Source organism: Lonchura striata, chromosome 5, assembly GCF_050655825.1.
Source record: "Lonchura striata isolate lonStrDom1 chromosome 5, ASM5065582v1, whole genome shotgun sequence".
NCBI lineage: Eukaryota > Metazoa > Chordata > Aves > Passeriformes > Estrildidae > Lonchura > Lonchura striata.
Genome location: NC_140707.1, coordinates 51,792,295 through 52,352,353, shown reverse-complemented (window position 1 = coordinate 52,352,353; position 560,059 = coordinate 51,792,295). Strand labels below are relative to the sequence as shown.

Below are 560,059 nucleotides of genomic sequence, written 5' to 3'. Positions count from 1 at the left end.
CAGAGAATAAGGCAGGCAAAATATGTAGAGTGCTGAAACATGCAGAAAAGTGAGCTGTGTTTGAAGCAGAAAACAGAGAGAGATGCTTCAAACCTAGAGAAGAAATACCATTCACTGCAGAATGATCCATGCCTTTAGTTATCACAGACTATTCAATGGATATTGATGGATATTCTCAGCACTTCAAAGTGCTGTACTCATATGAGACTTAGAGGTGAGAAAGATTGGCTAAGGTGATAGTTTTTCCATTCCACTCACACTCAGAACAAGATTATTCCCCAAGATCTATTTGTTGGTGACATTGTCACCTCCCTTAAACTCTCCTATGCCATACAGCACTCACGACCTCCCCCTTTTGATGCCCTTTGAGAGACTCATAAATTTCACCATTGACATAAACTGAGGGTCATTACATCCATATATTTCTTGCTCAAAGTAAATTCTTGTTCTTCTGTTATGGTTTAATAGCCCAACTTTATGCTTCCTTTTCCTGATGTAGGTTTTTCACTCTTCCTTTCCTTGCAGTCATTGTAAGGCTCCTATCAAAACTAGCTGTGACTACTGACTAGATGTCCCAGTGGATTCATTCCTTCATTCTAGCAACCAAACTAGACCCAAACTTGTAGTGGTAAGTATAAATGGATCTAGAATAGACACAATCCATGACCTCCAGAAGAAGTGACCTGCTTCTGGAAGTACTCCTAGATCCTTTTGAAGTTTCCAATACATGACCCAATATAAAAGCATTGAAAGGCAGCACAACATTATCTTCCTACTAAGGGGGAAAAAAAACCACATGGGGAGGGGCAGATGGCATTTCACAAGAGAAAAAAAAATACATTTTTTGCTATATTACACCCCCAAAGTAACAGATTCATGATTAATCTGCATGATGGTATTTTGCACTTTAAGGAAAAAGTGACAATCATCTCTGTGGGCACACCCCACGGAACAGAGGCTCTGACCCTTGGGAATCAAGTGCATGCAAAGGCCTTTATTTATAATTTAGCAGTGTTTAAGACCTCATAGATGATCTGTCTTTGGCATAACACCCAGATAGGCACATTGTAATGAATGACACAGGTAGTTGAAAAAAAAAAAGAAAATAAAAGAAACCAAAAAAGAGAGTCATGCATCTCTGTATATGGGCTAGAAGTGAATGTGAGGGAAAGCACTAATAAGAGAACAGATGCCCTCATGATTCTGGCATCTACATTGCTTTCTACTTCTGGAATGAAAAAATAAATTTGTCATAAAAATAAATGAACTGACATCAAATATTCAAATTTTAGGGGGAAAAAAGCTGAAGGCAATATGTAAATACACAGTAAACAAGCAAAAGCTCCTGTTAGCAGGTTTGTCTTTCCTTCCCAGGTTGACAGGCACTGCACCAATGCAATTGAGAGAGAATGCGATCTGCTGCATGCAAACAATTTCTAACAGAGCTAAAACTCTGCACTGAACATGGATAAGGAAAGGTTGGGCAGCTGCCTTTAGACAAGGCTGCCATGTCACTGCCCGTTCAAAGGGCAGTAGTGGATTTGAATTATATTATTTCACAGCAAGGTGCCATCCATTCCTCCTTGCACTGCAATTTTATATCCCAAAAATAGAGTGGCCTTCACAGCCCTCCCACAGTGTACCTCTCACACCACCACAAATACAGCTCGATAACAGCCGATTGTCATCCATATTCTCCTGACTGAAGATGACTTAATAAAACATTCTTAGAAGCCAGTGAGCAACTTGCAATTAAAAGGGAGTCATTGTTAAGCTCCAGTGAATTATCATTTCACTCAGTTCTCCATACTTCTGCTAAACCAAACTACACTACATCCCAGGATAGACCTATGCTATGTCTAGCTCTGAATGGAGAACTCTGTAGACTTCTAAAGGGACAGGACTTCTTCAATGATCTTAAAACACAACTTCAAAGACCTACAAATATCCTAGATTTAGAGCATATGTAGAAGCCAACAAAGATCCATATGCTGATGTGTCAATGCCTTCATAGAACTGATTCACATCACATAGAAAGATACATGAATCCTTATGCAGGCTTCCTATGAAATGACCATTACATTTCTCTAACGAGCAGATTACTGCTGGGCAAAATGTTATTTGGATGCCTGTACTCAGAGCTGGAGGCACTGAAGCTTTCTTTAGGATCAGTTTAGGATCAGGATTTGAACTGCAATAAAATAATTGGTATACCTGGTTAAATGATGAGGCAGTGCCTCTCAGCATTGGCCTTGAGTATACAGAAGACAGAATCCTCCTGTAGGAACTAATCCTTCAGCTGAAGGAAGAAATAGTCAGAAGACCCACTGGGTCTGCAGTTGCTATATTTCATATTACTATCCTAATAAACAAGGTTTCCAATAGGCTCTAATTAACAAAGTTTTGCTTAGCCCAATGCTGTCTCAGCAAGAGCTTCCAGGGGTTAAGTCAATGGGACTGTCATAACCCAGACACAGGCAAGTGTCAGTCAAAGATGAACTGCAGTGTCTGGAAAACACTGTGCCCCACTAGATGCAAGGAGTCACAGTGATGATATGCAGCATGTTTATGATCACCCTATGCACAGGCAAATTCATAACAGAAGACTCCGTCCTACCCCATGCAGATACAAACCACAGCTGACTGTTGAGATACTGGCCTGCAGACAGAAGACATTGATTATCTTGTCCCTTTTTGCCAGGCACAATCTGAGAACTATAGTTCAACCTGCTTGTGGTATTGCTGATCATCACTGCAGAAAGGGTCATGTAATCTCTGATTTCATCACCATATCTGCAAGAATCATACAAAAAGTTCTGCTGCATCAGAAGTAAATTACTCTATGTTTTGTGCAAGATAGAGTTTTACTGGGCATATAAGTGTAACTTCAGAAATCTTTTAAGCAAGGAAGTGTTACAATCCCCTGTGTAAATGCTTGCTAGAGACTAGGAGGTGCCTTTTCTTGTTTTCCTTGGTTTAAGCTCCCTCCAAAGTGATGCAACCTGACTTGTGAAAAGTTATCTTATAAAGAAACAATGAATTTATACCAGCACATCAATTTAAGTTCACACTTACACGTACCATTATCACTTCTCCAGGCAGAAAACATATTAGATAAAGGACTCTCATAGCATTATCAACAGCAAAAAGGAAAGAAGTTGCATCAGATACCAGCACTGACAGAGAATTGAGGTCCTCTCCAGGGTCTTGTCTCCTACCTATGGAAGAATCCATGGTTTGGTGTCAAGCTGAAATAACTGAGAGATGGAACTTGACAGTTCAGACACCTGCAGCCATGTCTATAAGCCAGTCTCCTTCTGCATACCTCTTATCCAATTTTAACATGAAAAGCCCCTCTCCAACCACCTCCCATATATTTTACAAAGATTAACTATTTAACACTAAAAATATACCTACTATAAACAAAAATAATGGAAGGCTGTACATGAAAAATCTTGAGGAGATAGATGAGTTACTGCCCCGGCAGCATTTTTTTTAGATTTGGGGTTTTTTTTCAAAATTTTGAAGACAGAAATCTGGCTAAATCCCATCTTTAAAGACCTTCCATATTAACAAAAGTTTCCCTACTGTAAAACATTCAGAATTACTCTTTCCCGCTCCCTCTGTGTCAGGAAAAAAAAAAAAAAAAAAAAAAAAAGCCTCTTGCAAGGGGGTTATGATGCATCTTTAATGACAGAGCTGAGAGAAGTGCCTGCCATACAAAGAAGCTAATCAGTCAATCAAGAGCCAGCTCACCAGACAGAAGCCGTCAGTGCCTAACTGCTCTGTCTCCACCTGTCCAGGGAGACAACAAAACACCATGGTACATGCCTGACAATTGAGTGAAAATAGCACACATATTTATCTATTTCTAAGCATCAAAGGGGCAAGTTTTTGCTTCAAAATAACATTTTCAGGAATAGCAAACCCAGCACCACACATGTACTGGTGGGCATTTGAAATAAGGCTAGTGACTCTTTCTTCTTGAAAACAGCAGCAATCCTTAAGAAACAGAAGGGCAGTATGCAAGAATTGCTATAATTAGGCTAGCTGGAAAATCATCTGTCATGAGCTTTGCAATCTAGATCAGTTACGTGAAGAATTTTAGTTTTAAAAAGGTAATACATTCTCTTAAAACCAAAATGGAAGGTCTATAGAAGCTGTATGGTTTTGTACCAGTGGGAGCATAAAGGTCTGAATTTTTATTTCCTGGGTTCAATATTGGCTGAGACAAACCATATTATCCTTGCCTGCCTCAGTTTCCCCATCTAGACAAGGATAATGAAGCCTACCTGCATTATAAAGGAATGATTGATTTTGCAGCTGACTTCATTAATATTCACAAAGTGCGTGGAAACCCTTGCACGAAAAGTGCTGCCCAAGTACTGACTGCTAAAGCTGCCGTTTTGCTGAGTGCTCTTGTGAAAAAAACTTCGATTTTCTTTTTTTTTTTTTTTACAATTCTCTTCAGACGAGCAAGTGTTTGGCATACAAAGACCATAAACGCAGCAAGCGGCTCGCATTAAGCCGCTGGTTCCCCGCGCGGCGCTGCCGCTGTCCGCGGTGCTGAAAGCCGCGGCCGCTCCGCCGGCCGGGCTCCCCTCGCCGAGAGAGGCGGGCTGGGCTGCTCGGCTGCAATGCCAAGCACTGCAGCGTCTCCTCGGACTATTTCAACACACAACCCTGAGCTTCGAGTCTAGATCCTGTTGCCCTTGCTTACTGGCCTGATGGCTTCCCGATGAGAGGTGGCTCAGGGCAAAAATGACCGGTGATCTCACAGTATGAGCATCTTTCCTTATGTTTTAGTCACAGAGGTCTGTGCATGAAATGGGTCTAAAGCTTTCTGTGTACAGAAGTCTTCCGTGGAGCACTGTGAACTCAGATTTCTGCACCCTGAAGCATGACCTGACTTAAAGCAGTCTGCCGTTCATCTATTCCTATGACAGGGAAAGGCAAGAGGAATATCTACAGGATATGGATTACAAAATAAATAAGTTAAATATTACTCAGAGGGTTACCTGTCTGCAGCTTACCTGCCTTTATCATTTTATTCTGGGTCACCACCTATCTAGTTTTTATGCTGACAGAGGCCTTGGCCAGCAGCAAGCCCCAGAGCACTTGCAGCTGTTCTGCAGGAAATATTCTAAAAAACTGGGGGGAAACACATCTGTCATGGTTTAACCCCAGCCAGCAACCAGGCACCACACAGCCACTTGCTTTGGTCCCCCACCAGCAGGATTGGGCAGAGAACCAGAATGGTAAAAGCTGGAAAACCCATGTGCTGAGATAAAGACAGTTTAAGTGGGTAAAACAAAGGCCACACATTGCCAAAGCAAGGAATAGATTCACTGCTTCCCATGGTAGGCAGGTGTTCAGCCATCTCCAGGAGAGCAGGGCCCATCACATGTAACAATGACTGACTTGGGAAGACAAACATCATCAGTCCAAACCTCCCTCCTCTCCTCCTGCTTCTCCCCACTTTCTATACTGAGCACGATGTCACACAGTCTGGAATATCCCTTTGGTCAGTTTGGATCACCTGTCCTGAGTCTCCTCCCAATATCCCCTGCATCCCCAACTTCCTCAGCAGCTGAGCAGTACAGAAAGCAGAAAAGCCCTTGGCTCTGTGTAAACTCTGCTCAGCAATAACAAAAACATTTCTCTATTATCAAAAACATTCCTCTATTTTCAACCCTGTGTTCAGCACAAATCCAAAACACAGCCCCATACCATCCACTGTGAAGATCATTTACTCCAGCCCAAACCAGCACATCTCATCTCTTTCATCAAAAGCAACACTTTAATGAAGGGAAGCACAGGTTTTCCATGTGCACTCCACTGGTAGGGCTCACATAACAGGAAACCTTACCTGATCAGGGAATCCTACTGTCAGCCAGAAGGAAGAGGGGACAGGCCAGCTGCTTAACGTACAATATGCAGGAACAAACTTGATATTTTGTTCATGAAATATACAGCGATTGGCCCCTCATTCTGCACTCATCACGAGTAAAGACAGCAGTGAGGGGAAATGCCCTGTTTTCCACTAGGTCTTTTGAGGTTCATTAAATTACCAGTTGTTTTCTAACCTGGATATTTATGCCCTTCCCTTGTGAAAAAGAACAGCAACTAAAACTGTAATCCCCAATGCAAGAAACAAACCAAACTGCCCCAATCTTATACTTCCCACGGAGTCCACTTCTAGGTATAGAAAAGGCAGCTGGGAAAATATTTCTCAGAGTCACAGATATATATTAGACTAAATTAATTCATGTTTTTAAGGCTCAGATATTACAAGAATGAAAGTCATAGAAAAAGCTTATCAAAAAAACTAAATAAAGGGTCCTAAGTGCCTACCTCTAATCTTCAGAACTCTCAGGATGGGGAAGAGAGATAAATAAACCCATACTTCCTCTGAGGGTTAACTCACTGTCATGGCTAAAATCCAAATTGAGTAATTGCATTCAGTCTCCTGAGTGTGCCCTTGAAGTTTCTGCTAAGCATGTGACTTCCCTTCACTTCCTGTTGCCAAGTTTTGTTACGTGTGCCTAAGTATCATCTGTACCCACCCATATGACCTGACACGCTGCAGGAAGAAGAAGGTTTTGTTCATTCCCCACTCTGCAATTTTTTTATGAAAAGTCTTGTTGCATTATCATACCTCATGTGAGTTCCAAAGGCATTTTGCTGGGGCTGCTTCACTATTAGCAGCAATACCATATTTGCTCCATAGCACATTTTATAAATACCTTTTCCCAGTGACAGCTATACTAGGAGTGTGCCAAGCCTCTAATATCCACAGCACAGCTCTTTATACTGCCTTATTTAACAGATGCTGAAAAGGCTGAGAACATGCTGGCTGTTTGTTTTCAGCATGGGGTTTAAAGTTTGGCATTAGAGTCATTCCCTGTACTACAGCAAGGGCCTTTAAAAACCCCCACAAAAATCTCCTTGTGATACTAACAAAGCCATGAATTGTCTCTTGAAGACACTTTTATACATCCCTTTATTGTATATTTACTTAGGCTTCCTTCTTTATGGCACATTTTTTCCTAACAGGAAACATGTTTTATTCCCCTACAACATTACTCCAGAGAAGCCAGGATGAAGCCAGAAGCAGCAAAGGCAGAATCTACTTCTCACAGTCTGCTTGATTTTCCTGGAACTCTTCCTAACATTAGAAATGCTGGGAAGGAAATTTTTAAAATTCCATTGGGACAGAAAGGAAACAAAAACACACATAAACAAAAAAAACCCAAACAAACAAACAAACAAAACCACTCAAATGAACTTGCTTCCCCAGCTAGATCCTAAAGATATGGAAGCACCTTATTCAAACTGAAAGAGATTACCATTAGCCACTTGCATATTCAAAAATCTGGTCCCCCAGGTCCCTATTCTCTTTTTTACTTGGCATCTTGGACCTTGCTAGCCAAGATACAGTATCATCTTATAAAACTGAGAGATTCACAGGCAGAAGGCTTCCAAAAGATTCCAAAATGCACACATCCAGACTACCTGTACTTCCTGGAAGCTGCAAAACATGAGATCTTCCTTCTGAAATTAAATCAATTACCAAGGTTTGGTTTTTTTTGTTTTTTAAATCTAATATCAAACAGAAAGTGGGAAAGGTAGATTTTCAGTACCTAAAAAAAAAATAATAAAAATAATGAAGTCTACTTCTTATAAATATTTTCTATCTACACAGTACGTAACCTCCATTAACAGAGAAGACATCTGTCTTGTAACATGACATTCCAAAGTGCTAAAAACATGAAGCACCATTTAGCTTTAATAAAAGCTGTGGAGAATAAACCAAAAATCAGACCAGAGCTGTCTGATAGTATTTAGCTATACTGGGGGCAAGGAATTGCCTTCATCTATACCTGGAAAGAAGCCAACTGCCATGTAACTTGGCATCCCAAATGACTTCAAGGTTGAGCTCATGCTTGAGCTACATAGAAGGATGCTCAGTGCTCACCTGCTCTTGAAGGAGCAAGAGAAGATGAGAAAGGCACTTGAAATCCAGCCTTCTGAACATTGGCACAGCAAAAGCTGCAAAATACCAGTCAAAAAGTTGGAATTAGTTGCAGGAACAGCTACAAAGGAAGGGGCAGTTAGTCCTCTGCTTGGAAGTCTTGGAAGTTTCCAGCTGAAACCAGACAAGGGAGGCACTGTCTGCACTGTTAAGTGTCTATGGTTTACACTTAGTGACTAACCACAGTCAAGAGACACGTAGGCAGCTGACTCCAACACCCCAACAGCAATTCTACTCCTCTGAATTGCACCTTTTTTTTAATAACTTCACTCCAAGGTCAAGATATATGTTTATATGACCCAGACCCATAACTGTCACCTGTAAAAATTAAAGCCATCTCCTTAGAGAATGCTGGAAATGTCCCATGCAGTTGAAGTCCTTTGGCAGTGAGAATAGAAATGTTCAACTGTCAAAGAACAATAAATGACAATGACAACACAGATTGACATGGAACATTTTCTCTCCAAGAGAGCATTTTTATGCTTTGCACCTTTTCCTCCTATTTGTGATACAACCCACATTCTGTAATCTCAGTAAATGACCATTTTCCATGCTTGACTCAGGCTAGCTACAGAAATGAGAAGGCAGGAGCATCACAAAAAAGTGACATAAGTGAATGAGCCATCTGATGACTACTTCCTAAAGAGACCTAGGGACCTCATGTTTCCCCCCACCTCCAGTTTGTCACTGTAATAAAGGCTAGGATACTGAGGTCATAGCACTGCACACTCAGAGGATTGATGTAAATCCCTGCAAGACATCATACACTCTCTTCATACAGGACAGCTCTCTAGCTAGTTAAAATGGGCTTCATCCTTGCTTTGGTTCCCTGTGCTGTCTCATCTCCTCATTGGACTTTGCTTTGCCTCAGTGAACTCCCATTGTTCACAGCAGAACATGAAGGTTGATGAATTTATCCTCACATTACTCTCTGGAAGGCAGAGAAGTGTCAACTTCTCATCTGCAAAAGGGTGATAATTAAATGCTGAGAGAATAAATGACTTGCACAAGGTCACTTGGGAAGTATGTGGCAGAACTGAAAATTAAATGCAGATCTCCAGAGCTGCAGGTCAAGGCCCAGAACACAAAATCTCTCTGCCCTAGTGGCACAGTGAAGATCAGGTACCCAGCATACCATAAGACCCTCTGTAAGAATGTGTGACCCATCTTATATGTTGTTTATCTATAGGAAGGGTTTGATACATTTCAAGTAATCGGGTAAGTATCAAAGATTAGGCAAAGAGGAAAGCAACACTACTTGAAAAGTTATGAAAGGCCTTTTCAACATCTTGTATAAGGCAAATGTGCCCCTATAACTTCCTCTTGGACTTACTACTAGTCCAGAGCAAAAGCTGACATCAACACCATATTTAATGTGTAGAAATCATAAAATGCAACCATGGATTTATCTTTGTAATTTAACATAAGACTTGTTAACAGATTAAAGATTTTGGTAGTGCTACAGGTAGTGTTAATAGTTTAATAACTATTTATCTGCACCTTCACATCTTACTTGCTATGCAAACTTCTGCTAAACACACTTTTTCACTCTGTATTCTTTCATTTGCAGATGCTTCCAGCAGATATATATGACCAGATTTCCTCCAATATGTGTAACAGGTTTCCTTTATATCTCTCCCTAAAAAGCTTTTAACTCTCAGGCTTTCAAAAGGAAATGAGGCAGTGGAACAGGTTGCCCAGAGAAGTTGTGCATGCTCCATGTCTGGAAGTGTTCAAGGCCAGGCTGGATAGGACTTTGAGCTACCTGATTTATTGGAAGGCACCTCTGCCCATGGCAGGGGATTGGAATGAGATGATCTTTGAGGTCCCTTCTGATCCAAATCATTCTGTGATGTTAACTAGTATGTGGGTCCTCCATCTGCTGCATTTTGAGGCTGGAAGTGACACGACATTGTCTCTGCAGGGGAAACGTAGGGGTCCTGTAAGCCATAAAGCCTCCTTAAGAAACCAGCAAGGTATGAGGAAGGTGCCTGGGAAGCAGCACAGAGCTGAGCTGCTATGGAAGCGATACTGAGTGTCAGGGCAGGGAGGTACTTCTGAAGGTACTGAGAGAGGAGCACATAAAAAAAAGTGGAGAGCTGAGAGAGGAAGAAACTGGAGACCTGAACCAGCTGGATACCAACCCCATCTTTGATTTCATAACAACCAGGCAAACCATAACAGTATTATGTAATTCTTCAACTCTTGGTACTTCTTTTTAAGAGGTATCAGCAGCACATTGGATTCTAGTGACTCTGTTCATCGCTAATCCCAGGTGTTTGCCTCAGCTCTGTGATGAGTCCTCCTCATGTCTGATGCATGTTGCTACACTGCTTTGGTGCTGTCTGAACTCTGAGAAGTCCCAGAGTGGCCTTTGTTCTTAATGTGTGCACAGAAGAAAGCAGATGGGTAAAGCTTAACTCTGACAATAATAATAATAATAGGGGTAATAATAACAAATCAGATGCATTCATTACAGTTTTGAAAAGTTGCTACTGATTTAGCAAAATTTGTGCTTGTATTCAAAAAACTCAATTACAAATTTGTGACATTAATTCCCTGTTTCACTTGGACAGCTTAGCTTTTCATATCGCAGTCTAGTTTCCACATAATTTCATGGTGTTTCATCAAACAAAATATTTGGAAATAGTCTAATTATAATATTTTCTTTCAAGGCACAGTTCACCATCAAAATAAGTTCATATTTGCATTTTTTTAGTAAAGTACTGAGGAAAAATTTCACCATGAAAAAAAATTCTGAAATTATCGGGAGAAAAAAACAACAAAACATGTTTTTATGTTTCTCAACTTTTTTTTTAAGTTTCTGCTTAAGCAAAAGCATTACTCTTAAACTGGTCACTATAGCATGTCATCAAATTACACCTTTGGAATTACAACAAGTTAGGATTATCCAAAGGCTTGTTTCAACCTAAAGAACATCCCTAGATGAGACATCCAACTGTTCTGTATCAGAAGCCAAATTTACCCTCTACTCTTATGGCAATATTGCAGAGTATCCATAGACAAATCTTCTCTACTGCCAGTGAAGAGAAAGTGCTGCTGCCTTGTCTTTGACTTGCATTCACATAGGAATTTAGGTTTTAAAAACAACCCAAAAAATCAACAAAAAAAAAGTCAACATCCTAAAGCCTTTCTTGTCCTATTCTTGGTGGATGTGTATGCTGGTACATAAGAATAATCTTGACATTTTTTATTAGTATCTCAGTAATACAACACTGTATCCCTATCAGGTCTATCTAACCACTGCCCACTGATTCTGATTACATCAGTTTACAGTGCCTATGCAGAGATAACTTTATAGAGCTAATACTCCAGAACTGCCAATGGCCCAAAGCTGAGCAGCAGATTTGGCTGCTAGAACCAAAGCTGCACACTCCCTTCATAGCCAATATCTCTGCTAATGAAAAAGGGAAAGCTCACCAGGCTGGTATCACTAGGAGACTCATTCCCTCCTTAACAAATATTTATGTCCTTCTTTCTCTTCCAAATCCCCTGTTCTTAGCCCTAAGAGGCAAATTTCAGTAGGGCACCATGTAATAGCTACCCAAAACAAATAGAAAAAGCTAAACCCCATCAAATTTGAGCAGCGGCTAGGTCGGGACTACTAACTTCCATTGAAGAAGAAAACTAAAATGACTTTCAATATTAACTATGGGACTATTGACAGGGGCTCAGGTACAGCAGATCTCTGTACACAAGCCTCAGATGAAAGCTCTGGTTGCCCCACTGCCAGTACTACCCCAGTGGATCTTACAGCCAGGGATGACAATAAAACAAGACAACTCTCCCTCCAAGCTGCCACTCTGTCCTCAGCATCACTACACACACCATAATGGGGCATAACCATTATCAGGAGAGGAGCTGCAGGGCAGGGCTGAATGCAGATAAAAGCTGCCCAAGAGCCCTGAAGGTACTGTGCAATACAGTGTCCTGCTCAGCTCAGAAAGGAGCATTCCCAAGCATGTGAAGCAGACCCAGAATGCCCTCCCACAGCAGTCTGCATTAAGGCACATATTTTGCATCCATGAATATACTTCAAATGTGATAAAAGAAGAAGGGAGATGCTGCAGGAGGGGAAATGAAGTCACATTTTCATGGAACAATAGTTTGAGGGGTCCCGCAGGGTCACAAGCATCATTTTCAACCTGGCAACCCCAAACATGCAAGGCATTGGGTGACTAAGACACAAAATTAGATACATAAAAATTATTAACTTTCAAACCCTGGGGGTTTCTCCCTTTGATGGAAACATCTCTTCCCATTGCTGTAACTTCATTATCTTTGCTTTTGAGGGAAGCAAATTTTGATGACTCCAGAGGAAGAACACCGAACCTTGGATAGGAGTCAGAGCTTTGACATCAAAGTCAGCAATGCCCCTGCAAAATTAGGTGCAACTGAGAAGCACAAGCACAGTCACAGGCCTCTTCTCTTCTGTAATTTTGCCTTCAGCATGCTTAGCCTTCCCAGAGAGAAGGAAATGGGCAAAATGACAGCTTCACCACACCTTTGCTGGGATTGGCAGAGTCACACTACATGAATTCCACATTCTTCTCTCTCTGATCTCTCATTTTCCACTCTCTAGTTAAAAACATCATCCCTGCTGTGCCCTTCACACTCTCCCTCTCAGATACACTTGACCTTTAAGCCTGTTCTCCATGATTTGCCACCTTCTGTCCTCCATGGAACCTCATTCCCAGTTCTTCTAATCTGCTCCCACCAACACATCTCTTGATATTTCCTTCCTCAGCCCCAGCCCCTCTCTAACCCTTTCACCCTTTCTCTGCTCTCCTCACATCTACAGCTGCAATCCCATCCTCTTCCCTACTCCTCCCATCAGCCTGTACTCCATTCCCAAACCTTCTTGCTCCCTCAGACCCTGTTCCCTGTCCCACACCTCACTGTCCTTTCTCAGTTTCCACACAGGTATTTCTCAACTCTCACCACTTTCCTGGAGGATCATCCCTCCCACTAGGCCCAGCTTTCTACCTTTTGTTTATACACAGTCAGGTCTTCCCTCTCCAGCTTTGCTTCTAGATCTGCCACATTTAGAGAGTCACCCTGACCTACTTAGGTTCCCTGACCTAGTTATAGCAGAAATACCAATTCTAAACACTTGAGAAAAAAGGGCAGTAGGAGGAGAGAAATAATATGATTATGTTTTGAAATAAAAACAAATCCACCAGCCCAGGGCTGCTGAGTTATTTCAGCTCTGACCATTTCCCCAGGGAAGAAAGAGCAGCAGAATACTTTATATTTCAATGCCAGTGGGGCCACAGACAATTCCAACCAAGACATCACCTGGAAAGATGGTCTGTAGTCTCTTGCTATCATCCCATTTTCCTTTTTTGATTCCAGCCTTCTTCTGTCCAGCCTTACTCACCCACAGCTTGTCTTGACCTCCACACAGGTATTTCACAGAAAATCTGGTTTTGCCCACTGTTGTCACCACCCCTCCTTGACTGTGGATCCAGGCTACAGCAGCAACCTATTGGTTCAAGAACAGCATTTTGACAGCTGGGATTCATTTGGAAATCAAGCAAAGCTTTGCATCTGTTTGTATCACTACCTCAGCCCTTTTATTTTACTTCAGCTACTGTCACAGCTGTCTTCTCCCTTCTCCTCCAAACTGCGTTATTCACTCACCTTGCTTCTCCACCTGGCTTAGTGTTGCAGTGCTGTCACACCTTTTCTTTACCAGCTTTGGAAAGAAATGGTGTCAGCAGTGCCAGTACTGACACATAAACCTGACTAGAAATAGCAGATATGCTTCAGAACTAGACAGGAATCTCAGGGTTAGCAATGCCCATTCTCTTGTGTTCTGTGTACTGTGCATATGACTTAGCAGCCAGGAACCACTGCTCTGTGACAGCTGGGTCTGTGATTCACTTCCAGCTAGGCTTTTATTTTAGTCACAGTTAATAGATTTCCCTGTAGTGTTTGTATTTTAGGAATCATATTAGCCCTTTAGTTGCTTGGATGAGTTCATTAAATCAAATCATGTCTCTTTACAGCTGACACTTGTGGTCCTGACCCACCCTGTATAGGGCCAGTGGCCTGATTGACACTAAAAGCAGCCTGCTCTGCACCCTGAGCTCACAAGGTACTCCCACCACCATTGCTTCAAATCCTGCCAAATGTTCCAGCAGAGGCTCTCCCTCCATTGCCAAAGTCCCATCAAAAAAAATGTAGCTGAGTGCACTGTACCCACCCATAATTCCACCAGATATGTTTGTTCAGACATGACAGTGTAGTCATTCTGCATTTATTTACTGTGATTTTGTACCTATTTGCCAGCTTCAACATAAACCACGGATTTTGGCTATTGATTTCCTGGGTTATGCACTAATCTGCTGAGCAAATGGCTTTGGAAATTTACTGTGGAGCCCCCAAATCCCTATGTTGTCATCAGCCACTGCCTGCTAAATGTGCACTTGTAGATACATTAAACTGCAGTTTCAGCTCCTGCATTTCCTTTCCACCTGATTTCTCCAATCTGTCCCTCTACCTGTTGGTTTTATACTCCTCATTGTACTGTATCTACATCTAAGTCTGGTCCTACAAAGGCAGTGCACACTCACAGTCAATTCAACCACCCTCAGTTTTGACTAAAGGCATCACTTGCTGTTAAGACCCAATTTTTGAAATTATTACAGAGATGTCTCTGCCCAAATTAAAGACCAAACAAGACCACATGCAAAGTTAATAGTAAGGATTTTATTTAACAGTAAATGTGAGGTAGACAGATACAAATAGAAAAGGGGGAGAATGGGAGAAAGAGAGAGAGGCAGATTAAGAAGATATCACAACTCTGTGGGCCCAGTGGCATCCCATTGGTCCTCTTGCTCAGTCTTCTCAGTGGTGAGGGTCCCACAAAACACAGAGTTCTGTGGATTAATATAGTCCAGGTATATGTGGGAACACCCCAGCATTTACCCTGAAGGGGGGAATTTTACACTATCTCTTGCAACCAACTCTGGATCTGTTGCAACACTTTGGATAATGTACAGTCCTCTGGTGGAATGTCTCAGAAATTAGTCTGGGGGCACTTTGAGGGTCTTTGATGGTTTATGGCACCTTTTAAATCACAACATCTGCCTCTCATGAGTGTCTCATGTGAATGTGACCTTTCCAGGGACAGGACAGGGAGTTTTTCAAGTGCACCTTGCACCCATTCGTGCAAGGGAGGATTCTCCAAAAGGTCTCTTTCTTATCTGGCTTGTAGCCTCTGGTGGTGGGTGTTCAGCCCCTCTGTCTTCTCCTGATCAGAGGTTACACCACCACACACCCAAAAACTCTTCTCCCTCAGCTGAGGGAGAGTATGCAAACCCAGCCTCAGCAAATACATAGCCTCCCCTGCCAAATCTAGCCAGATCTGATTGTCAGTACAGCTGCTGAGTTTGGCTTTCCTTGTGGATATATTCTCTTCCCTCAGCCTTGTTTACTTGTCCCATCAGGTGGCTTAACTCATGGTCCAAATTCCCATTAGAAGGCATATATTTGTGGGTGGGCTTCAGTGGTCACAGATCAGCTGTTGCTTCTTTGCAGTTTGGTAAAATGGGCAAAGTTCCTCTGTGATTTAAAAAAATGTTTGAAATTACCCATTTCAGTATCTCACTTGGGCCTCTCTGCTCTTTCCCCCACACAACTTTGCTCTCCCAGCCTATATCAGCATCAGCAAGCCCAGGCACAGGCCTCCACACCATTCTGATAATGCCTCTGTCCTCTGACCTGCATGTTTAGCCAGAACAAAATTGAATTCTTCCAGCATGCAGAATTGACAAGTAGAGTCTGCAATTTAAACAAGTCTTGAATCCTGAATACACTGAGAAAGCGCCTTATGCCACAGGCAGGAACATCCTGTGTTAGCATCACCCCATTACCTCCATTTATAGACTGCCAAAAAGGGGTAAAAGGACTGGAAAAGGACAAAGCTGTGCCTGCAAAAAGTGTGTGCAGAGGATCCTTGCAAGCTTCTCAAGACAATATAAACCCAAGGAATTAAGACAATTCCAGACATGCTAATTACATTTGCCTTTGCAGTTTCTGATGCGATTTTCAGATGTCTCTAAGCATTCTCCACCTGGCGTGTGTCAGCCACACTTCACTGCTGCTTTTATGTTATTAATATTGACAGCCACTCAGTTTAAACGCAGGTTAGATTTGAAATCCTGTCTGTTTGCTTATCTCTGCCTTTTGATCTTGTTTGTTTCCATTCATTATAGAGAAATCCTTCTCTCCATAAAGCCCCTTTGAATGCCTCAGCAAACATGCAAACACAGGGCTAAATGGATTAACTGGGAGGTACTGGGGTCTGCAGCTTGCCCAAATAGATGCTCCTGGATCAATCAGCTCTGCAAACTAACTAATGGTCTAGGTTCCCCTAATGGTGTGAGATCTTTATTTTGTGGAGTTCAGAACAGGTCTAGTTGCATGCTGGATATAACTCCATGTGATTGGAAACAAGCCATACACAATTCAGTGTGTTTAATGAGGTTCTGGTAATGAGCACTGACTGCCTAGGAGCATGGGAACAGAATAACTAAACTGAAGCTTTTGAATCTTTGTAGAAAAGACCTCTTAAAGCTGTCACAAGAAGAGGAGCTCCTCTAACAGAAAATATGGGTGTGAGCAGAGGAAAACACAGGTGATTTTCTGTGAGCTCTAGGAGGAGCTGCAAAACATGGGAGACCCAGCCATGATTATTTATAAGATCCTAGCATTTCCTAGCTTTGACATAAGGTAAGGTTGCAGAGGAAGGATAGGAAGAAAGCAGCTACTTGTACTTTGCACAAGAAGTAGTTGATGTGTGTGGTCAGAACAGACAATGTGACCTTGCATTTCAAAGGCAACCAGGACAACATAAACCACCTTGGACTGCACCTCCAACCTTGATAAGCCATTTTGATAATTCTTGAAGTTCTCCTTCTCCTGCATATCAATGTCTTGATGAAAAGTGACAAGCTGCCTGATGAACAAAAGCAGATGAGCGGATCCCAGGAGAGCAGAAGGAAGATGGCTGTTAACTTCCATGTTGAATTTGGGGGTAAAATCTCATCTTAAAAAAAAAAAAAAAAAAAGTTTATTTCTGTCAACTCATAGAGGTATTTTGATGTCATGGGCAAAATCAGATTACTGATTTGGGGGGGTTTCAACCAATTTAATTTACTGTCACCGAACAAAGTTCTAACTATTGATTCTGGTACTGAGACAAATAAACAGGCACACAGGGAAAGCAGTCCTTGCCTGTGCCAAGACTCTCTTCCCTACTTTCTTCTCCCCGATCCCCTCCGCGCACATATACGCCGCTCCCCTGACTGCCCGAGCGCAAGAGCAGTGCAGGAAAACGGGGTCAGTGCCTGCGCCTCCTCCGACGGCAGCTGCGCCCCAGCCCGGCCCGGCCCGGCCCCGCTCTGCTCCAGCGCGGCCTCGGACTCTTCCTTGGTCTCTGCTGCTCCGGCCTGCTTGGTCCCTGAGCGCGGCACTTGCCGGCCTTTCCAAAAAAAGCTGTGCCGGAGGTGCCACAGGCTGCCCAGCAGGCTCGGGGGCAGCCTGGTCCGGCGCGGGGCCCGGCCGTGCCCTGAGCCCGAAGCGCCGGGACACAACGGGACACGCCGGGACACGCCGGGACACAACGGGACCCGCCGGGACACAACGGGACACGACGGGACACGACGGGACACGCCGGGACACGACGGGACACGACGGGACACAACGGGACACAACGGGACCCGCCGGGACACAACGGGACACGACGGGACACGACGGGACACGACGGGACCCGCTGGGACACGCCGGGACCCGCCGGGACCCGCCGGGACACTCCGAGACACGCCGGGACACGACGGGACACAACGGGACCCGCCGGGACCCGCCGGGACACGCCGGGACACGACGGGACACGACGGGACACGACGGGACACGACGGGACACAACGGGACCCGCCGGGACACAACGGGACACGACGGGACACGACGGGACACGCCGGGACACGCCGGGACACGACGGGACACGCTGGAACACACCGGGACACGCCGGGACACGCCGGGACACGCCGGGACACGCCGGGACACGCCGGGACCCGCTGGAACACGCCGGGACACGCCGGGACACGCTGCCCGTCCCGTCCCGCCGCTCCGGGAAGGGAAAGCTGCCAGCTTCCCAGGGGATGCTGCTGTCCCCCACAGAGCCGCTCCCCTCCGAGACCTGCAGAAGCCCCGGCCCCGCCGCGGGTGGCAGTGCCAGCGATGTCAGGAGCGGCCATCGGCCACTCCTGCTTTGACTGATACACACGTTTCCTACCTATTATACATATGTATTGGTTTTCAGGGAGAAAAGCATTTTTTTTGCTTTTAGCACACTTAGAAGTTTAAATAAAAACAAATATATCTATATTGACTGTAGTTATTATGCTTGGTTTCATATAGAGTAAGTGGTTGAAACAAAAATAGATTGGTTAGAGTGAATGTGCATCAGTTCCAATAATAACACAGACAGCTTCAAGAAGCGTATAAGTTTCATTTAATGTGCACTGGGCTTTCAAAGAAGAGGCAAGAAACATTGGGTTAGAACAGCTTTTAGTGTACATTTTCTGTCTAAAGGCTTCTGCATTTACGAAATTTCTGAAATAGAATGGAAGTCCATAAACAAGTGGAGAGAGGCATTTGTTAGGAGGCCAGAGTGCTGTTACGGAGGGAGGAAGTGATACACAACAAAACACGATCCTGAGGTAGAATTTCCCAACCACAGTATCTCTTTACAGTTATCCCCCTATGTGTGGGATTATCTCCGCACAGAATGACTGGCCTTCAAACTGGAGAAAAAAAAAAAAACAAAGGGTTGCAGGTTTTGAGAAAACTGCACTGGCTGAGGGACAGTTTTCAAAGATAAAATTAAGAACAAATATGAACTGGGAGCTTAACCATTTTTTTGGGTCTAGGCCATAAGAAATCAAGAAATCCCTCAAGAAATGCTACAGACAACTAGGAGAGGGGTGCCTTGGGCAGGATGCAGGCAGGCCTTCTGCCCCTGGTGTTATGCATCCAGCAGCTACTACAGTCATAGTAGCTCCACGTTACATAAAAACAAAAGGAAAAGACATCTCTTTAAGATATCAGATTTCTTTTGAAAACATCGGGGAAACAATCTAAGAGGCAGTGATTCATTTCCAGGAATGGACGTTGATGGTGAAGGGATCAGTTAAATCCAACACCTCTGCTTCCCAAGATTATAAGATAGAGCAAAGCTGGGACTGTAATTCAAGAGTGAATATTGAAAAGTGACTTGTTCAGATCCATGTTAACTCACAAGAGACCTAAAGCAATGGATTTATGCCCCAGACTCCAGTCATGATGGACGTGTGTGATGATCTTACCCTAGGTAGTGCAAGACATTTATCTGTGGGCCAGGAGCTACTTGGGAGACACCAAAAAATAAGGCCATTGCTTCATAGTCTTTGCATCTATACGTTTTACCTATTTCCCTCTTCACTCTTCAGATTTTTTCTATGTCCTTTGGAAAGCTGGACACTGCCTGGTCATTGGGACCCCCTGCTTCAAGTACCCACTCACACCTGATGGTAATGAAAGATTTCTCATGGGATGAGAAACATGCTAGAGGAGAATGCTCTCAATGTGCCTTTAGGATGGGCCTTGAGATAAAGGATGGGATCCCATCTCCCACAAAAGCTCCTGGAAGTTCCCAGCTCTGAGGCCATCTGTTTCCTATGGGACCATCTGTTCCCAGTGAGCAACACCCCAGGAGAGTGTGTTTATCAAGACTAGCAGGTTGAGCTTTGGCAGGATCTGCAAGTAAGCAATAGGAGGCCTTTAAGTGCAGACTTTCTATTTGCAGTATGTGAAGCCTGCATGTGTACGTTTCCTCCAACACCCATATACCACAGGAGAAAGCATTCAAAAACAGGGTCCAAAAATAGAAGAAATTGTGTGACTCACAGCACTGCCACTGGGAGTTGTATGCTCAGCACAAATCCCAGGCAAAGCAGCTGTAGGTACCAGGCACCCTCTGCACTCAGAGCTGCAGGTGGCCCCGAAGAAAAACCAGCACTGTACACATATAACAATACATGGTGTGCTAAAGACACCTCACTCAACAGTGCTCTTCCCTCTAGATGGGCGTTGTTCCAAAACCACACTCAGAGGGTTTGGCTCTGCTGGCTCTGTGAGTCTTTGGTGACAAACAGCTGAGAGGACCAGCTTCCTCTGGTGTGCAAAGCACAGGCCTGGCTGCCTACACAGACCACAGCATGACACATAAACAAAGAAGTATTAACACCACTGTCATTGTCCAGGTTTCTATTTCCCTAGGATTTTCAGCTAAGAAAGATATACTTTACTTCTGCTCTTGAATGCATTGTGTTCAATATCATCATGGTCCTTCCACAAGATGTGCATATTTCAGAGGTCACTGAATTGGGTTTTGTCTATAGAGAAAAAAAGGTACATGAGAGTTACCAAAATTTTCTGGGTAATATCCAGTTTCTTGTCAAATAAACAGCAAACAGCTGAACATCTTTTTGAAAAAAATGTATTTCTAGAAAAAGTTTTTTTGGCAAGTTTCTTTATTTTTTTATTTTAAGACTGTTCAATATTTCAATATATTCTGGCCTCTTTTGTAAGAACTACAAAATATTAAAATGGGTTGTTTTAAATGAAGACCAAAATAAAAAAAAAACAAAAACAACAACAAAAAAACATAAACAAAAAAAAAAAAAACCAGGATTTTCTTTGCCAAACTCCATCTTGAAGACAAGTGTCAGTAAGAAAAGATAAGTAAAAATTTCAGCAAGGCAAAAAAGCTCATTTCATGATCAGCTCCAGTCATTCCTTTTTGGACCATGTTGGCCAGGTGAACTGTGTGATACACATAGCAAACAGGTTTTCTGTGTGTACTCATGTCTCTCTCTAGTGGAAAGCCCTCATCACTACACAAATACAGATAAGAGGCATGGACTCGTCAGTTCAACAAGGGGAGACCTGCACCCCACAGTATCCCTGCATCTTAGGGGCTGATGCTGCCCCATCGTTGGGGCAGAGCTTTCCTGCCTTGCACTGGAATCCATTCCTTTTGCCCTTTGCCCTCAGCAGGATTATGCCATGGCTTAACTTAACCACAGTATTTTGGAGAGGGGGAGACATTACTGTCATACTCAGAGATAAATCAGTACCAAAAAATGTTGGCATTTAAGGATTTGAGTCAGATCTATTTGCACTGCAACAGACAAAAATAAATGTCTCATTAAATGTATTTCCAGGTAGAAAACACCACAGAAAGAGGGAGGCATCATCCAAATTCTCATATCAAACCCTTGGAAATTCATCCAAAAACCTATCAGGTACCAGCCCACACTTCCCAGCTCCTCCTAAGCCCTAGAGACAGGCAGGTGGTCTGCCCTGGCAGAGCCCACTGGCCTCAGCTTGCCAGTCCCTGCTCACATCCCTACACAGCCACTAAATCTTCACTTTAGGCTCTGATGCAGCAGTTCTGAGCCTGCTGGCGGGAGGCACACACACCCTGACCCTTCTTGCACTGCAGCCAGCGCCGCTGCAAAGCCCCCAGGGAGAGTGGTGGGGGGTCCAGCAAACAGTGCTGAGCCTCATGCTGGCAAGTGCCAAGCAGCAGCAGCATCCCCCACCGAGCAGATGTTGTGCTTGCACATGGCTGGGTTTTCCTTTCTGTGGTGACAAATAAGCACCATTCATCTGGCAGAGATGGGAGCTGTACAGCACAGAGAGGGTGGGTCATGCCTTGCCCTTTGCATGGCTGGGGGAAGGCAGATGCTTTCTGCTTGCCAGGGAATTGCTCCTTACTTTGCCAGGCCTGGCTCAAACATTGCTGCCCCTATTTATTCACAAAGGGCCCTGTATTGCATTTGCACAGGATCACTGTGGAGCACAATCTGGAAGCTGCAGAGTCAGCACAAGTCATCCAGGGGCCCTGGGAGCAGCCTGCATTTAGACTGGCCACAGCCTGCTTTTCAACACACAGGGACCTTATCAGTGGCAGCACTGGGGTCCATCTCTGTAGTGTGCTGTGCCTGAGAGCACTGCCCCAGAGAAACCATGGGATGGCTGGAGGCTGCAGGAAACCCCAAGGGCTTAGCTGGGGCGAGCAGCCTGTGACGGCACTTTGGCACTTAAGACACAGGTTTTCTTAGGAATGCCAAGTTATCCAAAGTTTACCTTCTGCCATGTGGGTTTCCAACTAAGCTGATTATCTCCTGCAGCATTGCCTCCATATCACAAAGGTGGAAACTGAGAGATGCTAAAAGCAGAAAGCCTCTGTTACAACAGCAAAATGCCTAAATGCTGGCTGACTTGATGAACAGATGTACAGAGGCATGCTAGGTCCTGCTGATGGAGGGGCATCTGCAGGTGCTCCACCCTTGGGTTAGCACTAATGAAGCACTCCAAATAACTGGGCACTTCTGAAAAATCTGGGCTAAATGATGCATCTGGAGTGGCAAAGTGTGTGAGGCGTAACTGGGAGCAGCAGCAGTCTTCAGGTAGTCTCCCAGGTCTAAACACTAAGCTTTCTTTTCCTATGAACCCACATTTGACTGAATTTGTTATCACTGGCTTCCATGCCTACACTAACCTCTGTTCTAACAGAGTTTTAAGCCCTTGGGGTTTCCTGCAGCCTCCAGCCATCCCATGGTTTCTCTGGGGCAGTGCTCTCAGGCACAGCACACTACAGAGATGGACCCCAGTGCTGCCACTGATAAGGTCCCTGTGTGTTGAAAAGCAGGCTGTGGCCAGTCTAAATGCAGGCTGCTCCCAGGGCCCCTGGATGACTTGTGCTGACTCTGCAGCTTCCAGATTAATAGTGCTCCACAGTGATCCTGTGCAAATGTAACACAGATTCCATGACAGAAATCAGTACTGTTTTTCTAAGTAATTGTATGTATTTCTAAGTATTTGATCTACATTGAGAGCAGTGCATGCAAATGGGTACTATGGTCCCCAAGGCCCTTGAGCTAAACAGCACCCACAGTGTCCTCTGCTTATGCCCAGCAAAGCTGACGACTGTAATATACTTCACTCAGGAGAGATGACTACCATGTGTCAGGCATGAGCTTTGAACCAGGGAGTAACAGGCATAAAGCTCTTTATTCATTTCATTTGAGATACAAAATCAAAGGACTGAAAACAAAACAGAAATATTTCAGAGAAGTCTTGAAATTCCCCTTACATTGCCTGTTAAAAATTGGCTGAAAGTGATACCTTGGATTGCCTAATTTGTAATATGCCTCTAAGATGGTATGACAGCAGTGACTGTCAAGGCATTAAATTCCTTTTTTTTGCCAGCAATATTTGTCTTTTACCAATGAGCTAATTGATTGAGCTTGGCTGTTGGAAGCCATGAGTTTTATCCACAGTGAACCCTGTATGTGTTCAATACCTATCAGCTAGAGGTCAAAATGAAAGGTATTTAATCTCCTCTTCTCAGTCCTAGCAAGAACGATTTTGAAGTGATAGGTTTAAGGGCCCACATCAATTTTGTCTCCTAAACAATCATTTTGCCACATTCTTTCAGTTACACTTTATCTCCAACAGGATCTAAGCAGCAGGAATTGAGCCTGACTTTAAATCTCGTCAAGCCCTAGCTTTCCCTGTGGCAATACAGAGGAAAGTATTTAGTGCCAGCCACTCTGCCACTTCACCTCCTGACACAATATTATTTCATCATAACCTGTCCAGTGAGCAAATTGCCTCTTTGGCCCCCTTGCTGTCTCTGCACAAGAGCTGGGCTATTGATTGTGACAGTGTGCCAGTGTGCACAGGGTGATTCCTGAAGAGGAGGGATCGATGGGAGCATAATTGCTACCTTGTCGGCAGCAGCTGGGGAAGAGGGGCTGGAACAAACAACTCAGTGGCAGAAAAAAGCTGACACTGCTTCTGGAGTATCTTCTTCTGGCTGTAGCGTGCCCCACCATGGGGCAGGGGATACAGCTAAACTGATGCTAGGGGAAAAGGCATCAGTTATTCCCATGGAAGTGAATTTGCACTTATGGAGTCACTTATGGAGGATTAGGGAGCTGCAGACCAGGGTGCAGAATGGGTGAAGGATTTGTATCTAGAAAGGAGCCATCAAATGAAGAGTTAGTGGGAAAAGTGCTGTGGCACTGCAGGTTAGTTTTTCCTCCAAGGTTCATGTGCATTGCAATCACAGAAAATAGGTCTGGAAGGGAGACTTCAAGGGTTATATAATCCATTCCCCTGCCCCAAGGCATGACCAGCTATACTTAACCACTGCAAGGCTGCAGCCCTGGCTTGGGGCAGCACACAGTGGTATAAAATGGATCATAAACCAGCACTGTCACTTTTAACACAAGACCAAAAGCTTCTATACTGTAGACTGTGCAGAGACTGTAGCATATAGAGTGACTAAAATCATGCCAACACATTATGTGTTGGAGCAACCCACTTTGTAAGCAGCACCTCTGTATTAAAGTGCCTCAGTGGAATATTTTCCAAACTTTGACTCAGAGAAAGGCATAAGCTTAAGGTAGTTTCCATTGGAAGCAGGTCCTTGCAGGAACTGAAGCCTGCCTTCAAAAGTTGGGCATACTATACTAGGTTCCACTGCTTTCTTCTCTGTTTTAATTTCATTGCAATGTCACAGACTCATTTCTGCCACACCGATGATGCAAAGTCATGGCATTAGCAGCTCTCAAATCTGCATGGAAAAACATGTCTTTAAAATTCAGCAATGATCTCATGCCAGCAAGCAGACACTCAGCTGGCCAGGGCCTGAGGTGACAGTCCTTTTTGCTTTCAACACACATTGCTGTTTCTCTCACAAGTACCATCCCAACTTATCACAGCTTCGTGTACTGCAAAAGATAACGTTTGTTCTAAGTGCTGCTTTTGTCTCCCTGGCAGGGACTGGCTGGGAAAGAGCCAACACATTGCTGGTTATCTCCATATCCACCTGGAAGTGGCAGCACCAGAAGTTGTGCCATAGAGCATCAGGCTTGGCAGAGGGCAGGACAGCAGCAGTGTGCTCCAACTACCCATGGTGAGACACACAAAAGAAGCTAGGCAAGGAAGGCCAGGATTGAAACAGCAGCAGTGAGGTGAGGGAAAGCACCAAAACTCAAGTCTCAGCAGCTTAGCTTTTTTCCAACTTAATGTTCAACAAGCACAGAAGGAAACAGAACCCAGACAAACCTGAGCTCTAACATTCCCCTGCTGGAGAGCCTGTCTGCAGTACAGCTCACTCCACAAAGACAGAAATTGCACATGGTCTTTTGCATGAGGTTCATATATCTTTTGTCTCCTCACTTGTCATGTTACATCATCCTAGGGACTTGCACAATATATCCCCATGTGTGGAGATTGTGTAGAGATGCAGTCACTTACTAAAAAAGATTTGTTAACTCCCCAACTTCCTCGAGCTTTATCCAAGTCAGGAACAGACAGCAGCAGGGAGAGGAAGGAGGCAGGCATGTCACTTCATGTTTTGATCAAAGATTCAAGTTTGTTATTGATTCATCCAAGCCCATTTACCTACTTCCCACCCCTGAATTTTTCCTAGCATCACTGATTCTGTCTCTGGTATTTACACAACCAAGCCAAAGAATTTTCTCCTCAAAACTACTATGAGAAGTAGTAAAGGCAATGTACAGTTCTGCGAAACCCCATCTTTTCCATCACACACTGACCTCCCACCTTCAGGCTCAGCTTGCAGCAGAGAACAACTTTGTCATCACTTGTAAACAAAGTGCTTTAATGCAGCTATCACCCAGTGAGAATAAACACAAACTGCAGTGCTGTTTCACAGAGTTACTTCTCTGATGTTCCCAACAGTGTGTAAAGCTTACCTGGTGCTTTGTCTCCTAAGATCTCAAAGCAGCAGACTTGCTGTCAGCTTGTTGGGAAAAGGGTTTCTCCCCACACCTCAATCCTAGAATGAGATTAACAGCTTAGAACACTAAAAAAGTTAAAAAGAGCTTGAAATAGCTGTAAAGCCGTGTTGGGTGTTTCTATGTTTATGATAGCAATTAACAATATTACCATTAAGTAACTGCTCTACTCTGAGCTGATGTGGCCTCACCTCGAGTGTTGTGTGCAGTTTTGGGCACCAAATATAAGAAGGACATAAAGCTATTAGAGAGTATCCAAAGGAGGGCTAAGAAGATGGTGAAGGGTCTGGAGGGGAAGCCTTTTGAAGAGTGATTGAGGTCACTTGGTCTGCTTAGCCTGGGGAAGAGGAGACCAAGGGGAGACTTCATTGCAGGTACAGCTTCCTCACGAAGGAAAGCAGAGATGCAGGTACTGATCTCCTCTCTGGTGACCAGTGACAGGACCCAAGGGATTGACATGAAGAGGTGACAGCACCAAGGCTGCCAGAGTGCAAGGAGTGTTTGGACAACCTTCTTGGTACATGCATTTCTCTTGGGCTGTCCTGTACAGCACCAGAAGTTGGACTTTGATGATCCCTGTGGGCTTCTTCCAACTCAGTATATTCTATGATTCTATTATTACATATAATAATCATATAATAGAATAAAAAAGCAATCATCTCCAAATATTGTCATTCTCTCAGAAGAAGAGGTAATGTGTTATAGGAGAGTAAATCTACTAGAAGGAACAAAAAGAAGGTAATAAAGGAAACCCAGCATGAATGTTAGCATAAATTTATTGGAAATTCATCTAGTACAGGACTCAGAACTGGAGTGGTAATAGCAAATAGAATAAAAACTTTGAGATTAAATACAGAGGAAGAGGCCCCAGGCTGGAGAGGACTGTGTGCTTCACCCATTAATAGGGTAGCCAATCTGCATCACTCTTCTAGCCAAACCAAGCATAATTTCTCATGGAGATTTGGCAATGATCTCATACTCACTGTCACACCATGTTTAGAGAAAAAATCCAAATCGATTGCTATTCATACATCAGATGGGCAAACAGATACCAGCTGCAGAGTAACCCACTTACTCTGAATTAGCAACGACTGTATTGCATTTCAGGCTTTGAGCTTTTCTAAAATATAAGCAGGGAGAGACCATCATAATGTCTATGATAATGACTGTGTGTATGGATCATGGAGCTGAAAATTATTTCCCCTGAACTTCTTTCTTAGAAGAGGACATGTGATCAGATTTGGCTGGTCAGCCTGAAACTGTGCCTGTGTTCATTCATCTCTGGTCCATATCCAGTTTGGTCCATATCCATATCTATATCTATATCTGGGGCATATCACCATACTGATTTCAGTTCAACAATATAATTTGAAAGAGATAAAAAGCACAACCTTAAACTAACCTTCCACTGGTACGGTATTTAATAATTTAATAACACTTATAATTTTGGAATTGCAATTATACCATGTAGAAGCCTGGATAAGAATGCCAATTTGGTTAGACACTGAAAATATCTCCTCTTTTCAGGAGCACAAGCAAGTTTCTATTATAGCTTAACATTATAGGCCAGATCTTCACCTAGCATAAACTGGCAACACCACTGTGCTGTACCAATTTATACCTACAGCAAGTGTATCCCATTAACTTCAAAATAATCAGATCAGCAGCCCCATCCACGGCACTAAGCGGAACCATACACAGGGATATATTACATATGCCCACTCACTGTGGGTTATGTATTTATAGAGCAAGCTAAACTGAAAGGAGTTAAAACTGTGCACTGTGATGCATTCAGTCCTTTGATGTGAGCAACAGGGGTGATGGCAGTGTTGTATTGGAATTGGATATGAAGGCATGAACGTGCAGACATGGCTAAGTGTGACAGCTGTATTAATATTCGGAGACTCACGTAGTACAGAATGTACAGAATTTGTGATTTTCTTCCACTGAGACAAGACTTCCATCAACCTCAGCTAAAGGTTATTGGTCTCTGAGGGCAAGGGGGGACATATGCATCCTTTCTTGCAAACTGCACCTTGGTGTAGTAGGAAAAAAGTTGGTATGTCCCCATAATTTTATGGGCTGGAGGAACAGTTTTACTGGATGCCAAATCAGATAAATCCTGGCCTTCCATATACAGGACTAGGTCAGTGTCCTCCTAGTCTCAGAGGAAAGCTATAGACAGAGAAGGATGTAGCCTTTCCCATATGCTGCTAGACAAGATGAGCAAGTGAAGTCCAAGTTTGCATCAGCAGAGCACACCTTGGCTCCAGCTCTTAGTCAGCCTCCCACTGTCTTTTCATCCCACACAAGCAGCGTAGCACCTACAAATACCTGCATAGGGAAAAACCACAGCTTGCAGTATTTGTGCAGGCTGCCCAACCTGGCTCCTCCAAGAGCATGAGCAGGTACAATCAGAAGTGCTGAGCACTGAGAGTATATCTTTGCCTTTGAATCTAATTAGCAATGCAAAGTTGCACTCACAGCAGAGCCTGCCTAATGTACAAAATAAAACTGGCCTATTTCTTAATGCTCTTATTAGCACTAAATACCTTCCCTCTCTACCCAGACACATGGCAGAGAGAGCAAGAGATGAGGGCTTTAGCTTTTGTGCATAATCAGGTGGGGTGAGCTATCTGACCCACACTTGCCTCCGCCTCCCCCCTTCCAGTTAGTGCTTTCATCATGCTGAGCTCCTGTGCTGTGGTTTCCAGGCGAATTTCCACTCAGTGCTCAGAGAGCTGAAACCTTTAGATTAATCCCAGATCTGTCAGCCTCCATCATTTTCAAGCAGGGCTGTGAGCTGCAGGGCACTCTGCTACTTTCTCTAGCACTGAGGAGCCTTAAGCCACTTGCTCTCACTCTCCTGTAGAATGGGCAGCTCCATTCTTCTCCCTCCCCAACCTGAGATGACCTAAGTCTGTGGCCAGTGTGGTTGCAGGAGGATTCTCTGTGAATCAGGTGATTAAATTGTTTCCTTTCCCTCAATGAATTTTGACGGCAAAGTTCCAAGTCAAGTAGGAGGCAAATGCTGCCAGCAATCCCCTTACACATGGTTGCCCCAGCCCCTAAGCTGCAGCCACTATGGCTCACACCATAATCCTGCTTGTTTGCTGCAATTGTGGAAATGAGTCTAAATACCCCATACAGAAACTCTTAAGCCATTTCACTAATAGTTTAGCACTCTTCTTAAGCTAAACTTGAGATTTTGCTCAAATTTGTTTTGGTTAGACTGAACTTCTGGTTCATCTTTTGGTGATCAACTCCCAGGGGAAATCTTTCCCTTGCTCCAGCAGACCATCATTGCCAGTTACCTAGCCCTCATCTCCAAAACAACACCTAGCAGTCACTCATGACTTTTCATCCTTTCCTCTTGCTTACTTCTGTCTTGTTCTTTTTGCCCTGCTACAGGCAGTAGCAATGGCTGCTGAGCAGAGGCTGAAGGACCTAGAACTAGTGCTTAAGACAGCATGGTTCAGCGTGGTTCAATGTGGTTCCCAAGATCTTTGTGCTAACAAATCATGCATGAATCAAGAGTACTATGGAGAACTATGGAGAGCTTGCCTCCACCAAGCTATTAACCTGCTGGAGATGCTGCATGGCTTATCCAGCACCAGCAGAACCCTTGTAAGACCAAGCAGAAAGAACAGAGGATTTGTAAAAGTACTCACTGAAGAATCAGTTCTGGGCTCAGTTCTGCACAAAGCACAGGCAAATAACTGGTTTCTACTGCAATGACTTATAATCCACCACAACACTTCTTTCCAGCCTCTCCCCATCTCTAGAAGTGAGTTGTGCTTAATCTGCAACTGGGTCTGCTGGATTTCCTCCCATGCTCTCTAGTATGGCATAGGGATAGAAGTCTGCAAGAGGCTGAGTGCTGCAGAAGTCACCACTGGTAGAGTACAGTCCTGATCCTGACTGGTGGGCATTAATGTCATGTTCTGGAAGCTGGAAAGCTGGTATGAGGAGCTGGCCTGAATCAAAGTACATGTTCCCCTGTATGAGCCTGAAATTTTCAGAATACCAAGGACCAAGGTTTTACATGTCTGTGACAGCCCTGTGCTTTAACCCCACTGATGCCAGGGAAGTGATGGACAAAGAGAAAAGCACAATGCTGAAGCCCATTGAGGGGGCATGAATTGAAGTAGAAATAGAACAGTGAGGATTTGAAAGGTCTGTCCCTAAAAAAACATTGCATACATTAGGAAAGCCAGAAAGAGCAGAGTGGTGCTGGTAGTCACTGCCCAGGATGCCAGGAGTTTTTCTGGGGTCCTTCCCATCACACAGGTGCTGAGATGGGCTAAAGAAACCTGGGAGGGACTCCATGTGCTGGACACCAGTCCATGCCCCTGATACCAATCACCTCTAGGAAGAAGAGCAATCCTTGCCAAGGATTTCATCAGGGGCTATTTGAAACTTCAGACACAGCCCAGGAAGCAAAACCTGACACACACACACTATCTGGGATGATGAGTAAACTGTGGTTTGCTCTGACCCCAGAGGAGCAGATGACTACCTAACACTGCAAGGAGGTCTCCCAGCCTGTAGGCCCTACAAGCCAGCCATGGACAATTGTGATCCTGCCTCTGAAGCCCTGCCAAGCAGGGCAGAAGAGCTGCTCAAGGTTCCAGGCTCACTTCTTCAGCAATTATCTTTTCTGTGCATACCTCCTCCTCATGTGGGTACCTCCTCCTCATGTGTGGAAAGGAGAGATACTCTGGAGCTGGGTGTTGTGGGAAGAGTTTAACCCTTCAGCTCATAAGAAATAAATCCCATTGTTCCAGCACCCTGGCTAGCACTCCCTCCAGTCTGTACCTCCTGAATCCCTTTTGAGAGCAGCTGAATCAATGTTTGACTATTACAAACAGCTGCCTGACTGCAATTTGGAAGGGATTCAGATGGGGATTACAGCAAGGCAGTGGATAAAAATCTATTACATGGCAGTATTTATTTTAGATCCCCGTGGCACTCAGTGTGAACTCTGGCAGCATCTCCTGTTCCTTATTCAGTGGCACAAGTGCAAGGGATTGAGAAGAATCACTTTCAGGAGTGTGTACTGCAGAGCAGAGGAGATGACCAAGATCTAAACTGAGTACACATTTCCAAGCCAGACTTACTTGGCTCCAGAGTGGATCCTCCTAGGGGATGGGAACACGTTTCATTTTCAGCAGGATTTGATATTGGTAAAACTGCATCGCTTTGATAGCCCTAAGGGCCTGTTCTGGTTTACCAGACCAATGTTTCTGGTTTCGTGCAGCTGCATCCAAGATCTAAACCTAATCCTGTCTTCTTTCTTTGGGCACAGAAATGATCCAAGCCCCAAGTCAGCAGTAGGATCCGCCTGGGAGGAGGAGGCTCTTGTGTCTTGGAGCAACATTGCAGCAAGCCCCACTTTGTTGCTTGCTGCTAATAGCTTAGCAATGAAGGGAATAGGTCAGGCAAGAGGGCACATTCCTGTAGGTGGCAATCTCTGAGATGAAGTGTCCCAGGAACAGGACTGCAGACTAACCCACTCAATGCCCACAGGGGTCACCACCAAACTACCACTGCTGGCACAGTCTTGCCAAGCTAGTCAGGAGTCCTCTTCCAGCATAGGCACACACAGGCTGCTGGCAGGAGGGAGCACCAGGGTAGTGCTGAGCGATGCCACTGATCTAACAGGCTGTGACAGGGCTGTCCAGCAGCAGAGAGGCAGAGAAACCACCACTCTTGAAAAAGAAATACAGATAGGGGAGAGGTATAAAAGAATTGCCCATCCTCAGCTTTGCCTTTTCTTGTGTTGAAAGTACCAAATTTTCATCTGCTGGAGGTACACCACGTGTCGAGAGAGACAGACCTCTCTACACCAGTGCTGCAATATTTTCTCCACAGGGTGATAGTGCTAAGAGCAAAATGAGCACTAGCCAAGGCTGCCACCAACAAGGCAGCACATGTAGGCGCCCAATCCCTGGCAGCAGCATTTATTTCTGGACTGAGTGATGCAGAGATGACAGGAAGAAATGGACTGGAGAAAGGCTGGAGGAGCCAGAGCTCGTTTGGGCGGCCCTAGTGATGAGGGACCTGCCCTGAGCACAGCCACAGACTTCAAAGCCCAGAGTGGCTGTGTCCTAAGCACTTAACAACTCCCTCTGGGGACTGCTCACATGGCTGCATCTGTGCTGCAGTCAGCTCCATGCAGTGAATGAAGCTCTCCCAAGAGGTGCCAGCAAAAACACAAGGTAGCAGAACCTCCTCTTCCTCAGCTCTTCCCTGGGCTCTGCACAAGTCACTGCCCCTCCTGTGCAGCTGTATGGGTGACTGTGTTGATGGACAGGCTTCAAATTAACCAGCATTGCTGGGGCCTGGGATGCTGGGTCATTTTCTCAGCTTAGCATTTTGAACTTTTAGTTTAAATTTTTCTATCTGTAGTCCAGAGATAAGCCTGCCCTACAAAGATGCTGGGAAACTAAATGAATGGAAAGCTTGCAATGTGCTTTAAGATCACAAGGGAGAAGATACAAGAGACAGGAAAAATATTGCAATACATGTAACATTTTATCAGGTTATAACAAATTTTAAAGTACTTCATGTATCAATCTTTATATATAAAGATGTGCTCTATCATAGGTAATTTCTTACAGGACCCACACTGCATTGAAAAGAACTAATGTTCTGGAGGGCTGGGAAGAGGTCATAATTCAGATTTCTATCGCCTGGACTCATCCCCTCCATATGGTCTTTTTTTCCCCTCACGTCTTCTTTCACTACAATCCACATTTCTGTTATCCTCCATTTCACCCTGTCTTCCTCTAGCTGCTGTTGTGAAGTTATTGCTCACTGGGTTTTGTTTTCACACAGAAGCTAGAAAGTGTAAGAAATAACATGGGGCCCCAGAGGCAACCACACCGGGACGGCAGCATTCAAATCTTTTCCTCTGGATGCTCTGACTGCCTTTAGGAGTTGCAACAGGAAAAGGAATCTGTGACTCTCCCAGCTTTGTATGTCATTTCTGTGACCACACAGGCTTTACTGCCAGACCAAGCTGAACTCCCCAAGAAGGAGAGCTTCACTTCTGTGTCGTGGAAGAGCTTTCATCTTTGTGCATGTAATTTAGTCCATCCTAGTCCCCAGAGATCCTGGCTTACCTGAGCAAGTCCAGCTTTTCCACCCAAAGCAAGACACTTGGGCATTATGCTATATTACTGCTAATGAAGTTGCTTTGTTTGTTCTATTGCTTGGGGAATAAGTTAATGTCTCAGAATGTCCTTTAACAGTATTTGTCTTTGTTTATTAAATATTTATTTTGCAAGATAAATGTGGATAAGAGACTCTTACCAGGATTCATTCTGGAAGGAGAGAGTACTAAGAGTTAGAGAGGATAAAATGGGTACAGAGATACAGGTTGAGCTCTCATCCAGAACAGGATACATCACCCATCCCTTTTAACGTGTAAAAGATAAATAGTTCAACTTCCTAATTCTGAGAGTTTATTCCCCAGCAACCAAAAGAAAGTGGATATGAAATGCTTAGGGATCTTTTGCTCATTTTTGTCTGTGGCCTAACACTCCTTCCCTCCTTTTGATGTAAAAAGACTGTGCTTCCCAACACAGTGAAAGGGAATCCTACAGACAGATTGCTGGATTTTGCAGGGCAGGAGGAAAAAGCAGGATGGCACTGGTATAGGAAGCCTTCAACAGCAGTATGATGGGGAGGAATGAGGGGAAAATCACATGGATGTATCACAGCCAGAATTAGTGGCCCTGCAGACTCTGTACACACCTGCTTAGCCTTTCTTTGAGTAAGCAAATTGCAGAGGAGAAATACATATAAACCAAAGAATGTTAAGGGGATGAAATGGACCTTAATGATCATCTAATCCCAACATCCCCCTGCCATGGTCAGGGACGCCTCCCTTTAGACCAGGTTGCTCAAGGCCTTATCCAACCTGGCTTAATGCAAGAGGGTGAGCAGTTGGGATCAAAAGTGAGCACTGTGGACTATCCTGGAGCTTTGCAGGAAAGTTGAAACAGCCTCCCAACTCCTCCCCAGTAATGATAGCAGTTTGGTGGGTCCCTGCAGCCAGTCTGTGACTCACAGGATCAGAGTTTTTAGACAGAGGAGCAGAGGTTTTAGAAGGGACGTGCCTGATGCATCCCAACTCTCTGACCCTGATGCCCTGAGGAGAACTGGAAGGCTGGGAAATGGTGCTGCTCTCTTGCACTGCCACATTGCATGACTGGAGTGAAGATGCCATCTCCTCTCTGCCCATGCACATGCCTGGCATTTCAATCCAGCCTTTCTGGTCAGAGCCCACTGTGGCTCCTTGCAGAAAGAGATTCACGCCTATGACTTCCTTCTGCGGGGAGGGTGACTCCCCTGGCCTCTCTTCCCTGGAAGCAGCTGTAAGGGAGGAATAGCCATCTCTTCCTGATGTGCATGGGAATTGAGCTGAGGGGGAGTGGCGTGGATTCAGCCTCCAGCCACCTGCTGTACAGAACGAATGGGCAGCTCATTACCCAGAGAGCTCTGTAATTTTGCTTTGCAAATGCTTGCCCACTGGCACAGAGCCCGAGGAGGGGAATAGGGAGAGGGTGGTTGCTCACAGCTCTGCATGCCAAAAAGGCACTTTACCATGCATGAGGCCACCAAAGCTTCTCCAGCCATGAAACCTTGCAGGTTTAACTCTCTCTGCTGCTCCCCCCGAGGCAGCTTTTTGTAGGAGGGGTGGAAGAGTGGCAAGAGAGGGCAGAGAGGGAAAGAAGAACAAGGATTTTTTGAAAAGAGAGATGAATACAATGCAGGGAAGGGTAGAGGACTCTGGCTAGGGAAAGGGGTATGTGGATGTTGTGGAAGTATGTCAAGACAGGAGTTTCTGCAAGAGTTGCATGAAAGGAAGAAGATTCCATCCCCAAGGCTTTCCAAGCAGGCAAGCTGTAAGAACCCTCTGGGTATTAACAGCAAGAGTGAGAAAGAGCCTGCTTGGGACTTGCTGCTAAGTGCTTGTAGGGAGGCTGGCTCACACATACATATTGTGTGCACCTGCAGCAGCATGCCATTCCTCCTCACCAGAGCTTTTCAATTTGTGGACAAATTTCTGCTAAATCTATGACACAGGTATATCTCTATCTGAGAAGATTCATGGAAACTGGCAAACCAACAACAGAAGAGAACCAAATTCCTATTAAGAGATGTGAAATGTGAATTCAACACCAGCAGAGAACTCATATAGAAAAGTGCTTCACTGAATGTATCATGAAGTTCAAACACTAACTCTCTGAAAAATACCTTTTCAGCCAGCAATTGTGCAAAAACACAATATTTTGAGTAAGCTGTATCCCCATGCTCTGCTCTAGGCTGCTACCCGCTCACCTTCTAATTTTGAGCTCATGCCCTAGAGATGTCCCCTTCTGAGGTGTACATCAGAGATGGCAGTGAGCTGAACCTGCTAAGAACAAGTGTAAACCCAAGTGCTCAGCAATCATCTTTAAAGAAACTCTCCCTGCCCTGCAAGTCTGAGCCCAGCCACACACTGCCAGAGGATGGCTACATCCTATGGAGGATCCATACAGATAGCTGTGTAGATCTTCCCAGGCAGCAGGGCCTTTCTGCACTGATTGCATCAAGAAACTGTGGCAGAAGTATGGCCCAAGAGGCTGTGTGGCCAGGATGCTACACACCAGAGAAGGAAGAGAGGGCTCTACAACTTTTCACTTTTCCCTGTGCAATTTCATGATTTCTGCTGCTAGGCCTATCCCCATCTAGGGAAGAGGTTTTCAGGACAACAGGGAAACAAGGCTCAATCCAACTCCCACTTCTCTAGCAAGCTGGGAAAGCATGTTCTGTTTAAGCACCTCAACACATTCCTTTTCTACAAGCAGGTAGCTCCAAAAAGAGCAACCTTTATGCTTTTCAAATACCATTCTCCAGCCTTGCCTTAAGGGCTCTAGCTAAATTAAGCAACATGTCAACATCAGGAACATCTGATAAAAAAAGTGGAAGTCATGTGGAAGTGGGTCTTTGGTATCCAGAGCCAGATGCTCTCCCTTTTATAGCAGAACACCCATTTTCTACTTCACTCTCAATTTCTAATAGCATAAGCCACAAGAAAATTAGATCCACTCTGGTCACCTGGCCTATTGTACTAGCAAACATGCATCCCAATTCTGCTGACACTCTTACATGTTCTAGTAACATCTACAGCTTACAGTAGATTTACTGGGCTTAAAGTCACTTTAGGAAGGAATTTTTAATGTAATTTGATGACATTTTGATGAGCCACACCATTTTATTATAAATTTGGATCAGCCCTTATTTTTAAAATTATTTCTAAAAGTGTAATATTACTTTTTCAAGCAGATAATTAGGGTTAATGTCCTGAAAAGCTCCACTCTGTGCCCCTTGATCCTTCACATATACATATAGACTTGATTTCAGCATCAGGGTGTTAGATATGAATATGGACAAGGAATAGGCAGAAAGGGGGCAAACACCAGAATGACTAAGAGAGCATTCAGCATGTTGGTTGCTGTGTTTTTTACTGGTTTTCTTCCCTTTCTCCCATTTTTCATCCAGATCTCACCCATTCACAGCATGGTGCAGTGGCAGGTGAGTCTTTCCTTGGCAGAGCTAAGAAAATAAAAACCTTAATTTCAGAACTTTAGAAAAAGTCCCTTCAGTAATGCTAACACCACTCAGTGTGATGTCGGAATACAGCTGGGAATTAATGGGTCAGAACAAGAAAATTTCCCCACTCTGGGAAAAAAATTATATTGCTGTTGATTGCTTCATTTCTTTCCAAAGTACATGAGAGAGATTTCTTGTCAATAAGATTTCAAGAAAAGACAAAAAAAAAAAAAAAAAAAAAAAAAAGGAAAAAAATTGCAGAGACTTTCTATATTTAATAGTTTCTAAATTTTGGCACATTTGCTTTCTAAAAATACCTAGATAGTATTACCTATTGCTGTGGTGGGGGAATCAGTATTCTGCTTTTTACCATCCAATTAGCCAAGCAACAAGAGAGGCAGACAATTGCAACTTGATATTCCCTGACAGTTCTCTGCTGAACATAGAGCATTTAAATGCCCGTTTGCAGAACATGTTGAGGAACAGAGTCCAGTTAGTGTGTGATTTTTGGCAGTGCACCTAGCTGTGTCAAGGCTCAGCCCAGAGAGACAGCAAGCAGGATACCAGTGCCACTCCTCACCTGAGGCTGGGAAATAGTGCCCTCATTCCCCTTGGGCAAGGCACAGTGAGTGGGACCACAAGCCACCAAAGACAGCAGCAGGATGTGCACAAGGAAAAAGGGACATGCCTGGAGCAAGGTTCCTGCCCAAGCTCTCATCCCAGGACACCTCTGAGCAACTGAAGACTCAAGCTGGGAGCATCCACAGCCTGGCAGGGCTTGGTTGTCATAGCCAGCCGTGCTTGGTGCCTGCATCTCTGAGGAAAGCTACTAATGCTGCTGCAGAAATGTGCTGCCCATTGTAACCTGGCTTACTTGAGTTACACTTTTGGACCAGGATCTAGGAGCAAGTTTCCTTGGATCATTTCTTAGTTTCAACCTTCTTTATGTGACCAATCATCAGTTTCCTGGGACTCAGCCTTCCCTTCAGTATAAATACCACTAGTAGTAAGTAACTACCTCCAAGTATGAAGTGGATTTTATGAGTACACATGAAGCTGTGAGAGCCATTAGTTTAAAGTGCTGACTGTATCCTTTAAACAGGAGTGCCTTGAACCTAAAGTAGAAATGATTCCTAAAGAGCAGCATAATAAACAATAAGGATTTACAAGAGCATCTCTAGTCACAGAGATCTAGTGTCTCTTTCCAACAGAGTAACAGGGCTTGGGAGGCAGCAAGTGCAATGTCTAGACACTGACATGTGACTCAAGATATTCAGGAGAAGATTGTCTAGGAGAATGTACCATGGGATAATAACATTTAGTTAGAAAAGCATTTCTTTACAATAGTTATCATTATTACATTGCCAAATGAAAGGTGTATTGAGTGGACCTTACAGGTATTCATTGGAGAGTCCAGCACTAGTCAGTGTTTCCATTAATGACTTGGATAATGGAAAAAAGAGTCCACTTATTAAATCTGCAGATGACATCAGGCTGAGGGGGGGACAGAATACACCAGAGGACAGAAATAGAATACCATACAATCACATCAAATTGGACAAATGATCTGAGAACACAAGATAAAATTCAACCAGGACATAGTCATGTAATTAGACTTAAGCAGGGACAATCAACTTCATTAATAGAGAAAAAGGAACAGCTGTCTAGGTGGCAATTCTACAAAAAGGGGTCTGGAAGTTACTGCACACAACAGTCTGAAAAGCAGTAAAAAGCATGCCTCACCACCACAGGACAAACAAGTATCATAGTAGGACTCTAAGGTCAGTCTGACATTAGAGTGTGATGTAGATTTTTCCCTGAAGGATTATGTCCAGTGTCAGGTGTCTCACTCTGAGACAGAGGTCAATTGGAGAGCCCAGGAGAGAAGGGGAATGGTCAAACGTTTAGGATCCATGGCCAACAAGAGTAGACAGAACAGACAGAGGATGTCCAGATAAAGAAATGATGACTGGGGAAGCACATCATAACAGTTTTCAAATATCTGAACAGCTGCTACAAGGAAAAAGGTAATCAGTTTTCCATGCCCATGGTGAATAAGAGGCAATAAATTCAACTTCAGCATGGAAGATTTGGGTTAATCTGTTAAGAATAAGGAAAGAACTGGAATAAATTGCCCAGAGCTCAGTTAAAATATTGACAGAGGCAAAGGAGGTGCAGCTGGATATGCCGTGGGCAAGGAGACAGACTATATGATCTCTCAAAGCCCCTTCCAATCCTATTTCCTATAGCTTTTCTGATCAGTAGTAGCAAGTTTAAACTGAACCTGTTCATAGAACTCTGCATTCCCCAACTCTCACATCAGATATTTTCCACAATGAAAAGGGGGAGTTTTGAAGTTTTTACTATACAGCAAAACACACACACCATTCCCTACCCAGCTTCAGCAAATCGCTTTTGTAAATATGCCAGACACATATTTATGTGCTCTCACCACTATGTGGAGCAGAGCCTGGAACATTAATCTTTTAGCAACAAAACTATAGTCCTCTTCTAACAAGCCTGTGTAACTGTTCCTAGGGGTGATTATAGAGCCTCAGACCTCTGTGGTTGCCTGCTCATGCCTCTCTCACTCCATAGCCCAGCTAGGAAAACTGTTTACATCCCAGGCTCGCTGGTCTGTGCATATTCCAAAAATACAGAGTTTTTCAGGGTTGTTTTGTTTATGTCTTCCTTGTGAACTTCTCACACCCTAAATCTAATGCACCCACCCAACACATTACAGTCACATCTATAATAAGATTATAAGACCCTAAAGCCACTGTCAGTCTCAGACTCCAAGAATAGAACCAATGGCAACTAATGTTTGTAACACCTGTATTTGAAGTCAGCCCCCCATCTCTTTACAAAAAAAGAAGTCCTTCTGCCAAGAGCTAGAGCTATTGCAGGATCTATGGTGCAGGCAGACATGTCACAATGTTCTGCTGAAGGGCAGAGTGTACTCATGGAAACGGGCAGGAGCATGTGCTGGGAGCATCATGGCCTGCAGTGCTCCTGAAGGAACATGACACAGGTTATTGAAGTGTTTAGTACCAAGCGGAGAGAAGTGACCACAGGACTTTAACTAGTGGAAACAGGGCAGACAAAGACATACTGCTTCCTTCTTTAGTGATCATAAAACTTTCCTGGTGTTATGATCAGGAGTGCATGACACACTGTCTGCCATGCCATACATATGTCTCCATATGGTCCCATGGTGATTCCCTCCAAATTGAGAAGATCATGCTTCCTATTCAGTCTGCCAGCAATGAAAATCATTAAGGCCATTTCTTAGATCAACCATAAAGTCACAGACCAGCACCTAGCAAAGTCAATGAGTAATATATTTTCATGCTGAAGAGTTTCTGAGTTTCTGAGTTTCTGAGCTGGCCCCAGTGTCCCAGCTCCTCCTGCAAGGGCTCAGCTCAAACTGAGGGGTTTTGCTTCCCTGCTGCTCTGGCTGGGGTCTATTGCTGTTGCACATGGGCGTTCCCCCCTCCTGGGGACTTACAGGAAACGAGGACATCCCCTTAAGTGGCTGCCCAAGTAGGACATTGAGTAATTTTGGTAGAAGACATAAGGAGCTCGTGTGTGCCTCATCTGGGGAGATGTGGGTCCCTACAGTTAAGTGGACGCACCACAGGGACAAGGCACAACTACACTTTTCTTACCAATGCACTCAAGGGGGGAACAGGGACCCCTGGGGCAGACTATCTCTGCAGCTGCCCATTCTTCCTCTCCCATCTCACGCCCACGGCAACTCCCATCGATGCTCCCAATACTGGCTGTGCCCCTGCTGCTTGAGTTAATTACAGTAATTATACCTGTGCTCCTCAGCTCCAGCTCACTTTTGTTGTCACTTCCCTGCCCGTTCATTTGCAAATCTAATCACTCCATGGATTTTTTCAAAAGAAAAAGCGGTAGAGAGAGCAAGGATACAACTGAAAAAAGAAAATATGATTCCTACAACAACAATACAACAGAAATTGAGGCGCCATTGAGCAGGACATGGGGTTTTATTTAGCGACTCTGTGAGGGCTGTATGCTGCTCCCAGTTCTGATAGATAGGCCTTTGCTGGGTTACAGCACTAGAACAGAGTGGGGAATGAAGAAAGAATTGCATCAGCCTCCCCCAGTGCCTGACAAATTTCCTCAAGATACTGCCTGGTGCTTGAGAGCTCACTTGCAAAAAGGCAGGAGAGCTTCCTGGGCATCCAGTGCTCCCAGAACAGCAGGATGCCCACATGGGCACAATGAACCCCCAGCAACCATTCTGCTTGGTGTGCGTCCTACCCATTTCTTGGGCAGGTTTTATGTGTGCAAGGGGTGCTGCAGGATCTGCAGCTGTGGAAACAGAAATCTCTTTTCATGCCTGGGAGGCTTTCCAGCAGTGACCCTGGAAGAGCTGTGGCTAGAAGCATGCACTTCAGGTCACCTGTCTGATAAGGATAGATTTGAGGTCAATCCTTTGAACACAGAGGGGGGAAAGTGTAACCAGAAAAAAAAATGGGCAGAAATGGTTTCCTAATTGTTTGCAGGTGCTCTGAAAAAGAACAGAAAGCAAGAAAACTAAGCTATGATGTGCCCTGCCAGCTGACACTGGGACCAGTGTTACATTGCTGCCAGCAGCAAAGGAGAGCAGATGGGTTTTGTCACCCAGTACTGTGTATATGGTTTTGAGGAGAAAAATACAAAACTGTTATTTTTGCCTTTTAATGCCAATACAGTGAGAATGAGAGGCAAAGTACAGCCTGGTTCCTTTGCACTAAGTGCAGCAATTTAATTACACTGCACTGAAGCACCTTCACACCAGCCATTACACCAACTGTTCTGTGTAGCCACACACTTCTGAGTTTGTTCACCGTATCATCCCAGATGCCAGAATTTCCCACTGTGTGATGACACTTCAGTACCAGGGCTTCTTTCTCTCATTGACCATGCTGGGAAAACAGCCCAGGGGCTGCAAAGTCCAGGAGGTTGAGAAGGTTAGGATAAATCTTGATAAAGTACTATAAGTATTTAAGAAGACTGCAAATAGTTGATGTTTCTCATTACCAGAGTAAATGTTTCTTATCACTGTATGCTTTATACACAAAACATTTCTTGTCTTGCATATCTGCATAGGTAAGAGAGCACTTCTCTGGACAGAAGCAGGAGGTAAAAAGGCCTTCTGAACATCATGGGCAGGCAGACAGGTAGTCAGGGAAACATGCTGGAACTGTAAGGCATTTCTATTTGCAGTTAATATCCAACTGGAAGATTTTTGGTGAAGTGAAAGCAACAAATTCATTTTAATGTAACAGACGGGAAAATGCAAACCCCCCAAAGTAATGCCTTATTTCCAGACAAGAAATATGAAATGAATACTGCACTGCAAAACACATAACTGCAGCATGGCAAACTAAAGGGTCTCCAAGTCCTTTAGGTGATGTGCTCAAAAGGGTTTTTATCTCCCAGGTGGCTGATTGCTGGGGGAGGAGAGAGAGGACCTACAATTAGGTTGATTAAAATAGTGGTCCCAGCATGGTCTGTTCTTCACTGTTGCCAGGAGACTAGAAGGCTAGGATGAACAGTTCAAACTTTTTGTAACAAAAATAGGTGTTTACTTCCACACCTCTCTAAGGCTTAGCATTCTCCATTAGTTCACAAGAAAAAAATCCCAAACTTCACTTTCTCAGACTTGTGTTGAAATAGATTTACCATGTTCAGAACTGTACCAGTTCTTCCCTTCCTCCATCATCCCAGCCCAGTGCCAAGCTCCAGGCTCTATGCTAACTGTTCAGTGGCTGTTCTTTCACTTTTTGTGATATTAATCAGGTCTTTCTTTCCAGATCTGGGCTCTGGAACCCAGTAAGCATGTCAGTTCTAGCTTACTTGTCCCCTCCACAGAATCTACATCTGAAGCAAAGGCTGGGTAGGTGGCTCAACTGATGGGTGAAGACACTGAGATGGGCAGCCATTCACAGTTATTTGGTGGACATACACTACCCTCAGTCAGTGACTTATGCTGGAAGAGGTGACTGTAATACATGAGGAAACAGAAGTTCTTAATGGAGAAACCAAGCCAGATTATTTTACCAACTTGCTCCATTTCCCCCCACTTTTCCCATGTGATACAGAAGTAAAAGAAACACTTAAGTATATTGGTAGGAGAAGGTTACAATCCAAAGTGAAGCCCTACCTTTTTGCTCAAGTCCCTTTTGGTTAGCATCCTAAAGCATACAGAAAAAAAGCACCAAAAGACAAAAAAATAACAAACTAAAAAAATTCTGCAGTAGTAGCTGTTCCAAATTTCTGAGCCTGCAGATCTTTATGCATTTGAAGCATTTGATTTAGACCCTTTCCTTCAAGGTAGGTCTTGTTTTTCCTAAAGCCAAGTACATTAATAAAACTTAGCCAATATGCCTTTTCTAAGGCTTTTGCTTGTTATACCTGTTACTACAAAAACTGTACATGCTAAGCAATGTCCTTTTTAACACCCCAATGGATGTTAAAATCCTGAAGTAGGTGGCAAGGGGCTGTGATGGATGGAAAGCAGGCATGACAGAGTTTTAGAAAAGGACAGATATGACAGTGAAGGTAGAAGATTGCAAAAGTAGCAGCAAAATTAGCTGAAAGCTGCAATCCCTGCTACAAATACACAGAACATGCAGGGTTTGAATGCCAAAAGAGAGAGGATCCTTGCTCCTGTTAAAACAGCAGCAATCAGGCAATAGCTGGAAAGAGGTATTTAAACTGCCCTGTGTAGCTGTGTTGCAACACAGTACATAATTACTCATCATGCTCCTTTCCACAGCCTGCACAGGCTGCCTGCTGGAATTCATAGAATTCATAGAATCGTGGGTTTGGGCTGGAAAGAACCTTAAAGATCACCTAGTTCCAACTCTCCTGCCATGGACAGGGGCCCCTTCAATAGACGGGGTTGCTCTGATCCAACGTGGCCTTGAACACTTCCATGGATGGGACATCCACTACTTCTCTTGGCAACCTATTCCAGTGTCTCACTGCAACAACCACCCTCACAGTAATGCATTTTTCCTAATATCTAAACCTACTCTCAGTTTGAAGCCATTCCCCTCTTGTCCTATCACTACATGATTTTGTCAAAAGTCCCTCCCCGTCTATCTTGTAGGCTCACTTTAGGTACTGGAAGGCTGCAATTAGGTCACCCTGATGCCTTTTCTACTCCAGGCTGAACAAATTAAGTTCTCTTAGCCTTTCCTCATAGGGAAATCATCCCAATAAGGAATTTGGACCTTCACTGGATGTACTCCAACAGGTCCATGTTAGAACTTCTGTGCTGGGGACCCCAGAGCTGTACACAGCACTGCAGGTGGGCTTTCACCAGAGCAGAGGGACAGAATCCCCTTCCTCACCCTGCTGGCCATGCTGCTTCGGATGCAGCCCAGGATACAAACTGTCTTTCTGGGCTCCAAGCCCTGGGTCATGTCCAGCCTCCCATCCACCAGCACCCCCAAGTCCTTCCCAACAGAGCTGTTCCCATTCTGTTCATCCCCAGCCTGTGTTGATAGCAGAGGTTGCCCCAACCCAGGTACAGCACCTTGTACTTGACCCTGTTAAATCTCATGAGGTTCCCATGGCCCTACTTGTTGAGCTTTTCCAGATCCCTCTGGATGGCAACCCATCCTTCAGGTGTGTCAACCACACCACTCAGCTTGCTGTCACCTGCAGATTTGCTGAGGGTGCACTTGATTCCTTCATCTATGTAATTAATAAAGATATTAAATAACACAGGTCCCAGTACAGACTCTCAAGGGACACCACTTGCCAGTTGCTGTACTCTGTAGCCACTTCAGCATGGTTTGGCTGTGACACTCCTTGGATACCATCTGGATCAGGCAGAGAGGAATTCACACAAGAACCTAAAAGTCTCCTGACTAAATGCAATCATGTGCATGAGGCCTTCATAGTTACCACACCAAGCCTGCTGCTTCCTTGTACTCTTGTGGAGATATGGCACCATTCCCAGGGATTTCTAGCCAGAGAAAGAGGGCAAGCAGCAGCAGTGCTACCACAAAGTCTGGTTTGGTCCTTAGTCTTCAGGTACTTCACCGCATTCAGACTGGACAGCAGCTCTGTTACTGGCCCTTCCTTGTATTTGCTCCAACATATACACCCAGTACTAGGAACAAGGATCTCTGGCAGACACATCCAGGAATCCTTGGAGGGGCTTAAACGAGAGCATGAGAGCACAGACACATTAGAGGATACAAACCCACTACTAATTGCACTAGAAAAAGAGCCTCAGATTTCTCAATAGCATTTTAATACGACTGTTTCTGCTTCAAAACCACCTTGACTGGATGTCAAGTACACATTATAAAGGCAGGTCAATCCAGGTATGAAGCAATGTAGCATAGAGATAGCAGCTGAGAGTGCCAGAAGCAAAAAAGCTAAAAACACACCCCAGAACCTTAAACCCAGCAAGCTCACAGTGGAATTACTAAATGAATTGCTTCCTGCAACCTCAGATACTAATTATTTGTGTGTTTTAATTTTTGTACTTAACATTCTTCTGTCCAAATTAAAGTAAATCTAATTTAATGCCCCCACACAGACTCTAAGCATTTTTTCCTTGAGAGCTTTTGCTTCAAACCAGCACCTAGATACCACAGGAGAAATAGTGTCATTTTAACTCCTATTGTGGCTTTTGTCTTCATGTTGTGAAGACATTAAATTGTGTAACAGTGAAAGAATGGGCCTTCAGTCATGTCTGTCAACTAGATATAGCTATCCACCCTTCAACAAAAGCTATTGGGAGGATAACAGTGCCCAAAGAGGTGCATTTCAACATGTTAACAGAATCCAACAGATGCTTCTCAGGTTCATTTCCTTACTCTGCAAGAAGGGAGAGACAGCCATAGAGCTCAAGGGTACATTTCTAGCTTACCCTCATAAATTCCTATCTATTTAAAAACTCTTCTTGGATAGCAGCCTCAGAGTCTTGCTTATATTCCTTCCATCTTGGCTATTGATCCTCTGATATTGTTCATTCCTCAAGTTTCCAGAAAGTCCTTGTGGCTAAGACGAAAAGATTTACAAGTCAAGATTGCTTTGTAGGGTCTGCAAAACCAAAAGTTGTTTTTTAGCATCTTGACATCAAAGTAGGTGGTGAATTTACAGAACTATATATCCAACACCTATTTTGCCACAGATTCATATCACTTCACAGAAGCTCTTTGCTTCCACCTTGATGACCTTTGCCACTGATGGTAGGAGGATATTTGTCTCAGCAGATAAATGGCTTCACAGATGCACAGCAATCTGTGAGGTAATGTTATTGAGCAGCTGACACAAGAGGGATTAACAAGAATATGGGTTATCTTCATAACAAATACAGCCTGCCACAGACCTTAATATTTAAGAGCAGCATCTCAGGGTAGGCTTGGTAGCTTTGGTCAGTCAATAAGACCTAGTACTAGTCTCAGCAAAAGTCTCAGAACTTAATAAAACATGGTTTATGTTTTGAGTCTCCCAGAGATGTTTCTACTGCAAGCTTCTCCTCACATGGCCAAATTCTGTAGAAGACCAGGGAGGAAAACAGAGGTACTGGTGAGCCAACAGGCAACAATGTTTTTTGTCTTTGTAAATAATGCATTGATGCCCTCAATCAAAATTCTCCTCAGTGACATGGGGTGAGGAGGAATACAGTCTGGGAGAGGAATACAGGCTGGAACAGCTCCATCCAAAAGTCCCTGCACTTCTTTGCTTTTCTCATGCATTTGTCCTCAGCTGTGATCACACATCATCCCATGCCCACAACCAACATACAAGACAGGATGAAGGTCCCCTCATGTACTCATTGTCAAGCTCACAAACAAATTCAAGAAGAATTCAAAGAAATTCAGTACTATCATATTCAAAAGACACCATCATCTTCAGAAGCAGCACTTGCACTAGCCACCCTTGCCTTGTTGTTTTCCCAGAAAAAGAAGCAAGCAAATACTTGCCTTTTTCCAGGTATTGTACAAAACAACCCTGCTCCTTGGGACCCTCCCTGCTCTGGGCTCTTCCCCCTGTCCCTTCTTCCCTTCCTTCTTCACACTGCCCACATGTCACACCAAATGAGTTACCAAAGCCTTCAGCAGATGCACTCGTTAACTTCAGCAAGAGAAGATGCAACCAAAATTCAGAGCTGCAACCTCATTATAATTTGTAATGAGTTGATGGAAAAATATTTCTGCCTGATTAGAATCTTTAGTGCTCTCTTGATTATTTTGAGTGGAATATAGCTGGCCTCCTCTTTGCCCCAGACATAATTGCAGGACAGCTTCTAGTACACTGCATGTATCTCTTACACTCAGCCCAACAGGAAGAGGTACACTCACTCTTCCCCTTCTGTGCCACACCCTGACAACAGCAAAAGAAAAATACTGATGGTATTAATATATCAGCCCTTGTTATAAATCAGGGTTAAGCTTTTTGCTGCTTGGGAAAAACCTTTAGTCATCAGTGATGTCACCAAAGGCATCAGCCAAAGACACTGAGTCATGTTGCACCAGAGAATGTGCTGTGGTTGGGGGTTTTAAGACCCTTTAACAAGTGCTTGGAACTAAGATGCTCTTTTTCCCTTGTACCTATTAAAAATTGTTTGGCTGAAGCAATGGTGAGTAATTCCACTTGCAGAAAAAAACTGCAAAATAGGTATTTACAAAAAGCATGCACTCAATACTGCATGGTAACCACAGAGCTGGGGATTCACAAAACGCAGCTCAGGATCTATCACACTTTCCCCAGATATCCTCCTTGCTGGCAGATTCAGGAGGAGCCAGAGAGGCCATGACAGCAAATGTTTTATCATCCCAAGGGGGATCCCTGCAGGGTGGGCTGTGGTGCATCTGCAAGGCTGTTCCCTGAATCACATCAAGAGTTTTCTTGTCTTCTTTCAGCTTGGAACTACACATGTCCCCACAAGACCCTCTCCCTGCACAGCCTCCACATTTCCCCAGCATTACAGGCCCACCTGAGGACCAATACAGGCCAGCCCCTCTCCACCCCATAAAGTCTGGGACTTTTTATATGAAGAGTCCTCTACCTTCATCTCCTGTCTGTTGCCTCCAGTTCAAGACCCTCAACTCCTCCTCCTTCAAATGCTTCAGACAAACCCCTTGCAGCCTGCGCTCTTGGCTTTCTCTCCAAAAGCCATGACAGCAGTTCTCATCAAGTGATTCCTTTTTCCATAGGGACCAGCAGCATCTTTTCTCTGGCTCCCCAACACCAGGCCAATGAGTGGGAGGGGACAGGAGAGGTTCTCCAAGCGCAAATTACTTTCTAACAAAACTGATGCATTTGGCATGGAAATCAGTTTAGGTTAGCCACTTATAAATACATAGAGGTAGATTTTCAAAAAGAGGTGGAGCAAAGGAGGAGGAGGTCTGGAATTTACATGCAATTGAGTGGAGCAACTGAACTATCTTGGGAACTGAGATGCCTCATTTGGTCTTGGTGATTCAACTCCAGCCCACACAACTTAAGTTCCTAAGATGATCTGGTGATGGAGCAAAGTGATTCATATGACTAGGAAGGCTTGGATAGACCACCTTGGTGACCACTGTGACTCAGTCTTTGCCACTGTTGTATCACAAGGAATGGCTGGGCCCAGAAAGACACAGTCAGTTGGTTTGTAACTGTGACCTCCATTGGTTATAACAGTTTCAAGGTACTCAGGCACAGCTGCAATATATGTAAATACCTACATATATATTCATAAATGTTAAGAGATACAAACTTTCTTGTTATAAGTTTAGCCCTGTTATAAACAGAAGTATAAAGTAGGAAGAAACTGCTCTACTTGGCATGTTTTAAGTGTTGTCCATTTGTGTGGCTTTTCCACCGCCCTCTGCACCAGCCAGAAAAAACTACTTTCAGAGGCTGCAAGCTGGACTAAATGGAGCATTGGTCTAATCTGGCCATTAAGATTCTTATGGTCTTATGTTACAAATTGTGGTTTTTAATTGTAACTAGTGCTAATATTTTTAATTACTTTTTTCCATCCATTGTCCTTTAGTCTGTGTAATGCCAGATGTTTAGAGCATGTGGTTTGTCCTTCCAGCAAAAGAGAACTAGATTTGAGCCTGGGAATAGTGTACATATTTGCTCTATACAAGCAGCACTGAAACAGAGGTGGTGAACAGCCTGCAAGTGCTCTCAGGGACCTCAGTCCAGGACTGGTGTAGATATCCCTTTGAACTGACGTAGATGAAAACCCACAATAAAACACTAGTGCTTACAAAGCTCTCACTTTAGGTCTCTTGACTCTGCCCCAAATCTTGCAAAATCTCTGTGCCATATCACATCCTTCTGTGGCCAAACAAAAGAAAAACAAATTGAAAGACTGTGTGTAGTGGGATCATCCATTGGCACATGCCATGACAATATAAACATATCCCGTCTCTTGACACTGGTTATTCAATTTTTAACTCAGGCATTAATACTCAGGACTTGCAATGCTTTCAACCCCTATATATATCAAAGCTCTTCTGTGAAATGAGAGATGCTGTGTAGGCTGCTAAAAGCCTAGAGATAACCTGTTAAGATTTGGAAATAGTAGCTAATATACTCACTGACTCAGCTGCAGATTAGGAAAGTGAAAAACCCTCTGCCCAACTGGTTTGGTGTGAGGCCCAGAATGACTTCCCTGGTGAAATGTAGTGTGGAGTTCAAAAACATCTTTATGTGAATGTTGTAGTAACATAGAGCTGCCTTTGTAATCTAAATTCCCTACTTCTTAATATAGTCTCAAGCAGAATCTGTTGTTTGAATCCATATGGCATAATATACCAGTCTGAGCACTTCTCATTGCCATCGCAATGCAGGCAATGAGGTCAGAGATTAAACAGCGCTCTGCTCCCCAACCTCTCCCATTTGTAACCATGCAGTATGTATTTATGGGCAGAGGCTGCAGTGTCCCACTGTGGAGAGACAGTGGGCAGCTGTATTCCATTGAACATGTGAGAAACCAATGACAAAATGAGGGTGCTGGTGGAGGCTGAGTCCTACCCTGCTGTAATAAACCCAGTCATCTTGTCTCTCCTGACCAAGCAAGAGCCCTTGACTTTTTGCTGTACGCTTTTAATTTCCCTTTTGCTTCCTCTTCCCCTCCAAACCACACAGTTTTCTCTTAGAATTGCTCACTCCCTCCTTCTCCAACTGTTGTCCATGCTCAAAGTGATTAACTCTGCCCCTTCTCTGTGTCTGCTCCTCTGAAGATTACTGTCTCATGCTTGGAATGGATAATCCATCAACCAAATGGCCTGCTGCCACCCAGGAGTCTGTCGCAGTCCTTTGGCACTGGTGCTAAAAGGTCTCTGACTACACAACCGGCGGAGCATGGAGAAGGCAGCACACCAGGAGCAAGAGCAGCACAGGCCAGAGTTCAGTGTTCCAGCCAGCATGTGCACACATAATAATCAGCACAAATATGCACACTCGCACTAGCAGCTCAACAGCCTCCAACCCCAGAAGATGGCTGGAAGAGAAGCACAAGAATGAATTAGCTGTCGGGAAACAACTTGCCTGCTCTCCCACTGCAGTGACCTCCGTTACAAATTCTCCTTGCTAAGAGTCAGGTAGAGTTTTCAGATGACTTATGGAACATGAATAGTGTTATTCTAAAGCAAATATGGAAGTGAGCTGGAGCTGAACATCATGCCCATGCTGAGCCAATATCCTGTGATCACACAGGGCTCCCTGAGCCTTGTTCTTACAACACTCTAGGACTTCCCAGCCAAGCTGTGCTCCTACAGAATGGCTGACAAACTCCTGGCCTGGTGATGCCATTGCAGACTTGGCTCTCCTAATAGCCTTGCCAACATGCCTCCAGCCTGACTGCTGTGCCTGTCCCAACTGCCCAGGCTGAGCACAGGTCTGAGTTACACCACTATTAAAACTATTGGTCTTTGAAGTGATTTTAAGCACACTCAACATCTCTCCACGAGGACAATTGATAAGCAACATCAGCATCTTTACAATATATCCCAATCCACAGCCAAGTCTCCTTCAGCCTGGGGAGGCAAACCAAGCATGAGAGAAACATCACTGCAGAGTGGACTAAGAAGGAAGGGTGAAGTAAGTAAAGTAACAGGGAAATTACTCAGCACATGGGTCTACCATACAGACTGCTTTGGGCAGGTGGGCACAGCCCTACCAACTTCATGCAGCCAAGATAGGGCAACATCTGCCTTGTGGCTAAAACAGGGACCCAAGGGAAGTGCCCCATGCTGTCAGTCCCTCCTTGTGCTTGTTTTCTATGCCCACAGCACCAGCCAGCAATGCCTTGAAGTGACAGCACATAGGCTTCCAGTGTAGCAGAAACTGGGGAGAAACAGGGCTCAGAAAACCAGTTGCAAGTGGAACAAATCTGCAAAAAGAGAGGCACAGTGCAAGACACAAAGTTCTTGATGGGAGTAGGGCTAAGCTATCCAGGCAGCTGGCAGAGTGAATGGACATCTGGCTGATATAACAAGCCATTTAAGAAATCAATTTTCCTCTACTTTTCACCATTTTTCTTTCTCTTTTTTCCTTTGTGTTTCCCTTATTAGTATTTTTTTAAGGGCAGACAGCTTATCCCATCAAGCTGCCCTGAGAGGAGGAACTGGGCTGCCTGAACCTCTACAAGTTTCCTACTGACAAGCATCTATTGAAATCCTTCTCCAGTTTCAACCAAGAGAGGCATATAGATCCCAGAGATAATTAAAATCTTTTAAATGTAATGAAAATAGGTAGGTGGAGAGGGGAGAGAGGACTCTGTGAGCACCCCCACTGAGAGAGACTGCAGTGCAAGCTAAAATACCAAGCACCAGCAAACCTTCATTGAAGAAATCCCATAACTACCACAGGCCATAGGAAACACATTTAATTTGCTTCTGCACTCAGAAGAGCACTTGCAGGTGGACATGGAGCAGGGAGTCAGCAGGTGATGGAGGGATGCAGGCACAGCCCATAATGGTTGGATCAGCAGCAGGTTTCTGTGGCCTCTCTGCAGACAGCAGGCACACCATCTGGGAGCAGATGCATCCCTTGCACCCAGTCTATCATATGGGTCCCTTCCTGGCATCATTGGCCAGCCCTTAACTGTGCATTCATGTCTGGGACTGCCAAAAATGTTTAAAAGGCCTCTCCATCTCTCACAAAGGAAAGAGCGTTCTTGTACCTCTTTACATCTGTCCCAAGGAGACTTTATCCTCTATGCTAACGATGCTGGGCCAGTTTCCCAATGAAACCACGCTGTGCCGCTAATGCTCCCACATCCTCTAGGCAGAACGAGGCCCGTGAGTCTGCTCACTGTGCAAGTCTTCCCACACCTTCTCAGCAAATAAGCTCATGGCATGTCACAGCCTGACTCCACCACTGACTTTGCTGGCACATGAGTGCCCGACAGTACCTTCAGAAGTTGCTGAACAATACGAATGTTAATGATGGATGTGACTCTTGCATGCTCCCTGTGGATTTTCTGTACTCTGGTTGGGAGATCCCATTTCCCCTCTGACAGAAGTAGGCAGCAAGTGGAAGGGCATTATTCCTCCTATTTGCACCAAAACTTTGGCAGAGCCAGCACATAAAAAATGGAAGGAGCCATATACCTTCCTCTTTCAAAACCAGAAGGGCTAGGATGCTTTCCAAGCCCAAAGACAAACTTCAGGCCAAGGCTGACATTTCAGGGATCATTGCCAGTTAATGAATAAAATTATTTTCTTCAGCCATGCTCTGTGTATGCTAGAGAGGAGCTAGATTGTCTTCCTGAACCAGTTCGGGAAAATAATTTTTGCTGCATTCACTCAGAGACATCTGTCTGTTTTCATGCCTGCAATGTAAGCTGGTGTTGAAGTTACATCTGCTCTCAGCTCCCTATCCTGGGGGCTACTTCAGGGCAAAAGTATCCATTAACTGCTTACTCTGAAGTACACATAAGTACACATTCAACAAAAGCACGAGCAAAAAACATAAGGCTCAAGCTCCGTATATAAGGTGTTGGCTGTGGCCATGCCAGGAAAGATGGCGAGGGAGTGGTCAGGAGCAGGGTGGTGAGGATGCACAGGCTCCCCAGCACCATGCCTGTGCCATGGCTTTGGCAGTAGGACTTGCTCCTGGGCATCCCAATGCAACCAAAACTTCCCGCATGCACAGTGGCCCCAGACAGTCACCGATCCCAAGGGCAGCTGGACTCTCATGGCAGCTCTGCCCACCTGCTTGCTGACCCCAGGGGGACACTGCTTCAAACCCTTGCAGTCCTTCAGACGTGAATCCACATAACATCCACCCTCCTCTCACTGCTTCTGAGGCCCGAGTAGTGCTCCCCCACTTCACAAAGGGATGTTTCACCAACCACAACTTAAAGATGCTGAATAAAATAGCAGTGAGTTCCAAAACCTACAGCGAAAGAGAAGGTTGGGTGTGGTCTGTTTTAGGGGGAATGAATGACTGGAAACAAACCCCAGATCCCTGAAAGCTCAGAGAAAACAGGAACAAATAGTGGAAGAAAACCACATAAGCGGGGGGAGGCGGTGAGGAGAAGAGCTCTTGGTATTGATGTTTGAAACGGTCTCTTTAAAATGGAAGATAATGACACTGAAAATTATTCTGAGCTTTTCAAAGGCATAAATGACCAAACTGCCTCCTGACTCCTGAATTACATTATCCAGAAAGAACTTAATAGCATGTTATTATCGCTTCTCCTCACTGACAGGATTTCGGCACTGAAAAGACAAACAAGAAGTGCATTCATAATCACAACCGCATTCACCTCTGCGACGCACTGGCCACAGCTAATTTCAGGTAAGTGTCTCAGCAGCCAGCCGGGGAGCTCAGCAGTGAGGTAATTGCCTTTGTCACTAGCTGAGAGGGAGCAGCTGGGTGTCCCCAGTGGCAGCTAGCACCAAAACCCTGCTTTATGGGGAAGAGTGGCATGCCCTGGACTGGCTGATGGCAGCTGATGGGGACCTTTCTCCAGGCTGGCTCCAGTGGGTCATGGTGTGTCCCATTCTGGCAGGTACCTGTGAGGGGCCAAGGTTGTGTGGATGGGAATGAGGTCCCTATGCCTGCTGCTGCTGTCACTCCACTGGCCTGATGACAGCTTGTAAGAAAAGGAGCAAGACAATAAAGGGGGATATAGGAATATGTGAGGGGTGGGGAGTGTTAGTAAAGAGCATGGCCTGAGCTGTCCAGAGATAGCCCCAACACTTGGCATTTGTCATATTGCTAGTTTTCATGACCAGCAGCCCTGAAGGAGACAAAAGTGTTGCTGATTTCCAGAGCTGACCAGTTTGGCCAGCCTCTCTCCCTATTCCTCTACCTTTGCCACCCCACCTCCATGCCTCAGTTGAGAGGTCGGAAGGCAACTTGGCCATATTGTGCTCCCTGCCAACACTCGTGCCCTGGCAATGTCCTGGAGGGGCCTGGTAATCATCCTGGTGTAAGCTGGGGATGACCCTGGTGCCACATAACACCACTGTGCCACTGTCTGACAGCAGTTTGCTTTGGGCTATCCCCAAGGCTTTTGTTTACATCTTCCTTGTGCTCTACCAAGGTGTGCCACTGCAGTACAAAGCACCTCTCTCCCAGGGGGTGCTCCATCTTCTCCCACAATGGCCAGAGATTGGGCTGGCTGCAGCTAAGGCAAGGCAGCATGGGAGCTCAGCCCATAGGGAAAGCAATAAGGAAGGGAAAGAGGCAGAGAGCTGGCTCTGCTAAGCTGCCACTGCCATAGGATGCATTTTCATGGACACAGATCATGACCAAGCCTGGCAGGATCTCTGTGCAGACAACCATCCCTGCTATGGTACTGTGCAACAAGGCCAAGCTTAACGCCAGGGGCAGCCTTCAAGCAGCACTGTGTCCTGACCATTATTTATGTCCCAGGTTTAAGAGCATTTCCTTTCAGCAGCCATGCTCTGACATATGCAGGCAGTGAAGAAGGTAACTGCCAATAGTAACAGGCAGCTCTGTGCTCCGCTGCCTGCTCGCTACACACGTAGTTGTGATTTCCACCCCCCCCCCCCCATAGCACAGTGTGGCAAATAATCCTTCCCCATTCCCAGCAGAAGACAGGCTGTGGAGAGAGCTTATGCAGTGCACCCAGAGCTGTCCACGTCATCAGGGTAGGACTCCCCAGCTCACACTTTGCAGAAGGCTCCAGGGTAGGGGCAATAAGAACATCTGTTCCCATAATAAAATTTGGGTGCTGCCAAGGACAATGTACATATCACAGGAGCACCCAAGCAGCTTTGCAACCCCATACCCTCCCATGGAGACCCCCACAGGATCCATTTCTTGTGCAACCACTGCTTGGCAGAGACAGCAAATGCAGCAACCAAAGGAAACCACGGGAAGAAGATCTTGGACACGGCTCCCTTGAGTAAAACCATGGAGCAAACAGCCCTCTGCCAAGCAAGGGCTGTGAGGGCAATCTGACACAGCCAGCACAGCTCTGCATCACATTCACTGGTTTCAGGAACTCTCATTCACTGGGAACACAACTGAACAGCCAAGTATGTTTTCTCCAGGGTAAGACTCTTCTCCCAATTGACTCTTCAGCCTGTTGTGCAAAGTTACCAGTGGTACCACACTTAGCTGACTCCTGCACCACATCTGTCTGCTTTCCTCCCTTTATCTTCCTCTGCTGTCTCTCCACTTCACACCAATGTGTTTTGTGCCCGTTGATACCCCAGAGTAAATCCTCAGTCTGTATCATCTCATTGCTTAGGTCTCCAAACCAGCTGTTGCAGAACACTATTTGCCTACTGACCTTTTGCTCACAGATACTACAGTTACAGGTTTGCCCTGCTCCAGTTTCTCTGATGACGCAGAGACGCTACTGCAGTCCCAGCCCATACTGGGTTCAGGGCAGGCAGCCCTGGGACTCACTGCCCTGTGATGTATGCATCTTATATTGCCAAGTTTTCCTTTCAGCCTTATCAGCATGATGGATAGTTTAGCCTTGGTGAAGCACAAGACAGCAATAACAATGCCCATTTTTTTTTTTTTTCACATTTTCATTAAGAACAATATGGCATTACCAGGCTTCATGCATGTCACTTTGCTTATTAGCTACCATTCAGTAACCTCTTCCATCTTTGCTTTATTAAAGCTAGATGTATTGCTAGGCTGAGGGTTGAAAGGAGAGCAAGGGCTCATGGAACAGCCACCCTGGGGAGATGCTTGCTTGTGTACATCAATGCTGAGCCTGAAGCTGCAAGCCTGCAAACCACCACCAGCATATGCATTTTACATGCAGACTCATCCTGCTAGGTCAGGCCCAAGTCCTGTAACCTTCTTAGCACAGCTTCAGTTACAGGAAGAGGCTTTATGAGTGTTTTTTATGCTCGTATGTATCAGAGTATGGAAAAGTAGCCTCAGCAAATAAGACTCTGAATCAAATGGAAATAAAAATAAAGTAAAACAAAATAAAATAATAGTAAAATACCATGGCTCCTCCCTACTCCACTGTTCATGCAGTCTAGGTGAACAGTCTTTACCAGACCACCAGAAGTCACGAGTACCTGGTTAGAGCAAGCAGCTCAAAGGTGAAGCTGTGCACAGAGCATCCTGAGTTCTGACATCCTGGCAGATCTGGAGTGACACAGAGGATGGCACAGAATTATGCTCTCTGGGTCATACAAGTTAACCCAAAAAGGTTGTTAGCATTTGACAAGGTCACCATGAGCTGCACAGGGTCAGCAGAAGGTGTGAGGGTAAGAGTACAGTCAACGTCCTGCCCAGGGCTCCCTTGGGCACTGCTGTGGATGGATATACAGCCATTCTCCCCACAGGGGACAGAGGCACTGATCACTACCCCAACAGGTGTAGCTCCAAATATCCTGTCAGGGAAACTTCAAACCGTATTGATGGGACCTGATTATGATCACAAAGAGATCACTGAGCATCCTTCCAGCCCACTCAAGAAGCCTTCAGCTGGATGTGCATATAATTTAGTTCCTTCCAGTTTAAAACCTATTTAAAACCTGTGTTAGCCACAACAGGGTCCTGGAAAGGCACCCACTGCCAGAAGACACTGGACATGCAGGTTTTGCCCGAGAAAAAAGGACACAAGAGGCAGCTGGCTGATAAAAACTGCAAGGCAAGGTATGCAGGCTGGCAGCACAGGTGGGCTCACACCCAGCTCCACAACTGAACCAAACAAAAACAGTTGGTAAGCCCCTGGCCTGGACTTCAAAGCAAAGACAAGACCTGATCAGGGATGTTATCTCATGTCTGAGCACAGATAGTAACATAGAAGGAGAGCTGAAACGCACATCTAACCTCATCCCACAGCACTGACTCAATGGCCATGTGAGCCAGCTCCCTGCCTGCTCCATGCCATGGCTGTATGGCTTTACCAACAGGCTCTCTGGGAGGGCCCACTGGGCATCTGACTCCTCTCCTGCTCTGAGGGAGACTAGCCAGCACACCAGCTGAGCCACTTGGCTGGCCAGCCAGGATAGAGACCCTTTCTGGGTGACATGTCCTGGCTTTGCACCACCCTCCCAGTGAAGTTCATTCCTAACTTTGCAAACTCTGACTTGTGGCCATCAGCCCTTGTTTACTCATCTGATACTGCCAGGAGGAGATTGGCTCTAATCCCCTTCCAGAGCCTCCAGCCATTATCAGCTCATCCTTTTACTTCTTCCTTCCAGGACTAAAGTCCATCTCCCTTACAGGCTACAAGAATAGGTCCTGTGCTCTCCACCAGACCAAATAAAGTTTTCCAACATCTGTCTTCAACCAAGAGAACTGAAAGAGGACATAGTTTCAGGTGAGGACTCAGTAGCACCAAGCAGAAGAGAAAAAGTAGTCCTGGACATGCTTTCCACTGTAAGTTCGTGTTTATGTGGGGTTCCCTGTAACCCCTTCCTGCAGGGCTGCTAGTCCACTAGTAGGTTTTCCTAGTTCTAGTGATACCTCATAGAGTAACATGTAAGGTGATGTCACCATCACCTGTATGATTCTTGGAAAGGGTAATTTTTCTCAGGCAGATAATTAATTAATTAAACGTCAGTCTCTTACTATCCAGGTCTTTTACAGTCCTGGCCAACATCTGAGCAGATGGTGAAGGAAGGAGGATGACCCACATCCTGCAGGCACCTCAGCAGGGCTGATTGAAGGCCAGCCCTTCCCTTCGCCTTCCCTCTCCTCTCCTTTTTTCCATCCTTCTGCTCCTATCTGAATGCTGGACATCTTGGCACAGCCCACTGTGTGTGACAGTTTCTTATATGCTCCAAGACCCAGCAGGCTGCCAATACCCCTCTGGACACAGGGTACAGAGGTAGATGGAATAGTAGAGGGGGATGCAGGGATGCACAGTGGAGGTGGGGAAAGAGCCCTGCCAAGTGATGCACTGGAAGGGGGAGTCATTGTGAAAGGGAATGACTTCGACACTGGCCAAGCTGCACTCAAGTCACAGTTCATAAGACATATGCTGTGGGAAGCAGCATGTGATTCATTCTGAAGCTTCTCTACTGCAACTGCATGAGGTTTATACACCCCTGCAAGATGGCAGACAGCACCATGCAGCCTTGATCTGCAAATCTAAATGCCACCCACCTGTCATCATTAGTGTTCACTAGATGGGTTAGGCAAAAGCTATGCTGTCCAGTCTGGACTAATGTTCTCTCTGGCTTTTCTTCAGCTGGATGTGTAAAAGCATGTTCACTTCATACCCAAGACTCTTGGAAGTTTTGCACAGCAACTTCTTTTTCCTTGACTGCCCCATTTTCCACCTCCAGCAGATGTAATGATGGCACATATAAATGATAGATTAAATGTTCACTGGTTCCCCAATACATCTGAGAGCACTAGGATTGGTGATGCCATAAAGCTACAACAAAGTACTTCCTATTACAGGAGCTGAAAGATGTCCATCAGTTTTCCACCTCTGGTTACATGTTGGTGTGACTCTAACCCCCATGTTAGTCCTGAGAAAGAATTGGTGAGCTGCAAGGCCAACATTTAGTGTCTGCACCAAACTTCAGTTCACTCACAGTTGAAGCTGGGCAGACACCAGCCCATGTGCTGCCTATAAGCAAAGCAGCATAAGCTGTGTTTGCTGGTGGTGAAAACAACATTAAATGCAGGTTGTAAGGAGAGGCCACGTACACAGACCTGGTCCAGGTTACCCATGTTTGACAACTGCAAATTGGAATGAGAACGTGTCTTTTCAAAATCCTGTTAAAACATTCACCTTTGAGAGCTTTCAGCAAAAAGACAAGACAGGAATGTTACAGGGTCAAATGCCATGTGTTTGCTCGTTCTTTCTTAAGACAAACCTTCATTGATTGACTGTGGAAAGGGTAAGAGCTGAGCACACCTGATGCAGGAGTCCCTCTGCTACCGTTGTAACACAAAGCTTCTCAGCAGAGACTAATTACAACAGACAAAGCTCTGCCAAATATTCTCTGTTCTCTGCCTGCTGCACACCGCCAGAAACCAGTCTGAGGAGGTGCTGGTTCCTTACCACTTTTAGAGTCAGGACCCTCCTCAGGTAGCAGAACTAGCAGTCATGCGGTGGGATTTTGAAGGAGTGAAAAACACGCATAGCTGAGAGCACACTGTGAGCTTGACAGCCAATGTAAATGACAGCTACAGGGAGCCTCTCCACAACATGGGATCCTCTAGAAATGGGGGCCTAAATGTGGGATAAGCTTTCATTCACAGATGAGAAACCCAAACAGGGCTCTGGTCAGTATATCCAGCTGTGTACAGGCAGAGGCAGCTACAAGGTAAGGATGTGCAGTTGGTGACCATTACTAGAGGGTCTCTGGAACTTCAACAAGGCACACCATGCCAGCTTTCTGAGGAGCTCTACTTGTGATGAGAACAAGTCAGGTCCACCCATGCTGGCCAGCCTACCAGCTGTAAGTGCCTGAGCAAGGCACTGATTCAGCCAGACTGCTCACATGAGCAAAGATTAGTCATGTACAGGCTGCAGCACCAGTATTCCAGGGCCCCAGTGACTCTTTGTCAACTCAGGAGTCCCATCCTGCAATTAACACCACTCCATCCCCTGATGCCATCATATGACCCAGAAGTCAAGGGAATCTCTGACCTGTCATTGCAGGGGTTGGAGACAAGCTTTGCAAGGACATTCAGTCTTACCAAGGTTTCTTTTTTGCTCTTAGCAAAGATCAGAGAGCACATCACTCCTGCTGCTGCCCCCAAAATAGGAAGAGCTCAGAGAGCTAATGCCAGGTTTAGGTGATTGACTACACAAAGAGACCTAAAACCCACATTCAGTAATATCGTGTCCAGAACCCTGCCAATCACACACCACTTCTTGGCAATCCTGAGCCAGCCAGTTCTGCCTACATGCTTGTGCATGTACACAGTCACAGTCTGCACATCTGCAGTCCCTAGCCCATTATGCCCAAGCTCACCAGCAGCAAGGTATCTTTTCTGGATTATATTCCTTCCATTTCCTGCACAGCCAGCAAGATGATTGATTCACAAGGAACTCATACACACTTACCTGCACTTTGTCCCCTGCTTCCCTTCCAAAGCAAATGAACTCACTTCAAGGTGGAGTCTCACATCTGTGCAAGTTGGAAAATTGTATGGAAACAGGGAGAATGAATGGCTTTCTTGTGGCTTGCTCTCAGGCACAGTTTGGTGCCTGAGTAACCCTCGGCTTAGCAGGCCTCCTGACAGTAGATGGCAATTCTCATCCTGTCCTTCACATCTCCTTTCACCAAGATAGTTATGAGAAAAGCTGAGATGATGTAAGCAGTCACCTCCATCCACCCTTCCTGGCTAAAGGAATTCTTACAAGCAGAAGAGCTGTATCCCAGTATCTCAAATATATCTCACATAAAGCAGACCTCTAGGTGAGACTTTCTGGTAGCTGTCCCACAACTGCAGAGTCAAAGCCATCCAACCTGTCACTTGCACGACCGAGCAAATGGCAGGTTTTTGTCTGAGACCAGAGAGTAAAATATCACAGTGACAAGGTGAAGTGCTCACTGTGGCATGGGGATGGTGACATCTCACAGATGTGCTGCAGTGCACTCCCACAGGCAGGGAGGAGGCAGGCTCAGCATGGATCCGGGCAGAAGGGTGTGAGGTGTCCTCCCAGCAGAAAGATGCCTGCTCTTCCATTCCATCCCAACACACATCTGATGCAGTATGAGAGGACTCAAATGTGGTACAATCTCTTGGATAGAGAAAAGACCAAGTGGACATTTTGCTTACAAGGAATTGCCGGCTCTGCCTGGCATCACTCCCTTGGGGAGAAATGGAAACAGGACTTAGGTTACAGGCCCAAACGTTAAGTCTAGTGCACAAGCAAGCATCCCTCCCCCAAAGGTCTTCAATACAACACATTTATTTTGTTGTGTGGAAGAATTGTACAGTACACATACATTACCAGCAGTTTCAGAGCCCTGAGTTGTCATTCCTACTACCTTCCCTGAATTTCAGAAGAGAGGCAAGATCACTGTCCCCTTCCCCCATTTTACCTGCAAAAACAGGTAAGAAGTCCAAAAACAGAAGCACTTGCTGACAGGACTGGAGATGAACCTTAGGAACTCCCAGTCCACCACTCTCACCATTTGAGCCCTCTTTCCCTGGTGCTGGAAGAGAAAACCCTAGTGACACCTTTCCACAAAGTCTCACTCCTCTAAGAAACCTTCTGCACAGCTAAACAGAAATCAGACTAAGGAGATTGCACAAACTAATATAAACCCCATTGCATTTTAAAGGGACTTATCACCTCTGAGAGTCTGAGAAATTTTGAGGCATTCTAGGTAGGGTTTGGATTCTCTTAAATTCTTTAATATTGTTCAAGAAAGAATTGAAGAGGCATTTGCTTCCAGCACAATCCCACTAGAATCTGAGTGGAATTTAACCTGCACAAATGAGGAAAGAAGGTATCCTTTCCTGTCTTTCCTGGCACAAGGTATCATGCACCCACTTTTCCTAAACCAGAAAACAATAGGGCTCTGGTACCAACTCAACCTCTCTGTGCCACAGAGGAAGCTAATGCTGTAGAAGAAAAGGACACTGCAGTGTGTAATGTGGAGTAAGACCCAAAAATAGACAGAAATAGTCAGAAAGGCAAATGTGCCATGGAAAGCAGAAGGGAGAAGGGAGGGAGGGAGCACCTGGGCTTCTCCCACCAGTTCATGTCAGTACGTCAAATGGTGCATCCGTCTCAGGAGAGCAATGACCCAGTTCCCCAGCTGGGACCCCTTCAGCCACAGAAAGAGTTCATATAAGTTGATCTGCCACAGGCTTAGGGTTTCTGTGAGTGAGATCTGGGCCCTCCTGTAAAGCGAGTGACTCTTGCTCCTCTGGTACCTAAAATGAGAGAAACAGCTGCATTAGATCCAGCAGGAAACAGCCCAGGAGGAAGGAGGCCTGTCCTGCATCTTCTGCAGAACTGACCCTCCCCAGATGTGGGCAATATCCCCCATCTGGAGAATGCGCAGAAAGCAGGGATTTCCTCCAGGAAGCAAGGATTTAAGCTGTGCTTCTGAGGAGCTGGGGACCACCTTTCTTAGAATGAATCTGGCAGAAGAGACAGACTGCTCTCTTGAGAACTCAGCTATCTTCCCATTGTGTGTAGTGATCCTGAGTTATAGCATTCCTCTGCTTCTATGCCCAGCTTCACCTCAGCTCACAGAGACAGGTGCATACTCCTATTGCTTTTCCTGGTAGCACACTTTTAAGAGTCTAGGAATCCTGACACACAGATTCCAGGAAAAGTATTTTTCCACCTTTTTTAGCAGGGGCTAATTGGGATTCATAGGTCCCTCATCAGCCCAAGAAATAACTGTTATTTCATCTACAAAGAGGAACAATCTGAGACAGAAGTGCATTGATTCATAAGATTCACAGAAGGAAATTACTTGCACAACTCCTGTTTCTGGCTTTTAAACATCAGTCTGATCTTCAGTCAGCCCAATCCTCTCAATCAGGCTGCAGTGAATTTTCAGATCTATGCTACTCACAAATACTGGCCAGTGGTAATGCCTGTAATGGGCAAGAAGCCCCTTCCCCTCCTCTGGGGGGTAAGATCCTAAACCCTTAACCTAAGGCTTCCAACTCTATCCCTGTGTCCAGCCCCAGGGTGACATGTTTGTCCTCTGGAGAGGCTGATGTATGTAAGAACAGCACAGACAGAGGCTGAGACATGTAACTGAGCAGGGGTAGGACCACAGTGAGGGGAAGAGATTCAGAGCTAACAGTAATAGGTCAAGAGTTTAAGTCAGAGCCTTGTCAGGCTCCCTGAGTGGGGCCCTAACAAGCCTTAATGGCCCTGACTAGCCTGGAATAACCCCCAACCCTCTGCTCATAGGCCCAGGAACTTCAGTTAATCTCAGACCTGCACCTTCAGTTCCTACCTGAGCTACACTGGAAGAATAATGGCCCTCAGCTTATGCCCTGCTGTGAAGGCCCATGGCCTGGACCTCAACTCATATGTTGACCTCTTTGCTTGACCTCAGCCCTGTCTTGTCACCATGGACTTGCTTGACAACCACTAGATCCATCAATCTATGGATTGACTTTCTGATTTGTTCTTAGACCTGCCCCATCATCAGGATTCTGCCTTATCATGTGGACTTTTGATTGGATCTGACCACCATCTCAGGGTCTGTCCTGCAGCTCCTGCTGCTCCCTGTCTGGCCTCTGATGCCTGGGTAAGAGACTCACGTGGAAACAGCTCTGATGCAGCAGCGAGACATGTTGAGAAAGGAGCTGGCACTGGCCCGTGTGTGCAGGGCTGACTCAATCCCCCTTAACAAGTCGTTGGTCTTCAGCAGAAGCAGCATCTGGCGGGGAACATTGTTGAGGAGCTGGGTGATCTGGGGCAAGTAAGCAGCAGCGTTGGACCGGATCTCCATGTCCTGTGGCCAGCCAGGTCATGTGAGGGAGAAAGGAGAGAGAAGGTGAGAGTACATGGGAAATCCAGGTTCAGATGCAGCTGAGATTTGCCAGGAAGAGACAGTGCTTTAACAGACCATGACAGTATGCCAGAAGCTACAGAGCTCTGTCCTGCTTTCCTGCAGACACTGGGCACAGCACCCATAGCACAGATCACTCTTGCCATATCCCATCTACCCCTCGGTGAGATAAGGACCCATCCCCTCACTGGCAGGATTAACAGCCTCTCAGGAGAATAGCCACTCACTGCTGTCTTGGTTCTCAGTCCTAGGTAGCCTGCAGCAACATCTCAATACTGCCCTTGGAGACTTGTCACCTCATCAGCCCCAAAACTGACTGAGTTGCAGGTAGCAGAATTGTTCAGGAAGGTAGAGGCATGCTGCAAAGACAACCAAGCTGCTTGCTCTTCACTGCTCCATGCAACTCATGGCTCTATGCTATATTGATGAAGCCATTTCCAAGGCCTAATTTAGTCCTCTGTCCTCAACACAATTCAGCAGAGGTAAGAAAAACATTATGCAGTTAAGCATCATGTTAATGCAACAGATCAAAAATCATCAAATTGTCATCTGTCTGATCTAGATCTATATCCTGTATGACAGCAGCCAGTAGCAGATAATTAAGGAAAGAGTGTAAGTTCAAGGCAATCCTTCATTTTCTCTGGTTCTCCAGATTCCAACACGTTGCCTACTGAAAGAATCCAGTGATAACTTAGGGACTACAGCCTGAGCCATTTAAGATGAGCTCCTCTCCAAATACAAGCCACCAGAGCATGCAAAACAATCAGCAGTGCCTCTTCATGTTTTTAGATCTGAGAGTTCCCTCACCATCCCAATAAACGTGGCACAGTGTAGCTGGGAGCTGATCCTATAGGCACACCATGTCCCTACCTCTTCCTACAGAGGCCATGACATGAATCCCAAAGATAAGTCCCTGGAACATCTGAAATCTCCAAAATCCAGGAGGACACATATAGGGTGGCAGTAAATAACTTCATAAAAGAAGAAGGCTCCTTTGTGGGAAATGACGGCTCTAAAGCCTTCTCTCTACTGGAATGAGGGATGGCCTATATTGCATGATGTGGGACCTCACACTCTTTATGAACTTCAAACTTATTCTAAAGGAACAGACCTACACAAACTGAGTGTGCAGGTCATAATGGTCAGAGATGTACACAGCTCACACCACCATGGTTGCTGCTGACAAACAAATCTTTGTGTCCTCCTGCCTCCATCACTGACCAGATACATAAGGCTTCAGCAAGAAGATGCTTAGCCCTCCTAAATGTTGTTTTGTTCCATTGTTTGTTGGCAGAAAATTCCTCCCTGATTATCTCTTATCCCTTTCCTCAGCCAGCATCATTGCAGAGCTTACATTATTTTCCAGACATAGGCTTTCTTTTCTATTTCTTTTGCTTTTATTTTTAGCTCCAGCTGCTTGTCCACATCACAAAACAACCACATGATCAGTCATCAGAACTGTCACTTTCTGTCAAGGGCAAAGCCTGTGTGCAGAGGAAGAAATAAGCTAAGCCTCAGGACCTGAGAAAAGCCCCTTGGCTGCAGTTGCTGAGACTGCTGCAGGATGCAGCAAAAGACATCATTAAATCAGATGAGATGAGGCTAGCAGCCACACTGAGCAATCAGCTGCCTGGTACTGGCTTAAGGCAGGAGCAACTATACCTATGGCAACCCACTTACATTTGCCCAGCCTGCACCTAAAACTCTCCAGTAACATGAATCAAAACCTCCCCAGACCATCTGCACTGGCATTTCACTGCTTTGCCACTAGATCTGGCTTTTTTCATGTTTAGGTGAATTTAAACCCATGACTGCTTGTCCTGTTTTCAGCACTCTTTAAGAAACTAGAAGATCAGTTCTACAACTCTTCCTGACCTGCCTTTTCCAGATTTTTTTCTAACCTACAGACTTACCCCTTGGGTTGCATCTGCTTGGCCACTAGTCCTTGTAGATTCCTACTGGACTTGCTCCAGTTTCATCAAACCTTTCTCAAGACGCATCGTCCCAGACTGAGTACAGCACTACAGATAAGATTCTGCTTCATTGTCATGTTGATGCATCCTCAAGCACACTCTCTGGAGCTCTGCACTGATGGTACCTGCCTACACAGCGCTCAGCTCTTGCTGCTGATAAAATCTTTCAAATTCACCTCTAAAGTAAGGGCAAGCAGCAGCTCATTTCCTAATGCCACAGCAAATCTGCTCAGCTCCCCATTATCTGCTGCAGGATTATCTAGTTTCAGCATTAATCGTGTCCTGTAGACAAAGACAACAGAGCTGGTTCCTTACATGCAATTCAACTCAATGACAAAGTTCATTAGCACACACAGGGTACCACGTAGCTGCAGCTACACATCTGGCATAACCTTCACAAGCAAGTTGGGAATAAACATTGCTCACTAACTCAGATTCAACATTGGCCTTGTAGTATTGGAGTCAGTGCTGTGCCAATTTGCTTTGGCATCGCTGAATTTTTTTCTGCAGCTACCAGCTCCAGAACTCACCAGATCAAGAACAGATCTATTAGACAGACATATTATTTCTGATGTGCAGAAAATTAACTCAGATACCCAAGGTATCTGACCTACTCATTGCTACGGAAAATGGCAAGCCAGTACAGCAAATTCTGCCACGTCCATCAAAATGAGGAAACTTTTAGAAGAGAATTTCATAGGACAATATTATAACACTACTCAAATGAATTTCATCTGCTCTACTACAGATGTGTGCAGATAAAAGCAAACTATAGGATACAACACACTTCTACTTACAGACACTCGTCCATTGCCTGAATCTCACCACTTTATGTTCTTCTCTAGAAACAGCACAACTGGAAGGGCTGCTACAATTCTTAAGGTGGGGTATTGTGTGTATCAGGTGTGCAAGGAGGTGTGAGAAGGATCCCAGCACATGTGGATATGAAAGGGTGAAAAATGTAAGTGGCAATTTCCCAGATTTGTAGTGATTGAGCTGACAGTATCTGCAGTTAAGCAACCTTGACTCCAAGTTAATAGGGTTTTTGATTGGGAGGTAATTTCCAGGTTTTTTTAGGAGTTTATATCAGTGCTGATAGTCATTTACATGAATAGTGATAATGCACTATCCTTCTCATGTCTTCCCATTAAACCTTTATACTTTCTGTACCTTATCCCAACCTCCTTGACGGTTTTCTATACAGCTGCATTCAACAGTTTTTTAAGAAAAGGACAACACACTAATGTTTCCCCAGCCTTAAACAGTGAATATTTAGGTATTAAAATATTATACAAAATTTAAGCAGCCCATGACACGTGAATCTGGGAAATTAAATTTAGCCACTATAAAACATATTGCAGAAGGAATCCTGGCTTTTTCTAGATCAGCTATCAATGCAGAAATTCCTACAGAGCTGCCAGGGGTTGCCCAGCACTGCTGTACTATCAATGGTGCAAGTGATTTCAACATAGAAAGGTACTGAGGGGAAGCAAGGGTACACACTGGGGAAGGACACACAGGACCTACCTCGCTGGCAGAGATTGGTGACTGGTCAATTCCCCTGTTGACAGACTCCCAAGATCTGGCAGTCAGCATGCAGGCAAAGAGAGGATACAAATCCCCTGCCCCAAGCTGCCGGCTGTACTTCTGCACGCTCCTCATATCGGCCTTGATGAGGGCCTGCCAAAGGCGGCAGTAGTCCATGCGGAATGACTCGCTCAGCACCTGGGAAGGGAGACATGGTTCCCAGAAGCCCACAGAGGACAGGAAATAGGAGGAAAAGTCTTCTATCCCTTACCTTTGCCCTATTCTCCATTTCAGAATCAAAAAATATCATTAGAGGATTATGGAAGTATTAGGAAAAACTTATTCATATGTGCTTAGAGGGGCAAAGCTGCAGCTGATGCCCAAAGGCAGCCTCACAAGGCCCCAGAAGCCCCTCAAACCTATGTACCTGGTAGAGCCCATGATCCAGGAGGATAATGTGAGCCTTGCCAGAGGCTGGGCACTTCTTCACTAGCACATTGCCTGGGTGTGGGTCACAGTGCACAAAACCATTCACAAAGATCATTTCGCTGTAGAGCTTCCCCAGGTTGCGAGAGATCTGTGAAGAGACAAGAGGTGGTCACGCACTGCCACCCACAGTAGGGTGCCTGCCAGGGAGGGGAGGCAGCCTCTGTGTGACAACCCAGGAAGCAAGGATCTGTATATGCTCATATCCCCATGCAGAGCTCCTGCAGTTCCTCACACTGATGGAGGCACATGGTGGCTGCTGGCATCTGCAGGTAGCAGGGTGGTCCAGGGCATTCAGGGAACATCAGGAAGGTGTTTGTGGGATCACAGGTTATTTAAAGACACTTATCTAGCATACTTGTGGATAGGAATGGGGATTCTGGTAATGAGGAGGAAAGTGGGACAGCAGATAGTGGCAGACAGGCATTCACAGGGAAGGCAGGGAAATTGCTGCTGAGGTGGGTGAGACTGCTTAGAAGAAGACTCAGGTGTTTCCATCCATGAATGGCAGCAGGACACAATGGAGAAGGGGTGAGGGGAGAATCAGCCAGTCAGTCTGCCCACCAACATGAATACGGGTTCCGTCTCCCCTCCCTCCATCACACTGTCCCCCACTTTCCTTCTTCCTTTCTTCAGACCCATGCTAATCTGATTTGCAATGTCTGTGGAGATGAAGAAGCACAGAAAAGCTGTTTAAAAGATCCTGTCACTGCTGTGTCCCTCCATACTACTGTTCTTTATCACCAAGAGATGTTATTAAAGTTACAAACCTCCTGGGAGAAAGCAAACATCCCCAGGGCATGAGATCAATCCCCTGTCATGCACTAACACAGCAGCCTTGCCCTGCCATCTCACCACCAGCCCTCCCTGCCATCCCAAGAGGTGCAGTGCTCCCAGCAGAGTGCTGAACAAGCAATTAAAAGACAGTTGTTATAAATTATTCCAAGCATATCTCCAGACACACTCTGTAAGCAGCAAACTGGCAGCTGTCCCCATAAGCAGAGGTGGTAGAAGAGGTAACAGGGATAGTAATGACAGCTCATCCTGCAGAAAACCAGACAGATAACAAAGGGCTTGCTTTACCCACCTCTGAAATGTGGCCACTTGAGAAAAGCATTCACTATGATTAGTGACCAAGTAACTACAAATGAGGAAAAAGAACAAGAACCCTTCCTGCAGCATACCAACAGGGACAGTGGTAGGATCAGGTGAAACCATCCTCTGTCCCTCAGGTGGGACCTGGAACCACTACTGAATCATATGAATGCTGGCCCACCCCATGGTGAATCACCCACACAGACAGAACAGCACAGTCCTGTGATCTCCTGTAGTGCAGCTTCCCCAACACCATGCAGGTGTTATTTTAAGTACTGACTAAGAGGAGTGATGCTTCCCTTCTGAATCACCAGCAGAGATCACCAGAGCCATGAAGTGACTGTTACAAGTCTCTTTGATTGGCAAGCTCTAAAATTAGACAGGACCAAAGTACCAGGTGCTGTGATCTCATATGAGTTGAGTAGCCCTTGCTGACAGTCCAAGGACATGCCAAATAGTCTGTTTTAAACCCACCATGTAACTCATTCACAAAGCCTCCTAGGGACCCATATACCAGAAGGAATGGACTCAGACATTATGACTGATCACAGCATCAACCCTGACACTGGTGCACACACTGGGCTAACCACATTCGGCCCTCACTGTCTCAGCTGCTTGTCCTCCAAGAGCATGGAAAAACACAGAATTTTAGAAGATGAGGACTTGGGGACAATCTAGGGCCCAACGCGATGCCTCATACCCATTGAACACAAGTCCAGACAAGGGCTGGCAGTTCTGCAAACCTATTGATTGGTCATGGCTGAAGGGGTATGCAATCTCCATCCTTAGAGGTTTTAACGACCTGACTGGCTAACAGTTATGACGTGAGACCTCATAACTGACCCTGCCTTAGAAGGAGATTTGATAGAAACCTACCCGAGGTTCCCTTCCAAACCCAAATATCCTAGGATCCTACAAAAACACCTCTCACCAGGTTATCCATGCCACCCTCATTAACAGTATCTTCTGATATGGCAGAGCAAGTTCCAGATGCAGAGATGGTCCCCCCTCCTGAGTCACCATCAACAGAAAAGCAACTAAATAGATCTATGGTCATAGCCTCTTGCAGCCCATAATGCAACACAAAAGCAGCTTGAGCTCCATCTTCCCATCCTCCCATGAAAATAGAGGTGTCATAGTTCTGCTCAGACTCACAGGCTGGGTCATGGGTAGAAGACAATGTTCACCGCAAGATCCTCATCCTCTCGCTCTACCCTGCTGTTCTTATATTTACCTATTCTTCAACATATAACCTTGAGTATCTCCAGTATCTTCAACTAAGCTTTATGACTTCTTTAAGACATATGAATGTATTCTGTACTATTTCATTAGCATATAGAAGATATATTACAGGGATTTATGATGCAAGCATATATACAGTCTTCACTTTCAGAAAAAATTTACCATGGAGCTGTGGTGCATAATAATGTATTTTCACATAATTTTGTCTGTTGTCATACCTCTAAAATAGGATACAAAATAAATTAAGATAGAAAGCAACAATACTATCAAATTCTAAACAAAATAGGAAGCTTTACAGTCTAGGTCTTAAAGTGTAGTATGTGAATAGTGACCTATCATCATAATTCAGACAAAGGAAGTCAACATTTCTTCAGAAAAAGTTTAGGAAAAAAACACAAAACCTTTATATACATTAATTCTTCAGTAGTGTGCCTTGTCACTTCAGGCCCTTATTCCACCCTTATTGAGAAGGCCACTGGATAAATAATAACTACAGAACTCACTTTGGAAGAACACAGCTAGGTAAAATGAGAAAACAGACTTATGAAAACCTCTGCTCAGGAGAAGGGAGGAATTCAACATGCATTTAGGCTATGTAAGACCTCAGGGTGAAGGTGCATCACAAATTAGAAAAAAGGTTGCAATGATTTACAGAAGCAAAGACCATAGTTAACACACAGGCTTTTTGTTATGACACAGAGAGGTCATCAGTCCTTTCCCTGTTTATTCATCCAACAAAACAAGGTCTTTATCATTACCAGTGTTCCCCAGCATAGTTCTGCTGCACACTGTAAAAAAATAATAATCAGTCTTGGAATTCTGCATTCACTTCCAGATACCTCATTAACTCAAGAGATGCAGACTACACAGAGGGAGTTCAGAGAAAGCAAATAAATGAGTAGGATGCAGGAGGCATTTACTTGGGATAAAGATTAAAAAAGCTGAAGATTCCGAAGTTAGCTAAGGAATGACAGAGGAAGAACAGTCTACCAGTTAGGAGGTTTGAATAGCAAGGAAGCATAAGTACCTCTTGTTCTGTATATGCTACAAGATATACAACCAGGAAAAAGCAGGTGTAATCATGAATGGCATAATTTAGGTGTAAACATAAGAACAAAAACTACATTGATCTGCAAGCAGAGTTTAGCTTGATATATCAGGATGACATCAGGCTCTGGGTCTGGCCAGAGGCATGTCCCTGCCTATTGCTGCCAGGTGTGTTATTGCCTAAAAGAAGTTAAATTTGCCTGTCTGTGGTGCAGCAGAACATGATGACTACAGTCACCAAATGAGCCTGTGGTCTTACCAGTCAATGCAAATACCAGCCTGCCATTGCCAAATTATGTGACACCATGTCAGGCAAATCATGCATTTTCAGCCCAATGTTTTCATTTTGAAAAAAACGGACCTGAGGAATAAACAGATGGCTGACAACAATCAAGCAATGGAGTGACAGATACATGTATAACAGCCGAACTTCAGAGCAACATAAGCACATGAAGTGCTTTTTACCTACTCAATCTGACTTTTCACTTGACATTGCTCCTTTTTATTCCTTTTTACCACTTCAGTCCTCAAGGCCAACAAGTGCTATTGTTACTCTGGTCCTCTTCTGTGGTAAGCACATTTCTCTCTCTCTCAGGATTTTTCATAGAAGTACACAGAGAGAAAGAAAGAGAAAACAATTTCTATTTCTGCTCCTCGTTTTTCCTATGTGGAATGTGTTTGGAGAATTGTTTACCTGGGGTGATTGCTTGATTGGATTCTGGTGAGAATTGTTTGAGCCTGATGGCCAATCAGATCCACCTGTGTCTGGACTCTCGCGAACAGGGTCATGAGTTGTAGTTAGATATGGTAGTTAGAGAAAGTAGACATGTAGTTTTAGTATCTCCTTTAAATAGTATATTAATGTATTATAGCATAGTTATAATAAAGAAATCATTCAGCCTTCTGAACTGGAGTCAGCCATCATCATTTCTTCCCACTGAGTTCACCTGCATTTACAATACTCCTCTACAATGGCAGATATCCCAGCTTGGTGTCATCAACAATCTCCTTGATACAGTTCTGTTTGTGTTGAGGTCATCACCAACCTGTTTAATGAGATCTGTTTGAAGAGCAAATCGCATTGCTTCTGTGAGTTTCTTACCTACTTTTCAATTTCCCTACTAATCCATTAATTCTCATTAATGGAGTCATATCCACTGTACCAAGTATTTTAGCAAGTACACCTACTGCATTTCTGTCAACTAACTCAGAGGATCCCAAGCTGTAGAGCAGGTACCAGCAGTGATATATGTATACAGCCACAATATGTTGCTGCTATCAGTTTTGAAAGCCTAGACAACCTGTCACTCTTGACCCTCTATGCAACTCTCCCCCTCAACCAATCGGCACACCCGCTGACAGAGCAATGTGACAGTAACAAAACTCTAGAAGGTTCATTACAAGTGAGTATCTTTAAAAACACCAACACACAAGAGTTAGCAGGAAACCTCTCAGAAAAGAAAGAATGAATGCAAATTTGAGTTTGAGTATTCCTACAGTGAAAAGCACATACATCATGCTCATGGATAGCATGACATAATGCAACATAACAAACCAGCCTGGGTTATCTAGGGAAAGTCACTGATACTCTCCTGGGCTTGTGAGCAATCTGGAGTGGTTCTGGTTCTATGACTCTAGCTGACATGAGGAAAAAGAAAAAGAAAAAGAAAAAGAAAAAGAAAAAGAAAAAGAAAAAGAAAAAGAAGAAAACTGTGTCATGGTCCTGTAGAGATGATCTCATTGCCTGCCCCTGATAAGTCCTAGATGAAACTGCCTGATAGGGCATCATCCCTTCCCATCCCACTTCCATCTGTGACTGTCTCTTTAGATCAGGAGCAGATACTAGTCTCTGGCCTTAATTTGGCTGTAATATTTGCCAATTATTTTAAGAGATGGCGACACTAACTTCTATTGATCTCATTAAAAGTAAAGGTCGTTGTGCAGCTCATTTCTCAGGGCTCAATATTACCTCCTCCGGCCAAAATAATAGCATTGATTTTGGAACCTTAATCGAAGGTTAATTGGATTGAAGACTGTATTGGGTTTTTGCTTGCTTTCATTGTTATTACAGCCATTGTCTAAGGTTTTGCTTAATCCTGCTAGGGCAATTCTGGCCAATTAAACTGGTGTCAAATTTAAAAAGGGTGTAGACGGAGAATAGCCACAATTTGAAGCTTTCTCTGCCTCTGCTTTGAAATGGCTCTGATCCATAGTAGATCAGATTAGGGTGGTCACACAAGAGATCTGATTTCACACTCTGTGATCCACTTGTGAGGATCAAAAGTGCTCTGTTAGGCAATACTTTACTATGCAGCATCTATTACTATCTAGCATCACAGCAAGATGATGTCTGAAGACACTTGATATTCTGAAGATACAGGAATACTTGTTAGGACTCCTGGAGTGCACTCCCAGCATGCCCTGTATTCTCTGCTGGGGACTCAGGAAATTATTTTCATGCTCAATGCTCCATCTTCCACGGCATGTAAGTGGGGAGAAATACTCTGATTCACCCACCCAGGGAACTGCGGGACTCATCAAGTTTACACAGATTCTCAAAAGGGTACAGCTAGAGAAGCTAGTCATTGGCTTTTTATTGTTTCTTGCATCACTGTCAGACCCAAAATGACCATGGGGATAATTTCCCTTGGTTTTAAATGCAGTTGTATTTTGTTGGATTTAATGTAAAGCATCTTGTTGAGTCTTAAGCAATTGATTGACATCAATGCTCAATACCAACTTTCAGTAAGAAACAGGTCTGTGTATAATTTAACTCTTTTATCTGGTGTCTGTGCACAGTTCAAAAGCTGAAAATACCAGAGGTCACTACTCCTGCTTATCAGTGCCTTGTGAATTTCACTAAGCTTCAGACAAGATGAAATGTAAGAGAATCTGCAAAGAAACCTCTCCCCAGACTAAGTAAGTGCAAAGAGCAAGAATAGCCATTTTCTCTAGAAACAGTGTTCTTCTCTATGCTCTGCTTAATCTAACACTTGAGTGTTATAAGCACAAATACTTGAGACATGAGAGGTTTCCACTGCTGACAAAAGGATCCCACCCTGGGAAATCCCACTTAAATTTTAGCAGCTACAGAGCTACAGCTTCTGACTCTTGGCAGAAGGGTAAATCCCACGCTGAAAGCGTATTTCAAGTTGCAAAGCCATCAGCTAGAGGAAGGTACTGGGCTCTTTATCGAGCTATGAGATACTGTTTCAATGAAGAATCCACTTAGTAACAGAAAGAAGAAAAACAACACAGTAGGATGGAGTAACAGATGGCAATAATTGCACACATTAGCTCATCTTAAGTACCTTAGCTGTTTGCTTTCAATTCTCAGCTGGACAAAACACTTTTCTGACTTCTGAATCAACCATGGCTTGTGACCAGGCTCTTAGCAAGCTGAAGTACATGGCATCTTTTCCATTCCCTAACTCAAAAGCAAATCAGACTGATCACAGGGACTCTTCACTTGGCTACCTGAGCTGGCTGGTTAGTTTGAGGCTATACAGCATATACCATGAGCACATCTGAAAGCTCCACAGGTCCTAGAGCCAGCTGACACAGCAGCCTCTGCAGAGTCAGGCAGAGAGCTCACGAAGAGGACACAGAGAGCCCATGTGGCAGACCAAAGATATTGTTAAGATTTGTATACAAATACAAAATAATCACGTATAATCAGAATGGATACAAAAGGAATGTTTGTGTCATTTGGAATCTTTAAAAATCCATGCTCTAAGTAGCCTTGCTGCCCTTCTTTTCCTCCTGTATACAGTATGCTACAAACCCCTTGAGAGCCCCTCAGTCTAATTTTTCTCTCTTCCATGCTCTACCCACTTCTTTCAAATATACCTTCCTAACCAAGACTGCAAACGTTATTGTGTTTTAAAGCAGAAAGAGCCCTGTTTCCAGATGCCCCCTTCTTAGCCCTGCCATGTTCTAATCTTCCCTTAAAATTCTTGCCAGCTCATTCTTGGTAACTCCTCTATTCAGATTTCCCTGTCACTGTCAATATCCCAGTTGCATGTTCCTCCTCAGCTACACTACAGTGTACAAGTACACTTGAACATGAATAAGTAACTGTTCCACAGACAGATATTTCAATGTTTGCACTTGTCTTTAGAAATCAAAGCCTTCTCTGATTAAATGCCATTACAATCCAGCACTTGGACGGATCCAGAGAGATTAATGTGCTTTTGGGCAGCTTTAATGATAATCCTGCTACAGACGGTATTAAGTAAATGTCAGTAACCTGGTTTGAAGGGAGCTTTCACCTCAGGGATCCTTTCCATTTAGAGAAGAGAGGCTCAGCTTGCTTTTCAAGGCTGCATTGTCACAAAAAAGAAATCCTGCTTAGTGAAGACTCCTCTTCCTCCACACCGTAAAACAAAATGGAGTAAAATGACAGAGGGATTGTTAAAATAAATATATTCAGGTGATTTATAGGGAGCTAATGCATCTCTTGAAAGCCAAGATTGCTGTCATATTATAAGCCAGATAACAGTTTTGAAACCTGGGTTGCCACCCCCTCCTCATGCTCCTTTCAGGGTCTGCTACCTTTTGCTCATCTCCCAACTATGTCATGCAGTCCTTTACCCAGGGGAACAGCAGCAAGCAATTATTAACCTAAGCAATATTTTTTCCCATCTGCTGCACCTTGCCACAGGAGAAGTCTGGGGTGTGCACTGCCCCTACCTCATCTTACTATGGCCATAATAACTGATCTCTTTTCCCATCATATGATTCTGACTGGCTCGGTATTCCCTCCTTTCTACCTTGCTTTGTTAGCAATCAATAAAAGTTAATCATTAATTTCAGGTGGTGGGGAGAGGAAAGGAAGAAAGAAAATTCAGTCCTACCACTGAGCTGAGTAACATCCTCTAACTGATGGATGGCTGAAACTCTCTGAGGCTTATACTTGGCAGTAGAAGTCTGTTGACAACTTTTTAAAAATTACTGCTTAGCTATTATTTAGAGACTAGCTCAGATTCAGAAAAATACGTTATTTCACTGCTGCATGGATGTATTGAGCCAAGTCATCACAAAAAAATCTTCCCAAAGGCATGGATAAAAAAAAAAATTAGCAGAAATTTTCACTCTACATTGCTCCTATCACAAGCAAAAGCCTCTGCAAGTTAGAAAAAATTAAATTAGCTGTTTCTCTATAACTGTGCTATCTCCAGCAGTCTGATAAAATTCAACAAAAATCCCAGGGAGCTACACTAGGCTAACTACCTCGATCTCAAAATGGATCTGCTGTCTGAGATGAGGAAGCCCACCTCAAAATCTTAATACATATTACTCAAGAGCCCTTCCATAAATGCATCAAAACAAGCCCTTCTGACTCCAAAGACTTGAGGAATATTGATTATTCTATATGAGCACGTGGGCTAGATTTCACCTCTGCCTATATCAGAAGTATAGGATAAACTCTCAAAGAAACAACTCTCTCACTTGTCCAAATGAATGGAGCTGACCACATTTTGCTACAGACAAAACTTTCCAAATCTCTCTTAATAAAGAGAGATTAATATAATAAGTCCATGAGACAAAAATAATCAAAAACTGAATTTGTTCCTTTAGGGTAACAGGAACTTCCATCTTGGAACAAACCATGAGTGTCTTTAATGCAAGAGCATGGTCATCTTTCCCTATGTCTCCTTGAAGATCTTCCTAGCTCTGCAGCCTACAGAGAAGTAGTCCTCAAAAGGGATTATGTACTTTTCCAAAGAACTGAGATCTCTCAGATTGACTGTTCTGTTCACATCTGTGTGTACTTATTCTTCTGTGCCACCCCATCCTGTCCTTTGAGCCACCATTGTGCATCAAGGTCAAAATCAGTTTTGCATTGCCCATTTCAAAGATGGCTGAGAAACTACCTCATTGACGTTGATGCCATTCCTCTCCATATAGGCCCTGTCATTCACTTGTCCCCCTTCCATAAACTCCATGAGAAGGACACGCCTTGTGGAGAGATCCCAGTAGATCCTGGGGACCTGAAACAGAAACAGATGGGTTAGGTCAGGCAATAGCTTGGGAAAGGATGGAGAATATATTACACAAGTTCCAGAAAAGGAGTAAAAATGGAAGCAGCTGAAGCGAGGACTTGGCCTTTTTGATGAGCACAAGGGAGGTAAATCCACCTATCAGCCTCTTCCACAGGACAGCAGCAATGTATAGAAGGATAATACACTAATTCAACTACAGTAGGATCTGATCTCATGTAACATTTCTGACCATGCTCTACAGGATTCTGACCACCTCCCTTCCCAGTGATGTCTGAGATACCTTTCTTACCTGCTCTAGCTGGTAAGCTCCTCTAGCTGGGATGTTTAACTAGTACCTATTGCAAGTTTCTGAATCACCCACTCAGCTCCTTTAGACAGGAGCTCCATCTTGTTTGCTATGCACAGGGTCCACTTACGCAGCTTTAAAAATTATAAGCCATCGTCATAAATTGTATCTTCACAGTGCCCCTTGGAACATGAATGCCTTTGAGCTGACAAACCCTGCATACTTAGGCCATCTGCAATTGAACTGGGAGAAAAATCGAGTGTCACAAATAAGGGACTTGTCACAGAAACCCTGTGAGACCCTTAATTATCTTATTGCCAACAACACAGTAATGAGTGTAAAATGCCAAAGCAGTTTTCATTCAAGCTGTGGTAGATCAAGCTGAGTGAGGTACAAGAGAAGAGATCAGGTGTCATCCAGGGAGGCAGTGACAAAAGTGTTGCTCAGGCTGGCTCCCCATTTTCCAGCCTTCCTCTCCAGACACATTTCTCCCATGCTGAAGTCCCTATTGTCATGAGCTATTTTGCTGAATTCCCTTTCAAAATTCCTCATGTTACTGTGCTGACCAACCCTCAATCTACCCAAATCTGCTTTTGCACATAGGTGAAGCCACACATGTACATTTTAGCAAAGACATAAGGGAGCTCTGCTCTCATTACTGTGCTCCCCATTACTGTAACAGACATAATAATTTTGGATCATGCAAATAGTAAGTCAGCTGTACAATTCCCTCTCCTCACCCCACCCTCTCCTCACCCTCCTGACTCAGCCATGGACTCAGGACTAGCACCTTAGGGCAGGACAGGAAGAGGTAAGAGGTGTTGTCCATCAACTGACCAAAACCAGGGGATGACCAGGCAGGCCACTGTAGCTCATTATAGCTCCTGAACAAGAAGCATTTGCTGCTTTTAACTATTGACAATATCCCAATCCCTTACAAATTATCTGCTTTCCTCCTGCTCCTGTCCTAGAGAGACCACTTCTACTTTACCATGTGTGTGCCACTTTAGATCAAAGGATCCTTTGCTGAGTAATTTCAATGTCCCTCAGTCCCATCATTCAACACCCCGGTATACTTTGCGTGTGAACCTTGCTTAGACTTTGATGCCATAGATCCACTAGGAGCAAGGGAGATTCAGACACTCACAGCCTTCTTAGCTTCTCTGTATGCCCATTCTTTGCAGTTAGATGAGAAAGCCTGCTAACTCTGAAACTAACAGTTCCCCATCCCATCTAGCTCGCTGATCCCTTAGATCACTTCTGATGACACTCAGTCTTGTCTCAGGATTTACACAGGCAAGTCAGTGGGCTTGTAAAGTGCTATTCATGCTGTCAGAGATGCCTCTCTCAATCATAGCCAAATTGTTCAGTGATTTTTTTAATTACTCACAGATGTTTGGCTCTAATGCTTGTGTGTGGAAATAATTTATCTCTGGCTTTAAAAGCTCAAACAGGTTCACAGCACAAAATCTACTTCTCAGCTTTCTAGCATGTTTAGGAAAATTTATGATACAGAAGCCCAATTCTTCTGTTGCTTTTAGGTGATGAACATGTCTCTGAATTGGCAGGTCAGACAGGAGGATCCATTATTTAGCCATCTCAAGTCATTTGTTATTGTTACACATATTGATATCATGATAGCTCCTTACCCCAGCAAGGAGGTGATTGGCCATCTCCATTGGGATTTACTTCACAGTATGCTACTTACAGCTGTAACAGACACACTCTCTAAGGTGCATCACTTCTGATGACCGCCCACTCAGCAGAACCATTGGCCTCTGGCCTTCCCTGTGGTGGCTTTTAGCTGCCTGTGTCTATGGGAAGGCCACTGCTGCTACTGGGCTCCAAAAGGACTGCTCCAAAGCTGGCATTAGGCAACAGGGAATTACATCCCTTACCAAGGAAAAATGGATATATCAGCCTGTAAAGCCTAACAAAAACTCACCTTATTTCAGACCTCTGTCACTGCTATCTTGGGATGTCTGCATAAACAGGAGTGGGAACAAGCTAATTTAGAAGTGTGTATCCAGGAAGGTCCACAGGATGAGTTTTTTGCTGCCTTTTTGTATGTGCCATGGGCAGAGTCACATCAGTGACTGCAAACATGGCACTATGTGTGTTTCCAGAAAGCACACACTGGAGGTTTGTGTCTCTTGTATGTCAGTAAAAGATTTCTGAATGTGTGACTTTGAAGATGTGGCCTTATGTCTTTCCAAGAATGAGATGTGTACATGTCTGGTTGTACTTGAGACATTTATCAGTGACCTAAGTATGTGGCAGGGGAGGTGGGCTAAAAGCATCAGTGGGGAAGACCACACATGAGTGCAATTTGGTTTCTGTATGAAGTAACATGAATGCATTAGCCATAGATGTGTAAAAAGGATAAATGTCCCATTCTAGGGTGAGAATGTGTTTTTTTGCAGTAGGAAGGACTCATGTGAATATGCTTCTTCATGAGATACAAAATGTCCTTAATATTACTTGACATCATCAGTTTCAGTCTAGCTTTTCTGTTGTATGTCCATTTCTTGCCCTTAGTTGAGATAGAGCCCAAGGAAAGGTACCACCAGATGGCTCAGCAAAGAATGACAAATTCACAGTCTCTGAACAAGTTCAGAAAGAAAAAGGAAATTAAATTCAGAAGGAAAACTTGGGAAAATGAGCAGCAGGCTCCAGTGACTGCTGGTCCCAAGCCACCACTCCTGACCCAACAAAGTGCATTCAGCAGGAAACAAACAAGAAGAAAGCATGTCTCAGGGCATTTTCTGGTCTGTATTAGCAAAGCAGTCTAGGACGAACAACACAGAGGGGCTGAACTCCATTTTCCCTTCTGATGGTTCCTCCACTTGGTGAATGAAGGGCAAAAGACACAGAGACTATTAATGCACATACATGGAGAGAAATATGTTTCCTCACCTTCAGGAAGTCAAAGTTTTTGAGCATATGAGCAACCTTCTCAGCATTTCTGCCTTCATTGAGAAAATCCAGCTCCAAAGGCAGATTCTTCTTAGCTTCTTCCACCAGCCACATGAACTCAAAATCTGGAAAAATCTGCTTCACAACCAAGAGGAGAACCTGAGAACAAGGAAACAGAAAATCAGTTGCATGCTGGCTTCAAAGCCACACAGCTACACACACATCCTGTCTTGACAGGATCATTCCATATAACTTACAGATAAGAAAAACACGTGCTTTCAGGATTCCTGCAGTATCACAACACAGTGTCATGCCTTGGTCATGTAACAAAAATTCTGGCCTACATTTCCACAGAGAAAGGTACATCTAGGAATTAAATGATGGTGTACACATCAAAGGGAGGCCAGCTGGCTGCTGCCTAGAAGTAAGAGAACAAAGCTCTGGAGAAGACCACATGGCCAGATCTCACCAAGGGTGTTGCCCTGGAGCAATTATCTTCTGAGTCCTATAATTCTACAAGTAATTCTTTGGCTTCATTTGAACAGCTCTCAGATAATGCAGACGAGGAAGATCTAAAGTAAGATTTGTCACCTCGATGTTACTTCTTCCACTGCTGAGAACAGAAAATCCTCTGGGCAGTTCAAAGAAGACAGTGGAGTTTGGATACAGTAAGTAGGTTACAGATCTTTAAATAACACTTCTGGTGGAGTGCAGAGGGCAAGTTGCTCTTCAGCATCAGGCAAAGCCATTCTCACAAGGCTGAGGAGGTATTTCCCAAGTATCATATATTCACCACAAGGAATGCTCTTCTTCTTAAAGAGATTAGATATTCAGGGACACAGCACCTTGAAAAATCCCAGCCAAAAGTTCCTTGAAACATTTGACTGAAGGAACATTTAAGGAGTGAGTGAATCAACAATTGGATGGCATAATCAAAGCTGCACAGCAGCAAAGTATGCTTTCTGTTCATACAAAGGGATAGCTTCTCTACCAGAGCTGCAAATTTATACAAGCTGACAATTTGGACCACACCTTAAGGAAAATATTTTTTGACTGTTTTTAACTAACTGAGTAATAAAATAAGTAAAAAAAAAAAATTAAAATAGAATGCACTCTACTGTCCTTATTTCACCTGTTCTGTACATTCATCTGGAAACAGAAAGGCTTTTAAGTATGTGTTATTACACAGCTTCCCCTTCTCAATCTCCACCACTGGGGTGGGAACTCCTGCACTGCAGAAGGAATATTTAAAGTACACACAGGAAGCTGCTATCATTGAAATGTATGACAAAAATAAATTTATGAACCATCACTGCTCCTGTTCAGTTGTGTGACAACATTTGTTCTCTACCCCGTCTCAACTTCTCTTATCTAAATGTCAGTTGCAAACTCAATGTTCCTTTAAAAATGTAATCACCAGGTTCCAGACACTATTGAATTGTATTTTTTACTGTTATATCTAGAGGCATAAATCCTTTCAAATTTATGTCACCCAAATTAAATGTAACCAGCGATCTTCATGAACATGAACATAAACTTCATGGAGTCTCCAAGATTATTTCATTGGTGCCTGACGTGAGAAAATTCATGCATTTTTTTCACTTTCTTCAAATGCTCTTTTCAATCAATTTGCCAACCTGACCATCAGCAGGGACATCCTAACAAGTATTTTGCCTGTCCCTTTTCTGACACTTGTCTAACATATTGTCTTGAAATAATTATTGATATATAGAGAGCAGAGGTATCTCTCTCTGGGTTTATCAGATGCTGTACTGGTTTTTAAAGTCAGCATTGATGCTATGAAACCTCAAGTGAATTTAGGAATTTTCCAGCTACCTTTTCTTGTTTAGATTCTTTCCCATCAGTGTCTAGATAAGACCATCTCCGTCAATATTTAAATTAACCTCTTTACCTAGCTGCAGCGTCTGTCTGATTCTTAAAGGACCAGAACATTAACACATGTGATCTGGCTTTCTATGCAGTCTACACAAAGACAGTCCCACACAAGGATACAATGATGCATGAAAGCCAAGACTCCACAAAAAAGACCTTTTAAAAACAAAACTGCATGTGTCACATTCTGAGCTACTTTCCTGTACCTGTGTATATACAATATGTGAATGGTAAACCAGACTGCCTGTACAAGAAGGACAGTACTAAACTACCAAAAGAAAAAACATTGGTTTATTTTAAAGTTTCCCAGAATGAATAGTTTAAACCCAGAAAAGACAGGAATAATTCTAAAATAATCTATTTAAATGTCTGTTACCAGTATAATCAGCAATCACAGCAACATGGTGTGAGGAGGTATATTCCTGTAATATTCACTATTAGAAGGGCAAATGTCCCGAGGTAAACACAGGTTTTGGGTCATTCACACAGAATCCTCTTATTGCCCTGATCCCATACTCTTTCATTACCTGCTCATCCTTAATCCTTGACTGCTCTTTTTCTGCCACCTTGTTTTGGGAGGGAGAGAAGGATGTCATAAGCCTCCTGAGAAGTGCTGTGCACATGATGACTCACAGAAGCAAATTCATTGGGCAGACCACTGCAGTGAGTCCTGGAGAAGATCTGAATCAAATTCAAATCTACAGCTGGACCCAAAGCCAGTTCAAAGAGTTCTGTGTTCTCAAACCATCACTGAAACAGATAGATCCTATTCTTATTGGGAGATCTCTATGGAACACGAAAGTTTCTTACACTATGAGTTCAAATTAAATACTCAGATGCAAACTTATGTGTCCCAGCTGGAACCAACTGTGCTTCTATGCAGACTAGCCAGGATTGCTCAAAGCAAGGTATTTTAACTGCCTAAAGAAGCTTTAGTTACATGGTACTTTGAGAGGTTGCTGGCAGAATCTTTGATTTCTGATCTTCTGTGATGGAGAACTGTGTTACTGCATCAGCAATAACCTCCAAACATTCATCAGAACTCCTCAGCTTAAGCTTCCCCTCTTTAGTACCATGGACTTACCTGTCTGCCAATTAATGTGCACTTACTGTATATACAGACATATACATATATATGCTTTATTAGGAGAGCAAAAAACTTTAGTGTTACCACTTACAGACCTAATCCTTCCCATCTCCTCCATCACAGCCCTGCCCATTTCATGTTCTATACTATATTGCTGGTATCTTTGTCTGTTGCAATGCAGTACAGTGTTGCAGTTTATTTCCATTTCCTCCTTTCCATGGCTAGACTTAGAAGCTTGGGAAAAGCTACAGCACTGCACTGGGAAATAAGAATGGTAACATTCAGGAGAGGAACAGGAGCTAGGCATTGAAACCTTTTTCCTAGCTGAATCTCTCATTTGTGTATTTGCCCCTGTTAGGTGACCCTCTCTGTATTTTAGTGGTTCTGTTTCTACCATTAATCAGTTCAGCATTAAGGAGCTGATCAAGAAACAAAACTGAATCATAGCAACCTCATCCACCATTGAATCCACACTAGAACTTAATTGAAAAACATGCTGATCATAAACAATTATTTTCCTTGACCACACAGGCCTGACTATAAGACATCAGTAAATGGTCCCTGAGACCAGTTAATGGGCACACAGGCTGAAAAGAGACTTCAGGACTCACTCTCTATTTCTTAAGTCTTATATGGACTTACTATAATGTCATTCATCTTTACCTGTCTTCTCCTTCTGCCCTCCTTCCCTCTTACCCTGTTGTTCAGTCTCTCCGTCCATACAATCACCAACACTGCAATCCTCACCAATTTTCTGTATTATTCCTGAAAGACAGCATTGATCTCTGTGGAGGTTTCAAAGGCACAGGTTGGTGTTTTTATACCTGCTTACACCATGATTAACGCGGTCCCCATAGACTTCAATGGCAATTATTCTGTAAGTTTGAAGTCTACATGTAATTTTACCTCCATGACCAAAATATCCTTGGAGCTCTGAGCTTGGACCTTGGGGTGCTGGATTTTCACTGCCACCGTTCTTCCATCCTGCAGCACTGCTTTGTGTACCTGGGCTAGTGATGCTGCTCCCAAGGGAGTGTCCTCAAAACTCACAAAGAGCTCTTTTATCTGCCAAGAGAAGAGAAAGGCATCAGCTTGGGGTAACAGAGGCCATTCTCAGGAAAGCCCTGCCCATAAGCCAGAGAGTTGATGTGCCAAAGCTGGGCAGACTCGGCCCTTTCATCCTTCTTCTGTCCTCTCTTTTAGCCTTGTCATTGTTTGGCCTCTGAGTGAGGTCTGCCATACACACAAGTGCCCTGGAGATACTCCACTTATGGAAACTTGTGACAAAGTCCCAGCAGCACATATCATCTTGGACTTGTAGTGGCCAGGCAGTGTGTGAGAGACTTCTTCAGGCTGTCCTGAAAATGGCTTGAAGTGATTATGGCCAGCATCCTGGGTGCAGAACTCAACAGCTGTTCCTTTGCATGTATTTCTTTTGCAGATATTTAATACCACCCCCCATCCCCCCTGAAACTTGACAGCATGTATTCCTGTGCATTAGAACAGCAGCAAGCTTACTTGGTGAAAGCCAGCACATGACTGGAAGCAGTGGTTAAGGGCTGCATTCAGGGCAGGGGGACAAAAATTGCTGTTTCAACCTTGACAACTTGGCCTGAAAACATGTTTAATGAGATGGGACTTTGTCACACCTTCCATAAAAGTAACCAGTGCTCTCAGCTCAGAAAAAGCACCAGTTAGGGATAGCAAAGCACTTGGCAAGCAGGAGAGGAAATTATTAGAAGCTCGGGCTGAGAAATTCAGGACTGAACTACAAGGAAAGTTGCAGATGAAGTAGATTTACCAGGAGCAGGTCCAGGAAGCAAAATCCAAGGTAGACATGGGTGAGACAAAGGGAGAGGGCAAAGGCCCACCTCCCCTGCATAGCAAAGCACCCTGCTGGAGACCCTCTTGGCAGCACCAGGCAGCACAGGCTCTGCAACACTACAGCCATGGTAGTGCAATTTCAGCCTAGCTGATGAGACAGGCCCCTCCACACAGTCACAGCTCACAAGAAGGGCCAACACAGATATGTGGCTTCAAGCATAGCGCATGTAATGTCAGTTGAGGATTTTTGTCCTGCTCTGTAGTGCAAGGTGAATATAAGCTCTGAGGTTTCCAGAAGTCAGCAAAGGGAACCTGTCCTACCCTTCTTGCAGGCTCAACTGATTTCAAGTGAGCAGTTGAGAAGCCTATAATTTATGCAGTAACAAAAAAGAAAGAATGTCAGTGCATTTTCATAACCTGCTTTTTAAAAGGTAATTAAAGATGGGAGCTGCAGCAACCTAGCAATTAAATATGAATAAAGACCTTCTAAGCAAAGTCTTCATGTAAAGCCTTAAACGAATACTCTTTCTGCTGAAAAGGAAGAAAAATACTACAAGGAGCAGCCTGTTCCCTCCTGCAGCTGCCAAGGAATGAGCCCCCTCCCACACCACCCCACCCCCTTCTCTCCTAGCCCCTTCCACAGAAAACTATTGCTAGTAACAAACTGGAGCATTTGCAGTAATTAGACACCAACACAGACTCAGCTGCCTCCAGTAATTCACTAGGAAGGTGCATTTTATTTATTTAATTAACTGTCTTTGGTCCTGGCGGCAAAATCAATTAAGTAAAACAACTGCATTTAAAAACAACTAGTTATGTGGTTTTTAATTACAGCAGGTCCATAATTCAAACTTATTGACACTTGTGTCTCAAGAGAAAATGTGTTCAAAGACACAAGGACTTTTACCTTTATGTGAAGTTTATGTATTGCCTGGAGAAAGGATCTGTTAAGGGTAAAGATTTAAGGTGGCCAAGAGCCTGCTGGGCTGGAAGATCCCATAAGGAAGAAAAAATGCAGAGAACCTGCCACATGAGGTCAAACTGGGATTTTCTTCATCTCTCACTACCCTACATCCTTGTATCACAGGGATGTATCCTTTACAAAGTGGTTACTAATCGAACTGTCAAAAGGCTGGGTAACATCCCCCAAGGTTAAAAGAATTGGGAGTTCAGTGGCTTGAATCCAGTAAGGTACATTTATGTTAAGATCATATATAAATTGGATAAAATTCCATCTGCTCTGGATTTGAAAAATTCTTAATTGCCTACACTGTCAATCCTGCCATTTTTACAAGAACTGAATGCATACAGGTGAAAGAAAAAGCTGCACATGTTCCCTCTGGCAGTAATAATATATACCTTATTATCTTCATATACCTTATGACTAGGTTTTTTAAAGAAACATAGATGAAGAATGCTGTGTCTAGGAGTTATTTTGGATAGAAGAGTTTAATCTAAAAACTTGCTACTTAGGACATGGAAGTCAGGTTAGAAGTCATGTCCCACAGAGCCAACTCATTGGCCCTCCCACAATTTCAGGGCAAATTTGTGTACATTCACAAGCTGCAGACAAGGACAGCAAGGCAAGAGACTGTAATAGGGCCAGAGAATTGATGGATACCCCAGAAGCAGAAGGGCAGAGTATGCACAGGAGGAGGGAACAGATCACAGCCAAGCCATTACATGAGCAGGTGTGAGGCTGAGATAAAACAGAAGCACAATTATGGCTGGGCTCCAGGACCCCCCACTTAGCAAATGACCCTGTTCATTATGGAATTGTCTTTTCTCAGCTTGATGGAGGCAGCTAATGCCTCTGCTGCGGGCTGTGTTTCCCAGACATGCAAAAACAAGCAAGAGGGGATATGGCGTGGAAGCAGAGAAGAGGTGAGCCTGGTTCCCATGCTGCCTGCGGGGGAATGGGGTCTTTCCAAGGGAAGGTGGCTGCATCCATTTCGTGCAAGCAGGGAGTTCTTGGAACAGGCTGCAGGCTGTTGCTGCTCACAAGCACCCTTAACAAAAACTGTCATCTCCAGGATGGATGATTAACAAGTAAAGGTCTAGGACAATCTTGGAGCCCACCTGGCTTCAGGAACTCTCAATTTTTTTTCAGGCTACAGCTGGTCTCAAATGGCCTCATCAAACTCGTTGTTACCATCTGTAATCCTGGCAGCAGATGAAACAAGAGTAGTTTCCCAACAGGTTTAATAAAGGTTTAAAAGGAACTTTAGGGCTGCTCTTTCAAAGGAACAGGACAGCCAGCTGCAGATTTACAGCCATACAGGTGAGAGGCATCCCTGCAGACAGTGGTTTCCCTCGCTCCTTCTGCAAGTCAGGTCCCCATCAGGCACATGCTCCACCAGCAAATGAATGTGTGCTTTACTTCACTTGCTAGAAACAAAGCCTTGACTGTTTAATTCTGAAGAATGAAGCTCATTTAATTTTAAATATGCAAAATATGCATGATTGCTAGTATTAGTATCCACACCTCAAGGAACTGATATAAAAGTTCTAACAGGATCTATCTACTTTGACACTTACTATTATGTATTTGTGCTGAGCTTGCACCTAGAAACCACATTAAGCCCAGAGCACCATGGTATGAGATGCACAGCCACCATGGGCCCTGAACACACTTATGCTTTCCAGGAATTCCCAGATGTCAGCTAAAGGCTTCCTCACATGCTGAAGTGCTTTCCCAAAGCACAGCTGCTCTTCCCAAGGTCTGCAGCACATACTACCTGATGCCACAATATTGGGCACTAGGATGCCTCAGTATTTTTTGCCAATCTTGTCCTTAAACACTTAGGAAGATACTGGAAATCAATTGGATTTAAGCTCCCAAATCCTGAGTCCTTTCTAAAAGTATTACCTTATGTGACCTGCCTAGCATGTTCTGAGAATAGAGCTGGGTTTTAACCCAAGTTCCAGCTTGATATCTTAATCTCTAAACCATAAAAGTTAAATGTGCATGTCTTGCTAGCTAATTTCCTTTGAAATATATTGCCTCTTAATCCCAACATTTTTATATCCATGTTTTGCAGCAAATGATGGAGTATTACTGCCTGGTTTCAACTTGCTCACTTCACAGAGAGGCATGTTCTATTCCCTCTCCAGAAAGGCTGCTAGCACGGTACTCTGGAGCAGGAGCCTAAGTCATGGAGCCCTTCCCCAGCCCAACATTATGTAACAGCATTCTACATGAAATGTGGTGGCTCTGCTCTGTCACTGTGATGAATGTTGGCCATGTGTCAGCAGTTTGTTCAAGACAAATTCAGGAAGCAGTGAGATGCAGGATTGTTAATAGCAGAAGGCATCAGGACTTTTGGAATTCACTTTATGAACGCTAGCACACTATTGCCCTCAAATTGAATGCCCTTCCTGATTCAGGAACATGAACCTCATCCTAGGCTGGTCATCTTTTCAACAAGATACACATAATGGCTCATGTTGCCAGGGGCTCATTGATCCCTGCAAGTCTGCAAAACCAAAGCTCTAAGTGTGAGAAAAATGTTACTTTGTTGTAGAGCAATATACTTCCCAGACAGCAAGTGAGGGTTTTTTTCCATTGTTCCAGCCTTTCTAGCCCCTCTATGGAAACAAAATGTCACAGTGTTGCTCTGAGAATTATTAAGACAGCAAAAACTGAAAGATTAGATTTATTACAGTAGACAGTGGATTATGAAGAATAATTCATCAAACATCAGAACAAAAAGCCCACAATTTATAGGCAGCTTTGTTGAGTCAGTGCAATCTGATTGGACTTCTCCCCACTTAATGAATGCCAAGCTTAATTGATGGTTCCTAAATTCATCTGTCAAGAACATGTATTTATTAATACATTATTTTTAATAATATTGTAGATATATACAGAGCAGTGGTTTTGGTTTCAATGAATTGACTGGTGTTCATATTACATTTACACATATGTGTGCCTATATAGAGAGGTATATGCTGCATCCAAATGAATGTAGGTAAAGGTATGTGTGTGCTCTCATGCACTAATACAGTTACCTATGGCTTACTACAAAAAATCCCTGCATCTTTCAGTGCACAGGATGGAGAAATAAGGCGGTTCTTTTCAGGGGAAGACATGCAATAAGGTGCCTGCCTAGAATTTGGAAGAGCTGAGGTCTAACATTGTTTTTCCTTGATATCCCATGTGATGCTGAGCCACACCATGTAACAGTGCTCATGCTTCAGTGAGCAGAATTAGGGATGTCAACACAGCTAGAAATCTGCCCTTGTCGAGTTTATAAGGGCCAAATTTTTAGTTTTGCTTTTAAAAACCTATCTGTAAAATACATATAGACAGTCACAAACATGTCACTTCACATGCCAATGGTACATATTTGCTCCTGGCATGCTAATCACTGCTAACTTTGTTAATCACTACCAATATTTCACAAAGTCAGGACTGTCCATCAGCATTTCTTGCAGAAAAAGGGCTGTGACTCAGGTGGGACGTGAAGTTCACTTTTTCCTGTTATTTCTACCTTGTAACACTTTGGACCCATCAGCCCACTACCTGCTAAAACCCTGAGAATCTTCTCTAGGATCCTACTGGCAGCATTTCTCAGTTACAAAGGCGTTAGTGTTACAGAAAATGTGCTCTGCTAAAGGAAGAGTCCTTGGTCCCCCTCAGCCAGAGACTAACATTTGCTCACTCATTCATTGTCTGATACCTACAATCCTACTTCCTTATCTGCTCACCTATGATCCTTTTTCTCTAGTCTCTTTTGGCTAGACAAGCAGTGGAAAAGCCTACACGAAGCCACTCTTGTACTCATTATATCCATCCATTGAGCTGTGCAGCAATAGTATCAGTCTACTTGACTTGCTATAGTACCTTTAATTATTACAGAACTATACCTTAAGGAAAAGCACCTTTTACTCCATCTCTGATGGCTCCTGCATAATAGTCTGTGCTCAGACACATTCATTTATTTTCCTGAGTAAGTCAGACCCTTAAGACAAGGCAGAACTGTCTGAGACTATCACTCATCTCAGATCGAAACCTAGATCTCAGTGGTGACAGCTACAACAGGCAGTAAGAGCAATGAGCAGACAGAGCAGATGAATGTCTCCTGGGACCCTGTGTGTGAGGTAGACCTCATCTCCCATCTCTCTAAAAGGTGTGCCACTTATCCATGGCTCCCACAAATAAACAACATTCAGCCTAACAAAAGCAAGGATTGTGATAGCAATACTGGAATACAACTGGCTCAGGAACATCTTCCTGACTGGTACAAGGAGATAAATGCTTTTCACCAGTTAAGCTACTGAATGTCTTACTACCTTCCAGAAACACAGGTTGCTAAAATTAACAGATTAGCACAGCACCCAGAAGTGCTTTCAACAGTTGGGAGTTCTACAGGTTTTCCAATAGCATTTCACCACAGCCTCTTCCGTGTTTAGTTTCGTTCGGCTGTTCTTCGTCCAGGTGCTGGTTTCACAAAGCACTCTGAAAGCAGAGAAACTGCACAATATACTTTTGATGTATGGCAGATATCAAGCTAAACTGTAAGAAAGCAGTGTCCAGACATCATCTGCAGAGCTAGCACAACATCTTTGCTAGCACAAGCATAACAGATGAAACCAGAGAAAGGAAACAGCAAAGCTGGGATGTCTCCAAATAAGTTTATAATCCATCCACCTGTGTGCGTGAACCTTATTCCTGGTCAAAGTACTACATACAGGTAGCTTTCCCTCATGTTTATAACCTTATACACAGAATTACATTCCAAGAAATTCTATTTCTTAAAAATGCCCATTACACCAAGGGAAAGGTTTTGCTGTTGGAAGCTACATCATCATTTTAAGCTGCAAATCCAGTTCACTTCCCTGTGGAGAAGATGGAACGTGGAAGAACCTTGCATTGCTGAATCAACTATTTCCTCAGAATCCCCAAGTGATAACAAAAGGATTAACAGTCCTTCTGACACTGACATGGACATTGAGAAAATGCTTTTTTTCTGTCTCCAGATCCAGTTAATTAGCACAATGACCTGTGACCTGTTCAGCATCCAACTTCTTTCCATCTCAGAATATAAAATAACATCTTCCTGAATACCCTAAACCATTTCTGCAGCCCAGCCTGTCTGTGACTGACCTCCAACAGCAGCTAGTGCTTCCTTATCCTAATGGTCAAGCAAGAGTCCACCAACAACTATGCTTGTGTGGAAAGTGAAGATGTAAAACCGCAGTCTCTCTATGTGCACAGTAAACACTGTCACTGTGCACTCTATTTTGCATGACATAACTATCTTATAGCCTATGCAAAATGCACAGACTAAAGCCAAGGTGTGTATACACATATATAATCCTGTTTGCTTTCCATTCCATCATGCTGAAAAAGAAAATAGTGACTTGTGAGCTACTTATTCACTCCAACAGTGCAGGCTATGGGGCAGATGCTTCCCTGTTCTTCCTTTGCACATACAAATGTGCTGTTTAATTTGCTATTTTATGTTTCTCCCAGTTGAGCAATGCTCATTAAATCCACTCTCTTCTCTCTTTTTGGGGAAATACTACTTCCTCTGCATCTCCCCTGTCTGTGAGGATGGAGCCACACTGGTCAGTTGTTCAGACAGACTGGAATCACAGTCCTTCAAGAGCACACAATGATGCCACTCCCAGCCATCTTTTGTATTTTAATTGAAAGCATTCTTCCTCTTTCCTCTCCTTGCTAACAAAGGAGTGTCTCATTTGTTACACCAGTGCACAGTGGAAGCATAGCAGAAGACAACTCCACTGCATCCCATCTGCCCAAAGAGATTCTTATTCCATGGCTGATGTAGAGCAGTAGTGGCTCCTTTCTATTAAGATTTTCAAGGCTTTCTGTATTCTTTGCAGCTCTTCAGCTCCCAGGCAATAGAGCTGAAAGTGCTAACTTAGCAGGAATATCCCAGTAGCTCCTAAGGAAGGGAAGAGTCTCTTCAGCCTTCTGCTCTTTTAATTGCTCTCTTAGTATATCTGAGCAGCTGGCTTATCCGTTTCCTAGCTTTCTGGAGATGCTACACAAAGCTCTGTACACAACCTCTACCCCCACTACTGCATCTGGATAATAGCTCACATAAAATTCCCACTTCCTTTCTGCTGACTTGTAGTTCTGGCTCTGTACTCTACATCAGCCTGCTTCTAGCCAAACTACAATTTCAGCCTGTTTTCTGTGTCATCTTCTTTCAGTCACATTCCTGTTCACATTCAACGAAGCTAAAGCACAGTTCCTAATCTTCTCAGTCAAGCCATCCCTTCTATCTCCTTTCTCATCACAACAGAGAATGTCACTAACTTCCTGTCAAGCATGCCTGAAGCCTTGACCTTATAATCAACATTGACCTTATTTTGTGGTCTGAATCTATGAATCAAGTGCAAATGCTCACAAATTACAGGTGAAAACAAGCCAATTGACCCACATCCCCTCAAAGCTCCCATTTCTCTTGAGCCACATATGTAATAAGATATGTGGAGGTTCCCAACACACAGAACCCCTTGACTGAACTCCTGAAGACATATTCCCAAATGACATATCACCCCTACAGCTGCCAGCAGCCTGGTGCAAAGACAGAACATTTGTAAAGAATCATCAACTCACAGAACAGCTCTGGTTGGAAGGGACCTCAAAAGATGGCCTGGTTTAACTTTTCAAGGGAAAGGAAGCCTTGAAAATCTCAGTGATGAGGTCTCTACCACATCCCTGGGGAAGTTGTTGCCATGACTGGTAGTTCTCAATGTAAAAAATTTCTTACCTGTACCAAGATGAAGCCTCACTTGAAATGCCACAGAGATGGGGCCAGTTGCCACATAAGCAAGAAGGTTAGATTTAAGAAAACACCCGGGAACAAATGAACTTCCAAGACCATTTTGACTCCAGATAGAAACACATTCCTGCCATGCACTGGCTGAAACCTGTGTAGGAAAGGGTCAAGGAGCCACAACAATAAGCTCCATGTTAGTCACAGCCAGGCAAGGGAAGGACTGCAGAGATGCCCCAAGGGCCCAGCCAGCAGTAAGCTTGCACAACAGCAGCACTCCTGTGAGAAATAACCAGCTGCCAGAGCCTGAGGATATATGGGACACATATCACCTATGCCACCTTGAGAAACACACATCACCTGTGCCTCATTTTAAATGCCTCTGATTCAGCCTTGAGAGCCCGGGGGGCTTCAAGAAGTATATAAGACAAAGCAGGGGGGTTGAGGGGGGGAATGTGTATAGGCAGTTTTATGTGACTATACAGAGTGTGAAGAGGTTGGGTACAAGGATTTGGTCAGGAAGTGTAGCTGTGCCAGGCCTTCAGCACAGAGTTAAAAAGGAAGCATGGAGCAGGGCATTTATGTACACAGCTTGTATGAGAAATGGTAGGCAAGATCCATCCACAGAAAGGCAAATGAAGAATAGGATCAGGACAGTGTTCGTGTGTGTGCAGAGGCAGGCTATGCACAGGGTTCCTGAGTGTGTGTTTGCGCAGGACAGTACTGCATTTTGTTTCATAGTACCATAGTTTGGGTTGGAACAGACCTTAAACATCATTTAGTTCCAACCTTCCTGCCATGGGCAGGGGCACCTTCCACTAAATCAGGTTGCTCAAAGCCCCATCCAGCCTGGCTTTAAACACTTCTAGGAATGAAGCAGACATGATTTCTCTGTTCCAGTACCTCACCACTACCACAGAAAATAATTTCTTTCCTAGTATCTAAACTAAACCTATTGTCTTTCAGTTGGAAGGCATTCTCCCTTGTCCTATCACTACCACGCCCTTGTAGAAGTCCCTCTTCAGCTCTCTTGTAGGCCCCCTTTAGGTGCTGGAAGATGCTATGATGTCTCCCCCAGTCCTCCTCCAGGCTGAACAACCTCAACTCTCTCATCCTGTGTTCACAGGAGAGGTGTTCCAGCCCTCTGATGATCTTCACCACCTGGGACAAAGAGCAGGAATGACAGATGCAGCATAGGACAATCCAGCAGCCTGTCACCAGGGTGGACAGAGGCACAGTACAATGATGGCATGCAGAGGGCAAAGCCCAGTCCCAAACAGAATCTGCCCAGTATCCATATCCTTCCTCTGGCTTTGGTTATAATTACATAGATACAAGGAAGCCTGAAGTCTTATTGAAGCACACCACTGCCCCAGATTAATAGAACAGGGAAGCAGGAGTAGGGATTTGAGGTGGACCTGGAAGCACATGCAGTCTGGCAGATGCAGGAAGCCATGCCTGAACTGAACTGGTATCAAGAAAGGAATATAATAAGATCACTGTTTTAGAAAAATTATACTTAAAAGGTAGTAAAGATCTGCCAAAGATGTAAAGCTCATAAGCCAGTTACTGGTGTTGACTGTCCCTTGATGGAATATTGAAACACCAGCACACATGGCAGACAAGTCAATATAGAAGACACAGCTATTCAGCCATCCACACCAGAGACCAAGGTGCAGGGACTACAAGAAGCTGAGGTAGAATAACTTACAGAGAGGTCTGGATGAGGCCCTGGAGTTTGTATCCTTTGCAGCCCACTCTCAGGAAATAAATGGAGATCAATAGAAGTCCCTCAAGAGAGACAACTGCACAACAAATTAAATCTACAACTGACTTTACCAACAGTGTCACTGGCACCATGCATTAGGTCAGATAGAAAGTGCAATGGGGAATGGTCTGGTAGATGTGGGCAGCCATGCCTGGCAGCTATCCCTAATGACTGGTCGTACAAACCATGGAGCCATGAGCTCTCTGCATTGATGCAAAGAGAAAAGTCCTATGCTAAACCAGCCACATCCTGCCCTGCTTCTTTCTTTTCAATCTCTCCTCTGAATATCAACTTTTCCTTTCTTCTCCTAGCCATATTTCCCCTACTTTTCACATGTCTGCTCTGATCTGTCTGCCTCTTCTACAGTACACTTATTATCTTTCTCCTCTTCCTGCCGTGTTTTTTCTCCTTGTCCCCAGATCTTAGTGCAGGGCTGCCAAATCCCTGCTTCAAGGGTGTAACCCAGCTGATTTACTTTCCTTAAAGCAGTGTCTGCTCTCATGTAAATTACCCTCCAAACCTAGCCTGTGAAACAGGCTTGTTCACTAAACTCTATGAATAGGAAAGTAGGCACAGCTGGCCTATTCATAATCAACATAAAAAATAGATTAGCACTTTACAGATTAAACATTATTGTTTCAACAGTTAACATAAATCAACTACACTTACATGCCTAGCATGCACCACTGCCACTGCAGGGTGACAAGTGCTGCAAAAGGGAAGGGCTGACAGTCCATGGTGTAGTAGAAAACAGCCTGAATGTAAGCTCTCCTCTGCCATCCCCAGTATGTACTGCTAGAGGTTGCTGCCAGGACAAAAGTGGGCTACGGAAACAAAGCTAGGGGGGTAATTTTGATTAATTCACACACATTTCCAAACAATCTAGCAACCCACTATTCTAAAGCCAGAATCCAACTGCCTTTCTTCCTTCCCTCAGGCTGATGCATCTCAAAAATGGAGCAAAAAAGTCAGCCTCTGGAATAGGAGCAGGACAGGAAGCCTCTAAATACCAACTGATATGTAGCTCTGTTTCCTATAGTTCAAAATGTTTGGGCTTCTGTGGATGAAGATAAGAAGCTTGGTGGATTCCATCTATTGCAACCATCTCAAAAAGTACCTCATTACAACCCAGGATTCACCTCACCAAAGAGGGGCCAAGTGCTGAGATCCACTTTAGACATGTCCTGTGGTGAGCAAAGCCAGGAGAAAGTATCCCAAAGTGGTCAGGCTGCATTTTCTCCCTCATCAGGTACAAGATACTAAGTCACTGGAGACACTCAGTCCACACATTGTGATCAGTGTTAGGTAAGGCCCACAGAACCAGTCTGCTCCAATACCTTTCCATTCTTTCCTGTTCACTGACTGAGCACCACCCACTGTCTCAAGTGTTTATCTTGGAGCAGCCAATCTGTAATTCCTGAGCTGGTTTTAATGACTGCAAGGGACTGGAAAAGGCCTTGGCCAGGATATCCCACTAAGAACCAGCCTCACACCTCTTTCAAACAAAAAGGAAACAAAAAATAGAAGAGGAAGAGATTAGGTTATGATCCAAAGGACAAAAGATGGACCAGGAGAAGGGCAATGGCTTATAGGTTTTCTTGGCAGCCAGTGCAAAGACATCAAAAGTTTACAAAGGGCAAGGTGGGAAAAGTTACATGGAGAGACTTCTTTACTATAACCCCTCTTAACAAGCCCTGGTAATTTTAATCATTCTAGCCTCCTTCTAGCCTTTCTTGATAAATGGGAATATCAGTTAATAGACCTGAACCAACCAGCTACATCCAATAGTTTTGTTCTCCATGCACAACTGATATCACTTCATTTTCATTCATTATCCAAAATGAGCTAACTAATGTAAATCTTCTACTAATAATTTGGAATTTCGAAGGACTGGTGCTGAAGAGCCTTTTCCAAGAACTTGCCAATTTGAGATGCAGTGGTTATGTGAGCTTTATAAGGGAGAAACTTGTAGTTTTGCTTCAGCTGAGCTGTCCTGGCACAAGCAATCGGTCACGTGAGTTTACTTCTTCAGTTGTCACAGACAGCTTCAGAGGTTTGGCTCCGAACCACACATCCTGTAAAACTGAATACTGCAAAGCTTACAGAAAATAAGTGCAAAATGTGCCTAATGTTCACATACATAACATAACAAAACATCCTCAGGCTGGTCTGCCTATAAGGAATAAAGACACTTTGCTGACTAATGGTGTAAAGAATGTTGAGACAACTTAGATCTGAATTTTTGCCTCAATTCTCAAAACATAACAGCATGTTGAGTGTGTGGCTTCTCATAAGGAGAATTTCCAATGCTCCTAGCAGTTTTTTTCACAGGGAAGAAAACTTGCAAGCAGAGTTGAAGTGTTTTTTATGGCTCAGCATCCTTCCATAGAATCAGGAGCTGCCTGTCAAACAGATCCCAGAAGTGCCGTAAACCAAAACTTATTAGATCACTGTACATCTTATAAATTCATAAAAATACTATGCGACTACTCTGTGTGTTAGAAAAATACAGATATGTCAAGGTCAGGCCTGTAACTTCTTATTTAATCTTATGTCATTTGTTTCATCTACAAATAACCTATTGCCAAAAGTTGCCTGACTCACTGCATCATGTTTTCATGTTTCTGATGGGTCAAGAGCCAAGTAACTGTGCAAATGTAAAATTCTGAAAGAAATTAAGAGATAATAACTAGGCAGCATCAAGTAGGATAGTAAAAGATCAGTGGGCAGGCAGATGATGGGATTCTTCACTCCTTCAGAGTAAACCCAGCCTGTGCTAAGATGAGAGCATCAAGAATATTTCAGAGGGTATCAGCAGTGGGCTTTGAAACAGAAGCCAGTCCCTCAACATTGAGCACCTCAATGTTTCTGCCCCTACATAGATCCTGCTGTGTCAGAAATGCCTGAAAATTGCTGAGCAAAGGAAATATACATTTGAAAAAATAAAGTCTCCATATGAAATAATAAGAACTATCAATCCCAGTTATAGATTGCAATTTCCAGCAATTGTTTGAAATTTGAAGGGTTACCCACATGCTGAAAAGTGTTTTCTGCCAATGGCTTGAGCATTGCTGTGCAACAGATACACCACCTCTGCAGGATGTGGACACTGAATACAGCCTGACACAGCTGCCATGTGTACTATCAGCCAAGATGTAATTTGCTTCAGAGCAACACTTCTGGTATAATCAAAACTCTGAGAAAACTGTACTCAACACAGCTTACCATCTGCAGACACTGAGCCAACAAATTCCATGCAGGTATGTCATACACTAACCCCCAGGCATCTGAAGAATTTGTAAACTGAAAGCAAAAAATGTCACTGAGCATCCAGTTCAGAACTATTTTTACCAGACCATTCCCCATTGCACTTTCTATCTGAAGTTTTCTCTTCCTTACAGAAGGCCCTCCAAACAATCCTTCAGAAAATCTACTGTCCAACTTCCTGTATTGTAAATCTTACTAATTTAAAAGAAGTCAAAAGATGTTATCCCCTAATCTATACTCAAAACCTTTCCTCTCTTAGACTAAAGGGCCTAGAGTACCCAGGAAGAGGCTGCCATAAGCAGGATCCAGCCAAATTTTCCCAGGAGCTCTGACTGGAAAGAAAACTCATGGAAAGAGGCAGTACCCTCTTCAAAAGCTCCCCTGGCAGTAAGGACAGCAGGCTGTCCTTGGCATGACAGTAAGGGTCAATAACACTGGAGCTTGCATACAGAGTGAGCAGGAACACAAGAAACAAAGCAAGGTTCAGTGCCTGAGCCACATAAAACTCTGTTTGCTTTCCCCATCTGCCCTTAGAGCAGCAGTTCTGGACAGCTGCTGCCCACACAAGGGCTCGGTGTAGAGGCAGCCACACTGGGATTTGCCAGTGACTGGAGCCTCTTACCAGAGACAAGGCAGGGCAAGCACAGCAGAGGCTGCAGCAGCAGCGGGATCTGCACAGACAGCCACTTGTGCCTTTCAGTTGAGTAATGCAGGACCATTTGTTCTGGGTGACATTAATGCTATTCACCATCCATCTCAGACTCTTTAAATTACCTTTTTATGGCCAAAATCCTTTTCATAATAGATAAAAATCTGGGTTTTATTTCCCAAGTTATTGAAAGAAATGTGAAGGTTTTTTATTTGTCATTACAGTTTTAATAAAAATGTGGTTTTTATTGACATCTGCTTGGAAGCCCTGCTGGGTGTACTGCAAGAGACTCAGAGTGGTGGGAGAAGGGCCATATCTTCCCATCCCACTTTCCAGCCCCTAACACTGTCAGAGTAACTGCCACCACAGCTCAGTTTCCACACTGGTGGGTAATGGAGGGTAATGCAGAGTGAGGAGATTCCCCTGTGACTGACAACACCCATAGCAAGCAAAGAGGCTCTTGCCGACCTAGATCTGGTTGCCCAGAGTCTGTTAGTAATGTAAGGCACAGTGATGGACTTCACAGACCATCACTGCAGACCGTTCAGGGCACAGCATTACTGGAGATGGTGTTTTAGGACAGAATCAGGTTCACAAGCTACATGAGACCTGGGTGTTCAGCATTCTGCATCAATGCACAGCCCCAAGCAACCACAGGAGGAACTGTGCACTGTGCCATACATCAGTGCTTGTGGGCAGAGCACTCAACCACAAGGCTGTGCAACACTGGAGGAAGCAGACACATGTCCTGGCATCCTGGATGGCTTAGACAACACTGCCCACCTGTGAAAAGGCTTTCTGGAGCCATAACAAAACCTGCAGCAACCTTCATTCATGATGATATGAAGACCTTATGATCTAGCACAGTAAATTAAACTTCTCTACAGCATATAGATCCAGCTACATAAAATGGCTCATTTTACTTTGGGAATAAGTAGGATGCAGTAGGACATGCAGGGTAATACCCAACAGCCTACTGAAGGCCTAGCTCCTTTCCCACAGGGCTGAGCATTACTTGAATCATTCTGCAAATCAGAAATAAGCATATGTCTTGCCAGAGCTTAAAATGCTCTTTGACAATTCCAGAAGAATCAGGGAATCAAGTCCATCTTTCTCCCTGTCACTAGTACAGCAAAGGCTGCCATACAGAAATGAAAGTATTTTTTTCTAGTCCTGCTATTTCTCATACTCTCATAGCAGTATGAGGACAGGGAAATCTCTTGCACTGGGGATTAGCACCTTGCTGTGGTCTCATTCTCTGTCTTTTCCATGGCAGTACAGATGGCCATACAATTTCTGTCCCTCCCTGTCAAACGCCCATGCGGCATCACTGCAGATCTCTGTAGTGACCATATTCTCAGGTGTATATGGGTGCATTTCAACAACAGATGAATACTATTTCATGTACCCAACCCAAAAAACACTTTGGGAACTTTGGGAGCACCCTAATTCCAATCAGGACCAGGTTAATTTTTTGCAGTAGCAGGGAGGGGTGTTGCAAGGACCCTAAAGTTGACACCACCTCATGCCAGTGGTAAGAGAAAGGGACTCTCTTCCAAGGAGAAGGGGTTCCTTCCAATTGAGTTAAAGTGGTGGACAGAACAGTCAGGTATTGTTTATTGACAGGGGCTTTTCACATAAATTGCTTCTTTGCCTTATACCTTCCGATATTAATATTGTTGCTGTTATTGTTTGTTTTCTTATCTCATTGCTGTTTCCAGTAAATTGTTCTTATCTTAACCTGTGATCTTTAGATAACATCTGAGACTACTCAGCTTCAACCATTTCTACTCCTCTGCAACAGTTTCAGCAACTGTTAGATGTGAAGGTAAATCAAGAAACAAGGAGGAACACTCATTCCCATGGTTAGTCACATGCCTTACACCAGCCCATCAACCCCCCCCCCCCCCCCCCAGCAATGACAGCCTGGATACAGCACATGGGCAGCTGCACTGCACAAGCACCCCATCAACATGGGAAAGACCCTGTTTGGGACCACACCACCCTCAGTTAGGGGAGTGCAAACTTTATCCTTGCCCTAATCCCCAACCAAACAACCTCACACCAGAGACAGGAACAACGACTGGAGAATCTGCCAGAAAGGAGCAGGAATTGGGATATTTCTAAAAGGAAAGAGTGACAGATGGGGATGAAGAGAGTGTCTCCCACCAAGGAAAATTACCTCCAACATGAGTTAAGGCTTGGGTAGAGTATGGAGTACACAAACATATCAAGAGGGAGAATAAGAAGCCTTCGGAAAAAGGTCAATAAGTTTATTTTAAAATGCCAGTGTGTAAGGATAGGTTGGAAGCTGGTGAGCAATAGGCTGTGAAAAGCGACATCTTGTTGTACACAGGAGAAGAAATATAGTGGTGCTGAGTGAGTAGACCTAGGCTGTGGCCCACTGACATGTGTGATACAAGGAGGTATTCTGGGACTAGAAAAAGGTAAAAGTGTGCATTGGCATAGAGAAGAATATAGAGTGAAGCAAGGAGATGTCCCAGTATCTCAGCTGTAACAGCATTATACAGCAGAGAAGTGAGACCTATATTAGGGAATGCACTGGCCAGCAGTGGAGGCAGGCAACAAAGGCCCAAAGGATATTTGGAAGACCAGGCTTGTAAAAGCTCACAAGTCCTTCTGCAACCACTCCATCCTATGACAAGGGATGCTGTGAAATGCCCTTAATCAGAACAGAGTGGCATCATCTCCCCAATATCCCTGTATCCCACAGCCACATGACAGATGTTTCCAACAAACCTACCAAAGGGAGGAAATCTCCCTAATCCCAGTGCTGTCAAAATTTCTTCCACCTTTTTTAGTTTCTAAGCACAAAGATTTTGTGCTTTTAAGGTGCACCCACTCTGAAAGTTTTCTTTTCCAGAGCTCCTCATCAGTCTTTCTCCCTAAATGTGTGGTGTCCACATCTCACCAGAAGCTTGCCTGGCTCTGCTCTGCATGCACTTCATTGAGTTAGAGCACTTAGCTGAACCAGCTGTCTCTCCCTCTGTCATTAATAGTTCTGCAGAGAAAGAACATATTCAGCTTGCTTTCATTTTCCACGCTTGACACCTTTTCACTTTCAGAATCTTGTTCAAGCAAGGAAGATAAAAATAGAGGTAGGAGAGACTCTTTCATTCATATCTTAACAGCCATTCTTATCAACACAGCTTTTCCCAAATGCTCCAAGGAATACACCCAGAACAAGCCCAACCTGCACTATCTCCACTGTCTCCCCAAAAAATTCTTGCTCTGTGATCTCACTGGTGATTGTTTCCAAGAGTTATTGTAAAGATTTCTTTGCCCAGCCTCTCCCACTGCTACTACTTGTGTTACCCTGTGAATCTCACCCTACCCACCTCAACTTCTTGCATGTAACACTCCAGAGAATTATCACCTCCCACCATCCTTCATCCAAACCACAGTGGCTGGCTGAGATTAAAAAGCCAGCGTTTGCTCACAACTGATTATTTTTATCCCAATGATCCCAATGTGATAGGTATACAAACTGGCCCTGGACTTAAAACAGGGTTGGACAGGACAACCCACTAGTCAGCATATATGACGCTTCTGCTTCTGTGCCAAATCAACACATGCCAGTTGCCTTTACATCAGAGCTACATGTTGCAGCTCCCAGTCCCCAGCCATGATGCTGGCCTAAAATGGGAGACCCCCCCATCAGCAGGGTATCAAGTAGGTTTGTGTGGGGACAACAGTCATGGTGAACACCATAAATCTACCTCACAAATGCTCTGTCTTTGCTCAAACATCTGTCCCATTGGTATGGTCTCCATTTAAGCCAGTTTTCCCACAAAACATTTGTCAAACGTACAAGCCCATGATAAGATTCATAGGAGTAGGTCGCATCAGAAAGCAGACTATTTCTAATTGATTGAAAATATAATGCTTCTGTACATGAAATTGTCTTTTTTTGATCTTCCTGCCCTTTTGCAAGTCTTGCCTAATTTGCTAGCTTGTCACATCCCTCCCTAGGTATGTCTGTATTTCCAGTTGCTCTTTGTCCCATTTGTTCTGCAGTGATCCAAGCTGTATGTAATTACTTCTTGCCTACACTTAAGATTCATTTGAAGAGCCCAGCTCTTGGGCCTGACTGGAGAACTGGAAGTCTTACCACAGAATTCGACAGCAGCAGGACTAGGCCCAGGCACTCTGAGAAGGTTCCCTCATTGCCATTTTTTCTTCTATTTGAATTCATCTGCAAGTTCTCAGGTGTAATGCTGGCCCCAGGAGGGAAAATTTCAGGATCCCTCTCTGCACTCTTCTCTGCCCTGATACTCCATTTTGCTGCTCTGCCACCTCTATTTCAGATAAGTATATCATATTTAAAATATACTGAGGATCTAGCTATACTGGCATTAAATTTGTTACTGAAGTAACCCTATTAAACCCTCTAGGCTCCAGCAATGACAGCTTTGGTGCACTGGATTCTCAAATCATTTCTGGTTTTAAATATCTTGATTTGGTACCTTGTAATTATTAATATGGGCATTTACATCAGCTTTTAATACTGCCCAATTTTACATGGTCCTTTATTTTTATACATGTTATTTTCTTCATTTATCTCTTTTATCATTGCTCTCTTGTTACCATTTCCTCTCCATTACTTTCTTAAAATGTCTACCTTTTTTACCCTCCCTCCCCTGTAGCTTTAAAATTAAATATTGCCCAGCACTGCCCATATGAAAGAAGTGAATGCTATGAGGTAAGGTTGCTGCAGAGACTGTATTTGAGCTGCTTCATTGGGAATCAATGAGGCACGGAGCATTCCTCTAGCTCCCAAGAGCACAAAGAGACCAGGGATTATCAGTGGCAGCTGAATACACACTTGAGTGAAAATGTCCCACCTGCAAGCACCACCTTCAGCCTTTAAGAGACACCACACAAACTGTGCCAGAGGTGCCTATTGTGGTAATTTGATTTTGGGGTGGCTTTCCACAGCTCCTGTGGAAGGGAGATTGCCACATGGAAGCCCATGGAGGCAGAGGCCTGCAGGGAGCAGCCAGCCTGCTCTGCTCCATCTATCCACTGAGCTATGTAACACAGCTGGTACCAGCCTTGATACAAGCATGGAATGCTGATAGCAGCAGCATGTTGCAGACTGGGGGCTGACATTAACCCTGCCATTGAACTGTAGAGAAATATTAATGGTCATTCCTGGCTAAACAATATGTAGACCCTTAAACTACACAGACTCGCCCCATTCAAATCTGCCCATAATATACCTTCTAGGTGCAAATACTTCACTTACCTCACATTTTCCCCACACCTCCTCACCATACAGTCAGACAGGCCAGAACAACCAAAACAGTCCCAAAAACATCTATATATGAGAAACAATAGATGTACATACTGCTTCCCTTCTTCAACCTTCTGCCTTCCTCCCCCTCACACACACTTTCCCTAGCATCACCTTTGTGCACTGTTTCCTCCTGCCTCCATCCTTACCATGTCAGTTGTGAACCTTGAAATGCCTCTCCTCCGCCTGGGCGACAGTGTGAGGGGACATCTTGTAAAGAGCAAGATGCAAAATAGCAGAATACCTTGTGTAATTTACTGTGGTTACTTCCCTTATATCTAATAACACAGCCACTTACCTACTGATCTAGGAACTGTGGGCTGCTGAGGGTTAATGATGGCACTGACTCTTGAGCTACTGTGTTACCTGACTGCAGCACCAAAAGTGATTTATGCCATTATTTGCTTTGGGGGTTAATTAGGGGCTCGAGAAAGTAAAGGGCTGTCAGTGCTAGCTGGAATTGGTCTAGTGCAGCCAGGGGAGAGCAGTCATCCCTCACAGAGCTCTGCCAATACATCTTTGTCCTGAACATCAATACCTCCAGCTCCCACTCCTCAGTGTGGCAGACAGCCCTCCATCCTGACCTCCAGCAACCCTGTTCATCTTGGCATACAGAGCATACTGCTCTGCTGAGTCCTGCCATTTCCATCTGGTACCTTTCACAACCTTACTCCTCTGTTATTTTCTCCTCACCAAAGCCTGCCAATAATGCCCATTGATAGACGGGGAAAACTTGCATGGCCTTCACCCAGAAGCAAGGAAGAGGTACCTCCCCTCAGTATCTCTTATAGCTGAGAAACAGCAGTTTTCTTTCCTCTAGCTGTCCAGGGCTTGTTGAGGCCTGAGAAGCCAACACAGGCTATGGCTGCTCCTACCTCTTTGCCCAGATCCTCACGGATAACTTGCTCAATCTCCTGCCTGGTGCTCTGCGGGGCCTGGCTATGCAGCACCTTGAGGGTGCGGGTGTACTCCTCAGGCAGGAGGTAGTCCAGCGCTCCCAGGTGCTGTCCCACCTTGATGTAGGTGCCTCGGTTGGAGCAGCACAACTCCCGGAGGCGCTCAGCAGAGCGCAGGTGCACCTGCGAAGAGACCAGAACACCAATCAAGCCCTTTTGCTGTCTGTTACATGCATATGTGCACATACACATCTTTTTTGTCCAGAATTTAAGCGGAACCAAAGATTTCCTTTCTTGATTCTGGGCATCATCATCTAACATGTCAGTTCATTATTAGGAGTCTGGCTGGATTTAAAGGGTCTGAACCAGACCAGGACAAGATGCTCCTACACTTGTTTGTATAGGCACCACAATCAGTAACACCACATTAGTTTTTGGCCCATCCTTGCACAGAATAAAATGTCTGGACATAGGGCAGCATTGGTTTGTCACTGTGATTCTGCACTATGGATGCACAGTTTGGAAACTCCTTGTCAAAAGACAAAAATCATGACCACAAACATTATGTTAGACTTTTAGTATGAGTGCAGTGAATTAAAATTAGAAGAAAATCACAGATACCATCCCAGAGACTTCAGAAGAAGAGTCTGTTAAAATCAAAATTAAAGATCTCTCCTTGGCAGGGAGGAGGACAGTATATGGGCAGTCTTTCATCTTCCTCACCTCGCTTTTAGACACATATCCCTCCAGTCCAGTCAGGTCTTAGGTCTTACTGCTTGCATTGCCAACAAAGTCTGCAATAACAGTCATTTGAGCAACTAAGTGTTAGAAGACTTGCCAGCTGTGCTCACACTGGTCAAAATGCAGTACCAAATGACAAAACCCATTTCCAACCACTTGCCTGGTCTCTATTTCAGCTCTTTCAGTTCATTTTGCTCCTCAAGAATATACCAGCCACCACATCCCTCAGTGACAATGATTTATTCTTCCTTTATTAATGTCACTAGAAAAGCCTCCTGTCAAGGACATAGCTATATTGAATAATATTTAATGAACTTCATATAAGTTTACCCTGATACATTAATAAAACCTATGCAGATCAATAACAAAAAATAACTGTGCACCCATCTCCCGTTAACGCCTGACACCAATCTGCATGAAGTCTCCTCATTCCTCTGGCTTCTGTGTCAGACATTACTGAAGGTCAAATCCTGTGTCTATAGCCCTCATCTGCACAGGATCCTGTGGTAATGGATTCCAGCAAATGCCTTGAAATACATGACAAAAAGGAACAATTCCACAAACATTAATGAACACTACATACACCCACACCATTCAGTAGTTATCTTTCTCTCTGTGCAAAGCAGAGCCATGTCACATCATGGGACAGGCTGAGTGTCTCACATTTGGAAATGTGTCAGGGACAGACTGAGTGCTGAGCTGCAAGTGCATGAAACACAGGCCCAGGGGAGTGTGAGGAGAAAGGCTAATATGAAAGTCTTGCCCTCAGTGTGAGACTTGACAGTATGATGCACACGTGCTCACATACACGTACACACGTATTTTCCTAAGTGGGCACATATGGGCAAGTGCAACTTATGCTAGGTGGGTGAGCTTCCCCAGCATACTGCCAGCTCAAAACCACTCACACATGTATAGGCTGCAAATAACACCTATGAGTATGCCTCAAGTCTCCCAAATCATCCTCCTGCATTTTACACAACAGCTTTGAAACTCATGCTGTAAAAAGCCTCTGCTCTGGCTCTTTCCCTGTTCCCCTTCCCTGTGTGCATCAAGGACAAAAGCAGGCCAAAAGGGAACAAGGAAAGGAAGCTGTAACAGCAGATGAGAGAGCAAGAAAACCAGGGTGGGAATAATGGGATAAAAGAGAAAGGGAGAGAGGGAGCCAGTGCATCTGGGTTGTTTGTCACAGCACTGAGAGTACAGCCCACCACAGAGAAACAGCTTTTTTGCAGCTCCAATAGTCACCCTCTACCCACTGCCTCCAGCTGTGGAGGAGAACCCCTGCCAGCAGTGAAGGAGAGTGATGGCCAGCCACACACTTCAAGATGTTGGGCAGCCATAGCCAAAGGCACTGGCAGAAAACAGAGGCAAGGCTCTTTACAAATATGTTCCAAGAAACCCAGCACTGAGCTCAGGCCAGCACAGGGTCCTGCGATCTCCCACACACAACAGGAGCCCATCAAATGACTCCAGGCTGCAGCATGATTCAGGGCAGAGCAGCAGCAACCTGGGGCTGTAGTGCAGTGCTGGGTGTCAGGACAAGCAGCCCACTTCAGGGTAGGTGAGGTGCTGGCTCCAGTGCATTACCCACACCACATGGATTTCCAAGGGAGTTGGAAAAAACAGGTTGGAAAACTCACATAGCTAAAAATGCAACTGCTTGTAGACATGCTTGTATACAGGGTGTATCTTCACATCCGCGTCACTGCTGGGAAGGAGGTGGTAATAGCCCCTCTTTAGCACAAGGTGAGAGGAAATGCTTGTCCTCATAAATTTATCCACACTGTTGAGAAGCTGGTTGGCCTCATGAATGCAGTAGTCCTGGACAAGACGATCCTTACAGAGGGCTCCAGGAACAAAACAGAACAAAATACCCTGCAAAGCATCTTCCACAATGCTCTCACAACTGGCTTGGCTTAAACTCCTAAGACATAGATGCCCTGGCTGGCTGGACCAGGGAATTCCAGCTACTGCACTTCTAGAGAGAAAAGGTGACCAAGCAGCTTGTCTCAGAAGACGTAAATCTGTATCTCTACATCTTACAAAACTCCAGTCTGCATTAGAGGCAGAAGTACTCTGAGTATGAAGAAGGACTGTGAATGCAACTTCCAAGGACTCTATTCTTATCAACTATTTCTTTTAGCAGAAAACTTTCTTAATTATTATCTATCATTTTCTTGGATCTTCCCAAGATAGGTCACAGTCCAGATGCAGCACTTGTTCCTCTGACAGACTGCATTCCCCTAATCATAGACAAAGTTAGACTCTCACATCCCTACTACAGTGTCCAGTTGTAGTGGTCCACGTATCTGTTCCACCTTGAAGAAAATGCAAGGTAAATGGAAATCCCCAGAATGGCTCAGAACCTTTCTTCAAGATACTGCTCTTTGTTGCCCAAGAAATACTTTGAAGACTGTTTTTATCAGAGGAAAGACCTGGAAACAACACCTAGTCTTACACAGATATACTTGTATGCATTGCCCCTAGGAGCACACTACAAAGAAAGGAAGCATTTCACGATTTCACATAGCAAGGAATAGCAAGAACAAGCTTCCGTCAGAAAGCCCTTCAGATCACAAATGATGTCTGTGTACACGGTTCTTTCCTCAGTCCAAATGAGCATCTCTTTCTGTCTTAAATCCCATCTCCAAATTTCAGCAGAATAAATTCTACATTGGCCCACATGGCTATCAGACTCCTCTGCTTTACTTAAACCCCAGTTAGACTAGGATTAACCCTGATTATTAAAACTGTGAAAATAACAACTCTTAGGTGTGGAGAAAAGGCATCTCTGGGATGAAGTACACGCTCAGCAAGCAGAGCTGCAGAGGAATATATTTTAATCTATGCTTGTTGTACAAGCAGACCTGGCTTTTAAAGTAATGTGGTTGCTTTTGAAGAAGCCTTTACTCACACAGATTACTAGCAACGAACTGCTCATCAGAATACCAGATGTGCAGATATCATGAACTGGCAGGTGCTAATCTGATCTTAAAAATAAAGGAATTAATTTAGAAGAAAATAAATACTCAGACTAAAATCTACCAGTGAGAACTTCACACCTGGTGGTGAAAGTGCTCAGAAAGGCCACTGAAGACAGTAAAGTAAGTGGTGGAAGCAACTCCTCATATGAAATCCCCAGAAAAGACATCCCAACTGTGCAGGGCATACTCTTAGCTGGCAAAATGTGAAATGAGGATTAGGAATGCAGAGAGAATAGCCTGCCCATCACTGTTTACAATGGAGATACACTCTCCACAACAGTATTTCAAGAAAGGTGTCCCTAGAAAACCATTGAAAACTTCAATCACATAAAAATTAAAGATTAATTTAAAAAGTAGCTGAGATGCTAATAGCTAGAATAAAAGGAAATCTCAGATTAAAACTGTTAACTTGCAGAAGACTAAAAGGGAATAAGTGTTGCCCTGTTTTTAAGAAAAATCCAGACTAATCTGAGAAACTATAGTCCTGCAAGCTTTAATTCTGTATCAACTAAATTACTTGAGACAATAATTACAGATAGTATTAAAAGTCATTTAACTAAATGTGATATGACTGATAAAAAGCCAACAGGGATTCTGAGGGGGAAAAAATAATTCTTCACCAGTCCACCAAAATACTGTGAGCTTGTTCATACAATAGCCAATAGAAAATAAGTATTAGAAAAGAGGTATTTACTGGGAGTTTCATTAAATATCCTCACAAAGAATGAAAGGCAAACTCAGTAATTACTGGAGATACAAGAACATCACTTGCTCATTTTATCCCACTTCCAACTCAGAAACCCATCACTACAGACAGCAACAATGGAAGACACTCCAATTAGGACAAGACTGCAACATTTAGTGCTGTTTTCGCCACAGCTTCATTTCAACCTGCTCTGAGCATTTTTAAACCAGATGATCCTGCAGAAGCCTCGTCTATCTTAGGAGCTGCATTCATTACTTCATGGGAGGATGAACTAGCACTGGAAACAGAGAAACACGATGAAACAGGGAAGAGGTCCAGGTAGTGCAAAGAAGGCAGAAGGAGCTCCCTACAGTAAAAGGATTGGCCTGCATTACTGTCAAAAACAAACAGCAAAGTGTCCCACTATTCCTGTTCTTACACCAAAGCTTAATTTTGCTGCCAGTGATGTGGCAAAGAGAGCATAATGCATTGACAAAAATTTCATGAGATATAAGATATATTATTTACCAGTGTGGAAAAATTAGCCCTGCCAAGTCCCTACCAAAGACAGGTGAAAAATCAATACACCAAGAGATCTCACCCTCAACAAGGATGGCTGCAAGGTTACATATATTGGGAGGTGCAGTCTGTCCTCCCCACACACGCTGCTGAACTTTCAATTAACTGCAACCATCCAGCACTTGGATCACATTCTTGTGGATGGCTCAGCCTGTTCAATGCATAGTGAGTCAGGAAAATAAAAAAAAATTAAAAAAAAAAAACAAACTGTTTGACTGTGATAGAAAATATTAAAATGTCAAAAATATCAAAACACTAATGCATAAATTGAATGCACAACCCCACCCTGGATTCTAAAAATCCTACCACAAAAAAGAGGTAGATAAATAAAAAAGGACAGAGAAAGACAAGGGAAATATGACCATGTCATATAAAAGAGTCTATTAAAAAAAGAGATCTGAAATGTTAGAAGACTGTTTAGATTACAGAGAGTTGGTGCATAAGAGTGAAAAGTTGTATGCAATAATGAAAAAAACCCTCCCATTCCTGATTCTCTCATTAACACACAAAGAGGGCATTCCACGAAACAACAACCATTTTTGGGTTTTTTTTACATCCCATTTTGCACAATACAGCGTTAACCAGTGGCACTCACTGCCAGAGGAGAGAGAAACCAAGACCTTAATGGAATTCAGAAAGGCTTTAGATATTTATGATAAAACAACCATACCTGATTTTATATGGAGCTTTTCATCTCTAAAAGTGCTTTTACAAAGCTCTTTACAAAACTCAGGACCACTATTCTCCATTTTACATGCTCATAGAACATTACAGCTAATCAAATGTCTAAAGGGTTTTAAACACTATTGCTCAAGGCATCAAGAGAAAAATTACCCTACTGTCTGGCCACAATGACAGAATGCAAACAGGGTGCATTATTAAAACCTTTAGAGAACCTATTTGGTGTATCCAGTTCCCAAATTCTGGTTAAATCTTCTGCTGAGGTCAACCTGTTTCCAAGGGTCTTCCATATTCACTAAATTACCTGCCATTCAAAGGACTTGTGACATTAGTGATGAACTCTTGCTTTCCTTCCACAGAACAACAGAAGTGCTGCTTATGGTCTTTCATATTAAGCCTTTGGGATGCTAGGAACAAATTTGTGGCACACAGTGGGTGGAAGCATCCCAAGCATATATGCTATCAGTCATCCTGGACAAGAACACTCTTCCAGAAATGCCATAGGAGACTGGACTGGAAGAGCCAGGCTGTCCTTTGGACTCCCTACAGAGGGAAAAGAGGATATCATCACCTCCGTGATGGGTATCTCCAAAACACAGTTGGGTAGGGGAAAAAAGACATGTCAGAGAATATAGGAAAGAAATCTGGTCATAGTCTTTTTCTCTTTCACCCCCGATAATGACAGGGCCATATGCAAAGGACTAGTAAAACTGCAGAAACAGCTATAGATGACTCAGGACAGCACAAACCAGAGAAAAATGAAAAATGTCCACCTCAATTTAACTCAGTGAGAAACTTAAATCAGTGGCCACACCAAAAGATCTGTAAAAATGCTTAGGGAGGATATAGCTACTGGTGATGTGAATAGGGTACTTGGGTGCTTTAAAAACAGCAATACAAAACACAGAACCCATTTCAGTGACAGTGTAGTTCTGTCTAAGGGGCTATTATCTCCTCTTTCACCAAATCTGAATAAGCATATAGTAAATATAAACTACTACAGCCCTCACTGACACTAGCAGCCTGGTAATCAAACTGACTGGCAGCAAGGATGCTACAGGAAGACACACAATTCTAAACAGAATTGTTATTGCCTGCTTTTTGTATTATCTTTCCTACTTACCTTTTACGAAAGCTCATTCCTAGGCACATTGGATATTTGCCATTCAAATGCTTCCTTATACCAACACTGATCATACTGCCGATGATGGATAGATCCACGCCTTTGGAATTGCAATAAATTCTGGTGCAATGTACCTCACTACATAATCATTTGTTATTTGTGTGAGTTGTATGCATGTCTAACTTAGTAAGATCCTTCAGAAATTCTGGAACAACCATGGGTTGCCAGTGGGACAGAAAGGAAGTAAGAAAGAGAGCTTTATAGTTTGGGAAGGATGAAGATGATCTCCCTGACTAAAGTGACAACTTCTTTGCTTCTCAGTCTCATAAACACAGAAACAAGGAGTCACACAACTAGCAGGATGGCCAGTAAACTCAGTATTAATGGACTATAGACAGTAGGTCTACAGACAGCTGAAATCTGGTGTTGGTGCTGTGGCCTTGTATCAGTAGTGCTACAGGCAGTTGAAATTAAAGCAAACACATCTCATAATTCATGCAAAACTTTCCTGGAGATCACAATGGACTCTTCCAAACCAAGGCCAACGTATTTTATGCTGAACAGATATGCAAGCTCACACCCTCTGAGCCTTCAGGAATTTCCACATACAAGTGCACACAAGTGCTGACATCCCATCTGTACCACACATACTCCCAAGCCTTCCTGATAAAGCCCCTATTCACAACTTGCTTCACATAGGTGACTGAAGGCTGACCTAGCAACAAACATCTACTGTGAGATGCCACTTGGTTCAGAAAACATTTTTACACAAGACTGAGGTCCACCTCTGGCCAGTCACTCCCCAAGCTGCTCTGGAGAGTGGGAAGCAGTGTTTCTCAACGGCAGGGCAGAGCACCAGTAGTCACCTTGCTGAACCCTGCTCTTGCTGGCTGGTGCATGCACAACCAGCACCGATCGCCTGCTTGTATTCCATCTTCATTTTACTCCAAGCTCGGTCATTTGTGCTCTGATTATCTCTCATTACTGACGACCTTGCTGTAATGAGTTTTAATCTGCCTCGTATTAATTAGAAACATTTTCATTAGCCAGCTCAATTTTAGGTAAATAGCTAATAGAAGCAACTGAGCTGCAATTAGTTATCTGTGGGGCAGTTCAGGATAAAAATCTGAAGAGACCAGCTGTTTCCCCTCTAGACACCCCTGTGATATAATGCACTGTTCTGTGTAAGTCTCCTGAGCCAGGAAAACAAGGAGCACAGGGAAGGGCTGGTCAGAGACAAAGGGAAAATAACATGCTAAAATAGCATGCTAAAATAATGTGCTGTAGAACTTCTGTGCCTGCAGGAGGAATCTGAGAGTCAAGTTCCCTACACCCACCCCTGCACTTTACCTCAGTGAACAAGGTTCTGCTCTTGAGGCTGTTTTACCCTGTGACTATTCAAGAGCTGCTTGACACAGGCTCTCTTGTGGGGCACGTATATTATGGTTACTTACACATGAGGATAAGATCAGACCAGATGTGCCCAAGACAGAAAGATAGACCCATGTATACACAAACATATAGTACTTGCAAAGACAGCAGGTTCATAGAAGTGCATTCAATGCCTTATTGTTCTGATAGCTGATATACGAATAGATCTGTCCTGTGCTTCATCGCAGAGGACCCAAGGAGAACAGAAAGTAATTCAACAGCATGTCTGCAGAAGACACAGAGAGATTCTCAGAAGCCAGAATGAAATGAGGCACATGTCTTCATCCATTGATCACAGAGCCTGCAGCTCCATAGAGGCAGGTGAAATGATAATAAATTTGACACAGCACCTGTCAAAATCTGGCTAACAAAATTAATTAACTTCAGCTTGGATCAAACCACGTGGGATGCCAATGAAAACTGCAAAGACACCATGTTATTTAGCACTGTGTTTAGCTGTGGGGGGGCTCTCACACCTTCCCATCAGCCTAAGGAAGCCGCGTTTCATTTGATGTTTTCAGTTGCTGTAAGCAACAGTATCAGCTGTGTATTACATTCCGAAGTGTTCCCTAAACAGGAGCTGCTGACACACCCTGCAGAAAGCACATACTACTGACAGAATAGCAATGGATGACGTTGTGCAGAAAAAATGACCTGAAGTGAGAACACTCCCCACACAGCTATTTCCATGTAAGAAAACTGTGTAAAGGCAGCAGCATAAGAAGTGAGGGTTGGCCTTGGACCACGGGTGGGGGGAAGAGCTCTAACAAGGCCACAGGAGCAATTAGCTGTCACTCAAGCTCATATAGATTTGGCTACACTTTCAAAGCTAAGTGAACAATCCTAGCAGCAGGAGCGAAGATGGAGATCTGACAGCCTCTTCCCCGAGTTCCCACACTCCATCCTGCAATAATATAGAGCTGGAAAAGGCTGAACTCCACAGGAAGCTGTAACATGCAGAAGACAGACTGAAAGGTAAGTCTTATGATTGATGGCCCAAGTACCATTGAGAAAACTCAGCTAAGTCTCATGTAGTTCAGCTGAGAGTCCAGACAGAGTAGCTTCAGAGTCTGCTCTCCTGCTGTGGGTGTGCAGAAAAGTAGGAAGCACAGAGGCAGCTGCTGCAGCTGGAGGGGAGAAATCATCACATCCACTTTGTCAACGCTGAAGAATCTGGGCTGGCATTTTTCTCTTCCCAGCAGTCGAATCCCACCCTACCAGCTGCACGTCACAGCTGACCTCCAGTCAGGACCTATCTGAGTCAACATCAGGCAATTAAATTGTGCAACAGCAGCTTCTCCCCCTTGTACATATGTAACTTCTCTCCTGGCAGGTCATTCCAACAGCCAGGGGAGCAGAGCAAGCCTGCTCCCTCTCTTACAGCAATGCAGATACACACCATCATTCACCTTGACCACAGACCCCAGAAAGAAGGGGTTTTACTGCAGTGGCTCTAAAGAGAATACAGCCCCTTACCAAAATGACAGAGGCAGATTCCTTCCCCCTACTTTAATCTGAGAAGCTCTGACCTTTAAAGCACAGACCTCTTCCCACAGGAACAGGATGCCTGAAGAGGAAAGAGACAGTAACACATGAAATACCTACAAGTGATTAAATTGGATTGACGAGGAAGTCAGTAAAGATAACAACCATGGGATTACGCTGTCAATTCCAAAAAGCTGCAGTGACTGTCATAGCACCACATCCAACAGAGAAAGTGGCTGCAGTGCTAGTAAGTCATCACTATTGGCAAAGTTTGGTTCTATGTCCAAAAAGTGCCTATGTTAAAAGAGAAAAAAACCACAAGGAATGCCCCTTTGTTACTCGGCAGGTCTGTTCCTTTCTGAGTATCCGTCATTTGCTGACTTCAGTGAAAAAAAATATATATAAATAATCCAGCTTTTTATCTAGCTGACACCACACAGCTCCACACCAAGAAAGGCAGCTGGTGTCTATTAGCATCTCATCAATGTCACCAGTATGGGAGACTGAGCTGGTGTCTCTTCTGATTCATTCGCAATAGACTTGTTAAACTGCTATTAGAAGGTCCAATCCTTTCTTGCAGCCAGTCTTGTGCTTTGTAACTGAAAATAACAGATTTCTGCAGGTGTCAATGGAAGCAGAATTTGGATAAAACTGGCTTAGGTGAGTGCTAGTGAAGGTAGCATTTGGTCTACTGAATCCTTTTGGCTGCTAGGAACACAAGGAAGAGAGAACACCTATATTGACTATGAGAGTGCCACTTTAATATAGCATGAGATAGCAATTTAATGAAGTAAAACACGAATACCTGTCATGGCACCAAATTGAGGTGAACAAAAGGAGAGCCCAGGTGAGGCCACGTTACCCAGAGTAGATTACTTTTGCTCCCACAAAAAGGAGAAAGAATTACCTCCAGCAGTACCAGAGGCAATTGCCTTTACTACAGCTGGAATCATAATGAACAATATTGTCCATGCCTCCCCTGCACTTGGCTGTGGCTCACCAAGGTTATGAAGGGAATAAAACTGAGATCATCTTTATATAAAACTACATATACAACATTTCTTCATCAACAGGCTAGTCAAAAGATAGCCCACATCTAACCTTGACTAGAAGGCAAATAGTAAACTCAAGACAAAAGATTAGTGCAAACAAAACCTGACAGAATGAATACTGACAAATATCCTCCAAAGAATAAGATCTTGCTGGCCAAGTACAATCTCTGTGTATGTTCCCAAAGACATGGCATGGCAAAAAAAAGGACTTAAAGAATTCACACAACACAAGATTGACATGAAGCAAAGAAATTAAAGCACTTGCTAATAATCCAAAACTAATACTATCTATGACTTCTAGCCTCAAATACTTAATATTAAAGCATTTACATACGCTACACAGAGATCTCATGAAGAATGAAGTTACAGTGAAACTGGAAGTTGATGTCAGCAGGCAGGAGAAGATAGAAAATGACATAAAAATGGTCTTGATTCAGTCTCTGGAAAAGAATGGAGCTTCGCTGTTCTCTCATTAAGGAGATCATGGCATGAATGGGAGCTGCGCATTGATCACCTCTGAAGATTCACTCTTTTTGTAGACAAAGTGCTGCAGGGACAAACACTTGGCTGGAGATGGTAAGAGGGGACTCAGTTACAACTACAGAGATCCTTTGATCTGTAGCTACATGACAACTTGAGGGAGACATCAAGGCAAAGCTGAGAACATGAACAGACCTCATCCAGGAGCTTCTTTAAATCTACGTGATTTCTATTTAGAAGTCTATAATTGGCTCCCTCTTAATGGTTTGCTCATCAGCACCTGGCATCCACTAGCACCCCAGAGTAGCCACTCAGCCATGAGACAGCCTGCCTCTTTGAAAGCACAATTATCAAGTCTGTATATGGATTGCTAACTATTAGCAAATTAGAATAGTCCAAACTATTCATACACTGAGCTTTTAAACACAGCAGTGAGAAATACAGGTATTTCAAAGTCCTCCTCCTCTGAGCATTGACAGAATGGTTTAGTCATAGGGAGGCAAGGTGCCACAGTCCCCTCTATTACAGGAAAGCAGACATGTTTGGGCCACATCACAACAGCTCACAGAGAACCTACCATAAGAATAATTTGGAGCAGGTAGTCTGGAACTTCCAGAAGGACACAAGCATACTGGCCACTTGGAACTCAACCAGCACATCAGTTTGGCCTCCCTTACACAGAAAACCCTTCCTGGCAATAAAGCAGTCCAGATAATGACTCTGTGTCTTGTTCTAAAATCCATAAAATTCACAAGTCCAGCATTCTTCACTTCAAGCCTTCATGATGCTACTCAACCATGACCCAGACTGAAGATGTTGGTCCAATATCAACCATGAAGACCTCTCCTCCATATGGCAATGCCCCCCACCCTAGATCATTTTGGCACATAATGTTGGGAAACCGAAAGCTCAATAAAAGCAAGCTTGGAAACCCATTCTATACTCTAGTCCTAGCATTTCAAATCTCCCACCTGTAAGAAAAAAATCTGTTGGCCTATAGGAAAGCATGTGTTTCTAGCAGTTATATGGGAGATGTTAGATTTTACTACTCAGTTGCCTGCCTGAAAGAAAAAAAAAGAAATCCCCTCTGTTGGCCTATTAATCTGTCATAACAAGATTCTTCATAATTAGTTTGTCCCTAACAGTTGCTTTGTAATGGTTGCAAGAGAATATTTCAGGAATGGCAATTACCTCTGATGTCAAAATGATGAGGAAAATAAATGTTCAACCATCAACAAAATGCAGTGCCTTTTCCACTCCCACCTAATGGTGGGTGACAGCACTGCACATCAGAATTACAGTGAGGGTAATTACTAGGCATGTTGCTATTGAGAATTCATTTCCCCTCTTGAGAAGAAATTTGTTAAGCAATGCAGGTGGAAGGAGAGGAATCTGTCACTGAGATGGGATCCTGTGGGTAAATGGTCTTACCAATACATTGCTTCTTTAATTTACTACACGTATGTCCAACAATCATAAGCAGTGAACACTATTTAAAGGAACTTATTAGTAACTATTAGTTACACATATATCCCACCATTTCTAAGATTTTGCAAAAGGACAGAGCTTGACCTCTTTATTTTTACTTTATTTAAATTTAGTATCCTTCAAATAAAATTCACATGTCTGCATTAGTCACTTCACTCCATCCATACTAATAGGAAAACAGTAGAGTTTTAGGCTATTTGTAAATTGAAGAGTTCATTGGGCAGTGAGCTCATTGGATTTCAGCATATTGTGAAACCTGACATCCTACTGTCTCTGGAGTGAGATTTACAAGAATGAAACTAAAGGCACACACACTGTGGAGCTCATCTTCTCAGATGAGGACCAAGTTGTGCCAAAGCTGGGAATCCTACTCCAGAGAGGGACTGGGAAGGGGAAACCTGCTGGTCTGGCTGCTATTGACATAAGTGTGTAAAGCCACAGACTGGGAGAGCTGTCTTCCTGGCTTCAGAAATGTATCCTCCCAGCACTTGGGTCTCAGTTCTCAGAAAATTAGATTGTGGCAAATCTTTCCCACGTGATTTACCAAGGAATGCAAGACCAGGTGGGGTAAACCTATATCCAATCTGCCACCAGGGCAGAGGCCAGGGAGGTGGCAGTCAGGGCTGAGGCATCACTGGGCAAAGGTAAGGGCAGAGCATGAATCAAGAAGCTGATTCAGGCCTGGTACAGGATGACAGTACAAGTGAACACACAGCTTAGCTGTGTAGGAAGCTGCATGCATTCAGATGGAGATACAACAGGAGAGATACATGCATGAAGCTGCTTCTGTGTGCATTTTGCTCAGTACTTAATCACATTACCAAACACTTGTTACCCTAAAATCAAAACACAGGTTCAAAAGAATTGAACATCACCTGCAGTTCTGGTACAGATTTAGTTTACTTTGGGAAGATTGGAAGTTAAGGAAGTTGCAGAGGATACAACCCTGCCAGTCAGGGCAGCAGGAGCTGGTGTTGCTCTTGGGAGTCCATCACCTGCATCAGATAACAATCACCTCTTGTCTTCAAGCACACAGTCCTGAACTAGTACCAGCTCAGAGTGAAGAAAGTGCAGTTCCAGCTAACAGCCTTGCTGTTTTCTCAATCCCCATCACTCAGGATTTCAATTTAACATTCCCCAGGCAAGGATCACCATTCTGTATATTGGCACGGAATAACTCCCAATTCAGACTGACACAGCAAAATCTCAGCTTACTACAAGAAAAAGAAGCAGGGATGTCATCCTGGAGAGGAAGAAGAGAGACAGAACAGGTGATACCAGGGCATTGCAGAGATGAAAAAGCTCCTGCTGAGCTCTGGAAATGCCTGGCTGTACTGCCTGACTGTGAATCCAAAGGAAAGGGCCCGAGGGAGAAAAGCTTATCTTCCCTACTTCTCTTCACACAACAGTCCTATGATAAACAAAGCCTGCTGCCCTTCAGCAGTTCTGTAAAAAACAAGTTGTGCTCAGAAAAGCCCTACAATAACAAACAGGCTGCACAGTTACAGAGTTCACAGGCAACTCAAAATGAGTACATTTTCAAACAAAGACTGCACAGGCAGTAAAGACATTTTAAGAGATTTTTTTTTTTTTTGAAAAGTAATTCTGCTAGTGACCTTTTCAGTGAATTTACCTCTAAATTCAGCAAAACTAGCAACATAGTCAATGGATTCAGGCTTGGCAGAAGGCATTTATTTCATAAAATGCTGGGCATTTTCATATATGTGCAAGCTCACGTGCAAATTCTTTGTTAAAGTAAAGCTCAGAACAGAGTAGAGGCTTTATAAAGACAACCCTTGTTTATCTGCTGGCTGTGGCCCTCTTCCATGTCACATCAGCTCAGTACACTGACAAAAACAAGTTGTTACTGGTGTCAGACCTGCCAAAATGATGCCACTGCAGAGGAAGGAGCAGCAAGCTGCTCTGAATGGTGCACCATCAGCAGAACTTGCAGCCACTGAGACAGAACTCTCAGCCAAAAAGACACAAGTAAACAAAAATCCCAACAAAAATAAAGACACCCCAAGCCAGTTCTACAGGACCAAAAGTAGGCTTAACTATTGTAGCAGTGAATATGATTACCATCTTGGATTAACTCTTCCAAAGCCATCTTTGAACCTTTAACTCTGTTCAAAAAATGGCTACTTTACTGTAAGGACTCCCACCTGAACAAACTGGCACATGTCTACAGGCAAGCAGATGAGCCTGTCCAAATGTACAAAAATGCACATTTCTAGGCAGGACACCTTAACACTAGTAAATAAAGGGGTAGCTTTAAAGGGGTTGCTTTAAAACCTGACATTGAACAATACTTTTTGGTTTATTCCTAGAACTGAATCATCAACTATTCTACTTCAAGAGAAACATAGCTCCCTTTTTTCCTAGTCCACGGGCCTTCCTCAGGCCCAACAGAGTCCTGCCTGGCCCTGGGACACCAGATGGGAGAATACAGCAGCTCCTTTCAGAGACACCTTTCCCTCAATATGCAAGCAGTGCAGCCCCCACGCATGTTAAAAGGATTTGCCTGGAACCTATTAAGATGCCTCCCACATTACAAACAAGTCCAGAGGAGTGTTTGCAAGACACCACCCACCACAGCAATTCCCTCACCACTGACTTAACTAGCTTAATGAAGACACTTGCTTGACAGGTAAGGTAATTGGGAGCTGCCCTCTGGCACATTCTTTTATCAGATCCACTTTGGGGAGAAAGTGATAAGGTCACTGCTTTAGCAGAGCAAATCTACAATATTTAGTCCTGCTCTGAAATTCCAACCTGGACTGATACATAAAATATCCTCTGCATGCCACCTATTCTCTTCACCCCTGATTTTACATCTAATTTTTCCTCCTAATTTGGTGTCTTTCAAGATAGTGTTTCACTGCAAGCTAAGTATAACTACCTCAGAAAAGGGAAGAGAATCCACAATATGTGTCTTGCTAAGGACAAAGGGCAAACAAAACAACAACACTTCAGAAGTCCACTCTGACATTGTAAGTACATGTCTCTATCCCCAATGAAACTTTTAGGTATCTATTTTCCTAGCCTCAAATAAGATTATTTTTACTCTCAAGCCAGCTGTCTTCCTGTTCTTAGAATAGATTAAGTACTGGCTACCTGTCAGCTCTACTGATTTTACAGGCGTCCTTCAACAACAATATGGGCCATTCCCTTTAAAGTTGAACTCAATGATCCTTGTGGGTCCCTTCCAACTCAGAATATTCTGTTTCTGTGACCTGTGAACCATATAAACTGGTCAGTAGTTCAAGGCCACACAATCCTTCATTAAGAAAACATCCCTAATCAGGGCCTGATCCAATGTCAATGGGATCAGTGTTAAGTAACTTACAGTGGAGCCCTAAGTAATTTCTGCTTTTCGTCTCCTTCCCTCTTTACACAGACCTTCCACCTCTGAGAAATCCCATGTTTGAATGTATTTCACCACTCACATCTAGGGTGAAAATCTAGGCAAATCAGTCATGACCATGAGCTCTTTCAAGGCAATACTATCTCTTGCCATACCTCTTGACTTTGCACTGCTGAGTGTTCATTTCACACTGGGACCAAAGGCATAGTCAAACACTAAATAAAACCTGATTATTTCTTCACTTGTCATTTTTTCCTTTTATAATGTTTCTTATGATGCAAGCTCCTTGCAGCCTGCATCCTCCCAGGGCTGCCTAATGGTTTCCCCAGTGTACCAGATAAGATGTTCTTCAGATACTACTCTGGCTACTATTTACCTCTCCAGCAGCTCTAAAGAAGCAATGTGAGGAAGCCCTCAGGGATTCAACTGAAAAGGGATAGCCCCACCTGGAGGAGAGAGAGCTAAATGCTCCCCAGGCATATTGTGTCACTCCTGGGAAGCTGAGAGAAGATGGCTCAGGCAAGGCGAGCACATGACAATTCACACTTAAGCTCCTGGAACAAAGCACTTCAGGACCCGTGTGAACACCCAGGAAAAAAACATGAAATACATGAGGCACTGCCTCCTTACCCTCACTTCTCTCCTTCTTCCTCCTTCAAAAATGTCACAGTAGATGGGCCATTTCTCTGAATAAATCACTGCAGATGACTGAAGAACATCTACTTTCACAGGTACAGATCCCACAAAAATGGACCTTTTTAATGCTACAAAATTAAAACCTAAAGATACTATGGCCAGAGCATTCAACTGACACCACTCCAGAAAGCACAAGGAGGAAAAGGAAGTGTGTTATCATTATAAGATTTATTTTACAGCTTGTTATGTTTTCAGTGCAAAGTTTTCATGCTTCATGTGTTGGCAGGAAGTTTGCTAGACAGCAGTGCTCAAATGTAGAGTCATCAAGCCACCAGCTGGGCCAGATAGTAGCTTTTTTAGACTGCATTAGTGTTGACCATGCCTTTTAGATGAAGAGATATCCTTGGGAGCACATAATAGGGCAACCAAACATGATCAACTCAGGGATTGTGGATGGGCTCTGAAGCTCTTCACCTCTCTATTACTGGTTCCCATTTCGTTTGGTGACAGAAAGTCACTGAGACCTAATGGCTATTTTGTGTCCCATAAGAAAGTTCATTTGTTTCTCACCTCAGTTCACCAGAGACTGAAGCACAAGTAGATGCACCACTGCACACACTGGCTGTGGTGAAGAACAGCTCATAGTCCCCATTCACAGTTGCTTTTTTGAAGGAATGCCATGGAGAGTTCCCGAGGACTTCTCTCTGCAGCCCACTTCCACCAGAAAGAAACTATTTTAGGACATCACTTAATATTTAAGGCACATAGTGTTACTGAATCACAACAGAAGTCCAAAGACACAGGCTATTTCATTGGTCTGAACTACCCAGAAACTGTAGATTATTTTTGAAAACACACACACATATACATTCATTCCTCTTCTTCTCAAGATCCTTCCACTGTGCAACTTCACAGTGAGACAAAACTTTGAAAATACCCACTCCACTGTGAGAAGTAAACATAGCAAAGCCAGGAAGAGCCTCCAAGGTGCAAGAAATCATATTCTGTATAATGATAGCACAAGGTTATGCTTTCCAAATATTTGCCCAGGTACTGACAGCCCAATCACCATAAGTTTGAATGACAAGAACATCCTCATTCTGCTCTCAAAAGGAGGACATTTAATTAACCTCCCCAAAAGACTTGTCTGTGATAAAGCAATTTTTTAGCCAACAAAGTTAATTCAAGAATGGATTCCCATTCTGAGATACCTTGACCAACGATCCTTTTTTCTCCTTGCTGTCTTCTCTTCATTACAAAAAAAAAAAAAAAAAAAAAAAAAAATCTCACAGCAACAACCTTTTGTCCTACAGAGGAGAACAACAAAAAGATGTCCTGCTCAAGATTTTCAACTGTGGCCACTTGTGCCAAAATCTGGAAAACAACTGACCCATTGCAACCCTCTTACTACACTGACAACTCAGAATTCCTTTGATACTAGCCCTTGAACAAACTGCATATTGTGACACACCTCCTGACTGACAGCAAGATCAACAGAAATTGATGCCAGCAATGAAGAAGTGTCAGCCAAGACATCCAGATGCTATACTGAGAGCAACTGGAAATGTCACATGGTAGGCTGACTTGGTACTGAGGAGACAAACACTGTGAAGGGCCAACATTCATTGAAGCAGAAGAATGTCAGAGAAATGTAGCCTTCTATAAAATAAAATGTTTTGTTAAGAAAACAATAGGTAAGGGAATAGCACTGAGCAGGCTGCCCTCCTTCTTCCTCTGGCCCACTGCAAACAGGAGTAGAAATGAAAAGAAATGCCCAAGCTTACATACATATGCAAAGATGCCCAGAATCATTTAATGAAATAGAATGAAATTAAATGAAGAGAGGTCATACCTCCCCTAATACTCCTGACACTAGACCTATAGACAGACAATGTCTTGGAGCCAACCACTGACAACTGCCCTTGACATCAGTACACTGCCAGTACCATCATATGCAGGAAAAGGGCCCACACACCAGGAAAGGACCCCAGACTTAGAAGAAAGATTGAATTTCCCATGTGGTTGAGCCATCAGTGGTGAAATGAAGCAACCATTGGGAAGGACATAAAGCCCAAGCACATAAGGATGTTCATCTCTGCCTCAGGCAGGGGCAGAAATCAGAAATGGCTGTTGCTGAGGGACAGCAATGTGTGACATCTGGCAAGTGGGTTCTCATATCTCCTAGTTGATAGAAGATCCAGGGAGAGGCAAACTAACCTCAGGACACACAGTGATTTCCCATCTACTGCTTGCCACCCCATGGAAAGTAGTAAAACTTGGGCCATAGTATGGCCCATCTGCTAGCCATAAAAAAATGCAGGGAACTGAGAGGCTTAGAGTATTAGCATTAAAACTGGTCCACAAGGGACTGAAATATATAGCAAAAGTGAAGATAATTCCTTGGAGCTAAGCAAGAACCTAGCTAAAAGTCCCTGGGGAACTCATTTCCTCCTCAATCTGCTTTGCATTTAATTGTTTCCTAATGACTATGTTTGGCCCCAGTAGGCTCAGGCACTGGTGCTGCCACTAAACCTTCCCATCTCTCATGCAAGGCCATGGGTAATTTAGAGACCCCAGTTAAATGTCTCACTGCGAATCCATGGAGAACAAGTTAAGCATTCTTTGCACTGGAGTAGCATCACCAGTATGCTGAGTACCAAGAGGAGATCCACAGAAAAAAGTGGTTTTCCACTCCTAGCTGCAAGCACATGACAGACATATATGCACTTGCACCCCAGCACTGGAGACAGAGGCACAAAAGCCAGATTCAGACTTTTTGGCACTACCAGCAGTACCACAGTCATGAAATCTCTCACACACACACACACAGAGATACACCCTGCCTTACAGAGTCTCTCTCCTAGGCACAGCACCAAAAGTGCATCTGGAAATTAGCAGCTAATTCATACATATACTGACAAGAAAATTACAAACTCTCAGTATGTGAAAAGCAGGTTAAGCTGGCCTCACTAGAAGGACAGAAACAAAGAGAGCACCATGAAGGGCTGAGAGTATTAGAGATCTATCCAGGACAGAAGCTAGCAGGAGCAACATCTTGATAAGTATTATTAAAACAAAACACTTATTTAGGCAGGGCATTCACATCCTCTAGGCCCTATCCAGTGACTAATCTTAAGTACCTACTCCAATGCAGTAACTTCTTACAAGTCATTCTGAGCTAGTACAAGACCAACAAAATCAGCGGCCACAAAGAGTTAAAAGAGCTGCAAGGTGGTAAAGACTTGGTTGCCATCCACTTAAAACTGCACCGAGATAAATTATGGTGTGCAATTGCCCAGGTACAAAGTATCTCCCATACCAAATTAGCACAAGCCCTACAGGGATGCTGCTAAAGAATCCACAAGTGCTGCTCCTGCCAGGCTCAGTGGTGGTACTCCATAACACCTCTCAACAGCAGGACTGGACTCCACTGGTCAACGAGTTTCACCAACTCATGCTATGCCTGTGCTATCTTCCTCCTATCTCCCAGCTCATGCCCTTTTATGCAGCTGAAGGCTAGTGCTGGCCATGTTGGCATGCTGTACTTGCCACTGGCTCTTCCACATGCAGGGGCTGACTAGTCCTGGCATCTAGTCCTGGCTGCCAAGCTAACTCTGTGCAGTGTTATCAAACAGGAACCTTTCTGGCTGCTTGGGGCATGGATTGACAAATCATCAAAACCCACATAATGAAAAGTTAATGGAAAGGTTCAGAGGTTAATGAAACCATGGAGACGCATGGCAAAAGGTGAGGAATTTGCAACAGCTGCTGTAAATTGATAAGCTGTCCACAGTACTGATAACTCCACAGCTTGGGTGTCACTCGAGGACGCTACATGCAGCCCTTCTGCAAACCAGGTTTCAAAGGTTCAGGGCAGACATGGGCAGATGGACAGTGAAGCTCCAGATTCCAACACACCCATCTCCATTTTATGCCAGGGCATCAGTGCCACTCACTTGGGATGGGGAGCAAGATTAGAACAGCTTTGCATCTTTAGACAGCAGAGGATGAGAACAAGCCCAAGGAAGCCATTCTGCAAACCATTCCAGATATACTAAGACCATATTGATGATGTGGATTTTCTGCTAGAGGAATACTAAAGCATGCTGGAGTCCAATGTCACTGATTTCTACCTTAGTCAAGGCTGTTTCCAGTTTTATAGTCCCTCCAGTCTGAGAATCCCTGGAGAACACCACTCCATGCATTATAACCAACCACATCAGTGGCCTAAATCCTACATGCACCAAGAAGAAAAATGAGGCTAAAGACCTTTCTTCAAACACACTATGCAGACTGGCCTAATTTGGCACAAGCTCTACTTCCCACTCCAAAGAGGCCTTGAACTCAAATAGCAGAAAAACCCTGTCTAACATATATCACAAGCACTCAACTACAACTGAGTGTCATTCACAGCTCAATGAACTATAGGGCTAATGGCTGGAATGAAAGGTGCAGCATAAGATTTGAGAGGAGCAGTGGTGGGACTTATCATCCTTCTCACTAGAAATGCTTTCAATATTATTGTTAATTACTGATATCAAAACACAACAGTGTGTTTTACAATGAGATGTACACTACTTTGCACAATTTTCATTTCCTCAGAGATCTGCAATTTTATTTATCCTTATTATTTCCTTTTCAAGACACTCCTTTAATTAAATCAGTCAGCTGTCATGTTATGGCCATTACCAAACAACATGTAGAATAAGAAAGCACTGCCAGGCCACTCTCAGCAGCTGACCACCACACAACCAGTCTGGGCAGCAGAGATCTGGCAGCAGAGCCCAAGGACTTGAGCCTCTACTGGACTTAAGTGAGCACTGAATGCATATGGCTACCTTTGACAAAGGACCTTCTCCATTGCACAATGCAAGTCCTAATATGGAGTTGTTATCTAATATTGCTGTTAACAATCTGGAAGAAAGCATATTGAATTATTAAGATTGACAGCATGACAGCAACACATCCAAACCTTGCAGTTTCCAAGGAATGTAGTTTAGTGCTATTGCCTACCTGTGATTTGAGGAATTCATACTCCTCTGATCCGTACGGGACACTCCGAAGAGAGGTGAGGTAGTCATAGCTGATAACTGCTGTCTGCAAATGAAACCAGAAATGCTGAGCAAGCTCTACAGTTACCAAAACAATAAGACTTCTGTTAAAGAGAATGCATGTACCTTAGGCTCCACAGTGAAGCCTATGGCAGCAGACTCACTAATAAATTAAATGAAAATAATTGCACTTCAATGAACACTTATAAAAAGAAGTGCAGGGGCATCATTGATATGTAGCTATGTGTAAGCAACACTTGACACTCCTATATTATCTTGTATTTGAGATGCTCAAAGCATTTTCCTAATCTCTGTACAGCACCTTGCACAGCACACTCCCATCTCCAGTCAGCCATGTGGGGCTTCCACAGTAAGGTCTCCTGCTAGTAACAGAGGTCATCCAGACTCTGTGCCCCATCAGTTATCCCACACTTCATAGCTCCAAACTGCCTAACCAGCTTGCTCTGGGTAGAGGTTCAGCAGGGAACAGAGTGACTGAAGACAAATTCAGATTAGCACAAGCAGCAGTACTTTTGGGGATATTCAACTGCACAAAGGACTGTGGGGCCAAAGGGTTGAATACCCAATTATGAAACCAGGATCCAGCTCAATGGGATCCGCCTCAAACCTGTTAGTTAGACATTGCCACAGACAATGGAATTATATTCTTAAGTGACTTAGTGATTTCTGAAAATAGATCTAGGGTATTTCACAATTCCTGTCACTAAAGTCCCTCTCTTTCCACAGTCAGAACATCAGTGAATGGGAGAGAAACATACAAGTCATGTTTGGAGGGAGATAAGGGAGCATACACCTAGAGGAGCCTGTCCACTAATGTGCCATTTGAACCTCAAGATCCTTGCCATGAAAAACCATTTGTCTAACTCCCATTGAAAGGCACTTTTCCTCAAATCTCCCTACAGAAGGGGTAACATTCCTCTGGCACAGGATACTAGCCCCACCTTTTACCATAAACATGTCCAGGAAGGGCACAAAGTACAGTCAATGTATAATGAAATCAGGGAGGCTAGGGAAGCAAACCTGTCTTGAGACAAAGCCAGTGGAACTGACAATAGGGAAAAAAGTCAAAAGCTCAGAAATGCATCCAAGAATGGATCAAGCCAGGAATCAGTAACAAATAGACACACTCCCTCCTTGTAGAGGTTAGGTTTCTCGTGTTTCCTGATTTCCAAATTGTAAACTGAACACAGCAAATTTTTTTTTCTTGCTTTTCAGGCTCTCTTGCCCCTGGTAAAGTGAGGAGCTGCACAGCTACAGAGACCATACAGAAGAAAAATTTTTCAAAGCATCTTCACAGCCTCAAAGAACAACTTTGAAGTGGAGGGAGGTTCGAATCAGTCTTGCATCAAGGCTTGAGTTGGTTCTTATTTTATCTCTGGTCCACAAGGGTAATTATCACCTCCAACTCAAAAAGAAGCAGCTAACAGATTGGCCTGTATTACAGAGGGAGATGGAATTAATTAAGCGGTTGCTAATTACACTGTAATCTTAAACACTAAATTAATATTATGATGATCCTGATAGGCAACTCTGACATTGCCAAATCCCTCCCAGTGTCTAGCTACTGCACAGAATGTTCCTTCCACATAACCAAAACAACTGGTATACTCTCAAAAGAATACAGCAAATGCACAACAGCTCTGCCAGCTTCTAATTTTACCAGAATACAGAAACGCTCTGCAACGTGATGATGCCCACGCCACTGACTTCATTCTCATCCAAGACTAGTGCTGTCATTCATGTTACAGCGTGAGACTGAAGCTCAGAGTTATAAAAAGATATACATAATCAACCAATCACTCCCTTTACAAATGCCAAATTACTTTCACTGAGCTTGCATCTGGCCCAGTGTTAAATGTCCCATTTGGTATCAATGAATTCTCAACACTGTACTCTTCCACTGCTCCTAAACCTATCCTCAGATCTTACCAAGTCATAGCACAATGCTGCCCCTGAACAGCTGTCTACCCATATATAAGAGCCAGTTCACTAAACAGAGGCTTAAAAAGAAATTTTCCACTAGTGAGCTTCATCAAGTTTCTTATGGAGTCTGCAAAGAACCACTGAACCAACGTGTTTAAAATACAACCAGACTCAAATCTCTCTAAACAAACTCATATGAAATCTGTCCAGAGTCTCATAGTTGTATATCAGGCTCCTTGATCCTCATGTGCTTTTCTTTTGTTTTGTTTGCCCCACTGTAACTTGTCTTAAAGTTTTGTGTCTGCTGCTGCTGAACTTACTAGCTCTTAAGAATTGCAGTCTCTTCATTACAGTCTGCTTTTGCCTGGCTATGGTTCAATGATGAAATCAAGCATCCAGGTAAGAAGCCAGGGCAGGGCTAGATTGAAGGACAGATACTTTAGGTCTGTGTAGATGTCACTAATATCCGAAATAATTTGTTTGCTACAGAGATTTATCTTTCATTTGCAAAAAGAATAATCCCAAAGCTGACATTCTTAGAATTAAACATGACTGCTCTATTGGCTTCACCTGGTCCATGGCTAAGGAATGACAGCAGTTCAAGCTGCCTGTGCTCAGATGAGTGTCCAAAAATGACCAGGGAAGGCAGAGGTCACTGGTGCAGCAAGACTAAAGAATCTCTCAAAAGCAACTCAAACACATGCAGTCATACATACCAGAGGAAATTGGTAATTCAGAAAGGGACAAAACATTCTTTTTTAAAAGTATACACACAGATTTAAACACATGCTGCCCTCACCAAGTTACCAGTGCTCAGTCTGTGCTGCCTGTAGAGACTGAGCACTGGTAACTTGGTTTTGGGGTCACTGCTTGCAGCTATGGGTGCAGAACCCTGTAAAGCATTTAAGAGCAGGACCAGTGAAGCACTTTATAGCCAATGATTTGTGACCTCCCTGAAGGCAGAGAACATGAAAGTCGGGTATGCCTGTGATTTGCCACCATCTAAAGCAAAGAATATTACCATTCCCCTACTTCCTATTCTTCAGTAACGTAATCCCTTACCATCACTCAAAACACAGACCAACTGCACAGCCTCATCACTGGAACTTCTCACTTATTTTTTGTCTTAAACAGTAGATTACCACAAAAGCAGTGGCTTAGGAAAGACTGAGAAACACTAGTCAAGCAGGCAGAACTCAAGGACACATTGGAGAACCCAAACACCCTAAATAACAGATTCTCCTCCAGCAACAAGAAACTGTATTCCCTCTCCATTACTCAATTTGCTGTGCTTTAAAAGGGAAAGAGCTGCTCCCTGCCACCAGACAGCACTACCTTATGGTTAGGGACAGAGCATGAAGCTTAGCACTTGTTAAGTAAGAAGGAAAGATTACAGTCTGTACGTCTGCCTTCACCTTTTCATAATAAATATTCATTTTTCACAATAGTTTATGATGCTGCACGCACATGGCACCTGAGCCAACCCACAGAGCTTGTTTCTTATTGCATCTGCCCTCAGGAGTTGACTCCTTGTAAAACTCATTAGCAAAGTCCTTAAAAGTCACAGAAAATGCAGACAGACAGCTGCTTACCACTGGGGGTCTGTAAATGATGGAGATTGTGGCCTGAAGTGACAGATATATAATGCAAGTGAGGTGCAGGGAGACTGATACCCCTCCAGAGTCTCTGCTCTCCATGTTCCTGGGTGCTCATGGATTCATCAGTGAACACTGTCAAGGAGAAGGCAGCAGTCTCCATTCCCAGTTTTATGAGAAATATCAGTGATGCTAGACAGACATAGCATTCATTTTACACTTCTGGAAACCACTCTAATCTCAGAAGTACATCATCAACCATCCTCACTTTATTCTTGCTTTGAGAATGATCCTCAAAACACCAGTCCTTCTCTCCCCAAATCTCATACCAAGGGTCATAGTGTAATGGTTACCCTAGTTTATCAACACAACCAAGATACTTATAACAAAATGTAAAAATGGCATATGCAGAGAAGAGGGTTTGATCTAAGTCACTCTTACAAGACAGCACACCACACCTGGACAGGCAACTGCCCTTGAAGGGTGGCTGATGAAAATGTGGGCCCAATGTGAGCCCTTCCTCTGAAGATCCCACCCTATCCAGGGAAGCAGACACAGCTCTCGGTATCTACATTTTCCTCTTTCCAAAATGTGCTAACAACAGCTGTATTCCTTATGTGCTTCCACCTCCTTTCTCCCCCACAGTGTCTAAACTTGAAAAGCTCCCAACAGACATTCTGATTTCCTAAGCCAGCTAAAAATGCAGACAGGGAATGCAGAAAATCACAAGTTCTTATGAACTTCAATTCCCTTACCCATCTAGGAATCTTCCTGCACATTGTTATGGTAGAACTTACAGTGGCAATGGCTCGGCCCACACGAACAACTCCAAAATCATTAGGATCCAGGAACTTGTTTCCATACAGATAGATGCCAGAAGCAGCTGCTGTCAATGAGGCAAATTTCAAGGCCCTTAGTGCCATGACTGGAGAACTCTGCCAAGATACAAAACAGCAACTGTAACATCTGATAAGGACATAGTGATCTGATGTCCACAGCCCCAGAGGACCTGACAATCCAAGTTTTAATTGCTCCTTTCCTAATGACACATTGCTAGCAATGGCCCCAGCCAAGAGCTCAAACAATCGCCCAGCAACTGAGGGTAAGTTGCTCATTGCAATTCTTAACAGTGTCTACAGGCCACAAATCCAGAAGTAACTCACTGCTAGACCTTGCATAAATGCAACAAAACATTTGTTCAGGATCCCAAAGGCTTTTCAAGGAGACACAACAGGTGGACAGACAGAAACACAAGATCACCAAAAGTCAATTCTGATCCTATCAACAGGCAGTTCTTCAACACAAATTTTTGACACTATCACAGCATAGGCAGATTTTAAGGGGACAACAGATGATATAAAAAACTCAGGTTTAAAAAGAGTTCTTGCAACATCAAGAACACCCAAAGCTTGTAAGAAACTCTGCCAGGCTAGTTCTAAAAGTTCCACACTGATGAGTGGTCTAGGAAGAGGCAATGCATCCCAGGAGGTTGTATGCCACTCCAGCAGTCGGTGCCAGACAACCACAGAGAATGCAGATGGGAGACCTGATCAGTGACCAAGTGAGGTTTGTTTTCTCATTATCACCATCCCATTCAAGTGCCAGGCAGGGAGTACTGGCACAACAGTCATCTGCAGGAATCTACAGCCTATTCCTAGCTCTATCACAGGCTCAATACAGGCCTGGGGTGAGACACTTGTCAACCACTTTTTTTCTGTGGGACAAGGGTGGGGAATGAACACATTTCCCACACTAAGCACTTTGGATCACTACATTGATTGTTTGCAGTATATAAAGTAGCATAAACATGTAACTCATTACATGTTAAATATATTTTTTTCCATTTCTTTATGTCACCGTAGAGGACTCAGAGATAAAAAAAAACGTAGCAGCGAATTTGGTACATTTTTCTTTCCCTATGGCTGGTACTGTGCAGAAAGTATGACTGACATTCCTTCTGCTTCTACCACAAATCAAAAGGTATTGTCACTTTTCTGCAAGCTCTCAAGAGCACCCTTGACACAGTCCAGGCTCTTACCCCATCAAGATGGAGTCTACTAATCCTCCCACTCCTAGGCTTGACTGAGAAACTTGCCTACTTCTCATTGTGAAGCTTTAGCAGGGTCAGTCTGGCTTGTGCCTTTTCTCTCAGAGCCTTGTAACCAAAAAACACATGCAGTGACACAGGTCAAGTCTTTCAAAAACAGTTCACAAGAACACAATCAGCAAAATAAGCTAATATAACACAAGAGACCTTTGTACATGAACCTTAGCTAAACTTTATTATTTCCTTACAAACCCTGGGTAACTGAGGCAGAAAAGCTGAGACATATTCTGTCAGTGCCTGTCACAGCTGCCTGTAGCAACCCAGCTCTTTCTTATGTCAGAATGGGTAGCTGGCTGACCAGGACTCCTTTGAGTCTATGATCAAAATCAACAGAAAATAAACCTGGGCTCCTGACTGCAGCCAAATGTACACGCACTTTTCCAATAAAAAGTTGCCCTCCCTCCCCTGCCTCATTGTAATTCTAGAAATTTTTGGGGTTTCTTCCAGCAGGACCAATCCTTTTTTTTGTACAGAGATCTCTTGTATTCTTTGTCACCTTCAAAAGTAATTTCTGTGCTCCTTGTATATTTCTGCAAAATTTAATTTATTGAAAAGTGAAAGGTGCAGCAACATTTTCTTAACAGAAAATATGCTTCTCTTTTCATTATTTTTCCTTTACTTTCTCAATTACTAAAATAACATTTTATTGAAAGCAGGATGCAGGTCCATCTGTTCTTGTATCTTATTCCTACCTGAAGGTATAATCTGCAGTTTGTTACATCACATCTATTGCCATACCCGCCAGCTGTACGTCACAAACAGAAGATGAGAACTTTAGGTAGCAAATAAACAGGCAGCAAAGCTGAATTTTTCAGCAAGAAAGTTCCTGTTTTCATGCTTAGCATGTTGTAGCAATAAAAAGGGAATAACTAAAACCCCTCCAATAAGAGGTACAGAAATAGAATTCTCTAAAGTAAATTGTATTTCAAAGTTTTGCATAAGGTATAGAGGAGCCTTTTCCATGTAAATGAGCCATTATGACACCCCTAGGGATATCTTAAGGGCCCTGTCAGCTGTGAAACAAGCCTTGGGATGTCACTGCCTCTCGTTATTAAGCCCTGCCTTGATGGATCACCTCCAGCTCTTTTTTCACCAAAGTGAGGTGACTTCTTTGACTTTCACCCAACTTGGCGCATCCGAGTTCCCTCACGCTCGAGCTACGCTCTCGTGTTCCCAGCCGGGCCGGTGCCGCTGCCGGCGGAGCCCCGAAGGTGACCCCACGGCCACCTGCCGAGGCCCGGGGAGCGGCGGCGCCGCTGGCCGCCCCGAGGGCAGCGGCACCGACCCAGCGCCGCTGCGAGCCCCGGCCGGGCCCCTCCGGCCCCAGCCCCGCGCCCGAGCTCTGCCCGTGAAGGACACGAGGGGCCGGCGCCGCCTGCTCTCGGTTCTCCTTCGGGCCGGGCCGGGCCGGGCCTCCTGGAGCGGCGTTCGCGCCCCGCGCCGCTCCTGCCTCCACGAACAGCCCCGGCCTCGCCGAGCCCCGCGACTACCGAGTCCCCGCCGCCGGGGCCGCAGCTGCGGCCGGCATTCGCGGCCGGCATTCGCGGCCGGCCCGGAGTCCCGGCACGGGCCGAGGCGGCCGCGGGGGCTGCGAGGGCTCGGGCGCTCCGCCGGCGCTCAGAGCGGCACTTACCGACCGCCGCGCCGGCACTTCAACCCGCGCGCGCCCCACGCCGCCCCCCCTCCGCCTCGCACACGGTACGGCCCTGGCCCGCGCGGCACGCCGGGAAACGTAGTCTCCCTTCGCGGCAGCTCGGAGGCGCGGGGCCGCGGTGGGACTGCAAGGGGCGGTCCTTGGGCGAACCCACGGGGGACCGGCGGGGGGAGCGCTGCGCCGCGCCGCGCTGACGCCTTCGCCCTTGCTGCGGGGAAGTGCGCGGCTCGCCCCGTGGATTGCAGGATTGCAGCCAGGTAACTCCCGTTCAGTAACTGCAAGGTAACGCAACCTCACTTTGTCAGTGAGGCCTCCCAGAAAACCCATTTTATGTGCTCTAAAACAAATTTTACAGTTAAATTAAATTTCACACTTAAATCAAATTTCACATTCTATTTCACAGAATCAACTAGGTTGGAAAGGACCTTTAAGATCATTGAGTCCAATCTATGACCTAACTGACTTTGTCAATTAGGCCATGGCACTAAGTACCACATACAGTCTTTTAACACCTCCAGGGGTAGTGACTCCACCACCTCCCCGGGCAGCCCATTCCAATATTTAATCACCCTTTCAGTGAAGAATTTCTTCCTAATGTCCAGCTTAAACCTCCCCTTCCACATCTTGTGTCTTCTTGTGCTATTGCTGGTTGCCCGGGAGAAGGTGCTAACCCTCACCTGGCTACAGCCTCCTTTCTGGTAGTTGTAGAGTGATAAGGTCTACCCTGAGCCTCCTCCTTCCAGGCTAAACACCCCAGCTCCCTCAGCCACTCCTCATGGGACTTGTGCTCCAGAGCCTACCAGGCAGATAACATCCACAGCCTCCCACTCATGTACCAGGCAGGTGCTAAAAGGAAATAAGGTTGGTCCGGCAAGGCCTGCCCCTTCAAAATCCATGCTGGCTGGGTCTGATTGCTTGGGTGTCCTGTAGGTGAAGTGTGATTTTACTCAAGATTATCTGTTCCATAAACTTGCCAGGCACTGAGGTCAGCCTGTAGTTTCCCAGAGCCTCCTTTTGGCCTTTCTTTTGGATGGGTTAACATTGGGTAACCTTGAGTCATCTGGGACCTCCCCATGAAGCCAGGACTGATGGTAAATGATGGAGAGCAGCTTTGCAAGCTCATCTGCCAGCTCCCTCATCACCCTAGGATGGATCTCATCTGGTCCCATGGACTTGTGAGCATCTAAATGGCTCAGCAAATCACTAACTGCTTCCTCCTGGATTACAGGAGGGCTATTCTGCTCCCTGTCTCCTTTACTAGCTCAGGAGACCATGACATTGCACTCCAGAAAACATCCTGATCCCAAGTCTCTCTTCCTGGATGTATAGGTTTTTCACCCCTGTTAAAAAGTGCTGTAAAGGTGATTTAACTACCTTCTCCCTGGCTGTGGGACAGTGGTTAAATATTTTCCTAAAAGATCAACATAATATAGGGAACATTTATTGGATTTGTGTGGCAAGGTTTTTTTGTGGGGGTGGAGGATGCTACAGGGTGGCTTTTGTGAAAAGCTGATAGAAACATCCCCCATGTGTGACAGGGCCAGCACCAGGGCTCCAAGACTGGCCTGCTGCTGGCCCAGGCTGAGACTGTCAGTGACAGGGGTAGCACCTCTGCAATAGCATAGTTAAGAAGAGAAAAAAGTTATTGTGCAGAATTAATTGCAGTCAGAGAAGAAAGGAATGGAAATATGTGAGAGGAACAGCTCTTGCAGACACCAAGGACAGTGGAGAAGGAGAGGCAGGAGGTGGCTATTTTCAGATCACAGAATAACCTAAGGCACCCAGAAAGAACATCAACTCTTTAGTGAATGGCCCACGTTGGGATCAATCCCACAACCTCTGTGTTATTAGCACTATTCTCGGACCAGCTGAGCTAATTTCAGGGTACTCCAGGTACCAGAGCTGAGATTCCCCTGCAGCCTGTGGTGAGGATCATGATGAGGCAGCTGTGCCCCTGCAGCCCATGGAGGGCCATGGTGTATCAGATGTCCACCTGCAGTGTGTGGAGGACCCCACACTGCAGCAAGTGGATGCCCAAAGGGGGCTGTGACCTGGTGACCCCTTAAAGAAGGACCTGACAGGACCTGTGGACCTATGAAAAAAGGAGCCTACACTGGAGTAGATTTGCTAGCAGGGCTTGTGACCCTTTGGAGAGGCTATGCTGGAGAAGTTCATGAGGAACTGGAGGTTATGGGGATAACTCACATTGGAGAATTTTGTGGAGAATTCTCCAGAGGAGAGACCACACAACAGAGCAGGGGAAGAGTGTGAGGTGTTCCACCCCATGATAGAAGAAGCAGCATTATACATTTGTGTGAGATGAACTGACTACAACCCCCATTCCCTGTCACCCTGCTCTTCTGATGGAGGGGAAATAAAGAAAATTGGGAGTGAAGTTTAGTTCAAGAAGAAGGGAGTTTTTAAAAAAAAAAAATAATGTGGTTTTTTTTTTTTTTTAATTTGGGGTTATTTCTCACTATCCTACTCTGATCTGTTAGTAATAAATTAAAAATAAATTCATTTAATTTTCCCCAGTTCCCATGTTTTGCCTCTGACAGTAATTAGTGAGTGATCTCCTCCTGTCTTTAGTTCAACCCGTGAGGCTTTTGTTGTTGTCTCTCCCTGTCCAGCTGAGGGGAGTGACAGAAGAGCATTGGTTGGCACATGCCATCCAGATAGAGTCAAGCTGCCACAGTACCCCTTTTGTTTCCATCCAGCTTCACTTCATTTTTGTTTTCCTCACTTGTACTCTGCTGCAGACCTTAATGTGTATGCCTGCACAGTGAGGGCTTGCTGCTAAATATCATCTCTAAGAAACAAAGCAGCTACAAATTATGAAGGGCAGAGATAAGGGTGATTACCCTGCTAGCACACTGAGGATACAGGGCCCACGTGGCCAGTTGCTGCATCAGCCATATGATGGCTAAACTGGCTGCAATCCCATAAGTTTCTCTCCCTTCTAGGACAGATGGGAGCTTTTGAACTGATGGGGAGCAGTGAAGCATCGCAGCTTAGTCTTGGACGATTACAAATTATGTAGGAAAGACTATTTTTTGGAAGGAAGCTTCACGGATTGGAGGAGAAAGAGGAAGAAAATAAAAAGTCAGGGAGATGTGCACCTGATATATTGCTGAGGAAATGAGAGAAATAAATACAGATTGAACGTGAAGTAACAACTCTGAATCACATAATTTAAAAAGCCTAAAAATACAGGGAAAAGGTCTACTGTTCTTGTGTCTGCTAAAGCATATGTAAGTTTTGCAATAGATTATTGTGTTTGCAAATTCACAACGTCCATGGCTCTGGCTGATAGTGGGCATAATAGAGGGCTGTCCATTTAAAGCTACTGTGCTATTGCATATAAAAATCAAAAATAGCAACTCTAACATCAGCACAACCACTGATTCCTGACCACAGCCCACTGCTTCTACCCGGGATGCTTAAAAGACTGCTGGCCGGGCTATCAATCCTCTGTGTTAATGGCCAGATCCCACACGCTGGCAATGCTCCCAGCACAGGGAGCAGGTCAGCATCTGCTTTTTGCTGGCCTCTCCTGGGAAAGCTATGGGAGGTTTCTTCAGAGTTATTTTGCTCCTTGCAGCTTTCTGTTAAACAGGCTGACACTGGGTCTGCTGCAGAGAGGGGAACAAAAAAGAGGCTTTTGTAGCATAACAATGCCGTGTGCTGCTGTGCAGTGGGCAATTATGTAACCAACGCTAAATCTTTCTATAATTAGAACAAGCACCTAGTTAGAGTGATCAGAGCTCTTTTGTGTGCGCCTGCACGGGGCTATGCAAGAAAAACCTTGGCTTGAAAGAAAGATGCTGGCTTGATTTCCCTTCCCTTTTCAACTGGTGAATAAATTAAATCTCAGATTACCCCAAATTGCTGTGAAAGACAAACTGTGAAAAGCGTTTCCTTTTCATTCCTGTTGAAGACATTTGCATCCCAGGTGTGAATCTCATGAAATGCAGATCCAAACCCAAAGGCTCAGCCTCTCTGTCCCAAGCACTGGAGCAGCAAGAGCAGCCAGACTGCCTGAAGAGAGGACAGAAGGTCAGCATCAGCCCTCCCTGTTGAGAATCGATGTCTTTTTCAGATTCACTTTGATGAAGAACATGACAAGATATCTGCAAAGGCTCACTTAAAATAGATATTCCTCATGTATGAAGAGGAGACTTAGGAAAAGAGAACAAAACAGTCCCAGAAAGCAGATCATCCTATGGCTTTTTGTTTGTTTGGTTTGGTTTTGGGGTTTTTTTTAATTTTTGGTCCAACTTAAATGGATATTGGCAGGTTTCGCCTTTATATTAGCAATAGAAAGTTCAGAGCTGATTCTGGAAGCCATAAAATTTTAAAATAGCCTCTTCTTACCAATCGTACTGTTCAGAGCCATTATTTAATAAAACATGTCTTGACAAAAGCATGCCCATAGCCCAAGGTCCTTCAGCCCCTGTGACTCAGTAGTCACCAAAGTCTGAATGTGACAATGGAAACTGATGTGCTCCTTGGAGAGCAGGGCTTTACACAAGCAGCAAAATCCACTTCTACCAGTATTTTGTTCCTTCAAGGCCTCTGCTCAACCTTGTTGTGTGGAATCAGTTTAGACAATTGCATGCCACCTCCATACTTCTCTCTCATAATTTCTGTTGGCAAAGGAATTTCCCCTTACTTTATTTGCTAAAGCTGTTGGTGCCTAAAGGACACTCCACTTCTTGCAGGTTGTTGGGAAGTGTCAGTGACCAACATGTCCTGTGTGAAATGCTCCAAGACCTTTGCAAAACACCCCCAGAGTCTGTGGTTTTTACAGAGGTACATGAGAACATTTTTGCCTGAGAAAGTATACTTTTCTACAATATGCAACAAATAACAGAAATTAAACCAGCCTTCATTTCAGTCGCTCCAGAGGACATAGACATGGCTTGAAGAATGTAAAGATTTTTTTACAAAGCCACTAATAAACCTTCTGATCTTCTTTTCCCAGGTATAATTATTCCTTCTGAATGCTGCCTGTAATGCCTAAGGGAATGTGAAGTACAGGGGTTGCTGATGTGGTTGAACCTTTCCATCAAATTAAGTCTCTTCTATTTCACTGTTTAGCATCTTACCTGTCCAGAATTTACCTCTTGAGTTAAGAAGTGTTGTTTATTTTGATCATTTTTATCCGAGTATGTGCAGCAACTGGTAGGCATACAGATATCTGATATTAACAATAGCTTATTCCATTACTTTGTATCATCATCTTCATTTGTTACAAGATATTTCATGAACTATTTAATTCTGGATTTGCAAATGTGAAAAGTGCTGAATTAGATAAAAAAGGTGCAGAGGATTTAATAGCCTAAACCTACCCCAAAAGATTTCTCAGAATGCATCAGAAATATGTTCTTAAAACCAGCTGTGATATTCTCATCAAACTAAAAATGTCTCTGCTCCCAACCATGCCAAGACCTCTACAGAGCCTGAACTCCTTATTCATTCTACCGAGGATCATTTTGGCATGATCATTTTGTGAATAGAGATGCATATGGAAACTTGATATCACTATTGTGCAGAAAGATATTGTCCAAAATATCCTGATGAAAACAGAAAGGAATTAATCCTTTTTGTCTTAGAGAGAGATTTATATCTGGGGAAGATACATTTCAGATTCTTAGAAACATTCCTTGCCTAATGTTTCTTTCGTGAGGAGCACAGAATAAGTTAAGTTGGTAGGGACACACAAGAATCATTGAGTCAAACACCTGGCCCTACACAGGACACCCCAAGAATCACACCACGTGCCTGAGAGCATTGTCCTGATGCTTCTTGAACTCAGGTTTGGTGCTGTGACCACTTCTGACTGTTCCTGTATGGGCCCTGGCTGCTCAGGCTTGCCCAAAGCAGGTCTGGTAATAATGAAACTATCTCTTCCCAGAAGATTTCAGCTTTGATTACAAGAGGATAAGGGATAGAAAAGTGAGCACCTCCCACAGTTTTTCAAAGGTTAAACACTCTCATTGTTAAATATTTCAACTTAATTTCTCATTTGAATTTCCCTAATTTCCACTTCCACTACTTGTAATAGCATTGCTTTCCTCTATGAGATTAAGGAGTGGCTTAATATCTTCCATTTCTAATTTGTACAAATCGCCTCTCAATTTCTTCTAATGAACAAAATATACTAAATGTCGAAGAGCAGATAAATGGAGTTAACCTCATTCTAATCTGGCAATAGTAACATTTACCTCTTAAACTTCACCACAAAACAAATCAACTTATTGTATTTCCCCTACACTTCCAACTAATGATAGCCTTATCTTACCTTTGTAGTCTTTTAACCCTCTTCTACCTTCCAGAATTGTTTTAAACTTGAAGACCAGGACAAGAGTCCCTCTAGAGTTCACCATATCCCTTCTTCCACATCCATGGCCTGCATGAGACTTTTTGTTACTTCATAGCACAATAAATTTGTCCTAAGCTCCTTGTCTCTCATAACCCTCATGGGTCCTTTTCAGGGCCACTGGTTCCCAGCACAGCCTGTATTTAACCCCACATTTTTTGCTTACAGATATATGAGTTTGCACAATGGGATGTTGGAACACAGCTCATTTAAATGAGCTGTACTTACCAAGTCATCTAGCTCACATTGTATTACTCTCCTCCCAGTATCCCTGAATATTTTGCCACTCATTTTGAAACATACACTTTATGAATAGCAATTTCATATTGACAGCAAGCTGATGAAAATGGTGACTAGCATAAATCATAGTGTGTGCCTTCCTCTGGAACTTCCTCAGAAATACCTTATGCAACATTGATTCCTGTTGATTCCTTTTTACTTTGAAATGCCAGCCACTTCCCAACCCCAGTGGTACACCTCTTCAAGTGTTGCACAGTGCTAATTCTTTAATCAAAGCATCATCATAAGCAGAAGATAGCAGTCATAGTGTGGTGATACATTCCCCCCATACCGCATTAAATAATACTCCACAGCAAAGAAAGAAGGAGAAATGTCAAAATAGGAGGGATAAAACATCATTTTTTCACTCAGACTAGTATAACAGCTGAGCACAGAGGGTTTGACAGCTTCTAAGAGCCCCCTTTTCTATGGGGGAAAGCAGCCTCCTGAATCAGGTGGCAATATTGCCAGATATGACAACAGCAATACTGTTATTAAATGAGTGACAGAATTGGGTAGAAGGGATGACAGATGAGTTTTGCTCAGGAAAATAATTGATAAATGTTGGGTGACAAAGTCTTGTATCTTTACCTTTGTATGAATTGCTCATAAGACACCAGCAATCTCAGAGAGAAGGGCAAGTATCTGTCACTCATAGAGGTGCTGACAGAGCTGCTGTTACCACAGTGTTAAGCCAAAAGCTGATTCCCACTGGAGCTGATGAGTTCAGGCATAGAGAGACTGCACAGGATTGCCCTTACCTTCCTCCAAATCTTCCCAGTCCTAAAAGTTGCAGCAGATTAATTTATCCTGAAGGAGTAGTTCACCCTTCAGATTAGGAGATGATAGGGCAGACAAAATGACTAGAGGACTGCAAGACAGTTACTCTGTCTTATTGTATTCCTGCCTCCTATGGTGTGATTTTTAAAATCTCTGATAGACCATGTTTGTTTCTTTAGTCATTCTACCCTTTTCTTCCCTGTCTGGCTTCCATTTCTCTTCTAGATGAACCAACGCCTGGCTCAGTGGGACTCTTCTGCCTTTGATTCACTAGAGGTGATATAACAATAGCAACTTAATTAGTAACTGTCTTCAATTATATATAGTGCTATATATTGCCACTTTAACTCAAATAGTTTATAGCTTTACATAGGAAAACAGATTTTCCTATGTAAAGCTCCACTTAGTTCCCATGTATTACAACTCCCTGAGAAATATTGTTCCATATTCCAAATTTTAATTGTACTCTAAAGAGTGCATCTCTTGATTTGATTTAAAGAACTCCTATGTTATGTATGCTCATTTAACAAGACAGCACAACTCCTTTTTAATGCAGAAATTCTTCTCTTTTCAATCAATATTTTTACACCACTTTCAGTCTCTTTTCTTTCCTTCACTCCCATGTCCCAGTTCAACGATTTCTAAGCAGCAGGTATATCAGAATAAATTTTATCCTGATCCACTTGCTCTATATTTTCTGCTTTTTACTTGGACATATTCAGCTGGATGAACTGTGAAGTTACTGAACTTGGAGACTGTGTGAATAGTGCGGGGGAGCGGAATAGGACGGCTGAAGAAATAAACTGGGATACCGCAAAACTACACCTCCCAGGACGCCTTGCGGCCTACCGCATGCGCCACCGCGCCGCGAGTGGCCTCACGAAGACTACAACTCCCAGGGCACGCTGCGGGCACTGCGCATGTGCAGGTGTCGCTGTCTCCCCGCTCCTCGGCTGCCGGGCGGACGGCCTGCGCGGTCAAGATGGCGCTCACCAGGTGGGTCGGGCGGGCCCGCCCGGGCCGTGAGGGCGCTGCGGCTCCCCCGGCCGGGCCGGGGATTCGCCGCCGCGCTGCGGGGCTCCGCCGACGGGAGCGGCCGCGGCTGGGAGTGCGCGGGGGGGCCGCAGCCTCTCCTGGGCAGGGGGCCCGCCGGCCGGGCCGCGGCCGCAGAGAGTGCGGCGAGGGCCGGTCGGGCCGGGGGAGCCCTGGGGGTTTGGCCGTGGTCAGGGCGCTGCTTCTTTCGCCTGTTCACTGCGGGTAGAAGGAGCTCCTCCGCTTCGGTTGGGTCCGTGGGGTTTTGTCGAGGTTTCTTCACCGTCGGAGAGGGCGAGCGGTCTTTGTTACGATCTGTAGTGTCTCGCAGGGCATGGGAGTGCAGTTCCGGTGGCTGCACCGGAATCCCAAGTTTCTTTGGATACTTTCTTAGTAAATGCACAAAAGGGCTGTGTAGACAAGAAGAGATAAAAAAGGGGAAGTGAAGAAATTGGGGTTCGACTTGCCCTTGGCAGGGAGGTGTCAGGGGTAGAGGAGAGAGGTCTTTGTCAGATCTCTGTGGATGTTTGCCTTGAGAGAAAGGAAGAACGAATCACTGGGACTAGAGACACAGGAACATAATATTTCTTTCTTATTCCTAGTAGTGTAAAGAATACCGGTGATATGTGGGATTCCTGTTGGAAAATGGGCATTGCCACTCTTCTATTCAAGAAAGATGTGAATGCGTGTGAATTTAGCATTTGTTTTTGTAGGAATCTTTCAGAATGCTGAGAAAGCACACATTGCAACTGTAATCTCCGAAGTTACTGAATCTTAGAAGTTGCCCTCACATTTATGAGTGCAATGCTCAAGTTTCATAAATTGTTTCTTAATCTATAGAGTGCTTGTCGAGAAAGTATTAACTTAGCAAGAAGTTCAGTCAAGCATAGTTGAGTGCCTGTGAGTGAAGTTACCAGAATTAACTTTCTATGTAATTCTCTTTTGGTTGCTGTCCATGGGTGTCCAGTTTTTTGCCAGCTCCAACCCAGCTGTCCCAAGATCAGCTAGAACTAGAAGAAAGAGCAAGAGCTCAGAGATCCAGGCAGGCTGCTCTGGTCTCCTCGAGAAGGGAACCTCCCCCATATGGTTACCGGAAAGGATGGATACCTCGTGCACTAGAGGTAAATATTTAAATTGATACAGTAGTAATGTGTCTGCTAAAAGGGAGAAAAAAATTCTGGAGTAGAAATAAGCTCTGAGCACCTTGAATGTTGCTGAGAATTGTGCAAAGCCTTACAATGTGCATTATCCATACTGCTTGATAAACCTTTGTGTTGGGAGAGGTTCTAATCTACTGGATTCCTTAAAGCATTTGATGGTAAACAGGATGGTCTATGTCTACTTCTGTTCAGAGATTGTTGTGTTGGAATGTAGAAATACATCTGTAGCCCTTTGGATTTACAGTCTGTGAACACAAGGTTTCCCTGAGAAAAACATCCATATTGTTTCTCTGTTAGTGTTAAATACACATTCTGGATTATAGCTGAAATAAGTGAATGTGTGTGTATCAGAGACAAGATGTTCTGTGTGTGTGTTCTGTTCAAAAAGATACCTGCTATTGGGGGACAAAATTATTACAGTTGGAAGGAAAATAAAAAAATAACCAAATATTTGTTGTTTAAGTATGTTATTGGCTAAAAGATTTTGGACAATGTTGTGTGTTAGTAGTTGTAACCCTTGCCAGTTTAATGTAATCTAAACTGGAACTGCTAAAGGTAGAATGAAAATACAGATGTAATCTGATTATAAAACAGTTTTAGTACAGTCTCTCACTGTGAGCCAGAAAAACCTTGCAGTTTGAAGTGATCCATGACAATAACTTCTGAGACCTGTTCTGATGAGTCACAAGCCAATGCTCTTGGAACAAGCAAGCTGTTGAAGTTTTATTACAGTAGTTTATGTATGATCCTATGTTGTTTCCAAATACCATAATTTCATCAACTTGTAATAATGTTGCTCTCATTTATGTTTGAGTGCCATTTTTATAAATCCAACACTGTTCTGTGGTGGTCCATGTACTTCAAACAGTAGTTCCAGTGGTTCACGGAAAGAAAACGTTCTTCTGCAAGTTCAGCATTTCATCATATGCTGCATATGTATGATGTCAAAAATTATACTTCCATTATACCCAGTGAAGGTTTCCCTTCCTACACTGTTGAGTACTAAAGCTAGTATTTTAGTGCTTATTCTTTCTTAATGTTAATAAAGAAATATTTTAAGAAGCCAGATGCTGAAGGTTTGCAAAGACTTTCCAACACCACTTGGCCACAAATTAATGCACATCCCAAAAAGCCTGTTAAGGGCTCCTTTCCGCTTCATAAACAGGTGCAAATTGCAGTTAATGCTTTCAAAGCATAACCTTTGTCCAGTGCTCCTGGACTGCCATTGCTGTTCTTTTTACGTTAAGAGTTGCACAAAGAAAAATTTAAAAAATTGAAGAATGACTGAATTTAGTTCTGGCTAATACTTTAACAACTAATTGTTGAATGTGGGACATCCAGTGGAAAACTTCCGATAGCGGAAACTGTTTAAAGGAGCATTTGCAGATGGGATAAGCACACTGTCCGTGTTTGGAAGTGTTCTGCTTGGTCATTTCCAGTCTCAGCCCACTCCGTCCTAGTGGTGGTAACTACTTGGTCACATGGTGAGCATGGAGGAAGATTGATGTACTCAAGGCACCCATTTTTATTTTTTAATATGTTTTGTTGTTAGCCATGCCATTGCAACAGAGAAAGGATAGATGTTCATGCTGCTTTAAGCAAATACTTCCTCCAAAGTGTTCCATTTGAAACTGCAGCCTGAAGTTGTTTTATGAATGGTACACTGCATCCTCTGTGGTACTGAGACAGGGTGATCTGGTTTAAGAAGTCTTTTAGTTATCTGTTTATTAAATGCTTTTACACCAACACATTGTAGGAAAGAGGAATAAACTGTAAGAATATTGGAATGTTGGGTGCTGGCCCAATTTTCAGTGTATTTACACATCAAAGTAAGGGAATGTTTGACACATGTAACATCATAAAGCTATGAGCTACAGGCTTTGAAAAGAATGGAATGGTTTTTTTTGTCTTCATTGTGGTGTGAAAAGCAACAAATAACCAGTAGAAGTCATTGTAAAAATGCTGCTCTTGTAATTTTAGTATCCACAGTTGCTTTATTTCAGAAGGTCAATTTTTGAAGTTCTAATTAATAACTGATATGAGAATTAAATACTTAATTTTGTATTATCTGTAGCATAGTATTGCCTGCACATTCTAGTCAGTAATATCTATTCCTACTTTATGCAGGGAATAATTCCTGCAAGATATCTCTCCGTTTCAGTGTCTTTTAATAATTGTAAGTTCTCTCATTAAAATACTCTCTTACCAGTGAAATAAAGTTACTGGAACATTCTTACCAAATTAATTTTTGTTGAAATCAATCTGCTGTTCATTCCATTTAGCAATTTTTGTCTTTTGGACATTCACTACTTTTTGTTTTCTGTAGGATTTTGGAGATGGGGGTGCTTTCCCAGAAATTCATGTGGCCCAATACCCATTGGATATGGGCCGGAAGAAGAAAATGTCCAATGCTTTGGCTGTTCAGGTGGATGCAGAAGGAAAAATAAAATACGATGCAATTGCTCGACAAGGGCAGTCAAAGGACAAGGTAATGTTTCTCCCAATAAGTCAGCTGGCATGTATACTTGGAAAAGTTGTATATACACATTGCATATACTTGAACTCATTGGTCTGTCATTGGCCACATTGATTGTGTCCTCTTTTCTTATTTAAGAATTAAAATAATGTCAGACAGAAACTGTGATCTTCTCTGTTATGTAATTAAAAGATAAGGCAAAAATGGGGAAAATCTCTACACATAACTTACCTGATGGCTTAGCAGTTTTCATTTTCCAATGAAGGTAAGAAACTGAAAACAGTTCTGTGACCTCGTTTTAGTGTGTAGAGAGAGGGAACAAAAAAACTGGACAGAAAACACAGGTCAGCCTTCAGGATACTGCACCTTGTGTCTTACTGATCCAATATTTGACACCGCTGGTTGTTTTCAGTGGTTTTGGTGCTCTGTTTTTGCTATTGTTTTTTAATTGCAGCAGCAAATATTGCCAGTGGTTATACTGCAAAAGTTTTGTGCTGCGTTCAGAGAGAGCAAGATTCTCATGGAGTTTTTTAGGGGGAACTTCAACTCCCTGTATCCAGTAACCTTTCTTAAACCAAGAGATGACACTTGAGGTCCTAAATAGTTTTGAGGAGATCAGGTACTTGGGTCTTCTAAGTCTACTTTAAGGAGTATTTGCACCTGCCTTTTCAAGTATAACCAGATTGTGTAGACTTTAATTCTCTAAAGCAGGTGTTGGGGGTTGGAAAACTTCTGAGGCCTGACAAAGTGTGTGACCAGCTGCTTCTTCCAGCAAGCATCTTCTGTAAAGAAAGTCTAAAAAGTGTTAACTACAAATAGTGTTTTAGCTAATAGATATGAATAGTTGTAGTCAAAATAATTTGATTTCTTGGGCTTTAAATTAGGGTGCCTTGAATGCTTATGATTATGTAATATGCCCCATGTCTCGCTACATTTGAGGAAGGGAGGAAACCAAAATACAAACTTTACCTGTCAATCAAAAAAATAGGGTGGACATTCTAAGAACATCAGGGAAAATACTTTTAACAGATAAATTTGTTGTTTTAAATAGATTCTACAGCCAGTAGGATTTTATATTTAATTAATACTTTGAGTGTCAAAGCATCACATCTTGTGTATCCTCATCCTATGCCTCATATGTTACTGCAGTACCGTTGAAAAAGATGGACTGCATACTGTTATGTGGAAGAAAGTAATTAGATTTCACAAGCAGTGGCAATATTTTTATTGAGGGGACTTTTCTTGAAGTTCCATCAGGCTTTATCTAATGCCTGGAATTATTTTTCAAGAGGAAGATGTTAAAATATTAATTCTGTTCAAATAATTTTTTTACTAAATATTTGATACTTCATGCTAAATAGAAGTGTTACTTTGTTGAAAGCATACAAAATAATTTCAAGCTGATAATTAGACAAGAAGTAATCATACCAATTTTAGGTCTTATTATTTAAAGTTAGGAAAATGCTTCTTAACAAGTAGAGTGAAATTTAAGCTTTAACATTTGTCATATTTGATTAATGAAGATCTGTACTTTCATTAACTTTCCATATGGTGTCTATAATGAAGGCAGTAATATTCTTTCACCAAGATGGAAGAGATATGGGACTTTTCTAAAACTAGGCTCTGTAGAACTGTAGAGTTAGGGTTTCCTAAATCCTGAGCTCTGCCTTCTGTGTCAGGTTGATCTTGATTGCATCCAGCTGGATGTAAAAGCTGAGAGTAAAGATGAAGTATTCTGATTCAAAGGGGAGTAAAACTGAGGGAAGATTAGATCACAGATTCATAGAATGGTTTGGGTTGGCACACCCTCTTCCAGACCAGTTTGGTCAGAGCCTCATTTATTCTGGCCTTGAACACTTCCACGAATGGGCTTCTCTGGGCAGCCTCTTCCAGTACTTCACCACCCTCATAGTAAAGAATTTCTTCCTAATCCTGACCTAAACCTGCCTTCCTCCAGCTTAAAGCTGTTCCCCCTTGTCATGGCCTTGTAAGAAGTCCTTCTCCAGCTTGTAGGTTCCTTTAGGTACTGGAAGGCTGCTGTAAGGTCTCTCTGGAACATTCTCTTCTCCAGGCTGAAACACTACAAACTCTTTCAGCCCATCTTCATAGAAGAGGTGCTACAACCCTGTGGTCAACTTAGTGGCCTCTTCTGGACTCATTCCAACAGGTCAAGGTTGTTTTTGTGTTTGGGGCCTCAGAGCTGGATGCAGTACACCAGCTCAGGTCTCACCAGAGCAAAGCAGAGGGGCAGAATCACCTCCCTCAATCTGTTGGCCACACGGCTTTTGATGTAGCTCAGGATAAAATTGACTTTCTGTGCTGCAACAGCTATTTTAAACAATTTCACTAGAAACAGCAGAACTACTATTGCTTGGTTTGATTTGCTTTGCAGGAGGAAGTATTGGCAGAGATGTCATAGGAAATAGTTCTTCAGTGGTCTGTGTTGAGTTGAATATTTTCTCTTAAGAGCTTCTGATAGTACAGTGTCAGTAGGATTAGATACAGAAGTTTCATTTTCCAGAGAGCTGCAGCTATAATTCAATTCATTAAGTTTCTTCAATCTAAATACTTAGAGCTAAAAGAAACAGATACTTCGCAGCCTGCCAGAAATGAGATGGAGTTTATGAACCTATTGTAGGAGCTACTTGTTTGGTCTGAGTTAGGAAGCAAATTCTGTTCTTGCTACAGCTTACGGATTTTTTTGAATCTGAATTTAGTATTCTGCCTTCTTGTAGAAGCAGCAGTTCCATCACCCAGCCCCTATCTCTAGATGACTTGTCAGCAGTTTCTGCTATTGTAGTGGTTCATCTCCCATGCATCTGTTCTCTTATGTATTTAAAACATAGTGGCTTCAGAGAATTTTCCTTGAAAAATACTGACATCAATGTGATAGTCTGACAAGCCTCCTGTTAGGGTTTGGCAGAAAGTCTGCTAGACGTGAAATGCTGGATAAGGTTGACAGGCCTGGCTGCATGACCTCATGGATCTGTAGATGGAGTTCCATCTGGCTGTCGAGATGAAGGATTTCTAGCCCAGCTGTGTGGTTAGTTCTTGTACCACTGTAATACTTTCTCTACTTACATTACTAAAAGCCAGCCTAAAATAATGCATCAGTAATTATGTGTTTTGATGAGACTGGTGCTGTCTCTTTATTAGGAAAATAAGAACATGTAATTACATCTTGTATTTTAATGAAGACAGAAGAAAGAGTGAAATCAAGGAATGGAACTGTTAGGTCTTTTACTTTTTTCCAGCAAGAATAACTTTATATGCTGGCATTAGATTTCTTCATGGCCCAAGGCTGTGGCTTATTTGTTAAAGGAGAAAAAAACAATAATGAAGCTTATTTACAGGTTTTGTTCTCAAGATTGTCTATTCAATCAAAGCATTTACAAGAGATTAGTTGCATTGTTGAAGGAAGTCCTGTCACAGGTATGGGACAGGTCAAGAGAACATGAATCTAACTCAAACAATCAAAAGTGTTACTCACAACTTATTTGCCTTTGTGGCAGAATTTGGTTTGAGAGTTTGTTACCAGCTTGTTTTCTGGGATGTGTACCAGGCTTACAACCAGGTCATCTTAACGACTTCTTAAATTTTATATGCTTCATATGGAGAAACCATTCTTTGACAAGGAAGGCATTCATGCTGCATTGCTTGATAGTAAATTCTTGATTTACTTATAGGATTGATGAGGAGTGTACAGGGCTGGCTGAAATATACAGAGCAAAAGATGTTGAGAATTTCTGTGTAGCAAATGAAATTTCTATTAAGACACTTGCTTCTGTTAAGTACCTTATGAGACTCTGAATGTGGTTGATGTCTAAATCCTGCCATGCGGTACAGTATCATAACCAGTTAGGTAATATTCTCTTTCTGATTGTAGTGGCATGCAGATTTCTAATTGCTGCCTGTTAAGGCTGCCCCAGACAGGGAATCGTGCAATTATAGCAAAACTTGAGGTTTTTCTTTCTGCCTAGAAGAAGATTCTGCTCTTCAGTAGCAATCAGAGTGATTGCTCAGGCTTATGCTTCCTTTTAAATTTTGTAGATTGAAAAATGGTAGCGGATGGGCACAGTACAATATCAAACAATCCCAGTCTCTTCTTTAGCTTAGATGAATGTAATATCTCAACATTACTCATAAAACAAGAGAAATGTCTAGAAAAACAACAAAAAGAAATGTAAATTCTTTATCTGCCTCTTGTTATCACTTCAGAGAAGGGCTACAATTAAAATATGCAACTGTATCAAGTTTTTGATGGCAACAGAAATATTTGTATTTTCAGAATAGTTTATATTACATATTTCTTCCATAATAAAGCAGCTTGCCATTTCCATGCAGCACTTCAGAGTTTAAATAGTTCATATAGATAATTTGTATGTTAATGTAAAGTAGTTTTTATATCGCTCTTGGACCACCACAAAGAGTAGCTTTTTTAATTTTCTTTTTTTTTTGTCTTTTGGGATGCTCTAAAGCTCCTTCAGCATACTTTGTTTTTCACATTCTTCTTCAGCAAGACACTTGGACCTGTGAATTAATTACATTAGAGGTTCATTTCTCTTCAGATGTCCTTCATTCAAGATCTGAGAAGCTAGAATATTACTGATACTAATTCAAATGATTAAAATTTTAGGTGTGAAGGCTGAGAAGCAGAAAATGGCTCACATGTGGTTAATTAATGGTGAGACTAAAGGTTAATTTTGTAGTTGGACATGTACTGTATAATGAAATAATAGTTCTTGACTTCTAACTCTTTGAACTTAAACTTCCTATTTTATTGGATACATGTGAAGCATTAATGTAATACATTTTTCTGTAAAGCCATCTAATAGTGTTCTTTCCCTGTATTTAAAATTGGGACTTAGAGCTGCCAGGAGCTAGCTGCATGTTGTGTGAAAACTCAAGTACCTATATAAGGGAAAGTGTCCAGACCAAGTTTCTTGGTGGTGGGTTTTTTTTGTTTTTTGGTTTTTTTTTTTTTTTTTTTTTTTGTTTTGTTTTTTTTTGTTTTGTTTTTTTTCCCAAGGAAACAGTAAACATAATGAAATGAAAAAATACAGATTGTGGAAAATACTTGTATCAAATTCTTGAGTAATCCTTGAAAATAGAAGTAAAAATGTGCGGGGTTTTATCAGTTTGGGGTCCCTAAAAAATGAAAATACTAGGAATGGGAAGCAGAAAACTGCTGTCTAATGCCAGCTCTGAAAGCAACATACACAATTCTATTTAAGCAGATTGCTTTGTTTCTTCGATTACTCCATCTGTAAAATGGGTTCCAGAGTATATATGTAAACAGGTCTTCTAATTGAACAATATGTAATTGAAATGCATTTATAGTTGTATATTAATTTTAATTAGTACCCAAAGTATAGTCTAAGCCTGAAACATTTCTTTTGATATATGTACATTTATTCCTGTTCACCAGCACTAGTAGAATCTAATGTCTTCCAGGTTATTTACAGCAAGTACACAGATCTTGTGCCAAAAGAGGTCATGAATGTGGATGATCCCGAACTGCAAAGACCAGATGAGGAGGCAATTAGAGAGGTATTGTATGCACTGATGCGCCTATTTAGCAGTGGTATGCTTTATGCCTTGCAATGGGGTGAGATGTACACTGTGGTTTTATTCTTCAGATAACAGAGAAGACAAGAGCAGCCTTGGAGAAATCAGTCTCCCAAAAAGTTGCAGCAGCCATGCCAGTTCGAGCTGCTGACAAACTAGCTCCTGCACAGTACATTCGGTATGTAGTGCTGGTGTTTGTGTAAAATGGTGTGATCAATGAAATGGATTAAAATTGGTCTATTTGTTGAATTTCTGAGAACAGAAATTCCTCTTGATTTTTATTCTTCTGTAAGGAATATGAAACTTGCTTCTACATTTTGAATTAACCCACTAATGATCACCTAGTTCGAAGTGTGTAGAAATATGTCTTTAACATGTCATGAGTTATGGAACTTTGGAGGGGTTATTATTTTAGCAAAATCCACAGATTTGCTAGGGGTCACTATTAATGATGCTGCCTTGAAATCAAAGTATTTACTGCAAGTTTAAAGCCACAACAAGACATGCACTAAAGTTTTTCCTTCACAGAAAATGAGTAGTTGGAAACAATTGGAATTATGAGGAGGCTGATATTTATTTATGATGATTTTCAGTTTCAAACATGGAAAAATTTCATGGCAGGGTTAGACTTTGCTTGAAGTCAATTTTGAAAAAAGGTATGTGAAGAGGTTCTTAATGAAGAGTAAGAAGATGCCAGGGCTTCACAGATGTAGGCTGGGAGTATTGTAACAAGCTATGTGTACTGTACTTGTTTTTCTTGTATTTCAGAATCTAGATTGAAACAGGAGAATATAGCCCTGAAGAGAAGTTAACATTCTTTCTGGTGTAACCGAGTCTGCACTCAGTGCAGTTACCTGCTGCTGACGTTCACAGTGGCGTAGTCTTAAACTGTTGTGGATAAAACAAAACTACAGCTAGAGCAGTGAACTGAGTGAAAATGGAGGTGGGAAAGGACTATTTATCTATGTGCAGAGAGCTGAGCACTCTGTTTTGTTCAGGTACACACCATCTCAGCAAGGAGTTGCATTCAACTCTGGAGCAAAACAGAGAGTTATTCGGATGGTGGAAATGCAGAAGGACCCTATGGAGCCTCCGAGATTCAAGTAAGTATTCACAGCTTGTTCATGGCAGATAGAAGATTCTGAAGTGTATTTCCATGCAACATGCTGATTGTAATTGTAATTGTTTTCTTAATTGCTTAGAATTAACAAGAAAATTCCACGAGGACCACCATCTCCTCCAGCACCTGTAATGCACTCTCCAAGTAGAAAGGTATGAAATGCCATAGCTGTTCTCAGTTTTGAATGCTTAGGTGGGTCCACAAATTCTTTTTCGATCTAGTTAATTTCTCTGTACCTTCTCATTACTGATCTTTTCATGTGAAGGGATAAACTTGGTGCCCAGTGCAGTCTTTTTTGTTTGTTTATTTCTTTTTTTCATTTGGACAGTTCTGAAAGTAGCTGACTTTTCATTTATCTTGTCAAAGGTTGAGTAGATGTCTCATATATTTTCTTCAGGGATGCATTGCTGAATGTGTTCATGGCATGAATGAGTTGACAAAGGCTTTAGCCTGGGTAATCTTATGTTGCTTTTAGACAAGACTGTTAAGCTAATCCTTAATAACACTGACTTGTGTTATTAAGGATTAGCTCCTTCTGAGAGACGAGTGTAGTGGTGGTTCATCAGTTTGGTACAACTGGAATAGCTGCTAAATGTGTGGATGTTAACAAGCTGGCTGTGAGTTAAGGCCTGTGTGATGAAAGCTTAAGAGGATGCTGAAGAGCTGTCAGGACTTTATTCAGTGTTGGCAAAGATACAGTGCAAAAATAATTCTCATGGCAGAGGGTTTGGAACTAGCTGATCTCTAAGGTCCATTCCAATCAAACCATTTCTTGATTCTGTAATCTTACTGCTGCTAAGAAGAGCTGGGGTTCTGTTATTGTTTCTGTTCTACTCTTATTTCAATAGTTTCATAGCTGCCTTTGAGAAAGAAAACAGTATTTCCTTTGACTATAAATCTGAAGATGACTTTGCTTATTCTCTTAAATCAGATGACTGTGAAAGAGCAGCAAGAGTGGAAAATTCCTCCATGCATTTCAAACTGGAAAAATGCAAAGGTAATTAAGTTGTCATAAATTTATTTTTCTCATGTTGCACCCTGATGGGAAACTTAAGTAACTGATTTAAGCTTGAATAATACTGATGTTAAACATTTAGGGTTAGGTAAACTGGCTGCTTCCTGCATGGAAAATACATAATGATACAGTTAATTTTTCTTCAGTTTGGTATATAAAGGTTGTCCAATTGACAAGTATAGAACTGAGGGCGAATATGTTACTTCATGACTGAGATTATAAAATTTGAGAGGAAAAATTTATGCTAGTTAAAATCCCCATAATGGTGCAGTCCAGAGACAAAATCGTTTAAGGTCGCCAAGTAAAGCCATCTAAACTGAAAAAGAGGAGACTCAGAGACCCAAGCATGTTTCTTTTTAATACTGCAGTCCATATTTCTGGAAAGTTTCCCTTGTTGCATTCTTTCATTAATTAATTTTTGTCACTGGTTAGCTAGCTATTTTTGTTCCTTGTTTGAGTAGGTATGTCCTGTCCCTTTGATTTTTATCAGTTATTAAGATTATATTCCTAAAGAGGGGAGAATTTATTTGCTGCAGTAACTGGTCTGATTATTCTGAAATGTTGAAACTTGTCCTGAGACAGCCTCTTCAAATGGAGGAAGGAAAAGCTGTATGTTTAGATGTCACTTTTTTTCCCTACCCCAGCACAGCTGTCTAACTGGGGCTGACTGATTAGGAGATGAAATTTTAGGTTACAGATGCTAAAACCAAAGCAAAAATTTTGTAGAGCTCACTAAAAAAATCTTCAAATGTAATCTATAAATAATTTTGAGTTTCAGCTTTGGAAAACAAAATTGGCATTTAGTGTCTTACTTTTGCTGGCTGCCTTGTCCCTTACTTTCTCATTTTGAATCAGCTAATCTCTTAGCAGGTATGGAAACAGTTTAGGTAAAACAGCTTAGAGACTGGAGAAGTTTTTATCTGTAGTTATTAAAACAAAGCAAAAAGTGGACCTTATAATTTGAAAACTGTCTTTTGTCCTGAGATGAACCTTGAAGGAAAGCTGTGATTTGGATTTGGTGGGCAGGTGGAATTGGAGTGATGTTTTGTATTACCTGGCAAGAATTTGAAGTACATTTAAAAAGGAGATCCATTGAGGCATAATAATGATGGGCTGTGAATTTTTTATGTGTTTTGGTTTTTTTGCACAACAAATACAATAATGCTTGTTAGAACAAATACTGTTTTTGTGATTAACTGCCTGTCTGTTTCCACTGTAGGGTTACACCATTCCATTAGATAAACGTCTGGCTGCAGATGGCAGAGGATTGCAGACTGTCCATATTAATGAAAACTTTGCCAAACTTGCTGAGGCGCTCTATATTGCTGACAGAAAGGTCAGGTAGTTCTTAACACTGTTTTGTTCCATATAGTTTTGCCATCTTTCTATGTTAATTTCCTTCAGAAAATCAGCTGTGAATAGGCTATAGCTTTTTGATTTGTCCTGCTTCTTTGCTAACGTAAGACTTAAGGCCTTATCATACCCAATCTCTCTGAATCATGGGCTCACCATGGGTTAAGTTAATGGAAGTTACGGGTCTTATCTCTCAGCTCTAACTGCTGTGGCTGATGGGCTTTAAGCTTCCTAGTTTTGACTTCTTTCTGTCCTGTTTACTGGCTAACTCCATGACAGATCTGTGTGTATCCCAGGTGCTACGTTTTCTGTAGTTTTAACCGTGTCTTTTTTGTGCAGGCTCGTGAGGCAGTAGAGATGCGTGCCCAGGTGGAGAGGAAGATGGCTCAGAAAGAAAAAGAGAAACACGAGGAAAAGCTCCGAGAAATGGCTCAGAAAGCCAGGGAGAGAAGAGCAGGGATCAAAACCCATGTTGAAAAAGGTACATTTCTTAGATGCTATGGTTTTTTTTTAATACTCTGAAGTGTGGGTTTGGAGCAATAATCTAAGAACTTAAAATATCTAAATACCAGCTGAAATTTTTAAGTATGACATCAGTTTGTGTCCTTATTGATTAATTCACTGGCTGGTTTGATGGGATGTAGGTTTGAACCTCACATTTGTAAGTTGGTGTATACAGGCTTAAGACACTGAGAATTTTGAAGTTAATAATGCATCTGTGCAAGTGATGGCTTTCATGGACAGTTCTAAACTAATTTTTTAAGCATATTGCAGATGAAGGGCAGATTTGTCTAGAAGAACTAAACCATCTCCAAGTTATCAAAGGTGATAAATGCAATATTCTGGCTCTTGCACTCTTGTAACTGATTTTGCAGAACTGCAATTTTGTTGGTCAGCAGGCCCCAAAAAATCCTGCTGCCAACCTAATTAAATTGTCTCCATTGTGATAAGACTTCTGTTCTGATTGAAATTACACTTCAAAGATCAAGATGATTGTCAAACCATGACAATCTTAGAGAACTTAAGAGAGCAGTTACGATCTCTTCAGAAGATGGAGGGATATGGTCATATAGTGCCAAATGTGGCAGCTGGGATGTACTAACCTCTTACCAACAGGCTGGGGGCTGTCCAGCTGGAGAGCCACTCTGTTGGAAAGGACCCAGGAGTTGTAGTAGACAATATGCTGAATATAAGCCAGCACTGTGCCCTGGCAATAGTAATGCTAAGGACATACAAAGCTGCATCTGCAGAAATGTAACCAGTAAGTCAAGGGAAGTAATAATTTCCTTTTATTGGTGACCTGTTAGACTTCATCTGGAGTACTTTGTGCGGTTATGGGCCTCCAGGTACAAGGAAGACATTGATGAATGGGAGTCAGTTCAGTGAAAGGGCATTGGAATGATCACAGGGGTTGAGTAACTGCCTGTTCAGGAGATGCTGAGAGAATAAGGCTTGTTCTGCTAGGAGGTGATGTGCCATTGGGGCCAGATAATGGCAAGGTTACCCAGAAGATCATATCACAGTGATCCCTAAATGATTATCAGAGCGCTTCACCAAGTTGCACGGTGGTCGAATGAGACAGTGGTCAAGAGTTGAAGCAGGAGGTTTCAACTATGTGTCAGGAGAAAAATTTACACCATGAGGACAAACAGCAGTGGAACAGGTTGCCTAAGAAATCTGTCAGTCTCTATCCTTGCAGGTTTTCCTCACCTGAGTGGGAAAAAGCCTTGACCAACTTGGTTTGAATTCAGCATTCATAGCAGATTTTGAATTAGACTCCCTTCCTGAGTGGTTTTCTGATACTGCATCACATAATGTTCTTCAAAACACTTAAATCCCTCCATGTTTCAATGATACTTCTATGCTTAGAATTATGATATGATCTGTAAATGTTTTAGGATATTAATTCTTAGACAGACAATTATTCTAATCTCTTGAAATATGGAAGAATGTAGTGGTTAGGATGTTTGCTTTGACTTACCAAGAACAGTCACTTTTTGGGGCATAAGAAAGCTGTGGTGTTCATGTATTCAGTTTATTTAAAGTGTAACATTTTAAATAGTGCTAAGGGTCACTACTCTTCTGTAGAATAATACTGAATTGAATTACTATGCCAATGTCTATGGCATAATTAATTCAAACTTCAATTATTTGTCTATAATGAGCAATCTTTACTTATTCAGAGGATGGAGAAGCTAGAGAAAGAGATGAAATCAGACATGACAGGCGCAAAGAGAGACAGCATGACAGAAACCTTTCCCGGGCAGCTCCAGATAAAAGGTGAGTCACAAAAAAAAGCTGGTTTATTCCTCTACTGGCACTGGCTTCCCCACTAGGGAGCCTACTACTGGGCTTTCCTTTTTTGATATGAGTCCCTGATTTATATTTTGTGGAGATAGTCACTGGTATGAAGCACAGTTTGTTCATTGCATGAAAAGGCATTATTGTGTTAAAGAACTGTACTACTTTCTTCAAAATGTAGAATTTTCCACATGAATGGGAAAGAGGAGTGTGCTGTGTTGGTTTTGGGTGGGTTTTTCTTCAGTGGGACTTCAGGTTTAATGTTTTATGTTCAGGTTTAACTAACATGTTGACAGCAAAGATTGAAACCTGAATCTTCTAATTTTGGTGAGACCAGAATTACCAATAGTGGCTTTGTTTCTTGAAGCTATTCATTTTAAGTAAGCTTAGATTTATGAAGGTAGCCTGAAGTATCTTATTAGCTGAAGCCAGAGATTTCTGAGTGCAAATGGTTTCTGGATGCTTAAAATCTCTAGTTGTTGAAATTGGATTGCTCGGCCTTTCCAGAATATAACTACACTCATTCTTGCAAAAAAATAAATATGACATTTTAAACCAAGTCAGCTTGATGTGAATTGCAGATAGTAGAAAGCAAATTTAAATGTCATGCCCAGCTGAACATAACTTTTCCAAATGTTTCCTTTGCCAGGAGACAAATTTTAAATGTTACCTAGTAAGGAAGAACAACAGTCAAAATCTGGCTCCTGAGGCAAATCGTTAGCAAGGAATACAGGATTGGGTTGCAATTGAGCATGTCAACAAGTATGGTTTACTGACCTCATAAAACTTTCAAATTTTTAATTCAGGTCAAAGCTGCAAAGAAATGAGAACAGAGATATTAGTGAAGTTATTGCCCTGGGGGTACCAAACCCCAGGCCATCCAATGAAATCCAGTATGACCAGAGGCTGTTCAACCAGAGCAAGGTAAAATACCTTTTCACAGCTGTGCATCTTTCTGTGAGAACATGCTCATCCTTCCTTTGTGGGTACAGAGAGAATACTAAAGAGAGGCTGTGTTGGTTGGAACAACCAGAAAATTCAGAAAACAAATCATTCAGAAACATTAAAAAAAAAAAATCTTTACATAAGTTTTGGGAAACTATTGATTTCTTTTATCCAGAGCCTATGCAAAAAAAAAAAAAAATTGAAGTGTGTAGCTGGATTAAAGTGATTTTTCTCACTGGGGAGTGGGGAGAAAAACTATTTTGCCTTCAAGCTGCAGTGACCTCATTTTCTTCTCTTGAACAAATGTACTGTCTAAATAGGAAATCTGCTTTTAGAGAGAAGCAAGTAAATACTTTCTATTCCCATTACTGCTTGTGCTAATACTTCTGAAGATACAAAAAGTTAACAGCAACATTTATTTTCCCTGAATTTGATACTATTCAGAGATGACAAAATAGTATTGGCTTCAGCAAATCCCTCAATAGACCTGCAGTTTGTCAATCACTCTTCTTCATGTCTCCAATGAAAGACTTAGAGGCAAGGAGGGAAAGCTGATGAACCAAAAATGAACAAGCAGATACTTATACTTTCAGAGTTTATATAAGCCTCTGTGTGATTTGGATCAGTCAGCTTAAATCATGTTTTCCAGAAATTCTGAATAACACACATTTCTGTATGGTTGTATGTAGCTATTACAGACAGCTGTACTTGCAGGGCAGACTGAAATGATCTGTTATTCTGAAATGTGGATGGCCTGTAATCCTTCCTGTTGCTATCTGGAAAAGTAGGACTGAGGCTTGTAATTTGATATTCTCTGGACTTAATCCCATACCCACTCACATCCTCATTAAGTGCTTGGACTCATTTGAAATCAATCATAAATCATACCATGTCATCTTTGTGTAACTGTGTAACATCATCAGTCTATTTTGTTGATAAAATGTTAGCTGACGTTTTGTCGATTAACTTATGGTGTCCTGCTGTTCTTGCAGGGTATGGACAGTGGCTTTGCTGGAGGAGAGGATGAAATTTATAATGTTTATGACCAGCCTTGGAGAAGTGGCAAGGATATGGCCCAAAACATCTACAGGCCAAGTAAAAATCTAGATAAGGACATGTATGGTGATGATCTAGAGGCTCGAATCAAGACCAACAGGTAAGGACATAAATTTAAGAAATATTCTTAATTAATACTTTGAAGATAGTCAACTGAGTATCATCTTCTCCTGCAGGTTTGTTCCTGACAAAGAGTTTTCTAACTCAGATCGTAACACCAGAGGCAGGGGCAGAGATGGACCAGTTCAGTTTGAGGAGGATCCATTTGGTTTGGACAAGTTTCTGGAAGAAGCTAAGCAACATGGTGGTTCTAAACGGCCATCAGACAGTAGCCGCCCTAAGGAACATGAGCATGAGAGCAAGAAGAGGAGGAAGGACTGAATGCCTCTGCTCCTTGAGAGGTAGGGAAATGGACTGCAAGCTTGGACTTCATGCAAAAGGATTTTTAATATTAGGTGTACAGGAGGATGGCGTTGTATCACAGCAGTTCACAACTCTGGCCGTGTGGATATATGTACACGCACTAACTTTTCTATATAGGACAGCTACCCAAGGAGAGAGAAGACATGGAGACCACTTTGAAACATTTCATAAGGGAATGAATTATTCTTTAGCAATTCTCTGACTTTGCTGATTCTCCATTGCCCAGCATCTCAGGGTCAGAATGTAGCCCCCTTCCTACAGCTTTAGTTTTTTTGTAGGTAGCTGAAGCTTTGACTTGATCTGTTAGGAGCTTTCCTGCTGTATATAATGATCGTCTTATGCTTTAACAGATGCTGGGGTGTTAATAAGTCAGTGTTTTAGTGTGGCTATACAGTTTATTTGAACAAGGAGGGGAAACAGCTGGATTCTGTTTTAAAACAAGTACTCAGTCATAGTTTCTCAGTAATCTTTATTTTAGTTTCTTTACATTTAGTGAAATAAAGCCTCCTTCCACCACTCATTCACTTTGAGTCTTTCTTTGACTGCGTCTTCTACGGATCTGCTGTTTGAGAGCGAGCTGAAAACAATGGAAATTATTGAAATTAGCTAGGCAATAAAGTTTCTTATTTTTCATTTCTGATTACTGAGAACATTAATACATAAAGCAGAAGATGCATTTATAACTGATTCAGTTTAATAAGCCCCAAACCAGAGCTTTCCTGGCAGGAAAGTTGAATATATATCCACAGCATTTGATAGTAGGTTGTACCAGCAAAATGCATCTTAAAAGCTTGTGCTTTCAACTGGGAATAATAAAAAGTAACTGTCTAAACCTAACCTAGAAAAAAGTGGGGAAAAGTGCTCATGTATTCTAGAGAAGCCTGCATTTTTTAAGAAATTAAAGTAACTACTGCTTGCCTTCTGCTTTTTATTTCACTATAAAGAAGCCTCTTAGCTTGCACCTTTTGTGAGGGTATAGTCTTTGAAGCCTAGGTAGTTAAATGCGTGTGGCTATCCTTACATCTTCAAGAACAAAAAGCAGCAAAAATTTCCAGGAAATTGACACTAAATACTATGCTATTTCTAGTACCTAATTTGATAATTGCTTACAGGTAACATCCTAGTTGAGAACAATTTATGAAGGAGCAGCCTACTGCCACTCTAATCACAGTTTAAGAAGTCTTAATTTCTGCTCCCATTTTTGTACCACAGTTGGAATTTGCAGGTTGGTTCTTCTTGGGAATAGGTACTGAAGTAGCCCCAACCAATGATGACTTAGGCAATAATATGAACCAAACCATGGCAAGGAAAATACCACAATCAAAATACTGCATTGCTGAAGTCTCTCATTAATTCCTTTTACTATCTCCTAGCATTTAAAGTCTCAAAATAAGAAATTAGTTATTGAAAGGATATTGAAGAATTCTAATAAATTAATCAAAGGCTTGAACTGATTGAGCAACAGGCAGGCTGGTGTATCAGACACAGGGTTTCACTCTCTACTACGCCATTTAAGTAATTTTATCAGCTGAAGAACATGTAAATCTGTAAGAAAATCCCCTATTTAGGGAACATACCAGATGCATGTTTCCAATTATTTTGATATGACAGCTGTTAATAAAATGGCTTTTGGCAGCCATTGACTCACTGTTCTTTATTCCTTATCTATCAACACCAGTGTACACTACATGTTGGGAAAGCAGTGAGATGGCTTTGCTGTGTTTCTGTGCTGAGGTGAAGCTGGAGGATACAGTTGTCTGGGTATAGCTAACCAGTCAAGGACAGACACTTCTGTATGTGTACTAGACCATTACACTGCCAAAGTGTTGTATTTTTTCCTTTGCTAACATTTAAAATGTTAAAGATGGAGAGAACAAGACCCTACTCCACAGTGATTTTAGAGTTGTCTTGAACACATGAAAGGAAGCAGCTGATTTCTCCTGTATGAAATGACAGCTGGAGAAAATAGAAATTTCACTGAAGTTCGAAGCTTAGCATCATTTTCTTTATCATGTTCCCCCTGCTACTCAACATCCAAAGCAGATGTTGGAACCCACCTGCAGAAACCTGCATTACAAACTGCAAACGAGTTGCACAGCAAATCCCAACCAGTTTTACTGCATTCACATTATTTCAGCATAGCAGGAGTTTTTGGTCTCTTGAGTGTGATCTTTCTTGTATCTCTATGATCTTGACCCCTAACAACTCAGGTTGAGAGGAGGAAATAAACAGAAGTGGTAATGATTTAAAAAACATTAAAAGCACACTAAGTGACAAAATTCTTAACCACCCTTTGAAAGAATATAGTAATAAAGGAACTGGCACATTACCTTGGAACCTTCAAGAATGTGGGACTCCTTCTGTAACACATTCTGAACTTCTTCTGGAGTTGAGAATTTAATCCAGCAATAACGTCTGTGAAAGCCTGTATTTCTGTCCTAATTACCAGTTAAAAAAATAAAATGCAATTACTATAGGAAATATTCACATAGGCTGTTAAAAACTTTCTACAGATACTGAATTTAAAGATTCAGAAACTATCAGAGGAATTGGCACACTTGCTGTTTCAGAAGCCTTTTTCATGCTAAGACATTTGCTGTTGGTGACAGCGTGGGGGGTCTAGCAAAGACTGTTCTACATCCCTTTCAATTTGAATCTAGCAAAAATAACAAAAAATCACAATCTTAAGATATAGCTGAAGCCTGGAATACTGTGTAGACAGTAGTTTCAAACTGCAGTCAATCTACAAATATTCCAGTCACAACAGAACTGACATTTTAGTGGCCACAGTACTTGAACAACATTCAGCAAGATAAAGCAGCTGCTTAAGAGACATTTTATTATTATTAGAAATAAAACATTATTTTTAGACATAATTTGCCAGTCAGAAAAGACAGTTCTCAATAAACAGGTGATAATGAGGAAAAGCCACGTATATCCAAGTGCCTTCTGTCCCTACTCTGATCCCACTCAGAGTTCACAACAGCTAAGCCACTCTCACCATCAGGCATTACTGGCAACACTTCCAAACCACTACAAGGTACTGCCTGGTTTCAGTATCACAGTGATGTCTAAATTAGGCTGTCCTACACTGGTGATTTTTGTACCTCTGGGTTTTAAGCATTAATGAAACTCCTCAAGTAATCACTGAATCTAAACGTACACATGTGCATCACTTAAATCAGTAATGGAGGTGGGTTTGTGGTAAGCTACCAGACTTTGCAACCGAACAAGGTAGTCTGACCTGAGCTTGAGGAAAAACATGACAGGCAGGGCACCTAAGCTTCAAGTGTTCAAAACAACCAGCCTGTTTCAAACTTTCTCCATTGCCAAACTAATCCTCAACAGAGAGTAAACCCATCAGCTCACTAACTGAAGTTCACTACACATTGAGCTTAATTTAACAGTGTTACTTCAAGTGGAGAAACAAGCAGACAAAACCTTTACACTTAGAGCAATGGCCTACAAAGGAACATTTTTTCTGTTTATCTCTAAAAAAGTGCACTAGATACTACAATCCCCAATCTAGACACTCAGAAGATAAACAGCCTAAACGGCAGACACTGGCAGCACCCTGCAGAGGTTATGGGTTTTGTGTTAGTCCTGCACTCTGGATGGGGTCTGAATCCACAGCAGAAAAAGATGGTAGGTTCATATCCACATCTTTAGTTTTTGGCTAGTGAAACCAGGCACACAAAAATGTTATTCTCTACTAGAAGAACAGCATCACGATGATAGAGAAGCTCAAAGCACTTAGATTAATTATTCAGAATGACAGCATCAACAGGACGTGAAGGATGTACTTTGTAAAGCTCTCTGAAAGCCAATGGAAACCACTAAGCTTCAGTAAGGCCAAACGCTGGCAGACAAGTGGTGGCGTTCCTGGAAGAAGGAGCTAAGTGTAGAAGGTGCTGAAAACCTCACTAGAGTTCAAGATGAGCTCCAAGGAAGCGGAGAACCTGCTTGGGGGCAAAGCCTCAGCCGCAGGAGCAGCCAGCGGCTCTTCCCCGCTTCGCCGAGAAGAACACGAAGTGCGGCCCGGAGGACGCGCGGGTACTCACGAAAGGCAGCTGGCACCTCTGCACCAACCCGAACTGGGAGAAGTACTCCTTCAGCTCCTCTGTGGGAAAATGCAGCAGGTTACCCGGGCCCGGCACCGCCCTGGCCCGACCCCGGCCTGTGCCGGCACACGCGGCGGGGCCGCTCAACACCGCCAGCCCCAGCAGCGGCGAGGGATGGGAGGGGGGACGCAGACTCACTGCTCGACACCGTCCAGGGAACCTCAGCCACGAAGATGTCGAAGAGCCGCCGGGAGCGGCGCCCCGCCGCCCGCACCGCACTGGCGGCCGCCATGTCGGACCTGCGCTGAGGGGGAGGGACGGGGGGAGGGCGGGCCGGCCCCGCCCCGGCCACCCGAAATGGCGGCGGCGGCCCTGACCCGTGAGGGTGGGGAGGATGCTTTCCGACGCCTCTTTCGCTTCTATCGGCAGCGCGACGCGTCCGATCTGCGGGGCGTGGTGGACTTCTCTGCGCCGGGGGGCCAGGTAAAGCTGGGCTGCTTCTGCCCGTGCCCCGCGGCGAGCGGCTCGGAGCGCGTTCCGCCCTCGGCGCGGTGTCTCTGCGCGGGGCTGTGGCGGTGCCGCCGCAGTCTGGTCTCTCCACCTGCTGTTTCCTTTCGTGCCCGACGCCGAATCCCTGGCGCCGCTTCGTCTCTGTCTAGAGGACGCCGCACTCGAACTCTGAGCCTCTTATGGGTCCCTGTGCTGGTTTAACAGTGAGAGCGTGACCCGAGCGGGGCAGCTGGGAAGGGCCCGGGCCCCTCTGCCCGCGGGCCCCAGAGCCGTGGGGAAATGCCCGAGGGCACAGGGTGCCTGCAGCCGCCCCTGGCCAGCGCCATGCCTAGTCACAGATTTGCTACTTTTGCTTATATTTACTTTCATAATACTTAATTAGCTCCCTACACTGCAGTGTAGGGGATCTTCAAAGCCTCTGCAGAGCCACGTGATACCTAAGCAGCAGAACGTATGGACACACAAAACGCCGCGTTTCCCTCTCGGGACGGACACTGTTTCCTGGGCCTGCTAGCCCCTGTTTTAGCCCTGAAATACCTAGCTGAGCTGGAATCAGCTTCCCCTTCCTGCGCTGCCTTCCCCCCAGTCAAATTTCTTCTCCTTTCTCACGCCTGTATAATAAATGCTTGGCTTAGTCATCAGGATGAGTTCAGCTGTTACAGTGGGCTGGGGAATACAGGGTTATTTCAGCACAGCTGAAAGTAGTAGCCATCATAGTAGTTTACCATGTCTTCAGTGATGAAGAAATGATCCTTAAAACTTGTCTTCTGTTATGTCACCTCACGAAAGAATGACACAAATCTGCTGAAGTGTTGTTATCCAGGGATTTTCTACTTATGAGCTTATGTCAAAAAAAGGAGTGAGTAATATAGTTAAAATGAAACTTTGCCTAATTTTTAATGTTTCAATGCTTAGTTTTTTTCTTTTTAGTGTTCTATTAAGCTGTTTGTTTTTCTGTCTTTTTGGTCTATAATTTTGCTGTTGCTAATGAAACATAAAACCTGGCCCATATGAAATTGTAAGAGGCCTTAGAATTAACCAAGGAAGTTGTTAACATCTCAGCCTTTCTTGAGCTTGCGGGAGTCCTGTATATGGTAAAGGATTACAGCATTAGGGCTCTTCTGGGAAATTCAAAGTATTTAAAAACATCACAAGGATCTCTCTTCTCTTAATATGACTCTTTTTTGTGCCTGTTACCTTCTAAGATCAGGTGATAACTTACTAGTGAAAACATCTTTTATTCCTCTTTCCACCAGGTTAAAAACATCTGGCATTTCTCTTTCAAGACCTACAGGCCAGGCAGATTGGCCTAGATACTATTGCTTCTTTTTTCTCAGAAAACTGCTTCATGCAGTTGAGCTTTTCAGTGAAGTGTGGCATACCCCATCTCTCATGTTACCAGGCTTATTTAACTGATTCAGTATGTGTAATTCTTCAGCTCAGAAACACCTCCTGTTCTCCAGAATCCCAGGCAATAGCTGGTGTGGAAGCACGTTGAGCAGGCAGTGAGGTGGCAAAGTTTTGGTGAGAGGATAAGACTTCCTGGGGACACTCTGTGGACAGGACTGTGAAGTAAGCTCAAAGGCTGGCACTCACAAAGCTGCTTGAAAAATTGGTAAAACTGACTATATTGCCAAAAGATGCTGTCCAGCAATACCTCAGAGTTTCTTAGAAATTCTATGTATGTAATTTAGTCCTGTTGCTCAGAAAATGTTAACCATAGCTCTCAACTGCAAATAGATTGATTTACACATGTTCCTCTACAGAGGCTGTGTGCAAAGGCCGTATTTTGATATACATTTTAAGACTCTTGCAGTCTCTGCCTGTTTATTCCTACTGTGCCTGGCCATCTCTTTCCTTATATGAGCCTGTACTTTTCCACTGCTGCATGGAGGGCTGGACTGCGGAACTAAGCAGAACAAAACCAACTTGATTCTGTCTTGCCCTCCTCAAGACACTTCCCTGTCCTAAGGGAAGAAGGGAGTTGGATCACAGTAGAATGAGTTTGCTGCATTTTTTCCAGCAAATGTTAGCTTAAATACATGTGTTATTGTTACTTAAGGGAGTATGTCAAGGAAATACATCTTGCCAAGCCTTGAGCTGTTGATCCTGCTGTTTGGAACAGAATTGGCAGGATGGCATTCAGAATTGACAGAGTTTCTGTAGTCCTTCATATCCAACATCTTTGGTTGCTTCATTGCTATACTGCTTATCCTGCTGTAAATTAGAGATGAGAATAGTCATCTACCCTATGGGATCATGGGCAACCTGTATTTGGAATGTTGTTTGAAAATACAAAGTGTTATAAGTATATTGCTCTTTAATGGAGGTTGATAATTACCAGAATGTTTTATAATGATGAGGCTGTACTGTGGAAATGGACAAATAATAATGAGTTTTTTTTTCATTGGTATATATTGTTTGGGGTTTTTTATGAGTGGGGGACATCTCATCCCTAGATAAAACCTGTAAGTACCTTTTGAGTCTTATGTTCTATGTGTTCTGGCTCTGTTCAGCCTGTCCTGGTCACAGCTGTTTAGACAGTAGTTTTGTGGTACATTTGGCATTTTCACAAGAGTTACCTTCAAGCATTGCAGCACTCTTCCTTTTAGATGCTCTTTTTGGATGAGTTTTGTGTTTCTTACTCTTTTTTTAACCAGATCTATTTTATTTTTCCAGGTGTTCAGATCACAGCTCAGTATTTCTTCAGTCAGTGATCAAGATGCCTACAGAGCAGGATTACAGCCAGTTAGCCAGTGGAAAGCCTATGGCCTCAGTGGGTATCCAGGTAGGTAGCTCTGATTTCAAGAAAAGTTAAACACAACCTCATTACTTTGAATTCATGTAGTTTCAGTCTTTTTTTTTTTCTTGTCCTGCCTGAAAAAGCTATTCTGTTTTGCCTAAGTGTAATTTAATGTTGTTGTAAGTGCAGGAGGACGAACAAATCAGCTAAAGGGTGGGTGGGATACAGCAATATTTATGAAGGTGAGAAGAGCCAGTTGTTTCACAGTGAGATCAGCCAGACCGTAGCTCATGAGTGGACTCCTGTTGCCTTTGGCAGAGACTTTATTTCTGTAGAATCTGTTTTTCCTCAATATACATCATGCTCATTGGGTACATGGCTGAAATTCAGTAGTTTCACAGTTGAAGTGTGGCATCTACTTGCCAATGTAGGACATGGACTACAGTAAGTGAATAAGAACCTTTTGGCCTACTCAATATGCAGAGTAATTTCATTAGGCAGGTTATTTCAGAAGTGGAAATGTGTTTTAGGTTTGCAGTTTACCTGGTATAGTCACAGAGAGGTTGGAAGGCACCTCCAGAGGTCTAGGCCAACACCCTGCTTAAAGCAAGATGAAATTGGAAGTTAGATCAGGATGCTGAGAGCTATGTATGGATAAATTCTGGAAATCTCCAAGGAGAGAGATTGCACACTCTCTCTGGGCACCTGTACCAATGTTTGGCCATGTTTTTTTCCTAAATCTCATATCTAATAAAAATTTGTCTTGCTGTTACTTGTGACTGTTGTCTCTCAATCTTGCTGTGCACATCTAAGAAGAATTGGGCTCCCCTCCTCTCTCATGCTGGTGGGTGGTGCTCACCAATACCAGGATGTGTCACTAGTCCTCACTGCTGCTCACAATTTGTCCTCAAGGCAGCCTGGCCTTGGTTTGGAGCTGCTCTTGACCCTTGGGTCATACTGTGGCATGGTGTTATTCTGCCCCAGATGCAGAATTACATCTGTTGAACTTCTGAGGGTCTCTTTAGCCCATTCTTCATTTGTCAAAGTCCTTTTCAAGGGCAGCACTAGCCTCCAGTAGATACACTGCTGCCCCAATTTAGTGTAAACTGTAAGTGAAATGAGGATGAACATCCCATCATCCACGTTGTTGATGTAGATGTAGTTATCTTTGCCCCAGGATCAAAGAATGTAGCTCATAACAGCTGCTGGTTAGACTTTGAATCATCAAATCACTATTCTTTAAACCTGGTGATCCATCCAACTTTTGCTTACCCTTTCAATTTGCCCAAAAAATGTATGGCTCCCAGTTTGGCTCCAATGGTGCTGTAAAAGGCCAAATGGAAAACTTTTCTTAAGCCAAGGTAAGCATAATTTCCTGTTTTCCCCTTGTCTGAACATCTCACTCTAGCAGGCAGTAAGGTTGGTTAGACAAAATTTGCCTACCATGCTCTCTGTTTCCAACCACCATGTTTCTAGAAGTTGCTGCCATGAAAGTTTGCTTTGTAATTTTATCAGGGGTTTTGATAAGGCAGATGAGTTTGTAGTTCCCCAGATCCTCCTTTTTTCAAGAATTTTTGTTTGATTAATTATGTTGTTTCTCATGTTTCTTTTCATTCATTGGGACCTCAGTTTCTCTGTGGGTTGCTTTGAAGCCAGCATACCACTTCTGAAACTGAAGCAGCCATGCTACCCATCTGACATGTTTAATACACAGGGAATTGAATAACTTCAGGAGAAAGGCTTCTGTCTCTTCTTGCCTCTATAAATGTTTTGTTCCACTTATCTGTCATATTATAGCTGCCCTTGCTTGGTCTACTTGTCATTTACTGTCTGTCTAAATGTCTTTCTTAGTAATTACATAGGGGGTGTGGGGAATCACAGGTGTTCCACTTAACTGCATTTCTCTTCTGCTTTGGCAAGGGAAACCTTTTCCTAAAATTAAATACAAATACATTGATAAATTAGCTGTCCTGTTTAGAATCAACTCATGTGTGGACTTGTGGAGAATAGTGTTCTATCATTTTTCAGCTACCTTTATCTGGACATCTTAAAACAGTAGGAGATGTGTAACCAGCTGTCCCAATAGCCTTCTAAGTGAAGTAAGAATTTTTTTAGTTTTCCTATGAGCGAATGGAAAGGAAATAATTTAGTTTTGTCCCCACAGTAAGAAATGAAATAGAAGATGAAGGAGTCTGGGTGAATTTCTATTGTGGTATCCTAAGTTCTGTGTGCAGCATGTGTTGCTGTCTTTGGGTCTTTGTAACTGACACTTCTTTTTTATGAGCAGTTTTTCTTGTTATTAGACATCTGCATGTCTTATCCTTCCTTTGACTGAGGTTGGAGACCACTTTTGTTAGGTGCAAATTAATTTGTAGTACATACCAAGATAGTGCTACAGTAAGAGAATTGCACCTGCCTCCTCAGGGCAATTTCTTTTAGTATACAGATTCACAGAGAATAATTCCTTTACCCTTTCCCCCCACCATCTTTCAAGGGCAAGAGGTTCAATTATGTTGTCTTCAAAGTTTGTCTGTGGTGTTCATCAGTCAGTTCAGAAAGATTGCTACAGAAATACTTCTTACTCTTCTCCCTCCTATGTGTGCAAGTCACTGATTTCTAGCATTATTAGTCTTTGTTCTGTGTTTGCACAATATTTTTTATAATAAAACTTTGTAACTGTTAGAAATTCAGTTTCTGCTTTTCTTGACACAATAAACATAGTAGTAACCCACCTTTTAGTTGTTACTGCTTTTGTAAATCTAGACCAATCTAGTTTCTTAAGAGAAACCTAGGTCAAGGAAGGGTTTGGAGAGACATGAGCATGTTCTAAATTTGTGAGATAAAAGCCATAAAATATGGATTCTTGTTCTCATCTCTGCTTGGAACTTAACTCTCCAGGCTTCAATGCCTTCATTAATACCCAGGGATAACATAGTAGAGTGTAATTTCATGAATGTGTAGTAGAATGCTTCAAGAACTGCACATCAAAAGCTGTAGACAGGAAGGGCAGTATTATTATTCTGTTCTATGCAGATGCCAACAGAAAGTAAATATAATGCTTCTTGCAAAGCAACGTCTTGTAGCCAAGCCTATCAGAAGGCTGCCATAGTCTGAAAGTGCAGGGAACAGAGTGGATGACCATACATTATTAATATACTGAAGGCATTTTTTCTAACCAGTTACTTTAATCTTGAGTCTGTGAGGTATGCTGGCAAGTAGGTCTTTTTGTGTTTTTATTGCCACTTTCATAAGGCCACAAGGCAGGTTTGTATCCTACTGAGAATCCTAGCTTTGCTGCTTCTTTTTTCACCTATTTTTGTCTCTTGTTAACTTGATAGGACTGAGAAGTTCAAAAAGACACAGTAGGCCAAAACCTTAAAACCTCCTTTTCCTTTGTTCCTCTTATACCCTTATCTCTCTTTACATGTGGATTTTGTGTTGGTGAGTCTTATTGAATTGACAGTCTTTGAGAGAATGCCTTGATTCTCAGAGTAGGTACAGTGCAGATTAATAGCATCTCTCATATGGGCTGCTGCTTGAACCCTGCCTGAGGTGCCTGGCTAAATGAATGTGCCGAATAGCTGCATGTTTATTTTGTTTTGTTAATTAACAATGCCTGCAAAGTATTCACAGTCAATAACAAGTGGTTCAGGATATCATTTGACTTTCATGCCCATTTCTGAGTGTAACCATATAAAATGCAAATATGGATACAACCAGACTTACCTGGAAATAAGCATGATGAAAAGGGGAGGACACTTTACATTAGTAGACACTTGTTCAGCCCAGGGACTTCTTTCTGAAGTAGCAGTAGGAAGACAGTATGAGTTCAGAGACAGGAATAAAGTTAGTTTAAAGCATAGAAAAACTAGGCCAGAATTGCTTTAACTTTGCTAGGTTTAAGAGAAAAGTCATGCTGAATAATTAAAAAAATAAAATTTACTCCAAAACAATTAGATTTCCATGGTTTTACTCCTTTATCTCCTGTAATCAATATGCCTTACACAGCTATGTCCTTTATTGTAATTTTTGTTTGGACTAGTGTTGACTGCCCTCTCTGCCTCCTACCTTGTGCCACCATTTGTTTTTTCTGAAAAAAGCCAATAAGTTTCAACTTAACTATAATAGACTTCATCAGCTGATATGCACAGTTAATGGTTGTATGTCTAAGGGTTTTTTTCACTACCTCTGACTCCTATCCTTTGCTCTAAATTCAGAAAAAAACCCTAGGGAAACGTCTAATCCTACTTTGTCTCCATCCTCTCCTTTTTTCTTTGTGGTCAGGTTTTATTTTCATACCAAACCCTTTCCTTCCTGGCTGCCAGCGTCACTGGGTGAAGCAGTGTCTCAAGCTATACCCTGAGAAACCCAATGTCTGCAACCTGGACCTGCACATGGCTCCTGAGAAGACCACTGACCTGTGGGGACAGAGCAAGGAGCAGCTGAGGTAAGGCCACTATCACCTTTCATGGTCAAAACTGATGGAGCCAGATCTCACCTTTGAGAAAGTCCAAGAAAATTGAGCAAGGAAGGAAGCTGAAGAATATTGTGTATTTGCTGGCAGAATACAGATGATGTCAGACATGCCAAGTTAAAGGTGGCTGTTTCATGGCTTCATGTGCATCCTTGCTAATTCTCTGCTTTCATTCTCAATGGGATTCTCGAGTGGCATATTGTTCTAAAGGCATTGGTGAAATGCTTCGTAGTAACCCTGACTGATGTGATGCTTGAAGCTTGCTAAGCTCAGCTATGAGAGGAACCATGAAGGTTTTCTCTAGGCCTCAGTTTTCCTGAGATCCTTTCCAAAACTCCCCACTAATGGTGGCACTTCTTCCCAGTCTGCTCTTAGATCCAGTACGCCGTAATTGAAATGCTGTTAGCTGTACTTTCTTGAATTTCTCAAATCTAACAGTTTCTGTGTTCTTATTTTTTAAAGTGTTTATTTTGGTTTGGTTTTGTTTCTGGTTCTTCTTAATTCAGCATGACATTGAATTAATGGTATTAAATGTACCATTCTAATGGCAATCCTGTTTAATTGGAAAGATTCCATCAGGTTCAGAATTCTGTGGGTGATGTAGCTGCCTTTCCTCTACCTGATCTGGAATTTAATGGAGAATTTGTCCCAGTTTTGAAGTCAAGTAGAAAGTTTAAAAAAAGGAAAAGTCTTTTAAAGCTTGAACTTTAATACATATAAAACAGACTTTACAGTACACAATCTTTTAGCTATTTGGATATTTATTGTTACTTTATTGATTTCACTGCTCATTTTTCATAATGATTGTTTTGTGTGATGGTGCAACTGGAGTTCTCTACAATGCCTATCTTCCACCTCAGTTTCTTAATGAGGTTGACCTGCAGAGATTTTTCTTCAAAAAACCTCTTGACATCTACAAGATATAGAATAGCAAAAGCAAGATTGGGACATCTAATTGTTTGCACCTAGGAGAGAAGTTACACTCTCACCTGTATTTTCCAGGCTCAGTCAGAATTGGTTACAGAAATGTAGACACCATTTTTGTGTTCCATCAAGATTAAAAAATTGTTCTGTGAAAGGATTGTGCATTGTGCCCAATGGCTGAAAAAAGTGGGGTACTGTTCCAGTTTGCCAGGCCTCTCCCAGCAGGACCTCCTGTGTGCAGAGAATGATCAGAGCAGAGGTTAATTTACAGCTGCATCCAGTTCATTTGAAAACAGTATTTAGGAAAGTGATGGCTGGCAGAAACCCTGGCAATTTTCTGAAGTACTTAACCTGAGTCTTCAAGTGACCCAGCTGCTTAGACCTAGAGGCAGTAGATGGAACTAGCCAGCCTCTCTAGTATCAGGAGTGAAAGCATTTTGGAGAGGCAAGAAACATGCTTATCTAAAAAGAGGTCTACTTCCAAGATGGGTTACAACTTCAATGCTGTTTAAAGCCATCAGGATAATGCATGCATGTGCTTGGGTCATGGCTTATCTGCTCTTTTCAGGATGCAGGAATCACAAGGTAGGGTGAATTTATACAATTCTGTGACATATGTGCTATGCTTTCCTCACAAAGTGGAGCCTGCGTATTTTCTTCAGTGCTGGGGACAAAATCATAAAAGGTAATAGAACATTCCCACAAGGGAGATAGAGATATACAGATATATAGGTATGTCCATCCTTGTGTATAAGGAAAATGATGGAGGGGTTTTGCAGATAAATCATTACCAGCAAATAAAGAAACAAGGGATCTTCAGACCAAAGCTCCCATGCTGTTCAGTCTTTTTCTAACATAGTTATACCAGACCTTTTCTGTGCCTCATTGTTTCCAGATATACATACTTTTCCCTTCTCAGCAATCACATATGAAATCACATGCAAAATACCAAGTTCTGGGAAGAAGGACTTCGCACACACATTTGGGTTCTTGCTGTTGCACAAACTCTCTAGCACTGTAGCAAAAAAAGGGCCATTTCGAAAGGCACATGCTAAAATTTTTTCATTATGAGCGTTGTTTGTCAGGTGAAAGATGTACAAGAACAAACTGTGTGCTCTCCCCTTTCTAAATGCTGTGTTGCCTGCTTGTGGGCTACACAAATTGTTCCAAGCAGCATGTATTTGACAGTTACTGTGTTGATGTTTATGGTAATTGCAGTGCTGTTAGCCTATGACAGATGGAAAATGGAAAGACTATTTTCAGTAATCAGTGAGCTAAGAAAAATTACTAAAGGTAAAGAAACTTGCCTTTTACTCCTGTTCCTGGTTTATCTTATGAGCTATCAGGATGGCATAGTTGAAGGGCAGGAACAAGCTGTGTATCCAGGTAGAAATGCACATTAAATGCAGATGTTTGGCTGTGACTTGACCATGGCAGTGCAAATATCAGTCTTTTTATGTAAAAGAGAGCATGTCATGCTGAACTAATGAGGCTGTAAATGAGAGCGAGCCGTCTGGTACTACCGTTTCTCTTCTGAATATATTTCCCTTTTCTATATTTTTCTTTTTTTACCACAACATGTGACTTGGCTTGAGAAAAGTATGCTGAAATTGCTGTTATGAGTAGACATAGATGTGTACCTTCATTTTTCTATTTGTCACTAACATATTTCTATCTGATTTAGTTACTTATACCCTGTAACTTTTCAAAGGCTTTTCCGTAGTCTGTCCTAGAAGCTTCTCCTTGAAGCCTCTTCTTGCTTTCATCATCTACAAGTAAGAATGGTAAATTGGTGTGTGGGTTTAGACCACTCAGCCCCTTTAATTCAGGGTTGTCACATGAGAAGAACAGTTCTTTGTCCTGCATGGCAGTCTGGATAAGGGGACACCTGCAATCTAGACTTCTTGACACTGTGGTCACAGCTGGAGAAGTCTTGCTTCTTACTGTGAGTCAGCCCATCCTAAGGAAGTTTTATCAAAGTACCAAGTAGTAGAACCAACCATCCTTTGCAATATTAGGCAGCATGCTATGTTTCACTGTTAGGCAACTCATTTTCCTTTCTTGTAATTTTCCATTAAATGCCTAGAATATTTTTTCCTTGAATTTGAAGCTTTCAGGTCTTCAGATTCTGGTCTTTAACTTTTTGGTGCTCAAATACAACTTGTTTAATTCTGATTTCTTAATCTGTGCTATTCATTGTGTTTCCATTTGATAATCTCTTAGATACCATTTGAAAATACAAGCTTTCATACTGAGCACACTTGGCAGTAGGCCCCACAGCTTCCACACGTTCCATGAACTAAATTTTCAAGGTCTTTGGAGGAAGAAAGTATTGGCACTGAAAAAAAATAGTTGAGCATTGGTCAGTTTTAATAGCATTGGCTGGTTTTAGTAAGCTGTGAAATGGATGAGTGAATCTCATTACTGTATGCTGCACTGCCAGAAGACCCCTCAGAAATTAACACATACCCTATTTATTTCTGTTTTGTCTCTGTAGAAGGAAAGGTTCCAGTAAATGGGAGCCCAGGAGCCTATTGGAGAAGCTGCGCTGGGTGACCCTTGGTTACCATTATAACTGGGATACTAAGGTATTGAGATTAAATTCTTCTCCATTTTTCTTAGCCATAAGAACTCAGAATGGCAAACAGAGAAGGACATAATGGAATAAAGACAGTCTTGAGGACAGGCACTAACAAACTGTGCTTTTAAGAACATTTCAATCTGTATTGCTTGATTGTGAAGGGTTTAACAGCAGAAGTCCGTTGCTGCATTCTTTCCTTTGAAAGTTAACATGAGAGCATACACTCAGCTCTAAACCTACAACTATTCCAGGGTAAATGGCATTTTTACCTACCAAAAGGGATGGTTACAAAAGCATTGCTAACTATTAAGCTGAGTGTGACTTCAGGGAAACTACCCTTTGGTGGGGTGAGCAGGAACAAGAAGAAACTGCTGCTCATGTGATTTGGAATTTTAATGAGCCTGAACCACTATAGTGCATTCTTACCAACTAACAGCTGTTGTGAGAATCCTGATCAAAATAAACTTTTTTTCATGAGACTGAGATAGATGTAGGCCAATAAGCACTGGCAGAGTGAATATGCATTTTATCTGTATATAGCAGATAACCAAATCTGCTTGCAGCCTTTTATTTACCAGATCAACCTGTTATTGGATGGCCTTAATAAAAGTTTGGTTATTATCTTCCAGTCCTCTCAGAATGCCTTATGGGAGAGAGAAAAAGTAGGTTTGCAATTGATTTCTGCTTGTTATTAATGAAGGAATAAAGATGCTAGTTTTGGAGCTCTGTTGATGAGCTACAGAACTGTCTTTCCATTGGCAGCTTCAGGTTGTGACTGAGAAGATCCTCAGGATGTTGGTAATAATCTTACTGATTTCAGGTTTTTCATCTACATATAATGATTAACTCCACAATTAATTGTATCTCTGGCAGTCTCAGCCTAGGCCACAAATTTAATGGTAGGTGGTAAATTTGCTGTGATTCTGCCTGTGTTGTAGTCGTTTTCTAGGTAAATGTGATGTCCTTCAACACAACTATCAGCCAGGGTTTTGAGTTCTTTTTCAATATTTATTTCTAAGTGTATTTGCTGCTCTGATGTGTTGGGTGTGGCTTTCTTTTTTTTTCTCCCCCACCCCCACTCTCCTTCTTCCAGAAGTACTCAGCAAATCACCACACTCCTTTCCCCTCAGACCTTGCATTCCTATCAGAACAAGTGGCTGCAGCCTGTGGGTTTCGGGGTTTCCAAGCCCAAGCAGGGATCTTGAACTACTATCATTTTGACTCTTCGCTGGGAATTCATGTGGATGAGTCTGAACTAGACCATTCTCGGCCCCTGTTATCATTCAGGTGAGTCAAGGAAAGCGCACTTGAGTATTATGGAAAAATCAGTGGCTTTTTTCCTAGGGTTGCTTATGGTTATAGGAAGGCAGTATGATGTAGTTTGCTAATTGGGTATATAATCTTCACTCTCAGAAGATTTGAATAGCAGAAGACTGTAGGTCAGGGATATAGGTTTTTCCTTAAGGACTGCTTAAATAGCCTGGATATAGTGCCTGGACTGAAGAGTTCTTTTGCAGACAGCACATTTCTGTTCTAAAGCAGCAGAGTGCCAGTTGGGTACTGAAGAAGTATCTCAGCAAAGCTTCAAACCTGGCAGGGCAATTGCTCACACTGTGCCTATCCTGAACCAGGTCACTTAGTCTGTTTGCCATGTTTTCACCTAAAAGTTGTTCTTAAGAGTCCCTCTGGTTTTTGTGATTGCTTGGAGTGTTCTTGATGAAGGAATTTAACTACTGATATTTTTTTACTGTACAGAAAATTGTTCTCTACCTGAATTTGTTTTCTCTCTCCATCTTTATACCATTTCTAGTTTTGGGCAATCCTCAATATTTTTGCTTGGAGGCCTGAAGCGGGAGGAGGCCCCAACAGCAATGTTCATGCACAGCGGAGATATCATGGTGATGTCTGGCTTCAGCCGCCTGCTGTACCATGCTGTCCCCAGGGTCCTCCCCAACCCTGAGGGGACAGCTCTGCCTTCGTGCCTCAACCAAGCTCTTTCTTCAGACCTTCCTGTTGGCTCAGTCATTGAGCACAGCTCTGATGAGGACTGGCAGGTGTGTGCCAAGTACCTGCAGTCCTCCCGCATCAACATGACTATTCGACAGGTGTTGGCTGAGGGTCAGAAATTTCCAGAAGAATCTGGGACAAACGGAAAGATCCAAGCGCCCTCTGAAGACAGTTATCATGAGAACAGCAAAGCCAAAAGACATAAACCAAACAGAGTCAGCTGAAACCAGGAGATGATACTGACATGGACCAGACAGGCAATCTCCATATGGAATTAGGAACTGGTGTAATACTGGAAGTCACTTGTCTGTATTGCAGTTAATAAACTTGTGCAGAATAAATGTAGTCCTTCTTGCTATAATAAATAGGTAGGAGGAGAAAAAGAATTTAAAAGGAAAAGAAGGACTGGGACTCAGGAGATTAACTCTATTGGCATTTTGTTGTAAATGTTTACTGCACTCTATTTCGTTTAAAATACCTGTATGTCAGAGAACTTTAAGCTTGGTTGAGCTTAAATGGTTTAAGCCTTTGGTGAAGCTTGGTTTAAGCTTTAGGAATGATGCTTATAAAGTATTTTGAAATTATTGGGAAGAGAGTGTTAGCGGAAGATACATAATTGTTATGTGATAGAGAATCCTGTTGGCTTGTAAAGCTCAGTTGAAGCTGAGTAACAAGTATGAGTATGAATGAGAATAGGGTGCTATGGGTGTAAGACCTACCTGCAGCATTTTCAAGATAATTACTTCTGCAGCAAAAATGGGTTCAGTGGTCAGAAACTGGCAACTCCCTCAAGCAGCACCTTGCTGTAAGCTTTATATAGTCCTGTGCTCTCCTTTGGCCTGTTTGCATCCCCTCAGCTGCAGCAGAATCTGCTTTTATGAATGGTACTGAACATCTTATCTCATATTTTAGAGAGAAACAGTTGGGAGTGATAGCTACTTAGAATATCTAGGACCTCCCAACTGGGTCTCCTCCCAGTAGTATGTGACTGAGCCCAACATGGCCATTCTTTCAAAACTGCCCTCTCCTAAGTGCCTGTGTGTTACAGTTCTCCAGTCCCAAGCTAGCACCTGTAAGGAACAGGATAACTTGCAAATAATAGTAACGAAGCTGTAAATTAAGTACCTAAAAAATGAATCAGTGACTATCTCTGTCACACAGAGATAAATATATTGAAACAAAGAAAAGCACTAGTTTTTGTGCTAGATCTTTTTAAGATTCAGACCTTCCTATCTACTTTTTAATGCAGTTTTAATTGTTTGAGTGGAATGCACTATCCCTGGGGTATTTTGTTGCATTTTCCCAATGAATAGACTTACTTGGTTTTAAATTAAAGATCTCTATCAGTTTTGGGCTGGCTATTTTCTTCTTTTCTTTTTCTCCCTGTTAGTTGTTCCATGTATTGTTAATGCTGCTGTATCTCTTGTGCAGTACCCTCTAGGCTTCTTTTGGATCTACTCCCTCTGCAATCTGCTAGTTCCTGTGGAGGAGCTCTGTGTATGTCTGCAGGGCTGCTTTGCTTATGGCAGTTCAGGGTTTGTTGGGCAGTTGCAGAGGGGCGTTGCCTGCAGTATCTAAGTCCAGTTTAATACATACGTGACAGCTTTTCCTCATGGGTAAAGTGTCTGGTCTGCTTATCTCATAGGAAGTGAATGTGTGTTTGCATGCAATTAATTCCTTATGCAATACTGCAAGGAGTTCCAGTAACTGAAGGTCTAAAATAATCAGATATGAGTTTTAATGTTTTATTCTGTGCTAGATGTGTGTCCTTTCTGTAGCCTGGCTCTGGTATATTTACAGCTGAGCCCTAAGAGAGTGAATATATTATGCAGAGAGGTTACAACATGACCAGAAAGGAAAGTTGACCGAGTCAAGCTCAGAAAACAGCAAAGCTCCCTTAGTGGCACCTGAAGATGGAGAAGGATGGAGAGGAATATCCCTTTTCCTAACTGAGAAGGAAGCAAAGATTGTCCAACTCTCTCATCTCTGATGAGACAAGAAGGTGGTGAACAGGAACTGGTTTCTTCATCTCACAGGCTAAATTGTAAGTCTATGGTTTTCACGTCTTTTGTTCCCTATAAATGTATAATATATGACAAGTAGTCATTTATTCCAGGATTCATTTGTTCCTGTGATATAAGGACAAAAAAAGCATACTGTTTACCCTCTGCAGTTAAAAATTGTAGTAAATGCTGTGAACTACTGATTGTAATTGGTCATGAGAAGTATCCAGTCCATTGAAGCCGTATGTTTAGATGTGACTGAGTTGAGAATTTGCTTAGTTAGTTGCAGTCAAGCTTTTTATCTAATGCCATTGTAAGACAGCCCTGGTCTAATTCTGTATCAGACACTCAGAAAATGAAAAGTCTATGACCCAGAAATGGACATATGAGAAATGATCCAGAAAAAAAAAGTATTGGTGTACCATAAGAAACAACAATAAAAACAGAGAATTTTCTGAACTGCCAGCCTAGCAGGATTATTGGTTCTTTGAGCAGAGCAGAAGGGAGTACAAGTGAGCAAACCAAAGGACTTCTGCAGACTCTGCAAACTGTGCTTCCAGAATATAATTTCAAAGAGGCAGTAAGTTGTGGGAAGTAGGCAGGGAGTAGGGTTTCATCCAGTCATGTACTCAGGACCCATTGACCTATTCCACACAGCTCTCAGAGTCTGACATTTGCACCACATTTGCTTGGGATTGTGATGACGCAAAAGAATTTTTCCATAGCACTGATGAAATATTTGTATCTATAGGTACCACAAATAATTGCTTGTGTTCATATAGGTGTGTGCTGAGATAATCTCTGTAGTTTGTAATTCCTCTGAGGGAGAGGAGGGAAAGAACAGGACATCAGGACCAATTCTGCAAGAAAATTTATGTAATGAGTTGATTACAGGAAGGTAAGTATGTGTTTCTTTCAAAGCCACCTGGAAATGAAGCACATTGTTTACCACATATACACTGTTCATTATGTGATCTGTAGATAAAGCTAGCTGTCCAACAATTGCTGCTTTTTTTAAAATCAAGAATAAAGGGAAAATAAATCTCCAGTTAAATGAGAAAGTTCAGTGGGATGAATACTGGAAGCAGAAGAGGAAGCTGCCTGTACAAATGAAAAATTTTCAGTCCTCTTGAGAGAACTGTGCTAGAATAGTTCAGTGTTACAACTGGACTGCTGGCTGGTGCCCATGACAAATTTACTGCATGCTCCATGCTACCAGACAGTAACTTATGGGCAAGGTCTTCCCTAAAGCTGTGCCTGCTGCTTGAATGATTCTGATCTTAGGTATTTTTCCTTTCTTTGAGAGTTTATTGACATTTTTTCCTCACTGTTTCACAGCAGATATTTCTACAGATGGCAGTAAGGTGCAGCTAAGCTCCTCTATTTCGTTGTGTGCTCTGGTGAGCTAGTAGGTAGAGAGAAGCAAGTGGCTAGGGAAGGAAGCTGGGTAGGGACTGCCAAGACAGCAGCAACATCACACTGCCATGGCTGGGGTGAAGCTGGCCAGAATCTCATGTAGTGCAGACAGCAGCTCAGATCTGTCTTGTTCTATTCATACTAGTTATTCTCTGCATCGTACCTAAAACAGGATAGATTTAACACAGAAAAGAGACTTGCTAGGGATAAGATTGTCTTCCACTTAATTAGGATGCAAAATTAATTGAGCAATAATTCAGTGTGCTCTAAGCATACTTTAGTTCTGATGAAATTGTAAAACTTGCCTGAGTCTGAACATGTTACCTCAAAAAATTAACAGAAGGACATAGCCTGCAGACATTAATAATACAGAAAAATATGTTGATAGAGGCCTCAAAAGACCAATATATAAAAGGCCTTTTTTTAGTTAATAATCTTTAGGGAAGAAGAGACTTACAGAAAACCAGTGACAGTGACAGTCATCCACGGTCTGCTGATGCCGCCATAAATCCTAATAACCAAAGCTGGTTGAAAACGGTCTATAGCATAAGGTTATAGATATGGTACAAGGGGGCACAAGATGTATCTGACACAAGTTTAGCGCAGTACAAAGTAAGTTTAATTATTTATAGTCAGCAAATAATAATCACAAATACCTTAATAAAACCATTTTTCTATGGTTTTGAACAATGAATTGAACAATGACTATGTTCACATGTCCTCTGGTGAAGTTGAGGTGAGATAAAAGTTGCCACTCTAAGTAATAGCTTTGCTCATACAAGCTGTTTTCTTGCATCTTCATCTGGACAGAAGGTGAAGGACCATAGATAGAAATGGTGGTTGAAGGGGTCTCTGGAGGTGTTTAGTCCAACCTCCCACTAGGAATTAGTGCTGTTGTTTACATGACACTTAGAAACCTTCTGTGATGGAGACCCTTTCTTTCAGTAACTTATGCCCAGTGCTGTCATACTCGCCTTATGAAAAATTTTCACCTGAGCTTCCAAGGATACAACCTCTATCCATTCTCTCTGCCTTTTTCTGCCCATCTATTACTACCAGGAGTTTCCTTCCACTTTCTTTGTGACTTTCCTACAAATAATTGAAGTCTACAGTTAGACCATCTCCCCTTGGTCTACTCTGAGCTGCATGGAAGGACTCCAGGAACCACAGCATTTCCCTATAGGTATGTGCCCTGGACCCCCACCTTCCTTCACTTTAGCCCTGTTAAGAACCTTGTCTGATTTCAGGTGCTGCACCACTCTCTCTGCTAAGTCTGGTTTTTGTTACAATTAGGAAGCCAACAGCAAATTGCCCTTAAATCCTAGTTCCTAAATCTGGTACATGCATTAGATCCACTTTTTTTACAGTGTTTCCTAAATTAAGTATTTTTTCCTCCCATCTACATCATAATAAAATAAAAGTAGTAGTTTCATGAGGTGCAGAATAAATGAACCATAGTCCCCTATGGATTTTTATTCCTGAAAATTTGAGTTGTCACTGAAGCTTTTCATGCAGATGAGTACTTATATGTGATATTTTCCTATGTGATGTCCCCAGAGTTTAATACATGCACAGTGCACCATTTTCCTGACTCAGGATTTTTATAGGGTCCCTCTCCTCTAACTGGCTACCTACTACCTGCATGAACTTTGTTTGCTGTGAAATGTATCTAATTTAATTAAAATAGATGAACAGGTTTCAAAGTTACTGGAAAGGAATGGAGGACACACTGAGTTTAACACATCCACAAGCCATAAAAACATGCTTTCTTCCTTTAGGAAACCAGTCTCAAGGATACTTTCATGCTCTTAATGCAAGCTGATCTGGACTTCTGGAGCAGGTCCTTCTCTGAAGGATTCTGCTCTTGACATCCCAGAGAGAAGAGAAACAATCTGGAATAACAGAGTCATTTTAGTCCAGTAGGCACAATCCCCATCTGGTTCCTGCAATTATATCACCCTCCCCCCTTAGAAGAAGCTGACTGTGCACAGAGACTGAAGTTAATCAGCTAAATGCTTATCTCTCCAAGATGGTAAATAAATCTCTGGAGTACAGCAGGGAGTCAGACCTGATTTTTATTTGAAGCTATGGCTTGTATTCAGATAGGCATAATGGAAAGTACCACTTCCACTGGATCAGGGGTGAAGGAGAGAGGGGATAAAGTCTTGAAAAGACTGTAGTAGCTTTTCCTCTTTTCAGAATAGAGGTGTTTATTCTTCTGGATGAGGAAGCAAAAGCTTTAACCTTGTAGAGACACTTCCCATCTTGATTTTTACTCAGTAGAGATTATTCTGTCTCTGACCTTTTCCTGTGGGGCTGTTGAATGTCTTCTTCCACAATGTCCCCATGTGTAGTGGACTCTCCCCTGAGCTTCTCTGTGTAGCCTGACCCTTTCTGTCCATGTAATCATGCATCTCAGCACTGGGGTTGTGCTCTCTTTCACCATCACTCAATGCTTATTCCTTAATTCAAGAGCTCAGTGCTGCTGCCACCTGCCCACACTACAGCTTTTCTAATCTGCTTTGTGATGTCAAAGTTCTTCCAAAGTATAGGTCCAGGACCATTAGACCCTGGAAGTTTAGAAGCAAGGCCAGTTTATAACAAAATGTTGGGAAACTGAAATAGAGGCAATGTGAGGTGGTATTCATACTTATGTGTGGAAACGGTGCTTTGGGACATGGTTTAGTGGTGGACTTGGCTGTCCACTACAGCCAAGGTTAAGGTTTAGGTGTTAGGTTTATGCTTGGACTTGATGATCTTAGGGGTATTTTCCAACTTAAATGATGTTATAAGTCTCTGAGGTACAGTGAAACACTCTCCAAATACTCTTGTTGAACTACGTATAAAGAGTGAGTCAGCCTAGAAGACATAAGAGTCTCTTTCTCCTCTGATGTTAAGAAGTCAGTATTATACATTAACTTTCAGCTTCCTTGTAGGTGAATTTAAAAAACTCACTCTGTATTTACTGAGGAAGGCCAGAAGAATCAATAAAGGCCTTGGCTTTCTAGAGGTGATCATCTCACCAATCATTCCTTCTCTGTTCTGTGCTAAGGGCTTAGATAAGAAGATTTTGTTTTTGTTTTCTTTCTCCTTAATGGATAGGTTTCTTAATTAGGGTGGGGGAAAAATGACTGCAATTTTGTTGTGGCAAATTAAAACCAAAATGAAGTGGCAAAGAGCAGGATCTAAAGGGAAGGGGGGGGCAATCAGAGACAGCTATTGATTTGGAAATGATTGAGTAGCCAAAAAAGAGCACAGAGCCTGAAAAGGAGACTCATCTTTCAAAGCACTGTTCTTGTTGAAAACAATCAGTCCAGGCAGAGGTGTTGGTTGATGCTAAGGCTTTGGAGTTAGATTTGTTTCCAGACAGAATTTAAATTTTGGAAAGACTCACTGGTTCATAAGGGGATAATTCTTAGACAAATTCTGAGATTATGAGAACTAGGAATCACGAAATAGAGCTGAAAAAAAGTAAAACTGAGTGGAGCATCAAGACATTTTCAGCAGTAACAAAAAAAAGTTTGGAAATAGTTTCTTCCAAGGACAAAGTGTCACTGCTCACCACAGCCTCGGCAGGCAGAGAAATGGAAAAAAACCAGACACTGAATATGAGACAAGGACTAAAATCTAACACACCCTCACTACCAGGTATTGAGTAGCATGTACCATCTTTTCTAAAACAGAGAGAATTTATTTGGCATCATCTTATCTGGTCCCAGTGGCTGAGATACAACTTTCAGCCACTCCAGTCAGTACCTTTTCATTTTCACTGGCCTTTTCCCCCTTTTCAGACAACATTCCTCTAAGATTAGAGTCAGATGTTAGCTGGACCTTTTGTCATATATAACCAGCACCTGGAAAGGCTGTTGGAGAACTGCACCAATCTTGTGATGACTGGTTTGAGTTTGTCAGCTTGTTCTCATTGCTGTGATGAAACCTGACTTGGGAGAATTGTTGATTGTCAAATGTCTATGACAGGTCAGGAAGATTTTAGCAACACTACTGCAAATAATCTGCAGCCATTCTAAACCCTGCTGAATGCTGCACACAAGTAAGCCTCTTTTCAGTCCACATAGCTGAAAACACACCTCAGGCCTTTTTAAAGTAAGGCTTTTGTTCCACCTTGTAGGAGAACTTCTGTTCTTTGCAATGACATTGTTCCATCCAATCTTCATCACAAGGCAGATGACAAATTGGCATCCCTTTTGCTTTCGGCTTAGCACGTACCTTAGCATGTCTTCTAGGAGGATCTGCTCCATGATCTTCCCAGGCATAAAGGTGAGGCTCACCAGTTCTCTACTCCCTAGACTTGACCTGTCAAATATGAGTATAGGTATACGATTGCTTCCAAGCCTTTTCTGGCCCAACAGTATAATTATGCTCCAGGAGAAATCTGTGTTTGGTATGCTGTTTTGATGGTTCAGCATTTACTTGAGCTGAAAGTGAAACAAGTCTGCAGGTAGGTCCTGGCTTGCTTAGGAGTCTTAAGCACCCAAGCAAGTCTTGCATAGCCTTATTACTACCACTGTAAAATTCACTAGCACTTATTCCCTTGTCCTAGATCAAAATGATAATGAAGAAATTAAAGGAAAGAAATATGCCAGGTGAGCAAGCATAAAGAAGTGAAGATATGGTATGCTATTTCTGTCCCTGTGGCCTACTCAACCCCACCTGCAGCTGCAAGTATCAATGCACATGATTCTGGAAAAGCAGAGGGGCTAATTGCTGAAGGCTGCAATCTTTGGTTGGACATATGTTTAATACTTCCTTTCCCTGAATTTCACACTAGAAATGCTTTTTTTTTCACGTGCATGAAACCTACTGATAAACCATGGGTCCTATCTGGAGAGAGACTGTGCAAGTATTGTGTGTTTTGATTCCATGAAGATTATTTTCTGCAACAGAAAAGTGGAAGAGAAAGAAGCATTAGTCACAAACATGCTTAATTGAGATCTAATAGCCAAGGTCAATGTTCAGCCCAGAATAGATAGCAGAAGCCTCCTGTGATATATTTTTGTGATGAGAAGTTCATAACACACAGACTGATCTATTATTGGGTTTCACTATGAAAAATTTAGCTATCTCCTGGAATATGCTCAAATCTATTTTGCATCATTTCCTTGCTTTTTCATTTAAAAATATCTTTCCAATGAGACCTCATGACCATGCAAATTAGCAAGTCTGTGCTGTGTGGAAAGATTGCTGAACCTCCACTGAAGTGCAGCTATTTGTTCTCTTGCCAGCCCTCTGCAAGATGACAATACCCGTTTGTCATTGTCTAGAATGCTTTTCCGTGATTTAAACAAAAACCCTTACAGGGAAAAGATAAGTACTCAAGGGAAGATGCTGCAATGGGCACATTAGTGAGGAGAAGCTCTGGACCTTTGCCTTGAGCTGTGTTTTGCATCTCTGCAAAATACCAGTGCAGCAGAAGTGGCACAACTTACTTCCTGGTCTACAGCACCTCCCTGGTTTCTTGTGGTACTTCAGCCTACAGGACCAGCATAACCATCTCCTTGGTTTCTTCTTTCCAGCTTTTTCACATGGGGCTGTGCAAGATGCATCAGTGTTGCTTCCTAAACCAAGCATCTCCAAACATTTTTAGTCCACAAAACCTTTTCTCCTTCAAGTTTTCCTCACAGATCACAAAGTAACTATCTCCCCAAGCCTCTGAGAACACAGGAGAAATATGCTTTATAATGGCCTCACAGATCACTTAGAACTAGAGAACTGATGAAAGAAATGTCTTCTGAAGATGAAAGGAGTAAGGTCTCTGAAGATGAAATACTGGAGTCTTTGAGGAACACACCTTAGTAACTGTGGTACCTGAAAGATGCAGCTGTACTTTCCTTGCCAGGAAGACAGCATAGCACATTATTTGATCCAACTAAGTAAGAGCAGAGAACATGTTCCATGTGGGCACTAAAAGCAAGTGTGAATACACTAGGTGCTAAAAGGCCTTATGTTCTGGTGCACATTTGTCTTTTGTCTGTCCTTGGAGTGAAACATGGATGAAAAATCAAAACTCTACAATTCTAATAAAGATTTGTAGGGACGGTATGTTTTTATTACAGCACTGGACGCATGTGGGGACTCATTGCCCTTCAATGGACATGTGTACCCTTTAGAACTCCTGATCTTTTTTATTACCCTTAACTAATTTCTGTATGTATTGAATTTCACAATAGGTTCATGTATATTCATTCTGCTGATCTTGTGTTACACTTACAGCTAGTTACACTCATTCTCAGTTTTTGTCAGAAAATACAGAAAGAACACCTGGGTCACTCTGCAATGTCTGTTTCAAGGATCGAGGAGTCTTTCTTATCTCTTTAGTGTGGAAATGTGCATTCTTTCTCCCTAGCTGGGGCAAATTTGCTAGTGCTGCAGTTACCAGACTAAACAGCATATTTCACTTCTGTTAGCAATCTCAAAGTGGCACATTTCACCTAAATCTAAATGGATTTCTACCCTGTTAAATTTTTACTCTGTCTCAGGAGTCTTGCAGTACCTGTTGCTGGTGCGCTCCAAGCTCCTGGTGGCAGCAGGATTGGAGTTGTTCACTATGATGCTCCCTGGAGCACCTCTTGCAGCACAGGTGTGATGTCCTCCAACACACAGCTCTCTCTTCACATGCCTAAGGGCTGGCAGCTGGCTCAGACCTCACTGCTCCTGGGGACACTGAGTAGACACAGTGCAAGAACCACACTGTATCACAGTAATTCGAATCACAGCCCTTCTGCCTATTACTGCAGTAGGCACCAGTGTAGGAGGTGCCCAGACAGTGGCCCCTTCTACTCAAAGAAGGCGTGTGCAGAAACCACTCCATATCCTGATGTTTACCATTCTCCCAGTCTGGAGATGGGGCAGTATGGTCCTCACCCTTTCTGAAAAGAGGGAGAGAGTTTGGGGGTGTTAGAGCAATGCACAAATATTATTGCTGGGAAGCCTGGCATCTGTCTGGGAGAGGAAAGCAGTCACCATCGTAATTCTTCACCTCATTTAACTGCCAAGTGACCTCGTGTGGGTACTTGTAGCCATTCCCAGCACAGCAACCCCCTGCCCACAGCTACACAACACATCCCTGCTGAGCAACACCACTGTCCATAGATCATATACAACATATATGTGCTCAGCAATTCACACTCCTTCAGCTCTCTCCCCCTCATATCACCTATGCCTCTGGATAACTACACTGTACCTGCTCCTACAACTATAGGTTGTTGTATGTCTCTACTGCACAGACATAAGATGTGCAGGGGCTCTCTGGGAGCACAAGATCAGCACATGCTTAGCCAGGCACTAAAAGATGCACCCACCCTGTCTCCCCTAGCCTTGCCACCACACAGCTCTTGTGCAGTTAATTCTTAGATGCATTTTGTTTTCATGCTGTGGCATGAACAAAGAATAAATTCAGCTCTGTCCCATTCATTTTCCTCTGCTTCTGGCTCAGGGGAAAAATAAATCCCAGAGAAGCAGATCTGTAAGGAGAAGCCTGAATGCCTCTCTGCAGAACCAGCTTATGGGAAGCTGGTGCTCCTGAGTGCACCTTGCTGCTCACATTTCTTGGCCAGTAACTACAGGAAATCAATCATAGTAGTTTCTCCCAAAGCACCATGTGGATCCCTGCAGGATCTCCAGCAGCTCCAGCTGGCAGGGTCCATGGGAGTCAGCAGGCACAGACTTGGTGAAGCCTCAAGTTCCCATATTACATGGCGTTAAGTGTAATTTTCTGTCTTGTGCAGTGGTGAGTTTTAACAAGTATGTATCAAAGGCATGCAGTCAGGAATGGCCCATGACTGAGGGTAGCAGTCACCTGAGTCTGACAGGGCTGCTAACAACCAAGACCCATTTGTTACTGCTACACAGCTTGTGTGCTCTATTCACGTTGCCAACAAAATGCTATTAGAAGTGCTTCAGGCAAAATGTCTCCCTTGGAGAGCTAGCAGGGTTGCCTGCCCATATCCTTTTGGACCTTTATTCTTCTTTGTAAATCTTTCAAGCTTGATGACTTCAGCTTTCTTTCTCCTGAGGTCCCCTACGCTTCCTAAAAGCACCTCAGTGTCACCAACCTCAAGCCTGAATGCCCTAATCTGAGTATGATCCAGCTAATACAACCAGACATCTGTGTATGTGTGAGGAGAAAACTGAAATGAGATTTCACCACCTGACTGCCCATCATTTCTGGACAAGATATCTCCAGTTCTCTCAGGACTGCTCACAGTTGCACATCTCATCCTCCCCTATCTCCAGGAAGTGACAATTCACTTTCCACCTTGCTCCCCTCCCATCCCATCCCCATCATCACTACCTGCACACTTGGCTGTGGCTGATCTCACACACTTCCAAAGGCACTGGCCCTGCTCTTAGCCCTGCAAAGGAGGTATGACCCAGGCAGAGCCATGGTGCTTGCAGAGCCCACAGCCAACACAGCTGGGGCTGCTCCAACCCAGAGAAAGCACCTAATGCCTGAGCACACGCTTCCCTCTTATGGCCATGCCTGATACAGCAACCACGCAGGCCAACATTTTCACTGGAGATGTGATTTGCCTATGAATATTTATGAATTTCCTATGAATTTATACCTATGAAACATTTCTCGTGGTTTCCTCTCACACTTGTTGGACACAGACATGTCTCCCCTGCAGTCGAGGCTCAAGCACAGAGCAAGCTTTGTAGCCCTGTCTGGCTGCTGCTGAGCAACACACACTGTGAGCAGTGTGAGTGGGGAAGACATGAGTGCTCAGTCCTGCCTGCAGCATCACACTGTCTCTCTGATCAAAGGCCAAGTATCAATCCCTGGTCCTGGTAGGTTTTCCCTCTTGGGAGTGTACAGCCTCAAACATTTTTCATTTCCTCAAGTTAAGTATGTCTTTTACTTCCTTTGACTTTGAAGGGCAAGTTTTTAACTACCTAGCTATGGGTAGTTAAGGGCACTGTTAAATTTCTCCTTTGCCCCATTTCACTGTATGGCAAAGTCTCTCTCTTATCTATAATAATATGCTTGCCAAAAGGAGAGACAGCAGCCTTCTGTTTTCCTGTATTGACCTTTTTCTCTGAACTGAACTCCAGATCCTTTCTGTGCTCCCATCACCCCTGATATTAGATTTTGTAATTGAAAAGCAGTTTGCTGCACAAATGGGGTAGTTTCCCCTTATATCTAATCTATGGCTACCTTCCTCCAGCAACCAGTTCAGTTCAAAAGCTGAAAGAAAATTTTCCATGGGATAATTTTCTATTGGATGACTTGAATTGACTCTCTCTGCAAGTAGAAAGTTTGAGCACTAAAAAAAAAAGCTCCTTTAGCCATGTCTTTTGCCAACTTGTCCATCTTCTTTCTTCACTAATTTTTTTCTAAAGAGAGGCAAGAAATAAGAACCTGCAAAACTGCACTTGGTACTGGAAAGGTGGCAAATTGCTCCTTCCTTGCTCTCCAAGCTAAGGTTTGATCACACTAAGGCTCAGGTAGTAGAGCCTTGTCCTCAGTGTCTTTCTTCTCTGCAGTATGCTGTCTTCTCATGTGCCACCTTTGTAATAGCATCAGTATGGATGCTATTGAAATGAACAAAAGGATGAAATGAAAACTATTAGAACGTCATTTTCCAGGGAACACCACTTTTAGTTCTGTTGTTCTCCCAGGAAAAGGTGAATAAGGAAGAACCTGTCCAGTCTCCTGCAGTACTAACAGCACAGTCAGAAGCAGCAGCAGTTATGTTGCCCTTGAAGTCAGCCATAGCAGTTTGATCATGCTCTGCTGGGCTCTGGGCTCTTTACCAGAGTTTCACAGAGCACTCTGCAGCCACTGAAAAAGTGAAACCACATCTGCTCTGAACCTGTTTGTCAGGGTTGGAAAGAGGGTAACTTCCATAGTCTCAATAAATAGGTCCAGATCCTCAAAAATATTTAAGCACCTAGAAAGTAGTTAGAAATTAAAATACTATGGGCCCTGAGGTCCTAACGAGGATGTAGTTATATTGGTATTCAGTGTTTTTGCTGATATAGCTGATGGGGCTCAGTAAAGTTCTGCTCAAAAAGACCTTCATTCTGCTGACATAAGCTGCCTGCACACAAGGAGGGCTTCACTGCTACAACTCTGCTGCTACAGCGATATCACATGCATTTACATGCAAATTAGGGCTTTGTTGATAATGCACAGATGCAGCCTTTCATTTCATCCTGGATGGGGAGGGGAGGTGGGGACAGTCATGGTCTCGCTACTGTCATTTTATGGACTAAGAAAGCAAGGCACAAACCAAATGAACTCACGAGTTCAATATCACCCAACATGGGTGTCAAACAAGGCAGAGATCCTGGTCATAGTTTACAACCATGGGACTGTTTTACTGCAGAGAGGGGAAGAGAAGTGAGTCGTCACTTGGCTCATAGAAGCCTCACCATTTTGTGAGGTCCAATTCCCAATGTGTTTGTGTTTGAGTTTGAGATGGAGGCATTAGGAATGAATGCACCAGGGAGCCCTGAACATAGGGCATGGATGCTTGTGTAGATGCACCATCAGAAACTAACCTAAAGACCTAAAGCTTCTAGTATGCTGCTCCTCCACTCACCAACCTGAGTGGAACCAGGCATGAGTAACAAAGAATGTCCACAGAGGATGGGCATGAAAGCTGAAGCAGCATGGGTGATTTACTACACACCACAGGAACCAAATATGAGATCAGAAGCTACAGAGGTTACTTTGCTTCCAACTGGTGCCCCAAGTAAATACAGACTGACTGCACCTCCATTCTACTAGTAGTCCTGTATCTTGACATCAGACCCTGTCAGGCCATATTTCCATTTACAAGAGGCAACATAAACCAAGAATGATGAAATAACTGATCACATTTCAGCCAGTCATTCCCAAACATGTCTCTCCAGTCCCAAACACTGCTGTACTAAACTATGTATCTGACATCGATACAAAGTGAATTGCATGGTAGGACCAATTTTTTTTTTTCCTGTCAAGGTTAATTTGTATCAGCTTCTCTCTGTGGCAAGTACAAGGTTCCTGGATATACAGCCTTTGTCAGCCCAATAATGCCAGTAAGCAACATAAAAAGACACAAAACCACAGAGTTCTGGGGTGATGGCATAAACAAATATCAAAAATTCAGGCTCCAGAAAAAGCAGGTGGTGTCATGAGATTGTGTCACATGAAAAGGGGAGATTTCCTCAACCCTTAGTGTTTGTTTGTCTGTCAACACCCCAGGGAAGCCAAGATCTTTGCACCTGACCAGTCTGTCAGAGCCCTGTTATGGGGACCCTTCACTGAACAGTCCTGCTGGATTGTAGGGTGGTTCCACTGACTTAGCCAGGGACACACACACCAACAGCATAAGACCACCCAGTGGGTCTTTCTCTTTGAGTAAATACCCACTGCTGGTGACTTCCAGTGCCTGCAAAGGACTCACGCAGTTTATGGAATAACACCTTATTAATATAAAACTGTGACAGGCTAAAGTTTGATGAGTGCTGGTGATAGTATCTGACTACAAAAACATATTCAAAGCCATGCACAGACAAGCTCTAATCCCCAATAAAATATTCAGCATGCACAGAATTTGATTCTTACCCAATAAATGTCTCTACAGGGGAGAAGACAGGTTCAGCCTATCAACTGATAGTTATGATGGAGTCTTCCCTAACTTTTCCCTCATTCTCCACTTACTTTTATACTACTTCTCTACATTTAGGTGGAGCTTTGGTGACTGCAGTCATACAACACCTTTGTTACCGATTGGTGTAAAATTCTCTCACTTTATTTTTAAACATACAGTCAAAAATACAGAGCACATGCCCAATGAGAGGTGGTTGTACCTTGGGGGCAGGTAACTTTGGGGTGGAGGTCTGTGTTAATGTTACTATTAGGCTATAATGAACCAAATTCATCCAAAGAGAATGATTTCACCACAGCTGTTGGCTCAGCAGCAGGACATCTTCTGCCTACCTCAGCTGACAGGTTTTATGCAGTTTCTCAGCTGCAAACTGCTGTCAAGCTCCCCTCCCTGCAAGGATTTCAACAGAGCCCAAATGAGGTGTCTCCACTCCACCCTCTGCTCCATCCCCCTTAGCCGGTGCAACAACTGTGTTTTACTCATAATTTCTGTACTGCTATAACCTCTATTAGGCTGTGAATATAACCTTTCAGTTTCCTCTGATATTACCCCCAGTCATTTTTCCACAGCTTGGTGAAATGCAGTGAAAGTGGTGGATGTTACTGCTGGTCTTAAGTTGGCTATAAGATAGAGTCTAGTCCATTGCAGAGAAACAGCCATCTCCATTCCACAATATTGCACAAGTCACTGCCCAAAGGAGGGCCAAATATCCAGAAAATTGAACTGACGAGGGTGGCATGGGAACAGCTATGACAGCTTCTAAGTACTGTTTTGTACAGAAGTCTTGGGGACAGGGAACATAAGTAAAAGCAGGTAAAGCACAGGAGGATCCAAATAAAGCTAGGACAACCTTGGTAGTCAGCTCTGACTAAAGCCTAGAGAAAAATGGCTCTTTGGAATGGTCTGAAAAAAGGTCTGGTGGTGTGTGCTCCCTTCCTCTCCACCTCTGGATGCACTGCAATGTAAGAAATGCTTGTCAGGCCTCAGTCTTGATGGACAGCACCTGGGCTCAGCTCTTCTTGAGCTTATCAGAAACACTGTCTGCTCCCAGACATTCATGCAGTCTAATCAGCTCCTGTGTTTAAACAAGCAGCCTTGGAAACTTAATTCTCTTGCCTGAATAACAACCCAAGTGTATCTTTTCTTTGCAAGCTTGATAGCAAAAACAACTGGAATTGCAGGCAGGATTGAAAATTACTGTGGTTAAAGCCAGCTCTCCTGTGACCCTACAAAGGGGAGTCCTAAGTGAGACCCTTAGAGCTCTCCAGGACTGCAGTAGGCTGTGACCAGTAATCTTGCTCTGAGTGGGATCTCTCTCAGAGCTCACAAACTTTCAAGTCTGCTGCCCAAGTTCCTTCCGGAACTTGCCCTTCTTCCATCTTCAAAGTTCACAACTCACTTCTCTGATCCATGTCCTACGTTCAGGGCTCCCTGGTGCATTCATTCCTAATGCCTCCATCTCAAACTCAAACATGAACACATCAGGAATTTGACCTCAAATAACGATGAGGCTTCTATGAGGCAAGTAATGACTCATTTGTCCCCCCTCTCTACAGCAAAAACAGCCCCATGGTTGTAAACTATGATCAGGATCTCTGCCTTGTTTGACACCCATGCTGGGTGATATTGTTCAGTTGGCAGAGTAAGGCAGTTTGCTCTGCCAGTTCACTGGAGTGCCAGTTCACTGGAGTAGTATCCTTGAGACTTAAAATGTAATTGAAAACTGGAATTTGCTCTTTAGATTTCTTTTGGTTTCCCTATTTTGCAACTGCCTAGTCCAGAGGCACAAGCTGCAGCCACCTGTGTACACCGGTGCCTTGTGCACTGCACAAAGCCATATCAGAGTTGCCTGCAGGTGTGATTGCAGCAGCTCTGTGGGATTTGTTTGATGCTGCCTATGGCAGTAGCTGTGCCCTGGGATGGCATCCTTATGCTGTGACTTGTTTCCATGGATATCCTGGGCTCTTCTGTCACTGAAGCCCCAGTGTGAGCATGGCCTCCCATGTCCCCTGCACTGTGCTGGAAGGGACCAGATGCCCCTAAAACACCAGGTGATGCTGGCCCCATGCTCAGGGCAGGGTGAGGTCCCTCTGTGCAGGGGAGCACTGCAGCTGCTGTATAAGATTGTACAGTCCTGCATGAGCTAACCATTAGGTCCTTTAATGCTATTTACATTTCCTAAACCGAAACTGAAAAAATCACATTGTAAGGGTTCATGTTAGTTGGGTTCAAGGACAGATGAAGTGACCAGTCTCTAGGTACCTACACGTGAAAAGGGTTTGTGCTTTAATAGAGAACACAGCAGTGAGATTCTGTGCCTGGCAGGTGAAGCAGCTTATCCTCTCCAGAAGTAAAGCATTAGCAGGTGAAACTCATTCCTCTGCAGGTGGGCAGGCAGGAAGTGGAGGGTGCTGCCCTACACATGCCTTGTCAGTGTAGACTGATGGACAATCTGCACCCCATGGCAAAAACTAGTCAGTGTAATTCAATCTGTTCTGTTCAAAGGGAGAGGAGGCAGGAGGAAAATGCTTATAGTTAACTATGGCAACAGGGGAAAAATACTTCAGGAAGTCTACAGTATGTGATCCCCTAATACATTTTTCTTTCTTGTTCATTTTTTTCACTATATTTATTAGCTCCCTCATAGATTACTTCAACTCTGCAAAAGCCCTACCCTGCTCATCCAGAAAGAAATCACATGTGCCTCTTTCCCACCAGTGCTCCTCACTGCACCTACAGCAAAGCAAGTCCACTTGCACAAGTTCTCAAGTGCTAAGCAGGGGTGTTTGCTGCTTTGATCCCAAGGTCCTTCCTAATAACACCAGTCTTCTCCATGGTCCCAGCCTGCAAGACAGGAGATGGGACATGGCCCAGCCCATCTTAGCTGGTGGCTCTCTCTCGCTGCACATCAAAACCAGGTGAAGAAAGCTTACTGCTGAGGCAAATGTATACCTGCTTCAGCGGTAGTCCACATATGGGAGTGGCCACAGACAGCAAGAAAAGGAACAAGGTCAAAAGCCACCCTGCACTTGTTACTGCTGAGGCTGTGTTTGTACCCTCACCCTCTTTGTCCTCCAAAGGGGACATGGAGACATGAAGCAGACTGGACATGCACTGCTGCCTACAAATAGGCTGAAATAAAGCTGTGAAGCTTTCCTGTCTTCCTGAGGGAAGAAAAATGACTGTCTTTCACAGAAGCTAATTCACTTGCTAGGCACTGCATGTTCATACCAAATTTGCAATACGATCCATGACAAAGGCTCCAAGATGTGACTATAATACATAAAAGTAACTATCAACAGTAGCAAATCACAGAGAAAAGGATGAGACCATTCTCTTGAGTTTGTATGCTTGAATCTGATAACTCTTCATTTTGGTTTTTCCCTTGTTGCTAAGTGCAAAGAGAAACCACAGCCCTTCCCTGTAAATGACACTGGAGAAATCAAAGGTCACACTCGTCCATCTTTTCAGTGTGATTAAATGTGTCAGGCTGTTTACTTTCTGCCAATTAACACTCCTGCAGTTCGGGAATCGCTCCCTACTCCCTCACCAGGATGCATACAGGTGTTTAATAGTGCACAAATGCAGACACTTTGTGGCTTCCTTCTGCCCGTGTCTGCCTGACGCTTGGTCACTCAAACTGCATTGAGGCTGGTAACTCCCACTCCCGAACTAAATATACTTATTTAGTTTAGCATTTAGTTTACCTGGTCTTTGAACGAAGCACATATCTTCAAATCCTGTCAGAAAACACGTTTGAACACATACCTAGTACGGTTTTTAAGCAGAGCCGTGGGCAGAGCGAACAGCCGGGCAGCTCCAGCTGCCGGGCGCGATACAGCTCAGCAGGGCGGCCAGGCTCACGCCAGGCTTCAGCCCTGTAAGTGTAAATCCTACCGGAATTGAGCTCTGCCCGAGGCTGGCCTGCAGGCTGCCCTGCAAGGGCCTTCGGTGTCCTGGTGGACTCCAGCCAGGATACATCTCTCCCGAGCCGTGGCGAAGGCAGTACAGTAACTACGCCTGATCCCCTAGACGCTTTCCGGAGCTCTCACCCGGATGATTTCATTAGGGCACAGCCCAAGGCGTCCTGGGACAGCCCTCCAGGTCTCGGAGGACCGCTTCATTCATCAGCTCCCTCAACAGGAACCAGCGAGGGGCTGCCCGCTGCCTTACCCACCCCGGCCCGCTCCCCGCTCCAACCACCAGCGTGCCGCAGGGCTGCCGGTTTCCCGGCGGGGGTGGTGACGGCGGCGGCGGCGGCAGCAGCAGCAGCAGCAGCAACCTGCGCCGCGCTGGCTCCGGCCTCCTCCCCACCACGGGCAGGAACGCGCTGATGGGCGCTCCGGTCCCCCCGGAGCGGAACGAGGAGGCCGGGGCAGCGCCCCGCAGCCCACTGACCTCGCCCGCCCCAGCAGCCCCGCGCCCCTTCCCTTCCCTGCCCGCACCCGCGCCCGCCCATTGGCTGCCGCCTCAGCCGCGCCCCACTCCTCCCTCCGCCATTGGACGGACGCTGCCTCTCGCTCGCGCCCCTCCCTCAGCCTCGCTCTGTGATTGGCTAGCTATTCCCGTCCCCTTCGCGCCCCGTCCCGTCCCTGCCAAGTGATTGGGCAATGCTCACCCTCTGTCTCCGCCTCTCCACGGGCGTTTCCCTTCGCCATTGGGGGAGCCCCTCCCTTGCCCTTGCTCCCCTCCCACCCGGGCGCGGCGCGGGCTCCCATTGGGCGCCGGCCGCCCGCCTCGCACGCGCGCCGGCGCGCCCAGGCGGGGCCCGTCCCCTCGCGTGACGCCCGCGCCGGCGATTGGGGGAGCGCGCGGCGCGCTTCCGGTGCGGAGCGGCCCGGCCGGGCGGGGGCGGCGGAGCGGGCGCGGCGGGGCCGGCGCGATGGAGCGGCCCGAGCGGCCCCGCGCCAACGGCTGCGGCGGCGCCCACGGCGCGCTCCGCAACGGCTTCGTGCGCGGCCCGCCCGGCACACAGGTGTGCGCGGGCGACGGGGGCGCGGCGGCGGGCGGCGGGGCCCCGGGAGGCACCGAGGCGGGGCCGTGAGGGGTGTCGGCAGAACCCGATGGTTTGTGTCGTCGGCTCTCGCCCGGGGCGGGCGGGCAGCGCCCGGGGCGGTGCTCGCTCACCGCACTGGTGGCGGCGTGGGCAATGACTGTCCCTCGAGTCACGGCTGTAACTTTACTGCGAGGCTTTTGAACTTAAACGTCGCTGTAGCTCAGTGGGTCTGGGCTTTAGCAGAAAAGGTTCAGCAGTTCTTCGCCACCGTTTCGCTGTTCCAGGCGGACGCGCGGGGCTGTGGGTACGAGGAGCCCTGAGCACGGACTTCCTCTAGAGCAGAGTTGGAGCTTGGTGCAGCGCTTCCCATCTGCCTGTATTAACGCTGGGATGCAAGTGGGTATTTGTGCTTGCAGACTCCAGCTGTTTCTATGCAAAACACTCAAGGTTTGTGTTATAGTGTAAAGAACTTAAAGGTTGTTATGAAGTCAGCCTCAGCAGAAGGCAATAGGTTGTGTTTCCTTGAACACTTCAAGCTGCTTGATAAAAGCCTTCCTCTGTTCTCATCTCTCCTGCTGCTTCTGTTTTTCAGTCCTCTGCTCTCCCTTCTATTTTTTCAGCGTAGGTTGTGCACTCACTGTGTGGACTAGATTGAGAACTGATGCAGGGTAAAACGAAACTTTTTTTCCCCCTGGGTTATCTTTAACTGAGGATACTTATTCTATTTCTTTGACTGGATAGATGCTCGTAGTCTTTCCCTGGCCCTTGGGAGATACAGCACAATATTGGAAGTGAACAAATGGAGGGAGGTACAGTACATTCATTTGGCAGCAGGGTCAGTTTGTACTTGTTTGGGGAGCTGTGGCTTTGGTAGTCTTGCCTTGCAAACACCAAGCACTGCTAGCTATAAAACTTTACATGTAAATCTTGGTAATAAGATAAAGTATGGTGCTGGAGAGTGTTCTTCTGTGAGATTTTTTTCCCACCCTATGCTTTCTAAAGAAAAATGTCTGAATACAGTTATATTCTTCCACTTCAGAGGAACAGAAGGTGGGGTCAGGAAGCATTTCCTCAAGGGCTTTGTTTACCTGTGTAGCTGGAGAACATGGGTGATGTAGTGTGTGAATGAGAAAAACCATGCATATCAAACTGAGGAAACTTTAAAAACCTTGCTGATTTATGCGATGTTCTATTCACTTAGTAGCTTGCATATGATACTATGCTCAGATATGTTTTGGGGACCTGAGGCATTTGAGATAACTATTTCTGAAGTGGGTCAGGGTTCACTGGAGAAATGGTCATGAGAAGTCTTACCAAAAATCCAAAGTATAGCAGCAGTGTGAGATTTAAGAGTGTAGGAAAGTTTGGTATCTTTCTGGCAGCTGCTTGATTTATAATTAGGAGTATTAAATTTTTTCAATTTTATGTGGGCTAACTTTATGTTAACTTTCAAAGTAAGGGTCTGAATGTTAGAACTGGACTGGAAGAAGCAATTATTTAGGAGAACTAATTATGTCCAGCTTTCTCAGATAGCATCCGTGGTGGTAAGCTGCCAAAAGATGTGTTTGCTGATATATCACAGATTTGGTTAATTGATTGGTATTTTGCCTTTTCAGTTTTGTTTTTTGAACCTTTCTATAGAAGAAAGGAAACATGTGAATGCTCACATTCTGTTGTATATATTTGCTGTGTATGTATATGCTATGTACTTACCACATACAGCACTTGAGAATCTGCAACTGTAAGCAAGTACCAAAAAGGAGGCAACTTGCACAAAAGAATGTGATTGTTACTTAGTAGGAAAAAAACAAACAGAAAAGTGAGGATGCGGAAAAGAACGTTTTCAACAAGGCCTTTCACAGGTTTTGTGTGAGAAATAAGAGGTAAAATGAGATCATGAGATCTAGCTGAAATGATGGGAAGTGAAGGGGAAAGGAAAACCATCAGTTTAAATAAATGTTGCAGTCATTGACAATTTACCTGGAAAAGCATGGAGCTTCTGAGGGGAGAGCTTAGAGACAGGGTAGTGCATTATCATGTCCCCCAGTAGTGCTTGATAGTGCAGAAAAGCTTTACCCACTTTTAACTATGTGAAAAAAAAGGAGTCCTCTTCTACCTAGGACATTTCTGCTCAGATTATCTATGTAAGTTTGGGGGTTTTTTAATTCTTGATTTGTTAGTTTATGTGGTTTTGTAGGGTTTTATCCTAAAAAAATAAAGCTTAAATTCAAATGTTTCCTTATGGTACTCCCTCCACTGAGGGTGGTATTTGACATATAGAGTGGGTTCTTTACTGTTGCTCCAGGATGCACAGAAGAGGGTGAAATTGTTTACTTAATTTTTTAAGAGGTTGTATTTGTCTCCTTCTGAACTGCTAAACCTCTTTGGTAAGAGGAGAGGGGAAACTTGCTGCCTACTAAAACTGTGCAGTAACAGACCCTTGACTACCTTGGAGATTAATAAAATATTATCAGTGATTGGGAAAGTGGCCATTTGAAGCTAGGGATCGAGCATAGCAAAAACATTCTGCTGAAATACTGAGATAAATACAGCTCTTGGCTTTCCTGAGGTATCTTGTGTTCAAATTACTTGGCTCCTGCTTGAAGTTAATCTGTTTAGAGATTGTTACATTCACTGAATTTCAGTCTCATTATGAACACCTTTATTAAAAGAGGCTGAAGTACCAATGGAATGTTGGAGAAAAGTGACTTTTTTTCTGACTGTATACAGTTAAGGGAGTTAATGGTTAGAAAGAATAGTAATTTATGGAAGGGCTTAAAATTTATCTAGAATTCTGGTGTAATACTGCAGTATGTAAGATAAAAGCCTGACATGTCAAAGGGTATTGTCATGACATGAGAAGTTGAACATAGATAGGAGAAAGAGAGAAAATCTTAGAAACAGAGCTGTGAAGTTACCTCTTCAAGTTGTGCATGATTCTGCTTTTTATGCCCTTCTGCTGTTTTGGGGAGAGTGTTGAGTTCAATATAAAAATGGTGTTTAGGAGCTATCAAGACACTTGTGGGAATAATAAATGGGGGGAAATTGCTTTTCCTTTCTGCAATGCAATTTTAAACTGGAATGTATTTCTCCATTGGAATGTTTTGCAAATGACTAATGGTTTTCCAATGCTGCATCTGAAAAGATTTTTCTTGCTTAGAATAGGGATATTGGTACATCTTTAATGGGAGAAGATACCCTTATTTTCCAGGATAATATATTTGAATCCACCTATTATTGCGAACAAATTCTTAGTAATGTGATTTTTTTTTTTTTTTTTGCTCCTTAATTGAGCTTCTTGCATTCTAATAGTTCTGTTGTGCTAGAAGCTAAAGAAGAAGTTGTCTCAACCTAAAAAAAATAAAATTGGGATACAGATTTTAGATATCAAATTCTTAATTTCTGTTTTGTGCAGTATCTCCAAGTCAGTTAGATAGGAACTGGAATTATATAAACAAATGTTAATTTCCCTGGTGTTTCAAGAAGGTTTTCAAACCCCATCCTATAGCAACTTCCAGATGACATACATGCCTTTGTAAACAACGTCTTGTACTGCTTCCTCAGGAAGACAAGGAATAGTTTGGTTGACAAAAGTGGGAGGACTGTGGGATTTGCATTCCTTTAAGACTGTTAGAAGTCCTGAATTCTAACAGCTTTTAAAATGGCCAGCATAGATATTTCTTTCCTAGAAGTTTTGGTGTGGATATACAGAAAACAATTTGTGTAGTCTTGGATTTGTGCTTGCTCTTCTTAAACAACGTAAACTGCTTATATAAGTTCATCTTGTGGGATTGCTTCAGGATGCAGGGGAACAATGACTTCATCCTGATTTCTAAGATACTTTTGCTGGAATTCAGGTTAGTGTAGTTTCTTTCAGAGAGCACACTTAAGATTACTTGCAGCAGATACTGCAAGTTCTTTTTGCCACAAGTGATTTAGTGGTAGCAGTGACGTGAATCGTGTTTCAGATGAAAGTTAGGATAAGATAAATGTAATAAATACCCTATCCACTGGTGTAAAAAGGAATTGGAGTACAGAATTGTGAAGTTTTTTCACATCTGTGTGCAAATTTAAAATTCAGGTATTTCTGAAAGGGAAAAAAAAAGATCCTGAGAATCTTAATCTCATTAACTGCTTGAAGAAGTGGTTGTTCCCCTTACTGAGTTTGGGAGACTGCATTTTGCAAATGGTGTCCAGGTTTGAGCTTCTCAGAAAGATGGTGACATAACCACATGAATCTCTGAATCCAGTGGAGGGTCCCCAAGAAATGAAGAGGCTGTGAGAGCTGGCTGTGCTCAACCTTAGGAAGAGAGAAGGCTTAAGTAGCTGGCTGCAGGATATAGAGAAAATGGGGCCAGACTCTTGGAAGCGTGTGACAATAGTAGGAGAGGCAACACTTGTAATTGGGAGGAATAGGAAGTTTTGATTGCACATAAGGAAAATAACTTTTCCCGGAAGGGTGGTAAAATACTGGAAGAAGTTTCCCAAAGAGGTTGTGGGATCTGCATCCATGAAAAAGCTCAGGATGGTTGGACATGCTCTTGACAACCTGTTGTAATTAGCCCTGCTTTGAGTTGGGGCTCAGAGACAATGGAGGTGCCTTCCAACCTTAGTTATTCCATGGTTATGGAGATGAACTCATGGACTGCAGGAGAGTCTGTCCAGGTGTAGACATTAGCATTTAATCCCCGAACCCCTGTAAAGATGTGTGCCTTAGGGCTTATAGCAGGTACTCTGAGGCTTACATCAGACCTGAGGAAAGGAATTGCTACTGACTCTTGCTTGGTTTTCTGATTGACTGTATTTATTGTGTCAGTAATGTAAAACTGAAGTGAGACGAAAGTTATGTGATCTAGAAAAGACTGCAGCCTTGTTCAGATACTTTAATTGACAAAACTCTATCTTTAAAAAAGTGTACTTGTGCACAATGATCTTTTGCTAGTAGCAAATTCAGTTACAGAAGACTGTAAGCCTTTTTGTAAGCAACAGCTACTCTGCATTCTCCCTGGCTAAGTTAATAGTTGAGATCATATTAAATTAGTAGGTGTAGTGCCAATGTTGTGCTTGTTGAGAATTTGTGTGTCTGAGCTGGTATGAAAACAAATGCCCATGATAGCTATTGATACTATGGGCTTCTCTGAGATTTGAATATGTTGCTACTGAGAAATTAGTTTGGGTGAAGTGTTAAAATCTCTGGATTGTATTTGGACTACCATTTCAAATTTAGCTGGTGATAAGCCCTAAATGCTCTTAAGAAATTGTATACAAGTTATTTTATTTTTACAGTATTTACTTGAGTGATATGTTGTATTTTTTCTGTCTTAATTGTACAACAAAAACAATGTTCTTCTCTGAATTTCATGTGTTCAATTTGTTGGAGAGACAAAAGCCTTATCTAAGTTATCTATTGACTTTAATTTTGCTAGGCAGAACATAAAGCATTGGCCCATCTTCAGTGAGGTTTCCAGTGTTTTGTTTTGCCATCATTAAGAAATAAATCCTAGAAAAAGAACTGGTTTTAATTCAAAAGTATAGTTTTGAAGAGCACTTATAGTTGAGAAAGGGTTGGAAAGTTTAGGAAGTAATGGGGTTTAATGTCTATAAAAATGAGAGCAGATTATAAAATATGTCAGGAATGCTTTCAGAAGTATATGAGAGCCTGGAGATTGACTTGTTGCGGAAGCAGTGCAGACCTGTTCTGTCTTTGAAAATCTTTATTGTAAATCATATTTGGTATTCTGTGTGCCCGAAATCTACTGAACATAATAGATAAAGTTACATGTAAGATTTAAGGTAATTTAGGGTAAAGAATTTAAAAAATATTTTAAATTAAAATTTTAAAAATTTAAATATTTTCTTAAATTAAAAAATTTAAGAAAAATAGTATTTTATCAGTAGTATTCAAATTGTCACCTGTATGTAGTAAGAAAAAAAACCAAACAAGTTTAATTGCATCCTTTACTTGCTAATGGGGGGCAGGGGAGAACCCAAACAACTTTTAAATGTTACAAAGATTCACACTGTTTTCGTAGATGTGGTAAGTGCATCTTAAACAAACACTGTCAAATTTGTTGTGACTAACTAATTGTAAATAAAAATATTTTATAGTACCTGTCAAGAAGAACAAATCTTTAATTAGAAATGTACTCTAAAGTCTGTTTTATAAAACAAGTTTATCTCCTGTGGGGTTGTTTTAAAGCTTGAAATGTGATTCAAAACAGTTAATTCTAAATTTGGCAGTAAACACTTTGTCTTTTTACCAATGCAACAGTCTGAGATTTGAAGTCTAAGCAAAGCAGTGCAAGGGAAAGGGCTAGAGGTGACAGTAAAATTTCCACAGGGTATCTTACATTTTAGAGCAGCTGCATTCATGGAATTCTCACTGCTGTGATTTCTGTAGTGCTGATTTCCTCAATCCTTTGTGATGAATGTGCCTACTTTTGCATACAGAGGCACACTCGGGGATGTGGTCTTTCAGTGTGTTTCTAAAAATAGAAGCAGCAAGCCTGTTACTAAAATTTCTGCAGCATGTGCTGTATGTGGCAATGGGAAGCTACTAAATTTTAAGAATTTAGCAAAGTTGTGTTCCAGCATAAATAATCTTTTTAATGTGTTTACATAAATTCTGCCAGGTTCATCTCTATTTGTTCTTCCTGTCAGCATGAAATAAAATGGCCTTTTTAATACAGACTGCTGGATCTTTCCTGGGGGTAACAGCAGTGAGCAGTTACTGTGTATGGCTCTTGAACTTGTGCAGCATGAATTGCACTTGTAGCATCACATCTCCCTAAAGTTCATGCCTGATGTGCAAGGTGTGTACCCAGACTCCTGTGGTAAATCCTGTGTGTTTTCTGCAGTAGCATCTGCAAATTTTCCTGCGTTTGCACATGGCTTTTGTCTTCTCACTCACAAAGGACATAGAGAGCATCCAAAGGAGGGGTACAGAGATGGTGAAAGCATTATGAAGAGTCACTGAAGTCACTTGGAGAAGAGGAGGCTGAGGGCACACCTCACTGCAGTTACAGCATCCTCACCAAGGGAAGAGGAGGGGCAGGCACTGATCTCTTCATTCTACTGACCAGTGTCAGGACCCCAGGGAAGGACATGAAGCTGTTCTGTGGCAGGTTTAGGTGGGATATTAGGAAAATGTTCTTCACCTACTGGGGGGTCAGGCACTGGAGCAGTGACCCTGGGAAGTGACCACAGCACCAAGCCTGACAGAGTTCAAGAAGCTCTTGGACAGCTCCCTCAAATAGGTAGTGTGACTCTTGGAGTCATGCTGTTCAGGGCCAGGAGTTGGACTCGATGGTTCCCTGTAGGTCCAAACTCAGTACATTCTGTGATTATCAACAGACTCTCATGTGTCCTGCTTAGACCAGTGTAGTCCTTTCTAGCAGTAGCTGTGTGATGTTGCTACTGCTCAATCACTGCTACAGTACTGTTTTATGTGGTTTGTTTCGCCAAGAGTTTGGCCCAACACAGGCATTTACAGGCATTACCTGTGGCTGGTTCTTTGCTGCCTTTTGTAAGTGGCTGAGTTGTGCTCTGATTCTCCTGCAGCTGAGTTTTTTAATGTGATGGTGCTCTTCTGCATGCATGTACTCTGCACAGTACAGGAAAGAGAATTGTAGGTGAGCATACACGTACTTTTTTTGATCCCTGTGTTTAAGTGAACTCTGACTGTTCTTCATACTTGGATATGCCATATATTCTACTTCAAAGGTCATGGCTCACTTTAAGCTATTTGAAATCATAAAAGTCTTAATCTTCCACGCCTATTTTCTCCTCCTGATAAAAGGAAATTATGCACTGAACTCTAGCCACCTTCTTTCTTGGTCTCTGGAATTGAAATTGCTGTTCTTTTGCAGCAGCTTTGGAGCTTGCAGCATGTATGCCTTCATTTGAAGGCTTATGTGTGGATTTATAAGGCATTCTTAGAAAAACAAATAGACTTGTATTTAATGTCTACAAATGTTTCTTTTGTAGTCAACTTCTAGAGTTTTTTTACAGTCATATGCTTCATGAAGAGTTTGTAGAATTGCATTCAGTCTGTAATTTTTTTGATTCAGTTAGGATAGCACAAGCTTCTTAGCTGATGTCACAGCTGACGCGCAAATTTAAGGATGTGTTAGCACACTGGTGGAAGAAAACTGAGAGGTGAAATTGATTGGAGTATTGGTTGAATCAATACAGGTATTCCTAAAAAGCCTTTTTTAGTGAAATATTGGGATTGACCATAATGAGTAGTTTTTTTAGTTTTAGCATTTGTTACAAGCACAGTCACCTTCAAAGACCTGGAAAAAATTGGTATGTTTTTATTGTGATTAAGTTTGCATATAGATTTGGTTGTCTAAGTTGTTTTTTTGTTGTTGTTGTTTGTTTGTTTGGGTTTTTTTTCAGTAACTTTTTGGTACCCGGTAACCTTAGATCCATTATCTTAACATGTAGCCTTTCATCTCTTCCAGATGAACTTTCAGTTACCTGGGAAAGACATTAGAAGCTTTGATATGATCTCTAGCTATTCAATACTAGGTAATTTGTGAAATAGCCACTACCAGTTTTCTGTCTGCTTATCCAGAAATCAGCTGCTGGTACCGCAGGCAGGCACAGGTGGCAGGTATGTAGTGTGCCTGCTCCTGAACAGCTGCTCTTCACAGCCTGATCTGACAATGTGAGGATGCAAACTTCAACTTGTAATTCCCCAAGCTGTGAAACTGTGGTGGTTGGAGCTTTGGTGCATGATCTCTCTTGCATCTGGATGCAACAAAATTCTATAGTTTTGTGCACAGGAGCCATAATGATACAGTTAAGCAATTCTGAGAGTAATAGAGAAGAGGTAGGTGGCTTTCATGGTTTTTCCTTTGCAGTGTTGGCTCACTGTGATTGTAATGGTGCTGCTGCCCCTCCTCTCTCTCCAAAAGCTGCTGGCTCTTGTTTGCTGAGCTCTATTGAATGACTGTGGAGCAGTGCTGTAAGGACTGTTAAGGTCTAATGAATAACGTTCTGCAAACGATTGTATTTCCAACACGGATGGGTTCAGTGTTGAAGGGATGCAATGCTGATAATCGGATGTAGTTGCTTTAGTTGTACTAGCTGGAGGCTGGTGCAGATGGCTCATAATGGGAGTGAGTGGGGCAGGGGCAGCCCCTTTGACTGGGTTGTTCATTAAGAGAACGGTATGTGAACGTTTGGTCTGCATTAACGCCTTAAATTGCCAGCACTTAAGCTGCAATGTGGTAAGCAAGTGTTCCTATGCTTGTGCCAAGTGGTAATTTTCTACCTTAAGCCACCGCTGTATGTGGTGTGTTTTTACAATAATACTTCGGTATTAAACCTGGCCTCAAAGCACTGCAAGCTAGTTACCTGCATCTGTCTTTAACTGCTGCTTCTAAAAGAGAAGTTCCTACTCTGTCTTTGCTATTTTGTTTCCATATATAGACCTATTCTTAAATCCCCACAACTATTGTGACCAAATGAAGGATTTGCTTTGCTTAAAGCTGTGTCAGAGGAAGGGAAGAGGTAGAAATGGCTATCAGGAGGGAAGGTACTATTGTGGTTTATACTTGGTGACTGCATAGCTATAGCATAATTGTATTGCTAAGAACAGCCCCTTGGCATCTGAAAAATTGTTTCATTATATTAATGACAGACTCGAAATATAGACTTGCTCTGGCAGGTATCACTTTCCAAATAATTCAGTGTCTGCTGATGCCAGCAAGTATGTGTGCCTTATTGATTCAACTGTTGGTTGTAGTGCTTAGTGCGATTCTACATTACTTTCCCATATGATAATATGAATGACATATGTGAATAACTGGTTTTATTCTGTCTGCTGGCCCACACCCCTCAGGAATTATTTGCCATTGTCTTTTTTTGATTAATTGAGGTTCAATCTCTTTCCTAGGTGTTGAGGTTTCTTTGATTAGTACCTTTTAAGAAATACATTTCTTATTTTTATATATATTTGATGCTACACAAGGGGATTTATGTCTTATAGAGTATATATATGTGTGTGTATATATATATATATATACACATATACTATATATGTATATGTAGCTGTTCTATTATTGTGCAGCCATTCTATAACTTAGCTATGCAGATATCCATTTGCCTCTAATGGCTAGATTTCTGTATTTTCATTCATTAACTTACGAGATCTGATCTTTAACTTAACCATTTTAAAAAGTAGTCGAGTTAAAACTAAAATTATCTTTTCCCCCATTTGCCTTGTAACTGTGAAGTTTTTCTGTAATAGTTGCAAATATTGCATATTCTAGTACTTGAGATAGACCTGCTGTATGCAGTAGGCAGCTAGTAAATCTCCTACCTTCAGATGACATGTAAGTAGCAAGATGACTTTTACCATGGATTTTATGCAGAAAGCCATGCTTTGTTCTGTATGCTGACCTGCTGCGTTGAGACTCTATATACAATGACTTTTTTGTCTGTGGTGTCATGTCCGCCTCATGGATGAGTACAGTGTTTATGTTAGCATCTTTAGGCTAACAGCTACAGAGACACGTGGATTGTGATTGTTTTGTTACACTAATATAGGCTTCCAAGACTGAGACGATATTGTTTAGATCAGTAAAACTATTAATTTATATTTTGTTTTTCTCTGTAGCAATCCTGGGACACGTTGCTGTTCTGTTACTTGTACCCTCTTGGTGAAGGCACTTTTTTTATTCTGGTTTGCCTAGACGTAAGCAATGCTCTATATGTAGCTTTGCAAACTAAATAGTTTTAATTGGATGTTGGATTAAACTGCCCTAGATTGGTGACTTTGACTTGTGTTATATCAGCAGTTTGGCAACTTCATATATGGAGACTGGCAGTGTTTATCAGTAATGGCTGAACTTAGCTGGCAGCAGTTTTTGCTGAATGGTGGGGGATGCAGAGCTTGCAGCTGACCACAGGGCTGGGAACTCCTTTGAAATGTCTATCTGCCTTTTTTTCAATTAATAACTCAACTGCCTCTCTTTAAATTTTTACTATAGATAAATCATATTGTGCACAATGGAGGATTATACAAAAGGCCTTTCAATGAAGCTTTTGAAGAAACACCAATGCTGGTTGCTGTGCTGACCTATGTAGGCTATGGTGTTCTCACTCTCTTTGGATATCTGCGAGATTTCATGCGGCAGTGGAAGATTGAGAAGTGTCAAAATGCAACAGAAAGAGAAGAACAGAAGGTAACCACTGGGAAATAATATTCTGTGGGAAATGATGTGGCTGAGGCTTGAGTGTTTCTTTGGGAAGAAGTGGTGTTCCATTTTCTGCCATCCTCTGGATGCCCCAATTACTATACAAGTAATGCTGTATCATGAAAAAATAATCTTTCTTTTGAGTTATTTTTCCTTGGAGTAGTTTCCTCATCTGTCTCAGTGCAAAGCTGCATCCACAGTTACATCAATGTACTGAAAGATCCCCCCCAGCTGCAGAAACAAGAGTTTGGGGAAGAGAGACTGCATATTCCAGCATCAGTACTTAAAGAAAGGCTTCTGGTTTTAGTTTCACACCAATGGGAGGCTTTCTGATGCTGATCTGGTGGCTGAGTTTTGATTTAGAAATGTTATTAATTCTCTTTATCGGAAGCAGTTGCAAAGAGAAGCTTGTGAGTCAGATCCAGAGCACAAGCTATATAAATTTAAATTCTTTTGGAATCCAGAACACAAGCAGGTTAGCTGGTGAGTAATTTGAGGTGCTGACTCGTGGCTCACTGATAGTGATTAGAAAGAATTAATTCATGTTACAACCCATTCACAAAAGCTTCTGTACCAGGTGAAAGGTCTTGCCTGCTTCAGCAGATAGACTAGAATGGATAATTCTGATTTTCAGTACTTATAAATTATTTTTAGTGATCTTTATTCCCCACAGGAGTTAATTGTTTTTAGGAAGCTGCTGTTGAAACATGAAATTCACAAGCTATTTTCTTGCTAACACTTTAGAAGATTGTGACTACCAGTGAGCTGTCTCCAAAGGTCTCTTGCTGATTTGGGTTCTCTCAAACTGTTTTTCCCAACTGCTTTGGAGAGCCAATGTGACTTATAAAATGTTCAGGGAGTTCCTTTTCCAGTTGCTGGTTTCTGGTTCTCTGTGCAGCCACACAAGCAGTTGGCTAGCAGAAAATAGCAGGGGGCAGAAAGGACATCTCAGTAAGGCAAAGAAATAATCAAGGGTATCAGGGAGGAACTAAAAAAGAGAAGGTTCTGTTGGAGCCTTTTTTTGGAGACAGCACTGGAGTAAAGTGCAGTCTTTTTACAGCTGATTAGCTAAGGACCAGTGCCTAAAATTACCTCACAGTAGCTTCTTTCTGTGAACATTGTGAGGTAGAATTAAGCAGATTCCTAGTAGGGCGCTAAATTCAAAAACGGAAGCATTCTTACAGGAGTTGAATGAGTAAAAGGCATTTCATATTGGTTAAAACTACAGGAGTTTAAATTTACACTACTGCCAAAACTGACTTCTGGAATATGAAAGTAAAAATCTTGGATCCCTTTTAACAGTTAAAATATCTGATTAAAAAATGCTGGTTAGGTTTCAACTTAAAACTTGATGTGTTCGTTAATGCCTTTTGAGCTACTTTGTTTTATGACATTTGAGAACATGACACCCTTATATTTTTCTGTACGTAAAGCAGAAGTTGATACAGCAGAGAACAGTCAAAACAGTTGCAGAAAACTACCAAGACATTATAATAAAAGTGTAAATATTGGTATGGATTCATGATGTTGAGGATTATAAAGGAGTAACTGAAGTGTTGGTGCAGTTACTCTATACTGTAATTGTTACATTTCTGTTGCATGTTTGCTGTGAAAGGCTTGTCCTGTCAGTGTGTAACAACTACTTACAGCAGCCCTTTTCTGTGGGAGCAGTCCTTGCTCTTACATGAGTGAGTGAAAAAAGGGGGCAGTAGGTCTAATTCAGTAACACATTATTGATATTAGGCTCTCCATAAAGATTACCACAGAAGACCTTGAAAAACAGAGGTTGTTAGCAACTGGTTATCCTAGTCCTAAAAGAAATGTAGCCTTGAATTTTTTTGTAAAGTAACTCAGCATTGCATCTTACCCCAAAAGACATTTGCTTAACAAGTATGCCTTCTGGACAGCTGCACTGAAACTCTTTCAGTTTCTGTGTTGGCTTCCATGAGGAGATGCACGTATTCTGGTTTTGTTTTGTACATAGGATGTGTGTGGATGGAGCTAATAAGAAGTGCCAGTGAATATTGCATAAGAATGAAAAGTAGGAAATCCTGTTTAAAGTTTTGGTGTTGGAGAAATCTCAGCCTCGTGTACTTCCCCAAATCATGTCTCCAGCACTTAGAATGTAATAGATGCTTCTGATATCAGACAAATAGAAAAGTGATCACGTGAGATCTAGTATATACAGTACTTATTCTCACCCTTTGCTGCTTTAAGCTTTGTTTGCTTGCAAATGAATTGATGAGAGCACGTTGCAGCATGTCTAATGTGGAAGCCAGGAAGTTATTTTGGTGCAGGAGGTGGAGGGGGAAGTGTGTGCTCAATTACTTGTTTTGAAATTATTTTCACCAATATTTCAGTCTCTCTGCTGCATGACAGCCCAGTTACCTTTTGGTAAGGGAATGCAGGTACTAGTGTGTAGAAAAGGCTCAAAATTCACCTTTTTATTGTTATTAATATGTGCAAATCAGAGAACCCCTGTGGTTACACTGGGGTACTTTCTGGCAGATTTGTGCGAATCTTTTCTCTGTGAAGAAAGTAACATTTTTTATTATTGAAATGCTCAGGAGCCAACTGGGTTATTATGATTTTCTTAAGTATCAAGCAAAACGATTAACTTTACCTTTTTGAAATAATTCATAATTGCATAGGTGCAAAATTATGTAGTGTGACGAAGTATTTTGTAAAGGGCTGAATGAGCCTGTTCTGAAAATCATGGAATTGAAGTGTGTGGATTTTCTGTGGTGTGTTTCTGAAGATGTTTACATTTGAATGCATAACATAAACTTAGGTCCAACATAGTATTAAAAACAAACACAAGGAAAAGATTCAGTTTTTCTATGTTATGGATGGCAGTTTATTTCAGTAGAGCAAGTTCTTCATTAAATTGTCACTTAATAGTATAATCTTATTCCGCATCATAACTAGAAAACTGCAAGTGACAAAACAAATTTAAAGAGCAGAGCAGAATTTTGAAAAGGTTTGAATTTCAGCTCTCTCTGATGGCAGGTAAATTCCTTGGAATTTATTAGAGCTATGCATTGATATGAATGATTCCAGGAAAACCTAATGTTCACTCACTGTTGAAACACAGAAGGGTGAAAAGGGGCAGACTTTGCTAGTACTGATTTCCAGGAAATAGTTTCATGGGTTTTGTCTTTGTTTAAAATATATCCACCTCAGCTTTTCCTGGAAACCACTGTTGTGTAGCACATCCTCTCTGAAACATTACTGGTCTGTTTTAGGCATTGGTAAATAGCAAGATTAACAATTTTCAATTACCCTGGAATCAATTTGTGAATACCCAATTTAATGCGTTGTCTGGTCATAAAATATGGTTGATTCTGCAAAATGCTTCCAGGATTTTACAGGCAGGATGAAAATAACTTTTACCTTTCTTCCAGTCTGATTTGCCTTTTGATTACCTTACATGTTTTATGTTTGGGAGTGACTCTAAATGGGGGTGGTAACTCTCTAATATACTGCTTCATGCTCTGTTGCTTGCCCAGCTAGAATGTGTTTCCAGCATGTGAGGTTTTCAAACACATATTCACAAGAGTTCAGCTGTAGGAATATAGAGGCAATAAACTGGAGTTGTTTTAGCATCTGTGTAACTCATCAGGGGCCTCCTGATGATACAAAGGCTACCCACAGTTATTGCTCCACTTTCTTGACTCGCGTAACAGTGAGATTAAACTAGTCTTTCTGCTTCCTTTTTAGAAGCCTAGAATTTGTTGAAATTGTCTGCTGGCTTTCTGTTCAGAGTCAGTTACGTGTTATTAGAGAGCACATTATGTGAATTGAAGATAAGCCCTGCTGGTGCTCATGGCACCATTTGTTAGCATAGGTGCAATACTGTGAAAACTTGGCTCTAAAGAAGTAGCATAATCACTGCATTTGCATGTCCCTGTGCCCTGAGCTAAAGACTACAGAGCTCTCATTATGACCTTCCCTTGTTGCAATATTAATTTAGAGTATGATGAAATAATGGATTCCCAAATCACCTATGCCAAGGTGTTGCACCCCAAGGGAGAATTTTATTCTTCCCTTGACTAGCAGTGCTTTTCATTGAAATTGCTGTGCTTTTCAGGCTTCTAGGAGACCCCTAGTACTTCAGTTTCTTCATCAGGCGTCCCCTCAATATGGGATGTTATAGGCTGAAATTGACAGGAATAGAGCTGTTTAGGATTTTTTAGCTCCATAAATGCAAAAAACTTGCTGCTTTTGCTCCCTCTTTTGGGTACGGTGTTGCAGTTGTTTGTCTGTTTGCTCAGAAGATTGCTCAAAGGAGCATTTCCTAGAATATTTTTCCTCTGAATGAAATTGTTTAATCTCAGACTGATATTTTAGGGACCCTTACAGCTAGGAAGAGTGCTGGATCTGAAATAAGATGAGAACTTGATAGAAAAATAACAAGATCTGAAGGCAGTTTAAAGGTGATAGTGGTTGCTTCCAGCTCTAGGACACTGTTGCAGCAGAGCACTGTGGCTGCATGTGTCAAAAATTTGAAATAACAGAATGTGCTAAGTTAGAAGGCACTCGCAGGGATGTTGAAGTCCAGCTCTTAGACTTGCATAGGACATCCAAAGAGTCACACCATGTGCCTAAGAGGGTTCCAGACTTCTCAGTCTCTATCTGGCTTGGTGCTGTCTGTGACCACTTCCCCTTGGGAGCCTCTTCCAGTGCCCTATGGGTGAACACTCTCTAGGTGAAAGGTATGGATTGATAGAGTTCATCCCTCCCTTCCTCCCCAAGTATTTATTTTTTATGGTTCAAAGATTGAAAACACTAAATTAGCATGATAATTCAAGTGGTCTTTTTGTTGTACTATCTGTTCTTCATCTGGAATGCCACACTGTAGAAGGATGGAGGAGGTAAACAAACAAACAAACCAGCAGACCATCTGCTCCTGTATGCCAGCTCCAAATGAGGGCTCTGAAACTCCAAAAGACAGTACCAGTTTATAAAGGCACAATATCCTTACCCTTTATTTTTTACATTCTCAGATGTGTGGGTTGTGAGAACCCCTCAGTGGGGTAAGGATCACTGAGGAAAGAGACAATTTGTTTTTGCATTATGCCAAAATAACACTTCCTGCTTGCCCTATGCCAAGGAACTTTCTCATGAGACCTATCTGAGGGTGGTTTGTTGGCAGGAGCAGTACATGTATAGATAACAAAGGAATTGATAGTGTGCTGATACCTACACTTAAAGCCCTTTACTACAATCCTACGACTTGATACTCCAAAAAGCTAAAGCTCGTGTCCCATATTAAACCTTAATTCCCTTACCCATAATTTGTTCCTTGAATTCTTGTTGACTTTTAAAACATATTTTTTCTTTGTCATAATCCAGTAGATTCAGAGAACTTCTCTACCTCACAGTAACTTCAAACTTAGTTCTAATGCTGGCTTTTAAGATCATGCTTGTGTTACATATACTGGTGGTGCTAGCCTGTTGCGGATGATTGTCCTTATGTCACCAGTTGAGCTTGTTACTGTTCTGGCTTTGTCAGCTTGGGTTTCAAAAGAAAACTCATCTGATGAGTAATCTGAAGTGGGATTGGGCTGTATCAACCCAGGCATACCTGCTTGACTTGGTATAATGACTCATTTCCAGCCTCCCCATACTAGCCAAGAACCTTGGCTAAAATACCAGTTGTTTCTTGGCTAACATAGGTGGTGTGCTTGGCTAACTGTTGCAAAATTGAACTCTTGTGTGTAGATGGTTAAGAGGAGTTGAAAATACTTAGCAGCATCACAGTAGATTATAATTAGACTAACAAATCTCTCAGTTTAATGTGCCAGGGTTTCTTTTTGGTCTCACTTCCCCTACCCCCTCTACAAGTAACATAGCAGAGGGTTTGAAACAATTGTAGGTAATTATTTTGATTTTGTGTCATGAATTGGGACAGGAACATGGAAGAAACAATTGCCCTTCTGTGCATCTTAGGACTTAGAAATTTTATTCCCACTGTCTGTCTTTGAGAAAGGACATACTTGTGATTCTCTGAAAGAGTGATTGCTAGCTAAATTTGAGTTGTTTTTCCATAGCTGAAATTATGGAAATTAATATCTTTGTGCCTTTTCGACACGGGCAGATCAGAAGTGGGTTTAGGTGCAGCTGTATCTGCTTAGAAGTTGTCACGTTTGGGCTTGGTCTTTTCTGTGCAGCTGCTGTTAGGAGGATGCAAAGGTGTGGTCCTAAATGTTCCTTTACTGCAAACTGCAAGGACAATGTTGTTAAATCATTAAAATAGGAAGGTAATGAAAAAAGTACTCCTCCTGCAGGAAAGCATTGTAAGTAAGAACTTCTAAGTGCCTGTTTGTGTTTTTATTAAAAATCTGTCATGAATGCTCCCAGTTTTGTTTCAGTGGTACAAATGTCTGACATGATAGTATTTGGTGAGATACTCTGCCTTTCTTATATTGTCACCAAAAATAAAATTCCCATCACAATGTTTGCATTTTTCTTGTGAAAAACAGGAAGAAATGCTTGGCTGGTTCATACCTTTGTAATAAATTCTGCTTTTTCCTTCTGTAGATGATTAAAAAGGTGGTGATTTTTTTTTCCCCAACAGAAGCAAATGAATTATGCATTCTTATCTCTACTAAATGTCAAACTTTCTTTAATTAAATAGTAAAAAGGAAATCTTGTGACTTTGGGGCAAGAAAAAAATGTAGAGTGCTCAGATGTCCTTGCTGCTACTGTTAGTTTGACATTCTTGTGTTATCCATTCAAGGCAGTCACTTACCTTTCCTGGAAAACATTGGAAGGGAAGCTAAAATTCAGGAAAGGCTCATTCATAAAAATCATGTGGGACTTCAGTGTTGATAAGCTGTGCACAGAGAGGTACCATAATGCAGTTTATTAGTTTCTATTGAAAACAAAAAATTGTGGAAGGTTCTAATTGTAATGTGTAAAATAATGCTAGTGGTGCTATATTAAATGCATTCATTATGCACAGAATAAAATATGATAGAGCATCTTAGTTTTCAAAGTCTTTGTGTATTCAGTACAGCAATGCTTAGTGCGAAAAAGCCATTTCATGACCCCATGCTCTGCTTAACTCAAAGGCTGACTATACTTCTCTTGCAAAGATTATATACCCACAATTTAATGAAGGGGGTTATTTTATGTTTGGTGGTTTTTTGAGTTTTTTCATTACACCAGAATTACAGAAAATAATTATTCCTGCTACTCTTATTTTACTGTCACATATACATTCCTTTTACTTAAGAGTGCTTTTGATGTGTTTCAGGACTTTGTCCCATTGTACCAGGACTTTGAAAATTTCTACAACAGAAACCTCTACATGCGCATTCGGGACAGCTGGAACCGTCCAATCTGCAGTGTGCCAGGGGCCAAAGTGGACATGATGGAGAGAGTTTCCCATGACTATAACTGGACATTCACGTGAGTCAAAATTGAAGAAAACACTTGCAAGACCTGTTTTGAAATATAGGGTCTCTAAGAGCAAGTTACAGGCTGTGAGGTTAAAGGAGCAGTGAATTATGAGCTTTATTATGAAAGTTTTTGCTTTCTAGCAGCTTGAATCAATGAATTTTGCTCTTCTGAACTGCATTTAGCCACCAAAGTGATGATTTGTATATAATCTTTTGGCTGCTTTACTGTATTAATATTTCCTGGGCATACACCTTTAATAAAATTAATACCTTTGTGCATGATGACAAGTGCCTGGTGTGGATACATTGGATTGCACTGCTGCTTGTGACTTGGTCTTGATTTAGAAGAAGTTCTGCCACTTGAAGTGAATGCTGCTGTCTGAACTGAATTTAACATAATTGTTTTGAGTCAGAACTGAAGTAGCCTGTAGAAACAAAATGAGAAATACAATAAAGCATTTTTACAAATTGGAAATGACATATCACAGGTTTGATGTGAAGAGGTTTGCAGCACAGTACTTGGTGAAACTAGTTATGTCTCTTCTTGGGTTTCAAGGGCAAAAGAATTAAAATGGATTCTTTTCTGCTAAACTGCTTCCCTATTCTCCTTGTCACGTATTGTTAGCACAGAAGTGCCAAATGTGTTTCCTTTCTGAGGTTAGAGGATATCCTGCTTGAGGCACTGCCAAGTTAATTGATCTAGAGATGTCATTTTGTAATTGAAAGAAAAATTGTATGTTTCTGGGATGGAGGGAGAAACATGTCAGAGCAACAGATGGTTTGAGAAGCCTCAAGCAGTTTCAAGTGTGATAGCAAATTCACCTGTAAATGGAAATTCTTCTGGGAATTAATTTGAGATTGTAAGATTGAGAGAGAATCTTTTTAACTGATTGTTGTAGTTTGATGATGAGAGGCAGTACTGAAATAATTTAATGGTTGGCTCTATTGAGTTTTAATATTTCAGTGTATAGTCTAGGAAAGTGAAATAAAAATCTTCTGGCATATATGATGTTTAAAATTTTGGGTGCCCTAACTTGTGCTGTTTTTAAAACACAGATACACAGGGAGAGTGATAAAAGACATCATAAATATGGGTTCCTACAACTACCTTGGGTTTGCACAGAAGACTGGGGCTTGCCAAGAAGCAGCTGCTGAAGTTCTGTCCCAGTATGGAGCTGGGGTGTGCAGCACTAGGCAGGAAATGGGTAAGTTGAGGATGATAATATGTTCCCTGAATGTTTATTTCAAAGTCTGTATCTTATTACAGGTCTTTAAAATATTAGTTGTTTCAGCATTGAACTTTAGTCTAACTGATAAAGCTTTTACTTCAGTGAAGACAAATTTACTTCCTGGATTTAGTTTATGTTGCAAAGCAGTTGTCTTACTTATGTGTTCATGTATGGGGTTTTTTTCAGTGCTCCCCTATGGTCCTTTAAATAAAGCACAGCTTAGTTGGTGGAAATTCTCTTTGTAGAATTTAGCAATAGTGAAAGCTTTTCCTTACTCTTGAGTTTCCCATTTGTTTTATGTGCAGGAAACTTGGACAAGCATGAGGAGCTGGAAAAGCTAGTTGCCCGGTTTCTAGGTGTGGAATCTGCAATGGCATATGGAATGGGATTTGCAACCAACTCTATGAACATTCCTGCTTTAGTTGGCAAGGTATGGCTTAAGTCATGGACAAAAGCTCACCTAACAAAGATTCTAGTGGTTCATTTTTCGAAAAGCTACTTGTTTGCATTTGTTTGTTCTCAGTGGCAGCCCCTGCAGATATTCTCTGTGTTGAAACTGTAGGTCACAGTTTGTAGTATGCACCTCTTACCATTGCAAAAGTCTCTTGGGGAAGCAGCATCCATGAGACCAGTAGCAGCCCAGAGCTTTCTCTTGAAAGAAAGCCTGGCATGTTAAGGCTTGCTTCCTCAGGCTACTCCTTGGTGTGTGAAATGGTGGCTGATTAACAGACTGATTGGCTGAAGGTATTTTGGTGCTTTTGAAACGCTAAGAACCAACTGTGTCAGCTACACAGATAAGCTGAATTGCATGTTGCTACATAGAGAATTTATTATCTTTGAGTGACAGCTAAAAATCTTTCCTTTGAAGAAGTAGAAAGGTTGTTTGAGGGAAATAAAGTTAACTGTAAACCATGATGTTCACTGTATGCATAAAAACAGTAGACAATTAGTCTGAGTGTCCAGTATCTCCAACAGTGCTATCTTAGTTATTAGAAAATTAAATAAAAGTGAAATTTTTCTTTGCCTCTTCTGATGCAAAATACACATTCTCTTAGCTCCTCCTTAGAGTAAGATAGTGCAAGTACTGGAGCAGGTCTTTTTTTTTTGGCACATGATTCACTGTCAGCCTAATACTGCTAGTCTATTGGAATTCTTTGCCCCTGTGTAGTGAATTGTTTTCCTTTAATTTATTTATTTTTTCACTTCCTGAGATTACTTCCTTAATCTTACATATGTGATATCTACAGATGATAAATTTGCTGCTTTGTTCTTCCTGGCAATTTTTCTTCCTGGTGATTGATTCTCTTTTTCCTGCACGTTTGTTTTTGTTTGTTTTTTTTTAAGGAAGTAGCACGGTCTACATAATATGCCTTTTCTTTTGGTCTGTTAAGTTTGAAATATCAAATGCTTTGCATATTAAAAAAAAACGTTTGGGTCTGATGCTAGAGAGAAATTCAGTGCTCCAAATCTAATCTTTCTTGAGTCAAATACTTCTGCAGTGCTATGAATCTGAGCAACATATGTTATTTCTGAAATATCTTTTACCTGCATTTTTTGCTCTTTGTTTTTCCATATCTCTCCTGTTTTATGTTCAGCGGAAAAATGTTTCATGATTTCTGCGAGACCTTTCAGATTCAGTACACGCTGTCAGGTACATTTAAGCAGATTGCTCATTGTCACTACAAATTACTCATTCCTACAAATTTACTCAATCTTTTTTTTTTGTGTGAAGCCCACTGTATATCTTCAATACCTTATGAGAATACCCTTGAGATACTTTACTCAGATCCTGAGTTTTCACCTTTGAACTTCAACAGCTTTTACAACCATTGAGAGAGTCTGAACAGTAAATTTCAAGGCGTGTAACATACCTTTTTTATGCTGTTCACGTTAGTAAGCCAACTCTTGTCATAAATGGGTACAGCAATCCCTACTGGGTTAGTCATGAAGATACGTAGTTTCTTGTGCACTTGAAATAAAGTACTAAGAATCTTTTGCCTCATAACAATACAAGTGCCCTTATACTCAAGTGAATACTCCAAACAGAAATTGTGCTCTGGTAAAGAAGAGCGTGCTTGTCAAATGAACCATTTTGCAGTTCAGAATGTTCACTAAATTTTTTTTTTTTTTTTGCTGTCTGCAGTTGCTTATCACTGCGTTTGATTTCTTCATTGTCTGCAAATAAAGACACATAAATCCTGAATTTTGGCACCACCCAGTACACAATTAATTGCATGTGCACTACCTGTTTGGTAGTGCTTTGATAGTCCTCAGTAAAGGAAAGGGCTTTTTTTTTTTTAATGACTGTCTCTTTTTGTGTGTCTTACTTATATTTTCAACTGTAAATCTGCTTGGAACACAAGATATCTTCCAAGTTAATAGTATCTGGGCTCCTGGATTGCTACTTAATTAGCTAAAAACAAGCTACTGAGTATAGTTGCTCACATATACTGGACCACCTGTTCTTTTTCAGCTCTGTGGAATCCTGAAGCACATAGTTTATGTTCCTACTGATTTGTCTTTCAATAACAACATACACAGTCTGACTAGATCCATGTCTATGCCATAATTTGATCAGTATTAGTCAGCAAAAGGAATTCAAAAGCTTCATCATTATTTAGTTTATCTTTATTCACTATGCCTTGTTAACAGCAGCCTCTACTAAGCAGGTGCTGAAAATAAGTATAGTTGATGTAAACTGAAAGTTGTACTTCAGCAGTTAAAGTTAAAAGACGCAATTAAAGCATCACTAAAATCACGTCTTTCTGCACCTGGTGGTTTTCAGCAGCAGAGACCCTCTGTTTGCAGCCAAGCTGTCATGTGCCTGATATAGTCACTGCCAAGTATGTTGAGTCTAGACCACAGATAATGTGATTTTGAGGGTTACATAGTCAGAAGTTGCTAGACCATTTGAGGCTAAGCTAGACTCTCAAACTTGCCTGCTTTGGATTAACTATCATTACTATAGTCAGTATAACTAGGTAATAACACCATTCTGTACTGCCTTTAGCACAAAGCTTTTCATCATAGCTCTGGATGGAGAGAGACTAGACAACTGAGTTAGAACAATGATGCTTGAAGGATATTTTTTTGTTATAAGAAAGCACATTAATTTCCACATAAAGGTGAATTGTAAAATTAAGTGCTTAGGACTGAATTACACAATTCATGTACGTAGCACTCCAGTAAAATGTGTCATTCACTTCAATTGGTCTTGCAGGATGTGGTGGTAAGCCTGAACTTCCCTGACATATTTTTCTAGAGCCCAAGTAATGTTATCTCCAGTTCCTTGTCCTGGATGCTTTCTCAAATGTAAATTTGCTGATAAATGCAAATGAAATCTTATAACTGTAGTAGTATAGTATCACCCAGTTTTACCTAGAATCATCAGTGATTGCTGTACTGTGCCAGTGCTTCTTTCTAGTGGCAATCAGTACTAGACTAGTTAGTACTTCAGTTTCAAATTAATTTATTTCTAATTGAATGTCCTGTTAGCAGAGGGTGAAAAGAGGCTGCTGCTGCTCATTAGTTTGTTAAATCTACTTTCTCCACCAAAAGCTCATCCTTGTTTATAAGGAAAATATTTGCCTTTTTCTAGGCAATTAATACTTCTTTTTTTTTTTTTTAATCTATCACTTTTTGTGCTTTCTACTATTCAAGAAGGAAACTAGTACTGGATTATTATTTTTTGATACAGTACTGTTTAACAGCAATGTCCTCTGATGTATACATACTCTGTCTGATATCGTGGTTCCAAACAGCAAACACTAGTTGGAAATTTCCAGCTAGTAGGAAGTTTCTAGTAGGAAATTTAATATGCCAAAGTCTATGAAACATGTAGTGTGAATGTTTGTAGCAGCAGTATTAACACATGGCATTTGTTGCAGTTTCTGGGAAAAACCAGTCTCTAGCTTTCTCAGAATCTAGAATGTTTCTACATGCATTGCAGTTCTAGTGTAGACTCTCATTTGTTGTGGAGAAACTACTCCTGTTGTCTGTGACACTCCTTGTATAACTACAGTCAATGCTTTTCACAGTCCTTTCTAGTAATTGCCGTTGCAGAGAAGAAATCCTTTGATTCCTCCCTCCATCAGCTGTTATTAGAGAAGCATGGAATGAGCATGTTTCAGTTTTAGATCTTCAGCATCTTGACACACTTTCTAGATTTTTAACTGAGCAAAGTCACTTCTAAAGTTGCAGCACGTTTGCATAGTAACTGTAGTGGGCCAAGGTTATTTAGAGATATTGTCGCTTCCTTATATATTAATCCCCCAATATACATACATTCCTGTAGTCCACAGTGATAATGCTGTGACTGAATGTTTAGCATATCAGTTATTGATCTGCAATCATCACTGCTCTCAAAACATACTTATCCTGTTTTAATGTTTGTCCAAGGATTTATCTTCTGGGGTTTTTTTTGCAAAAGCATATTAATTCAGTATCATGTTTAATGACTTCAGAAAACTTAGCCAGTTCACCATGCAATTCTGGTTTTCCACTTTCTCTCTCTTGTATATTACCTCCATCTGCACATGGGTTTAGTCAGTGGTTACCTCCTTATGAAAACAATAGTGCAGCATTGATAAGGCCTTTAACCTAGGTCTTCAGTGTCCTGTTTCTTAGCAGCACTGTCAGCTTGCTGACTGAACTGTGGAAGCTGCTCTGCTACCTGTTTTACCTGATCGCATAGGAGGATGAGTACTCATCAACAGCATGAGTTATTCAGGCAGATTCAGCTGTAGGACTCCTAGGAAAAATGAAACTTGAGTGTTTGTTTCAGTTAAGAGCAGTTCTGTATTTTTATTTGACATCCTAAGGCTGCAAATTGGATTTTAGCAAGTCGTGCCTGGACTAGCTGGAATTTGCAAGTAGTTGGAGTTGCCTGCATTTATGTTGGATTTTTTTTTCTTAAATGATCTTGAAGCACTTCAGAGCTGAAAGGTGTTGTTACATGCTTGGTTGTGAAGCATAACCTTTCCAATATATTCCTCTTTCTCCTTCTAATTCAGGGGTGTCTGATTCTGAGTGATGAGCTGAATCATGCATCACTAGTGCTTGGAGCAAGACTGTCAGGAGCAACTATTCGAATCTTTAAGCACAACAGTAAGTATCAGGTGGTGGACTCTGCTTTTCTGCAGATGCTATAGATCAGATGCAATATTTTCTATCTTCTAATAGCTGAAAATCCAATTTCATGCAAGGAAATAAATTGCTACTTATGTAAAAGGTCAGAAGACTGCTGCTACTGGAAGTTGAATCATCCTGAATCAGATTTTTTTAATGTGTTTAGTCCCAAATAATAACACATTTATCCTGAAGCTGTTCTGGCCTACATCTTCTGCATGTGGAGGAGAACATGCTACCCTTTGGCAAGTCTAGGGACACTGGTGTTTTAACATGGTTTCTTATTCTACTATCCTTGGGTAGCTCAGCATGATTAGACTAGTCCAACAGTATGTAACATAATGATGCATTCTTATAGGGGTCTAAGTTACAATTTGGGGGATAAGGAAGTTTAATTTTAGAACTAGATGCTAACATGCTTGTACAGTAACAAAAGCTTATGATTGCAGATGTCCTAGCTAAACTTGACAGTCATAAATTTGCACAATGTAGTACTAAAAGAATTTTTGGGACACGAAGCATAGGTTAAGGTCAATGAATTACTTGATTTAAGTATTTGTTTCCAAAATACACAGATTTTTTAATTTCCTAGTTTCATCTTCTTCCAAAGGAGGTATTTTTAATAACTTTCAGGTTAAAACTACCTAGGATTTCCTTCTCTTACTCTTGATGAAAGAAGCATGTGGTTGTTCTTGATTAGTAAGAACTACCTTAATTCTTCAGGTACTCCTAATACTCTTTATAGTGTTAGTTTCTGAGATCACGATGACTCTTGATTTATTTGAAGTGTATAGTGATAACAGCAAAACTTGGACGACTGTAATTATTTTTCTTTCTTTGTCCTACTTGATAGTGTGGATTCTCTCTTCTCTGCTTACTGTTTCTTTTGTGTTCACTCTTTCTTGTTTTCTGTCATTTGAATAATTTGTTTTACAAAACAGTAGAGCATTTGATAACGTTCATTTTTTCTTTTTAATTATTTTAAATTTTGGTTGCTGGGTAAGATCACAAAAGCTTCAACTTCTTGCATTTGTATGGACATACTTCTGAACATTGCATCAGTTGCAGAATTTCAGAGAACATTGGCAACAAACATAGTTCTGGCTATGAGGAGAAGGACTAAGAAGCTGCTGTGATGAAAAATAGATGATTTGTTGGAATGGCTACAATAGATGATTTATAGGAATGTGCTTTCCCCTGGATATTCTAGAAACATTTTAGATAGTGGGTTTTTGTGGAAGAGAATGTAGTGGCAAATTAGAATCAAGGCAAAATGTAAATAATGGTCTTGGCCTGTCAAGATGATGTTCAGTTAATATATCTGTACGTGTTCTCAGTCCTACTCTTGTTATACTCTATGCTGCCTTTTTAATGTGATTTTCTTGAGATGTTAATGGCTTCATTCACAGTCAGATTTTTAGAAATTTGGGGGGCAGGGAATGAAAGCTTCCCCTGAAATCCTTGTTCAATGTTTTTATTTATATCCTGCCTTAATTTGTAGTTTGTCCTTTTTATTAAGCTCAGACTCAAGTTCCCCTCCTTAAAAAATTAGAGTAGAAGTTTATTTTCCATATTTTCCTTTGACTGCACTAACTTTGTCTTTCCTTCATTGAGAGACCTGTTAGAGACAGGGACTACACTGCAGATTTCTTTATCATTGACTTTCTCAATGTAGGCAGTCTTTTAACAGTACATTAACTGACCTACTTTGCTGTTTAGGTTTTAGTCTAGATCTAATTCACAAGCTCCTCTTGCTGCTACAACTGCACTAGTCTACCAGTTCTCTTTCCATGATTAATTTGTTTTCTTTTTCATGCCCTAATGTTTATATCTATCTCTTGCTCAGCACTTGGCTTTTATGCTTTGATTAATCCCATCTTCACTCCTTTCCTTGGAGGTTTTTTTTTTTTCAGGCTTGATTCCACGTGTATGTATTTGTTCACATTAAGTAGATCTCTAAGGATCACATTAAGTGTTTAAAACCAAAGCTTGTAAGATTTCAGAATAAGTTTCTACTAACAGTTTCATCTGTCTGGTTTCTGATATGCTGAACATTGTCCTTTTTCCTGCACTGGTGATTCTCTTTTTTTCCTTTTCTCCTTTGGTTTAGAAGCTTCCTGTTCCCACTTCCAATCCCTTCAATTTTAAACAAAGAAGTAAAAAAGTACACTTGCCCTGCTTATTTTCCTGCACTTTGGTCTATCTTCTACTTATCTTTAATTGATTATCCTTGAACTTATTTTATTCTGAATTATTTCTATCTGCAAGGACATTTTTACTACTAAATTCCCTTCTCTTTTCATCAGAATGAGATACCTTACTTTTTTAATTCCCCCCTCCCCCCACCCCCACTTTCTTTCTATGTGCCTAATGCTTTAACTTGTGTTTTTAGTTTAGAATGATGAAATTCTTCCTTGGAGTTCATACAGTCACCTATTCCCTTCAGTCTCATCCATGGGCCTGTAGGTAGATGAAGCCTGTGCTTACTGAGTTGTATATGGTCTGTCCTCCATGCTGGAGCAATTTGTGCCTGTTGCTGTCTTTAGTCATGTCAAAGTTCAAGCTAGTAGCTGTTTTTAACAGTAATTTCTGGTGCAGATATGCAAAGCCTGGAGAAGCTGCTCAAAGATGCTATTGTGCATGGGCAACCTCGTACACGGAGGCCCTGGAAAAAAATTCTTATCTTGGTGGAAGGAATATACAGGTACAAACTATTCTTTATATTCCTAAGACCCTCCACGTGAGATCTAAATGCTTAGTGCTTGGATATCTTTGCCAAATCAAATTACGAGTATTGTCACTTCATAGTTATTTCATTAGTCTCATCTGTTGATTACATTACACCGTGTATGTCTCACATCCTGGGCTCTCTGTTGCTAGAACTGTAGCTGCACCAGGTGTTATCACAATGTTTTCCACATCCTGATTATATTGTAGAGATTAATTAATCAAAACTGATTACTTATATCAGAGCTGAGGTCTTAAGTTGCTTGTCCATTCCATTCAATTCCATTCCATTCTTTCTGTGCTTACTGGATTATGCTAGTGCGATTGGAATTGCACAAATTTAATATTTTTGCTAACAGTGAGTAGAAGCAGTAGGCATAGCTGTGTTAGGCATTCAAATCCTAGTGACTTTCAGTACAAAATGTAGTGTTTTGGAGTGTTACTAAAGAAAGCCTAGTCAGTTCTTAGAAACATCAGGTAAGTAGTTGTTAAATCAGAATACTGACATTAGGGTGGAATTAAAACTGAGATAATTTTATAAATGAATTATCACTGAACACATTCCTGTGCCCTAGCTTCCTGTTGCTGCTACTGTTAGTCTGTGTGTCAGCATCCCATGGATGCTGAGCAGGTATAAAGGAGAGATCTGGGCCCCAGGTGCAAGGAGGAGATGTGCATCTCTGCAGACTGTGATGGGTCTAGCAAATTTTAAGTGTTTGTAATTACTGAAAGAGTGAAGAAATGAAAGGTTAGTGATTTTAGTCTCTATTAGGTGGTCCCAACAATTAAATCAACTTATACTGAATTTTTGTTTCTCAACAGTATGGAGGGATCCATAGTCCGTTTGCCTGAAGTCATTGCCCTTAAGAAGAAGTACAAATCCTATCTGTACCTTGATGAAGCTCATAGTATAGGTGCCCTGGGTCCCAGTGGCCGGGGTGTAGTGGATTATTTTGGACTCGATCCTGAAGATGTGGATGTTATGATGGGAACATTCACAAAAAGCTTTGGAGCTGCAGGAGGATACATTGGGGGCAAGAAGGTAAAAAGCTGAGAATGTCATGGCTGTTGGTAAAGTCCATTTCAGGCAGGTGGTGGAATTCTTCATTAATCATTTCAAATTTAATCTACTCCTGAAGTACCCTATTGTCCATTTGTTTCATAATTTTACATGTTAATACTGTGAAAGTCTACAGTGAAGAGCCTAGTCTAGTAAAATATCTCATAATTATGTAGCTCTCACATGATTGGTGATGATCTGAGATTGCACAATGTACAGTAGTGATGTAATATCTTTATAGAAAGGGATAGGAGTCAGGAAGCCGGGATTTCTTGATGTTACTTTTAATGAGACTTGAAGGAAAAATGCAAAAAGTTTAAGTTTTTTACCTAAGAGGAAAATCCTCTTAGGTTCATCTGGTAGAATTGATTTCCCCCAGGTGCAAGCAGTTTGTTTTCTGAAAAGACACTTCTTCCCTTTTTCTTTTTTGGCTGGTTGATTGCTTTGGTTTTTGTTTGGCATTTTATTTGTTTGAGGTTTTGGGGTTTTTGGGGGTATTTTTTTGGTTACTGTCTCTTTCTATTGGAAAGTACAGCTAGAAAGTGTTGCACTTGCCAAACATCTAATTCTCAGAAGGATGGTGTAGACAAGGCTCTGTGTCACCTTTCTCATATCATAAAATATCTGATCTCACAAATCAGGCTTCTTCAGCTTTACTGGAGGGTTATATAAGCTTTATTGTACCATTTTCTTACCAGGATAATAATTTTTATGTATTAATTGTGATAATTACTTCCACCCATAAATGGAGGTGGAACTTGGAGATATTCCTTGTAGGGTGTTTATTACAGTGAGATTAAAATTACTTCAACAACTTCCCCAGAAAAAAAAAAATTATATAAGTCTTTTTCCAAAGGCAGTGAGCTAGTGGTATTGACTCCATGGCATAAGGTAAAGCAGCTAAGAGGCCTTTGCACCTGTTTTAGCTACTGATTGAGGGATTGCTTCATGGATAAGAGGCCCTAAATCTTCTTACCTAGTTTATTTCAAAGTCCCTTTGCAACTTCCTTTCCTTCAACTCTGACCCTAGGCAGACAGTACAGAACACTTCCAGAGGTTTTTATAATACATTTGCAGCTTCTGATAGCTACAGAGCTGCCATTATTCATTTTATAGTAGCAAAGGACAGAATCTCTCCTGGCATTCGGACTGATGTTTCTAATATTTTAGCATGGTTTTGTTACAGTTAACAAACAGCCTAGATGTGAGCTGTGTTGGTCCTTTGTTCCTATATGAGCTGCTTTTGCCCTCTAAGAGATGTGTTTAAGTGGGAAATGCAGAAGGATTATTCATTCTCAAATGACACCTACTGCTTTATTTATATTGTGCTGATGAACGAGAGAGATTTTGTAACCTGTTCCTTTGTTTAGTGGTTTTGGTGGGGGAAAAAGTATATTGATCATGATCTATAAACACCTATAAATCCTGCTCCCCACTATTTCATTTTCTTTATAGTTGTACTGTTGTAATAAACACTTTTGAAACTCACCCTGGGCACAGGTCAAGTATTGCTAACATAATGCAAACCCTTGTTGCAATGCACTGTTGATGGTATTAGCTAAACAAGTCTGTCATAGACATTTGTCTCTGACCAACACGTTCTTGTACTGTGACATTATTATGAGTTGTCATGTCCCTGCTGTTTCTTGTACTGTAAAATTAATTAATGAGATACTTGTTCTCTTATGGGGCATTCTGAAAGAAGTTTTTTCATGGTGCCCCGTTTTATTGTGATTGAAGATATGACAGCAGCATTTCTCTGAGTGTTGGGAAGGCTATGTTTGATACCTCTTGTTGTGTGTTTTTCTAGGAATTGATTGATTACCTCAGGACATACTCTCACAGTGCTGCATATGCAACATCAATGTCACCTCCTGTTGTGGAGCAAATCATCACCTCCGTGAAGTGCATTATGGGTGAAGATGGTACAACTATTGGTGAGTCTTTCTAGCAGTAAACATGTAGAAAGGGGAAGCAAGAAACAGCCTCTATCACTTTGACAGATAACACATTCAGTGGACACTTTCATAATTATCTGTTAGTAATTCTGCAGTTGGAATTTCTGGGTCAGTAAACCAGTTTACAATTCTGCTTGGCAGATCAGCCTAATAACAGCATAAAGACTTTTCAGCTAGAGGTAAGTCATCTTAGTCTTGTCTAAGACACACTGTTTTCTTGTACTGATTTTTGTTTTCTGTCAAGCTATTCTATCTACCTTCTTTTTCTTTCCATTGTTTGTCCTTTGTCATTTGCCCCACTTTAAAAATTGTTTCAGAGTGCTTTGCTGTTGTGTCTTTTACAGTTGTGTGCTGGTTTATTGCAGAGACAGTACTTTCAATTTTCATCTCAATTAAAGTGAATGTGTAAATGTTTCTGAGATCCCTTTTTACTTGGGGAGCTGGAGGCATTTTTCAAAATCAGTGAACTTAATGGAGTAGAAGAAATTTAGCATATTTGTCTTTATTGTCTTAGTTTTCCTGTTTCATTATAGATGTAAAAAAGGTAAAAATTTTACTACTCTCTGGGCATTCAAAGTCATAATGACAGATTCTTGTGTCCTATTTGCCTATGAGTAGCAGCCTCCTTCAGTTACAGCATGAATTAAGTAGCCCTTTAAGCTGCCTTGAAGCTGAAATGGTACAGTTTGCATGTAGGTTACTTTTCCCTCTTCACAGGTTGTGAGCAGCTCACACAGGATGCTGATGTAGTTTGTTGAGGATCATTAAATGCTAACAGATTTAGTTTGGAGGCTCTTAGAATTCTAACTGCAGATGGATATTGAATTCTTGGAGCTTGAGGCATCTGGCCACGAGGTGGTGGTGGTGTATGCTGAAGAAATGAACTGGCTTTTGAACATGCATCATCGGACCAACCAACCTGTTTGATAACTTAGAGTGAAAAAACTCACTGGAGATATGACTTGAGAATTTTCCTGTTATAACAGTTTTCATTTAGTTTGCTTATATTATCTGAGAACAGACTTAAGTGCCAGCAGTTGGTATTGGTGGTTACTCAGTAGAGACATCATCAGTGAGGCAAGTACAGCTGGGCAGCAGCCTGTGTCTGTGCTAGCTTTGAGTGCTACCAAGTGGTCCATGTGAGAGACCTGTACCAAGATATAGGAGGTGACTCCCTGCTCTCAAGTACAGGTATTAAGCAAGCTTCACACTGCACAAAAAGTGTTGATTTGCTGTAGTCTTAAAAGTAATTGTTTGAGGTTTTTATAGCTAGTGAATTACCAACAATCTGTAGTCTGCTTAGGCATTGCTTGTTTTGGGTTTCTTCCGCTATCTATTCTGCTTAATGAAGCGGGAAGCAAGGAATGTGTAACTGATTTCTGTTTACAGTATTTAAACTCAGGCATTTTTACCTCTTTCTGAAGCTACTGTGTGGAATTTGTTCAAGCCAGGAGAATAGAAGTAACTTCCACACTGTTCTCCTGTCGTGCCAGCAAGATCTATTCAAGTTGAAAGGCAAACCAGATTAGGAACCAATATGGCTAAAAAATAAACTCATGTTGCTTAAAATGCATGTTGAGCTACATCCTGCTAATTTGGTGCCAAGAAGTACCGGAATTCCTAGGCATTTTAACAAGAAAACGAGTGGTTTTGGTGTTTGATAGGTGTCTTGTTTCCAAGAAGTCTCTGTATGTCCACTTTCTGGATAAGCTGCATAAGTGATGGTTGTAACAGCTGGACAGTCACAACCCTGTCAAATCTCAAAGGATTTCTCTGCTGCAGGTCTTGTGAAAGTGTTACTGGCTTTTTAAGCATCTAGGTAAACTTTGAGTTAAGACAAGCACCTCATAGGATGATTTCTGCATAAAAGTGCTTTTCTATTTATTTTTTGCAGTGTGTTGTTTCCCAGTCATGCATTTTTAAAATTGCCTTCAGGCTTTAGAGATAATATTTTTCTTTGTTTAAGGGCTTTGACTGAAAAACTTCTGATTGGAGTCTGTGGAATTACAAGTGGGGCTCTGGAGGACCACTGCCTGCAGTGCCTGGTTTGACCACTGCCTGGTTTGACTATGAATAAATAAGGAGTAGATGAGTGCTGGTAATAGTTAACTGTGAAAGACAAGTGGAGAAATAGTGTTAAATGGGGTCACTGGCAAGCACCTCTGAATTGACTGTGTACTATAAAAATTTCGTTGCTTTTAAGTTAGTCAAGCTGAATGAATTGGTAAAGGAAACTGAGATAGGGCAATGGTTTTACAACAGCACAGGATTTGGAGCTGGAATATGAACAGTAGATGGCTAGCTCCCAACCTTATGTTTTGGACCACAGCTAAATAATTTAATAGCTTCAAGAGTGCTTTCTTGAAAAGAGCCTTTGTGGCTTCTTTGTCTGCCTGCTTCTGTTTACCACATGCTATTTGTAAAACCTTCTGTCCTCCATGTCTTCAAATCTTTGTGGAAATTGTCATGTCAGATTGAGATAGTCTGTAGCTGAGGAATAAGTAATAGGAACCAAGTAGTTTTTGAAGATGAAAGGGTTTTTGTAAATAATTTTGCAAGAATATGTTAATGGTCTAGGTTATTTCTAAATCTAAAGAAGCATCTGAAGACTCTAAACTCACAATATAAGGTGTTGTAATTACTAAAACTTTACATAACTAAAAAAGCGAATGTCTCAGATTTTTTCAGCAAGTTGCCAGTGACTAAATAGGATATTGGTAGGAGGCAGCACAGACAAAATTCAGATGTTATAAAAAAACTTTTCTTTGAGAATGTTAGATGTGCTTATGTGTAAATATGCTGCCTTAGTTGGCACAGTAATTTTCTTGTGTCTTGATTTCTATTCAAATTAATCTGTTAATTCTTTGTAAGGTGAATGCATGTAAGTGACTAGCAGACTTCAGTCACCCTGAAGACAGTTACAGCAGTATAATTATATACAAATATATTGCTTGTTCCTTCATCAAGATTGTAAAAACTATGCTAACAGCTAAAGCAATGGCAGAGCCACCTTACAGGTTCTTAGTAGTGGCACTTCCAGTACTGCAGCTCCTCTACATTACCAGAGCAATGTCTTATTTTACTTTGCATTACTTGTCTTATACTGTAATTGGCTAGAAGACCATCACGGGTTCTTAAACAAAACACACTTGATCTGTGATCCCTTTGAGAATTTCTTCAAAGGAGCAGTCAACCTCAAGAGTGACTATTACATATAGACATATAGGACTCTCTTCAGAGAACTCAGGTGATAATGTATATGAATATCTTGTATGCCATCACATTTGGCTTTAATATATATATAATAGGGCAAGGTGAGCAAGATAGAGAAGTCTTCTTTCTACAAAAACGAACTTTTGGAACTGTTTTCCAATTCAAAGTCTCAATGGTTTAATGAGAAAGTGTTGCAGATACTTGTCAGCAGTTTAGTGAATGTTGCTCTTGCTATGTTCAGCCACAAAATGAATGAATGTCAAATAGTTTTGTAGATAAAGGAGCTTTTTAAACAATTATAATAAAAAGACACAATAATCAGACTTTTCAAGGTCATAGTATACATACATAAAGATGACAAATTGATTCTTGGAATGGCGTTCTGGAAAGCTGTAGCATAGAGCCACTTGATTCTTGCTGTTATTTAAATGGACTGTAGGGAAAATGAGACAGCTTGGTTCTTGTCATGGTAAATGAGACATTGTTATGATTTATGATGTTAAGTACTTGACCTCTCTTGGTGAATTTTTCAGCATCAATGATTTGGTTTGAGTTAAAAGCTAGATTTTTTGCTGCTACAGTTTCACTAGGACTAGGAATCCAGCTGACTCCTTTATGTTATTTACATAAGAGCCAGTGATGCATCCTGTATAGCTGGAGTTCTCTTAGCCTTGTAGCTGTTCAGGACCCACCCTATTTGTTGCCCCGATAACATTGCTGGGGGCAAGTGGAAGAAAATCGTAAATAACCCAGGAGAGATACAGGCAAATCAAAACATGCAAGTGAAACCAGTCTAGGGACTGGTTAACCACCTTCAGAGGTGAAACTTAGTTTGCTCTCCTATTGAAAACTGAAGATGAGCCTTAAATCCAGGTGTGTTTTAAGTTTCAGCTAAAGTTGGCAATACTAATGGCTTGTAAAAGAGATGAACTATTTCTTTCCACAGACCTTAACTCAGTAGTAGTAATTATAACTCTTGACATTTGTAACAAGTTTGACTGACTTCCATGGGAGTTTTGAGAGGCAAATATCCCACACCTAATAACACAGCAATACATAGCATGTTCAGAATAAGTAGTGGATAGATCTTGCCCTAGATGGCTCTTAAATTTGACTGAATGTTGTCTTGAGCACTGTATAGAAATGAAGGATTATTATCTAGCATGGTTCAATTGAGATAGCAGTTGCATTGGCCATCCCAGCTGCTAAACTATTGGAAACAAATAACTGCTCTTTGAAGTCTGGTCAGTCAGTTAGCAGCACAGAGTCACATATTGGTGTTTGTCTCAGCACCTCAGTTGTAAAGAGTCAGTAATTAATTCCATCTCATCAGTGAAAATAGTTTTTTAATTTTTTTTTTAAATTTCTACTCTTGCCATTGCTATGTGCAACAATATTGAGTGAGTTAAATCGGAGAAGGCAGTTAAATCAATTATAACCAGAAGTAATAAGACTGTACATCTGTCTTGGCAGAGAATTGAATATAACTGAGCTGTTCAGAATTCAGGACCATTGTTACACTCTTAATATGCCCAGGGAGAAGCATGCTGGGAAAAACAACAAAAAAAACAAACCAAACTAAGCTTAGATGGTCTGCTTAAATTCTGGAGGAAGAATACTGCAATTAGTATTTTAACTTCCATGAGGTTAATCAGGCCCTCAGGTGAAGATAGGATCTCAGCAATTCAATCATCTGCCTAATCAGAGGTTTCTTGAAGTTGGACATTTTGTAACATTAACTTTTTCTTTCCAAAGATAAACCAGAATTATATGCAACTGCAAACATAAGCAGCAGTGAAGGAATAGCCCATGTTTCAGCACCTGGAACTGAATTTTAAGTAACTTATGGTATATTTATAAATAAAGTTAACACTTTGCCATTCACTGCCAGCAGTCAATCCACAAATGGAAGCAGTGACTGCTCTTGTACTCCAAGGGGGAAATACTCCTTCTGCAGGCTGAGGCTGAAAACCTTCAATTATCATTAAAACCTGTTCATTTGAATTTCCTCCAATAATGCACTTGTTAATGAGGTGTTAAATTATCACCTTGGGAACCTGGGGACGAGTCAAAACTAATTTGAGCAAAGTGAATTTTTTTGTTGTTGCTGCCCTTGAGAATATAAAGCTGAGCTGGGAAACTGTTAGAAAAACAAATACTCTGGGGGTCATAAAGAGAGTTTCCTGCTTCTCTCCAGGGGTCTAACAGTTTTAAACATCATTCTCTGTATTTGTACTTCCAGCTGAGGATCTTTTAAATGCAGCTTGTTGCTGCATCCCTATCTCCCTCCCACAGAGCAAGGCAAGCTTCCAGAAAAACTGCTTTAACCTGGACTGAGCAGGAGAAATCTTTCAGCCTCTGATGCTTTGAAGAGTGTTTACATACATTAACAGAGTTGTACCCTTTGTGTTGTACATTGAAACATGAGAATTCTTCAATGCCTCTTCTTTCGGCCTTTATTCAACATCATAGTGTTTGTATAGAGCTTATAAATCTTTATAAGTGTACACCTGCTTTGTACTTACAACATTCTGGTTCTTTCTGTTTCTGTTATGGTAGGAGCTATCATCCTATGTCTTTAAAGACTAAACACTGATTTGTCATAGCAGAAATACAACTAGAAATGTTGTTTTGTTGGAGTAATTTAATTTTTCTTAATTTCTTGTACTATATTTGATTTAAAATGCATGTCTCACTTTTTACTCTCAATAGCATGAGATGCCAGGTTTCTACAGAATGCTGGAGTGCTGCTCATACAGGAAAAGGAGAAAATACTGGTAGCAGGTTACTAGTATATATAGTATATATTGTTAGCAACAGCACAACTAAATGTTTCTAAATAAGTAACATTAAATTTAAGCATTTCAACAGCAGTAGTCACACATGAGGTGATGTGCAGTCTTTCTCTGGATTAGTGTGTAATAGCGTTCATGATTCCTGATGGTGGTACACAATTTACTAGAGCAGAGTTTTTAGAAAATACCTGAATGACCCACACAAGCACTACCTCCTATCATGAGTCCTGGTGGCTGCACCAATCTTCTACGTAGAAAAAATAATACTAGTATTGCAATAGTGTCTGCAGTACAGAGACTTCGATGAAGACTATGTAGTATTTGTTTCTATCTTCTTTGGAAACAGGCAGTAGTCAGTAATGAAGCCTTTCTGTGGGCTGTGTTAGAGGCTATGTGGGACTTGCAGGCCAGCTGATCTACTGTCCATGCTTACTTTAGTGAGTTCTGATTGAAAATATGTTTGGCACAAGATCAACTCATGCTATTTCACATCAATGCAGTTGACCTACCACAAATTTCCAAACACAGACAATCCTAACAATCTACAGTGTGTACTTTTGTCCTGCTAGAGTGCAGATGTTTGTTAATGTTTCAGAATTAATAAACTTTCTTAGATAGTACAGATTTAAGTTTTAAAGGAAGAAGATGTCTGAAAAACCTGCATGCCAGTTAATGTGTTTTAAGAGCATATGGCCAGAGGAGAGATTTGAAATTACTTTAAATAAGATTGAATGGATTCTTGATTTCAGTATTGGGGTTTAGTTCAAGACAAATTGACTTGTCAAGGACAGGATAAACCAACCTGTAGGGCTTCTTTCTGCCACAAGAAGCTAAGCTTCTGTTAATGCTCAGGTTATTGCCTAATTGTTGCATAGTGGAAAAGTTGTGGTTACAATACTGCCTACATGGGGGAAAATGTGTTACAGAGTATGCATGCTTCTCAAATTTATGTTGGCTAGCAGCTCTTAAGATTTCTTAACTGTTTGTCCATGGACACTGGGATTGCAAAAAATAAAGAAGAAAAAAGGCGCCAGTACAATACTTCTGAAGATTTTTAAGGCTTTCAAGCATGCCTTCCAGCTGGTCAGCTTAATGTTGTATCATATAAGTGTGTTGGCAAACTCAGGCTCTAAATGGGTGGTGGAGAACTCATTTGTCCTGCAACTAGCATCTCTAAAACTAAGTACTCTGTACAAACAGATGTGTCACTCTTATAGAATAAATATACCAGGAGCTGGAAGCAAAATGTTCAGTACCTCCAATCTGAAATATAGCTTGTCTTTTCCAGGATTACAGCTATATTCCTGACAAGTATATTTTTATTCAGGACATGGCAGCATAGAGGCAATTGTGGGTTTAATATGCACAGCTTTGATCTTTCCAGGATCCTTGGAAAACAGAGTTGTTCAGGAAAAACAAGTCTGTAAATGTCAAAGGAGAGACAAGGTCCCCAGGGTTTGGACCTTTTCAGGCACAAAGCCTGCTCTTCCACCTCACTGCAGTTCCAGGTGGCAGGATACCAGAAGCTTCTTGCCAAATACAACTTACTGACATGGGAAAACTCCATACCATTGCTGTTGAAATTATTGCAAAGTTTTAGGGTAAATCTGAGAGCACACTGTAGGACAAATATGGCTATTATAACAGATATACAGACGGATGTGGGCAACTCTGACTTAGTGGGAAATTTGCAGGCTATAGTTATTATCATAAGCTGAACTTAGCTAGAAGCATCTTTGATGTCAAAGGAGAAACTTTGATGTCAAAGGAGAAACTTGCAGTGTTGTAAAGGACCTCTTACTGAATGGATCAGAGTCCTCACAGAAAGATGTATGAAGATGTGTTTTGTGAAAGTTTCAGAGGAGATGCATTCTCAATTATTTCATACAAAAGCTTCCTATTGCAAAAAATCCAAATAACCAAACCAACTCATTTGGTGAAAGACCTTAATTTTACGACACATTGGTAAAGAGCACATGCACACTTGCAGTATCCTGTCTCTCCCATTGTGCCTTGTGTTAGGTGAAATCTGTAGCAATATTATATTGGGAGGTTCTGTTGTTTCATTCCAGAAGACCCCATTTAGTACTACTGATGAAAGTAGGTATTGAGGACTATTCTGTTTACTTTCTTTAGCCTTTAAAGGATTCTTCTACGAAAAGACACAATAGAAGGAGGTCTGTCTGCCAGGCAGGTTTTCTGGATTTTTAGACTAACACGGAAATAAATACTTCTCATAGTACCTTACAGTATCAGTTTCTGGTCAAAGCATACTTCTGTGTAGGATCTCATTATTATCTCAAGCTCATGGAGCCTGTTTCATAGCACTCTTGGCATCATTTCTTTATAGAGCTGGCTTGTGTTCAGTGTGGCCAGAAGATGGTACTTCGGTGTTTATGGCTGCCACCTCCCAAAGGGGTTGCCAAAGAGTACAGTAGTCAAACACATCCCATCCCTCAGGTGGTACCCCCTCAGGGATACTTCACTATCCAAGTGAGAGAATGGATGCCCTAGCTCTATATCTTGCTTTCTAGATGAAGCTGATTATTTCTAAGCAAAACTGGCTATTTCCAACCAAAGGTGGACACTTTATAGGTGGCTGGTGTGTCTTTTCCAGTGGATGACAAGCCTTGCTGTGCTAGAACTTGCTAGTCCAGCCACTTTTGCAGCAATGCTGTTAGAAGCTTTTAAGGTGTTGACATGGATTGTGACCAATCAGCCAACTTTTGCTGAATGCTGTTTCTTGCACTTAGAGCGTTCCTATGTGATGTTAAATTTAAGAGCAGCACTTCAGTGGCTAATGTGGCTAATGCAGCTGAGGGAATGAGGGAGAAGACTGTTGCTAGTCATCTGCAGTTAATTTGCACTCTTTCTTAGTCTACCTTATTGCCTGTGATTTATGTAACATACAAATCCCTCTATTTTGCTCAACTGGCTTAGAATTTTAGAAGAAGATTAAAACCTATGGATGTTATAAAACCTTGTGCTTTTATACTGATTTAATGTAAAATTCAAAAAAATAATGTAGAAAAAAAAATCTAATTTTTATGACCAGCTAGCAAGAGTTCCATAGGGAAGATACTGTATTAAAACTCAGTCAGAAGAGCTACTGAATTTCTACTCTAAAGCTGAGTACTTGGTTATCTTGTCCAGTCTATGGATTCTATTGTGAATTTAAGAGATGTGCCTAATGGCAGGACAAATATACTGACTAAATGTTAGTACTATTAATAAATAATAACTTTACCATAAAACTGCACAGACTACACTATGTTTCACTTTGCTACATTCTCAAATACACTATTCTAGTATTTGAGAATTTTAGGGGAAAATTGTTTTGCTTTTTTTTCTGAACACAACAGAGGTAATTATTTTTTTTCAGGTTTGGTTTTGGGAGGTGTTTCCTGTAAACACAGGTCATTCGGTGACATTGGATATAGTTGTCAGACTCTTAATCTTTTCCAACCCTATAGCTTTGGCTATAAACTGTGTTTTATGCAGTCATTTTTATAGGATTTTAATACTTTTCATTTTTATAGTACTTCATGCTTGTACCTTCTTTCTTCATTATATTTTGAGAGAAGTGAGAACAGTTTGGGATAGAAGAAGGCTGCATAGCCACTTTGGGGTTTTTGGTTGGTGTCTCTTTTTTTGTGGATTTTTTTTGTTGCTTTTTGGGGTTTTTTTGTTTGGGTTCTTTTTGTTTGTTTTGGTTTTGTGGTTTTTGTGGGGTTTTTGTTTGGTTTTTTGGATTTTTTTTGTTTTGTTTTTTCTTTGGTTTTGAGGTGCATTTTTTTTGTCTTGGTGTTTTGGGGGGTTTTTTTTGGTGGTTTTTTTTTTGGTTGGTTGGGTTTTTTTGGGTTAGTTTTGTTTGATTGTTTTTGGGTTTTTTTTGGTGGGATTTTCTCCATTAGGAAGAAGGTGTTGGTAGCTTGTAGACTGTTGATTATGGATATAATGTCCTAATGTCCTGATTGAGTCCATAGGTTTTGGTACTTAATTAACTCGGAAATTTTAGTACCAAGGTAAACCTTTGGAAAGTGTTATGTAGATAAAAAAATCCACAAGTGTTTGTCTTGTGTAGGGATTCGTTCTTTTGACAATTCATCATGAAGTGAAGGATTTGCATAATGGTGTCTTCATGCAAACTCTGTAGATACCTGGTAACCATGGGGAATTACACTGGGTTCCTGGAGTAGATGTGTAGGGTGTTTTGATAGTTCTGTTGTAATGGCATTTATTGGAGTGGTAGGAGACACTGCTGCTGCTCAGGCATGGTCTTGGATCCATGTGGTGGTCTTCATAAAATACCTTAAGTTTTTGGATTTGATATGTTCAGTGGGATTGAAGGCTCATGTGGGGGACTTCAGGAATATTTTTCACAGCAGGATTTTTTCTAACACAGGGTATAAATGTTCAATGACTTCCCTGTAGATTTGAGAGTAGTCTAACATGTGGCCACAAGGGCTGTATATTCCATACACATTTGGTTTTCTAACATAATAGTAGTAATGTACTGTGGAGTGTTTCAAGTGCCTTTTCTTTTAAAGTGTTGTCTGTACAGATCACATCTATTACACTTAAGCATTGTGCTTTTTCTTGGAAAAGCTGGTGTGCACTGTGGTTTTTTGTGTTCTGGGAAAAGAAAAACAGTTTTCTACAATATTTCCTGTGGTCTGTGCATGGAGAGAACAGCTATGCCATATAACATAGGGTGAACTCCAGCCTAACAGTGGCAGAATGGCAGAACTCAGACTAATAATATATGAGTACAATAGATGCTTTTTGTTATTTATCTGTTTTAATATGGGTAGATTCAGAAGAAATTTTATGCTATCACTGTAAATGAACTTTGGAGATGGAAGGAGTACTTCCAATACTGGTGGTTTTGTTTTCCTCTAGAAGAAGTACTTACAGAGTTGTCCTTTTTGTTCTCCTCATGCTTGACCTAAAGCTGAGGTCATGTTTTGTACTGACTGTGTCTTTCCACTTTTGATTATAGCTCTCTTAAAATGTGGAAAGGGGCTCCTTTGCTGTTCTTATTGCACATGTTCAACTGAAGGTGATGATCTGTCCAGTTCTGTAAAGTTTTTTAATATCTGTATGATAATTTACAATTAATAAACAGTAATATTAGCTGAAACTAGGTGATTACTACATGATGTGTAACACCTCCTGCTTGAAACAAGATATCTTCATGACATATTTTTATATATATTTAATAGCCATTCATGTCCTCCATCTTCTTTAGTACTGTGTAGGAAAAGATTTCTTTATCCCTTTGTGTTGCTGTTTAAAATCCCAAGGAACAATTAGCTTTGATACTGACTTCCATTGTCAAAAAAGTCTGCACAAAACAGATGGAAAATATAGTTCACGCTCTTTGTTGCTATGTTGTAAAGCTACTGAACTGTCTCCATGGAAGTAAAGTATAAACATCCTTAATATAATATGCTTTGTCAAAGCTTGCACATTCCTTAGTTTCTAAAGAAGTGTGGTGTTTGTATGTGTTCCTGATGTTTTTGCTCTCTGTGGCTTCAATCTGTCATAAAGGCATGCCAACCTATTTGTACTATACAAAGGTTAAAGTCTTTTTTTTGTTGCCTCTTCTTCACTAATGCTTTCTCTTGAGATTTTTAAGAGCAAAGATGTGATTTTTAAATTTCAGTGCCCATAGTATCATAATGAAAAGAAAACAGTAGTTTTAAATGCTTGCTTTTTTCATCAGTTCAGTTAAGTTGGCAAGGTAAGTTTGATTGAAACTACATAATTTTTTTCATGGTTGTCACTTCATAGTGAAGGTGCTATAACTAGTTTGGAAGAGCTGCCTGACGAGCACACATTTCTTTTCTTTCTTCTCAGCAAGACACAAGAATAGCTGTCAAATAGGATATGTACAGCTGTCTTTTTAATGATTATGAATGCTGTTATGATATTACAAAATCTGTATGAGCTAATGTGTAAGTAGTGTTAATGAAATCCCACAAATCCTCCCAGTGATTAATATGTACAGTTAGATAATACATTTACCCAGGCAACACAAACTTAAATTCTTTGTTCTGGAGGGATAGCCCTCATCACATTCCTTAAAATTACCTGTTGATCTGAAACAATGCTTTATAAGTTCAGTGACTGTAAATCATAATTGTTAGGCTGCAGGGCATTTTAGTCATGTGACAACAGTACAACCAGATACAGTGAATAAGGTATAAACAAACAGGAACAGCTATTTTGAGTTACATTTCATAAATTGCTTTCTGGATTCACTAGGAAGGCCAGGGTGGGGAATTCTTGCAGGCAGTACTGCTATTCTTCAACACATCCTTCAGCTAGCGTCAGAGTGAAGTTGGCTGGTAATTGGTGCTTTTGTTCTCACTTTGTCTCAAGTAGATTTTGTTTGTATGGCTAACCTGTTCAGCTGTGATAACTCTAGAGAGAACTTAAACTGCTTTCAGTAGAAATTCAGCATCTAGAAAAGTTCTATATCAAAAAATACAGTGGTGCATGTAAGGTTGGAGGTAGGGAACCCTTCTGGGTCTCATGAGCCTAGGCTCTCAGTGCAACAGGGCTTCAAGCATATCAGAGGAGATGAGTGCAATGTGACCCTGAAACGTAATTCTTCTTCCTGTGCAATTCTTTGAATATAAAATAATTTTGTGTTTGACCAGTCTTAATTTTTAGATACACAGGCACATGCTATTGCCTTCTTGTTCTTTTTTTTTAAATGGTAGAATAGAGTTCATGGATAATTTTATCAACTTGGTCAACTAGGCATTATCTTGAATTCTTCTTTAAGTGGAAAGGGCTTGTGTGTTTCTGATAGCCTTCTGACAAGAGACAGTGTTTTGGTTTGGTTTTGTTTGTTGTTGCATTGGACAAGATCCACTCTTCATCAAACACATCAAATCCTGCCTCTGTCTAGGTGAATTTCCTATGAAAAGTCTCACTAAACACAAAACCAGAGCATGGGATCTTTCGTTCTGTGTGGTGTGAACTTTAAAGTAGAAAGTTCACACTTCAAAGTTGCTGTTTCTGCAGTGTCTGGTATACCTTTGGATTAGTACCAAGGGAAAAAATTTAAAAGCAAATTACCACATACACGTGATTCTAGTAGTCATGAAGGAATCCAATGGTACCAGTAACCAACTTTTAGACTTTCCTAAGTGTTTAAAAAAGCAGGCCTCTGTAACTGAAAGGGTATTTTAACTGAAGAGAAGAGGCAAGAGATGGTATTATGACTACCCATCTTTTGAAACTGAGTTATTACGATTAAATTGCAAGTTGACATTACGTTTGAGGATGTGGTTGTCTCTTACATGGAAAACTCCAATAGATAAATTGTACCATGTGGATCTACTATTTTATCATTTCTGTATCTTTTAAATCAAGAGACTGCTGAAGCTAAACAATGAGAGCAATTTCATTTTACTTTGCATGCTGTCTAGCATATGATAAAAGCCTGCAAATAGATGTAAATTGGAATTGTGGTTGCATTTAGGGCCTGTTTATGGAGGGGATTGGATTTTTTTTTGGTTGATCTTTTTTTTTTCCCAATGCTAAAACTTCTTAGTAATTCAGACCTAAAGAAATCAATGCTTGCTGCATGACAGTTTTTGCATGTTCGGCTTACATAAAACACTGATACACAATGTCTGTTTCATAGCAATCTTTAAACATGCTTTATAACCACAAGTTTTCTGGCAGCCCACATTTTTTTTTTAGGTTTAGAAAGAACCACTAGTCCAGCAGAGCTTTTGGAGAGGCAGGCCTACAGGGATGCATGTCCTACTAAATAGTCCTTCCCTCTTCTTTAGGTAATGTTTGTGCAGACTTCAAAGACTGCTTGAGGTCAGCAGATCATTTCCTCTGATTATCACACAGGGATTCTGAGATGGTAATGACTCCATATCCCTGTTGTGTGTCATTTTCTTATCTATACAAAGGGAAAGGGCAGTTTTTAAAATTAGGGTAAAAAGCACTGCAGCTCAAGTGTTAAACCTTGTGAAGGTTGCTGCTACAATCTCAGTGGTTCTTAAGATCTCTTTTAAAAGTTGACAAATGTAAAGAAATGCATTTTGTTGAATTACAGCCAGATGAGGCTGTTGGGATCCCTTTTGCTGTGAATTCCTGAGGGCTGGATGTGTCTTACAGAACAAATAAATAGTCAGATGAAAAACTCCAGTTTCAGAGAGCTGATCTCTTCAGCAACCTGAATGTGTGGGAGGAGGTTCTGTTATGGCCAAGGAATCAACTGATGAACCTCACATAACAGCACAAAACTTCACACACTTCAGTGACAAATATGTAGCATGTCTCAAATGCCAGACTTGCATAGGAATTATGCTGGTATTAAGACAACTGAAATGTTTCCATATTAAATTACAAATAATCCTGTCTTTTGGATGTACCAAAGAGTTGTGTGTTGTCCCTGTTGTGGAGCAATATTTTAAACAGAGGGATTTGAAAGTTCATCTGTTGAAATAGTGGTGTATTCTATTGGCTATATTTTTATCAGAATGCTAAAAATATCTGGTATTTAAAAGAATGCTAGTCAATATGGAAGCCGTGATGTTGCATACCAGTGGAGCCTTTAAAAATCTGTATTCCCCAGAACTGTACTGAAATTCACTTCATTACAGATCACACAAAGTTCAGCAAAATTGATCATTGGTGCCTTGTGTATTTTATTAGTTGTGGGCTTTTCTAGGGTGTTTTATTTAATTACTTCTCAGTGTAGATACCAGTTCATCAGTTCGTTATGGGTGTCAGGAGGGACTAAGGTGTTTCACTTAATAAAAGAGGCTAATTCAATTGCTGGCTCTAGAAAATCTGGATTAATTAGGTAATCTAAATTGCAGACTAGAAGGAAGAGTCTTAATAAAACCTACATGAAAACTGTTCAGACATGTTTATCCTCAGAGCTGTATTACGTGATTTTAATATGCTATTAATTAGAAGGTGATATCACATCTTCAGTCACTTACTGGAGCAGGAGAGTGATAAAGATGAAGATTCTGAACATGCCTCAGTCTGGTTCTGCCTTGGTGTAAGTGCTGACATAATTAGCAGTTGATTATCTGTCTTGTGGTGTAGCCTATGTTCTTTGGCTTTATTTTTCCAAATACTGTGTATCAGTTGATACTGATGATTCTGAATGTATTTTCTTCATGTAAAGACAAATGCCTTCAGTTGCCTTTAGCTTGGTTGGGGATTGACTGGTTTCTGTTTGCTCTACTTTTCTACTAACTTTGCTTTAATAGTAGTGTCAACATTAATGCTTTATAGCTGTCGGGGAACCACAAAAAAGATGATTTTGTGGTATACTCTGTGTAATATGGCAGAGTTGGAGATAACAGTATTATACAAAAAAACAGTAAAAATGTTTTGTTATCTAGGTGAGACTAATTGTCATGTGTTGGAAAGCAAGCAAAAGCCTCCAACTTGGGAAGAGCATTGAGCTTTTTCTTTTGTGCATCTTTGCACACTGAGTATGAGTTGCTGCACACGTGTGTCTGGACTTTGGAAAAGCCTGCAAAATCTCCTTTAAGGCTACTGCATAGGTGTAAGAAATGCTTAATAAAAATAGATCTGTATCTGCGTGTCTGTGGAATTTTATTGGTTGCTGTCTCCACTGTGTTATGCCCCCACTGCATGTGCTTATTTAGAGTGAATAACAAAGAGATTTTGCAGTGATACTTTTAAGTTCTGGTGGGACTGGGCCTGGTATCCTAAGGTAAGAACTACCCTTGCTCATTCAAACAACTTATTCTTTCTCTGTGAAGCTTTTTGTTAATGCATAAAACTTTATGCATTATCATCTTTATCTTATACCCTTTTTAAAATGAGTTGTGGTCTTCTGGATGGTAAGTCATCAGCTACTTACTGCAGCTTCTGGAGGTGATGAGCAGAAATTTCTCAGCTGAAATTTTTGTAAAGTTTTAGATCCTGTTTAGTTGTTGTGGTTTGGGGTTTGTTTTTTTGTTTTTGTTTTTTTGTTTTGTTTCCAATCATGTTTTGCTTCAATATATTTTGCTTCTAGGGCTGTAAATCACATATAAGATATAAGAGTATCTATAGTAGCATCCTTTAGGCAACTGCTACATGAAGAGATGAATATACTGATTTGATCTTAGCTAGAGAGAAGGTCATTTGAAAGTAAACTGAGCTAAGACATCTTTTAATACATTTGTTACCACTGTGGAACTGAAAGTGCAGGAATATTTCTATTCTGTTAGATGTAATTCTTGGAAATGGTCACACTTGAACTTCCAGCTCATGTTTAATTTCCCAAGCTATACAGTTATTCTACTTCTTCGAGGTGAACAAAATGTTCTGGTGTTATGAAAAAAGGATGTGTTTCTTAACCACTTCATTAAATATGTACTGTTGAAAGAAGGACAAGTTCAGAGTCAGTTTTTGGCATGGAAGTAGGCTCAGAAAATGCTTTGAGTGTTCAAATAATTACTGCTTTTTATTTGGTGAGGACTGAAACTCAAGGGGAGAGTTAGTATACAGTGAAATTCATCCAGTTTTTGGCATTGCTCAAAGTGAAGGTACCGTTTGGTTGCATTGTAACTTGTTTAATTACCCTGCAAGGTCCAGTCCTCTGAATTACTCTGATTGCCATGTGTTTCCAGATGTCAGAGGAGTGTCAACCTAGTAGTGTTTTGGTGTGTGACACAGCTGTCTTTAGCATTTCTTGCTAGTAAATTTTGATTCTCTGTGCTTTACAACCTTTCCTCCCAGAATAAATGTCACTACTCCAACTTTTGAGATACAAACATGCAAAGCAGAAGAGGTGCATAGTAGAGCAATGAATATTTTCTATAGTTTACCTAAAAGGCCTGCGGCAGAGGTGGCATTTTAATGAAATACAGCTACTTTTGCTGTAAAAATTTTGATGAAAAGAGTCTATGCAAAAAGTTTTAAAGATGATTCAAAATATCTTTACTGTTTGGGGGATTTTTTAACTGTGTGTTATCAATGTCCTCTGAGACACTTCTGCTATGTTTTTAACAAATGGTCTCCTTCACTTCTGTGAGTCTAATGAATCCTGGAGCTGCACAGTGGGAGTCTTAACAGACTGGAAGTTGCATTAAACAGCTTTGGGTTTTTATTGAAAACATTGTCCTTGGTTCAAAGGAAAGGTAATTATTCTGCCCTGGAATGATAGCAGCCCCTCCTTTATTGACAGCACACCATCTGGTTGTGATAAATTACATGGCTCTGGCAAGGCTGCAGCTTTTTGGTACCTATGGGTGACGTAAAAGCTTTATGTCCAGATGGTAGAAAATAAGAAATAAAGATTGTATAAATGACACACTTCCCTGTGTTTGGTGTCATGGTTTAACCTTCAATGAGTCACTAAGTTTTTGGGGTTTTTGAATGTCTTTTAGATACATCTTTAAAGGAAGATTTCAGAAAGCAAGGTGGTATATAGGATTTTTTAGGAACTAATTCTTGCTACAAGGTAAATTCCACTAATCTCTTGAGGGTGAACTTGAAAAAATGATGATGGAAATCTTGAGTATTTGGCACCATTTATTTTACTTTACCACCCAAGGACTGTTAATGTAGTTCTCACCTAGCAGTAAGAACAGTGAAGATTATTAAAGGGTTTTTCTCAAGAACTGGTTGTACTTAAACTTGTTTGTTGCTGTAGCTTCAGGGTGGTAGGTTCTTTTTCTGAAAGCTTGCCAAGTAGTCAGTTCACATCTATAAGTAAAAGTTCAGAGTGCTGTTAGGTAGTTGCTAGCAAATTTGTTCTCCTGGCAGCTACTTCTTTTTCTTGCTGTTCTAGCCAAAGTATTATTTCTTCTTCTAACTTGTTTAATTTTATAATGCCATTTAAAGATATGATACATTCAGGCTCAGTTCTTGTGCCCTGTCAAAAATAAACATCTGAGCCAATGGTTATTATTAAACAGAAATGTCTGCAAGAATCTTAGAGGATAGAAGGAGTTTTCATTCTCATAATGCTTGAATTAGAACTATAAGACAGGTTTAAATGTTTATGAGTAAAACATACTGCATGTGACTTCCTATAGTGTCTGATTTGTTGAGAATGTTGTCTGATACCTCCTTCCAGACTTTATTTCAGAATGCAATTTTAAATTCTCCTGATACATATTACTGTTTAGGGTTTAGAAATGTCTTCCATTTCTTGTTTTCATTTGTTTTAAAAACATAATCACAGCACACTATGATGAAGCTTATTCTTGACTGTTCTTTGGATATCTTTTGTGAGGCTAATTACTGCAGAGGAAAGTGTCATCAACTAACTCTGCAAAGCATTTCAGTCTCTTTTATCTGGGCTAAGGTAGCGATAATACCACTCATTGCAAGTTCTTCCTACTACTGCTGGTTTTGGAGTTGGATCCTTGCAGTTACATTTGCACAATGTGGCATGAATAACATTTATCTTAGATTTAGACATAAAGAGGAAACACTTTGAACTTGACATTGCTATGCTTGTTATTTCTGTGGCTAGGCAGTTTGGATGTGCATGTGGGGATTGGCTACAGGTTAAAATAACTCTAAAGCCACACTGAGTTGTTACTAATATTCAGTCAAGAATTCTATGTATAATGAGCAAAGTGCCCTGGCAAGTTTGACGCACTGTTTAGCTGCCAGGGTACATAAGAAGCGGATGTGTATTATCCTGGGGTTTGGCAGCTTAGACCTTCACCTTTTGTGGGCAAAATGCCTCAGCAGCTTCAAGCTATTTAGGTTAATGCCTATATGCACAGTTCATGGATGAACAAAAGTTATAAAATGCTCATTATTATTAGTCTCTCAACCAATAGACTTGAAATTTTATCCTCTATTGTGGAACACAGCTTAAAGTACAAGGTAGAACTAAATGTATGTAATTGTAGTTTGTATTAATTAATGTGTGTAATGAATTGTGAGTCTTTGATAATTTTAGGATTTACCAAAAAGGGAAGGACTTCCTGAAAATGCAAACTATGAGGGTGCTCAAGCATTGGAACACGCTGCTCATGGAGGTTGTAGAGTCTACATCTGTGTAGAGTCTACATCAGCTTGACACAGTTCTGGGCAACCTACTCTCTCAACCTACCTCCTACAACCTGTACACCTACATCCTACTCTAGGTGATTGTTCTTGAGCAGGCAGATTAGATTGACTGATTTCAAGACATTCCAACCTAAAGAATTTGTGAAAAGTGAGAGTGGTACCTTCCATGTCAGTAACAGCTCTTTTCACCACTTGGGACATTTTATATTTTTACACAGAGAATAATAAATCTGCAGAGCTTCTAAAGCCTTTTTCATGGCCACAGGAAAGGTGCAGAGCAGATGTTTCCAGAGTCATTGTCTGTGCAAGATACATCCTAAAATGACCTCATTGTATTGACATTTGTAATTATACCGATTCCTGGTGCTTCCTAAGTAATTTATATTTGTTTGCTTATGGGCAGTTCCAGCCTATGGTCAGAGAAGCTGACTTGTCCTCTGATGAGATTCCTTCTGATGGTCTTTGACACACCAATATAACATGTCAGTTAGCCCATCCTACTAGACTTGGCCAGGTGAAGATAATTCTAGCATCTCATTTCTTGGACAGACCCTAGATATATTACATACTCTCAGATCTGATTGAGCAGATTCACATCAGGACATCATTGGAACCTCTGTCTGGAGTTGAATGATGCCCATGTGTAGAACACTGTCACACTTAAAAAGGATGTGCTAATTGGTAAGTAGGCAAGACCCAAGGGGACATTTTTACCATGCCAAGTAGGCTGTTTTGTGCCGTATACAAGCTGTTACGTGTCCCTTGCTCAGCAGTTCTGGAGTAGCTATTTGATTTCTGTCTTTCAAATTTGCCCATTGTTTAGATGGGTTTCGTGCATTTGCCTTATCCACTTATGCCTTTGGGATGCCATTTTCTCTATTTAGTCACCCTGTAGTCCTGAAGTACCAAAGCACTATAAAGGTGTTACCTTCAGTAAAAAAATTTATCTAAGACATAACTCATGAGGGTCACAGTCAGTTTCTCTTCCTTCCCTGAGGATTACTATTTTGGTGATCTTGCTGAAAAGGAATGACTGACAGCTTCTAGGTTTTTTTTTGGGGGGTTTTTTTTTTTTTAGTTTTTCTTTCTAATAATTGACTTTCATCCAAATCTTCTTGCATTTGCAGTTTATTTAAGCTTTGTACTTCAGGACTGAAACTTCCAATTATAGAGAGCAATCAAGTCTTGTTAAAGGCTTCAGTTTATCAGTGGCTGCAGTCACTCCACAAACTGTTAGGATTGGTTACAGAAGTCTTCTCTAGTAGTGGAAGCATGCTCTGCTAAAATATTGTAACATAGCCCAAAATAACTTAAAATGCCTTTCAGACACCTGCAGGTTCATCAGTCTTACATTTCAGTTGTGGCTTTGTCAGAATCCCTGCCACTGGTACAGCAGATGATAGTGATGCTGCATTTGATAAAGTAGTCCTCTATTCATATATGTTTTAAAGACTTGGACCCATTGTTGGCTATTTGTAATGATAGGGACTGACTGGAGTCTTCTATCCTGATTTTTAGATTTACCTTTCTTAACACTTGGTATGTTATTTTCATGTAGAAAACCTTCCTCTGAGTTCTAGTAGGTTCCTGAATTCTGTAGTTGAGAGTCTGTGGAGGACACATGTAAGGCTGAATATTAGCCTTGTCTCAGTCATATGGGGGAAGATGCAGGTTGCTATACAATTGTGCCAACTACAAATGCAAAAAGTATAGAGGTCGATTACTAATGATGTATGTGCACCTGGAAGATTAAACCTACATGCATACAAGATAATTAAAGAATCGGGTTTTCAAGAAGTAATTTTCTTTCCACTTTAATGACTATGAATTAATAATTTCCAAGTTTCAGTTGTCTATATTTCCAATGGAATTTATTCATTTTATGTATTTGCAACTCTTACTAATTGTTTGATATGTGCTTGTTTTAGGAACCAAGGTTGCCTAGATTTGAGGCAGGATGAACTGTTTACCCGTTTTTTTTTTTTTTTTTTTTTTCTTTCTGTAGGATCAATAGAATTCTACTGTTTTAATTTCTTTCAAGCTTGAATTTTCAGGATCTTATAAAAAGTATTTTTGTTGTAGAAAAACTGACTCCTGTAGTTCGATAAACATTGTCTCAGTTTACATCAATTGGTTTTAATACTGCCTTTACTAACTCCTTAATGTTTATTCATGCTTGTCTCTTTAGCACATGTATCTTATTTCAAAGTCTTTCTGCTCACTTGATGAAGCCTGCTATTTGAGACAGATTATGACTAATCAAATAATACTGTCGTGGTTGTGCACAGAGGATCGGCCATTTTAGCTGATTTTATTACAGCGTCATTTTGTAACATCTTTGTGTCCCCATACTGCAGAAACCTTTTGACATGAGCTAAGACTGTTGTGCTCACTGCTGTACACATATTGTCACTGTTCTAGAGAAGTTGAAATGATACAGAGCAGGACAGTATGAAGAAACCAGGCTTGCAGATACTGCTTCATTGGCTACAGCAAGGTTGGGCAATGCTACTACTGTGATATTTGAAGTGCATATGCAGCCAGATCCTTCAAGTTCTTTCATTGTCACCAACACAGATATTCTATTAATAGAATAATAAACTGTGAAATGTGCTATTTTGAACAATTAGTAGGATCCTCTGGCAAAGTGCCTCTGTTGTGGTCTTTCCGTAGGTAAAGGGAGCTTTTGTGAAAGATGAGGACAAACATTTTGGTAGGACCTGTTGCAGTAGGCCAACAGGAGGCTATTTTTTAACTAAAAGAAGGTAAATTCAGACTAGATAAAAGAAGGAATTTTTGGTTTTTTTGCAAGAGAGGTGGAACACAGGTCTCAGGTTCCCCAGAGAAGTGGTGGATGTCCCATCCCCGGAATCATTCCAGGCCAGGCTGGATGGGACTCTGAGCAATCGGGTCTAGTGTTAGGTGCCCCTGCTTATGGCAGTGGTGCTGGAACTAGATGATCTTTAAGATCCCTTCCAACCCAAACTGTTCTGGGAGTCTAACAGATTGCATCTTTCCAGTCACATCAAGCAATATGATCTCCTCTTGGTGAGAGCTGCATCTTTTTATGAAGTTCATGGGGAGAGCAGGCTGCCTTGGAGTTCTCTAAATGCAGCTGGTAGTTGAAAACAAAATCAGAAAGTGCAAATATAAAAATACTCCTCTGGGCTCTAGAATATGCCAAAGGCTTCAATCTCACCAGTATATATAAACTCAGTGAATACACAGTACATGCACCCAGCTGTTTTTTGGCATGCCTTTAGACTCCACTGGAACTATTTAGTTTGATAGCAAATGCAATGACGGATACTTTATATTAGCATAAATTTTGTTTCTCTGAGACATTTTAATGCCAAAAATATCAGCCATAATTTTTCTTTCCTCCTTCTTCCGTTTCTGATTCTTTTTGGTTTTACCATTGCCAATTTTTAAAATCAGATTTAGCTGTTTTCCTCCCTCCTTTAAAACACTGAGATTTTTACCATCACCTCTACAGTGTCTCCATACTGAGTACCCACATAATCCAGACAAATCCCCTGCACACAGTGTTGTTAAAAGCCACAGTTATGGGGTTAATTCAGAATGGTCACGAGCCTAGCCATCCTGCTTCTCCTAAAATAAATTGTTACTTATGCTGCTGCCATATGGCCAATGAACACGAGCTTGTAGCAGTCTCTTGATTTCCTCATCCGCGCTTTCAAGCGTGCTGACTCTTAAACCAAGTCTTCTCCCCCCGTGTTATTTGTAGCTTCTCTCCTAAGGGAAGAACTCGGGAAGCATGCAAGTATGTCAGAAGAATAAATGACTTGACTCGGCTGTCCCGTTAGCATCTCCTGGGTGAATTAAGCAGGGCCTTCCCGTGCTTCAGTGCATCCCTTCAGCCGGGGACTCCTGGCGTGCAGCGCTGGCCTCTAGTGGAAGGTGTCTGCTCCTTCTGGGGACCTCGGCTTGAGACATACAGCCCAAAGACTCTTCCCGTTCCCTAAGTTGCTTTAAACCTGGACTCCTCATCAGCCCTGTGAAAAAACCCAGTGACTTGATTCTGTCTTCAGACTGGTTTGCTGAATGCTACAGTTTGGGCTATTAAACAGTAATATAAAGGCACTGAATTAAGGAATTACTCTATTTACTTTCTTTTTGCTTCCCATTGTGCTTGGAGGTTCTCTTGGAATTTGCTGTGAGCACGTTCTTTCTAATATAAAACTGGGGCAATACAGTATTCTGGTCCATACATCTTAATATCTCTCTCTGCAATCTCAGGTTACATTGTTTAATTGTATATAATACTTTTCTGAAGCTCTGTAATGAAAATTTGCAGACAGCATGTGAAGGGCAGGATGTAAAATTCTTACTGCAAATATTGGCAGCGATGCAGTGTTCACATAACCAAACTTGGAAGAAGCAGACTAAAACATGGAGTTACCTTGTCACTGGAACTTAAATAGGGAAGAGAAAAATAAGATAAGAAATCTATAGGTAATGTACAATAAAATTTTATTTATTGTCTTTTTTAGAGGGATCTCTCAGAAGAAACCAGCAAAACTTTGCTTTACATCTCGATTTTGTTTATGAGCTGTTGTAAATTAATTTTTTCAGCTTAGCAGAATAGGCTGCTGTAGGAGGTCAGCTCTCCCTTACTGTGTGGGTGAGTGATGCTTTTGGGTGGATTGTGCAGGGGAATCACTGTTGATCCCTCTTTCTGCCTTGGGGTGTGAATTCATGTCATGAGTTTGCCTTCTGACAGGTGATGTTACAAGTGTCTTAAAATCAGCTAGAAATCAGTACCTGCTTGGTCCTTAAACATCCATTACAGCATTTTTAGCAACAAACACTTTCCCTGTCTCTTAGTTCAACTTTTCCTTAAAAGGTAAAAGTTCTGGCATTTAATCACTGTTGAAGTGGAATTTTGTTTAGTGTTCTTTCATGGTTAAAATCTCACTCTAATTTCTCTGGTTTTAAGTTACTCACTGTAGTCCCTAATAGGTACTACTTGGTTTCTAATCTGACCCTTGCTTACAGTTAGAAATTCATAAGCTGCACTTGTCCTTTCTGCTAGTTGGCAAATCCAAAAATATTTTGCTATTTTTTTTCATCATGCATGTATTATTGGAAGTCATGCTTGACTTGTGCTTTTCAGGAGAAGCCTTCAAGAGGAGAGTTTTCTATATCTTCTATGAAAAACATGTTCATGGCAGTGAAAGGGTAGTAGTGCTTTTATGTCTTCTCAAAAAAAAAAAAGACATTGGCTGTTGTGTTGGTTTTTTTTTAATGTTGAGGTATTTACAAGTATAATGTCCAGAAAACAGCTTGTCTTATTATGTTAACATTGCAAAAGATCTTCATAAGCCCTTGGGAGGCAACTTAGCTTCTGAAAGCTTAGTGGAGAATCTGTTAAATCAGCAGAAGAATATTGAATTCCTGGTTGAGATTTGAAAAATGCTTGTTTCCAAAACAGAATATGCTGAATTATGTCTTTCACTGAAACAGCCAGCCAAAAGATGGAAATGTAGGAATAATAAACAGAATGAAAGTATAAGCCTTTGCAAAAACAAGGGGGTTTTAATGTGGAAAAATTTACAAGCCTGATTGTATAATAGCATTGCTCTGACTTGAAGAAATAAACTTTTAGAGAATGATATATGTAACTGAGTTTTCGTAGCCAGTTTACTTTGATTTAAGCACTTCACAATGTCTGAAAATACAGACTTTTTGAAGAAGAAATTTTATCTTACTTTCTTTTTTTTGGCCCTTTGATATCAAGGTATATGGAGAAAAAGCACTATCCATGTTAATGAAATTGTGCTTTATCTTCTCTGTGATTGATGCTGGTGCTCTCAGAAAAGCAACCACAGGGTATTGCAGCCTGGTCCATATTCTTACTGTGTAGGTTGTATGTTGCCATTGTCTTTTTGGGGAAACAGGACACAATGGCATCACATTGTTCTCTGTGCCATTGAAGTGGATTGTGATTTCCTTCTCTTTCTTTTATTTGTTTGTTTTCTGTGATGGAGGACTTTTAATTGTATACATGTCTGCCAAAAATTTGTAGTAAGATTACATGGTCCAGAATTTCTGTAAAATTGGGTTATAGATTGGTAATTTAATTTGGGAACAGTGGTGGATGCTACAGAACTTACCCTTTACACAAGCTCTTTTTATTCCACACAACAGTCAGTAAACATTAATGCTTAGGTTATAAAATCCCTTTCAGCATTATTTCCTGAAAAAGTAGGTTGAGATCTGCTGCTTTGATCTCCTTTCACACCATATGCATTCTGCTTTCCATCAGGGCTGACCTACTGGGCAGTAGCTCAGTGGAGAAGGACCTGGGGGTCCTGGTGGACAACAAGTTGTCCATGAGCCAGCAGTGTGCCCTTCCTTGTGGCCAGGAAAGCCAATGGTGTCCTGGGTGCATCAGGAGGAGCACTGCCACTGGTGAGGCCACAGCTGGAGTGCTGTGTCCAGTCCTGGGCTCCTCAGTCCAAGAGAGACTGGGAGCTCCTGACACAGGTCCAGTGGAGAGCAACAAAGATGATTAAAGGACTGGAGCATCTCTCTCACAAGGAAAGGTTCAAGGAGCTGGGCCTGCTCAGCTTTGAGAAGAGACAATTGAGAGGGGAATTTGCCAATGTGCACAAGTACCTGAAGGGAGAGTGCCAAGAGGAAGAATCCAGGCTTTTCTTGGTGGTGCTAAGGAACAAGGAAAGGGATAATGGGCAGAAACTGATGCACAGGAAATTCCAGCTGAATATGAGGAAGTAATTCTTTATTGTGCAGATGACTGAGCATTGTAACAGATTTCCCAGAGAGGTTGTGGTCTCTCTCACCAGTATCACAGAATGATCTAGGTTGGAAAAGATCTTTGAGATCATCAAATCTAACCTATTGCATAATCTAACACCTCCCCATCAACTAAACCATGGCACCGAGTACCATGTCCAGTCTTTTTTTAAACACGTTCAGGGATGGTGACTCGACCACCTTACTGGGCAGATGATTCCAGTGTCCAATCACTCTTCCAGTGAAGTTTTTTTTCTGATGCCTAAACTAAATATCCCCTGGTGCAGCTTAAGACTGCCTAGGATAAGAAACCAACCCCCATCTGCCTACAGACATCCTTCAAGTAGTTGTAGAGAATGACAAAGTGTCCCCTGAGCCTCTTTTTTTCAAGGCCAAACATCCCCAGCTTCCTCAGCTGCTATTCACAGGGTTTATGTTCCAGACCCTTCACCAGCCTTGTTGCCCTCCTCTGGATGCATTCAAGCAACTCAATGTCCTTCCTAAACTGTGGGGCCCAGATATTAAAGAAATGTCTGGATACAATCCTGTGCAAAATGTTCAATGGCAACCCTGCTTGAGCAGGATGGTTGGACTGAATGACCCATGGTGAATCCCCCCAACCTAACCCAGTGTGAGATTCTGTTAGTACATAAGAGATATTTAAACACATTTCTTCTTGAAGTAGGAATTAACAGTCCAGATACTTAAGGATTCTCATACAACTGATATTTATAAAATTATGTTTATTAATAAATAAACAACAATTGCTCAGCAATTAAAAATTTTTGCAAAGCCAGGATGAACTTAGCCTTTAGAAAAAAAAAAAAAAAGACCGTTCTTAGAGCTAATGTCCATGTAACTCCTCAATTCCATGTTAAAAAAAATAATCTCTACAAAGAACCAAAGAATTTGTAGAAGTTACTCTCTTACAAAAATCTAGTATTTATAACATTTCTGTCATCTATTAAGGTTGATAAATAAGCTATCATAGATGGTACTGGACACAAAAGAAAATTCAGTTCAACCAGGATGTACTTGTTTCCCTCCCCCTGGTTTGATCTCTATGCAGTAGTTGGAGAACAATCACAAATATGTTCTAAACAGTGCAACACTTCATCAGCACGGCTTCTTGAGAAATAAAAAGCATGTTGTATTATACACAAACAGACTGCCCTCTGACACTGAACTCAAAGGGGCAAACCAACTTCAGATAGACAAAACCACACACAGACAGGATTTTATCTGCTTGTCACACTAGGGATCACTGCCTCCTGGATCTAAAACAAAGATACTTACTGCAATATAAAGACATCAAATGCAAAATAGGACACAACTCAAAAAATTACCCCTCATCAGTGAAACTGTAAGTTGTATGCAGAAGCTCTTGGTCAACAAATACCAGTTCACATTAGGCAGCTATGATGAAGTCACTCTATATTCTTTCATTAACCAATCTTGTAGATGCTCAACACTAATACTAGAGTTTTATTATTGCAGCCTTAATTTAACCTATTTACTTCACTGTCAACATGGAAGGTGAGGCTAAACTAAGGAACTTCATGCCTTTGCCTTACGTACTGATTGAAAACTAACATATTTGTTTTTAATGATAAAATGAAAAAGGTAGAATAGAAAAAAACCCTCTTGATATAAGAAGATTGGAATTCAGTACATGCAGAATCATTCCACTTGTGATACATATTTACTGGCCCAATTACTCAGTCCTTCAATAACAGCTCATGCTGTAACGCAATCAGACACCTTCAAGTTCAGTTTTCATCATGTGATCAAGGGAATAAAAACATTTATTTGTAGAGATTTGGAAGAATTTTGTAAGAACTTGGGAAGATGTAGTCTGGCAGTAGCACACAGCTTCTGGCAAGACTCAGTATGTGTCTAAAAAGGAATAGATTTTGTTAACAAGATTGTTGGAAGCATATTAAAGATGTTTTATATCACTCTAAGAAAATTACAGCAAGCTAATATCAGATCCATAAGGCACCTTTAAGATGAAAATAATATATTGATTCTTTGTGGAAAAGTTGCTTTTGGCCTCTATTGTAGTTCACTTCACTCTGTTTTTCAAGCTGGTCCCATCTTATGAATTCCTGCCAGGTGTTGGAGGTGAGAAGCTTTATATTAACTACTGATAGATGTGCCATCCTTAATTTGTGGCAGAATCATTTACCTTAGTAGAGCTTATTTAAGTCAAGGAAGGGATGTATCCGGCAATCAGTTTACCTTGCCAAATACCACAACTTTACTGATGTTAGCATGACCTCTGCAGATACACTTTGCTACGATGGCTATGTATTTTTTAGGACTGCTTACCTTGGCAGGTTTCTTGTCTTCTCTCCTGATAGCCACAATCCAGGGAACACAATAAAACTTTTCCCTTCTTTGTACAAAAGCTTTCCCAGAACTAAACAAGTTTTGGCCTTTCTTAGAACTAAAAATAAAAATCAAGCTAACTAAAAGAAGGTACTTGGTCAACTAAATGCTTATGGGGACTATAGCAGCTCTGAGTGCATGTATGCACAAAATGGGTAAGGAAGCAACCAAGATGGGTCATTCCATTAAACCTCCCTGCTCAGACAGGGTCAGTCTAAAGCACTTTGAACAGGACTGTATTCAGACATTTCTGTAGTATCTCCAGTGAGGGAGACACCACAACCTCTCTGGGAAATCTGTTACAATGCTCAGTCATCTGCACAATAAAGAATTACTTCCTCATATTCAGCTGGAATTTCCTGTGCATCAGTTTCTGCCCATTATCCCTTTCCTTGTTCCTTAGCACCACCAAGAAAAGCCTGGATTCTTCCTCTTGGCACTCTCCCTTCAGGTACTTGTGTACATTGGCAAATTCCCCTCTCAATTGTCTCTTCTCAAAGCTGAGCAGGCCCAGCTCCTTGAACCTTTCCTTGTGAGAGAGATGCTCCAGTCTTTTAATCATCTTTGTTGCTCTCCACTGGACCTGTGTCAGGAGCTCCCAGTCTCTCTTGGACTGAGGAGCCCAAGACTGGACACAGCACTCCAGCTGTGGCCTCACCAGGGCTGAGCAGAGGGGCAGGATCACCTCCCCTGACCTGCTGGCAGTGCTCCTCCTGATGCACCCAGGACACCATTGGCTTTCCTGGCCACAAGGAAGGGCACACTGCTGGCTCATGGACAACTTGTTGTCCACCAGGACCCCCAGGTCCTTCTCCACTGAGCTGCTGCCCATCACAATGGCCCTTAGTCTGTACGAGTACATGGGGTTATTCTTCCTCACGTGCAGGACCCTGCATTTGCCTTTGTTCAATTTCAGATGGTTCTTCTCTGCCCATCTCTCCAACATGTTGAGGTCCTTCTGAAGGGCTCCACAGCCCTCTGTGATGTTGGCCACTCTTTCATGTAATCAGTGAACTTGCTGAGGTGGTATCTTAATGTCTTCCATCCAAGTCATTGATGAACAAGTTAAGCAATACTGTGCCCAGTATTGGACCCTGGGGGACACCACTAGTGACAGGTTTCCAACTTCTGCCACTGATTACAACCGTCTGGGGTTTGCCATTCAGCCAGTTCTCAATCTATCTCACTGTCCACGCATCCATCCACACTTCCTGAATTTGCCTGTGAGGATATTGTGAGAGATGGTGTCAAAAGTCTTGCTGAAGTCTAGATAGACAATATCCATTCTCTCCCTGCATCCATCCAGGTATTTGATTCATCACAGAAGTCTATCAGGTTCATCAAATGTGATTTACCTTTAGTGAATCCATGCTGACTATTCCTGATCACCTTCTTGTCATCCATGTGGAAGATGGTCTCCAAAATGAGGTGCTCCATCACCTCTCCTGGGATTGAGGTGAGGCTGACTAGCTGGCAATTTCCTGGGCTCGCTTTCTTGCCCTTTTGAAGTTCAGGGTGACATTTGCTTTCTTCCAGTCTTCAGGCACCTCTCCTGATCAACAGGACCTTTCAAAGATGATCACGAGCTGCCTTGCTGTGGTGTCCACCAGCTCTCTCAACAGTTGTGAATGCATCCTCTCAGGGCCCATGGACTTGTGGATGACAAGTCTGCTTAGGTTTTTTCTAACCCAGTCCTCCTTTACTAGGGGAGAGTCATCTTTACAATAATCATTTACCCTTCCTGGTCTTCAGACCTGGGTCAGAGTTCCTGAGGAACAGTCTTGTCAGTGAAGACCAATGTGAAGAAGGCATTCAGTAACTCTGCCTTCTCTGCTTTGGGTTTCATTATAACTTCTGCCTTTCTGAGCATTATGACTTCTAAAGCAGAAACCTTCACAAGTGATGAAGAATTATTCACAGAACTACTGTATATCCTGAGTTGGGAGGGACCCACAAGGATTGTGAAGTCCAGCTCTTACATGAATGGCCCATACAGATATTGGACCCACAACCATTGCATTATTGGTACCATACTCTAATCATCTGAACTAATCTCAGGGTCATTGTTTCAGCCCGTGGGAACCTGTTCTGGCAAAGACACTAATTTACTTCCAGTGGTTGCAAGGAATATGCATCTCATGTGCTTTCAGATTCATAATGGAGTACTTTCTCTAGGGTGTTGGATTTTTTTTTAAGGATATGCTAGCTACATTTTAAAAATAATATTTCTTACATTGTTTATTTGTGACAGAAGAGTTTCTCCCCTTTAGATGGCATGTGACCTTTACTTCTGATACAATGGCAGCATGTTCTTTAGGAGATATATGCGCACTTGAGACTAAATGACGCCTAGGCTACTACAAGCAAGAAATTATTTTACTAAACCATAAGAGCAATCTTGATATGACTGTAGTAAATTTGCAAAAGGGTATAGAAGTACAGGAAAAGTGATTAGTTATCCTCTAATTTCAATGTTGTTCTGTCAGAAGCTGGTTTAAGCCGTTTACAGGACCCATGAGGGACTTAAGATGAGTTGATCTGATAAACAGTTCCAGTTTTTTTAATCTTTTGAAGAACTCAGTTCCAGTAATCATCCCTTTTTTTCCCCCCTTTCCTTCCTTTGCTGAAGGTCATTACATTCCAGTTTCCTAGATGAAAGGACATTACCAGAATCATTGCACAATTTCTATGCAAGAAGAATTGGCAGGGTGGTGTCTGATCTGGCCCTTTTTGCATGGTTTTAAAAATGTAGCTGCATACTGCCAAAAAATCCAGTTACTGGAGAATTTATGCAGTCCTGACAGTTTTTCTAGGCCTACAGTTGAGCAGATGTGGACAAAGCTCTAACCTTCAGGAGCTGCTTGGGCTTGGAAGGAATTTAGAAGTCCTGTTTTCAGTGCACTGCTTGGGTTGTGAGTGGGATTAGCAATGATACCTACTGACTGCTATTTCCAGCACTGCTTGGTTTGTCTTTGGGGTCCTAGAAAACATGGTAGAACTGTACTAGCAATTAACAGCCTGCTACACCAGTGGGTACCAATGTGGTTGAACCAGAAAATGTTGGTAGAGCCAAACACTGGATATATGCTTGTTGCATAATATTGCCAACCCTATTCAGTTAGCATGTAGAATCACTCTTCCAAGTGTAAGATTTTATAGTGGAGTAGGAGACTAAACATGTTGAAGTACAGAGAAGAGTACTTGCACCGAATGCAGGGAGAAAGGCAAGCAGAGGACAAGGAACCTGTGCTCAATTTTTGTTCAATTCCTGGTGCTTTGCTTCACCACAACTACAGTTCTCTTCAGATGGTAATGACATGTGATGGGTAGTGAGCCATTGGGTAGAGATGCCACTGAAGATATTTTCAAGTTCTTGGTAATATTATTGTAAGTTTTTAAATAAGTAGTAATTTCATTAAATTACTTGCTAGCTCTAGAGTGAAGTAAAAGCTGATAGACTTTTGAGACCTGCAAACCTAAAGAAGGCAACATCTTCCAAATCTGTCAGTTGCTTTTAATAGGTGATTACATCTCTGTAGAGAACTGGAAGACTCGTTCTTGAGACTTGTTTACATCGCAAAGCATTCTTCAATCTATAAGGACAAATCTAGAATCATAACCTGTTTTTATTGGTAGGAGTTTAGGGAAGGCTGTGAAGCAGTTGCCAACTACAAATTAAGATGGCTCTTTAATCTTTAGTCTGGAAGGCTCCCAAGAACATGGAAAAGGGTGTGAATGCATAGAGGGGAAAACCATACAGGTGATGAAATTCCTTCTGCTTCAACACTGTAAACTCCGTGCTTCATGGGAGCACAGAGAAGATGTATATATGGCAAAAGCTGCATTCCTTGTCCTGCGAGAGGGGCCAATCATAGCAGTTGTGTATGTTACCTTACTACTTGTGATAACTGATTTGTATTTTGTACAATTGTACATCACTGACCTGACATATCAGAAATTGTTGCATTTCTGTGTAGGAGATGTGCAGATGGAGCTTTCTCAGAAGATACCAAAATAGCTTTTTTCCTGCATGTAGTTTGCTGTGGACACTTGTGTATTTATTGATTGGCTCAATATTAGAAATGCAAGTAGTGGCCTTTGGCCCACTATTTTTAGTATCTTGCAGTAAGTTTGGTTCTTTTAGTTTTATTGAGTTTGTTTCTTCTTCTCAATTTAATTTTGCAGTCTGGGTTATTTAAAATTACCGAATAATTGGTCTGAAAACATAAGAGAAAGCTGGGTCTACAGCAGAGGATCTGATCTGATGTGAATAAATTAAAAATGTAGTTTCATAAGTTCAAGAAGCCTTTGTGTTCTACTGAAATCTTACTGCTTTTTGGGGAAGAGGAATTAAGCTTATGGAGAAATTCTAGGGGAGAAAATATTAAGAAATAATACTGTTAATTAAGAAGAGATGTCTTAAGTGGCAGTCAGTGCTATTAAAAATACCAGCTTCTACCTACTAATGATAGGCCAAGTTTTACAAACTTAACAGGTTTCACTTTTTTTTCTTATGCTATGCCTTTGATAAGGTTTTTCTTTTGATTGCCTGTTTGTGGGTGGAATGTCTGATACTCTTGGCACCAAATATTACATAGGTTCTTAAAATTACATTTGTTCTGGCCTGGAGCAGAGCTGTGTGGGTGTTGGATGTTTCTTTGAGACCTGGCTTTCCTGTTAGTTAATCACCTTACGTTATCTACAACTTTAAAGGAAGACGATGAATGTCTGGCAGCCAGCTTCACTATGTGGCACAGATATGCATGCTGTACATTTAATGGTTCTGTTTATGAATCACCTGCCTGGGCAAGGTAGTGTTTGGGTAATCAGTTATCCAGAAATATACACTGTGGACAAGAGACAAGTAAGTTAAGTGTTACTTATAATAGTCTCATCAAAGGCATAGTGCTTAATCTCGTAAGCACATTAGAGTATTAGCTGATAAGAAATGTATTATGATCTGCTTAAGTGAGATGATGTGAACCTTTTTCTGGGAAATCCAGGAATATAGTGCAGTGTGCTAGACTAGAATTTAATTAACTGATAAATAGGTTGTTCTGTACATGTATCTGAACATTTGAAATATTTAAATTGTACTAGCTGTCTAATGTCCTGTGTACTAATTTTGACAAATATCAAAGAATCCCTACAGAAATGGCTGAATACATGAAACATTGGCTGCTGCCACTTAACTGAAGCGAGCTGGATTATCAGAAGTAATCAGTTTAATTTAAATCCAGCTCATTTTAACTGAAAAAGGTTAGGGAGCAGCCACGTGATAGTTCAGCAAAGAGATCTAAAGAGGAAAGTAGTAATTTACAATAATGCAGACAAGCAGGATAAAACATGGTGAACAACACCAGCTAATTCAATAGGTTTTCCATTAATTATTCAAAGTGTAAACAAACTCTTCTTCAATATGCAGTTACAAGTGAATTCTGAGAAAACTTTGAATCTCGTTTAAAAGCAGGTAACTGCCTTTTTTTTTTTTGCCAGGTACCTCTTGATTGAAAGAAAACCTGATATGGAAAAACTAGACAGTGCTTGGACTTGATAGTTACGCCATTTAATGGTCCATTCAGACTTGTCAGAAAATGCTTGATTATCCTTGGTTACATGAAGGAGAAGAAAATACAAATCCCAATTTGCATTTATTTTTAACACTTCCATAAGTACAAGCAGGACATTAATGTCTTGTAGTTTAATTTGAGGGTTTGTATTGCAGTTATGAATGTGACTTATGATAACTGAGTTCAGTCTCACCGTCAATTCTTTCCTAGGGAGAGCACGTGTGCAGCAGCTAGCAGAGAACACAAGATATTTCAGGAGACGACTGAAAGAGATGGGCTTTATCATCTATGGAAATGAAGATTCCCCTGTTGTGCCTCTGATGCTGTACATGCCAGCAAAAATTGGGTATGAGAGCATAACTTCTTACATGTTCTTTAAAGCTAGATTGGTGTAAGAATATGAAGAGTTTTCTAAATATAAGAAAATATTTGATTTTGGCTTTTGTGATCATTACTGAGTCCTATAAAATACGGAAACTTCTATAAGTGATCTTGAGAAGATCAAGGCTTGTAGCTTGGGGCATCAAGAAAGCACTTTGCGGAAGCAATTTTGCCTCTCTGTGTCATGTTTTAAAGGTTGGGTTGTGTGTTTCCATTTAATATATATGTAAAGTGTATAAATGTGCTAAAGAGGAGCTGAAATTGAATGGAAATTAATATTAAAAGTCACTGGAGGAAGTCTTACAACTAGCTCCTGGATCAGAAGGAGCCAACATTTTTATTGGTGAACTCTGGAAATTTGAAAAGGAAAAACAGCGGGGATGGGACATGGTGGGACACAACAACATGTATTTAATGAATCCAGAGTTTTTAAGAGGTCTAGATATAATCACTCAGGTATTGGTATAGTAAATACTAAAACAACTGTAGCACATAGGTTTATAAATTCTTGCCAGTTTATGGAGTGCTGTGTGGATAATTAAGGCTAAAATTCTACAAAGAAGATACATAAAGTATATACTAAAATTTTTTTCAACATAAACAAAAACCTTTGATTGCCAAAGCCATCCTTTTCAGGGTCTGCATAATACAGTGCTCAATCAACACTTTCAAATTTGTAAAACATAATTTCATTTTACACTGTACTGAACATCTCTATTGCTTGACTAGCTCAGGCGTCAGTCTGGCACTTTTTTGAAGCTAGATACCCTTGTTCTTCACCCTTCTCAGTGTAACAGAGTTTTAAAAGGCCTGTTACCTTTATGGGTGCAGCAGACTACAGGTCCAGCACACAAAGGCAGCTGCTTCCACTGCCCAGCTTCTCTACCAGTAAATACAATCTTTTCCTTGGAAATGTTCATGGAAATATTTATTAGCTGAGCAGTTGGGCCAGTATCTTACTTAAAATGAGCAAGGAACAGAGAGCTGTGATGAGAGCTGGCCCTCAGGATCTGCATTGCATTGACTTGATCTTTTCTTTGTCTCTTGTAGCCTGTTTTTAAAATAGTTTGAGAGTAATAAAATGGATACAAAATAAAGTGTATCAGGATGCACCTATTTATAAGGAAAACATTGGTGGCAGAAAATATAAAGACCTAGTAAAATAATGTTATTTTTATATGTCCTTATAAACCTCTTCAGTTCATTGCTACTTCTCACAACAAGGTCTGGTCAAAAGGGATTAACCATTTCCTGTGGCCTGTAGAAACACCCCCAACTGCACTTCCATTACAGATCTGATCAAGATCTTTGTGTCTCTCATTGTCTAAGTCACAGCCACTACTTTCTTTAATCTCCTTAAGAATTTGTTTTGTTGAAGATCGTGTGTGACAGTTGCATGATATTTTTACACTTTCCTTAAGCATATTAGGTATCATATTATTATATATTATCTCAATTTACTGTGTCAATTCAGCACTTCCCGTGATACTTATAAAGTGGTGCATTCTGTGATACAATAATGTACTTTAATAATAAATTCATGAAAACAAAACATCTTGAAATTACAGAAACATCTGCTTTTGGGGTATTGCAGCATGAGGGGTTCCTTGTATAGTCAAACTTCTGAGCCAAAATCACTCTTTCCTTTTGGAAAGATTTCCAAGCTTAGGTTACAAATCCATTTAGAAACAGCCTGCTAAAAGACCAGTCTCTGCCACATATAATCTTTCATCTTTGTTAGAACTTAATACACTGAAACCTTTTGAGAAGGACCACCTTGGGATTGAATTTAAAAAAGGCTTTTGTGAGCAGGCTTTTCTGCCTCTAAAAAGAAAGCACTGGAAGCTCCAAACTGTGATGTGACAGCCTTGCTGCAACAAGGCCTGTGTGGGTTACCATACTGAGTTCTTCATGCTCCTGCTTTACCACCACTGGAATAACTTGACGTGATGATCTTGTTCCCTCTGCAGCGCATTCGGCCGTGAGATGCTGAAGCGGAACATCGGTGTTGTGGTTGTGGGCTTCCCTGCCACCCCCATCATCGAGTCCAGAGCCAGATTCTGTTTGTCTGCAGCTCATACCAAAGAGATGCTTGATACAGTAAGTGTCTCATCTTGTTTTCCTTCTGCTCGTGCCTGCTAATAAACAGATACAACAATTGTCTGGTTTTGTACACTGGGTCAATGTTTGGTACATTACATAGTTTAACCTAATCTTCAAAGCCCTTTGCAATAGAGCTGGCAGTGACTCCATCTCTTTCCTTGCTTTAACAGTGTAAAATGGCTGTTTAGAGTAAATCTCAGGACTTTTCTTGTTCTGTTCTAAAAGGATACAGTCTCATTCCTGTGAGACAATGCTTTTTACTCTCTTCAAAGGCCATACCTTGCATTGAACTGGTTAGAAGGAAGCATTTTGCATCTTCTGACCCTAGATGCTAATGGCCTGAGAACCTCCAAAACATTTATATTCCTCTCAAAAGGGAGCACATGATTGCTAGTGAGAATTTTTATTCCAGAGATTACTATTACTGTTCTTGTTTAAAGCTTCAGAGCACTGTATCTTAAATGACCCTGTCCTAGTGAGTCTGTATAGATGCAATGCCTTACTTACTCCTGCCAGCACTTGCAGAGGGAGTGGAGGTCTCTTTGAAGGAGGCCGGCATCAGTTAGGAGATGCTGCCTTCAGAAAGTAAGGATGGTGGTTACTCTCTGACTAACAGAGTTCAAAGAGGATGTAAACTAGGTTGAGTAATGAATTCGGACTTTGTGAGAGTAGACTGTCCTAGTCAGAGACCTACATGAAAGTATCCCATAGGATGCAGTCTCAAAGAGCAGAGGTGGCCAGGACAGCTGACTGATTTTCCCTCCCCACTTCTTCCCTGAAGAATGATCTATCCTGACTTAAAGGAGAGGAAATGTGGTGGGAAGCCTGCATGAATGAACAAACCAACAAAACTTTATCATGAAAGTGTATAAGAGGTGCAGGCACAGACAGGTGACCAAGGAAGAGTAAAGAGACAGTCCAGAGCATGCAGAGATGGGGTCAGGAAAAAAAAGCCCATCTGAACCTCAGTCTGTCAAAGGACATCAAATGTAGCAGGCAGAGCTTTTATGGGGCATTAGTAGCAAGAGAAAGAGTAGAGAAAATGTGGAGGACTGCTGCTGAATGGCACAGGGAATCAGGTGAGAAATTTGTGCAAGAGGTAAGGGTACTCAGTGTCTTTGTTGTCTCAGTCTACTGGTGAGACTTAGGAATCCTGAGAGCATGAGATTAGTGGAAAAGTATGGAGCAGTAAAGACAACTTTGGTGCGAAGGAGGCTCCAATAAGGGAACATTTAAACAAAATCAACAAGAACAAGTCCATGGGACCTGATGAGCTGGATCCACAAGCGTTGAGGGAGTTGACTGTCGCTCCAAGGCCACTCTTGATTATCATCTTTGGAGGAAGAGTTCATGGTGGCTGGGAGAGGCTCCTGAAGACTGGAAGAAAGCCAATGTCACCTTCTCCTTGAAGAAGGGCAAAAAAGTGTAAGGAGCTGGAGGTTGAAAAGCCTTGCCTTTATCTTGAGAAGATTATGGAGAAAAAAAATCTTGAAACTATTTTTGAACATTTTGTGGACAAGGTGATTGGGAGTAGTCACTGGGTTAGAAAGGGAAAATCATGCCTCATGTCCAAATATGATCAGGTGGTAACACTTCAATATGTGAATAGCAAATAGGACACATAACAGATATTTACTAATGTCTTATAAAAAAAATAGATTCAACCTTTTCACACTTGACTGCTACAGAACTCACATAAAAATCAACAACTTAAAATTGCAAGCTTTTTATATTTAATTTCTGTTTAAAAAATAGTAAGGTAGTGTGTGATGTAAGCAGTTTTGTAATGTATGTGTAGTGTCATTGAGTAGTATCACCCTGCTGTGTATCTGTGATGCTGTACATGCTGCTCCTGAGTTATTTCTGCCTGTGAGAGATTCCCTAACACTCCAGCAACAGACTGCTTAAGGAATCCCTTCCCAAGTACTTGACCCGCTACTCTTCCCTTAACTATCTCAATTTAGTTGTTTCTGTTTCAAATAAAGGTTTGGAACCAGTACATTCAGAGAAGACCTTCTCCTTTGCTTCTCTTTGCCCTGTGTACAATAAATAGTACCAGACTTGGCTCAGTGTGGTAATAGACCTTAGTTCATTGTCACAAATGAGGGAGCAGTAACTGCTGGGACAGGTGGACATGGAGTAGGGATGAATAAGTAAGAGATGGGAGGAAGGAAAATAAAGAAAACTGAAGTCTCTGAAATAATACTGCTGCAAATTGAGCTAAAACTGAAACTGTACAAACTTGATGTGCAGGCACTACCTGAGCAATTGTGCAATTTTACAGTTGGTTAGGTTCTTGGTCTTCTCTTTTAGTGACTAGCTGGGGCCTTTGCCATAATAAGCTGCTTTAGTAGGGTCTGTATAAATACCACATTTGCGCTCTTCCAAAATCTATCTGTAGCTTTTATTACTCTGGTTTAAAAACCTCTTTTCCTGTCAATTCTTTCTGCATTTTCCAAAAAACATTTCAAATTTTGTGCACTTAACATAAGACTCATTGCTAGACTACCTCTATAAGTGTTAAATGTACTAAATTAGGAAATGCTTGTTCAATATATTAGAGCTTGTCTGCTAAGAAAATTAATCCAGAGCAAAATGAGGTGTGAGTTTTGAAGTGAATGAAGAAATCCTGATTTAGCTCAGTATGTGGAGGCTTTTTTCCAAGTCAGTGTAACCCCCTTTATGGTTCAAAATAGCTGCATGCTCAGAACCCAGAATATTGGCAAGAGGAGTTAATAAGGAGCAAGTTTTCGTGTCAGTGACTTTGTGCAGTGTTTCCTTGTGATGCAGTGAAAAGGGATTGATTTCAGGCAGCTAATCATTAAGGCAGACCTCAGGTCTAATCCCTTTTGCTAACTGTGGCAACAATATCCAGCAGGAGGAAGAACTAAAATGAATGGACTTGGGGAGAGCTGGCAGACATCTTCTTTAAGTCACTGAAAGAGGAGACAACTTGGTATCCCATCTGTGTATTCATGGATGCTAACTAGGGCTCTTGTGGTATTTTTTTAAACAAAACTTATTCATGTTTGAAGCATAAGGAAGAGAAGCTTGTCTTGCAAATAGTGATATTTGTAATGCTTCCTTGTTCTTATTAAATACACCCACATGGTGAAGAACAGTTCTTAGTTAAAATTTTAACTGTTTTATGTAAATAAAACTTCCTTGCCTAAAAATATTTGGCTTAGGATCAGAGTGAAGTCCCTCATAACCTGCATCGCTGTGGGCTGTGCTTTCTTTTCAGTGATGAAAAATATATTACACTCTCCTAAAGTCAGAGTACACCATTGCCATTTCCTTTGTAGTCTTTGCTGGTCACATGGTCCTTTTTGTTTTAAATTAATAAAATCCTAAATCTGCATTCAAGAATAACAGTTAACATACTCTTTCAACAGAAATTCAGCTTTAAATTGTTTCCATATGGGATCTTTACTTAAGGCTCTGGCAGACTGTGCCCACACTTTTGTTTTGTTTTGTTTTTACTGAGGTCCAACTTCTGGGTTTGTCGTTTCCCCAGATTTTAGAGTGCAGAGGTTTTTGCTGCCAGATACAACAAGCATGAAGGGCCATTGTTTAAAGAAACAAAAACTTGAACTATCCATCTAGGAAGAGAAAACATGTAGAGCTATTAACCCCATCTTCCAGCTGTCCTCAAGAGACAAGCATTTGACGCAGATTGGAGCATCAGTGTTGAATTGGTGACATTCTGAAGCAATGCTGAATGTACCTATCTCAATACATTTACAATTCAGGGCAGTGAAGAATGCCAACCTTTGAATTAAAAAAAATCATATTGGACTTGGAAGTGATCTTCTGAATTAATTTTTCTCTTCTGCCTATAAAAAATAACTAGCATCACGTGCTATCATAGATTTGTCTGCAACAACTGATTTATTTTGTACTTTGCTTCTAGGAGTGTTCTGTAGAGAAATGAAGCTTAGGATTTGACTTTTAATAAGACCATATTGTGTGTGGACCAATGTCTTATCAGAGATTGCAATATAATGGAAGTATGATTAACTGCACTGGGACTTCCCTCATTTCTTACGCAAGCAGATGTTTGATCTCTGGTAAACTTCATAATATTTGAGTTCAGGTCAAAATGGTGAAAGGCTGTGCTAATTCAGTAGAATGTTCTGGGTCATCAGTTGCTTGAGTGCAGCCTTTGTGGCAACCTCAGTGGGACTTGCTTTCCAAGGAGAAAATGCTTAGGGCCCTGCCCAGAATAACTTTTTATTTCCTTGAATTGCCTGGCAAAAATCTCCTGTGCCATGTTGTTTATGACACAGCTTTAATCTGTAGTTGTATATGGATAATGCAAATTAATCAAATGTAAATATAACAAAGGCATCTATAGAACTTGTTAGCTCACTGTTGTAGTTTGTCTTTGCTATTTTGCAGTTTAAAAAATACAATAGATCAGGTTTGGTAACACAGGTTGTTTTCAAACTGAATGATGCATAAGGAGGAGTCAAACCTCAAACAAAATGTACATTTTTTTTCTATTTCAGCTTTATTACCTCCAGGACGGGAAAAGCATTATTCTGTTTTTATGTCTATGAATAGTCATGGGGTTTGCTGGATATTATAATCCTAATCTGGAACTGGAATAGTCAGGTGGATGCATAGGCACTCTCAGTTAAGTGACCAGTGCTGTTTATGTGGTCTCAAAATTTCTGAACACTAAAAAAAAAAAATCCTGTGCACTTCTGAAGGTACTGGCTTCTAGCACAGTAAAATCTCAGGTAAAATGGCTGTCAGAGTAGTGTGCAGGCATGCATAAAGGAAGATGTGTGGATAACTTGCATCTGTCTCCTCTGCTGATCTACTGTGGTCTCTTTGTCAGGCTTTAAAAGAAATCAATGAAGTTGGGGACCTTTTGCAACTGAAATATTCCCGTCGCCGTTTGGTACCTCTCTTGGACCGGCCGTTTGACGAGACAACATATGAAGAAACAGAAGACTGAACGACTGAACTCCCTCCATGTGCCTCAGTGGGAGGACACAGCCCATGGGACACTCCATGGCACACAGGCCACAGCATCCGTGAACAACACACTTATGACTGTTTAGTATAAGAGACATTTCCTCACAATACTGAAGTGGCCACATCGGCTCTAAATGGCATTTTGTAAATAGGGAGAGGAGAAAAAAATTCTTTGATTTCTCTGTCTTCAGGGTCTGGCCCTAGAGGTGCTTGGCTTTATTTTTTTCTTCTTGCTTTTTTTTTATTTATTTGTCTCAGTGAGTTCACAGCAACCTAAGTTGGCTGTGGCTGATTAGTTCAGACTTTGTATGCACCATTGCCCTCCCAAATGCTGGCTGAGATGTTGTGAGCATGTGTGACGCTGGCATGGCAGCATTATCAGTGTCACTGCTAGGTGTCTGATCTTCCCAATAAGGAATGAGCTGACTTGTATGTTTCTGGAGACTTCCTAGAGAAACTGTTGATTCCTAACTTTGACATATTTAACAAGATGGATAATCAACCAAAGTTGTTTTTTTCATTTGCAGTTACTTATGTTTAAAACTTGAATTTACCCTTTTTAAAATAAATGTGTTGTTGACATGTCGCTGACAGGACCATTGTTCCCAAACATTATTTAGTTTTTTAAGCCATAGGCAGAAGGACTTCTGGAACTGTAGCCTCTTTTCCTTCACAGTATGGATACCAGATTGTCTCCTGGTGTTGACACTAATTATCCCTTTGATAGAGGGTAAGTGATGGAGAAGGTTTTGTTTTGTTTTGTTTTTAATACTTCTGTTTAAAAAAAAAGAAAAAAATATAAAAGTTGTGTATGTGTTACTTTCTCATCTTCAGGTTAGTTTCTCTTGCTTTAGAATTATCATAAAGTCATGAACAAGTCAGCAACTCCTAGAAGGGAGCCTTAGGGTTTAAACAAACTAGAGCAAGTCTCATGCTTAGTCTTAAGGCTAAGCCCCCCCTCAATAAGCAGGCCTGTACAAGGAATGACTATTTGGAGAACCATCTATTCCACGCAGATCTGTGAAAGACTGCTGCCCTTTGCTATGCTAACTCACTGTTTCTTGTCATCTGTGAGGTGGTCTTCACTGGCCCTGTTATGAATATGGATAGCTTGAATCTTGTAGTCATACATTACATTTTGACTGGCCAGCAAAGTCCCCATTGGCAGCTGCATATCTGTAGGTCTTCCCTGAAGAGAGAGAATGTCCTCACAATTGCATTTAGTTTGATATCTTTATTCTTTTGTACTTCTGTTACTGATCAACACTGCTCACATGAGTGTTCACTGAGCCAGTTGCTGTTTGGAGTCTTTATCTTCAAGTTTCATACTGTCCCTCTGTTTCAAATAGATGCTCTCATACACCTTAGAACTGGTCTGCTACTTAGTCTTTACATCTTGAATTCTTTCAATGTGGATCAACAAAAAGGTACCAAAAGTTTTAAATATGAGTCAATTGCGGTATAGTTTGTTTCTGTATTTTATATTTAGACATACATGATTTCTGCAAAGATAGTAAAATGATAACATTGTGTCAATTGGGTTGGGCCAGCTCTTCCATTTGGGTTAGGAAGATACTTTTTGGAGGTTACTGGGTTTTAGAAACAGACCGATGGTCATAATACTAAAGCAGAGAGCAACTCAAAGCTCTTTGTGTGGTGCTGAAAAAAAAATCATTCTTTTAAAGTTATTTAATGTTCACTCTGCAACTAACAGGGAGGGAGTGTTTTGGCCACTAGAACCAAGCAATTCTGCAAATACATGTGGTGAGTTAAAGCAGAATTGGCTTCTATTTTATTGACTATCTAACTTCGTGCATTTATAGATCTTGTTACATTTTAATGTAATGGAACTTCAAAACACTGGTTCATTTTTTTACCATTTAATTTCAGAAACTTAATTATATGAGAAGAACTGAAATTGACTGTTTGAAAATAGGTCCAGTTAACTGTTTCTGTCTTAGTCCATTAATGTTGGTTGGCTCTTCTTCCGAAGCTGAGTGAGTGCAGAGTCTGAGAAGTCTGTATGTGCAGCTTGGATAGCTATGAAATAGTCTCATGTTTTCAGGCAGAGTCAATAACCAGCAGTTAGTTGAGTTTACTTTCTCACTCATGTTCTGCCCAGGACTAGCTCTAACATTCCAGTAGACTACCTGCTTTCTGATTTCAAGAAGCTTTACTGATTTTTTTTTCTCTCTCTGGATTGTACTAGGGAACAAGAGGAGGTTAGTACAGGAATCCCTGACATGAGCCCTGATCCTATTAACTTGATCATGAAATGGTTCAAGAGCAGACAAAACGGATCAATTTAAAGGCTTGGATCATTAGGTAGCTGTTTTTAAGCATTCACAAATACACAGTGTGTTTGTCTGCTGTGTAGCAGTTCGGAAACTGTGATGTATTAAGTTAGAAGTAGGTTATCATAGATTCTACAAGTATTGAATCTTAATCTTGTCTCTGGGAATCAGTTTTAGAGCAGCTTGTCTTTGCAAGGGAGAAAAGCATCTGTGAAAATCTGCATAATATAGGTAAATCCTGTGTAATACTTCTGAAATAGTGTTCAAAAATTACTAGTGTTCATTTGGTTTCTAGTTGCACTTGTTGAAGAAACTGTTCAAGCTTCTGCCTTTTAGTATCTTTCTGCCGAGTCACAATGTCTGCATATAACTTTGAATTTTGAGTTGCAAAGGCACTTCAGAAATAACTCTGGCAGTTAGCATTTGCAAAGTGCTTGGTTACATTTCATCCTTGCCATATCCTTTTTGGAAAGCAAATCCCCCCATTCCTTTCTGAGGCCTTTTGTTCAAGAGAACCTGTTTTGCCAAAGTTTGGTAAAAAATTAGGAAACCTGTTAAAACTGCTTCTGAAAAAGTAAGAGTTACAAATCCAAGACTGACACTTTTAATTCAGTTATTCAGTGAGCTTGAAAGCCAAGAAAACCTTTTCGCATCTACTAAAAAAACTCCAGTAAGGGTTTGTGCTAGACAAACCTACAGCATGTATGCTGTCATAGTATGTGTAGGATGGATTGCTGCTTTGATATTTATGTACTGACCAGAAATCTGTCTCCCTTTTCTCCTGGCAGTAGAAATGAATGAAAGAACCAATCTTGAGAGATCACAAAGGAAGAAAAGCTGCTTAAGAAATAAAACTTCAGTCCCTGCCAACTTTTCAAAGACATTATAATTGAAAATGACTCCTGGTATTTCTTAAGAGATGCAAAATTGGAAAGAAAATTAAGGCTGCTTTTGAACAAAGGATTTTGCTCAGTACTGTATATTGGCTAAATTTACTCATAAATATACAATAGTTACCTTCCCAGTACCTCTCTGAAGAACTAAGCAAGCAAGCTATTGCTTCTCTTTAGCAGAGTGAAGAGTTTAGAACCATTACTGTTTTTAAGGCTAATGGCCATATTCTTTCACTCGTAAGAAAATTGAGAAGCTCCTATTACCAAGCATCAGCAAAGAGTGGGAGATCTGCTTCTTGTTATAAACTGGCTTTCCCAAGTAGATCTTTGTCTTGAGGAACCTGATTCATAGTTTTCCTTTAGTTCTTTGGCAGAAAAGAAACCAGGTTTTTTTTATGTCAGAATATTCAGGGCCTTCATTTTTGTTTTTTTACGACACAAACTTTTGTATAGTATGTATATGGTTTATTTAACTCTCTAGTTGCTATATCTTTTTTAAGTGGCATCCTTAGTGAACAGTTCTGGTTCTTGAGTTATGGGTGTAGTATGCTTCTGCTTTAGGCAAAGACTCAGGAGCGAGTTGACCAAACACCTGAAGGAATTGCATTATCCATCCTCCTCTTGCTGTTACCTCTAAGAGTGCAGATGTGATACTCACTGTCAAAGCTGCACCTTCACAAAGAACAGGCAAGGGAAGTGTGCCCATAAAATCAGCAGTTCTGTGCTGTGTGGAGGAAGGACTGATACTGCAGAGATGGAGAAAAGGGGTAGTCAATCATTGCATATTTTCAGCTGTACAGGGAGCTTTCAAGTGTACTTGAACAAGTATCCCTAAATCAGGAGTGCAGTTTTTAGTGCCTGAATAGACACTCCTCTAAAAGTTTTCCATACCAAGTAAGTCGTCTTCTCCTTCTGTGCAAATTTTGATTTGTTTTCATCTGAAAAGCATTTGGCTTATAGCTATTTGCTTGTTCAGAAGCCATGTTATCCATTCAGGGAGATCATAGGAGAGGTTGGAAGAAAGTACGAGCATGATTCTTCATCTAATAGAACACCTTGCAGCACTGGATCTGGAGCACTATGCATGAGCCCCGTTGCTACATCACAGAGAAGGAAACTTGTGGAAATGTATCCCAATATACAATGCTCAGTCAGAATGTATGTCATTTATATACATTATTTTTATAGTTTATATTCAGTGTCAAGCATGCTGGGATCTGTGTGGATGGCACCTTCTGCATGGAGATTTGGGGCACCTGAAGTCTGTTCTATTTTAGCACTAGTAAAGTGCTGAGCTGTTCAGGAATGCTTAGTATGACCCCTCGGCAGATGCATTGTTGGCTTTGGTGCTGGACCTGACACCCAAGTGACATTGGACCACTATTTGGGAAAAGCACGAGTCATTTGACCTGCATAACCTGAACATGGTTTTAAAAGGAAAAAAAAAAATCAGTGCCATTCTGATTGCTCTGTATTCCTGTAAACATTCCCAGCCTTGCATTTGTTCAAGGATTCAGACGTAGTACTAGAGCACAAATGTAAAGTGTATGTATGAAGTATTGTGCTTTATCTTTCACTAAAAAAAGAAGCATTTGTTGCAGACATTGGAGCTGTTGTGCTTATATCCCCAAATGGGGTTGGGTGAAGCAAATGATGGTGTGTGTTGAAGGCCTTAAACTGTGATTCTTGGTATGAAGAATTAAAATTAAGACTGACCTTGAAGAATGCAGTGGATTTTAACCCACAGAAGAATACTCAGCGCTCTTAGTTAAGCAGTATGGACTGCTGTTTTCTTGGGAGGGAGAGGTTCAAAACTCAGTTTGTGTGTGATTGAGAGATCTGTACGTGGGAGCCAAAAGTAGTGCAGTTCTCTGCACCGATGGTGCTGTGCAGCTTTCGTAGTTCCTGTGTAGTTCCATGGGTAGCTTGTTCCTGGGCTGCTGAAAGTGGGAGACTTACTAAGACAGTCAGGGACTTCAGAACCAGTGGCAGCTAGCAAAATCATTTCCTCAACGGTAGGTGAACAGGTCTCACGTGAATATGCCAAGGGTTGGTGCCATTCCAAAAATACCCACAGTGAGGTGAAACATGCACCAAACCACGTGACCTTCGTAAACATTCTGATGTTTTTTGCCAAAGCTCATCCTATTCAGACAGTATTTCTGCTACCCTCTAATGGTATATTAAGCTTAATGCATCTCTAGCCTCCCAATATTAAATTCAGACCCACTTGAGACAGAACTGAGGAATGCTGGAGCCTGAGGCTTTAGGCTAGCAGCCCCAAAGCCAATGGTGGCCCACATTTCCACAAGCCCTGGGCAGAATTACCAAGTCACAGCACTTCATCTTAAATTGCACTGTATTCTTATGCCTCTATGTTGCTATAATGTACATATATATTGGATTTTTTTGTAGATAAGACATTTTAGATAAAATTTTTAAATGGGCTCCCCCCCAAAATATTTTATGCCAGATGTCTAATTTTTTTTACACTTGTGATTAACATAAATATGGATGCTCTGTGGGCAGGGAAAAAGATAAATGGATGGTACATTGGCTTTAAAAAGGTAACAATGCATGTTTAAAAAAAAAGCACTGGAGAAAAAAAATGCTTGGGAAAAAATCATTCAAATATATTCTATGTTCTGCATAATAAAGACTTTAAAAAAAACACTATATCATTATTTTGGCACTTTTTTTCCTTAGTGAGGCTTTTCCCTATTTAGGAGATTGAACTCTCTTTTTCTTCCTTCCCAGTTCCTCTCCCACTCACCCCCAAAATAAAAACCTCAAAAAAATTCAACACATGAGTTTTATACTGGAGTGACTGGGTAAAACCATAGCCTGTTTGAGAGCTCAGACAGATCATTGTTTCCCTCTAAGCTTGTACTCTAGAGCCAGGAAACCTTGCATGAGAGATGGATGCTTAGCTGGTTTTTGGCAGTCTCTGGTCTATCGTACAGCAAGAGCTTTGATGTGCAGTCTAGAAAAGCCGCTGCTGTTGTGGAAAGACGCCTGCAGTCGTAGCTGCTGTTGCTGATGTGCAGCACTCCCACGACGAGTGCCTGTGCTGGCCCCAAAAAGCTGCTGTGCTTGAAAGCTAGGCTGCTACCCTTGGGTGCTGTTAGGAGTGTCGGGCTGCTCTCAGCTGCTGCGCTGCTAATGAGATGTTTGAAAGGGCTTCTTGATCCATCTCACATGGGATTCTTGACCTCACATCTGTCTTGCAGTTTATGTCTTGTTTTAAACATTTCCTTCCATTCATCTCAGTCCTAAGTCTGCATAAACCAGATGTCAGTATTTGAAAAGGAGGTGCAGGTCCTGATTTTAGCTGTGGGTACACAAATGGGCCCAGGTGATTTGCAGCTTTGTGCTAAGGCTGCTGTAGAAATGTTGGGTTGTACCTTCTAGGTCTCCATTTCTGGGACTGTGCCAGCACTGGCACTTCTCAGTGGGCTGCAAAACCTCCTTTCAGTGTCCTTCCTTCATAATTTTTTCATAGTCCTTTCCCTAATTTCCTTCACAGGCTCATGAATGCCTGTGGAAAGGCTGGAAAAGATACTCTCTACACCCCAAGTAAATAGCCACTACATACTTCCAACAGGCTTCGAGGGTTGGGTAAGATGCTGCCGGCGCAGAAGACAGCAGATCATGAAATAAAGACTTCTTTTGAGTGGTAGAAACTTTTCTCCAGCAATTCGGGAACAGCCGGAGCTTTCACCGGGGAGCACAGAGCCCCGTTTCTGCCCGTCGGGGACCGGCTCCGGAGCGGGGGGGCCCGTCCCCCCTTTCCGCAGACCGGCCCCAGCCCTGGCGCTCGGAGAAGGAGGAAAAGGTGCGGCTTCTGCAAGCTCTTTTCCCCGGGGCCGCGGCGGGAGGCTGTGAGCTCCCTGCCCGGCCGCCTCCATCCTCCCGCCTCGTGCGGCCGGGCCGGAGCCGCCGGGCCCGCGGCCGCCCCGCCCCGCCGGGAGGCGCAGCGGCGGCGGGGCTGCCCCGGCGGGAAGCGCCCGGTGCCGCGGGGCTTGCGGAGGCCGGCGCCGCCGAGGCGCGGAACAAAGAGCCCCGGGCCGGGCCGGCCCCGCCGCGGGGGCAGCGCCCCGCGGGCACCGCCGGGCGGAGCGGCGGCCGCCCCGGCCATGCCGCTGCCGGGAGGGGAGGAGCGGAGCGGGCGGTGGCGCCCCGGAGGGAGCTGCGTCCGGAGGGAGAGGGGGGAGGTCTGGCAGTGCCGGCAGCCTCCGAGCGGGGCAGGGGCGCGGCGGGGCCGTGCCCGGGGCAGGCAGCCGCGGCGCTCGCCCGGGAGGGGCTGGACCGCGCTTTATGCGAGCCGGAGCCTCGCCCCGCCGAGCGGCCTCCCGCCCGCCCTCCGGTGCCCGGCGTCGCCTGCAGAGCTGCGGCAGCACCGGGGAATGACTCGGGGAGGGGAGGAGAAGAGGAGGAAAAGAAATCGGATTGCCGAAAGGATTAGGAAGTGGGGTGGGGAGCCGAAGCTCTCTCCCTCCCTCTCTCCCCGCACACATTTGTGAAGCTTTTCGGGGTTATCCTTCAGCATCAGTACCGGCTGGCGACTCGGGGGAGCCGCGACAGCGGAAGGTGCTCGGCAAACTGCAAGAGCGATCAGAGGGAGCTGAGTGGCCCGGGCCGGCAGACCCTACCCCGGCCCCTGCCTGTCCGGACACCGCACTTCCCGGCTCCGGTGGTTTATATATATATAAAAGATATATAATTTTTTTTACGTTTTTACTGCTCCTCTCGGAGGACAGGATTTGGAGCATTAAGGGCGGGCGTGCTGCCAGACCGCCTGCCCTGGACGTGCGAGGTGGGAAGAGAGGAAGGGAGAGATGCCTCTGATTAGAGGGAAAGTCGTGCTCATCCTCGGATTCGTCTTCCTGACAACTTTCCTGGCTGCGGTGAGAGGGCTACCCGTGAGGGGGAAACAGCGCAGCAATACCCCGAAGGAGAGGAGCTCCAAGCTGGCGGAGGTAGGGCGATATTTGGGGAAATACGGAGAGCCGGGAGGGTGCTAGGGCGAGCCCTTCCTCAGCCTCTGCACCCCATCCCGCGCCCAGGAAAGCTGAGGGGGGCGGCCGGGCACCTGGGCGGTCACTGGGGCTCCCTCCCTCGGAGGCAGTTGTGCATCTCGGACGGGAGCAGCATCCAACACGTGTCCCGCGGCTCGGCCGCCCGGGGCTCCGGGGAGAGAAGCAGCAGCGGGGAGACGCAACCCCCGCCCCTTATGGGATGTTTCCTCGCTCCTTGAGGGGCAGAGCCCATTCCTGGCCTGCGGGATTCTCGGGAAGCCTCAGGTCTTCGCGCTCCGCAGAGGCTGAAGGAAAGGGGATGCTTTAAGCTTCCCGAGTTCGGGGCCGAGTGCCGTGACCCAGTGCCTGGGAAGATTCTTTGCCTCCGGCGGCAAGCATCCCAGATAGGGGAGAGGGGTCCGGCTGCAGTTAAATTAGCAACTGGTGCCCTGCCAGGAATGCCAAATCTCCTCTACCAGAAACCTAAAACACTATGGATTTCAGCCACCGTCTCTCCTCCCCTCCCCGCCGAAACGCTCCCGGGGCAGGTCCCGGAGCGGCCATGCTCCCTTCTCATGCCGGCAACCTGCGCCCTCGCAGCGTCCCCCGGGACAGGCGGCCTTGGAGCCCCTCGGCCGGGAGGAGGGGATGTCCCGGGACATCCTCTCGCCTCTCGCCCCTCTGAGTGCCGGGTCCTGGCCCGCGCTGAGTGCCGAGCGCGGATTGTGGAAGGGGAAGCGTCAGCAGGCAATGAGGGACTGGTCAGACTGGGAACCAGCTGGTGGGACCTGATGGGAAGGAATCCACCAGGACAGAGGGTAGTAAGGAAGACTACTGGATGGTTAAAAGAAGCTGTTTTCCATCTTGAAATTGTTTCCTGGAGGAACAGTCATTCAGGCAGCAGAGCTGTGTTTAAAAAGAATGCTGCTAAAAGTAGGTGAAATGAATGATTGAGAAAAGCGATGATAGGAGGATTTTGAGCAGGACGGTAAGAGCAGCTCAGTCCTCGCTGGTGATACGCAGCAGTATGGAAAGCAGATTTGATCTCCAGTGTCAGTCAGACTGGGAGAGGAGGTACAAAGTGATGGGAATATACCGTATTGCAATTTAATGCCGAAACCGGGTCTGATCTGTGGCAGAGTCATGCTGGAGTCATGCTGGCAGCTCCTGTTGGGTGCACTAAACTCCCTTCCAGCACGAAATCCAGGGCACAAGTGTGAGGAGGGAATCTGCCACATGAATGCTTGGCCGACGGGCAAGAGAGGGCACAGGCTGCATCCAGCCAAGTACCACTATCAAGCCTGGTGATGATTTTGAGTGCAGAGTGGACTGAGCAGATGCAAAGAGAACTGCTGGGGATGATGTGCTGTACTGGTAATATGTTAGTGCTGCACTTTGCTACTGAAACTTCAGCTACAGACGTAGATGCTGCTTCAATTGCCAGACAGATGTCAGGCAGAGTGACCTCAGACTCCAGCTGCAGGAGTAGGGATTTACACTTGAAATCCAGGAAAGTATTGCAGCCCTGTGGCAGGGACCAAGGATAGGGACAAGCTGTCTGTTAGGAAGTTGTGCATGCCCTCACTACAAAACCCTGCAGCGAAGTCTCAGGCTCCTTTTTATCTGACATCTAAAATACATGGGAGAGGTGTGAGCTGCTGTGAGTCGCGGTTTGTGAATGGCTGTGAATGGGGAGCGTTGTGCGGCCAGCCAAAGATCACACACGGCACTTACACAGCGTGGCCTCTGTCCCCGGGACCTTTGCTTCTTGCAGAAATACAAACATGCAAGAAGGGTATAGGCAAAGGTTTGAGGGTAGAGGTTAGGAGCAAGGAGGAAGTTGAAGAATGAATTCTTCTGGCAGTCTGTTGGTGCACCCTGCATCCCTCAGAGTACTGGGGCACAGTTTTCATGGCAGGGAGGAAGCAGTAGGTATTGGCATGTGTCTCCTGGCTGCCTTTTGCGATGAAATCCTCTGTTTCTGGTGCATGCAGGGGACAAAGTATTCATGCCCAGCTGTTTGAACTAAAGCAGAGAACACAAGCACAGCAGCATGGTGGTTAAAAAAAATCCAGAGTGATTTTGGGTCATACATACAGATGGTTCGTGTTGCAGCGCTGATACGTCCTGTCTCTATGGCAGCAGGGCAGCCACAGCTGGAGTATTGGTTACACTATGGGTAATACCCTACAGATGTGGGTAGAATGAAGGGGGCTGTGAGGAGAAAAATAGAAATGACAGAGCAGAGCAGATAGACAATCAAAATCATTAAACAATTACATTACTTGGACTTTTTAAAATATAAGAACTTTGTTTAAAGCAAACATTTTTCCTTGGTTTAGAATTGAATGGGATTTTTTGTAATCTGTGCTGAGACTTAGAGTTGCACTTCTACACTAAAATAGTTTAGAAAAATCAAATAAATAACTTTTTCAGTAATTTTTTTTTAAACAGAAAGTGTTCTTATTGTTGTAGGAAGGATATAGGGAACACATGCTTTATTTTTGGGTCTTAGCCTTATGAGGATGTCCAAAATCCTGTACCTCAGTCAGGATTCAGTATTTCCAGCCATTACCAAAGGAGCAAGTACTTGTGTTTACATGATCTTAGCAATGACACAGGTCAGCAAAGCTTTGCCCAAATTATACTGTGCTCAGCATAAACAACAGATGTAGTGAGAATATTTTGTTATTTCTTCAGTCTATTTGACTAGAAGTTGAAAAGGCAGGATGGAAAAGTTGAAAGGCAGTTTTCTTTCCAAACTGTGACTTGACTCTAACAAGAGAAGATACCTGCTCCTTGATGATATTTGGGAAGGCAGGTGGGTTCAGAAACAGCAGATGGGCATACAGCAGGAGTTTAAGAAGCACTTTTGCAGGTTGGATGTGTTGTACTTTGATGTGGGCAGAAATGTGGCAGGATGGAGCACTGACCATTAAGTGGCTCTTCAGATTTGGAAAAGCTTGTGTCTCTTGTGGAGACAAGGTACAGCTCATCACAGCACTTAATGGTTTATTTATTTATAAAGTCAAGAGGTATAAATGAAAAATATGTTTTGGTAAACTGATTGGATTTCAAAATACTGGCCCTGAACACTGTTAATAGATGTTTGGATTCTTTACAGCTGATATCAATCGATGACAGTGCTCTTCTGGTAAACAGAAAAGAGCCACAGTACTAACATGCTACAAATGTAAATGTTCAATGATTAAATCAGTGTGAACTGACACAAGAGTTTCAATAGTTGCACACAGGAATAACCGAGAATGGTGATGGGCATGTTGGAACACCCCAGCAATGCTGGGGTGAGGCAGAGCAAGCCAACAGTGTTTTATGGAGGGTCCAGGCCACCCAGTCCAGCTCTGGTGGGCTTGGTGAGTGCTCTTTTGCAGGAGAAAACCACTCTTGGGAGAAGAGCCCAAGAGCAATATCGTCAAAGTCCCTAAATGTTACTTCAGGGCTGGGACAGGGGCAGATCCAGGCCAGAACTTGCTGTTGGATTTCCCCTGGTCTGAGGCTGTGAGCAAAGTAAATCTGGCATCTGTGATAAGAGATAATGGAAGGCAACAAAAGCAATATCAAGCATAGCATAAAGGCTGAGTTGGCTGCAAATCAGTGGGTTTGTGCAGCACCTGATATGACTGGCTCCTGACCCCTGAGAAATAAGGAAACAAGTAACAACACTAACATTATTCACATACTAAACCAGGCAGTGAGAAAAGTGATGGGAAGCTACTTGTAAAACTGAAGGTCTACACCTGATTAAAAATCATTTAAGAATTAAATGTATAGCAGAGATGTGATGCCTGGCCAGAGATACCAGCAGAAGATGAAGGAGCTCCAAGATGATGTGGTGTGGTTGTTCTAGATTTAAAGTGTTAAAGGGAAAGAAATCTCAACTGGGCTTGAGTGGAGTTTGTCAGGAGGCTGTAAGTTGGGGTAGCCCTGTCATTTGGAAGCCCTAATGAGCCTAGACACATTGGTTTGGGGAGACCATTGGGGAGATGGGCTGCACAGGCACAGAGGTCTGCGGGGGCCTGCCCTATGCCTCCCGCCCAGCTCTTGCTCCGTCTTGACTCCTCTAGGGCTCTGGCCAAGAAGAGCATCTCCGTTTCCCCGGAGCCGTCTGGCCGTGCCGTGGGTGTCCAGCTTGTGTCACCCTGCGGGAGCACCCTGCCGGCTGCGCCTCCTCGGAGAGCCCAGCTGCGGTACGAGCGGGCAGCTGGCTCGGTGCTGGCTGCCTGCACAGCCCGATCCCCGCCGCCACTGCGGGCTGTGTCAGTAGCAGAGTCATTCTGCCTGAGGATGTGCTTTTTACCTTTTCATTTCTTCAGCAATTAAGCGTTCTTGTCCCTGGCTTTGTCCTTGGCGGAGGTCGGATTTGTGGGTACAAAACGTTCACTGAAGCATCCTTCCGCTCTGAAAGGGGCTCTTTGTGCGCAGGGAGGTACTTCGCCTTTTGTAGCAAATTCCCTTTTGAGAAGTGCCAAATTATCTTAGTCAACACAGTTGAAAACCCTCCCGCCCTGGGGCTGAGACAGCAGCAGAAACAAAGGAGAGCCGGGTGTAGGGAAGCTGCCCAACAAGGGGGCTTCTTCCATTTTCACTGCACAAATAGGTCTGCTGCGTTCCCATTGTTACAATCAAAGGGGTTCCTGTAAAAGGCACATGTAAGGGGAAGAGATTAGGCATAAATCACCCCACAGGGTATTTCCCTGCACTCTCTCGAGGTTCCCAAAATTGTCCAACTCGTGCAGAATCTTTCCTCAAAGACAGTCACACTGGAGGATCATCCTGCCTCCAGCCATGATCCTTCGCAGTGGGGTGATAGAGGGACTGTGCTGGAGAGTGATTCCTGCTTTCCTCTTGTCAGTTTTTTAGGGGTAGGGAGTGAAAACTAGCCCACAATAGCACTAAGTACCCTTCCTCTCAGAATAATCCTCAAAACAAGAAGTCTGATACTTCCCTTAGGGAAGCCTGAGGACAGTCTGAGCTGCAGGCAGGCCAGCAAGGTGTACCTGTGCTGTCCAGCTCCTTCAAAGCAAATGTTATCAGCCAGAGGCTCAGGTTTTGTATAATATACTGGAGCAAGGAAGAGATTGCGGCATATTTCTGTGTTAGATCAGATTTGTTTCAGAAAGAAGCTTGCAAAAGTGCAGTGTAAGGACTATTTTTTGTTTGTTTTGGTAGAATATTTTTTCAAGGAACCTTCATTGGGCAGTCTGATGCTTTTATGTGGCCAGGTATAAAAGTCAACCTGCATGGTGTTGCTTCCAAGCAATTCAGTTTCTCCATGTTCATTCTGTGTAGGGACTCTGGGGGGTTGTCTGAGAAGCTGTTTGAGATGTACTTTCATCTCAGTACTTATGAGATGAAGACACCAAAAATATGGTGACCTGCCTGCCTCTGGGTCCTAGGTGGGCCTTGGCATGAAGGGCACCAATGCCTCTTGGGGTTCATGTTGGTTTAGTCTCTAGGGCAAGGATACATCTTCAAAGAGAATAAAATGCACTCCCTCCTGCTTGTGATTCCCTCCCCACCTCTTCCAGCCGGCAGAGGGAGGCCGGTGTTGATCGGGTCCTGTCAGTTTCTACACTTGCTTTGCGATATTTGGGGTTTTCTTCCTTTTACAGTTCTGCCTGGGCTGTGGCAGGCAAGGAAGCAGCAGCTGGAGCAGTGGGAGAGTTACGGTGTGCAGACTAGCAAATGCAGATCATTAGCTGGAACAAGTTAATGGTTACTGAAGCACATGGGGTTTAGAACTGGAACAAGTTAGCAGCTACTCCCTCTGATGCCTTGGGAGCTTATTTGTATTACTGCTCAACTGTGTTAGCAGAAACCATGTGCCCTAGCAGGAGCGTTTGCCAGAGAGCACCAGAGGATGTGGATGTGTGTCTGTTCATCTCTCGGGGAACCTCTCTGTGCAGTCCCTGTGGGAGCCTTTCTCCCATACCCATCCTGAAGTCTCAGGATCTTCAGGTAATGGGTGCCTTGCCACCAGCTGGTGTCCTTGCAGCAGGCACCACCTGTCAAGAATTGGCCCCTGGGACCTGTGTGCTTGGGCACAGTCTCTGGTGCGGGGACAGCCCCATCTGCTGTGCTGGGACATATCAGCGGTGCCAAGGACATGCTCCAGCTTCTCCATGTCGAGGCCTGTGTGCTTCATCTGTGTGGAAAGCAGCCCAGTTCCCCCTTCGGGACAGGTGGGGAGAAGGAACTGAGCTGGGGTGAACCTTCTCAAGAGTCTTCTCCAAGAACGACATGGGAGACCCACATGTATGCCTGGCCTGGCCGCAGGCTGCCTGAGGAACATGTCATTTTCTTTGCAAAATGGGAGCCTTGCAGACAAAGAAATTTGTCTCAGTGTTGAACAGAGAGAAGACATTTATGGCAGAGAAACATCTGCCAGTGAAACAAGCATGCTCTGTATGAGGAGGTCAGCACCTTGGCATGGTGAGGTGAAAGGCCACAAGGCTGCTGCTTTTCCTCCTTGTGTCACAAGTGATCAGGGGAGTGAGGATGCCATGAGCACACCCACAGGAGAGGCGACTGGTGAGAGGAGCTGGGTTGTGCCAGTGGGATACATGGTGAGAAGCATTCTGAGTAGCCTGGACAACCTCCTCATTTTTGGCCTTGCACAAAGTCAGCTATGCTGTGTCCTTGCTCCTCATGGCTGTGCGTGCTTCTGCTTCTCCGTGCTGTGGTGTCTTCTGCTCCAGGGCTGGCTCTGCCTCAGGGGCAACTGAGTCACCGACCTTGGAAAGAGTTCTGAGATTACAGTTGTTGCAACTCTGAGACATGAAAATAAATGTGAAACATGAGGAAGCCTTTGATGCTGCCTCCTGCAGATCCCTACCCAAGACAGTTGGAATGAAGCTAGTTTAGAAAAGAAAGTGATACCATATGATCTGAAGTATTTTGATAACTGAATGAAAATTATAATCATGAGGGCGTAATAATTATCTGCACAGCCCACAGTTTGCTGCTGGCTCCTGCTGGTCTGTCATAAACAGGGTCTGCCCACGTAAGCATGATAACCAAGTGCTTTGTCTGTTCCATGAGCACTTGTAGAACTCTCCTAAAACCTAAAGGGAGTCTTTATTAAAAGAAAAGAACAAACCAACAAAACCAACCAAACAAACCAATACCCCCCCTTACAGCACCCATGTAAGTTGATCCTGAGGTGGATAGGATATTTCAGCATTTGGGAAGTCTCATTTCTGCTCTTCACCTGTGTCACAGCCCCTTTGCGGGCAGGAATATAACCCAGAGCACAAGAAGAGGGAGGCAACTGGAGGTGTTAACTTCTTGAAATTACCTCTGGCAGATATACCAGAGCTCACATGTCAAAATCCTGAGTGACAGCTGCTGCTAAGCCACCTGTCTGTAAGCCTAAATGTGTTGGATCTGATGGCTGGGATTGTGGCTCAGAAGGTCTTGCAGACAGTGACAGGAACTGAGCGGCATGTTTGCCTTCCCTGTTATCTGGTAGGTACCCACCCAGATCTTGACACTTCTGAAGATGCTGTGCTCTGTCACAGCTCTGGGAAATCCCTTAAGTGGGTGATGAGCTGATGGGTGGCAGAGGTCACTTGCCTGATGTGTGTCCCATGGATTTTCCATCTGGCTGAAAGCCTGCCAATAGATAGGTTATGTGCTGATGGACGGGTGGATGGGTTATGAACCAGGAGGATCAAACTACAGCCCTCAGGAGGCCATGGTGATTTCAGCTGGATGGAGTAAAAAAGCCCTTTATTTGGGCAGTGCCTCATAGAGGAGAAAATATGTTCTATGGGAGGGAGGCATCATGGCACACTGCATTTGTTCCTGCTGATCACCCTGCTGTTCAACTTTATTTTAAAGAGACAGCAGTGTTACCTATTAGCACTAGAAAAACCTCCCTTTCTCCCCATCCCACCAGCAAAAATTGTCATGAGCCTTTCTGCAAACTGCAACCCCAGAGCTAACCCCAGACATGCTGGGCTTCCTTCTAATGCAACCAACCAGCCTTCTCTACTTCCATAGCTTTATAGTATGGCTTTATAGTAAAATCCTACTCTGGAGTTGTTCCTACCCAGTTCAGTCCAAAGATAATTTTTTTTTAATACTTTCTCCAGATCCTTGCAGCTCATTTAGGTAAATATAAAAGGAAAAGTTTTATGGTTAAAAAAAAAAAAGTACTTGACTAATTCATAAGTGGGCAAGAATTTGCAACAGACAGATTTTAAAATAATGTTGGAAAGCTTAGGGGAAAGAGAAGGAAGGTCTATTCAGGAAAAGATCAATAGTTCTTCTGGTGGTTTCTTGTTTCAATACAGCATGGTAAAACTGTTCAAAGGAAACCTAACACAAGCAGTAATGATTAAGCAACAAAAGCCCCCATTCCTTATAATTATAGCTCAGTGTGATACCAGCCTTTAGCAAATACGTCATTTTCTTCACTGCAGTGTTAACAAGCCCAAAGCACAGCCTGAATGTTGCCTCTGATCTGACTGCCGTGTGCACAGGTTTCTGTGGTTCAAGTTGAATGAGTTTATGTGCTCGATAATTGGCTGGGATAGGTGTGGGTACAAGCTGCATCCTCTGAGCTTGTCCTGTGCTGGTGACTTGCTTGCTCCACTGGCTGCTGATGCACAAGCTCTAGCAGTGCTTCACTGCCAGGAGAGTTCTCTCAAATGTGCTTGGATTGGTTTAACTCCATGATGAGGGGCAGCTCTGCTCAGCAGTCTATGTGGTTACAAAGAGCACTGCTGTTGGGTGCTCTGGCAGCTTGCAACTCCTACAGAAATGCTGAGGAATGTGCTGGAGGGACAAGTACCTGTGGTTGTGTAAGTGGCAGTGTGGTGGTGTCCCTGGTTGCCAAAGTGCAGTACAGCACAGGAACTAATCTGATATTGTTTGCAGGTTTAAAACTGCCGTAGGATCTGAAATGTCATGTCTCTAATGGTAAGAGCTGCAGCACATGAACATTGGTCATTTGCTTCCTTAACCCAGATTTAGTTCAAAGCCTTACAGACATTTCTATCAAAATCACAAATTTTAAGAGCAGAAGAAATTACTAGAGCCTGGAATTTCTTCCCTAGTGCAGTTGCAGTACTCATGTGTTGAGCCCAGTGATGTGGGTTTGGCAGTCTCCACAAGAAAAATTGTCACTTTTCTTTTTAATTGTTCCTGTGGTTAATTACCTATGGCATTAAAAGTATGATCCTTATTCCTCAGTTAAATTTGTTTGGCTTTGACTTGGGCACATTGCTTCCTATTATGTGTTTCTGTTCTGGATTACAGTCTCTGGTGCCTGATGGATTACTGCCTTAAAGAACTGGAAAACTGAGTAATTGCTTTCTTTTTTCAGCATGAGAAACAAATTGAATTGTACAAGTCTTTCACTGGAGAAGTCTTTCCATCCCTTGAAATGTTTTTGTGGCTGCTCTCTTCATCATCTCCAGATTTTTGAGCAATTCTTATAGAGGTGTATGGACTAGAAATGGAAAAATGTCAGCTTTTGGTCTCTAGAGCAATGATGTGTGGCCTTTTCCACAAACCTTGTTGCCCGTGTTATGTACAAAGTAGGCGTGACACTGCAGTGAATTGCTAATGAGTTATTTCCCCTTCCAAACATCTCTTCTAAGCTTGTGCCTCAAGATGTTTCAGTGGTCAGCCCTACACGTGGGACAGCCTGGACTATGTGGGAAGGGCTCCTGGGCTGGTAGGTAGGCAGCTATGATCCTGCTTACAGCCTTCAGTCAACACTTGATCTTCACAAATGGAAAGTCCATGTTCTTTCCTGAGTGCTGCCCCAGAGTTTCCCTCAGGTTCCTGCCCTGGGAACCCTTACTCCCAGCCAGGTAGGATATGCCAAATGTAAACAGGAATAGCTGTGGCAATTCCTTGTTCAGCTTTTTCCTTTGCTTGGTGCTGGCTGGTTGAAGGAGAAGGTTGGAACTCGGCTGGAAGACACTGATGGCTTCCCAGCACTGCACTCTGGTTGCATGGTGGTAGAAGGAGAAGGGAGCTGCTGATGACCAGCTCTCCAATGGTTTTCAGGCTTTCTCCTGGGCTCTATAGAGAGCAGAGGAATAGTGTTCCCTCTGGATAAGCAAAGTCTTCTCTTCCCTTAGCCCGCTGCAGTGGCTGACCTCCACCCTTGATGGCTTTATCCAGCTGCTCCTTGGGCAGTGCAGAGGAGAGGATGGGTGTCATGCAGCAGGAGTGCAAACCTCAAGGGCAGCTGCTTGTGTGGCTGTCAGGGGACCCTTGATGACTTGGAGAAGACACATCTGATGCCATGGATGCTGTGACCTGGAGGGAGCACTGGCTTTCTAAGAGCTTGTTAAATCCATTGATTGATTGCCTGGGGCAGGGCACTGAGCTGTAGATGGGAGGACATCTGATGCAGGGACAGATTTTAACCCAGCAAAGCTTCAGAGTGATGCAGATGCCAACAGGAGGGAGCATTGGGTGGTACATTGTAGTGACCATTGCTGAAGGGCTCTTGGCCATCCAGGGTGGCAACCTCTGTCATGCTTATGCCTCCAGAGTATCTGGGAGCTGAGGGAGTTCTGTTTGCGCTGCAACACTTTTGCAGCCAGGTCCCCTGGAGCAGTCTTACATTTTCCCTGTGGGAACAGTACTCTGAATTTCTTGAGCTTGTTTGGGCGTAAAATCTGAATTAGGCACTGAGTGTAAATTTGGAGACTTTGAGTCTGTTCCTGGCTTGCTTCCTTTGGTGTCCTTGGGTGAGCTCAGATCTTGTTGCTAGAGGAGACCTCACTTTCCATGTGTATTAAATTTGGGTTGTGTGTGACATGAGCTTACCCAGCCCAATAAGCTCTTTGCAAATTAGGCAGGAACGCCAGCCTTCCAGGGCTGTTGTCATTCTCTTGTGCAGGGGTTGTGTTGGGCATGTGCAGCTGGCAGCAAACCCAGCACCAGCAGGCAGTGTTGTGCAGCCAGCACTGGGACATGGCCCAGCCTGCTCAGCCCCCTTTGCTGTTTTTGTTCCACCTGGGCTCCTTACTTCTTGTCAAGAGCTCCTGGGACATGAGACTCAGCAAGGGGTTCAGGCACTGGGAAATGGGCTGAGGCAGAGCCAGGCATCATTCCCATGCATTCTTCCCAAAGCCATTATGGTTTGGATGGGGACAGAGGGAGCTGGGATGGGAAGGTGTATCCAGGGGTATCCTTCTGCTCAGGCTTGCTACCAGCAGTGCCCCAGGAGTCCTCCAGGCCAGGGAGAGGAACAAGCCCCAAACACTCTGGGCAGCACAGGTTCTGTCCTCTCTGCAGCCCTCTCTTCTCTGGGCCCATCTGGTGGAGTCTGTCACCGGCCCTTCCCTGCGTTCAGCCTGCCCTGGGCAGCAGCCAAGGGACCAGCAGCGTCCCTGCTGCTCTTTTCCCTCCCCCGGGGATGGAGGGATCGCGGGCTTTGATGTACAGGGACAGGGCTGGGGACGGGCTGTGTGCGCTCATGAGAGTCTGGCTAGGCTCCAGCTGCCTTTGAAGTGCTCCAGTGATCAGGATGAAAGGGAGGGGAGTCCTTCCCCAAACCATCTGGCTCTAATTGCAGGTAGAAATGCCTCTCTCGTCCCCCCCGCCCGGCGCTGTGGGGAGGGGGCACTCCATGCTCTTCGTTAATCCCACGGCTCTCGACTGGGCTGACGCGAAGGGTGAGAGCTTGGGAACAAAAGGGGGTTTCAGCTGGGCAGCCAGAAAAAGGCAGACACTGGCAGAGATGCTGGGAGTTCGGGCACCTCTGCTCTCAGCCTTGAGCCGCGGGGCCCTTCCCAAGGACGCCCGTGCCTCGGGGGGGCTTTGCCAGTTGTTCCCGTCTCGGGTTTCTCGGGCACCCGGAGCCTGCTGGCCCCTGCAGTCACGCTCGTCGCTCTCTGGTGCCAGCACGCCCGGGCTGCGGGACAGGGAACGTGGGAACTCGCCAAGCGCAGTCCTTTGGCAGCACTTGCCGGCCGCCTCTCGGGCAAGGCTCCCTGTCTGCTACCCCTGCTCCTCCTGGGACTGGAGGGTTAGCCGTGTGCCCCTGGAGTGGCAGCAGCACTTAGAGCCATTGGCAGCACTCGCAAGTGAGTTTTGTTGACTTGTTTGGCTGGGTATCTTCCCTTTCCCAAAGAGCTAAAGGTAGCTGCGTTATATCTGCCAGCAGTTTCTTTGTGTCTTTGTGGTGGCCTTTGGGCACCATCAGAAATTTCAATTAAACCTGTGCAGCTTGAAGTCATCTGCCCTAATACCAATACCACAGAACAATGTATTTGGGTGAGGTTTTCCCCTTTGTCATAAAGCCCTGGTTGTAAACTTTTTATATAAATGTATGAAAGTATTAAACATGACTTGTAGTAACTCTGACCAGAAGCAACCCTTGTTAACCCATTTCCAGGGCCTGAGAAATAGATAAAAAGGGAGAGTGAGAAGTGGAAAGCCAGATGAGGTGGGCAATAGGACAGCAGAGGGGTGCAGGGAGGTGGTCATGGGATTGGGAAGTACCAGTCTGAATAGACCTGTAGGTTCAGATGCAGCAGAACTGAGCACTGGCACAGCACAGGACACTTGGTATTGACTTGATTGATTAACATCCTGATGCTGCAATAAGATGGGGTGAAGGAACTGTTTGGGGCAGGAGACCAGACTTCTCTTTGCTGGGTAGTGGTTTGCTCCCTGTCCTGCACCACCACCATCAGGAGATGTTCTCTCTGACTCTTCCCTCACCAGGTATCAGCATCATCCAGCCCCCGTTCAGCAGGGGACGAGGAGCTGCCGCCATCGGGCAAGGCACGGGGGCTGAGGCGGAGTGGGCAGGCTGGCCCGCGGCGGCACAGGCGCAGGGGGGTGGCTCAGCAGGCTGCCAGGAGCCCAGCACTGCCCCAGCCCAGTGGTGCTGGCCAGGAGGAAAGCCTGCCCTTCATGCTGGACCTGCAGAACTTGCCAGGACTGGCCAATGTGGACCTGAGTGCCCAGAACCCCAACATCCAGGTGGGGAGTGGGTCTGGGAGGGCCAAGGGGGAAGTGGGTGAGTGCTGTGGGGTAAGTGGTGCTCTCCAACCTCATTTGGTTCCTTAAGAGAAGAGATCTTATGAGCAGGGTCTGTATGGCTGCTGTCATGTGTTTTCTTGGTGACTGCTAGCTGCAGATAGCAGACATGGAGGAGGTCCCCAGCTGAGGAATTTGCTCACAGTCTTTCCCCTGCCCCGCTCTACCCCACCTGCTCTTCACAGGGAAGGAGTAAACCATCCTTACATGGGGGACCTCTCAATTTCTGAGGGTGGTGTTGGCCCCTGTGGGTGACCACAAGCCACCCTGTGCTTCCCACTCTGTTCCTGCTCAGTCCCTCTGGATGAGGAGATACCATTTGTGCTCCTCATACGGTCCTGCAGCCCTGAGTGCCTGTGGCCACTTGGGCTGGGAGGCAGTGCATGGTCTGGTAGGTCTGTCCAAGGGCTGTGCCCCAGCTCACTGCCTTGCCTCACCTCATATCTGCCTGCCAGGTGACCATTGAAGTGGTGGATGATCCTCAGGCTGAGATGGAGATGGACTTGTTGAAGGAGACAAGCAATGACTGGTCTCTGACATCCTCTGAGTGGTTGTCTCACAAGGACCTATTCTGGCCCCTCTTCTGGGAATACACTGACCCTGCTGAAGGGGAAGAGGAGGAGGAAGATGAAGAGGAGGAAGAAGAGGATGACAACCTGGATGTAGAGGACAGAGAGGAAGAAGAAGAGGATGATGATGAAGAGGAAGATTACCCAACAGAATATGAGGGGGAGGAGTCCATGCTTAGTGGAGTAGGTGGTAACTGGGACCAGCGATGGCCTGGGCAGAAAAACTGGATCTTTAAGGAGAAATATAATTATGGTGAGTTCTCTTGGCATGTTCAGCTGCCATGCAGACCAGCCATGCCCTCCCCTGTCCTGCCGGGCCTGCAGCCCTCCACCAGGGATCACAGCACACTAGTGCTCAGCTCCTACGTACAAAATAAGCAGGCATGCCAAGGAGCAAGGCCAGCACACTCAGCTGGGGCTGCCAGCAGTCAGTCATACCAGTGTCCCAGCAGGAATTGTCCTTGCATGTAATCACTGGAGCATGGGCTCTGGCAAAGGCATGCTCAGATGAGACATACAGTATAGATGTTTAATGATGAGTGCTGCTGCCGTTGACTCAGGTCCCTATAGTGACATTAGTGCCAGAAGCCTTTTCCACAGGCCTGGGTTCCCCCCAAGAGAGGGGCTGCAGAGAACTGGATGACAGATTCTAGTGGGCAGATGGGCCAGGGCACCACAGCAGCTCCCGCCTGCAGCTTCCTGACCATGACCCCAAAACCAGCCAGCCTTTGCTGATACATGATGTTCAGCATCATGGCCAGTGTGCTAGGCCATGTGGGGGTGGGCAGTGGTATGGTTGGTATGACTGGAGCAAAGCTGTGAGAATAAGAGCCTTTGTTCAGGGCTGCTTCCCTGAGGTTGACAGTGAAGATGGAGCTGGTCCTTGGCATTGTGTGGCTGGGCATCTCTGTGTGCCCCAGGCAGCACTGTCCCTGTCCAGGGATAGAGGCAGAGCTGAGGGAGGTCCCAGGTGGCTGCTGTCTCCCCTCCTGCTAAAGCTTTGCTGCGGTCCATCACTCTTTGCCTCTTCCCTGCTGTGCACAGACTATGAAGATGAGGAGGAGTGGAGCCCATGGTCCCCTTGCAGCAGCACCTGTGGCAGTGGCAACCAGAAGAGGACCCGATCCTGTGGCTATGCATGCACAGCAACAGAGTCGAGGACCTGTGATCTGACACACTGCCCTGGTGAGCCCCTGGCCAGAACAGTCCTTGGGTACTGTCTAACTTTGATGTGGGCTCATCCCCCACTGCTGCAGACTGGGCATTGCTCATGCTTACTTATGTTTAATGTGATCAGGGCTAATGACCATGGGACTTTGTTTCCGCAAAGAAGCTGTGATTTGGCTTCATGGCTCCCGAGGCAGTTGTGTGGGGCCCAGGGGTGGTAGAGCTGGCATTGAGTTTGGTGTGTGACTTCTTGCACCTCTCTCACATTGGGAGCTTGAAATCCTCTCCTGAGACATATTGAGAGTCAGCTCTATCCACTGTGATTTACATAACTAACAGCTTCTGTTGGGCCAGTTTTGATGCTGGCCCTTCCTTCCAAACACAGGGCATTTTACCAAAGAGGCAGGAGAGGGGTTGGGAGATAGGTGGTGTCTGGTGCACATACAGAAGGAAAAAACCACCTTTCCTCCAGTGTTCAGCTGGGCTCTTTGTTTTGGGGTTTTTTTCTGTCTCAAGGAGCAGAAGGAGAGATGGTCTTCCCCACAGAGGAGACACCTTTCAAAAGCGACAACACCACAGAGCTGTTCAACTCAGGTCAGCCTCTGCCTGTGCTTTGCACTGGGGCTTCAGTGACAGACCTGGGGAGGGTTGTAGCTGGCTGGGGGGGAGGGTTCAGGGTTCAGCCAAGGGATTCTGTGTCTGGTATCCAGACCTGCCTGGCTGCTCCTGCCTGGTGGTTGCAGGCTCCACTGGTGGTGTTGGCATGGCCTCAGGCAAACGGCCGCTGGGTAAAGTGGGGTGCAGAGCATGCATGCCCTCATTCTTTTGGTATTCTCCCCCAGAGGTGGACAGCTGTGAGAAGTGGCTGAACTGCAAGAGCGACTTCCTCACCAAGTACCTGAGCAAGGTGCTGACGGACCTGCCCAGCTGCCCCTGCTCATACCCGCTGGAGGCCGTCTACAGTGCCGTCAACCTGCGGGACGAGCAGCAGGGCAAGAGCTTCCGATGGCGGGATGCCAGCGGGCCCAAGGAGCGCCTGGACATCTACAAGCCGACGGCGCGCTTCTGCCTGCGCTCCATGCTGTCCCTGGACAGCACCACCCTGGCCGCCCAGCACTGCTGCTACGACGAGCACACCCGCCTCATCACCCGCGGCAAGGGGGCCGGTGTCCCCAACCTCATCAGCACCGAGTTCTCTCCGGAGCTGCACTACAAGGTGGACATGCTGCCCTGGATCCTCTGCAAGGGTGACTGGAGCCGGTATCATGCCGTCCGGCCCCCCAACAATGGGCAGCGGTGTGCTGACAACCCCACTGAGGAGGAGTACCTGTCCCAGCTGCAGGAGGCCAAGGAGTACTAGCCACAGCAGCTCTCAGAGGTGCCACGACCACCACTGGCTTGCGTCCCTGCACAGCCTGGCCAGCCCTGACCCCGCTCATGGGCTCCTCAGTGGTGCCAGGCAAAATGGGGAGGATGCACTGTCCATCTCACCCCCTCAGAGGAGGGTCTCCTCTGATTTCTGAGGGTGCTGGCGGTCATCGTGGTGCAGTCCCTGCCGTGCCACCCAGGGCAGTCCTGCAGTCCAGGGCTCCTGGCCTGGCATGTGGAGAGCAGCAGGGGCTGGGAGGTATAAAGGGAACAAGGGGCTGCTCCTGTCTGCTTTTATTCTCTATGACCTTTCAATGCAGCCTGAAAGCTGAGCACAGGGCGAAGTGGACTCAGCTCCTGTTGGCTTCACACGACATCTGAGGAGCTGCTGCAGGCATAGCTGCCTGCTCTTGTCTGTACACCTGCCCTGGCACATGCTGGTTTATGTCTGAAACTGGGGGTAGGTCTTCCTAGAGAGTGCAGGGCTGTTCCAGCCACGCATACAGAGCAGAGCCCCCATCCTGGGTTTGTGCATGCACAGTTGGGAAGGAGCAGGGAAAGGCTTATGGATCTGTAGGTCTGGGGGAGTGGGCTGTGGGGCAGGAGGAGACTGGCTGCCTGGGCTTCCTTGCCAAGGTTGCCTAGCCACCAGGGTTTTGGCTGCCAAAGCTACATGGGTGTGTTATGTGACCTCAGAGGAGGTCAGCGTGGGGACACACCACCTTGTGTGCATTTCAGCCCCACTGCCCTGGTGTGCGGGGGAGCAGGGTGGTAGCATCTGTACAAGTCACAGCACTAACCCTTCACCAGACTTTGGCCCCTTGGCAGTCCCCAGAGGGTTTCAGGAGCACCTGTGACACAGCCCTAAAAAAAGTTCTGTGTTTCCCACTCACGGTCCTTCCAGGGGCAGGAGGCACCTTGGCCGCTGCTCATGCCATTGCTGGTGAGGAGCAAAAAGCACTGAGCCAAGCTTGGCCCAGCTCCATGCTGAGTCTGCCCATGTCCCCAGCTGCTCCATTCTGTGTCTGCCCAAGTCCCCACCTGGAGGCAGTCCAGACAAACCAAGCCATGGACCCCTCAGGCTCGCTTCCAGGCCAGGCTCACAAATGTGGCTCCGGAGGAGGAAGACACACGTGCTAATAATATCAATACCTGGTGTCCACAGATCAAGGATTGTGATGCTCTCTGTTGGCACTTTGATCTTGTCTGGGTTTTATTCAGCTTTTCACAGGTCCATGGCAGTGTCTCCCAGCATATTTTGGAAGCTTTTCTGCAGAGAAACTAGGCTGAGCACCTTTGTCGCTGGACATTCAGTTGCTGAACTGGCAGAAAATTTATAGCTTTTATTTAAGAAGTTTTATGCATCAGGGGAAATAAAAGTCAAGCACATATAAAGAAGAATGGAGTAATTTATAATCTAGAGGTTTCATACAAGGCTGCTAGCTACTCCATGTACTTCTGCAGGGTACTGTTGAGCCAAAAAACTGGTTGCAGTGGTCCTTAGTGGACCATCCTGTACAGTCTGTCGCTTTTACAGGAGCTATCTTCAGCCTCAGTGAATATTCTGAAAGCTCTTTGGAGATTCTTTCTGGGGGTGTCTTTGTATCTGTTGTGTGTATGTTGATCCATTTGCCTTGGTTACTGATAGAATATTGCATCCCTGGTCATCCATACCTAAGACTTCATAGCTGGTAAAACAAAAGTATTAATGAAGTTATTGCTGAATTATTCTTACTCAACTATTTTTACACCCTTGTATCCCTAGACTGTGGATATGGGTTCTATCAAAATACTTGCAGCTATCATCCATTTCCCAACAGACATGCAGTCTGAGACAACCAGTGTTCTGTAAATGGTGAGAAGGAAGAGACCCAAATAAGCATGGATGGAGACCTAGACCTTGGAACATTTTCATGATCACTACATGTTCTCTAGCCCAGATGGTCATTCATTTGCTTTCTGGCAAAGAGGTAGGTCATATAGAGGTGGTCAAGAGGGGGGTGACAGTGATCTGGTGGCTTGATTCTGAGAGCCAGGGAGACTCAGCAAGAGACATGGAAGCAAATGCATCTGAAGCCGTGGAAGGATGAGCTTGTGAACTGCAGTCATTCAGCAGAGCATATTTCTACTCCCATACCATAAGCCATCATTAACATGATCCGTGAAATTTATTTAGCATCAGTGCAGACTTCTTTAAAACAACCTCCTGTTGAACGTGCCTAGTGTTCAGTATTGGACCCATGCATGGAAGCAGGACTTCCACAAACAGTCTTTCTTGAAGAACACTTGCAAAAGCTCAGCCATTTTGTTTGTTAGATTGGCTGCTCTCTAAGGAAGTGCTCTAACAGTAAGAGTGTTACCCAGGATTTTTACTCTCCTTTTTACTCTGACTATGTCAGCCAGTCTAACGCCCAGAAAAAAAAAAAGTGTAATTCCTGTAAGAACTGGAGTTCCTGTCCAAGGGCAAGTAAAAAAATTTCCTGCATTGATACTCCCCTGTTCCCCAACATCCCCACAAAAGCTAGTTGAGAGCCAAGTAGCTGTTCTGCTTTGCTGCCTCTGTGGTTTGGACAATACAGGCACAAACTGGAGCATGAGAAACAAGCACCGTTGTTCCTTATACAAGCACCTTATGCACTGTGAGGCTTTGCAGGGCATCATGAGAAAAGCAGACATTAAGCAAGTGTTTTATTTTTATATCCTGTCAAAGATTCTGTCCAGCCCACTGCTATTTAAGTAATGAATCTCTAAGCTTTCACTCCTTAAGTTTATTGGGGTTTTTATATATATAATATATATATAAAATGTCTTTTATTCCTACAAAATTTCACAGAGAATAATTCTTTAATCTGATGCTGCAATAAAGCACTTTATATATGTATATAATCATGCTGATGTCATTCAGTTGTGACTGAAGCATATGTTGCTATTTATTTTCATTGGGAGGGATGATACTATGTTTTATGCTGTATGTCTTGGGTTCCTTCCCTTAACATTTGCATTTGAAGTTGTCTGGCTGCAAAAGTCACAGGTAAGAAAGACTATCTGGAGCCCATGGGATATGTGAAGTTCTGCCTACAGGGAAGGAAGCCTCCTACAAGAAGACCCTCAGGGTCAGTGCTGAGAAGTAAATGTTTTACCTGTGCCCCAGCCCTGACCTTGGCCTTTATTCTATGGTCAGCCTGGCCAGAGCTGGGTACTAGCTGATGGTCAAGCACACCACAGCAGGGGGAAAAAACCCCAGCATCATCCCAGCTAAAAAATTGTTTTGGCAAACCACCTCCAGAGCCAACAGCTAATTATAGCAGGGCGATTTGCAAAGCTTTCCAGGGATCACAACTTCTTGTTGCTGTTAATTTAGTGTGTAAATCATAAACACTTCCAAGCTCTTGCTGTTTCCAGCTCTTTCCCCTCCTCTGTTTTGCCTTTTGCTTTGTGCTGGCTGCACATCTGCCAAGGGTTAATCTGCTTCTCCAGCATGAGACACTGCTTCACAGCTGCCTGGCACCATTGCTGGCCTCTGCCTGGGGGGAGCTGGTGACTCCTCTCAGGGAAGGATGCTGGGGGCTTCCTGCTGGCATTCTGCAACATCAAAAACATTGTTGCATGGAGCCGAAGCCAGGGGTAGCAGGCTGAGCTCCACTCTGCTCAAAGAAAATCACTTTCCCTGGAGGGGCAGTCAGCAGTTACTGCTATGCATATAACATGCCTAATGTGCTTTTATCCTCTGCAACAAGGTCCTTGCTGTGTTGGATGATGGGCCCTGCTGTGAAACTCCTGGGATATAGAAATCCCACAGCCAGAGGATGGAAGCAGGAAGAATTCCTGCCCTAATTCTGCAGGTGCTGAAGACCTGGAGATGTCACCTGAAATCATAGAGTGAGTCTGTGGCAGTCTTAAACTGCGCTTTTGCCTGCTGCTTTGAGCACAGAACTTCTGACTGGTTACTGTTGAGTTGTCTCAGTCTGCCAGCCTGGACTAGAGCTGAGCTGGACCAGTCCCCTGTCATCCAGTGTGTCTGCACACAGAAGGAGCCATGCCCAGATTTTGCTGGGGCACAGGTGCGGTGAGGAAAGGCCATCTCTCAGGGATGAGCGTGAGATTATGTAGGAACATGTTTACAGCATGGAGATCCCATTATCTGATTTTTTTTTCAGGGCTTCAGCTCCAAGAATCCACTTCTTAGAAAGCACACAAAAAGCCCAGCTGGGCCCAGAAGGATCTCCTCTGGAAGGAGAAAAGAGAATAATAATGCCAGGAGAGTTTAGCCAAAGCCTGTGCAGCAGGCCCGAACTGCAATGCCTGGTATTAACCTAGGAAAGAGTAAGGTGTGGTTGTGGTCTGTGGATCTTGAGCCTGTGGATCTCTAGAACTGAAACAAACTCTAGCTCTAGAAAATAAACAAACCTTTCAGACACCCCTGTTCTGGCTTGTGAAGGGACATACTTCACTGTGTGGCCACATTAGTCTTCTATGCTGGTGGCACTTCTCTGGAGCAGAAAACTAGAAAAAAAAAATAAACCCCAGCACACTGCAGGTTTTCAGCTGTAGTCCTGCTGACCTCATTTTCCACTTGGTCAAAATAATTTTTGATTCTAAACTTGTCTCCTAAACTTGTATTTTACAGCACCAATGGTAATGTAATTTTTTAAAGTTACCAAGTATATTATCTTCTATACCAAAATGTACTGGATTCATTACAGGTTTATTAGGCCTTCCCTTATGTACTAATAAAACTATTATAGAGAACATTGCCTACAGTCTGTAAAAAGTTCAAAGACCCCTTTTGGTTTATTGTTTGATGGTTGCTTATTACTCATCTCTATGTGCATCATAACAGCACAGTCAGTGAGGAGCCACCTCTGACTTCCATCAATGTGAAAAATTCACTTCTGTTTTCTGTTTTTTTAACCTTTGTTTTTTTTAATTGACAGGACTTTCCCTCTGTATCAGATTCTTAAAGAGCCTTTGGGTCAGACTATACTGAACCTTGCTTTTTTCCCTAACCTTATATATCCTTCCCTTCCCCAAATAGCTGAAGGACTAAACTGTGACTGTTTTCCAATACTTCCAAATAAAGCAGAGGTCTGGGGTTTCTCATTAGCATCATGTAGCTGCACTGGAGGTCAGCTGTAGCTGCAGGAGTGTGTGTATGCTGGCAGTAGGCAGATGTACTGCAGTGACCTTCTCTAGCATGACTTAAGGCTCAGATCTCTTCACCAAGTAAATGTCTGAAGTGGTGTAAGGCCTTAATTACCACTGCTGTGCCCCATTAGAGCTGGCACAGCCTGGCACACTCTGCCTGAGTGCACAGCCTGGCCTTTTAGCACAAGCTTTCTTCACTGCTGGGTTAGTCCAAGGGATTCACGTGTGAACAGCGGCCAAGGCATGGCTACATTACAGAGCCTGTTCTGCTGCTGTGGGGATGGTGATTTCCAGCCTGTGGTGCAGGGAGCCAGCTGGGGAAGAACCAGCATAACTCAGGGTAGTCAGTTTTGCTGGAAGAGCCCTCAAATGGCCTCCGAGCAAAGCCCTGAGTCCATGAGCCCTATGCATGTGGGTTGCTGGCTGGGGCCAAAGTGTGCCCTATTAGAGTAGCAGCAGGATGCCTGAAGTAAACCCTGCTCGTGATGAAAGGAAGGCAATTAAAATTCCACTTCAGTTGCCTTCCTGTCCCACTTCCTAACCTTCCAGCAGCAGGTGATTAGCAGGGCCTGCCTTCTCCTGTCCTGGCCCAGCTGTGGCAGCAGAGCCTGCAGTGGGTGAGCACTGCTACCACAGCATTGCTGCCCAAGCACAGCAAAGACATCACAACTCAGCTGTCACCTTTGTCTCAAGCTGACTTAGAACAAGCTCTTTTTTTTCAGTTTTTAAATAATTTTGCTCTTCTCTACCAAATTTTTGGCTGCAAACTCACTTGCCAGCCCTGCTGTTTAAGGTTTCCCATGTTGCTGTCCGGGATTTGCCAAACAAAACCAAGCATACAGGCTGTGCAGTGAGATCAGTGTGCTCCATCATGTTACCTGCCCCCCCACAGCCTACCAGCTGCATACAGTAGTTCATCTGTGCCCAAAAATCCTGGCAAAATACCTGCATCCATTTTCCCAGCCAGACAGTGCTTTAGGGAAGAGAACCCTGCATGGCACAAGGAAGCTCTACCGTATCTACAGCTGCCTCTTTGTACAAGTTCCTTTGTTCTCACAGGTCAGCTCAGGGATGAGTACACACTACAGGATTTTGTTCATGCTGCATTCTTGATGTCTGTCTTTATACACTTCATGATTTCTTCATACTTCAGCACTTTGAAGTAGGGAGAACAGGCAGAATACTCTTTATAGTTTAAAAGGAGACTCCAACAACTACATTCAGGGATTTTTTAAACAGCCACTACTTGTTTTCCTGTCTCCTCTATTGAAGGGAACACTAATCACATACAAGTCAGATTTCAAAAATTTAATAAAAAAAGAAAAATCCCCAAACCAGTAAATTTCACCCAGTAACATTACTCTTTTCCAGTTTACTACAGGAGCTCTGCAGAAAACACTAGGGAAAAAAGTATACAAGAAAAGCTCATGCCTCATAAAGAAAACCAAGCACTTCTATCACCCTTGAGGTTAAGCAGGTTGACACTTCTCATCAGATTTTCACTTCTCCTATACACAAGTTTATTGCTTTCGAAGACAGCTCCAGGAACTAACATGTTAACAGGTGAGAACAAGCATTTTTTTCTTCCTCACCAGTTAAATCAATAGCTGAAGTATGATGAGCAAAAAGTACTGTACTCTGTAAACTCTAAATGGAGGTGGGATTTATTTCTGAAAAAAACAGTTTGCTTTGGCCTGAAGCTCTCGGAGGTAGCTGGCCCTGGGCCCCACAATCTTCTAGAACCATTGCTCTAGAAACTCCTAGGTGAGTTTCCCTAGCACTGGTTTGCATGATTGTCGTGCATGTAGAGCAGACTAGTGGAAGTGTAAGAAATGACTGTTGAAGGGGATATGCAAAGGAGAGGAACAGCTTAAACAGGATCACAGATCGCTTCAAAAATGGGAGGAGTTTGAAACATTTACTACCGGCAGATCAAAAGCAGAGGGAAAATGAGCAGCTGCTCAGACTAAAAACTGCATCAAGCTCATGATCTCTGCTCCCCCAGAAGTGAGGAATAAATCATATTGGCATCAGCAATCCTCATTGATTGGTGTTTTTCTAGACAGATCCCTGCCTCAGCCTATCGCTCAACCCTTTGAACTCAAGCCAATCTGAGGACACGAATTCCACAGTGTTTTTTTAAGTTAGGTTTATTTAGCAATAGAAGTATGTACATGTAAGAGAATCCCCTGCAGCACAAGACATGCACAAAGCAGTGAGGGACTGAAAGTGGTGCTGCTCCATGGCCTTCCTCATCACCTGTCATCCCACTTTACTCAGCGGCAGGGCCAAGATTAGAAAGAAACAGGCGAGAATTTTATCAGTCCATGTGGCAGAGTCTTCAGGCAGAGCCTTCCAGCAGCCGGTATTAAAACAAGCGGGCACCATAACCAAATGTCTGTTTAATGCCCTCAAAGTAGTAGCGCTGCCAGCCTTGCTTTGTTCTTTCTTCCTCACTGGCAGGAACACCCTTGCCTTCCAAGCACACCTCTGTCTCACCACCTTTGTCATTGAAGTTCAAGGTGATGGTTGCAAAGTGCCCTAGAGGAACCAAAGCACATCCGTCAACAGTGTGTAGTACAGTACATGCAGCCCCCAGCGGCTGCTCTGCCCCTCCCTTCACAGGGCACCACTTAAGACTTCGAGGTCCTTCCCAGAGGGTCTGCTTATGGCAGCTGTAGGCCTTGCCTAGAAACACGGCTAGAAGAGGGCTCCCTCTCCCTGCGGTTTGAAGCAGTTGCAGCTACAGCTTTACAAGCAGCTACTTCATCCTTCCTACCTGCTCACTGCTCTACACAGTGCAGTGGCTGGAGATGCAGGCAAGACAGTGTGGGATAGGAAGCTGGGATAACACTGGAGCAGCTCCCAGAACATCCTCTCCTCCCTGATCATGAGCTACAATTAAGTGTGGCAAATGGGGCTGGTATCCTTCAAAGACGGGCAAGTCCATTTCTGGACTACTTACCAGCTGGCCAAGATTTAAATCTCCATTTCATAACAAGTTGCTTCTCAGGAACCTTGGAAAAAAAAAGATTACGTAGTAATTTTTTGTAAATCCTACAGTCTAATAGAAAACATCTAGAATCGTGTTGATATGAATGAAGCCTTAGAGATCCCTTGAGAAACACACACAGAGAGGGAAAGAGATTTTAAGTGTCCTTTTCTTTTCAATCCCCTTCTAGAAAGGTATGCAATAGTATAGCCCCAAACCCTGAGACAGAGTCCCTGACTGCCCAGAAGACTTTAGTAGCAATTGAGCCAAAGAGAAAAAGGTTCAGTTAGTATCTTTAACACTCCTCCAACCTCTGATAAGTAAAATCACACAAAGACAGGGAAGATCTGTGACTGGAAGTCACATTTTCTCCCCAGAATGAAATGCCATGCATTAATCCATACTACTAAGAATGCTTCAATAGCCACAGAAATTTTAGGTAACTATTGGGCACCAGGTAGAACCCCACAGTTAGCTAACAAAAGCACTCTAACAGAACTGATAAAAAGTTACAGCCTGATTAAGAGTGCTGCCTCTGAGCAAGATACACCTGAACTGGTTAGTACTTACTAGGTCAACAAACTCTCCTGTGACACTGCCATCCAGCAACTGAAACTTGCCTCCTTTATCGGCCTCCAAGGTGGCTTGTGCGTGGGTGAAAGCTTGGACCATCTGAAAAGAATTCAGGAGCAGATCTGTATTACTTGACATTATTTTCCTGCAAACTTGTTGCCTAATGCCTCCCCACCCAGATACAAAAATTTGGAAGAGGAGGTAGGTCAATAGTGTAAGGTCTTCAGCAAAAGACAAGAATCCCTGGCCAGAAAACCAAGTTTTTAGCTCTACAGCAACATTTCACCGGCCCAAGGAAAAGAACCTCCAGCTTTCATAGTGCTATGCAGTGTTCTAAGTCACACAGTGATTTACTTTGTTGATTTCTTAATGAAACTTAATTCTAAGAAAAAAATATCCTTTGCTTTTTCATTTTTCTTATCAAATTAGGAAGAACAAAAGACTAAGACGATGTTTAAATAATGATACAATGCTGCTCTCTCCTCCTAAACTATATAATAGCATGCGGAAAAGTGGAAGCTATTTCCAAAGCATGCTTTTGATACCACCTAACCTTAGAAGGAAAAAACAAACCAGAAGCACACAACTGTAAATCTCAAGTGACCTGGCCACACGCAGTAAGGGATACACCTACAGAGAGATGCTGACAGCAGTCTGGAACTTGCTTCTGGTTTGCATTAACCCCCTCTTGTCAGCTGTGTGAAAAGATGCACACACAAGCTTTCAGCAACTACTTTGTACAACAGTCTTCTGATTCCATTCTCATAGATTGTGTCCTACAGAACTTCTTAAAAACCTTAATAGAAAAAGCCTCCTATATGCGAAGAACAACTTTCAGAAGAAGCCAGGCATTACCTCCTGGGTAATGAATACCCGGTAGAGCTCTTCAGGGGATGTTAAGAAGGTGTCCTTCAAACTGATCTTGCAGGTAGGGATCTTGACTCCTATGGATTTGGACTGTGGTATGGCAGTACTGCTCCTGGCAGCCGTCTAACAAAACAACAGGGAAAACAAACACATACACACTTTTTTTCACCAAAAGAAAATCCAAACCAAAATAATCAACAAATAGTTCATATATCCAAGGGGAAAAACAAAGGCTCTTAGTAAAGATGCAATAAGATACAACCATATTTAAATGTACAAAGCAGACTTATCGCTTTGCTTGGAAGAAACATCATGTGCTGCCAATGATAACAGTCACACCTATTCCACAGATTGCCAGTTCCTGAATGTGTATATCCTATACACAACACAGGTTTTTCCTGTAAGTTCCAGAACCTAATACAGTGTACCTTTCTTCACTGATCCCAAAGCATGTTTGCAGTTTTGTTTACCTTGCGGTCTTCTGCTTTAGGAGCCACCTGAGGTGCCGTTTCTGTATGTTCACCATTCACTGTGGGCAAAATCATGCCCTGGGTGAATTCTGGAAAGACAGGAATGTGCCCATGAAACTGATAAAAGATCAAGTACCTTCTGACTGTACTTTGAAATACACAAAAAGGGCTTCCTGGTTTCCCCCTTGCTCTTGGCTAGCATCCATGACTTGAAACAGTGTTCAGAAAAAGTCACAGACCTCTTTTTACAAGCAATTAATTCTTTCCCTCACTACTCTCCACCGAAGGCCCTGTCAGAACCTGCCCACACTAGCAATTAGGAACTTACCTCCTCTTCAAAGCCTAGACATACTTCCACATGCTGCTCTCACATTGATGTTGCTTAGTCTTAGACTTAGGTAGCTTTTTTCCTCTCTCACTCTCTAATATAAATTGCAATCATGCATCAAAAGCTTTTGCCTTGCTGGCCTAGACACACCAAACCAAGCTTTTCCATTTCTTGTATTGCCGTGGTAAACAATAGTAACTTCTAACTCTCTATCAATGCCAGATGCCAGGACTACACAAGAACGCCAGGCACTCCTCACCAGCACCCTGTCCAGCAGCACTAACACTTTTGTAACTCCATCAGAACCTTCAGCCTTGTTCAGAATTACATTTGCTCTTTCTTCAGCTCAGTCACTTCTGCTTTTACCAATTACACAACATTTTGCTCCTTTTTCTTCCTCTTCATCTGTTCAGAGCAGCAAAATTCCATTAGAAAGCAAAATTTTATCATATGTGCATAAACCTGTATCCTGCAATACTTGGTTCCCACTTATTTTCATTTATTGCAGCCCACAAGATCATACAGATTTTTCTGATTAGCATTCTTATCTTTCACTGGGTGACTGCATCTCCCAGCCTGAACACTACAGTGCCTGAAAAAAAAAAAAAACAAACCAAGAATACAGAAATTTAATCCTGGAAAAACAGCAATCAGTGGTGGTTTGTACCCAGCATATCTAGGACATGTAATGTAATATAAGTGGTTATAAAAAGTAATTGTAGCATTCCCAGCCTGTATTTGAGAGGAAAGTCAAACTCAACCAAAGCACATTGATTTAACTCCAACTGCTGGACTCAGATTTAACTTAACAAAATAATTGATCCAGATGCTGAGACAGCTTATTAAAAGACACCAACAAAACCTGCAGAGCAATTTCCAGACATCAATTATTCTAAAATCCAAGTAACACTAGATGTCTTTACCAGTGTGGCAAGAGGGGAAAAAAACCCCTAAAAACAAACGACAAACTGGAGAAGATACCACTTTCCAAGGGAGTAAGCCAACTGAAGGCCAGATTGTGCCACAAGCAGTGACTATGTCAATGGGGTAACCAACCCTTTTTACTGGCTTTCATTTTCTCTATAGCTTCAGGATATGAAGGGCATTCTCAGTTTTAAAACATAAATTTTAAAATTCTGTTTATTATTGCATTATTACCAAAATCAATCTTTCTGAGCTGTGCTATACTGTCTAGAGCCAGAAATGCTTCTTCCCAAAGTTACTGTTATTGCTCTGACACCTTTCTGTTGAGATGGAGTGAGAAACTCCTCTCTTTACCCCATCCCTTCTTTAGAATTAGTCCATATGGGTTCCTATAACACTTCTCCCGCTCAGTTACGTACCCGTTTTGAGAGTGCTGATGTAAGTTTTAATTGCATCTCTAATTTTCTTTGCACCCTCTTGCTTCATCAGGGTCTTCAAGTTAGTGTCAGGCTCATCTTTAGCAAGGCTGACAAGGATCTGAACAATAAAAAGCACCAATTAACAAGGACAAATGTGCACAGTTCTTTTATTTAATTCAATATCACAGACTTTGGCTAAACTTTCATAAACAGCCCTGCAGTTTTATTCATCTTTCACTTCACCTCTCTCAGCCTGTACATGTATGCCTAAACACCTTCCTGTGCTACAGAGACTTTTGCATCTAGAAGCCAGGAATTAATTTGATAAAGATACAACATGATGGGGGAGCGACTCTTTATTGGGGAGTGCAGTGACAGAATGAAAGGTAACGGTTTTAAATTGAAAGAGGGTAGATTTAGATTAAAAATTAGAAGGAAATTCTTCACTCTAATGGTGGTTGAGGCACTGGAACAGGTTGCCCAGAGAATCTGTGGATGCTCCATCCCTGGAGGTATTCATGGCCAGCTTGGATGGAGCTCTGAGTAACCTGGTCTAGTGACAAGATGTTCCTGCTCATGGCTGAGAGGTTGGTAATAGATGACTTTTAAAGATCTCACTCAACCCAAAACATTCTCTGATTCTATTAACTTAAGCAATCTCTAACAGTAAAAAATTCTACACAAATGTTCTAAAAATGGAAACAGGGAAGGAAATATTAATGCTGTGAGTACTCCTGTTAGAATACTCCATACATCCAGCTTTGCTTACCTCAACTTCATCGATGTCATTTTCATCTGAGAGATTAGGAATCTCCACATAACCTTTGTACTTCACTCCTGTCTTTGAGGTGCCTGTAATTATATTGTTCAGATCAATCTTTCTTACTCTGTTGTTGTCAAAGCAAACTTGTATTGTATCAAAATATGATATTCCCTTTGTTATTATTTCCCAAATGAGATAAGTATCCTTACCCTTGATATCACACATTAATCTAACCTCGAAACAGGAGGGGTACGTATCACTCACCAGTCCACGCCAGCTTGATAGTCCACTCATAGAAGAAGATAAGCTTCCCTTTGCGGTTGTTAATGGAGGCCTCTCCATCCAGTTTGCTTACTTCTGTCACCTCACAGGTCCCTTCCTCACCCTCCACCCTGACAGGCAGAAGGAGAGCTTTCAGCCGCTCCGTGGACCAGTTGGAGGCATCCCTCTCTGTCCTGCAGGAAAACCGAGCAGGGTGACAATCTGGGACAGGCCACGCTGACAGTGCATACTGGGACTATCCAGTGCTCCCCAATCTTGTCTCCCTGCCCCACCTCAACACAAACACACACAGATTTCTGCCCCGGGCCACCTCCAGGCATTCCCCCGGCACAGCTCGGCTCGGGCACCCCGGCACACACACACGGGGCCGAGGACCGCCCCGGAGGAGCAGCCCGGGCACGGCGCCTCAGCAGCAGAGCGCGGGGAGGGGACGGGAGGCGGCTCTGCCCGCGACACGGGCCGTGCAGCCCCCTCCGCCCCGGGCCCCGCTGGCTCTGGGAGCAGCCTCCCCGCTCACCAGTGCCAGTTGTTGACGTTGGTGGCGTCCGCCCGCTGCTCCACGATCCAGCGCGGGTCTCCCTCCCCCCACTTGGCCATCGGGACCGGGATCGCCGCCTCCGCTCCGAGCGCCCGTGGAAGCTGCTAGAACCGCCGCGCCGCCTCCCGCCTTCCGCCCGGCGCGGGCCCTTCCGGCACGCCCCCGCCGCGCGGCCCCGGCTTATTGGTTCCGCCTGGCTAGCGGTTCCGCCGCGCTGCAGGCAGCTTAGGGCTAGGGCTAGGGCTGGCGCTCCCGCTCCCGTCCCCGCCGGCCCACAGCTCCCGGAGCCAGCCCGCAGTTTCCAGAGCCCCGATCCCGATTGCCGGCCCAGACAACACTCCGCCGCACTCGCAGCCCGCTGGGACTGGTAGTCCGAAGGCAATTCAATGCGGCCCGCGGGGGACGCCGGGACTCGTAGTGCGTGAACGAGGAGCAGCCGCGCTGCGCCCAGCGGGAGAACTACATGACCCGGCGTGCTCCGCGCGCAGCTACCCCGCCCCGCCCTGCCCTGCCCTGCTGTGAGGCGCTGCTGGCGCGGGAGGGGCGGCGAGGTGAGAGAGGGGCCAGGGGCGGCGGGGCCGCGACCGGGGCCGGTGATACCCCCGAGGCAGCCGCTCCCTCCCTCTGCTGAGGCAGCCGCGCCGTGCCGTTGCAGATGAGCAGGGTGCGGGCGGACGAGGAGGAGTACTGGCACAGCTCCAAGTTCCGGGCCTTCACCTTCGACGACGAGGATGACGAGCTCTCGCAGGTAGGGAGCTCCGACCCTGGAGCTGCCGGTAGGACACCCTCGCCGGGTGGGTCCCCGTAGCCGTCCCAGCCCAGGTCTCGGGCCTGCACATCGCGGAGGGTTGGTGTTCTGTAGGTGCATTGTCACCTCCTGCCCACTCAGAGGGTACCAAAGGCTCCTGTCTCTCCCTCCACAGTAGCCAGTACGAAATTTCTTTAGGACGTGGTTCCTCGCCCACGCACCAGACTGCATTTCCCTCTGGTTGAGCTGTTAGTGTCCACGTAGTTGTCCTTGAGGTTCCCAGCAGTGAGGAAGGGCTCCTCTGTCTGCTGCACAGCTACAGGACTAAAATAGCATCCCAAGAAGCAGCAATGGAAGCTGAAGAAGCTGTATTCAAAGTTCTTTGGAAGATGTCTGATGAGAATAGGAAACTGAGTGCATTCTGCAATTCTGATGGTCCTTATGCAAAGTCACTCTTTTGTGCATAGCTGAAGGAATCCAAACGGGCAGTGAACAGCCTTCGCGACATTGTTGATGATGATGATGATGACCTCGAGAGGGTCAGCTGGAGTGGAGAACCTGTGGGAAGTAAGTGCAAAAATACTGCAAATTATCCTTGCTGCTTAAGTCAAATCATTTAAGTCAGGAGTATTATTTGCTATCTAATCCTGCATATCTAATCTGATTCAAGTCTCCCAGGTCACATTATGAACTACTTGCTTTATCTGAGCAGATTCACTGAAAAGAGGGTGAGCAGAAGCCCAAATTGTGTAAAAAAGAGGAGTGTAGACTGCTCTGGAGAAGGGAATTCACTGTATTTTTTTCTAATACGTAGCCAAGCTCAAAGCAGGTATTTTGGTGGTTATGGACTGATACTCATCTTGCTCAGGTGGCCTGTGAGATTCTAGGTGATCGTTTCCTTCACATCACTGCCTGAAATGGCACTATTTAAAGTGTCTGTGTTTTGACCCCACAGCACAAATATTCAAGGTTTAATGTGTGTTTATAGAATTACTCTTATGCTTGAAATTTGAAAGGGAACTGTAAACATTAAGCAGATGTGTTTCTAGTGATGATGGGAGCAAGTTCATGGCCCACACACAATCCTGTGTGCTGTGCTTTTGAGTTCATGATCCACAGAATTGTGACACTTACTAGCTAGTGTCAAACCATGACAATTTTCATATGAGTCACCCAGAGGACCTTCAAAGACTGATCTTCTTGTCCTTTGCTGTAGCTCTTCCCTCTGCTTTGTTTTCCCACCCAGGGTCTCTTTACCTGTTGTGGTTTTTTGTCTGCCATCCTCATCTTAAAATATTTGTGTTGTGCAGCTGTGTGAAAACAAGGGATACTGTATTGAACAGGCAGGAGGGAGATATATGCATTGTCAGCAGCATATGCACACTGAGAGCTGTTTTGTCTGTGTGGGAAGGAAAGTTATCTTAATCTTCAGTGTTCAGGAAAGCATGCTCTTAGGCTTCTGCAGTTTGAGGTAGGCTAGGGACTGTCTTGCTTTGTACTTTTAGAACAAGGACTATGCCTTGCCTCATGCAATATTATATAAAAGTGGGGTGCCTATGTATTCCTTTTACACAAGCTGTAGCCAGCTGTACAATGTTGCTGAAACCAGCCATTTCTGGAGGACAATGTGCCACTGCTTTACAAGCAGCATTATATGAGACTGGAATTCTGCATGGAGAGATGCACTGTGTCTACGTAGAGCTGAGGGTCAGACTTACCAAGATGTGCTAGTGCAGAACTGACCAGAACACAGCTGGGAATGTTTCTGCTGTGCCAGAAGATCATTCTTTACAGACTCTTTCTCAGATAAAAATTACCTGTCTGCATACAGGTATCTCCTGGTCAATCAAAGAGACAGCTTCTGGCAGCACTAGCTCCCTGGATGGCCGAGACTCCAGCCTACAGAAAGGCTCTTCCTCCTATGCTGCTCTTCCCAAACAAGCTTCTTCCTACTCCCTGAGCAGCCTGTTCAAAGGTGAGGTTTATTATACACACTATTGACAACTGTGTTTTCCCTTAAGGCTGTCAAGGGGCAATGTGTTATCTTATGTAAATTGTTTCATCTGAAGTGTATTGCAAGACAGGGAAGCTCCAATCTCTCCTCAAGGTGGAAAGTGTATTGCTCACTGGTCAGAAATTGAAGACTATCTTGTGCAGTAGAGCACATGCTTTTGTGGAGCGGGAAGGGGCTTTGGAGATACGTCTTCTTAAAATCCAGGCTCCAAAGAACAGCAAGGTAGAGCACAACACTGTATGGCAATCCATTTGGTTTGTGGAAAAGAGCAGGCTGCGAAGGGAATGGTTTGACCCATGTAGCCCTCATTTGATTTTCAGTTCTGTAGAGAAGACAAATTGATTATCCTTTATTTGGAGCTCAGCTGGCTGCTGTTGGTGTTGGTTCAGCAAACACATGATAGCAGTAGTGGCAGGTTGGCTGGTTATGTGGGGAGCTGTGCAGCAGGCTGTGTGCAAACATACACAGCTTGCAAGAGTTCAGCTCTGTTCTCACACAGCAAGACAACAAAACAGCTTTTACTTTGCCTCTCTTTCTTAGGGGGGTTTTTTACTCTCAACTATGACAATAAGGTGATGAGAAAGGCCATGGCAAGATGGACAGGTCCATCCACCAGGGCTGCAATTTGGATGCCTATGTTGCAGTGCCATGTGCTTGAGCCTCTGCTCCATAGGTAGATGAGTGAATTCAGGTCTAACTTCTCCTGGCCTCAGGACCAAGAGAGCAGATAGGGATGGAGTGTGATATGGTTTGTGATGCCACAGACTACTACTACAAAGCCCTAAAACATAAGCAGGTGAGCCCCAGCTGTGCTGGTGTAGTGTGAATTGCTGTACAGAGTGGCTTGTTCTACAGGGGCATAGCTGCAGTAAACGGGCTTGCAGTCTCAGTTTATGTGCCCTGTGAAGGAGATGGTGCTGGTGAAGGAACAGTGTCTCATCAATGTTTTTATTTCAGGACGAAACAAACTCTCAAGTTTCCAGTCCCTTTCAGATGGTAAGTTTTGGGTCCCTGCCTCATTCTGGAAGGTGTGCAGATTTAAACAAAACAAAGCATTTCCAAAAAAAAGGGAAGTGTCATCTGCCTTATCATGCAAGAAGGGAAACTGAATCATGTGCTGTCTAAAAGTTCAATCATGGGTTGTTCTTTCCTCAAAGAAATTAAAGAATTCGCAGAGTGATTTGGGGTAATTACTTATGTACAACTGACAACCATTTGTTTTAGAGTAATGCTGTATTGCCATTTGATGCTTAAGTTTGGTTCTTCTGCCATGAAAACCAATAAGGGGCTGGATTTGGAAGTGGATATGAATCAGGATTTTTATGTGCTACTCATCTGTGCCTTTCCCTCTCAGCCCTCACTGACACAGGAATTAAAAACTATGCCCCAGAGCTGCGCAGACCAAAAGCTGAGTACAAGGTGAGCAGCCTATGCTTGTTGTATACTGAGATTAGTAAACTTCCTACTCTACTGGTTTCATGGGAAATGATCAGTTGCTATTTCAGACAGAAGAGGGCAATGCAGGGAATAGGACAGGGAGCTGCAAAATGCAGTGTTGCAGTAATTTAAGTGTTCTCTGCTTTTGCTCAGAAGTACAGAGCTTTGCAGGGGGTCTTGGTTTTGGTTACTCCTTTTAATGAATAGCCTAGCAGCCTCAGTGGAAAGGATTTCAAAATAGTGCTGTGTCTGTAAGCTGCTTTCATGCTGGGCCAGATAAACTGGCATCATATGTGGTTTTTACATTTTCTTAAATATGAAAGTTTTGAAATTTCCTGTTCATGAATCACTGGGACAACATAGAGGGAGTTGTGCAGAGGCGGCATTTCAACTGGCAGGAATGTTTGTCTACCAGATATGCAGTCATAAGTGTTAGAGAATCTAGAGGATTTTGGGACTAGGTGGATTCCTCTTACTAGGTGTGAGATTGTGATCCCATGTCCCTAGGTCCAGGTAGTAACAGGACTGAGTCTATATTTCCTACAGAGACAGACATGCATAATACTAACATAGCTGTCTGCACAGATTAACCAAGACAGAAGCCAACACCTTTATGAGTAGACACATACAGAAAACACTCAAGCTTGATCCTGAGCTTTCTTTCTGTCTGACCAATTCCACTAGTGGAACATACACACACTGTATGGGGTCCCTCCAGTAGCTGGTCTTAGACATCTGGTTTGTTTTGTAGCTGAATTCCAGACCCCAGTCTCCTCCAGTAGCTGGCATTTGCATCCTTGAGCTGTTAGGGTTCATGGTCCACCTGTCCTTGGCCATCTGATCCTACCCAGGTTGGTGTATTTTGTCAGTTAGCCATTAATGACATAGCCTAACAGACAGCACTTCCTCAAAGCACAGCAGGAGAAGCAAGAGTGCCCGGTTGTGTTCTGTTCTGGGCCTGCAGAAGCAGTGAAACAGGAAGGAGAAGAATTATGCAGCCTATTAAATGCAAATGGGGGTGGTGTAAGTGGGGTGGGACAAAAAAGGGAAAATTAGTGGCAGCTTTTGATGAGTGTCCTGACAGTGACAAGCTGAGAAGATGCCTCTGGCCAGAGGTGCTGGATGGAACTCTGGTGCTCAAAATATCAGGGTATTTGACACTCAGTTGTACATTGCTTTGAGAGACTCGTGCAGAGGTCTTCCAATAGGACCTTTCATCCTTAGATTTGTGCTTTCAATAAATCTTCAATAGGTTTAAAATTCAGTGTCCACAGAGCTGGTTCTAGTTGCTTCTTTTCTCTGGGCTTTTGAGGCAGAAAGCTGAATTGCAACTACTGGCTTGAGTGCCTCATAGAGACCTAGATGACTTTATGGTGTCTGAGTTAGGAGTGGCTCAAGCCACCATCACTTTTTATCTAGTGCTTCAGATCATAGTGTCTACCTGCTGATGGAGGAAAATTCTGGTCATTGCAGCAGTGGTAGCATATTACCTCAAGGTGGTCCTCCTCCAGGCTTCAATGCCTTTGTCACATTGTCCTTATCTTGTGTGACTCCCCAGGTGCTTGCCTGAGGCTCTCTCTTGTCCCTGTGCTCTCCACCCTGCTGTGGAAGGCTCACCAGCAAAGTCTGTCTGAATTGTAACAAGAAACTGACTCCTTGCCCTTCAGTTTTGGGTTAGTCTATTTTGCATGTATTTTGTTTGTCCTGAAAGCAACATAGTTTGCAAGGAGAACAACCTGATGCAATGCACTTCTTACAAGGGATATGATGACAGACCTTACTGAGGCAATAGAAAGGCTGTGTTAACATATGAGCCTTTAGCTTCCCTCCACACCAGCACATGTAGAGTCTGAGGGTTCAAAATCTGCACCTGAAAAATGCGCATACATATCCTACCAACACTTTTCCTGAAGCAGCTGAATGATAAGTGTGAGTAGCTGCATGTAAGCCATCCCTGATGCAGCAGAAGTGGAAAGCAGCTTAGAGATTGCTGAAATTATCTAAGGCTTAAGAGTGCTTTATTTTTGCCATGGCAGGATTACAGCAGTGACTGGAGCCCCAAAGATACAGTCAGGCGAATGCAGAGGGGCAAGGTAAGGACTTTGCACTCCCACCTGCTTGTATGAGATGGAGGGTGGGTGGTCCCAAGATGCTCTACACTTTTCTGTGCTTCTAGCTATTCTGGGAACAAGGAGGGGATCTGCATTGCTTGCAGCACCTAGCAGGGGTGGTGGTCTGCCTGTCTGTTACTTTGCCTGGTGGCAGTACTGGGATCACACTAGCTCAGGAGCAGCAGGAGAACTTCAGGGTTTTGTTGCTTTGTTTACTTGAGTGGTCCCCTCAGCAAAGCTTTGACAGTAGGTATCTGTACTGCTGTGTCCCTTTCTACCCTTTCTGCTCCCTGGGACTGGGTTTATTTTAAAAATCTGAGGGAGTGGAACTTTATCTCCATTCTCACTTGGTGGCAAATGGAGGGAGGAAGAGAGAAATGGTTTCACTGGAAGTGTAATCTTAGTCTCAGCTGCCTCAGTGTGCAGTGAACACATAGGGAGATTGTGGTTTCACACTGCACATATCTCCTCACAGGCTGAGGCGAACTAAAGGATGAGAGAGGCCACAGATGTGGGGTAAGAAGAAGGGAGAAAGAGTTATGACTCTACTTTTCTGGTCTCCTTTGTGGAAAGGGGCCTGTAGAGTTCCCTCCTCCTGTCAGGGCTAGTGGTTTGTGGTGTACAGGAAAGTTTTGTCTTGTTACAAGGGTGTTCGTGCTGAATGTACATTGTCTGCTGTCCTAGACTGGGCTGTAATGAGGGTTGACTGCAACTCCTTTGGACAAATTTTCAGGGATTATGCAGCATGTGATTTCAGCTACATAAGAATTAATTTCTCCACGCATTGGGAGGGCAGTTATTCATGTTGCTGAAGGGCTTATGGGAGAGGAATAAATAATACCTTGGATTCAGCCTGAGGACTGTCAAGTCCCACATGTCTGCTTTTTCCTGTTCTGTCCCTAGGTCTGCTCTCTAGAGAGATTTCGCTCCCTGCAGGACAAGCTGGTGCTGTTGGATGAAGCTGTGGCAGGGCATGATGGGAATGTCATTACAGCTGTGAGTCCTGCTGGGGCCATACAGGGCTGGCACTGCGGGGTGGCCCCACAGAGAGTGTTTGGAGAATGTAGTCAGCTGGCCACCCGGTCTCGCAAGACTGGGAGGTGTTCTTTAGTTCAAACCAAACGGTTATTGGAAAGTGTCAAAGCTAAAGACTGGGAAATTCTGTATTCCTGCTGTCTTTCCTGCCACTCTGCACAATTAATGTTAATAACAAGGACTTTGATCCATCAGCCTTACAGATTTTTGCAACTATTTCTTGAAGGTCAAGGTTTAATCTGCTCATTTCAGCACAGAAGATCTGGGACCTGGTATTTGGCCTCACCAGTTTTTCTGGCTTTTAAAGTATCACACAGGAAATAGGATTGTGTCAGAGCTTACTTCATCCGGGTCTTGTAATTCCTTGGATTTTGCATGGAAAGGTTTTCCTTTGTGAATTTTGGTCTCGCTTAACTAAACTCCAGAGTAGAGTATAGGCAAGAATCTAAGCAGCTGTGGCCCAGGCTCACTGCTTGTCCTGGGTGTTGTGGGTACCAGAATTTAAGTTCAGTGCTCTAAGAGCTGGGTTTTCAGAGGCCCTTTGCAAAAACTTCTCTAGGCCTTGACCAGTGTGCTGCTTTTTTGTGTGTCTTAATTCTGACCTGTCTGGCTGTGCTCACAGGTCTTGATATTCCTGAAACGGACGCTGAGGAGAGGTGAGCATGACTGGGGCTGGGATTTCTGTAGTGTGTTTCAGTGAAGGATGGAGGGGGTAATTCTTTCACTGGGTGCAAGTTACAAAGAGAGCATTTGGGCTATTGCTGCTTTACTAAGCATGAAATATTTTTGTGTAATGTAGGAGCAAGTGTAACGTAGGAGGTGGGGGGGATGGTGATGCCTACAATGGCTCTGGAAAAGAGCTTTAAGCAGTGGTAGGTGGTGGTGATGGGATGAATGAAAATGAATTTATAGAGGTGGCACATGGCTGTGAATTCAGCTGTCAGCCCAGCGATTGGGCTCTTCTGTGCTCCAGCCTTCAACACTGTGATTTGAGATGGGATAAGATTGTTGAATCCTGCCAGTGACTTTCAACTCCATGCACTGTGCTAAGTCCCCTCTGCTTGGTAGCACTATCTTACTTTACCCATCTGTACATAAACTCTCTCCCCTGCAGAGATCTTGTTTCGGGAGCTGGAGGTGCGGCAGGTGGCCTTGTGCCATCTGATCCATTTCCTCAGAGAGACGGGTGAGCAGAAGTTCCTTCTGGATCTGCTCAGGTGAGGCTGTTGATCCATCTTGTGGTAGGGCTGAACACTGCTTGGAACCTGCCTCCAAGTTAATGCTTATTAATTCTCTTTTGCAGGTTCTTAGACAGAACTGAGGAAGTTGCTGTGAGTATTCCCAGGAGCATAAGCTCCCTTAATGCATGGGGGGAGGCTGGCTGCAGAGTGTGGGAATCACGCAAAAGCTTTTTGCCCCCATTTCATCCTCTGGAATACTGTATCTCCCAAATCCCTGAGAACAGACTGCTTCTTTCCTCTCTCCCTCCAGCTGTCTCAGTACCGGGAGCATCTGAACATCCAGGATGTAGAAAAAAGGAGGGAATTTCTGAAAGGTTGCATTGGGTAAGAAAAAATGCAAAAGCAGGGGAAGGATGTGGATTCTTCACAGGAGGTGTTAGTGAATAAAATTAAACCTCTGTGCCAGTGCCATAGCTTACATGGGTTGAGAGCTGATGTCGGTTTTCCCTTAGTGGGGAGTGGGAGTAGAGTTGTGGATATAGTGTAGACCAATGAGGAATCATTGATCACCAGTTTGTGGTGATCACTAGTCCAGTAACTTTTGCTGCTTATTCAGGAGGAAAGATGCTTCAAGGGACTTTCTGATCACTGATCCTTCAGATTCTGATGGATGAAAGTCTGGGTGCCTGAGCACTTGAGGTAGTTGGTAGCATCCACTTTAGGTTATTCTGTGAGAGGTACCACATAATATTTCTTTCTCTGGAGCCTGTCAAGGAGAGAGCCAGTTGGAGAGGGCAATGGGTCAGGAGTTTGAGTACCCACTAGCCTTTCAAGATGGGAAGAATGGGAGCTTGTTTGGTAGAAAAAAATTCTTCTAAGAGTACTTAGAAGTAAGTGAAGGATTCTATACTTAAGAGCTGGTCACAGTGCTTCTTTTCTTCATGTCTGGCCAGGCTGCCATTTTCAGCTGAGGATACCTCCCACATCCAAGACCATTATACCCTGCTGGAGCGACAGATCATCATTGAGGTCTGAAATCTTCTCTGCTGGTCAGGAGATGGCTGGGACTACCTGTGAGATCTCTTGCTGTCCCTAACTTACACCACTTTGGATCTAACCAGCCTATCCTGGCTAGTGTATTTGTAATTGCGATTCAGGCTGCTATGCCAGGCACATGTGAAGTACCAGATCTGAGACTTGATAGCATGTTGGGGCTGTGTTTGCACATTGTTGTCACAACACTCTCTCTAGGTCTCTATCCCACAGCTCAACAGGCTCATCTTGGCTTATGTTCCCCATCTGTCTTCCTGATTCTACAGGCTAATGATCGACACTTGGAGATGGCTGGGCAGTCAGAGCTATTTCGGAAATATCCTCGCAAGGCTTCAATTCTCAACATGCCACTAGTGACCACCCTCTTCTATTCCTGTTTCTACCACTACACAGAGGCTGAGGTGAGGATGATGTGGCAGAAGATAAGATTTCATCTCATCCTTGTAGTCCTCAAGATGTGGGGTGGTCAACCTGTGGCATGTTAAGGAGAAAAAGGGAAAGAGAGGTCATGTTTAATCTCTCAGAGGGACTTTGTCCCCTGGGACCAGTTTGGAGTTTTGTGCCCCAAGACATTGAACCTGGCACAGTTTGTCAGGGAGTTGCCTCCTAGAAACCCCAGTAAATCCCATGAGGCTGAGGTACATGTTACTGGTATTAGAAGTGCTGGAGGTGCACCAGTTGAGGATGTAGGGAAACCAGACCAGACAGCTAATGGGGTGGGATAGTTGCTCTCTTCTGCCAGCTGCTTCCTCCTGTGGCCCTGACATGAGCAAAAAGCAGTAAAATCTTGAGAAGATTGACTCTGTGCAAGGCAGATGCCTTATAACAGGTGTTATAACCCGTGCTGTGGCCTGCCCTTCTGAGTTTGCACTGACTTGTCTGCTTTCTCTAGGGAATGTTCAGCAGCCCCACCAACCTGAAGAAGACATTTAAGGTGCGTGAGTCTCCCCTGCTGTGGCAGCACCAGCTGAAAACATGGGCAGACAAACTATATGTAATGAAGGAGCTCAGTAGGAGGAATTTGAGGGGCTCAGCACTGAGCTAGGGAGGGGGCCATGGCATCATTTTTGAGCAGGGCCCTTCTGGAGTCTCAGAAAGGCAATTGGGAGTCATATGGAAACTTTCAATGGATGTACCCTGTCTGCAGCAGCACTTGCAAATCCCCACTTCCTAGTCTTTGCAGTGCTGTGTATGGCATCAGGCAGCACCTTGCCTCTTTGCTTGGGTGTTGGTGTAGACAGAGCTGGGGCAGATGCCATTTATGTCCAGCCCACACAGACCTCCTGAACTGTGCTACTGTTCTGACTGCAGCTTTCTGCCTTGCAGATTCCTGATAAGCAGTATGTGCTGACTGCCCTGGCAGCCCGTGCCAAGCTGCGGGCATGGGGTGATGTGGATGCCCTCCTCACCACCAAGGTGAGTTGCAGCAAACCTTGCTGGGGACACAGGCCCAAGTACTGGCATCTGCTACTGATAGCTGGCTTGTTCTGGAATTACTGGACAGACTGGTTTTATTTCAGCAGGGCCCAGCACCTCTGCTGCAGAGTGTTGCAATACTTTCCTCCTCTCTCTGCCTGAGACCTCTGCTGGGCCTGGTTTGGCTGCAGCAGTAAGGTCAGAGAAGGGGGCTGCCCCTGAGCTCTATTACCAAAAGGATTGCAGCCAGCCTGTGCCCAGCACTGTGTGAAGGGCTCTGCAATGTGGTGTATGTGGTGGCTGTGGAGTATGTTGTTGGCACTGGGAGAAAAAACACATTTTCTTGTGACTGGAGAGGCTATCCTTTTGGGTTAACATAGGTTTGGTTCTCATTTCAGAACTGGCTGGGTTACACCAAGAAGAAGGCACCTATTGGCTTCCACCGGGTGGTGGAGATCTTGCAGAGGAACAATGCTCCTGTGCAGGTGAGCCAGGAACTCCTGCTTATGTCCTGCTCTTTGTTGGGATTTGGTGTATGAATGACTCCTCAGGTGAGCTGCTTCCTAGGTGGAAGTGGGAGATCGTCTAGCTTTGCCAGGTGGGTGCAGCACACAGCTGAGTAACCCATGCATCAACAGAAGGTGTGAGCGGTATTGAGGGCTGGGGTCCTAGCTCTGACTGCAAGAGGGAAAACTGGACAAAATTGGCTGGGAACTCTCTTCCCATGTGCATTGCCACCTTCCTTTGCTACATTAAAGTTTCTTAATTTGGCTGGCAATGGTTAACCTGATCCGTAGCAACGAGGTAGCCTAACATTCTGTTGATAGGAGGAAAAGTGCCAGTAAAACCTCAGGTCTGGACATGAGGAGAACAGACTTCAGGCTGCTTGGGAAATTGGTAAGGTCCCCTGGCAGTGGGGTCCATCAGTCAGTTTTTAAACATGACCTTCTAAGGGTACAATAGCAGGCAATTGCCAAATGTTGGAAGTCAGGTAGGCAAGGCAGAAGGCCAGCTTGATTGAACAGGAATCTTCTCTTGGAAATCAAAGACAAAAAAGGAAGGTGTAGAAGCAAGGTCAAATGACATGAGAAGAAAACAGATGCTGCTTGCCACTGTAGGGAGAAAATTTTGTGCAGCCAAAGCTTTACTGAAGTTGAAGCTGGCCAGAATTGTGGGGAACAAAAAACAGAGTTTTTACAAATATTTTAATGGCAGTGGGAAGTGTAGAAATAACATTGGCCCATTACAGGATGAGGATGGTCACCTCATAAACAGTGGATCAAGTGGGTCTCAGTGCTCTGAGTTGGACTACAATGACTGAGAAAACTATCAGCTCCCAGTCGACCCTGAATCTATGCAGATCTGCTGCTTCAGTTGGAAATCTATGGGGCATGATGGCATTCATCAAAGAAACCACAAAGAACAAGCTAATGTCATCAGAAAACCTCTCAATGATTTTTTGAGCTGTCTTGGCAATTTGGAGAGATGCCAGATGACTTGAGGCTGGGTAATATCCCAATTTTCAAGAAGGCAAGAAGGAGGACTTTGGAGACTGTAGGCCTGCTAGTCTTAATTTCAGTGTAAGGTAAAGTTATGGAGAAGATTATTCTGGGAGGTATTGAGAAACCTGGAGCACAACACAGTCATTGGTCACAGCCAGCACAGGAAAGTTGTGCTTGTCAAATCTGATTTCCTTTTATGAAAAGGCAACCTACTTGGTTGATCAAGGGAAGCTACTCCATGTAATGTTTTTGGATTTCAGTAAAGCTTTTGATGTCTCTTGGGGTGTCCTGGACAAAATGTCCAGCACACAGCTGGATAAACAAGTGATGACATGTGTGAGCATCTGGTTCATGAGTTGGGCATAAAATATTACAGTAAATAGGGCAACATCAGACTGGTGACTGGTCATTAGTGGGGGTTTCCACAGGGCTCCATCCTTAGCCCTGTGCTCTTCAACATCTTCATAAATGACTTGGATGCACTACTGGATGAGATACTAAGCAAGTTGGTAGATGATACAAAACTGGAAGGAGTTGTTTACTCCCTAGAAGGCAAGGAGGCTCTGCAGAGAGACCTCAACAAATTAGAGGGCTGGGCAGTCACCAAAATTAAATAGAGTTCAGCAAGGGAAAGTGAGGAATTCTTCATCTGGGATGGGGCAACCCTGGATGTATGGACAGACTGAGGAATGAGAGACTGGAGGGCAGTACCATGGATCCTGGTCGCTGGCAAGTTGAACCTGAGCCAGCATTGCCCTGGCAGCCAGGAGGGCCAGTGTTGTCCTTGGGTGCATCAGGCACAGAATCAACCAGCCAGGCAAGGGAGGGGATTGTCCTGCTCTGCTCTCCACTGGGACAGCCTCACCTCAAGTGCTGGGGGCAGTTTTGGGGCCACATTATAAGAAGGTTATAAAGCTATTAGAGAGTCTCTAAAGGACGGCCATGAAGATGGTCAAGGGCCTTGAGAGGAAACCATATGAGGAGCAGCTGAGGTCACTTGGTCTGTTCAGCCTGGAGAGAGGAGACTGAGGGAAACCTCATTGTAGTTTACAGCTTCTTTGTGAGGGGAAGAGGAGGGGTGACCAGTGAGAGGACTCAAGGGAGTGACCTGAAATTGTGTCAGGGAAGGTTTAAGTTGGATACTGGAAAGAGGTTCTTCACGCAGAGAGTGATTGGGCACTGGAAAAGGCTCCTCAGGGAAGTGGTCACACCATGAAGCCTGACAGAATTCAAGAAACATTTGGACAGTGCTCTCAGGCACATGTTCTGACCCTTGGAGATGATGCTGTGCTGGGACAATAATTGGACTCTATGATCCTTGTGGGTCCCTTCTAACTTGAATTTTTCTGTGATTCTGAGCTTTGTAAGCAACACCTCTGGGATCCTGAACAGTCTTGTTGAGGTCACTTGTTCCCTAAAGAAGGGGCCAACTCTGTGACCACCAACCTTGAAAGGTTTTGGGACTGGGTGAGAGAATGAGACAGGACACACCTGCAGAAGGGAGCTGAGACATGCTTCTGTCTCTCACAGGTGCTGCAGGAGTACGTGCGCCTGGTGGAAGATGTGGAGACCCGGCTCAACCTCGCTACCAAATACAAGTGCCATGATGTTGTCATCGAGGTAGATTGCTGCTGTGTGCAGAACTGGGACATGGGCCTGCTTTTTCTCTCTAGCTTTTCTGTTCTCTGCCATGTGCACTTCTGTCCTGTGCCTGGTGGGGTTTGTTTATCCCTGTGGCCTGGGAAAAATGATAAGGTTCCCAGTAGAAGTCCATGAGTCAGGAGAGAGGCTCCTAGCATTTGTGCTTTGAAATTGTTCTGTGTTGGGAACTGGATGGGGGATTGTACAGTTGCCCTGCCCATCTGCAGGACACCGTGTAACCATGGAAGTGTCCCTTTATCTCAGCTGGGTGCTGATTTTGCCCTTTATCTAGACCTACCGGGATCTAAAGGATCGTATCCAGCTGACAGCTTATAAATGCAAAGTGGAGCGGGGCTCTGCAGAAGAAGAGAAGATAAACAGCATTCTCAGCAACATGGTAAGAAATGGTTACTCTTTCTTCCAGACACTTCACCAGAAACAGATAGAGATTAGGTCTAGGGGCATGGCTGTCCTATGTACTTTCTATCCCTGCTGGGAAGCTAATCTTTTGTTTGCATTCAGGGTAGGAATGAATGGTTATACTGATAGAAATGGTACGCTCTGGCTGTAGCTATCCTTGTCAGGAATTGGGAGAGTCACTAAGTTGGCCCCTAGGGCTCTGTGTTCAGCATTGCTGTTAGTCATGTCTTGTTCTCTCTTTTAGCAAATCCGGTGGAAGAACTGAACATGTGTGAAACAGCCTGCTTGACCGTCGCGTTGTCACTGAAAGAGGGAACTGCAAAACCCAGTCCAGTGCCAACAGAGCAGCTCTGTTACTACTCATTGCATGATCAACGTTTGTCCGTGGCAGTGGGTGCCCGTGGCTTGTGGGACCATGGCGTTCAGGCTGGTTGAAGACAGCTGCTAAAATGTAGCTGGCAAAACCATGGTACTGATCCATCAGGGTTGATTCTTTTTGGAATCTGATTGTATTTGACCTGGCTGTAAGCCAGGCATCACTTGTGTGTATGGAGGGACGTTGCTGGGCACAGCAAGATGAATGTTTGTTCTGGGTGGTGCCTGGGCTTGTTCTTGCAAGAGGAATGTGTCAGTCACATTTATGAGTCTCCACCAGAGTGTCCTGACCAGTCCCTGTAACAGTCAAGCTGGCTCGGGCATCAGTAATCATGGCTGTGTAAAAGTGCTGGGAGGGAAAGAACCAGTTGCAGGGTTTTGTGGGTTTTTTTTTTGTTTTTTTTTTTTTTTTTTTTTTTGTTTTGTTTTGTTTTTTTTTGAATTCTGGCTCACCCTCAGGAAAGAGGTGTGTGAACTCCTGCAGAGAGCCAGGACCTCTGCCAGTATCCTTCTGCTAGCACCCTGCAGCATTTGGAAGATACCTTTATCAGGGAAGTACCTAGTGTAGAGGTGGTCAGAGTCCTGATGGGTTGGATGGAGAGTAAACAGGGACCTCTCTCAGTTGACACAAACCTGCTGGTCCCAGCAGCTCTTTTCTCAGAAAGTGTTATGCCAGGAAAGATTGAAATGCACTTTCTCAGAAACACAACTCCTCAGGCAGCTGCTGACTTCATCCCTTCAGACCTCACTTCAATTCTGTAAATAAAGCTGTCTCTTTCTCCTTGGCATGTTTCTTTCATTTCCCCACTAAGCACATTGTCACTCGTGTGTTAATCCTGAGCAATTTATCAGCTCCCACAAAAGGAGTTGCAGGATGTTTTTTAATGTTCTGAAAAGCACAGTGCATGTCACCAGTGACATTGCTTGCAGCAGTACCTTATTTAACACCTTAAGTGCCATCAGCACAGATTAATTAATTTTAGAGAGTTTGTAGGAGAGTTTGCTGCCACAGGGGGTCACACAAACATGAGAGTAGATTTGGATTCCAGCCTCCCTGCTGCACTATGAACTGTTTTTTTGGCTTTTTTTTCTGTTGTTTTTTTTTTTTTTTTTTTTTCTTTTTTTCTTACGGAATCATTTGAGTTGGAAGAGTCCTCTTGATCATCTAGTCTGCTCATGCTTTAGCAGGATAACCTGGAAACAGGCAGACCAGGACCATGGCTATGTGGGTTTTCAGTATCATCACTGGAGATGACTCAGCGTCTCTGGGAAACCTGTTCTGAATTTGGCAACACTCACAGTAAAAGGTGGGTTTGTGTCTTCAGATGGACCAGCACATTTCAGTTTGTGTCCAATGCCCCTTGTCATCACTGGGCACCACTGAAGAGAGTCTGGGTCCCTTTCTTCACTCCCTGTCTTCACATACTTGGACAAATTGATAAGATTGCCCTTGAGCTAGGGAAATTCCATTTTAGGTGAGGATTGCTAAAATTAATAGTAACAGGTCTAATACAGCTTGTGTTTTATGTAGCTCATACTAATTGAGTAAACAAATGTCATTTACAGGCTGCATATAAAGTCATATAACCCCACAACTTAGATAAGACAAATGGGGAGAATGGTCCTCCATGGAGATGTTTGGAATAAAATTATCTTTTTAATAATCTCGGGGAAGAGATGAAACAGGGTTTATTAAATAGCTTTTTATAGTTCTTGAAAACTAGCCACATCCCAAGGCTCAGCTGTATAGCTAAAGACTTCAAATCAACCTGCAAGGACTAGGCCAGGCAGCTAAGCTCTTTGCATATTTATTCCTTTGTGTCACTCTGCTGCTGCCCTTTGGTATGTAAGAACAGTGATGGGCAGCCACCAAAGTCCCTCTGTGCCACTTTGGGCAGGCAGATACTGCTACCAGTCTGGTGGCAGTGGTTTGTGTTTCACCTGCGTGTGGCAGAGCACAAGTAAATGTCTTCCAGTGCCTAGAATGGTGGTTCATGAGCTCTGCTATCACTGAGCTTTTGAGTCCCTTTCACCTTGCTTAGTGCAATAGCTTTGCAGAAGCAGAGCTTTACATGCTTTTATAAAAATGCTCAGCTGGTGGCCTGAGAGGACATTGTGTTCCTCTGCTGCCTCCTGTCACACATGCTGTCTGCCTGCTGTCATTTGTCCTGTCACTGTGTACAGCCCTGACATCTCCATCCTTCCCCTCAAGAAAAATGGGCCATGTCATTTCAGAGCCTGCAACTGGCACCAAACTCAGGAAGAAATGAAACTCTATGATCCTATCTTTGAGATGTTGGTGAGTTTAATTACTTTATTCTAGCCAGGATGTGCAGTGAAAATCCAACTGCACATGTCCTGTACAAGATTTTCATATATTTATAACATTCATCAAAAGCCATTTTTGAGCAAACCAGCTTTATGTCATGGGTGGCCATATGTCAATTTTTTTTTAATGGTGGCAGACTCAATATATAACTCACTCTTCTTAACACACACACACAAAATATTCACATACTGCATTCAACTCACACAACTCCCTTAGAGTTAACACAAAGCATCTGAGCAAACTGTGCTGTAAAAGCTGCTAACTTACTAACTTACATGTGGCCTAAAAAAACTTCACAGTGCACCTTTCACTATACAGTTTCACTACAGGATTTACTGCAGGACTCGAACCTGCAGTTTTTGGGTTTTACCACTGGATGGGACTCGAACCTATTGTTTCTACAAAAGGGGACCTGAAACATCGGAACAACCGCCCTGTAATTAGTGCGTTGCTCAGTGCGCTTGAAGTACCCGTGGTGCTTGCTGTGCCATCATGGCTGAATGGTCATACGACTTTATATGCAGCCTGTCAAGGACTTCTGGTTACTCAATTAGTATGAGCTACATAAAATACAAGCTATATTAAACTTGTTAATATTAATTTTAGCATCCCTCACCTAAAATGGTCCTAGATCAGAGGTTTCAAACCAAAAAGGTCTGGTTGTCAGTGTGATTCTTCCCAGCAGTATGAGATGGGAATATCTCTTCACATCTGTGTGCACGCTGATAATTGATACTTGATTTTTGTTCATCCTGCAAGGAAAATGAAATTCCATGAATAGCTGGTGGTCATTTTTTATGCAGGCCTGAACAGCATCATGTGGTAGAATCTGCCTCACCAGAAGGCACTGAAACTAAGCAATGACTTCAGCTTTCCTGAATGCTGCTTCATCTGTGCAGAGCAAAAACTTTCCTGTGTGCAAGAGTTTTGTCAGCAAAGATTTTGCTTCTTCAGTTACTTCAGAGGAGAAAGACAGTTGAATGCTGAGGTACTTCTTGTCTCTGCTTTGCAACTTGCCTCATCTCACATAAAGCTTGGGCTGCCTTGTTGGGTTGGAGAGTGTTGTCCTTAGGACCACATCTCTGCTCCAGGAATTCCATTAGATGATGTATTAGCAACAGAGGACCTGGACTGAGTTATTTTGTCCCTAGATCCTACTTAATCAGGGTTGTCTGAAGCAACTGATCAAGACTAGGGCATTGGATGAAAAAAAAAAAAAAAATCCTATGGGAATATATAGAGAGGACAGTTCTTGGGGGTAATGATCTTCTGATAGTTCATAAACTGGACTATTGAGGATGTTAAGATGGGAAGGCTGCTTGAGGAAAAGGATTCTTGCCTTTGGAGGACTACTCTGGAGCCATTAGTCTCAATTTTACTTCACTTGACTGACTGATGCCTGCAACATTTTATATTCAATTCTCTGAGTCTGATGGTTTCTCAAAGACCCAAGAAGGAGTCTTGTAGTCAGACACTGAATAAAACCGCTATCATTATTAGCAAGCTGCTTTGGACAGTTGTTGCCAGCAAATATTTCCACTTGTTTTCCCTTCCCAGAACCTTCCCCTGGTTTGACCTGACAGCTGTGTCACTGAGAAAGTCTCTCTTTAGCCAGCTGCTAGAAAAGAAAGAGCTTGTCTGGTGCCATCTGATGCCTGGTGCTCTACTGTACCAGGCACCCTCTGGAGATGTCCTACAAAACAATGTGGGCTGGTCAGCACCAAGACATCTCTCACTTCAGCTGTAGTGGAGCCTAGTGTGATACCAGGTAACAAGTCTCCATTGTCCACAGCTGCTTCCAACAGTTTCTCAGAAATTCCAGAGGAAAATGCTGAGTATGATCCCAAATCTTCATACACCACAATGAAGCCCACGAGGAATGCTTTGCTGAGATCTCATCCCAGCCCCTTCATGGGACTAAGTGGTGCAAGAACCAGCACTTAGCTGTCACTACTCCAGCCAATAACCCTATGCACACATTTTCTTCTATGAGTTTCAGTCTCTACACTGCTTAGCAAAATTACTGGTTGCCTGAGCTTTTCTATTTTTTTTTCTGAATTTGCTTATTGCATCGTCTTCTTGGCCTATGAACTGCTTCAGTTTCACTGTGTTTCTATTGCAGCTTCAATACAAAACTGAATTACAAAACCAAATTATTATTTTGTAGTGGCTGCAGCTTTGGTATAACAAACTAAACAGGATCAAGCCCAGTCTCTGTTTTTTTGGTTTTTTTTTCCTTGTATTTTTTTATTCCCCATGAGGGATCTTGAGAAAGCCATTGAATCCTGACAACATACTAGTGATTTAGTCAGGAGCATTCTTTCTGTTGAGACAGGCTTTCATCAGCACTTCTACTTCCTTGCTGCTAATAAGGTAACCCCCCTCACCACCACAGACTATGATATGTCCTTCAAGGAAAAAGCAGGTAACTGGATACTCTGACCAAATCCACCCGGGACAAAGCAATTTTTATTCCCTAAATTCTCTAGTTCAGTGTTCTTTTGTACTTTCTGCCACCATCTATCATGTGTTTCAGTACTGTTTACCATGATAAAACACTGCCTGCCGGGTTTTGCCTCACAGGAAATAATTTCTGTGGCAAGGCCAAGGATTAGTTATGCATGTTGCACCTAGACCCTTGCTTAATTATGATTGCTGACAGCAGCTGTTGCCACACCTGTACACCAGTTATTGTATATGTCATTTATCTTACATCTGCGTTTCAGAGCAAGCCCAGTTGCAGACAGCGAAGCATGGGAGAAATCTATTCACTTGGGCATCTGGGAAGTTCTTATCAATCCCTTGTGCCTAAAATATGTCTATGATTGTTTTTTGGTCTTTTTTAATCAACTGTGAAGCAGAAGTGAAAGACAGACAATGCTACAGTTTGATCCACAACATCTTCACTTAGTTCCTGCAAGCAAAGGAAGTATTGCAGAAAAAAGAGAATGTGGGAATGGGTTTGGTGTAATAAAACGTCTGAGAGTTGCAGTGGCAGTGCAGTGCACAATTTTTTGTAATTGTGAAAAGGTGGAACTGTACCTCCTTGAACAATCTGCAAGGTAATAAGGATACAGTCTGCTGTGGCTGCTGGGCTTCTTTCAAAGGCAAAAGTGCAGTATAAGTCTCTAATTCTGCCTCTGCATGTCTTGTGATGCAGGAAGAGCATCCACTCCCACCATGGTCTGGGGTCCTTGCAAAGAAGGAACTGTAGTATAGGGCTCCAGTCCTGCATTTTGGACAAACTGTGAGAAAGTGAGGGCATCTGATTTCTCTCCTGTTGGTGCCTTTCTCTCTAGGAAGAGACCCATATTGTCTCTGTATGGGAGGGCAATGGATCTGCTGAAGAGAGGCTCCTCAATCCCCAGCAACTCTCGCACGTGTCGTGAAATTTCCTGAAATATAAGATGAAACACCAGAAATTCTCATTTCTCAAACCAAGACAATGGAGCAACAGCTAAAACCATCTATTCTGTGTCAGAGCAGCAGGAAAAATAAGTGATATTCTGAATTTTGGTACAGTTTGATGCTTGAAGTTGCAACATAGGGGGGATCTGAATCCATAAGCTGCATGTGACATTGTAAAAGCAGTGCATATCACCTTCTCTCCAGATTTACTATCAGGGATGGCATCATATCTGGTCTCTTAGTGACATAAATATAGCTTTCATCCTTGCACTTCAAGGACAAACAAGTTATGGATAAATGAACTGCAGTCTCTTCTGCTTAATGCAAAATCATCGCTGTTTGTTCAAGTATAATGCAAATGACAATCTACACAAAGGTGTAAAAAATAATTAGCAAAAAATCATATTGTTCATTTTGAAAATTATGAGTGTATGGGTGAGCAAGCTGGACCTGGAACTGTGAGTGAGCAGAGCCTTACCAGTGTTTTTGAAGCAACTTCTGAGAATTTAACTATCTGATTTGACTGAAGCTTAAAACACAATTTGCAAGATTTTATTGATTTGCTCAGAGTTTCACAGTATTTGCTCAAAACCTTCCCCCAACTTCAGCTTGACTCTGAATACTTTTTGTGATAACAAAAGAACACCAGACTCTTATCTTGAGTGCTTTTGATATTTAAAATACCAGTACAGTGAGATTAAAACCAGCAGTCACTTGTCCAAGCTCCATAGCTTCCACATAATTAGCTTTGTAGTTCCCTACCAAACTGCCGTTTCCCCTAAACTGCAGTTTCCATCTCACTGAGTTGATGCTATCACTCTTATTTCTATAGTAACTGTATCAGTTTTGACTGCTCACAGCCTTTCATTTATATTTCTTGCTGGGAAATTGCAGTTTTAACTTTTCACCTGCTCTAGCAGAACTTCCTGAAAGACCCAAAGGGCCACATCCTGCAGAGCTCTGCATACTTGGATTCTGTCAGAATAAAGTTCTTTAAAACACAAATAACTGGCAGAATAGGGCACGACCTTTGAGAACATCTAGGTTCCACTGAAGTCTGTGAGATGTTCCCAATTTACTTGCAAGCTTTGGAAAACATTACTGAGACAGTCTCACTTCCAAGCTTGTGGCAGTGTCCTGCCTGTCTATTGCTTATCGAGAGGAACTTTGGTTCCTACAAGAGGAAGAATGGGTTACAGTTGATAGGTCTAACCCATGGCCTAGTATTACTCAGCAGCTGAACTAACACCGTACATAATCCCTGTATCTTAATACAAAGGTGAGGTTTACAAAACTTAGAAAAGTCTTCCACTTTTGGAAAGCACAAATGACTATAGTCTTTATCTGCTTGTACCAGAAATATTTGTGAAGGTTTGCTGTCTGAAAAGCTTAGTGTTAACTTGATGCCTTTCTGTCAAAACAACAGGCAAAGTCATGGCACTAGTTAATATTTTTGGTGGTATATTTAGTTTCAAACAAAGAGTTAAGATTGTGCAAACAGACAGAACTGTGGTGAAATTGTATTTTGGTATTGTAGAATAAAATAAACAGTGTTAATATTTTAATCACTGGAGCATAGAGTTTCTTCTTTCTTCTTGGTTTGTACTTCTAGCTGAGCCTTATGGTGAAAGCAACTTCAAATTGTGATGCAAAACAGATTATTTGGCTCTGTAAATGCAGTGCCTCTGTGGTTTCCACTAGGGGAGGGAAAGAGGGTAATGAAATTTAAGTCAATTTGTTGATTTCCTGAATTTTTAGGAAAAAATTCAGGCCTTTGGAAGGCCAGACTGCAGCCCTGAAATTCAGCCTTAACTATCAGTGTTTGTTAAAGAAAATATATAGCTTTGAAAGGACAAAGATCGATTACATGTTCATAAAATGGGGAAGAGACAGGGCTCCTGTTTGTGCCCAGCAAAGCATAGAAGAAGGGAATAAAAACGCGTGGCCCTTTTGCACCTGCATGTGGCCGAAGTCCGTGACGCCGATGGCGGGCAGGCTGGAGCAGTTGGCGTGGATGAGGCGGCGGCCGGTGATGCCGTTGGCCCTGAAGCATTCCTGGGCAGGGAAGCGGAGAGAAAGGCGGGTGGCCCCGTGCCGCTGCGGCCCCCGTGCCGCTCTCACACACACACCGGGCTCCGGGCCGCCGGGCCGGGCGGCGCCGGGCGCGGGGGTTTGGCGCCCGGACCGGCAGCCCCGCACCTCGTACTGGGGGAAGCCGAGCTGCGCCACCCACTCAGCCACCTCCTCGGTGCTCCAGGCCAGGAAGGGGCAGACGGGCCGCCGTCCCCCCGCGCCCTCGGGCTCAGGCTCCGGCCCCTCAGCCACCGCAGTCCCCGCGGGACCCGGGCGCGGCGCCGTCGGCTCCATCCCCGATCACCACGGCAACGCGTCCTTCCGGGGCCCTGTCACCTTGGCAACCATCACTTCCTGAGGTGCGGCCCCGCCTCCCTTCCGCCACTCCCTCCCGCTGTCAGCCTGCAACGCCGCCCGCCCCGCGGCTCCGCAGGACTTAATGTTGATTGGCTGCGTTGTCGCGGGGGGAGGCTGAGCGATGAGCACCGGGGCGCCACCATCTCCCTGCGGCCCGGCTCGCGCGCGCTCGCTCGGCTGTTTCCGGCCGCCCGCTCCGGCCCCGCTCGGCTGTTTCCGGCCGCCCGCCGAGCCGTGCCCATGTCGGACGCGCTCTCCGCCGCCGCCGGCTGCCGCTCCGAGCGCCCGGGCGGCGACACCGCGCCCCGGGGCCCCGCAGGTACGGGCAGGGCAGCGGGCAGCCGGCGGCGCGTGCTTAGCGTTGGCCTTACGGGAGAGTTTCCTTTACGTGGTGGGTAGCTCGTCTCTGGCGGAGCAGCCGCGCTTGCGGGAGGCAGCTCCCTGCGGTGCTGCCGGCCGCGGTCCCTGCTGCCCTCCCGCTCGGGCGCCGGGAGCTGCGGCAGGAGTTCCTCTGGTGCGGGGGAGCAGCGAGGGGCGAGGGAGGCTTGCGCTTTGCCAGGCGAGGGAGGCCCCGGCCGGCCGGTAGCCGGGCTGTGCCGTGGGCTGCGAGCCCCTGGGCCGGAGCTGTCCCATTCCCGCCCTGACGCTCGGGAAGGGCCAGCGGCTCCGCGGGGCATCAGCAACCTGCGGAAGCTGGAGCTTGTCCGTGCCCTGCCCACTGCCTCAACCGATCGGAGAGCGGGGCTGGGAAGCACGAACCGCACTCGTATGGGACGGAGCTTTCCCCGAGTTCAGGAGTCTCGGGGAAGACCAGGAGCCATCTTTACAGAAAGTCCTTTTAGCAGTGACCTAGGAATTTCCATCTCGTCAGTGCCCTTTGTGAACTGCTGCATGGCTGCTTCTTCCAGGGCTTTGTCAGCTCAGCTTTGCATGATGAAATTTGGCCTTGTTTTGTCCTTCTAAAGCTAGGATTAGTAGTTCCTGAATGAAACCTGATTCTGAGAATGGCTTTACACCACAAACATGCCAAGGTTTTTGTTCTCCCTTTCCTAGGGTTGAGGCCATTAAAAATCTTTGCTTCACAAGGTTCTAGAAACAGCTCATAACACAAAAAACTGGTTGGCACAGGTCTTTGTTCCACAGCTGTGTGACCTTGTCAGTGTTTGAGTACTGGCTGCAGGTTTTTTTCCTGTCAGTGTATTATAAACACCAACGGTTATTTCACCTTCTTTTCCTATATTTTGTTTATTGTTAGAAAATGAAGACTCAGCCCAAAAGACAGAGCCTGCAGATCAGCTAGTTGATTCTTTGGAGTCCAGTACTTCGCAGAGCGGGTAGGAAAACCTTTTTGTGTGTTGTGGCCGACATGCGTGACAGTCTGTTTTAGTCCTGTGACCGCTTCTGTATGGCAGTTTGTTCTGTGCAGGTAAAAAGAAGGGGCTGAATTGGAGACTGAATTGTCTACTTTGGGACAGTATACCAGAGTCAGCATGGGAGGGCCTGTTCTTACAGGCTTTAGGGTTGTTTTAAAGCTTGTGAAATGTAGTTCACGGCTCAGCTATTCAAATCACAGAGTCATTCAGCTTGAAAGGAACTCTGCGTGGTTTTATAATTTATTATAAGAGCTAGTACATTTTCAGGGGGAAATTTTCTGTATCCTGTCTTGAGGATACTTTAATAATTAAGCATGCCTGCTGTCTGTAAGTCTGGTGGAAGCTGTACAAGAAAATATCTTTTTCTATTTTCTTGACAAAGTTTTGGCTTTTTTCTTCATTGTTTGTTTTCTGTGTTTCTCCATTAATCCTCCTGTTATCAGACATTTGGCTTGCTGATACCAGCTGGGCATGTGTTTGTGGCCAAGTAATTTAATTGGCTAGAAGCACTAACACAATGCAATGCAGTTTCCTTTGCCATTATACATTTGTTGCACAGGATACAATTTCAGAAATGTGTGAGTTAATTCCACTAGGTAAACCACAGCTTCATCAAAAAAAATGCAAAAATCCAGGAAAAAACCCTCACATCAAACTACCCTTCTTACCAAAACAGCAGTCTGATGCCATCTTGGTTTGATGCTGCTGACATCTCTATCAGACATTCTGAGTGTAAATGAGTTCTTCCATCTTTTTATTATATCGTCTATACAGACCATGAGCAAAATGGCTAAAGTAGATAATGGACACTTGCGGACATTATCTATTAAATTTGGCTTAATTTAGATCTTTTTTGAAAGGGATGGAGATGGTCCAAAAGGTTTGTGTGAGAAGAAATCAGCTGAACTGTGTCTTTGTAAGTCTGCCTGTAAAGCTTATGTACCACTTTCTAATCTTTCACTGAGACTCTTAGGTATCAGTGGTATCTAGAGGAAAAAAATCCCAAACTGTAAGCTCCTATGTTGATGGAGAGCTTTTTGAGCAGATGTGTGTCCCTATGGTAGCAGATGACCAAATAGCCCATCTAGGTGTGTTCATGCACCTGCTAAACTGAAATGCAAATAGGCTGGAAAACGATAGCATAGAAGTCCAAGAATTCCTCCTTTAAAAATTTGTTCTCACCAAGTATTCTTCTTATCTTGCCCATCTGCTGCCATTTTGTGAACCTGCTATTTGTCTTATTTGAGTTGCTCTTACAGACCTTCTGGTCTATCATGCCAATTCTAGGAAAGGAAATCACACTGTTGAGAGAATATAAGTAAAAGATGTCTTTGTTTCTGGATAAATTCTGTAGTGCCATAGGAGTAGCAATTTGAAAACAAAAGCCACATTTGCCCTGTTCAAGTCTTCTCTGTGGATGCAGAATGTGTCTTAATTGAGCTGTGTATATTTTATTTAATTTTTAATTATTCCAAACTATACTGAGTCTGCTTCCTTACTAATGAGAATATTTCTCATTTCTGAAAGGATATGTTTGAAGAAATGCAATTTTTTTCCATTAATGCTGTGTTCTCATGTTTCTGATCGTTTAGAGCAAGGCACTTGACATTGGTTTTATAGTGCTGTGAGAAGGTTTTGATTTTCAAAAGTGCAAATATTTCTATTCTTATTTAATACTAGGTTGCTTCTCATAGAAGTTTCACATATGTAATGAGAGCTTTACAGAGGACACTCTTCTGGCATCTGAGTTCATTTGGGATTATAAGTCTACCTATAGACAACATGCAGCAATTTTAAAAATATAATTTAGAAGAAAATCCTCAACAGAGAATAAATGCCAGAGAGGTTTCCTTTCTTGCCCATTCTTTTCCTGCTACGTAGCATTCTTATTGTTTCAGCATGTCCATTTTCTTTTGTTACAGTGCAGTACTTGGACCTCTTTTAAGTGCTGCCCATTGTATGTCTTACTGCTTGCTTATCTGTGGGGTGTATTTGGATATGGCAGGGAGACACTTGGGTGCTCCCTGTACCTGTTGGAAATGCTAGTAAGGAAAGGCATAATGGGCCACTTAAATAGATGGCATTCTCAGGATGGCTGTCAAAATTGTTCTGAATTCTTTCACTGATCCAGTTGACCTCTGAGGCAGTATGCAGATGCCATGCACTAGCTGGCATAAAAGTTGTCCTTTCTTGGGCAGAAAAGTTGCTACTGATGTCTGTCTGTCCTTGCTATAGTGTTGGTGAGCCAGCATGCTGTGGGGTGAGTGCAGTGAATTTCTGCCATCTAGAGGATAGTAAATATGGAGTGTCCCACAGAAGTTGCTCCCCCTGGCTCACATGGAAACTAATCATGCAGACATGGCAGGATGGGTGGGCAGGGGTTATTTGTCCAGTCAGCAGGTGCTGACCACAGAAGCTTGTTCCTTCCATTCATCTGAATTTGAGTTCCAGAGCAGTGATTCCTCTGCTGGCTGTGCCCTGGGTGCAAGTGCTGAATTGTACTGCTCTCTTCCTCCAAAAGGTCACAGCCTGGAGCACACCTGAGGGCAGACTCAACAGAGCATTCGAAGGAAGAAATTGGCACTCTGGGGGACCAGAAAGTGGCTGTAGTAGAAGAGAAGCTGCCTGACCAAATCCAGTCTCTCAAAAAGGTAAATGGATGTTTCTTATGTCTGAGAATGAAGACAGAAGTGCAGCAACAGTTCTCCCACGCTACTGCTATGCTTGCCACTGTGGCACTGAGGCTCTAAGGGTTGTGTTAAGATAAAAGTAGTATTAACGTAGATTCAGTTACATTTTTTCCTGTACATTAGTGGGAGATAAGCGGTATCAGTCTAATTTGCAAAGTCCCTCTTGTGTCTTCAGCTAGTCCTTGCTTCCTTGCTCACTGAGGTTTCAAGGTAATTGTCACCTTCTGCTCTTACCTGGTGCTTCTGGAAATTCCATTCTTGCGGATTTCTGGAAGAGGGAACTGAAATGCCTTGTTTCTTCTTGTGAGCAGCAAATTTGTTTGCTCTACAGCTAGAGTCAGGGAAACCTGTGCAAGTGACACCGAGTTCAGGACCTGTGAGTTTGCATATAAGGGAAGAGAGTGAACCAGATGGACCTGTAACTAGGATGGAGCAATTGTAGTTTGATTGTGGCTGTAGTCTAGATGCACACAGGGCTGAAAGGCTCTCCCTAGAGAGATTGTGTGTTGAGAATTTTTTCCAAGAGTAGTCGGCTAAATGTATAAGGCCATTGCTTTGTTGAGGAGTAACAATTAACTCTGATGCAAATGCAAAAATGTGCCTGCCCAGGATGCCCTGGGAGACCAAGGAGAGTGAAATTTGTGACACTGATGTAGCATTTGACTTCAAAGTTCACAATTTTGGTGCAGTGGGGGGAAACAGATGCTGAGAGGTGTCTCAGAGCTAGTCTATACTAATAATAGAAGCTTTTGCAGGTCTGACTTTGTTTCCTAAAGATGCCTGAGTTACTAACGAGTTGTTTCAAATCTAGGCAGAGACTTTTTAACCAGGGTGGTCTTTGTAACGATGTTTGTTATGTGCTTTGTGCAGGAAGCTGTTCGATTAACCAACTACCATGTACCTCAGGGAGTAGGGGATATAGTCATGATTCAGTCAGACCACACTGGTGCTGTGGATATCCTTTCAGCTGAGCTAGAGACTGCAGACCTCCTTGGGGAGCAAAGAAAAGGTGAGTCCTGAAGGCATAACTCTTGTTTGGGTAATTTTTTTAAGTGCCTGCCCTGGCTAGAAGACCAGACACTGTCCTGGAGATTCTTCTAATTCCTGCTGGAATTAGAAGGGCTCCTGGCTAGTGAGTGGAAAAACTTGACATCTGGGGCTTTTGGGAGCACGCCCCAGAATGCAGGCCCCTTACCAGAAATAGCTTTGCTGTTTTCAGGTAGTAGTTTGTCAGTAGTGAAAAGTCATGTCAGCCTGTGAACTTTTCCCTTGTCTCAGCTCAGCCTCCACCTCTGGCTGCACCCACCATGTGGACCACTGAGAAGATGAAGGAATTCAAAGCCAAGATGGGAAAGGAGAAGAATGGCCGGATGGTGGTGAAGCGAGGCGAGGTGGTGACAGTGCGTGTGCCAACCCATCCTGATGGGAAATGCATTTGCTGGGAGTTTGCTACGGATGACTACGACATTGGGTTTGGAGTGTATTTTGATTGGACCACAGTTACTAGCACTGCCATTACTGTTCAGGTCAGTGAATCCAGTGATGAGGAGGATGAAGAGGAGGACGAGGAAATTGAAGGTTAGTGCAGATCTTATAAAGGTTAATTTGTGTTGCCATGCTGCTAAGAGTATCTGTCAGATGCTACAATTTCCATCTACTTTGTTTAGTCAACCCATTTGCTATCTCTGCAGCCTATTGGCTTCCTGGTTATAGAGTGATAAGAAAGCATCTGGCCCTTCTTGCTTCAGCATATGTCAATGGCTGTCTTCTCCAAGAGCATTCTTAAAATTGAACACATGGAAAAATAAAATCAGAATTCACTCAGCCAACTTCTAGATAATAAAAAAGTTAAAGTCTGAAATTTTAACCTGACTGTTTTTGTTAGATTCTCAGACTGAGAAATTTCTGGTGGTGAGTGGAGGCAAGAAGATTTTGTTTCGGGATGTTGTTTCGGTTTTGTTTTTGTTTATTTGGGTTCTTTTGTTTTGTTTTTTTTTGGGGGGGGGGGGGTTGGGTTTCTTTGTGGGGTTTTTTTTGTTGTTGTTTTTTGATGTTTTTGGGGTTTTGTTTCTGTTTTTCAGGGGGGTTGGTGTTTTGTGTTGTTGTTTGTTTGGAGGGGAGGATTTCTTGGTTTTTGGTTTTTTTTCTTCTTTTCTTTTTTTCCCCAGTACATCAGTAGCTCCTTCTGACTGTATTTGAAATGTTTGCTACCTGCATTACTGTACTTGAGAAACACATAGTAATGTTGGCTGTTCTGTGGCTTCAGTGTATGTGTGACCACTGTAGCTGGGAGGTTCGTGTCTGAATTTTGCAGGCCCTCTAAGCAGGGGTAGGTTCCTTTATGAGGAATTCTCTTGGAGAAATCAATTAAGGACAGAGACACTATGAGGTAACAGCTAAGAGCTTTCCTGCCTCTCTTTGCTTCAAGTCTATATCACAGGACTGCTGTTGCATGTATAAAAGCAGTGAGGTGTCTAAAAAGTAAACTAAAAAAGAGGGGAGACTGGGCTGGTGGGCTAGTAAATACTGTCCCATCAGTATTCTCAAGAGAACTGATTCTTGATATGACCTTTTTTATGGTAAGGAAGGCTGGACTTTGTGGGAATTATTTGCAGAAAGGTCAGAGGAGATGCTCTAGGTAATGCTATCACTGTTAGCCTTCCATATAGCTGCATGTCTGTGTGGCATTCTGATCTTGTTGGTCTTTTTCTGTATCATGCAGTGGTTCTGGCCTACTTACTTGTCTCCTCTCTCCCATTCAGGACTGTCCCCTGTAGGTGATGTGGAACGGGGTTCCAAAAGCTACCTGCGGAACCGCTATGGAGAGATCCTGCCTGTGTACCGCAGGAACAGCCATCGGGAGGTACAGGCAGGCAGCCACGAGTACCCGGGCGAGGGCATCTACCTGCTCAAGTTTGATAACTCGTACTCTCTGCTCCGCAACAAGACTCTGTTCTTTCACATCTACTACACTAGCTGAAGAAGAGGGAAGGGGCAAGGATGGCAGGCAGGTAATGGTGAGGGTAGCAGGTTGCCACCCAGCCCTGGTACTGCCTGACAGGCACTGCTGTGTGACAGAACCAGACGCAATTCTGCCAGCTCTTCTTTGGACATAAACTGGTTTCTCCCTGCACCCTTCTTCCCCACTGTCTCAGGGGAGAAAGGTACTTGTGACTGCCTGGTTGTTTCCAGGCAGCTGCTCTTTCTCTAAAACTTTGGGAGGTCTGCTCCATGCAGGCATTGGGCTGGGCCTTCAAGTCACAGCTGGCAATTGCTCAGAAGTCACATTCAGGTGGTTGTGGTTCTGATCTGTTGTGCTGGTACAAAATGAAGTGAAAATAATATTACTATTTTGTGAATAACTTTTCCAACTCTCCTGCTGCATCTGCATCACTAGAGGGCAGCTGTTAGCTTCAGTGAGCCAGAAGCACAGCTGGCTTGTCACTTAGCCAGGGTAGCCCCATCACCTACCATCGCTACAGTCACCAGCAGTCAGTGCTTCCTTCACTCACACGAGTGGCTGGGCAGTGCTACAGTTTGTCAATGCAGTTTGTCAACTGCTATTGCTATTGCAAAGGTGTTGTTGGGAAGTTCCTTGGCATGTTTTGGTGACTAGTGATGGTATTAGTTATCACCTTCTGCTTAAGTAGTGGCTGAGTTGAACAAGGAGAAGTTAATCCATCAGAGATTAATTTTAAAACATGTTTATTTGTAACTGTTGTTTATTTTAATACTTTTAACTTGAAATCGTTCTCTTTTCTAAGAATACTGCTGTATTTACATTTTGATACCTCTTCGCAGAGACACAAAATGATTTTTCCATGGTGATACTAGAAAAGTTCTGAGTTTTATTTTTAAATCATCCAGGTAAAGCACCTCTACTTGGTCCATTCCTTCTATTGACAGGAAATGATGGACAGAATTATTTGGGGTAGCTAAAGCCAAAGATTTTGCTCTCATAGAAGGGCTGCATATTTCCTATTAAGGGTATATTGTAATGCTGTACAATTTGCTCTATATTCAAGCTTACTTTTAGCTATCTCTGCTTACTGATTCACTGCTCCAGAGCACTTAGTAGGTCAAAATGGTAAGAGAGGAAGCAGTCAGTCTATGACAGAGCAGCCCAAGCTGGGAGCAGGAGGAGTGGACATTGGAAGAGCACTGCTTGGAGCACAGTGGCTTTCTGGGGGAGTGGGCAAGGAGCAGAGTTGTTGCTGCTTTGGGCCCTGAGAAGGGGAGAAAACAGTCACCTTTCTCAAAAGAGAGTGTGTTCATCAGGGTTGGGGGGAGCTGCAAAGCTGCTTTATTCAAGCAGGTCGAGCACAGGGAGACAGAACAGTAGGGCTTGGTATCTGTCAGAACAAGATGCTCTCTCAGTTAGCAGCTTGGAGAGGGCTGTTCCTTCCTTTAACCTGTCATGGATGAAATGAAGAACCATACTCTGGCCTTTCTACAGCACTTGAATCAGGCCTGAGAAATTTAGGTATGATGTTTGGGTTTTTTCATCCTTTGGAAAAAAACCCACTTGATCATCTGTCAAGTCCCTAGATACTGCAGATAGAGTGACACACTTCACTTCTAACAGAGAAATAGTAGTAGCTGATATAAAACACCAATTTTACAACATTTCATAGTTGGTGTGTTGTGTATAGACTAGGGAATGAGAGGCTGGAGAGCAGCACTGCAGAAAGGGACCAGAGGATCCTGGTTGATGGGAAGTTGAACATGAGCCAGGCAGTGCCCTGGCAGCCAGGGGTGCATCAGGCACAGCATGGCTAGCCAGACAAGGGAGGGGATTGTCCTTCTCTGAACTGCACTGAGCAGCCTCACCTCCAGTACTGGGGCAGTTTTCTGCACCACAATATAAAAAAGGCATTAAGCCATTAAAGACCATCCAAAGGAGGGCCACAAGGATGGTGAAGGGTCTGGAGGGGAAGCCATGTGAGGAGCAGCTGAGGTCACTTGGTCTGTTCAGGCTGGAAAAGAAGAGACTGAGGGGAAACCTCATTGCAGTTACAACTTCCTAACAAGGGGCAGGCACTGATCTCTTCAATCTTGTGACCAGTGACAGGACTCAAGGAAATGGCCTGAAGCTGAGTCACGGGAGGTTTAGGTTGGGTATAAGGGAAAGGCTTTTCACCCAGATGGTGGTTGAGCACTGGAACAGGCTCCCCAGGGAAATGATCACAGCACCAAGCCTGACAGAGTTCAAGGAGTGTTTCCAGGCACCTGCTCTGATTGTTGGGGTGTCCCGAGACAGGAGCTGGACTCAATGATCATGATGAGCCACTTCCAACTCAACATATTCTATGATTCTATGAATCTTTTGTACCGAGTCACTGGAAAACACCTTAAAACCATTTATGATCACACAGAAAACACTATGGGCCAATGCCAGAAGAAAAGCTGCACATAAGTTGGTCATGTCCCAAAGCAGTAAGATCAGCCACATACATGTGTGGTCAATGCCAAGGTTCTTTAGGCTGTTCTGCAGTCTCTGGGAAACTTGGTGGTGGTGAAACTCAGTGGTGAAGTTCTGCAGGACTGTTAAAGGAAATAAAAAATGGGAATTACGTTTTTCTTAGAGGTTTCACTAGGTTGTTCCTTGAATTATTTTTTTACGTTGTTAATTTGGAAAAAATACTTTTGTTCATCACTCAGTGCTTGTCAGGGAAGTGTTTTTGTAAAAGTGGGTACAAGCTTAAGTCAATCTGTGAACTCCAAATTGTCCAAATTCCAAGTTTATGGAATTTCACTTAAATCCATTACCTAAAGACTGCATCAGGTAGAATCTTACAGTAGAGGATTTTCTTCAAACAGATTATGTAGGAAGTAAAATATACCAGCAACAGGGAAATGGCAAGTTTATTTAGTAAATGCTTTAACAAGACAAGCCAGTCTCTGAAAATAAAGTTAGTGCTGGAATTAACTGTCCCAAATTGTCAGGAGATGGGACTGTACTTCTTTTCCAGCTTCAGTGGGTCTTACAAGAAAGAGGGAAAAGGGTCTGTATCATTACAGACATTACAGCTATCCATCTGATACACACTATAATTCATATATCCATCTGATACACACAGTAATTCACATTCAGACGAATTTCAGAAATTCAAAAATCTCCAGGCTCTTCAGGCCTTTAGACTCAAAAAAGTGTTTAAATAACTGGTTTTAAGAAATGAGATTTTTTTTAATGGGCTGTTTTATAAAATAAATGAACATTTCATTAAAAGTTTATTGAAACTATCATTACTAATAAAATCTGAATTATTGAAGCCTCTAGAAACACTCTAAACACAGTAACAGTTTCATTATATTTTGCACAAATACTCATATATGGTAAAGTAATTCCTTAAAAAGATGGTAACCAAATTCAGCAGTAGCAGTTCAGTATTATGAAGACACTTCTGCAGCTCTGGTCACTGAGTTACTCATCACATTCTGCAATTTACAGTATTCTTTCATAACAGTTTCTGCTTTAAAGGATAGTTGAGTTAAAAAAGCAAATCGCAAGCAAATACATTAGGGGATTTTACTCCCCTACCCTTTTAAAGTATTGGTTTGTGAATAGTGAAAGTTATTGATTAAAAATGTGGCAGAGATTCATGAAGCATTGTCCAGATAGCAGACATATAATCAGTCATGTCAGTCAGCTCACACACATACAGTACAATATACTTGGACAGACAAGGCCTGTAAAACAGGGCTGTGCCAGGAGCATCAGAAATGATCATGGCATGGCTGCAACGTGTGACTCCTGCAGTACTCAGGGAGTGCAGAACGCCTGTGCCTCCTGAAGCACTGCAGGCAGCAGTAACTGGACCATGCCCAGTTCTCCCCACATGTTCTAAAGGCTCTTCTCATCCTGCACTCAGGTCAGTGCTGTGATCCAGGTGTAACCCATCTCCTGCACACACAGCAACACAGGTACAGCACCCCAGCACGTGTAACCTGTCTCCGACACAACCCTGCAGGTACAGCAACCTGGTCTAGTTGAAGGTGTCACTGCCCATGGGAAAGCAGGTGGAACTCAATGATATCCAAGGTCCTTTTCCAATCCAAACCATTCTATGATTTTATGAGTAAATGTGACAATAGTTTAACAAGATACGATGGCAATGTATATTTAACTATAGTGCATAGAGGACAGGGTCAGACAAAACTGTCAGGGAGACTGCTGAGTCATGAGGTTCAGAAAGGATCCCCTTATTTTTTAAACTCATTTTTTGAGGGGAATTTAGGTGTGTCTGGAGCCAGCCTTAGTCCCAGACTTGGCCCATAGTTTACATCTTAAGGATTATGTGCACAGTCAATCCTGTATCTCACTTAGCTGAGATTTCAAAGTTTTGTATGCTGTTCAGTACTTTGTGAGAACTTCTGAGCAAGGAATCTCTCAGCCTCAAGAGTTAACCCTAAGAAGCATCCCTAGTTGAGTGGAGATCCTGGGGCACAGCCTAGTGCCATGCAGGAGAGGGTAACAGGCCCTGGGCTGTCCACTAGAGTAAGATGATTGACTTACTGTCATATTTCCATACAGCCTGTATTTTGGGTTTCCTTGTGCCCAACTGACCCTAAGCTGTTGAACAAGACTTTTGGCCTTTAACCACTGTGTTCTTAACTGTCTTCTCAGAGTCAAGCTTAAGCCAGATGCAGTCCTCCCACCCACCACTGGTGGCTGGCTATTGCTCAAGCAGAAATGGGAGGGGAGAGCACACTGTCACCAGAGGCACTAAACAGAAGATGGAACAGACCATTCAGTCTGACCACAATGTCAGCATTGCCCCACTCAGTGATTGCTGTTGGTCCTTGGCTGTGAGATCTGCAGAATCCTCTGTGTGTGTGCTGGTTAACACATGCTGTGCTATTTGGCACCTACTTCACTTTCTAGTTAGGATTTATTTATCTTGAAGGGAATTCTGACCTGTATATACGTGAGATACTCCAGAATTATTGATCCTCAGCTGCGCAGCTTGTTGCATGATAGTGGGTTATCTCCATTTAAAACTATACAGTGGTTTTGATCACAAAACCTGCCTTACAGTCAGTTTTGATCACTTGCTAAGACATAGATAGTATGTCCCAGTTTTCAAGCCATTAGTTAATGGTTTTTGTTAAGATAAATGGCACTGTAGATGGCAAACCTATTATTCAGTTCTTGCTCTCTGAAGTGTGGACCAATCTTTAATAAGGCTTGGGTCACTCTTTTGGGACTGTGCCCATCTACCTGGTCTCATTGACTTAAGCCCAAAAACAGCATTGAATGGGGAATGTCATTGCAAAGAGTATGTGCCTAGTCTGCAAATGCAGCCTGCCCACAGACAGGCCTGCTGCAGTGGAACTGAAAGTATTTGGTGTGTGTTGTTTCACTGCTTGAGTTTCCCAAAAGTATCTGGTATCTTTTATGAACACAAGATAGTTTTAGGAATATTTAATCTTCAGGAAAGCTTCACTGTTGTACAGGATAATTCTTCTTTTTGTTTATTTTCTTATATTTCCACATTATACAAGTATATTGTTTCTCAGGTATTCAACTAGCATTCATTATCAAAGTGACAACTTCTTTTTGGAAGGATACACAGTTTTAATTAGTTTTCTGATAAATCAAATAGCTTGGCTATGTGGCTAGTAATTAACAGCAGCCATTCCTGTTCAATATCAGATCCATAGTTCTGTCAAAGAAATAATCTTATTTCACATGTATAATTTTTTAAGTTTGTTATATTTCCTGGATTTGTATTCAATCTTGCTAGCTGGCTTAGGCAGTTATGGAAACCCTTCCCATTTAAATAGAGATTTTTGGAATTAGACCTTGGGTCAAGAAAGAAAAATAAAGTTTAAATGCAGTTGCACTTCAGAGAGGGAAGTTAATCCTCAGGAAAGCAAATTTTTTTGTTTTTATGGAAGGAAGATTTCAAATAGGTTTTTAATTTATATTTTCTTTCCCTCTAAATTGTCTCTAGAAATCAGAAACTTGAATCGAGGAAGAAGCTTCTTTTGCATTTTAGGTTTGCCTTTGTGAAAGCACAAAATTGTTTTCCATTTTGTTTTGAATATAATTTAGATCTAAATAAAATTTACATGTTCAGTCAGAGATATATCCTGTAGCAAAGGACTTGTATAAAAATTACCTTGTGTATGTGTTTAGTTACGATAATGGTACTAATCTGTTGGACATTTTTTATGTCAGAGAAGGTAGTAAGCTCTCCATTGTTTCCTCTTTTTTTGCTTTAGGTGTAATGGAGCAGCAGAAGTTAAAAATGTATGTGTTTTATTGAGAACAGAGAGTTAAAATTGCTTAAATCAAAGACCACTGCTGGTACTGCTTACAGTTAGTGAGACCCTTTGGAAGCCTGTAATACATGTTCTCAGGAAAGGTTACTGGTGGCAGACACAGGCTTGTAGCAAATTTATGCTCGGGACCCTTTTAATATGCACAAACAGGTAAGATGAAAATGTGTTAAGAGGAAGAGCTTAGTTACCTGAGTTCAGGTGCTAGGAAAGTCAAGTTACTACACACTGAGTCTAGAAGGCAGCCACATGCCTTTCTTTGTGGCTCTACCTGTCAGCTTATCTCCTTGTACATGTGTGCATGTAACCTCCACCTATGGCCTGCAGTGGGACAGTTACTGTGGAGCTGGACCTGGTGAGGTGAATTTGAGGTAAACCTTATTACAGGTCTAGCTACTGAACTATTTTGTTGTTCTTGTGGGGAATTAGGGTAGAGAATGAATCCCTAAATGAGTTCATTTTCATCCCCACTGCTTATACTCTTCCTTCTTTCTTCCCTACCCCTGTTAAAGCCACTCTACAGAGGATTTATCACAAGGTGCCTTAGGAACAAACAGCAAGTCTGAAATGAGAACCATAGGTGTCATTAACACAAGAGATTTCTTATTTCTTGCCCATTTAGGTAGGGGGTGGTACTTGCCAAGGTCAGGCAGGGAGGGCCTCTCTAGGCTGTTCCTGAAGATCTAATCTGTTCATAGACCACCTTGTTGCTGTAAAATTAGTAGTACAATGGTATTTGAATTTCCTGGTGCCATACATTCTTTGCCTTCATATGCTGCTGTCAGATGTCTAGGAACATCAGAGGACTACTCCTTTTGATATGCTGACACTAAACCCAAGGTCCAGAGGAACACTAGATAGACATAGAAAAGTGTTCCTTATGGCCATTCATAATTTTCTCTAAAGAGTGTTGAAATCCAGAGTTGTGAGTGGTGTGTGTTAATGCATATTGAGTGTGGATGAGAGACCAAAGCACCAAGTTTTTTGTTTAGGTTTTTTTTATATCTACAAGTGTAAAAGAAAAACTATTTCTCCTTTTCTCATATCTGGGAAAATATTGGATGTGAAAAGATCATGTAGATGAATGAGAACTTCACAACTGGCAGAATGAAAAACTGGGAACTGATTATGTTAAATATATTGCTAATTAGACTGTGAAAGACAGAAGTTTAGCAGGAGTCAAAGTGCTAAGGCATTTATCTAAATAAGTTGATCTGCAGTAAATACCAATTAAATAAAGGTTAAAAAGGTACATAAAATAGCAGAGTTCAAATGTATATTACAAGGAGGAGAGTGTTCTGGGGGGATAGTCCACATTTGCCTGGAGAGAGTCTCTGGCTACTTATTCCAGAACTGTGGTGCTGTTGCAGCTGAAGGTGCATCAGGCCAGGTGGATGGTGGATCTGAGTCACCTTGGCTTTTCTGGGTTCTATTCTGGATTTTACATGTTGCTTTCTCAGAATCATCATACATTAAATGTAGCCTTTATTGGGAAGGGAGAGAGGAAGGATTTTCTGATCCATCAGTGAGGGTTACTTGTTTTAAACCCATCTGCGCTGGTGAGTCAAGTCTCTTTGGCAAGAAGCAGGATGCCAGCCACAAAATTCAGAGCTAAGGAGACCTTGCCAAGTAATGACCTTGACATTTAGGAGCCATGTTTGGAAATGATAAATAGCTGGAGATAGCTTCCCTGCAACCTCCAAGATGGCCTGGGAACAGTTCTCCTCAGAGGGAAGCAAGCTGCTTTCCACTCACAGCTCCGCCATTAGCACATGCTTTCAATGGGGAGCACTTTGTAGCTGGTCATACCTTTTTCAGAGCTATGTTCTTGTGAACTGTGATGGTTGTTTGTCAGTCCTTACCTATGTGATGTGAATATTTTTGATGTCCTGTGATTTCAAAATTGAGTTCTTGGTGCCAAATGTTTGCTTTCCATGTTCTCACCATGAGGTGAGTTTTAAATAGAGAAGAGGATATTTTAACAAAATGTGTCACTGAACTCTTTCTGAAGGGCATGTATGAAGGCTATATTTATAGTGTGCTTGCATTCCTTCTACAATTGGTTTGTATTGTTTATATTTGATGTGTTGTGGTTGATTTGTAATAATCTATTGGAATTTACTCCCTTTAAATAAACTTTTCACTATGCAACCAAGAACTTCGTCTTCTGTTTAAGGCAAGTGAATATCTTGATATGAAAAATTCAACTACAAACCTTCCAACAAAATAAGAATGCAGTTAGTTTTAGGAGCAAAGAAGAATCAAATACGCAAAATATACTTTGGAATGTACAGGAGATTCTGATGCAAATGGATAGGAAAATGCTCTGTTATCAGCTCATGATGATGGTTCCAGCCAGAAAATCTTTTGTCTATTAAAATGACTCGCTGGACTATTTTTCTTGAGATTGTACTGAATGGTTGAGGAATTGGAGAGGAACAAGCAAGTAGCCAAGCTCATATAATGGACATAAAGTTCAAATAATTTACCCTTCAGTTCTTCATACTGGTACTTGTCACCTCTATTTGCAGAGATCCCCTAGCTCCTTTGTTACTTCAGCTTTCAATCTGGAGGATTTAAAAAATATCTCTTCCGTTACCAGATACCCATTAAATTGTCTAGAGAAAAAGTGTTTGCCCTTCACAGCTGCTTTGCCCATCAGCTTTATCACACTACAAAGGCTCTATTTACATGTCCTGAAAGAAGCACTTGCTGGTCATAATAAGGAATGATGCCTGTAGCAGGAGTCATCTTTTCTCACCCATCTCATTTTAAGTTTGGCAGGACAAGTGCTGCAGAGGTTCAATTCTCTGTTCTAGTCCCTTGGAGCACTTTTATAAACAAGTTAATGGGCGGGAGCAATCATAAACCAAGGTGATCCAAAGGATAGATGATTCTGCCAAGTTAAAGATATTTCATTGCATTTTAAGATCACTAAAGAGAAACGGTGCTACAGCTACTTTATTATGATGCACTCATGATACATCCTTATGCTTGGCTCAGGTATACAGCCAAGAGGAAAACTAAGGAAAACAGTGGGCATGCAGGGAAGTGGTGCAAAATTTCACATTAGTTCTTCTCATCCACCCCCACTCTGCCGCTCCCTTCCCCCTTCTGTAATTTTTGTGGATGGGCTGCAGCAGAAGCACTCTGATCATGAGGTGCTCTGTGAAGGCCTTGCAGCAGGCTTTGTTGCCTCTGCCAGGGACATGGCTCTTCCCTGCTTCAGGTGAAAAGGCAGAATATTGTACTTTGTCTGCTGAAGTCCTGTCACTGCTTTTAGTAGTGTTTGATTATCAACAGCAGTTTTAATCTTAGCAGAGCTACTCATTGTTGTACAGGTGGTATCAGTTACCCAGTGGAGACTGTAGCAACACACACACACACACACACACACACACGTAATTACTTTTTAAGGAGAATCTGCCACCATCCTACCTTCAATATGAGCCCTGACTGCAGAGTAAGAGAAGCAAGGCTCACACCTGCTCTTTTTAATGAAGACTACAAGAAATGCATACAGATACCATACAGATACCATAATTTAGGAATCAGCAAGCAAATTATCCCTCTCTGGAAAAGGTCACGTGGCTTGGGCTGTAGAAATAGTGAACATCTGGAGCACATGTTCTCTGAGGAGTGGCTGAGGGAGCTGGGGTTGTTTAGGCTGGAGAAAAGGAGGCTCAAGGGAGACCTATCACTCTCCAGGACTACTGAAAGGAGGGTGTAGGCAGGTGGGATTTGGCCTCTTCTCCCAGGTAGCCAGTGACAGAACAAGAGGACATCGTCCCAAGCTGTGCCAGAGCAGGTTTAGGTTGGACATTAGAAGGAATTTCCTCACAGAAAGAGTGACTATATACTGGACCGCAAGGGAAGGTGGTGGAGTCACCATCCCTGGAGCTGTTTAAGGAAAGACTGGATGTGTAGTGCCCATGTCTAGTTGACATGGTGGAGTTCGGTCATTGGCTGTTCTCAATGATCTCAGAGGTCTTTTCCAGCCTAATTAATTCCGTGATTCTAGAGAGGCTGATTTAGTACGAGACAAGGCCGGTCCGGCTTCGGAAGGCCTGAGCAGCCGGCGCTCCTCGCCCTCCTCCCGGTGCCGGGATGGCGGCGCCGCGGGCGCTCCCGGCCGGGCTCCCCGCAGCTGTGGGGCCGCGCCGGGGGCTGCGGGGGCCGCCCCAGGTGCGGCGCGGTGCTTTAATGCGGCCCCGGCGGCCCGGCCCTCAGCCATGCTGCGCGCCCGCCGCCGGGGCGGGCCGGGGCCCGCGGGCAGCGCCCGGCAGGGCGGCCCCGCCTTCTACGTGCTGTGGGCGCTGCGGGAGCCGCCGCGCCGGCTCGGCAGGTGCGGCCCGGCCGGTCCCCGCCGGGGCTGGGCTGCCCCGTGGGCCGAGCACCCGCACGCCATTCCTTGGCCTTTCCTGGGAATGCCGCTGCCCGCCTGGCTGAGCTGCTCCAGCCCCTGGTGGCTCTGGCTTCCCACCGGCTATCTCCTTCCCTGCATCCTTGCATGGTTTCATCTTTAAACGACATAAGCCCTCTCCTTTCACCCCTCCCTGGCATAAACGTGTTTTCGGGCGTTTTCGTATATTTTTTGCAGCTTTTATTTTACTCCTTGATTACTGTCTCTCGTTTTTCTTCCCTCCCTTTGCAGCCAGTCCAGCCAGATGGGTTTCCAGGCTTGGCTGCCCCTGCCATTGCCAAGGCAGCTGGTGGTGTTCGGGCTGGGAGACTGGAGCTGTTACTCTCCGGACACGAGCATCGCGGTGGATGTGCTGGTGTCCCCAGGCGTCGCACCACAGCGGGTCGGCACGCTGGAGCCCACCCGCAGGTTATAGCAGGAGCTGCCAGGGTGTCAGGAGGGGCATCCTAGAAAAGCTTTCTGATCTCTGGTGCTGCCTGATTCTGCTGCTGTTTCCCAAAAGCCACTCAGGCCTGCTGGTCCTCCACCATGGTGTTTCCCTCTAGTGATGATCCCTTTGGCTGCTTTCAGGGTCGGATCTCTTTTGGCTTTGGGCTGTTACCATCTATTATGGGAGCAGGAATTTTGTCCCGGTTAGTATCACTTGTAGGCTGAAAAGCTATGGTCCTTTGTACAGGTCTCTGGTGTGGGAAGATCACTGGAGAACAGATATTTTCATGGCCTCGTTGAAAGAGATGGACAAAGGCAACCCTGTGAGGCTTGTTCTGACTGTCAATGGACAGGTAAAAGGATTGACACTTTCCTCTCTTCCTGTCCCAGGTTCCAAAGGTTGTCACTTCTCAGCCCCAGAACCTCCTCTCCCTGCTCTCCTTTTCCTTCTCTGCTACTCCAAGGTAGAGCTGACAAACATAGATCTGTTAATGAATATCTGTGCAGAACCTGAAACCTGTGTGATGCTCCAGGCCTATTCTCTGAACAGTTTTGCCATAACACCTTGTGTGTTGCAGGAGACGGGCAGCTGACAGCTGTTCACTTCCAGTCCCACTATCTCCTGAGTCTTTGGTACTTACAGAGTTGTTTCACCTTGAGCTGAAGCCACTGGATTTAGCATCTTGCAGTGTCTGGCTTTCCTTTTATGTGCTTGTTTTGTTGGTGTGGGACATAAAAGGCAGGTTATTCCATTGCAGGAAATCTGTCCCTTGCAAGACATGTTTTTGCTCATCCTTTGTGTGGATGGAGGTTAACACCCTTAGGGCCTTTTATTCTGTTGCTGTTTCTGCTGCAGCTGCTCCGAGGTGTCTCCAGCAGTACACCTGTCCATCCCTTCCTTGTACCAGAAACCACCCAGTCACCAGTGCTCCCAGCAGATGACAGGCCCCTTGGCCAGGACCTGGAGGATCCTACTGGGGTATGTGTATTTTGGAGTCACCTTCTTGTTATTTCACTTTTTTTCTTAGTATCTTCTCCCTCACCAGTAGCCATTCAGTTGATGTCTAACTGAAACATTTGCTGCTATTTTTTCAGTGGAGATAAGGTAAGCAAGTTCTGGAGCCAAAGTTTCTCTTGTGCTGAATAAAGATATATTCTCCATTGAAATGCCTTTTTAAATGTTGAATGTAGTAGTCCTTGGTGGGATGGTTAACCAGCCCCTTCATTCCTAGTACAGATAGCCTTTTTGCCCTTCTGTGTTTTAGCTGTGCCCAGCAGCCAGCAGTATGAGAGCCGACTACAGCACACTGCTGCAGATAGCTGCACTGTTTGGCAGCTGATACTGATGGCATGTTGGCCCTTAAAACTCACTGGGAAGATGGGCCTAAAAACAGCTACCACATCTCTGGCCCAGTAAGATGCAATTCACAGTAGCCTCAGGCATCTTTCTTTGTGGCTGATTTGGCTGGGACTCGTGTCACAGGTTAAGAGTCGGAGCTCAGAGGTGGCTACCAGAGCATCCAAACCTGTGAAGAAGGATGTCCGGCCACCGAGGACCATGGTGTTACCCTGTGCCCTGAAGTCACCAGCTGAAAAGATGGAATCCAATGAGGCCTGGAGGATGAGTCCTGACCACCAAGGACCACCAAGAGTCCACTCCAAAAAGCCCAGAAAAGTTTTATTTGAACCCACAGCATCTGAGAGAGGTCTTGATGAAGAAGGTAATTTTGGTAGCTTCCAACTTTATTTTACAGATCTTGTCTACATGATCTGTTAATGCTGCTGGGCTGCACCTTCCCATTCCATTTCTCTGTGTACTTCCAAGGTATGATGAGCTTGTATGTTTGGCTTTGAAATACTGAAAATGCTCTTTATTCCTGGATCAGCTGCTGGAAGAATTTTTGCCTGCTAGGAAAAGGCCAGAAATAGGAATTGTGTCACAGTAAAAAGTGGTGGCACTAAGATGATATATCCCATGTTCTATCTTTTCATATAAGTAAAAGTGTTTTATAAATGAAGGCAAATATTGTTAAATTTGTTTTACAAAAGAGTAAATTGAGGCACAAAAAAGTTACCTTTTACGTTCTGTAACCTCTGCATTAGTCTGTTTGTACCCCTACTAATAGCATACCACTTGGTCTATAGAAGACAGAGGTCATTATTACAGTATAAGGAATACAAAAAGGGATATATATATATATATATATATATATATATATATATATATATATATGTATAATTAGTATAATTGTACTGCCTTTTGAGTAATGAGAAGGTAACTGCCAAGGGCTTTGGCAACAAAACCTTAGGCTTCTGAAGTGTGAATTCCAAGTCACCTTGAGAGTGTGACCAAGTTTTTTGTGTAAAAGTTTGGCAATAGCTTAGTGGTTCCCATAAGATATTACTTATTGGGACTTGCCTTGCTTGTCATAAAGGCAAATATAGCTTCATCATAAAGCTTCTGCTGCTGCAGCCAGTGTGAGAAAGAGGGAAACAAACTTCTATCAGGGGGGGTAAAAGGCAGTGGTGACAGTATTTGTTAGTCAGAGGAAGTTGTGCCCTGCTCTTACCTATTTCCTGCATTTCTTCTGATGAGACTTAGTTCATGATTCTTGGTCTTGCACCTTGTTTGTTGCAGTGAGGTAGCTTTGTGTTGGAGGTTGGAGAAAGGAAGGTCCAAGGGCTCTGACACAGTGGAGCTGAGCACTTTCCACAGTATGTCTGCTGGGTGCTTTATGGGACCATCTCTGTGTTTCCTTTGCAGATCTGGCGGTGAAGGAGTTGCAAGGTGAGGATTTGGTTCCTAGACCCTGGTTTGTCTTATCAGTCACTCAGTGATGATATTCCTTCCCTTCAACATCAGAAGCCTCTCATGCTTCATTCTGTATCTCTGCAGTGATCAAGAATAACAAGTAGGCCACGTATATATGCTGTTTCTCTTCATGTAATTGCCATCAGTGCTTCCAGTACTGTCAGGCTCTCAAATATGTTTCTTTAGCCCCTCTGAATCTTAGGCACACCTCTGGGTACATAGCTCTTTGAGTAAAAAAGGTAAGATATTAAATAGACTTTGATTTAAAAGTATTTTTTTTAGCTTGCTCAGCCAGCTGCAGGGGCCTGGGAGGAGAAGAGAGGAGGAACAGAGCAGTACAAGGAATACCTGTGGAAGCAGCTCCAGGCTTCTGATTGTTCTTAGGCACTGACAAGCTGTCCCTGGGTAGCCCTCCCTTGTGAGGAGTAGCGCAGGCCAGGTAGCACAACTTTTGGAGATGGGGTAGTAAATGGGAGACCTCCAAACCTGTCTGAAGTGGCAGCCTGAATGCATCTTGCATCCAGCTAGTCCTTGCTTCTGAGGTCTCTCTAAGTACAGCAATTATTCCCCCAAGCCAACTGAAAATATTCCTTAGGAAGGTATGTCTTTTTCCCCTGCAGAGGGCAGGGAGCCTTGCTTTACCATTTCCCCCCTCTGAGCATTCAGGTGCCTTGTTCTCCCCACAGGGAAGGGAGCTGAGGGTGTCTTGTCTGACTGCTCATGTGCCTGTGCTCTTCCCTCCCCAGGCAGTCCCAGCCCTCGGTGGTGCCATGCCATGTGCCTCAGTGACCTGGGGACAGCTGTTCTCATTGGTGGAGAAGGTGTCAATCAACAGTCCTGCAGGGATGCTCTCTGGAAGCTGGAAATTGGTGGGAACTTTAGGATTGTTAAAAGCAGTGGGGACAGTGGGCCTCGAGGATAGCTCATGCAGATTGGAGGGGGTACTTGGGCACCTGTGCATATGGAGTGAACAGCGAAGGCATCACATCTGGCATGTCACCAGGCTGAGCTGACAGCATAGAGTGCCTTATGAGGGCTCTGAGATTATACTTGAGAGCACTCTAGGAGATAAGATACAAGTTCTGGAAAGAGTTGGAATTGTAAGGGGTAAATGCAACAGTGCAGTTTGCAGTCTGTGTGTGGTGACTGGTGGGGAAGTGTGAGATACAATTCCAGTGCCTTATGTCTTTCTGCACCTCACTGGTCTTCTCTTTCACCTTGGTATTCCCCATCATTATTTACAGAATAATTCTGTATGAGTTCCCTCTAGCCCTGAATCAAAGGAGAGGAGGAGACAAGGGGAGCAAGGTTTTGACTAAAGATTTTATGGCATGTTCTTTAAATCTAGAGCAGTCAAGAGCATTTTTGAACTCCCATACCATATGTCTGCTATTGCTCTTACAGACAGTGATATATGGCTTCCAGTGGGTTTCCAGCTACAAAATGCCATGCCATCGTGCTTGCATGGTCACACAGCTACCTACGACCCTGACACCAAGCGTATCTACATCTTTGGGGGCATAAGGGAGGACAAAGACTACAGCAGCATCTACATTCTGGACACAGTCACCTGGAAATGGCTCCCTATGGCTGTGAGTACTGCATCTCTTCCAAGGCACAAGTGCAGGAGGAGTGGCAGGTTCTGCCTGAATGTGGCAGTCCATGTGCCCATGTCCTTAGTCTAGTAGTCTTGGTCCACTGTTGGTGCAGGTTGTCTGAGATGTGAAGTTGGGTTTGACAGGTATTAAAAGGCTGTGTTGAAAAGCCACATGCTGAACAGAAACCTGTTGCTGTGTCTACAGCGAATGAAGCAATGGAAAAAAATGGTTGCTGCAGAGGGCTGTGCCTGACCAAGCTCAATGGTGGGAGATACTGTACAAGCAGTGAAGGCAAATGGCCTCTTATTTTATATGGTGCCATTGAGAGCAGCACCAGATGCTGAGGTGAAGAGCTGGTCTTCTCAAATCAGGAACTGCCCTGAGTACAGCAGCATTCTGAGCCCTTGTCAGCATGGGACTGTCTCTTTCCTGCTAAAGCACAAAATGGTTTTTTACAGAGTAAGCCTGGATGAGATCTTTCAGTTCTCTGACATCTTCTGAGGAAGGTGTGGGAGGCTGATTTATTTTTCTTATCAGATCATTCTGGTGGTGTAGAGCATGCAAAGAATGTACTGTCTGCCTATGCAGCAAAGATCTGGCTGGGGAGCCAATAAAGTGAAAATTGAGACTTGTCAAACTCACTGCATGATGTGGGCCCCTTTCCTATTTTCATGCAGCAAATAATGCACTTCTGGTAACAAATATATATTGAAATTTTTCTAGGCTAAAGGGAGGATACCAGCGCTCACCTACCACAGTGCAACTATCTACCACAAGGAGCTCTTTGTTTTTGGAGGGACTTTCCCCAGAAAAGCATCGCTGGCAGTTGCACCCTGCAGCAATGTGCTCTATGTCTTCAATCCAGAGGATGAAATTTGGTATCAGCCCATTTCAGAAGGGGAGAAGCCTCTGCCTAGGCTTGGGTGAGAGTGCTCTAATTCCAGCTATCCAAAATAGTGCAGGAAACCTCTGCTTACCTTCCCTCCCACACCTGTGATTTCCTAAATATTAGGTGATTGTTCTCCACCACGTACTCCTTAAGATAGGGCTGTGTTTAGAGCAGTGGAATTCTCAGTACCTCCTATTGTGAATCCTGATGGGATTTTGTCCCAGGTGTAGACTGAAGCTGTGGCAGCCCAGTAGAAGGGGCCAAGGCTAAAACAGAAGTTTTGGGAACTTGCTGAAGATGTTTTATTTATTTGCTTGCTCTCTGCCCAGGCATTCAGCTACTCTATTGAAAAACAAGCTGCTGATTTTTGGGGGTCAGAAGACTTCTGTCTACCTCAGTGACATGCACATTCTGGATCTGGGTAAGTAAGTCTGTGCTGTCTGGCTGCCTTGGGAACATCTGTTCCAAGCCAGGGACTTGGGAGTGGGGTGTGCTCAATGGGAAAATAGGAACAGCATTATACAAACTCCTGACTAGGCAATGGAGGTTTAAAACTACAGGTTAAAAAAAACCAAAACCTTTCTGGGGCAATAAGGGAGGGGATGAACTAAAAACAATGGCTTTTTTGGAAGAAGTTGGATAATAGAGAAGGCAGAGGCATTGTTGATGTGGCAGAGTATCTAAATTTTTGTCTAGTTATGAGGCTGTTTTTGGACATTTACTTGCCTTTTCTCTGTCTCTCAGGTTTCATGGAGTACACATCAGTCCCCCTCCTGGCAGGACAGCCTTCTGCACGTTGGTAAGAGTCTATTGCAGACCCAGGAGCTATCTTCTTGTGTCATGTCTTTTTGAAGCCAGGTTTAAACAGTGCTTGTGATCAGACCCAGCTGCATATCTCTGTTCCATTAATCAAAATACAGTGGATCTTCTCTCTGCTGTGGCACCAGGAGTTCTGTGCTGTCCTTGTTGGTGCCTGTATGGTATGGGGGAATATTTCTTAGTCCCCCTGGAAGACTCCTCTGCCTTTCAGGCTAGGGTAAGTTTTCTGCTGTGTGCTAGTAAACTGTATGGCCTGCTGTTTGGTCTTCACAGTGCCTGGAGAGGTACTGTGCCACACAGAGGAAGAAACTCCTCTACCAGGACTATGTTCTTCCTGAAGGGACAAAATTGCTCACTAGAACAATGATCTAAATCAATGCAGAGCCCAGCTAGCCTCTTATCTCACCCCACAGAGCAAAGCATAGGAGTTTTGATAGCTCCTTCTGAGATGAGTTGCTTCAGGCCTGACCTGCAGAGGGAAACATCTCTCTTAGGGTTATTCTGCAAGCCAGGGCAGAGAGAAGCAGAAGTCAGCTTTCTTCCGGCACCTTAAGCCGCCAACCTCCTGATCAAGCCTTCCAATCCCCACCCATTAGTGACTGAGGCCATCCCAGTTTTGTTGTAGTCACCTTTTGACTTTGCTTTGGTCACAGCTTTCATGCAGCTCTGGCTGTGTCAGACCAGAAGGTCCTGATCAGTGGAGGCTGCAATGCCAGAGGAGCCCTGCATGATGCCTTTGTCTTCCACCTAGGTGAGTGACTCTCCTGCCCTGTTTTGATAGCTGAAGATGACTCTGGGGCTGCAGAGGTATTTCTGAACACCTAGTCTAGTCCATTTGTCTCATCCTTTGCACTAGGAATGGGCTTGTCAGTATTGATATCCCCTTTCCACTTCAGATACTCTTTCATGGAGCACAGTGATCCACCACGACCTCTGCTCTGTTCCCCGAGCTGGCCACACATTGCTTGACCTGACTCCTGCCCACTTGATGGATATGGACAAGGAGAACAAAGAGGAGCAGAAGCTGCACACAGTGTTGGTCTTTGGGGGCTCCAACTGTGCTGGGACATTTTATAACAGCACACTCAAGATCCAGCTGGACCTAGGATAATGCATGATTCTCAGAATGAGCCTAAACAGCAAGGCTCTTCACCAGCCTAAATACAGATATGGATGGCAATAAATTAATCCAAGCAACATGGCAGTCCAGGTATCTGTATGTAGGTGAATGGCACCTTGGTACAAGAGATTGTGGGTTTGTAAATTCTGAAAGCCATGGGTATTGTTTTCCTAGGATACCTGATATATAATATCTAGGCTCAGGTGCCAAAGCATTCAGTGGGATCTGAGCTGACTCTGCACAAGAACATGACACAAGGTTATGGGTTCCTTTCTTGCCCTATAGGTTTCTAGCTGGAATTCCCAGGCTGCTTTCAGCTTTGTAGGTGACTTAGGTGTTTGGTTTCATTTGGGATGAGTGGAATGGTATTTACTGCTGCTGTTTTACAGTAAAAGTACAGACATTATTCTGGTTTGGAGAGAATCTGGTGTGGGATTTCCTTGGGCAACCATCTGCAGCTGAAGGCTAGGAAAACACCTAGAGGAGTATCTGAGGGTGGGAAAAAGAAGATAACATAATTTTCATTGTAGTGGAGAGAGACGGTTGTGCCTTGGCACAATGACCTAGCTTTGCTCTAGGCACACCTTTCATAAATGCCATGTGACTGCTCTTGTTATTGCAAGAGGTGACAGAGTTATCAACTTGGCTCTTTCAAGACCCCAACAATGGTTAAGCTATCTTCCATCAGAGACTAGATCTGATTGTTTATATCTGTGGAACTGATGACTGTGATGTGGCTCTGAGGCAGCTCCAAGGATAAGCACAATGTGTACACCGATTCTCTGATGCTCTTTCTGTAGATGGTAGAAAGAAGTAGCCACTATGGGGAATACAGAATTGGCTCAATGCCTCACAGTTGTTTGTGGCCACATTTCCCAGCCCAAAGCCATACAGATGAAACTTCTGATCATTATGGATACTTCTGCTTTAATCTGCTTCACGGAGATAGACTGCATAGACAAAACTAGTAGCTGCAGGTATTCCAGCACAGGCATCCTGTAAGTCATCCACACTACTTCCAGGTCCTCTGTCCTTCCCACACAGATGAAAGGGAGACAACAGTACTGGGGTTTCCTACTGGCATTGAAGTCCTACTCAAACTGTAGGTGTTGTCTTCTTTATCATGGCAGCTTTCTAGATTTAGTGAGTAGGAAGGCTTCAAACTCGCAGCTCTGCAGGAGTATCTGGCTGCCGGGAAGGGTGGCTTATTTTGAAGGCCTCTAACTCCAAGAGAGCTTTATTTATTCTGGTTATTGTGGGATATGGACCCATGTCCACTTTGAATCTGTAAACGGAGAAGAATTTGTGAAGGACTGTGAGTTGGAGAGCCAGTGTGGCAGGGAGCAGAAGTATAGAGCAGTGTGATAGGCCTGCCTGGTGTGAGAGAATCTCACAGGCATTTACACTAACAGAAAAGGTTCATCCTTGTAGGTTTACAAACAAATGCTTGAGAGATTAATCAGTTCCGGAAGAGGTTGTAAAGTCTCCTTCTCTAGAGATACTCAAAACCCAGCTGGATGCAATCCTGTGCCACTTCCTCTAGCAGGGAAATTGGACTGGGTGACCTCCAGAATTCCCTTCCAACTGCAATGATTCTGTGCTTGTGCAATTTTCACCAGACTTTTACGTAATGTGCAGCACAAGGTAAGAAGACACTGCTTTTCCTGGGAATCATGCATCCACTACTTGTATGGGTTTAAGGCTTTAAATAAAGTCTGATTAATCTTTTCCTCCTGTGTGCAGTGTAAGAACAAAGCAAACAGGGACAGAGAATATGGAGTGTGGGCAACTTCAGCTTCTCTAAAGTCATAGATCAGGTTTCCCCAGAGGCCTCTAAGAGGAGACCACAATTCATTACTTCCAAAAGAGACAGTATTTATGAAGTAGGAAAATTTGTGGAGAGAATAAACATAAGTGGATAGGGCAGGCAGGAGGGATAATGTCTAACAGGCACAAGGAGCAGAAGGTAAGCTCTGACAGCCCAGCATAAGTAGGTTTCTTGAAGAATATATCAAACTTAGCCTTAATTACCTTTCAGCATTGGCAACTTGAGGAACTAAACACAGATCAGCCATGGAAACCTAAAAATATAGCAGAGAAAAGGGGTTAGAATAACTCAGAGCCTGTCCTCCCACACCTCCCAGTGGCGGCAGGCTTTGAGACCAGGACAGAAATTATTTTATCAGCCAGTACAGAGGAGTTGTCATGATGATCTAATTATTTAATTCAGCATTAATACTACAGCAATAGTACAAGAAAAAGAACTTCATTGCAGTTGCCAGTAGAAGCCATGAGCTTTTAGGAAGCTTTATATTTACCAGCTGATCATTATGACCTTAAGGACACTGTGCTTCTATGGCAACTGCCTTTAAGCAAACACGTCTGCTGGCAAGCTGCAGAGGGAGGTGATGGAGGGAGAGGGGTGTTTGCATGGCTGGAAAAAGTTAAGTAAATTTTGCTTGCTTGCACTGCAGCAGTATCAAGCAGTCCTGCAATGTCAAGACTTGATATGTGATAGGGCCTCTGTACACAGGCTTGGAGACTTGCAGTCTGAGGGAAAGACTTAACGCCAGTGCTGCTTGCTGCTTGTCTGCACAGAGGCAGCTGCCCTCACCCTGCTCCCCAGGTCACAGAGCCCTGGGTGCCTCTCAGAGCACATTATTCTCCAGCATTAGATCTTGTAAGGAGCCTTATTAATTAGGGCTCCATAAGGCTGCTGCTAGACAATCCTCTGCATCCCAGAATAATGCAGGAGCCTTCCTTTTTAATAAGGCTTTTATAGGAAAGGCCTTTTGCCTGGCAGCAGAACTAATAAATGGAAAAGGCCTGAACTGCCTCTAGTTTGGTACGGGTCAGAACAGCTTTTATGTGAGCTCTGTGAAATCTGTCCATCTTAAATTGGATGGTCACAGCAGAAAAATACAAGTTGGTTAAAGGTTCCATAGAAAAGAGCTAAAAACAGAACACATGTTTTTTGAGCCAAGCTTTGCTCCTATGACAGGACATGTTGAAGTCCAAATCCCATAAAGATGAAATGATATATCATCATTTTCCACATCATCTAGAACCAGCCAGATCATAGCTACATCTGCAGAATCTGGCCATCAGCAGGTTATAGTCAGGGACAAGTAAGCATCTCCATAACTCTGTCAGTCAGTAATGGCCTAAGTAGGATCCATGCAGCTGTTTTTTGTTATGGTGAAGGCACTGCATGTAATTCTAGGCACTGGATGGGGTTGTGTTCTTATCTCCTCAACTAATTTTCTTTCCTATTTTAGGGGAAGATACTTTGGTTTTCAGTTCTGCAATAGCACACAGGGCTCTCTCTGATACTTACTTCATCCCCCACACAGTAGCGTCCAGCAGTGTGCTGCAGAATCTGCTCCAGTGCTGTCAAGAGAGGTGGTACACTGGAATGAGGCATTGGAAAGTCAATTGAAAGGGACACCAAACACTTTCTAGACTGAGAATTATGTACAATGGCATTTTAACCCCAAGCAGAGTATGAAAAAGGAGCATTTTGGGACAGAAACTAGAAGGAACAGAAATCTTATTATAGTTATGAGTCTTTAGGCTCCTTCAGCTTTTTTGGGCCCAGGGTGATTTCAGCTGCTTTAGACAATGCACTCGAAATGCTATGAGGATAATGTAGAAATACGTAATTGGGGAGGGGGGAAAGGCAACGGTTCAGTCAGTTTGTGTCTGTCAGGAAGTGAAAATGGGCCTGTCATTGTAGCACATGGGGGAAAAGATTTTGAGGGAACCAAAAGCCCATTATTTCTCTCAAAAAGGCAAAGAATTACTCTGCTACTTGCTAGACTCTGTGGGAGTTTGCTATTAGATTTCTATCTATGTGTAGAACTATAGAAGAGCTGTGAGCCCTTGTGCTTCGAAATTAATCAGCTGCTGCAGTGTGCAGGATGGCACCAGGCTTCCCCTCTTCCTTGTGCAACAGTGGAAGTGTTCTGTGCACATCAATCCTGGGGAGCTACCAGTCCTGGACATGAGACTCTGGGCAAGAAGAACACAGTCTCTGCCAGCAAGGCAGGACCCCAGCACACCAGCATAGGAATATCTGTGGTTCTACTTGAAAAAGGCAAATAGAATGCCAGTGGTGCAGAATTTTGTAAGGTCAGCCAAATTACTGATCATTTTAGATGTGGTATGTACCTTGAAAGCCAGATGTGATACAGTTCTGAGCCCATTCCATTTTTTTCTCCCCCATTTGTTTCAGGACACTCAGGTTCTGTGAAGACAAAGCAATCTCTAGGTTAGATAACTACTGCTAGCTGGATCTTACCCACTGTGTCATCCAGTGGAGGACAGGGGAGATGAGGAGTTGCCAAGGCTGAACCCCTGGCCTGAGTTCACTTGGTTGGGTCAGCCCTGACCTCACCTGCAATGAATCAGGCACCCTGCTGTATCTTTCTCTTGGCACTACCCTTCTGTAACAGTTGCCAGGGTATCCCTTTGCCTCTTCCCTTTCAGCTGCTCAATTCTCTTCTTCCTAAAATGTCCTAGACTCGGCAGTAAAACCATATGGATTCAGCTCTTTCTGGAAAGAGCCCTGGCATGCTATAGGATTTGCTGTGTTGGAAATACTGTATTGGTGCCATTGGTATTTAGATCAGGCAGAGGTTAAGCAGATTTTATCCGCTAGCACACCAGTCTGAAGTTCTGCCACCCGGTTGGCTGGCAACAATTTAAGGAGACTGGGAATTTCAGGGACAGAAATCCTTTCTGATCTTCTCATTTGCATGGATCTGACAAGGCAGTACCTGGAGTGGCTGAATGCCAGAGGCAATGTGGTCAGCAATCATTCTGACTTGGGCTCTCTTCTTTGGATCTTGGGGCAGAAGCCTGGGGTTAGGATGTGTCTCTTCTAGGTAATTAATTATAGCTAGCTGTAAAGAACAAAGAGATAATGGGAGGTTATTGGAGACCCAAGGAAGACTTTACATTCCTGGACATGTGGGAAAGGGGAGCTGATCCAAGAGAATACAACAGCTCTTGAATGCAGTTTATTACCAACCCAAAGAAAAGAATAACTCCTCTGATATCTGCCTGTGACCTTGTAATTTGGTCCAGCTGTAATTTCAGGCAAACCATGGAACAGCCATCAAAGTCAGACGACCAACTGCTTAGTGAAAGGTGGAGTTATGAACCAAAGCAGAACGGAACTGAAATCCTTGACAGTGGTTTCCCATCAGGGAATATGTGCTATTTCTATTCCCAAGTGGGATCATAAATGCCACTTCTTTTCCAATGTAAAGGTGAGAGCTCTGGAGAAAAAGATGGAACAAAGCCATCCCATCCAGATTGGGAAGCAGGCCAGAGTGAAAGGTTAACAGGGATGTGGCTGATAACTCACCGACTGAGAAAGGGTGATGCCATCAATTTTCAAGGCTGGGACTTGCTGCATTGGATTCAGTGCCTTGAATTCAGCAGAAAACTGTGGAAACAAACCTGAGATTACTCTACAGCAATAAGAAATTATTCTTCCTTGTTTTCTTCTCCCAGAACCCAGTTACCAAATTCTTTTTCCTTCCTCTTTTTTTCTCTCTACCTTAATACTAATCTTTGGAGTAAATTATGCTGTACTATTAGCCTACAGCAAGCTCTTACTGGGGCTCAGGGATCACTGCACCTGGCCTGGACTGCTTTATCTCTTGATAAAGCATCACTGCAATGCCCAGTGGTACTGCATCAGTGACACCATTACTGTCCCAGCTGTCCAACTCTGCCTTGGCCCATACCAGCCCATTGAGCCAGTGGTACTATGAGGTGCACAACTCCCTCCTATGGACCCCCAAGAAAGGCCTCAGTGAAGATCTCTTTTGGCAACCCACCTCTTCCTTTTGCAGGCCCTTTGCAGCCCCCTGCAATATAAATTAGCATATTTTGGACACCCCCTATCCCCACCTCCATGCATTTTCTGTTGCTAATTGAATGAAGTTAAGTCTGTTTAAAGTGTGGGACAGCTTCTCTGTGCTCCAGATCTATTCAGTTGCATCATGGTGAGCAAAAGATTTTCAGCCTTATGGATTCAGTCACAAATGTTTGAGAGAGAAAAAAGCCTCTATTCTCCTGCAGTCATATTCTTCTCCTGTCTCACATGCCAGGGAACAGTGGCTGAAAGCAGCTATTAATTCCAAAGAAGTGGTGAGGAATTCAGTAATTTTGCCTGTGAACTTTCCAGTGCTAATCTCAAGTCTCCTAATGATCCCCAAGTTCAGTACCCTGGAGAGAGCAGTGGTATTTTTATCCTTACCTGCTGTCCTCCATCCTTAATGAGGTTCACTGGTACCAGGTCATAGGAAATTCCTTTCAGAGCCAGTGCTAGGGAGAGCAGAGTGTACAGCTTCAGACAGCTACACTGGGACCAGTTTCATTGGTAATGGGTTCAGGAAAATGTTAGCACCTATATTTGAAAAAAGACTCTACCCCTCAATGAGGGTGGCCTGAGTCCACTGAGAAGACTGTGCTCTGGCAAATGAAGGACCAAAGTACTAAAGATCAGTCCTGGCAAAACCTGCATTTTTCAAAATAAGCTTTGCAATTCTTTGCAGCACAGCCCTTGCTGATTCGGCTTTTAGAGGTTAGGGGACCATGTGGTTACCTTTAAAACCTTTCTGTCTCAGCACAAGTAAGGACCATTCCCAGCCCTGCTTAGCTCTCATGACCTGGGTCAGCCAGAGTCTGAGGTAGCATCATGAAGCCCTCTTATCTGTTCCCCTCTACTCCACCTGCTCCAAGTAAGCTGCGGTCTTCCCCTTCCTCCTCATGGGGAGGTGCCTGACTGTTCCAGACTCATGTTTGCTGACCTCTCTGTTAATAAGTGATGGATTAATTTGGTCAGGGGAGGGGAGGATACTGCAATACTGAGACAAAAAAAGAGAGATGAAAATTGAATCTTACCAATTCGCACTCTCCAAGAACAGGAACTTCGGAAATAACTGTAAAGTATTGGCTGAGAAGAGAAAGACAAAAGAGTTATATGCTGGGAGCACCAGAGTATTGAATGTAAGGAAAAGAATACATGAGCAGAAGGCATTTCAGGAACTCTAAGACAGGGGAGAGCAATGTTTGGAGGAGAGATGGCTCCTTTCTGAAAGTAACTGTTCCTGATTTGGGCATACAGGTAGCATCACTGTCTCTCATAATAGCCTTCTTATTATCCAGTTGCACCTGATGTTTCCAACAATGCACAAATGACCTTGACACTATAAAGCTTCCCTCTTTGTACCTATCCAATATTGCTAACTTCTATCCCATCTTAGATTTCTGAAACAATTTCTGTACTGATTGTGCCAAGCATCTGGGTATTTGCATGGTATGAAACAACTTTTCCAGTCATGTAGGAGAAAAACCAATTTCTTTACAAAAAAGAAGAGCTTCTGTTGTTTGAGACGAAAGCCATGAAGAGAGAGAATTCATCTCTACCTGAATGATAACGCTAAGGCAGCCTTCCCAGATGTTTCCAGCCTGTCCAAATTCTCACCTTTTCAGATGCCATGGTGCATGCAGTTGTCTTCACAAAATAAAAACAGCCTCTGTGTTTTCTGTTTTAACTCAGCTGTAATGAGGAAAAGCTTCTCTCCTATAACCAATGAGGAAAGGACTTTGCCCCCCAGTCTGTGCCCAGGACACAAAAACCAGCCAGTCAGATTCAATCCTGAGTCACTGCAGTCACCCTCTCCCAGCCCTGATCTCAAAACCATTAAACAGATTTAAGCTTGGAAGCACATTTGGGAACCATTCTTGAATCATTCTTATTTCCATAGCTTTTCATCCAGAAATCTAACCCTGGAGAACAAAAAAAAAAAAAAAAAAGAAAAAAAAAAGAAAAAAAAAAAAAAGAAAACCAAAGCTGCATGCAGAATTTCTGTTTCACTAGGGAAAGACTGCTAGCTCTGGGAATGGGCTCCCTTTTCAGGGAGATTCCATAGTGTGCTCCTGTAGCTCCCCTCCCACCAGTATTGGCCAGTACAGGGAATTTCCTACATTGGAGATATGGGAGAAGCTGCTACTCTGCTCTCAGACCAACTTAGTGTAAAATAAAAGATTATGCTTTTTTTTTGTGTCAGTCTTTTCTTTCCACACAGGAAATTGGTACCCATCTATGTCTCTAAAGAAACCTGTAATCATGTCTCTCCTTGCTTACACAGATCCCACAGCATGCCATGGATCTCTCTCAGTCTCTACCCTCCCAAAATGCATAAAAATTTTTCCAGAGACTTGGCAGCAAGACAAAAGAAAGCAGGGATATGCTCAATTATAGTCTGTCAAAAGAAAACCAGAGACACTGATGATCTCTGTGCTCCAGTCCTCTTTGAAAACTTCACACTTCTTACAATTTAGATTGGCTCAAATAACTCCAAATGAGGTATATCTTTGACTAATTTAGTCAGATTTATAAGTGAGGAGGAAAGAGATGGAAAGTACTGGTAACACTTTAGTGGACAATGTATTTGCTGATTTTCTTAAATTCTTCTGGAATGAGGGCATTAGAAAAATCAGCTACATTAGTTTTTCAAATGTCTAGCCTTCTGAGTTTCAGGGAAGAAACAGAAACTATGGCTTCAAAAGAGAAAATAGAGCAGTCATGAGATACTAATTTTACTTGCTTTTCCTGAGGATCTTGCTAAGGATTTTTTGGCTCAGAAATTCATGTCATTCACTACATCCATTTTGGACTCTGCCCTCTCAGCCAGCAGAGACATTTCTCCTGATCCTCTCTGCAGTTCTTTTTTGGTTTTACAGCCTGTGCTATCATTTGGAATAAACTGTGTCATGCTAATTGCCTTGCTCTGTAATTTCAAGGATCTGGGGGATTTCACTAAAAAGAACATGGAAACCATTGTTCAGCTGGGAACTGTCTCCAGGCGCTGGGGCATGGAGTGATCTCTTGAGTTCATGCTGTTTTGCTCCTAGAAGCAGGGCAGATCACAGGCAAAAATAATCAGCTAAGTAAAGAGTAGAGACAGCAGAAATGTTTTGTCCTCAGTGGACATATCCCAGAGTGACACTGTGTCTTCCTCAGAGGAAATGCTGAGCATGGTCGAGGGAAGTCTCAGGAAAGAATTTCCTGCATTTACAACCCTGTGGGATAAAATCACCAAAACCTGCAGTTTAGATTGGTTGGAGCTGGGATGATAGCAGGACAGGATTTGCTTGATGTCTACTGAGAGTTCTGGTTTGGTTGTTTTCATTTTTAGCAATCAGCGAGGAAAGTTTGGGCTTAAATACTAGTCCAGAGTAAAAATTTGGCAAACACACTTCTCTGTTGTGAAAGATGGAAGAAACACCCCAAACTTTTTATGTTGACCTCTTAGGTTTTCCATCTTCTTCAAAGTAGTACGGTCTATTCTGGATACCACCTTTTTCCAAGTGATATAAGGGATGCACTTGGGAACGCCAAATCTCTCATCTTTCCTGAGACCCATCAAGCCCAGCAGCCTGCACACACACTGCTCCTTGGGACACCTCTGTGCCTGAAAGGCACAGCTTGTACTCTGCTGGGTTCAAATGTAAAGCAGAAAGAACAGATTTGCTCCTAAACTCTCAGTATCTCTTCAGCAGGACTTGGTGTGAACAGCGCAAATAAAATACGGTAAGCACCCCCACTAAAAGCATTAGCACACTAAAGCATTTTATTTAGCACGGGGTTAAATTCCGTGCTTTCCACTGCGACAGAGAACACGGGGGCAGGGCGGGGCAGCGGGGGCGCGCTCCTCCCGGGCTCCGCCGTCCCGGCCTCCCCGGGTACCAGCAGCCACAGCCGGCGACACGGCCGAACCGAGCGAGGCCCGCGCAGGCCGAAGACGGAGAGCCGCCGCCCCAAGCCCCACTCCCACCGGCTGTGGCGCCGCCATCGTCCCCCGTCCCTCCCGCCCCGCGGGGCGAGCGCGGAGCCAGCGCCGCGTACCTTGGCGGCGGCGGCGGCGCTCATCGCCGGCCCGACCCTGCTCGGGGCTCCGGCTCGGCGGCCGGGACTACATCCCCCGGCGTGCCCCGCGCCCCGCCCGCTCTCCCGCGCAGGATGCGCCGGGCCCGGCGCGGTGCCGCGCGCGGCGGGTGCCCGCGGATGCCGCCGCGCCAGCGGGAGCCCCGCCGCGGGCCGGGGCCGCGCCCCGCCGCCACCCGCCCGGCCGCCCTGGCCCTCGTCACCCTCCTCAGCTTCGCCTCCCGCTTCCACCGCCTGCGGGAGCCGCCGCACGTATGGTACGGGCCGGGGCGGGGCGTGCGGCTCTGCGGCCGGGCGCTGCCCGGGCCCCGGGGTGCGGGGGTGCGTGTCCGCCTCCTCCCGGCCCGCGCCTCGTCCCCGCCCGGCCTTGCCCGGCGTGGGAGGGATCCCTGTGTGTCGCAGGCGGGCGCAGGGACGGGACGGGCGGTGAGGCCCGCAGGGAAGCGCTGCGCTCTCCGGCCCGCCCGGCCCGGCCCCTGAGCCCTCCCGCTGCTCTCGGGACGTGCTGCAGGGCGGGCAGCGGGGCCCGGGGAGGGCGTTTTGGAGATTTTTGTGCAACAAGCCGACTTTTTAACCTCGCTAAGGTCAATTTGGAATCAAAAGGGCAAGCCACAGGTTTTGCAGTGATAATATAAAACTTTTTTTAAAAAGCACATTTCCTACAGCGGCTGCAGTGCTCTCGATGATTTCCCACTGAGTTTAACGCATTGTGTCGTATGGAATGTATGGCAGTAACCCACTATACTATAAAAAGCATAAGTAGAAAGGCCTTTCTGAATTTTTTTTTTTTTTTTAACTCTCTTCAGCATTGTAGTAGATTGGTTATTGTGGTTTGTGTTTTGTTGGTGTGTTTTTTCCAGTTGGGATGAAACTCATTTTGGGAAGATGGGAAGTTACTACATTAATCGGACCTTCTTCTTTGATGTCCATCCCCCTTTGGGGAAGGTAAACTGCTTTTCTGTTACATATTTCAGAAGCCACAGAGTGGGCCCACAAAAGTCTGCCTCTGCCTCCTGGCCAAAGGATGTGGTGAACAACAAAGTCCTTCCTAAGTGTTATTGACACCACAGCAATTTGCATTCTGTGTCCAGAGCCTCAACTTGAAAACTTTTTGTCATTACAAAACATGCTTCAAATATAAGAAAACAAAACAGTATTGCATGTTGGGTTTTGAAAGGCTTGACATGAAAAAATCAATATGACACTTGGAGGGCATATATAATAGAAGCCTACATTTTAAAGGAAGAAACAGTTCCTGATAACCTGTGAGCAGATGAGATGCCTGCCACAAATGACCCTGAGAGCATTGATTTCCTGTTCTGTAAATGAACTTGTTTTAGCAACAGTGTGTAGTGTGGATGAAGGTGCATCTTCCTGCATTGTCAGGGTTATCTTCCTTTCAGACTGAATCTCCTGAAACTAAAGGGATAGGGAGCTATGGGAGACTACAGAATTCTCGCTGCTCAATTCCACACTTAGTATTTTTCTTGAGCTTGCAGTCAGGCTTATAGTCTGTTGCAAAAATAATTCTGATTTTGCCTTTAGACAAAGGGCAGTATGTACGTATATGATTTCTGTAAATAAACTCTTTTTTGGATGATGTGTCTGAATTATTTGTCCTCTGGATCAGCGTGGCTTCTACAGAAACCTTACTGCTGCTAGCCTAGGTACTTTTTCCTCCATTGTGATATTCCTGACCAGTTTTTTCACATTTTCTCTTCAGATGCTGATTGGACTTGCTGGCTACCTTAGTGGATATGATGGTACATTTCCGTTCCAAAAACCAGGGGATCGATATGAGCAGCACAACTATGTAGGGATGAGAGGGGTAAGGCTTTGCAGGCTATTGTCAACTGGTTAGCTTTCCTGTGGCTTTCAGTACAATGTTCCCTCTTAAGAACAGCTCTCCTTGTTCAGGTCAGAGATCTGTTTACCCTCGTGCCTTGTCTTTAAGCTCCTTTGAAAAGTGTTAGTGGTTCTATAGTGAATAAGTCTTAATGTGTGTTTGTGAGAGGCCTGGTAAGAAATTAAGGTGAAAACTGAGGGCAGCTCTTCCTGCTAATTAGTGAGACTATACTGCTGCATGGGATAGATACCTTGCCTTGTCTACAAAGCAAACATTGCTGAGTTTGAGCTTCTCTCACTGCATTGTGCCTGGCTAATCTGGGGAATCAAGGGTGTCAAAAAGCCAGGATCATCCATTGTCACCTGCAGTTTGCCACCCCCAATGACACTAAACTGAGTATGCTGATGGAGCCTGGGACAGCAGGGCAAAATTCAGAGTTTTATTTGATCTGAAACCCTGGCTCTACTGCTATTTAGGCAGACAAAGAGCCATATAACTGACAGCAGATAAGTCAAAATGAGAAACAGTGGCCAACTGCTACTACCTAGAAAGAAAACTGAAAACTGGGAAGGCATGTTTTCTTAGTTTAGTTTCCAGAAGTTCATTGTTTTAGGTTTCCCTGAGTAAGGTGGGAGAGGTGCTAGAAACAGACATTAAAGATAATAAATTCTACTGTGGTCTTGCTTTCTTTTGTTTTGATTTCTTGTTCTTTCTCCTCCAACTATCCTTGGTCTCATTTGTGTAGGAGAGGGGAATCTGGTCTGCTAAAGATATAAAGAGCAAGTGTATTTTGTTCTTAGCTTTCATAATCTAGTATCTTGTTAAAAAAAGGCTGAGTGTAGTGGATGTGTGGTGCACCTACTTAATGCATCCTTTTATGAATATCTGGTGCAGGCTAGCAAGAGTGTGACTGGCTGTTGTTACTGACACCACTGCAGAAGAGAGTAAGCATCTGTCCTCTGAGCGGTGTCTTTGTTCATCTGGCTTTTGTCCAATGTTCTTTGTGACTCAGTTCAGCTGCTGCAACACCTCCTGTTGTTGTGGGTATGGAAGAGGGAGGAAAGGAAAGGGTGTGAGCTCTTGTCCACTGTGGGTGAGGTTATAATTTTTGCCATGATCTTTTCCTGCAGTTCTGTGCATTTCTTGGCTCCTGCCTGGTTCCTTTTGCCTACCTCACAGTATTGGAACTGTCAAAGTCACTGCCAGCAGCCTTACTCACGGCTTTCATCCTTATTTTTGGTAGGTGTTCCTGCTACAGCAAAATTGAGTATCTTAATTGTTCAGATAATTTAATTTCTGGATTACCATGTATAACCTAAACAGGGGATATTTGGGTTAATGAGAGACTTTCTCGAAAACAAAGTCATTCCACTTTTTTTAGTGTATGTATGTATGAGCCTTCCTACTTGGTGGTCCCCTTAAGGACTTTGCAGTCTTGTTTAGTTCATAGGTACTTCAGTTATTTACATAACCACAGTATTGGGTTAGATTGCACCTTAATTTAAAAAAAATTTATAAGGTGGGCAGTTAGGAATGATTTTGCCCACTAGTGAAATATTGATGTTTTCTGAATGAATTATAGAGGTCTTTAATGACCCCTGCATTACTTTAGAAGAGTTCACAATAAGAAATTAATGAAGTTCCTTGTTGAATTGAGCCAAGTGGAGAAATTGACCTTGCAAATGAAGTTACCAAAATAGGAGTTTTGTAAGGACACAGGTATTGAGAAATGGAGACTTAAAATATCAAAGCCATATTCATTTTCTATAGGTACCATCTGAAAGATGACTTCTCTGGCATCCTCTGACACTGTGGTGGTGCCTGAGGTAGATCATTGCTGGCTGTAATCCTTTCCATCTCAGTATGTAACCAGCACTTTCCAGATGGTGTTTCACAGATACTGCTGTACTGCCTTTTGTTCTTGTATTTGTTTTTAGGGGTTTTTTGTTCATTTTTTTCCTTTGTTATCCAGGTAGAAGATGAAATGTGATCTCCTTCTATTTCTAAAATTTCCCACCTTCTTCTTGTCCTGACTACACAGAGGAAGCTGAATTCCCACAATCTTAGATTCACTTTGGAACTGCAAGTATTTCTGACATTGCTGTGTGTCTCTTTGCAGATACAGGCTGTATTACATTGTCCCAATATATTCTGCTGGATCCCATTCTAATGTTCTTTCTCATGGGAGCTGTTCTGAGTATGGTGAAATGTAACAGCTGTGCAGACAGGTAAGATAAGGATGATAATTTTGTTAAACTAGTGATATTTAACTTCCACGCAATTAAAGTAATGTCTGCCATTGGTGATGTGTGAATAGCTGAAATGAGATTACTTCAGGAAATTTGAAGGTGAAAATGACTGTTGGTAGCAGAGAGAAATTTTTACTCTGAGGGTTTGTGTGGTTAGGGAGAAAGTATTGTGCCTGGAGTACACCAATTTACCTGTGACTGTAAGCCTGTGACCTTTAAAAATCGTGCTGTCTAAGGTAAATAGTGTAGTTTATTTGATTTAGAGAAATGGCTACAAAAACTTAGAGCGAAATATAGCCAGGATGATTCTGAATAAAGTAGTAAAGTTGTTAAGAATATTTGCTATAGACCCATCCAGAGAGGGTAGTGGTTTTTAGGTACTGGGATGTGTCAGAAGGCTTCTTTGTGGCTGGCTGCACAGAGTAGTTTCCTTGAAATGCATCCCAAATTCAAAGTCAGAAGAAGTTGAGATTCTGTGTTATATATGAGCAGCTTTTACTTCATGAAACAATCAAGAACTAATAGTATCAATCTTATTGTGTCTGCAGTTTGTGTGGCTGAAATGCAGCGTGCAGCATCATGTACGGCTGTCCAAGGCCATCTTTATCTACAGCACATTCCTCAGGGAATGCATCACTAAATTACAGGGCAGTGCTTGACCAGCTGTGTGTGTCTTGACCTGAATTTATTTTTCATATCTTAGAACTAATCCTGTTGTCAAAGTAGTTGATATTCTACAAATTAGAAGCCAAACCCTAGCTATCGTGTTGCTTAGCAGGTCATGGGGATTTTGTCTAGTTGAAATAAAAGCGTCAAGGCATTAGGAATCAGAAGGAAACAGTTTTAAGTTCTGCTGTCATTTTTTCTCATCTCTCTTCTATAGTTCAATTTTATGTCAGTTTATAATTTGTTTGCTTTTTGCTGCTGCTTTTGTTTGTGTTTTCGATAGAGGTTTTCTGCTAGGGCTTTCTTGCTGTACTACAGGTGGCTGCTCTTTGCCTCTTGTTCTTCCCCATGTCCCTAAATTTCTGAGAGAAGTAAGTTTGCACTTTATGGAGCAAAGTTCTTGTTTCTGTTTTCAGAACTTTCATGTAGTCAGACTTTCTTCATACTAGTATTTTAGCTTACACCTGATGTCTGTGTTTCCATCCTTGAATGGGGGATCTAAGGTTGCCCCTGGCCTAAGTGTACCTGAAGCCTGTATCAAGGCTTCACAAGCGTGAATCTGAAACCAGTATCCTTGTGTGATTCTAAATTAAATGAAAAACTTGTTTTTCCACTTTTTATGGGTTCCTGAGAAGACTGACTGTAATTTTTTGGGGTAACTGATCTGTTATTTATTTTTGTGATCACAGGCTGCCCATTCATGTAGCCATCATTTTATTTACTGACTTGCTCTACTGGTCCTGCAGGCCATTTTCTGCCTCCTGGTGGTTCTGGCTGAGTCTGACTGGTGTGAGCCTTGCTGGAGCAATGGGGGTAAAATTTGTTGGCCTTTTTGTAGTCCTCTTGGTTGGCTTGAACACAATCTGTGACCTATGGGACTTGCTGGGGAACCTCAGCCTGTCACTGGTGAGTTTCAAAGGCTTTTCTTTAAGTGTTTCTTTGTTTTGTTTGCTTTGCAATTCTGCTAGTCTTTGACACCCCTGCAAGTACCTAAACAGAGATACTCTACAGCAGAGAGGAGCATCTGATGTGGTGATGAAAAAAGCAGATTAAGGTTTTAATGAAAAAATTATTGCCTCACTTTTGAAAAAAACCAAGCACACTTATATTAGCAGTTCATAATAGTATCTAAGCACAGCAGAAAGATTGTTACTTTTTCTTGAGAGAAACTGTTACCATTACAGTTGGCTGTATTTTCAGTCTAATCTTTACAGGAGTAAAAGGGAGAGGCTTTACAGTGGCCCGAAGCAAGATGTTGCCCAGCACTGTTACCTGACCTTCCAAGGAGTGTGTGCTACCTGGCAGACAGCTTGTCTTGCAGCACTCAGTTTGCATAAGCACTGTGAGCTCAGGCTCTGCTTCGTGAGAGTAAGGGGGCAGAGGCTGCGTAGCAGGAGCATCACGAGTCACAGAAATGCTCTGCAATCTGCAGCATCCATTGCCAGTTTAGAGGATTAAGACAGCTATAGCCTGCTTGACTTCATACACATTTAGTTCTTCTAAGCCTTTAAAAAAATGCTAGTGGGTTTGAGTGTCCTGGTCTAATATATTGTATTTTATGTTTGCGAAGTGTGAAATCTGCCATTTGGAGAAACACCTTGATGTACCATTTGCTGTCTTGCAGCCGGCAGGAAGACAAATTCTTCAGTCATATCTTTTAAAAGGTGTTCAGTTCTCTTCTTGTCACAGCCTCTTTTGAAGCTTGAAAATTCTATTTTTTTTTCACTTACCATTTTTGTCTCGTTTGTCTTATAAACAGTGGGAGTATGGGGGGACTTTTTCTATTCCTCCTGTGTGATTTGTTTTCTTTGGTTAACTTGAATCAATATGGGCTGCAAAGATTCAATGTGCCAACTCCAGAGAAACACTTCTTGAGCAAAGTCAGTTAATTGCATTTGAAATAGAACAAATCCATCATGTCTAAGCTTTGTGCCAGGAGACAGCTGAACAGTGATTTCATTTGTGCTGCTGGCAGCAAAGGCAGCAAACCCCTGAGTGTTAGAGTATGTAAAGAATTTACTCCAGAAGGTAGATGCTTTCTGAATAGCTATTTGGAAACCTTGTTACTTGAGGAGAAGGAAAAAAAAGGGTGAGGATTAATCTCCTGAAAGCCTGAATAACTTACCTCTGCATTTGTTAGGAAGCTACTCATGATTATTTATATGCAATTTTTTGGGGACTACCTTGATTTCTAGAATTCTCAGCTTGTGTTGGTCCATTGTTCTGATTTGCTCACTGCTGTCTTTCACACGCACTTTCTTTTCTTTGACTTTGCATTGAAGTCTTTAGTTGCAGAAAACCATTTCATGAAAATTGAAGCATATTGAGGCCTTTCTAAGTAGGGAACTGGAGGGTAGTTCATGTGCCTCTCTACTGTCTATATTTGGTTATGTACCATCAATCAGCATTAGTTTCTAAGTGTCCAGTGGTTATGAAGTATTCTGCAGAAGTACTGGAACTGAACAGCTCTTTTCCTTTGTTGACTTCACTGAGTTTTGCAATGTGTTCAGCTTTTTCCATTCCTTTTGAGTTAATTGGTTCTGGTACTAAGGGATGGAGAATCATTGGCTTAATGATTATATGACAGGTATCATGTTAAAAAATACGGAGAATAGCAAGTGCCTCTGCTTTCACCCACTTTGACATTAGTGTGGCCATGTAGTAAACAGTTTTTGCTATTTAATTCTTTTCTTCTTCCACAACTATTTATTATCCACTCTCTACTTTATGTTATTTACTACCAGCAGTGTCAGTAGGATTTGAAAATGCAATAGCTTCTTTGACATCTGTTTGCAAAACATATTTTCAATTGGTTGAAATAAAATATTTTACTTTCATTTTGGGACATTTGAAGAACAGGTTTTGCTGCTGACTTTTCTGTAGTTTCTGGTTGAGCAGCACTAGAAGTTGCTGTGTGAGAGCATCCTTGCTAAGCAAGGTGATTTCTGTAAGTGAAGCATATGTAGATCCCAAGATGTCCTGGTTACATTTACATTTGCACAGACTTACTGGGGGAGCAAATTTTCATTTTCCCTCTTGCTTAGCTTTGGTAGTTACTATTTTTGGAGCCATCTCTTTGCTGGGATTTTTGGGTTAAGATATGTACCACTGATAAACAAGTTAAGGTCCTTGCTCTCAAAATACTTTCAGTGGGGGCTGTCCAACCTCCTTTGCCAAAGTTAGGGATGCTCAGCACTTTGGAACACTTAACTCTCTTATTGCCTAATTTTGTCTTTTTTCCCATGACCCTAAAATGCTGAGGTACCATAGCTCCAGCTTTTGGAGATGCACAGCAAGAGCTGGCTCAGCTTTTACCTCTCTCTGGGCTTTTCTGAGGTAATTCTACAACCTGGTGAGCTTTCTTGCACAGCAGGCTCCAGCCATAGGTCTGCTGCTCAGAGTCTTGTGAAATCAGGAGTGAAGTTGTTCCTGCACTGTTTGATCCAGATTGTGTTTGTTACAGGTCATGTTTGGGAAGCATTTACTGGCTCGTGTACTCTGCCTCATTGTACTGCCGCTTGCCCTCTACACGGCTGTGTTTGCTGTTCATTTTGCAGTGTTAAATAGAAGGTATTTCACAATGTTTTCTCCAGAAGAATGACTTGTCTTTGCTTTGAATTAAAGGCTATTGGTTATATAGTAGTCCACTTTCAGTGTCAGAAGCACAGCCACAAGCTGTGTCTTTGTTTAATTCTCTTCCCCAGCTCTCTGGCCAAGCTGGCAGTGAAATTGAATTTGAGTTTGAGACTCTCTGAAATGCCAAGCAAGTAACCTAACCAAATTTCCTGTCTCATTTTTTTCCTCTTATCTTTCTGGGACCTGAAAATGTCTCAACTCCATTCTTTGTCTTTTTGTAATTAAAAAAAAGTCATTACTTTCCTGAAAAATGGCTGTGATTTAAAGAGTCTGAATGTGCATGAAGGGAGGGCTCTTTCCTGAATGCTTGCAACCAAGGGATGCTTTTTACAAGGAAAGAGCTAGTTAAATGGCCAAGTAATGTTTTCCAAATGCCAGCATTAAAAACTGAGGTGAATAAGCACTTTACTGTAGAAAAAGAATAGAAAAATAAATCTGTTATTTTTCAGTTAAAGTCCACTGGTTTTACCACTAACCTCTTAGCAGAAGGAAGACTACAGGAGTCACAGAGAAAGGCTTTGTTATATCTGTCCTGACAGTGGTCAGTTTATTTGTTGTAAGAACACCCCCAAAGACAGTTCTGATGCTTTGTGCAGTGCTAGCAGTTACATTTTTGTGACCTTAAGTCCTTGCAACTCTGGACAATTTCCTGCAAGACTGTCTCTATCTGTTGTGATTCAAAACATTAGAGAAGTGTGTCTCTTAAGGGAAGTGCACCCACTCTTCTTCAGATGCCCAGTCTGGTTTTATAATTTTTCTTCTGTAAAAACAACTTGTTAATGCATGACAAAGGTTTGTATGCTGCTTAGTTAGACCTTGAATTGTCATATTCTTTGCTGTCTTTTGTAGTGGTCCTGGGGATGGTTTCTTCAGTTCAGCATTTCAATCCCAGCTGATTGGGAACAATCTTCATAATGTCTCCATTCCAGAGCGTGAGTGTCCATATGAATAAAGGACTCTGAATGTTGTCAGTGTACATGAGGACTTAAATAAAAGTGGTGTCCCCATGACTCAGTGCAGTGTGAATTATGCCTTCCATGGTTAAGGTCAGATCCATACTCTTCCTGTGTGCAGTTTTATGTATTGACAGAAAGAAAAAGGCTGAAAATACCACCATGTTCAGTACATGGTCACTAGCTGTTTCATTGTATTACGTCTAGAGGGAAGGATGCCATTTTGAGGGGTCTGACATGTGTGCTTGCATCTCATTATTCTTTGGTTCTATATTGATGTTTTTCCTGTTCACCTTAGATTTGTAGGTGTTCAGATGTGAGATTTGTTTCCAAAATATGTGTAAAAGGAAACTATCAACTTTTGTTACACAGCATGCCACTGGTCCAGCTATGTTGTATTCAGAATGCACCCAAATTTAGCAAAAAGAAGGCTATGTGGTTGTTCCCTAATCCTCAGGTTGACTAGAGACTACTGAGCCTTTAAAATGGTTTAGCTTTTTGATTACTTCAGCTTTTTTCTGGCTGTTCCCTGCTCCAGAGCTGTCGCTGACAGAGCATCAGGTCTGTTCTCCAAGGCTGAGTTCTCTCACTTGTGTTGGGGGACTAGGAGGGAAGATGTCTTAAGCCAGTGTAGCAGCTCTGCTATCCAACAGCTGAGCTTGCCTCCCTTCTCTCTTGTATTGCTGTAGGGGTCAGCAGTGTTATACTGTTAGGGAAAGTCATCTTAAAACTATCATTATGAAATTACAAACAAAGGAACGTCTTGCCATGTCTGTTTATGTTAAAACTTAGTGGGAGAATTTTAAGTGTTTCAGCCAAATGTTATATAACAGTTTCACTGAATCCTGGTTAGGGATGGGAGATAAGCTTGCAATGAGCCCTGTGGAGTAATGTGTCAAACAGGAAACAAACTTCCATCAAAACCATGAAGAGTGCGTGCTTAATCGAGCACTGTAGACTAGCTGAGGCAGATACAGGACAGCTGCCTTATGTCTTTGTTCCTCCCTCTTTCTCATGCAGATTTGGCGTATGGGTCTGTGGTCACAATGAAGAACCTTCGGATGGCAGGGGGATACCTTCACTCCCACTGGCACCTCTATCCAGAGGGCATTGGGGCTCGCCAGCAGCAGGTTGGTGTGCTGTGGTAGTATTGCCTGTGTCTGCAACCACTGGGTTACTCTCCTTGTATTTGGCATTAGGAGCCAAACTGGTAGGAGCTGTGTGTTTACTCAGCATCTGTTACCCTCTCAGTGCCACAGCTGTGCACTTGGCTTAGAACTCTGACTAAAAAGGAGGCTTGAAGAAAGCCTACCACACTGCACCAGAGGGGTGACTTAGAGTAACAAGGCTTTGCAAGACCACCGTCCATGAAAGTTACCTCAAGGAAGGCTGTAAAGTTTTGTTTAAAACAAATACATTATTTTGCAGCTTTTCTGGCTGTATATTAAAAGCAAGGGAATAGAACTGCTATGTATTGTTTTTACTCCAGCCACTGGCCTCTGTGACCTTACATGAATCCCTCTCCTTTGTGCCTTGCTTCCTTTATCTGTCACCAAAGAATTTGCTCAATAAATTAGATACTGTACATTTGTAAGCTAATGTAGCCATATGGAAACCATCTGAACTAAGGGCTTCTCATTAAACGATTAAGCAATAAGTGAAAGTAGAAATCAGAAATCATGTAACTATCTCTAATTAAGAAGTACAAGCATTAAGTGGATTTCTTATTTTTGTCCATCATCATCAAGCTTCACAAATCTTTGCTGCTTCTGCACTTTTTTACCAAGATGTATTCTGCAGTTTGATTATTGGTGTCTAAAAATTGTTGAGATCCTTGGAAGAAAATTGCCAGAGAAACACAAGTGTTCAGTTTTTAACTCCCTGCTGTCTCTGTGGCAGTTTTCAGAAGTGAAAACTTTGTCTCAATCTTTTTTTCCTGCTGCTTGTCACAATCAGAATTTCTAATACTCTTAACATGACATTAATGTTTATTATGGTATATGGAGATGTCATGCTAAACTGCCTCAAGCATAGGCAAAATTGGAATGCAGATCATGCTTTATGACACTAAAAGCAGGAAAAGGCAATTTGGAGAGGACACTAATAGGAGTTCCTTGTGGAAAGTGGGGAAGAGTGGAGATTTTCCCGCTGTGCTCCATGCCCTGGTGGTAGGACAACAGTAGGGTTCTAGGGTAGTTTCAGGGATCTGGAGAGGGGAAGGGAATTTAGAGAGGAATTTGAAGATGTAGAGAGGAAAAGTGATCTCTCTGCTTCCACTTTCTCCTCCTCTCCTGATGGCTTGACCTCAAGGTACAAGGTTCTACCTCCAGCTGTCCCTTTTTCCCTATTGTCAGACACTCCTCTGTGTTCTGCCTCTCACCCACCCACTGGGCCATCTGCTCCCACCTAAGAGAGAGGCACAGGTGGGGCACTGGGCTAGGGTCTCACAGAGCAGGGCGTGCTGCTCTGTCAGAGGTGGGTGGGTGAAGGGAGTACAGTTCCATGTGCTCTGGGGAGCAGCAACCTGGAGTAAGATGCTCTTGGTGTCATGGTAGCAGTAGATGCAGTTACTCTCTATGAGGCTGAGCAGGCTGGCAGGAGTTAGCTGTGTAGAATGTGTGGCTGTAATGGGTGATCCCTGAATCCTTACCTTGCCTGAATCCTTTGGCAGATGTTACGGTTGTCACAGTCAGCCTCTTATCAGAAATCTCTACTGTGTGTAAAGCCAGTGCTGCTTCTGTCTCCTGGATCAGATAGTGGTCAGTGATTATGCAAGAGCTCTGGTTTGAATATCCTGTTGTTGTAGAAGGAGCCTCTGAAACAGGTGAGGGGAGGTCAGGCTGTGCTTGGAGGCTGTTGGTGCATGTGAAGTGTAGTGCTTCTGAGTATGGGCTATCCACTGGCTAAGAGGTGTCATCTGGGTTAAGGAGTGGCCCATAACTGGTTTTCTAGGGGGCATTGTCATCAAGGTAATCCCAGGATTTCTTTGTGGTTGGTGCTTTTATTTGGGGCTTTGATTTGCTGGTGAATGTGTGACTGCTATCAACAGCTTTTTTTCTTGTTATGTAAAATAATGAATCCTGTCATTTCAGGTCACTGCTTACTTACATAAAGATTTGAATAACCTGTGGATCATAAAGAAACATGACTCAGATACAGGTAACAAAAACAGTAAAGTGCCTTTTATTACTGCTGTTTCTGTTTTTCACATAAATATTCTTAGTTCTTTCCAGGGCAGAGTATCCTTCTTGGATATGAGGGGGAGAGGAGGAAGAACAAGGGGAACCTGTCTATTGATTTACATTGTGTGTCTACTGTGTTTTTTGTTCTTCTCCAGACTGTACAGCTGAAGTAAATAAGCTTTTCTTAGCTGAAGGTTGCATTGAGACAATTTTTCAGCTGTGTAAGGCTGTAAATAACAGTAGAGAGGAAATTTGAACTGAGTTAGTATTTTTTGCAATCTGTTATTGTGGCTGAGAGTCTTGGGAAAGCTGAGTCCTGTTACAATCTGGTACATTGTGTTTGACAGATTTTTGTGGATGATTGCTTGGGACAAGATAAGAGTACTAAATGTGATGATCTGTGGTTTGTGCAGAAAGCTGTTGGTTTAGATTATGTAGTGTAGGTAGCTGAGGCATGCTTGGTCTGGCAGTTTCCTTTATTTTTTTACCTGCCACATGTGTTTATAAAAATCAACAAGAATTTTCTAAACAGCAAAAAATGTAAATAACATAGATATATAAGAAAAATTATAATCAGTGTTGCAAGAGTAATTCACAGTTCACATTCTTTATAGTAGCTCTCAGGGTTAGAGTCTGTAAAACACACCAGGCTTAGAGTCAGACCAGCTTTGTTTGCTTTATTATCTGCTTGAGGCATGAGCATCAGCAAGCAACTTTGTCATACCCTGGTAAGTTTGTCAGTGCATTGATACGATTAGTTTGTCTTCCTTCAGCAGATCTGTCTGACCCCTCAAGTCCTGTGGAGTTTGTGAGGCATGGAGATATAATTCGTCTGGAACATAAAGAGTAAGGATGATTTCTGGGATTCAAAGAGATTGTGTGATTGAATAGAGTTGGTGGGAGACTTGTCCTGCTGGAGACTGTGGTTAGACAAGCACAAACAGGCTGTGTGACAGAGGTATCTGTATATCTGAATTTCCAGTGTGAGGTTTGTAGAGTTTTTCTTCTATGATTTATGTTTTGAAATGTGTCTATTAAATGAGAAACTTCAGAGAGAACCACACAATTTTATTAGAACTACCTGCCTAAGCAGCAGGGAGATTTCTTCAGTTCTGTGAGGTGCAATAATCAGGGTAACTCTTCCAGAGAAGCAATTTCAAAACTCTCATTCTGTTGCCTGTCTCCATGCTGCATTTTCTAGACAAATAGAATATAGGGGTTTTTGGTCAGTGCACTGCAAGTATCCTGTCCCTGTGTTCATAGGCAATATCCACCTGCTGAAGTTCTCAACAGCACTGAGGTCATAGCAGTTAAATACTTTGAATGAAAGTGGAAGCTTTCTGCAGAGGATACCTAAGAGGAAGCAGTGGAAGTGACTTGGTATTTAGTCTTTATCTAGTGTAATGTCCTGTGTCACTGTGCCAAAATGCTATGTGCTTTCACAGCTTTGATTTTTTAACAGAACCTCTAAACTCGTGAGCCAGGAAATCATGTTGTATTATATGCACCAACCATTGCTTAGGTTTCAAAACTAATTATTTTGGAAAAAATAAGTCTTATAATCAGTATTTTTTTTAAATTTTGAATTTGGGAGTTTACTATCACATATATGGGTAATGAGGATGATAACATCTTGATTAGGCAAAGTGGGTTAAGTCCTGAGAGGTCTGTGGCGCGGGAGTGAATGGGCGCTGCCGGGGAAGGATCTGGCAGGTGGCACGGGAGGCTGGCCTGTGGCGCGTCCCGTGGGACAGCGGTGTCTGGGACAGTGCAGCCAGCAGCAGCAGCACCCTAGGCACTGTCCCTGCACCTTTGGCAAGGACTGATGGGCTATGGCCAGGTTTCTCTGCTTGCCTCAGCTGGCACACCCTGCCAGCATGGGAGGCTCTTTGTCTGCACTGTGCTGGTGTAAATGGTGACCACTGATTTCTCCCTAAATGGTACGGTCTTTCCTCACAAAAGCAAAACCAATAAGGTCAGGATCTTGCTTTTCTTCTTCTAAGACAGGTCTCTTTGTCACATCTTTACTGTTAATTAAAACAAAACAGAGCAAGATGAAACCAATCTCTTTTCCTTTTAGAGGTGGTAGATTGTAGTTTGAGGGCTGGATTTTTTCATGCTGTCATCCTTTTTTGTCACTGTTGAGTGTGGCATAAGCTCAGAGTCACATGCTGGGAAGCGACAGTTTCGCTCCATGTCTCCCATCCCATTAAGGCTGCATCCTGCTGTGCCCTCAGCTGGAATTCAGTGGTTAGAGTACTGGCAGATCTCTGAATGGCTCAAATCAATGTTTTTATCACAAATCGACACGGTTCAAAGGTTTGACTTTTAATTTCATTTCAGAACTTCTAGAAATCTGCACAGTCACCAGCATGAGGCTCCCCTGACAAGGAAGCATTTTCAGGTCACTGGCTATGGAATAGTAAGTGAAGGCAAGATAAAACAAAAGCTGCTTCTTTTGGGAAGAGTTCATATCATGCAAGGGAATTTATTGTTGCTTTTTTTAGTTTGTTATCCAGGATGATAGGTGGACATCTGCCATCCTCAAGGAGAAAACTGATGTACTATGAAATGCCTTATCTCATATTTAAGGTCTATTTAATGTGAACACAGATTTAAAAAAATTTAAACTTTTACTGTCAGTCTAGCTTTGGCAGCATTCAACTCCAAAAATGACAAACTGAGCAACCTTGAAGTTGCTCTGACAAGTATTATTTTATGTATTTGGCCTTGTCACATAGACAAGTGTTTTTTTTGACAGAATGACAGAATTTTGAATTACAAAGATGGAATATGCTTTGAGGGCTGAATTTCTAAATGCAAAGATCTGTTGCCTAAACCCCTTTTGTGAAGCAGCCAAGTTGCCCCTGTTTATGCTGTAACTCTGAGCTACAGTCAAGAATGTATTGAAAGCAAACAAAATTAATGTTGGCAAGAGATGTATTTGTGAATGGTTGCTTATGTCTAGAATGATGTCTTTCTGATGGGGAATCTCTTCTGTGAAGTGTGAGTGAGTCTGGTCTGGGCTAGTTTTATTGGCTTAGCACCCAGTGGAGTTTCAGAATTTCCTATTTGCAGTGCTTCAATTCTGTGTGTCTTCTAGTTTGGGCATTGTTTAGTTTCTTTTTTCTATTTTTGTAATTTTTTTTCTGGAATGGTGTGTTTGCACGATAGAATGGAACAGGAGACTCCAATGACTTCTGGCGGATTGAAGTGGCAGGCAGAAGGACTGGGGAGCTCATCAAAGTCCTGCGGAGTCAGGTCCGGCTAACCCATGTGGCCACAGGCTGTATATTGGGATCTTCTGGAAAGACTCTGCCAAAATGGTAAATAGTTTGTAATCCCCATCCACCCCTGCAGGGCCTTGAGCTGACATGTTCCTCTACTCAATGGTACTTTTAGACTAAGAAATAACTACATTGCTTCCATTTCTTTAAAAGAATAAAAATATAAGTAGCAGGTACTAGGAATATGACCAAAGGATCTGGGTTAGGGTTATGCAGTCTGTTACAGAGAAGCTATGCAGCTCTGAAAAATAATGTCTCTTACTAAGAAATCCAAAAGTGGCATGGACATAGGATCTTGTCATCTGGTAAGACCAGGAGGGGATGACAGACATGTTATTTAATGTGTTGTTTATCCTTGAAGTTTGCAAAAATCACTGGAAACTGGGGCAGTTCATGCTGTTCTGTACCACAATCTTCAAAATTGCTTTCTATTGGTATTAATTTACCTTGTGATTAGAAGACCTTTGCCATTTTTGCTTGCAGCATCTGAAGTGAGGCAGGGTTACAAACTGCAATTAGCAGGGATTGGAATTTTATCTGTCCTTGAATTATGCATCTTCATCATTCAGATGAGGTGTATGCAGAGACATCCAGGCTGATGGAAGCAAGCTGCCCTGTCTGTAAAGCTGCACCATATGGGATGTTGACATGGATCCTGTGCATTCATGTTGCTGCTGTTTCAAGAGCTGCCTCCCTAGGAAACTCTAGATTTCTCTTCTGTGTGTTGTGGTAAAACCAGATTAAAGAATCCTGTGTATACTGAATCACAGAGCAAGCAGGTATCTCTGGCAACTGCCTGGCCAGGAGTGCAAATGCCATTTAGACATCACCATAAAACTGGACTTATGGACACATAATGTGTTCAGTTAACAAAAAAGCCACAAAAAAATCTCCAATAAGAGCATTCAGAAAACATTGTGGATTGTTGATTGGTTTTTTTTTTCCCACTAACAACTTGCTATGTGAATGGAAGTTACTACCACAAAATGTTGATGATAATAACAGCTGAGGGCAAAAAAACACTTGTTAACTGCAAATAAGGATGATTAGAGTATATTGGATTTTTATATTTTTTATTTAGAGGGTAGTAATCACTGTCCTCCAGAGACTTTAATGGTAATTATTTAATGGATTACTTAATTAGTGAAATTTTCTAATTAATTCTATTAATCTGTCATATTTCTGCCAGATTTGATACACTTTCTCCCAAAGTCTTTGATGCGACCTGGTAGACATAGGGTGACAGACTAAAGAACAGTTATTTGTATCCACTAAGGTGGTTGTTTTGTTTCTGTAATTCAGTTCTTGTAGATGTGGATTGACTTAAATTGATGATGGTGATTTTCTTTGGAGGAACTATAAGGGTTGAATTGGAAGTAGTTTCTTTGTAGTTGGCAAGGTGCATAATTTTCAAAAATTCCATCTAAGACTTTTTAGGTGAGAAAGTGAGAAATGTGGTTCAGCTATTCTGTAGAATTTTGATGTCAGCTGCCTTGCAGATCTGTTTTGGTTTCTACATGGTTCCTGACTGCTGAAGCATTATGGAGAAGTATAAAGTTAAAGGGGAAAAACTAAACATGAAGTGGAAATATTGAGGGTTCCTGTGGGGTGGTGGTGAACTGTTTTGCCGATCCACAGGGGCTGGGAACAAGTAGAAGTCACCTGCACACCATACCTGAAGGAGACACCCAATTCCCTCTGGAACTTTGAAGATCATATTAACCCTAAATGTAAGTAATTGATTTCCTTTTCAATTGAGAGTGCATCTTGGCTTACTGTTTAAAGGAAGGGATGAGCTATCATCCCTGGCATTTTGCATTTGAAATGTATGTGTTCTTTCCCAGCTTAAGTGCAAAATTGTTGAACTTGAATATGTGCAGGGATGCAGAGCCCTTTTCTATTTCACTGTTTGTACTGGAAGCTGGTGATAATGCTTGAAGTGTAGTAGAAGTATAAAGACTTTTTTAAGGATTTTGAGATTTTAATGTGTTACGAAAGTGTGAAGCACTCCAATCAATACAGGCTGTTATTTCTAACATTTTTTAACTGGGAATTGTTGTCATTGATATGAATATGTCATATATATTTCAATGATATTTTTAAAAAGCTTGGATCCAGTCTGTTCTGGTGTATTTTTTTCATTCTCCTACTAGGGGTGTGCTAAATTATGGCTTTGCAGTACCATCAAGAAATGAACAGTGTGTGACAGGGATCTAAGTTTGCCAGTAATGACAGGTGGGCCTTGCAGCCTCGTCCAGGAGTCACATATATTTCACAGGCTCATCTGTCCGGGTTGTTCAACACAATTGTCATGCCATGAATTTCAGGTGGCTTGGGCTGAATTCTGAGTTATTAGAGCACTTACTGTTCTTCCTCCTGTGAGAGTATGCAAAGCAAAGGAGAGAAATCCTGGGCTGTTGACTTAGTAGAATTTCCTCTTCTGCTGTAATGCATTTTACATTCCCATACTATGGCTCATTTACAGATAAAAGAAGCCTATGAAGCCTTTGTCTCTTAATTCCAGCCAGAAATACAAATTATTTATTTAATGGACTTTTATATATTTCTATTACTCCTGGAAGTAAAGGAGGAAATTTAGAAATTCAACAGTTGTAAAGTTCACTGGGAGACACTTCTAACTGCAAGCCACTGTGTTCAGAGTATGAATGAATTGCAGAGGGAATTAAAAGAGGTGCTGGAAGCAGATTTGTTGTAGGAGGAGAGAATTTAGTTTATGATGAAAAAGGCAAATAAAAGTGAACCATACAAACTTCTAATCTATTTTCTCTTTTTTTTTTTTTTTTTTTTTTTTTTTTTTTTTTTTAAGTGCCCAATATCAGCTTGGATGTTTTGAAGCCTTCTTTTGCAGAAATTCTGCTAGAATCCCACATGGTTATGATCCGGGTACGATATCATTGATTCCAGATTATCATTTTCTTCCTCCTCTCTCTTGCATTCAAAAAGAAATAGCACTTTCAGAGAGATCTGGGTGATGGCTCCAAGCTAGGGCAGAATTTACATGCCAAGCAACCTACTTGAATTTATACTTAGAATAAAGGATGATCTTGGAGCTAAATCTTCCAAGTCCAAGTTTGGAAGCCTTGTGCATAATGCCTGGCTCTGTTGTTGATGTGATCTAGCTACAGCCTAGTTACGTAATGTTTTCTCTACCTTCCTGTAAGGCTTTAAAGGAAATTTAGTATTTATGAGGCAGGAGGATATTACTGTGGTCGAAATAAGGAAAATCAGCTAACCAGACACTTAAAAAGGCAGTAAGTGTTTTGAAAATAGAAAACTTCTGATTTTTTTTCAGATTCATCAAGGAGTTGTGATTTCTGGTTTCCTTTTAATCTCTAAATATATGCTTTTTAAAAAGAGCAGATTTAATATTTGCAAGGTGGACTGCTCTTGCAGTCTTTTCCTATGCCTGTTCTTTGTACTCTTGGCCACAGCCCTTCTGCTTCCAGCTCCTCTATCTTTCTTCTGAAGAATGAGAAGTTAATATTTTGAGAAGGGAATCTAGGTTTTCTTTGCTCCTGTTTGTGAAGCTCTTCTGAGATTTTAAAGAGAAAAAAGTAGTCAAGCACGTTATTGTTAGTACTTGTAAAGTGTTTTTGTAAAGCGTTCCCATGGTAATCAGTGATAATGCTGTCTCAGGTAAGGAAGCACCTGCATGAGTTTCCATGGAAATAATCTTTGAGGCTTTTTTTTCATAGGGGAGAGAAATCTGTCACAGTAGTCTCTTAATGACAAAAGGTCTTGCTTATGCAACAGGTATCCTTAGTGACAGAAAAGCTGAAGAGGAAAAATGAGAGAATACTGCCTCTTTTGCTACCCAAAAACTATTTTCACTTGCACAGTAGTATTAGAACATTCATAGTCCTAATTGTGACCATTGTGGAAGAAGATGTGTTTATGTAGGTCAAAAAAGAACTTTCACTCAGGAAGGGTATTGATATATGTTTGTGTACACAGATATTTCTGGGCAGACATTGCAGCACACCTGCCTGCTCATTTAAATTCTGTTAATTTATCTGTAGGGAAACAGTGGCCTCAAACCAAAGGACAATGAAGTCACATCCAAACCTTGGCACTGGCCCATCAATTACCAGGTATATTGTTCAATCCATATTCCTTTCTATTTTCAAGTGCTTTTGCAATGCCTTTTGAAGCAAAACACCTTGTAATTGCATTGAAGATACTGTCAGCTTTCTTTTGCAGCACCTGTGATGCATGGATTGGAATTGGTCTCACCTTAGATGCTGTGCAAAATACCAACTGGACTGATGAATATCTGTTTTTCTCCCTTCTGATCTCTCTCCTCAGGGACTGCGTTTTTCTGGTGTCAATGAGACAGATTATCGGGTTTATTTGCTTGGAAATCCGGTAAGTTGGACTGAGAAGTTCCTAGCCAATGTCTTTAGCAAACTTTAGCTTGGTTTTGCTTGTGCCAGTTCTCTTCCTTCTCCTTTTGGACTGTCTCTATTACTATAGTCTTAATGTTTGCAGGTCACTTGCACACATCCAGCATGAAGTCCCAAATCTTTCTTTTTCTCTTGTGTAGGTGATTTGGTGGCTAAATCTGGTCACTATTGGGTTATATCTTCTGATAACAGTTGCCACTGCAGTGGCACTGAAGAGAGGTGTCCAACTGACATCTGAACTCAAAGGTGAGGCCAGTCTTCCTTTTCATAAATGCCTTTTGTAGGAATCTTGAAAATGTGTGGGTGGCAGGACTTTGTGTGTCAAAGGTGGGAAACCACTGAACTTGGATTATCAAGAAGTGTCCACAGGGAAAAGAGTGGGAACTTCATAGCTATAGTTTTATAGTGAACACCACAGATCTTCTACAAAAATAGTGCATGGCTACCTACATTGGCTGCATGGGATACAGGGTAATTAATCAATGCCCTGCTATCGAGCTCTGCATGTGCTCTGTACTTGGTAGTTTGCAGTGTTTTAAGACAAGAAATGTTTTCTGATATTTATGCAAAGCAAATGACAAATGCAAGAGATAAAATGATCCTTTATTATGCCCATTGACAAGGTTTTGGAGCTTTTCACAAGCCCTAATTAGTCATACTTTCACCATTCCTGTTTACACCAATGGTTGCTTAATTTTGTAGATCTCCTTGTGGGAGGTCAGTTCTGAAATGTGATGGGAAACTCCTCAATTATACAAAAAGTTATTGTCTAAGCTGTATGCAGACATCAGAGCTCATAGTCCCTTCCCCAGGCTGTGAAAGCTAGGCACCACTTCTTTCCAGGAAAGGCTGACAGAGTGATCATCTGGATGGCTCTCATTGCAGAGAAAATGAAACTCTTCAGAAACCAGAATCACCTGATTAGTTTGATGCACAGCCAGAGAAACTACACCTTTGGTCTTAACATAGAGCATGGTCAACCTCCTGCCATGCCTTGAGATTGGGTGTGTGTATATCTTTTCTGGTAGCTGTTCTCCTGAAGTGTGCTTGTATGTTTATTAAGAATGCAGCTAGGATGTTGCAGAGGCTTGAAGCAATTCCAGACCAATACATGACTTCCAGCAAAGATCATTCCTGCTGAGTTTACTTTGTGTGTTAAGGTTTGCGAATTGGAACTGTAGCTGAGTTTTTCTCTGCTGAAGTATGTTTATTTGTGTTCCAGAACTGTCCAGAGTTGTGCTACATGCTGGAGGGCAGATCACACTGGGCTGGCTTCTTCATTACCTCCCTTTTTTTATGATGGGACGAGTTCTCTACTTCCACCACTACTTTCCTGCCATGCTTTTTTCCAGCATGTTGACAGGTAAATACTAGAGTCTTGGAGAAGACAAGGGAAAAAGGTGATACTCTGTTAAATAGAGTGTTTTTCAGCCTAATAGGTTTATTGTTTTATAGCCTCTGCTTGTGCAAAGTGCTTGAAAGCATTGATTTACTCACAATGTTTTTCATAAATCAGCTTGCAGTGCCAATTTTTTGTTTGTCTGTTTGGCTTTGGATTTTTGGTGGTGGTTGGTTGGTTGGTTAGTCTTTTATGAGGCAGTCATGTCTGGTGCTTAGGGCATTAAATTTAGAGATGGGATTCCTGGTCACTGCTATTTCACTGTTCTTATATATTCTTGTATATAAGTTACTTTCCTTTTGGTTCACTGCCAACACTTTTCTGTCATGTCTGTTTATAATTTGGCCTTGGTAGTTTTTCCTGTGATTTTATATCAACTTCATGAGCATCTGGCACACAGATCTCTTTTGAATTTATTAAAATGGAAAGGTAGGACAAAATGAACATTTGCTGATATAAAACAATCTCTATGGTTCTGAAGGTTACCAAGGTAAATTAATTTAAAAATTGACATGGTCTTTTGGTGTTAACAGAGTTTAATCAGCCTAGTCTGTGAACATAGCAGCTCTGTTCTTCTGGCTTCTACCTCTTTCTTCTCCTAGGAATCACCTGGGATGCACTACTGAAGTTCTGTTCTGGGCTCTTATCACCCAGCACTACAGCTAGAAGGGTATATGCAGGTGGATTCCTGGCGCTGGTTCTGCTCATCCTGTACAGGTGTGTAGAGCTGAACTTTTCATTAATGGAATGTATGACAATTGCCATCTCAATAGAAACTTTGCTGCCTGTTAATTATCCTTAGCCTTTGTTCCCTTTTCTCTTCTCTGCTGAACTTGTCAGACATCCTCAAGCCCAATCCTAAACCTTAAAATTTTATTAGATTCAGCATCTGTGTCCAGTAATGCATTATAGAACATCTTTCCATTGCAAGAGATCTTTCTTTTGTTGCAGCACACAGCGTGAACACTCTCTTCTCCTCCAAACCTGCCTTTCAGTGGTTTGTGGTTTTATTTCCAATGATGGTGACATATTCCTCAAATACAGAAAAATTTTTCATTATTGTAGGTTTTATCAGATTCTAAGAGAAAATGACAGGTGATAAAACTGTGTGCTATGTATATATTTGGTTCAGCAGAGATTAAAAGGTTCCCAGTAGAGCTTAGAGCAGCCCAAAGACAAAGGTGCCATAGGCTGCGAACTACTTGAGACATAAAACTGTGCTGTGTTTGATGGGCATTTGGTTTTTTTCCACAGCTTCTACCTCTTCCATCCACTGTCCTATGGGATGATAGGACCCTTGGCCTCCAACCCAAGCAGTCCCATGGCAGGGCTCCGGTGGATGGACTCCTGGGAATTCTAGAGCAAAGGAAGCCTGGATACAGTGGATCAGAAATACGAGATCTGCTCCATGTCAGGTTGATTCTGGTGCTTTGAGGACATGACTATAAAATCCCTCTCTGGAGGACTCTGGGTATAGTAACCCTATTGCTTTGGCATTTGTTTGCACTGCCTGCATTGGAAGATGCAGAGGACGACAAGGTCCCCTTAAATTAAAAGACTCATGTCCTGAATCCTTAGGTTGTATTAATGGACAACTGGCTGCCATGCCAATTCCTTGAAGCAGTGTATGTCAGTCAAACAGCAGTGGCATTCCAGCAGCCAGACCAGTACAAGTTGGAGGCTGTCTGCAGTTGCATGCATGCTCTATGCATGTGTGTGTGTGTCTTCCTTCTTGTAATCTAAGCACCACTACATCTGAAGCACTATAGGACTTCTATCAAGGTTAACAACCTTTCTTATGGTGAGGTTTTTGAAAGCTTACTGTAAGTATCTGGGGACCTTCATTCTACCTGGCGTGGCTGGCTGAAGCTTTTTTGTTCTGACCCTGGATTTTTAAAATTTGACTGAAAGGATCTATTTAAAATCTCCTGAGCCATTGTGCCTTGCCTGTCTCCCAGGCCCTCTGCAGAGATGGAAATTGTTTATTCCTATGTACTGCCTTTCTCTCTGGTCACCTTTAATGGTTTTTACAACTCACCTAGCAGGCCTGTTTTCACGGCCAGACTTCCAGCTCAACTCTTTGTAGCTTCTTTCGGTTCTGTCTGAAGGTGCCAGGGAAATTACAGCAGAAATGGCAGGTGGTTTATTTTCAGCCCCAGTATGCTGTAGAGACAAGCATGGGGAGGTACTAGAGACTGTAATGATAACTTGGGAATCTTACGGACAGCTGTCATTCAGCTTTTGCTCTCAGCTATTTCAGTGTCAGTGCCTGTGCTTTTAGGGGAAGGCTTCATCTCAATGCATGTTGCATCTGCAAAACAGGTTGCTGGCGCCAAAGTATCTGCTCAGTGTTCCCAAATTGAACATGTTCCTTCTCTAGACTGCTGAACATCAAATTACAAGGGAATGTGAGGCCAGGCAGAAATTGTCTGTGAAGTGTCAAGAGCCATTGGATGTGAATCTACTCCTTCCAAGAAAGTGGAATTTGATTTATCAGGTGCCTTTGTCCTGTGTTAGATATTTTTGTCTATGTTTCTTTTATTCCATTTCCTACCCTTCATCCAGTGTCGATTTCTTGTCACACTTCAAGTTGCTACCTTGTAGTATCCAATGTCAATGACACTTAGATCACAGCTGTATTCCTATATCAAGAAGTAATATTTGAAAAACTCTTGTATATGTTTCAATGAACTCATGCCTTTCATTTTGGAGTTCTTGCTTTGCTTCACAGCCTTGCATCTAAATTACAGGTAAAGGGAGAGTAACAGGTGGGTGTGTCTGCCTTTAAACATGGACTGTGCATTTTATTTCTCTTATCAAATCTTGAGATCCAATACATTTCCTACCACATGGAAGGGCTGCATTAGCATAGTTGTTGTGTGGGGGGGACTAGACTCCAGTCAAACTTGCTTTGGTTCCTCTTTAGTAGAGATCCACAGCATTGTTCAGTAAGGCAGCTGCTTGCTTTGTAAGGCTCTGGCTTGGTATGTCACATCTCTCCAAAAACTAACTCCTATAGATACTAGCTCAGATGGAATGGACCTGTGCTTTTGATTCTAAAGGTTTTGAGTTGACCACCTGCTGCTTATACATGGTGGGAAGTCATTGCAATAATTAGCTGCTGGGTTTGATGATTCTTTTCCACTTGCTATTGCAGGAAGTGCTCCTGCATGAGCCAGGAATTCACAGAGGTGATATATAGTTAAGAAGGATGTGGAGGAAGGCTACAAACTTCTTCAGAACCTGCCAGATCTGACCGTAGTAGCAAATTGTTAACTGTTGGCAATGTAGAAGGTAGACAGTGCAGTGCTGCCTTGTAACAACGTGATCCATCAATCTCTTGGTGAGATTATTGACTTAATACATTGCTGTTCTCAATATGAGCTTTCCCTAAGGGAGTCCCATTGTCATGGGGAGGATTTGCCAGAAGACCTGGCAAAAGCCATGATTTAAAGTGCAGTTTTTTCCAGCACATACGATTTTACACTTCCCCTTAGCATGAACAACAAAGTAAATCTAAGAAGCTTGGGAGTGTTTTGGAATTACTGTTTGTAACACCCTTTATTCATCATATTAAACCTTGGGAATGTAAAAATTGAGTTAATAACCTTGGTTTCTTCAGTTATTATGAAGAGCTGAGTTTTGTAGGAGTTGCCTGAGGAAGATGAAGCAGTCTGTTTTTTGGCTAGGATCCATCCATCCTTTATTAGTGATAATCTTCTAGATGTGGATTGGCAGCTGAGTGCTGAAGGTGGCAAATTTAATGCTTCCATCCTACTTTCTTATGCACAAGTACAGCTTCTGTTTCAACACAGACAAAAGGTTTCTTTTTCTTTAGGACTGTCACTTCAGAAATTTTCTTGAGGGCATTTGATTGACATTGAGACTATTTCTTAGGTCTTGTGTGCTGGTAAATGGGTGGAGGCATACAGTGAAAAAAAAAATCTAGCTATTCCACAAGAGGGAGCAACTTCCAGCAGAATTTTTATTTTTGATCTGGAGTTAAAAGGATTGAAAGGTCTACATTGAAACTAGAGGGCAGACATTTCCTCTGTACCTTCTGGACTCCAAGGGTTGGGTTTTCAAATAAGTTTACATTCATGTAGCTCTCTCTTCTTTCAGGAGAAAAGTACTGAAAAATTACTCCTCTTAGAATTTGACCTTCAGTATTTGCTTCTTAAAACAAAATATTATCAGGCCATTACTGAAACATAATAGTAACTGATATTTTATGAGGTCAATAAAATACAATAATTTGGATTCCCTTCCTGACTCTGTCTTGAAATATCTGAATGGTACAGACATGAGGCAATGGGTGCAAGGCACTCTGCTTTTGGGATGGAATTTGGGTTTCAACTGCTTTGGTTCAGTTTTTCCATTTGTGCTTGTGGAATGATTTCAGGTTCTTTTTGGGAACTGCTCATTAGTCGTCTTCTCCAGTCACGTGGAAAATAGCTAACGGTGCTTTCTGAGGCCAGAGGTGCTGTTCTCTGGAGCAGCTGCTGTCTTTGAACCCTGCTTGACAAGGCTCCTTTTATCACTCACAAAGTATTTCATCAAACTGTATCCATGGATTCAAATCACAAAAAGCTGCAGGCTGCCACGTTCCCTGCTTCAAATTCTTTTTTGTGTGTAAACTATTTTCAACTCTTCAGTCTCTGAAGGATAGATAGAGGGCCTCTAGGCTCATCCAGCTTTATCCTAGGCAATCCATCCATTTTAAAAGGTTTCTGCTAACAATTGCTTCAGGACATCGACATGCACACATCTATTCCAGCAGCAGGGACTGGCCTATTTCCAGGAACTGGACCACTCATGATATGAGACACAGATGTGACTATGAGGAGGATTTGAATGGAGATTTCTGTTCCAAGGTTGCCCTTGGTCCAGGTGGAGGACTTTGTGTCGTCACTGTTTGCCACTGTTGTGAGCAGCCCTGGGAGTCACCCCCGTTCTTTAGTCTGCACAGTTTTCTTTCTGCAGCTTTATTGGAGAGGCTGATGGATGCACAAAGGGCATTGGCAATATATATTTTTTTTGTATCTTCCTCCCTTCTGATTCTTGAAGAATGCCCGAAGTACAGGACATGTCTTTGCTTCCCCTAATTTTTCACCTATGCATCCATTTCATACGAGTGCCTGGACAAGGGGTAGGACAGGATGTCTTGTAGTAGCCTGAGTGAGTGAATACCTGTCACGTGGTCTGAGAGCAAAACCAGAATCTTGGAATGGAAAGGTAAACAGATGTGTTATGTGATAGTTCCCTCCTGTCCTTCCTGAATCCTTTGGAGAATTGTTTTTAGGGGACTTGAGAGCAGACCAACTGTTATTGTGGAAACGCAAGGTATTTACCTGAAATTCTCCATTGCCACGCTTAGCAGCTTCCCTTCCAAGCTGTGACTGAGTACCCCTCTGGACTGGCACTCTGTGCACATGTACTCTTTCCTCCTCAGGATCCTGCTGGCAATGTGAAAACCTTAGCAGTGCCCTGTGTCTCTGCCAGCTGGGGAATGTAGGTAAGATTTTTTTTTTCCCCCTTTACAGCAAGTGACCCCATGACTCCACACATGGGCAAGTGTGTCATGAAAGCAAAAATGTGTGGACTGTTAGAACAACATAAGGCACTTCCCTGCTGGGAAGGGAAGGCTGAGCATAAGAGCACCACCTCCGTAGCACATTTCTTCAGGATGGGGCTGTTGGCTGCAAGTAGTCAGGACTGAAAATTCTTTGTCTTCTTTAAAGTACTAAGACCTTGGTTGTGTGGTTGGTTGCAAATTGCTTCAATTTGTAAACTTTTTAATGCTCTTTACTTGAATGTCAAGGGCTATGGTTATCACAAATAATATCTGAAGCTATAATATATTTGCATAGATGCCACTCCTGCTGAATTTGTAATTGATTCTAAAACTTTACCAAGTGAGCTTACTGTGTTTCACAAGAGACACAGTTTAGAGCCATCCTTGAAGAGCTTGCCCCTGGTTAAGCAAAAGTTTGGAGCAACAGCGAGTGGCTCATTGGTAATTCTGTTCTATGTCCTGAAACTTTTTTACTAATGCTGGGGGGTGTGTATGTGCATCTGTCTGAACTGAATTCTTTTAACTACAGTGCAATTACTGTACCATATGGTCTGGATGGGAGAATGTTCCCTTGAGCTATAAATGTGTTTTGTACAGGTGATCATGGAAAATGAGGTAGAATTTGGAATTTAATTTTGTAATAAATATCTCTTCTTTGAAGCAATATCTTTGTGTCTAGATTTTGGGGTGGGTTTTTTCCCCCTATGATTTCTTCCTCACATACATGCTTGAAGTAACAACATGAACTTTAAATTGACCCATTTGAGAATTTAATCTAGGATAGTGATGATGTACATCAGCTTTTAGCACACGAGTATTGCTGGACTGAAATTCTAGGAGATCAGATTTTACTGCAATCCAAGCAATGTATTGGTAAGCACAACAGGAAGTGGAACAGGTACATTTGGACAAAAATTAAGTATTGTCTGTCAAAGAAGGTTTATTTTTCCCTGTTAAAGATGTGGTAAATTGTCAATATGTATAATATGTCGGGTTTAATGGGTATTTTCCTCAAGCTTCTGATAGGTTACCTATGAAGAATTCATTTGACAGGTCAAGCACTTTATTCAAAAACCCAGCATTTTTCTGTAAGTCATGTTCAGTCTGGTGTTCATAACACCAGACAGGTGCACAGTTTTGTACAAATGAGGCTCTTACTGTGATTTAAATGTGAGAATCCATAATAAAACTGGAACACTGAAAATCAGAATCTGGCTTTATACGAGGCTGTAGTGAGGGGCTGGGATATACTTTTGAGTAGAGTGTAATAACGGATTGCTTGGGGTGGAACTAGATGGGAAAAACCAAAATAAAGCTACCTCACCTGGGACTACACATTGATGCCCAGATGAGTGCTGGACGAGAGCCAACCAGTCTGTTTGGACATGTTCCAAGGGCTGCTGAAGTACAGCCAGGACAACTAGAAACTGGACTGTGGCCTGTACAGTGTGATACAACAGGCTATTGAATGGTTACTGAAAAGCCTATTGACTTCCTGTATTGCTCCACACAGTGCAAGTTGGTCTTTGGATATTATCTGATCAGGACTATTCTGGAAGGGAGGACTGCTGATACGGAAGCTGTGCTAGAATGTAGGGAGATGACTAAAAAAGAAGGAAGTATTGTTTGTAAAATGCTGAAGTAAAACTTTACTTCTCACTGCCCTCTAAAGGAAGAATGGCTTCTGTCTGCAGGTGAGTGATCTCACATGGGTGAACAGTGGTGACTAATTGCAATTTGCACTTGATTTGATCCTGCCAAATTTGCTGGCTTCTAGATTCCAGCCATCACCCTGTTATCTCTCTTTCTACAAGAATGAGGCTTTTTTATGACCTGGTGTTTTAATACAGATTTTGTGCTCCGTCTTCAAGCTGCTTCGTAATCTTCTATTTTCTAACCAAAGAGACACTTCCCATACAAGTTGCTTCCTTTGGCCCTCAATCTCCCATGACCTCCTTTTCATTTTCTTTGGTTAACTATAAGGTTTCCCAATCCATACCATGTCTTCCAACTCCAGTCTCCTGAGGTCCGTATGCTGAAATCATATGGATTTCAACTTCACTACACCTACCACTACTGCCTAGTTTACATCTGAGGGTTGTGGTTGTACACTTTGGAGTTGTTTTCTAGTACACCACCACTAACTGTACTCTGGGCCATGTAATGCATGCTCCAGAAAGTTTGTGCTTTATAGAATGGGTGTAAGTCTGACAAGATTATAATTGTTGTAAATTGCTTTTCCATTTTTATCCTTCTTGCAGTCATTGCTTTAACTCTATATTGCATCCAAAGCCTGTCATCTTGTTGTCATGCAGCTGACAAAGGTAGTCTTAAGGCTTCATTCACCTGCCCTATCTTTTTCACCATGTGTTTTAGGATGAGGTGGTTCTTAAGTACTTGGGTTTCCCCATTGACCAGAATGGGAATTTAGATTACTTGTCCTCACAAAAGCATTTGTGTTGGATCAGCTGAGTCACACGCTGGCAGTGTGCCTTGCAGTGCTTTAGGGACAATAACTGTTCCATTACCTGGTGGAGAATGAAAGCAGCTGAGAAGTGGGGGGAATCAGCTAAGATGAGAATGTCAACGTGCATTCTTGAGTGCATCAGGAACAGTGTGGCCAAGCGGGACCAAGGCAATGATTGTACCCTTCTCAGCACTCACACCTCAAATCCTGTATTCATTTTTGGGATCCCTCATTGCAAGAAATACATGGAGGTACTGGAGCATGTCCAAAGAAGGACAACAGAGCTGGGGATGTTTAGCCTGGAGAAGAAGCTCAGGAGGGACCTTATCTCTCTCTACAAATACCTGAAAGGAGGCTGTAGCAAGGTGGGAGTCAGTCTCTTCTCAAGTCACAAGTGACAGGATGAGAGGAAAAGGCCTCAAATTGTACCAGGCCAGGTTTAGATTGAATATGAGGAAAAAAATTCTTCCCTCAGAAGGTGGCCAGGCATTATAACAGCCTGCTCAGGGAAGTGGTGGAATTACCACCTTAAAGCATACAACAACCACATCAATTTGACATTTGGGGACATAGTTTAGTGGTGAATGTAGCAGTGCAGTTTGCAGGTGAAAAAATCCTCACTGAACAGGAGAATTATTTTTGACAGAGCCCCAAGCTGTAATGGCTTAGGTGAGGAGGAGAAGGTCTCAAGCCAGAAGTGTCCCACACACAGAAGGAATGATACATGGGGTTTGCTTTGAGATCAGATGGCTGAGTGCAAAGCTGAAATGTGGGAATGCTGGCACAGCCCTGACATAAATGAATGGGTGCAGTAAAATACAAACCCTTTGTTTTAATAGATCATATAAAAAATGCTATTCCTGGAGAAAACTGCTGTAGGTCAAACATTTGTAAGAGATGGCCTAATCAATAGTCAATTAAAATTGCAAGGAGGGAGACAACAAAGAGAGCTGAGATAAGAAAGAAGACAATCAATGACCACTTGAGAGACCAGCAGTGCTTCTGAAACAAGAAGTCCAGGGGGTAAACTACAGAGGAGACTCCACAATGAATAAAGCATTGATTTACAAGCTTTTGCCATGATGTTTTAGCAGCTGAAGGATGAATGCGTCCAGAAGCATAAGGACAATTGGAGATAGATCCAAGACCATGTGTATCATCCCCAGGTAGGACAGTAGCCCGGAAACTGCTAACACAATGCTTGCCAAGTTGCCAGGCATATTAGCTAGAGCACCATGTTGAGCTAATGAGGCTGGAGAGCTTTTTGCTTGCATCCCACCAGCTGGGGTGCACACACCTGCATAGCTGTGTCTTATGACCAAATACAGCTTGCGTGTCAAGACTGACATGGTCTTGAACTCTTTGAACTCACTTTGGCAGAGTGACTTACAAAAGACAGAGGTGGCTTCTTGGAAGATCAGCCTGCTGGTGTTGAGTTATCACTGTGCTAGGGAGCCCAGGTAAATAACATCTGGGGTAAGGTCTGAGCATTTGCAAGTGCCAGACCTGGTCCAACAGCTCCGTGTGATCCCCTTTGACTTTTCTAACCACTTCATGTCTCGTCATCCTATGACTGTTTTCACCTGCCTGTACAAATATTCCCTAGCTGGCCACAGGATATTCAAGATAAACCTGGGGATGTTTAGCAAATTGAATTTAAAAGAAGTTTTCATTTTATTCTACCATTAAATCCTCCCTTTTCCTATCCCTCTCAGCCCAGATCCCCACCACTGAGGGTGGTAGTGCTGCCCTGTTCTCTCCACAGTCATGGTGACAGCAAGCAAGATCTGTAGCTCATCTAAATAATTTTATGAACAAGATTATTACCTTTTGCATCACTGTTGATTCTTGTTATGAAACCATGTTTCGTGACTGCCTTTGCTACTGAGCTGTGCTGTACCATGGCCTGAGGGTGTAGTTTGAGAAGAATTTTGGGAATGTTGCAGGATTTCTGCACACACCTGAGGATGGGATGGGAGGGGATGGGATTCTGGGAAAGAGAACCTGTCATAATCTGTGGTTTTGAGACTGGGGAAAAGGGGAAACAAAAGGGATTAGCCAAACTCAGGAGTCTGCATCCTAAGTGAGAAGGGAGCCTAAGGCAGATAGTATCATTATTTATGAAGACTTACAGATGTAGAATTGGAAATGAGCAGGAGTTCAAAGGGAGATATGGGGTTTTTAGTGCAGGAGCTGGGATGAAATCTGACTGTGCCACAGCAGCACGTGTAAGCAGTCATCCCTGGGCCAGGCAGACAGGGCCTCCCTGGGCAGGAAGGGTTGTTGTCCAGGTGCTGTGAACCCTGGGTGCTGGGCTGGGGACTGGCATTTGTGAGCTTACTTCTAGTTCTGTCACATGGTTTTATGAGATTGGGTAACTTTCTTTCCATGTGGGTAAACTGAGGTACTGAACAAGTAAAGCTGACACTTGGCAAGGTGGTTAAAAGTGTTGGTACTGTAACTTGAAGTGGATGTAAATTACAATAATGAAACCCACTGCAAACTAAAGGCATAAATTTGTGTTCTTCCAAAGCAGAGAAGAGCATTATCATCCTCTTTGCATGTCAGTGAATTTCTCCAAAAACCTCCCTTCCCTTTCTTCAAGTGGTCTACAGATGGAGCAGTCTGTGCTGCTGACCTGGGTGTTCTTCACTCATGAGAGCTCCAGGGCCAGTCTTGCAAGGATCCAAGAGCAGCTCAGAAAAAAGCTGACCTGCCAGGTTAGATCCATGGAGCCAAGAGAGCTGGGAACCATCACAGGAAAACCTCAGAGCATTGCAGTGCTCAACCTCTTGAGATTCTCATGCTTGAAGGCTCACAAAACATTTGAAACAAAAAGAGATGTTTTCTTGTTTGCTTCCTTGTACTTGAAATCCTCTCTGGACTCAGTCTGTGCTCTCAGCACCTCAGTGCTGTGACAGCAGGAGGGACTCTGACAGCCATGTAACTGCAAGGGAGAAGCTGCTTTGCACACAGGTGAGAGCAATGTCTCTCCCAAACCCTTAGTCTTTTAAACCCTTTGAATGGTGGTTTGAATGTTTATTATCACTGAGCTTTCCCTGTCTCCCATCTCAAGTCCCTCCTTGCAGCTCCTTCTTCCTGTGCTGGAAGACCTATGCTGTCACAGGGGAAAAAATACTGGGTTTTTTAAGAGAGTGGAGATGTATTGGTGCCAGAAGGCAGCAAAGGAATGGATTCACTGTTCAGACAGTCAGGGGAGATGGGGAAACTGCTCCTGAATGTATCCTGCCCAGAAGGACCTGTTGCTGGCAGGCAGGGAAATGTTCTTGGACTCTACTGTGTGCCATATCCATGTAGGGTTTGGGTACCAACGAGTGGGTAGGAAAATGGCCAGACCATTACCCCTTTCATCAGCTGAGGCACTCCTATTTTCCATGGAAGGAAGCCCTCTCATTGCTGCCCTTATATCTGACACTTGTGCTTTGTCTGTGAGTGTTCAGCTGCTACCTGCAGCACAGAGGGAAGGTGCAGGGACATAATTTTGAACAAGAGCCACCATTTTCTTTTGCCATCACAGGTTCACTGCCATTGTCTGAGACACCCTTTCTATCAGGAACAATGGCTGAACCTCTACTTTGTTGTTGCCCTGGGATAGGGTAGCTGATACGGTGCCCTATATGGATGGGAGGAAAGGTGTCCCACATTCCAACAAATCTTCAGGAATTGATTACTCTTAACTTGCTTTTGTGGAGTTTCTCTTCCTTCACTATCAGCCAGCTCTGACTGTATTCAAAATGTTGTTAGGCAAATAATCAGCCTTGGTTGCTGCTCTGACTGCACATACGTGCTTCAACTCTGCTCCTCAGTATCCTGTGGCCTGGGATGACTCTCCAAGCTCCTTTCCAGTGCCCTGGGACCAACCAGGCCACTGCCTGTGTGTTCACTCTTTATTGCTAGCAGGGCCAGGCTGAACCATCCAGCCAGGCTCTGCAAAGAAACTCCACGTCTGCCTGCCTGTGACAACTGGCTGAAATGTCAGAGTACCTTGCAGAGATGACCAAGGATGACACTTCATGCTCGTTGCTGGTGCGCTCATCAGCCGCAGGACACCTAAAGGTTAATGTTTGCTTTGTCGCTGCCGGGCTGGTCTTCTCCGCCCTGCTCGGGTTAACCCTGTATCTCCCAGCTGCCTTTTCAGTCTCCTTGCCGCTTCAGCGGTTATCATGGCAATGACTTATCATCAGCCCCCGGTGTGAATATACCCTTTAAACCCCACAGTCAAGATGCTGTTTTAGCCGACTCCTTAGTCCCATCAGTTCTGACTCGAGTGCCCAATTTTAGGACAGGGTTCTTCAGCTTCCTTTAGCACATGTGGAGCTTTTTCTGTGCAGCATCTTGTCTGGACTGCGCTGAGAACATGTGGTCTCAAAATCCTGAGAAAACAGGTAATTTATTCTGGCACTTGCAGAGCCATCTCGGGTGGCTTCCTGCTGTCACTGCAGTCACTGCTGTCGCTCCAGCTCTGTAGGAGAAAGGCCCCTGGGAGACAAGCTGGGGCTGAGAACATAACATTGAGTCTTTGAACACTTGTCTCCTCCCAGGGAATGTTTTAAACTCTCCCATAAGAAGAGCATCCTTTCTGCCTACACCTAGTCAATGTGCCTCTGGGATGGGTTGGAGGCTTCTGTCTTTTCTCCTGATCATCAGAAATAAGTCTGATGTACAGAAGCAGAACTTGTAATAAGATCAGCACAATTGTCATTTTGGTGCAGACTGTGATGGTTTCAGTAATAGTTGCACTCTTGTATTGCTCTTGTCCTTCTGAAAACCTTAACTTTCCTGACTTCCCTTGTGGTGCTTGAGACCTCATTTGCCATTTCTTGCTTTGTTTCCTCTGTTCTGCGTAAGTCCTGGGGCCAAATTAAGCAGTGTCTGAACAGCAAAGAGAATCTGTGCATCCTGAACACATTTGACAAAGATGTCATGTCTTCTCATCTGTTATTAACAACTTTGCCTGCTTCAGCTGGCATAATTAGCCTTAAATTAGACACCTACCTTGCAGTGTCTAGACTGCATCTGCCTGTGGAGATAGCAGGTGGCCGTGTGGCATCCAGGGTCTCAGTGGAAGTGGCCAAGAGCAAGAGGATGCTGTGGAGCATCGCTGAGGCCCTCCCAAGCAAAGTTATGCTCAGAGGGAGCAGTGCTGATGGTGAGCGAAGGTGCCCAGGTCCCGGTGGTCTCCTCGCTGGCTCGGCTCTGCCCTGCTGCTTCACTTGTAAAATCAGGACGACGGAAAATGTCAACCGTGAACCAGCTGAACTTTCTGCTCTGCCCCGCGGGCCCGGGGTAGGGAAGTTTGGGCATTTCTTTTTTCTTCCTTCCTTCCATCCCTCCTTCCTTCCTCCTCCCGAGTGAGAAACACTCCGCGAGATCTTCCTTCCCGGCCGGGGCGGCCGCGGGGCTCGGCGGTGCGGGCGGGGCGCGGTGCGGCCGCGGCGGGGGCGCGGGGGCAGCGCCGGCGCTCCCGGCCGAGCGAGGGGCGGGCGGCCGCAGCTCGCCGGCCCCTCCGCCCGCGGAGCCGCGGCACCAGCGCCTCGCCTCGGGCGGCGAGGGGCAGAGCCCCCGGCCCCGCCATGGAGAGCGGGATGCCGCTGTCGGGCGGGCAGCGGGCGCTGATCCGGGAGAGCTGGCAGCGGGTGAGCGGCAGCCCCGTGCAGCACGGCCTCGTCCTCTTCACCAGGTGAGCGGCGCGATGCGGCCGCCGCGCCCCGGCCCCGGCCGCCTGCCCGCCCGCACTGACCCGTGCGGGAGGGATGGACGGGCTCCGCTTCCTGGAGAGAAACGCTTCCCTTTGCTCGGCATGGCTCCCCTCCCCGGCCGCTCTCCCCCACCGGGGCCGGCGGTCCCCGGGGAGCCGAAGCCGCTCCGCCGCCGAGCCGCAGGTGCCGTGGGGCAGCGGTGTGGGGCCGGGCCGGGCTCCGCTCCGCGCTGCTGCCTGCCTCCCCCGTCCTGCGCGAGTGAGAACTTTGCCACGCGGAGACGGAGAGCGAGAGAGAAGCGGCGGGCAGGTTGTGTGCGTTTCTGCCCGCTGATCCCCTGCCTTGTCACCGCGACTTCTGCTCTCCGAAGCGCTGCGCGTCCGCGGAAGGGGCCCCCCGGTCATTCCCTGATCAGGGAAGTGCTGTGCAGCCCCAGGCTCAGACCTGGCCACCAGAGAGGGATTCAGTCGCAGGGCAGAGGAAATGGTGTGCCGGATGGAATGGCTGATACCCAGCTCCTTGCCTCTCCTCGGCAGATTAATGTATCAATTATGTGAAGAGAAAAAAGGAAAAAAAAAATCAATGAAAAGTCGTTTAAAAAGGACATTTTGAGAGTTGATGAGCAGCTTTCAGAGCGGGAGGGATCCAAATCTTCCAGAGCAGGACTAGAGCAGTGACAACAACGTGGGGGAGAGGGGTGCAGTAGTTTAATGTGCAGGATGAGGAGAACACAGTCTTGCCTGAATTATCGGTGGCCAGTTCTATCTACCTGGGTGGCTGCTATTGAGTCCCATTTGTGCCTGACATACACTGGCAATGGGGGATGGGGCAGGGGGAGAGGAGATGGGAGCTGGTGATGGTGTCGGGGAATGGGGCATCCGCTGAGTTTGTACATGCCCCCCTTGGTCCAGATGGCTGCTGGAACTTGGAGGCCTTCCCGGATTTGGGAGCTTTGGGGTTCAAGGGGATCAAAAAGTGGGAATGGGAATAATTGAGATAACAGCCAACTCTTTGAGAAGAAGGGCCAAGCTGGAAGAAACTCCAGAGGGTTGGGTGCCAGTTCTCAGGTGCCATAAATATGTATCTAAGAGCTGGGGCTATGGGCTAGAGAAACAGAAAGGCTTTTGTCCATAGTAAGTCTGGATTGCCCCAAACTAAAGCATTTCAGAACTTTTGGATCTTTTACAGATGGAGATGGATCAGTAGGTGGGAAGGAAGGCAGAAGTAGGCTGTAGATGTGCTGCTTATGGGGTGACTGTGACTTTAAATAAAGATGGGATGTTCTTTCTTGCTCTTGCAGGCTGTTTGACTTGGATCCTGACCTGCTGCCCCTTTTCCAGTACAACTGCAAGCAGTTTGCCAGCCCTCAGGAGTGCCTCTCTGCCCCTGAGTTCCTGGATCACATCAGGAAGGTGAGAGAGGGGCTGTGGCATGGCTGGAGCACAGCCTCCATGGAGGACAAAACTCTTAGGCAATGATTTGGGACTGTGGTGTGTCTGACCAGGGAACACATGGGAAATCTCCTTCTGAGATAGTAACTCCAGGGGGTTACTCATGCTAGTAGAAAGCCAGGACAAAGTGTCCTACAAGAGTGGGGAGGGAATGAGAATGCAGGTTATGGTGGCTAAGAGGCACCGTGCTGATTTCCATGCCTTCATCTGAGAGTGGATTGCTTTCTGTGAAAGCTGAAAAAATCCTTCTCCTACTGCGGAAGTGCCTCAGGAAGTCCACCTGTGTCCAGATGAGGACTGAAGTTCTCGGCTTGGCCACATGCTGACCAGGAGATGGCAAAGAACTGGGCAGTGGGCTAGGCTACCCTGGACCTACTGCTGTGGAGTCAGAGAGCCTCCGAGGGAGTGCTGCAGTACACATTGCCCTCCCCAACCAACACAGAAAGGAGCAACGCTGAGGAGAGGCTCATGCATGCACAGTACACCTCATGCAGCAGAGACCCTTTGCTGAACCCTGAAGAGAAGCCACACTGGGATAAAGCACAGCCTTGGCTTGCAAATGTCTTCATAAACTGCCTGGCTCCATCTTTAAACCAGTTTGGTGCTTTGCTTGCCTGTCTTTATTCCTTGTTAAGAGGCTGTTTCAGGACTGAGCTCCTCTGATACTGCAAGCTTTTTGTTATTTTCCAGCATCTCTTTATTGGCAAAGTTAAGATTATTGCCTTGAGCTGAAATAGTGTTTTGCTCTTATTGGAGATAAATTGCCTGTTGAAATTACAGAGCACAATTCTATAACCTCTTGGCTTTGCCAAGATAACCATGCCCTGGCTTTAATCTCTTCTTCTAATTTGTTGTGTCTGTTCCCTTCATCCTTCATTAAATCTTTTCCATCCTGTTTCCATTTGACTCTTAATGCTCCTGGGAGACTATGGTATATGTTTTACTAGACCAGCTCAAGAGACCTGGCTGTACTCTCCATCCCATCTCTCCAAAATATCTCAGCTGATCTTAGAATTGGAGTGGCCTTATTCATAATTGCACCGTTTTGGCAACTTCAAATCAGAAACTCTAGTCCTGGCAAATTCTGGGGTTTCCATGCTGTTGTCCTGGGGTCCTAGGAGTTCTAATGACTGCATCAGCATTAGGTCTTAACCTGCAACTGCTCTGCTGCATGGCTGTTTATCCCCTCTGGGACAGGGTGGTCAGCAGCACTGCTTTCTGTGCAGCTCTGGTAGTGTCCCATGGAAGGATGGGGTGTGTGCTGCTGCCAGCCTCACTGATGTGACACACGGATCACAGCAGAGCAAAGGAAACTCAGAGGGCATCTGGGCTGGGATGGGGTCAGGCTGACAAAGGTGAAGTAGAGGATTAGACATTTTGTTTCCTCTGGGAAAGAAGCTGAACCTTTCTGTTAATGCCATTCTGCCTTTCTGCTCCTGTGCCAGGTGATGCTGGTGATTGATGCTGCTGTGAGCCACCTGGAGAATTTGTCCTGCCTGGAAGAGTATCTCTGCAACCTTGGCAAGAAGCACCAGGCACTTGGTGTGAAGGTTGAATCTTTCTCGGTGAGGTGTTCTCTCTTGTCTCGCTGTGGCTGTGTTTGTTCACCCCTGCCTGCAACCCTCAGCTGTCCCCATCCTTCTTCTGGGTTCAGCTGTCTGGAGAGAAAGCTGATGGCTCAGGGCAGCCTGTCCAAGGTGCTGATACCCATGTAGTGACACTGCCCCAGTGGGAGAAACCTTTCAGCTCCCCTTGTTTTCTGCCCTTGCCCAGTAAGCCCAGGCAGAAAGGATAGATGGGAGCAAAGCATTTCCACTGTTGGAAGAGGACCGTGGCTTAGAACATTGCAGTCTCTCCTGTGCCACAGGGCTGTAGGCTCAGCCTTTGCCCTGGATCCTTTGCATCTAATGCTCTGGGCAAACTTCTCCACACCTGGAAAAGGGAGCATCCACCTGTCTGTATCTGCACTGGGATGGGTTTGCTGCACCTCAGCCCTTCTTCCTCCATGCCACTAACACCCAAGCATCTTCCATATTAAACCCTTGATTACTCCTCTCCTGCTATCAAGCATGGACAGAAATGCGGTGGGAAAGGGCAGGCTGAAGAAAAGCTTTCTAACCCACAAATGGCTCGTTCCTATTGCTAGCTTTTGTTCTCTTCAGAGGCAGCAGGGTCCCTTTCGTTTGGGCTAGTGATGCCCACCAGCCCTGCACTCAGTGTGAGGGTGCTCCTGCATGGAGCTGCTCACAACTTTGTGAGAAGCAGTGCCCTGTAGAGAAGCCTGAGAAGCACTGAGACATGTCCTAAGCATCCAGCATGCAGTCTGATCCACTCTCCTGACATCAGAGCATTGCTCAGCTCTGCTGCTCCACAGCTATGCCAAGGGATAGGGCCAGCTACCTGCACCTGGGAGTCACAGAAACTGAATGTGCACCTCTTCCCTGGTGTTACATGTGCAGTGTCAGTCCTTGCTCCCTGACTTCCACTCTGCACTCATCCATGGAGGAGGCCAGCACGGGGCAGGGGAAGAGGATGCCATGGGCTGGTTCTGGGTCCCCTCTGATGAGCCAGGGACTGGAGGGGCCTGATACTGTCGGTGGAAGGGGAACAGGTGCCCTGCAACTGGAGAAATCAAAAAAGGTGGCAAAGTGAGACAAGAGACTGAATGTCATCCTCTGGTCCTGAGCTTGACAGCTCCTTGTTTGGTTTGCAGACTGTTGGCGAGTCCTTGCTGTACATGCTGGAGAAATGCCTTGGTGCTGCCTTCAGCCCGGAGGTGCAGGAAGCTTGGAGCAAACTCTACAATGCTGTGGTGAAAGCCATGCGACGTGGCTGGGAGACCCTCCCAGAAGGAGACTAGATCCTGCCAGCCATCCCTATCCCTGACCATGCAGCAGTCCTGAGCACGGGGAGTCTCACGCCACACTCGCCTCCTCTTCCCACCTCTGTCTTTATGTGTGCACCAGCCCATGGCTGCCTCTGCCGCTCACACGTGCTGCGGGGCTCTCACGTGGTTCCATCCTGCTTCAACAGGAGTGTGTCTCTGCCTTTGCTAAGGGCTGGCAGGGCATGTCCCTGCAGCAAAGCCTGGCAGTGCCACAGCACAGGTATGCCACCCTGCCCCAAGTTCCTTCAGGAACATCAACACCCATGTACCTACTCTGGATTTTAGCTTGTTCATCTTCCCTCCTCTTGCTACCGACCCTAGGGAGGTGACAGCTGGCATAGGACTCTTGGGCTTATTTGCCCAAAATCCTGTTTGCTGGGCTTTACCTGCCAGGTCTGACACTGGTCAGTCCTCCTGTGCTGCTGTACCTGGTTCAGCTGTGGCAGAGACAGATTTAGCTCCATCCAGGTTAAAAGGCAGCAAGAGAGTGAGGTGGTCACACCATGTGGCCATCCTCAAACCTTGCAGAGAGTTTTTCCCCTCTCCCTTCATCAATATATCACTACCAGATGGTTAATCCTGGTGCTTTTTTCTGCCTTGCCTCTGACATGGATGGGATCCCTGGCTTTTCCCTGTGTCAGGTTGGCCACAACCCAGTAGGTTTTCTAGGGATGCTTCAGGCAATAGTGTCACATTAATCCCAAGGTGAGACTACTTTTGGCAGGGTTGGGCTGCCAGCTGAAAGGCTTTGTCTTGATTTGGCCAGCTGGTTTAACCTTAGAGCCATCTGAAATGCAGCAGCAGCAGCAGCAATGTGTGTTTACTGCTTTGTGTTAAGGAAAATAAAACAAATCCAAGGAAAAGATGTCTTAAAAATGAAGGTTGCAATTGTGTCATAGCAACAGCTTCCAGAAATTCTGGCTCTTGGCCAGAGGAAGCATAGCTGGAATCTTTCTGTTGATGCTGTCAGAATCTGGAGTGCTTCCCAGCTGCTCACAGTGCCCATCTGCAGAGTTCCTCACCCTCACAGGAATGAGGAGATAGCATCTGCTAGAAGAAATCCCAGAAAACTGCTGAGAGGCAGCACCTGAGGGCTCTGTGAAGGGGCTGAACCTGAGCACTTTGAGGAAGAGTTCATCTTTACAGGGAAGTCACTGTGGAACAAGCAGAACAATGCCAACATTAGCCCCAGAGAAGGACATGGAGCAATTATTCAGTTGCAGGCAGCACCTTTTTTTTTTGCTTCTTCTTCAGGACAGGAGAGGCCTAGCGTTGAGGTCTGAAATGGTCCTGCTCTGAAGACACATTCCTCCTGTTCTCAGATGTCCTCCACGCTGGGGCAGGAGAAGGCTGCCTGCTCAATGTAGCTGAAGCTGCTCAGTGAAGCGCCCTGTGAGATGGGTCTCTAGCACCCTGCCACCAGGCCTGATGGTAGCCATGGGCTACTATCAAAAAGCCCTCCAGCTGTGTTTGGGAGGGAAGCTAATAGGTATTGTGAAACAGGCAGTGAACATCGCCAGGTTCCTTGCTCTGCCTCTGCAGCCCTGCAGTGTGGTGGTGTCCATCCTGGCCCACAGCTCTCTCCATCAGCTGGGTCCCATTCTTGCACCCAGCAGTGAGGGATGGAGAAGCTGGGGCTAGACACTGGCTTTGATAGCATAGTATGGCGCTCGAGGGTTTGGGAATGGGGATGTCCTCTTTGCAACCCTGTTATGGGGCATCAGCCTTCAGCGTCATGGGAGTGGGACACCCTCTGGCTCCATGTGAGAAGTAGGCAGCTGTGTGATGGGCAGGGTGTGGGTGTTACTGCCCAAAACATCCCTGCTCCCTCTAGCTTTCCCAGCTCCTTGACTTCTGCTCTTCTGTGCCACATTTTGTGTAACTCCCAAGAGAACTGGTCTGTGTGCCTCTTATACCCAGCTGTACTGTTTATTAAAAAACAACAGTGAGTCTTAGCCCATTTTGATGCTTTGTGTTTATTTTAATGTAAAAGGCCCATGCAGACCAGGAAAAAAGGGTGACAGAGAGGGGTTTACTGGTTTCTTGTTGATTCTAGCTTTGGAGATACTGGTCACTGGGAGCACTTATGTAGTGCAGCTTGACTGACATGAGAAGGCATCCACCAGCAAAAGCATGTTGGGAACTTTTACGCTTGGCAATTGAGTGGGTGAGCAGTGGAGGAGTTAACAGAGACACCCTACTACTGATTGCCCAGACCTTGCAAGTATTATAATCTCTAATGGAATCAGAATTTTAAGCAATCAGCCTAAAAGTCCCTTTTCTGTTGTTCAGCCGCTGCTTTTGTTTTTTGACATAGCACAGGCTCACCTGTTGCTGGTCACCCACAGCTGATCATCTGCAGCAGCAGAGCATGGCCTCATAATGAATTCCTGTCTGGCTCCATGGAGCATCATCCACCCTGCCAGCTGGATTGCAGAGTCATTCCAGCAGCCCTGCCCAGGGAGCAGTTGGTGAGGATGCAGGATTTTCTGTCTTCCAGCATGTTCCAGTTTTGACATGATGGGTTTCCAGCCCTGTAAGAGTTGGGCACTTATGCTGAAGAATGGTGCCTAGAGTGGGGAAGCCAGCTCAAGGTCTGTAACAGCAATTCCCAAAGGCTGAAATCCCAGCCCTGGCACAGGAGAGAAGGGAAAACATCCTGGGAGAGCCATGCTGCTCATTTAGGATGGACTTGTTCCACAAGACAATGTGTGATGGGCTGTGAAGAGCAAGGAGAGCAGCAGAGATCTGAATACCCCCTTTTGGTCATTGATAAAATGAGTTTTCCCAGTTTTCCTGGCCTCAGGACTGGTGGTGGGAGCCCAAACCTGGCACTGCAGGGAAGGGCCAGCACAGCAGCCTCCAGCAGCACTCCCATTTTTGACTGCCTGTGCCAGCAGGGAGGTTTGCCGCAGCTCCCACAGACTGCCCCTTTGCTGCGGCTGCTGCCCAGTGGGGACGCTCCTGTCACTGCCTGCCACCAGCTGGCACAGTGGGAGCGTCCATGCGATTGCTGGCCCCGGCCGTGACGATTCTGAGCGCCCAGGCTGCAGCCGGGGCGCGGGCTCGGAGCGGTTTCCAGGCGGAGGCGCTGACAGGGCTGACACGGGTGTGATGGGGCTGACACGGGTGTGACAGGGCTGTGACATGGGTGTGACGGGGTTGACACGGGTGTGACGGGGCTGACACGGGTGTGATGGGGCTGTGACACGGGTGTGACGGGGCTGACACAGGTGTGACAGGGCTGACACGGGTGTGACAGGGCTGACACGGGTGTGACGGGGCTGTGACACGGGTGTGACGGGGTTGACACGGGTGTGACGGGGCTGTGACATGGGTGTGACGGGGCTGACACGGGTGTGACGGGGCTGACACAGGTGTGACAGGGCTGACACGGGTGTGACAGGGCTGTGACATGGGTGTGACGGGGCTGTGACATGGGTGTGACGGGGCTGACACGAGTGTGATGGGGCTGTGACACGGGTGTGACAGGGCTGACACGGGTGTGACAGGGCTGTGACACGGGTGTGACGGGGCTGACCCCCCTCGCTCGGCCGTGATGAGCTCCCCGCGTGGGGCCCGGGAGAGCTGCGGCCGGGGGCAATCACAGCCCATGGGCAGAGCTCCTGCCCAGCTCCCCGGCACGGCAATGCCCCGTGTTAACTCTGTTTACCCTCATTACAAACCGCGGGCGGTCTCTGCAGGGGCATGTGATGGCTTTTAAATTTTCCACCCAAAGGGAAATCCTCCCCATGCCTTCTGCCCTATGCCATAAACGAGAGTGGCAAGGCTCGCTCCAGGGAAGCTGTGGAGGAGTCAGTAGGAGGAACCTGCTGAAACCAGAGGGAGATCATTCAAGTAGGAATTCAGGTAAAAATAGTGTGTACTTTGGGAGGGAAGAGGGCAGAAAAGAACATAGCTCTCTCAAAATCTAGAGAAGGACTTAAAAAATGGTGTTCACCCCCTTCCCTGGGACTTGCTGGTGGGTAGTTCAGCTCTGGGAACACCTGCTCCATCCTCAGAGGCTGGAGTTCCTCCTGCCCCTGACCTTTGCTGTGGTCCCAGAGTGGCTTCAGGCCACCTTCCTGTTACCTTCAAGCAGCATCTGCACCTTTGGTGGTGTTCTGAGCCAGCTCTGACAATGGATTGATTGCTGACCGAGGGTGGGCAAGAAAGGCACATGACTGTCCAGGACTGCAGCCCATCCCTAATGTGGGGATGGTGCCAAGGGCTGTACCAGTCTGTCTGGGACACAGTGAGGTGCTCTCCCACTCCTGAAACTTTGCTGCTTCTGCCCACATGTTGGGGTTTGTTTTTATGGGGATCATAGTGGGCAGTCTGGAGGTGGGGATGCGTCCAAGCAGTCTCCTTGCCACTGAAGCATCTGCAGGATGACCCAGGTGGGATCAAAAGCAGGCCACAGGTGGGAAAAGGCCCTAGTGGCAAGGGTTCCCTCTAAACCGGTGCCAGGAAAAGACGCATGGGGGTGACGACGCCAAGCAGCAGCTGGGTGAAGTAATTTTATTCAAGGCACAGTCATAGCAATAAATCACGAGAAGGTACAGACCTCTGGCACATTCCTACAGTGGGGCAGCCAAGGGCAATCAGACCAGCAGCTTGAGCTCCTGAGGACACAGTGCCACTAGCAGGCACTTGCTTCTACCCTCAGAGAGGCCACCAGCATCCCCGTACCCTGCCTGGTGCTGCCTCTGGAGCAGACAGTGAGGGGAGCAGCTGAACTGTGGGCAGCCCCGGGGGCACCTGGGCAGGAGGCTGAAAACCCCCAGGGAACTTTTTGGGATTAGAAGGATGTGTCTGAGCTCAAGGCTCCCCCGAGGCAACCAATTTGTGGCTAGTGTGCCGCAGCCACTGCCCCAGCATGCAGGAGCATGGGTGGGACACGGGCCATGGGACTGCCAGCTGGTTGAGCTGAGATCCACCAGCTCCACAGGAATGTCCTAAGGGACCCCTTAATGCTCTCATCGCTGGGCTGCCTTTTAACCTCCCCCCAACCCAGAACTGGCACACTGCCCCTCCTCTCAGTGGCACTACTAATGCTAACCAGTGCCATGGCTGAGCATCTGCCTTCACACAACAGCACTCTGCATGCCAGCAGCCCTGGTGCTGGCAGAGCTGCACCTTCTCCCCTTCCCTCCCTGCACTGCCCTGGGATGATGGCAACTCTAGTTGCTCTGAAGCTAGCAGGAGAATCAGGGACAGGAAAATCAGCCCTGAGACCAAAACAGGGCTGAGTGAGAAGCCAGCATGCCCAGGTGGGCTATGGTGGGAGAGGAGCTGAGGAGGATGAGAATAAACCTTCATCCCCACCACAGCTACTCTGGATGAGCTGGAAAACTCCAAGGATGCTGTCTGGGCAGGTAATGGCACATTTACACTAATCACAGCAGGACTCACACTTGAGAGGCAGTGTGGCTACTGGGGGAGCATCCCAAGCTGCAGCCTGTGGACAAGGGCAGGCAGGATGTGGTGGACCAGGAGGACCTGGAAGTCCAGGTCCTGCCAGTCTCCACCTGTCCACCCTGTTCTGTTGCATTAGGATGGAGCTATTCTGGCTCCCATGGGCAGCCCCAGTGAAAGCATGAGCATGATGGGGTACTGCCAGGGAAGAGAAGTGAAAAAGAGCTGTCCTCAAACCCATTAAACACACTTGTCTCTTGACCTCCCACTTCTCCTCAAGTGCCCAAGGGCACAGGCATTGTGCAGCAAGATGGGGGGATGGGGTGGGAGGTCGAGGAAGAGCTGGGCTTGCATTTGATGCTTGCCTTGGTGCAGGGCTGTTGGTGTTTATGTAGGGACACTCACCTCCTCCACCAAAGCACACGCATGTCAGCAGTCCCTGCTAAAATGGGCCAAGCAGGGGCAGGCAGCAGCCTGCAGGCCAGCAGCAGGGGAGGCAGCAGGACAGCTGCCTGAGCAGTGGATGGATGGGGTGAGATGCAAGGGTTATGGGTGGCTGTCCCCTGCCACTGAGGACCCAGAGGACAGCGTGATGGCAGGCACATTCATCTGGGTTGTCTGGGCTGCTTCCTCCTCTGAGGGAACAGGGCCTCCCTCCTGCCCCCAAAAGCATGGCCTCTCAGAGATACCCTCTCCCTATACTGCTGCATCCCCTCTTCCCCACTGTGTGCTGGAAGAGGCAAGTGGGGACAGGGGGACATTAGGGGGCTCAGCCAGTGCAGGCAGCAGGAGGGACCATCAGACCCTCCTGCCTCTGCCCGTGCAATGGGGTCTCTCCCTCACATCAGTCTTGTGATCCCCTGCCCCATTAGCAAGGTGGCCCCCACAGTGCAGGGAAGGCTCCTTCCTGCCCCATGGCATGTCCTCTGCTCTCAGCACAGTCAATTCTCAGCCTGTGGCAGGGATGTTCACTGGTAGCGAGCCTGGCTCTCTATCACGGGGCCACTCCTGTACTCGCCCTCCACGGTCTCCAGCTCTGTCTCGAAGCTCTGCAGCCCCCCATCCTCCCCATCCTCTGCTGGCTCCAGGTGGTTGCCCATGGTGCCATAGGACTGGTGTGCCGGAGAGGCTGCTGGTGTCAGGCTCAGCTCAGGCTCCTGCAGGACAGTGGCCAAAAAGAGCTGCCCCGGGGGGCAGTGGGCCATCAGGACCCAGGGGAGCAAGAGCAGATGGCCACAGCAGGGCTGCAGAGGGATACTCACATTGGAGTTAGGGGTGGAGGAAACGCTACTCCGCTCCACGTCATTGAAGGCGCCCTCAGACTGGTCAGACATCTGAGGAGAAGGAGGCCATGAGGAAATCAGGGTTTGAAGGCCCCGCTTTGGCTAGGCATAGCCAGGTGCTATCTCAGATTCCCCATGGCAAGCAAAGAGGGGATGCACTGGGGTGAAGTAACACAGTGAGCGGCTATATCTGTGCTCACCTGGTAGCTAGAGGGTTTCCGTGGCTGCAGCTTCTTCAGGCAGAGGCCAAAGAAGGAGAGGATGATGCAGGAAAGAAGGACCACAAAGGTGAAGAGAGTGACAGGCCGGGTGGGACCTATAGCACAGAGACACTGGGGTAGCACATAAGCCTCCAAGAACCAGCTGCACATCCAGCTGAGCCCCAGGCTGGTGCCTGCTTTGGGTTTTACAAGCTCTCAACCCCCTTCCCAAAATACAAGCTGACACCTCCTTCATCTGCCAAGCCTTCACACCACCTTCCCCCTTACCACCCTCCATGCCATGCCTAACTCAAGGGTGACACCAGTGGCTCATCACCCCCAAACATCAGACATGACCCTCAGCAGTGACAGGGCGCAGCCCCAAGCTCTCCCTACCAAGGCGCAGGACGGAGAAGAAGAGCAGCCAGAACATGCAGAGGATGGGGGCCACCACGACCTGGCTGATGGCGGCGACGTGGAGGCGCTGGTTCAGTTTGGTGGGGATGTACACATAGTAAATGTTGTACCGGTCAACCATGTGCTTGAGCAGCATGTAGAGCAACCCTGGTGGGACAAGAGGAGCCATCTGGGTGGAGGGCAATGGGGACACCCAGGCCATAGGGACAGCAGGGCAGGCCCTGGGGATGATGCCCAAGGGTGCCCTCCCATACTATGCAGGCAGCTTGCATTCCCATGCTGCTGCTGGTGGCTGGGACAGGCTATCCTTGGCATGGCTGGGACTATGGGCATGGAGTCATACTCACCAAAGGGGACGATGATGGGGCAGGTGATGCTGTAGGTCATGACAACGGAGAAGATACAGCAGGTCCAGGCGTACTCTAGTCCAAACTGGAACTGGTATGCTTGGCTCTGGGACACAACCAACAGTGTAATTGCCAGCTCTGTCACTGCAAAGCCTGCACTTGCCTCTGCACCCTGGCCCACAGGACTGCCTCACCCCCACTAGCTCCCAAGGGGCCTGAAGAAGTCCTCATAAGCACCCCCACAGAACCACAACAGCCTGAGTTTCCAATGAGTGTATCTCTGCTGTGCCGGGGGTCACAAAGGCTCACAGGTGACCAGAGCCACGTACCCGCTTGACATGGAGCCGCTCGGGCTCAGACTTGGCAAAGCAGAGGCGAGCAGTGTAGACGAGGAGGCCTGGGATGCGCAGCAGCTCCATGGCCGTCCCAATCAGGCTGGAGGTGACTACATAGTTGACGAAGAAGGCGCCATTGTCTGGGAGGAAAACGCACCTGCCCCAGGGACAGAGGTGACACAGTGAGAGAATGCTCAGGCAGGAGCTGCAAGAGCTGCTGGCGGTGGACAACAGGTGCTCCCGCTTGCCTGGGAAGTTTGGGAGCTTCCTGCTACTCACTGGAACTTAATTTCAGCCTCATCCAGAAAGTGGGTGTCGAAGAGCCAGCGGAAGAACAGGTCCAGGCTGGAGGGAAGAGAAGAGGAGCAGCTCAGATAGATGGGGAGCTACAGTGAGATGTGAGTGACACCCAGCAGGCACGTGCTTTTTTTCCCTGTCCTGAGCAGGCAAAGCCTCTGCACCCTACATTGCCAGAGCAGCCCCTTCTTCACTGTGGAGTGAATGCTTGCCTCCTGGAAGGCCAGGATTACTGTAGCTGGAGCTATGCAGATACCTGACCAGGTCCTTTTAGGGTCTGCTGAACCCAAGCAGCAGCTGATCACTGCCACCAGCCCCCTTGGATCAGCTGTGGCAGCCTGGTAAATGGCTCTGCTCCACTCCTCTGCAGGGAAGGTTTCCATGTGTGACCATGTGTGAGTGGCTCAACACTGCTAAAGGAGTGTTTTCCTCCCCAGAGATCGCTGCGTTTTGGCAGCAATGAGATCTTAGCCCTTTGGGGCTGGACTGCCAGGGCAAGGGGCCTAGGTGTGATCCTGGCAGCTCAGGAGCAGGGAGAGAAGCATGGCAAGGTGGTCCGTACCTGCTCAGACCCAGCGAGGGCAGGATGATAACCATGAACACCAGGAAGAAGTAGCACTTGTGCATGGTGATCTGATTTTCACTTGACCTGCAGAGATGGAAGATGAGAAAAGAACATTGCATATTTTGGGAAAGAGCAGCAGGTGGGATGAGGGGCTGGGCTTGGTCTCGCTTTTCACCAAGGAGTTACTCCCTGCCTCACAAAGCTGTGTGCATTTAGTCTGCATATCCACTGGGGGCTAGCAAAGCCTCTCCCAAGCTAGGGTGTGTCACCATGAGGAATCTGCTGTAGTCTCTCATCTCCTTCATCTTTGCCCTCTCCTACCATCCCTGATGGTAACAGACACCCAAGAAGAGGCAGATAGGGTGTCTAGTATGAATTCACGACTTCCTGTTTCCCTCAGAAAAAGGAAGGGAGGTGATGACAAAGCTCCTGCAAGGACTTATCAGACGAGGCACAGGGCTTGGGGCTGATGGAGGGCCAAGACAAAGAGAGCACATTGTGTGCTGTGCAGTTTCCCCTACTTTAAGCATCCTGAAACCATACCTCTGCCTTGGAGGGCTGGAAGCATGCCTGGGATGTCCCTGCTGCTGCCAGTCCACCATCACACTGTCCCTCTTACAAACTTCTTCAGATCCATCTTAAAACCACCTGACTTTGTCAGTAGCCTGAAAGTGTTGAGGACTGTGGGAAGCAAATGGCTCATTTGTGCATGGACTTGGAGCTCTTTCTATGGAGAGAAACACCCAGGGGGCTCTGCTCCACTGTGGAGGTCTACTCCTCACTGCCTGCCTCCCTGCAGGTTGGGTTCCCCTTCCACTGCAGTTCCTCCCATCTATGGCAGCCTGGGGGGCTGGGGGGGCCAGCACCATTACCTTGTCCAGTGAGACTCGAAGAATGCTGAATAGTAGACAAGGAAGGGCAGGAAGACGGAGAAGGCCCAGAGCAGCAGCGTGGGGAAAAACTGGGTGATGATGGGGTTCTGCAGGAAGAGAGAAGACGAGCACCCCCTCAGCAACCTACCACAGCACAGCTGTGCTGGAGACAGCACACATTGGTGTGTGCAGCAGGTGGGCTGGAGCATCCCCTCCCTGAGCAGGGGCATTTGTTTCAGGAAATAAGAACTTGAGGCCAGCCAAAGGCACCACAGCCATGTTCTGAGCCCCAGTGCCCACCCAAAAGCTCACAGGTCAAAGAGCAAGAAAGAGCTGTGCTGCTGGCAGCTCCTGACATCTCCTGAGCTCTTTCCAAATGTTTTTTCTTGAATGGACAGCAACATGCCCGCCTTGATGGAAACCAGCACCAAAGCTCAGGTGCTGCCCCAGGGCTCTGCCACTGGAAACACAAGGAGGAGGGCATGGATAGCAAGCACAGACATGACCTCATCAATGATCTTGTTTCTCATCACTGCCCAACCTAGTGGTGGCTCATCTTCTTAAGACAGTGTACAGCTTGTGCCCCCCACCTGTCACAGATAAGCCTGGAAATGACAACCTTTTAGGAAAATTGGCATGGGTTAGGGACTACCTTGAGGCTCTCCACAGGGTGTGTGACATTGAACATGTCCATAGTGTTGACAATGATGGCTGGCGTCGTGAGGAAGAAGAGAAGGATGAACAGGCAGATATTAAGCAGAATGAATCGCACCCACCACGATGTGCCACGGACTGATAAATTCTCCCTGCAAGAGGAAAACACAACTTGGACATGATGAGGAGGAAAAGCCCTGTGTCCTGGGCCTCCCAGCATAGCTTCATGAAGCTCTGACTCCTATCTACATCGACTATCTTGGCAGGCATTGCTCTGAGGTCACCCTCTTCCCCTCCCCATGCTCTTTGCTATCACATGCAGAGCCCCCTGGACCAGAGAATAGCCACAGCGGAGGTCCATACAACCAGGAGGCTTTGGAATCAGGCCAGAGAAATCAGAGTCTGGCAATCACCCTTAATCTCAGCTGGCTGCACCCTGCCACCTTTGGGATGATCACCCCAATCACCCCTACTGACTTCTGCTATGGCAATAGGAGAGACTTTCAGCCCCCATCACCCTGGGAAAGTGTCCTATAGATAGAGACACAGGTTCCCTATGGCTATATGGACTCCCTATTGCTATGGGTATAGGCTCCTTATAGCTATGTACATGGGCTCCTTATAGGTATGGACATGGGCTTCCCCATATCTGCTTGTTCCCCCTTCCTCCCTCCCTTCTGCCATGGGGGTTCACCAGATGATATCACTGGGTGAAGGGGCATAGCGAACACCCCAGTGGTGTGACTTGACCACGGTGGTGACAGAGGACTGCTGGGGGTGCTTGCGGCAGTGGATGTGGCTGTAGTCCTTCAAAATCCTGCAGGAAGAGGGAGCCAGGGGTCAGGTCTCACTTGTGAGACCCTTCCCACAGCCCCAACAGGGCAGCCAACTCGGCAGATGGCAGAGGCATAGAAGAGACCGACCCATTGCCTGGCTTTGGTGGAAAAAGCTGGCAAGGTGTCCCAGTTCCCCAGTAGTGGTGGCCAACAGATTGAGGGACATCCCCATGGCCTTTGCATGAGGGACACTCACACAGCTGTCATCCGCTCATCCTGGAAGGTGACGAAGGCCATATCAAGTCGCTTGAGTGTGATGCGGTTGCGCTCTGCATTGAACTCATCTGTGAGCTTCTCCTCCAGCTCCCCGTAATACTGCTCAGCATCCACCTGTGGGAGCAGCCAGGGCTGTGCTGTGCACCAGGCTGGGGCAGGGGTAAGCTGCCATGCTCTGCCTTGCCCATGGTTCAGGTGTGCTGCCTTGAAGCCCTGCCTGCACCCTCCTACCTCATCAAAGGCACAGAAGCGGCAGCAGAAGATGCGGGCGCAGGGGTGAGTTTTGATCATGATCTTCCCCTCTTTCTGTGCCTTGGTGGTGAAGTAAAGCCTCCCTTTCATTGCTTTGCGCCTGCCAGGAAGCCGATAGCAAAGGTCATTTGGGGAGCACCAGACATACAGACAGAAACCCAGCCTGGGTGCCTTGATGTGGTGGGCAGGAGCAGTACACCCGACCACAGAAGCAACATGGACGTGCATGCACTCACCTCTCCACATCCAGCTTCATCAGCTTGCGCACGTCGAAGCAGAACTGGACGTTGGTGACGGTGCAGCTGGGATAAGCCTCACTGCAAGCACAAGGGCGTGGTGGCACCAGGAGGCAGGGGACAGGGACAAGTCCCTGCCACCTGTCTGCCACTCACCCAGCAAGGCTGTGGCACACAGCTACTCACTGGAAATGCTTGACAATAAGAGAAGGGTCTGTGATCTCCTTGGGGATGTGGGTAACCATCAGTGTCCGGGCGACCTGGGGGAAGAGAAGAGGCAAAGGGATGTGCAGGATGGATCTGCAGGATGGGCAGGGATCTGCAGGATATCTCCCTGTCCACCCAGCAGCGAGCTGGAGCACCAACTGCCACTCTAGAGGCAAGTCAGCACAGATCTCCTCCATGCCCAGTCCCAAACCTTGAGGGCACAGCCAGCCAATGCCATACCCCAGACAGATGAATACAGCAGAGCTTCAGTCTCAAGTGACAAACAAAGAGAAAGATTTGCCTCCAGACTGTCAATTCATCCAGAAGCTGGTGAAAATCAGCCACATATTTCCCTGCCAGACCAGTTTCACGCTGTTCCTAAAAACCTCTGTACCTACTGGGACCAGTACTTGTACAAAACAAGAAGTTGTCCATTAGCACTGAACAAGGCAGGGTTGGAGGAGGGGAAATTTCTCACCTTCTCATTCTCTCTGTATTCCAGGTGGACAGAGTGGTGAGCCATACAAAGGACAGTGAAGATAAAATAGATGAGGGCGAAGATGCTGTGCAGCCATAGGAGACGGTCTCTGGAAGAGATGAAGATCAACAAGCACTGTGGTGAGCATGTGGTATTGGAACAGCCCAGCACTCAGCATCTCACCCATGGACACCCCTTCCATCCAGCAGGACCTCCCTGTGCCAGCTGTCAGACACGCAGCCCAGGAACTAAAGGGGCAGCACCCAGGCTGTTGACCAAGATACTACAGAAATGAGGCCATGCAACATCCCCAAGAGCACTTCTGACAGCAGTGGGGTGCAACGAGCACTGCTACTGGCTTGGCTGCCCTGACTGTGCTCATTTAGTTCAGAGAGACAGGACAGCTAGTGTGAGTGGTGTGCTGCTCACATGGACCTGTCCCTGGCCCCAGCACAAGGCTGTGGTGAGTTCTGTGCCTAGGTGCTCCCAGCAGTGCCCACCACAGCAGCAGCACACACACTCCCCCTGCCTCCGGGAGCACCTACTGAGTTGGGATGTTGGCGATGGTTGTCCGGCCAAAGTGGGTGGGATTGTGTCCTGCAGAGGAAGAGGAGAAGCAAAAAGTTAAGTGGACCCAGTGCAGTATGCATGTCCATATAGCAGTTACTGATTCTGGTCTTTGGTCCCTTCTTTTCCATCTCCCAGGTCCCCAGGTCCCCACTGCTCTGAATTTCCCAGCTTCTAATGCTCCTCTGTCACCCAGCTGATGGTGAGCTCCTGCTCACATGGGGGCTTCTGAGACAGGGTTTTTTTTGCTTTCCTTCCCAGAGGCACAGTGCTTGCCCAAAGGCTTGGAAGCTTGCATGGCATTCCTGAGTCATCCTATGACTAGGGAAGCACCTACCCAGGAGGTCCCCTGAGAAGTTGACAGGCAGGATGACAGCCACGGAGAGCACACAAACCAGCATCAGCAGGACCAGGAGGTGCCGCTGGAAGGAGAGGTAGGTGGTGGCATCGATCCCACACTTGCTCTGAATCTCCTCATCCCTGGAGAGAGGCAGGTGGGGGTCAAAGCTGGTGGTTCCTCCCCACCACCTCCCATCATGGGGACACTGGCTTGCTCCAGTCTCCCACAACCCACACTCATGACATCCGGAGTGTGGCACAAAGGATTTGAGCACAGAGGGAATGAGGGACCCAAGCAGCCCTCCAACTGCCATCTCATCACAGGATTGGCTCCTATGAGGAGAGGTTGAAGTCCTTTCCTTTGGGATAGGATCTAGGGGCCAGAAGGAAATGCAGAGGTGAGTCTCTGCTCCCTCTTCAGAGAGGATGTTTTAAGAGGGCTCTCCTCTGCTGCTGCTCACAGCAGCTCCTGGTGATGGGCCACCACCTGTGGGCATCAACTCCCCATGAGTGGGCAGTGGTGGGGCAAGTCCATAATGCCGAGCACACACACTTACTTCATCTGATAGATAGAAAGGAGCCAGGAACAGAATCCCTAGAAGGAGAAAGAGTCAGGATGAGAAAAGGACAACCACCCGCACCTCTCTGGTGAGGGACTGGGTCACAACATTTGCTGGGGAAACACGGAGAGGTGGTGCAGTGCCTATGGCCAGGGGGTTGAGCAAATGGAGGTAGTGCCCAAGGCAGCTCAGCAATGTTCAGCCCAATGGCAAAAGCAACTGCCTCAGAAGAAGCCAGGAAAACACACTCCAAAGAGCTAATGGGAAGCTGAGCACAATCTCTCTTCCAGCCCTGAGAGACCATGCCCTTCCTGAAAGTATTGATAAGAGAATTTCTGTGAGTGGGAACAAGGAGTCTGCTGGAACAGGGGTGTAAAGGGACAAGGAAGTCTCTCTACAAACATCATCCATCCTGATGGCATCAGGTGCATATTTTTGGCTGCAAAAGGATTTGCAGAAGCTGAAGTCAAGCATTAACCTACTGTTTCAGGGGTGACTTGCTGGACCTCAGCTTCCTCTGAGTCTTAAGGAGCATCACTGCAACAGACTCCTGCTTCCAGAGCTCCCTCCTCTTCCCCTTCCATGACAGTCCCTAACATTCAATGCACCTTTTTTTACCACTAGCAAGTGCTATGGTGGCACTGCTGTAGAGTGCTACAGGACTAACAAAGTTAGTGCTTGTGCATTAACTAGCTTATTCTCTGTCACTGTATACACACATGGGTCTTCAGACTTTCCCCTGGTGAAGGAGGATTGGGTTAGAAAACACCTAGGTAGACTTGACACCCACAAGTCTGTGGGCCCTGACAGGATGCATGCACAACCGCTGAGAGAGCTGGTGGACACCACAGCAAGGCAGCTCATGATCATCTTTAAAAGGTTGTGGTCATCAGGAAAGGTGCCTGAGGACTGGAAGAAAGCACCATGCACTGTAACAGATTGCCCAGAGAGGTTGTGGAGTCTCCTTCACTGGAGATATTCAAGATACAATCCTGTGTCATGTGCTCTAGGATGACTCTGCTTGAACAAGGAGGTTGGACTAGATGATCCATGTTAGTTCTTTTCAACTCTGCCCATTTTGTGATTTTGTGATTCTGGGCTTTTTATGCTTTCTACTAATTTCTCCTCAAAACTGCTCTTCTCCTCTCTTAGTGTATTTTACATCTAACCTGGCAGAGTTGAGATTTTCTTCATTAGTGAACAGTTTGACTTTTAAAAGGATGTATTCTTACTTCTAATAATCTCCTTTAATCTGCTCATTAGTGTCCCTGTAGTCTTTCTCACTTAATTTTTGATGAGCAATATACATTTGCCTAGAGCATCTGGTACAGAGCCTTTAAACATGCCTTCTGCAACCTGCAAGGATTTTGCTTCTTTTGCTTCTTTCCTACCTAGATTTTTTAATAAGTCATGACATTTTTTCATGGTCATACCAGTGACTGATTTTTGAGGTTTTGCAGCCAAAAAAGGAAGAGGCAGCAAAATGTGCCAGTCTGTGTTTGTTTCCAGGAAAGCCTGGTGTGCTAGAGAGAAACGGAAAATTACTTTAAAGCCCCACCATGTTGACAGAGGAGGAAATGTGGTGTGGGGGACTTTATCCTGAGGGGTAGGAAAGATCCTTGCAGGCATGCAGCTGGGCTCTGGCCATGCATCATACTGGATCCACAGCTGCAAGGAGAGCCATTCAGCTGTGAGATGCTTGCTGACAAGAGCATCCCCTCCAAACTGCCATTCAAAATAGATGCCTCAAGGAATCCAGGACAAAAAACCCTCCAGATTCCAGGAATTCCCCACTGCTGAAAAGTGTTGAGCATGAGATTTAATTTCTCACACTTAACTTCTGACAGGGGTTTCTGGTGAAGAACAGGACAGGCTGCGCTGGGACAAGCCCAGCCCAGGCCTCCACTGCCACAGCCACTGGCACTCACCACATCCTTGTTGTCAGCATCCAGAGGGCTGCTCTCCGATGGGGACTTCTCCTTCTCGCTCTGCTCTCCATAGAAAAGCGATGTCAGGCTTTGCAGTGAGGGAAGGAGCAGAGGGGTGAGGCAGAAGAGAAGCAGCAGACATGAGAGGATAAGCACCCTTGGAGAAGTCTCTCCTAGAACAGCAGCCCAAGAAATGCCTCCCTCCTCCCTGCATCCTACACTGGGGCTGGTACAGTGATTACTTCTGGGCTTGGGACAAAAGGGTTGCATCTTGCTGCCTCCACACCAACAAGTCTTCCCAGCTTCTTTGTGGCCCTGACTCATGATGGGCTCATGGAGATGTAACATTAGCTCCATTACAAGGGACTGTTGAACCAGACATTTTCTATTCTACTGTTTTCAGATGTCTCAACTGGTTTTACAGTAAAAAGGAATCTAATCAGAGCTTGCATTTTAAATCTTGATTGCCCTTTGTTCTCACTGGTGAAGGGAAAACATCACGTATTCATCACCAGGCAGCTCCACATTCAAAGACCAAGAGGAACTGGAGGGGAGGAGGCAGAAGAAGGATTTTAACAGATCTTACTCTTGTGGGCTGCCCAGCCTTGCACAGACCCCTCCTGTGTGCACCAGCCTGTGCAAAGAAAGATGCTTTGCTGCCCAAGGTGAGCTGTGGTCTGACAGGAAAGCTGTTGTGGGTAGTACAGCCCACCCAGAAATATAGTCTGGTCTCTACTTTTACCAAATAAGCAGAACACTGCTTATTTTTGGGGAATTCTGCACCTAGCCCAAACAATGGGCCAGGCAAGTTGCTGTGGTGACAGGAGTAACAGTTTTATTGCTGTGTGCCTCCCTTTGCCCCCTCCACCAGGCAGTCCCGCTCATCCCAAGAGAGTGGCAGAAGATGCAGCAGCACAGTCCCCACTGAAAAACAGCTCTTTGATGCTGGAGGGAATGAAAGCTGGCCTGGGCATTCCCTCTCCCTCTCCCTGCAGCAGATGGTGGCTTTGTCTTCATGGGAAATGGGGGCACCAGGCCATTCCCAGTGGGGAGGAGGGACAAGAACACCTGCTGAACTCTGTGTGTCATACTGCAGTTTTGGCCTTCCGTCCAGCCCTCTTGAAGAGAATGGAACCATCACCTGCAGAGCAGCTTTGCATCCATCTTACCTATCATTGTCCATCAGCAGTGCCAGGCGCCCGTAGTCCCAAGCCGCTTTCCGAAGACATGAGAAGACCAGAAGGAGAAGCTGGAAGAAGAAAGTGTTGTGCTGCAAGGTATCACCCCATGGGATCTTCTCATATCCCTCCTTTGTGCTTTCCCACTCATGAGCCCAAGCTCAGGCGGAACTCTTACCCAAACTGTTCCTGCTCTGTGATCTCACCACTGCTTGGTGTCCTTGGCTGCCCACCATGATGTGGGCAAAGGCCTTGGACCCCTGCACTCATCCCTGTTCTCCCATCAGCCAGGTGCACCAGTGCATTCATCCCTGCTCCCCACTTTGCCAGGTGCACCAGCACACTCATCCCTGTTCCCCAGTTTGCCAGGTGCAGCGCTGCACAGGCTGCACTTGTGTGTGGCTGTCAGTGCATGCAGCGGCTGCAGAACCCATAGAAGTGGCACCCTCCTGGCCCACTCACCAGCCAGAGGATGAAGTTGATGGCAAGCACGGTGGGCACGCCACCAAAGGGCAGCCCCTCCAGGACAGTGCTGCGGGAGCGGGTGCTGAAGCACTGCTCCTCTGTGCTGTTCACCGGGGCGTCCAGGAAGAGAAGCACATCCAGCGAGGTGAGGCCAGCACCATCAGGTGCTGGCTCCATCGAGTCCGTACTTTCCATCGACACCGTTGTGAGGTCTCACCCTGCAACACAGAGGCAGGAGTGTGGATGGAGAAGCCATTGTTTGAAAAGGGGCCATGGCTCTTGCAGGTCCCTTCCATCAAGGTCTGAAGAGCTCACTAAGGGTAGGGAGAGGAGAGGACTGGCTGGTGACCTCAGAGCTTCCCCAGTCCCAGTCTTTCTCAGGGAGAGGTTGTTGAACACTTGGCAGAGGGTGTTGCTGAAGAAATCTCATAGCTACTTCCTGCCCTTTCCCCACCCCATTAAATCCCATGCTATTTGGTTGTCTCCGTCATACCTGAGACCGGTCTCTCACCACCTCTGCCCCTCAGTCCTGGAAGCTGGGTTGAGTCATGGACACCCTGGTGTTGTCAGCAGGCAGGAATGAGAAGCTGAAGCATTTGTTTGAATTTCTGGAAAAAACAGCAATGATTATATTGACAATGATGATATTGACAACTGGGCTGTTGGGGTTGCATTTGCTTCTCTCCCCACAGCCAGGTATCTACTGCCTATGGAATATCTCTAAGCCTGCTGTCCTCCTCCAGCATCATGATTTGTCTGACTCAGGAGTTAGAGGACTTCCCTTTCATCTTTCCACCTAAGCAGAATTGATACTTCCAAGATATCTTGATCTCTTCAGAAGAGTTAGCTTCTCAAAATCCTAAATGTCAGGCTTCCTGCCACCTTCCCCAGGAGCTGATACCATGGGTTACAGTCCTCACTGGCAGGAGACACTTAAAGACCATTAATGGCCAACACTGTGGTTTGTTTCCAAAACCTTTCCTACCGCTATGCTTTGGGTAGGAGAGGATCCTCTCCAAACCTGCAGTGCCTGGAACCCCTGTGAACAAGCAGCCTACAGGAGCCAGCATGGCTGTGTGTTACTCATGGGGATGCCACAGGACAGTACCGAATGGCTGCTGCATTCACCATACAAAGATGAGGAGAGAACCAGCACAGCAAACATTAACAAACAGTGTTGGGCCAGAGTCTCTTGTCCTCATGTGCCTGTCCTGCCTCTGTGCTTTGGAGTCACCCTTAACACCTCTAGCCAGCTGTTTCTTGTGCCTGAAGAGCTGCATGGCCTTCAGAGAAGAACAGCTGTCTGTGGTGAGATGATCCAGTCTTTGGAGACCTTGAGCAGCCAAATACAATTTTGAAGCTGGCCTGGCCCTGAACAAGGGTTTTTATCAGATGACCTCCAAGGAGGCCCTTCCAACCACAATTATTCTACATCCCTGTTCTCAGAAACTTTTGCTCTTGACAAAAACATTTTCAGGCCTGCCTGAAGTCTATAAGGAGCTATATAAGTGCCTTGCCCTGCAGACATGATGGGCACAGTATACTGATGTCAGTATATTGTGACCAGTGCAAAGACTATGTGAAAACTCAAGAGTGTACTCCTGGGAGCTTTGCATTCAAGCCACTGAGCATTCATTCCTCTTCTTCCTTTTCATCTATATTCAAGCCACAACTGAGATGCTGCTACAGCCCCTGCAGTCACCCAGCACCAGGTAATCCCTGCTGGAGGATACTCAAAGTCCCCATGAACAGGGTGGATGAAAAGAAGCAGAACCCACGGATTGATTAAGCAGTGGAGGAGAATGCACACAAAGACAGATGGGACCTCCAGGGATGTGGAGACACAAAGCGTTTATGGCAGTTAAAGCCACCAAGACCAAACAAGATCAAATCTTCTTCAACACTAAAGGAAACTTAATTGAGAGCTCCTTGGGGAGCACAGAAAATGACAGAGCACAGAGAAAATTACTTGGCTTAGAAAGAGCCCACAGAGCCTACAGAAAATTACTTGGCTTAGAAAGGGGATATTCCTAAGCTCTACACAGATTTGCTTTTGTTGGGAAACATTTAATTGTGCTGTGTCAGTGTGGTAGAGGGGGGACTATACTAGCATCTGATTTTATATGCATGGCTGTGGCCTCAGCCTCTCTCTCTTAGACCTTGCAGTTTGCTGCTTGAGGAGTCATGTCCTAAAGTTCACAAGAAGGAGGAGATTAATCCTGTCCCAAAGTTCATGAGGAGCCCAGACACCCCCAACCCTCAGCTGACCAGAGTGGGCAGGACAGGAGTGCTGGTGCAGGAGCTGACATACATTACATCCCTGAGAGACTGACTCTCTTTGACCTCCTCATCTAGGGAAAGAAAAAGCTGAGGAAGAGGTAGGTTTTCAAACACAAGAGTTGAAGAAAAAAAAAAAATCTGACAACCTGAACACTGAGGGTTCCCAAGGGATTGTCAACTCAAGCTCTCCAAAGGGTTGAAAAATTTAAGAAATACTCTTGGTGCTTGCAGTTTCCAAATTAAACAACAACAACAACAAAAAGATGGTGACCTGCTATTTTCTTCATTTCTGAAGCATAAATTCCATCCCAAAGAAAAATCTCCACTGGAAGCCTAACAGTGGCTGTGATTATTGGACCAAGGCTATGAGCCCAGAAGAGCTTAAGTCTCACCTCACTGCAACATTAGACTGGCATCTGACTACCTGCATAGATGTCTTGAAGGGATTTCAGAAGATGCTGAACTACAGGCACCAAGTTCCCCAGGACATGCAGACACATGGCAATCCCTTTTCCTGTGCATATGGTGCAAAGTCACCTGAGCCATGGGCTCCAGTGTCTGCTACAGACCTGCCTTATGCTGCATCTTCGGTTCTCCTTGGAGGTCCATATCCATATCCATATCCATATCCATATCCATATCCATATCCATATCCATATCCATCTGTCTGGACTATGATGTCTGGAGACACCACTGCCCAAGCGAGGACAGCTGAACATCAGTGTGAGTCTCAAAAGAACTGCCAGTCACTTGAGATATGCTGATACTTCTCCAAAGAGCATCCCAGTAGACTTGGGGCTGATACTTCCACCCCACAGGTGTGGAGTGATGGATGGGCTGGCAAAGCCCCCGTGCAGTGCCCTCATCACAGCCTGTCTCCCAGCCATGGCTGGGAGTCCTGTACTTCAAGGGCCAGCATGGTCCCATCAGGGTAATGACCCCTGACAAGGGACCTCCAGAAGAGACCTGTAAGAAGTGAGGGGGCTATGCTGGCAAGCAGCAGCTGTTTGCCCTGGCTTGCCTGCCTCCTGCTCTCCTGCTTGTCATCTGGGCCACCAGGACCTCTAGCCAAGGTCTGCTCTTTGCTATGGAAATGCTCTCAATCTGTTCCTCACCATGTGCGTCTCTCTCTCTCTCTCTCTCTCTCTCTCTCTCCCCTCCTCCTGTAAGCAGCAGAGCCACTGCCATCTGGCATTTTCAGCTGCTAAATAATTCACTGCCTTTTTGTTAACAACAAGAGTGTGTCTCTGACCGAGGGAGCTGTTAGACCATCAGCAAACAAACAAGGAGACCTTAGCAACTTCCAAGTCCTTTCTCCATCACCACCACTCCACTACACAGCAACAAGATCCTGCAGCCTGTTTCTAGGCACCGGCTTCACGCTTGTAGGAGGAACATCCTGTCAGGGATGGTAGGGGGGGATGAGGGGGATTTTCACAGGGATCTGTACAAGTTGTGTTTCTCTGTCAAGTCTTTGTTGCTATCCGTTTCTTTCCTGTATCATATATTTTGCTCCTGGTGGCCAAAAGCAATGGGTTCCTCCTGGAGATGGTGCTAGTATCTCCTGCTCCCAGCTCTCCTGCCCAGAAAGCTCCTAAATGCAAGCCTTCATGCTTCCATCCCAACCAGCTCATTTATCTGTACATAGCACTGCCAGTACAATGCCAGACTGTACAGACAAAATTCAGGAGCAGAAGATACTTGAAGACCCAGTCCAAGCCTGTCCCCCCTCTTTTAAGCACCTCCAGATCCTAAGGAGTTCTAAGGAGCTGTCATGTCATGCTCAGGCTGTAAACACAGATTTTGCAGTGTATCACAGCTCCTCTGAACCTGACCTCAAGGCACTCTCCTGCCCTTTTGCTGCTCCTTTCATCACCAGATAGCCAGAGAAGCTCTCCTCTAAATACCCAAATCACTACTTTTCTAGATCATTTGTTCCAGCTAGTCTTACCTTTTATGGTGCTACTCACAGAAAAGCTTATGCAAATTATATAGCTGTAATGCTACCATTAAAATAACTATTGGGGATAACCAGCTAAAAGTAAATCATGTGTATGTTCTAGGAACAGAATGCAGCAGAAACAGCAAGAGGAGATTTCTGCTCACATGCATCAAGAACAGCTTAAACTCATACCTGTAGAACATGTTCCAATTCCCTCTGGTTAGAGGTAAGTTTTTTGGTATACAGAATGAGAAATCACAAGAACACTGCAAGTCACACTTAAAGTCATTGTTGAAATGCCTAAGCTAAATTTTCACATCACACAAATGAGAAAATTCATCATTTTGCAATATTCAGTTGAAGGAACCCTGCAATAATATCTGAAAAGTTAAACAGAACCCACAGCATCACCAAACCAGTTCTTGTTCCCTCACACACCACTGCGATTGTGCTTTTCCGAATCTTTATGGACCAAAGGAACAAATACTGTTGTGAATAACAAGAGGTGGATGGGTGTCACCTCCAGAAGGTGTCAGGACAGCTTCCCATTAGCTGTGTATTAGGCAGGGCCTCTAGATGGCAACCACAGACAGATGCCCTTCAGAGCAGCCACTGTCCTAGAGAAGTGACAGCAATGGACTAGTCAAGAAACACAGGTGTGTACAGGGTTGCAGCAATAAGAAAAAGACAGAAATTTTGATATATTGTCTATCCATTATAGATCTTAGAGAGAAGATACCAAAACAGGGTCAGAAAAGTGTCAGAAAACATGTAGAGCAATTCTTTCTCCTCTTTGTGGCCTGTGAATCCACAGTGAAAGCATGAGATTTGCCACTGAAACTGATTTGCTAAATAATTTCTATGAAGAATTTTCAGTGTGTGTAAGCTTTCCCTGAATATTCAGTGCCCTCTTTGTTTTGTTGATACATCAGCATATGTTTCTTCTCTCCAGTTGGGTGGGCACTAATCCAGAGAATCAGATTTCCAATTAAAAATAAGGCATGTCTTTTATGCGAATGCAATTTTTCATAATTTGTCTTTCCCTTGAAGCATCCTGCCAGCAAACTCATTTGCTAGGAGATTCATGGACAGCTGGAGTAGCAACACATCAAAACAATCTTGGGAGCGTTGAGATGACTAAACTGGGTTTCCCAGCATGCCTACACTCATCCAGCCTTAGCATCCCCCTCTGGCACAGGTGGGATTACTGACTTTGGCTGCCCAGAGGGCAGCCAGGGCATGGGGCTGTTGGTGGAGCAGTCTGTGGCCACACAGAAAAACCAGGCTGAGGACCCTTACCTAGAAAACAAATATCTGTGCTACCTGACTGCCTCTACAACCTTCTTCCATTACAAGTAGATTGTGGCCAGGCTGTGGAAGGGAAAATCAAGGACTGCTGTAACAGGGAGATCAGGTTCATGTCCTGGTGTGCACAGGACCAGGAAGGCAGGCAGGCAAACCTCTAGCATCCTACCCTGCAGGACTGCAGTGACTGACCTTGCAGGATTGCAGTTACAGGGAGGGCAGGAAACCAGAGCCACTGCCACTTACTCAGCATGCCTAACCAAGTACCTCAGGACTTCAGGGAAAAGGCTCATCAGCAGCCTGTGCTGAGCTCAGCACACACCCCGGCACTTTTGGCACCACAGGGCATGGTGACCTCTCCATTCCTGTAGCTTGGTGAATGGGAGAATAGGCACACCATGGGCCACATCTGTCCCCAAGGGGTATGAGCACAGAGGGGATGGGACACAGCCCTCCAAAACCCCACAGAGGTCCTAGGCATTCCTCTCTAGCTCTCCTTTCAACCTTCCCTATTAAGATTAATGGCCTCGAGGTCCAAAAAGCAAAGAGAGGCATCTGGCTGCTCATGGACTGTGAGGCGAGTACCTGTGGGGCAGCAGCATCCCTGGGCAGGGCTCACTGACACTGGTGTGAATGCTGTGCCCACACCCTGTCAGGGTACAAGACAGACAACCCTGCAGCAGGAGACCCCATCCTGTCACCAGCAGGACATGGACATACACCAGCCTGTTCGGTTAGCCTGCTGCAAATCAGATGCATCTTTCAAACAAGGAGGACCATAGTGCAACATGGCTTGTGGGCTATGGAGGCTGGTGTAAGTAAGGTTTGGAGGCAAAGGACCACTCTGCAGCAACAGATGACCCCTAACAGGTAAAAAAACACCAGCTCAAATATTAGTTTTGTCATTGCCAATGAAGGTATGATACACATACCCACCACTCAGTGAGAAAATGAATGTGAGTGCATGACAGCTTAAGAAAAGCCTGCTTAAAAATGCTATAGATAAACTTCATCTTCCCTACCAGTAAGCTCTGGCACTACTCTCTCACTGAGGAGTACAAAGCCAGGCTCACTGCCAGCCAGGGCAGGAAGGCTGGGGAAAGAGCCAATCCATGAGCCCACTCAGGCCCTGGAGGTGCAAACCCCACAGTGAGGTCCTTCCCCTCAGTGGTAAGCCTGCCTTTGGCACTGCTGCTCCTACCCTCAGTGCTTCACCATTCCCAACCTGCCCTGCCAATGCTGTTCATCTAAATTACGTTACGCACTAGGAGTCTGAGACTGACCCCATTTTGGGGACCTAAGCAAGTTTTTCTGCATTCAGGATTGGCAGGCTGTCCCTACCTTCAGGAAACCCTGTGCAGAGTCATGCTGCCCCAGGGACTCACCCAAAACCAATACATACCCCTTCCCTGCTATGTGTCCCTGTGGTGGCACAGCTCTCACATCACCCACAGCTGCCTGCCCTCCCCTTCTTCCCCAGCACCACAACACAGGGCGGGTTTTTGGCACTTAGACTAAGTTCCATGAAGTTTTCGAAGGAAAAAGCATCCCAGTCCCCTTGGGACTCTCCTACAGGTATGCTGTGAACTGAGCAGACCAACGCTGACTTGCTGCAGTGGTCCTTGGCAGAATAAAACCAAACCCCAGGCAACTGCGAGCAAATAATGTTTACAGTGAGATCTACAGAGAGATTTGTTTGGGCCAGTGCGTGGGAGATGCTGTGCAGGGAGCAGCGCCTCTCCAGCCTCCTCCACACATGTGCAAGCCAGCTGCTGCTGGAGCCAGCACACTGAGACTGGGAAGGAAGAATCGGAGCAGAATTTATTCCACCCCCAGCCATTTTTGCCACGTTTGACTAAGCTGCCAGTGCAAGTTGGCTCTAACCCATATTTGGTTTGCATTTCACTCTCCTGCTGCGCACACAGCCCCTCACACCACACTTTGTGTGTGCAGTGCACCAAGCAAACGTGAGCTAATGAGGCTGCAAGCTCCCCAGAGTATCATGCACCTTTTGTTCTCTGATAAAACTTAAATCAACACTCCTCAGCATGAAGCATTACCTGGACCAGGACCAACCCAAGCAGAGAGCAGGGTGCTGCTGGGCTGCTGGTAGGTGATGGCTGGGAGCAGAGAGACAGGAAAGGGGCCTTATAATAAAGATGGGAACAGGCTTTTTAATAGACCTTGTAGTGGCATAGTTTTTAACTAAAAGAGGGTCAATTCAGAATAGATATAAGAAAGAAATTTTCTAAATTGAGGATGGTGAAACACTGGTACAAGTTGCCCACACAGGTGGCAGATGCTCTATCTTTGTAAACAATCAAGGTCAGGCTGGACAGGGCTGTGAACAATCTCGTCAAGTTGAAAGTGTCCATGCTCATTGCAGGGGCATTGGACTAGAAGACATTTAAAGGTCCTTTTCAACCCAAACTTTTGTATGATACTATGACAAAGCCACGGTTGACTTCAGGGAATGGAGACCCAGGTAACTCACATGTGGGAAAGGGGAAGGGTATAATCCGGGGTTCTCAGTTAACCTATACACATGCACACACACATCCATTCAGAAAAACAGTGTTTTAGGAAAACAGTAAAGAGACATCCTGGTACCATCAGATCCCTGCTCCAAGCTGGGCTGCTGCATGATGTTCACAGTCCCCAGCACTTGCAATTAATTAAGGATGATACCGGCAGATGAGAACAGCTCCCAGCCTCCACTGCCTATGTGACTGAGGGACATGGCAGCAGCCGGACCTAGAGAAGGGCTTGAACTTGTCTGCAAAGGGCTTCTCCAGGTTCCTTACTGCCTGCCAGCTCCAAGCCCACAGCATGTGCCCCCATGCACAGCCCCCATTGCAGAGGCAGCTCCCCTTTGGCATTGAAGACCAAGGAAGATACCTTTCAGCAAGGCTGCAACTGTGGTGGGGTGTCAGGCAATTACAGGCAGATTGCTTCTTATGCCATCCAGGTTAGAGTACTCATACAGAGGATTTTAAGGTCTTTGTGAAGAAAAGTGCCACCTTTACTGGGAAAAGCACTCCCTTGTGGAAACTTGTACAGAAACCAGGAGTAGCTGTGCCTTGGTCAGGACCCAGACTGAAGCTGTCACCATGAGTCACAGGCATCTTTCACAATGCCACAAGGTGCCAGGTGCACTTTGGTTCCTGAGATGGGGAACAAGACAGGATGGAAATAGGGAAAAGGCAGCTCTTTCTTCCCCAAGTCCCTTCCACTGTTTGGGGAGCAGGGAGCTGTGGGAGGCAGAAAGGAGAGTGGGAGGGTTACCTGATACATTTTATAAAGCCACCTGCTGCAGAGACTGTTAGCCATGGGAGCAGCCAGCTCAGTTGGAGCCATCACCCAAGGGAACTCCACCTGAGGGCAGAAGGAAGGAGACCAGCAAGGAAAGGAGTTGTGTTGTGCATTAAAGGGATGCAGACTGGGAAGTCCAGCATCACACTGTTTGGGCCAGGCAGTTCTGGTGGCTTTGCACCCCAGTGTCTGGCCTGGCCGGGACAGCATGACACACCTGGGAATGGCAGGGACCTCACTACTGAGTCGGTGGAGAATGCAGGCACATTTCAAGCCCTTGGGCAGCTGCTCTCAGCTGATGAGATCCAGCCAGTCCTCTTCACGCTGATGCTCATCAGCCTGCTGTGCAATGAGGAGTGAGTACACATGTTGGACTACCAAGGGCCTGGCGCTCATGCTGCTGGGCACAGCCCTGCTCCATTCCAACCTGCTGCTGCCTGACACAGACTGAGAGCACCCTCCCACCAAGCACTCTCACCACACAGTTTCCTAGGGGCCAATGGGCAGTGCTATGGTTATCCTGGTGATCACCCTCTCCTGGGTCCAGATGTGCACCTTCCTCCAACTGCTCTGTGAGATGCCCTGGTGCCTGGCTGCCACCAGCTTCTCTACCCTTCACCCCTCCCCATCTTCATGCAGTCACAACATCCTCCACAGCAGACTCTGCTGCAGAAGCAAAGAAAGCACTCCTGCCCTGCCAAGCTCCCCTCTGTGCAAGCACAGAAGCTTCTTCCTGAGAGCAGATGACAACACTATATACACACACAATATGACTTTAGAGCATCTAAAATCTAGAGCAGAGCTAGAACATTTCTATTGGCTGTGCTTGGTGTCAAGAGCAGAGTAAGGTTTGGACTGCAGCAGGAGCCCATAAGCATAACCACTCACCAATCCTGGCCTTGACAAGGCTTTCCTCCCACCTTTGCCCAGCTTCCAAGTAGATTTGGGTGACACTATGTCACTGGGGTGAATCCCACTGCCCTGGAAGCACGGGAGCTGGCAGCAGTGGGTTGCACAAGTGGGGATGGCCCTAGCAGCTGCTGTGCCAGTCACATCCAGCCATGCTCACTGCATCCAACAATGCCAGAGGGATTAGCACTCAGCACACTGGTTTGAGTCAATAGTGCATCAAAGGGAAGGGAAAGCTTTTGATGGTGTACACCATGCAGGGCAATCCTGGAGAAGTGGAGGGAGCAGGAAGTCACTCTCCTCCGGTCGCTGGGGCACTCATCCAGTTGTCTCTGCAGCCCACACAGCTTTTGGGAGAGATGAGAGGAAAGCTGCTGCTGCAGCCAGAAAGAAAGGCAGCTCTCCCAAGCACATGTGGAGCTGCTGTGACTCTGCAAAGCATAACTGTTTCAACGTCCTTCCAGTGTGACAGGTGTTCACATATGGTGACAAGACTTGTCCCCATAACTTGCATCATGCCCAGGAATTCCCCTTGCCCACAACACCCAAGCACAGCTACAGTCATGTACCTGCTGCAGGGCATAGCAGAGCCAAGCAGAGCAGAGCAGGCAGCCCATCACACCCACCAGCATGCTCTCATCTCCTCCATGGAAAGGATCTGGGGAGTCAAATGGCCCTGGAGCACCAGAGGTAAGAAAGAAACCATAGGACTTTTGGGACAAGAACTGGGGTTCATGATCCACCCCCAATTCCAATTCTCACCTATCACAGGCAGGTGGCCCAGCACAGGGGATGAATGGGACACAGATGCTCAGCAAACAGGCTGGCACCACCTGTACCGACTGCACTGCTGTCCTGCCCTGCTCTGCCTATGCCCACTGTCCAGCAGCTGCCCACACCAGCGCAAGGGGTGTTGGGAGTGACGGACGTGATGGAGAAAAACACAAGAAATTTTCTTCCCCTTCAGGCAGAGAAGGAAGTGTCACATCTGGACATGTACAGCAGCCAGGCTGGGAAAGGGACAAGGCATTGGGAGAGTCGTGGGCTGGGAGGCACAGCATCACCCGGAGGATGTGAGACAGATGGCAGATTTGGCAGCGGGGTGGTCACAGAGCGACCTGCAAGCTTTTTCCGCTGCAAGAGCACATAGCACAACACTGCGTAGGGACTGCCAGCCCAGCCTGGCAGGTTTGCTGGGGGGGCCACATCCTTTCAAACAGGCTGCATCTAAAAGGCACCATCAGAGATGCTTCATGGGCAATTCAGCCTTGGAAAAAGGCCGTCTAGGACCAGAGAAGGCAGAGAGATTGTCCCTGGCTTCTCTTCACAAGCCTACCTTTCCTGCACACAGGGCCACACAGGCAGCTCAGGGAAGGGCTGGCAGCCCCTGTGCTGGTTTGCCCACTCTGCCAGCAGCACAGGCTCCTCAGGCAGCCACCCCCATCCCTCCACATAAATGCTGCTCACATGGACCAGAAAAGAATGGGAAATTAAACATGAGGCACCGCAGAAGATAGCTGCAAAACAAACCTCCTCAAGTTCATGCCTCGTTCTTCCAGGGTGGTTTGGCTACAGCAGAGCCAGCACTAGGAATACAGTTGGCTGAAGAGATTTGGGGACACAGTGTCAGCAGAATGGTATCTTTCTCCCTGATCCTCCACCCTGCAAGGATCAGTGTCCCAGCAAGAGCCACTGCAAGGCTCCCCACAGCCCAGCAGCTGTGGGGAGGCAGCTATTGAGGCCCTATCACAATTAGCAATCAGACAGGCTCTGTGTCCATTTTGGAAGAGATGTTTGGGATGCAACATTGAAATTGAGATGATTGTGGAATGGCTGGATATCCTGGCCCAGTCCCAGACAAGGCTCCTGCTTTATGCCTGTATATGCTGTTTTCCCTTCCTGCATCCCCACCCAGCATATTCCATCTTGTCACCATGTACTGGGGCTCTGCACTGAGCATCCTGAGAACTTGATCCCACATTTGGCCTTTCCTGTACCAGCAAGGTATTTACTAAATGAGTGAGGGTCTCCACCTCCCCATCCACTATGTGACTGACATAAGGGGCAGTTTGGTGCTCACTGTGCTTCACTGCTGCTATCCCTGCTCTGTGAAGCATCTCCCCACCTGGAAACACCTCCAGCCAGTTTGGGAAAATGCAAGGTGCAAATGCATGAGACCTCAGCACAGCTGCCACCTCCCTGGGGCAACCAGCACTTCCAGTAAAGCATGAACACATTCTGCAGCAAAATACCCCTCTGCTCCACTATTGCCAGCAGCACACCTGCACTCACTAGACAAAAATCTGTACAACCACAGATGCTATGGAGGTTCTGGCTCATCCCAACATCCTTGTGCCAACCACAACTCCGGGAGGGTGAGCAGAACTCTGAACAGGCAGCCAGAGCGGCGGGCACCAACATGTAAGTGAAGCTGAGTCCCACACTGTTGCTCTTTCCCTGAGGATGCAATGATACCTGCAGGACACACTGGTCTCTAAGCCCTGCCCAGCTGCTTTCCACGCTTCTCCTGGCAGCACAGCTCTGTCACAGGGCACATGAATGTCATGCTGGAGGGAGGGGACCAAGAAGTAACAAAAGCCAGGTGTGAGGAGCCACAGGAGAACACTGGAAAGAGACCCAGTGCAAAATGAGCTGCAGGACCAGACTGAACCCAAGAGCTCCAACACTGCTGCTGCTGCTGCTGCTGTGCAGAGCACCAGGCTGGCCACGCACAGGGCATGGTCACAAAACCCAGCTACCCAGCTTAGCTCTGTTCAACCAGGGAGGAGATACCTGCTGAAACAAACACTCTCCCTGCTTTCTACCTCTCAAACAAGATGAGCTCTGAGGAACAGAGAGCTTCCTACAAGAACGTTCAGGAAGCACACCACCCTGCAGCACTGAGAGAAGGACTGGAGCCAAGGGTCAGCAGGGTCCCATCAAATGCCTGTGCAGCTCTTCTCCAGTCCCAGGGATGGAGAGGACACAGCACTGGCACAGAGGACTCCCATGGGCAGCTGGGGAGGTAGATGGATACCCCTGAGTATTGCTCTCAGCTTGGACTTTTAGGCTACACATGTACAGAAATTTATGCTGCCTCCAGAGTATTTTCCATAAAACAAAACCAAAACAAACAAAAGCCAGAACAACAAAACCCAAAACCAACCCCCTACTACAAACAACCCTAAACAAACAAACAAAACAAAAAAGTCCCCAACCAAAACCAAAACCACCCCCAAAAAGCTAAAAAGCAAGGTCCAAATAAATGTGAAGTGACATCTCTTCTCTGCTGAAGCAAACTGCAACATGCCTTTTAGGAGGGCTGGAAATTCACCTTCTCATAATGGAGGGACTGAAACCACTCAAGTTTAACTCTGTGCAGGGACTGTCCAAATAAACAGCCAGTCCTTCAGACTTGGCTGACAGGATGAAGGAATCCTAAAACCTGGAGCAGACATAAAGCTATAGTCATCAAAGTGTACGTATGTACCTAAGACAAGACCTAGGGTATGATCATAGTTTCTCTCAGTTACTAAAGTTTTCCACAGCTAGCTTTTTCCAGCCCAATGTTTAGGATATCAGAGGACTGTATTTGCAAAGCCATCCATCCTCCATCTCCAGAAATGACTGAACAAAACATCAAGTCTTTAAAATGCACAATTCTCAGGAGGTTACACAGCCATTACCACAATTATTATTAAAATTTTCTTTGTTTGGGGTTTATTTTTAAAGAAGAAAGAAACTGATGAAATTTTATGAAAGAAAACATAAGAACCAAAAAACTTTTATAAAATAAAATTAAGTTTGACAAAAACTTCTCAACAGAAAAATCAAGTGAAACTGCTTGATGAGAAGATTAGCAGCAGTAATATGAAAGGAAAAAGCAATAAAGAGGATTTGGAACCAGGACAAATAAAAGAATTATGACTCTTGGAAACATACACCTGACTGAAAAGTAATCAGATTTTGTCTGAACTAAAAACCTTTTAAATTAAAAAGACAGCCAATCAGCCAATTTAAAACTGGAAGTTCTTTAAATCTACATGCCTCAGATCCCTCTCATCAGCGAAAAATAAGTCACTAGAAATTCATGCAGTATGTCCTTGCTGCCAGGTCTGCTCAGTGGCTGAGAACCTGGAGATAAAGCCTGATGAACTGCAAAAGTGGCTCTGACAGCTGCAACCTTCCTTGTAAGTAGAGGGGAAAAACCGTTTCCATTAACTTAGTACACGGATTAGTTTAGTAAAAGTTCTGAAAAATTACTGCAGGTTAATGCAGGAAAGCCTGGTTCCCTTTCAAAGCCTAATGAAGACAAACTGTGAGAGGATAATCTCTACTAGGACTGAATTCTTAAATGTCAAAAATAATCAGATTATATCACTGGCTATATTTTGTATCTCCTATAATAAAATTTTGTTCCTATGATACAGTATTATAATAATACAATATAGTATAGCAGTATAGTATTGTTAATTTATTACAAATATAAATAATGTCTTCATAAATTTATTCTCTTTTCTTTTGTGGACTCATACATTTTAAGCAGATTTATTTAACCACGTAGAAACCACCTTTTAAATGCTCGCTTTCTGCATTTTCAATTGGACTGCGTTTTCCATTGAAATATAGCTGGACCAAATTTATAATAAATAATTAAGTGTTATCTAGTAAGAAATGCATCACTCACCATTTTGTAATGCAATAAATATAGACATTAAGTATCTAAAAAACCATATAGCTATAAACCCACTCAAGCACAGTGCAGCCTCCTGCTCAGCCCTAAGCAACACATCATGCTAATCACTGAGAATCAGCTTGTCCTTAGGAAAAGAGCAGAAGTGTACAAACACAGCAAAACTAAAAACAGGTACTTAGGTCATGGCTTTCTGATCATTAACTTAAGTCCTGACTTTAATTCATCCATTCTATTCAGCAGCAGGTCAAGAGTGAAACAAGGTACAGACCAAGTTTGCTCTGAAGTCTATAAAGTTTGGTTCATTTTTCTGTCCTCTTTGCCCTTACACTTTCACATAGTTCTGCCCTCCCTGAGAAAAGCAGATCAGAAACACAATGAACAGTGCATGTCCTCAGCCTGGAGACTGCAAGCCCTGGCAGTCTCCTAGTCTTGTAGAAACCTCCAGAATGCTGCTGCTTGCAGACAAAGGGAAGATAGGCAAACTTCGGCTTCTGGTCCTTTCTCTAATTCTGCCTTGGGGACTACCCCACGGTGACTGAATTTGTCAGAAGACAGGACAAACAAATAAGCTCAGAAGCACTGAGGCTGAAGGGAGGTCATGTAGTCCTGCCCCCCTTCTCAAAGTAGTGTGAGCTAGAAGAGATTCCTCAGGGCCAAGTCCAGGAAAGTTTTGAGTATCTAAAGATATGAACATTCTACTCCAAACCACACCCATGCCAAGAAGACCATCCCAACCTGCTGCTGGAACCAGATCCTCCAGCCAGGTGTGTCCCAAACCCCATGTTACTAGATGCTGTCTCAATGCTGGCTGGGATCCTATCTGCACAGATGCCTGTGGTCCATGGCAAGCCACTTTCATGCCCCAAGAGCCACTCTCCAGCTTGCCAGCACTCACACGATCTCAGCACCTCAGCCTGTGCCACTTCCCTGGTGCATCATCTTAGTGTGGACCACCTTGCATGGTTAAGAGGATTCCTCTGACAGGGTCGCCTTGGCTTGGCCAATGCAGAGGGCCCAGACCTTGCCCCAGGATACCACAGGCTCACTTTGGGCAACAGCTGGGAGCCACTCCCCAGATACATTTCCAAAACTGTTGTTTGCCCTAACTCCCGCATCCCCAGCTTCTCTGAATTTTGGTCTCCCCTTGCCCATCCAACACAGCACCTTAAGGGGCTCATTGCCTCAACCTCCATCACCTCCTGCCCAAGCTGCCTCTTACTACCACCTCCCAGCTAGTAACAAAGTGTTTTCCAGTGAAGCAGGGCCAAAGCGCTTTCCTATCTCTGTAAGAGGAACTCAAAATTACATGATATATTTTTCCTCCTCTTACAAGCTGCCTTTTAGCATTTGGGGGTGCAGTGGAGCTTGTCTTTGTTCAGATCCTGCCTTCCTCTCTGTTCACTCGCTAATCTGTGGATGACAAGACACAAGATTGGTGCTGGGGAGGGGGGAACCAGGTCACCTAAAGTTTTCACACAATTCCCACTGAACAGGAGCACTGAGTTTCCCTGCTCCAGTACTCCATTTTAAACACATCTTTATTTAAGATCAAACTATGACTGCCAGGAGCCCCTCCTTGGTCAAAATGGCAGCCCCAGCTTTTCATGGGGACTCTGCTTGCAACTGAACAATTTATTCCAGTGTTGAAATGCTTCTATACAATGGTGTTAATGCTCCTCAGAGACTGGACAACATTACGTTAGGTGAGAGTGACATAGGGACCAGGGCAGTAAGCTAGCAGAGGTAAATCTGTGCCCCTCTCCAAGCTACTCTGCAGAGAGACCCAGGGGGACTTGCTGTGCCCTTTCTCACCCATTAACCAGCAACAATAGTGCCCCGGTGATGGGAAGGGCTGTGCACAGCTCTGTGTCTGTCCCATTGTTGCAGTAATAGTGTGAGCAAACTGCTGACATTGTCCCCACCTAATACCAAGGTGTGATCACAAACCTAATTGCTAGTCTCAGACACATCTGAAGCAGTAACTTCAAACAAGCTTTTGAAGGATATTTAGGCACCTTAAAGTGCAGGTAGATGCCAAGTAGGATCTTTTAAAGCTCTAAGTTCTCTTGTAACAGCTGGTTAGGGACTGAATGTGTTCAAGCCATAGCTGAAGAAAATTAGGACTGGAGCTGCTTCTCCTGAAATAATCTCAAAGCAAACCTGCTTTTGCTCTGAGGACAGTGCATCAGCAATTCAACAATTTCTTCAATCTTAGGGCTAAATACACAATATATATTTACAGCAACTAAAGTAAGTAAGAATCACAGGAGTGACAACGGTAGACTTTGGTGTTTATAGGACTCGTAGAGGAGTCAGCATTTGCACAGCACACTGATGTTTGCCAAGCAGCTTAGTTGATTGATTAGTTTAATATCAATTGAATTCACTTGTGGGTGTTAAAAACATTTCTCCCTCTTCTTTGTGTTTTCAGAAAGCTCTCCAAGTCTCTTAAGATAAGAGTATTTCCTTCAAGGAATATTTTAAAGCAGAGACACTCATCCTTTTACAAATGTGCAGATGCAAGCTCTGAAGCTGTGCTGAAATCTGCCTTATGTTACCATGGGCCAGAAGGCTCTGCATGGAAAGAGGACAGTATTTACCTGCAAAGGCCCCCACACACCCCTGATCAGCATCCCCAGAAGACACTGCTATTTCTGTCCTGCACAGGACCACCCTATGCTTAGGGTTTAGCATTGTCAGCAGCCACCAAACCAGAGATGAAATGGTTAACCTCAGGGAAAGCGCTGAAGAAGAGAGTTGTTACAGAGCAATTAAAATGTTATCAGAAAACAGAATTTAAATATTTTTAAAATTAAAAAAAAAAAAGAGCTGAAGGGCATTGGAATGGAGTTTCAGGAGAAAGGATGGAGCCACGGGAAGAAGGCAGAGGTTTAGGCTCACAGGGAAGCCAGAAAAGCCCATATGTGCTATGGAGTCAGAGGCTGCAGGGGTGCTCGTGGCCTCCCTGTTTTTATTTATTACTTATTTGTTTGCCAGTGGCTCTTTGCCAGGACACTTTTGACAAATCCTTCCTGAAGGAGCTGCTTCTGCTTCCCTTTCCATCTGTTGCCCAGCCTTGACCACCACTTTGCAAGGCAGCAGGGAAGGCAGAGAGGCCAAGGCTCCGGTCTGGTATTGGTCACTCTTTCTGCTTCCTATTTTTCCTACTTGGTCCCCTCTCCCCTCCTAATTAATACTGCAAACCACTACAACAGCACCTTTTCTCCTGAACGGCATATTTTGCTGCCACTCTTCTGCTCAGACAGGCAGCCTGACCAGTTCTACAGAACCGTAAATCTCCACATGGGGCAAAGTGCTTTCTCATACCTTGTCTCCCCACCCAGTTTTCCCTTCACACCCTGCTCCCCCCATGAACTCTCCAAAAGGGGAAAAGGCTGGCATGTACCTCAGTCCTGGAGATGGTGGCTAAACGGTTAAAAGGAAAAGGATGTTCATGCAGAAATAACATCTGTCAGCCAGACAAAGGTCTCTCTCTCTCTCATTCTCCCGGAAAACACTCCTTCTGTTCAGGAGGTTTCTGAATAGCAAACCCACTGTGCTGGCAGTGAGAATGGGGAAACAAGCAAGGGAGAAGGCAGGGCCTTCATCCATGGACAAATCTGGATGAAGTTGAAAACTGGGGGAGAGCAGCTTGGCCAGAGCATTAGACTGCCTTGACCTACCAGCCTTCTCAAAATCATCAGTATAACAAAACTGGAAGGAAAAATGGGTAGAGCTTCCTCCTCTTCTCCCCTGCCAGAACAAAGCATATCTAACACCCTCAGCTGTAGCTCCCACAAGGAGAATTCTGTGGCCGGGATGACGTGGGGACGAGCACAAGCCACAACATGACACAGCGGTGGGGTGACATCTCCCATCACAGGCCAGTGGTGTAGGCCAGTACCTCGGGAGAGGGACACTGAGGGGCTGGGGCTCGCTCCCTGCTTCTGCCACCAACTTGCTCCAGCAGCCCAGGGAAGCCTCTGTGCCCTGCTGGGCCTCAGCCACCCATCAGGCAGGCAGACACAAGCATTAGTTATGAACACTTTGGTACGTGGTCCAAGATAAAGGCGGGCAGCGTCTAAACAGAGACAAATACCCAGAGATCCGCCACAGCACCGACCCAAACCCGTCCGTGCCTCCCGGACCCGCAGAACGGCCCTGGCGTGTGTCCCCCGCTGCCCGAGGAGATGCTGGCTTACCCGCCCGGGGAGCATCCCCTGCCGCAGTGGCACCGGCAGGCGCAGCTCGGCGTGGGCAGGCCCGGGGCAGTCCCGCGCACGCCTCCTCCCCACGCCACCCACCGCACCGCCGCTGGCGCCCCGGGTCCGTCCTGCCCCCAGGGGCTCCCCAGTCCCCCCCGCTGGAGCCCCGCTGCCCGCCGAGCCCCGCGGCCCGGACCGCGGCTCCCGTCCTGCCGCCGCCTCCCGCCCCGCACTGACCTGCTGGGGGTCCCGGCGCCGCTGGCTCCGGGCCCTGCGCCCGCCGCCTCCCCGCTCCCCTCCCCGCGGCCGCCCGGGGCTGCCCGGCAGCGGCCCGGGCCCGGCAGCGGCAGGGGAAGGCGCCGGGGCCGCCCCGCCCCGCGCCCGCCCCGCTGCGGCGGCGAGGCCGCGGTCCGCGGGCTGCGGAGCTCGGGCTGCTGCCCCCGCCTCAGCCGTGCTGGGCCCCGGGGCCTGCCCGCCCGAGCTCCGGGACCCGCTTCCCGGCCGCGCTCTGCCTACCGTGTGCCCCGCGGCATCCGTGCGGGGAGGAGGCGGCGAGGCGGCGGCCCCGGCGCTCGGAGCGGGCGGGAGCTGCCGGCAGAACGCCTGGGTGCGGGGTCTGCGCGTCTCAGGCTATTTCTGGGTGCGAGGCTGTGCCCGCCGCATCCGCCGCTCCGAGCAGCCTCCGCGGCGCTCGGGCTCCTCGGGATGGCTGCCCGGCGTGTGCCCCGGGGACCATCGGCCACGGCAGTGGGGCACATGGGAGGTCAGCCCCACAGTGGTAGGGGCAGGTGGGTGGGCACATTTGAGACTTCATTTGAGACCGTTTGCAAAGCCTTTCCCCTTGATGAAGCATTGCTCAGATGCTTGGCAGAGGTGGCAGCAGGGGTGGTTCCTAAGAAACTTCCTGGGGGCCGTGTTCCTGCAGAAGGTCTCTGCCTTCATCAGGAATGACCCATAGGAAAGAGAGGAACCTGACCCACCAAGTGCAAAGGGACACTGAGAACCTTGTTTTCCATGAGCATCCTGGACTGCTCCCCATTTCTCCAATCTGTCAGAATGCAGGCTGTGCACTCTGTGCTGGAGAAACCACGCAGCACCCTCAGGGCTGCAGTACTGGGTCTCTTGCATGGCCAGCACTGGTCCCAAGTGATGGTCAGAGACACATCTGCAAGTGAGCTACCAAGAAACATTCACCAGAATGTTACTGAAGAGAAGTCTCACTGACATGCCAAGTGCTTCATTGCTCCCACCTCATATGGGGGACCTGGGGGTCCCACATCTATGAATTCTCCAGATGCTGAGTAAATAGTGTTGTTCTGCAGTATCCTCTAAAGGCTTGTTTTGGCTCATTTAATCTGTGTTGTGCTGAAGAAGCACAGTCCAGTGGTTAAACTCCAGCCATTTAAGTAAAGGACCTTCCAGTACCACAAGCACAGCTATGAAAATCACCAGGAGAAGCATCAGGGGATGAACATAGTATAACAGCAGCCAGCAAAGAATCTTTGTTCATACTGCTAGTGGAAATGGCTGGCACAGCTCACACACCATGAGGAACCAAGAGGCAAAAGCCCAGTGTCCCCTATAGTCTTTCTTTTTTTAGGCTCCCCAAGGCTGAGGTAGTGCTCAGCTGATTTCTGGTCTGCTGGAGCATGGTGCACTGAACAGGTTGGCTACAACATGTCTTTTGATAAAACTTCAGTTTCATGTAAATGAGTCTCATATAAATGAGACCTTTATCTCCAACCATAAGCTACCATAGCCCAATCAGCACATGCCTAAAACTTTAGGGAACAGTTGAGTAAAAAAATATTTCCAAATCTCTTTCACTGCTATCTTCTTTAGCCATATGTATGATGAGCAGAAGCCACACAGTTTGCTCTCTCACTCCAGACAAGCCAGTGCCAGTCCTACAGCATCACTGAGGCTTGGAGACCTTGACTGTTGCTGTGCATCAGGAAACACTGTCTACCTCAGGAGAGAGCAGAGATGACGTGCCAGCTTAGCAATGGGAGCTTGTGGAAGAAAAAAATCCATGGGGATTTTCTAGAATGCCTCATGACTGTGATCTGCCACTGGGTCCCCAATATTTGATCCCCTACTTCTGAGCAATGAAGAAGAAGAAGCCATGGCTTCTCAGACTTATTGAACTGGAAGCCAACATGTTTGATCACTTAAATTGGCAAACATTGCTGGGAAATGTTGACTTCTGAGCAGATCTGGCAGCCTTACTGCTGGTGAGCTCCCCCAGTCCCAAAAGAACACCCTCCCCCCTTCCTTTGGCCTGCCAAGACATCAGGGATCACACAAAACTGGACAAACCTTGCCTGTGCCTAAATCATTCCCTGGAGATACTTGTTTCTTCCTGCCTCTGGCCCAAACTGTGCCTAGTTGGAATAGAATAGAATAGAATAGAATAGAATAGAATAGAACAGAAATATAAACATAAAAGGAAGTACAGAGTGGCCCCAAAAGGGAGAACTCCTCCATTTTCTGTTATGTACTGGGCCTCAGTAGCCGTGATTTTGGCCTAAGAAGAGCCTTACAGGTGCAGTCTCGCAAGGGCTCATGGTTTTTAAGTCCTCCACATGCCTGAGAACCATGAGTGATGTGTGGCTCAATTCCACCTCTGTGTGTGAAGGAGCACAAAACCTCCTTCCTGCATGGCTTATAACCCTGCAGCAGTGTGGGAAAGATCTGGTGCTGGAGACAGAGGAAGCAGGAGGATGAGGCACAGGAAGCTGTCTGGCAGCTGGGACCCTAGCACTGCATCCTGCTGTCTGTATGAATCTTCCAAATGCAATTTCTCTTTTCCATCATTTATGGCTTTAATATTTGTGCTGAATTTCTCCAGGCAGACTGAGGGACTCAAGCTGAATTTGTCTAGACACATTTCGAGCAACATGGTGCAACTAACTGTTCCTGAGAATGACATCTGTAGGAAAAGGCTGTTGTGTCTTTTTTTTAAAAAAGTTTTTGGTTTACCCTTGGGCAGCACTAGTATCTCTGAGCTTCAGAGCTAAATCCTGGCAAAGGTGTGGCCTTTAGCTGGAGATGTGCCTTTGAATACCCTTACAGAGCTGATGCTTGTGAAACTAGAAAATTGAAATTTGCCCAGACCGGTGGCAAACTTGAAGGGTCAGGCAATGAAAACACCCTTTAGTCCTTGATCCCTGCACCTGGAGCCAGCTAGGCTGTGTTTGTGTCCCAGGCTGACAGCTCAGCTTGGCATGGCACATGGCTGTGCCAGGATATCCCCATGCTGGCTGCTCCCCACCAGGATGAGTGGGCCAGCTGGAGTGTGGTGAGGACAGCATTTGCCCGTGGCAAATGGTTGCCTGTAGGCAAACATTGAAGAGAGCCCTGACCTCCCTGGTGCAGGGGTGGGAGCCAGTGCAGGGCTCCATGGGGCTCTGCACTGTGGGCAGGCCTGGATAAAGAACCTGGGAGATGAAGCTTGAAACGGGCAAAAGCACAAAATGGCATTGCACAGTTCTGCATGTGGTCCTAGACCTTCTTATCTGCAAACTGCTTCTAGGAGAGAATTACTTATTTCCTTGGAGGGCTGATAGAATCATTACATTATTTTCATGCTGCAAAAGCAGGAATGAATCTCTTCTCACTCCTGGACAAGTGGGGGATTAGTCCCTGGGAAGAGGCGGAAGCTCACATCTGCGGAGGTCGGATCTACGCTCTGCCCGGGGCGCTGGTTGGATTGCCCCTGGCAGGGCACTGCAGCCCTTCCGTGCCGACTCCAGCCCCGGCCATAGGCGCCCACCATTCCTCCGGTCCGGACTCCGGGGCACCGGGCGGACACCCGGGATGCGGAGCCCAGGCAGCTCAGACACGGTGTGAGGGGCTGCTGAAGCCCGGGCCCCCGCAAGGCTGTCTCTCCCCAGACCTGCCGGCCTTTCCTAGCTCTGCCCGCCTCCTTCCCGGAATATCTCCTGCCTGCCGTAACTAAGGAAACGGAGCTCCTGTCGGCAGCAGCTCCCTGTAGTGCGCACATCGGAGGGCGGGGGAGCTGCGGGTACCACCCCGGGCTGAGGCAGCCCCAGCCCCAGCCCCAGCCCGGCCGGGCTGCCCCACAGCCGCTCCCAGAGCCCGGATGAGGGGCAGCACCTTCCCCACAAGTCCCCGACATCGGCAGAGGCGGCTGCCGCACAAGCGCAGCCCCTGCGCCGGGAGGGCTTTGTGCCCTCCGCAGGGGCTGCCTGGCGGGGACCCCCGGCCCCAGGCAAGCTGCTTCTCCCTTCCCACAGGAGACCCTGGGACTTCAGCTGTGCAAAAGGAGAAGCTAGAAGAGCTCCAGCAGAGGCTGAGCCACCATCACACCACCCACCTCAGTTCCGTTAATTAAAAAAGTTAATTTCTTAATTTTCAAGTGCTCACCCCGGACCTTCTCAGGGCTCTTTGAAGGCAGCTTGCCATTGGGAATAGCTGAGAAACTGAGGCTGCAGCTACTATGCTGGGAAATCGTCCTTTCCCCATGCCAGGTCCCTTGTGGTTTGGTGTCTGCATGCTTATAATTTCAAATCTGCTTCAAAAATCACCCACCACCCAGGCTGCGTGACCACGCACTAATCAGTTGCATTAAAATATGCTAATTGGCTCTTCCCAATTGCCAGTCAGATGGGACACTGTGGTTCAGTACTTGCAAGCACAGGATTTCTCTGTGACTGTATCTCTGTTCCTTGGCTGGCCTGGGTAAGCAAAATATTCCCATGGTGCTGCCCAGACACCACCAGCCCTGCTCCAAAAGACACCATAGCTGGGCCCTCAGTGCAGGGAGCTCAAGTTGTCCAAATGCCCACTGCAGCCTAAACCCAGCATGGTCATCTTCACAAATACTGTCCCCAGCCCTCCTTGCTGTCAGACACTACTGCCTGCAGCAGTGTCTCTGTGGATGTTCTCACCTGTTCCTGCATCACCACCAGCAAATGGTGCAACCTCTTGCTTGGGGCTTTCCTCTCTTCACCCCAACAACCTGCCAGTAATCAAATGTTCCTCCACTTTACCCTACCCCGATACTGCATTAGCAACATGGTTCACTTACCTCCTTGAAGAAAGATCCAGTGAAGAACTAGGTATTAAGGCTTGCACTTGATAGCCCCAATCCAGCTTTTGTGCATCAAACATCCTTGCATTGTTCTGCAAAGAGGTAATCTGCACTTCCCCAGAGGTCAGGCCTGCTGCTCACCTACCCTCAACACCAGACATTCTGACGTGGCCCCTTGCATCTGCTGTCAAACCTAGGATGTGATGTGTCACTTCCCTAGGGAGATGGATGCAGAAAGGAACATGGGTTCATTCACTCTGTGTAAAATACATCTCCTTCTCTTAGACAAATGTGTATGAGAGAGAAACAAAATAAATACATGGTTATATGGAGCTTGAAATGGAGGTCATGCGTCAGAGTGAAATGTTTTCTGGAAATCTCAGGGAAATGACCTCTCTGCTTCAAGAGGTGCAACTGGCAATTCCTGACATAGAAGAAAAAGATCCAGGCTGAGCACTTGACCTTCTAAAGCAGTCTAAATGGCATTTTTTATGATATTTAGAGCAATGAAAGACTGATTGCAGATAGATGAGGGAAAAGCAATGGTAGTTTTTATGAGAATGGCAGTGGATTGCAGGGGAAAGATGTAAGCGAACAGGCTGAGCTAGGAGAGGCAGTGAGGAAGATGCACATCATGTAATGAACCATACTGTTCTGGCCGAATGCAGGGCTCTGCGTGCAGGCTGTGTCTCTGCCCACATGCCAGCCTTCCTGGGAGCAAACACCCCATGCACTGATGTTCTCCCTGGCTAAAACGGTTGCCAGCAGCACAGCTAGCTAATGCACAGTGGCACAGTCCTTTGTGAAAGTCATTAACTCTAAACAGGCTGTCTCGTAAACAAAATTTTCCACTAAATCTTCTTTTCTAAGTAGCTCATTGGCCCTTCTTCTATGTAAAGAATAGTGCCAGAATAAATTTTTTAAAATAAAATTAAAAAAAAAGAAGGGCTGTTTTATGTCAGAAAACAGGTTTGTGTAGCTATCATTCTATTTCTGGAAGTGGCTGGCAGCAAACACCTTGAGAAGAGCATAAAAACAGAGCAAGTGGATGATGCTTGTTTAGTGTCCTCACCCATTCACCAGCAAACACATTGTTCTTGAAAGAGATTCAGAAGCATATAAAATGTGGACATCCACAGAATTTTGCAGCAAGATGTTCCCTGGTGAAACAACACACTTTATGAAGGACACAACCTCTCCTTGTGCCTCTTCTGACCCACTGACAATCTACTTTCACCTATTTCTCTGCCTGGAACTTGTGACCAATATTTGAGCCTAAAAAATTATTTATTAATTTCCATGCTTATGCTGCTGGCTTTACCTATGTTTTTACTGTGTGCATAATTTACCACATTCAGCTTCATTAATCTTCTCTGAAAATGGGCTGAGAGTATTTGTGTTGTTCAGACTGGAAAAGATAAGGCTCCAAGGAAAGCTTACAGCAGCCTTCCAGTACCTAAAGGCAGCACACAAGAGAGCTGGAAAGGGACACCTACAGTGGCATGTAGTGATAGGACAAGGGGTAGTAGCTTCAAACTGAAAGAAAGAAAGTTTAGATTAAATATTAGGAAGAAATTCTTTACTGTGAGAATAGTGAGGCACTGAACCAAGTTGATCAGAGAAATTGTGGTGGCCTCATCTCTGAAAATGCTCAAGGCCAAGGCTGGATGCAGCTTTGACCAACATGTTCTAGTGAAAGGTGTTCCTGCTGATGGCAGGATGTTGGAACTAGGTGACGTAGAAAATTCCTTCCTACCCAAACCACTCTGATTCTATGGTTCTATTCTTTGCACCTCTTTTATCCCTCCCTTCCTTTCCACATGCCCTGAAATGAAGGGACCACTCAGGTGGAGATAATATGGAGTTTATCAGGCTGAAGTTACACCTGGGGGAAGATGGGAATGCTCAACTGAACTGAAACCAGAAGGGAAATGTGAGTCAATGACAAACGATTTATGGCTAATACAGCCACTCCACAACAAGCCACCCCACCCCAGTCCTAAAAGACTGGTGGTCACTGCTGATCACAGCCTGACATCTATCTGGTCCCTCATCCACCTTTCCAGGTAGCTCAGCAACTGGCAGCTCTGCACTGCTTCAGCAGATCTGCTGGTGCACAGGGAGAGCTCCGCCGTACTGAGACAAGGCAGATGCAGCAGCTCTTTTGCTCTCTGTTGGTGACCAGTGTAATATGTGGCATAACAAAGGGAAAGCACTGCACCTCCCAAGCAGAGATCTCTCTTGGGTAGTGATGGCTGGCTGGTGATGCCACTGAACAGGTATCTAGCTCCCACCCCGCGCCCACAAACGCCCTCTCCCTGAGAGACCGCGGGCAGGCCGCGCACTCCTCCCCTCCCCTCCCCTCCCCTCCCCTCCCCTCCCCTCCCCTCCCCTCCCCTCCCCTCCCCTCCCCTCTCGCACCTTCCTCCTCCGCTCCCTTCTCCCGCAGCTCCCGGCGGTTCCCGGCGCCATCTGCCGGCCCAGCCCGGCATCCCTGCCACGCCCAGAGCCGGGCCGAGCCGGGCCGGGCCGGGTCGGGCAGCTGTGTCTCTCCATGTGCCAGCCTGTCCCCAGCACCCGCTGGTCGTTCCTCAGGATGTGACAGACTCGCCTGTCACACGTGGAGCTGCAGCTCTTCCTTGGCTGTGTCGGAGAGGGGCCCGCAGCAGCGGGATGCCGGGCAGGGGCGGGTGCCGGAAGGTGCCTGGGAAGCGGGTGCCCCCTGACCCTCTCATCCCGGCGATCACCCCAGCCTCTCTGCTGGAACTGTCTGACCCCGGCCACCCATGTTCTTTCCAGCTTTCACATCACACCGAAACCCCCTCCATCCCCGCATCCTCACCTCTTCCATTCTTGTTTCCCAGCTCCTTTACATCTCGTCCTCTGCATCATGCCAGAATTCCCTCTGCCTGAGCTCTCCACAGGACACTTCTTGGCCCTGGTCACCTTGAACCCCTGAAGGCGACCTTGTCCTTGCTATCCAGTATACAGCCACTGCTTCCTCTGCTCCCAGAGCAGAAGATGCCTGCTACCCCCTCCAATTCTATGGGATAGCTCCCTTTCCCAAGCTGTGGGTGAAGGAGATTCTGGCTTCTGCTTCTGGCACTTCTTGCATTTTGGAAACTTAGCTACTGGCTGTGCTTACCCCAAATCCACCAGATAGGAATCTGAGAGAAGCAAGTGAAGACAAATCTGTAGAAAGTCCAAGTCTCACTGTCATGGAACTTCAACCTTATATTTACTCCTCATTTTTCTGTTTCCTCCCTTAGCTACTCAGTGGGTCTTCAGATGGGTATAATTCAGCCTTCTTCTTGCTATTTATGCTGTGATCCTCAGTAGTTAACCCCTACAGTCCTCCCCTGAGGAGAGCCACTGCTTCTCCAGTGAAGTCCTCTGGCTTTCCTCACTCAGTCACTACCCCTGCAAGGAGGGAGAATGTTACTGAAGGTGTTGTTCCACAGGAGACATCACAGTAGTCCTGGACTACCATTGGCCTTTGGAGGTGCCCTGAAGCTTGGGGATAAGGAAAATTACCATCTGACACATGAACACTCTTTCTTCTGGCAGACTCAAGTAGTTGACCTTGATGCAGTGCCATCAGCTTAACCTTAGTCTTACTCAAAGCAGTGCTAAAGTCTTCATTTGTTTGATACTGAATACACCATGTCATTCCTGGAAATTGTCAAACAGCTACCCATGATCAAATCATGACTTTCTTTACCTACAGCTGAGAAGAGAAAGTATCATCCCAATTATTTTTCCTTGACTCATCTAGGCAGTTGATATTCCTAGAACAAGGTTTAGCCTTCAGCTCTGCCTAGCCCAGAGGTGATATTGGCCTCAGGGGCCTGGGGTTTGCTCCCAACATTTGTAGGGATGGCTTGCCCAGCCCCAGTCCCAACCCCGTCGTTCTGGCACTGAGAGAGTTGCCTCTCCTGAAAGTCCAAGTCACATGGGGACTGGGAAAAGGTGAGTGTGGGGCTGCCTCCAGCCTCCTGAGAAGGGAACATAGTTCTGCCTCTTCTTTCTAAACAGCATTTTTAATTTCTTCTGTTAAAGCAAGCAAGATTGGCTCCAGGAAAATATGCTATTCCTCACCAGCGAGGACAGAGAGCTGCCCAGAGGATGCCCTGGCTGGTGATGGCACTGAACAGGTGTCTAGCTCAGAGCTGCACAGAATGCACCTTGACTAGGGGATCAGTGTAGGAATCCCCTCCATATGGGCACCTGACTGGGAGAGATATTGGCCCTTCTTCTGCACTAAGTTCGGGGCTTAAATGTGTGTTTGGAAAGTGACATGTCTGGCCTTGAGGTCCTCCTAAATCTGCCATGGTTTGAGCCCAGTGTCTTTCTTTCCAAAGGATGGGATGGGATGGGATGGGATGGGATGGGATGGGATGGGATGGGATGGGATGGGATGGGATGGGATGGGATGGGATGGGATGGGATGGGATGGGATGGGATGGGACCATCTCCTTCAGTGGAGCTGGGCAAGCATACGTGTTGCACATGGGGACAAAGAAAAGCAAGAAGCAAGATGCTTTGACTTGGCATTGAGTGGCTGAGGGCCTGGTCTCTGCTCCCAGTGTTTTTAGTGCATCTTATGTAAGAGATCAGAAATGAAAACTGCAGACATCAGGATGGGTGGAAATTAAGCAGGCAGAGTCTGGCCCTTGGTGTAGCAACAGTTAAAATAATTGCCACCTGCAGTGTGGCTGGGTGGTGGTCATGTGCAGTACATGTAGTGCACCGGCTGCTAGCTACCATTTTTGAAGAGCAAAAATAATTTAGGAACTGCTTTTATAGACCCAGTGGAGGGACATCTTGATAGCAGAGGCAGCAGCCATGTGACAGTGGGGAGAGAGATTGCTTCTCCCAAGAGCACTGCTGCAGCAGGCAGGAGGATTAATCCAAGTCTATTTTCTGGAATTGATTTAACACTGTGTTCATTTATCTGCAGCTTCTGCTGAAACATTTCATATTTCAGATCTGATTTCAATGTTTCCAAGGCTGAAAGGCTTTTTTCTCTAGGGAGTAGCAGTTCTACAAGAGAACAACAAGTAGGAGCCCTAGGGAAGCAGCAGAGGAAAGGAATATTTTATCTTTAGTAACTGGTCATTTCCATTTTGGAGACAGTGAAAGAAGAACCATCTGGTGTGTGCTGAATATTCACTACTTAAACAATTACGTGTTTATAAATATGCACATGTGTTATCATTATTTATTATTTATAGGATTCCCTAGGTGTGCTTGACACTTCACAACCAGAAAGGAAGACCAGAACTCCTGCGTCTTGATGTGCCCAGTATAAATTTGACACAACGCTCCAAGCATCCAATGATGGCAGATGAGGGTTGGGCAGCCAGCTGGGGATGAAAAAGAAGATGCCAGACCTGTGAAAAAGGGCAGTGCACAATTTCTGGAGCAGTAGCTGCTTCTACTGACAGAAGATTTCTTCAGAAGACCATCCTCACATATTCATGCCTGTTAGTTTGGGGTTTAATCCTCCCTTGCAATGAACACCATTTACATTTATAAGTTTAATTTTCTACTCCTTAAGTGCTCTGTTCCTGCAATGTCCTGCCTGGAAATGATGCAGAGTGTCAGGAACCTTGCTCCAATAACTTTCCATGATAGTCACCTGGGAGTGATGAGTCTGCTCAGTTGGCTTGAGTATTATGGCTCAGGAGTTCCAAATCAACTGAGATAAAAGTTTTTAGAGATGTTTTATTGTGTACTTTATCTGATAGCCAAAGTATCTTGAAGGCAAGGAGAAGAATTCCATAAAGTGGCAGCATGACACCTTGTTGTCAGGATATAACATCTGGTACTGAGGTCTGCTGAGGAGGATGGGAATTTGAGACCAGCCAGCACCTGGACAGGATACTCAGAGCTTTGCAGGAACAAAATGCCTTTAGTTCTTCCCCCTCTCTTGTCCTTCTTTTTCTTTTCACTACTGGAGCTTTTCCATAGGGGGTTTTGCCACAGCATTCAGCCATTCCTCTGATGCTGAGACAGTATTATGGGCAGGATTTGATGAAGGGAGCAGCTGTAGGCACTGGAAGGGAAGAGAGAATCTCCATCACCTGAGATCTTCAGGACTTTATCAGACTTTTGTCTGCAAAGGACAGGTAAACTTGAAACAAGGGTATGGAAAACTGGGAAAGATGGTTGAGTTGGCCTCTGATGATCATTTCTTACTATGAGTCGAAGCTTAGCATTAGATTTGTGTTTATGGAAGATCAGATCCAGACAACCTATGTAGTATAACCCAGAACTGAACGAGGAAAGGGCTGAGCACCTTTTTGCTCTCACTCTCCTCCACCTAGGCAGATTTGAAGCTGGTCACCATAAAGGCATGCAGCTCAACCATGCTATATTTATTTTGTTGCTAAACTGAAGACATTAGGCTGCCCTGTTACTTTTTTTGGCCATTCAGCTTTACCTAATCCAACAGGAGACCTCTCCAAACATTGTGGGTGTTCAAATTTTGAAGGCTAACTACCCAGAAAAAGAAAAATCAAACCAAACCAGAAACCACCTCATAAAACTTGTAAATTTGTAGTTAAGTGATAATGTAAATCAAGCAGCACCTGGTTTACCGCAGAGAGAATTCATTTCTTTAAAAATGTCACAACAAATAGCAGAGGTTAAATTACTCATTCCAGAGAAAAATCACCATCAGACTGTATCTCAAACAATAAACTAATGGCGTGGGCTATGGCAATGCACATTTTGAGATGGAAGAAAATACACGTAATTTGGGATGCAATTTAAAGTGAAATCTTCAAAGATGTTGGGCAGGCTGTATCAGAGCATGGCATCAACTGGAACAGTATTTTATTCTGTCTGAAATCTTTGAGCACAAAGAATTAGAAGATCAGGGGACAAAGCTATGAAAACTGTCATCTGCCAGTCATTATCAAATGTAGCACAGACGATTGAATGGGAGGACAGAATCACCATCTGGCTGACAACTGGATAGATTCTGTCAATGGTTTCCCACCCTGCTTGCTAAAGGGACATATTGGGAAAGAGTCCATACTAAGAAAAGTCCCTGCACACAATTGGCCAGCAGGGAAGAGCAGAGTGGTGACACTCAGAATCACCAAGGCTGGGGTGAGAGACTGGCTGTGGTATGCTGTGCTAATTTCTGGAGAACACCTGCACAGTAGGTAATGAGAACAATAAACTGCTCTCACATGTGTTTCGTATGCCCAGCTGCCAAGTTCTTCCAGACAAAGGCAGATAGCATAATCCTTGCCATACTCAAAAGACAACAAAATTTTGACACATGAGTGAAGTGGTTTTACTTATGGTTGAAAAGCAGAATGGGGAAATACTCCATCTCCTGAGTCACAACCAGACTCAGAGAAGAAAAAGGGAGAAAATATTTGAGTGTCACACACTCAAGTTGTCTCATGATGTTGATTTTACAGCAGGAGAAAACCCAATTCATGCAGTACATGTTGTTACTTTTTAATACTTGCTCAAAACTAACTACTGTTCCCATTTTTTGCTTACTTCCTGTGCTAATCTCCTTATTTACCCATCTCTCTCTTATATACACATGCATATACATAGGCAAATTCCTCCCCAGTCAACTTCATCCTGCAAACAGCTCATAATATCACAACAGCATTGAAAGAGGATATTTTGCTATATTGTAAAATATGAATCCACTATTTTGACAGTGACAAATCATAAGCATCAATGTGCAGGAGCATTTTAATGAGAATGTGGGGTATAATCTGTCTCACCAATCTTCCATTCCAGTGGAAACCAGATTTCCCCTTCCCCTTCCTCCCCCCTCTTTGGCTACAGCTTTTGATGTTCCCTATGCAGGCAGGCTTAATGTCTTTCATGAGATGCAGTCCCCTCAGCTGAGAGTCTTTCATGACATGAAAAGATTTCTCTGTAATTTTCTTTTTTATTATTATTATTTTGATGTGAGCTGTTAAAATATGGAGAAAACACTGTCTGATTATTTAAAGATAAAATGTAGACTAGGTCATGTATCTCTATTGCAAGGCTCAGTCTACTTTAAATTGATGAGTGGAGGGAATATTGGAGGATTTTTATTCTCAGTAGTCGTGACAGAAGAATGAGGGAAGTGGGAGTGAAACCTAGATCCACTCTAAGCAGCTTCCCCTTCAGTTCTGCCAGAGGTGTCTCTTAGCTGTTTGTCACTGCAGATCCAGTGCCTACAGGCTTGGTTTGCATTGCTTGTGTTATTGCCACTGCTTTTCTCAGAAATGTTGAACCAAGAAAGTTACCTGGGAGAAGTTATTTCTAATAAAGAACCCTTGAACACTTGGTTGCTGTCATCACCTTCCATGCTAGTACACGTGCAGGAGACAAGCACAGCCGCTCTCTCCTCCAGTCCTCTCTCCCTAGAAACTGAGACATGAAACACACTTTCATTTTGCTCTGAACCTTCAGGCAAAGGGAGAGTCTCTTGTGGAGTTGCAGAGTCTGTGCTGAGGGGCTGGCCAGTAAACCTAGGACCTAAGATTATGTAAAATGCATTTTTTCTTTGACTTTTCACCAGTGCAGAGTTTGACTGTCACCAGGGACACAGCTGCATCCCAACAGCCCTCTTCTCTCCCCTTCTCCTGTCAAGGGTGGCTCATCTGTGGAGGGAGACAGGGATGCTATTCATGAGAGCTGGGAGGGTGCAGCACGTAGGTGTGTAGGAGAAGGAGAGGCCGTGCACAGAGCCTGTGTAGACAGTACAAGAAGAGCGTAGGTGGGCAGAGGGGGGTGAGGGCGTGTAGCTGTCACAGAGCAAAATACGTGTCTGCAAAACTTCTACCAGCACCAGGCTACTGCTACTGCCCAGGCACCACCTGCCCAGCCTTTCCTGCTTCTGTTAAGGGAGGCTTTGAACCTGCAGCGACTCCCCCTCGCATTTCCCCTTGCCTACAATGCTGGTTGAACAGGAGCAGCTTTGGGGAGGCACGGGGACACACAGAAAACTCACCTTGCCTCCCTCACCCACAGTGTGGGAAGGAATGGTGTTTTGAGGGCTGGAGCAACAGAATGCCTCTTCCCACCCTTCTGCTCTCCCCGTGGGACTTGTCAGGACCTCAGCGGCCCGAGAACACCTTTCTCTTCTCCTGAGCCGGGTTGTGGGAGGTGGACGGAGCTGCAGCAGGTGAGGGTGGTGCTGAAGGGACAGCTACAGTGGAGACGGGCCGGGGTGGGGGCAGGAGCACGGGGAGGGTCGGGAAGGGAGACGACCGCACAGGAGGCAGGAGGGAGATACGGAGAGGGAGGCAGAAGTCCGGAGTTGAAAAGCACAGGGACAAGGACAGGGACAGGGAAAGGCACGAGGCATTGGACGGAGAGAGACAGACACCGAGCAGGGGCAGAGGGACAGGAAAAGAGCAGGAAGGGAGAGGAAGAGGAAGAGGGAGAACAGGGCAGACTCCGGGCTGCACTCGGGCTCGGCTACCTTGAGGATCTCGGCGTGGCCGGCTGAAATAGCGGTTCCGCCGGCGCCAGACCCGCCGGTACCGGGCGGCACCCGCCGCGCCCGGGGACAAGGGGACTGCAAGGTGGCAGCGTGCAGCCCGCAGCGCCGCGGGGCCGAGGCGGCTCCGGGGCCGCCGGGCTCTGCAGACACCGCGCTGGACTCCCTGAGGCTGCCGGCGCGGTGTGCTCGGCGTGCCGGGGCACCCACACCGCCACCCGGCCCGCTGCCCGCCGCGTGTGCCCCCCGGGCGCTCCTGAGCCCTGACGATGCGGGCTGAGCCCGGGGCCGGGGCTGACCGCCGGTCCGGCGGGGCGCGTCCTGCCCGGCCACAGCTGCGGCTGCAGCTGCGGGGCTGCCCCGGCTCGGGGGCCGGGCGCCGCAGGTTGCATCCGGACAGCACTTGACCAGCTGTTTTGTGTATTTTCTAATTTCGTGCAGAACAGGGCAGCGGTCATAGAGGTAATCTGCAGATCCGTGGCTTTAAGGGATAAATTAGAGCATTGGATTTGATCCGTATTGCAGTGGATTAGAGCAACCTCTCCCCCCTCCCCTTCTCCTCCTCCCACCCCTCCTTTCCAATTCACTCCCCCCTCCTCCAGCACCACCTTTTTTCCTCTCATGCAATACCAAAACTGACCCTGCCTGGCAGAGAGACTGCTAGGCGAAGAGAGCAGTGCTCGCATCGCCAGCACACCGCGGGAGCCGCCTCTCCCCTTCCAGCCGCTGCAGCCCCTCCGGGGCACTGCTGCTGCGAGTTCCCGGGAGGTTGGCGCCGGGGCTGGGGTGTCTCCACCGGGAACCGGGGAGCGGTCGCTGCCCACGGGCTGTCCCTTTGCTTCGGCCCGGCAGGGGCCGTGGGGCGGCGGCGAGGGAGAGCGGCCCCCGGAGGGCATTTCCCGAAGGCAGCGGGGCCGGGACCCGGCAGGAAATGGAAGGATGAAGTGTGCAGCCGGAGCGGTGATGTTCCTTCTCTCCTTGCTTTCCCCCGCAGGAACGTAATCCGCAATGCTAGTTCTCAGGTTGCTCAATGTTGTCGCTCCAGCCTACTTCTTGTGCATCTCCCTAGTGACCTTCGTCCTCCAGATCTTTGTCTTCATCCCCAGCATGTTCAGAGACCCTTCCACAACCTCACTTTTCTCGCCTGCTCTTCTGCATGGGGCCCTCTTCCTCTTCCTCTCAGCTAATGCCCTGGGCAACTACGTCCTTGTGATCCAGAACTCCCCCGAGGACTTGGGCAAGGACTTAAACTTGGGCAAAGGAGCCGAAGTGGCAGACTGGCTGGATGGAAGCAGGTCCCCTGGCTCAGTCTTGCCCGGCACTCACTTCTGTAGACTGTGTGCCAGAGTCACCCAGAGGCATGACCACCACTGTTTCTTCACAGGGAACTGCATTGGGAGCAGGAACATGCGAAACTTCATCATGTTCTGCCTCTACACCTCCCTGGCTTGCCTTCACTCCCTGGTGGCAGGCATGGCTTATATTTCTGCTATACTCTCCATGTCCTTTGTGGACCCACTGGCCTTCCTCACTCTTCTGCCTCACTCCATCAGCCAGTTCTTCTCAGGTAAGGACTCTTTGCTCAAAGATGAGGAGTGTGTTCCTCCTCCAGGGCTCCTGGGATGGGGGGACCTGATCTTCCTTGGATAGCCACCTGTGTGGAGGTGTGTTATGGAAATGGGCAAGAGGGGCAATTGGCCTTCTTTGGAGGCTACAGCTAGCCTTTCCAAAATACTTTGCTTCACCTGAAATAGAAGCTGGGACTCGCTTCAGGTTATATCCATAGCTGTCAGGCTCTGGAAAATGCCCCATAACCAACTTGATGGTGTTCGAATAGAGCTATCTGTTGTGCAGGACATGTGTTGTAGTTAGAGGAGATGGATTTCACTGCAAGTATGAGGGATCATTTGCCTGCCCTACAGGTAGAGGTGGGGGTCCTGTAGGCTTTTGTACCCTACAGATCTGGAGGTTCCTCATATCCCAGCAGGTATATCTTATCCAGGTCCACTCACTCCCTTCACTGTCACCCACCTCCTCCACTGCCTCCGGGCAGTGAAACTTACTGAGATTTTTCATCCTTCCAGCACAGGAGAATTGGGATTCAGGCAATAGCAGAAACTGAGAGAGGAGTTAATGTGACATGATTAGCTACCTGTCTTGTGACCCTAGTCTGGGACACAAGTCCACAGAGAACCATGGGAAAATCTCTGTGCTGCTCTTTGCAAAAGCTCCACACCAAAAGCAAATATGTCCTTCTCCTTGCTTCCATTCCTTATCCTTCTTTCTACTTCTTCCCCTTTCCCCTCTCTCTCTGCCTTTCTGTAAATCTCCACAACACTTCTCCTTCTCTCTCCTTAGTTTGCTCCCATAACTCATCCTCTGTTCTTGCAGAGCAAGAAGCCTTGCCTATTCACCTTTCAACACACCCTCAAACTCTCCAACCTCAACCCTTTCTCTGTCCAAACCCAAGAGTTAGACAGATCCTGACCTCAGAGAAGGGATTATCCAGACAGCCTAGACTGCCACTCTACCCTGAGAGCGACTGCCTAAAATTGTCATCTCCCCCCTATGCAGCTCCTGCTTCATACACTTACATCAGCTTTTACTAGACTAAAATAGGTATCCCATATATTTTAGATTTGCAGGTTCAGCTGAGCTCAGTAAGAAGGGAGTCTGTTTTGGCTTGTGCACTGTCACCAGAAGTGTTGATTAAGATCTGAGTGTGGAGATTCCACTGCTGGGAATACAGGAGCCAGAGAGGCCCTAGCTTGCTTTTCAGATTCCAGGCTGGGTTGCCATCTGAAAACAAACAAATATCTCTCTACTTGGCAAATTTTCAGATTTGTCATGGTAATCACTGAAAGACAATAAAAATGAAATCCTGCCATAACATTTTTATGGAATCATTTTTCCAACTAGAAGAATTTTTGTAAATAATATTGCATGAGCTTTACTAGCATTAAAAACACTGGGAATGTTTTTCCCCTGTGCCTAAGCTCTGCTCAACACAGCAGTCTGGGAGGGGGAGCAGGGATAGGGGAGGAGATTATCAAGGAATTAGTTCCCTCTGACTCTGAGGGCTCATCTGTACAGAGGTGCATCCTGACATATATTTGTGGAGACACTGAAGTGCCCCAGCTCTGGTGGCAGTGACTGTGGTGCCCATACAGCATGGGGACAGTGTTTGAGTGGGACACAATGGGGCTGGGTGCAGAACTAAGAGCCAGAACGCCCTTGAGGGGTAGCAGCTTCCAGCAGCTCCCACCAAACCTCTAGTTCTGCTGAGAACTGCTGCCTCACACAGCAAGATACAGGCATGTGGTGTCTTGATTGCTTGGGAGGAAGGGCCTACTGGGTTTGTACCAGGACATTTAACATCCATTTCAGGAAAGAAAAACACAGTCTTGAATGGTTACCTGGAAGGGCTGCACACGCAGTGTTTTTCAGTTAATGTAACTATTACCTAAGGGTTGTTGTATCATCCAAACAGAGGACTATGATAGCAGGGAAAAAACTTTATATTTCTTCTCCATCATGTCCACTGTACTGCAGAAGTAGTAAAGGAAGATGAAGGGTTAATCTGCTGGTCTTATGTCAACTAAGTGTTCCCTGCTCTCATGCTGGGAAAGTTTTCAGCTGGCTCATTCTGCCCAGACTGTACTCAAGCATGGATTTCAGAATTGGACCCAAAGTCGATAACTGCAGTCTACAATACAGCTTTTCTGGCATGGATAATATATGGCAATATAACCTTGAGATCACACTGAGAAAAAAGAATCCAAGACTAAAAGAGACCATGGGGATGAGGGGCAAATGGAGAGCACTATTGTAAACACATCATATTGGACCACACAAAATAAATTATAGAAAATGCTTTATGTAGGTAGCTTGAAGAAAAAGTTAAAAAAAAATTAAGTATCTGGAAAGGTCGTCTCAGAGATGCTTAATATTTTCAAGGAGAAGCAAGGGTAATTACTTCCTGAATGTTGAATTTCAGCAAGTCAAATAAATAAGGCCTAGAGGTGCTTTGCAAATGTTCTAAAGAAAAGGTGTCTTCCCATATCCCATCTCAGTATCAGCTGTAGGAAAAAACAAATGTCTGTCACACTCTGGTCCAGTAAAAGACCAACAGAGAATCCAGTATTTGGCTCTGGGCTTCTTACCTCCTAGATTAAGTTATTCTGTCAGAATTGGAATGAGGATTTGTCATTATCCTAAGGGGCTTGTTCTTCTCTTGCTGTGTTGCATACGGAGTCCACTGAGCTGAATGGGATCTAATAAGAAGGGAAAGATGACATTACATTTAGGAAGAAAACTGAATGATTCCTGCACCTTTTTTTGAGTGAAGACAGTCTCTGAAAGCTTGAGGCTGTAGTCAGTGTCCTTACAAATTATCCTCAGAGGAGCCTGCCCCAATCTCTCACTTACAGCACTACCAGGTGGAAAAGATGGGATTCACAGAGAGCAAAACTAGATGATACCACCTAATTCAGCCTTCTGCATAAGGGAAACAAGAGATGCATATCCAATTACCCTTCTTTTGAACTTAAAACCTGAAGCATCCATGTACCTCTTTTAGGCAGCACACCTCTATTGTGCATGCAATCCCTGCTCTATCACAGCTGGTCTTTCAGAGGAACAGAAGCATGTGAGAGCTTTTGTATTTCTAAACCTTATAGGAACCAGTGAAAAGATATCAGCGATTTATACCATATTGACACACATTTCATATTTAATTTCCTTTGTGTAAATATGCCTGTGTGTAAATATGGGTGTTTAATAATATACCAATATGCACAAAATACGTACATAAACATCATATGGGCACACAGAGGATGTTATATTAATGGGTTTAGCTCTGCTTACACACTGAAAGGTCACTCAGTGACATCTGCTGTTATACTAATATTTTCCAGAAGGAGTTCTAAAATCATTGTAGAGGAAAGGACCTACAGAATATTTTTATTCAAATATATTCATCATCAATATATACTAAAACCCCCCCAGGTGAATTAGGAGCTTCAGATATCCAAAGTATTTTGAATATTCTAGCAGCAGCTAATAAAAGGAATTTGGATTGTATTTTAGAAAGGTTTCTGTTTCTTTCTTGCATTCACATGAAAACTGCATTGCTCCAAAGGTAGGAAAGTCATTATTGATTTATTTTTCTTTTTTTAGCATTTATATATATGTATATATATATATGCACATGTACTCATAGAGACGGAAAAAAGAGAAATCTGAAATATTTCTGCCTTGTGTTAATACAAACAGTAAGGCTTCTCAGAAGGATCTACACACTGTAGGGTCCACTTATCTTTTCAAAATCCTAGAAATCTTAGATTCCCTTTGATGAGCAGGTAAATCCTTAAATAAATAAATTATTGTTCAGAATAGTGCTGAAGTCTTACAGACATGCTTTACTTCAGCTGGAACTTGGCCTTGTAATCTAGATACTCACATAAACAGCAAAAGGAGAAGTGTACAAGTGACCATTGTCATTTTAGCATTTCTGCAGCAGGTCCATAGCATCAAACACTATGAAGGAAATAATTTAATATAGTTGGAGCAACCAGCCTGTCTTGCTCCTACCTCCCCACTAGTGGCCAGAGAAAACAGTTGGTTTGTTGGTTCCTGGGGCTGTGTTACACTGCATGTGTGGTGTGTCTAAGCTCTTTCTTTTATTGTCCTCCCTCCCTCCTGGTTTTCAGGAGCTCTCCTTAGCTCTGAGATGTTTGTCATCCTTATGCTCTACCTCTGGCTTGGGATTGGACTGGCCTGCGCCGGCTTCTGCTGCCACCAGATGCTGCTGATCCTGCGTGGGCAGACACGGTACCAGGTGCGGAAGGGAATGCTGGTAAGAGCTCGGCCCTGGAGGGAGAACCTGCAAGAAGTCTTTGGCAAGAAGTGGCTGCTTGGACTTTTCATCCCTGTGCAGAATACGGAGAGTAGCTACCGTAGGCAGAAAGAGAAATAAAATCCCCGTGTGTGTGCATCCCACTCACACAACACCTTCCCTGTTCTCTTCCACTGTCTCCTGGATCACTACAGAGCTGGGCTACTCTGTCTCTTGGGATTGCAGCTGTTGTGGGAGCAAAGGATGGGCTATCAAACAGAATAAATTGAGCATACTTACATGGAAATCACAAACCATGTAGATGATATACTGCAGCTTAGTAGTCACATTACTGCACCTGCATAGGTGGCAACAGTTTTTGAACTAGCAGAAAAACTTAGACCCTCCTGTGGCTTCCTGTCTGAATCCCTCAGTCCCCAGCCCCATTAGTCACCCTATACAGTCTTAACAAACTGCATCAGGAGCCTGGGCTATTGTTGAAGACTGTAAAAAATGGTGTCTTGTCTTTGGGAGGCTTTTATGGAATGGCTCTTTGTTACTTATATACATGAGGTAACTTCACATGAGAGCATATTTCCAAAATTGTTTGGACAAGGATCTCAGGTACATGGTGTAATTCTTGGTATTGTCTTATTCAGGGCAAAGAGTTGGATTTCAATGATACTTGTGGGTCCCTTCCATCTCAAGATATGATTCTTGACTCACAATACTGACAAGCCCTTAATGACAGAACTGCAATGCAGTTAAGCTGTCCTAGGAGCAGGCTATGAACATGGTTAATGCAACAGATAAACCTCTCCACAGGCTAGAAAATCAGGAGGAAAATAAAAAGAAATTGAGAATGTCTCATTTCTGTTCTTGATCTGTTCCCTGTACAATGATAGGTCAAGACTTTAGCTCTGCTACTTATTTTTAGCAATCCTCTGTCCAATGACAGAGTCCAGGCAAGGCTGCCCTTCTGACAGGGAGCAGCAAGCAGATAAATCATGGTCAGATGTAGGGACAAGGAGAGGAAACCACAAAGGTGAATGAAAATGCTGTGTTTGAGAAGCTGTGTGATGAGACAGGCTAGGCATACCTGTGAGGGATACAGAAGGAAGTGTGGCCACACAGCAAGCAGTTGGGAGGGTGCCAAGAACATTGCTGCTGTGTCAGAGCCCTGCTGCATTACCCTCTCACAGAGAACACCTGCACCATGAGGGCTGTGAAGTGTTCAAAATTCCAGAAGACAGGGAGGTTTTCCAGCCCATCAGGGCACTTCATTTTGCAATAAAACAAACAGAAGAATGCTTTCCTCAGACATCCCTGCCACACTTTAGTTACAGGCTCTCCAGGGCAATTCCCTCTCACATTGCTGCAGAAGGGTAAAATCATCCATGTTATAACTCCATTAAAGATGTTAATAGAATTACTACAGGGATTAATCAACTTCAGGTGTCTGTTGTTTTTTAGCTGCAGCAGCAGCCCATTAGATCAGTGCTGAGATCCTGTTCTTACAGACTTCTTAACGAAGGATACTGTAACATCTCTACCAGGATCATCGCACTCGATTCCCCAGCAGCTGCAATAAGAAGCCTCTGTTTTGGCAAACTGCATCAGCTTATGTGGGCTGGGTAGGAATCCATTGCTTCTCTTTAATAGGCTGGGGAGTATGCTGACAAGCCATGAAAAATGTTATTTCTTCTTCAGAAAGGCTCTTGGTGCATTCCTGATAGTGGAATGACCCTTGCTTTTATTCTCGAGTTTCTCACAAACAAGAATGGAGTCACTCATTCCTACAGGCTTTGTAACTATCTTTGACCACTTTACACTTGAATACATGTTTGAATCAATAACAAACAAAGTCTATTGTAATGAGCAGAGTAACCTTGAAAATATACTGGAGACACCCTTAGCTGGATAACTAAAACATGGAGGGATATACATCCTTCCACACTATGTGTGTTCGCATGAACACACAATTATTTCTGTGGGTAATATGATGTATTTTCTCTAATAGTGAATAATAAAAGGTATTCTGATTTTTACATGAGCTGTATTGTGCTTTTTGACAGTTAGCTGTCATTAGCTGTCTCTATACATTTGTTACAGCGTACACACGGATGTGTCAAAGGAAGAAATTAGGATTTGTTTATTGGCTTTGCCAATAATTCATCATGTGATTTTTGACAAGTTCTTTCATCCTTCCTACTTTAATGTAATGACCAATCTAAAAATGCATTTAATAACCAATTTGCAGACCCATTCTAATTTCAATTTATTAATTACACTACCAAATTCATACCTTGTCAATTCAAAGCTAAGGGAAAACTAAGCTATTATCATCACCCACAAACAGCATCTTGACATAAATTTTTCCTTCCTGGCAAATGGTGTCAAGGTGAGCAGACAGTCACCTAGACACTGGAACCAGAGCCAGAGTCTCATGCCATACACTTTGTATTGGATTATTCTTGTTCTGCAGACTTGCTGATCCAACTTCTCCACTTTTGTACACTTAAAGACAATAGGCTTTCAACATGAAGCCACCTCCCACCAGCAGAAATTATGGTTTGACATCTTTGCCCTCTGTTTTTGGCTTTTGAGGGACGCTGCAGTCTTGGGCAGCTTATGGCACTTGGCATCTGCTGCCACAGTGCCTTGGGCTGTAAAACTCCTTAGGGCTGCACACTGAGAAGGGCAAAACAACTCAGAGTTTCAGTGGGCCACTCTGCAAGGACAGAATCCATCCAGTACAACATTAGTTGCCTATGAATCCTGCTGCCTCTTCACATCAGGGCTGGATCATACCCAGCCCATGTCAGGGTTACAGCTGTGTGCCCTTATCGCAACATTTCAGTATTTGCAGAAGCACAGATAGATCCCAGTTTGAGTCAATTTGAGTCACTGCAGCACAACTATTCTTTCTGTCAGACACCTCTGTTACTGGCTGGAAATTGCTGCATCACCATTTTATGCAGCTAAATGGTTCATTTGCAGCAAACTACTGGATTTCAGCAGTCGTGGTGGGACTTTCAGATGGACACAGCCTTTACAGTTAAGATCCTCTGGGATGGAAAGAGCTGTAAAAATGTAACATTAGACTGACCCTGTATATTGGCTTATTTATCTGCTCATTCTGAAGTGTGCAAACTGCCCTGTTTGGGGTAGTGGCTGTGCAGAAGCAGTTAAGAGTATTTTTTTAAATTAGTCAGTTGCCCTGACATCCCTTCCTTGTCACACCTTTCTATACTTACAGAAATCCTTGGCAAGAAAATGTAACAGGGCTCAACAACTGTGAATAGAACCTTTGCTCTTAGCTGTGATTTAGTAAATGAAGGCTGAGCTCAATGGCAATGTTGCAAATTCTAAATCTGTTCAATGGCTCTAAAGTTTTCTAAGGATAAATAATAAAAGCTTCTCATCTTCTGTACTTAAAGAATCATTACTTACTATTTGCATTTCATTACATAGCAGCTGCAATAGCAAATATATTTTGGAACATGATTTCTTGTGACAATGTCTAAATACTTGCAAAGGTTTTAAAAATAAAGCACTTAGGCTTCTCTGGCTTTGGAAAATCAGATGACCACCAGATTTCTTCTCTGATAATGCTAGAGGCTGAAGTAAAAGCTCCCTGTTGCTAAAGACCTTGCACAGAAACCACGGACATTTGCTTAGTGGCTTGTCTATTTTAAGTGTGACTATCTGAAAGAAATTGTGTCACCTCTAAGGTCTCAGAAGTCTTTGCAATGGGGATGCAACTCTGAAGTAAACCAGAAATCTGTTCTTAGGTATAGTAAGGATCTCATAGAAAATAAGTCATGGACAGTGTTCCTCTCTATACTGCACTACTGGACAGACCTGAAGGCCTGCAAACCAAAAGGTCTTCATTAGATATTCTCAGAGGGTATGGAGTTAAAACGTAAAAGTAATAAGACATAGGGAACATAGGAGAAAAGATGACGTGAAATAGCATTTATCTTAGAAATAGCCAGCTCAAGGGAGATGATCACAATCTAAAAATACTTTCAAGGAGACAGACTGAATGAATGAGAATACTCATGAACTGTAAGGATATAGCTGGAGGAGGACAAGCAGTCCTGGACTGAAAGAAAAGCTGAGGTCGAAAGCAATCAGAGAAAGTGGCCCCAGTGAGAGCAGAAGGGATTTGATGTGTGTAGGGATGATGAGAGCCATCAGGCAGTATGAGGTATGACAACAATTTCAAGTTAATATCTTTGGTTGTTGTCTGAATGGACACAAAGAAAGTTAAGAAAACATATTGCTAATCACTTTCTGCTCAAAAATCCTCAAAGCCCCAGCAAAGCCAAAAGGTTTTTCTTTCTTGAACGTCAAATTATGTTACAAGGAGGAGATGCATGGATAGGAACCATAATCAGCAACAGCAGAGTCCATATAGTTCTTTTTGAGTTATTTAAAGACTAGGCAGAGCTATCATAGTTGGATAAAGCAATGACCTACTTGTGCAATACAAATGAAGGGAGAAGAAAATTTAAACCTATGTGGAGTCTATGTGTCCTGCTTGATACTTAAACCTATGGAAACATGTCAGACAACCAACAGCAAGATGGTTTTTAATATATGACATGTCCAGATGTGGGTTTTTTGATTTTCTAGCTCTTTTCTGGAAAGCCAGGGGAATAAAGAATCCTTGGAGATTAGACCAAAAGTCAGCAAACTTGGACCAAAGAGTGCTTCAGCCCTCTTACAGAGCCATCCTGGCAGCAGCCTTGTCTTCATTACACCAAAGAGCTTTTAGCATTGTTCATCTTACTGAAACTAACTGGCAAGTGATGTCAGAGATCCAGCATGCCAGTCCCATGTCTCTTAAGGTTCTTGGATCCAGATTTTCTAGTCTCCCCAGATGTTTACAAATAAAAATTATAAGTTCTCAAGTCTGTAGTGGGTTGATCCTGGCTGGACACCAGGCCCTTCTATTACTTCCCTTTGCATCTGGACAGGGAGAGAAAATATAACTAAGGAAGGGTTCATGGGTTGAGATAAGGACCGGGAGAGATCACTCACCAAATATCGTCTTGGGTAAAAGAGATTCTAATTGGGGATATTAGTTGAATTTATTACTAACAAAATCAGAGCAGGATGATAAGAAGTAAAATAAATCTTTAAAACACCTTCTCCCCACCCCTCTTTCCCTTCCTTCCTGAGGTCTACCTCCTCTCCCCCAGAGCAGTGCAGGGAGATGGGGAGTGGGGGTTATGGTGAGTTCATCACTTGTTTTTTCTGCTGCCAACCAGGGAGAGAAGTCCCTCCCCTACTGCAATGTGGGGTCCCTCTCATAGGAGACAATCCCCCACAAACTTCTTCAACGTAAGTCCAACCCATGGGCAACAGTTCTCCATGAACTGCTGCAACATGAGTCACTCTTCCAAGGAATATAGTCCTTCAGGCACAGCCTGCTACAGTGTGGGTCCCCACAGGGCCTCAAGTCCTACCAGAAAACCTGCTCCTGAATGGGATCCTCTCTCTATGTGTCTGCAGATTGCCAAGAGCCTGTCCCAGCACAGACCTCCCACAGGTTCCCAGCCTCCTCTCAGGCATCCACCTGTTCTGGAGTGGGTTTCCACCACAGGCTGCAGGTGGATCCCTATAGACCTGTGGTCCTCTGTGGGCTGCAGGGTGACAGCTGCCTCACCATAGTCTTCACAATGGGCTGCAGGGCAATCTTGGCTCTGGCACCTGGAGTACTTCCTCCCTCTGCTCCACTTGGTGTCCTGCAGAGTTGTTTCTGCCATGTATTTTCACCCCACACTTCTCTGGCTGCATACATCTGCTCAACATTTTTTTTCTTCTCAAATACATTATCACAGAGATGTTACTTTACTTCCTGATTGGCTCAGCCTTAGTCAGGAGCACATTCATCTTGGAGCCACCTGGCATTGACTCTGCTGGATGTGAAGGAAGCTTCTGGTAGTGTCTCAAAGAGGCCACCCTGTAGCCTCTCCACTACCAAAACCTGACCATGCAGACTCAATATACAGGGTCATACACTGTTTGCACAGCACCTCATTTAACATGTTACCAGTCATCTTAATAGTTGTTCCAGAGTTGCTATCAATTAAAATAAATGGAGCATGGTGATCAGTTTACTTCACAAGAGGCAAGGCAGGGGCAATAGAGGCAAGACTGTGTCCCTAAAGATTCATCAAGACATGCAAAAATGCCACTCATTAATGAACTACTATAGATTAGAAGCCATCTGAGATTATTTCAAAAATTTACACTGCCTCAAAAGTTAGTACTTAGAAGTCCTGAACCTTTTTACCTTAGGATCTGACAAGTCCCAGCATCTCTCCAATAAAATTGGACAAACTATGTAAACACACAAAAGCAAGCAGGACAGAAGCTTCATGGATGAAGACAATAATGAAAACACTCTGTCCTACAGGTAGCAGGGAACTGTATCTCAGCCCAGAAAACTGGGCATATTCTTAGCTTCTAGCATAGACATAATCCCATAACTGCAGTTGCACTACTCACACCCTTCATTTTATTAATGTGTTTTCCAGGTATGCTGGTTAGAGTGCAGTAGTCAATGACTTCCAGGACTGTATTAAGGGCATTTTCCTGATCTCAAATATGGTATCTTTTTTATCTTTTTAGATAGAATAATGTGACATCTGATGAATCTCCAGGCTTTTGACCCCAGTTTCATATGCTGCAGGATTACAGTTACACTAAGAGGTTTACATGCTGAAAAGAAAAATTACATGCATGGGCATAAATTAATACATGATGGAGGGGCACAGGAAATGTTTTTACACCACAGAAGGTTTTTTTAGTGTCCCAACAGAGCCAGCTATCACTCTATCAATTCCTCTGGTCTTATCAGCCTTGAGATATTTATAAAAGTTTCCCTGCATTGGCATAGAAGTAGAGATTTTAGTCAGCTATATTTTTTCCTTTCAGTTTTCCAAACCATAAGAAAGCAGTCTCTATACTCACTTGTGGAATTACATTAGGGAAATTAACCCAGTGTATATGTAGCTTAATCTATTAACATTAAACAAAATGTAGGTTAGTATAACCACACAAATGCTCAGCCTTTAGAAAATTTAGCACCAGAACCGTGATGGCCCACAGGCATGACTTGTTGTTCCAATTCATATACAAGAAGCTTGAAGCACTTTCTAATAGGGAATAAGTATTGCTTTTCTCATTTTACAGCTGAGAAGATAAAAGTGCCTTAAGGGGAAACAAGAAACTGAGCCTGGGGCCATCTCAATTCCAGCCATATGTTATTGTTTGAATCATTTTATGCAGCACTACCAATGCCAGTCCCAAGTGCTCTTGAGGTGGGTGTGATTTGTGGGATTAAAGTGACAAATTTAAGACTACAGCATATTTTTTGGCTGGAAGAGAGGAAGGAGCACTCAATGAAAACAGTAAGTTGGTTCCTCTTCAGAACCAAGATACATTTCAGCTTACATATCTAAATCAAATGGGGAAAAATACTTTGTGCTTAAAATAGAATTTTAAAAAGAAACCTGGAAAACTGGTCTACTGTATGGACAGTTACATTGAAATCTATTTTCATGCATCTGTGAGAAAAATATTTGGTAACATTTGTGTTCATTATTCTTTTCCTTTCCTTTGTCTTTGTTCTTTCTCCTTTACTAACAGCTACCACCTACTTATGGCATTAATTTTGTGGAATTTACTTCATCTATTTCCACTTTTTCTTGCCAAATTGCTGAGACTTTAGGTGTCAGCCATATGGCAACCGGTCCCTCACTCAAAGTTCTCTTATATTATATTGTACCTGATGTGACAATTTAGACTGTAGAAGAGCAATGGAAAATTATAGTGCATTGACAACAGTGTTTGATTTAAAACAAATACTTTCTCATGCCAAGGAAATACTGAACATTAATAGTAATCTAAAGCAAGAATGAGAGGTGATGCTACACATTGTAAATATTGCATTTTCATCAATATCTTTTTTAAGTTAGTCAGAAAGAGACCAGGGCAAATCTCAAAGTAAGGAAGAAGTTCAAAAGCGTATGTTAGATAGTCAGTGCTCATGGCACCTGTAGGACATTAAGTGTGAGCACAATTGCCAGTATCAATTTCATGCTGTTATGTGTGCTTAAGTTAGAGAAGTTCTCACCTGGAGCTTGGGTGCCATGGAAATGTATGAAGATCCAAGAAGAACTGAGTGCTGCTATACTTGTTCTCATCCCAAACAGAAACAATCTCAGGCAAATTGAGGTTTATTTTTAATAATATTTATATTTTGAAGGGGCCTAAGATGGATGCAATAGCCCATTTACTGAAAAATGATATGTTAAGGACAGATCTTACATCAGAACAGGGTGTGGTAAAGGAGTTACAAAAGTATACCCAAAGATAATCTAAGTTGTGGAGGATAATGGAGTGTTTTCCTCTCTTCCCCATACTAATATGAGAGGTAAGCAGTGGCTTGTTATTGTTATTGTCATTACATTTTTTGAAATAGTGAATGTCTGTGTGGCTACTGAACACTTGGTTGTTACTGAGCTGACTGCCAGAGCAGTGAGATGAAGCAAGAATGTGGCACTCCTCTGAGGCATTCATCTGCAGATAAACAGACCTTATAATGTGGGAACAGGAAAAGTGGTATCAAGGCATCCCTTGCACCCTGGAATTGAAGGCATCCATCTTCTTCCATTCACCCAACAAAGCTCACTGATACACATTTCACATCAGATGGCTGTAATGTCTCAGGCTGGTAGGTGTTTAGATGCTGAAGAAGCAGTGAAATTTGGAAAACAACAAGCCTTAGAAACTGCAATTATCCTTCCCATAATTTCACTGGCCCCAGGATCAGGCAGAGGCAGAAGCATCTGCTTCTCCTAACACCACTGCTTTAAGTTTGGCGGAAGAAAAAAGGGATAACAATTTTAACATGCAGGCAAGTTTGACATTTGTATCCCAGTCTTCCAAAGAAATAGAAGCTTTGGCCATGAGGTGCATGTTCAGACTGCCCAACTTATTTCTGAACTGCTAGAAGGTAGTCAGGGCTTTTGGTTTATCTGTGCACCAACATCTCACCCTCAATGACAACATCTGTCTTTAACTAGAGTCTCTCAACATTCTCTACTCAAATGCAGCTGCTGCACAGGACCAGGAGCACTACAGCAATATACCTCAGCGCAGTTACTTGCTCTGCTCTGTCCCAGTTTGGGTTGGCTGCAGCTCCCATTATGCATCTGGAGGCGTTTCACTATTTAGATAATTACCATCAAGCTCAGACTTTCATTGTTGCACAATAAGGATCAGTTTGCAATCGCATGTTTTGGAATGCTTTCTGGCCATTTATCACACAACTAATCTCAGCAACCCCTTTCAGAATGTTCTAAAAAAGCATTAATGTCTGTGTTCTGCAAGCATGGTTAGTGGTAGGATGTTGAACACTGAAAACTATTTTCACTTTGATATAGACTATCCTATTCTGACTTCCAAGCATGTTTGGATAGGTATAACATTATCATTTGCATGGGAGACAATATTTAGCAAGAACACAAAACACTAGGCATTGCTAACATTCACCCTGGGTAAAAAAGCTTTCCCACTGTCCCATCATATTTCACACTTTGCACACTAAACAATGCTCATTTCACAAAATAGTCACTGCACTGAACTCTGCCTCTGGCAAACGCAGAACAAGACCTATCCAGAACCATGATGTCTTATGCCAAACAAAACCACTGATTTTTTTTTTTTTTAAGCTAGAATTTTTAGGGTGAAAAAATTGTATCTGTACTCACAAAGCCAGCAATTTTCTTAGGAGATGCTGTTTCATCCTCACTTAATTGGGATCTATTAGTCTCCTCTGCCATGGCAAACAACTGAGCAGTTTTGACTGGCTACGTGGGCTTCTGCATCATCAGTGTGAGGTGGTGGAACCACTCACCAAAGTTGGGGTCCTGTTTCTTGTACAGGCAACCAAAATAATCCAGGTGAAGGAGATGAAGGTTTACCTCATTTCTTTAGAGAAATAACATCTTCCCCCTTTCCCAGAGTCCAGACTATTTCCATAGTGCTTGAGATTTACTGAAAAATGAATGCTATGACTAATACTGAAAAACACTTAAGCTTTCAGCCAGAAGACTTTTTCATTTTCAAAAAAGACCACCTGAGTTTTTCACTGAAAACATACAGATTTTTCAAGCAGTCCCATTTGTTAAGAACCACTAAAGAATCTGTTACTGGATTTCTTAGTCCTGGCCTAAGTACATAGTCTAAAAAAAAAAAATCATACTACTGCTATGGAAAAAAAAGTGAGATTGTGTTAAGCGAGCATGGTAAAAAGCATTTCAGTTCCCATTAATTAAATTAATTTAATCATGACAAGAACATTAAGAAAACAATTAAGAAGTTGAAGAAACTCCCCTTTTGGCCCTGGAAAGTCCATTTCCTCCATTTCTTAATATGTATGAGATGCAGAAGAAATCTTTGCTGGCAGCACTTCAGTTCAAGATAAAAATTATAATGCTGCAGTGCACAATGGCAAAAGCATTTCACAAAAATTCCTGTTGAGCAATTAGAAAAAAGATGCATTATTCTCCTCAGATCATAAGAGTTAGCTTGATTTCTACTTCAGAAAGTAATTCAGAACATTTTAAACAACAGTTATTATGCATTTTAAATTAAGCAAGTCTGAATAAGTTTTGACTGAAAATTTGACAGAGCTAATCAAGAAGCTCTCTGGATCACCAATGCTATTTAAATGAATTTCACACTTCTAGGAAAGATTTCAGAGGACTCAGGTGAGGAAAGAACTAATACAGCATCAGCTTTTCAGTAAGTAGGTAGACTGATTAAAACTGACATAGCAGGAAACAGAAAGAAAATAATGGAATAACCCATAATTTTTGATCATTCCAGGATATAGAAAGCAAAAGCTTACAAGAAATAGAGCTGATCAGATAAACCTGACTCTTTATATTGATCAGCTAGAATTCAAAATTGGCTGAAGATAAAGCCAACGTCCATGTAGTATTTCTATTACTCATGGGCATTTAGAAGTGTGCCACACGACAGACTGAAGCCAGAAAATTAACTGGCTGGTATGAAATATGTTGCAACTATGGTTTCTGAATTGTATACAGACATCCATTAAGCACAATCTTATATTCTTATTTTAAGAATTGGTTATTTACTATAACATTATTTAATATTATTTTCAATAAAATGCTCAAATTAAAAATGCATTTAAATTATCATAAAGGATCCAAAGAAGAGTGCCACAGAGAATCCAGAAGACTTGAGTCTATTTACTTATATTTAAAAAGAAAACTGAAGAGTGACTTGTTCAGTTTGAAAATGCCTACAGTGAAAAGAACAATGCCACACCATGAACTTCAATTTAGGAAATAGACGAAAGATCTGACAGCTGGGTATGGAAGGATGACAAATTCAGGCTCAATGTAAGAGGCATGTGTTTAATAGTAACTTATAGTAAATTATACTTTAAACAATTAGGGTGGACTCAATTCTAGGAACTTTCAAATCAATGCAGGATGCTTCTAAGAACAGCTTTAGTTCAAACAAGAATTTGAGGAAGTCTTGGAAACTGTGCTCAGCAAGAGAGCAGACTGAACACATGGTGTTTCCTTCCATCTTCTGAATCAGATTATGCTGGAACTGTTACATTTTTCTCACGAAAATACCTCAAAGGAGGTAGATTTAAAAAGGGAAGAGAAGTGGGCATAAGCATTTTGGACACATAGGACCATGCAATACAGTTGGGACTATATGGCTGCATTGCACCACAACCTGTAAGAAGCATCACCTAGGCACATCAAGTGTGTCAAGTTGTGTAGGCAGGAAGGGACCCTACATTTTTGTACTAGAAATTATGAAAATGAAAGCAGCAACAGCATGCTATATTCAATCTAGCAGATGCCAGAAATTTTGCATGCCAGGAGATTGCTCAGCCCAAGCCTGCAGGGGTACTGTTCCTTTCAGACTGTTTTTATCATGAGAAAGAAAAACAAGACAGATGCAATAGACCTGAAATAAAAAATTCACCTTTTTGCGCTCAGTGAAATAAAGGCAAAGAGGCCTGACATGCTGCAGATAACAATGTAAAGGAAAAGGTAGCCAGAAAAGACAGAAACCTGAGAAATTCCTGCTTGAATTGTATCCACACTTTTGTGAACATAAAATTTGCAAACACTGAATTTCTAGTCTCAGGAAACAAAATTATTCCAATTGATAGCACTCCTTTTTGGATATAAGGCAATGAGATTCAAGTTGTCTTGTCTGGTGCCACGTAAGAGCTTTGTATTCCTTGTACCTTGGGAGAAAATCTCATGCCACAAGGCTGCTGGATGTTTTGGGCATGACTGCCTAGTTCTCCCTGCAAGTCATGTTTGAACAAAAGAAAGGCCATGCAGACAGCCACATTTGGAAGAAATGTGTTTTGGTGAAAAGCTGGTATACAGATTTAGTTGGAGAATTTTCTTCAAGAAAAGAGTGGAACATTTTTTACTCCAGTAATTCTTTCAGTAGCCAAGATTCTTACTTTACAATCTCAAACTTCTACATACCCAGCTGACAGGATGAAGACACAGCGTAGGAGTTCACCCTGCACAGACGGTGAGCATAATGTACACTCATCACGGAGACAACAGCTCAGAGATGGAAAAATCCTTCCAGGTTGTTCATGACAGATCTATGGCAGTGGTCACCTACGACAATGTATTTTTAGAGTTCTGTACAGCCCACTTCTATGCATGCTCCTCCCAGAGACCCTATAATTCATAGATACTGTTAGAGCTCACATGACTCTCTCCAGAGAGATACATCATAGTGTCACTTTTGTATCTGCACGTTCCCACATGGGCAACATGCTGCTGTGGAGCTGTATTTAAAGCATGCTTTGGAATCAGGGACTTTGCAGTTCAACAGCACTAAATAATTCACAAACTTTTCAAGTACAGACTTTATTTCATTCATATTTCACAGTCAATTTCTGTAAAGTTTTAGCAAAAAGGTCATGTTCTATAACAGAGGTGTTGGGGTACAGTATTCAGAGCTAGCAATGGGCTTTGAAAGTACAGAAAATACCTACATTCCAACTAGAACAGTAGAATTTCAAAAAGACATAGTAAAAGTAATCAAAAATACCAACATTTATTAAACCTTAATACAAAAAACAGTCTGTCTGACCCATCAAGCTACCCCACTTGTAAGCTGTCAACAACTGAAGCTGCAGCAGGCCATTGGACTGATTAGACCAAGACAGCTGTCTTTAGCTAACTTCTTAATACCAAATCTTGCAGCTTTGAGGATCAAAAGAAACTTTGAGTTCATTGCTTACAGTTTCCATTCAAGGCTAACATTTCTGTTCAAATCTACTGGACCACTTTCAGATCCTGCCCAGAATCTGGACTTATCCTGTTCCTGATGTAGTCAACTAATTTTCCAAATGCATTTCCAAGCTAACCTATTTTATTATATTGCAGCCGAAAAAGGAAAGCCCTTATTGTTTTAAAGCTTTATCAGGGCTCCCAGGAATAAAGGCAGCTAAGAAAACTGAACAGAATGGTATCTGATGACATATTTATCACCAGAGAGCTTCAACATCCTTACTTTTTATAAATGTTAAGGTTTCCTATTATCCAGGGATATGCTTCCTAAGGAGCCCCAGATTTAAGTATGAGTTCCAGAGTGGATTTTTCTAGTTTGGTAAATACTATTTAAGCCTGGACTGATGCCCAGTAGGAGATTTCTAACCAGCTGCTGAACTTTATTCACAGATTTATTGAACATATAAAGATTACATCAGCAGAAAGGCTCATTAGTTGTAAGCACACCCACTTCAGCCCACCCTCCATACTGTCAGAGAAAAAGTCCATGTGGTACTCTAAGAATTACGAGAGATTTCCACCAGCTAACTCTCCCTAAGTCAGAGGGTACTGCCCTGCAAAGCAAGTTCTTCATTCCTTTATACTCTATTAGAGCAGTGGAAAGAGAATGGAGAAGGTCACTGGTAGATTCATTTTTCCTTGTCTCAAATAGCTACAACTGGACTTCATTTTTCCTGCCTCCTTTCATCTCTAGGTACCCTGAGCCCATAATTTTGTTTTCTAGGGCAATCGCTTCCTAAAAATATACATTCTGAACTTCAGATTCTCCTCTCTATTCAATTTCTCTACATAACAAAACTAAGGAAGGGGATGGGAAAAGGACTTATTTCACCTCACACCAACTCCCTTCACCTACTTGGAACTGATGATGGCCCAACAGTGGGCCTGTTCTGCTGCTGCACTCTCAGAAACAACTATGTGAAGATGGGAATAAAAAGATGCTTGCAGAATACTGCAAATGACTGTCTTCACTTCAAGAATGGGAACATGCCAGCACATACAAACTTCTTCACACCAAGGAATTACAGAGTTAGGATGAAATTCAAGGTCACGCTGCAGTACTAAGTACTCATTCTGTCTTGAACCCACCATGCTATTCCAGTCCCACAGCTGGCCCAGAAGACAAATTGTTAATGGCAATGCGACTTTGCAAATCTTTGACTCAAAAAGTGCTCAAGTAGAAGTTTGAGACAGGAAAAAAGGAGGCACATAAATAACTTGACCAACAGCTATGCACATTTTTACTACATGTTGGGATAAGTGGGGTCTTCAAGGTTGCTATTAGCTTTATCAGATCCTGTTAGAGATGCTTCTAGCTCTGCCCATGACTGTGGAGCATTGTTCTTTATTGCCTCTATGAAAAGTTGTGTTTGGTGCTTCAGCTGGTCCAGCTCAGCCTGCGTCACTTGGTTCTGATGAATGAGCTCCTTGGTTTTTAAAGTGATCTCCAGCAACCCTGACCTGCGTAGCACAACAAGCGTATTCTGAAAGCGTCTGCACTTGCTTTGTTGCTGCAAGAGCAGCTCAGGGGTAGTGCAAACCTCTTCTGGTATCAATGGAGGGCTCCACGCTGCAGAAGGCATTGTAGTCTGTGACGCACTCTCGCTCTCATGAGGCGTGCATTTTGCTGCCTGCAGAGTTCCAAAAGGCAAAAGGGGAGTCAAACCCGGCACTTTCTGAGCATCACTGGAAACACGATGAAAACCAGGAAGAGTTGACAGTTTTCCACTTGTCACCAGAGCTGAAGAATTTTGCTGGCTAGAATCCTGAGGGGTCTTAAAGCTAACTGGCAGGTGGGAAAAAGAACTAGCAGGCAAACCAGTGCTCATCAGTCCAGGAGAAGTCTCCATCTTGGGTGCTTCTGTGCAGAGTCGTTTATGGCAAGTGGTTTCCTGACATTCTTCTAGATCAAAGGAGTGATCTCTTTTGCAGGGCTGTGGTGCTATTTTGGGATAAGAATTCAGGATGGGCAGGTAATTAGAGGAGTCATTTCTCTTTTTCCCAACAGGGTGAGGATTAATGGGAGGTGGGATTGATGGACGAAGAAACACTAGCTGTGGCTGAGCTGGAATCACTTCAAAGGATGGCTGCACAGTCCAAGACTGGAGCTGTGATGAACTCCCCTGAGAAGCACAAACAGGGAAAAACCACAAGTCTTACAAAAGCGTTGTAGAAGACGATAAAAACAAATTTAAACGAAACAGATGGGCTGTGCCATTTTTCTAAATTTGATATATACTGTCCAATTAATGTGTTATGAAGAGTTTGCTATTAAACTCATCCTTCTCTTTCTCTGACAATGGAATATAATGCTGGAAATAAAGCTGTAATCCATAATCCTTTTACTATGCAACAGCAGATATATTTAAAAACAATTCAATTTGAATATATATATGCTTTCCTAAGTGAGGATTACAGTGAAAGCTTATATTGTAAACTCTTCATTAAAAAGTTTGACCCAGACTTGGGGTTAAACTACAAGTGCACAGGAAAGCTGAAAAATAATTAAGCTTTCTGTTATGAAAAATCTTAAGAGTCAAGGAAAGATTGCACAGACATTTTAGGAACAATTCAGGCTCCCTCTTTGTTGAAGGGTATCAACTCAAATCTCAAATCTATCCTTATAGCAAGATTTTGAAATGGTTATTTAAGATACACAACAGATGTTCAGGAAGTCTTGTAATTTGAAGTACAACGCACAGTTTCAGTGAATTTAAAACTATGAAACAGAAAAAAAAAAAAAGGCTGAATATCAACCAATGCAAGGAGAAAAGCCTGCAGTAAGCCCAGAGGAGTTTAACTTTGTACCTCTGGGGAAACAGTGTGCATTGATAAACCTTAAAAGCATTTTATTTACAGAACAATGCCCAAGGCTTTGTTCCCTCCCACAAGTCATACTCTGGAATATAGGGGAAAACATCCATTTTTACAAGACATTACCTCTTTTCCCTCCAACACCTTACTACAGATCTTCACAAGATTTTCTGGCCAAAAACACGATTGCTTTTCTCCAAAGACATCAAATGGTCTAGTAAGAGACACTATTTATTTCTAAAGGAAAATCTCACTTCTTAATATATTTAAGCCATCACCGCTACAATTGTATTAATATACTGTCAGCTGCTTTTTCACTTCGTTACAACTTGGAACACAACTGGCAGGCCTGCTGAAGGCACAGTTTTTAGCTACCACAAATATATATTATTATTTTTAGCCTATATTAAGTAATCTGAAATCCATATCCTTTCCACCAGTCTCATAAGTTTTAAACTGGCAAACGCTAATATGCTTTGCTAAAGTCCATTCCCCCAGTAAATGACTTGGAACTTACCAAAAGCAGGTATTACCCACTGATTAGGACACTGAGACTTGGAGATAAGATTCAATTACCTACTCTGACACAATGTTTCTTTGGTTCAGTGGGCAAGATGCTTTTGGAATAGGGGTACAGAACAGCTACCTGTAAAAATAAATATTACTACCTTAACACGGAAGAAAGAACATTCGAAAGAAAAGTATCTGGAGATGTAAGAAGTGAGGAAGCATATAAATACTGTAGCTATACGTACACAGGACAGAACATGTAGCCTTAAGAAGCAACAGTTTGGAGCCAGAGGTTGCCATTTAATGCACTGCTGAACAGCACCGAGCATGGCAGAGTCCCATAATCATTGAGGCCGAAAGAACAGTGGTAACTGTTGGTTACCACTGTTGATAACTGTTTATCTTGCTCTTGGGTTTTTTCCTATCTTGATTCTTTCTTCTTTTCCTTCTCACATAGCACTCTGCTCTAGTTCTCCTACTCAATGTCTCATTTTCAGTAGAGAAGGCCACTTTTATTTTACTAACTCTGCAAATTCTGTGTTTTGTTGCATTTGTAAATGAAAGCTAACTTCTTGATGTATCAGTATCACTTGCCTAAAAATCCTTCCCACTTACTAAAGACTTTTACAAGACTGACAGAAACCTTACCACAATCAGCACTGGCATTAATCACCACCTGATTTTTTATTTTTTTTTTTTTAGCAGCACTACTCTTAGCTGTTTACATTCTGAAATTGGGCCAGCGGGTAACCACCACTGTAGAGGATCACAGTGGTTCCAAGACAGAAGGATGATACTGATGGAAACTGAAACTGGAAAAAATAAACAGCAGTAACTGGATCCTGCTTTATTTCCTTTGGTCCAGCAAGCCCAACTCAGCATTGTGTTGAAAAGACCATTTTAAAAAGATGACCTAAAAGATGAGCTAACTAGGCATAATGAAAAAAGGCAGAAAGACATTTCATTATTATTCTGACCTAGACTTGTTGCTTTCCTTTATTGTAGTAAACATTTTTCAATTTGACATTATTGTCTTTAATCATACGTAGTTAGATACTATGATGCACTGTTCAAGAGAACAAAGTGTGGACATTTTATCCATCTTCCAACTCTTCCTTGCCAAATTTCCTTTTTCCTGTATTACTAGAGTTTATATATATATATATACATATACATGGTTGGATTTTTTTTAAAAATTTCTCTATATATAAGCTCCTTATTAGTTGCTGCTTCTTGTTATTTGCAACACAACTTGGGAGTTTAACACTGGAATCAGTGCAGGTAATGTCTTAAATTCTCTGCTCTGGGCCAAAGGCAACCTTTAGTGAAGCATGCCTATTCCTGACTTTACATATAAAAACTTCAGCATTTGTTTACACAGTATTTTGTCCACACATCTAGGAATGTAACTATAAAATGAAATTGCTTCTTGCCAAAAAAAAGCACGATGCTCATAGAGCAGAATCATCTCCCCCACAACTGCATAATCTGCTAAATACTAACAGTGAATATTAGGTCTTGCTTGTTGTCATAACAGGTTCAGTAGAAAAAGAATCAGGATTTATATTCTTTTTTCCCCTTCCCACTGTATTCTCAGAAGTATTCTAGTAAAAAACATTGAAGAACTTCTGCTCTGCTCCAAAAATGAGTGAGTACAGAGCAGGAGGTCTAATACTGCAACCGTACTCTGGACTTCTTACACCTTCTGTTAAAATGTTAAAGTTACACAGGGGGTCTCACAGACGTGCTGGAGGAACTATGTATCACAAAAATACTGGAGAATATAAATAGGGACTGTACTTGTTACAACGTGAGCTATCACATGAAATTAAGTGAAACAACTATTAAAGTACAAGTACCACAGCTAACTTCAGATAAGGATTTAACTTTTTAATTCATAACATTCTGGATTAGTGTTTCCCATTGAAGCACTTCTAGAACCTAAGAATGAGGAAACAAACCGATCATCCTTCACCATCTTTTTTGAATAAAAAGACACAGCAGTTTTCAAAAGCAAATCACCCTTTTCTGTTTAATCTTTGGTGCTATTAACATAACATTCTTGAAGACGTATTTTGGGGGATTCCCTTGAGACAAAGAGGTTTAGTAGATGGAGATGGAGCAGAGTTCCTCAATTTCACATTCCATCTTAGTGATTCCAGCTGCCTCTCAAAAGAACAGAGAATCGTACTAGAACTTCTTAAATTACCAGTTTTTTTTCTGGACTGCAACAACATTGCAAAATCTTTTTTGAAACAAAAATGTTTTTTAGAAAATTAAGAACATGCAATATTTTTCAAGATATGATTTCTTCCCTACCTGTTTAACCAACACATTTTTCATAACAACCATAGGAGATAGCGCAGGAAAGGAGCTGCTTGTGGTCCTCGGGCATTGCCAAGGTCCATCCTCTGCATTCCAACACAGCGCGTTCAGCACATCCTCGGAGTCCGTCTGCTCCATAGCACTTGGGCATTCTGAACTTCCATCTGTCAGATGTAGAATTCAGCTGTTAGTTGTTCCACATGCAACATGCTTACTATTGCCTTTCAGTTTAATATTCTGCCTCATTCAACCAAGTCACAAAGAACAATAAAGTTTAGTTCTGTAATATCAACAAAATTAAAGCTGCTATGACAGATGTCAGACAGCCTCTAATAAAAGGCTTTGAATCTCAGGTCAATTCTTATACAGACAGTTTCTCTCATAAAAATCTACTACTTTCTGTTCTTTTGCACTTATGTCTCCAAGGGACTGCATAGTATCATCAAGGTTGCATTAGTCAAAAAACTGATACAGGAAAGCACTATAGGCTCCAGCATTGGCACATCCATAGTTTGCGATGCAGGCATTTTCTGTCTTGAAATTTTCTATCGAAAACCCAGTGAAGCAGGTATCTTTCATAGAAGTAATTGTTTTTCTTGTTTAAAGGTAATTTTTGCACAGTTTTGTTGACTACTAAAATGGCACACCATGGCTATTATTTTACTGATGTTATAACCACTACCCTCTGGTTTATCAGGCTCTACTGGCAATATGGTCAGATCATAATAGGCACTGGGGAACTTAATCCAACAATTCATTCATCACTGCAAAGGAAAAGTAATTTTGACATCTCCACTTCTAGACTCTAAAGTCTAAGATTATTCCATTAATTCTAAATTCCCATTCCATTCAAATTCACTGAAATTAACTTTGTAATTTGGTAATGTTCCACTTCAAAAAACTTTGGTGGTAGGATGATTGTAGTGGAAACCTATCTTGCACAGGAAGGTCCTCCAAGGTAATGAGACACCAACTGGAAGGGGTTACTCAGATTTGTTAAATGACACCAATTAAAGCACAGCCTCAGCACAGTAACACACAAGAAAGGTAACAGTGTTTTTCTAAACCTGAATATCCGGAGTCTTTGTCAGATTCAGCTGCCGCCATACTGAAGCGATGGTTGAAGCTCTTCATTTCCATCACTCTGCCCAACAACTCCTCACAGGTGTCAGTAAATTACTATTTTGTCTGAGTGTTTCCATAGTGTCGTGGGCAGTTTTTAACACATCTTCCATTGAGGAACTGAAAAAACAGTTAAGAATAAAAAAGGACTTTATCTGAATCTAAAGAAAGTTCCATCAGTATAAGACAACAGTGGAGGACAGCTGCCAGTGATCTAACTGCAGACTTCAAGAAATATCTCAAAATCCTGAAAGAATGCAATTCACATAAAAAACTGATGTATTGGACATGCCTTTCCACCCCAAAAAGGTAAAACAAACTAAAAATTAAAGGCTATTCATAAACAACATTTATTTCAAGAATTGGAATTACTCAGGGCATTACTTATCTTATGAAAGCTTTGTTGCCCCAAGGGCTGAATTGCAAAACAAAACTGTTGTGCTGGGTGAAACTCTTACAACAAATACAGCTGAACCTGCAAAACTGTGGTTTTGCTAACAGAGCTTGTTTCATTCTCAAGAGTAGAGTAAGTCATCAGAGAAAAGAATGAGTGATCAGTGAACACACTGGGGGCTAAAGAAATCTATGCTGCTAAAAGAGCAACACATACTGCAATACACTCCTAGGGGAGACAGAGCCTTAGAAATACCCACAACCAGAATGAAAGCATTGAAAGGCTGAAATTAAAAGCTTTGAAAAACAGTAAAATGTTCCCACACTACATACTTTTCGCAACCTTCAGTTGCTTTCTGAGGGTAGGCAGCATCCAGTAAGATTAAGTTTCTGCTTCTCTTAAAGAAAGTAACTGAGAAATTGGCTAACAGAAAACTGACAGAATTAAGTGCAGAAATTTCTACTATTATTTGTAGAAATTATTTTCCTATAAAGTAACCCACTGAAGTTATGCCTCAATGTTAAGTTTTATATTTAAATTACAAAAACAGGAACTCAGGAGTCTGCAACATGGTCAGGCCAGCAGTCCATCAGCAGCAATATGCAGTACAAGCTGTTTCAAATGAACAGCAACAGACATTCTGGAATAATCTACACCAAAATGCAAGTTTCTTCTTCAGGTCCTGCCAAGTTTGCTAAAAGTTTGCTCCAAATACTGAGTCTTAGCACCAGTATTGAATTCTGAAATGGGAATATGACTGTCTATTACAACAATACTGGAATTATGGTCAGCAGAAGAAAAATTCCTCAAGTAGCTATTTGCATCACTTTTACTTTCCATCTTCAGTCACACCTGCCTGCCTGCTAACAGGTATGGAACAAACATGGTTACACAAGCGCAACCTAGATGCTATCCCTGCAATGGAAGAAGTGGTTTAAGTCCTGATCCATGCTTTCCTCACTTAACCCTTTCCAAAACAAATGTATTTTTTTAAGAAAGTGATAAGCAGAAATGTTGATCTAAAATAAAACCCCAAAACCATCTCAAACTAAAACAAGAAACAGAGAGGGCTAGAAATAAAGTAAGAACACCTTATCTGCCAGCTTTGCATCAAGTGAAGCTTTGGGAAGCGTTAACAGCATCTTCTCTCACAGTAAAGCAAAATATCACTACCACAACCGAAAATAAACAAACCAGAAGTGCCACTCCCCCCAGGCACGGGCGTGAAAAACCTCCTGCTCATCCCCGGGCCAGAGCCGCCCCGCTGGGCCCGGCGGGCAGGCCCTGGGCCGCGCACCGCCCTTAGAACCGGGCGCTCACGCCGCCGTCCAGGGCCGGGTCTCCCCCCGATCCCACCCAGCCGCCTCCCACACGCCAGACTCCTGCGGCACGAGGAGAGCCCGCTCGGGCGGGCCCAGCCACTCGGCTGCCGGTCCGAGCCGCCGCCCCGCCACACGGCGAGGCGCGGCAGGTACAGCCCAGCCCCGGGCCCGAGGGCCGCCGCCGCTCCCCCGCGGCCGCCGCCGCCCGCCGGGCCGGGCCGGGCCGGGCCGGGGCGCCCCTCACCTGGGCGCGGGCCGCCACAGCTCAGCCGCGCCGCGCATGCGCTGCACCCGCCCGGGCACGCCCCGCCCCCACGGCCGCCGAGGGGCAGCGCGGCCGCCGCGCCCCGAGCGGGCATGCGCAGAGCCGGCCGGCGGGAGCGCGGGGCGGCGGCGGCCCCGCCGGGCGCGTCAGGGAGCCGGGCGGCGGGAGCGGAGCCCCGAGTTTGGGGCTCCCCAGTGCTGCACAGAAAAAATACAGCTCTTCCCCACACAGAAGGTCAGGCTTTCGTGTAGCCTCTCTCAGTTCATGAATGAGGAAAGCAGCATCAAAGAGGTCTCAAACTTGTCAAAGAGAGAAAACACGGCAAAAAAAGGAATCACAGAATCAATTAGGTTGGAAAAGACCTCGGGTCATTGAGTTCAACCTATGACCTAACACCACCATGTCAACTAGACCATGGCACTAAGTGCTACATCCAGTCTTTTCTTAGACACTTTCAGGTATGGTGACTCCATCACCTCCACGGGCATCCTGTTCCTATGTCTAATAATCCTTTCTGTGAAGGAATTCCTTCTCATCTCTAACCTGAACCTCCTCGGGCACAGCTTGAGGCTGTCCTCTTGTCCTGTCTCTGGTTGCTGGAAGAGGAGGCCAAATCCCACACGGCTGCAGCCTCCTTTCAGCCTCCTTGTGAGAGTGGTAAGGTCACCCCTGAGCCTCCTTTTCTTCTGGTCTGAACACCCCTTCTGCTCCTCACAGAACTCGTGCTCTAGATCCTTCACCGCTTTCATCACCCTTCTCCTGACTCACTCCAGCACCTCAATGTCCTTTCCTGAAGGGAGGGACCCAGAATTCAACACAGAACTCAAGGTGTGGTTTCACCAGTGCCAAGTACAGGGGAAGAATCACTTTTTCCTGTCATGACTGAAAACAAAAACAAAAACAAAACAAAACAAAAAACCAAACAAAACCAACAAAAAAACAAAAAAAAACCCCAACTTTTGTGTGGTTGGAAAGTGTAAAATACATGGATCTGGTTTACATGAACAGCATATAAACCAAGGGCAAATAAATAGGAGGAAGTGAGTCCCTGGTTCAATGAAAAAGCTAGAGTAGCTATTCTTGTTCTGAGAACTGCATAAATGCTACCAGCACCGAGAAATCTGTCAGAATACTTTGCATTTGGACATGAAAGCCATTTCATTATAGCAAATTGAAAAGACTGTGTGGAAGACCTGAGCAAATACAAAATTAATTCCTCAAACAGAAATAGAAAGAAATACTTTCATTGTTATGATGGTCTTGTTAAGGAACCTGAAATATGCTGATTTAGGAGGGCAACAAGATGTAAGAAATTCCTGAATGAAAAAGAGAAGGACCTTTAATCTCAGCATAGTCTCATAAACAACTTGCCAAATGCAACACAAAAATGTCTGAGGTTACATGAAATGACACCATAATTTTAAAAAATAAGGCACTGTTGGGTTCCAGTCCTACCAATCTGAAATGCTGTGAGAGAACACTAGTGACTCTTATTCTTAGGATGTAGTTTTGAGCACAGAAATGCCAGAGTTGGCTCTGATTACATCTAAGCTGTAGTGTGAGATGTGTGATCTCTAGACTCTGGATTTGGATCCCTTACTGTTCAGGAGTTTTGGGGTCTGAGGAAAAGCATGCTAAGAATGCTATTGTATCATCTTATTTGTACAGGCATGGTCTGGGGTTGCCTTGTACCCTGAAACAGCCCTTACTGTTCTCCACAGAGGCCGGATTTCTCAGGATATGGAGTATGCATGGCTGCTCAGTGAAAACAGCTCACCAGAGAGCAAGTAGCCTGTGTTTAGGACAGACAACCTGCTGTTCAGTTTACGTGATTCAGAACAGATTTGGGATATGTGATACCAGGCCTTCATCCAAGGGGCAGCAGGTAGGATAACTGAAATACTACACTGTTTAATAGAGAAGTTTTCCTGGACAGTCAAGGTAAACCTTTTTCTGAATAAATGAAATCTTATTACCGAAATGTCCCTGAATTAAGTTGACTTAAATCTTAGGTTTATATTGAACATCATCTAAATTCTTCCTCTTCCAAATATGCTGTATTTGTAGTTTTATTAATATTTCTGTCATTGCCCCTTCTCTCCCTTTTCATTTAATTTGATTCTTCATTGATCCAAGGTCTCATTTACTGTGTGAGTTCAGTGATTACAGTCAGTGGCAACAGGATGTTTTCCTTTTTCCTTATGTTATACAGTGGTTGATTTGTTTATCCTAAAGGCGAGTGTTTTGACAAATAAGAATTAACTTTTTGTTCACTTCCCTGTTTATTCTGGTTGTACAACAGGAAGAGTGAAAAGAATGACTGCATGTTTATTCAGTGTAGGTGTTTCAACACTTATTAAAAAAAGGTGTTGAATATTTTCTTTCAGGAGAAGATGCAGAAATCATCTTTCATGGCTTAAGAGTGACAGAGGCAAGTTTTTATCTAATTAGGTGGTTAAATAATGTGTGCTTACCGAACAATTAATAAAGGTGTTGATGCATCGACTTCATAAATGCTTGTGGGACAAAGAATCTTTTGTCCTAACACAGCAGTAGAAAGAAATGTTTGGCAAACTTTGGAAATAAAGCATAGCCAGGTCAGAAGAATGTAGTTTCATATTACACTGTCTGAACTGGAAAGGTTAGGTCTGAAAACACCATGTACTCAATCTTTTTTATTCATATATTCACTGCTTTGTTTTGCAATCACAGACAAAATACAATTTAGGAAGTACTAGATTAAATTAGTTTGCAGATAAATATCTTTATTCATCTCACTTCATTGATCCAGTCTAATTTTTATGATATTTTAATACAGGTATCTTTGTTCCTTCTGTTATTCACTTCTGTAATTTTAATACATAAATAGACAAATATTGTTTAAATGATGCCTCATAAGTTTTCATTGGTTTCAACAAAAGAATTAATTCATGCAGATAAAGTGTGTTGTTGGGCATTAAAACAATATTAAAGCTTGAAATCTCTTTGAAAAGACATTCCACATATATATTTTGTTAATAATTAATATCTTATTTAATAAATATCAAAGCAGGAAACATTGTGTGATCATAGAATTTCACCCAGAAGTTGACTTAACAAGATTTTTCTCTAATGAAAGTACTTTAGTAATGGCTCCTTGTCTTCTAAATTTCAACTTTAGATATGTATTCTTTTCAAAATACACATCTTTCATATTGTTATATCCATCTGCAACTTCATCTTTACCATAAATGTGTCCAATTTAAGACAAGGCAGAATGAAGACAATTTCAAAATGACAAATTATTAACAGAGATGGCATAACAAGAATAAAGCACTTTTAGTGCTCTTACACTCTTTTATACTGTTTTATGTTGGATGAGAACAAAGGTGGATTTAATATTCCTTTTACAACTTCTAGGCTTTTGGGCCAACTGAGGATTTGAGGAAGCAGTGCAAGAGAGCAGCCCAATGACTGCTTTTAACCCTTGCAGCATCAGAGCATTGCAGCAGTCGAGAGTGCTCTGGAGAGCAGCAAGCCCTTCTGCATTCCCTCACTTCCCAGCACTGTCATCCCCTCTGTCTGCTCTTCCATATAGTGTGTGGAAAACTACAGGGTGTAGAAGGATACCTTTACTTAATAAGTGCAATGCTCCTCATTATAGTGTTGTTTTTGTTTTTTTTTCTGGTGCAAGAATCTACAGGATTTAAATTGTTATCATGGAAGAGCTACTATTTGCTCCAAAGCAGGCTAGATGTTATGTTTTCCTGGAGTTCGAAAATTATTTACGTTTGTATTTCAGATATTGATGGTGGCTTTGGGAGTTTTGGGGGTTTTTTGGTAGGTGTTGAGCCATCTCTACAGACTCTTTTATATGGATTGTAACTTGTGCAGTGTCTTCATTTTTCTAGTTGCATCTTAATTTTGTGAATCTGAGAACTGAGAGAAGCGTCTTCACGTTCTACATGGCTTCTGTATGCCTGCGTTACTTGTAATAACCACTGGGTGTCGTGAGTCTCTTTGGATTACAGGACATCGAGAAGGACAAAATTAGTCCAGTCAAGGACTGCCTATGGACTTTTTTTTCGGGTGAAAAGGTCTTTGTCTAATTTACATAGGATTGCAATAAGGAATCCCAAATCTTACTTTAAAATAATGTTACTTGTTTAGCTAAATGTGTGATTCTTGGGGCTGTCCTGTGCAGGGACAGTAGCTGGACTTTGATGATCCTTGTGGTCTACTTCCAATTCAGAATATTCTGTGAGTCTGTGGGTCTTTATTTATGTACAAGGGCAACTAATACGAGATAGGAATACTACAAACAACAGCCTAATTCTCTACATGTTTTATTCCCATTACCATTTAGTCATTCAACTGAATGACATCTTGTTTGGCAGAAAAACACTTGAGATGTCAGTAGGTAATTAAAGAAATCCTGATATTATAAGTGTATAGCATAGCAGAACTAAGGATGAATTTGGGATCTCAAATCGGTATTTTCTGAATTGGGGATCTCAAATCGGTATTTTCCTAATTTTTGGGAACTATATTTTACATGGCTGTATTTGAGAGTGTGATTTTGGTAAAGATTTTGGCCTATTATTTTAATAATTTTTTGCAAGCAAATGAAAAGGCACAAATTTGTAACTTTATATGCTAGGATAAAAAATGGACTTCATGCAGAGAAGAACTTGAATGTTGAACCTTCAGTACAGACCTGTGCTGCAGAGGATTAAAGACCAACCATATTAGTTGCACATAGAAGGATTACATTTCCCACAGACTGGTCAGTAGGAGATCATATGATGTGGTAACAGTGATACAGCCGTGTGCTGTGCCTCACAGTATGGATAGATGAGCCAGGCACACAGGCTGGACGGAGGCTTTCCGAGAAGCTCAGATGCCACTGTGACTCAGTTGCTTTCCCTTTGGGCTTGTTATGTTAGATGCCTGAGCTGATCTGGTGTGTGGGGGTTCTCTTAGTAGTGGTTGAAGCTTTGCCTAACAGTATGATTGTGAAATGTCCAGAATTACTAGAATCATCTGAAAGACAAATATAGAACTGTCTCTTGGTTTGCAGGGCAAAGTATGTTACCCTATTACAGGGAACAGTAGCAGGATATATTTTACCTTTAACTTAGAAACCTGCACTGCACTGACTAGCACAGCAAAACTCTGAACAATTTGTGTCCAGTGTCAGAGGAATTGTGAGGGTTTATAGGAGCAGATAATGAAAAATCTGCTAAGTGCTGATTTTTATAGTGGACTGTGTATAATGTAGCCAAATCAGAACACATTTTTATGACACTAGAAAAAGGTGGTGCCTTGGTGGTAGTACTTCACAGATCTTCAGACCAACTTTTTAAACTTGGTGGGTGTAGTAGATCTTCTGAAGCAGTCTTGTTAGGAGGATGTCAGTATCAATTAAAATGTGCTTTTGTTCTGGAGTAATTTATGGGACCCTACTGAGGTCCCTAATTACTGTTTGCAACCTGTGGTCAGGGAAGAATTGAAAACCAGTTTTTATTTGAAGTGATATAGCAGAATGGACAGAAGATACAAATTGGATTTCTAATATACGTACAAGGCTGATTTCTGTTGTGCTGAATTCACGAGGAGCTACTGAGGGCTCACCAGTCTTGAAAATGGGACCTCTTGTTTGTATGTCTTTAGGAAAATAACAGAGTTTCTATGAAATGTTCTGACAGTAATTATCTTTCAGATTGCATTGACTTAACACGTGGAGAACCTTTAATGCTAAGGAAAAGGAATATCTGTCAATATCTCTGAAAAGCTCACTGTAAAATTACATCGTTTACTTTTGAATACAGTGTTAATCAGTACAGTACAGAATTAAAAAGTAATAAAATAGGTACAAAATGTGGTGACATTTTTAATTGAAATACAGTCATTGGCTTTGTTGAAAACTTTTGAAATCTTGGACTTTCCTGGAACGTAGAAATACTCTTCTTTTATTAAAATTAACATAGCCCTCTAAATTTCCAACCTTCCAGAACAGTTTTGTGTTTATCAGATTTCTCAAGTGTGATTGTTATAGTGGTCAGATAAAATGTAGGACTGCATAGTGGGAATAGGAATGCCTGAAAAATGTGTATTTCTGATCCCAAGATAATTTATGTAATTGGATTTGTGATACCCTGCTGTAATATTATTTTTCTTTATAGCGTTGCTGCATAGAGAGAAATAGCATTGATATTAAGTGCCTGTATGTTCCTGCAGACCAGAGATAGAAATCTGTAGTGGAATATCAGAAATGACAAGCATACCCAGGCTGTCACAATCTTGTCCAGCTCTGCTATGCCAACAAATAAACTGTTTCAATAGGGCAAAAGCAAAATGTACTTAGGACAGTTGAATATTTACCAGATGCTATAGCATTTGAGGCTCCAGGACTAGCTCTTTGTAGGTGTAAGACTGAATTAGATTCCTTCCTTTGCCAAGGGCAGGAAAAATCATGTCTTGTCAGGGAAGACAGTTTTTCTCTTTTTTTTTAAGGAAATTCTCCACATGATGGCGGTAAAAAACCTCTGGAATTCAGAGGTGGTTTCTTTCACCTTCAAAAGCCATAGGGAAAAAAACAACCCAAGATGAAGAACTGATTATGTGACTGAGCTTTTAGATTTGCCATTTTTCTCTTGGTAGGCCTTAAATTCCCCAGATAGTTTTCCAGACAGCAAGACTGCATGCAGCCTGGAACAAGGAGAATAGGTCACCTGTCACATAATACTAGGGCACAGTGTCACTCACAGGCATTCCTTCAAAAGATATTTTTGGTTTCTTATGCTGTGTATAAATATGCAGAGGGAGAGGATAAGGAAAAAAGAGGTTGTGTTTAATTCCTGACCACAAACTTGTCTCTGCCCAAAGAACTTGGAGACTGTAGCTCATCTTTTCAAGTCACATAGCAGAAAGCCCTTGGATAAGCACCCAGTTTACCCCAACTAGGCATTTGACCAACTTGGTTTGATTGTTGTAACAATGCCAGACAGAGATTAGTTGTGGAATGAGTTTGCAGTTGAGACTCAGTCTGTCTAGAGCACTTGGATATCTTGGTGTATGGAAGCACTTAGAGAGGAGTGTATTTAAAGAACCCAGAAGCAGCTGTGTGGCTAAAATTAAAATGCGTTTTTCTTGTATTGTTTTTGCTTGGTTTCCTGTTGCACACTCTGGACCTGTCTTATGAGAGCAAATGGGCAAAGGAAAGAGATGAGTCAAAGGGATGAAAATCAATCCTAGAAATTCCTGCTTTGCTTTTTACAGCCTGGATACACCAGATATTTGACATGAAAAGGCCTGTGGCTAAAAGAGTCTTTGAAAATCTGCTCTTTATATTCATATGCCTTTCATTCCATTCTTCAGTCATTTAGCCCATAGATTTCCTTTTTGTGTGTGTACAAGGATTGCTGCTCCATTCCTTTCTCCCCATCTTTCCTTCCCAGAACATAGGAGGTCTAATTCTACAGTAGCTAGCACCAAATGTGCTATAGCTTATCAAAATGTCTGTAAAAATATCTGATATAAGGGGCAGAAAAGTACTGATGTGTAAGTGAAAGCATAAGGTACAAAATACAGATATATCAGAGCAAGATCTCTGATAAAGCAAGGTTAAAAATATAAATAATGTTTGTTTGTAATCAGTAGAGCAACTGCTCCTTTAGCAGAAAGGTAATTTTCCTTGAAAGAGTATATTACTTAGAAGTCATAGCATGGAAGGCATTTAACAATAAATTTATATTCAGATACTTCTGACATGGAGAATTATTACCCCAGAATACTGTACAGGGAATTAGGAAATAGTTTTAAAATCTTGGTCAAGGCCATATAGGAAATCTGTGGCAGAGTCAACAAAACATGAGAATAGTAAGGGCTGTTCCTGTTCATCACTTCCCTCTCTGATCATGTGCCTTACATAGATTGTAGAGCCTTGCTGTCAGACCAAAAACTTGCTTAGTCTGATGCCCTAAAAGCTGCTTTGAAGCTAAACACAAAACTCTTTAGTTATTGGCAGTTGGGATATGATTCCATATGATCTTTTAGCAAAGCAAAAGGACACATTTATATATCACAGTGAATGTAAAGGAGCTATTCAGAGAAGCCCAACTGCACTCCACACCAATAAATCTACTTATTCCATCTGCTTAAAATGCCCTGAAAATATTTTTAATAGATTTTAAAAATATATAAATATATGTTAAGCCATGCAGCTTTCCTAAAGAGTAGAAATAATATTAAGGAGCAATATAAAATGACCAGCCCACTTTGCCACGAATAAATGGGAAAGTAGAAGTCAGGGGTGTTAAGTACCCCGTATTTGCAACCACAGGCTGGTCAGAAGTAAGGAACAGAATTTCATGTGGCTCACCTATATTTTTAAGGGGTTTATATTCTTTGAGTATGTGCAGCTTTTCTGTTCATGACAAGGAGAGTTGCATACTGTCTCCTGACCCCCCAGGTCAGTAGCACTGAAAGGGTCACATCTGCAGTTTGAATGGTCGAGGTTAACAGTCTGAATAAAATAACAAAACTGAAACTGTTGCTCATCTAAATCAACCTTCTGCAATCAGCAATCGTTTTGGCCAATGTTTTGTGTATTCTGCCAAAATCTCTCAGGAGTGAAAGATTCAGCAGCCCCATTAAATACTACTCAAGACTGTGGCTTTCACAAGTACGAACTTTTTTTTCTTTTTCTGGTTATACAGATAATGTATCTCTGGTAACCTTGTACATTTTCTGAAAGAAGAAACTATGGTGAATACATTTTCTGTTTGTTCTGTTTTGCATTTGTTTTTCCTCTTCAGAAACAACTCAGTTGTGAATGACCCTGTGTGATAAGTAAGAGAAATTCAGTATGCAGTTTTGGTGCTACAAAAGGGCCCACTGGCAATTTCAATGCCTATTTCCCAAGTCCTCGGAAAGGTCATTGAGGGTCTCCATTACATGCAGTCTAGAGCCTGCTACAATTTTCTCATACAATTTAATCTGCTGCCTGGATGGCCTCCAGTGTACAAGCAACTGACAATCTACAGTCTTTGGAATTGATTTCCTGGAATTGTGGAATGCCTACTTGGCCTCCAGATGACAGATGTATGCTAGAGCTCTCAGTGCTGCTGCTCTACAGAGATGAGAGAAAATTTGCCTCATTTCAACATTTTCTGTAAGCTTTTAAATCTTCTTTTAGTGATTTTAGGGATGAAGTTATCACTAAGATACAAGCATCATTCTGAGTGGGAATCATTAATAAAAATCCTTTGCTTTCTGTAGCCTTTATCATGTAGGGACCTTTTTGGGCTTATAAATATACTCTAAGACAAACACTGTATGAATTTGTTAACTCTTGTCATAGTCATTTTGCACTTGGGGAACCAAAAATTAAAGGGCAGATAAATCAGTTGCCAAAGTTCACATACCAGGACACTGTCACCATCAGAAAAAGTTTTTCATTTTAGAGTTTACTTCAAGCAACTAATGTGGATTCATGCTATAGGTCTCTTGTCTTTACTAAGATTGTACCTGTACTTTATTTAAAGCACATTAAAAATGTGTGTTCTTCTTAATAAACAAAATATTTACATGAGTGGGAGACTGAGAAAATAACTTGAGATTTCTAATCTATGTTCCAGTTTTAAGACCAAGTATTCCTCCTATTTTTCTTCTGTATGTAGCAAGTGCTCCTAAATCTGGAGTATAGGTGCCATTGTCTTTCTCTTATAGTGCATAGAAGTAAACTCCAAATGCCAGACTGAGACTCAGCAGAAAAAACCCAAATGATGAATGAACATTGGAAAAAAATTTGGGGTTTTCATTGAAAAAAACTAATATAAACAATTCCATGAGAATAGGTGTTTTTTCTTTGATGACCGACTATGCAGTCAATCTGAAACCTGAGTGACCTGCTCTCCTTTAAAATCTAGAAATGTTTCTGCATGCATAGAAGTTTGGAACAGAAAATAGTAAAATAGAAAAGCTGGGATTCTTAATATGAAACTCCAGCTCAACTAGCATAGTAATGGATGGTTAAAATGGCTCATTTGATGGAAATACAAGGGCACACATGGTGGCTTGTCCAGAAAGAGAAAATGTACACCTGATGACAAAACAGAGAGATTTCCATTGTCATCCCAAGCCAGAAATACCTGTTGTATAAGGCTTGAATTAATTTTTGGATTTTGTAGGGTAGCACTTTTTTGGGATGTTTTTTGCTTTCTTTGAGAAACTAGCCAAATGTTGTAGGGTGTGGAACTTCATAAAAATAGGGGGGGAAAGTTTATGTAGACTTCAACTAGAAATGAATATAACAGCTTACAGTGAGAGAATAAGTAAGTAAATAAATAAATACATATTTATATATAATGTCAGCCTTGATACAGAAAGGAGAGAAGTAGAGGAAGCAACTAGAGAGGTTAGAATACCAGCTTTGTGCTAAATAGGATGTGGACAAGAACATGAAAGAGAACTTGAGTGAGCATGAAATGGAAGTATCCATGATCCTCTTGAAGGAAAGGAGGGAGAACAGCAAAGTAGAAGAAAAAGGATTTCAAGAAGGCAGACTTCAGCAAACTCAGGGTACTGGGAGATCACATGTCATGGAAGAGAAATTTAAAGGAATTAAGCACTTCCTGATGGAAAACATACTCTCTGGAATTTAATGATCCCAGTGCAAGGAAGAATAGCAAGTATATAACAAGAAGTCATCTGGTTAAATCATATACATTGACCTCAAACATGTGAGTCATACAGGAAATGAAAATTATGTGAGATTACTAGGATTAGTATAAAGGAATACATTAGTATGTAGGGACATAAAAAAGAAAATGGCACAGAAGAATTTATAATTAGGAGGAGCAAGAAACCTTTTATAGGTGACCAACTGAAAAAAATCTGTTTTTATAAAGGACATTACTGTTTATGACTATGGAGTTTCTACTTGAATTTTATAAGGAAAAAGAGAAAGACTGGGAAAGTATTCCATACTAAACTGAGAGAGAAAACTAGTAATATCTTAGATCAATATGATGCCTTTTTTGTTTCAGTATTCACTAGAGAAGTCTGCTGTAATAATGTAGTTAATATATAATTATTATGAAAAACTAAGGACCATGATCTTACAGACTAATAAAATCGACTCTAGCTTGTTTAGAGCACTGGCCAGAACTATTTAAAGTTGTCAGCAGGCACCTCTGATAACGTAGGAGATACTCTCTAAGGCTCTAAGAGAAAAAGGAAAAATGTAATGCTTAAAGTATAAAAAAGAAGACAGGGAATTTTTCGTCAGCCACTTTGACTGCAATTCCTAAAAAAAATGCTCAAACAAATAAAATGGACAAATAATAAAATGAATTATATGTAAACATCTGGAAGATAGCAAAGAAATGGCTGACATACAGAATGGATCTGTTGAGAGCAACCCACATGAAAACAATCTGTTTTCCTTGTGCTTTGGGCCAATAGATCTGTGAACAGAAGAGCAATAATAAATGTTTTGCATCTTGACCCCAGCAGATTTTCTGACCATCTTTACGTATCATATATATGCCACATTTTCCTGAGCAAAGCAGGAAAACTTAATTTATGAGGAAATTTGAAGAACTGATGGTGTTTAGTCTATGAGAAAAGTCTGAAATGAAATGTGTCTTTAGATAAGGCTTCTAAGCTACCCCAGAAAGGAGAGTAATTTTTCTCCATGTTCTGCATAGACAGGAAAAGAAATAAAAGTTCTAAAATGCAGCCAGAGAAATCCAGGTTAGATATTGGGAGGAATAAGTAGAAATAATGAAGCACAGGCATATCTTGTGAAGAGATAATGTAAAATTTCTGTTACTGGAGTTTATTATGTTCATGTTACCTGTGCTTAGAAATGTTACTGATACTTTGCCCTGCATCAGGACAGTAGATAGATGAGATGACTTTCAAGATACTTTCCAGTAGCATCTTATGTCAAAATTTTGCTGTTCTCCAGCCTTGGCTGTCTCAATCTTGTGTCTATGTTAAACATTTTTTAGACAAGGGTAATGGCAACCAAGCACTTTTCAGCATTCACTTTCAATGTTCACTTTAATAACATTTTGTGAGAAGGAAAGAGGTATTCTGATTTTTGTAATACAACCGTCAGAAAGAGCTTCTCTGTATTAATGTAAAGTTGGGAGCAGAAACTATTAGTCTTATATGCAGTTGATATTTAAACCAAAAATAGCTTTCATGTTTTCAGTGAAAAGTCACCCAACTCTATGCTATATTCATTTGCCCTTTTTCAATGTTTTTCCTCCACAAGCTTTTTAAAATACTGTATTGGGGGCTTCAAACTGACTTCTAATTTAGTTAGAAATTTTTGGCTCCACCTAACAAAATTCTGAAAGTCGTATCTGTAGTTCAGGTAAAAATTGTGATATCTGTGCAAAGTATCATCTCAGCAAGGACATCACAAGGCCTTATCACTGCCCTACTTACAAGAGAAGAACTTATAGTATTATTGTTATTGCCCAGTAACAAAGTAAGTCACAGAACAGTGTGTGAACTGTTTAATAAAAAACAAGTTTCAGATCTACAGTGACTTGAAAAAAATCAGCATACTTAAAAAAAGAAAGAACCAAATAATACACTTTTCCAGAAGTTAGGCCTTGTTTCGCTTTTATTCTTGTTTCCATTTTTGTCTTCATGTGCACATTAAATCAATGTGAAATAAATATTATAAACAAAAAACCAAATTCTTTGTACTAAACATAGCTACAGAACTGGAAGCCTTATGGGTGGAATTTATTATATTCCTAGCCACAGGAGAACAGAGATGGAGCTAAATGTTAGATATAGTGAAGGAGAAAATTGGCAAGAGTATCATGTTATCAAGGATGGATTTGATCTGCTAGAAATTAATGGAAGATAAATCATTGAAGATCATGATTAATAAATATTTTTTCCATTTTTTAGAGTGTTAACTTCAAGAAGTGGTTATTTTAATTTTCTTTTTAGTAAAGAGGATAGGTTTTTTTATGAATACAACAAATAGGTAACTTAGAAGTAGTCATAACTAAAATTACATTTATTTTAATCTGGGTTGAGAAAGGGAAAGACTTGGTGGGAAAAAGTGATTGGAAAGACTGAAGTTATGAAAACAGCTCATTTTTGTGAAGCAAAATGTAAGCATTGTCAACAGTTGTTAAATCTCAAGATAAAAAGAATTCACACTTATTTCAAAATGAAAATTACTTTCTTCAGAGTTTCTACATCAAATGAATGAAGCGTTGTCTGTTGAAGTAGAAGAGGAGGTGTGGGTCTGATGATCTTCCGAGTGAGACATCTTCAGTGTCATTGAAAGTTAGCCACAATGAAAATGTAATTCCCTACCTAGGTCTTCCTGCAGCTCTTCAACTTCGAATTCCTTTCAGAGCATTCTCAGTTCAGCCTTGAAAACCACAATATGACAGATGAATTGGTGACTGCACCTTAAAAAAAAAAAAAAAAAGGAAGAAAAGAAAGAATGAAGTCAAACTCTTGAACTTGTTAGAAAGTTGCAATCTTCTTCTAAAAACATCATAATCAGTGTAGCACAAACTGAGCATTTTGAAAGTGATTGAAGCACTTTGCCCTGAATACTCTCATTCAGACAGATTTAAATTTGTGGTTTCATATTAGATACTACAAGTGAAGAGACAGAGGAAAAAAATTAAAGGAACAACTGAAAGAATCAACTTTGACATTAAGGCAGATGGTTCATTGCACATGAGAAATGATCCAATAATGGATACAAGTATCTGTAGAGAAAAATAGGTTCCTACTTAATGCTATCGATTTTGTGTTTGAAAAGAAAAGCAAAGACTATTGTGTCCAGGTTAGTATAGCTGTTGCCTACTAGCTCAAAAGAAAACCAGAGGAGGGATCTTTTCATTTATTCTAATGATGGAAATAAGGAGAATAAAGGTATTTACATTAAAAATCACTTGAAACATTTCTATGGTAGATGTTCAGTATACATTGATAGTACAGTTGTGAAATAATGGAGCATTTCACACCATCATAAGGCATATTTTGGGAGTTCAAAGATTTTCCTGCAACCATCTGTCTCATACTTGCTTGATTAAAAAAAGAGGATTGATGCAGCACCTTCTCAACAACATTCAGAGGAACTCTACACAAAATTTTGGACCTGATTTTAATCTACAGAAAGATGACTTGCATAGCACAGAGTGACCTAAAAACTTTTCATTTGCACCAAGTCCATTTTGCAGCATCCAAAATGTACTATGTCATTTTTTGGTCAAAGGAGAACAGATCTAAAAGCTCTCTATACTTTGATAAGAAATAACACAGGCTTTCAAATTCATGTTGAGCCCAAAGTATGGTCAAAACAGACTTTACTGATGGTTTGGTTGTTTTTGTTTTTTTTTTTTTTACAGACATGTTACAGTTACAAAAGATATTACAATGTGGGTTTGGCAGATAGAAATTCTATGGACATGCAAGTCTACAACCATGGTCACAGGGAAAAAAAAGGCATATCTAATTAACATCTAGAACCACAAAGGGAGAACAAATATTCTTTGATTACTTCTAGATTTTTTATTGTTAGAAATGTTGTTTAGCCAGCATCATTGATTATTCATACCATTGCCTGCTTTTTGTCTAAATTAGGAAAAAAGTAGCAGGCATGTGGAATGTAGACTCTTAAGCCTACTTTTCTTCTTTCTTTTAAGACTAACAGGCTTTGTACATGACATGTATGGGAAGAAGTGATGCCACAATTTATGTCAAAAGACTGAAATTTGGGAGATGAATCACAGTGAATAGATACTCATAATCTGACAGATGTCAGTTTTGCAAAATATATACAGTTCTGTTCAGCAAGCTCAATATGTGTCTGGTGATTCAGATTTATTTGGTTGAACAGTTAATCTCTGAAAAACAGTTTTTCAGTATTCTGGAATGGCTTGTCAGAATACAGCTGCCAAATACCCTGAGCATTCTCTGTCTCTACTCATCTTCCCTTCTCCTGCTGGTCCCCTTTGTAAAGGGAGAGCAAATAGTCCATTTTCAAAAACTCTGAACAGATTAACATAGACCATGGCTTTCCCAGACACTTCTTGAGTGCCATGAGTGCCAGAGGGAAAATTGGTAAAACCTTTTTCCTTGCATCTTAAAGCTGCTTCCTCTTGCTAAGAGTGGGAATAGATTAGATAAGACAAGCTGCCTGACTTAGAATGAGGTAGAAAAGATAGTCATGGGTCAGGTAGAGGTACAGTATTTGTCAGGACATAAGAAGCACAGCACCAGCTAGGCTTGGTAAACAGAAAAGGAGGGAAGCTCTTTAATTAGCAGAATGTGTAATTAAATCTGAGTCCTGGTGTTCTTTTGCTATCATAAAATATATGAGATATCTACTAGCAAAGTATGTCTTACTCACTTCTAAGCTCTGACCTATATTGCATTTATACTGGGGATTTTATTAGTGCAGTCTGACTCTGACAGCAGCATGTACTAAGAATTTAAAGATTAGAACCCTGTTATTACAGATATCAACATAGGTCCATATGTTCACCCCTAATTAATTATTTATGCCATGACACTGGGAGAACAATAAGGTTATGCTTGCATTCTAGAAGGTAAGTAGACTGTCCCAAGTAATTATAGATCTGTTACCCTGGCATCAATCAATGCCAATATAATCGAAAGTTATTAAGAAATTGTTTTTTAAAAAAATAATTAAATAATGGAAATATAATGAATGCCTGTCAAAGTTGATGTACAGAAAATCAGTCTAGTCAGTCTGTTTGACATTTATATGTTTACTAATCTATAGAGAAAATATATACAGATTCTTATAAGGCAGCTGAACTGTGACTAACAAAAAAAAACCTAATTCAAGAATGAACCTTATACAGTGTTAACAAAGCACATGCTGCTCTGGCTGGAGGACTTGGAAGACAAAAAAGTAGTTGTTAATTGGGAGTCATCATGAATGGGGGTTTACCTTGCACAAGGATTGATGCATGTTATTAGTGGGCTGGTGGGTGGCTAATGATAATCCCTATTTTCCTTATTATTTTAACAAATAAATAGTACTAAGGGCATTTGGTAACATTTGCAGATAATATCAAAATAGGAGAAATAGTGAATAGTGAATGAAGTCAGGGAACTTACTCAACCACTTGGACTGGTTAAGTAAGTTATGGCCATTCAAAGGAACTTATATTGTAACACTGACAAAAGCAAGATCATATCTTTATGAGCAGAAAACATGCTGTCTGTTCATCTATAGGAAGAATAGGAAGAGGAGTTGTTTCCTAGGAAAGAGATTCTGAAAAATATTTCAAGGTCATATGGACAAATGAGTCAACATGGTTCCTACTGTAATGATTTGGCAAAAATAGGTAAATTGAATTGGAAATGAACCACTTGAGAAGTCATTTAAATTTTGCATATGGAATTGGTGCTGGAATCCTGACTAACTATGAGACTTGCATTTTAAAGAGAATGGTGAGCGCTTTGAGTGGATAGACAGCTACAGAATAATTGTGGAGAATTACTTTGTAGTTTGAAAACTGAAGAGCCCAGTCTGCCTATTTTTTTTTTTTAAGAGAAGGGAGAAAGAAATTGTTCAGAAGTGATTTGATTACAATGTTTAAATACTTTCCTGTAGAGAAAATCTGACATTCCTAAGAGCTATTCATTTTAGGGAAGAAAGGCATAGTACAGTAGCATCCTTTTGTTCTGGACTCTGGATCCAAATAAATCCACATTTAGGAAGAAATCTCAAAATTCTTTTCGGTCCAGAGATAGACTCAACAACAGCCCCTAAGATGAAGATTTGAAAATTTCTCTAAAAAGAATGTGAATAACCTTCAGATCAAAACAGGACTGGGGGTAATTTCTTGCATTTGTAAAAAATAAGTAACTAGCCTTAGTATGCGATAAAATTTAATAGACTGTGATATGCTAGAGATCCCACTAAAGGATTTTAAAAGTATTTTCTGACCTTTGAATTCAGAGGGGAAAAAAAGCATTTTACTAACAAAAATACCTCAAAAGAATGCTAAAGTTCTAAGTCATGCATTCAGAAGGGGCAAAACAGAATGTAGGCTTCCTGAACAAATTTCTCCAAACTGCTATGAAATAGTCCAATTACATGTTCTTAGATGTTCGAAGTCATGTGGAAAACGGATAATGCGTAAAAAGGCACTGCCTGGATAGAGAGTGGAATAGTACCATGGAAATACTATGTGGTTATGCAATTATAAACTTTATTCTAATGAACGTACGTGAACAAAACTACTGCTGTTATTTACAAGCTTGTATCTGTAACATCTGTGACCCTTTAATGGGAACAGTGACATAGAAGGGAATGACAAAGAGGCCAAGGCAGTTAAATAGGAAGAGAGTATCTTGAAGGCAGATCTCTCTGAGACAACTATAGAGTGCTTTAAAAGTATTGTGGAAGAAAAATACCTCTTTTAGGGTCTGTTTCTGCATTCAAAAGAATTATTTAGACCCAGTTCCTCTTTTCCTTTGTTCTGTTTTAGGTTAACTTGGAAGAAATCTTAAAGGGTATTATGTTTAACTGTCAGATTGATCAGCTACCTTGTTTATCTAAGCATACTAAGTTGGTTGAGCAGAGCTTGATGGGAGTCTGGAGATGCTGGAATGAAAGAAAAGAGATTCCATTTCTCTGAATTTTGTACATAGTTCTCCAGTCTCAAGGATGATGGAAAACTATGACTGAAGAGCTGTGAGAACTCTACATTTTACTTCATTTTTTGTAGGCTGAAACTGCAGATAGAAGAAATGTCATAACTCTCTGAATAAAAAGAGAATAAGAACTTAATTTTAGTGATTTTTCCCTGTTCTTAGATGCATATAATGGCATAGGAATGGCTTTTTTCTGACATACACTGCCTCAGGAAGAACTTAAATGGGCTTTTCTCATGGAATAGTAATAGTGAAAAGAAAACAGTACAAAATAAGAAGCAAATATAACAAACCAGTGAATCCATGTGACCTTCTGTTTACAGTCTATAAAGTTGCATTTTACCTGGTACACACTTTTTTATTTGATAAAATTTCATGGCATAATACTTAGATGTTAATTTCCCTTTGCAACATTTTTCTCCTCATCCTCCTTTCATGAAATAAGAAATGAAACTGGTGTAATAGCTTTTTCTTCACACTACATGAAAAAATTGCAACAATCTTGGTGCCTGTAGTAGGAAGAAGTGGTGGGAATTGTATCTTCTTGTGAATGTTTTCCTGATTGCAGTGATACTCTTCTAATATCACTGAGCCAAATTATGTTAATGGAGTTTCCTTTCTACTCTTTTATACTATGTTGACCATTTCTTATAGCACATTAACCATAGTGCTAATACAAAACGTGTACTTCTGTTGTTTTGGTGACCTACTGTATTTAAATATGAAAAGAGGTTTTATAAGGTGCAATTGTGGTCTTCATGATTTGAGAATTAAATGGAGAATAAAGGTAATTATATTCAGAGGACAAGGATAGTATATTTGATGGAAGAAATTATAGGGTAATAGAATTTACTATTGCCAGTGTGTAAGAATGTAGAAAATTTAAGGTTCTTACCTGAGAAAACGGGAAACCTGTATTATGTGCCAGAAAGAACTGGCACTTGAAATTGCAACTCCACTAGCAAGGATTTTTAATTAATCTTTCAATTTTGGGGTGGTACAATTAGATTGGCATCTATCAAAATTTGTTTGTTTTTATAAAAAAAGAAGGGGAAAAGCTACAGGATTGTTGTTTTGACCTTGATGTTGTGCAGGGTCTTAGAAAACATTTGAAAGGAAGGAGCAACCAAGATCATGGAAGTAGAGGTAAAAAGAGAATTGGATAAATATGAGGTGGTTTTAGCAAAAGTAGATAATGTCAGACAAACCTCATTTTTCTCTGATAAGATAAGGGTTTTCTTCAAAAACTGCAGTGTAGTGGACCCGAAAAAATCTGGGTTTAAGCAAAATATTTGAAACTGTGTTCATGGAAATCCTTATTTAAGCAGAAGAGGACATGATTTGGAAATAAAAAACTATCTGAAGACTTACAGTGAGGTTTTTTGGAAAGAAAGGGTGTAAAAACATAGAGGATTGATTTATGGTATTTTTCAAAATTCATATTGTGGCTGATTCTCTTTACTCATTTCACATTAATGACCCTAATTCAGAACTCAGTTTGTGTTCATGAAATTTGAAGATAATGGAAAGTTAGGAGGTATTAATAATATTGAGGAGAATCTGCCTATGAGATAGGAAGAATGACATGACAGTCAGCAAGAATCATCACAATGAGAAAAAAATTTAATACTGCAAAGTCATGCATTTTGGACCTTCTGCTGTGAGCTGGAGGCTCATTGGTCAGCAGGGATGCAAGAAGTTAAACCTCTGTATTTAATAAGATAAATTCTGGTAGCATTTTAAAGCCATGAAGAAGGCTTTGTAAATGTCAAGCCTAGCTTTCTCATTGGATTTTGGAAAATATTGATACAATTAAGACAAAATACTGTTACATCTCATCTGGATTACTGGTATCAGACTGATTTTCTGTACTTGAAAAAAAAAATTGCATTTTAACTGGAACAAATCCAGGAATGGTCTTCAAGGACCTTTAATGGAATGGTAAAAAAGTCTGTTGAGAGCAGATTATAAGAACATGGCTTGGTTTGGCTGACCAAGAGGAAGATTCAAAGAGGATATGATTATTTTCTAGAAATACATTTGGGGGTAAACAGCAAGTAGGGAGAAGAACAATTAAAGTTAAAATATAAGATCAGATGGATAAGAATTAATCAATAATGCATTTAGACAGGAAGTTGAAAGAAGTTCTCAAGCCATCAGAAAAAAGAACTTCTGGAACTGTCTCCCATATACAGTAATGGGTACAAGGAGTCTTAATAGCTTACAAGGTGAAGCTTTGTAAATTTAGAGCAAGCTAGTCATGAAGTTCAAAAGCAAAGCTTGTGAAATGAGACTTTGTGCATTTGGTTTTCTGTCATTCTTGTGAGAGCACTAAAGGAAGGTTTACTCTCCATGTACAGCTGTGTCAGGAAGTGTTTGGTGCCACAAGCTTTGCTGTAAAATTACTAAGTAAAAGAGAATAAAGCTAGAAAAGCTGGTAATGAGATACAATGGCACAGGCAAAAGGAAAAGCTAAGGACTGGCGTGATTTCTGTCCTGTGGATATCGGGCACGTCCAGGAAAGCAAAGCGACTGTCTGTTCAAGCCCAGGTTTCAGTATGGGCTCCAAGGGTTTCTATGGTTGATAAGTGCAAGGACAGAGGATTGAGCCCACACATACCCACTTATCAGATAAGGTTCTTTATCTCTTGCTGGATCATGAGCTTTCAGTAGTAGTTGTATTTAATTGTAGTATTTAATAATGTATTGCATGCTTCCAAGTTTCCATTCATTGCCTGAGAAAGATGAGAAAATTTTACTGTTTTCTTCACCCTTTCTGGTAGTGTGATTTCATTTTTGAAATATTTTCCACTCTCCCAATTTTCTCTGATGAGATTGGCCATGAGATGAGCTTTGATGGGATTTTAGTTTTACTGCACTGATTTCAAGTCAGAATAAAAGCTGGTTTACTGTTCAAGCTTGCAAGGATCTTCTTGAGGGAGCAGAATGGGTTGGAGGGTGCCTTTCCTTTCCTTTTATGAAGAGTGTTTCACTTTAGTGTCATTTAAGTCCAACCTAACAAAACCCCTATCATTATAGGGGTGTCAGAAGTGACTTTTGGAAGATGAAAACTGTTCATGTTCTTGTGCCTGTAGTGTACTTTTCCATTCGGTGATCCAGGATTGAACTGACACGATATTGATATGATTCAGAAACTACTGTGTTATTGATGAAGTATAAACCCAAGTTCTTATTTAATTTCCTTACAGTTTGGTAGCATCTTTCTCAAGAATTTAATTTCTAACTACAGCTTTGTGATGAGTTACCAGCTGACTGACTGCATTCCCTCTAAAATTTGAACTAGGCATAGTATACTTCATCACTCCCTGAACTGCTGTTTAGTACTGCTGAATGCTTTTCTGCATTTGAGAGTTTCGATGCATTTAAATTATGGGACAGATAAATTTATAATCCTTATGATGCTGTCTTGCAGCAAGCAGTTTTTAAGACACATTTTGCTGAGACATTAACATTTATCATCTTAGATTTTTATTAAATTATGACTTTACTATTAAATATGATATCAAGTATAAAAACATATCCTGCCTTAGAAGGGGTTGTAATGATTAAACTCCAAGCCAGACAAATGGTAAAGGAAAACATTAAGTGAAGTAGTTCACATTGTAATTTAAGGCAGATAAGTATTTTTATCCCCAGAAAAGAAAAATGGAGCCCAAATACCAAGTGTAAGGAAGAATTTAAATGATAGATGAGCAATTCTAATGGGACAAAAATATTACCTTCTACCATTTTCTAGCTTTAACATAGTTTTTGAAGTAACTGAGCTACTAATAAAATATTCAGTCTATTTTTAAAAAATCTCAAATAAGTTACCACAATATTCCAAACATTTGCATAGAGGTAAATATTGTACCTATTTATAAATGCTGCTGTGAAGGATACAGAATTTACTATCTAAATGCAATGAAACCAATTTATTTATCAGAGACTTTATTTTCAGATAGATGCACTAGACATGACATTGGTATTCAGAAGAAACCTTTCTTATGGTAGAAAGAAATTTGTGAAATTATAAGTTATTTTTAAAAAATCTTGAGGGTAGGTTCTTGACATTTTGACCTTTATCAATGTGGCAGATGCATTCCTGGTGTTTGTTGCTCCAGGTCACCGATATTGCCTTTATGCCATTAAAAACTGTGAATGGGATATGGTGTTGAAAACCTTTCCCTAAGGGATCCAGAATGCATTGTATTCAGGGATACAGTTCCTAGCTTAAGAACTTTGTCTTTCAAGCTTCTCCACTTAAACTTAAAAATATGGGATTCTAAAAAAAAATAGGATGTAGATGTGGCCAATACAGTGTTTTTCATGGAATCTTTCAAAGGAGGAATTCTCCTATAAAATAAGACTAGAAGCCATAGGGAGGCCATGACCACCTCCTTGGATTCTAGGTTTCATTTTTAGTTTCTTGCTCCCTTCCCTGGGAGGAATGTACTGCTTCTGCCCTCTACCCCTGATTTGCTATTTTATAGCCTCCCCTACTAAGAAGAGAAAGAGCTCTTCTTTCTAGTAGTCTAACAAGTCACAGCTGTTAGTTCAAGCAGCATGCCTATTCTCACACAGTGGGACAGTTTAAATGCAAATTGAACCAGGAAGAGGTTTATGTGTGTTATACCTGACACTGAACTCTCAAGGGGTTTCCAGTGGCAGAAGTTTTGATTTTGTCAGAAGAAATGAAGGAAAGTAACTCCTATAATATGAGCAAAGAAAGGAAGATAAGGTTCTTCCATGGTCTATTGGATCTGTTGATCTGTTTAGTCAACAACCTTGGATCCTATCTCAGGGACAAAAGCTTCTTGCATTGGATCATTCAACTATAGCAATGTAGCACTTAACTTGGCCGGGCCAAGATACCATCAGCAGATGTCTTTGGAGGTACTTATGAAGGAAATGTCAAGTAATCAGTTACTGCTGCCTTATCATCTCTAGGAAGCATTTCCTCTGGACTAAATGAGAGTCCAGGAAAATTACTGCTTTGTGTAAGGGAAGTCAAAATTCAAAGAAAACTTTAGGTCACCAAATTTCTGAAACAGATAGATCCCATATTGCTGTCATTTCATAGCTTTTGAAATTCCACTTAATAAAAATCATGTTTAAGCAAGGGAACACCTTTGAAGCCATTGCAGATCGTTCAGGTAGCTCTGGAGTTCACCTTCTGACTTCAATTTTCTTCTAGGCATTCTGCAGCATGGGCTCTTGGTGCTAAGATTCTACTCATCTATCACCCATTCCTCTGGCAGGAAACCTTGTTTCTACACCTGTCAGGTCATAGAAATTCAGGCATTAACCTCTTTCAGGAGAATACTTCTACAGATGATTTTCAGACTGGCTTGTGACATGCCTTTCAAGTGTATTTACAGTCAGGTATACTTCGCAGCAAGTGATCAATTAATACATTTTAATTCTTCCTTGGATACAGAAAATGAGGGGGAGAGTTTTGATATGGGGGGAAAAAATGAACAAAAGCAAGGTCTTTATTTTGTCCATCAGGTGTATATAGTTAAGTTTAATCATTCTGTTTAAAGCTTTAAAAGATAGTATTAAGTGTGCCTTCTAGAAAACAAAGAAGTGAACAAGTAGAATTACATAGGTAGAATTGATGTGCTGGCACCAGATGCTTTGTGTTGGTTTGTTTATTGATTTACTTTATCAATTTAAAAAATGAGGATCCATGGGGAAAAAAATAGTATAGATGGTGAGTGTGACTTTCATTTGTGTCACAGCACGCAGAGGAATTTTTGCAAAGTGTCAGGTTTAGCATTCTTCTTAGACAGACTTTTCCTAGTTTTGATTTGTTTAAAGCACCACTTTCTGGTCACTGGTTCACGGAGCATTGTGCAAATTGAGGATTGTTGTGGCTGCCTGCATCAAACCTTCTTTAGACAGAAAGCAAACAAAAGGAAGATAGGAAAGACCAGAAGAGAATTTGTGAGAGAACAAGGCACATCACTACTTTGGGGAAGAAAATGTTAATAGGAATCTTAGTTCGTATTCTAAACATTAAAGAATCATTAAAGATTTCATTCATTAAAGATTCATCTAAATGTGGTGGCACAGATATCCAGTACTGTCTCCTCACTCAACCATTTGTTGTAGCTTTTTCAAAGACAATTTTTTAAAAGTCCTGTAGGAGAGATAATAGATATTAAACTGGGTAGGTGAAGATGGGCAGGAATGCATAGCAATTCCAATGATGAAATTTGTTCCTTTCCCTGTCTCCTGAGTTGTTCAGTCTAACAACCTTCCGGTCCACAAACCTAAAAATGTTGCCAAATAGCTGCAGAAAAAATAATTTCCAGAAAAGGGTGGCATCTGATTTATTTCCTGCATCCTATCCTGTCTTGTTGTGGTTTTGGCTGCAAGATTGCAAGTCTAAAACTGAGAGAAGTGTCATCAGCCCCTAGAGACAGTGTCCAAACAATTGAACATGTTTGGAGGAAAGGTTTATTCTTTGGCTCTCTCAATACTTGTAGCTGCCAATATTGAGTAGTTATGGCCAGACAGATTCACTGTGGTTCATGGCTGGCTCTCAGGTACAGAAGTATTTGGAATTTTTCAAGGAAATCTAGGGAAGTGTTCAAACATTTCCTCAATGTTCCTTTGATATTTTGTGCTGCTGATGGTCTTTAGACATGATGGTTTCCCTCAGAAGACATTTCTGACTCATATCTCAGAGAACTTAAATAGAGAAATGAGAATTCCTTTTCTGTTCATGTGGGAAACTGGATTCACTGAGATCTCTTCAGCCCAAGGCGGACAACTTTTAGGAAGAGCTAAAAGCCACAGAGTTCACAGCCTGTTTTCAGGGCCTGAATGAAACTTGGCTGTTGCAGGAAATCTTTCCAGTTCTAAGATTAACAGCACTTAACAGTCCTCTTTTAGAAACTGGCTACTCTCAAAGATGGCAAGAATCTGTCAGAACAAATCAAGAGAGAATGCAAAAAACAACCCACTCTTGCTATTCTCTATCTTCTTGCCCCTTCTAAAATAAATCGAAATTGTTCCTGATATTCAAAATTAAAGACAAAGTTGAATATAGATATATTTGCATTTATGATTATGAGTGAGAGGAGATGATTTTATTTCTCTCCTGATGATCCTTTTTCTTGCCTTTTCTTCATGTCATTTGGTTTGAAAGATTCAAAAGAGTAATGATTCTGACAGATTCACACAGAATGCTTCCCAGCCCTTTGATCATCTTTGTGGCCCTTCTCTGAACCCTCTCCAGCCTGTCCACATCTTTATTTTGTATAGCAGGGACCAAAACTAAACACAGCATTCCAGGTGTGTCCTGACAAACACTGAGTGGAGTGGGATAATGAATGACTTCTTTATCTCTGCTGCTGATGCCCTTTTTGATGCAACCCAGCATCCTGTTGGCTTTCTTTGCTGTAGCAGTCCACTGTTCTTTCAGACCAAGCTTCTTGTCCACCTGGACTCCCAGACCCCTTTGACAGAGCTGCTCCCCAACCCAGTAGATACCAGCCTGTGCTGCACTCCTGGATTATGTTTTCCAAGTGCAAGACTTTACACTTGTCCTTTTTGAACTTTCTAAGATTCTTGTTAACCCACTTTTCCAGCCAATCCAGATCTTCCTGTGGGGTTGGCTCTCCCTTCTGAAGAGTCCAGTTCCCTGATCAGTTTGGTATCATCAGCAAACTTTAGCGGAGTACGCTTGATCCCATCTTTCAGATGCCTTATGGAGGTATTAAACAGTGTTTGGCCTAATATCAGCCCCAGGGGAACCCCACTTGTGACAGGTTGCTGGTTTGAAAGGGAGCTAATCACCACCTGCCTCTGGGTGTTGCCTGTTGGCCAGTTCCCCACCCACCACAGAGATCACATCAGCTTCTCTAGGAGACTGTGGGAAACCATTTCAAAAGCCTTGGAAAAATCCAGGTAGACAATGTCCACTGCTCACCCCAAAACAGCCAAACAGGTTACTTTGTCATTGAAGGTGATAAGGGTTGTGAAGTATGACTTGCCCTTGGTGAATCCATGCTGGCTTTTCCCAATCACATGTTTCATCTGACTTGTGATAGCCCCCATGATAATTCCTTTCATAACTTTCTGAGGGACTGAAGTAAGACTGATGGGCATATAACTTCCTGGGTCCTCCTTTAAGCCCTTCTTGTAGATGATGGTTGATTTCTTCCAGTCTTCTGGGATGCCAAATGGTCTCCATGACTTCTCAAAGATTTGGAGAGCAGCCTTGCTTACCTTGGGGTGATTATTGGCAGGATCCATCAATTTATAGGGATCAAACTCCTGTAATAGTTGACACACCAACTCTTTCTTTACTGATGGTTGGTTTGTGTTTGCATTAACCTGGATTTTTGTTCCCAAGGTGTGCACTCCAACGGTGCTGGTAAAGACCAACGTGAATAAAACATTGAGAACCTCTTTCTTTCAGTGTTGTTGGTGATGGATTCACCTCTCCTGTTTAACAATGGGCCAATATCTTCCTTCTGTTTCTACTTCTTGTTTACATACCTGAAGTACACTTTCTTGGGTTTTTTTACATTTCTGGGCAATTTCAATTTGAACTAAGATTTTGCTTTTCCAACAGCACCTCTGCACACCTTGGAAATGCTTCTGTGATGAGGGTTTTCTCAATGGGTGCTTTCTCGATGAGTATTTTCTTTTCCATCTTTTGATATGTTTCTCTTTTGGTTTTGAGCAGACTGAGAAACTCTCAGATAAGCCAAGGCAGGTATTGCTCTGCCTACTTCCCCTACTTTCAAGGATAATGAACTGTTTTTGAACTTCCATGTTTCTCAGGAGAAAAATGCCAGCATAGAGAAAACTTTGCAATCAGTATGCTATGATCTACCATTTACATTAACCAGCTCCCTTTTCTATCAGCCAGACTACAGTACTCCTTTCTGCCCCAAGAAGATCTTATAGCATCAGTTTCATGCTAAAATGTGTTCATTCTCACAGAGTTTTTTCCTTTAAAGAAAAAAAAAAATGAGGACATCCAATCATGAGTTTTAGGAATCAAACATCATCAGAATAGGCTTATCCAGGTGCTATCTCTCATCCAGGGCAGTTCACTTGCCAGATTTGTGCCCAGAAGAGTCCCTAGAAATTGTGACATTCACAGCATTTTTCAACCACAAAGGTGTAAGGACATTTCTACCATAGCTCTCATTTGCCAACAGCTCATCAAAAGACATTTATGTCTTCTGGATGTGTGGTAAACATGCACATTATCAGAGCTCCTCCACATTCATTGCTGGAAGGAAAAAGTGTTATCTCCTTTTACTTCAGGAGAATACTTGAACCCCAAGCTGCTTCTGCTTGCAAAGTAGAGAAGCTAGAGCTTATTTTCCAGGTGTAAGAGACAGACACAACTGAAACAGAATGTAAATAACCAAAATTTCTCACTCCTTCTAAGATTCTGAACAAGGAAGCAAACTCAGTCTTCTATAACCAAGTTATACAGTATTTGAGAACAGTGCCCTACCTCTCCCTGGTTACATTCTCCACTTAGCTCAACAATCAGCTTTAACTTTGCCTAGTCTGAGCTTCTTTGCACAGAAATTTGGCAGGAAACTCCTGGCTGCCTGATGTTTTCAGTCTTCCCATTGGATGTCTGCTGGTTCAGGGTAGAAAGGGATACTATAGAGCAAAGGAGTTATACCTTCACTAATCATGAATCTCACAGGCAAAACTTCAGACTAAGCTATTAAGGCTATTCAAATCACAGATATGAGATAATACTTTTATGAATTAGATGCAGATTAAAATGCAGAACTGTTAGATTTTCCACATGACAAAAGTTTATAGTGGGGAGCCACAAAGTACAAAACTAACTACTTCTATTGCATGTAATTTATTGAGCAGTTACTTATAAAAGGGAGAGTGAACAATGAAATGGCAGATATTGCAGATTAAATGAAAGCATATCAGTAGCTGGAATTCATACCCAGCTCTCCTAAGTAATCTCCCTGATCCACTGCATTTTTTTATCACAGCAGATTCTTTTAGTCCTTTTCACTGTATTCATGAATGTAACTTGCACAATACAACATCCCAGCTTCCCATTCTGCTGAGTGAGTTTTATAGCTTTTAATTTTCATTTCCAGCCTTGGGCTGACTTGTAAGACTGAATCCATGTCCCAGCCTGCAGACTGGAAGCCCTTCATTAGTATGCAGGGCAGGTACTGAAGGAAGCTGTCTCTATGTGACAGCTCTCAATCCACTCCTCTGATTATTATGGCTCATATAAAAGAGAATGCAAGTGAAATTAAAAAAAAAAAGAGAGAAAGAAAAAAATCATTGCATTTTCAAGTATTAAAAAAAAAAATTGTATAAAGTATCTGGTAATATCAGGTAAGAGAATGTATCTGGTTCTGTATTACCTGCCAGTCATTCCTCTGGTTAATTTAAAAGCAAGTTAAATGTGGTCACAAGGGAAGAAGCCAAACCTCAAATACAAATTACCTGTTGAGTTTATTATGGACCCTTTTAAGGGAGATGACTTATGAGCTTATGACTTTAATATGAAAAGCATCGTAGCACCAAGTAAAAGTCCACTCTGTTGATAATTTTCTTGTTTTCTTGTTGGGCAGATGTCTTCCTATCATGATAGCAAAGATAAGCCCATTGTAAATGTCTGCATTTGCTCACAGGGGAAAAAACAAGGAAGTTATGGAAAGGTATTGTTATAATTTACCTGGGGTTTTTTAGGCAGCATAGGAAACTATGGGAAAAAAAATACTACCTTTGGCTGTTGTCATTCAGCCTGGTGATAGAAAAATATTTCATAAATAGTCAGATCCTCTCCCCTTTTTCCAATTACATATATGCCAGGTGACTGCTTATTCATGGCTAAAATGCTGCCACTTCTGGGTAGGAATATTGCGGCTGTTTAACAATGGATTTTTATACTATACAATAGTTTCAGGACTGAAAACTACAAAAGGTATCATAACTAATTTCTTCTTCAAATGAGTTTGTAGGGTGTAACCACCTTTTATATGGTAGTTACCTTACCTTGTGCTAGAACTCTTGTCTTACCCTCTAAGCCAGTGGTTTGCTTAAGAAAGTTCAATTATGCCATCTTCTTCCTCCTTGGGAACCTACCCTAACAGTTAACTAACTGGTTGAGGTAGGGACAGTGCTTCCCTTCCTGTTGGCTCTATGCCTTTGTGCTGAAAGGAACACAAGATTTATGGTTCCAGAAGAATGGCAGACAAGAAGGGGCAGGACTCACTAACCTGTTACTCCGAGTTCTTACCTTTAAGATGCAAGCCCTGGGTTCAAGAGCATTTCACATTTCATTCCCATTATGCATCTTTTTGCAGCTCACCACTAATCCTTTTTGAGATTCTGATTGGGGCATTTAATTTTCTGCTGGCACAGTACAGAAAGCTAAGGTCCCTAATCCTTGAGGGTCAGACAAATAAAATTAGCTGTTTCAATATTTATATTTTTTTAATTGGAAGACAGTGGGTTATTTCAAAGAGTGCCTATATTATCAGAAGAAGAACCCAGGATTTTGATTTTGGAAAATTTACTGTGATAATCTGAGCAGATGGTCAGTTCAATAGTATAATGAAAACAACATTAAAGAAATTATGGAGTCAAACTTGAGATGACCAATTCAAGATCAGTTGTGGCATCACTAGGAGAGAAACATTTCCAAGCTTCAGGGTGTGCTGGATTTTAATATTCATAAATCATGTATAAGCCACAATTATCAGTTTAATTATTTGCAAGAAGATTTATGGAAAATCAATAATCACCACTGTAAGTGAAAGCTATAATTCCATCAAGGACAAGTGACACCAAGAATGGTGGAAATGAAGCCCAAGTCACTACATGTTAGAGCTGAAATTTTCAGGGTTTAAGCTGCTGTGGAGGCACTGTATGTATAACCTAGCATCTACACTTTTTTCTACTGTGAATTAACAGTGTATTTCACAGTCCAGTTTGGGGATGAAGCTGATTGTCTACATAGCACAATAATTACAGTTTATTTCTAATTTTGATGGGACTAAACCACTGTCACACACTAAAGGGACAGACAGATTCTTTTAGGGTCCCTTGGCACAGTGATGATGGCACTAAACTGTATTTACAATTAAAACTTTTCTCAATATTCTTTTCTCAGAATTTGTTATTAGGAATTGCTGCAGTATTTCTACAAGCAGAATCAATGTAGTACAATTTATAAATAGCTTAACACATAATTTACTATAAAATTTATTATTTCAGATCACCTAGGACCTAGCTTAACTTATGGCTTCTAGTCACCAAGACCTCTGCAGATCAGACTAGATCTCAATACAGATTTTCCAGTGGCAATATAACCAGTATAACCTAGACTCAAAAATCATATAAAGAATCCAAGTCACTTAATCCTTGGAGACTGTGGAGACATCCTTGGCCATGGGAGGGTCATGGGTCTCACTGTTTAACAGCATTTCTTGTCCAAGTTACCTACTTAGGACTTGCCGCTGCTTGATTTTATAGACAGTGCTCTGTGTGCTGTTAGGCTTCCCTGTCCTGTGACAATGTCTGGGACCTGGCACCTTCCAGGCCAGTAAGGAGGGAAGTAATCAGCCTGGTGCCCAGGAATCTTGATGCTGGACAGGAAGGGAAGAAGAAATCTATTTGCTTTGTGTCCTTGACTCACAGAGACTTCAGGGCTTGATAATGCAGGGGAAGGGAACTCGTACGCAGCTCGTTCTGTCACAGAGAACGATTTTGCCTCATAAAATGGTGCTAGGTATGCTAACCATATTATCAGGAGTCTTGAGCAGGGTGTACCAGTCACACACTCCTAGAAACATGAAGTAATTTTCTATCTCTTTGAGATAAACACAGGCAAAGAAAAGCCCTAAATTCACACATCATGAAGCACTTTCGATGATGATAAGATTTGCATCACTCCTGAAACTAGATTTTATTTTTCAAAATATTTTTATGATACATGAATGGTAGATAAAAAATTTACATAATTGTCCTTATTTTTAGGCTTCATAGTCCTCTTCAGCATAACAATTAAGTAAGCATCCTCTGCCAAGTACAAGATAAAAAATGCAGCTGATTTCCTGGGGCTTGATTGTCCCAGGAAAAAACCAAATTTGACCTGTTGCTTATCTTGTGCTCTATGTGAACAACAGGAAAAGAATGAATTAAGATTTCATGGCAATGTGAATTTTAGTGTTTAAAATTTTTAAGTGTTTGACTTTGTAGCCATAATATTCTTTTAATAACATCTCTTAATGTGTAATCTCCTATTTAATTCCATCACGTGGAACCACATGATGAAATAAGTTTTCATATGGATCATTAGTAGAGCTGGAACTTAGATATGCTTGTGCAGACCTTTAACATTTGAGCTAACTGACCTTAACAACAGGCAGCTATGCTTTACTACAAACAACCTCCAGAGGCAAAATTAAACAATCCCTTTGCAAAGGGATTTCATGACTATTTGCTGACACCTGAGGAATAATGGAACTTGGGAAGCCATGCCTTGGTATGGTTAAGTGCCTAATGGCTACAGACCCTCTGCTCTAACTCTCTAAAATCTGTCTCCTGTATTTGGAAAGGAATTTCCCATCAGCCCAGTTCAGCCTTTAGTAGGACGTTCTTATCATGGATGAAATGATCAGCAACTTTATGTACTAATCTCTAATATGTACTGGGTATCCACAGCTAGCCATTGTAGGCTTTATTATATTAGGTAATTTTCCATCTTACCAGTACAGATTACCTAGGAAACATAAAAAAATTTCTCTGAACAAGGACTACTTGAGTATTCAGTGTGCAGTTCTGAAGTGTCAGGGTACTGAACCTTCTGCAAACAAGTGTAAGATTTTTTTAGCATTGACAAAAAATTTTCATTGTCTCTAAGTTATTAATCAGAAAAGATAGATATATCTGTGCTGACATTGTAAAATGTATCAGCCTGAGGTGCAACAGCACAGAAAATTTAAATTCAAATTACTAGTTTGGCTGTTACAAGTAACTAAACCAAGACCTCATAACATCAAGTGTTAGGTAGCTAACACTCTCTTTAACCAGATCTTGACAAATGCAAAACTTTCCCAGTAAGATCTGAGACTGTAATAGGGAAGATGCATATACATAGATACATGGGACTCAGAAAGCACTACTGATTAAAAACAACAGTGACAGAGATCAGCTTTGTTTCACTGCCAGTATTTAGGGAAATCAATAAACAAACTAAGCAGACTAATTGTTGCAAAATAATATTTTAAAGGGGTTTTGGATTCAGTATAATAGATTTTGTTAGCAAGAGAGTTCAAAATAGAAAAATTTATCTTGATCATCTCATTTCAGCATTTTTAGTCACTATAAACTGTGACATTTCTGAAGACCTTTGTATGAAGCATAGTCTCATAACAAAACAATTTGCTTATTTTGGTAGTTGGCTGGAAACAAATCCACATATGGCAAGTGTCAAATGGAATCATTTTATCTTGCTATTTCTATCAGTTTCTGTCTTCTGTAGTTCACTAGCATTTATGTAGTGCTATTCATCATTAACTGTTTTATTGTCAATTTATTCAAAGACATTAAAATAACTGTGTTTTAAAAATAGATATAGTAGTAACTCCTTCTTTTTATAAAAAGCTAATTGGAAACTCTGTTGCAGTATATGGTATTATTACCCATATTAGGTGAGTTCTAAATTTTGAACAAAATACTAACTTCTGTTCTGTCTTAGATCAGAAGTTCTAATTTAATATAGTTACCATATATCCCCACTAATTAGAAGTATTATTAATTTTCTAGCTGTATCAACACAGCACTACTATATCAGAAATGAAAAATCTACCAGTTAATGTTTGGAAAGGAAGATCTGGACATTTAATGGTATTTTTGAGAAGTACTAGGCTTAACCCGGGACATTATAGGTTACTTGACCGAGGCAAGAGCATAGTTTACAAGACTGCACTAAAATTAGAGATGCCCTATTCTATTTTGTGTGTATCTGTATACCATGAACCCCTGGTTCATGCTGATCTCCTCAGCCCTCACCCATCTTTACAAAATACAAACTTAATTTATGCTAAGGTTTTCTACTAAAGGGGACTCTAATAGGTCTTGGAGCAGGAAGAAATCTTGCTTTGATTTATAGGCAAACAGTAAAGTTTCAATCTGTTCTAGACATTATCAAGTTTCAGGTCTCCAGAGATATCCTGACAAGCATCTTAGCCTTGCAAGTGCAGATGCTTCCTTGCAAAACTTGCTGTCTTGCTGGTGGGCAGTGAGAAGCAGGAATTGATGGGAGGACAGATAGCAAAATGTAAAGGTATTTCTGTCCCTGTTTGTCATGTTAATAAGTCTTTACATTACTCTCTCCCAAACCTTTGCTATATTCTTATTAGTGCCCAAATCCTCAATTATTTGTTTGCTGAGGATAAATAATTTATTGCTCTATTTGGGCTTTTTTTGCAGAGTAATGAGGTAATTGTAAAATGAATACTGCCCTACAATAGTGTGGCCTTTTATGTTTTTCAGAAGTTTTAGGTGCTAGCACTTTCTTTATGTTATATTCCCCTCACCTTCCTGAACTTTGTGTTTGTGCCAAAATAGGCATCTTGTGTAGAGGGAGAAACTCCCTAGAGTGCCCACAGGGACATTGCATTGACAGGAGAAAAGATTTTCTAGCAGTAGGAGAGAGCTCCCACCAAATGGCCATAAACACTGGAAAATCACACTAATTCGGTCTTGGCTTCCTTTTAGGGGCTGGAGCCCATGGACGTTCCTGGAGAATAAGACATCACTCATGAGAGGCTGAAGGGCTGGGTCATGAGGGAAATCAAGGAGTGAAAATAGTGGCTACAAGAAATGGGGAAGAGAAATGACCACTGGTGGTGGCCATTTACTCACACATTTGCACTTTCTGAGCATGCTATGAGTTCTGTTGCAAAATTTACTGACTTGTCTCCCCATTGGGAAGCTAGACTCACTGCCTGCCCTGGTGCTTTTAAGATGTTGCTAAGTAGGACTCTACTTGCAGTATCCATTCTGAATGGAAAGGCTCTCGTGGGCCCCAGTGTAGAAGTTTTGGAGGACATGGTAACCTTGATGTGTTGATCGAAAGCTCATTTATTCTCTACCCATCAGGAGTTTAGTACTTGATGAAATACTCATGTTTGCCTCCCTGTCTGGTAGGACAGCATGACCAGGAGAGCACAAGATAGATAGCACTGATCAAACTGTAATCAATATCCTAATGCAGAAAATACAGGAATCTCATGTTCAGTGTTTACATTGTGTCATGATGTCCTTGTGTTCTTCCTTGTACTCAGCAAGGTTCTATAGGTCAGGAAGTGAAATCTCTTCTGAATAACTTTGTTGAAGGTCCTCTGCACCACGTACAATTAGATAATCCCTTGCCCCCTTTCCCTCTGAGCATACTTTCTGGGTAACTGTCTTATGGTCTTGTGTTGGTTTTACATGGCCCAGTTTTTGGTAGTGGAAGTGGGCCACAGAGGTGGCTTCTGTAAGAAGCTCCTAGAAGCTTCCATCATGTCTGGTAGAGCCAATCCCTGATGGCTCTGAAGATGGCCATACTACTGGCCAGGACTGGGTCACTTAGAGATGATTATAATGCTCTGTGATTATATATTTAAGAACAAATAAAAATAAAAGTAGTGGCACAGTTTTAATTCCATCCAGACAAGAGGGGGAGGTGAGAATATGTGCGGGAAACAACAAGGAGACACCAAGGTCAGTAAAGGAGCAGGAGGAGGTGCTCCAAGCTCAGGAGCCAAGATTCCCCTGAAGACCATGGTGAAGACTGTGGTGAAGCAGCTGTCCTTCTGCAGCCCATGGGTCCACAGGGGATGCAGAGATCCATCTGCAGCCTATGGAGGAGGTGCCCGTGCCGGAGTGGGTGGATGCCTGGAGGAGGCTGTGATCCAGTTGGAGACCCCGTGGAGAGAGAGGGCCCTTGCTTCCAGGCTGTAGCAGCCTGTACTTGGAAAACTGCACCCCATGGAAGAGTGACCCATGCCACAGCAGTTTTGGGGGGACTGTCTGCCCATGGGAGGGACTCATGTTGCAGCAGTTTTGGGAGAACTGCTGCGCATGAGACTGGAGCCATGTCGGAAAAGTTCACAGAGAACTGTCTCCTGTGGGAGGGACCCCACAGCCTCGCAGGAGAAGGACTTCTCTCCTTAGTGGTGAAAGCAAACCTTGAGTGACAAAGTGACCAAGGCCCCCACCACCTACACTGTCAGTTGGAAGCAGGGAGGAGTTGCAGGAAGAAAAGGTGTTTTTAAGGGCTTGTTTTACTTCTCATTATCCTCCTCTGGTTTTGTTAGTAATAAACTCACTTTGTAATTCCAAGCTGAGCCTGTTTTGCCCTTGGAGTGTTTTGTCCTGGTCCTTATCTCCACTCATGAACCCTTTGTTAAATTTTTCTCTCCTCTGTCCAGCTGTAGCAGGGGAGAGTGAATGACCAGCTTTCATGGGTGCCTGGCACTTGGCCAGTGTCAAACCATGACAAGTCTCAGGGCAACATGATTTGGATATGGTGGACCTGAGCACATTTGAGCTGACCAGCTTACAATTAATTTTTCTGCCACTGCAAAGCTGGTTGCAGGAGTCAGGAATGTCCAGGCTTTGTGAACAGATCTCTGTGCTAATGGAGATGAGGACAAAGCCCATCATCGTGCTGGGCAGGCTCCAACTGTTTGCACAGAGTGACTCCGTATCTAAAGTGGTGGAATCACTGTCCATCCTCTTTCTGTAGAATGTGAAGCAGTCCTCCACTGCATCCTTATCTTCTCCCATCCTCCATTTGCTGGAGAGGTGTGCATTTGATAGGCTGTGCTATAGGAGTATGCTAGATGGTAAGTAGCAGGGGTGTTCTGTTCTGAACAGAACAGTTCCCTTTGTCTAGGGTGAGGGAGAGTCCTGCAGCCCCAAACTCTAGTCATTGAGAACCCTTGTGTCCCATCCTACTGTGTCCAAGTTAGTTCCTCAAAGTCTGATTCTATCCAAACCAATAGCAGCAGAAGCAGAAGTTGCAGCAAGAGGCACCATGTGTATGTATCAAAATTGCAAAGCAGAAGATGATGGACAGTGCTGGCTGAAGTCGTGTTTGCATACACACAGGCTATGTGCCACAAATGAGTGAGTGGAACACATGCTGCAGGGATGGTGCTACTGAGAGGAAGAGCCAGAGCATAGCTCTTGTGCTGTTGTTCTTATCTGCTTATTCAGTGTATGCTCAGATAGTGTGTGCACATCTTGTCTTCTCAAAAGGTCCTCAGATTAGAATAGTGTGTGCAGCCCATATCACATGCTCAGGTATATAAAAATGACATGTCTAACAAAGATGCAATGAGAATATGTTTTCCCAGTGCAGCCATTGCTATGATAAAGGCTCATAATTACAAGGGTGAGAATATATTACTGCATATATGTGTGTATGTGTGTTTGCTTGTGAGAGACAAACTGAGTGGTATTCAACATCTACATTATTCAAAATATTTAAAGCCATAATAAGATACAGCAGTAGGAATTTGTGTGAGTCAGGAAAAAAATAATACATGCTAAGGTTTTAGGATGTAATCTTGGCTGATACAGAACAGATGACATTCAGTTTTCTCCCCGGTCATGTGCTAGAGATTTTCTGTCTGTAAAGAGAGGTCTTTTAAAGGTAGTCCTCCTTCATCATAGCCGAAACTGATCATCCTGAATGCATAACATTGAAAACCATACATGTTTGTATGGCAAAAAAATACAAAATCAAAAATTAAGCAAACTCTAAAGTAAAAGCACATATTTCACAAGTCTTTACATTTAAATAGGAAAAAGAAGGAATTGGTGTAGAATGTTGTTGAAGCTATTAGAAAAATATCACTAGTTCTTATTTTAAGATATGCACAAATTTTCCCAATCCATAATTTTATGAATCTTTTTATCTTTGAATACATGTACTTAGGCCCATGTTCTGCAAAACATTTAAATACAGACGTGTTATTTACGGACAGTCTAACTGCCCGTGATTCGATTGAGTCATAGAGGAGCAAAATGTTCACCAAAGACACTATTTATGGAAAGGACTTGGGAACCATAACTTCCTGCATTACATAAACTTCCTGAGTCCAAAAACTAGAAACTCAGATAGATTTGGCTCGTGTTCCTTCAGTATACAAGGTCTGCTAATTCACAGCAATTGGCACAGAAAGGCTGACTCAAATGAGGGCACCGCAAGGGGCCATCATAGCTACATCTCATGTAAGTGCAGAAGCTGGAGGGATGATGTAGTAGCCCTGGAAATAGGACCTGCACTGCTAAGACTCCTGGCTGGTTGCAGCACAGAGACAGCCTGGGACTGACTGGCTGTCATTATCTGAACAGCAAGTGTTGCTTTGGCTGGAAAAAGAGCTATCCATTTTCTGGAAAGTTCCCTTCCTACTAGATTATGAGCTCTATGGAGTTCTGCCAGCAGGAGCTGTGCTGTGCAGACTGAGAAATTCTTCCTCTTTTTCTTTTGTTTAAATAGAGTAGGAATTAAAGTAGATTCAAAGTGGATCAACCTGCAAAACTGTTAAATCCATGTGAAACCGACAACCTGGCAGTGGACTGGCCATAGCTTTAGCTACAGTAGATCCCATGGTATGCTGATGAAAGTCAGATTATTAATTCTTACTGTCTGGGACAAAATCCAACATCCTTTATTTTCTGCTTCTTTCAAGCTCTTTCCTGAACTTTTAGTAACAAGCTGAAGTAGCTTTCTTTGTGTCTTGAGCACTGTTGCTTGCATGATGCCCTAGGAGATTACAGACTCATAGGAAGCATGTGGTTCAAATGTACATACCTGTGGATAAGACCCCTCTGAGATCCTGCACAGTGCTTAAATACAACTGCTGGAGTTTTGTTCAAGAAGAGCAGAAGGAGCTGAAGAAGGTAAAAGCTGAAATGGTATCAGTGAATCTTCAGAGTGGACAGAAAAGGATACTGTGCAAGCAGAATTTTCTTCTGACTCAGCCTACAGAGTTGATCTAGCTCACAAAAAAACATGTATTACAACATTTTAAAAAGTACAGCAAAGCCCGTTTCTGTATTCTTGGGTGCTTCTGCTAAGTCTAAAGGGCAAAGTTGCTTCAGCATAGTCCATTGTTTGTTCTGGACTCTCAAAGATTAAAGATGTCTATATGTGTTGTTAATTCTCATGTTTATTGTTGAATATTTCCTTTTATTATCTGTATCATAGCAGCTACAACTTACAAAAAAAAAAAAAAAAAAAAAAAGGTGAGTTCTCAAGTGCACCCTCACTGTTTCCTGTCTCTGAGCACAGGAATGTTCTGTGCGTGAGGAGACTCCGACTCACATGTCCCAGGAGAGCAGCCTGACCACCAGATTGCAGGCTGTTTTAGAGGCAGGCAGTCTCCACCCTTCCTATTGAAACTGTGCCATGCTGCAGAAAATAATTTAAGTTCATTGGTCCAGAGAAAGAGAAGGGGGGGTCACAGGGAGTAGAGAAAGTGTAAGAGAAAGCATGACTGTTCTGGTTAAGGCACCCGTCTGATAAAGCCTTAGATTCTCTTCCTGGCCTGCTTCTTAAGTATTTCATATAAATAGTCACTGGATAAAATACAGAAACAGATGTTTTGAATATCATACTCAGAGATGCCTAATTTTTCCCATGCTCTATATAGGAAATCTAGACACAGAACAGGAGGTTCTGAAGTCCCCTCTAGGAACCCAGTTCCTTTCACTTTGGCACTGTGGGGTTGAAGTTCTGTATAACTAATTCCCATATTGGACCTGATCCTCAGACTATCACCTCGGAAGTCTGTTTCAGAGATTCACAATCTCCATGATATTTCCCTTCCTGGTGTATTTGGCACTGATGATTCTTTTGTATTCCTTCTTAGAAGTGCTCCATTATTCCTTTGGCTCTTCTGGATAATTTTAAAATGAAAAGCTATCCTTGACTAGGGTGCATTTTTGTTTAGACCTGTTACAGAATGCAGCCATTTTCCCATTACAGAAGCTTGACTATGCCTGCTTTCAGATAACAAGCAAGATTGGAGTTGTTTTTCTAATAAAAAATATTTGTGATACAGTTTGATGTTTTTTGCAGTTCCCCCAAACACTGCCTGGATTTGAATAAATACACATCCTTACAGATGAAGTTTTGGATTATATGTGGAGAAAAACTGACTTTGAAAAATGTCTGAGGAAAATCACAGGAATCTTTCCCTACTCCACCCATTCCTCACCCCCCTTTTTTTAACTAGAACATTCATGTAAGCAATGTGAGCAATATGATTGGCTTTTTGGGGATTCAGTTTCTGACCTAAACTTCTACGGTTTTGCAGTGATTTCCTTAAACCTGACTGGTTTGGAGAACCAGTTCTGAAACATTCTGAAAGGGAGCACTAGGAAGGGATATATGTGCAGTTTGTCATGACCAGAGGTGTCTCACTGGTATGAAGAACATTTGGAAATGGGTTATGGTGGTGACACATGAGTTGCAGGATAGCAGTGCGGGCCAGAAGTGGCAGACTGATTTTCAAATACACTTATTTAAGAAATGAGGTTTTATTTCTGATGAATCAAGGAATGGGTGAATTTTTTTTTTAAGTATTTATAATTTGGATTGTGAATCAATAGCATTGAATTTTTTGCATAGAGGTCAACCTCTCTCAGGTATCTAAATACCTTAACAGTCCTATTTTTAACAGAGGAGAAACAGTGTAGCCTAGTTTTGGGAGATAATTTGTTGGTTTCATCTGCTTTCTGGTGGACAGCTGTGTGTATCTTGCACTTTTGTAAGCAAGAAGGGTCCTAGGTGAGATTAGTAAATGGGAACAGACAACAAGACCAAATGTTTCAACTTACAGGGATGTTTAATAGGAATTTCAATATAACACCAACACTTTTGGACCTAGTTTTCTCAGAAAGCTTTGGCAAAGAGCATTCAGTGCCCTTCAGAATCACCATGCCTTGATAAAGCAGCCTGAATGTGTGCTGCCAGCCTTGAGCAGGGCTATTCTTTGCTGGCCCAGTGCTGTAAGGTCCTCATCACACTTTCAATGTTTCTAGTGGTGGTGACAGATGTTTCATTGAGTTGCAGAAAGTGAGCTTGGGCTGGTGCTTCAGGAAGCATTTTTGAGGTGGTGAGAAGAGGTACTGGCACAGGAAAAATTGGCTATAGAAGAGTTTTCTGTAGTGCCAGAGCCTTCTCTCTTTTGGCCAGGCCACAGCATCTCATCTGATCACTGGGCTTGCCAAGACACAGAGGAAAGAATTTGACTTCAGTGGTTCACAAATTACACAGGTGCCAGTATGTCCTTTCCAGTCCCTTTTCTGGAAGCAACTCCTCCATCTCCAGTTACATATGAGCACTCTAACATGCTTTATTATTTTCTCAAGCTGCAGCATATTTCCCAGGTTCACTTGTATCATTTTCCTGGATTGAACCCGGTTCCAAACATAATAGTATGCTGGCTTTATCCCCATTCAGCATTCAGTTTGAGAAGAAATTATAGGCATGGGCAGTGGAAGAGGATAGGCTGGGGCCTTGTTTTGGTTACAAGATCTAGGCAAACTGAGTATTTTTTGAACATTTGTACAATAAAAAAGTATGACTAGAGAAAGGTAACTCACAACAGATGTGATTCCAGAGGTCTGAAATCTTGTCAGAGGGAAGGATGGAAGGAAGGAAAAAAGAGAGATATATTTCCCGGTGCATTTCAAAGCCTCCATTGTCACACATGGATGGTGAAACTCTAATTGAAGATTTAAAGATACCTGGGGTCAGGAAGAAATGACACCCAGAATATTTTTATTTTCTTCTATATACAGGGATGCAAGAGAAGCATTATTTGTAGCTGTACCACGTAGACAGAGTTTTATGTTGTTTTATCCCAAACTATAAAAACAAATAATGATCTGAAGAAACACAGCCACTCTGGAGGAGGAGATGGTAGCTGTTTCACTAACTATTACACTATATAACATTAACACTATAAAATAGGACAGACACCAAAAACCTCCCATTATCCTGCATAAACACAAACAGTCTAAGAACATAATATAGTTAACTAGCTTTGAATTCTAGAGATATACTAAATTCAGTACTTTCAGATTTGTGGGAAATGTCCTGGGAACCTAAAAAAGATCGCTTGTCCAATTGGTAATTTTATTTCTTTTTTGAAGGGTTCCATATCCACCAGCATGGGCACAACTTTACGATGAAGTGATGAATTTTAACAAGCCTTTCTGGATTCCAAGTTTGCCTTGGTCTTTTATCAAAGGGCTCAGCAGAGTTTATGCTACTTAGCTGTGAACTGTAATAGTAGCAAATGAAGAAGATAGTGAGGATTTATATAGCTTTATATTTAATATGGGGAGTTTCTAGAAGGAGTCTGTAAGTAGGGACTGTTGCCCAGGCTCCAAGCTTTGGCCAAACAGTTCTTGGCAGGCTTTAGAGAGGGTGGTGAAAATGCAGCTTTAAGCCATCCTTACATCATCCCAGGGCTGTCTCCCTGCCAGCGTGGTCCCTTGTGCAAACTGTAACACCAGCAGAGCTACTGAATTTTGCAGGAGCTACCACTATACCAAATAAATTACTCTGGTAGCTAGTAATCCATGAGAAATAGGCTTGGCCCAGCCATTTCTAAACTGTGTGCCTTCACAAGGACTCAGGAATGGGCGAGCCATTGCAGTCTCTGCAGTGGCTGCAAACCAGCTGAGGCTTTGTCACATCTGCATTGGCTGATGTGCAAGTAGCTGGCTGAGCTGCCTCACAGACTCCATTGCAGTGATAATGTGGCAAAAAAACAGCTTTCAGTGTCTGGAGGATCTGGCCTTCTGTATGCCTGTGTGTGCATATGCAGATGTATGTGATGTCACTGAATGTCCCCTGCTCCCTGCAAAGGTCACTTTGTCTGAGACTTTTCATTTGCTTTAGAATAAAGCAGCCTCAAGAATGTAATGAAGGAAATTAGATCTGAAATTTGTTTCATAATATCCATTAATTGCAGCACCAAGCTAGGGGGAAAGCATTCAAATCCCTCTCTGCCCTCTTGGATAGAATTCTGTTTGTAGCTCTATAATAATCAGCAGACATAAGTGTCTGCTACAACTGGGTATTTTTGGTATCTAATTGGCACTTAGATACTAATGTGATAGGAGCTTTAGAAATAACTAAAGCAGATAAATATTGCTTCTTTCCCTGTGTGTATGTCTGTCTCGTCTGTGTGAAGCTGTGTATTAATGTGAAAAATTCCCTGTTGATTTTAATGGAATGCATCTCTCTGTAGAGGATTTGCTTCTTTCAAAGCTGCAGTAATGTATAGAAGGGATAATTTTTTTGTGTGTGCTGTGAACATCTACAACAAATTCCCGAAGTATTTGTGCAGAAACTGTGAATGCTCCCAGCTTGCAAATGAACTCAAACCCTTGTTAATGTTTACAGTAAAACAGCTGTTCTCAGCATTTCTCCCTGAGCCTCAGCTACTTTAGCTTTACCATACTCAGCCTTACATCATAGCAGCTGCAATAATAAGAGGCTGAAAGAGGTCAGAAGCAGCCAGTCCTGCTAAACCACACCTTTGTTTAAAAGAGATTTTTGGATTGTAAAATATCTCAATTGCTAAATTTTTCGGCCTGACTGGACTCCATGCATAGGCTGTGTCTTCAAAGACCTAGCTCACTAAAAGCACATAGGCACTGCAGAGTAAAGCAGAACACAGGCTCTTTATACATTTTCCTGGGAAACTTTCTGTAGATCCAGACTGGGAAATGTTCCAAGGCTTCACAGAACTAAAGATAACAGTAATAAAAAAATGGACTGGAGCACACTGACTTTTAAATGAAATAGCTGAGCCTGGTACACTTGTGTGGCAAAGCCTTCATAATTTGTGCAGCAAGACTACTAATTTACACAAATAAAAGTAAGATCACTACAGATTACTGACTTTTAACAATTAGCAGGTATGAAAACAAACAACATTCTAGAAAAATAAAAAAAAATCTTCATGTAGGTTGCTTTGAAGACTGTATTTTCTTTGTAAATATTTGTGATTGCGCAAATAATAAATGCTACTGGATATGTTTACTAAAAATAATTAGGTGTTAGCAGAATGTAAAATACACCATTGCTCTGCTCAGTCTTCTTTTCAGAAATGAGGGGGCACAATTTTTTGTGCTAAGTATGAAGTGTATGGTCTATCGAGTTTCTACAGTGTTTACATTGTAGAAATAAATTAATAAATAGGAATTCAAAGTAAATTTAAGAACATTTTAACATTAGATATCCTACATGTGATTTACTGAACCCTTTTCTGCTCAGTAGCAGAGATAGGTGGTTTTTAGCATGTAAAAAAAAATGTGTTCATTGCTGCTTTATTACATTACATAGGAATTGAATAAAATATGTCATTTTTATTTTACTGACAATAAAAATTTGAAAATCAAAGTAAGAAGAAGATAGTATTTGTACAGTTGAAAAAAATCCAAATAAATTTATAGGTACACGGGGTTATTTTAACAGCATTTTCACAGTTGAGTGTGAACATTGCACTCACATGACAAATACCACCTGTGACACCAACATCAACCTTTACTAGTCTTGTGATTCACAGAGTGATGTCGCAGACTGTGAGATAATGTCACTGATGTCCTAGATTATGGCAATAGGTTGTGATAGAGGGGCTGTCACAACTGGACTGACTACTTACTGAGTTTAGCAGATTCCACAGCATGTTGCCATCAAAAGGACTTGAATCCCAAATGTGCTTTACATACAAGAAAGAGAAGAAGTAAGCAAAGGAGGCCACACAGAAGAATTTGTAGCCTTCATTGATACAGGTTCTTCTAGTTGATACTAGATAGTTTTAATTCAGAGGGACTGCAAATTCCATTGATGCATTGTAAAGACACTGTAAAGTGGAAATTACTGTGTCAAAATTGTAATAAATTGGGCCATAGTTTCAGTAATTACTCATAATGATGGTGAATTACTTGCCTTGAAATAATTATTTGAGATTCTTATGATTTCAGGCTGTAGCTGTATGAGGTACTGACCAGCAAAATAAAATATATACCCTTTCCTGAAGAGTGTAGATACTAAATGTACAAGGACTATGAAAGGTATTAACATGAGATGTAATATTCAAGCAAATTATTCAAAGTAACCATAGGTACAAATGATATTCCATGCTTTTATCACAATATCCTGTACTGCCTGGGGGAGAACCCCAGCTCCCAAAAAAGCAATTTTATGTACCTTCATACATATATATTATGTATACATCTATAATATGTACATATATATTTGTATACATAATTTAATGCCGAGTGCTTTTAAAATATGCACATATCAATGACATAAACCTTTTGTAAATACACACCTGAGCTAAATATTACTTAGCTGTTTGCATTTTTCTTTACTGGTGCATTCAGAGCATGATCAGTTTGTGTTTTGTGGCATAAATTGTCACTTGAACCCCTGAATAAAAATATTGCTTCCACTCTGTCATAAAGAGAGAATATATTCTGACTCTTGCTCTAGGTACAAATGTATCTGTCACATTTGAAAAGGCAACAGTTGAATACATGTTTCTGCTGTCAGAAATGCAGCAGTTAAACCCTAAATAATATCTATAGGATTAAGATCCAAGTACTCTACAAGAAATCTATATGCAGTTATCTTTCCACATTTCCTATCTATCCCCTATCATAGACTATGGAAGATAATTTAAGAAGAGCTCTAGTATGTATGCTCATTATCTCCATTTTCGGGTAAGTGGAGCAAACAGCTTCACCCTAGCAGATTAGTAGCAAAATAGTACACATTCCTCTATGCTAAATGAATGAAAAAAGCAGGATTGAGTCAGAATGGGGGCAGAGGGAGAGAGACAGGAGGATTTTTTAAAAGAATTTTCTGAATAATCAGGAAATCCAGTGAGACAAACAGAGTGTGTAGAGAACAAGCCAGAATTATCAAATTACCATGACAACCATAGGCAAGAACCCAGAGAGAATCAGGTAAAGATATTACAGTAGAATTACAATTAACTTCACATTTATTAATTTATTTTTTAAAAAATAATAATCCCAAGCAATCAGGAAGAAATATTTCCTTTGGCCTAGCTCATTGTGGTGCAAAGACTTGTGAAATAAAGCCTTGTTTGTAATTTTGAAATTGCTTCGTAAATGTATATAAGTAACTTTTATTTTGATTTGAATATGCTGATAGTTTTAACCATCAGAATCTAATGTCAGATACAAAACTCATAATCAAATATGCTTTAATTTGCTTGAAAATATAAAAGAAAAGAGAATTTAGAAAAGGTAGAGGGAGTGTGTGGGTATGTGTGTGTACACACACACAGCATATATTTCTCTGTTACTCCTTAAAAATTCTCTCTTGTATGTTTTTCAAATGACTACTTTCTTCATTCAAATCTTTGATTAACACAAAACCGAAAAGCTTTAAAACTGAATACAGTAAAAAAATAAGTAAAACCGAAGTGGAGTGAAAGTCAAATAAGTAAGAGTGGTGGTGTTTATTTAAAAAAGCTACAGGTTAACCAGCAGGTGGTTAATCAGATTATCTGTTGAATATGGCTTGACATTCTGTTTTAATACGTCATTTCATATAACACTGTTCACGTATATTGGGAAGATAGATGTATACAGTTCTGAAAGGCAGAGATCCATGCTTAGAGACAAAAGGGAGGATTTGTTCACATGGGGGTGATTGACTTTTTTGCCCAGGTTTGAACAAAGCTCTCAGACTGTTAACACTTGAGTACACAAAAAAGATTCCCCCAGTGCTTTGTCTTTCCTAGTGTTTTATGCCACTATCTGAATGCATATTGCATTTTACATGAGCATGTAAACATGCCCATACTGATATTTTTAAATGCTGCCCTAAGTTTGCCGTGTGGTCAGGGAGAGCAGTGATGCACTCCATTGTTCCCTGCTATGATGTCATGCTCAGACTTCGCCTTGGTTAAACAGGATTCAGTTTACTGCTCTGCAGCAAAATGTCTTTAGGGAAGACAGATCTATTGCTGTAGCAGAGATGGAAAGAAACAATGTGAAAGACAACCAAAAAAAAAAAAAAAAAGGCAACATAGGGAAATGAGTATAAATTCTGACTAAAATATTTGCTGCCTATATTTTTCTCTACACCTTTACAGAAGTAGATATGCATTCTCATCTATACACATACTCAAACAGTGCATAGCTCAAAGGTGTGTTTATTTTAATCTTGGGAACTAGGACAAGCTCAAATTCACTCTCAGGACTTGCATCATCACTAAGATTGCTCTTAAACATGCAGTCTTGTATCACACTGTTCATTCTTTTTATTCATACTAACCACACGTGGAGTGCACGTAATGGGTCTAATCCTGCAAGCTGATGTTAATCCACTGATGTTAGTGAGAGCCAAAGACATCAGGCATGCTACAACATCCAGTGGTAAATTAATTATTTTCCACAGCATCTGAAAACCCTATGTGGGGATAGTGAGGGGAAGAAAAAGGATATATTTTTAATTATGTTGGGAGATCCTGAGCTAGAAGAGGAATCTAAAGGGACTGAGTGGGGAGAAGGAGGTCCTTACTTCTCACTTCCTCCCTCCTTCCCACCCTCCTGGCTTTCAAAAAAAACCAAAAAAAAAAAAAAAACCAAAACAAAAGAAAAACAGAACAAAACAAAACAACAACCAACCAAACAAAAACAACCCAAAACCAAAAACAAGCCTCAAACCAAAAAGCCCTGGGGCCAGTCCTTCCGGAATAGGGACAGTTGGCAGGTATGTGTTAATCTTGTTCCCAGCACTTCAGAGGAGCCACGCACAGAGGCTCACCCTGTCCTTTCAAATCAGCGCTTCCTGTCCTTCAAGAGTTAACCTTCTCTAGAACATTTTTTTTTCACCATCTCAGAAAAAAAAAAAAAAAACAAAAACCCACACACACGAAAAAAACAACCCAACAAAAAAACCCCCAAACCCTAAAAAAACCCCAAACCCAAACCTGCAGAGCTGAGAGGCTGCAGATCACAAGGCCATTCTGATAGCCTCCTGTCCCCATGGCAACAGCAACGGCATTTATCAGTTCCTTATGAGAGCAGGCACAGCAAATCTGCATTGCACATGGCAGCCTTCCAGCCTTTCAAATGAAAGAGCACTTTGAACTGCTGCCAAGTGTGGAAGGAGCAGAGCTGTCAGGACTGCTTAATGCTGGCAGTTTGTACTTGGGAGCCTTTCAGTTCCCAGAATCCTTCAGCATGGCAGCCTGCCAGGTACTTAGCGGAAGCTAAAAACTAACCCCCAGACCATTCACTGCAGTGCACTCAAAATTTTCCACATGTACCATGTCACAAGTGCAGACTGTACAATGAAAGCAAACGCCTTCTGCTTGGGATTCTAATTTTATTAATAATCCAGGAAAAAGCAATCAGAGATTAACTGGCTGACAGCACTACGGTATAGCCACTGTTTATAACTAGGGGGGTGTATGTCAAATGTGTATTTCATCCCTTGGAAATAGAATTAGCTCAGACAACAGGGGCTACACAGCCCTAAATCTACATGCAGTACCTGAAAATGGAAAGATTAGTGTTAGCAAAAGGGAGAGGATGGTTATTTACAGTGGAGTGTTTTTAGCAGTCATTATCAAATGCATAGCAATTAGATGTGAAAAAGAAAAATAAGACAGTATTACTGGCTGGTAACTATTTTTTGCCCTTACCCTCTGCATTTTGATGACATTGTGAGAATCTCGGAAGCTGGCTGATGAGTATAGCAGAGATACATGGCTCTTGGTGGGTTTCCTTTCAGTGGAGAGTCTTCATGTGAACTTTTTATTGTTTTGCATTACCCAGAGCACAAGGTCTTCTACTGGCAGAGGAAACAAATTGGCACAGTTCTGCTTTTTTTTTTTTTTTTAATCTGCACTGAGATCAAGGGCAAGGGCTTCATTTTCCAGCACTAGTCATAAGCCTTTAGCACAAATAGAATGAAAATTGTCTGTCGCTCAGGCAGTTGGACAGGGTTCAGGAAAACTATGTCTGGCACTAATTCCAAAGGGAGGAAGGTTTGGTTCAATCCAGCATCATTAATTTCAGTAAACTGTTTTCACTAGTCTATATCCCACTGTTCAAGAGCTGTTTATTATCTTTTACTAAATAATGTTTTTTGGAGAACAGAGTAATGAAAAATACCTGATATTACTTACATACATAAGTATACTCTCATGTATATGTATACACATAAATAGATATGGTATGTGAGGCTGTATTCTCTTTTTTTTTTAACTTTTCTCTTTTTCTAAACAATTGCTTGTTTCTTACCTTGCCTTCCCATTACAAAACACATTTATAATGCCAAATATAAAATAAAATAGTAAAAATAGCCCAGAAGGCAAAAGAGAGAGAGAAAGAGAGTGAGAGTGAGAGAGAGAGAGAGAGAGAGAGAGAGAGAGAGAGAGATGAAAAACCCTGGAGCAAAGACAATCTCCACAAATTTGTGAGTTTCACCAAAAAACCAAGGAAATGTAGAGCCTCTTTTTCACCTTGCAGCTATCTTTGGCTGCTGCTTGAAGATTTGACTTAATTCACCCAGGCAGTAGTGTCTAAAAGTAATACACCAAGACAGTTAATTTTGGCACTTAGTCTCCCTTAGGAATTTTACCAACAGTCTTTGTAAGGAAAGTAAATGATCTTTTTTTTTTTCTCTTGGTTTCGCCTCATGGCTCATCTTGATATGTGCTAATAAAAGAAACTACCCCCACCCCCCCCCTTCTATTCTCACCATTATCCTCTGTCCATATCATCCTTCTTTCAATAACAATATTAATCAGCACTTGCAACATGGTCATGGAGAAAAAGCGGGTTTGGTCTTTTCAGATGGCCTAGTTAGAGAGGAAAAGGAGGTAATGCTGAGTGAAATAACTTAAAATAGTGTCAGAATCTTTTTTCTTATTTTTCTTTTCTTTCTTTTCTTTTCTTTTCTTTTCTTTTCTTTTCTTTTCTTTTCTTTTCTTTTCTTTTCTTTTCTTTTCTTTTCTTTTCTTTTCTTTTCTTTTCTTTTCTTTTCTTTTCTTTTCTTTTCTTTTCTTTTTTTTTCTTCCCCCCTTTCCCACCTCCCTCATTTTTTGGAAAACACAGTACAGTTTTGTTCAGTTCTCAAGTGTTATTAATCACTGGTGGAGGCCAAAAGCAGGGATATTTTTCTTGGCAGCACGTTTTGATAAACAATCTGTGTATGGGGTGAAGGGAGGGAGGAGCCTGTCTTGCTGGTAACCAAGCTAATGTTTGGCAGATTCTTAACTGTCACGAAAGTGCAAGTGGCTCTCAGTGGGAATAGCTTTAAAAATGTACCGATTCAGTTGATTCATTGTTGTTGATTATTTACTACGTCCACAGGATGTAAGATGAAAACAGTCCAGGAAAATGTAAAAATAACAACAGCAGAGGCCCCAGCTCTGCATATCCCAGCCTAAAACACACTGCCCAGTCGTTAGTCCCTTGCAGAGTGAGCAGAATTAATTATAGGTGTCTTATTTTGCACTGTAAGATTTGGCAAAGGTTAATGTGTGGAAATCTAGGCTCCCAGGCAGGTTTTCAAAACTTGAAGACAGCTGTAGGAAAATCGGTGTGGGGTGGCTCTCAAAGAGGGACCCCCTCTCAGTGCTTGCCGAGGCAGGAGCGAGAGGCTGCGCCGGGGGCCCTGGGGAGCCTCCGCCCCGCCGTGCCCTCGGCTCCGCGCTCCTGCGCCCATGTGGAAATGGGACCGGGAAAAACAGAGGAAACGAGAAGCAACGTCCGTTAAGAGACGTGTCTTAAGAAGAGTTCCTAGGTGGAAACACAATAAACTCTGTATGTCAGCAAGGCTCACTACCTGAAAAATAGTAGGAAAAAAACAGAATTATAATGAGATGAGAACTGAAATGATAAACAGAAACATGTAACTACTCCTATTCTTTGTAACTGAGTGTTTTGACACTTCCTGGCAGCTTCTAGTAGAAGACAATGTTGTTTAACTTTTAATTTGACAAAATTATGCAACTTCTTCCTGAAGTGTTTGTGTTTTGATTTGCTGAACACACTCTCTTTACCACCAAGTGCTCTGTTCACTGCTAATCTCTGCATTGTTTTGAAGCCAGTCATTTGATTGTGACGGATTTTATTTGCTATTCTGAGGTAAATCCATGTAAATTACACTTTCTGGAGTGCGCTACCCTTCTCATACTTGTATTTTTTTCCAGCTGTAGCTGCTGTTTTGATCAGTAAAGAAAGAGCCATTTCTGTAAGTGCCTGCAGAAGAGCCAGCTGCTCTCATAGCTGCAGTGATCAGTGCCAAAACTTCTTAAAGCAAGCAGGAAAGAGTTAAACATATTCCCAGGCTGTGAACGTTTAGAGCCAGACCAGACTGTTCATTCCCAAGTTGCTGAGATCATGGGCTCCTAATTATTATCGCTTGCAAACTTTGGGGCTGTCCTATATTCTGCATAATTAACACTGGACAGCTGATCGATAATCTGCAGTACTCCTCTCTCATCCAGATCTACAGTAACCGCCGTGTTTTGGGACCTCATGTCTGGGAGTGGCACGGAGCAGTGCCTGGTGTGCAGCCAGGCCACCTGGGTTTTGTTGCTTTGTCCTTCATGGTGTGTTGCACCCTCTGCTTTCCATACCTGCTGATTGCTCTAGGAAAGGTAGTGGCCAGCTCCTGCACACTGTATTTTGTATGATCATTTTGATTCCTTCATTTAAATTGATGCTTCACCTGCTGTTTTATTGTTACACAGACCCATATGTGCATGTGTGTAGTTTCAAATAAAAAGATGGTAATAGGAATAAAGGGAAAGGGGTTATCAGATGTCAGTATTTATCCTAGGACTGAAAGGATGGAATTAGTAGATTTCACTTCTGATTGTGAAAATTATAGTCCTTGTCCCTTGAGAATACTGGAAGGTGATAAACTTTGGGCAATTCCTGTGGAATCCTTAATGCTGCATCCACAGTGCTGACTTGTGTTCCTGCACAGAAAACAGTAGCTGGGTAGCAATTGCTTGCAGCCGCAGCTCCGTTACTCCTTGCACTCCCCTTCATTGCCCTAAAGAATCTACTGTTTGGGAAGTTCTTATGCTGTTTTTTATTTGTTCGCTTCTTTCTTTCAGTGAGCCAGATTAGACATCTGAATGGATCAATTGTTTGGGCTTCCTCTTTGCTTCCTCCAAAAGTAATATTAATTCCTGGATTATTTCAGAGCTACGTAAACACCAGGCATGTTTAGTATAAATTCAGCAAGACGGCTCCTGCCCCGTCACTTGCATGGCAAAGAGAAAAGGCAGGTGAGCGGGAAAGCTTGCTGCTACCCTTGCAAGGACAGTGTTGCCATAGATAGGGAAGCTTGTTACATTGCTACCGTTTAATCTATTTTCCCCTACCCAGATTAGATTGATACTGACAAGTCGTTCCCTGTGAAGGTGCCACAGCGTGGCATTTATTTGCATTTACATTGCAGTTCTCTTCATCAATCAGCTTTGCAGAGATCACTGCTGCTGCTGGCCATATTGTTGCTATGCTGACACTTCATCCTTAAGTGCTGCTTGCGTAATGGTACAGTACGTGCCCATGACCAAAGTTTAAATCAAAGTTTAATCATTACGGAAAGACAAACATATTTCCGCAACTGTGTATCCTGCAAGTAAGAGTAAAGGCAGTCGGGTCACAGATGCTAATCTCTCTCTTTTTCTATTCACAAACTATAAAGACAGTTGACAGCACCTGTAAATGGTTTTCTAAGACTAGATTATATCTAAGGTGATTATTATTTACACCCACTATAAAGACTGCTCTTGTGAGCCAAGAAGTTTGTTCCTGTGAGGTGAGTTTACCAAAAAAGGGCTTTCTTGCAGGAGGATTCAGTGGATCGAGGATCCAGGGTGAGGGGTAGTTCAAGCACATGTCATGTGTAACCCGGGGACTGAAATACAGTCAGGATATGCTGCAGTTCTGCATTCTTAAGACATGCGGCATGAAGGGAAACTCGAGTTTTTTGAGCAGAGGTTGACCACAACCCAGTTCTGCTCCTCGTATGAAGATCAATGTGAGGCAGCAAAAGGATAGGAAAGGAGCTGACATTCCAGTATGAATCAGAGGGAACACATGCTTATTTAGTGAAGTAAAGACATGTTAATATAGAAATCCTGCAGCCATCACTAAATCACTGTGGCTGGAAGCAAAGATTTTACTTTGACCAGCTTTCATCTGCCATACTTCTGTGAAGCTTCTGTAATGTCCACAGTTTAGGTGTGAAATTTTAAAGTGTGAAATCCACTTCCCTTTAGCGCATCTTCTTCAGCCAATTTGCATACAAGAGGCTCACATAATTCAAATACTTTTCTATCTCTGCTTACTGCTTCTACAAGCTTCCCCTGAAAATGAGTCACTTTGTCACAATTTATTTTCTAACTGTATTTTATCTGGTCCTACCATTTCTGTAACTTCAATGTGTGCATTTCATTAAGCTTTCCCTATAAAATAATTCCACACACATATAATCAGACTCATTTGCCAGTTTTATAGACTAGAACCAGATACATATAAAATGCTTTGGACAACTAAAAATGGAAATGGCACATATTGGTGATATGAAATTAAATATTTAAAGGAAGGGGTTTTTTTGTCATGTGAATTCCAAAACGTTATTAATCGAATAGAAGATGTCTTTCCCCGTTGGTGCTGCATGGCTGCTGAGCGTGCCGGTGTAAGGGAGCCGTGGCACCCCGCCATAGAAACACTTAAGTCCTTTTAAAGCACAGAGGGAAACCTGCAATGGACGGGGATTTCGGCGTTTCTAGCAACAAAGGAATCAGGAAGAGATACTGAAAGAAAGAAATCCACCCAACACAGCCCAGCTGGGAGAGGTTCCGCGTTCGCCGAGCGTGCGACTGCTCCCCCCGGCCCCCCCGCTGCGCGCTGTCTCCGCGGGCACCGCGCGGCCGGCTGCGCGCCAGTGACGCGATGCCGGTGGCCGCCCGCACCGGGTCCCGGCCGAACCGCGTCCTCGCAGTGACACTTTATTATTCTTTGGACGCAGACAGCGATGTCGATGTTTGCAAGAACAGCTGCCGACTGCAACGAGCCCGCAAAAGCGGGTTCTGCTGAGCCCTTCCTGGCCAGCACGGGCATCGGCGTGGCCGCGGGGCCGGGCGGGGAGCGGGCAACTTCGGGGATCGCGGGCGGGAGAAGGAAAGCTTCGGGGGGGTGTATTTTGTTTTCCTCCCGGTGAAATGAATTCTTGTCTTATTTGCATGAACCGAGGTTGTTTTAAGTAATTTGACTGTTAACAGTGTCATGCAAATATTAGCTAGCTATTTAAAGGGAGAAATAGAAGGAAAAAAAAAAAAAAAGCCGTGTGTTCTCACAACGCCGGGGAAATCCTATGTCCCTTTACATTAGCGAGATGAGATCACAGAGATTACTCACTCACCTGCCTGGCCTCTCCTACACCCTTGAGCAATCCACAGCACTATCTTTCCCAGCCCAACCTTAAACACTTGGCAAACATGGCTGGTTTAAACAAATCAAAAGTGGAAGAGCTTCTGATGCAGTCACAAGCTTACATAAACTGTGTCATCCTGTCACTGGGATCACTGAAAGAGAAACACGAAATCGGATATTAAGGCGGGATCCCCCATTTGCCTCAGCAGCCGGAGCGCACGGGAATCCCACCGACAGTCGCGGTGGCAGAAAGCCGCGCAGCCGTCACGGAAGTAAAGCGGGACGAACCGCGGGTTTACAAAATCCCGAAAGCGAGACATCTGAACTTAGAAAGCGCAGTCAGGGAAAAAAACCAACCAACCAACCAAAAAAAAAAAAAAAAACACCAGCCCCACCACCACCCACCACCACGACGACGACTGTGCATGCGCGCCCTGACCGCGGTGCTGCGGCGGGGGGTCGGCAGCGCGGCCGGGGAGGAGGGTGAAGGCGCGATCTGGTGTTCAAGTTTCCAAACATAGCCGGCAGCGCAGGCTGCCCGCGCCCCGCCGCGCTCCAGCTGCGGCCGCGCCGGGGAGGGCGCGGGCAGCGCGCCGGGCATGCGCGCCCCGCGCAACAAGTGGGCTCCGCGCCGGCGGCCGGGGGGAGGGGAGCGGGGCGCGGGCGCTCGGCGGTGACGCGGGGCCCCGCCCGGGTGCAGCCGAGCCGGGAGCACGGCGCGGAGAAGGGGAGGGGCGTCGCGGCGCGGGGGGAGCGCGGCGCGGCGGAGGGGGCGCGCAGCCACACGCGGCGGCGCGCAGCACCCCGCGCTCGGACTGCGAGTAGCGGCGAGGATGTGAGTGAGGAGCAGGCGGCGCCGCTCGCCACGCCGCTGCCGCCGCCGCTGCTGCTTCCCGGACTGCCACAGCTCCGCCAGCCCTCAGGGAAGCCGCCGCTGTCGGGACCGAACAGCTCCGTGTGGGTGCCCCTATCTTGCTCACGGCGGTGGATCGGCACGTACCGAACTGCAAGCTCACGAGGCAGCTGTGGCGGGTGGAAGGTGACCCCCCCCCCCCCCCCCAATCTTCCTCCGTGCACCTCCGCCTCCTCCCGGAGGAGGAGCAGCAGCAAGCGGAGAGCTAGAGAGCGCAGGGAAACAGAAGCGGCTAGAAAGCGACCCCCACCCAGCCAACCCCCCGGAGGAGCAGTGGAATCGTTTCCCACCCCACCAGGGCAGCAGCGACAGGACCACAGGTAGAAGAAGCCATCTCCGGCAGCAGGAGCGAACTAAAAGCGGACGATCCCCCTTGCTGAAAGGGGCAACAGGATCAGGTACGGAGAGCCACCCCTCCCTCCGTGCAGCCCGGGGGGGAAGACTAAGCCAGCCCCTACCCCGGCGGCAGCGGCAGCAGCTCCCCAGCCAGCAGCACCATGTCCGCCGCGCAGGTGTCCTCGTCGCGGAGGCAGTCATGCTACCTATGCGATCTGCCCCGCATGCCCTGGGCCATGATCTGGGACTTCACGGAGCCCGTCTGCCGGGGCTGCGTTAATTATGAGGGCGCCGACCGCATCGAGTTCGTGATCGAGACGGCCCGGCAGTTGAAACGGGCGCACGGCTGCTTCCAGGACGGTCGCTCCCCGGGCCCCCCGCCGCCGGTCGGCGTAAAGGCAGTGACGCTCTCCGCCAAAGAAGCGGCGGCGGCGGCGGCCCAGCAGCAGCTTAACCATGTGGATGCCACCTCCAAGGCGGCCTCGGCGGGGCTGACCCAGTCCAGCCTGGACCGCTACGGGCTCAGCGCCGCCGCGGCGGAGCAGCGCAGCCGCTTCGAGTACCCGCCGCCGCCGGGCAGCCTGGGCAGCAGCCATGGCGCCCGCCTGCCCAACGGACTGGGAGGCCCCAATGGCTTCCCCAAGCAGCCTGAGGACGGGCCACCGGAGCTGAACCGGCAGAGCCCCAACTCCTCCTCCTCCTCTTCCTCCTCCCGTCGCGGGGCGCACGGGGGGCTCGTGTCTGGCCTGCCCCCGGGGGCTGCCGGCGCTCAGATGAACGTGCCCCCGAACCTGCTGCCGCAGACGTTGCTGAACGGCCCCGCTGCCTCCGGCGTGGCGCTGCCTCCGCCGCACGGGGGCCTGAGCGGCCGCGGCGGCGGGGGTCCCCCCGCTCCCTCCGCCTCTTCCCAGGGGGGCACCTGCGGCGGCGGTGCCGGGGGAGGCGGCGGCTCGTCCTCCGAGGCCTGCGGTAAGCGGCCGGGCTCGGTATCCAGCAGTGACCAAGAGCGGGAGCTGAAGGAGAAGCAGCGCAACGCGGAGGCGCTGGCCGAGCTTAGCGAGAGTTTGCGGAATCGCGCCGAGGAGTGGGCCAGCAAGCCCAAGATCGTGAGGGACACGCTGCTCACCCTGGCCGGCTGCACCCCCTACGAGGTGCGCTTCAAGAAGGATCACGCCCTGCTGGGCCGCGTCTTTGCCTTCGACGCCGTCTCCAAGCCGGGCATGGACTATGAACTGAAGCTCTTCATCGAGTACCCTAGCGGCTCCGGCACCGTCTTCTCCAGCGCCTCCGGCGTGGCCAAGCAGATGTACCAGGACTGTATGAAGGACTTCGGCCGCGGCCTCTCCTCGGGCTTCAAGTACCTGGAGTACGAGAAGAAGCACGGCTCTGGCGACTGGCGGCTCCTGGGGGACCTGCTGCCCGAGTCTGTGCGCTTCTTCAAGGAGCTGGTGGGCGCCGACATGCTGCCGCAGCCCTACCTGGACGCCAGCTGCCCCATGCTGCCCACGGCGCTGGTGAGTCTCCCGCGGCCGGGGGCCGGGGCCGGCGGGGCGCAGGGCACGGCCGCCGCCTCTAGGGGACCTGGCGGTGGCGGCGGCGGCGGCGGCGGCGGAGCGATGCGCAAGAGGAAAGCTTCTCCTGAACCCTCGGATTCGGCCGAGGGGGCTCTGAAGCTCAGCGACGAGCAGCAGCGCCAGCAGTGGATGGCCAGTCAGAGCGAAGCGCTCAAGCTCACCATGTCGGCCGGGGGCTTCGGGGCGGTGCATGGCGGGGGTCCCCCGCCGCCGCCGCCCCTCGGGCCTCACTCCAACCGGACCACGCCACCCGAGTCCGCCCCCCAGAACGGACAGTCCCCCATGGCCGCCCTCATGTCGGTGGCCGACACGCTGGGCAATGCCCACTCGCCCAAGGACGGCAGCTCGGTGCACTCCACCACGTCCACCCGCAGGAACAGCAGCAGCCCCGTGTCGCCGGCCTCGGTGCCGGGCCAGCGCCGTCTGGCCTCCCGTAACGGGGACATGAACCTGCAAGTGGCCCCTCCTCCCCCCAGCACCCACCCCGCCATGGACCAAGTGCACCCGCAAAACATTCCGGACTCCCCCATGGCCAACAGTGGGCCCCTGTGCTGCACCATTTGCCACGAACGCTTGGAGGACACCCACTTTGTTCAGTGCCCCTCTGTGCCCAGCCACAAGTTCTGCTTCCCTTGTTCCAGAGAAAGCATCAAGGCCCAAGGGGCGACTGGTGAAGTCTACTGCCCCAGTGGAGAGAAATGCCCCCTAGTCGGTTCCAATGTGCCTTGGGCATTTATGCAGGGCGAGATCGCGACCATTTTAGCTGGGGACGTTAAAGTGAAAAAGGAGAGAGACCCTTGAGTAAGAAATCCAATCCCTTCAGACTCCTGAAGATGTAGAATTGTGAATATAACAAACTGCAAAAGTTAGTCTTATGTATAGACATTATTTTCGTCGTATGTTTCTATATTTTGAAACAAAGGTATGTACTCTTCTTCATTTGAAGGATAGAGCTGGTTTTTGTTAAACAGAATATAATATTGTTTGGTTACTACATAATACCTGTTCTCATTTCTTTGGCAGTGTGTTGGCTAGGTACACAGTTAATAGCCCTTAGCGATTACCTGCTGCTGGTGTGTATTTTTGTAAATGTATGCACTTCTCTGAAAGAAGAAGAAAAACACAAAAGACAAAAAAAAAAATTTTTTTGCCAAGGCCAGTGTTGATGCCTAAAAAATTGCTACAAAAATGGTGACAGCTTACGTTTTACAAGCCCTGAGTGTTAGTCTTTCACCTTTTTTTTCGTTTTTGGTTTTTTTTTGTTTGTTTTTTTTGTTTTTTTTTTTTGCAAAACGGTGGGGTGGCTGTGGGGGGAGGGTGTTTTTTTGTTGCAAGTTTGTAAGGAAAATGTTTCATTTTGTTTCTATTGATCTGAACGTTTTTTTAATCTTCATGTGTTTTTTGTTTTTGCTTTTATTGATGCACGGATGCTTTTGAACAGTAGAGCAAAATGCTGTACATGAGAAACATGCTCTGTTTGTCCTTTATACATTTCTGTAGTTAACAGAACACTGTAATGTGCCTTGGAGCTTAGTAAATTGTAATAAATTCAATTGATATTAATACTTCTTGAGTAGCAAGTTTTATTTTTCTCTAAGCTTAGGCAGTATGCACAAGCCGTGTTGGCTTTTTAAAGGTCTCCATTATACCAAGAGTCTGCAGTTCGTTGTGATAATTGTGGCACTTGTATGCACATTTTCACTTATATGTAGTAAGATGACGATGGTGTTATCAAACTTACTTAAATCTTGGCACTGTGCCTATTTACATTTCACCTTTAATGTTGCAGTAACGGTTGCTGACTAAGCATTTTCTATTTACTGTTCCTGCATCTCATTTCCTCCTCCCTTCTCCTCCCCCCTACTAGCTCTCCAGCTGCAAGCTGTTTGCAATACAGGATGCATACATTGTCTCTGCAATTTATTAAGGCTTGAGATTTAAAATGAAGCCTTCTTTTCACAAAAAAAAAAAAAAAAAAACAACCAAAAACCAACAAAACAAAAAACAAAACAACCCAGCATCCCATAGTTAATAATTTTAGTTGATTTTAAGAGTGCTTGTCAGAGTTAGACATTAGCCACAAACTCATGGTAAGGCAGGACTGTAGCTGAACTGAGTACAGAAAAGGGTAGCATGAAATAACAGCTTCTACAGTTAGTGTTGCAGCTGGTGGGTTGCTACCCCATTTAGGCATTGGCTTTTCATAACTTGAATTGATGATCAGTTCAGGGGCTTTATTGTGTTTTCAGGCAAGGAAGCTTCCTTTAAGCACTGAAGTGAATGCTTTCTTTTTGGCAATGATTATATGTGATTCTTTGTATAATTTACAATTCTGTGTGACATTGGCATTTTCTGGAGATAGGGGAGCAGTGTAGTACCTGTTAAGTGATCAACAGGCAAAGTAAATACACAGGCCTCATGCTAGCTAGAAAATGCAAACAAACCTAATGTGAACTTTGTCCTTTTCAGTGAGGCAAATGGAGGAAAGGGGAAAACCTGAAAAAAAAACCTCAGCAGCACTGCAGCAATCCTTTGCAGTTTGACCAGCAGAATATAGAGCTGTTCCAAATGCAACAGTATCATAGGTTATGAGCTCTTAGTTTTATTCAATAGTAGGGATCCCCACCCACCAAAGCCCCATAGTTGTATAAAAGAAAGTCTGGATGGCATTTGGTATCTGCTTGGTCTTAATACATACTTGATTTGTATTCCTGGTGGGAAGGATGGTAGAAGCCTTGATCGAGACTATGTGCTTAGTGTGCCTACAGATCTTTGCAGTCTTGTATAGATACACTCTGGCTGTTTCGTGTGTGTGTGGGGAGGGGGTGGGGTTTGTTATGTTCTGAGATTTAGTATTTGGCATCACTATATCTGTGATTTCAGACAATGACTCTGTGTGTGTATATATATAATTTTTTTCTGACAAGTGATATATCAGTGCTTAAAAATCTCCAAGCATATTGTTCTTATGTAATGGATCAAAGAAATAATGCAGAAAAGGAATGTTTTGAGTTAATTGTTGGATACAACTTACATGTTTTTTAGAATAGAGATTTGTACTGATCCTATTTTCAGTTATTTCTAAGCATGCAATTCTCACAGCAGTTTATTTTAAAATCATGAGATAGGGAGATTAACATTGTAAGCTCATGACTGGCAGAGAAAAAAAAATTGTACACATGGTTGAAATTCAACTTTAAACTTAAGGAGAAGTAATATTAATATGTGAATTGCAACTGCTATTAAAAGAGAACTACTACTGGCTATTCAATATTTAATTGTATCACAGAAGTCTGAATACCCTGATTTATATAATCAGAACCACTCCTATAATCTTGAAATCATTCATCAGTAGTTATAGCTAGAAAGGGACCCATTTGATGGATTTTTAAAATTTCAGATCATTTTTGAAAAGCTCTTCCTTTTTGAAACATAAGCCCACTTATGAGATTAATCAGTTTGATTTTTAGCAGGCAAAGGAAAGGTAAGGTGCAGTAAACATTGGTGGAAAATAAGCTTGAAGTGAATTGTAATACTGCAGTTAATTAAAGTTAACTATAGCTACAGGGTGTTTGTTGTATGGAGGTTTTTTGTAACCATGTGACCTTTTCTTTTACTCTGGCTCATTAAGCAGCCAGTCTGGGCATATTAGCCAGCATTTCTTTGAACCCACTCCATAGGTTTTTATCTGTCTGAAGATGTCCACAGCTGACAAACAAGTTGTAACCTTTTTTTGAGGAGGAAAAGGGAGCTGCCGAGTGAGTCTCATGTACAGAGATTCAGCTTATTTCTGTATTTTACAGTAATGCTCCCATCCCCCATACTTGCCAGTTATTTAAGGTACAGCTGAATGTTTGCTTGAATAAATGGTGTAAGTTAATTTATTTGTCCAGATGGTCATTTATTGTGCTTTCATTCCTTCTTGTAATGGGGAAGTATTTAAATGGTTTATTTTCCCAGGGAGGGTTGTTGTGTTTTGCTTTTTGGTTGGTTGTTTTTTTTTTTTTTTTCCCAGTTAGGTTATTCTTGACATTTCTTTTAATAGCCTTATAGCCTATTTTCTTAGAAATGGGTTAGAACATGTGTGTCACTGGATGTTTGTTTTTTAAGCATTGGCAGCTGTGTGTGAGTTGGAGATAGATGTGTTTGTGCAGTGAAGAGCTGCTATGTCCATTTGGGGGAAATACTACACAGTTCCAACAGGAACTTGAGTTTACTGATGGTAACTGGTGTAATTTAATACAAACCTTGTTATCTTTTTTATTTGCTTAGCAATTGTTGTGAATATGAGCATGCTCACCTCCTCGAACTAGTCAAGACTAACATTGTTTTGAAAGTGCAATCTCTTCAAATAGGCTGGCTGCCAGCACAGCTTTGCAGGGCTGCAGCAGTCACTGGAAAAAGGGTTGTCTGCTTCTTTATGTGTCTTGTGAGCTGAGATTTTCTTCCCCTCAAGGGAAAGGGCTTTGTCTTCAGAGCTCTCAGGTTCCCAGCTTACTATGCAGTAGTTGCCTTGCAGCTTCCCTTTTTCCTAAGTCTTGCCCTTTTTTTTTTTTTTTTTTTTTTTTTTTTTTTTTGGTATGCAGTCATTCTCCATTCATTGTAGGATGGATTGTGTTGTGCATTAGCAACTTCTTTCTCTGCCAAAGTGACACATCCTGTAGATCTGCAGCAGAGTACTGAACTGTCACTGTAGTGCTGACTCTTGTAAGGCTATTCTTGAAGCAGAACAGCTTCCCCCTTGGCGTTCAGCCATCAGAATCCATTACAGCATGCATTTTCTACCCAAAACATAGCTCTGTACCTACAGACTTGTCCTTAAAACCGTCCCCCAGAAGATGCAGAGGGCATGGTTATACCTTCCTGTATAGAAACACACACTGCTGGGTTTATCTTCAAGGTGTCTGAAAACCATGTAACAAAGCTTTTTGTTGTTTCAGCCCCTGCCTTAAAACCTCTAATGCAGTTTGGTAAAGGGAATGCCTCTGCTGATAGGGTGATGTGAAAAGAACAGCATACAAGGTCTTTTCCCAGATGTATGTCTTAAAAGAAGAATTAGGCATGTGTGTGCTGACTGAGGCTACCACAGGGCTCCTCTGATGAGCCAGACAAACATCTCTGTCTCCACGTGTTTGCCGCAGGGCAGCCCAGCCCCACACTGCCACCCCTGAGTGGGAGGCTCTGCAGGAATCCAGTTCTCCCTGGGAATGGACTTGCCATGAGAAGAAACATGGGAGATTACGTGTCATTTCAAGTTTTTGACAGCAAACCCACTCTCTTTCAGCCATTCAGGAAACTGTAGGGTGAACAGCAAAAGGGAGCAGTTAGACATGTGAATGGGAGGGGGAGGATGCTCCCCTAAAGTTTGTCTGGCCAGTACAGTCTGTGACTGGTTGGACTGGCTGAGCTACTTGGGGCTAGGTAGGTTCAAGATTCCAAGGTCTGACTGCTTGGCTGGATGCAATGAACCATGCTGGTATAAGTGTGAGGGGACGCAGCTACCCTGAAGTGTTCTCTCTCCCTGCTCACTGACACAGCCACACAATCCTGCCTATTGCCGGGTTGAGACTGCATTTTCCTCGCTGCTGTGTGCCTTGCCTTCCCGAAGCGCCCTTGCAAGGTTTTTTGGAGGCGGTGGGAGCAGGGGTGGAGGTGAGGAAGGTCAAGCTTCTTAGGTTTCAGCTGATTTGGCATCCGCTCACAGCCCTCCCCGCCCCACCCCCCTCCCTCGTAGCCCTGCTTGGCCATATGCACTCGCTGCTGCTTTTATGACCCTTTGCAAAGAAACCTTTAAGATGTGAACTGCTGCAAATTGCAATTTATTTTCAGGAAATTTCCCTTTCCCCTTTCCTACACGATCATCGTTAACAGTGAGAAGACTGGTTTTCTGTGGTCCCCGAAGACCCTATAGTGGAGAGCTGTGCCTTTCTCTCTGGCTGGCACTGCTCTCCCGGCAGTACTGGCTGTGCCAGGCCACCCGTTCGCTCAAGTCTGCTTCGGTGGGGTATCTTTCTAATTTTTTTTTGGCCAGCACAAAGGCCCTTTACTTTGTTTAAGGAGTGGAGGCTGAGCCTGGCAGCTCCACCGCAGCGCGGAGCGGCTTGGCACTGCTGCGGCACGGCAACTTAGGCAGGGACTGAACCGAACTGAATCAAACCGGGCTGGGCTGGGGAGGGTCGCCAGGGCATGCAGTTGCCGCTGGGCTGGGCCGACCTAGACAGCCATGTGATTGCCTGCCCGTCCGCCTGCCCTCCTGCCTGCCCGCCTCTGCGCAGGGGATGGGAACGGGGACACGAAACATGTCTGTGCAGCTTCAAGGAGCCGAACAGAATTCCCCACTGTCATCATCCTCCTCCCCTCCCTCCCTGCAGGCTGCCAGGGAGGAGGGCTGATTACAGCTCCGCTATTGTTCAAGTAACCTACAAATGGATTTGCATGGAGGCAGGTTGGGAGGGGCGGAGGGTGGGATTTATTAGCAGCAGCTAAATTCGTCGGGATTACTATTAGACTGAGAGCTTCTCAATGGGAATGATCCCTGGGTGAGCGATGGGGTGGAGGGGAGGGACTGGAAAGCTCCTTTTCTGCAACTAGGTGAAGGGGTGGCTGGCTCCAGCCGAGTAGCAGAGGCAGGCAGGGTGCAGCTGGCCGGGGACGGCGCTTCACCTCGGTTTAAACTGTAACCCTCTATTCCAAGCACGCAGCTCCTGGCAGCGCCGCTCATACCAAAGCCTTGACTCAGGGTTATCTGCATGCTGGGTAATAAGCAGCGTCACCAGAGGAATGTGCAGAGAAAGCAGCCATGCTGCTGCAAGCCTCCGCTCGCTCCTCAGGCAAACCACTGATTTAGCAGCCTGCTTCTGCTTCTGGGTTGCCAAACTGGGCGAGGCGTAGTGGGCTTCTCCAGGGGGGACAGCCCCTAGTCGGTTTGAAGCCAAAACAGCGCTTTGCCCTTCCTTAAGCAAGTGTTGTTTATGCAAAGTTTCTTGGGACTTTGCTAACCATATTTGAGAACTGTGCCTAGGAAAGGATGAAGCTACTCCTCAAGTTACCACATTAGTTTATCTATTTTCCAGATGGGTAAGCTCAAATGTTTGAGCCAGAGTCACACAGCAAATGCCTATCAGAACAAGGGAGACCGTAGCCATTGGTTACTGCCCCAAATGCTTGTCTCCCTTCCTCTGGAATAAAAGCATGTTGTCACAACAACTGTGCAGCTGAACAGAAAAGCACTTATGTGACACAGGTGTTTGGGAACAACAACGTTCAGTGCCAGGCCAGTTGCCTGTAGTCTGTGTGCGTCCTTCACTCTGATAGCTCCAAGGCTGGAGGCTGTTGCTGTTCTTGCTGATGCAACATACAGAGGGCTGGGGTGAAGAAGAGTGCATACCTGTGTGTCAGAGGTAGGAGCTCCCCTTTGGCTATGATGGAAAACACACCACATACAAATCAAAGACAGGACGGGGTTGCTTTGAATTGCTATATTCCGGATTATCTAAGGCAATCTTACTCTTCACTGCACACATCATGGCAACAAGAGACAAGATCATAGTGTTGTTGCTTAGGTTTTCATTTGAACATGTCTGGACTGGCACACTGTTGGAGTAAGGGCAATACACTTTTGTAGGTTTGATGTATGTAAGAGCTGAGGGCAGAGTTAGGGAGGGAGTGGGAAGCCTGAATATCTGGTCTGCTACTGGAAAATATAGGCCATGGACTTGAAAGTTTATTTGATCTAGCTTGATATGCTAGACATTTTCTCTTAGAACTCAGTGTCTGTAACTGATTTCTGTAAAATATAAAGTATAAAACATTTGAGATTAAAACAACTGAAAGAGCTCTTATCTTCCTGCAGCAGTAAATTTTGGAGTATTTTTTACTTGCTCAAGTATTGTTGATGTTCTTGACTCCGTGTTACATGTAAAGATAATTCCTCCCTGAAGAATTCAGACTGCAGTGATAAGAAGGGCCAGTTAGCACATTTATTGTATGCCATCTCCTGCAATTAAAGATTATGCTGTGTATTTTATCAAAAAGATGCAGCCTTTTCAAGAGCTGTACCTTGTTAAGTGTATATACTCATTTTTGGCAAACATTTGCTGTGGTTTTGAGTGGTTCCCTGACTCCAACTCCCATCCAGCAGTCAACTTTTGTGTTAATCCAGCTGAACTCATTCAGCTGTGCTCACTGCACCATTTCTGCTGGAGGGGAGGTAGCAAGAGGTGCAGGCATCAAGGACAGTATCAGTTGTGTGATCTGTGGATATCTAGTCACATTCTGCTAACAAGGACCTGTGGCCTAAGATAGATTCATTAGTCAGCAGCCTTGATAGAATGTCTAGTGGCTTGTGTGACAGTTAAATACCAGGAAGCAATGCAGAAATTCTCATGCTCTTTTGTACCTGTCTTTCCTCATGCTAGAACTGATGACAACATTTCTTGAGAACTGCACTGCACATGCTTAATACAAAGAGCAGCTCCTTTCAGGTTTTTGCGTGATTAGTTGCAGGTCTCTGCATAGATCTTCTCTGTTCTGTTGGCTGGATTTTTACAGTACATATTTTGCAAGTTACAGCTTGAAGCTTCCTCCTTGCAGAAGGTTCTGTCATTTGAAGGAACCCCACCCTGCTCTCCCTTGAAGATGTGCAATCCTAGGCTGTGTTTGAGCATGCCTGGGAAGGCAGGTGCAGCCTGGCTGGATCCTCAACATTGCCTGCAAATAAACACTGCTTAAACAAATTGGACTAAAAAGAACACTCAAGAGTCAGGTAATAATCAGGACAGGTTTTGCTCTGTAGTCTCTATTCTGTGATTTTCTCGTCCCCTCTCCCTTGAGTTATAGCCCAGAATATATGACATGATTGAGTTGCTATGGAAATAATTTACAACATAAACTATATAACAATGAAAGTTCTTAATAGTACCTCTGTTGAAAACAACAACATCACATCACAGTCACTTTAAAACTCCCCAGATTTCCTTTCTGTTGTTGTAAATGAGGACTTAGGTAAAATTAAAGGATTATTTTCTAATATTTTAAGGAAAATAATCCTTTTAGCATAGAACATATAAATGCAGTTGTATTCTTCCTCACTTGACCAGCACATGCATAGCTGTCAGATATGTCTTCCAGCTCAGAAAAGATGGAAGATGCTTAAAGCCAGTAAAATTCTTCAAACCTTAGAAGCAAGGGATCAGATTAGAGCAAGGTTATTTTCCTGCTTGAAGCGGGCCCTTCATGCTCTTATCTTGGTCAGAGTCTGTGGGAATTGTAGGCTGTCACCTGCTCCAAACCATTTCCTCCTCAGATGACCTTTGTAGAGTTGCCTGATTCCTTCCCAGCGTGCTGAGAGTCACCATATTTATATTATTTGCTGCAAGCATTTAAGGCATCAGTCCTTGTCAGCACACATACCCTTACTCTCAGGGTCTTGTCCAAACTAAGTTGTACAGTTTGATGGGGACCCATCCCATTACCACACAGACTTCTCAATGATGTTCTGTTTCAGGGTTGTAATGTCTATGTACTGATACACCAACTTTCTTTGATGCCTAAATATGTCTGGGTCTGGATAGCTCTTTTACTAAGCTCTTAAGGCTTTTTGGCTGTTGTTCCCTAAGGAATCCTGGCAATGTAGTTACCAGACTTCTCTTGATTTTTCATTTGGTTCACAGTGGAGTTCCCACAGAATTTAAGACCATTTGGTCTCAATTTAACATTATACTGCTCACTGACTGCACAGGAGCTTCTCTAACTGCTCTGTTGAACAGCTCCATGTCTCAAATGGCAGCCTTACCTGTATATGATGGATACATACCTGGAAAAGGTGAACAATACCTGTTCCAGTGAACAATCCCTTCCCTTGTGCAAGTTTGCATGTCAGATGTGTATCATTGGAGTGTCCCTGCTCTCAGGAGAACCTTCTGTAAGCTGTGTGTAGGACTAATAATTCTTCTTTACCTCTTGTAGCAAAATGCTATAGTCTAACATGAATTCATTTCCTCCATGCCACTTCCTCCATCATGTTACTCACGGAGGAATTCTCAAGGTGGCAATCCATTTAAGCTCTAGCAGCACACCCTGTGGATGTAATTCCAAGGATATTTTCATTTCTGAACATGCAGGTAGTGATGTTCCCTGGGTGTAGATGAGCACATTCCCCATTAATATAATGCAGACCAGATGCCATGAGAGTATGCTTCTGGAGCCAGTCTCAAGCTGGCCAGAACGAGAACCAATTAGCTCAACACTCCCGATGCTGTGTGGCCTTCGTTTGTTGAGGGGAGGTTTTCTGTAGCTACTCAGTTTTAATTCTCTACAGCAGCAGCATTAGGCATCCAGAGATACAGGTGTGCATATGTATTTTAACTCCATCAGCCCTGAACTTAGCCTAAACCACCTTCTGCCAGTCCTGCTGTACTCTCCAGGCCCCACATCAGTGTACATTGCAACAGTCTCCTGCTGAAGTGCAAGCTGCAGTGCCTGTTGCTTTTGTTGACTCTGCAGGAGGAGTGCCTGGTGTGCTACTGGTTTTTCACCAGCAGATAAATGACATTGCTGTCTTCCCTCCTCACAGCACATGAGTCCATTGAGATATATCAACCTATTGGTTTTGCCAATATTTTTATGCAGTTGCTCTGTTTTTCTCTTAGTGATACAGTCCACTTGTCCGTCAATGTGCTTCATGGTACACAAACTTCTGGTTTACTTTCCCCGGGGGTTTCTCTGTCTCAGGGTCCCAAGTCCATTCAGTTAGCAGTTTCTCCCCCTTTGTGCATATCTGCTTGCTGCAGCAAGGCAAACCACACAAATTCATCCATTTAATTTGCTCCCACTACTAAGTCTTTTCTGTAATTCCTCTGGCTCCTTCTCTGCTGGGTTTGATGATTTTACATAGGTGGTTTGCTTCAGGATCATGGGTTCTTAGGAGGGGCAGGTTACATTTAGCAATTGTTTGTATAATGTTATTTGTGGTATAAGCATAGCAACTTCAACAAAACTTTTTTTTTCTCTTTGGGAACTTGTAAGGTTAAATTAGATTTGTATGACAAATACGAATTATGAAAGGCCATGAGTCATTGTTCACTTGGAAGTGTGATAGATGTCAGGATTAGAATGAAGTACACCTTACTTGGGACAGAAGAACTACTGTTGTTTTTTACCTTCATAGCTTGAAATATGTATCACAGAGTTCACAAAATATTCTGAGCTGGAAGGGACTCACATCGATCATCCAGTCCAGCTCTTAAGTGAATGGCCCATACAGGGATCAGTCCACAACCTCAGTGTTATTAACACTGTAATCTAACCAACTGAGCTATCCCTTACAGATGCACTTCCATTCTTGGCCTGCAGGACTTTCCAGTGCCTCTGTAAGCTCTTCCTGAGCTTACAGAGGTGGTGCTGAATTGCCTTTGTATATATTTCCTTCCAATGAATGAATAAAATGAAATTGCTGAGTGTTGAAAGGGAGGATTTCTGTCAAAAAAGAGCAATAAATGGAAATGTACCTCTTTTGGAATGTGTTTCAAGGAGATCTGGAGACCCTTAACCTGAAATAGAGGATGAAGTAAGAACAAGTGCCAGTGGCAAAGGAAAGAAATGAAAATTATACAAACTCTATCCTTCAGCAAGTGGGGATGAAAAGGAAAGGGAGACATGCAGAGTTTTCTGGGTTTAAATGCTTGAGAGATGCTCTGAAGCTGTTGTGATAGACACATAAAAGCCAAACGATTGCATAGCTATGAGCAGCAAAACTTTGCAGAGCAACAGAGGCACTAGAAATAAAATTAATTATATTATAGTTGACCAATAGGTTGTGAGGTGAAAAGTCCCTTGTTACTAATTTGTCAATTAATAATAAACAAGTTTTTGAGATGAGAGGCATTAGATAATGAGAAGCAAGTTTGTTGCAAGATGATGGTTCTTAAATGTGGATCTTGTCAAATACTTTGGTGGCCATTATTGTTATATTCCTGTATTAGCCAAAGATATGCAGCGTAGTTTTTAGAAGACAAAGACATGGTTGTCTTAGAAATATTTATGATTTAAATACTAAAGGAGAAGAACCAAGAGGGGATGTTGAAATGTTTGAAAGTGCTATTTGAGCATAAAAAAATCAAACCAGTAGGACTTGGCACACTGCTGAATGGTGAATGATCCAGACAGTAGCAGGTTATATTTATGGCATACGCAGTCGTGCATGGTGTGAGAAAATAATTTTTCTAAGTGTATTGCCTAGTTTCATTAAAGGTACCACGGTGTTTCTGGGGAAGGTCTGATTGTCACAGGATAACTTATTGGCAGCTGTCTGTAAAATGGGCATCTGATCAGAAAGCAAATGCCAGGATGCATGAGGAATGAAATGCTGGATGTTATGTGAAGCTTCTTACCACCATGACAGGAACCAAGATCTGCCCCTACCTGAAAGAGTATTGGTGACCCCATCTTAAAAATTATAATGAACCGTGTAAAGGGGTTTGGAGATAAGCCCATGAGAACAGTTAGAGACATGTAGAAATGTCTCTGCACCACAGCAGAAGTGCAGTTATTGTTTATTTATTCTACAGCTAAAGCCCCTTAGTAGGCATAAGACTTTGCAGACAAATAGGACAGGTCTGTGCCTGAGGAATTTGCCTACTGAGCAAGACCGAGCACAGCAAAAGGAAGCAAACCAAAAGAAGTGTGTTGGTACATATGCAGAGCAGGGAGGCAGTAGGAGGCAGAAAGAACCACGGGAGAGGTGAGGGTCAAAGGTATCACCAGAGCCCTCCCAGGGTATGCGCTTACCTTCCAGTAAGGCAGGCCCTTCTAGTATTGCTGTGGAGAGGAAAAGCTTCTTGTTTCATCTATGAGGTGTGACCTGTCTGCTCACAACTTCAGTACTGTAGGAAATACCCTCCAGACTCCACAAACAATTTCCCCTGACTTCTTTTTCTACATATTCAGATGCTTTTACAGCAGCTCCATATTTGTGTGCATGGAAAAGCAGCTGCATTGCACAAACAGCAAAAAAATTCAATTTGAATTCAAAAGCAAATTTTGGTGGACTTGTGTTGCTATGCTTTAATATTCATGCACTCAAGATTTATTCATACAAACGAATTTTAAGTTGAATTCTAAACATGAAAAAGGTAGTATTGCACATTTTGTTATAAACTTCTTGCTAGGTGGCCAAACATGATACAAAATTGTTATCATTTGAGATGTGTAATTAGCCAGCATATCAGTAGACCTAAAAATGTTCATCAAATAATCATTTTGAGTGATGAAAATCTTGAGTATTTTCTAATCCAGTTGCAGCTAATTTCAGAAGAGAAGAAAATAATATTAATAGAATATGTTTTTTGTTGCATATTACTTGCTCAGTTCTAGTATTATGTATGCAAATCAGGTAATTTTGTACCTAATTGCCTGATTTGCATGCATAAATGTAGGTTGCACATGTGCAAATGATTTAATTCAAATTTAGTATATGCCTAATATGTAAAGTGGCTGAAAACTTGAATCTATGTATCTGAATAACTCAGAATTTTTACTTAAATAAAAACCAAAATTTGCCAGCAGCTTTGGAGGTCAGACGAAGTAGATGGCTTCTTTGGATGATTTTGCAGGTGCAGAAACCCTGGAGTTGGAAATTTTTCTAGAGAAACGAGGAATTATGTGAATGCCCGGTGAGAGAAGTAAATAAAAAGGTTCCTGTTGCCTTAAATGCTGTAAGAAAATCACAGAAAAATGTGACACTTGGCAAGTGGAAGAAGACAGAATCACTCAAAAGAAAATGTGGCTTTCGAAGTCTTAGATGATTTATCAGACAATTAAACCTAAGATGAAGCGTGTGAAATTACAATACTAAAATCTAAGTGTTTAAAAAACTCTTTCAGGTAGTATCACGGCCATGAAAGGAACTGAGCTGACAGTTCTTGTGAATGAAGTTCTGTGACTTTAGGAGGAGATCCATGGGCAAAGGATAGAAAAGCCTCATTTGTTCTGCCATGCCATGCATTTCACCTCTGATCTGGAAGATAAAGAAGATCCAGACTTGGAAGATTAGCAGGAAAAAAAAAAAAAAACCAAAACAGGCCCAAGATCCTGTTTTGTTATGAGTCTTTCTGAGGAGCTCCCAGTACTGGGATCGGATGCGTTGTCACCAGCAGTTTTCATAATGATTTGGAAGAGCAGGAAGTGTCCCTGAGGAGGGGAACTAAAATTACCAACAGCATTTTTACTGTGGCATCAGCTGTAGTCTAATACAGTGGTAGGCTGTTTTCTCCCTATTACTCAGAGCTCTTCTGCAAGCTCAATTTGCATACACATGGGTGACAACTACTGCTAAAATAAGCATGTAGAAAAAAATGGAAGCAATTTAAAGGCACATATGGACTCACAATTCCAAATTCTCATTCACACTAGTAAGAAGTGCAAGCAGGGTCAAAAGAGGTATGACATATGCTTCTTTCAATTCCCCTTCATGCTGGCAAGAACTCTAAAAAATTACAGGTGTAGATTAGAATTCGGCACAAAATTATTTTCTGTCCTTCTAAGGGCTGGTGTGTCCTAGCCCAGCTGACTTGAGTATAGTTCAGTTGATTTCTGACCAGTGTAGCTTTGCTAATAATAATTTCTTGTGTCAATGTGTTTATAATGGCAAAGACATATCTTTCTTAGAAAAGGTTATTTTACTTCAAAGGAGGAGACAAGATGGAGTACATCTTACTTTCTGTAGAAATACACAGCAGCAGGCATGGAGGGGAGGGTAAGGAGGGTTTGCCAAGCACTTTTGCATGATGTGTCTGGAAGCTTGTGCTCTAGATGGGAAGCCACGTGAGAGCTGGGGCCACAGCTCTTTTAGTCTCTTCACCTAGTGAGCCTCTTCCATGCACACGAGCATGCTCACCTTTAGAAGCATATTTGTGATGCTTTCACAGGTTACCTACCCCAGAAAAGTGCTCCTTGATGCAGACTTGACTTTGAGCTAATTTTGTTTGCTCCTGGGCATACAAAATTGTTTTGATTTAAATGAGAATCTAACTCACCGTTTTCCTCCTGTTCTATCAGTGGGAGAGAAAACACTGCTTGACTAGTTGTCTTACCACTTTGTTTGTGTGATAACCTCATCAGAGCAGCACATGCAGAGATCTGTACAAAAAAATAAACCCAAACCCTGGGCTGTATTCCCAGTTCACTCTCTTGAGTGTTTAGCTAAAGCAAAACTTCTGTTGGAAACGTGCTCTGTTGTTTGACTAAAGACTTTTATTATCATTTCATCATAGAGTAAAAAGACACTTTCTATTTTCCAGTTTTTCAGTATGAGTGAAAAGCACTGACTGATAGCCTTGGACATTGAAGGTTCCTTGTTTTTTCACAGAATGGATATATCTTGGGTAGTATTAACTTCCTTCTCTCAACAGCTTCTTGTTCCTCCTCAGTTTAATATTCAGGACTGATTCCATTCTTGATCTCTATTCTGAATCTCACTTTGTGTGTTTTCTGCAATTGAGGCAATTGCTGCCTGTTGCAATGCAGGATTTTGGGGTGGGCATCAGTCCTGTGCAACTGAGCTGAAACTGCAACTCTGTCTCAGCAGCACAGAGCGTACAGAATAGGCACCACCACATTGCAATGGCCAACAGCCCAGGCAGAGGGAAGGGAAGGGAAGGGAAGGGAAGGGAAGGGAAGGGAAGGGAAGGGAAGGGAAGGGAAGGGAAGGGAAGGGAAGGGAAGGGAAGGGAAGGGAAGGGAAGGGAAGGGAAGGGAAGGGAAGGGAAGGGAAGGGAAGGGAAGTCAGCACATAACATACCTGATTGTCTAAACCATCTTTTTCCACAAAACAAAGCCCCCATGAAGGGCATGACACTGTAAATACACACTAGGACAGGACAAACTTATACCAAAATCCCAGAAGGAGAAGAGCATTTGCACTTGGCACTGTTCACCTTATTGTCGTTGCCCGGGAAATTACTGTAGTTTCTTGACTCAGATATTATGTTCCTTCATAATAAATTTTTTCAAAGAGATATAGCTTTTTCCTGGTTGCCTTTTTGCCCTCTTTTTTGTAATCCCTGCTTGGCAGCTGAAGTGGTCTAACATTTTATGTAACTGGTAGCAGAAATTATTGCCAAGGAGTGAATTGTTTTTAGAGAACATCCCTCCCCTTGGGTTAAATATAGGTTGCAGCATTCCAGTATAATGAAAAGATTGGAAAACATTTACACACTGGAGTATTTTCTGCTTTGTAGTAACAGAGTAAGACATTCACGATTGTGAATATCATAGCTGCAAAGACAAGTTTAGTCAGCCTCCATCTTTACAGTATTTAATCCATACACTACAATGTTTACCATTTAGACCAAATTCTCTAGCCCTTGTGTTTTATTACCTTGTGGTGTGCTGTTGACTACAGCATATTGGTTTATTATCTTACCATGTGCACTGTGGCACTCGCATTGGTTTTGTACTGCAAAATTGCATAGGATGCTGGACCAAGAATATCCAATCCTCTTGATTACAAAATATGAAAGCAAATGTGGAGGGGTTTTACTGCTACAAAAATTAGATCTGTATTGTGTTGTTGTCACCAAAGATATTTGATTTCAAACACATTTACAGTTGCCATAAACTCTGCTTTGTAACCTGAAATCATCTGTACCACTATGACTAAAATCTTAAAATGCAGAAAATAGTTAAAATTCAAACTGGAAAATAAAGCCTGAGAAACATTGAGCCTTGCTAATTCAAACACCATCTCCACATTTTTTCTACATATACACATGTATGCACATGCATTCCCAATCTTGCATATACATTTACAAGCTCGCACATTCACTAGCTCAGACACACATTTAAAGGCGCTGTCACACAGAGAATGTGTTCTGCAGTATAGCTGGTACACAGGGTATTTTTGAAGACAGAACAAGATGACTGTAAATTGACACTTCCACCCACTAATGAAAAAAAGCCAAGAAAACCTCAGCAGAGAATGAGTTTTATAATTAATGCTGAACAATTTTCATTGACAAAGCAAAAAGAAGCAAGTGGATGGCTGATTTAAATGTTGAATGATTAATGCATAGAGAGGCGGCTGAGGAAAAAGACAAATTCAGGAGCAACGATGGAAATTTATGTATGAGAGAGTCAGCACCATATTCTGATCTCAGTTACACAGTCGTAAATCTGTTATCTTAATGGAAGTATTCAGCTTTTATATTTGCATAGCATAAGTGAAAATAGAATTTAACCCAGAATGCATTTTCGATTGTGTATTTGCATGACTGAAAGGGGAGAGCTGTGTATGTTTGCATGTGATAAACTGCAAATACATGAGACTTTTTGTATCTCTTGGTGAGAAATGAAGAGAATGAATATGTGTGTGATTGTGTATGTGTGTGCCAGTTGTGGGGCTGTCTGACAGTGCGTGGGAGGGTGAGAACGTGTTTGTTCCTAGACTCTGTGGTTGGGTGAAAATGGCTCCTGGAAATGCCGTTTCAGATTAGAGAGCGAATGCTGGAGAGGTGGATATTTCATTATCTTCTTTGTGTGGTGTTTTGGAGTTGGTAATATGAAAGCAGAGCTATATATAATCCAGTCACATATGTGGTGTCCTCAAGATTTATAGTGCCTGCTAATGCCAGAATCTTAGGGGTGTTTCACTGTGCTAAGCAAAATGCCTCAAAGACCAAGGCAATGCAGACCCCGCCTGACTTTTCTCACATACCAAGAAAGAAGAAATTCTTCTTTCAAGATGCCCAGTTTTATTTTTAAATTTGTGTGCAATGCCCATCACAATGTAGAGTGAGTGCTGTCTCTTGTCCTTGCCTTGTGAAGTGGGGCCAGTCTCCACCTGCCCTGGGTGTGTGTGTGCTGGGAGAGGAGGGTGTGGAGGTCACAGGCAGTAGTTTGCTGTGTGCAAGCATCTGAGATGCAGAGGCTGTATTTTTAGCTGCTCCAGATTCTCCCCTGGCTGGGATATGATGCTGAGGAGTTTATTGCTGTAAGGATGTGCCTAGAATACCAGGCAGCCTCAGAAATTTACTGTGCCGCAGAGCCCTGACTCAGTGCTTCTCTGTGACTTTCCTGTGTTGCTTCTGCACTGGAAAGAGAAGAAATGGTTCCTTGTGTTCCCGGCTACTGCTGGCACTAGAGGGACAGCTTCTGTGATTTTCTGAGAAGCCCTGTCGCAGAGAATGACAGCCACTCTGGGTCTGGCTAAATTGTACTTTGCTTGGTGAAGCTGCTCTCAGGTTTATTCACAAATATTACTCTACATTTTTGTCTGAACAGTAGGAATAATCACATTCTGCTTTTGATTTGTGAATTTCTCAAACATGTCTATAATGCCTCTGCAAGTAGTTTTTTTTTTTTTGCAGCTATTCACACTAGATGCTTCCAAAATATTAGAGACATTTCACAGGTAATTTCTCTATAGAGCGTTTCAGGGGAGAATGGGGAGACATGGCCATGGGTGGATTTCCATACACCTGGCTGTGAGGGAGGTGGACAACCAGCCAGAGGGGTGAGTATTTGTTAGGGATACTCCCCGTGATGAATCCTGTAGGAAATGAAATTACGTTCATGGTCCTTTTGTCCCACTGGTGAGGATGCACCTGCAGGTTTGAAATGGTGGTTTCAACCTCAAAACCCTCTTTAATTGTGAGATACAGTACATTTACCATGTTAAATGATATAAACAAAAGATCAGCAACTGACTTATTGAAAATCTAAATTCTGAGAAGCCCAACTTGTCCCTTACAAGTCCGGTGAAACAGCATAAACTCTTGATGAAAGAAATTTATTTGTACCATCAGATTTTTTTTTGAAACAAGAAACAAGTATGAGACACCCTGAAGAGCCTGAGCAGGATGCCTCTAAGTCCGTCTGCTTGAGAAACACGGTAAGACCCGGTGTATTCTCTTAGGTTTGGCTGTATTATATTCCGCAAGAAGTGGGCTTTCCTCCATTTTCCAACCTAAACGATTCTATGAATCTGTGAGCGCTGCCCGAAGGAGACTGGAAATAAGGAGCTGACACCCGTCTGCTGTTGCTGGATCCCGAGCTCTGCTGGAGGCTCCCTGCTGCCCTCTTGTTGCTGGAAGTGACACTGGAAATACGCGCACTGTTTTCGCATTGTGATGGGAGCTTGACTAATATCCTCACTTTTGGGGGAAAATCACAGACCTCACATAGGAATGTCTGCCTCATTGCTGTGGCATCCGGAATAACAAATACGGCACTCGCAGCTATTACAGTGCCTAGCGTTTGTCTGAACGGCCGCATACTCGGAAGCACAAGCACGACTGAGGGGCAAGCTCAAGAGAGGATTGTAGGCAGAGGCAATATATCTTTTCAACTTCTTAGTCTTGCAAAATACAGATGAGCTTTCAGCCATACAAGCTCTCCCATCATGCTTACTTTTCCCACATGCTTACTTTTCTGATATGCTTAGGGCATGGTGACTAGTGCTTTAGTAAATGATAGAGACTGAGACTAAAGGGACTGTTTTCAAAGCAGCCCTGCCGAATGCCACACGCACAAGGCTTGAAGCACCTCTGTATTGCCATGGGAGATTCTGTATTTTAATTTTGTATTATTAATTCTTTACTTTCTTTAGATCATTAGTACTCTGACATTGTTGTCATCCACATTGTATTCATGAAACTTACTGGAAATAATTTTTGTGGTTTGCAGCTCAGTTCCTGCTTGGTTTGCTGGTTGATTTCTCTTCTAAAAAAAGAAAAAAATCAAATTTGATTCCCAATTGCTCCTTGTTTGCTCAGACCAGAGGCTATGAATGGAATACAGAGAAGGAACTCTACTCCGTCCAGTCATGAATGGTAGCCAGGTCAGGGCTGAGCCACATTGGCAGGAGGCAGTGATGTGGGAAGATTGCCCTACCATTATCTATTCTGTAGACAAGCAGCAGATTTAATTCTCAGAGGATCTCAAGCCTATAATAAAATCTCAATGGGAACAAAAAACCCTGACCCAGAAGGCAGTTGCATGTTCTACTTGTCCTCCATAGTTGTGGGTGTAAATGTGGCTGTGGATCAAGGGAGCTGTGTGGCAATTTTGTGGAGCCTGTGTATCAGAAGAAACCCATCCCCCAGTGTTCTGCTGGAGTCACTGTGAGGTATATATTTATACTGCTAGTGAAAAACAGAAGGAAAAATGAGAGTGTCTCTAACACATGTAATCTGCAGAAAAATGCACATTTGCATGTTGATTTTAAGCAAGGAATCTTTGCTGCTAAGAAAATAGAAGCATGCATGTTTTTTTCCTCTTGCACGCTGTTTTCCATGTTCCATGAACATGTACCGTAAACCTGGCATATTTTTTTGAGTTGGCACTGCTGGATGACCTCATACACCTATTTGTCATCTCAGCAGTTTCAGCTTCAGTGTTCTTCTTTAGATTCATTAAGAAAATATTTAGCATCTGAAGAAAGGAAGCACCCTGCGTCCTGCTGTGCTCCCTACAGCCAGGCCAATAAAAACAGAGCCCCAGAGCACTTTCTAAGGGTGCAAGGGTAACTCAGGGCACTTCTGTTCCCCTGGAAACAGGAGAAATGGGTCACATCTACAAAAAAT

At 43.4% G+C, this 560,059-nt stretch overlaps 18 protein-coding genes, 2 long non-coding RNA genes and 1 other non-coding gene across 47 annotated transcripts; 13 read left to right on the top strand and 8 right to left on the bottom strand.

The window, feature by feature from the left end:
- Positions 1 to 26,702: 26,702 nt before the first annotated feature.
- On the bottom strand, positions 26,703 to 133,588 carry ADCK1 (aarF domain containing kinase 1). 13 transcript variants are annotated; one of them, XM_085580596.1, is made up of 12 exons: positions 133,409 to 133,588; positions 131,850 to 131,966; positions 130,567 to 130,746; positions 126,235 to 126,318; positions 104,466 to 104,669; positions 83,918 to 84,076; positions 80,032 to 80,190; positions 76,701 to 76,817; positions 67,382 to 67,531; positions 66,955 to 67,152; positions 63,204 to 63,397; positions 60,858 to 61,847 (listed from the first exon to the last, which is right to left on the bottom strand). In XM_085580596.1, the coding sequence occupies exons 3-12, from the start codon at positions 130,732 to 130,734 to the stop codon at positions 61,676 to 61,678; spliced, it is 1,605 nt and encodes a 534-aa protein (XP_085436722.1). In that variant the 5' UTR covers positions 130,735 to 130,746; positions 131,850 to 131,966; positions 133,409 to 133,588; the 3' UTR covers positions 60,858 to 61,675. The 13 variants fall into 13 exon arrangements, with proteins under 13 accessions (XP_085436718.1, XP_085436722.1, XP_085436721.1 ...); XM_085580595.1 differs by lacking the exon at positions 133,409 to 133,588 and adding an exon at positions 132,994 to 133,169; XM_021542837.3 differs by lacking the exon at positions 131,850 to 131,966 and having other exon boundaries at positions 133,552 to 133,588.
- Positions 133,589 to 141,968: 8,380 nt separating this feature from the next.
- SNW1 (SNW domain containing 1) lies at positions 141,969 to 159,982 on the top strand. 2 transcript variants are annotated; one of them, XM_021542833.4, is made up of 14 exons: positions 141,969 to 142,009; positions 143,013 to 143,166; positions 145,532 to 145,693; positions 151,136 to 151,231; positions 151,321 to 151,427; positions 152,248 to 152,352; positions 152,452 to 152,521; positions 153,301 to 153,366; positions 154,604 to 154,720; positions 155,077 to 155,218; positions 156,921 to 157,017; positions 157,845 to 157,962; positions 158,976 to 159,139; positions 159,216 to 159,982. In XM_021542833.4, exons 1-14 carry the CDS (start codon positions 141,996 to 141,998, stop codon positions 159,418 to 159,420), a joined length of 1,617 nt encoding a protein of 538 aa, XP_021398508.2. In that variant the 5' UTR covers positions 141,969 to 141,995; the 3' UTR covers positions 159,421 to 159,982. The 2 variants fall into 2 exon arrangements, with proteins under 2 accessions (XP_021398508.2, XP_085436727.1); XM_085580601.1 differs by having other exon boundaries at positions 156,903 to 157,017.
- Positions 159,915 to 163,829, bottom strand: SLIRP (SRA stem-loop interacting RNA binding protein). The gene is made up of 4 exons (XM_077784016.2): positions 163,722 to 163,829; positions 163,524 to 163,582; positions 161,793 to 161,900; positions 159,915 to 160,039 (listed from the first exon to the last, which is right to left on the bottom strand). The coding sequence occupies exons 1-4, from the start codon at positions 163,813 to 163,815 to the stop codon at positions 159,980 to 159,982; spliced, it is 321 nt and encodes a 106-aa protein (XP_077640142.1). The 5' UTR covers positions 163,816 to 163,829; the 3' UTR covers positions 159,915 to 159,979.
- A 13-nt stretch (positions 163,830 to 163,842) lies between these two features.
- ALKBH1 (alkB homolog 1, histone H2A dioxygenase) lies at positions 163,843 to 179,230 on the top strand. Its single transcript, XM_021542831.4, has 6 exons — positions 163,843 to 164,006; positions 166,713 to 166,821; positions 171,061 to 171,223; positions 174,672 to 174,762; positions 175,849 to 176,042; positions 176,566 to 179,230. The coding sequence occupies exons 1-6, from the start codon at positions 163,881 to 163,883 to the stop codon at positions 176,984 to 176,986; spliced, it is 1,104 nt and encodes a 367-aa protein (XP_021398506.4). The 5' UTR covers positions 163,843 to 163,880; the 3' UTR covers positions 176,987 to 179,230.
- Positions 179,231 to 180,779: 1,549 nt separating this feature from the next.
- On the bottom strand, positions 180,780 to 196,468 carry LOC146767374 (uncharacterized). Its single transcript, XR_014955707.1, has 2 exons — positions 181,980 to 196,468; positions 180,780 to 180,983 (listed from the first exon to the last, which is right to left on the bottom strand). It is a non-coding gene; the product is annotated as an uncharacterized LOC146767374 (long non-coding RNA).
- A 184-nt stretch (positions 196,469 to 196,652) lies between these two features.
- Positions 196,653 to 269,354, top strand: SPTLC2 (serine palmitoyltransferase long chain base subunit 2). Its single transcript, XM_021542830.3, has 12 exons — positions 196,653 to 196,771; positions 207,793 to 207,987; positions 215,261 to 215,415; positions 216,462 to 216,610; positions 216,940 to 217,064; positions 221,647 to 221,740; positions 224,360 to 224,465; positions 225,311 to 225,530; positions 227,359 to 227,485; positions 261,504 to 261,639; positions 263,645 to 263,774; positions 268,624 to 269,354. The coding sequence occupies exons 1-12, from the start codon at positions 196,679 to 196,681 to the stop codon at positions 268,741 to 268,743; spliced, it is 1,650 nt and encodes a 549-aa protein (XP_021398505.1). The 5' UTR covers positions 196,653 to 196,678; the 3' UTR covers positions 268,744 to 269,354.
- Positions 269,355 to 276,660: 7,306 nt separating this feature from the next.
- Positions 276,661 to 294,489, top strand: ISM2 (isthmin 2). Of its 2 annotated transcripts, none has more exons than XM_031504849.3 (6): positions 276,661 to 276,929; positions 289,689 to 289,949; positions 290,462 to 290,828; positions 291,620 to 291,760; positions 292,259 to 292,336; positions 292,585 to 294,489. In XM_031504849.3, exons 1-6 carry the CDS (start codon positions 276,789 to 276,791, stop codon positions 293,100 to 293,102), a joined length of 1,506 nt encoding a protein of 501 aa, XP_031360709.2. In that variant the 5' UTR covers positions 276,661 to 276,788; the 3' UTR covers positions 293,103 to 294,489. The 2 variants fall into 2 exon arrangements, with proteins under 2 accessions (XP_031360709.2, XP_085438340.1); XM_085582214.1 differs by having other exon boundaries at positions 292,265 to 292,336; positions 292,585 to 293,247.
- A 5,890-nt stretch (positions 294,490 to 300,379) lies between these two features.
- On the bottom strand, positions 300,380 to 306,549 carry AHSA1 (activator of HSP90 ATPase activity 1). The gene is made up of 9 exons (XM_021542829.3): positions 306,391 to 306,549; positions 305,856 to 306,046; positions 305,598 to 305,680; positions 304,829 to 304,946; positions 303,158 to 303,246; positions 302,676 to 302,810; positions 301,818 to 301,919; positions 301,221 to 301,272; positions 300,380 to 300,796 (listed from the first exon to the last, which is right to left on the bottom strand). The coding sequence occupies exons 1-9, from the start codon at positions 306,468 to 306,470 to the stop codon at positions 300,624 to 300,626; spliced, it is 1,023 nt and encodes a 340-aa protein (XP_021398504.2). The 5' UTR covers positions 306,471 to 306,549; the 3' UTR covers positions 300,380 to 300,623.
- Positions 306,550 to 306,830: 281 nt separating this feature from the next.
- VIPAS39 (VPS33B interacting protein, apical-basolateral polarity regulator, spe-39 homolog) lies at positions 306,831 to 322,130 on the top strand. 2 transcript variants are annotated; one of them, XM_077784017.2, is made up of 20 exons: positions 306,831 to 306,962; positions 307,067 to 307,159; positions 307,627 to 307,726; positions 308,991 to 309,134; positions 310,131 to 310,169; positions 310,528 to 310,592; positions 312,647 to 312,703; positions 313,625 to 313,717; positions 314,379 to 314,412; positions 314,871 to 314,973; positions 315,060 to 315,087; positions 315,248 to 315,321; positions 315,891 to 315,966; positions 316,257 to 316,391; positions 316,883 to 316,924; positions 317,317 to 317,406; positions 317,805 to 317,891; positions 320,439 to 320,528; positions 320,842 to 320,946; positions 321,214 to 322,130. In XM_077784017.2, the coding sequence occupies exons 2-20, from the start codon at positions 307,067 to 307,069 to the stop codon at positions 321,232 to 321,234; spliced, it is 1,476 nt and encodes a 491-aa protein (XP_077640143.2). In that variant the 5' UTR covers positions 306,831 to 306,962; the 3' UTR covers positions 321,235 to 322,130. The 2 variants fall into 2 exon arrangements, with proteins under 2 accessions (XP_077640143.2, XP_085438341.1); XM_085582215.1 differs by having other exon boundaries at positions 306,845 to 306,962; positions 307,048 to 307,159.
- A 382-nt stretch (positions 322,131 to 322,512) lies between these two features.
- On the top strand, positions 322,513 to 328,654 carry LOC144246516 (uncharacterized). Its single transcript, XR_014956069.1, has 3 exons — positions 322,513 to 322,651; positions 324,477 to 324,661; positions 326,973 to 328,654. It is a non-coding gene; the product is annotated as an uncharacterized LOC144246516 (transcript).
- On the bottom strand, positions 326,672 to 329,465 carry SAMD15 (sterile alpha motif domain containing 15). The gene is made up of 3 exons (XM_085582216.1): positions 329,281 to 329,465; positions 329,038 to 329,136; positions 326,672 to 327,068 (listed from the first exon to the last, which is right to left on the bottom strand). The coding sequence occupies exons 1-3, from the start codon at positions 329,446 to 329,448 to the stop codon at positions 326,802 to 326,804; spliced, it is 534 nt and encodes a 177-aa protein (XP_085438342.1). The 5' UTR covers positions 329,449 to 329,465; the 3' UTR covers positions 326,672 to 326,801.
- A 123-nt stretch (positions 329,466 to 329,588) lies between these two features.
- TMED8 (transmembrane p24 trafficking protein family member 8) lies at positions 329,589 to 339,799 on the top strand. The gene is made up of 6 exons (XM_021542824.4): positions 329,589 to 329,830; positions 330,767 to 330,845; positions 333,406 to 333,535; positions 334,445 to 334,583; positions 334,853 to 335,152; positions 336,337 to 339,799. The coding sequence occupies exons 1-6, from the start codon at positions 329,752 to 329,754 to the stop codon at positions 336,552 to 336,554; spliced, it is 945 nt and encodes a 314-aa protein (XP_021398499.3). The 5' UTR covers positions 329,589 to 329,751; the 3' UTR covers positions 336,555 to 339,799.
- A 7,277-nt stretch (positions 339,800 to 347,076) lies between these two features.
- On the top strand, positions 347,077 to 355,026 carry LOC144246474 (uncharacterized). 4 transcript variants are annotated; one of them, XM_085582212.1, is made up of 13 exons: positions 347,077 to 347,204; positions 347,514 to 347,690; positions 347,959 to 348,064; positions 348,568 to 348,690; positions 349,195 to 349,432; positions 350,476 to 350,499; positions 351,270 to 351,392; positions 351,928 to 352,115; positions 352,845 to 353,044; positions 353,340 to 353,431; positions 353,755 to 353,809; positions 354,483 to 354,580; positions 354,726 to 355,026. In XM_085582212.1, exons 1-13 carry the CDS (start codon positions 347,092 to 347,094, stop codon positions 354,938 to 354,940), a joined length of 1,752 nt encoding a protein of 583 aa, XP_085438338.1. In that variant the 5' UTR covers positions 347,077 to 347,091; the 3' UTR covers positions 354,941 to 355,026. The 4 variants fall into 4 exon arrangements, with proteins under 4 accessions (XP_085438338.1, XP_085438335.1, XP_085438339.1 ...); XM_085582209.1 differs by having other exon boundaries at positions 347,959 to 348,175; XM_085582210.1 differs by lacking the exon at positions 347,077 to 347,204 and adding an exon at positions 347,211 to 347,372 and having other exon boundaries at positions 347,959 to 348,175.
- An 830-nt stretch (positions 355,027 to 355,856) lies between these two features.
- Positions 355,857 to 365,017, bottom strand: GSTZ1 (glutathione S-transferase zeta 1). 2 transcript variants are annotated; one of them, XM_021542821.4, is made up of 9 exons: positions 364,878 to 365,017; positions 361,868 to 361,919; positions 361,221 to 361,288; positions 360,321 to 360,401; positions 359,728 to 359,853; positions 359,120 to 359,195; positions 358,287 to 358,339; positions 356,981 to 357,030; positions 355,857 to 356,234 (listed from the first exon to the last, which is right to left on the bottom strand). In XM_021542821.4, exons 1-9 carry the CDS (start codon positions 364,899 to 364,901, stop codon positions 356,108 to 356,110), a joined length of 657 nt encoding a protein of 218 aa, XP_021398496.1. In that variant the 5' UTR covers positions 364,902 to 365,017; the 3' UTR covers positions 355,857 to 356,107. The 2 variants fall into 2 exon arrangements, with proteins under 2 accessions (XP_021398496.1, XP_021398497.1); XM_021542822.4 differs by lacking the exon at positions 364,878 to 365,017 and adding an exon at positions 362,451 to 362,603.
- Positions 364,977 to 392,797, top strand: POMT2 (protein O-mannosyltransferase 2). Of its 2 annotated transcripts, none has more exons than XM_085582208.1 (21): positions 364,977 to 365,173; positions 365,777 to 365,861; positions 366,640 to 366,744; positions 367,893 to 368,001; positions 368,882 to 368,990; positions 370,424 to 370,583; positions 373,141 to 373,247; positions 374,163 to 374,245; positions 375,287 to 375,396; positions 377,359 to 377,425; positions 378,225 to 378,294; positions 379,792 to 379,870; positions 380,623 to 380,774; positions 382,374 to 382,465; positions 383,563 to 383,639; positions 384,776 to 384,847; positions 385,062 to 385,121; positions 385,300 to 385,405; positions 386,382 to 386,522; positions 387,161 to 387,275; positions 387,813 to 392,797. In XM_085582208.1, the coding sequence occupies exons 1-21, from the start codon at positions 364,992 to 364,994 to the stop codon at positions 387,916 to 387,918; spliced, it is 2,187 nt and encodes a 728-aa protein (XP_085438334.1). In that variant the 5' UTR covers positions 364,977 to 364,991; the 3' UTR covers positions 387,919 to 392,797. The 2 variants fall into 2 exon arrangements, with proteins under 2 accessions (XP_085438334.1, XP_031360828.3); XM_031504968.3 differs by having other exon boundaries at positions 378,222 to 378,294.
- A 7,289-nt stretch (positions 392,798 to 400,086) lies between these two features.
- NGB (neuroglobin) lies at positions 400,087 to 406,618 on the top strand. Its single transcript, XM_021542654.3, has 4 exons — positions 400,087 to 400,301; positions 401,621 to 401,732; positions 403,217 to 403,336; positions 404,485 to 406,618. Exons 1-4 carry the CDS (start codon positions 400,195 to 400,197, stop codon positions 404,629 to 404,631), a joined length of 486 nt encoding a protein of 161 aa, XP_021398329.1. The 5' UTR covers positions 400,087 to 400,194; the 3' UTR covers positions 404,632 to 406,618.
- Positions 406,619 to 409,165: 2,547 nt separating this feature from the next.
- TMEM63C (transmembrane protein 63C) lies at positions 409,166 to 441,739 on the bottom strand. Of its 3 annotated transcripts, none has more exons than XM_021542817.4 (24): positions 441,474 to 441,739; positions 422,802 to 422,916; positions 422,306 to 422,526; positions 421,835 to 421,914; positions 420,666 to 420,753; positions 418,735 to 418,772; positions 418,176 to 418,318; positions 417,817 to 417,868; positions 417,272 to 417,380; positions 416,773 to 416,846; positions 416,587 to 416,667; positions 416,330 to 416,450; positions 416,079 to 416,212; positions 415,741 to 415,863; positions 415,045 to 415,198; positions 414,393 to 414,499; positions 413,518 to 413,604; positions 412,938 to 413,003; positions 412,653 to 412,815; positions 412,324 to 412,429; positions 411,956 to 412,123; positions 411,560 to 411,675; positions 411,339 to 411,410; positions 409,166 to 411,257 (listed from the first exon to the last, which is right to left on the bottom strand). In XM_021542817.4, exons 3-24 carry the CDS (start codon positions 422,501 to 422,503, stop codon positions 411,045 to 411,047), a joined length of 2,493 nt encoding a protein of 830 aa, XP_021398492.3. In that variant the 5' UTR covers positions 422,504 to 422,526; positions 422,802 to 422,916; positions 441,474 to 441,739; the 3' UTR covers positions 409,166 to 411,044. The 3 variants fall into 3 exon arrangements, with proteins under 3 accessions (XP_021398492.3, XP_021398493.3, XP_021398494.3); XM_021542818.3 differs by lacking the exon at positions 441,474 to 441,739 and adding an exon at positions 441,195 to 441,327; XM_021542819.3 differs by lacking the exon at positions 441,474 to 441,739 and adding an exon at positions 440,955 to 440,977.
- A 13,030-nt stretch (positions 441,740 to 454,769) lies between these two features.
- On the top strand, positions 454,770 to 464,896 carry ZDHHC22 (zDHHC palmitoyltransferase 22). Of its 4 annotated transcripts, none has more exons than XM_021542816.4 (3): positions 454,770 to 455,170; positions 456,483 to 457,055; positions 461,200 to 464,896. In XM_021542816.4, the coding sequence occupies exons 2-3, from the start codon at positions 456,497 to 456,499 to the stop codon at positions 461,463 to 461,465; spliced, it is 825 nt and encodes a 274-aa protein (XP_021398491.2). In that variant the 5' UTR covers positions 454,770 to 455,170; positions 456,483 to 456,496; the 3' UTR covers positions 461,466 to 464,896. The 4 variants fall into 4 exon arrangements, with proteins under 4 accessions (XP_021398491.2, XP_085438333.1, XP_085438332.1 ...); XM_085582207.1 differs by lacking the exon at positions 454,770 to 455,170 and adding an exon at positions 455,769 to 455,950; XM_085582206.1 differs by lacking the exon at positions 454,770 to 455,170 and adding an exon at positions 455,976 to 456,256.
- Positions 464,897 to 474,282: 9,386 nt separating this feature from the next.
- Positions 474,283 to 483,508, bottom strand: CIPC (CLOCK interacting pacemaker). 2 transcript variants are annotated; one of them, XM_021542814.4, is made up of 4 exons: positions 482,981 to 483,508; positions 481,441 to 481,615; positions 480,368 to 480,537; positions 474,283 to 476,847 (listed from the first exon to the last, which is right to left on the bottom strand). In XM_021542814.4, exons 2-4 carry the CDS (start codon positions 481,511 to 481,513, stop codon positions 475,969 to 475,971), a joined length of 1,122 nt encoding a protein of 373 aa, XP_021398489.2. In that variant the 5' UTR covers positions 481,514 to 481,615; positions 482,981 to 483,508; the 3' UTR covers positions 474,283 to 475,968. The 2 variants fall into 2 exon arrangements, with proteins under 2 accessions (XP_021398489.2, XP_021398488.2); XM_021542813.4 differs by having other exon boundaries at positions 483,456 to 483,508.
- A 91-nt stretch (positions 483,509 to 483,599) lies between these two features.
- LOC146767372 (uncharacterized) lies at positions 483,600 to 536,544 on the top strand. Its single transcript, XR_014956067.1, has 2 exons — positions 483,600 to 483,934; positions 485,145 to 536,544. It is a non-coding gene; the product is annotated as an uncharacterized LOC146767372 (long non-coding RNA).
- Positions 536,545 to 537,386: 842 nt separating this feature from the next.
- Positions 537,387 to 541,045, top strand: IRF2BPL (interferon regulatory factor 2 binding protein like). The gene has a single exon (XM_021542812.4). It carries the CDS (start codon positions 538,068 to 538,070, stop codon positions 540,279 to 540,281), a length of 2,214 nt encoding a protein of 737 aa, XP_021398487.1. The 5' UTR covers positions 537,387 to 538,067; the 3' UTR covers positions 540,282 to 541,045.
- Positions 541,046 to 560,059: the final 19,014 nt, after the last annotated feature.

Coding starts and splice junctions, on each gene's coding strand:
- POMT2 (XM_031504968.3), top strand. CDS start 364,992: ATGCGCCGGGCCCGGCGCGGTGCCGCGCGCGGCGGGTGCCCGCGGATG. Junction 373,248..374,162: donor TTTGCAGTGTTAAATAGAAG/GTATTTCACAAT, acceptor TGTCTTTTGTAG/TGGTCCTGGGGATGGTTTCT. Junction 380,775..382,373: donor GGAAAGACTCTGCCAAAATG/GTAAATAGTTTG, acceptor GCCGATCCACAG/GGGCTGGGAACAAGTAGAAG.
- SPTLC2 (XM_021542830.3), top strand. CDS start 196,679: ATGGAGCGGCCCGAGCGGCCCCGCGCCAACGGCTGCGGCGGCGCCCAC. Junction 207,988..215,260: donor CAGAAAGAGAAGAACAGAAG/GTAACCACTGGG, acceptor GATGTGTTTCAG/GACTTTGTCCCATTGTACCA. Junction 221,741..224,359: donor TCGAATCTTTAAGCACAACA/GTAAGTATCAGG, acceptor TTTCTGGTGCAG/ATATGCAAAGCCTGGAGAAG.
- ZDHHC22 (XM_021542816.4), top strand. CDS start 456,497: ATGCTAGTTCTCAGGTTGCTCAATGTTGTCGCTCCAGCCTACTTCTTG. Junction 457,056..461,199: donor CATCAGCCAGTTCTTCTCAG/GTAAGGACTCTT, acceptor CCTGGTTTTCAG/GAGCTCTCCTTAGCTCTGAG.
- TMEM63C (XM_021542817.4), bottom strand. CDS start 422,503: ATGGAAAGTACGGACTCGATGGAGCCAGCACCTGATGGTGCTGGCCTC. Junction 416,451..416,586: donor ATGAAGCTGGATGTGGAGAG/GTGAGTGCATGC, acceptor GCTTCCTGGCAG/GCGCAAAGCAATGAAAGGGA. Junction 412,816..412,937: donor GAGGCTGAAATTAAGTTCCA/GTGAGTAGCAGG, acceptor TCCCTGGGGCAG/GTGCGTTTTCCTCCCAGACA.
- SNW1 (XM_085580601.1), top strand. Junction 152,522..153,300: donor TGCACTCTCCAAGTAGAAAG/GTATGAAATGCC, acceptor CTCTTAAATCAG/ATGACTGTGAAAGAGCAGCA. Junction 157,963..158,975: donor GGCTGTTCAACCAGAGCAAG/GTAAAATACCTT, acceptor CTGTTCTTGCAG/GGTATGGACAGTGGCTTTGC.
- ALKBH1 (XM_021542831.4), top strand. CDS start 163,881: ATGGCGGCGGCGGCCCTGACCCGTGAGGGTGGGGAGGATGCTTTCCGA. Junction 171,224..174,671: donor CAGAGCAAGGAGCAGCTGAG/GTAAGGCCACTA, acceptor TTGTCTCTGTAG/AAGGAAAGGTTCCAGTAAAT. Junction 176,043..176,565: donor CGGCCCCTGTTATCATTCAG/GTGAGTCAAGGA, acceptor TACCATTTCTAG/TTTTGGGCAATCCTCAATAT.
- SLIRP (XM_077784016.2), bottom strand. CDS start 163,815: ATGGCGGCCGCCAGTGCGGTGCGGGCGGCGGGGCGCCGCTCCCGGCGG. Junction 161,901..163,523: donor AGAGGTGCCAGCTGCCTTTC/GTGAGTACCCGC, acceptor ACTGGTAATTAG/GACAGAAATACAGGCTTTCA. Junction 160,040..161,792: donor ACATTCTTGAAGGTTCCAAG/GTAATGTGCCAG, acceptor CATTGTTTTCAG/CTCGCTCTCAAACAGCAGAT.
- IRF2BPL (XM_021542812.4), top strand. CDS start 538,068: ATGTCCGCCGCGCAGGTGTCCTCGTCGCGGAGGCAGTCATGCTACCTA.
- GSTZ1 (XM_021542821.4), bottom strand. CDS start 364,901: ATGAGCGCCGCCGCCGCCGCCAAG. Junction 359,854..360,320: donor GCATCACCCTTTCTCAGTCG/GTGAGTTATCAG, acceptor TGTTCTTTACAG/CTAGCTATAATTAATTACCT. Junction 356,235..356,980: donor CAAGTTGCCAATGCTGAAAG/GTAATTAAGGCT, acceptor CTCCGTTTACAG/ATTCAAAGTGGACATGGGTC.
- VIPAS39 (XM_077784017.2), top strand. CDS start 307,067: ATGAGCAGGGTGCGGGCGGACGAGGAGGAGTACTGGCACAGCTCCAAG. Junction 314,974..315,059: donor TTCCTTCTGGATCTGCTCAG/GTGAGGCTGTTG, acceptor TCTCTTTTGCAG/GTTCTTAGACAGAACTGAGG. Junction 315,967..316,256: donor AGCGACAGATCATCATTGAG/GTCTGAAATCTT, acceptor CTGATTCTACAG/GCTAATGATCGACACTTGGA.
- SAMD15 (XM_085582216.1), bottom strand. CDS start 329,448: ATGGAGCCGACGGCGCCGCGCCCGGGTCCCGCGGGGACTGCGGTGGCT. Junction 329,137..329,280: donor TCGGCTTCCCCCAGTACGAG/GTGCGGGGCTGC, acceptor TTCCCTGCCCAG/GAATGCTTCAGGGCCAACGG. Junction 327,069..329,037: donor CGGACTTCGGCCACATGCAG/GTGCAAAAGGGC, acceptor CTTATATTTCAG/GAAATTTCACGACACGTGCG.
- AHSA1 (XM_021542829.3), bottom strand. CDS start 306,470: ATGGCCAAGTGGGGGGAGGGAGACCCGCGCTGGATCGTGGAGCAGCGG. Junction 306,047..306,390: donor AACGTCAACAACTGGCACTG/GTGAGCGGGGAG, acceptor GTTTTCCTGCAG/GACAGAGAGGGATGCCTCCA. Junction 305,681..305,855: donor TATCAAGCTGGCGTGGACTG/GTGAGTGATACG, acceptor ATATAATTACAG/GCACCTCAAAGACAGGAGTG.
- TMED8 (XM_021542824.4), top strand. CDS start 329,752: ATGTCGGACGCGCTCTCCGCCGCCGCCGGCTGCCGCTCCGAGCGCCCG. Junction 329,831..330,766: donor CGCGCCCCGGGGCCCCGCAG/GTACGGGCAGGG, acceptor GTTTATTGTTAG/AAAATGAAGACTCAGCCCAA. Junction 330,846..333,405: donor TCCAGTACTTCGCAGAGCGG/GTAGGAAAACCT, acceptor TTCCTCCAAAAG/GTCACAGCCTGGAGCACACC.
- ISM2 (XM_031504849.3), top strand. CDS start 276,789: ATGCCTCTGATTAGAGGGAAAGTCGTGCTCATCCTCGGATTCGTCTTC. Junction 276,930..289,688: donor GGAGCTCCAAGCTGGCGGAG/GTAGGGCGATAT, acceptor TTCCCTCACCAG/GTATCAGCATCATCCAGCCC. Junction 290,829..291,619: donor TAAGGAGAAATATAATTATG/GTGAGTTCTCTT, acceptor TGCTGTGCACAG/ACTATGAAGATGAGGAGGAG.
- CIPC (XM_021542814.4), bottom strand. CDS start 481,513: ATGGAAATGAAGAGCTTCAACCATCGCTTCAGTATGGCGGCAGCTGAA. Junction 480,538..481,440: donor CAAAGACTCCGGATATTCAG/GTTTAGAAAAAC, acceptor TACATCTGACAG/ATGGAAGTTCAGAATGCCCA. Junction 476,848..480,367: donor AAAATGTGTTGGTTAAACAG/GTAGGGAAGAAA, acceptor TGTGCTTCTCAG/GGGAGTTCATCACAGCTCCA.
- NGB (XM_021542654.3), top strand. CDS start 400,195: ATGGAGAGCGGGATGCCGCTGTCGGGCGGGCAGCGGGCGCTGATCCGG. Junction 400,302..401,620: donor GGCCTCGTCCTCTTCACCAG/GTGAGCGGCGCG, acceptor TTGCTCTTGCAG/GCTGTTTGACTTGGATCCTG. Junction 401,733..403,216: donor TCCTGGATCACATCAGGAAG/GTGAGAGAGGGG, acceptor CTCCTGTGCCAG/GTGATGCTGGTGATTGATGC.
- ADCK1 (XM_085580596.1), bottom strand. CDS start 130,734: ATGGCACTAAGGGCCTTGAAATTTGCCTCATTGACAGCAGCTGCTTCT. Junction 80,191..83,917: donor AGGATATTTTGGTCATGGAG/GTAAAATTACAT, acceptor CCTTGTTCTCAG/GTTCTCCTCTTGGTTGTGAA. Junction 67,532..76,700: donor ATGGCATCAACGTCAATGAG/GTAGTTTCTCAG, acceptor GTCTCTTCACAG/ATCTCTCGCAACCTGGGGAA.
- LOC144246474 (XM_085582209.1), top strand. CDS start 347,092: ATGCTGCGCGCCCGCCGCCGGGGCGGGCCGGGGCCCGCGGGCAGCGCC. Junction 353,432..353,754: donor CATGCACATTCTGGATCTGG/GTAAGTAAGTCT, acceptor TCTGTCTCTCAG/GTTTCATGGAGTACACATCA. Junction 354,581..354,725: donor TGCCTTTGTCTTCCACCTAG/GTGAGTGACTCT, acceptor TTTCCACTTCAG/ATACTCTTTCATGGAGCACA.